The sequence below is a fragment of the Pezoporus flaviventris genome, unplaced genomic scaffold, assembly GCF_033815535.1.
Source record: "Pezoporus flaviventris isolate CSIRO_AGI_PZ_B2104156 unplaced genomic scaffold, CSIRO_AGI_Pfla_v1 ptg000007l, whole genome shotgun sequence".
Taxonomy (NCBI): Eukaryota; Metazoa; Chordata; class Aves; order Psittaciformes; family Psittacidae; genus Pezoporus; species Pezoporus flaviventris.
In genome coordinates, this window is record NW_026892555.1 from 11088817 (window position 1) to 11665532 (window position 576716).

At 43.7% G+C, this 576716-nt stretch overlaps 13 protein-coding genes and 1 non-coding gene across 30 annotated transcripts; 8 read left to right on the forward strand and 6 right to left on the reverse strand.

Moving 5' to 3' along the window:
• Nucleotides 1-667: 667 nt before the first annotated feature.
• FER1L6 (fer-1 like family member 6) lies at nucleotides 668-54947 on the reverse strand. Its single transcript, XM_061447569.1, has 40 exons — nucleotides 54881-54947; nucleotides 52195-52321; nucleotides 51518-51572; nucleotides 51293-51424; nucleotides 50500-50562; nucleotides 47458-47536; nucleotides 46131-46287; nucleotides 44794-44980; nucleotides 43051-43243; nucleotides 41802-42151; nucleotides 38551-38659; nucleotides 36693-36873; nucleotides 35683-35803; nucleotides 34277-34377; nucleotides 33539-33629; nucleotides 32647-32766; nucleotides 31589-31741; nucleotides 30090-30276; nucleotides 29425-29549; nucleotides 27911-28045; nucleotides 27227-27376; nucleotides 25824-25934; nucleotides 23523-23684; nucleotides 22216-22399; nucleotides 21834-22024; nucleotides 20104-20226; nucleotides 19933-19972; nucleotides 19347-19462; nucleotides 17446-17577; nucleotides 16277-16402; nucleotides 15938-16065; nucleotides 14049-14219; nucleotides 12782-12942; nucleotides 11702-11844; nucleotides 11041-11129; nucleotides 8843-8941; nucleotides 6362-6603; nucleotides 5864-6027; nucleotides 4052-4152; nucleotides 668-1660 (listed from the first exon to the last, which is right to left on the reverse strand). The coding sequence occupies exons 1-40, from the start codon at nucleotides 54945-54947 to the stop codon at nucleotides 1480-1482; spliced, it is 5547 nt and encodes a 1848-aa protein (XP_061303553.1). The 3' UTR covers nucleotides 668-1479.
• A 39750-nt stretch (nucleotides 54948-94697) lies between these two features.
• On the reverse strand, nucleotides 94698-122575 carry FAM91A1 (family with sequence similarity 91 member A1). Of its 2 annotated transcripts, XM_061447735.1 has the most exons (24): nucleotides 122407-122575; nucleotides 120514-120598; nucleotides 119619-119770; nucleotides 118670-118727; nucleotides 116929-116996; nucleotides 115572-115685; nucleotides 114436-114526; nucleotides 111334-111396; nucleotides 110177-110283; nucleotides 109305-109343; nucleotides 109087-109199; nucleotides 108146-108264; nucleotides 107622-107734; nucleotides 107336-107422; nucleotides 106426-106558; nucleotides 105596-105744; nucleotides 104996-105130; nucleotides 103358-103471; nucleotides 102458-102530; nucleotides 101087-101236; nucleotides 100531-100632; nucleotides 100133-100256; nucleotides 99218-99287; nucleotides 94698-97840 (listed from the first exon to the last, which is right to left on the reverse strand). In XM_061447735.1, exons 1-24 carry the CDS (start codon nucleotides 122476-122478, stop codon nucleotides 97664-97666), a joined length of 2508 nt encoding a protein of 835 aa, XP_061303719.1. In that variant the 5' UTR covers nucleotides 122479-122575; the 3' UTR covers nucleotides 94698-97663. The 2 variants fall into 2 exon arrangements, with proteins under 2 accessions (XP_061303719.1, XP_061303720.1); XM_061447736.1 differs by lacking the exons at nucleotides 119619-119770; nucleotides 120514-120598; nucleotides 122407-122575 and adding an exon at nucleotides 119052-119055 and having other exon boundaries at nucleotides 118670-118729.
• A 6591-nt stretch (nucleotides 122576-129166) lies between these two features.
• Nucleotides 129167-155253, forward strand: ANXA13 (annexin A13). 3 transcript variants are annotated; one of them, XM_061447739.1, is made up of 12 exons: nucleotides 129168-130321; nucleotides 131976-132050; nucleotides 143319-143397; nucleotides 145567-145661; nucleotides 147403-147573; nucleotides 148491-148524; nucleotides 148608-148687; nucleotides 150457-150525; nucleotides 150742-150843; nucleotides 152732-152807; nucleotides 153598-153710; nucleotides 154912-155253. In XM_061447739.1, the coding sequence occupies exons 1-12, from the start codon at nucleotides 130307-130309 to the stop codon at nucleotides 155029-155031; spliced, it is 1029 nt and encodes a 342-aa protein (XP_061303723.1). In that variant the 5' UTR covers nucleotides 129168-130306; the 3' UTR covers nucleotides 155032-155253. The 3 variants fall into 3 exon arrangements, with proteins under 3 accessions (XP_061303722.1, XP_061303723.1, XP_061303721.1); XM_061447737.1 differs by lacking the exon at nucleotides 131976-132050 and having other exon boundaries at nucleotides 129172-130321; XM_061447738.1 differs by lacking the exons at nucleotides 131976-132050; nucleotides 150742-150843 and having other exon boundaries at nucleotides 129167-130321.
• Nucleotides 155254-161619: 6366 nt separating this feature from the next.
• KLHL38 (kelch like family member 38) lies at nucleotides 161620-169447 on the forward strand. The gene is made up of 4 exons (XM_061447740.1): nucleotides 161620-162231; nucleotides 162766-164246; nucleotides 165641-165746; nucleotides 167655-169447. The coding sequence occupies exons 2-4, from the start codon at nucleotides 162897-162899 to the stop codon at nucleotides 167939-167941; spliced, it is 1743 nt and encodes a 580-aa protein (XP_061303724.1). The 5' UTR covers nucleotides 161620-162231; nucleotides 162766-162896; the 3' UTR covers nucleotides 167942-169447.
• A 28509-nt stretch (nucleotides 169448-197956) lies between these two features.
• FBXO32 (F-box protein 32) lies at nucleotides 197957-218955 on the forward strand. Of its 4 annotated transcripts, none has more exons than XM_061447765.1 (9): nucleotides 197957-198083; nucleotides 200991-201103; nucleotides 202811-202860; nucleotides 203538-203630; nucleotides 209963-210056; nucleotides 210922-211106; nucleotides 214515-214697; nucleotides 216261-216404; nucleotides 217065-218955. In XM_061447765.1, the coding sequence occupies exons 1-9, from the start codon at nucleotides 197968-197970 to the stop codon at nucleotides 217152-217154; spliced, it is 1068 nt and encodes a 355-aa protein (XP_061303749.1). In that variant the 5' UTR covers nucleotides 197957-197967; the 3' UTR covers nucleotides 217155-218955. The 4 variants fall into 4 exon arrangements, with proteins under 4 accessions (XP_061303749.1, XP_061303750.1, XP_061303751.1 ...); XM_061447766.1 differs by lacking the exon at nucleotides 197957-198083 and adding an exon at nucleotides 198487-198575; XM_061447767.1 differs by lacking the exons at nucleotides 197957-198083; nucleotides 202811-202860; nucleotides 203538-203630.
• Nucleotides 218956-226340: 7385 nt separating this feature from the next.
• NTAQ1 (N-terminal glutamine amidase 1) lies at nucleotides 226341-247495 on the reverse strand. Of its 2 annotated transcripts, none has more exons than XM_061447743.1 (6): nucleotides 247328-247495; nucleotides 247100-247199; nucleotides 246522-246572; nucleotides 244092-244240; nucleotides 243642-243766; nucleotides 226341-227571 (listed from the first exon to the last, which is right to left on the reverse strand). In XM_061447743.1, exons 1-6 carry the CDS (start codon nucleotides 247399-247401, stop codon nucleotides 227555-227557), a joined length of 516 nt encoding a protein of 171 aa, XP_061303727.1. In that variant the 5' UTR covers nucleotides 247402-247495; the 3' UTR covers nucleotides 226341-227554. The 2 variants fall into 2 exon arrangements, with proteins under 2 accessions (XP_061303727.1, XP_061303725.1); XM_061447741.1 differs by lacking the exon at nucleotides 226341-227571 and adding an exon at nucleotides 235883-236178 and having other exon boundaries at nucleotides 247328-247490.
• A 404-nt stretch (nucleotides 247496-247899) lies between these two features.
• ATAD2 (ATPase family AAA domain containing 2) lies at nucleotides 247900-274221 on the forward strand. The gene is made up of 28 exons (XM_061447774.1): nucleotides 247900-248130; nucleotides 252334-252476; nucleotides 252957-253006; nucleotides 253372-253525; nucleotides 254267-254357; nucleotides 255324-255408; nucleotides 256345-256455; nucleotides 256909-257017; nucleotides 258020-258133; nucleotides 258921-259029; nucleotides 259225-259340; nucleotides 260119-260293; nucleotides 260920-261008; nucleotides 261349-261508; nucleotides 262486-262576; nucleotides 262996-263307; nucleotides 264816-264942; nucleotides 265495-265678; nucleotides 266496-266681; nucleotides 268046-268181; nucleotides 268325-268521; nucleotides 269131-269290; nucleotides 269646-269768; nucleotides 269860-270009; nucleotides 271162-271425; nucleotides 271971-272095; nucleotides 273231-273359; nucleotides 274119-274221. The coding sequence occupies exons 1-28, from the start codon at nucleotides 247900-247902 to the stop codon at nucleotides 274158-274160; spliced, it is 3963 nt and encodes a 1320-aa protein (XP_061303758.1). The 3' UTR covers nucleotides 274161-274221.
• A 2780-nt stretch (nucleotides 274222-277001) lies between these two features.
• On the forward strand, nucleotides 277002-308089 carry ZHX1 (zinc fingers and homeoboxes 1). Of its 7 annotated transcripts, none has more exons than XM_061447777.1 (4): nucleotides 277002-277272; nucleotides 278178-278288; nucleotides 295516-298903; nucleotides 307218-308089. In XM_061447777.1, exon 3 carries the CDS (start codon nucleotides 295733-295735, stop codon nucleotides 298355-298357), a length of 2625 nt encoding a protein of 874 aa, XP_061303761.1. In that variant the 5' UTR covers nucleotides 277002-277272; nucleotides 278178-278288; nucleotides 295516-295732; the 3' UTR covers nucleotides 298358-298903; nucleotides 307218-308089. The 7 variants fall into 7 exon arrangements, with proteins under 7 accessions (XP_061303761.1, XP_061303762.1, XP_061303765.1 ...); XM_061447781.1 differs by lacking the exon at nucleotides 277002-277272 and adding an exon at nucleotides 277754-278084 and having other exon boundaries at nucleotides 295516-298932; XM_061447783.1 differs by lacking the exon at nucleotides 277002-277272 and adding an exon at nucleotides 277754-278084 and having other exon boundaries at nucleotides 295516-298932; nucleotides 307727-308089.
• Nucleotides 308090-314877: 6788 nt separating this feature from the next.
• Nucleotides 314878-322869, forward strand: CUNH8orf76 (chromosome unknown C8orf76 homolog). Its single transcript, XM_061447784.1, has 6 exons — nucleotides 314878-315131; nucleotides 315217-315315; nucleotides 317709-317852; nucleotides 318608-319107; nucleotides 321357-321489; nucleotides 322586-322869. The coding sequence occupies exons 1-6, from the start codon at nucleotides 314883-314885 to the stop codon at nucleotides 322784-322786; spliced, it is 1326 nt and encodes a 441-aa protein (XP_061303768.1). The 5' UTR covers nucleotides 314878-314882; the 3' UTR covers nucleotides 322787-322869.
• Nucleotides 322870-329622: 6753 nt separating this feature from the next.
• Nucleotides 329623-342768, reverse strand: FAM83A (family with sequence similarity 83 member A). Its single transcript, XM_061447785.1, has 6 exons — nucleotides 342673-342768; nucleotides 341377-341567; nucleotides 340589-341192; nucleotides 337523-337690; nucleotides 335443-335567; nucleotides 329623-330498 (listed from the first exon to the last, which is right to left on the reverse strand). Exons 3-6 carry the CDS (start codon nucleotides 341156-341158, stop codon nucleotides 329952-329954), a joined length of 1410 nt encoding a protein of 469 aa, XP_061303769.1. The 5' UTR covers nucleotides 341159-341192; nucleotides 341377-341567; nucleotides 342673-342768; the 3' UTR covers nucleotides 329623-329951.
• A 453-nt stretch (nucleotides 342769-343221) lies between these two features.
• Nucleotides 343222-343294, forward strand: TRNAM-CAU (transfer RNA methionine (anticodon CAU)). The gene has a single exon. It is a non-coding gene; the product is annotated as a tRNA-Met (tRNA).
• A 1355-nt stretch (nucleotides 343295-344649) lies between these two features.
• Nucleotides 344650-371821, reverse strand: TBC1D31 (TBC1 domain family member 31). Its single transcript, XM_061447790.1, has 22 exons — nucleotides 371604-371821; nucleotides 369591-369737; nucleotides 369002-369117; nucleotides 367057-367235; nucleotides 362129-362280; nucleotides 361573-361732; nucleotides 361136-361336; nucleotides 359789-359962; nucleotides 358882-358961; nucleotides 358633-358779; nucleotides 358231-358364; nucleotides 357105-357238; nucleotides 356352-356531; nucleotides 355137-355369; nucleotides 354387-354539; nucleotides 353110-353245; nucleotides 352078-352170; nucleotides 349818-349958; nucleotides 348575-348769; nucleotides 347997-348147; nucleotides 346078-346194; nucleotides 344650-345016 (listed from the first exon to the last, which is right to left on the reverse strand). Exons 1-22 carry the CDS (start codon nucleotides 371678-371680, stop codon nucleotides 344880-344882), a joined length of 3237 nt encoding a protein of 1078 aa, XP_061303774.1. The 5' UTR covers nucleotides 371681-371821; the 3' UTR covers nucleotides 344650-344879.
• Nucleotides 371822-371963: 142 nt separating this feature from the next.
• DERL1 (derlin 1) lies at nucleotides 371964-388843 on the forward strand. The gene is made up of 8 exons (XM_061447791.1): nucleotides 371964-372267; nucleotides 373864-373975; nucleotides 377724-377788; nucleotides 380588-380614; nucleotides 382646-382741; nucleotides 383415-383467; nucleotides 384609-384719; nucleotides 386178-388843. Exons 1-8 carry the CDS (start codon nucleotides 372115-372117, stop codon nucleotides 386314-386316), a joined length of 756 nt encoding a protein of 251 aa, XP_061303775.1. The 5' UTR covers nucleotides 371964-372114; the 3' UTR covers nucleotides 386317-388843.
• A 14609-nt stretch (nucleotides 388844-403452) lies between these two features.
• Nucleotides 403453-479225, reverse strand: ZHX2 (zinc fingers and homeoboxes 2). 4 transcript variants are annotated; one of them, XM_061447787.1, is made up of 4 exons: nucleotides 478595-479225; nucleotides 446566-446637; nucleotides 409759-412450; nucleotides 403453-404726 (listed from the first exon to the last, which is right to left on the reverse strand). In XM_061447787.1, the coding sequence occupies exon 3, from the start codon at nucleotides 412259-412261 to the stop codon at nucleotides 409763-409765; it is 2499 nt and encodes an 832-aa protein (XP_061303771.1). In that variant the 5' UTR covers nucleotides 412262-412450; nucleotides 446566-446637; nucleotides 478595-479225; the 3' UTR covers nucleotides 403453-404726; nucleotides 409759-409762. The 4 variants fall into 4 exon arrangements, with proteins under 4 accessions (XP_061303771.1, XP_061303770.1, XP_061303773.1 ...); XM_061447786.1 differs by lacking the exon at nucleotides 478595-479225 and adding an exon at nucleotides 477617-477725; XM_061447789.1 differs by lacking the exon at nucleotides 446566-446637.
• Nucleotides 479226-576716: the final 97491 nt, after the last annotated feature.

Here is a 576716-nt window from a genome sequence, read left to right on the forward strand (position 1 = left end):
TGACAGATTAATTTGCTTTCAGTTAATCACAGTTCCCCTGGACTGACCTGCTGATCTGTCTGTTTTGTGACATTTCTAGCATTTTGGTGCTGCTACAATGCAGCCACAGCTGTACAATCACGCTGCTGACTGATGCACATGTATTTTGGGAGGGAGGCAGATGTGCTGCTTCATTCACAGCAGAAGCAAATCAGCCCTTTGCCAAGGTCACACCGAGACAGGAGAGGGATGTTCCTGCTGCCAATGGGTCCATGTCACGGCCAAGGGGTACATGGCAAAGAAAGGAAAAGAGACCTCCAGAGATGATCTTTGGAAAGGATGCTACGTTGCAGATGTGAGTGTAGCACATCTCGACAACGCATGTACCAGCCCAGTCCTGCACACTGCTGGGGTGCTACCTTGCCATATGAAATGCAGACTAACTGCACAACACACAAAAAATGGCATGGGCCTGGTGAGTTTTGCAGAAATGACATTGCAGATGATGCTGAGTATGTCCTGGCTGGCACAGCACAAGCCTGGGCTTGAAAGCTCATCCTCCACCACAGCCTCAGGGCTGTACCTTGCCAGAGCCAGGGCTATCTGGGATGCTGCTGTTGTCCTGCCTCTGCTGGGTGGTTCAGCTTGGTAGGAACTTTGCCTTGCAGGGAAATCAAGTGCTGCTTTTGCCTGTCTCATTCTATGGACATGGAAAGGGAATTAGAAATTATAATTTTTTCCCCAGTCCCTGTTTATCTTGTGGTAGTTTAAGCTCTGCAGTTGTGGTGGCTGTGGAGGGAAGCCTATGCTTGAGTTTTCCTGAGGGTTTTGTGATGGGCTGGGGTGTTATGAGTGGGATGTCATTTCAGCCATCTTGTCCTAACAGGGCTGCTGCTACTGCTTGCTGCTGTTGTCCAGAGCCAAGGCTTGGTCCTGGATCAATGTATGTAAGATATCTTCATAGTGCATAGAGCTCCTACTGAGAGGTTCAAGATGAATTCTGCACATGAAACCAAATGAGACAATTTTACCTTAGGTCTTTTTTAATATACCTTTTAGCTCAAAATAATCATATTGTTATAAGTTCGTTGAATAACAGTTTAAATAATTAATTACAAAACTATGCAAAGACTGAACTATTCATTTAAATTGGTGCACATTTTGCTCTTAGTATTTAACAATTTGCCTGCAATAATAAATACGTGACTGACGAATCAGTTTCTGTATAGCACTGAGGAATTTACATTTAACTCAGTTTTAGATGCAGAATCAAACTTTAATTGTCAATAAAGCTGCACCAGTGTATTAATAATAAGCTGGATCTGAATAAGAAGCCAAAGACGATGTTAAAATATTCTAGGCCTCCAGTTTCTGATACAAATAGTTATGATTTCTTTTTACAAGGAATCAGGTGTGTTTCAGGTTGATTAATTCTGTATGCCTGACTTTTAACTGAAGTGTCTGCATATGATTGGTTACAATGAGAGCGGTAGCCTATTCTCATCCTGCAACTATCCTGTGACTGATTGCACCTGGCAGCGTGTAGATGAAGAGCACCAGGAAGACGATGAGAATGAGCAAAATTATGCCGATGATGATGTACTTCTTGTAATTTCTCCAGATCAGGTGATACAGACACTTGAAAGGGTTTACAAACCAAGAGAAGGATGTGTCCGGTCGGCTAAAGGGGAAGAAAGAAAAAGAGGAAGAAAAACATAAAAGCAGATCCAGCTATTTCCAAAGCTACCCCACTGCAAAATACATATTTGAGTCTAGGAAGGACCTGTAACTCCTGACAACCCACTATATAGTTTAGAGAGAACTTTCAAAAGTTTCACATTTTATCAGGTCTCTCTTCTTCCATCTGTCACTGAGCACAATCTCCACACACCATTAGGAATGAAATTCCAGTTCACACTTCATAACTACTGCAATTTAAGGCAAGATATGGGGTTCAAAATTACAGACAATATCATGATAAATCCCTAATGAGAAATGCAGACATCTTGAACTTCAGTACAAAGATTTCTAATCATTGCAAAGAATTTAGCTATGCAAAAGAATCCCCTGGTTTCAGCTGGGATAGAGTTAATTTTCTTCCTCATAGCAGGGACAGGTCTGTGTTTTGGATTTAGTCGGAGAACAAATCTGATAACACAGCTATATTTTAGTTGTTGCTGAGCAGCGCTTTCCCTGACCAAGAATTTTTCAGTCTCATGCTCTGCCAGTGAGGAGTGGCACAGAAAGCCAGGAGGAAACAGAGGCAGAACACCTGACCCAAACTAGCCAAAGGGGTATTCCATACCACAGCACATCATGCTCAGGATGTAGAACTGGGGGAGTCATCTGGAAGGGACCAATTGCTGCTCACGTCAGGCCGGGTATCATTCGGTGGGTGGTGAGCAATGTGGGTACTGTGCGTCACTTGTGCTCATTGCGGTTTTTTTTCTTTCCCCTTTTAGTTCTGTATTCTCTCCCCTTGCTATTTGCCTTATCATTAGTAGTAGTAGTAGTAGTAGTTGAGTTATTAAACTGTTCTTATCTCAAACTGTGGGGTTTACAATCTTTCACTTCTCTTCTGCATCCTGCCTGGAGAGGGAGATGGGGGTGTAAGTGAATGGCTCCATGGTGCTGAGTTACCAGCTGTGTCTAAACCACAACAAAGCAGTAAAAAGCTACTACAAAAAAATCTTATTGCTCAATGATCGTCTTGGTGTCATAACAGTCAGAGCAGCTCAAGCCTGGCATATAGCCCAAAATGGCATATTTTCAGAAGGAAATTTAAAACAGGCCTCCTGAAAACAGAAGAGAGGAAATCTAAGTAGTTTGACTGGGAAAATAAGGATGAGCCCCCTTCTGGTGGAGAAGATCTGCATTTCACAATCCTTTTTTTTTTTCCTAAATGTGGCCCTGTGTCATATTCTCCTCCATAACCAGGAGTTTGTTCACACTGTACGGCAAAACTGGCTGCATTCAGGGAGGGAAACAATGCTCTCCTTAGGAAAAATGTTGGCGTACTCTCTCCTGTGGCATGGCACCCAGCTCTGGAGGTCGCTATGTCTCTGACTTCAACAGCCTGCAGTGAGCTGAGGCAACATCTGTCAGCTTTGTCTGATGGATAATGTAACATGTACAGTGGTGTGAAGCAATATTAACACCTGCAAAATCGGGTGCAGGTTGTCTTTCTTATCCAATATCACTGTAATTGTGCAGATGGAGCAGTAGTAAAGAGAATAAAATTAACTGGGTGTCACAAAAAGCAATGTCCATGTCTCACTCCAGAGAGCTGTTTAAGGAGTTTAAGCAATGCCTTAGTCTCTTGAGAATTCAGTATTCAGCATGTGGAAGTGAATGCCAATGTGAGATAAGGTCTGTAAAGCTAAAAGGCCAACTGAATGTATTTTAATTGCAGGCTGTGTTTTATACTGAGATGGAAATGGCTCAGAAATAAATCAGCAAATAAACCCTCCAGGTTAAAAGGAATTATTAAAAGTTGCATACTCTAAAATTTACTGAATCACAGACTTGAGTAACAAAACCATTGGTCTGACACTCCAACTGCTTAAGGGCTTTTCATAATCTTTAAAGACGGGGGAAAAAAAAAGGCAGACTGTTGCTCATTTAATTTTTCTTTGCAACGTAGGCAAGAGAATTTGGTACCAGTAAGAGCAGAACATTTCTTATAATAGAGTGTGTCTGGAAAAGCATCCTCTCTTGATCGGCAGAGATGAAGAGATGGATCACTGCATGGATAACTTTAGCCAGCACAAAATTAGACTCACAGCACTTTATTTCTCATTTGCATATTTTTCTTTAGTTCCTGGATGTTTAACCTTTGCTACCTTTGCTCTAGTACATTAAAGAGTCTGCCACTGTCTAGTAGCTCCTAGAAGATAATTTTGGGTTTGAAATTGTTTTGTTTCTTAATTAAAAATGTCTCTGCTTCTCTGTGTGTTTAATTTTGTTGGTTCAATACATACATTTTAGGATAAAAGGAGGATAAGGAATAAGGAGACTGTCTCCTGCGGAATGCCCCTATCCAAGCTTGTTCAATGAATATGCTCCTACTCACTTGGGTTTTTCCAAAGGCTCGGGCTCCTTGCGAGCTTTGCCTACCGGATTCTTCTCAGCTTCTTCTGCTGTGACTAAGTGAAACTCAGCTTCCACCTTGCCCTGGATCGGAGAGATCATGCATAAGCATCCACAGATGGATTATTTTCATCAAATCCCAGTGGGATTTGGCTTGTGGAAAACTTATGAAACCAGCTGAGAAAATAAAAGGAAAGTGATTAAAGAAAATAAGACCAAGCCTTTGCAGTTAAAGAGAAATCACAAAGGAAAACCCAGACACCAAATTCCTGATTTATGCTCAAGGAACATGAGGCGTCCCTGTGGAAGACAAGGGCATCAAGAAATGGAAGTGGACTGGGAGAAAGAGAATCAATTGTATGAGAGCTGAGAAATTGGAACTAAAGTAAGATTTGAGAGTGGAGCCTGTTCACTAAATCCATAGGAAGTACACAATCACCTTCAGTCTGAAGAAGGCAATGAACTTAAATCTGACACTTGTTAAAACATTCTTCCTGCCGGAATGGACAGAAATATGAAGGAAGGGTGAGATTTATGAAAACCCCTTGGAGGATCAATGGAAGTCTAGAGAGAGAGAGGGAGATCCCCTGAAAAAGATCAAAGCAGGTGAATTTGTAGAGGGCTATACTATGGGAAGGGAGCTTACAGCTCTTGGTCTGTGTCCCCAGAAGGACCTAAATGCACCTAAGGGCTCCAACTACATTAATCCCAGAACTGGGCTGCAGCAATGCCCAGGCTTGAATTCAAGCTCCCGAAGTTCTCTGTGGCCATGTGAGCACATCGACTTGGGTTTGTCTTCACTAGCTCACACAGCTCTGTTCCACGCTCTGTTTCATGTAGACATGCCCCCAAGACCATATTCAGAATTACCTGTCAGTAAGTACTTCATGCCTAGATACACACATGCCTTCCACCTAGGAAACAGAGGATCAGAGCTGTCGTTCATTTGCCCTGCTTGTCCCTAAATTGCTGTAACAGTACAAAGGACTATTAAAGTCAGGGAAAATGGAGACTTTCTGTTATACACTGAAAATTTCAGCATAGCTCCATGTTATACACAGAGAGCACCACAACATTACAAAGAGAAGGTGCAGCAGCAAACCCTGAGATAAATGGCTATGTACATGCTGAGTGAGATTTACACCCTGATGCAAACCTTGTTACACTACAGGCTTTAGGCAGGTGAAAATTTGTGTGGCAACATTTATATTCTTCTTAGGAAGATGCTTGTAATGTAACAAGTCCTGTGGAGTTTGAGGGAAGCTGTCGTTTTAATTTGCTTTCCTGTATATCAATTGTATCCTGTCACTAAACCAAAATATATTGGCTTATTGAGCACTCTTCAACAAAAAGAGAAGACTGTGCTCTTTCTATTTCAGACATGTCACTAGCAAGGAGAATAACTACCGGTAGACTCCAAAATCAGTTCCTCTGCCCTGGCTGAAGTGAGAAATAAACAGTAAAGAAATAAAGAAGCAGGTGAAATTCCTCCCAGGACTTCCTCAGCTGACAGAAAGTTGGCTGGAACCACGTAATTTTCACTCTACCCATCCAGTGTGCTGGGTTATGAACAGTGAAAGAAAGCAAAGAAAAAGTGCAGAGTGCTCTGGGATTATCTGAATGGGTTCTAAGGAGAACCAGTAAAGATGGTTTGGACTTTGGAGGAGTCCCATGGATTATCAATGGTGGTTGTTCTGCAGATGCCATATCCAAAATCAACATGTGTCCGTCTCAGGATCTCAGCAGAGCATATCAGACCCAGAGAAAAGCTACTCATCTGTAGCGAGCTGCATACCGTGAGCTCCCCAGCCTTGATGAAAGGCCACCAGCCTCTGACACGCTTCTGCTGAAATATGGAGATCTTGTTTTCCTCACTTGCTGCCACAACCATGCCCAGGTCACAGCTCTTGGCTGTCTTTGCTGCTCGAGGGAATCCATTCAGGTTCAGCTCAAGAGTGCCTGGAGAGAAATAATGGGACAACTCTCAGAGACCAGGCAGACATGGAGGCGTTCAAACAGCAGCTCCCAGATGGGATACATGGAGCAGCAGCTTGGGCCCAAGCTCCAGAGCTGGGGATCTCTCTTACTGCCAGTCATTCATTTGTATTGCCCTAGCATGATGTCATCTAAGTTCCTAATTATTCCCCCTCCAAGAAATGTATAAGTTTGCAATGTGGTGCTTCAGAGAAAGGCAAGTAAAAGTTGGGTCATACACTGCTTTGTATGTACCTCTACAATACACAGGTCTGGTGAGACCTCAGGTGAAGTTCGGGCAGTTCCATTACATACTTACCCAAGAAATCATCTGAAGAGAGTCTTTCAAAGTCCCACACCTGAAGCACCAGCTCAGCAGGTATTTTGCGCTCTGTCTTTTCCAAGGAAAATATGTTTTCTCTTTTACTAACCACCATTTGTTTCTCTGCTGGGAGGTAGTGGAACGGGAACACAAAGCGCCAGTTGAAGTTACCCTCTCCTGTCAAGGAGTTGTAATGTACGTCTGTCTCCTGTTTGTCCTCTTCCAGGCCCTTTATCCACCTATGGCAAGCACTGCTGTCACCAGGGGAGCTTGAACTGTGGTTATCATTGGTTACAGGCATGATCATTTACTAATTCCTACCTAATCAGTAGGAGGCAACACACCATTCAGGACTGTTACACACAGCAACAACCAGCTGGCCACTTGCTATTGGCCAAGATGTTTGTCTTCCTTGGGACAGGCAAGACAGCATCAGTCACTTACTCACTAGTAATCACCCTGTATTCATGTTGTGCCACTTTAATAAATTCCGTGACAGTGTTCCAAAACTGATGTCAGTGCTCAGTATTAGAATCTAAATTGTTTGCAGTTCCTGTTTGGGAGTATAAACATGGCATAAGTATGGTTGGAAAAGCCTCTGGTTTTCCCTGTGATTTTCTCTTGATTTCTGCTACAGTATGAACAACATCTGATGTGCAATGCTATGGTACAAAAGGCCAATGCTTTCTTCAACATAATCCTCTCTTCTGAAGAGCTCCACTGAGGTTATGATCCAGCTAGGTATGTTTTAGTTCTGAAGATGATTTATCACAGCTTGAGTAAAGATCAACATTTTGTGCTGCATCCAAAGAGTGGCTTTTCCCCTGCAAGCCCCATACTTTCAAAAGGGAATTGGGAAAACCAGTAACAATATACCAAGCACAGCACTGCACCGCACCAGTGAAAGTCCATGCTTCATGACAGATTCAGTGCCATGTACACTATCTGAACATGATGAGATTTGTGTCCTCAGCATTAACACACAGAAGCAGTTAGTTTTCCACTCCTGCCTTTCCCTGTCAGACTGCTCTGACACTGATAGTGATGTCCTCATGTTGTCACACAGCCTCAGCACAAAGGCTGGCTCCTTATTTATTTCCTCAATTTTTCAAACTCAGAGCTACTCTGCTACTGCTCTGGACACGTTGGTTCATTGCTAAGTTGGATATACCTCTGTGAACTCCAGTGATGTCCTGGTAGCTCCTCTCAGGGAACTGCAAGGGGAAGTTTGCTCAGTCAGTGTGTGCAACAACTGCAGATGCAGCATGCTGAGGACTACATGGTTGTATTAGTGTGTGCTTCACTTGGGCTAATTTCACCTGCTCCAAAGGAGTTGTACCATTCCTGGTGCCCCACACAGCTTGGTCAGAGATAACTCAAGTTTTCCTGTTAAAATGCATGTAGATATACCTTACAGAAGAGTAAGAGCTGCTACCAGGCTGCCCTGTCTTTATGCTTACTTTGGATTTGTTATTATGATTTCCAGAACCTGCAAAATGGAAAATACCCTCTTTTCTCTGCCCCATCAGTCCCAGTGCTTCCCTCAGTGGTCAGTGGCAATACAGCAACAGGTTTTTAGGGAAAATCATTTTGCCATATTCCTAGCATCCTACAAACTCAGATTTTTCCAGGACTCCCCAATGATGCAATTCGTATTAACATATAATCCCACTCTCTAGTAGTGGAAACACAGCAAGAAATCTAACACCAGTCTCGGACCTGAGATTCGCAATACTTCCTACTTGTGCCATAATTTCCCCCCAGTCTGTCTGCTACCTTTATTCAAATACTGCTCAGAAGCAGAAAGTGCAGAGCAGTACTCTAAAACAGGAAAGCAATTTGAAGAAATAACCTGCTGCACTCTCAGGAAAGAGCTGGTTTGAGTGTCAAACTCCCCTTTCTTTCTCTCATTTTTCTTTCATGTGATGTGATATCTTTCACTGGCTATCCCAGTAACATCTGTGAAGCTGCGATAGACATTTAGTCTGCAGCAGTAAGGAGTTGAAGAGCAGAAAGTCCCCATGTGATGTTCTTCCCAGCATGGCCATGGTCATTCACCCACACATTCCCCACAGGAGGTCAGGAAGCATTTCCAGCAGAGGTAGCCTGCAAACACCTGCTTTTAGTTTTTAATGTGGTCATCATTCCCCTTTCCCTGATTATGTCAAACCCCTTCGTATCTGTGTGAGCTCTTACAGTGCAGGTCCTTTAAGTGTTTGATCTCTGCTCAGCTCTTGGGTTGGTTCTCATCTTGTGCCATCTCTGCTTGAACAGTCAGTAACGACCAGTGTCATTTCAGTTACTGGATTTTAGGATGCCAAAACAGCAGTATCAAATATAAATGAGTAATTTGAGCAGCCATTTAGAGCAAAGTACCAAGGTTACAGAAACAGTTTATCCTATGTTCTCATAACATTTTTTTTTGGCCTGATTTTTGAATGAAATATTACATGTTCTCTTCAGTCCTGAAAAACTTACCCTTTTACATAGATATCACTTGATTTTTGCCCCGTAAAGATATTTTCGTCTTCTAGAATTACATCCTCTGTATTCCAGATTATTACCCTCAGTTCATAGCTGAAAAAGAAAAGAAAGTAGGCCTATATATACTCAAGCTCTGGTCAGACACTAACATAAACCTCTATCAAATCATACTTTTAAAAAGTGAGAAATGTTGTATTTTTGCAAAACTCTTAAAATAGTATCAGCCTCAGATTTCTTCTGTTTACAAAAGTCTAGTGACAGAGTGAGGATGTGGCTCCTTTCAGCTCTTGGAGTGTGCTGGATTACAGCAGGGTCACTGCCAGTTTTGGAGGGATGGAAAATTCCTTGTTTTTTATGTGCCTGTTCCTTTTCAGTTCTTTTCACAGAAATGCTGCAGTGAAACAAAGCAAAATTGGTCGGAACAACATCATCAGAGAAGTCTCCAAAACAGTGAGCATCTTGCTAATAAAACCCAGAGCAACCTATGAGGTGCTTTTCAATACAAATGCCTAAAAACATTGTGTTTGGTGCAATCCAGTGCATTAAAAGAGAAGAGAAGCACTCTTTAGTATATTTTTGTTTAAACAAGTACAATCATCTTTAGAGGTCACGGTAAAAGGAACTGACATTTCCCCATCTTTTTCACTCCTTCTATACAGACATTTATAGTGGCCACACAAAGCTTTAGAAGCTTGAGCTGAAATACAGATGTTGCAAGTGACATAAAAAATCATACTTAAAAATTTAGGTGTGCATTGAGTCATTGTATGAATTGCAAAATTAAAAGATCCCCAAACCTATGTTTGAGAACACCAGTGTCTGATTTTTCTGATAAGACATGTGTTGTCTTCATCATAGCCTCAATCTCAGGTGTGAAACAGTTTGCCTTAGAAGTTACCAAGTACCCTATGTCATAGAATCATAGAATCAGTTAGGTTGGAAAAGACATTTGAGACCATTAAGTCCAACCGTTACCCCAGGACTGCTAAGACCAGCTCTTAAAAACATGTTGACCACGAAAACCAAGCCTCCACACTAGGCAAATAAACTTTCACCTGCAGTGCTCCATCAGAGCCTTGTTCAGTCATCAACCAGAAATGTTTTCACAGTGTTTAAAGTCTTCTGGAGCCTGGAACCTGTTTCAGTGCAGCAAATAAGCATTTTGCAGCAAAACGTGTAACTCATGCTTGCACGTTTACTTTCTTATAACAAATGGTTTGACAAAATTTTTCCCTGCTTTTGTAGACTACATAAATGGCAGCAATAATTTGTTTTAGTGGGTATGGTTAGTTTTAAAGCTATTTGGATTGCACAATTCTTCTTAAGGAGCTTTGTAGACATTTCTGATCTGAAGAAAATAAGTGTTACAGGGACTCCTACTTTTGTCAAACCTTGGCTTATGTCAAAGGAAAGGAAAAGAAAAAAGTTTTTATGACATTGTTTCTTGTTCAAACATAAATACAGGAATAGTACCTGGTGCTGCTTCAGACATAAAATTCTCAGGAAAGGCCTTGCTGAAGTATTGGAATAAAGCTGATACAGATAGGCTGAGAACTCTGTCACTCATTTCTGTGTTTTATTTGCATCCAGTTAGCATGAAGGACCATGTGTAGTGTTGTATATAAAGTAGCATAAGTATCTGTGTGAAATCTGAGAGGTTATTCTAAAAGTATCTCTTCTATCTGCTGCTGCTTTATACATTTCTTGATCTTGTCTTTGCACGAAGTGATGGAAATGCAATAGGTTGCATTTCCATTGCAACTATTGCATCAAATTAAAGGTATCAACTGGGGTCAAGTAAATTATCTGTCTGAAAGAGGTAGTGAAACTGGAATGACTTATTTTAGCTGAACAAGTGGATGATAACATCAGAATTATTAAGGGACTCCTGCCTCCAGCCACCTGCCATCTCTATATGAAAAAAAGGGATATCTTTCTAAAAGAGATTTGTGATAGTCCTTGATGAAAAAAATCACCAACAGTTCTTTGAGTTGTCTAATGGAGGAGATGAGCTAGATGCTCTCATTTGACTTGAAGTCATGTGAACCTAGGAAAACTTTTCTCAGGATTACAGCAGTTTGTTGTGGTAGTTCTTTTTATAGTTCTTTCCATAGTTCTTTCTAGACACTTGAGGAAGATGCAGTCTGTGAAGACTTATGCCACTATGCTGGGAGGCAAGTACAGAGTATTACCCTTTAGGTTTTCTTGGTGAAATGTCCACTGGGGGTCCTGGCAGAGGCATATCTTTAGGAAACATGTCAACCCACATCTGTACACAACCCTTGAAAGCAAAGAGATAAACATATCTGTAAACCCTGTTTTAGAGAGACTTTAAAAGGATTTAAATGTAGTTTTAACATCCAAAACCACTGCTTCCTCTATAAGCACCAACCAGCTCACTATCCTGTAACTATGATCTAATCTATAAACTTACTATATTTTTTTTTCCATACTATCATTCTATCAATCTCTCAGGAATTTGATGAAATTGAAATTGAGCTCAAACACTGGCAACTTCAAGGTAAATTCCATATAAAAATAGTACGTGATGAACAGAAAAGAACCTCCTAAGTCTAAATACAAGCACAGTTTTTGTTAACTTAATAAACTAAAGCATTTAAAAGCATGAAAATATGCAATTGCACCTTGTGTGATTACCATGTATTTAAGTAACTGGCTCTATACATACATGTGTGACAGTTTCCAGGTTGATACTGCACAAAATTGCATGCATAGTACAACACTTGGATGCTGTCTCTGTGAGTTTGCAGATGCAAGTAAAAAACACAGTAACTGGAGGAAAAGAAAATTGCTCCTGGGTCTACCATCACCACCACCTCTGAGCTGCTCTACCTGTTCTATGCCTGGCTTATCCTTATGGTACAGAGGCCGAGTCTCAATGTGCTCTGGGACCAGTTTGTACCCAGCTCCAGGAATTTCTTCCCAAGCATGTAAAACCTTTAAGGAGAGGTGTTCATACGATTCAGTTGGCTCTTCTATAGCAAAAAGTAAAACAAAAAGAACAAAGGCAGCTGAATTATAATGCTGAACCCCTTGGTAAAATGTTCCATTGATTATTAAAGATGGTCACTAAAAATTTGCTTTAGTTAAAGTAAAGGTTTTACGAATTATCCCAGCTAAGTAAAGAGAGGTCTTGAAATGCATTTAATTCTTGTAAATAAGGGTACCCACAGGGTAACTGGAATATTAGCACTTAGGCAACAGTTTATCTGTAAAACAGCAAATAATTTCACTATTACAACCAGCGGTTTTTCACAGGAAGGTGGGAGAAACTACTCCTACAGAAAACTGCAAATCTGTTTTTTTACAGCTCACAAAAGACAAGGAAATTTAGATTTTGATGGAGCTGGCAGTAAATATGCACTAGTAGTTATATCTACACCTCATTTTGCCTTGTGATGGCAACAGCAAAGACCCCCCTGGAGAACCAAATCGCACCTCAAGGGAAGAGGGTTGAAGTCCATGGGCAAGAACACGTCACCTTCTAATGTGCTCAGCTTGGCCATTGAAGGAAGTGAGACCCCAGAGAATGGCACCTCTAGGAAGGATCAGTGCTAATATTGAAAGCAGGGAGGATACCGGAAAGCAGAGAAAGCCTTTTGAGCTCTTGAGCTTCTCTTTCCTCCTTTTTTGTGTGGGCTCTAAGCAAAAGAACTCAGACTACTGAAGGGGGATATCTTCTAGATTAGGAGAGAAATACACAGGGGAGAAGCAAATTAAGACTTCTCTGTGTCAGGAAACTATTATGAGTTTTCCTGTGGGTGCTATCACTGAGGTCCTGGTAGTTGACAAAAGGTTTGTTTGGGATTTAAAGAGTTGGTATTAAACCCTTCCTAATGGCCACAGCTACAGCCTTTGCAGGCTGTTGGTACTGCTACAATGCAGTTGAAGAATGATGAAGTACTTCATTACCATTCTCATCTTCTGTGAAGACTGTTTGTCCCTTGAAGACTTTTGTTCCTACTTGTATCTCCCCTGGCCGCATGAACGGTCCGCTGATTCTGTAGTCCTTACACAGCTTAGTGAGGATCTCGCTTGGTTTGGTTGTATCTCGCCATGCATTGTACCCTTCTCTGCAAGGAGGGAACAGAGAGTGAAAAGAAATGCGTGAGTTTTCCCTCAGCAAAGTGCACTGACAAATCAGGACTCCCCATGAGGAGGTTTGCTTTGTGATCAATGGCCAAACTTTCCCCTTGAATTGTCCAGCACTAGTTCTTATTTGAGACACCCCCTCTGCCTGCTCAGTTTGAAGCAGCCTTACCCACAGCTTAGATGAAGTAGCCAGGCATTGGCATGCTCCCCTAAGAAGAAAAGGACCAGAGCTCATTCCTTATTTTACCTAAAGGATTCAAGCTACATGTTCCACCTGCAGTTAAGGAGAAGTGTTCTGTGGCTCCCACATGCAGAGGAGAAGCTGATATTTGGGACAGGGAACAAGTTCATGAAGAAATACATCACACTGGAGACTGACCTGGCAAAGGAAGCCTTGGGGTTTGGTCTGTGCTCCTGGATTTCTTTTCTGCATTGTCTGCCTTTTGTTTATTGGTAAAATAAAGAAACAACCATAGGAGAAGAACCCCAAACCCACATGTCTCAGGTCAGTGCTCTGCCCTAGACCAATGGAGCTATTTTAGTTTTGCTTTCTTTGCATTAATTCATCTTTGTCCGCAATACCTTTGAGAATGCAGCCATATGGCAGTGACTAGGAGCTCAGAACCACTGCCCTGTGGCTCATGTCTGCTACAAAGGCCATGCCAGCATCCCCTCTCTGCTCCTGCTTTCCCCAGGGCCACAGCAGCCCCCACCAATCACTCCAATTGCAGCTGAATAATGGAGAGCAGAGTACAGCCCTGTCATAACTTCTCTGACAGGTTTTTTATCACTTCCCCTTTTTTGCCTGTCCGAAGGCAATTTATTAAGCAGGTATATGTTACACAAAGGCTGGTTACTATCTAAAATACCTGGTGAACAAACAGTGCTGTTAATTTTAAAATCCCCACTTCCTACTGAGGCTGGCAGCTGCCCAAAGCCACTGTTAACCGCTTGGGTGAATTTTAATTAAAATACCTCCTGTGATGCTTTAATGCTGAAGAAAGTATAATACATAGGCACATCTGGAATTTCTCCTCCAGTCAAGTCACTTGCTGTGCGGGCTGTTGCTGTCTGAAGAGGTACTTACATTTCATATTGACTTTGTAAGCCACAGGTAGCTCGATGCCTGCTGTAGAAACGGTTTTCCAAATCGATTTTAGTCTCTCCAATGAGATCATCTGTTCCCACAAAGTCATGGTCATAGATCAGGACTGTGAGCAAGGAATCCTTGGGGAATGTAGCTTGGATTTCAAATGATCTACAGCAAAAAATGAGACCTATGTGCAGTCAAATCAGTTTTGAAGCTTAAAAGGTTAAGTTAAAAATACTGAGTAAACAACGTGTGGATAGTGTCACTTTGAATAATCAGTGGGGAGGGGGAGTTTGATAGTGTTTTTTTTTTGTTCCAATTAATTATCTGAACATACTGGAAACACACAGTACAAAAGTATTGTCTTTCTCCTGCTTCCCTATCAAAATCCCCAGGTTAAATATTGAATAATGGAATGTCAGGTCACCCACTAAAATGATCAGGCAAAAGTTCTAAACAAGCGTCAAAAAAGCAAGGATCAGAACTCCCTTTTCACTCAGTGCATTTTCCAGGTATAGAAATCATTGCTGAGATGTTTAGAGATGCTGCAAATATAAAAGTGATTTAAAAGAGACTTGAAAAATTAGTGGAAGATGGGACATCCTCACCAGCACAACACTGGCTCTGGATTTCTCCAGAGCAAAAAAAAGCTTTGTTTCCTGAAGGATGAGTTCTTTCCTTATTCTCCAAGCAGCCAAAGTCATTTTTTTAGCAAAAGCAGAGTAGTTTTTGAAGAAGAGAGATGTTTGAGAACAGTCTGGGATTGCTGGAGGTCAGCGGCGCCATGCTGACCAGGGTTTCTAGGATAACAAGCAGTAGTTACTGTGACTGATGCTACAGCACGCTGCGAAGAAGTTGCTGGTCCAGTCACCCTGGTGTTGTCACTGGCAGCAGCAAGGACTATGCGAATGAACAGCTCATTCCTAACATTTTCTAAAGCAAACATAATGGTGATTTCCCATTCCATGTATACGCATCTATACTGCCTGTGTTTTATCATGATGATGGTTCAGCTGCAACCTCTGCTAAGGAGATTAAATCATAGAAACTGAGATGGCATGCTATGAAGGGACTGCTCTACTCTTGTCTTTTCTCCTTATGCTGTTTCTTAAGTCTCTGCTTTTGCAGAGAGGACCCTGGCCAAGGGGACTTTCAGTCCAACCCAGTATAGTTTCTCTGTCTTAGTGTTCTAAAAGAATAACTCCATCCCAATTCAAAACATTTTCAACCTTCTTAAAACAGAGAACTTGCTGGCAAAAACACAGCTGTTGACATTAACAATATAAATAAGTATAAAATACTGAAAACACAAAGTTGGTGTTTACTGACAGCTTGCCCCTGGCTCACCCATTCAGAAGGCTCTGCAGGTTCAAAAAACTAGGGGTTTTGTCGTAGTTCTAAAATCATGAGATTTATTTGGCATTTATTCAACCTGAAACAGCAACAAAGACTGTGAAATCACACTTCAATGGGCTAAGGTGTCCCTGCCCACGGCAGGGGGGTTGGAACTAGATGATCTTAAGGGCCTTTCCAACCCTAACTATTCTATGATTCTATGATTCTATGATATTTATTTCCCTTGAAGCTTAACAACTGCATTAATTAACACAGGCAAGATCATTTGTTGCCTCATTTCCTCTCATGCATCATTCTGCAAAACCTCTCACAGCTTGCATTCTGTGATGTGTTATGACTGGTGTGAAAATTAGAACATTTATTACCACACAGGATGATACAATTCTCAACATTTTAACCGACAGAATTACAAAACATCCAAACAGGCAAAAATCAGTATATAAAAACCACTTTGCAATAGTAACATCAATAGTGGTGGCAAGTGATAAAGCAGGAATCATCCCTGAATAAGAAAATAAGAGATCACTGACCTTCCAAATACTGGGTTTAGCTGCTTGGGGATGTAGTTTTCCCTGTCTCTAATTTCTGTGTTGCCCAGTCTCAGCACAATGTAGGGATCTGACTTGCCATCTGGATCAGCTGGGCTGAGGTTAAATGCCTGTTAGGGAGAAAGACTGTGTCCTCGAGAAGCTTGTCAACTCTGGACACCCATTTCTAAAACACAAAACATTGTCTGAAATATGACCCAAAAAGTTTCTACCACATAGGTAAGGATTTTAGAAGCTTCACTGCAAAGACACTGGAGGTAAACTGAGTTGAAAAGAAACACCCAAGTTATTCCAAGGTTAAAAGAACATCTGCCTACTTACTGCCACAATATAAACTCTGATGAGGACTTTGACAGAGTGATTTGGTGGTATCCCTTGCAGGATGCGAGGCTGCCCTCTGTCCAGCAAGCTGCCATCCTTAGGACTTGGGTATATGCAGAAGGAGCCCTGGTAATAGATTGTAAAAGACATTGTCTTTTATCTCCCTCGAAAACAGATCAATATAAAGCCAACTCTCTGAACACAAACAAAACATCATTCAAGCAGCCTGCACTGCAGTATAAATGTATACACAAAACCTTTTATGGTACCACTCAAAGAGACCACAAGCTTCAGTGTGATAAACATCATCTTTTTAAATGCTTCTGTTCTATAATCAAATCATGGTACAATCACCGTGATTGCAAGGAGTACTTGCATGCCCTTAGCTCTCTGGTTTATTATTTAAAGGCACTCACACCTGCAGGTGTTCTAAATCTAGTTTTCTTAATATTTATATTCTAAAAAATGTTATTTTGCCCTTAACTGTATATTTGCAAATTGGTAACTCCACTGAGTCAGTTTCACAGCAGTGCAAATGGAATCCAACTGTATTTTCGCAGCCACTCTACAACTCATAAATCAGTATTAACTCACACTGCTGAGTAGCTCATAATGCATGAAAGCAGCTAGCAAGTCATTTGAACAGAAATTTGCATTGCAACTAATTGAGGTATCAATGAGTTCAACCAGTTCCTCTAAACTACAAAGTTCTTGAAATCCTATTAACATTATTCGTGCTTTGAACTGTTTTCAGATTGCCTGATGGTGCCCTGGATCAGGCTGTGCAATTGTTTCCAACTGGAGTAGCTGTAAGGGCCTCCATTTGGACTACTGAAAATTACATATAAGATGCTGTAGCTGATACTGCACTAACTAAGTTGCATTAACGCACTTTTGATTACATAACGTCTCTCTTCTTCCTCTTCTGTGATTTAAAACTCTTTTGTAATTTGTTGTTTCAAACCAGCAGTGAACACGTGATGCTGAATGCTGCTTTCATCTATCAGATAATGGGAAAGGAAAAATATGACTCTAGATCCCATAAAAGAAATAATTCTACTTACAATAGGCTGTCAATGTTTTTTTCATTCGTCTTTGGTTTATCCAAAATATGCATGAAAACATAAGGTCTCCAAATTATTACCCATTTAATCAGCGTTAAAGCTCACCTTAAATTTTCCTATTATTCTGTCTTCAGAGTCAGCATGAACTTCATCATTAGATTTTCCTCTTAAGAGCTGGAAAGTTTTCACCCAGTCCTCAAAGTTATTAAATTCACTCTCCAAGTCTCCTTCATAAATCTTTGAAAATAGAAGAATGCTTATTTTTTGTGATGCAGTGAATATATTTATAGCAACTTTTTTATTACAGGGTGCCTAGAAATCCATTTTGACTCAAAACACAGATTTTAATAAAACCAAGGTTTTGCAAAGTCCTTCAGGAAAAAAAAAAAGTTAATTCCCCACCTAAAACAGGAACAGTTCTGTCCTTAACCAAAGTCCTTCCCAACTACTGGAATAGCACATTAAATCAGTAGGTAGAAGTGGCTCTGGAAGGGCCGGAATGAACATTTGTAAGCACTGGTGTGGGCGAAAAACTGATTGTGTTACTCTTTGCTTCTGTTTCCACTCTGCAATGTGCCTTTGATGTACTGCTGTTGATGAGAAAATGAACATGAGCTGGCAGTGTGTGCTCACAGCCCAGAAAGCCAACCGTATCCTGGGCTGCATCAAAAGGAGCGTGACCAGCAGGTCGAAGGAGGTGATCCTGCCCCTTTACTCTGCTCTTGTGAGACCTCACCCGGAGTATTGTGTGCAGTTCTGGTGTCCTCAACATAAAAAGGACATGGAACTGTTGGAACAAGTCCAGAGAAGGGCCACGAGGATGATCAGGGGACTGGAGCACCTCCCGTATGAAGACAGGCTGAGAAAGTTGGAGCTGTTCAGCCTGGAGAAGAGAAGGCTGCGTGGAGACCTCATAGCAGCCTTCCAGTATCTGAAGGGGACCTATATGAATGCTGGAGAGGGACTCTTCATTAGGGACTGTAGTGACAGGACAAGGGGTAACGGGTTAAAACTTAAACAGGGGAAGTTTAGATTGGATATAAGGAGGAAATTCTTTCCTGTTAGGGTGGTGAGGCACTGGAATGGGTTGCCCAGGGAAGTTGTGAATGCTCCATTCCTGGCAGTGTTCAAGGCCAGGTTGGACAGAACCTTGGGTGACATGGTTTAGTGTGAGGTGTCCCTGCCCACGGCAGGGGGGTTGGAACTTGGTGATCTTAAGGTCCTTTCCAACCCTAACTGTTCTATGGTTCTATGATTCTACTGATCCATTCTGTTAAGTTAATGTGTCACAACATGAAAGCAAAGCAGACAGTAATAAGGTGCTGTGGGGACAGAGCTTTAGCATAGGCAAAAAGACCAAATAATTTTTAAAAGAATGTTTTTTTTTTCAATACTTCCTTCCAGTAATTTATCAAGAGTTATCCCATGGACTACTGCCATCTCTTAAAAAGGGAAACGGCAGTTTCAAATTCCCATTTATTCAGCTACAGTCTAATCCAAGCAGTCCTAAGCCTTTCAAACCTCTTCATCTCTCCCGTCATTTTGCATGACCTGTGGTTTTCTTTGGATTCTTCCTATCGTTACCCAATCAAATTCTAATGCAAGCTGAATGTTACCTCCCCAAGAGGAGGATGCGCAAGCAATGGCAGTGTTGCCTTCCATACTCTTTTTGAAGTAATAGCCTGCAATATTTCCAACATGAATTTTGGCATTTCCAAATTCAGTGGTTTACAGGCAAACAACAAAACTGAATTTTCACTAAAGTCTCCCCAGGTATGCTTATAGTGGTAAATTGAAGGTCTGAGGCCAAGCTGGCCGCATCTGCTGTATGAGACCCTGGCTTCCTCTGGGCCCCATGTGCTGAAGTGCGTTATCACTATCATTTTGTATTCATTTTAAAGTCTCTGAAATAAATGTAAGGAGGGTTTGCTAAATTCAGCTGCTGATGTCAAGCTTTGGGAAGACACTAATAATAGTCTTACTTCTCAGCCTTACTTCTCCCTTACCTGCAGTGTTGCTAAGTTTGGAGTTTCTTTCTGTTTCCTTTTCAGTGTCTTTTCCTTCTTCCTTTTGTCTGGCTCCTCTTCTATGATCAATGCAATGTGGTCAGAAGTTTGATTATCTGTAAAGATTTCATGACATCATGTAGGTTTTAGTGAGCGAAGCACATGAAGTGCTTCAGATAAGGATACAATATACATTTTAAAGAGTCCCCCTCACTCCTTCTCTATTCATTTTATTACTGCCAAGCATAAGTCTTCTCTTTTCCCACCACTCGTCCCAGGCAGACATGTCATATTATCCTCTCTGTGGCTAACTGTCTTCAGTGATAAGCTTGGTGGACCACCACTAGTGATGGTGACCCGTATCACTCCTTCCTTGCTTCCTCCTTTAAAACAGAAATCACCTCAATCATTGGTGAAGTGCAGTCAGCTCTGGCATGGGAACATACTATAATTCTGATGAGCTGTGAAGGAAAGAACCCAGTATCTGGTAGTACTGTTACCAGACATTGAGTGCTGACAGTAAAATAGCAGAGAAGCAAAGTATTGGTATTACAAAGTAACAGAAAAATGCAAATAATTTACTCACTCTCTTCAGGTTTTCCCTCATTGGAAAATATTCCTTTAGCCTTTCAAAAGAAAAAGATGATGGACAAACTCCTCATTATGCATGTAATGCCAAAAAGGAATCATTCAGCAGTAAATCTACTTTTACAACATTGTTCACCCAGGAGAGTTTTGGCCATTCTCTGTGACTTACCTTTTGCATTTTGAGCACAGAAGCATAGTATTTTGACCACCAGTCAATAACATTTTCAGCTGATTCATCTGCAATCGTTCTTTTTCTCCTCTTCGTTGACCGTCGGATGGATTTTTTCATACCCTATCAAAGCATGGGGAAAATACTATTGAACTTTAGAATTGATTAAAACTAATCACCTGAATCATGACAAGCATGAATAGATGTATATGAAGAAAATTTCAACTTCTAAGAGCTAAATAAAATGAATTATGAATTATATGTCTCTGCCTTTTATTGCTAAACGGTTCATCATAGAATCTTAGAATCATAGAATAGTTTGGATTGGAAGGGACCTTCAAAGGTCATCTAGTCCAACCCCCTGCAATGAGGAAGGACATCTTCAATTAGATGATCATCATATTATTAAAGCTATCTCTGTATTACCTACTGATGATGCCAGAACTTTAAACATTTAAGTTATTGCTACAGGATGAGCCACTAAAACAGGCAAATCTACACAGAGAAATAGGTAAGGCTCTTTTAAGGGATGTGAACATTCAGATACAAATTGGTTTCTCCCACTTAAGTCTGCAAGTATTTTAAGAACTCCTATTACTACTTTATTGCCTTTTGGAAGAACAAATTTCCAAAAGTTGTGCAGTTTAGCTGTTCTTTTCTTATAAAAAGCTAAAATCTGATCCTGAAGATCATCATGTGGCAAATCTTACTAACTTCACTCTTGTATAAAGATTGGCCCTTTTTAAAGAGTGTTTTATCCTATGCCCTTGCAGAGAGTTGTCAGTTGGGCTGGGGAGGTCAGAGCAAAGGCAGATCATTGGGATGATACCTAGATAAGTGGGAATGGTAATTAATATAACACAGATGGTTAAATTACAGGTTCACTTGAGGACTCTTTTCTTACTATAGTTTGCTGTTGTACATTAAAATTGTTCTGTACCAAATGAAAGATCCAGTCTGGTGTGTACATCTAAGGATCCAGACAGCCCTGCGGTTTCTTTGACAACCTGATTATGAAGGATGCAGGGAACATCTGACCACTGAAACATCAAAGTTTATAGAGGTATGCTTTATGCAGCTACAGAAACAGCTTCTGAAACACAACTCAGCCCTGTAGCCTTTTCTTTTATTGTTGCTACTAAAAGAGTGTGATGAGTGAAACTACAAAGGAGGAGTGTGTGCATCTGAACAAAAAATAATGTGCGGTCCAGAGCACATACTGCTTTGTAAACACCATGCTGACCAGAATTGCTTTGTTTTCCTGTGCTTTCTTATCTTCTATCCACAGACTGACACCAGTTTTATACTTTGACCATAATATCTTTTGGAAACAGAGTTTCTGCTCCACATTTGTACAGCATCTAACACAAGGGAGATTTCATCCCTGCCTAAATGCCATGGACACAGAAACAGTCATTCACAGTGAGACTTTCACAGTTAACTAGATCATTCAAGGCCAGGAAAAGAAAAAAAATCCTACTACTGTAGTAGTACTTGCCCATGAGATGACAATCTTAGCACGAAAGGAATAAAAGGAAGTATCTATCAATAGAAATAAAGAAATTATGTGGGGTCAAAGCTGCATTGCTAACTAATTCTCTCAAGGGCCAGCAAGATAGAGTAGCAATTAACATGAGTACCCAGAATCTCTAATCCTTAGTAAAGTAAGAGATTATTATTTTAAAAGGAAGGGCTGAAGTCTGTAAAACTGCAGCTTCAAGTACACCCACCTTCTGTTTTCTCTCTTTCCCTGGTTCAGAGGCAGAGTGCTCTGGGTCAGTGGCAGGAACTGTCGCAAGATATGGGTCTGGCTCTAGCACTGTACATTGACCCTGTTCCACCTCGGCATAAGTGTGATCAGCTAAAAATGTTTCTTCTTGGGATAACTCAGCAGCCTGGGATGTCTCAGGTGAAGCTGAAACTGAAACTTCGCAAGTTAGGTAAGATTTTTGCCAGAGATGCTATCATCATGTTTGTTAATCGTCAAATGATCCTATCTGAGTTAAGAGTTTGACCCTACACAATTAAGCATATCTTCTACATACGTGTCTAGTATTAAGCCTCCCAGTAGGTCCTTTGTCTTTTTATTTGGGGTCAGGATTGGACATTTACCTTTGTCAATTTCTACAATGTGTAGTCTGTTTGATGTGGCTTGAGGACTCAGCTGGGTTTTATATAGGAATTGCTTAAGGCAATTGATGGTATGTGTCCCAACAAGAGTACTCCTCCCAAATGCTCTCCAGTCGACCACACAGATGCTTAGTGGTGGATGCAAGAGTTCATTTTCTGGCAGCTCCTAGTGGAGAAGGACAGAGAGCAGCATGAAAATTGTAAATATAGAACATGTGTAGAATATTTGTTATGCATAACAGTGAAGCTTTACTCTTCCCTCCCTTCTACTTCTCATCTGTTGACATACTCAAAATGCAAACTACATACAGCGTAGGCAATACAGTTCTGTCCACAGTTTTCTGTGAAGTCTGGAGAAAGCCTTGTCCTTAGGAATACAGAATGGACTGTATAGATCGTGCTACTGAGTTGAGTCCCATGCTGTCATATACAAGCATCTCTTGTTAGAATAAACTGGGACAATCAGGAATGTTCAGAAGGAATGAACACTGTTGGAAGTTGTGAGTCTTAATGCCACTGATGCTTTCTTGGAGGCTATTAACCCTATCTGCCTCAGTTGGCCAACCATGAGGTGTGGACACTGGGTGGTCGGGATGAATTGCAAAAGGCAAAACAGCTCTTTGGACATGTGTTGTACAATGGAAGCCAAAAATACTGCAGCAACCATACTTTGGTATCCAGTTTAGTGGTCTGATATCCTTTTGTATTATAAATAAACTTCTTCCTTTTCGAAGCTAGCAACTAGGCCAAATTGAACAGATTACTTTTTTCTGATGCTGATCTTTGTCCACTGAAAGTACCAACTCTTATGACCCAGCTGACAAATTTCCAGACTGTAACAGCAATATGAAAAAGTCCAGAGCTCATGAGCCAGAAATGATCAATCCCCTTAATAGCCTAGTAACACATGGATGAAAACTAAAAGAATTGAAAGAAAATAGAGGAAACTGAGCACTACCCATTAAAATGGGAAAGGAGGAGGAAAAAGTATTTAAAATAGGCCTGTTATCTGCCAAGAAGTTCCAACATATCAGTATAAATCTGATGGCAACATATTGCCTTGCCTACTTGGGACATAACATGAGCAACATCATCTTCTTTTATCATGTGGTTGTAGCAGAAGTCTTTTAAAGCATCTTCAAATCACTTGTTTTTGCATAAGAAGTGATGTCCCGTAGTGTTTAATCAAGACACAGAGGAAAGTATTTGTCAAGAAAGGAAGGAAATTAGTAATTAACAACTTGCCTAACCAGAGAATGGGCAGGCAAGGAGCAGCATGCTGTACCCACCACTTCAAACCAGTCTGCAAGGCCACTGAAATTGGGATTTTTCTTGTAGCTCTGGATGACGGAGGATTTCACTCCTTTTCCTGCACACTCAACGAGGACCTGGGGGCGATCTACAGAGAGGAGCTGGACTTTCTTCAGCTCTCGAACACCCCAGAACAGGACCTGCAAAGAGAAACATCAGTAGTCTGCAAGGGCCCCTCAGTCTAGGAGAAGCCACTGCTGGGATCCCACCACCTCATGTCCATTTGGGAATGCAGGACTACCAGGAAAAAGCAAACGACTTGAATCTGATATCCAGTAACCACCAGCATTAATGGTAGAAGTCAAAACATTTAATCACATTTAACTGTTACCAAGGAGTTATTTCCAACAGCAAGCCATAACTATCACATTTGCAAAAGCTGTCTTTTCAGCAGGGCAAATGGACTGTTCAGCTGAACAGCAGGAGCTCAGTTTGTTCTAAGTGTCAGAGCTGTTGACAGAGCTAATAAATCCCATAGGAGCAGGGGTGATTGACAGAGGTTTGCCAGCTGAGCTAGCCCTCAGGTCTGCAATGGATGGTGGGAGGTCTCCAAGCAGCTTTCCTTTAAAGGACCATGCACCTGGTCTGAAGGACAAAAAGGAGACTGTGTGTGTAAAATAGGGATCTGCAGAAAAAATGGGACTTTATGGGACTCACACTGGAAGGCCCTGAAGGAGAGGTTGGGGCACCAAGGGATGGTTACCTACAGCTGTTGAGGGAAGCTGTGAGATTTATGAACCTGAAATGAAGACTGGGACCAAAAAGGAGCTTGGGGATCTTCATCGACAACTTGAACGCTGGTCAGGACTGGGATTTGTGTGAGTCAGGGAATGGCAAGGGGCACTAGAGGGGCATGAGGATCAGTGAGATTCTGCTCCATTGCCAGAGGTCCCCAGTTAAAATTGGGGCACACTTTTATAGATACAATGGCTCCATGGCCTTTTCCACCAGTGTGAGATATAGTTTATAACATCAGAAAAGAACAGTTGTGTGATATGCATTTTGTGTTATTTCCTTGCTGGGTACCCTCCAGAGTTCGTATTTACCTACATACACATGCATTTCAACTATAAAGCTGTTCTCATATTAGTTAAACTCCCTGAATTGGAATGCAGTTTCCCTCATTTTAAGTTGCCTGAGGGATCAGACTGAGCAGTGGAGTTGTCCTCGTCTCCCTCCAGAACCAAAGGAAACAGAGATAAAATCCATTTAAGGTCTGAATCATTTTGGGAAGTTGTCTGCTCTAATCAGCTGTCCAAACAAGAAGCCTGCAGTGAGGATGCCTATAAGCTGGGTGCCTCAGAGCTGGTTGGAATGAATGTCACAGCAGTGTAAAATAGAAAATGTATGAGCAGCACAAAGCAATCATGCTGCAGGGGCAGCAAGAAGGCACAATACTCAGAGGAACACCTAAGCTTAAAGTTGTCCCTTTAGCATCAGCAGAGTATTCATGGGCTTATCTACCTCACAATGTCAGGTGTAAAAGGCGAATATTGCATACAAAAACTCTTTCCTATGTACAGAAAACAGTAGCTTAACTAAATTATATAGCAAAGCTAATAACTGTTCTCTCCTTTTCAGCTCAATTTCTTGATTGTTGATGGCAAAGCTGGAACTGCTTCTGGGGAAGCGCCACCAGGTAACACAAGCAGGGTCTGACAGGAAGAGGGGCGAATAAGCAGATGGTGTGAAAGCTGAGTGATGAGTAACAGCGAGTGGTGAGGCTGGGGAGTATCCAGGCATTACACTGACGTGAAAAGCTACTGCATTTCCCTGCTTTCTAACATAAGAGCATAAGGGGACTTTGGACCCGAACAGTTTAAGAAAGGAGGGCAGAGAAGGTGCAAGCATTTGTACGTAGGCAGGGAACATGGCTTGGCTGAAGTCTGGGACTGAGGAAAAGCCTGAGAGGTGGCTGATGCTGAATTTCACTTCTGATGAGTTGCAAGGGGAAGCTCTCCACCTCCTTCAGACACTTCCCTGTGCTGCACAAGGCACACATCAATCAGCTACACTCTGCCATGGGAGCAATCCCTTCCCAGCAGGTCAGAACTGTGATGTCCCTTTTCTAGACTCAGGTGCAAGCACTGCCTTGCATACCCAGCCTTGGAGAATCAATTTGATCTGAGCTTTCCACATTTATTTTGGGATCCTGATGCTATTTTTTACATGATTCCTATCAAATGGGATTTTTAAATCGCCATCCCTTACTGTTACAGTTTGATAAGATAATAAATCAAAGCTGAGATTTGGAAATGGAAACACTCTAAGTAACTTACCTCCACTCTATACTTGCTTAAAACAGGTCTGATGTTATCTGGGACTGGGTAAAACTGGCCAGCATCTGGTGGATCCAGGGGGGGAAGTTTGTCTGGATCTGACATAGGAATCTGAAAAATTAAACAGTCTTAAACTTAGGCTGTTTTTTTCTTTTGAAGAACAAAACAGTATCAGAAGTATCTGTGAATAGCGCATAGAGCAATCAGTTTAATGCAGTTTTACAGGACACATTGCAGAGGACACAGGTTGTGCCATGAGAAGAATGTCACCTGGATTGCTATCTGTCTTGCGGTGATGCTAAAGTATTTGGCAGGAAGGCTCCTTTGTCCTGACAGGACACAGTCTGCCCTAAAGACATGCATGTATTGAAGCATGGTAATTCCACTTACTAAAAATGAAAAGCTTGGTAAGTCTGTTTAACAAAAATCCTGAGCAGAACTGCTTAGAAGACTTTCACACAGGAACATTCCAGATCTGATTCTAGTTTTAAAAGGCTGGTGAACAGACAGAAACATCAGCTAAACCACACACTTTCTTGTCAGCTCTACAGAGGAGTCTCAGGGGTATATTTGCATACATCCCAGAAGCAGTGTTGCCTCCCTTGTCCCGAAAGATGGCAAAAGAAAATACTCTCAATACAATCCACTAAAAAGTGGATTTCAATTTAAAAAGAGGGGAAATTATGGTAAGGTGCTAGACTCTATCCCCTAGGTATGCACCATAATGAGGAAATGTTCCATGTGGCAGGATATTTCAAGTTTCAGAAAATAACATAATTAGCCCATCATGCTTAAAAGCCTGTTTTATCTTGGGAATATCTGTGAAAAATGTCACCAAGTTCCACATTTTTCCCATTTCAGATTTCAGAATAAACTGTTCTAGGTTTTCATCAGGGAGATGTGTCCTCTAACTGGTGGCTCTGCAAATTCCACTGAAAAGTCCCTGAAATCCCAGGCACGATACACCCCACTCTAAACTGAAAACTCATTATCTGAAAACTCAGTCTCTCTGATCCAATCCTTATTATTCACCACTTCCTTTTCCTAAGAGTAATGGAAGTATTGAGAGCTTTGAGGTTGCTAAAATCAGGGCCATGTGTTACTCCAAAGAGCAGGTCATTGCAGAGGTGGTGGATTGTCAGTTGTTTCTCACACCAGGGTCCAGTTTACTGGCAAGTGATGGGAAAATGAGGCTCAAAGCATCTGAGGGGCTCGTGGTGGTGTGTGCATGGACAATGGCCACTGGCAGGGTGGAGGGAGTGACAGAGGTTGTATGGAGACTATGAGGTCGAATAGCAGAATGATCTTGATCCAGTTGCAATCCCCATTAATTCAACAGGGTGATGGGCTGCTTTTTTGAGGCCAGGGTGTAAAAGTGTAATGTTCAAGAAAGGCTGGTTTACCTCCAAAAGCTCAAATGTAGCAAGAAGGTCTCCTCCTGAAAGATTCCCACAATACACTGGGTGGTAAGAAAGTTTAGGTGGTTCATAGTTTTGATCAGCAAGTCTCACCACAGGGGCAGCCACTGTAGAACCAATATATTCTGCCTTACCCTAAATGAAGGAGAATACGGGCATCAAAATCATTTGAATTTCACAGCTATCACAGGAGCCAAGATGACACGAAGTTTAGTATTTGTGAAAGAAAACAACTTCTCCTGAAGGAATGATCAGGTGGAATGCTAGACAACTATGAAAATGGAAGCGCTGAGTGTTTATCACCTCTTCAGAGCATCCAAAGGTTCGGACCTCAATATTCAGTCAGTGAGACGGTGACAGTTTGCATGGTCAGAGATAAATCTGTGTCTTCTCAGACTTAGATGAAATATTTGCAATTGTGTACCAGGGAGATGGGGGCAAGATGTTTCTGATTTCCCTAAGCCTGTCTTTGGGAGAAAGGTTCACTTGGGAAAAAAATGGCCAGAGCTTTTCAAGGCTATTTTCAGATAGTAAACTGCAAACCGCTGTAACACTGAGCTCAGTTCAGCAGGATCATCCATTTAATGCCTAATCAATAACACAATTTTGCTTTCACACTGGCAATGATGTAAAAGCCTGTGTTTTTACTGAGAAGGATTTTGAGTTTACCACAGCATCATCGTCATACAGCTCGATGACGATCTCTGGTGGGAACTGAGCAATCTCCTCTCTGTCGCCATGAAGCACAATGCTGTTGAAGAGCAGCATCTGGTTCCAGGTGGGAGATAACGTCTGAGAAATGATCTAATGAAACAGAGGAAATGGTCAACGAGCTATGAACTGGTTGGTTAGGAGTCCTTCAGCAGGATGTGCTGATCTGCTGATGACATCTTTTCCCACGGACTGAACTATTCCTGCCTGAGACACCACGTTTTTCAGCAGCTATTCCCAGCCAGAAGAATAGGACTCTTTCACCCTCAAGGCTGTTATCTCCAGTTTCTCCACTTCCCTGTTTGCCCCACACACCCCTCACAAGCATATCAGTCCATGACCACTAGACTGTATAGACAAAGCTCAGTATGAAATTTAGAGGAAAGCTGTTGGTTTAGGAGAGCAGGCGCATGTCCAACGCTATTAAAATAAAGCCTTTGTTCTAAACTGAGTCCAATTTTCACTTGTCCAGGGTCTGTTTATTCAAACTTGTTTTTTTCTTCAGTGTAATGACACATAACACTATGAAAAAAAAGTAATTAATGAACCACTCCTAATAAATCAATAGTTTTTAATTTGCTGTAATTCAGCTTATATGGATGCTTGTGGCATTTCATCATAGACAATGTTTTAGCTGTCTTGGGAGGAAACTTATTTAACAGAGGTAACATTTAAAGAGGAAAAAAATGACAACTGCAAAATGACTCATAATCTGCTATTGTTCTTTCAAATGGAAATAAGGCTCCTGACTACAGTTTATTGGCACTCGGCTGACAGCCTTCTAAAAACATGAAATTTATTGGCTGCAATATTTTATTCAGGCAGTGAATAAACTTAAGACTTCTGTACCTATAAAATCCTATTGTTTCCTGAGCCAAATTCTACTTTGCCTATTTACCCCCTGGAGATGTCTGAGGGAGAAGTGAGACCACTCCCTATGGCTGCATTTTTGCATCATTTATGTGGTCCAGAAAGTCTCATATCTTTCTGGTTTCAGCTCATTTCAACTTTGCCACTCTCAAGCCACCAGTGTGCTTTGACAAATTCCGTCACAGAGGCTCATATGGCTACAGAAGCCATATAAAGGTCTTCAATCTTTGCTCGATCATTGCACACATAGACTATGGGAAAAGAAAACCATGATGGTTCATCCTCATACCATGCAATGACAACAGCACAAGCTTCAAACATAGAAAAAGATGTAGAAAAAGGTTGTTCACTTGCTGCAATGTCCCAGTAGCCTCAGAGAATCTGAGTTAAAATAAACTAATGCTACTGAACCTCATGTTAGGGTAGCTGGTTACACCTACACTTTAGTCTAGCTTGTAGTCAGCCCTCAGGAGTTGCCCTTAAACAGCAGGCAGCTGACTTCTCCTGCTAGGTGCCTCCTTGCCAAATGAAGACTTTTCCTTTTCATGGCTTTATTGAAAAAAGACATGTTTTCATTTAATGAAAGGGGCTTTGGAACTTACCTTTGTGGTCTGGCAGTGTGATGTGAAAGTAACTTTTGCAAAAGGATCTGAAAGTCCAGTGCTGTCAGCTGCAATGAGCCCCCTTGCCTGGTACATGTGGGCTCTCAGCTGGAAGAGATGCAGGGCTGGGTTGCAAAGAAAACTAATGTCAGCTTCATGGAACTGATGCAGCACATAGGTAGGAAGGGAAGATTCATCACCTGCAGTCCAACCAGGATCTGACAACAGCAACTCTTGCTAGCGGTCTTGCTGAAGGGATACCTGGGACACTCAGAAGTTAAGACTTCTGTATTCACTTAAAATCAATGTCCAATGTAACTACAAGGTTATTAACTCTGAGTTTTAATCCCATCACTGGCTTATCTACTAGGCATTCAGCACAGTAGCTTCAGGAAAAGTGAAGGATGTTTCCTCATTACAAGGAGACAGACTAATGGGGCGGAGAACAGAAACTGTAAGTGGACAGATCCTTTCTTTCCCAGACATCCATAAAGTATCAGGACTGATAACTTGGCAAAAAAACCCAGCTTTTTCTAATGAAAAGGTGCTAAGCCATTATCATTTTGGAACAGTTACTTTAAATTATAGACATTGCTGCCCTCTGAATTAGAGCATTAGGATCCATGTCTCTTAATTGCCAAGATGGAGAAAAAACAGAGCCTTACTTTTATACAGCAGGCAGGCAGGTGAGGATATCGCACTGTGCCCTGCATTGGTGCTCGATGATAATTCAGTCTCATATCCTACAGGCAAATTCTCCATGACACTGTGGGCATAGCTGGCAGGTCCAAGCCATAGGTAGATGTCCACCTTTGCCTGCACAGTCCAGCCCAGTGGGCGCTTGCCTGGTAACTGAAAAAATAAATCCACCCATCACCAACAAATTCACAAGAAAGAGGTGGCTGGATGCTGAATACTACCAACCCAGAGTAAAGTAAAGGAGAATTCCCTGAACTGATACACTGATAAATGACATTTCTCCCTAGTGAGTGGCCCTAAGACTCATTTAGTGCAAGGAACTTCTGTGATTCTTAGGGAAGAAATGCTCTTTTGAAAGCCTATGTAAATGGCATACTGCCTGTTATGCAGGGGTTTGTGCTGGCTGCCTAAGAGCTGCAAGCATGTCAGTGCTAGCTGATACTCTATTTTTCCCAGACATCAGCCCAGCTTCCATTTCATGAAGTTCTGCTGTCTCCAATAGTTAGTCCCATGTTTTACTAAAAATACTGCTCTATTGGGCAGGTCAGAAAACATTCCAGTATTAATCTTGACAAACAATATTGTTATTTCCTTCCTCTCCCTTTCAACTTCATTTAGCTCTGCTAAGCTCAGTGTTTAGTATTATCTGTTTCTAAGGTAACTCTTGACATTGAAGGGGCTGGAGAGTTAATTGTGGTATTTTTTGTTCATGCAGGCAGATAGCACTGTGCTTACCAAGTACCTATGGCACCTACGTATTTCTTACATCTTTCTAGCTGCTCTTTAGCTGTGCTTTATGGGAGTGCTCCCAGCAGCTTCAGGTGAAAAAAGGACTGAAAAGTCATCATATGAAGTTACTACTGTCTTGTGTGCTTGGGCTTTTCCTGATGGCAATAGTAACAAGTACATTGTATAATATTCCTCTGCCAGGTACTCCCGGTCACACTCCATTCATAGGAGTACGTCCGCTAAGACTTTCTTTCAAGATGAATAAAACCTTAACAATATTTTGGACATATATTGCACAAGCCTAGGCACATTCTCAATAGCAAGCATAAATTATTGCTGTTTTGCCTCTGAATATCTAGGTTTCCTTGCTATCTGAGTTGCTGTGGGCTGATCTCCTCCCAGTGCGCTGCATTCTGGCATCTTTTCCAATAAAGAGGCTGTGCCTCTTCTGTCTGTTTATGTGTACAGCTATAGATAAATAATGCTATATTCTTGCCATAACAAGTAGTGAGAGAATTAATTACTCGTACACCAAAAGCCTAGCAGTGATACAGTGCTTAAATAAGGACAAGCATAAGTGTAAGAAGCAAACAACAGTAGATAGATAGCAGACATAAACGTGTACACGTTTTTAGTACATTACAAAGATGAGCCTGTAAAATATAATCCCTGGGAGAAATCTGAATACCAAATGTCCCCTGGCATCACCTGTGTTTGCAGAGCACCCCAGACTTACTTTCAGGAAATGGGTTTTAATCTTCCCACAATCCTTGCCTCTCTGCTCTTTCGCTGGGGAATAGAGTATGTTTTTTGCTGGGACTCTTGCATATGCAACTCTCTTGTGGTTGCTGAGCATCCAGATGAACACATCAGGCACCGTATTCTGCGGCTGTTAAAAGATGAGGAATATTGAACTCAAACTGAATTGTTTCTATAAGCCACACCATTGTTTTTGTTAAAACACTCTCTACCAAGAGCTCATTCCTTCATGGCTTCTGTGGATTGGCAGATGTGCACCTGGACTAAAAGAGGCTGTCACTTCAGGCTTTATAGCCCTAACCTCTACTCCTAAGCACAGCTGAAGTAACGAGCTTTATAGAGGGATTAAGGAGCACCCACTCCATAAATCATTTCAGGAGAAACTGAAACTAAAAACCTTGGTACCATCTCAGAAAATAACTTACCCACAGACTGCGTAAGCTAAAAGCACCTACCATGGAAATACCATCAACTTCATCTCTACCAGGAAACCAAAAAGGAGCAGGAGCAGACTTCAGCACTGGCATACAATCATCTCTTCTGCTTGTGAGGATGCTCCATGGCATCGCTTTGCCCTGTCCCAAATAACATTTCCTCAAGCAAAGCCCGGGCAGTAAAGCAGTAAACAGCTCAGGGGCTGTTCCCAGGAGACATGATGCCAAGGTCACTCTCTTCTGGGAGAGAAGAGAATCTGGACATAGGCTACAAACCATGCCAGGCTGTGCCACTTGCTCTCTGACCCAGGGAATAGCCATGGCCCTGTTTAGTTTTCTAGCATAGACAGCTCTCAGAGGGACAACACTGCACTGGCTGGATTTTGCCTGACCAAATATGTCTGTTCTCAGGCTTAATAGCATGTCTAAGCAGTGACCATGCAGCGAAGAATAATATAGAGACCTCATATCTCATACCAGCCCAAATCACTACGTCCACACAAATGCAGACAGGAATTCAGGTCAGAAAGTGGGCTGTGCCCAAAACACCAGTATACATATGGGATGAACTTATTTAAATTAAAATTTCTGTGTGGATTACCTCATCAGCCAAGAATCGAATTTTATCTATGAAGCTCTGAGTCTCACGCATCATTTCATCCAGTGGCATCTTCTTTTTCTGCTGCTGAACAATTCCCTTGGCATCACCAGACATTGCTTCCTGCAGTCAGGAAAGACACATGTATTTTGTTTACACATTATCGAGTAGTTTGAACTGGACACAGAAGGAGAGAACAGTCTTTGATTCCAGTTTAAAAGTGAAGATAGAGACAGTTGGTTCAAGGTAACAACTACCTTCTTTATCACAACAGAAAGTGATCAACTCTTTGGAGCTGAATAACATAAACCACGAATGTCCCCCATTTTCTCTTTGTGTGTGTACTGTGTGTACGGAAGTTCCAAGAGACATGTGATTACCACCTAGAATTATCTGGCCTTGGTCCTGGAAGAATTGATAGACAAATGCAGTGCTACAAACAGTAAATAAAGCTAATAAACATTCAGACAACCTCCACCCAGTTTGGTTTCTTCTCACTGTGTCTGTATTGGAAGTGGTTAGGTCCAAATGCCAGATTTCACTCGTCTTAAAGTTCAGCACACTGCAGTAATTAAACGCCTAACAGCAGTGTTAATTTGGTGGTTTTCCACTGAAAACAGCATCATCCCCGTGTAAGATGCATGGAAAAGAAAAATCAGCTCATTATTATACTGGCTTATTTGTATTTTAAAACATCAGGTTCTGAACTATTTTGGGGTATTTTACAACTCTTTAGTAAGCACAGTAGGGTTCATTAATAAACAAAATGCTCTTGGATAGTTTATTTATATTAACTACAAAGCATTCCAGTACGGTGAAATCAAATAGAAATTAAAATGTATACAACCAGTGTGGTTTCAGTTAACATCATGATATCAATGAAAAATACGCATACCAGCTCTTGCTTGAAGAGCGTAAGTCTCTTTTTGTCCAAAGCAGTGTAGTTCAACCCTTTTCGCCTCTTTTCAGCAGTGGTAATGAAGGCCCTAAGACACAAGAATAACAGGGCCTTACATGTGCTATTTTTTTAACATAGCTGCTAAAATACATGGGAATGAAATGTTTTCTGTCTGCTGCAGTACCTCCACCTCAAGACACAGATGCTGATATTCTCCAAAATAAATATTGAGCACCTCTACAAGTCAAAGAATGGAGTCCAAAAATTCTGCACCACATTTCACAGAAACAGGGTTAATATCTAGAAATTAGGGTTTATATCTGTCCTGAGCCAAATCAAATCTGACACAGAGCTCGTCGGGTGATTTATACCAGCATGTGGAATCCTTTGGTTTTATCTTAACTGTGTCCAGCTTATCTATCACACACTTTATTAAATTCTACTTATCCCATATACGTTCTCTGCTTAGAATCCAGAAAGCCAAAATAATATGACAGCGATTGTCAGCAGTCAACTGTCAATACTGAATACTGAAAATAGCAATAAATTATTTTAGCTGTATAAATAGAAACGACACTTTGGAAGACCTTTGCTCTTATAGCATAATAAATAAAATATGTGTCTCAGTAAGTTTACTGTAGCTTTTGTTGTTATCATCAGGTCCCTTGTCTAGCTCCAGATTTACAGTAAACATAAAAAGTTGATTTTCTGTATGCCTTTAGTAAATGTGGTTACCTGCTTTGACTGACAAAATTGTTTAGGGCTGTCCTCATTTTCTGCTCAGATGCAATCTCTGAAACCTTGATCAACTCCTTCACTTGCTCTAATGATTCTTCCTGTGAAAAGCACATGAAGGAGACATTATATAAAGGAGGGCACTTTACCATTCTGCCAGTGTTATAACACCATTATTCACTATATAACTAGCAAGAATAAGGGAGGCATCTGTAACTTTGTAATCTGACAGAACAAGACCTTTGACATATCACTCTGTTTGAAGTGCACAGAGAGAAGACTCCAGCAGTATAACTTAGTTTGACCTTTCCCCAATCTCTCCAGCTACTAGCCAAAGCTACCACTGCTTGGAACAGCTTTTTTTTCTAGATTCTTCAACCAAGACCCATCAGTGGGAAACACTCCCCACTAGACAGGAGTTAAAACTGTACTTCTTGGCTCTGTTTCCAGCCCTGCTGCTTAAATTTAGCAAGCTGCTGGAGTTAACTTCTTAAACTTTAGTAGGCACTTGAATCCATATGCAAGGTCTACTGCAAAGCCTACCGTTATTGAGAAATGGAGTCTGTTTTTACACACCAAAACAAGTGGCTGGGTTTCCAGTGAGATCTGTGGGTATTCAGGTACACTGACAAGCATATCTATCCACACAGATATTTAGATATTTAATTTTCAATTACCTGGGTTTGAAATGCTGACCTATAAGCCTTCTCATGATACAACCGCGTGTAAGTATGTCTTCAGTGTCATTGCTCAGGAGGTGTATAAGGATAAAGGAAAGATGTATTGGACTCTTAATCTGAGTGCCTCAATTTAAAATATTCAACACTAGAAGTCACTTAAGAAAACCCAAGAGATTACTACTTTGTTGAGACTGTTCATAGTCATCAAACAAGGGTAGAAGGAAACTTCACTATGGGAAAACACTATGACTAAGGCATCACATTGATGGCCCATGAGATGATATGACATTTTGTCTCTAACAGGGTTTTTAAGGAAACTAAAAAATGTCCTTTAAATTGTCTCCAGCATAAACACAGGTTAAACCACGTGATCTGGGTAAGAAGACATCAGAGGAAGAGCCATAGGAAATAGATTTACTCTATATCTCATATTTTAATTGACTGTTCTTGCAAAGAATGAAATGTTTATGAGAAAAGGAAACAGCCTTACAGCTGAAAAGAAATTAACAAATTGTGGCCAGGAATACCCAACTCACTCTAACAGATCAAAGCAATTTGGGGGGGGGGGGGAGGAAAGAAAGAGAAAGAGAAGGGGTTGATATCAGTTACTCTTTCACAAAATGAACAGCAAAGAGAGCAGTCAGAGAATACTTTAAAGGCCTGTTTTGGGAACTTGACCTCTCACTGCCATACTCTGCTGAGCCAGGGAGGGTGGCTGCCACATACCAAGTGATCTGCCATTTTCTCGAGGGTGTTGGAAGAGTACAGACGAAAGGTCTGGTTGCCCCAGTAGCTCTTGACACAGATACAGGGCTTTCTCTCATTGTACGGCAGGTACTGGTAGTTCCTGCGAGAACAAAGTATGAAACAGATTGTAAAGGTGAGAGCAGAATTCAGAGGGGGGGTCATAGGAAAGTAAAACTGTTTGGGCTCTTTCACAGGACAGAAACTGAAGACACAACAGGACATGTTCACATGTGCTAACCAGCCATGGTTCTTCCCAGTAAATATGGGGAAGAACAAACACAAAGATCACTTATGCTCTCTGCAGGATCCCTGAAAGTCAGTGGATCTGATTTCAGTGCTTTCCAGGGTGGGAGAAAAAACAGGCAAAAAAAGGCATGCAGAGAAGCTCTGAAATACTGTTAATGTTGGGAAGCAACAAGGGAATCCAGATGATTTCACATCCCTGGAAGTGTTCAAGGCAAGGTTGGATGGGGTTTTGAGGAAGGTGGTCTAGTGGAAGGTGTCCCTGCCCATGGCAGGGGGGTTGTAACTAGATGATCTTTAAGGTCCCTTCCAACCCAAGCCAGTCTGTGGTTCTATGGGAAAGAAGCAAGGCTTAAAATCTCATCAGCTTTTCAATGCAGAGCTGATCACTGGGTAGATGTTACTTGTGATTACAGTCTAGGACTCTAAACCAGGGGCAGCACTGAAGGAGCCACACTTTCCTAAAACCTTCCAATGCACAGCTGGTAAACACACCCCTTTTACAAACACCAGAAGTTCAAAAGCCCATGATGCCAAGATCTGAAGAGGAGTGTAAAATGGCTCAGAGCTCATTCACCTCACTGAAGCTTAGAAAATTTACCGTTGTGCAAGATGTAAGTAAGGATTTTAAAGCCTCTGTTTCACACAACTCGCTTAGTGCTGCCAGGGTTCATTAATGAGTCCCACAGGATTATAAAATAGGAACCAGAGTCCTGCATGGTGAGTTTTTGAAACACAGATCCTACCTGTTCCCAGTTGTGATCAGTGGCTTCTCGGGGGGTGTGATTGATATCAGGGGTACTCCCAGGTCATGAGAAATTTCATCCTCCCCCTCATGTAGCAAACTTTCTTCCGCTTCTCCGTCATGTATCTTCCTTTTCCCTCCAGCTCCTGCTGATACCCCATCAGTGATATTCCCAAAGTTACCTAGAGACACCGGGTTACAAGTGAAGAGATTACTAGTTCGGAAGGGATAAAACTAAATGAGGTTTAAGAACACTCAGAATGACCAGTCATAGCAGTGGAAAGTACTTGTTTCTTCCTGTTCATTAACTGTTCTGGCCATACCACAGTTTATAAAGGTCCTGACAAGGTATGTCTGTCCCAGTGACTTTTCAGACTCCAGGACAGTGCTTCCTTATTTGCCATATGTGAAATATAGGTATGTACCTAGTATACTACCCCACATCACTAAGTGATGCAATCCCAGTTGGTTATACCCCAGGACCTTCTGATTTTGCTAAAGAAATTCAGAAGCAAAACCAATACTGCTGGTGAAATTTCTAGACCCGGGAGCCCCAGTGCATGTTTGATTTACACAGTAAATGTATGTCTTCTTTGCAACATATGGATGATCATTTCAAAGTCTGGTCTCAGAAGGGCTAAACCTCATTTTCAGAGAAGCAAATTGCATAGCAGAGTTGCAGAGTTAGTAATAACAATGCTTTGAGGCCTCAGCTCCAAGACTAATGCCAGACAGCTCTGCTAATGACACAACCATCTTCTCTGATAGGATTTTGCCTTAGAGGGCAATTATTAGCACTAGGAATGAGGTGCATCCATCAGACTGGTAATTACAGCCTTTATGGAAGACAGGCAGAAAACATCCCCTGTAGAAAAAGGATGTGCTAAATCACCCCATACAACATCTTGATCTGAACTTTTGGTTCAGCCTTTCATGTAATAATGGTCATTTGCCAAATTTGGATCCAAATTTCAACTGCACTGGTAGCTGGTACATATTCAGGTCCAGAACTGAAAGCCAGATTCATCTTTAGTACTAATTCTGACAAGAATCAGTAGAATTTCTTGCCCAACTATACGAATTAGTTTAGTGACATTCTCAACTCTGCTTCCTAAGTTTCAGCAGGAATCAGTATCGCTCATTGATTGCCCTTTTTGCTACAGGCATTTCCCCCTGCACACATAGCCTTACAGTTGAAACTTTGAATAGCTTTGAATATCTTTGAAACTATCCACTCAATATTCATGAAAATGCCTTCATTTTCTCTTCAGTCTGCTCCTGGGGACAATTCAGCTTCACCATGAGGAGGCCCCTCAAACTCTACAGACCTGCTTTACTTGGAAAGACAACAGGACTTACCAGGAGGATCTTAGAGCACAATCTGGTGCATGCATGTTGAGGCTTGGCTGTACTTGACCTCTGTGCTAGACTCGCAGACCCACATGTAGCTAAACAGGGTTGGCTAAGACTGTCCACATGGATCCTCCCTCCAAAGGGGCTCCTTCACAGCTAGTGACTAACTTTAATGGGCACCACAGAATGAACTCTGCCCTGAAGTTAATTACTTGAGTTTTGTCTGCCAAGAGATTAGGAGGCTAAATGCTGAGTGAGCTGCTGTACATAGTGGGAGAGAGGATTTGCATTAATACAGGGCATCTCAGAGTAGAGACAGTCAGGTATCAGTATGCCCAGCTTGACTGCTGTCCAGAGAAATGAAGATTAAGGGTTTATTCAAATGTAAGTCCTATTCTGAAGCTGACTCCTGAACACTGAGACACAGTTGCCAATAACACATAGCATTCCCTTGCTCTTGACAGTCCCTCTCTGCTTTGGAGAAGAGCTTACCAACCTACACTTACCAACAGAAACCTCAAAGGTTATTGGCTTGTCCCCAAGCTTCCTATCAATCATCGTGGCTTCAAAAAATGTCCCAAAGAGAAGGAATTCCTCAAATTTCTCTTCATAGATCTATTGGATAAGAAGGGGTCAGAAAAAAAAAGCATTTATTTCACCTTCTACTCTTTTTTACAGCACAGAGGAGGCTCTGTAAGTCTCTAGCAGCTGTGCTACTGTCATAGATACATCACTCCATGGAGGCACAATTTGCAGGAAGAAGTAATATCTCTTCTCTGAGAAAGTGATATGATTGGAAAAAGAGATAAGCCTGTGTGACTTTGCTTTTGCAATATTGTCCAGTTAGATCATAACCAATTACATAAAAGTCACTACCCCTCACTTCATACTTTGCCTCACTATTAAATGGCTTCACCATCTTCACATACTCTTATACCATCATCCAAACTATACGTCTATGGCAATTCAAGGGCACTCTTTTAGTGCAACAGCAACAAAACATCACTATCCTGGTATAAGTCATTTATCAGTGAGTGTAGCAGTAGTCTTTCTTCGCATTGAAATAGTAACTGCTGCCGTTGTAATGCATCCAGGGAGGGGGGTGCTTGCCCAGCTCTGCTTTCCCCAGGATGACTTGAACCTACTGCCCATGTGTTTGTACTATCAAGGCTTTGTCCATCCTCACAGTCAAGACTTTGACACTCAGCCTCCAGTGACACCAGTAAGACACAAAGATTTCTGGTATCCACATTTTAGATGGTAGCCCTGTGCAAAAGCCTACTGAAGCCAAGCTGTTTATCCCACTGTGTTTTAAAACACAGGCCCAAAAGTGGGGTGGGGTGCCGTCCTCTTCTCTTTGCCTTCCCTGGCATCACAGCACAGAAACCAATAGCCCAGTAACCTCGCTTCCAGCTTTTGACAGAATTTGTAAGCACAGGAACAAAACGGTCTCAGCACTAGCAAACGCTGAGAAGTGAAAAGGCTTTTTGTGGAGTTTCATGGGTCTGCTAGACTCTGTTTAAATCTATTGGAGACCCAGCGCCTCCTGGTCCCTGGCACACACTCTCACTCAAGGAAGCCAGCTAACACCTCTGGTGCTCCTAAGTCATCAATAAAACAAGTTATTAGCCCCAAACAAAGACTAAGCTCAAAGGAGATACATTTTATGGTTTGAGTTCTCTTCACATTTATACTGTGACTGCCACAGTCTCTCCAAAGCAAACCCTACTTGTTTCACTTCGTGGACATCAGCGTACTGAAGCCCATTAGGCAAGATAAGTACTAGCTACTTTTGCTTGAGTGAGGCAATGAATAAAACATAGCTGTGTATTAATATTTGTTTCCCTTACTTCTGCAAAGCAGAAACAGCTTTTGACAGAGCCCATGATCTCCTAATTTTGAAAAACCTCTGCTACACACTGTAAAATGGCATAGGTCTTCAGTGAATGGATTAGCAGTGTCACATATCAAAGCTACCACCACAAACAGATTGCAGCACCAGAGTAACTTTAGCTTCCCTGCACCATAATGGTTTTCAACATAAACCCAAAGTATAGGATGCCTAATAATGCTGAGGATCAGAGACTACAACACACATATCTATCTCCCTTTATAAAGAAAGGAAATTGCAAGTGTCTAATATCTTCTTGCTGCCAGAATGGGTCAATAAAGTTGTGCTGTGGGGCTGGGTAATTTGCCTCTGTTGTCTCAGAGGCTCTATGAGACATTTTTCACCTTATTTGTAATGCCTTCAGTTCCTGCTTTTCAGAGAGTTGTAATACAATTACTGTGTCTACTGTAGCATGAAACATCATTGAATGTTAAAACCAAAAGAATATCAAGCATCACTGTATTCTGTTGTTGCCTTTAATTCACCCTGTATTTGAAAGTGAGGCATAGTAGCCAGAGACAAATCCTTTTTGCCACTTTTAATATTTGTTGGTGTTACAGCAGGGTTTGTTCCTCTACCTGGAGTATTTAGGTAGCACCTAAGACCATAGTGTTTGAGACACTCACAATAATGGTTTTCTTCCATTTTAAGGAAAACCTATATGGAAATACGTTTATTTTCATGTCACCTCTATCACGTTCTTCAGAGAAGAACTGAGAGACAGCTTTATGAGTATATAAAGCAAGACCAGGGCACAGGTTCACACAATTAGCTTGCAAATACCCTCGTTATTTCTCTACTAACACACTCCTTGACCTGTTTCAGCTAGCACTCATACCAGCAATGCCAGAGCACAGGTCAAGGAAGAACACTTATCAAGGCTAGGCCTCAAGACCAAAAAATAATTAGTCCTCCTACTTACGTGTAGAGTTGGTGTCAGAAGACCAAGAATTAGATCTAATAAAGGATATGAGTGCCTTAAGCACTGAAGTGGGACTCCCGCTATAAAAGCCAAAATTTTGACCAATGATATACTGAAGTAGAAAGAAAATTGGTTATGAGAATATTTTCCTTCCTATTTATTGGGTAAAAAAAAAATGGAGCTTTCATATGCACCAATGTGCTGTTGCTTCCAGAAAGTGATGTGATGGAGCAGAGAATCAAAGCTCACGACTGGCTCAGGACCTGAGCCCACATATTCTGCCTCAACTGCACAACTTTCTCAAAGCACCGTAGCACAGACCTTCCCATAATGTAACTCAGTACAACAGGTGGAGTTAGGAAAGTAACATCACTAAACTCCAGTGGAGACTGAGCAAGTGATTTGCAGCCCCTCTCCTAAAGAGAGTAGCAATCTAAAACTACATTGACAATGCAGGGTTAAAGGAGGAGATAAAACATATTAGGCTGTATCTCTCTTCATTTGTACAAATCCTATGTGAGTGATTCCCTACTGACTCCAATTGAAAACTACTGATTTTCTCGGATGTAGGAAATTAGACTTCATAATTGCCATCTGCCCCCATTGGCCCTCTGTCATTTAGCAGATAAATCATATTGTCATTTAGCAGATAGATCATATGAGTTTCTAGTAGGAACACATGGATGCATATGGGACAATAGGACAGGAGACAAAGTTTTATGGAAACCAAGTCCTGCTTGAAATATTTTTATGCCTTACAGGTATACATTAATGCGCCATTTGTTCTGCATTATTATGGGAAGATCCCAAGACTATGGAGGCATGTAGAAGCTGTAGGAAGAACGTAAAAGCAGTATTGCATGACCTGAATCCAAATACACACATCAGTGCCACCCTTGGAGGTTTACAGCCACATGTCAATCAACCTCTTCTCTCATACCGACCTCTGAAAGCACATCAAATGGCTCGACTTCCACTTCGGTTGAGTTCATCTTATCTGAAGGAGAAGCTGACTTGTGATCCTCTCCTGCTTTCTCAGTTTTGTCCTTTCCTTTGGGTGCTTTGAAATCTTTATCTTTAGATGGCAATTTGATATCCTTGATAATACTTGAAAACTTCGACTCATGGGCTCCTCCTGAAAGTATCTCCACAGCAATCTGAATATAGAGACGTCCCCTAAAGGAGACGCCTTCTCCAAAACCTTCATTAAGCTCCTGGTGGTCATCCATGAGGCTGTGGTTCCTGGGTGAGCCATACAGATTGATCCAGGCAGGCCCAAAAGTAGGCAAAAACCCTGGAGATAAAGTACCTTTTATGGCATTTCTGTTAGGTGTTACATGCACTCCTTACTGTGTGCTCCAAGAAATCTTGCCTCTTGCACATCAAAAGCCAAACATAGACCCATTTCTATGCAGGTGGGGACCACCTTATATAGAGCACTCTTTTGGAGGGCAATTCTTAGGCCCCAAGGAGCCCTGTCCCAGAGTCCCAGGGACTCTGCTAGTATGGAGCTCTTTCTCAGAAGGTGTTCATACCAAAAGTGCTGGGGCATTTGCATCTCTTGTAAAGAGAGCTTGCTCCCATAAACTGAGGGTTGAGACATGACAAAAGCAGAATGGAGACTTTGTCACCCTGTCAAATCTCTTTCCAAGCCCATGTCACTACCCAGTTTATATGTTTTATCTTTTATTTTCTGATTAAGTACTCAGATACACATTCAAATTGCCAAATTATGGAGTTACTTTGTTGAGCTGTGATAACTGACCATGTTCCTCCTTGGGCTGTGATAACACCCAGCTGAGCCTTACCTAAACACTTTGCTCTTACTGGGTAGATCAAAAACACAGGCCTGCTCTACCCGTTATTTGCACTTTGGGCTTTCACTGACTGACAGAAACCTGCACAATCTATAAATGTACATGAGTCATCCATAACAGACTAGACTATTGCCACAGTCACAAAGAAAGTACCAAATTATGCAGCAGCCCTGTAACAAGAAAGTCAGTGGTAGACCAGTGGTAGAGCACAATGTAATATAACTCCAAATTAAGCAAGAGAAGGTTTTTCAGAACCAACAAAAACTATGGATGTTTGCTTGAGCTCTGGGCATTTCTAAAATGGGATTAGCCATGCCCAGATTCCAGGCAAGTAGATTTTTCTTTGGGGCATATTCTGGAACATTTTCCCCTTTACCTTTGTCACCATCTTGTTCATTTGATATTTTCTTCAGGTCAATGAAGTGGGTGGCTAAGGCCACATCATTCATGCTGCCTTCATCCCAGACCTGGATTTTGACTCTTCGGCAGAGTGGAGGAAACATTTCCTTAAAGATAATCTGTTCGTGCCATACTGGATCTGCACAGTTCTTTTGCACTGTTGTCCGACCCTGAAATGAAGTCCAACAAACTTAACCCCAGAGGGATCAGATTCTGGAGAATGGCAACGAGTATAGCACAAACTGCACTTAGCAATATCTCTCCAGTCATTTTTAAAGCACAAATACCCTATCTTGAAAGTACTTCAGCTTTTCTATCAGCTTGTTTACTTTCCCATCCATTGCTAGTAAAAGACCACATTATGTCTGAAGAGCTCTCACTTGCACACAGCAGAGGCGGGAATAGGGCCCTTGTGCACAAAGCACATCTGTGAAGCCAGACTTTGGCATTTCTGCTGCAAACTGCACATCTTCAAATGGCTTTTGAAATACCTGGGTAATGGTAATGTAGCACAGTTCATCTCATAAAAGATTAAATTCATTACAGCTGCCAGGCTGCATGTTCCAATGGAAATACCTTAATGAGGCAATTTATCTAGTATAAAATATGATTACTGTGGCTCACATTCTGGGCATATGCCTGTGTCCCAGGGAGGTAGAAACCAGTGTTATTTCTTGTAGCCTGAAGGAGATGGCAGACCCATATCACCATCTTTTACCTTCACATTTGGTGGGGAGAACTGAAAACTCTAAACCAATATTTTACATACCAGGGTGCAAACCCACATTAGTGACCTATTTTTGTGTCTTCTTCAGCCCTCTCTTAAACCTAAGATAGCTGCATGTGTCTGACTGTTTTAATACATACTAGTTGGAGATGTAATATTCTCCAATTTGGATTTACAACAAAACACGTTTTCAGCACCAAGTGCCTTGTTCTCATGTCTGAAACATCTGTAAAGGACTAACTGGAGTTCTTCTTTAGACTTCCTTGCACACAGAAAGTGTTGCTGGCTTAAAATTGTTTCCAGTTTATTATTTTCTTCTTTACACCAAGAATCAAGACAAGCTCCCTGGCATGGTGTTTAATGGATGTAGCCCAGAGGAACCAGGCCTCTGGAGCTCCTCCATGTTCCTTTTCCACCAAAGTCAGAAGGCCCCTCTCAGCAGCTCTCTGTAGCACCATGTTTGATACTGAAGGACCTCAGGGAGCAAAGAAGCCAGGCAACACTGAGACAGAGACTAATCAAATGCTTCCTCTTCTGTTACCCACAGAAAATCTGCAAGAGTCCTGAATTACAGCAGAATAATTCAGAAATCAATACACCACCCTAAAATCCAGACTGAACTATACTTTCTTCTTTCACTGCTTCCTTTTTTCACTCTAGGTAGACCAGAACCACTTACCTAATACCACACTAGGTAATCTGCTGTCTTGTAACCTGATGTTTAAGTAACAGATCTATAAAATTTTCTTTCCCCTCCCGCTGCCTTAATCTAACCTACTGCTGTGAGGCTGATATTAGATGAACTGGCATTAAGTGTTTCTATCACTTTGTTCCTGTATAATTTAAGAGCTGACAAATTTCTTTCTGATGTCAGAAATGTGTGTATTACTTAATTTATGAAACTACAAGTTAAAGGATATCAGCATAATCACCTGCTGTAGCACAGCTAATGGGAAAGAAAGTCTGCATTGTGATCAAGAAGATCCCAATTACCATTTGACCTGCAAACATGACCACCACATAGGGATCCACAAGGTCCTTACTGTCTCCTATGAATGCTTTGGTGACATTGGCCATGATGCTAGAGTTCATCTTTGGAAGTCCTTCTGCTTTGTAGATTCTCACATAAAATCTGGCCCATGGTCTTTCAGATGGAAAACCTTTGGGGATCAAGAGGTTCCTGAAAGAATAAAGAAGCCATTTCCTGAACACTGAAAACTAAACAGTGAAGTGATGTTTTTTCCAATAAAATTGTTATCTCAAGTTAGCTTGCATCCTGAGAAGATGCAAAAATGTGCATGAATCTGTTTCTGCATCTACACTAAACACTTTCTGGTTACCATGAGAAAATGATACAGCATCACTCAGCAAACTTGTCTGTGATACAGAACCAGGCCCAGTTAGACCCAGTTCCTCAGCAACTTCTCCAATAAATTCTGAATATCTCCAAGGATGGAGATTCCCCACTCTCTCTGGGTCCCTGTCACATTTGACCACATTCATGGTAAAAATAAATAAAGTTCTGTTCTGAAATTCCCTTGTTCTAACCTGCATCCAATGCCTCTCATCTTTCTGCTGTGTTCCTCTGAATAGGGTCTGGCTCTGCCCTCTTCATACAGAATACCCCAGAACCTCCTCTCCTTAGGGCTTGAGAAACCACCACCATGACCCCATTCACACCTTTCCTTGTAGACCACATGCTGCAGCCCTCCATCCTCTTGGTGACACTCCATGAGCATGGTCCAGTAAGTCAGTACTGACCAGAAACATTGCTCCTGTAAAATCTAAAGTATGCTGGCAGCATACTTTACAACTGTAAACGTCTCTATTTTACAAGGAGAATGCTAATACCCTTGAGTGTATCTAAGGATATGGAAAGAATCCATGCACACACATCTGACAGAGGAGAAGGAATAGCTTTTCCTCTGTTTTTTTTTTTTCTTACTTCACTGCTCTTCAGAAATATTTCAGAAATATTTGACTGGTTTCAGATAAAGGAACCTTCTGTCAGGGATAACCTGGCACTTATCCACTGAGCACAGTCAGCCTTATCAGCTGCAGAGATGTGACCCTAACATGTCCTTCATTTTAGTTGAGATGATTACAGAAACTCTCCCTGAGCACATCAGAACATCCAGGTATACAATGCTATTCTGCTATTTACCCTAAGTTAGTGAGGAAAGGACTTAAAGGAGGGTAGAGGACTCTTACTGAATCAGAATAGTTTGGGTTGGAAGAGACTTTCAAAGGTCATCTAGTCCAATCCCCCTGCAACAAGCAATGAACACTTAGTAAAGAAGAAAGCAGCAAAAAAGAAAATATTGCCATACTTTTCAATCTGCTCCTCACTGTCAGCTGTTTTCTGCATAGCTTGTATTGCATCACCTTTCCCAGTCACACTGATGTCACACTTCAGGTACCCCTTGGCTCCTGTCCTAATGTCAGCAGGGTCTGTGAGAAGTGCCCACTTGTCACAAAACTGATGACCTGTAAGATGAACAAACTTAAACACTCAAATAGAGGATGCTAAAATTGCAAATACTTCTCCTCTCCACTCCCAGAAAGGGCACTGCAAACATCGGTGCTTTCAGAAGGATTATGCAGAAACACAGTTGTTTACCAGGCACATCTAGAGGGTTCAAACTGTTGTGTGACCAAAAAGGCAAACAAAGGATTGATCTAGAGCTCATCAGGAACATCTCACTTTCATCAATGGTTATCGACATCAGTGACTAAAGACCAGTGGAAAGCTGGGTGAGATATCAGCAGCTGAATTAAGGCTTTATGAGTAGAAGCCAACTTTTTGATGAGAACTGATTGAAGGTCTCAGACCTCTGTCAGCAAAACCCTTGCTGGGACCTGTGGCCAGGCATAACATTGGCAGCCAGCTGAGAAAGGGAGGAAGGAGGGTGGACAGCCATCGAAGGAAGAAGCAGACTGCTCACTTCAGTCAAGCCATTTCTCTCTACTGATTCTTGCAGGAGCCCTGAAGAGAGGATGGCCTGAATGACTCTACCTTTTGCATGACTGTGTGACATCTATAACAAGTGGCCTAAATATGTTCATTCCCCAAAACTGAGAAGATACAAGGTCCCTGAGCAATTGTGAAAGAGAGAAAGATGAATGGGTTTTGGATGGTTGTAAAAAAAAGGCCAAAACCAGGGTAGGTGACCTTTTCTTAGCATCAAATTTCAGGCACCGGACAGTTCTGAAAATGGATCATGGTCACCTTTTTGTCATCTCTCTCTCATTGCTCCTCTTCTCATCTCATGCTCTCCTAACCGTTCCTTCCACACTCAATCCAGCTCTCATTCCCTCCACCCCTTCCACTCCAACACATGTAGCAGAACTTTGGATGCTCTGTGATGAATGAATGGAATTAGGTTTTGTAGATCACTCAGCTGCCTACTCTGACCCCCTAAAGAAAAGCCATCCTTCATAAGTGCTTCCCACTTGTCAAGGTGTTTTCAGTGTTGAACTTTTTGCCAAAAATCTGCCTGATACTCTGGTACTCGAACAGGAAAACAACCCTTCCAAAAACCTTGCAGTTATCCATTGGCATAAACCACAATCATCTAAGTGGAAAAGCAGCACACCTCCCTCTCCTCTTCTTCCCTGCCTCACCTCTCATTTAACAACAAAAAGGGCACCACTTACCTGGCTGACCATACACCGTCCCCACATCTACTTTGAAGGAGCCTATCAGCATGCTCCCGATCAGTTTATTGTGCATAACCTGTCAGAAAAAGGCTGGTTAAAGATGCTCTTTCTTCTCAGTCAGCATAAGAAAGAGCAATCCGAAGATCCCATTGGGTTCAGAGGTAATAAGCAGCAACTTCCAGCACCATCCAAAAACTAGGTGTACATAGCCACAGAAGATATAGCAAGCATTTGAAATCTATCCTTTACACAATATTATGCTAATTTAGAAACCAACATAGTTGAATCCAGGTGGAACCAGAAAGGTTCATTCCAGGTCCCAGGATTATACACAGCAGGAATCTGATGGATGTGTCTTCAGAGCAGACGCAGTTATACTACTTATCCTGGCGGTTATAAATAAGTCATAATTAATATAAGCACATGGGGCATAAATGGTTTCACACTGGGCTGCAGAAATCTTATCACTTTCTGTGCAATAGCTGAATTGCCATAAGAACAGAGCACACCCAGAGGAGAACGAACTGAGTGTTTCTTTGCAATGTCAGTGTGCACATGAAAGACTTCATTCTGATTTATCCCCCACAATATTACTGAAACCAAAGAAGTCATATAGATGTAAATGAGAAAGAAAGCAGACCCCAGCGAGCCTGTCTCCTTATCCTTCCTGCCAAGTAATGAATTTAATTTAATTTAATTCAAATTTAATTAATAATTTTCCTATGTCATGATTCCTGGATCTAATTACTTCTGTGCTTGGTTTTCAAATACATGCATGTGCTTCACTTTACAAACAAGGCAGAGTCTAGCAACACCTTCTAAGGAGAGACTGGCTCTGAAACTGAATTTCTCAATAAATCAATAAATACGTCTGATCTGGTTTCAGAATAGCTTAAAAGGTTGAAACCTGTTTCTTGACTGTGGAAAAGCTCCTGAAAGCACGCTGAATTGTCTCTAACACCTTGGCTAAACTGCAAAAAGAAACTAAGCCCATGGGACTCACATCCACAGAAGGTCCATCTAAATGCTGGAGCTGAACAACCAAACTTCTGAGGGCATTTCAGGAGTCTGGAAGACATCATACCCTGGCTTTGGACCTGTGCATCTTTTCTAGGGATACAAGACTTCCATGGTTTTGCACTGGATTTTTCATGTGACTTCATTGTGTGCATTTTTCAAGAGGAGGAGACATACACAGAATCATAGAATCAGATAGGTTGGAAAAGACCTTTAAGATCACTGGGTCATAAAGATCACTGACACCTTCATCAAGCTCTACCAGAAAACTCAGGTTTCTCGTTGCAACAGAACGTCATTCCCCATCAAAAGCCTGGGGCCACTGTGCCCCTGTGATTTAGGGAACACACTCAGTTGCCCTTGGTGATTCCTCACTTCAAAAGGGAAGAGTTTCTAGGGCTTAAAAATCAAGAGTGGGCAAAGGAGCAGTCTTTACTATTAAAGCTTAAAAGTTAAGCAACATGCACATGGGAGAGCAGTCAGTGTGAAGCCAATGCTTCATGCACTGGTGCTCCTTTTCCTCAATCCTTAATGATGCCAGGTCCCATCATAGCGCCAGATCCTCGCTCCTATGAGGCTGGACTAGAATGTGGTGCCCTTGGGTAAATGCTCACTGTTCCCACTGAAACAGTGAGGGTTTCCATTCCCTGTAGTACACATTGCTTTTAACCACAGAGGAAATAACTCACAGCTTCTATTAAATGCTCTGCATCTTTCCTAGTAATTTTTTTTAATCATATTTTCTCTAATTTAACAAAGCAGGTGAGCATGAAGCTTATAGCAAACACCTCTGGTCTTCTTAGAGAGGGAGCATCACATCTACATTGTATCTAATTAAAGGTTTGTGTCTTTTCACACCTGATTGACTCTATAGATGACCAGAGTATTTTCTTCAGCTTTTCTTAATGAGGACAAGCTGGCACAGTGTGAAACTGGGGAGTATTTCAGTACTGGAGATACAGGTTTAGCATGAAAAGGGCATCATCTCAGTTTTAATATGGCATTACTATAAGACTGCTGGAATGAAGTGGAAGATATAAACGAAGAAAAAAAAATTGATTAATTAGCAAGTGCTGAGAAACTGAAAATCTCATTTTCCCCTCAAATGCAGGGTTTGGATGCAGCTCGACTAACTGCTGCCCTAATGGACAACAGCACTAATCTATTTCATTTTCCTAGAGCTTCCACATGCAGGTGAGTTCATTTTCACAGATTAAGCAAATTTGGTGCATGAGCAATTGCTGGCAATGGAGGCTGCCAATCTTTGTTTCTCCTTAGGTGAAATGGTTAAGCAAGTGCTGGGAGATTTTCCACCCCTCAGGGTTTTCTCCACTCCAAACACACAAATATTTCCTCTATTCTTTCTATTCCCCTGATATACTGCATTCTCCAACACTAAGTTGCAAAGTAATGAATCTCTGTTTAAAGTAGCATACATAAGCATTGCACCAGGTTACTTTGTTGGGGTTTTTAAAGTAGCTTTTGGCTAGATGACTTTTTATTTCTCAGTGTTACACCTCCATTATCTATAAATCAATTACATTTGCTGAGCCTGATGAAGCTGTGCAGATTTACAGCAGGTAATTCTAACACATTTCCCCACACCCCCATCATGCTCAGGAAGCTGGCACTCCTCCCACCACCAGCGGATATTTGGAATCCTTATCAAATGAATTTGAGACTGGAAAGACTGGCCATATCTTGGAGAAATATAACTATACATTCCCCAGGCAGCAGTAGCTCACAAGAGCTGGCTCCTCAGTACTGTGCTGATACAAACTATGTCAGAAACACATACAGGGCCATACTCTGTGATATAAGTCATAACAGTGAGATGATGCCCACTGAATTTTCACATTCTACCCTGCAGATTGCCAACCCAGCAATGAATGCCCCGAAAATGCACTTAATATTCCTTTAGGGTAATGTTTCTACAAATCATTCCCAGCTGCTTTTCCTCCTCTTTCTCACTCTGACAACAATGACCTTTACTTACTGTGCTAAGCTTTCTGAGGTACTTACAGAGATGTTGATTATTTTGTCAAACAGGAACACCTGCGGTCCAACGAAATCAAACACAAAGTACTGCAGGGAAAGGAGACAGCAGATCAGCATTGTCCTTGCGCTGGTAGCCATGCACTCAGCACCATGGTTTAGCTTTTGGGGTTACTGCACGAAACCCCCATGAGACACTTGGTGTACTGGGGAGGCAGTGATGGACACAGCAAAACCCTTTCCTTGCTCCCTGGATCATGTCTGCTGTGGCCCAGATCTGTTTTCTACTTTCCTACTTGCATGGCTGCACAGCACTGCCCTTCACAAATGCCTGTGGCCCTCATCCTGCATCAGAGAGTATTGCCAAAAGGCACCGGAGGCAGAAGAAAGCACAAAGATTGGCTTGGGCAACTGTATTGGTCTCATTTATCACCAGCTGGGACCAACATATGTCGAGGAAAGACTGAAACAGTGAAATGGTAGAAAAAAAGAGGTTTGTAGGGGGAGGGGGAAGTCTAGACAAAGCTCCCAAATGGATCAATTGAAAAAATGCAGAGGCAGTGGCAGTAGGACAGGATGCAGTGGACGGTGCTGGGAAGGGGATGGACAGTGCTTGAGAAGAGAAAGAGCAAACAAAGCTAAACCCAAGGGAGCTATTGCTGGTTCTTGGCTGAGCTTGAAATTCAAAGAGCTCCTGGATGGACCTCCCTGCTCAGACACTAGGGTGCCACAAACTTAGTTCATTGCATTTTGAGCTACCAGTGGTGGAGGCCACCCAGAGCCATTGAAGAAAGTGACTTCTCCAAAAGAAAACACTTACCTCATTGTAGAAAGGGGCATTTGTGCCTTCCTTTACTGTTGTTTGCTTCTTCTCATCACCTATCTCAATGATCACCACAGGGTCAATGTTCTCACCCACCAGCTGCCTGGCCTCAATGATGGTGATGGCAATCTGTGGGGCACAAGGACACCACACAAACTCCAGGGCTCAGGTCCAGCCTGCCTGGGGATGTCACAGGCACATAAGGGCCATCATCCTGCTCACCTGGTAGTTCTGGGATTTCATCTCCTCTTCATGAATTCTGGCCATCAGCTTTGCCCTGTTTAAATGACAGAACAAGTCATTAGGCACTTCTAGGCAAGAGCTGGTACTTGGACATGTGTTGGTAGGACTTCTCATCACTAAGCAAGCATTGTTTATGGCAGGTAGCTTTGCTGGGAAATGTTATGCTTGATTTTATCAGCAGAGATCATCTCTGTCTTTCTTGTATACTTGCTAATAGGAAAATGTTCTGCATCTGCGGACCAGTACAGCTACCTGCCATACATGGGAAGGATTTCTCTTGCTGATCCTATTAAACTTGACTCCATTCCTTCTCTGTATGAAAAGAACAATTATACAAGCTCTTGGGTATGGAGATTGCTGTCCCCTTTGGATCATTTTCATTAGCAGAGTTCATGAGCACAGTTGAGGCATTCTCAGCATCCATTTCAATCTCTCCCTGCACTGGATAGCATACGATAATAATCTGTCTTGAACCGATTCTATTCTGCTGACAAGTACATCCCACTCTGTCATATGAGAGAGCAGGAGTGAAGGGAAGAGTGCTGTCAGCAAATGGATTTTCTGTCAGCAGATGTATTATCCTAGGGCAACATCATCCCTAAGAAGGATGAAAATGGTGTTTAGGAGGATGTTAGGTAAGGTACACAAGGGATCACCTTTTCCTCTTTGGGCTTAGGGATCCAAAAACATTGGACAACGCATCACTGTTCTTTAGGTCTTCCTCTCCCTCTTCTTGTCTTCCGAGAGTGCCATGTTGAAGATTTGCACTTTCATCATGATCACCTGATGAAGAAAACAATCAAGAAATCAAAACCACCTCTGATTTTTACTAGGAAAAACCTAACTTGAAACACAGCAGTGAATTCATCAGCATGAACTGAAGATTTAATTATTTGGGTATCACAAATAGTGATACAGTAGTGGTTTGTATTGTGCATCAGTTATTTCTGGCCTAGAAGCTGCCAAGTTGTACCTGCAACAGTAAAGATGAATTGCCTAACAATACCCTATGGTAACCTTGCATCAAATGAAAGGAAACACGAGTGCATTTTCTACAAGCATTTTATGGCACTGTGCTCCCACTACAAAACTAAACTAAGGGTTGTGATGTTTCCTTGTCTCTTTACAAAGGTATGGTCACCTGAGAGGTGCTTAGAAACTGGTGATGGACTATCCATGTACAGTAAAATTCATTTGGACAGCTCTTACCAGGTCTGAACATTCCTTTTCAGCTGGCTTCCACAAGCCCCTGAGTAGCGGGGAGGAAAACCACCAGACAGGCACAGACATACACAACCTTTGCTTGTGTTTCAAGGCAGCCACGCATGAACCAGCTCCATCAAAGTTACTCCACTAGCAATCTCACACAACATATACAGTCCTCAACTGCCCCACTGGCTCTTCTCCAACCTCCCTGGAACACAGGAAAGGTGAATTTGTCTCTGTATCCATGTAGGCATCGCATAATTTTCAGCCCTTGAGGCAAAGGCATCTGCCTATAGTTTTGCATGTGTAACATCAAGTTCCTATGACTGCCCTCCATATCCTGTTTACTCTAGTGCATGTTGTTTGATTATAGGCTTGTAGTAGTCTGTTTTGTTTGCTCTGAGGATAAATCAGATGAAACTTCCCACCAGCTGGGGGACAGGCATCACCATGTGAGTTCCATGTTGTTTCTGTTGGGATGTAAACTCTGCCATGCTTTTTTCCCTTTACTACATCTCTATTTCCCTGACATTTTGCTATCTGAATTGCTATCCTTTTGTTCCCTCAATAACCATATATATGTTTGTGCATAACTAACCAGTAGGAATTATTCCCCTTGTATGAATCCAGGAACAGAAAATGCAAATGGTTCAGTGGCAACACTCCCCTAGTACATATCCCCACAATAGATCTCCTAAACCCAATCCCAGTGAAGACAAGAGACAACTGGTGTTTGCTGTATTTTTGCTAGTTGCAAACATCAGCAGCAAAGACACTAATAAAATAGATGTAGATGCAGCAGAAGGACTCCAATTTATCCATTGATTCAAACAGAATCATATGAAATAAAGAGAAATCTGAATGCTTACATGGAAAACTTGAAGCAAATTATAGTATAGTCTGTCTTGTAGAACATAGTATATTTAATGGAGCAGAAGATAAATAAACTCCAACATATCTATAATTAGTAAGAAGTTCAATGGACTTTAGTTTCCTCTGTTCCAAAAGCCCAAACCCTTTGCTGTAAGGACCATTGCTCTTAGCTAAATAATGTTCATGGCACAAATATGTATTCCTGTTTCTGCCCAAGAATGAGTCAAGACACACATGGCTGGTTTATTACAACTCTGTAATTCACAGGCTGCATTAAACACACAATAGTCCATGTTTTTAAAATCCATCACTGGCTGCAAAATAAAACTACAGAAGGTGAAGACTTTGTTGTGGCTGAACTACCAGTTTTGGTGAATGGCAGGACTGTGGTGATAGGAGAATGGTAGAGGTAGGATGTGCAGATGTGTCCTTAGCTTGAAAAGTAATGGTCTGTTAGGGAAAGAAATAGGAGACTCTGCATGTCTTATGGATGTGCCCACATTAATTAAAAATAAAATATAATTATTAAAGTTAAAAATGAAAATAAAATATCTGCTCTACATTTAAGAGGAGAATTGCTACTAAGTGAAGGTCACAGCTTTACTGAGACAGCCCATCCAGCCATCAGAGCACACTCAGGTTGTGTTCTTACGTTTTCTAGAAGAAGCAGATCTTTTGGAGAAATTATACACCTGTAATCATAGAATCACAGAAGGGTTTGGGTTGGAAAGGACCTTAAGATTATCAAGTTCCACCCCCACCCCAGCCATGGGCAGGGACACCTCACACCAGACCATGTCACCCAAGGCTCTGTGCAACCTGGCCTTGAACACTGACAGGGGTGGAACATTCACTACTTCTTTGGGCAGCCCATTCCAGTGCCTCAGCACCCTCACAGTAAAGAACTTGTTCTTTATATCTAACCTAAACTTCCCCTGTTTAATTAATGAATTATCTATCTCTAGAGCACAAAAAAACTTTCAAAAGCATGTAATCTCTCTATGGTAAGAGTCAGACCGACATTTCTGCTTTACTTTACCAAATACAGCGCTCTGAACTCACAGAATCTGAAGGTGTACTTAAGGAAACAGGTAATGCAAAAAGAACTAGCTCTCTGTTTACTCAGGAGTGTCAAAGAGTTTACCGCCCTTTTTATCAATACTAAGCCCTAAGACATAATTCAAATGAGTTCACGTGAAATTAGATATAATATAATCCCTCACCTGCTCTTCCCAGTTGCAATATTGATTTATGAGGCCTTACCCAGCGCATCTTTGTTTGCAATAGTCAACCCTTTCTCGCCTTTTTTCTTCTTCTTTTTCAGCTTCATGCCAGCAAAGAGCCCCTTTCTGAAAAAGTAAAGCAAAGCAATCAGTGTATCTTCAAACCTTTTTCTGTGCTGAACTCTAATTTAACTCAAGGAGCTGTTTGAGGGAGCTTTGATTTCCAAGAAAAATCGTTATATTTTGACTTCCCTTCTATTGAAAGCAAACAAGAGAAAACGTTGATTTTATGTTTCATCTAATTTTGTTTATTCTGAACATTTGGCCATTTTCTTTCGAACCAAGACAAGAGGCAAAAAAAAAAGGAAATTCAAGGTAAGTTTTTAACCTAATGACTTCCTACACCTAATTCTTCTGCCTGTGAGAAGACTAAAGACAAAAGCTTCTCATAAATTACAGGTTCCAGATGAAAAGTAGTTTTCTGGTGAATTAAGATAAACATGAAAGTGTTTGCATAAACTTACTTGGTGAGGATACCCACTGTACCAGTGGCACATACATTACAACAGCTTTTGCCATTTGTTTAGTTAGTTCTCAACCCTTTCCAACAACAAATCCATGAGCAGGCCTGAACATGGGTTTCTCCTCAAGCTGTGCTCAAGCTGTGTTATAGAGATGCTTAAACCCAGCATCAACCCCAGCTAGTGTGGGGCTTTTCTGCCTCACAATTCTTACTATACTGGATTAGGGAATTGATCCAGCTTAAAACTAGCCAATCTAGCTAAAGCTTGGTGAGTTCATTTTTCAGATCATGCCTGGCTCAAGATGCTCTATAGCTTCATTAGGGCTCCCTTACTCCTCCAGTTCCACTCAGTTTTAACCACAGCTTCTTGCCAGGAACCTCCCATAGTCATCCAGGAATGAAGTGTGTTTGTAGGGCAAGATGCAGGCAAGAAAAGCATGGCCCATTTCTGGTTGCCATCACAGATAAAACATGTCAAGACACTCAGCAAGGACGCAGGGTGCACTCTTGCTTCTTAGCAAACAGATGGCAAAACTCCCCATGGCTCCAAGGCAGGAGGCAGCACAGCTGCTGAACTAAGATAAGTACTTCTCCCAGTGCTTATAACAGCAATGCCAATGTTGGCTGTTCAGGTCTGTGCTGGTTGTCCCTTTCCCAATTTACTCTTTTACTGGTACTTCAGCTCTTCAGCAAGTAGGGAAAAGAGCTGTTGTGCTTTGTCGAGCTGGTTTTAAAGAGGGGGGCAAAAGGAAATATCTCTACAAACATCATTCAGCATTTTTGCCTCCACAAAGTGTCTCCTATTTCCACCCATAGCCAACAGACCTTCCTTAGTTGCCAGTTGCCTCAACCCACCAAACTCTGTTAGACTCCACGTCAGGGTCCGCAAACACCAGTCCTGCACTAGGACACCAACACTGTTCTGAGTTTTGCAAGCGGAAAACAAATCTGATTACAAGACTAACTTTAACAGTCTCCAATTCACACCTGACCTACTGCTCCAACTTCTGCTTTGCCATACTCCGGAGTCGAGGCAGGAGCTGATACACTGCAGAGAGGAAGGCTGTGGGAATAAGATGAAACTTCTCTCCTTTGCCCCTAAGCAGGGCTCAGCACAGCCTCCATTCTTAGCAATGTGGAACAGAAACACCATTTTCTGCACCAGAGCTGCGCATGGAAGGCCCCTTTCCACCCAAGATTTTGGAGAAGGGGTGGGAAGCAGGCAGCTGTCCTGCAATTGCCCTCCTGAGAGACTGAAGTGGGCAGTTAAGCACAGTTGTACCCTTACTTTTGGGGAAAGGACTGGCTGCTTTTTGTTTATCTTCACAGTTTTCTTATCTTTCATCCCTTTACAAAGTGTGTGTTTTTAAGCCGCATGATTCATCATTCCAAAAGGGCTTGGGGAGTGTAAATAAAATCTCTGAGCACTGGAGTGTGCAGTTTAATTTTTCCAGGTTCCTGAAGGTTTTAAAGGCTTGAACCAATGTTTAATAATGACCCTTGGAGTCAGCACGTCTTTTCTTGCTCTCAATCAAGGTCTGGTGAAACAGCCACAGTAACAGAGGAAACATACACAAAAGTTCTTCCTTAATGGTAAACTGGACAGTGCTTGGAATAGCAGTGGGAGATAATGGCTTTGAGTGCCTAAGCCTAAAACAAAACCAAAGTTAACTAACTAGCTAAATAAAAAAGGCAAGAAATCAGTAGAACCAAATGAGCTTGAGAGGAATGAAATTTCATTAAATAAAAGCCTGTGGACTTTTCATTTGAATTAATGAGCCCAACCTGATTTATATCAGAAGCCCAGAGTCATTGCAGATGAATCACTTGGCTTTATTTGAGGGTGAAAATGTAAATTCCATTGTCACCTGCTTGCTGAAATCAACGTAGTTCAGATTTTGTATTATATAGTAGTGAAATAAGGGGTTCTGTTTGCAGACTAATTGGTCCCTTTCATTTTGAACATTTCAGAGTATCTGAAACCTTTCATTTTTAAATGTTGCAATTACCTCTTTTTATATTTTGAAGATACACTTTCACGCTATTTTGGGAGGTGAAATATTCACTAAATCCCACACAAATTTTCACTTTTGTTAGTATGTTGCTTTGTGCTATTTTCCTAATTATTGGTCACATTGATTCAAGAGGAGCTCTCTGTGGGCACGATTTCATACCACAGCTTTTCCAAGGAAACAAAGATGCCGCATATTTCAGAGGGAGACTCAACCTCTGCTGCTCAAAAATTCTGTGCTATTAACTCTAATGAGGAGCAAACCAGGGGGCGAGAGTGGAAACACAAAGGATTTAGAATAATGGCAACATTCTCCAGGTTCTTTGGTGGCCCCAAGTTGCAGTGACAAACATTCAGCACATATTTTGTTCCCTTATCATCAGAGCATTTGTTTGCCTAAATTGCTGCAGGAATAAAAACTTACCTGGGGAAGTGCACAGCCCAACTAGGTTAATCAAGCACTGAGCAAACCAGACAGCAATCAGTGCTCAAACATCTGAAATCACCTGCAAATTTGAGGTGCATTTAGCTAGGGATGAAAAGTTACTGCAAACTGGAAAGGGAAGTTGATAACATTTAAAAGTTCTATTCAGAGCAAGGAGCTTAAGCTTACTGGCCAGGCCCAAAAGGAATATTGCTGGGTGCAATCACAGAAAATGTACAACTTCCATGTGCCAAAGAACACTAAAACCTGACAAGTACAAGTGGAAATGTAGTATCAAGATAAAATATGTCTCAAGCAAAGCAGGAGTCCGAGGGCAACTGAAGGAATGGCCATTGATGTGAAAACTGGGCCATCTTTCATGATTTGTATGTTTTTTATATCACCAAACAAACAAACACCAAAACTGTTTAAAGGCAGAGCTGCAGAAGGTGCCACCAAGTGCCAACAGCAAAATCTATCTCTGAAGCAAATTGGATTTCAACCTCAGCTTTTCAGTCTGCCAGAGGTTCACCACAGAAATGCATCAGGGTGCACCTGAGCACTCCCGTAGCCCTGGCCCCAGCAGTTACTTTGGCCGAGGGCTGCTGTGACCATGCAGAGAAGCATCCCTCAAAAGAGTTGCAGCAAGCACAAGCCACTTGCAATGCTCAGCTATGGGAAAGGAGAAGAGCATGGGGCTGTTCGACAAGATGGCAGGGTAGCATCCATTACACAAGGGATTTATCAGAGAAAAACCTTCCATAAGGGTATAATAGAAGTAAATTAAGTTTTCGGGGAACTAAAGGTACCAATCCCTCACAACCGAGAGACTCCATCACTTTGATTTGTACTCTGCTTATCATCCAGTGACAGCGTACGTGTTCCACATTTAGCGCATAGAGGTAAAACCCACAAAGCTTAATAAAATCATTTAGGTTTCTCAAAAATGTTCTGTGGGTACTTTTTTAGTGATAGAAAGTTTGTTCTCTTGTAAGAATAAAACAAGAGTAAAACCTTTCTTCAAGTTTCCACAAAGAACGCTTCCTTTCACTGCTGCTTTGACATAAATTCAATCAGCTCCTGAATCTTGAAAATCACTCTTTCCCCAATCCCAAGATAGTGAACGTTTTCACAGGAGAATGTTGCCAAGGAGGGAAAGCTTCAGGCTCCCATGGAGTTTCATCAGATTGAATAATGTCCCCAAAGTTATTCATAGCCATCTGTAATCCCTAAACCAGGTATAAAATCGTGCACCACCTCTAGTAGACCTCAAAGATGTCATGTGGAAGTGTCTCCCATGCCCTAGCAGGACCCTCTGGCTGCCAGCAAGGCACAAACATGGCACTGCAAGAACCTGGGAAATGAAGAGACTTTGGGTGAAGAAAAAGTCTTTCATCTGCCTTAACAGATTTAGCCCCTGTATGCTTACATGATGCCCAAATAGAAATAAGGATTTTGCTCCTTCCTAAATCTAACAAGCTAATTTAAGACACAGCAAAACTAATTCATGTCCAAAGAGAAGGTAGAACAAACAGTTCCTATAAGCTACCAAGAGGTTTACCTTTGTAAGTGCCTTGATTAGAAGCAATTAGAAATCAGCGGACTGATCTCCCAGCTCCTTCCAGATGGGGATTGTAAAAAAATCTGGAATAAGGACAACTTCTTCTCTTCTGCATATGTACAGTGACAATGTGGGCCCTATGACTGTGATTCACTGAGGTTTCCCTGATATAAATAGGAAGAGCAGGACACCAACCATACCACAGAATTCGACTATACTCAGACCATGTTGGATTTGCACCAGAAACCTATAAATACATATAAATATATAGCCATAGCAGCTTCCGATTTCTAGCTTGTTAGCTTTCAAAAATGTCCTTTCATGCCCTTTCTTTTTCACTTAAGTGGTCCTGTCATGAAAGAGTCTTCATGATCGCTTCTTGCACTGCGTAATGTTCTCTCAGATATCCAATAATTGCAATTTGCAGTCTAATTTAAACGAGAGCTGGCAAAAAAAAAAAGACACTTCAGAGTTGTCAGCAAAAGAGTACAAATGATCTTACTAAATACTGAATCTCCTTGGAATTTCTCCACATAGTTTAAATTTAGTTACTTCATCCAGCAAAATCCTTCCAGAAGTCTGCGTGCTCAGAGAAATGATGCATGAGTAAAATAGCTTCTTACTTTAGGAATGGCCATGTATCATCCAGAGACAAACAGGCACTTCTATGGTTCAAGTCATCTAACTCAAGACACTAGGATGGTAGAAATCACTTCTCCTTTGGTTATAAAGTCAGAATAACCTGATCCATGTATACACAGGCATATGTAGCTTGAGGAGGGTCTTTTTGTCTCCTTCACAAGGGACCCTCTCAGTGCAGTTTTTTACCTCTTGCTCAAGCAAAAACCAGTCTTGGGTTTAACCTGCATTAATCAAAGATGCTTATCAAGGTCCATTTTTGTAGCCATGAGCCTTGGGATGCCATTCCCTAGTGCTGGCATATGAGCCTGTTGGACACAGAGGAATGAAACCAGGGAGTGAGATTTGGAAACAGAGGGCAGACACAGAAACAAACCCTGTTTTATCCAATACACCTCCTGAGACCATCCAGCAGTCCTCCTGTGGACAGTGTGAGTGAGCTGCAGTATGCTCCTGGCAGCAGAAGATCCTTATTGGAGCAGCTGCCCTGCTTTTCCCACGAAGTTCCTTCCTCCCTGGAAGCAGGAGTCTCAGCAAACTTTTTGGCACCATCAAAATGATTTAGTTCAGGGATGATCAAAGGTTTGTGCAGCTCAGATCTGAGCAGCTCCAGTGCCTAAGGACTGTCAGGCTATGGGTATGGGTATAGTGAGTGTCTTGACTGAGAAAGTATTTGAAACTGAAGAAAGCAGAAAAACAGCCTTCAGCTTTCTTGCACATGAATGTAAAGCTTGTGAGGTGGGTCTGTGTCCTTGCATTTTGTAAGGTTGTTTGTTTGGGGGGTTGTTTTTTTTTTTTTGCAACTCCTTAAAAATTCTGCTTCTTTCAACATACCCTCATTTTCCAGAGAGTTTTGCAGTAAATCAAACAATATTGTGCTGGGTGAATACTTATCTCCACATGATTAGTTCTAAGTTTGATCAAATATGCACAACCAGAAAAAACTTACTTCTCAGGTGTATAAAAATGTTTTACCTTTCATTTTCAATGGAAAAACGTAAGAAAGACTTAGCTCATGTTATCATTTCCACACTATGTATTAGTCAAGGAAACTGTAAGGAAAAGTAAATTATCTCATAGTTTAAACCACTCATTTCAAACAGGAAAACATAGTTACAATAAAAGATAGGGATTCAAAATAAAGAGCCTAAGCAATCTAAAACTGTAATGCAAACATAATTACTTAATTCAGAAACATTTTTTATTAAGCTAATATGTCATTTGTGATAATAAATGAAGTCCTGGGGAAGAAATTTCTTGCATTGCATTTCGTTGTCAAAGGCAGCTGAATAAAATAACTTCTGTGCTCTTGGACACATGGAAAGCAAAAAATAACTTAATAAATGGTTAATCATATGCTCATCTCATGCTTTCTTTTCATGGGATTACAGAAGTTAAGAGAATATTTTACCTCTTTATTCTTTTAATTCATCTCCTTTGCCAGTGCAGGCTTCTTTGTACAGTATATTGTCAGATACTTTATCTTGATTCAGCAATGAAACTCCCTTTATCCCCAAGTCCATTATTTGTGCTGTGGTTCTTTTACAGCTCAGAGCTCTCACAAGCTGTCTTAACTTGTTTCTGTGTTTCCTGATTTCCCTCTGGATTTGCTGTTTTGATAGGTCCAAGGATTTGCAATGGGAAAGCTTCATCTCCTTAGGAAGGTGAATACACAATCCTGTATGACAAGCTGCTATTTAAAAGCCAGCTTTGGCACACACACAGTTATCAGTTCTAAAGCTTGTGGTTTTCACATGTGACACTATGACATTGTGTCTCTAGTCTCAACTGTTAATATCGATAAGAAAACATGATTGCCTGGTGATAATATGGTGTCAGCAGCAGCTACACACTAAGTGCCCATACAAGAGCATTAGCTATTGCAACTCATTCTGCTGGTTTTGTAGACAACTCTCTGTAAAACTGAGTTCATTGCACCGCAGCTGTCAAAACTGAAATAAGTTGTTAGTAAGTGTAAGAAATGAGACAAAAATATGACAGGGAACATTATATGCCACTAAATTACTGCATTTTGGCTACTGCTTGCTGCTCTGATTGCCCCTCTCAGAAAGAACTCGGAATTCTGCAATGTACAGAAAATCCCAGTAAGTGTTATCAAAGGAGGGTAATGGCTCCTGCCTGAGTGCTCAGCCTGGAAAAGAGATGATAGCCTGTGTTTGTAAGGTGGTGCAGTGGAGTAAAAATAATCAAACAGCCTGAGAAGCTCTGACCTGGCAATCAAACTGAAGGAGGTGCTCCTGGAGTCATCACCGCTGGTCTCTGGAGTGAGCAGCTCAGTGTGCAGCATCAGTAGAAAAAACAACACAGTACTAGGTATTGCCAGGATGGGTATTAGGAAGAAGGCAGTGAGCATCATTTTGCCTTAAAGCATCAGTGAACCCCCACAAGATCATAAGATGGGATCACAGAATAAATCAGGTTGACATCTCAGATACTGTGTGCAGCTTCAGCCTCCACATCTCAAGGAAGATAACAGGATTAGAGAAGGCACAAAAAAGAATGGAAGAAGCCACCTTATGAGAGACTGAAATAGCTGGGGTTCTTCATCTGGAGGAGGGATAACTAAGTGGGAATGGGATCAAAGTTTATAAATTTAAGCCAATGAATAGGGGAAAGCAGAGCTACTGCTGCCCAGCAAAACCCACAACACTTGATGAAACAGGTTTAAAAGTGCTAAAAAGGTCCAGACCGAGATGTATTCATTAACAGACATGATAAAAATGTTCTGGGTGCTGGGGGGAACAGACCACAGGAAGTAGCCAGGCTCATGTGCTCTCCCTGGATATCGTTTCCTTTTGCTACCCCTGCTGCAGGCAGAGCACCACGCCAGATGGATACTGGATCTCACCATCTAGTAATTCTTCTGTTCTGGTAGTTCCCTGATCACAAATACCAGACCTGTGCATGGCTGGGTTACCTGGCAGTCACACTAGATTCAAATCACATATGGGCTTATTACCACATTTCTGTCAGAATGATCAAATCACAAACACAAGCTTTTGCCAGAGTGATGTTTAATCCAGCATAAGGTCTGCCAGTGAAAAGAGAATCTATTCTTGGAACATACTTGAAAAGAAAAGCAAGTTCATCCCCCATTAGCACAGCCTCAAACAATCACCGTGCTCTTGAGGGGTACCTGGATTCACCGTATTATCTAATTGCAGCTAAAGTGGTGTTTGGAAGTAAGCTGTCAAATAACAAATGACATGGAGAGACGCATAGAGCGGGAGTTTCTCAGTTTCAATTCACAGATCACAAAACACAAGCACTCAATGACTTTGTCAGGCAACAAGTTTAAAACAAATAAGCAGAACTGTTCTACAGTGAGACACATAAATCATAAGACCTGTTGCAGGCACTTTGCTAAGACTAAAGAATTCAAAGAAATTTCAGGTAAATTTATAGAGTTTGTGGCCAGAGGGTCCATTATCCATCCAGCTCATAGTCTTCCTAAGTGCATGAAATTGCTAAGGGCAGGATCACTTGCTCATACCTGTTTTACAGACTGTTTTCCCAGGTATTGCCCTTGGCCCCTCGTGGGAGGCAGAAACTGCAGTGAAGGAGACCCTGTGGTTTAACCTAGTTTATTCCATGGTTTTAGTAGTTTAATTTAAAGAATACTATTTCCCCAAGATGATGTTCTTTGCAGAATGACTACAAGATTATCTGGAAGCAGAAATACCCACATATGTTCAAACACTCCAAACAACCTGGAATTGGAACTTTTGAATTTGGAACTCTGCAACAAATGATCTCAAACTCCAAAGCTCTGAGCAGGCTCCAGAGACAGCAGCACTACAGCACAGGGTTTCTGCAGACAGTGGCCTTTTACTCAAGCACACACAGCCTTGGTTATTTCAAGTCCCTTCTGCAGAAAAGCAATGACTTTTTATTGACACATTTAGCATTCTTATATATCATGAGTCATGACAACAAAGAGGTCACACCCTGAAAGATGCAAATTAGTGGTCATATTCCACAACTTTTCTTATGTCAGTGCACAAGAGTTGGCTAACAGATCTACTAAATACTAATATATGCCCACAAGACAAAGAATGCAGTAATTACGCACAGAAGATTCATTTCTCCTGTTCCTGCACCTTTTGGACCTGTCCGCGGGGAGCTTGAGCCCTCACTTGGTGGGCTTAGAAAGTCTCCCCTTGAATATGAGCAGGTACAAATGATTAAAGAAAAAACATGGCAGTATGGGATAGATAAATAGAATCATAGAATCATAGAATAGTTAGGGTTGGAAAGGACCTTAAGATCATCCAGTTCCATCACCCCTGCCATGGGCAGGGACACCTCACACTAAACCATGTCACTCAAGGCTCTGTCAAATCTGGTCTTGAACACTGCCAGGGATGGAGCATTCACAGCTTCCCTGGGCAACCCATTCCAGTGCCTCACCACCCTAGCAGGAAAGAATTTCCTCCTTATATCCAATCTAAACTTTCCCTGTTTAAGTTTTAACCCATTACCCCTTGTCCTGTCACTACAGTCCCTAATGAACAGTCCCTCCCCAGCATCCCTATAGGCCCCCTTCAGATACTGGAAGGCTGCTATGAGGTCTCCACACAGCCTTCTCTTCTCCAGGCTCAACAGTCCCAACTTCCTCAGCCTATCTTCATACAGGAGGTGCTCCAGGCCCCTGATCATCCTCATGGCCCTCCTCTGGACTTGTTCCAACAGCTCCATGTCCTTTTTATGTTGAGGACACCAGAACTGCACACAATACTCCAGGTGAGGTCTCACAAGAGCAGAGTAGAGGGGCAGGATCACCTCCTTCGACCTGCTGGTCACGATCCTTTTGATGCAGGCCAGGATACGGTTGGCTTTCTGGGCTGTGAGCGCACACTGAAGCCGGCTCATGTTCATTTTCTCATTGATAGATAGTGCACACACAATATACCAACAATAATAATCAAATCTGCCAGGAGCAGGTAAGAAAGCATTAAATGACTGGTTCATTTTCTTTTCCTTCAGGAAGAAGTCCTTTAAATACAATTAGCTGAATTTAACTCAAATTTAGGAAGAATTTCCTGAAGGTGTTAGACATTCCTGTTAGTCTGAGATGCCACTGCTGAGAGCTCCATCCTATTCATTATCTTTCAGTCATTATCCTTGAACAGGCTCTCCAAGCCCAGCTTGCATTTAAGACTTCATTTAAGGTTGCTGCTTGCTCACAGCAAATACAGTGCTTGGTTAGTCAAGTTGGTAAACTCTGAATAAGAACAAAGACTTCTCCTTGTACAAACATCAACTCCTCTTGCTCTGCAGATACCCACGTCAAACCACATACTGCCTTTGAGGTACAAGCCAAAAGGACAAGATTTTTACATGCACAAGACACCTTGAAAAGGTTTAATTTCAGACAGACTGAGCAACCAGTGTCTGGTAAAATGGTTTATTTTAAGTATTCATGTATTTATACCCATTTATTATTTAACCAGAACACAATTTCCTTTTCTCTATTTTCTCACTTTTTTCCACCCATAACTTGCCTGACTTCCATCTATACCAGGCTCTGCATTGTGGTTCCCCCTTCTATTCCTCCCATCTCACCAGTTAAAAGCTTAGTATGTGTTATTTTTGGTTAGTAAACTTTCACTTTATTCACAGCTCTTGCCTCCAGTCTTGTATGTGCAACTACTTCCTTGACATTTCCCCTTGGACATACTCCAGTCCTTGCTGAGAACAGGTTACAGAAGCTTAAGACCTCTTTTGTTCTGGACTTCCCACAAGACCATTTTCACACTGTTCTTAACCTTGTCTGATGGGACTGACCTATAGAGAGGATAGTCTATTTACCACAAGGCTGAATGTCTCTTTAAGGATGCCCTTGGAATTAAGTATTCAAACCCCAGCAGAGTAGGGGGATTCATTCTTTCCAAGATATGTAACAAAGTGCCCTGCTGTGGTGAAGTACCCATAGCACGTGAGGCATCAATCAGTAGTTTTACTGGAGTGAGAAATGCAGCACAGAATAAAGCCACGTTTGGCAGCTTAATCCAAGTGATCAGCCAGGTCCAAAATTCTGCATCCTCCAGTTCCCTGTGGGTGACTTTTAGGAGATGGCTGCCTCTGCAGGTCAGTCTTATTTGCTCTGACTCAGTTCTACAAGGTACAAGCTTCCAGCCTTGCTGTCTAGAAGCAGCCCTGCCCTTTACCAGCACCAATCGTACTCTTATTTGACTTGAGCAGGAGAAATGGTAATTAAATCAGATACCTCCTGAATCCTGTATCTTTAAAAAGCATGTGCAAAATGCTGTTTTCTCCACTGGAGCAGAAAATTAAATGTTTTTTTTTACATTCACCCTTCTGAAGCTCACAGTTAGCCTCAGGTTCTGATTTGAGCTTTTTCTGGGCATACTTTTCTTCAGTTTCTTTTCATATTTTCTCTCATCTTCCTCCTCTTTCTAACACAAACAAGCCACCATAAAAAAAAAAACACAATGATAACAGAATTCACCAGCAACACATGCTGGTGAATCACGTTTGGGTGACCATGTGCCTCTGCCCCAGGCAGTTACTATTGCTTTAGCTATCTGATTCTCTTCAAAGGCTTAATAACTTTTTCAGGGGAAAGCATCAACTACATTAAGAAAGGGCATAGCAACATTTAATAGCACATCTAGTGCAGGCAGACTTGGCTGATGGCAGAATAGCGTGGCCCTTTGCAACATGCCATACAAAGCGCATTCACCCAAGCCAGGTTTTAAAGCACTCTGCTTCTAGATGAGACCCTAACACCGTGAACAGCCAGTGAGCCCTCTCAATGGGAGAGTTGCAGTTTTGTAACACCCAAAACAAAAAGAAAACATCAAACTTTTTATCTAGACTTCCAACCCCCATCTCTCTTGCAAGGCTGAATTCAGAAACGAATTGTTACCAACATGGAAGAGTTTCATTACCTTGCCCTAGTGTTTGCAACTGAATAAGCTGAACAGGAAGCTCTGCAGGAAAAAGCTGTCCAGGAGAGACACTCACTCCGAATAGCCACTCATGGCTGATCAGTTTTGCTCACCAGCATCCTGGCAGGTAACCAACTCTCCTTGCATAGACTCCCTACCAGACTGCAAGACACCTACACCACTCAAATCCCAAACAGCTTCTTTCCTAAGTGGACAAACCTTCCCATAAGACCCAACACAAGCCAGGAAACATGTGCCCCATTCAGAGAGAAGCTGAGCACCAGATTAGCGCTTGAGTAGCAAAAGCTGAGGTGACCTTTTGGCAGCTGTTTTGACTTAATTGGGACTTCTCTTTCCTTTCCTTCCTTTCCTGGCCCAAACACAGCCAGGTCCTGGCCTTTACCGGCCATTGGATAAAAGGCAGTAAAAAATGTCACCAGAACATCACCTGCTGTGCAAGGTGGCAGTGGGCAGTAATCCCCCCACCTGGGGAATTGCTCTGTGCCACAGGAATGGGTGAACAGAAGGTGCTGGGGTTTTCATTTTATGGATTTCATGTCGAACAGAAACTCCCTTGTATTTACAAAGAGGGTGTTGCTCTGAGCTGCCTGATAAACCAAGTGCCCAAGTTACAGGATGTTTGGGAGTGTAAAGAAATAGAGAGATTACATAAGGGGAGGTTTTCAATAGTAAGTTAAAAAGTGACTCAGCTCCTCTTCTCTCATAAAAGGTAGACCAGCACTGGGCTAAGCCAGGCCTTCAGTGGAAGGGAAGGGATAAGGAGAAGGTCAAGATACAGAATCTATTTCCAGCCTCATTCCTGCCACATCCATAAAGTTACGTAGCTTTCAGTGTCCTGTTCAGTTAATGGATTCAGTTAATTTACCTGTCCCATGGAAGGATCATTAGGAGACTTTAGAGAAGTTTGAGAAGTGCTCTGATGAAAACCACTGTGTTTACAGAGATGGGACTGTACACCTAAGGCTTGAGCAATACGGTTCCTTGAAACTACCATAGGCACTTGGTGATCCACATGTTTTGTTCTCAGTTTTTCTAATAGTTGCAGAATATTGTTCTCAATCACCTTGGAAACCCTGAGGGACCCAGTGCCTTTTGCTTCACTCATCCACAGAACAGGTTGCCCAGAGAGGCTGTGGATGCCCCATCCCTGGAACCATTGGAGGTCAGGTTGGACAGGGCTCTGAGCAACCCAATCTAGCTGAAAATGTCCCTGCTTATGGCAGGGAGGTTGGACTAGGTGACCTAAAGTGGTCCTTTCCAACCCAAACCATTCTATGGTTCTAAATGGTCCCAAACTTGGCATGTTGCTGCCCAATGCAAACAGCTATAAACAGTAGTGAATTCATTTCATGGTATGTCAGAGAACAGGAAACACAAATCTGCTGCTGGGGAGTCCTCAAAGATATGGCACGCCTTATTTGAGAGGAAGCGATATTTGGTTAGAAAAACTGAGAAGCTCAAACAGGCCATCTCCTCAGCAGGTATAAATTGGTGTGTTATCCCAATGACTGGGACGCCCTGGAAATGGGATTACTGTAATTTTTAAGGGAAGAATCCATGTGTCAAGAACTACGCAGGAGCATCTAGCTAATAATCCATCTAAAAATAAGAGGTCTGATAGAGCCAAGTATAAAAAACAGGATTTGACTTATTTAGGTGATGCTTCAGAGCTGACCGTGGGCCAAGAGAAGTGCAGATATGGAAGCATCTCTTTAGGACCATAGCAGGATCATTTTCCCAATGCTTCCTGCAGCTTCAGGGAGCATGTTGCTGGGCAGTCAGCCAGGGTTGGAGAGCCAGAACCTGTTGACTGCTGCAAGACCTGGCTGCTGTGGAGCAATGCGGTTGGGTTACCCTCTGCGAGTGCCTTTCTTCCTGACTATTGAACTGGTGAATGCTTTGATGTAAAGGAAAAGATTTCAAACCTGAAAAATTGAAGAAAATTGTTTGTGGCAGTGAAGTACCACATTCAGTGCCCTACTCAAGGGACCTCGGTTTTGTGGCATCATCTCTAGCACAGACATTTTCCATTTGCTTTACTCTAAACGTTATTTTAGGAAGAGAAAACCACACTGAAGTGTCCCAACTTTGTCTCAAAGCAGCCGAGCAACTACTGGCAGGTCTCTGCACCCCTGCTTCCCCTTCCACCTACCTGCTTGGGGCTGCAGCATTGTAATGTCATGAAAAGCTATTGTATTCACAAAGTAATGAAGCATCAGTGACAGGCTTGGGTCTGTGCTGGTCTGCAAAAGAAATGCACTCAGCAGCAAGGCAACAAGGCAGAGAGAAGCCTCATTGCCAGATCATCCAGGAGGGTTCTATTCTCAGCCCACAGTCAGTGCTGATGCCTCAGTTAGTGCCCTGTGGGTTTAAAATCAAGCCTGGATCTCCATCCTAGACAGGAATTGCTCCTGGCCAAGCTTTGTTCCCATGAAGTCAGGCAGACAAGTATCCCTTACGGAGCCGTTTCTCACAGGCAGTGGTTCAAACCTTCACAGTCAGTGCTAGGTCACAGCATTCAACCCCATGTTTCACAGCTTAGCTGTGCATCCCACTTCTCCCCATGGGGCTTGTTATTTTGCAGTACTTCTAATCTTCAACTTTACAAAGACCACTGGCAAGATTTGTCAGCAAATCACTGCAGAGCCAGAAGAGGAGAGCGATAACAAGTCCCATCTGAGTGGACTTAGCACACAGTAATATGTAAGGCTGGAGATGGCCATAGGATCAGCTCCAAGTCACAGATTAGTCTCTTGTCAAGGCATGAATTAAGCCACAGTGGTTTAATTCTTCTCCTTCCTTTCCACACCCGTGCATTTCCAGCCATCAAAGGCTGCCTGTGCCATGGATACGAAACATCCTTAGGGATGCTGCATTTTGTACCAAACCCTGTCAGTCCCAAAAGCAGAGCCATGAGCTTTCCCCTACTTTGATGGGGAAATAAGGCTCTGCCTACTGCTCAGTACAGCTATTAGAACTGATAGCCCAAAACTACAGCCCACCAATATGATCTCCAAATTGCTGGCTGGTCATCATTCTTCAGTAATAACAAAATATTCTGTGAATACCAATTAAGCAGTGATATTTGAAAAGATGTTTCTGTTCTATCACCATTTTGTTTGCACAGCTAGCTGTTCAGCAGGGAAATGATAATCCCAAAGGAATCCTTTCTGGGATAGGAACAAATCCGAACTGTTTGCTGTGGGAATTGATGGGCAGTTGTTGAAGACAATGGCTAGAGGTTGCCCTCCCAGAGCTTTACCAAATGCTACTGCCAATTCTTGAGCTCATAACATGAGATTGAAGTAATGATTTTTGCCTTGCCTGTGTGCTGACAACACTTTTTCACTTTCTATGTCCCTGTGATCTCACATCACCAACATTGGATCTCTTTGCTTCTTATATCTATCATTCCATCATAAATCTGTTTTTATTGTCCTACATCAGTCCCAGTCTGAACAAGTAACAAGGCAGTCACTGACCAACGTAAAAAATGCTCTCAGATGTAGAGGTTAGTACCAGGTGTTTCTAACGTTTCTTGAAAGAGGATGAACATACCATTTCTCTTAAGTGCTAAGAATTCCTGCATTTCTGGCTCAAAATGCTTAGCTTAACAGTCATATATTCCAGAACAACCTCCTGTTCTGCAAAGCTTTCAAATTAATCTTGCTTTAGGGGATTATCTTCATAGCACATTATGTATTTTGAAAGCTGGAAGAGCAGATGTTATCTTCAGCCTTTCTACAGATACCAGGTTTAAACTGAACAGTATATGAAATAGCTGGTAGAGAAATTGTTTCCAACTTCAGACAGTAGTCATTGCAGGGTGATCTGATTTTCACTGCAGATAGCCTGCAGCCCATCAGGCCAAATAAACTCCTTCCTTCTTTGGCTCTGAACTAGTCGTGAGAGAGAGAAAAAAAATAGTATCACCTTAAAAGATTACTTGCAGAGCATTAGGTTACTGCTCAAGCTAAATCCTAGGGGGCTTCCAAGGGCTGCAAGTGGGATGCAGGGCTGCTGCCCCTCAGTCCCAAGCTACCTACTGGAGGTGCTGATCAGGGAAATAGCAAGGGCCAGACACAGCTATGCGTGTGTTGTGGTTTAACTCATAGACAGCCTAACACCACAGAGCCATTTGTTGTGGTGGAGACATAGCAACACATCAACCAAGGGCTAATCTGAGCAATGCACCCCATCTAACCACAGTGCTACACAAAATCCAACTCAGGACAAGTTTGGAAGAAACTCCATGCTCACACACAAGGACTAGCTTGTGCCATTGGTCATTTCTCTAGAGCTATCCCAGACCTGCATCTCCAAGAAAATCAGAATCAGTAAGTAGAATGTCAGTTCTAATAGTACCCTTATTTCCTTACTGCCCACAGAAACCCAGGTCACTTCTGAAGTTACAGTAGCAGGACATAAGAAAATGAGACCATGGACTGAACGAAATACTGAGTACTTCAGCATCCTCAAAGTAAAAATCTATTGATGTCAGAAAGCAACCTAAACAAAGGAGCCACAAAGAACTGTTATTACTAATTCTTAGACTGGATTCCTCTCATTGTGCTATTCCACCTTTTTTCTGTGGACAATTCAAATTCCTGAGTGCTTTGGCACCGCTTGTTTACAATGCTTTGCATTGTTATGACCATGGTTTCTTAAAATTCAGCCACATCAACTGAAATGAGATGTATCTAATCCATGAAAAACAAACTATTACCACTTTCCAGAGCTAAGGAATAGTTCAGAGTGAATTTAAAAAGCCCTGAGCCTGGGAACTCTCTGGTGCAGAGACAAACCCAATACTCCAAGCGTCTGATGGAGGAGATTTCTGTTGTCTGCAGGATTAGACCCACAGACTCCAAAACCATGCAATTCTGTCAGCAGAACAAATCCATTTCAGCAGAAGGAATGGGAAAGTTGATCTAAATCTTACCAGAGTTAGGTACATTTTGTTAACCTGTTTCAACGGAGGAAGCAAACTATTGAAACAAAACTTGGCTTTCTCCTCACACACAAAACCTTGTGCAGTTGTCCTTGAATTTAGGTCTGACACAAATTAAACTTTGTCACTGTGTTAAATTTATTTGACCACTACCATTTATTTACTATTTATATAAACTAATTTATGGTAAATTCTCAGGCAAATCCTGTAAGCCCTTTGGCCAACCTTTGGTCCCAGTTCCACATCTCTGAGGCTGTAGAGACACTACAAAATCCATGAAAAAGTTCTGGGTTTGGTCTTTAACAGCCAGGGCAAAATTTGTTTTCTAACATCACACTCAGCTCTGCTGCAAAAGAGGGCAGGAAAAAGAAAATACACTATAAGCAAGATATCCTATTTAAATAATCTTACTATAAACAGAAATATAGAAACATGCAAATAAACATGGATATGCGCATATCCATGTATACTACACTCATAGGCACAAACACCCATACAATCATCTGTTCTGTTTCAGCAAAAAAGCCAGTTTCCTTCCATTATGGAAAACAAGCACTTCACAAATGATTGATCCTCAGCTCATGATTTGGATTGATTTCAGGAAAATAAGATTATATCCAGCTGCACCTGAACATTAAAAGGTTTAAGTGTCAGATTTTGCCCTTAGGTGCATCTTATTGAAATCAAAAGCGTTCTTATTGGGTAAAGTGAAGCATACCTGCATCTGCCTAAGAAACGTGGCATGCTGCTTCTATGTATTTTTCAAGGCAGAATCACAAAACTACAGGGAGAGATACGAGTTGTGTTAGACCAGCTGATGTGGTCACAGAAACCACTCATACATTTCAGCCAAAAAGCCCTGGACCAGAGCATGCAGGTCATTTCTGTTCTCTTACTGCTGGGTTGATGCCCAACAAGTGTGAACCAGAGTAATCCTGAAGACACTAAACATCCAGAAACAGTGGACACCAGGAAATATTCTTGCCAGAGACATCCATCTCCCATTTTCAGTTTAATAGAATTAATGATCTTCCCTTACAGACTTTTAAAGTATAAAAGTAATAAATACAAAACTTGATGTCACAAATGAAACCCTCACACAAGCACTTTGGTGTTAAAATTTTAAATCTTTATGTATTTCTAAACCTCAGTTTTCTCACTGCAGAATGTCTTACATTGTACTCACTGTCCCCAACCCCCCCCAGAAAGGAAAAATATCAGAGACATTACCTTGGCTTTTTTTCCTCCATCTCCTATACTTTTCTGTTGTCTGGTGCCAAGCCAGCCTTCACCAACTCATCCAGCACCTGCAAGGCACATCACTCTTCTTCCCTTGGCTGCCATAGAGATTCTGTCTGTGTCTATGATTAACCCACTGTGATATCCGCCAGAGTAGGGTGAGGCTGTTTAAACACTTGATTATGTTCATGACTCTTATTCTGGATAAGGTTTCCTGCAGCAGTAAGATGTACAAGTGTAGTTAGCTGCTGGTGAAGCCTTGCAAAACACTGTGGGTTTAGCTCATTGTGCTCCTTTACAGAGATATTTTTTCCTCCTTCTTCCTGCCACGAGTGGGTTCTCCCCACTGCTGTGGTCAGGTATAACCAGCTTATGATTGAGACAGCATTTTGGCTCATAAAACAGCTCCAGAAACACAATAGCCTGATGTTCTTGGGTGCAATGATGCAAAAATGGCGTATGCATTTCCTTTCACAGGGCAAGTATTTGCTGCACTGATACAATTTGTGCTCCTTCTCCACATGCATAGACTGTCTCTCCAAGCTTTCCAGTCCAGACTACTGTCCCCTCTGTGCAAATATCCCAGTGAAATCAATGGGAGTTTATACAAGATATTAAAGACTGGTGGAGTGGATAGGCACAAGAAAAAGCTCAGGATTTTAGTTCCATTTAGGGATATTGCTCCAGATATGTCCTGGCTATACAAAAAAGTGTTTTCATGATAAGGAGAGTCCATCATTGGAACACGTGCTCAGTGAGGTTGTACAGTCTCTGTCCATGGCATGTTTCCAGACCCTGGTTGGTCCAAGCCTTGACCAACCTGGTCTGCATTCATGGCTCAACTCCTCTGAGCAGGAGGGTATACTAGAGACCACCCGAGGGCCCTTCCAAGCTCAGTTCTCCTGGGATCCTGCCCTATGATCCTATATTCTGCTACTGGTAAAGGTGTGTGCAAGTATACCTCAATTTACAGCATGGGTTGAGGATGAAATCTGCTCCCTGCAGCAATGTTGATGTTACTGTGACTGCACAGGTCACACATCCGCTCTGAACTACAGCTGATACACCTGCAATATGGGAATTATTCTATTTTCCTGTTTCACTGGGGCATTTGCAACCATAATGTTTTTAAATTATTCACACATCAAATGATGTTGTACAGCATCACAGCAATACAGCAAATGCAACGTTTCCATTAGTCACTGCAGCAACACCGATATAAACTTTGGGAGAAAGCACGGGCATATTTTAGGCAATGTCTTGCCTAACCTAATTAAACTACCCAAACATCAACCTGCTGACCAAATACAGACGGTGTTAACTAGCTGATCATTTGATCTTTCTTATAAAATATATATATGCGCTTCACTGTGCTCTCCAGTTCTGCAAAAGTAAACCTCTTTCATGTACTAAAAACTGTCATTCACACAAAAGGGCAAGCAAAATGCTGCAATTAATACAATTAGCACAAAAAGAGGAGACCTGGCTCACTGTGCAGTACATTGCATATGCATTTTGCCACTCAGTTCAGTAGCTTTGCACTTTATGTTCAAGAGTTGCCAAGGAGTTGCGTTGAGGAGCAAATGGGGAAGGAAAGAAAAGCCAGATCTCTTGGCAAGATAAATATCTTACATCATGAAGGTTAATTCGGGTCTTTCCAAACAGAAACTGCTTTCATCTCAGTTAAAAACAGGCTGTGTCAGACAGACACAATAAAGGTCACCAATACTTGTTAGAATTTTCTTATTTGAATTTTTTTAGGGTTTACGGTTGTTTTAGCACTTGGCCAGTCAGCTCAGATGCTCCAGGTGCTAAGGAAAACACACAGAGACATATTCATGCCACCTAGTTTTTAGGCATTTATCATTGGAGGGATTTCACACAGAAATCTGAATCAATTTAACAGCTTAATGCTGTTAAAGGGATAGGGGCATCACTCCCCTTTACCAATGTCCTCTTCTGCTCTCAGCCGTGTTCCTGATGTTTATGTTATGCCAGCTATAGCAATAGTGCTCTGACCCAGGTTCAGAAATAAGGATACAAAGGCAGCAATTCTGCCTCAACAGGGGCAATCAGTACTTCAGGACATCGCGGTTGGTCTCCCTTCACTGCTCTCTGGGTGTCATGTGGATCCTGTGCTATACTTGCCAAACCTTGTGGGTGGCTGAGCTCCCTGATATCTCTAATGGCTCTACATGCCTGTGTTAATACAGTTTCAATTTTGCTTGTGATACAGCACGTTAGGGGAGCTGAGTGTGACCCACCAGCTTTCAGCAGGTGATGCTGCAAAGCTGAGTTCTGAAAACTGACTCAAATAATACAAAAGATGGAAACTCAGTTTCCTGGAAGTCATTCCAAATTATTGTGGGTGAACCTCAACCAGGTCCTGCATTCCAGAGAGTGTGCCTTTTACAGTGCTGACTTCCTGTCATGGTCTAAGCTTACCTGGCAACTAAGTACCACACAGCCACTTGCTTTGTGGCTCAGACTGAAGTCAAAACACAGCACTGTACCAGCTACTAGCAGGAAAATTAAATCTATTCCATATCCCATCACTTCATAATTATTTGGGGCACTTTTCTGGAGCACAGTTAGATCAGCATATAGCTGCCACTGATCATTACATTACAGAATTGCCATAATGAATTTCTTCACATTTAGGATATTGACCCATCTTAACAAGGCAGAAGCATCTCATGTGATGCCAGACACAAATCAGGAACCAGCTGCCCTCATGTCTGCTCCAGAGTGCTTGCTAATGTTCCTGTCCAGAGGAGTCCAGCAGAGCTTTGCCTCACTTCGCTGCATGCACCGGAAAGGGGCTTTATCGTAGGATCATAAAACAGCTTGAGTTGGAGGGAGCTTTTAAAGATCATCAAGCCCAACCACCCTGCAATTAGCAGGGACATTTGAATGCAATCAGGTTGCCCAAAACCACATCCAGCCTGGCCTTAAATGTCTCCGGGATGGTACATCCACCACCTCTCTGGGCAATTCACCTCCCGCATTGTAGAAGATTTCTTCCTCACATCCAGCCTGAAATGAGATTAAGTGACGTTGATCTCACCCTAGGTATTTTTATTTCCCTAATTTCCAGGAAGATGCCAGTCTCTCGGCTCTGTGAGAGACCATTCATGGCTCTACTGCACAGGGGTGTTAATCTGAATTAACTTTTTCAGTGGACAAATTCAGCTGCATTAATCCCTGTGCAGAGAAATGCCATGACAGTAATTTGATTTGGTTTGCTGAAGTTCTCAAGTGAAACAAATTAAATTGAAATGAGGGACACTCAGGTGCCCTGGAGGTGACGGTCTCTTGTCTGCGGGGAAGAAAGGAAGAGGAAAAATGTGCCAATGCCAGGCTTTCACTCTGCCAATATCTTAGGGTTAATAAATGCTCCTAAAAATAGCAGGGTCTTTTTGTAACACAAACAGACTTTGCAGAGAGAGAGAATGATTGTCTCAGTTAGAAACCCACAGTGGACTTCTGCTATCCTTCAACAGCAGGGTTTGGACTGGTATTAATTGACATTCATAACTCAAACAGCTACCCAATGATTAAACATGGAAAACTTTTGTTGTGTTTGAACAGTGGGAGATAAAAAGCAAAAGCAGGTCTGTCTGGACCCATCTCCAGCCATGCAATGCTGATAGGAGAGAGCTCCCTGGCTGAGGAATTACCTGAGCCTGGGCACTTTCCTGCCCCCCAGGCAGGTGATTTCAGAAACCACTGTGACTCAGAAGTGTTTACTCACTGGTACATCCTCCACTCCTGACAAGGCAAGTTGACTGGAAAGTTTAGATAAGAATAGCCAAAAGGTGTGGCTAGCTTTTATTATATATGCATTATTAGTTTGAACAGTGTCATTATGCTTGCAAGACAGGGTTTGAGTAACGTACTGTAGTGCGTTGAAATGCCAAGGAGAAGCACAGTCTGGGTGAAGCACATTGCTGGAGAGAAATGGGAGAAAAGGCAATGAGGAAAAGGGCTGCACCCAGGAAGAGGCTCAGAGGTTCTAATGTGCTTCAGAAGGGCAAAGAAACACAAATGGGGAGGTTTAGTGTGAAAATTCACTTGGGGATTTCATTACAAGGACATTTTATTTATGCATTGGTCATGTCAAGAGCCCCTTTTGTGAACAAAGTATCCGTAATTTCTTCCTGTTGTGATAAAAAGTATTATGCCACTCCATGAACCCAGTTTAAATATTCTGTGCAGTCCCAGAAGACAGCAGAAACTGGCAGGGGACACAGGAGAATGACTGAGGTGACCAAGGGCATGATGCAGCTTCCAGACAATTAGCTACAACAATTAGCACAGCGATGCTTGGAAAGAACAAATGGGTGGGACACATTAGGGCCTTTGAAATCATCAGGGGAATGGCAACGATGAGCAGGAAACACTTTTCACTGTTTCTGTCTGTAGAAGCATTTTGCACAACATACATAACTACAGTGTTGGACAGATGAAGCAGTTCAGCTGCTGCTATTAGTGCAGGACCGTGTAATGTTGATATACCAGAACAAGTTCAGGGTAAAGCTACTCCCTTCAGAGCAGAGTACAAGGTTCTCAAATACAGTAGGTTTTTAAAGTAAAGGTTTATAAATTCACCATTAATAGGTCACCATCTTTGGCTTCTCAAGCAGTTCAGACGTCTCTAAGAAGTCATTGGGTTTTCATGAATATATTCGGTCCTGAGAAGATGGTTATTTATGTAAAAGGATTGGAATAGACATCATGCACAGAGACCATAAAAAACATTTTCCATGCACTGAAATGGAAGAAGACTTCTCATGTAAATTAACTATGACCCACCATAAAAATTTGATGGCCCCTTTCTCTTTGCTTTCTGAGCAGGAACCCTCCAAGGCACAGAGATGACATGATGCCTAACCGAAGCTGTTGTGCAGTCTAAAGCATACCAGAGAGGCTGAAGCCTATCTCTGCCCTGCCACAGCCTGGATAAAGCACAAGCCTGGACATGAGTTCTCTTGGGGGTCCAAGTCTTTCAGAGAAAGGGAGTAATGAGCAGCCTTGTTTCTCTTCTCTGAATTAGTAGAGATAGCAGCAGCAGATATACAAGAGGAATGTCTGCAGGGTTTGATGGCAGGGCACACTCCTGAGAAACCCTGCCAGAGGGACAAGCCCTCCAAAAGTTGGATTTATTTTGTTTTTCCTGGTCTGTAACAGCTGAACTGGGAGGCGAGAGAAGGAAGAGCAAAGCACTTCACCCCAGCACCTCTCCTAACTCCAGATGTCCACAGACCAGATGTTCACATGTGAATGAGTCGTCTGGAGCCTCTTGGTCAGCGCAGATGAAGAAGCATTTTGAGTGCTTGGCTGACCAGACACACTTCTAGAGAACTTATGTGGGTATGAACATCTTCCCTGAGCTAACCCAGCAGGTTTGGGTTCAATATCTGTAGCCATGGCCCAGGACAGAGGGTGGAGTAAAAGACCCAATAGTGCTTCCCAGTCTTATAGTAGTAAGATTACACTTACTGGCATAACAACAAGATGCATCTAGTAACTAACACTGTGATTGGAGTAACTCCTGCTCACATACTCCATCAGCAAGACCACCATAGTCTTGCTACAAATGCAGTCTCCCCATACTGCATTAGCTGACACTATGTAAGAGCTCTGCAGTGATTGCAGATGACATCAAGCAGAAAGGACATCACGCAAATATGCACCAAACTGACCTGCCCTGCAGGGTGATCACTGATACCTTATCTGTCTGCCTCACAGGCAAAGCTTCAACCACATCCTTCACCTAATAGCCCCAATGTAGCTTACAAAGCCTTGTACCTTGAGCCCACACTGCTGTTACATGAGCCCTTCCCAATGGTTTGAAGGCATTATACAAAGAGATGTCTCTGCTTCACGTGCATCCCTTTCTCACTCTCACAGTACAGAGACTGGAGTTTACATGGCCATATTCCTCCCACGTGAATCAATTAAATTTCTTCTCCTTATTTGCATTCTTACAGCTTCCCATGCAGCTCAGACATGGATGTTTTTGTTTCCTTCTGTGACAAAATCCTGCATAAACCATTCAAACAGCTGTGTTTGCAGAACTGTAGTTAAAACCATGACAAAGTCATGTGTTAAAAACATAACTGTGTGTTAAAAACATGGCTGTGCTGTGTTAGGAAAGGGAAAGGAAGCTTTTTTAGCAACTGCACTTCTTGGTATCCCATATAGATATGCCCTGTTGGTTTATTTAATCCACAACAGGTTTATTCATTTAAATTGAATCTGAAATCCTGTGGGTGATATTTTCATGCTCATATGTCAGCAGATGTCTATTTTGCTTTTTTTTTTCACTCAAACAGAAACAAGCTTATACAGAATTTTCTGAGCAGTGTCCGTGATACAAATCCCACCTCTAGGCAAGCTTCCAAGCCTCAGCTGCTTGATCATATGGATGAAGGAGTGTTTTGTGCATTAAGACCTCACACAGCATTGCCCACAGTAATCTTTCATTCTCCTTTCCAAAAATCATCTACCCTCCTTTATTGCCCTTGAAACTAATTATCTACAAACACATTCCTTTGAAGTTAACATTGCCCATAGGATCATTTGTACACCTTCTCCCCAAGAAGCTGACCAAGTAGTTACTGCCTCTCTAACACCATATGCTTCTTCATTAGTTTAGACCTTATTCCATAGTACAGGCTTGATAAGGCAGACGCTATACTTCTGAAACACTTTTGATTTTGCTGTGAGTCAAACTGAGCCCCTGATTATACCCAGTGATTCTTTTCTTTCTAATTTCTTCATTAAACAGACTTAATTCATTCTCTAAGCCCCTGTGAAACAATCACTTCTCCTTGCTAAGTTAGATTGCCGTTCATTCTGATTTCCCAGCCTCATCCTTGTTTCTCTGTACATGTAGTTAAGGAGAATACTTAGTGTCAGTGCCTTCCACAGCTCCTCCATTACTGTTCCAGGCTCAGCTTTGTGAGCATTGCTCGGAATATGCATTTTTATCAATTTATGGACACCTGCCCACAAATCTCCATGGGGCTTCCTAAGCACATCCACTGCTAATGGATTTGGAATAGCTCCGTGCATTTTATCTGCACCACATTGCCTTCATAATACCTGTGGGATAATTTGTAGAGCAGTTTTTATATTGTCTCCTTATTTAATGTTCTTCTGTGACGTCTCAAACCAGAATGAGACCAGAATGGTGATGTCTTCATATGGCTCAGCTTCAAAGCTTCATGCAGGTGTTAAACAGGAGATTACAGCAGTAATAGGTAGCAGGCTCCCTTTCTGATGCCCTAACATCATTGCAGACCAGCTCCAGAAATCAAAATACAGCAGAGGGCCAGATACAGACAGCCTCTTCAGCCTCCAGTATAGGTACTACAGTCCCTAAAATACCCAGTAATTCACAGCCTTTAAAACAACTCTCAATATAGCTGATAGAGACTTTTCAGGTATGGTCCCATTTACCAATATCAGCTGTTACTCTCTCCCTCATTTGATTTTATAGAGAGGCAAAGGCTCCCCCCCTTGAACAGCTCTCTGCTCCTCATACTGACTGTGTGAGTCACCTTGTCTAGAAAACACCAACACTGCCTCTGAACTGGTAAATTGTGATTCAGCTGATTCAGGATTGGATTAGTAACCAAACAAGCTTTCCCAATGATCACAACAACTCTGGGACAGCGCAAGCATCTTCGCAAATAGCCACACTGGCACTTCTGAACATCTGATAACTTGGCCCAGATTTAGGCATCCCAGATGGTGTTCAGCTCTCACTAGCTCTTGCAAACTACTCAGACAGTACTAGTTTAATTCAGTTGAAGAAAACAACAGGTAAATGTCGCACTTTCTCATATCAGAGCAGCAAGTCGGAAGGGATTTCTCCTAGTGGGTAGGGCACAGGGTCATTGCTTTGACAGGATCAATGCCAAATGTTTTCCACAAGTACTTCCAGGACCAGGTTTATCTTTATTTTATCATGATTCTATCACTAAAGGTTTTGCAAGGTATCAGAGTCTCCTTTTGCATGTTTGTTGCCAGTGTTTTGTTGTGTTTTTCAATTGGCTGAGCTGTTACAACAATATCAACTGATAATCTCAGCCTTTTCTGAAATCCTCCATTTCTAGCATGGTTTGCCTGCAGAGAAAACCCCATCCACATGTGCAGCAAAACCACCCACAGGCTGAGAAATCAATTTGACACATTTATTGCAAATTACTCAGGCATAGCATGGAGAGGGGGAAGGAGATGCAATGCAAACTCCCATCTACAGTCTGCTAATGGCACTCAGCCCCTTGCAGTGGCTATTTTTCAGTTCTTGGCTTCCTTTTGATTGTCAGGTCACTGAGACAATGTGCTGCAGCTTCTGTAGCATGGATCAAATACAAAAGTAGCCAGGTCCAAATAGGATATTGGGAGTTTCTGCCAAGTAGGCTGCTGTATCAACACCCCTGTACACTGTGTGCCCACGCCGGTTTGAGTCAATATCAAACATGCAGCTAGACTCGAGGAAGTAGCTTGTTATTTCAGTGCCGCAGCCCTGAGAATTTTCCTTGTGCTTTTGGCAAATGTGTATTGAAAGCAGTCAGTATTTCAGTCATTATTACTTCAGATTGGAAAATGCAAAGCCAGGACGGTGGTTTCTCTGGCTCTGGACTCACTTCTCTTTTCAGGATGCAATGGGAAGATAGCAAACATCACCCAACAAGGTCACCTGTGTGGATGTGACCAGCCTTGCCCCGGGCTCCCTGCTTGCACTTCACATCTTTTTTCCTGGTCACTCAAGCCTTTTCTTCAGAAAGATGCTGATGCTGTTGCCCAAACACAAATATTTTACATCTCTCTGAACACCCTCAGCAACTACTAAGTGCTGGTGAGTGTCTCTGTTTTAGCAAGGGTGATGGCTCCTTAAGGATCCCACTAAGATCTGGGTGCCACTGTCTTAGGTCTCATTCATACCCATGCAGAGGGATAGCTACTGCCCCCAGAAGCTTAAAAACTTGAAAGAAACCCAATCAGGAAACCAGGGAACGTTTCAGTAAGAGTACAACGTCCTATAAATAGACCCTGTGGCATTGTCTTCTCATCACTGGCTTCACTTTTCATATCACTCATGTATAAAACTGATTCACAAAATGACAAGGTGGAAGCAAGAACTCTATTTTAACTAAAAAAGTGATCTCAAGAAAGCAGGAGGTGGGAATGGTCACACAGACTGGGCCCAGGCCACCCAACTCCCACATCAGAGAACGGACGAGGCAACCCACAGCTCCATACTGAGTCATAGAAGATAAGGTAGCAGTGAAAAGGGAAACGCCAGAAGCATCAGTGTGCCCCCATGTCAGGTCATCACTGAAGCCCTTGTTGATGCCAGCAAGGGACAGGCAACCCAGGCTGTGCTTCATGAATGGTGAGACGCAGGCTGCCCCTTTGCTTTGCAGTACCCAAAACCTGACGCCCAACAACCCAACCCTTGATAGGGATAATTATAATAACCAGAATCCTGTTAATTCATACCCTGCACCATTTTGTTCTCCCATTTTGTGATGGGGATCTTTAATCGCTCATATAGAGCTGGCTAAAATACTGGTCCAGGCTCTCTTTGTGAAGGCAGCTTTTCCTTACTGAGAGTTCATTGAATGGACAAGAGCATTTTGGCCTCAGGGTTTTAATTCTGAGTTTTAAACCCAAACCAAGGGCTGAAGGGAGGTATATGGCATACATTACTCTGTCCCTCTTCACACACCAAGTGTGCAGTCTGGTTGCAGGATGAAATGGCTTCACAGTGCAAGTTTGACATCTGCATTCTGATCACTGCCTCAACCTACACTAAAAATACAGTAACCATGAAAGGCAAAGGTAAAAGGAGATATTACTTTTTTACAAGCCACTTCTATGCTTCTTTTATAATACTCTGTAAAACATTAGAATCATAGAACCATAGAATAGTTAGGGTTGCAAAGGACCTTAAGATCATCTAGTTCCAACACCCCTGCCGTGGGCAAGGACACCTCACACTAAACGATGTCACTCAAGGCTTCGTCCAACCTGGTCTTGAACACTGCCAGGGATGGAGCATTCACAACCTCCCTGGGCAACCCATTCCAGTGCCTCACCACCCTCACAGTAAAGAACTTCCTCCTTATATCCAACCTAAACTTCCCCTGTTTAAGTTTTAACCCATTACCCTTTGTCCTATCACTACAGTCCCTAATGAAGAGTCCCTCCCCAGCATCCCTATAGGCCCCCTTCAGATACTGGAAGGCTGCTATGAGGTCTCCACACAGCTTTCTCTTCTCCAGGCTGAACAGCCCCAACTTTCTCAGCCTGTCTTCATATGGGAGGTGCTCCAGTCCCCTGATCATCCTCATGGCCCTCCTCTGGACTTGTTCTAACAGCTCCATTTCCTTTTTATGCTGAGGACACCAGAACTGCACACAATACTCCAGGTGAGGTCTCACAAGAGCAGAGTAGAGGAGCAGGATCACCTCCTTCAACCTGCTGGTCACGCTCCTTTTGATGCAGCCCAGGATACGGTGGCTTTCTGGGCTGCAAGCGCACACTGAAGCCAGCTCATGTTCATTTTCTCATTGACCAGCATCCCCAAGTCCTTCTCCACAGGGCTGCTCTGAATCTCTTCTATGCCCAACCTGGAGCTGTGCCTGGGATTGCTCCAACCCAGGGGTAGGACCTTGCACTTGGCATGGTTAAACTCCATGAGGTTGGCATCAGCCCACCTCACAAGCGTGTCAAGGTCCCTCTGGATGGCATTCCTTCCCTCCAGGGTATCAACCGAACCACACAGCTTGGTGTCATTGGCAAACTTGCTGAGGGCGCACTCAATCCCACTGTCCATGTCAGCGACAAAGATGTTGAACAAGACCAGTCCCAACACCGACCCTGAGGGACACCACTCGTTACTGGTCTCCAGCCGGACATTGAGCCATTGACCACAACTCTTTGTGTGCGCCCATCCAGCCAGTTCTTTATCCACTGAGTGGTCCATCCATCAAGTTGATGTCTCTCCAATTTAGAGACAAGGATGTCGTGTGGGACAGTGTAGAATGCTTTGCACAAGTCCAGGTAGATGCCATCAACTGATCTAGCCCTGTCCATCAGTTCTGTAGCCCCATCATAGAAGGCCACCAAATTGGTCAGGCAGGATTTCCCCTTAGTGAAGCCATGCTGGCTGTCACCAAGCACCTTGTTGATGTTCATGTGCCTTAGCATGCCTTCCAGGAGAACCTGCTCCAAGATTTTGCCAGGCACAGAGGTGAGACTGACTGGTCTGTAATTCCCCCGGTCATCCATTTTCCCCTTCTTGAAAATGGGGGTTATATTTCCCTTTTTCCAGGTGTCGGGAGCTTCACCTGACTGCCAGGATTTCTCAAATATGATGGCCAGCGGCTTCACAACTTCATTCACCAGCTCCTTCAGGACCTGCGGATGGATCTCATCAGGACCCATGGACTTGTGCACATTCAGATTTTTAAGATGGTCTCGAACCAGTTCCTCTCCTACAGTGGGCGCAAGGACAACACTCCACTGAGCACTGTGGACTACCAGAGAGAGGCAGGATAACGTAGCTGCTGCCTCAAAGCACCCACTATCCAGGCAAAGAAAAAGCATATGAGAGATGAAGCATCACCCTAAGCTCCCTGTGGTTTGACTCATTGTTTATTAGGAGGGTTTGATTTATAAATGGGAGGAAATATGCCTCCATTAACCTGTCTTTCAACACCAAACACATGCTGCACAAATTATAGCCCTTGTTAAACAAGGAGGAGCAGAAAAAGCTGCATTGCTTCACATCAGTTATTTGGCACAAAATGAAGTTTGTGTTAATACCTGCTATTCTGAACTGCCATAAGTCACAGTGGAGATGCCTGGTTATTGAACACACCAACACTGCCAGGATCCACACAGAAACAACCCACCTCCTCACAGCATCAGCCCAGGATAGTGAAGCACAGAAGCCAAACACTTGTCTTCTTGGTTTGGAAGTGCATTTTTTGGCCTGTGAAGGAATTGCTTTATTTTAAGCTACAAAATTCCACTGCACTGGAGACTGGAAAGCCAGATGAAATGGGCATCCTGGAACATAAATAAGAAAAACAGAGAGAAAGGACAGAAGTTTTCTGTCAGTTTTCTAAATAAATGTGGCTTTAAATATGTATTTCAAGACATTGAAGGGACCACGGAGGCTGTAGCCACACTTTCCAATTTCAATTTAGATGTTGATATAATAAAAAGATGCCAACACAATTTGAGACATGCTAAAACTTCATTAGTACAAACCAAATCCAAGCAGCACTATGATAACCACTGAAACTGGAAATGCGACTGTCAGTCACCTGTGATATAACCCGTTCATGTCAGCATTTGAGCACCTACAGCCTTGGCTTTTCCTGGAATTGAATTGGATTGAGGAAAACAACTTCAGATGGAAGAGAAGAAAATTCAGAATCTGCAAGATTCCCACTGAAAGAGCCGCTGGCAGGGATTTGTGTGCAAAAATGAGCAACTGCACGCAGGAATCATAGACTTGCAGACCTGGGTGGTTGTAGGAGTCTCTGCAATGAAGTCTGCAGGGAAAGCAGGAGGCTTTGTCTGAACTCCTCTGCTTTCTCCGCAGGTAATGTGTTTTATGAAAGATTTAACAAAGCTCATTTAACTGTCATTGTGTTTTCATGCAAACACAGAACAGAATGGAAGGGAAGAAAGCTTGATGCTGTTTAGCAAAGGATAACTGACATCCTTTGTCACTTAATCGCTTCCATTCTGAGTAAAGAACCACTTGCAAGCAAAGCCTGGAGCCGGCCTTGCTCTCTTCCTTTCCTCCTCAAAGCTGCAGCAGCAGAGCCCCCATTCCCTTTCTCAGAGATCCTTTTCCAGCACAGCTGGAAGCTCAGCTGCAGCATCAGGAACACACACAAAGCTCTGACATTTGCTGCAAACAATGCTGTACCTGGGAGCATAACATACATATCCAGGAGTCAAATATCCACTTAGCAGAGGCTGGATAAAGGCAGCTACTCATCTGAAATGTCGTTTTATTTCCAAAAACTCTAGGCATTTCTCCTAAACTGCCTGTACAGCAATTGACGTTTTCCATGGTAAAGCTGTGACACTCAGCACCCACCAAGGTATTTCCATGAAAACATGGGAAATGCCAGGTCAATTGTCTCATAGAAACCCAGTGGGGAGGTGACTCTTTGCAACCTGCCTGGGTGCACTAACCGGGACACTATGAGTTCAGGGAAAAATGAAAAGAGAAAGGAAACATGAATCTCTCCGGAACTTGTTCTGCTTTATATAAATAATAGTATATTGTTTATACTATTTATATTAATACAAATATATAAATGCGTTCTTCTGCTTTATATAAATAATAGCCTATTCAGGGGGCAACCAGGAAAGGGTTCCTTGAACCATTGCACCCGCAGGCTCACTGCCCTCAGCTGGGCTGGGTCTGGGCACCAGCAGACAAACATGCTATCCAAACAGAACAAAACAGAACATAGCAAGATCTCAGATCTCTGCCAACCACATCCCTCAGGTGCTAGGCTACCATGGCAGGGGATCATCCAGCCCTGGAAGTGGTACGCCAGCAGAACACGTGAACAGGTAGTGAGGTGCAAAATGCGAAGCAAATGCACCCCAGAAGACTTGGATGGCTGATGTCAGTGTTCACTGGTTTACTTTTAGGTCAGCTACTTCAAAACCAGTTTTCTTGCAAGAAAGGTACAACCATGGTTATTTTTTCCTGATGGCAATTCCCAGGTTGCTGGAGCTTTCCCTTTGCACTTTATTCCCTCTTGGTATGGTTTCTAAGGGCACCTTCACTAGTGCAGTTCTCCACATTGATTTAACTGCAGGCTGTTCCCATAAAGCAGATCCATGGCTTGAGAAACCTTGACCCACCAGCCCATGTCTCTTTCTGCAGACTGATTGCAGCCTCTCTATCTCCAAAACCCAGTCCTAGGTTCCTTGGCAGAGCAGACATGAAGTATCTGTTTGAAGACTGGTGCTACCTCGTCTCTTGTGTGTTTTAAAGGCTCCAAAGGATTTACGATACTGAGATAAATTCAGCTTTGAATCTTGCCAGCAGTTGCCTGAATAACTCAGGACTGCAAGGGCCCCTGTAGACAAAGGTCAGAGCAGCTGAAGCTAGACCTTGTATTTATGTTAACTGTCCTGTTATACTGCAATGACTGCAGCATCAAGTTCAATAACATCCATAGGTTTTATACCCAGATTCAAGTACACAGCAGGAATAAAATCCCCATTTTGGCTGACAGTGGGATAAAATTGCACTGCAGCCAGTACTAGGGACAGTACTGGTCACCGATGATCAAACCTGATCCAACATCGTCTTTGGAAAGAGCAAACCATTTTGTCCTGTAACTCGTGATGACAAATCCTTAGTGCCAACAGCAGAGCAGGGCACATTCCCAACAACAGCCATGTAACCAAATACTTGCCAGAAAGGCAGGTCACGGTGCATTCTGTGTTTCTATTTAGAAATCCACTTACTCTCTGCCAAAGAGTCATTTCAAACTACGCTGTGCAAATACAGCTGTGTTTGAAACTACTAGACACAGGAATTAGCAAGGTATTTTTGGGAGTAATCTGGTGCACTGAAAGACATCTTGCCTCTTTTATTGTTACACATCACATTACTGGATTGCTCGTGGTGAACTTGCTGTTATGATTCCCATACTGGCTTTGGAGTATTTCGGCAATCTTGCATTCAGCACAGCTAGGAAATAGACATTTCTTCACTACAGTGGGATGATACAGAACTCTGCTCTTTTCCTCTAAAATAAAAGGATAATTTGACTGCCACAATGCCCTACACAAAACTGATGTGATGGTAGAGTTGATGAATCAGTCCTAGGAGGCTGGTAGGGCCCGCTGTAATTAGGACATCACTTCTGTCCTAGTTTCATCCGGGTCTTCACTCCTTAATATGAACTATCATAGTTCCAGGTATCAGCCTGATGACACAAAGACACAGCACTGCTGCTCAGCAAGTCAGGAAAACTGAGGGTAAAACCTTTTTGCCCTTTACAACAGAAAAAGCCTATTGACATTGATGGTTACAAACTCAGTTGAGCACTCCTCCCCCTGATCAGCTCCCACCGGCTGATCAAGGGTTGCGGCTGCTGCTCTGTCAGGCACGGGCACCACAGGGATGCCAGTGGGATGGGGCACAGCAGCAGGCCCAGCCAGGCATCCCTCCTTGCAAGGATGCCCCCATGGTGGACCTATATGGTGACATAGTTTAATGGGAGGTGTTCCTTCCCCTGGCAGGGGGGGGTGGAATGGGATGATCTTAAGGTCCTTTCCAACCCTATCTATTCTATGATTCTATGTTCAGTTCTGCTGGTAAAGAATATAAACTTGATCAGTTTGGGATTTGATTCAATGCTTATGTAAGCCTGACTTTATTTTTATTTACTTTTACTTTTCAAATTTAGATGCAGGCAAAATCTCTCCCGATGCAATACATGTAGATTAAACCAGCAAAAAGTTCAGTGAAAAAAAACCTGTTTCATTTGCATTTTTACAACAGGTGAACTATTTGTCAAAAACGTGTCATTCAAACAGGGTCTCAACTCTGTTAGAATCATAGAATAGTCAGGGTTGGAAAGGACCTTAAGATCATCCAGTTCCAACCCTCCCTGCCATGGGCAGGGACACCTCACACTAAACCATGTCACCCAAAAAGTTCATGTAAAGCTGTTCTTCAGCTTTAACTGGCTTGTCTGCATCAGGAAGGAAATGGGGTGGCACTTCAGCCTGACTTATTTAAAAACATTATGATGATTTTTTCAAGGATGATCATAAACCATCACACGCCCTGTAAATAACTACTTGGCTGGTAGTGAGCTTTTTTCCTTTCTTATATAAAATTGCCTCAACAGTTCTCTTTAACTTTGTTTTATGCCTTGTGTTGATAAAGGTTAACTACATTTCCCTAGGAAAAAAAACATTTATCTGTATTCTTTGGAGTGATAAAAACAAATCAGAGCTTGGTGCAGGCATGAATCTTGCTGCCATCCCGCTCCTTGCGCAGGACTGCAGAGCCACGTGCAAATGTTTTAATCAAGTGAGGGTGAAATCTCTAGATAAATCTGAGCAGCAGAACATGGGCAATTCATTTTCTGTCTGTCTGCAGCTTGTCCCAAGGCAGAGCTAACAAATGCAGAGCAACTGTGCACACCTGCGAGAGGCACGCAGCACAGCAGAGAATTTGGCCACCAAATTTCCTCCTCCATAGCTGGCTATGAAGGTATAAACTTTTCCAGGTTTTTGGAGTTGGAGATGATGGGCAGATGAAATTTTGCCTGCTTTAGAATAAATTAAATATGAACAGAAGAAGACCTTTAAGTGATTTTTGTTTCCACAGAAAGTCTCGCAGTACTCTGAGATGAAGCATCTGACACTCCAAGGCACTGTATTTCTCTTACAAAACCTTTTCAGCTGTAATTCCCACAGCAAGGAATTATGAAGGGAGGAAGAACAATTCAAACACAGACTAGAGAACACACATACCTAATGCTGTCTGATCCACAGCTTCCTTATGTGGGGACACTAAAAGGGCATCTAGCAAGAGGTCACACTCAACTTGGCCAATAAAGCATTTGGGGTTTTTGCTCCAAAACCCACCAGAGAAGTTGGTTTCTCCTTGGCTTTACTCAAGGCAGTCAGCAGCCTAGGCTCACTGCAGGATATGCTGTGGTTTATGGCACACGCAGGCTGGAACTGAGCTCAAAGCAAGAGCCAAGGAACAGTGCACAGCATCCCCCTGGGAAGGATGCAAACCAGTGTTGTTTCCTAGAGGAGCACTTGCAGTCATTGCCTGTACAGAGCAAATGGAAGAACAGCCCCATCCCCACTGGAAGCCCTGCCAGCTGCCATCTCCATCCCCTGCCAGACACCCTTCATCCCCACACCTCCCTTCAGACTGCATGTGGAATTAAGAAAGCTGTGTGCTTTCCTCTGTGGCCACAACAACATTGGACCTGAAATATCTTACGTCAGACACCCGGCCATGCGTAGGGATGTTTTAATCATGATTTCCCAGGGCTCACATCCCAGTGGGTGAGAGCCCAGCAATGCCATAGAATCACAGAAGAGTCAGGGTTGGAAAGGACCTTAAGATCATCTAGTTCCAACCCCCCTGCCATGGGCAGGGACACCTCCCACTAAACCATGTCACCCAAGGCTCTGTCCAACCCGGCCTTGAACACTGCCAGGGATGGAGCATTCACAACCTCCCTGGGCAACCCATTCCAGTGCCTCACCACCTTTACAGTAAAGGATTTCCTTCTTATATCCAATCTAAACTTCCCCTGTCTAAGTTTTAACCCGTTACCCCTTGTCCTATCACTACAGTCCCTAATGAAGAGTCCCTCCCCAGCATCCCTATAGGCCCCATAGCTCAGCCCATGCTGTGAGCTAGGCTTAACAGAGCTGTCACCCTGGCTTGTCTTTCTCACATCACTGCTCAAGCCATGATGTAGTTCTGAAAATGTCCACACAGAAAACAGCCTCACATCAGCCCTCAGTGCAACCAAATAGAATAGTATCACTACTGCAAACAGACCTTCAACAGCAACTCAAGTTCCCAAACACATTTCTAGTTTTCAGCAATTAATACCTGCTTCAACCACATAAGAAAGCTGATGACACAACTTGCAACTCAATGAATTTCTGAAAGTTTAGAAGTTTTGTGTCTAAGTTAAAAACAATATTTGGATTCTTTCAATTGTTCAAAATACAGCAACAACCCCTTCATTACTCTTGAAGTTTTCAGCTTGGGTAGTTGCCTTCTGGGAAAAAGCAAGTGTCACGCTCAAATGAGCTGAAAACCAAGAACAGCTCTTCCAGGATCTAATTCAGTGACTTTTCAACCTCTTCAGAAATTCCAGCACCCTGTACACCTCTTGAATACTTTTTAAAGAACTGTGGCACCAGCATCAGAGCAAAAAGCAGTAGGCAGGGTTTAAATACTGTGGGGAAGACAGTCACTTACATATCGCTGTCTTTGCAGGCAAACACTAAACCCTCCAATCCTTTCTGCATCACATTCTCAGAAGTGCAACACTATCCAGAAGCTGCTAACACAGATAGTAGCAGTTAACGTTCCTGTAAGTAAATGAACATACAAGTCATACTAAATCCCTCTGTCTACAACAGTCTAAAATGTTTTATAGGTATCAAATGTTCTAGAATCATAGAATAGTCAGGGTTGGAAATGACTATGGTTATAATATGACTATGCATCATATATTTAGTTTGGGCTTTTATTCCCAATAGTTGGCCACCAGAGTAGTCTGGTGAAAGTATCAGCTTGAGTCCAGGGCAGCCAGCTCACAAAATCACACTGGGAAGTTAAATACCTACAGTAAAAAAACAAGCAAATATTAAATATGACAGCAATATGCCATGGAGCTCAGCTGCAGGGACTATGGTAAACTTCCAAATTATTATGACAAAATACTGTTCATGAATCTGGCATCCTCAGTCCTATATCCAGATGAGTGTTTCAGATCCACTTCATTCTTTGAGCACCCCAACTGCTGCTCAGCCTGAAGAAACCCAGTTTTGTACCTTCCTTGCTGCCTTCCTGAGCGCTTTCAGCCAAATCTATTCAAAACCTCAGAGTTATCTCCCTGACCTGCCATTTTAAGATCAAACACACATCTTTGCAGCTCTTCACTTGTTTCTTCCTTCACTCTCACTAAAACACAGACATCTCAGCTCTGTCATTCAGGAACTTCACTGGTCTGCCCTTCCACACCAGCGTAGATGAGGTTAAATTTGCCACCTGATCCTCATTGGGTTTACAGCAGGAAAACAAACATGAACGTGAACCACTTGCACAGAAAGAGTAACAAGATCCTATGCCCTGTCCTTCTCTCAGAGGTTCCTGGCTCTGCTTCAAAAGCCCAAACTTGGCCAACCTGCAAATAGTGCTTAACCTAACAGATACTGTCATATATGCCTATGGAATCAACAAGCTCATTACAACTGATGAATGCCATTTGTCTTACCAGTATTTGCCAAAGGCTTAGTCCTATTATTGAGCTTTATAAACAGACATGATATTCTCCAAGTAACATTTTAATCAAGTCTATTTGCTGAAGCATCTTTACCCAATAAGGAGAGCTCTGCCTCTTTAATTACATTAGTGTTCACTAGCAAAGCACATCCACTTCAGTAATACTTCCTACTTAAAAAAAAAAACAAATTGAATCCACTGTTTTTTCCTGATGCGGCCTGCGACTCGAAGTCAAGATAAGAGAAGTGCTGACACCTACAGGGCAAGATACTTGCTCGTTTAGAAACCTCAATCTGGTAAATCTTACTGACTCACACTGTACAGTCGAGTCAAACAAGGGTATGATTTCAGAGTATGACAGCTACTTCATCTGATTTGATTTAAAAAATTATTGCAGTAATACCTCACAGTCATTTTCAAAACAAAACGCATTTTGTTTTCATACATGGGGTGAAAATACAACCCAGCCCAATTCACATTGATTGTAGAATTCAGAGAGCTGGAAAAACAAGCCATGAGAGTACTCACCAGTCCTATTTCTATTCCTTGCTCACATCCTTGGCACCTCTAACCTCTTTCCCTTTTTTTTTTCCTGTAGGAAAGGTCCCTAAGGATTTGCAACTAAGGGGTGTGTTTCCATTTCTCTATTTTGTATGAGGGAGCTCTAGGATGTAACAGGTCAGACCGACACTTCCCTCCTTCTCCCACCACTTTTCTACACTATTATTCCTTTCCATTTATCATCATTAGCTTCACTTCTGTTCCACAGGCGAACATACACCTATCGTAATGGCTCTAGCCCCACTCTTCTTGTTGCCGTCAAGTTCTCTTGTCACTGGTTCATTTGCTTCCCTGCAGCTGGAACCACACAAACACCATATTCATAAAGCTGGTCTAATGCCAGTAGTTTGGTAGCGATGAACTAGTTTTACAAAAGCATGTACTCGCTAGATGTTCTTCTGTACCAGTGTTCTCCAATCTCACAACCTGAGTTTTGTCAAGCATTTGACCCTGCCCTACTTAAAAACAAGTGCATAGAATCACTTCATGTATTTTACATAACCAGAGTAATTGAGGTTGAAAAGGACCTCAGGTGGCCTGTAATCCAACCTCCTGCTCAGAGCAAGATCAGCCATGAGATCAAATTGCTGAGGGCTTTATCCAGTCTGGTTTTTAAAACCCCAGTGGATGGAGGCTGTACAGGTTCTCCCACAGCTCTGCTTGGACTTGGAACAAGTTTTCTTTGAGTGGCTGGGAGTTCGGAGGGGAAAGCAAAGAGTGGAGAGCAGGAGCCTAGAGATACAGGACATAGATTCAGAATGTAAAAAGAACAATTAAACAAATTAGGTCTCCATTAGTTTGTAGGAATCCAACATCAGTATTCATTAAAGCTGTCATAAACTAATGCCTCCACCATCCTATTTGCATAGTGATACTGTCAATTCACTTGAGTGAAGCTGTGCTGAATCATCTAACAAAACAGTCAAGGATATAAGGAGTTACCAGTAGCACATGCTTTGGGGCTCCAGAAGACAGCAATTCAAGTTTGCACCACCTGAGCACGTCACGCAACATCATTCAACTCCATGTGCAAGATGGAACCCTGAGCTGAGTACCTCAGCACAGCCCTGGATGTACTTTATGTTTGTGAGCTCAGCTCAATTCCTAAAGCCTGGCCAGTCCCAGCTCATCAGAATGCCCATTTCCAAAAGGCATCTTGTACCAAGTAGTCCCTAAGCAAGTGAACTTGATTATCAAAGCCACCCAAAGCCCTCTTTAAGAATCATTAAAACAAACTTGACTTTGCTCCAGGAGATGAGAGGGAATATTAGCTTTAAGTGCTCAACAGTAAAATCAGATACATTTCCTCTGTGGTCCAAAAGGAGCCTTGTGTTCCATCACAATGACAAAGCTAGAGAGCATTAATATAAGTTACAGTAAGTATTCTCAAGAAAGCTAGAGAACTGCAAGCTAGAATAAAGGAAGGTTTAAACACAAGTAGTAAGTGATGAGGTTTCTTTCACCATCTAGGTCTGTATTTCTTTTTTACACTGTAATCAAGACACTCAGACTCTCCACAGTTATTTTGCCATGATGACTCCTCAGCCTGGATTGCTTTAAAGAAACCAACAAATAACAATCTTTGTCTCATTTCTTCCAAGTTCCTAGTCAAAAATGTCTTTAGTCAAAGAAAATAGGTAAGAAACCACACATGCAAGTACCTTTAAATATCCAGTAGCAACACAGGTTGAGATTGCAGCTGAAGGAGATACAGCATACACCATCCTCTTGTACTCCCTCCTCCTCAGAGGTTAAAGCATAAGAGATTTCCATTGATAAGACTGCATTTCTGCAGAATTGCATGTACTCAGGAAAGATCCTTTGATGACATTTAGTAGTCTTGAGCACTACAGTGAGAGAGTGGCATTTTAAAACCATGCCCAAGAAGAAAACTGCTGCATGTGAAGGATTCTGCACATGGTTTAACCTACACCACAATTTATTTGTAAACATTTGTTACATGTGCCAATAATTTAATTGAACACTGACTTTGTACAGTTCAATGTATAGTATTAACAATGTCACACTGGAAGAGCACAACTGTGTTCAGTTACAGCTGTACTTTAAAATCATCATACAAATACAAACCATCTGGAACACTGAACAAGGAAGCAAAGAAAGATTTGAGAACAACAAAAGAAAAAAGAACTGTGAAGTAATGTCATGATCAAAAAACCTGAAAACAAACATAACACTTTCTAGTTGGCTTCTGAATATCTTTAGGTATATGCATCTAGACTGAACACTACTTGGGTTGTGCCAGAGCACAAAGCCAACATCTCTTATGCAAGCTAAAAACCTCACTGAAGACAAACTTCAAACAGCTTTACAGTACGCAATGCATGTGATTTTCATGACTGTCAATAAAACTACCTGAAGAAAAGAAATTGATTTAATTTGTCTTTATTTGCAATACAATATAAAATAGATTCTTTTGGTATGAAGATCTTTGAGATCTTATTTTTTACACCATATTTAAAACAAAAGTCACATACTTGGAGTAAAGCCTCTGGACCATCCCAAGCACTGGCGCTGTAGTTGAGTTTCAGGTATTTTATGGGCTTCTTTGGTTGCAATCTGTTCAGTAAACTTCAGATATACAGACTTGAACAAGATCCTAAGCTAGTGTTGACACTGAAATTAGAGTGGCTTCAGTTCTAAGAAACTGTAATGTATCTGGCATTCTCACCAGTAACTGTAAAATGATGGGTATTTAACAACTCTGAAGAGCAGGCTATTTTTATTTAGAAACTTGACTTTAGACAACCTAATAACAAAGGGTATCCTTCACTTAGTAACACTGAAGAATATGCAGTGAGAATGAGAAATTTTCATCTATTTTCAAACTTCCATACAAGTTGCACTGTCATCACTTTACATACCAGTACAGACAGTGTGTAGCAAAATTTGATACTATACAGCAAACTAGCTCATCTACTGCAGCTCACTGTAGCACTTAAAGTAATATCTACAGTACTTAAAGTGTAAGACATCACCTACTGCTTAGTTCCTCTACTGTGCTTAGATATTAGCTTAACCTCCACATAACAATTCTCATAGTAAATGTTTCCTCTGGCATTTCTAGCAGATTGACATCCAATTCCTCTTTAAATTTCTCTTGAAGGAAATAAGGCAACTTAGAAAAAATGCTATGGAGAATATGCACATCCAGTACAAAAGTCACTGTAGTGTAAATGATCGACTTTATATAGATAATCTAGCTCCATTATATATGCAGAATACCAAGTTCAGCTGCTGTTGGTAAAATACAAAAACACGACAGATGTAAGAAAGCAGCACTGAGCAAACTTAAGTACTACAGATCCAGTTTCTTAAAGCCCAAGTCCTACACTTACACTTTAGGAATGTATATAAAGCATAGGTAAAAAGGAAGAATGGGATTTTCACAGTTGTAACTGAAGTCATTGCATTATCCTGTGGTGGTATGTTTGTCCTTTGCAAACTTCTGTCATGTTTTTTCTTACAGCCACGCAGAAAAAGATACAAATCAAAATGTTGCCATTTTTCTCCTTGCTGACGTCCACCATCATCTGTGCCACAGATTCTTGGTCCATCACATACTGTAGGCTTGTGACGACAAGATAGTCAAGTCTCATTTTTAATGATGACTATTTAAAACAAGGCAGTTCCAGTAAAGAAGAGTTGGCAGAGTTCTTTAGACAGCTGGGTTAAGAGTCTTAACATTTTACATCTCTTCTCTTTGTGTGCTAAATGGGAGATTCTTTTTAAGCAGGCAGAAAGTTTTTAATGCCTAACATAAACAAAGTGAAATCATGCTACATAAAATCACCCCATACAAATAGAGCCAGAGTGTGATTTTAAATGAAACAGCTCACTGTTAATGTTTGTCAGCAGCAGCAGCTCATGGTTCAAGGAAAACAGATTCAGAGAAGTCTCTGCCTACACATTCTCTGCTGTCATCTTCTTTTACTAATGACTATCATGAAAAATCAAGAGCTCTGTTCTTATGAACATTAATCAACAGGACAGATCTAGTTATCTACCTTAAACTCAACTTACAATATCAGTTTTCCCACAGCAATCATCACCAGCTTCAAATAACAATAAGGGACTAACTCCCAGTGGGATCAAATCTCAGTCACTCCTGGTTTTATACAAAGAACAAGATGAATCCCTTATCATGAAGTACCCCATGAGCACAGCCAGCCACTTCAGCCCTTCCATACTTCTGTACCTCCAAATTCTGCCAGAGGTGAAAGTGCACCACTCGTCTTCAAAGTGGCCTTAAATCATCAGCAGGCCTTTGAGTCTGCACTAACTCAGCCTCCTGCAAGCATCCAATTTTTGCATTGTACTGATCTGCCAAGGCCCCAGTGTTAAGCTGAACTACAGAATTCAACAATTCTTAATGCCCCATATCACCATGATATTTTGTTTTAAACAGTTGGTATCACTGAGCTTTCAGAGGAAGAGCTGAATCTCTTACCTTTATACAGAAAGATCTTCAGTAATACAGTACAAAACTAAACAGAATTTATGTCTGAATAATGAACATAGAAAACTACTATTGCAATTTTGTGGTGACAGCATAGAAATTTAACAATCATCAGAAAGCCTAGAAAGGGCATGTTTAGTTATAAAAGAAAGATTGTCTCAAGATAAAAATAGTGCTGACAGCTAAAAAGCTCTCTGTTGCAGCAAGATATGCAGTAATGAGTAACAAGTTCTAGACAGTTTTAAGCACTTCCCCAATACTGCAACACAACACATTTTTGTAACACTACTTTTACACGGGTTATGCTGCAGCAGCAGTACACTTCTTAGTGGTTGGCACTAGGAATTAATCTTAATAGAAGAAAGGCATTTAGTGATCAATGCATGAGAACCCCTACTTGACCTGTTCCTTAGGTGTGGTTGAAAAAGACTGAGGAAGGGGACCATCCGTTCCATTCGGATAATACGCCTTCTTTGAACATGAGATTCTTGGCAGGAAGTGGAACACCCATATCTGCAGAAATAGGCTGCAAAAGAGAGCTTGAAGCACCAGCATCATGGAGCTGATCCAGTGCTGAAATACCTTCCTAAAAGAAAAAGGAAGAAAAAAAAAATAGTGTCTTAAAAGCAAGACAAACAATGAAGGATTTAACACGTCGAATATAACAGGCTGATCTAATCCACAAATACACTTACTGTTTCTGAAGTGTGTTACTTTAATCCAATAAATACCAAATCATTATGGAAGTAAAAAAGAGAATAAACAAAGGGAAGTATGAAATAAGCATACAGCCGCCTCACCTGCATCTCTGCATACATTATTTGGCTTCCAAGAAACCTTCAGGGAAGCCTGAAGCTTAAAAGTGCAGGAAAGACCTAGCAAAATGAATGCAAAGATAAAATCTTCAGGACAACTATCGTACTGCTGTTTATCCCATACTGTGACAAGAGGTATACATGTATTTGGAGGCACTGACTTGACCATATTTAGAGTAGTTTTATTTCCCAGAAGTTTGGTTTTCTCCATTTAAAAATCATTTCAACACCTTTTATTTCTTCCTATGATCATCAGCAATAAAAGTGCATCTCAGAGAAAAGATCTGAGAGATTAGAACAGGAGCCACTTGAGACTGACAGATGGTTTCAAGGCTTCAAACCTACTGGAAATCTCCAACATTCTCATAAGGAGGCAGTTTCAGGATGACCCCATCCATAACACTACCTGGTTAAGTAACTTGCAAGTTCCTTTCCTTTCCGTAAAGACAGTTTCAGAGAAAAGTACTGTAAGACATAAGCAGCTAAGCAGATTCCATGCTACATGTGGACATGCTTTGCTAGCTTAAACTTCCATGCTAACTGTAGCAGGCTACAGACCAGGCATTTCTACTTACTTGCTACACAAAATCACTATTCCCTGCTCTTAGAAACATCCTCTCAGAATATGCAACTTTTCATATTTATGCTCATTCAACACCAAGCTCTAGAGGATCTTAGAGTAAGTGAAAAAAGTAACTTAAATGAAATACACATTAATGGATATTATTTTTTCCTACAGGACCAGCATTGACTTGAGATGCAGGTAAAAATCTCAAAAGATCAGAATATCCATGGTTTGCAGTAAGTCTCCCTAACATATCTAAGAAGCAACCAAGTAACCAGCAGAGGAGGCTGTGTTACAACAGGAGGCGTGAAGAACAATTGTGCTGTGCAGTGAAAGTAACTACACGTAAGAAGCAACCACAGAAGAGAGAAGTATTAAATAAGGCTAGAAAAAGGACAGGGAAGCACTCACTTTTCACTACCAGTAGCATTTGACATTGATAGTGCTGTTACAGAATTACCATGTAAAGAAAAAGTAAAACCAAACCATGCATGTTTCCGTACAAACAAGAATGGCAAGTAGGAGGGCAAAAAGGGATGACAGACTATATAGAATGATTTACATCTGGATTATTGTTCCTTACCTGGAATGAATGAACAAAATTAAGGACCTGAAGAGACAGTTTTCTACTGGAATGTAAGAGTTTCTGAAGGCTGTCAAAAACAAAAAAGAAGTTATGTCTAAGGTGCACAAATTTTTATTAGTAGCACTACAGTAACTTGCTTACAAGTAACTCTAATAGTACCCAATATCACATGACAAAGCTAAAAGCTTCACACAGAAAGCTTGATAATATCGTCATCACTGAAAAGGTGCTTAACTTATCTGTTCTTGAGTCTAGTCAGCTAAATGCTATTTTCCCTACCATTAGCACCACACTAAAGTAAAACTATTGCAATTGAAAAATGCTATTTTACATAAAACATTAATATATTAGAATTTATCATGTCTCATGCTTACCTAGGAAAGTATGGTAACATGGCATGAGCAACAGATTAGTGACACACTTAAAAAGCAGGTCAACTACTATAATAAAATGCTTAAGCCATGTTTTCAAGCGACCTTATTTTTGTTCCCTAGAGCTATGCCCTAGGGAAAGGAAAGAAAAACAACAACCCAAACAACAAATAAACCACAAAATCCCATTATTGAAAAAGTAATCCTTCATAAAGAAAAGCTACAGTAAAAAGCATAAGATAGCATGACCATAAGCAATGACTAAACTGGGCAAATAGGATGCCAATAGTAAGGAAATTCCTACAAGAGCTAAATGCATTTTACATCAAAGCATTACAAGTAAGCTTCCCTCTTATCCCCACCCCTAGCAAGCCGGTGCTAGGAAGGGTAAATGAGCAGGAAGATACCCAAACTTACTTTCATTTCCTGATCTTGGCTCAGTTCTATTACAGTCATTGAGCTGTAGGTATTATTTTTTGCACAACCTCTGGACATAACACATACAACCTGTTAAAACAATAGCTGATAAATCACAGCTCACCTCTCCTTTCTACATAATCCATGAGTGGCAATTTTTCTGCAGACCTTCTGATTCAACTCGGAACTGAAGAGCGGAATGCCAAAGCATAATTCCAGGGGAACCCATTCCAGTTCTGTTGTGGGTACTACAGGAAGTAAACCAAGAGACAACCAAATTTGAAGAAAAGACAAAGGAAGAATATTGACCCCAGAATCAGTTAGATCAGAATCCACTGGATGGTTCATTCTTTTTAAGACAGTACATTTACAACTGCTCACAGATTTAAGGAAAATGAATTCGAGGAGGAAGCGTGGCACTTGTCCCAGACAATAATCAAAAATCATGTGTTCAGATCCTTAAAACCAATATATCTAAATGGACTGAAAATGTTTAGTACAAACCATCCGCCATCTTATTACCTTCAATGCTTTGCTTGACTGCAGAATCCATTTCTTCTATTACCATCTCAAATGATTCTGTACTCCCATTTACATCAGATCCTGATGCTAGGTCAGCCTCTCCTAAAGGTGAAGTAATTCTTACATTAACATAAATTTAGTCACCAGTGGATGTAAGGAACATGACAAAAACTTTGCCTAATGACCAGACAGCTATAAAACTGGAGGAGGGGATATACAGATACATATGTCCTGACTCATTTTAGGGCTTAGTCACTAGGGATCCCAAACACACTTATGAAGATTAAGTTCTCGCCTGTAACAATGACACAACTCTGAAATTATTCTTTTTTTCTTCTTTTGACTGTTCTAATCCAAGGATTTGTCAGTATCTGCTATTTCTTAGCTAGTCACAAAGAATAATAAACCTACTGCCAATAGATTTGCATGCGAAACGATTTCCTGTGTTGGATAGTATTTTGTAGAGTTCCAAATCAAGGAATTTTATCCTTTGCAAAAGTGACTGTAAGCAAAATTAAGGGAACACAGTCAGAAATGACCATTATTGGTTACCAACCTCTTCCGTCAGAAGCATCGCTCAGCTTCCTGTTAGCATGCCGACTTGAAGGATTCAGCATAGTGACATAGCCACAAAAGTGCTGCAGGTCTACTTTGTTTCTCAGCATTTTTAAAGCTGTATGAATGCCCATGTTCACACGAGAGAAGTCTAGCAGAAAACAACACATATTCCAGCTTACTTTATGAGAAGCCTCTTCCATAACCTTACAGTTCATCTCTAGGCCAGACTAAGTTTCTTATCTGAACTCTTCTCCCTTGTCGTATTCCATTTTAGCGATCACATTGGGAGGTCTGGGATAACAGATAATAACAGTCTTCCCACACCAAACAATAGTCAGTATTTTACAGTACAGTAAAAGAGCAAAGGAGAACAAAAAAAATGCAAACAAAAGACTCTCTCTCACACACAAACACATATAGACAGCAGAGATGGCAAGCTTCAGCTAGGAATCAGATTGGCATAAAATACTGGCACTGAAACAGCTGGACAATTCAATACAAGATACATGTTCCATGTATCTGAAATTCCTAGAATCAGAATACAGTGTTAGAGGTTAACAAGGAGCTTCAACATTGAGTTGTTCATGCTAGAACTTAGATTCTGCCTTCAAGATTTTTCACTTAGCATCAAGTTGCAAGAAAACAAACATCCCAGAGAGAGTGAATATAAAAGTAACTCATTTTGAACCTAATAAAAACTAGATTAGGAAGTTAACTTTATTTCTATTTGGCCCAGGTTCTTCTATGTGACAGCTTAAATAACTAGATTTCATATCTGGCAATGCATACTTTTATGATAGTCCTCAGTTGGGAAGGCTACGGCCTCAACTATGCAAATCTTGTATCCTACTCATCAATAGTATTTCAGAGTATGTTAATTCCTGCCTTTCAAAATCATTTGAGGTAGGCAGAGAAATGGAAGAGCTTAGCTAGCAAAATCTCAGGGAAAACCTTTCTGTAATAGTTCCCAGTGCTGCTAATCAAGATTGTTTGTTCAGTTTTGATCTCATCAGTCTTACACTTAAAGAGATGCTAAAATCTTCCATACATTCTATTATTTATTCAGTTAGTAAATATGGTAGTTAATAAGCAAGTGTGCCCAAAGAAAGATCCAGAGGTGTTTGTGGGACTTACTTCTTTACATCTGTGCTAAGAAAGAAGACAGGCCAGAAAACACATTCTAATTAGGACAGGTAAGATACAAAGGAAAAGACTATGTGTAAGCTCAAAGCAGACTTAACAATTTAAATAGTCTTTCAATTTTCTTATCTAACTTGACGTGCAAGAAAATCTGTATTAAAATCTGTATTAAATGTGCAAGAAAGTTAAATATGGTGGCATAGGGCTCACATTAAAGACAGTCAATTACCTCCCTGCTGCTCGGCTTCATCAAATGGGAAAGGTATGTGCACTGTTTCTCCCATTCCATGCATGCCATGCCCCTGAACATAAAGAAATTAAATTAGAAGCAGAAAGATATACTCATCAGCTTAGCTTACCTCTACTTATGCTCCCTTTAAAGGACTAACAGTGACCTTGAAGCAAATGAACAGATAGAGATATTTATACATTAAAGTTCTGAGCAGTTTATGCATTTCAGTTAGCTGAAATATGTCATTAAATAAAATACATGGGAGTAAACACAATGAAGCTAAACTTCAGTAAAGAGGAGCAACTTCTTTGCTCCAGTTACAAGTGGGCCTTTGAGAATGTGTAATTTTATGTTTCTTACAATATTAAACACCTATTTACTTGTATGGTTAATTCTGAGACTTGAGCTGAATAGAAGAAACAGAAGACAAAGCTATTTTAAAGCTTCTTTCAAACAGACAAACACAATCTATGGGGCATGTTTTATTCATACTTTACCATAAGAGCTAAATACTAAGCAGTCTGAAAAAGTGTGTTTCTTGAATAAACAGTTCATACTCCCAGTTACCTTACGCCACTGCTGTCTAAAAAGCTTGTGAGCTCTACACTTTTATTCCAGTTTCCTATATTCCTACTCTTATAAATCCACACCTCATTTTTAGGTAGCAAAACTCCATTCTGTTTGCCTGTATACCGCACACATAATACTCATTCAGTTCAAACCCCATGTCTTCACCACCACTGAATCATAGCAGTACTGGCTACAGAAGTTGAACATATTTTTCAGCTCTTGGCAAAAGTGCACCTCTCCTACATTGTCCGACGTCTCTTATACCACGTAACAGGTTAACTGAAAAAATCATGCATGTTTTCATCACTTACACAGAGCACACTGTACCTGAATAAGAACAGCTGAATGCGTTAAAGCATCATTCAACATTGTGAGCACGTTTGAAGTAGGAACTACTCCTGGGTCATGACCCCAAGATGTTATTAGTAAGCGATCATAAGCCTAGAAGAGAGAAATTAAGAGTATTTACACCAGTAACGGACTATCCAAGCACATAAAGTAAAACACTGAGAAGTTAGGCATTATCCTACTGTTGTAATTTGTTACCACAAGTAACTACAACTCCATAGTGTAATACTTTGTACCAAGGATCACTCATGTGCATATTCCTGGTAAAGACAGAAGTTTGCCAACCTCAAAGTTAAGATGCTATTTTGAACAGGAGACATCTCCCACCCATTCCTGTAGAGCTGCATGGCCATTATGGCAGCCTCCTAGCAGACAGGAGATGAAAAACATCCCACAAATTCAAAAGCAAAATATAAACTAGATAAAGTAACAGTGTCTATGAAGAACAATGATGTATCGATCCCCAAAATACCTATCCAAGGGGGAAGGACTGGAAACCCTAGTTTCTCAGTTTTCAATTCCCCTGCATCTCCGTAAGATTTCTAGAAATGTCTTGACAGTTCCTTAAGAGGACACTGCAAAACAGCAATAGGAGAGAAGCATTCACATATGCACACAGAGGAAAAAAGCTCCAGTAAGTTTGTGATAGTGCAGAATGTGAGATCATCTAGTACAAGAAAATCTCAGCTATTAGGACACAGATTCAAGCAGTACTGAAGTTTTCCAAGGCTACCACACAATGATTTTTATGAATAAAACTGCACCCTCCATACATCTACTGGTAGTTTAAGTTAATGACAGACTAAGGTTTGAATCAAGCTCATCACCAATGGCCTTACTGCTTAGAAGCCTTGATCCATTTAATCCTATGTTATCTTAAAGTGAATCTTAGAGGTAACGATAAAATGTTTGAAACTGGAAAGGGAATGGCCACGTGAAAGGTATGAGGAATGGAAAATAATCTACAAATCCTAGAGCCAGAGATGACTGCTGAAGGTCTCCAAACCATTTTAATGTATTTAGCTCCTCAAGTCTTTACTCAGAATCATAAGGTGAAAACTGTGGAGGCCTCTCTGCAACTGTATATTTGAACAATATTATTTTACCAATTCCAAACCAAACCCCAACACTGCCAAGTGTCTCCAGCCTTTCAAATCAAAGTCAATAGATGCAATGATTTTTGGTTCAGGCAAGTTTGTAAGTTGCCACAGCCACTTCCACATAGATTTAACTAGCATACACAATACCCAGCAGTATTTCTCTGTGGCAAATTTGTCCTTATTAGCATCTTAGAGAGAGAATGAGACAAGGTAGCATCTGAAGTCTTTCAGGCAATCACTTGCACTGATTAAATTCACAGTGACTGCAGTACCACATTTTACACTAAAATTGAAGGGGGTAGCACCAAATACACTGGACTCACATTGTGACAAGGGAGCATTCTTTTTTCAAAACGTAGAAAACAAACCAAAATACTACACAATATTTGCTTCTAGAAAAGGTACATCACCTACAATGAACTGTACACCTGACTTCATTCTTTACCCCTAAATAGTATACAACCTATCTTTGAAGTGTCTGGAGAAGGGAGGGAGAATAAATCCACACATACACTACCTGAAAGATGTCTGGAAGCTTTCGAAGACGTGTTCCTTTAGAGAGCAACAGAGAGGGTGGTCCTTGTCCAGTTATGTGGTAAATATACAGTTTGAACCAAACTGAACTAACTTCTGGTATTGCAGGTCCAATATGCTAAAGAGATTATTCAAGAAATTAGAAAGAACTTAATATTGCAACTGTTATATGCACAGATATAATTTCAGAATCAACAGTTTTAAATAAATATAAATCTAGCTTGTCAGCACAGGAGTTCAAATCCATTACTCTGCTATTGATGATAATCTAGGTGGTTAGCTCAGTACTGTAAGACTCTACAGAAAGGTGCAAGTAAGGTATTTCGACAAATGTAAATTCAAGAACAAAATCCCTTTCCTTAACAATTTATCAAGTAAAGTCAATAAATTACATTTAATTTACTAAATAGTCCAATTTTCCCTCACTAAACACTTATTTTTTTTTTTGTGAACTGCAATACTATTCTACTTGTCAATAACTGCATCACTTTAAAAGGAATATCAGTTACATGTATCCAAAACAAAGCTATGAAGACAGTGTATTTCTAGACACCAGGAGGGGAAAACCCCAGTATTTTTTCACCTGAGGTGTACAACTGCTGATAGGTCGAATTTCATTGGTGAGTGGTGCCATGGAAACCAGCAGAGTATAGTTTTTGTTGAGAACCCTGCTGCAGGTAGCTGGATCCAAGCCAAGCAAACTCTCACATCGTAAGAGGTCCAAGGGAAAACCTATGCGAAAATGTAAGATTATTAAATCATCACTTAAAGTGGAACATACAACCCAACCTATGATTTCAGATTTTCCATTCTCCTCTAAGCCATGAATACAATATTTTCTACAAGTTTTAAATGATTGGAATGAATTTTAATAAATCTGTACATCATTTTAGCAATTTAAGTCATACTGGATTGCCTGGCACAGAACTGCAGTTTGCTCCTCCGGAATGAACTGATGCCAAGAAATAAGCACAGAGATACTGAGGAAGCAAGGTAAGATTTGAAAATCAAAAGAAATCAATGCTCATTAGAAGACTACCCTCTCTTTCATGACTTGAAAAATGTTTCTGTGACAGAACAATCCTGAATAAACAATGATTCCTTTATATGGCTTTCAGAAGCACGATTTGAAACCAATCTCTTCCCCAAGTTCAGCTTCTCTTGCCATCATTATGCTTTAATCTGTTGCATTAGATCTTAAGTCCAAGCTTTGCCAACCACATCTGTCATTCAATAGGCAAACCCCAAGAATGCAGGTTCAAAGGATGATGAAAAAGTGACGTTTTGGCTCTAAAATATTCTTAAACTTGTAGGATACAGATTGCTTTCTGAAATAGCAGCTTAATCACAAAGCTGAGTCCACAGCAGATAAGCAAGCAAACTTAAAAGGATTTCCTCAGGCATTCACTGTACCGTTACTGGGCTGATCAGGCTGCATAGCTTGTGACACTAGGTCTTTATTATGCCTCAAAAAAAGGATTGTGTTTCTCAGTGTTAGTGCATGATCGAAGTACCGCTGTGCTTCTCCTTCACCTGTGCTTTGAACCTAAACAAGAAATGAAAACAAATGCACAAAAATGGCAGGTTGTTTCCACAAGCATCAATTACACAACAGGAAAGACTAATGACAATAACAAATGATAATTGTAAAGCTTTGTAATTGAGTAAAAACCCTGAAGCTTAAATGCAACAGTGATCTACAGCAACCATTAAATCAAAAATGAGTCTTGACCATGGCAGTCAAAAAGTACACTAAGACAGTATCTATAAATCAGAACCACAACTCAAGAGTTTAGGTAAAAGGACTTAAATGTCCAGTCATCCTGACTGGTATAAAATGATACAGCAATTAATAGCAGTCCTCCTACATAATTCTCTAGTTGTCCTTCTGGAACTATCTTTAAAAGGTAGATAGGTTAAACATTCCAGGACATAATGGCCAAATTTTCCTACAAAAATGATGTGCAGGCTTTTGGAAATATTAACACCTTACTAGAAAAAAAAGTGATTTCCACTTAGCAAGCCCTAATGCAGGTATGTATAGATACATTGGACAAATGTAGATCGTGAACTCAACTTTGCCCATCAGAATCACCATATTTACGCAGATGCATGAAGTGTCCCTGTATAGTCCGTAGACATATAAATGCTGTGAATCAGAAACACTTTAACTGAACCACTTAGGCTCGATATGATAAGGTGCTTGCTCTTACCATTGTATTGCTAAATAAGCAGGTTTAAACCATGAAGACACTGGGGTTTTGAGGGCCATTTAACACCTCAACTGCTGAAAAAGCATTTTGTCAAACATGTAACAGATTACCTTTTCCAACTCCACCAAGAAGCTGTCAAGACTCTCATCTGACAGTTTCCCAACTTCAAACATCGTGACTGCATGACTTTTCAAGTTCTGGAACAACAAAACTGTCTCACTTCTTTGAGAATAGAATGAGCAAGTAGAAGTTTTATTAAGCAAAAAACATTTCTTAACAACAAAAAACCCAGAAGGTTTTTTTTAAATAATTACAGCTGTATTATACTGAAGTCAAAGTATTTTAGAGCTTTACATATTTACTCTTGGCATAAAACATTGAAGAACTTTGACATACTGGTGAAAGATTTCCCATCATTAAAAAGGCAGTGAGAGTAGAATCAAACAGGAAGGCAATACGCTTTGTGTGTCCAATAGACAGATTCAGGCTGCTCACGCTGGCTGTTTCAGCTAATAGAGAACAAAAAGAAAATACATGATCACATTTGTTCTATTTTAAATACAATCATCAAGTTTAACTCACTTAAAGAAACAAGGGGGAAAAGTTACTGCCATACTGAGTAGAACAGAATTCCCTTATCACTGCTAAGCCACTGATTTACTTAGTTCAGAAGTTGGTATCTTTGCATCAATTGATATCTATAATATAGATCAGCCTCATCTTCACAAAAAAAAAAAAGCTATCTGGCTTAAGGATTTTAAACACGTTGTAGACACCACCGCCCCCACTGTATATTCCATATGAAAAAAGGATCTACACAATCTGTTTTACTCATTTCTAGACCACTTTACAGCCTATGGCACTCTAAAAGTCTCAAAATAATTGATCCTAATGTATTAAAATTTACTGATAGTGCTAACCTGGATCATCTTGACTGTTGGTATCTGTATCTGTGGCTGATGACCCAGCTTCCTGTATAGGACTTCTGTTTTCCCCACTGTCCCATGAAAGCAGCATCTTTTGAGGGTCCAAAGTACTCCTATTAATGTGAATTAAAATCCACATCTATCGGTCACTGTAGCACTGGAGAAGTATCTCTGCCTTCCGTGCTAGTAGTCCATGCATAGGCATACCTCATCCATGCCTTTCAATACTTCTAAGCCCTAAATCAGTCAAGCTCAATGTCCCTCAGAGGCCTGCTTTAGCTTCAGCAGAAAACTTTATTTGGGGGTTTGAAAATACCAGATTTTGAAAAAGAGAGATCTGAGAAAATCAGAACACCACAGGTGAAGAAAAATCCAATGGGGAAAAAAAAACAACAAAAACAAACAACTAATTCACTTCAGTCTCACAGTCTGAATTAACATTAAAGAAAACTCAGGCATAGATGTCATTTTAAATGGCTTAATAGGTATAAAACTAGAAGTTCCTGACAATTCTTAATTAATGCAGCTTGGCACTTCAACTTGGAGAACCCTTTGTTGATTGGTATTAACATCACTTTCCCAAGATTTACTATAGATAAACATATATATATATATGAGTGTCTATAACAGAACTGTAATGGTACTTGACAGCAAGCAAGCAAACTTCAGGTACATATTCACTGACAGCAGTGCCAAGAGACACTGTTTCTGTAGTAACAGCTGCTATTTCTGGCCCCAGAAGTTTAAAGCAAACATACACTTGTTTGCTTGAAAAGTAAGCAATTAGGCATTAAAAAAAAAAAAACAAACAATCAACAAGGCAGCACTAAGTGACAGCCACAAAAATAGCCCATTGAATATACAGGCTAAATTATTATCCCTTATCATCAGATTAATAAAAAGAGGATCAAGTATTCTTGTAATTGTTCACTTACTTCAATCTGTTTACTGAAGGAACATTCTTCCATGATGGATGAAGATTATCCAGATTTATTACTTGGCCTTTTTTATGAGCAAAGCCCAACCGACAATACATGGAGACAGCATTCTGCAGAAACACACATACATGTAATCAGGATCTGCAAGATGAAACCAGGTTGCACAATACTGAACTTTCCATACCGAGTTCAACAAATACATTATACACACGTACCTTTACTAAAGATAAGTCAATCTCCAAGACGTTTGCAAGCTACAAAAGAAATAAAATAGAAAGATGAATTAACAAGAGTATTAACAATGCATGGCAATTTACCACTTGGGGGCTTTGGCATCTGTTTGTTGGTCTTCTTTATTTTTAAACCCAGCCTATACTGGTAGGAGCAATTTTGTCTTCATTGAAAGCAGTGAAAAAAGGGGATAAAGGCAGTCCTGGGGTAATGGTATAACTTGATTACCTTGAAGGTCTTTTCCAATGATTCTATGATGCTATTCTATACTATGATTGTGCCACTTGAAAGCATGCAAAAGAAATATGAGGTTATCTTCCACTGTATGTTTTCTGGGTGAACTATGTACATCAGAAGACAGTTAAAGAAGAAAAAAATCAGGGATATATTCAATAGGTATTTTTCAGGTGCGTATTCACCAAGTTTTGAGAATAAGTACTTATATGATTTTAGTACGAGAAATGTTTTCAGAAGTACTTATGCAAAAGTTACATTCCTACTTTAAGCCATCACCCTGCATGTTTTCACTGCTAAGGAAAAAAATTAGTTATCTCCTTTACCGCATACTATTAAAGCAGATTCTGTTCCAGTTGTAGGTTATATAACATACTCTACATTGGTGACCACTGTATGAATTCATTCCAGCTGATGAATTGATTCATTGAATTGAAGGCAGCACTTTGAGCCTGAAGCACTGTTAGTTACATTCAAAATAAACAGGTAGGATCTTAAGCCTGGCAATACCTCTAGATAAAATCACTTGATATTGATCCACCTCTCTGCCTTAAGTATTTGCAGCAATACGCTTTGAGCCCTTTCAAATACTCCTATCTCCCCGACACAGGTTTTTACTTACCTCTGCCACATTAGTGTGTTCATCTATTGAAACAAATATCTTGTACAGGAGCGTTTCAAAGTAGTCACCTTGCACTCTGTTCATCACAAAACCTTCAAGTGGTGGCACTAAAAAGAATTACTTGCAAAATTACGATCTGGTAACTTTCCTTATTAAACTGAAACCACATGAAACCAGAAAATAAGTTTATGCTTATTTGGTTTTCACAGTACCCATAATTTTGAGGATTTACCAGTCATAAAGAATAAAAGCCTAAAGATAGTATACATGGTGTTTAAAGTTCTCCCAATCCTTGAGTAATAATTTCAATATGTTTTCCTAAAGAGCCACTCTACCTCACATCATAGTCTTGCAGTCTCCAGCTCATCCACTACAGATCATTTCCAGTCATCAGTCAGTGAAATGATTTTGTAATGTGAATGGAGATTAAATCATGGCTCTGACTGAAGCTGGACACAAAATAACCCACCTTTACCACACACTCCTGAGCTGAGACTCCCAAAGCTATTATCTAAGCAGTAAGTCTCTTGTATTTTGAAGACTTTCACTTAACTGATCCCCACTACAGCAATGACAGGTGCTTCTGCATGACCAGGTTCTAAATGATTTATGCCTTTGCAGATTATACTGAATTCAGAAGCCCCTGAGACCTAGCATAGCATAATGAGTAGTTTAATGGGCAGCCACATGCTGTGCTAGTTTAAGCTCCTACATAGTCCACAGACACAGCCCACAACTATAACTGAGGTCACAAGACCATGAAGGATGGAACTGATTCCTGTAAAAACATTGCAACTGTCTAGAAAATAGGATTCAAGACCCCACATCCTTTTGATAAGGCAACTATTTTTTCTATGCCATTTTTCCTTTTCATTACAGACACATAGGAGGGTACTTCCTAATTCATGCCATAACTCTTTAAAAGAATCTCATCTTACCTAAACATGTATACCAAATAACCTAAGAATTCAAGTTGAAAAAAATCCTATATACAATCAAAGCAATGTTTTAATAGGGTTGAAAACATTTAGTCAGGAAAAAAATGTCATAACTCTTATGTTTTGTTTAAGCAAACTTATCCACACACAAGAGAACTACAGGATAACCAACATGAAACCAAGGAAACACTGGTATAATACCGTTAAATATTTACTTACCTGCTATACAGCTGTCATCAGATATTGGTACATCAAGGTAAATAAATCCTTTGTTATACAAACCTTTATATAAAAAAAAAAAAAGCATGACATTTTAGAAAACAACATTTTCCAGAGTATCAATGATACAAAGGAGCCTTTCCCATCAGCCAATTCACAATTTGAAGAAACTTTTCCTAATTTCCCCTCCACAGTGGAGTATTACCTTGCAAGGCATGGATCAATAAACCACATCTAATATTAATCAGGTGTCACCCTAAACCACAGTTCTTTACTTGCAGTCTGATGCAGTACACTTGGACTTCTACAAGTACTTAAGGTCAGCACAGTAGAATGATCAAAGCAGCAAACATTTGACAAAGATGAATGCAGCACTGACCAAATATTAAATTTCCATCACCACCACTGTACTGGCAAGTGGTTTTTTTTTATCCTCAATTAGTTTTGTCAGCTGAGGATGCTGGCTATGTTTTGGTTCTTCCCTAACTTAGGCTGGAACTCGGATACTTCGTTGCATGGATACAAACTAAATCACATTAGTACTGATGGTCCTCACATGTGTTTCCCTCACATCTTCACCAGAAGGCTTTTTTATGTTATTCCAAAATTAGCTCTGGTGCACTTCAGCACAAGGCATCAGAAAAGCTGCAGCAGATAGAGATGAACTTTGCATAGAAAAAGTACAATAATATGGCAGATTTTAAGATTACACTTTCCCCATGACATTGATTTGAGCACAAAGCATCACAACTGAGTTATGCTGTGTAGGTAAACCAGGAAGAAGCTTTTAAGAAAGCACAAAACATTTCAGCATGGTTTTCTTTAGAGCCTAAGGTCTGTAAAAGCTTTAGTAATAAACCAGAAAGCTAAATTACACAGTATAAAATAAGCTGAACTTGTCATCAGTGGTTTATTTGGCATTACCCAAGATCACTCCATCTATGACATGTACATCACAGCAGGAACGAAGTGCACCAACTACCCTCAGGTGAAGGGTTACTAAATACCTGAAGTAGCATTGCCAGGGTGGTTAATATACACACAGCTCACCCCAGCTATAGCATGTGTGTATATATCTACAATTTCTCTAATAAAATTACTACCCCAAATCAAATCTTAAATAAAATACCTACATTAAACCTACACTAACTTGGATTTTGATTTAGCTGCTGTTCAGCACAGGCAGTGACATATATCAGCTATGCAAACTGATGTGTACCAACATACCAGCTGTAATAATGGATCAGGATGACATTATTAGCCATCAGCATGCTGAGGGTGCTTTTCACTGCCTCTCCTTCAGGTTCAGCTCTCATAGCTCATAAATCCTTACTCACTGCACACGAAATGTACTGATGGCATCATAGTTTGCACTAAGCAGTCCTCTTTCCCCATCGAATCCCACCCTACTGGCAGTCCTTTACATTAATATTATATACATTGCTTTTCTACCCAAGAGTTAGGGTAAACAGGTATGTTAGATCCTTCTAAACCTACTAAATAAAAGCTGTAACCCTTTCCACAAGTAACACCAGGCCATGCAGAGAGAAAACACTTTATGATCTTTCAGAATCCAAATTTTCTGAAGCCCTATACTATTTCAGATGCACCCCAGAGCTAGAATTTCACATACCTTCTCTTTGGTTTGGGGTTTTTGTTTTGTTCTGTCCTACTTCAGTAACAGGGAGTGGAACTGTCCCTCAATTTCATAGGCAAACTTCAGTGCACAGGTTTGACTGCTTATAGCAAGCCAAATTTACCGACAGGCTCCTCAAGAAGTCTGTCAGCGAATCTGTACCCCCTTGCCTAATGATCTGCCTGTATCTAATACCTGAATTACACTGAAACGAGCAGACGTATGCACATCATTCTTCAGTAGCAGCTGCAGTCTGAGAAACAAGACAGTCTCTCAGATTTAAACCCCACTTTTATGGTGTTCAAACAGTACAAAAGTCACAAAAACTCTCCTTCAAAAAGAAAGGAGTGAAGTTTTACCACCCCGAATTACCAACTCTGACATTTTTAATTTAGTTTCTCTTGTCCTCATCTACATCCTTCTCCCCCACAGTCTTTACTGACAGTTTATAATGAAAGAACTTGTTGAATCAAACAATAACAGAGCAACAGCTGCTAATGGCTCACTGTTAAATCATTCACAAGATCTAGACTGCAGTCCACACAAGCTTTTATTTTCCTCTACCTCCTCTTATGCTTCACCTGTCTACACTTCATAGAATCATAGAACACTCAGGGTTGGAAAGGACCTTAAGATCATCTAGTTCCAACACCCCTGCCATGGGCAGGGACACCTTACGCTAAACCGTATCACCCAAGGCTCTGTCCAACCTGGTCTTGAACACTGCCAGGGATGGAGCACTCACAACCTCCCTGGGCAACCTATTTCAGTGCCTCACCACCCTAACAGGAAAGAATTTCCTCCTCATACCCAATCTAAACTTCCCCTGTTGAAGTTTTAACCCATTACCCCTTGTCCTATCACTACAGTCCCTAATGAAGAGTCCATCCCCAGCATCCCTATAGGCCCCCTTCAGATACTGGAAGGCTGCTATGAGGTCTCCACACAGCCTTCTCTTCTCCAGGCTGAACAGCCCCAACTTTCTCAGCCTGTCTTCATACAGGAGGTGCTCCAGTCCCCTGATCATCCTCGTGGCCCTTCTCTGAACTTGTTCCAACAGTTCCATGTCCTTTTTATGTTGAGGATACCAGAACTGCACACAACACTCCAGGTGAGGTCTCACAAGAGCAGAGTAGAGGAGCAGGATCACCTCCTTCGACCTGCTGGTCACACTCCTTTTGATGCAGCCCAGGATACAGTTGGCTTTCTGGGCTGCAAGCGCAAACTGCCAGCTCATGTTCATTTTCTCATCAACCAACACCCCCAAGTCTTTCTCCGCAGAGCTGCTCTGAATCTCTTCTCTGCCCGACCTGTAGCTGTGCCTGGGATTGCTCTGACCCAGGTGTAGGACCTTGCACTTGTTATGGTTAAACTTCCTTTTATTCCTAGTTTTCAGACACTTCTCTCAGAATTTACTAAGCAAGCAAGATCTCCGAACAGAAAAGGAATGTTCATTAAAAACTTACTGTGAACTACATTGAAGTCTAATGCACCAGCAAGCTGAGGACCTGAATCAATTATCTTATCAATAGCAGACTTCTCTGACGTAGTACAAATCTAAGTAAAAGAAAGCATGTCAGTCTTTAGTAGAAATGAGTCTATGCAACTTACTTAATACAGCTCATAAAAAACCTCAAACATGTCAGCCTCAAATCAGTCATAAGTAATATAAGAATATAGCAAGTAACCTATATTGTTAATAAAAATATTTGCACTGAAGAATTCACTGTGGCTCCTGTTAAAGTCTTGACATATTTTACTCTTGTCCCCACACACAATTATGCGTGTTCAAGGAACTGTACTTAACTGAACAGGTATTTGGCAAGTGAAGTCCACAGTATAATAGGTCTGCTCTTTAAAACTTCCAAACTGATTCTTCAGTCATACAACTGGAACCATTCCAGGAAAAGGTCCATTACACTATCTAAGTAATGTGCTTCACGTTAACTACTCTGGGTTGACCAGATGCCAGAAAGTAAGTAGCCACTGCCTAAGATATTCCAAATAGTAGCCAAAAAAAAAACTTTCATTACTGCTTTAAATGGTCCAATCTAAACAAAAGACTTGCAGAAAAGGAATTAAATTCAGATCAGATGACTAGCTAACCATAAAAAGAAGCTATGAAAATGGAAGTTGAGTGAGATTGAAACATTAAGTCAGCTCACAAGTTTTTCATGTGCAAACAATGAAAAGAGACACAAGGAGTAGAAACAATGAAAACATATAAAGTGCACTAATTCAGATTCTAATTATACAAGATTCAGTCAAAACTGAGCTACTGGGGCTTAAATACTAATTTAAGAAAACACATTTTGTTGCTTGTTCCCTACAAAGCACATTACCACACATACTAGTTACCACACATTGGTTGACACAAAACCACCAAAGCATGGTACACAGCACAGAAAATACAAAGGAGGGAAAGGCAGAATATGTCAACAAAGAAAATATCACAATTTCCATGAGCTCTAATCTCTGTTTCCCTAAGATTTGTTATAAACCTGAACCGTAATCTTTGTGTATTCTACACATAAGGAAGCCCCTGTTTTCAGGGGCTATCAGTATTGAATCGAAATTAGAGATGCTATCCATACTGAAATACCTTGATGTCATCCTCAGTGATGTAGCCAGACTGCACGACCCACCATGCTTCTATAGTGATCTCCACAGGTTTCACAGGTAACAGATCATGAGCAGTTTTCCTTCTGAAAAATTTCTGCAGTGGTACAGTCCATTTGAGATAGTAATAAAGAGCACTTCACGTGTGCAGACAGACATTCACCTTTATATAAGTTTATTTTTATAAACATCCTATTTTAAGTACCTTATATTCACAGCCTGGACTCATACAAACACTATTAGCTTTGTCATTTAGTCAAAATTTCTCTCCTCTCTCAAATCACATGAAAGTGGGAAGGAAAAAAATCACCTACATCTGATACTGTTAAGTCTTCCCATAAACCCATATTTTCATCCATATTGTATATGTCACTATTTAAAAGCCCCGATATCCATTAGGATCAAGTCCAAATTTAATTTAATTAATTTAATGTTCATAATATTTTTTAATGTGAACAGGTTAGAGAGCACAGCAAACAAATTATACAAATGAGGGATCTTAAAGATATTCAAGGATCTTACACACCCAAGAATTTTAGGAACATATTTTATTTACTTCTAAGGACAAAGTACCACACAGTCTCAATAAGCATAGTGCTAAAAAAAAGATAGAGTAAATGTCACTCCAAGAAAGACAAAAATGGAGAATATTATTTATAGACCTGAACAACTTCTTTTCCATTGTACAGCCATTACTTTTTGGTTCACTCTATCAACTTCATATTTTTCATACTTTTGTTTGAAGGAGCACTGTGAAGTTACTGAAAGAGCAAGAGCTTCCTGAAGGAGGAAACTGTTGTGAACTGAAGCGTCTATTTCTATCAACAGTCATTGCAGTGGTTTCCACATGTGCTGTTCACATGCAGCAATGCCTGTTCAGACTCCTTACTGTTGTCTTAGAGAAAAACATACATGCTATAGAAATTTACAGAGGACTATCCCAGAATAAACTCTGATCTCAACCGTACCCATAGAAACAAGGAGTATTTCTTCCACAACCAGTATCATTTACCATGTTTATACTGGCCAGGAGATATTAGTTATCTGGTGCCATAGAGTAAATATAGCTCTAAAAGTATAAGCTTAAAAACATCAAATAAACAAACCCCCAAACAAACACACACTTAGCAGTGAGCATCTTTTTCTTTAGTATACTTTGACTTTAAATTATAAAGCTCTTTTTTAACATAAACATAACAGGAAACATAATACAATTAACACCACAATATGCCACATTACTAAACTAACCAGGCCCATGAAATTATTCCATTCTTCACTTCCTATGAAATAACATGGGAGGGGGAAAAGGGTGAAGGAAATGGAGGGGAAATTAAACTTACTTTTGAAGACCTACATTGGTTCATTAGATCTATATACTGATTTCTTCCTATACCAAGAAGTCTTAGACCTGAAAAATAAGATTTTATTTCTTTTAAGACAGGTTTAAGGTACATAAAACATTCTTCAAAGAATCAGACTACTTCTGTAATAATATTTTTAATTACTTTTTCTTCACAAACTAAAAGGATAGTTATAGTAGCTCAATTCAGTTCTAACTGAATTTGACAGAGAACCATATGCATCTAAAACAAGAATCCCCCCCCATTCATTTACTCTGTACAGATTAAAGAAAACAATCCTGTATCACTCAAGCGACAGGGTAGCAGGGCATAATCCAACCCTTTTCTCTCCTACACTATGCTTCAAATCAACAGGACTAAAATTGCACCAGATTTTGTTCAGTAATTTTTAATTCCCCCTTACAAAGCTCATACCATACACTGGATCAGAACTCTAAACTAAGAATTAGAGCATAAAAGGCCACATAAGCTTCTAAGGAAAATGATTAAAATACAGCTGAGTTAAATTCAATCAAAATTTAATTCCATAATCTCTAGCTTTCAACCATTAAGGAACTATGAACAGATACTAGTAAGCTACTTCTTAGTTTAAACCCATATTCTCAGTTTTAACTCCAACCTTCTAGTTTGACACTAGTTTTTATGATGAAATGTTAATAAAGATGATTAACTTTATTACACCATAGTTACTAACATATAGCTGCTGCTAAAATAACAGCATTGTGAGCAGGAGGAGGGTGGGGACAACCACAAACAAAAACCAGGGAAGCCTTTCCCTTCTCCATACTCCTGAGTAACGCTAGATTTCCAACAACTTACGTTGCACTGATGTAAAGTTTTCCCTTATCTGTTTCTCCAGTATGAACATTACATAGAGGCAAACGAGGAACAGTTAACTGACAAGATCCTTTAAAAATAAAAACAAACAAAAAATCCAACAAAACCACACACAAAACTGTTTTCAGGAGCTGCAGACTACTCCTCATCTGACTGTACACTGTCCTTAAAGAGAACTTTATAAATTCATACCAAAGGTGAGGAATTAAGTCTTTAGCTATAAATAACTTCTAAGAGACAGATTTGATTAACACCGTTCCTAAGCCAGCAGTCTGCATTTTGCTAAGATTTAGCAGTAGGCTACTGCTCTTACTGTGTTCTGCTCCACCAGGTTCAATGTTTTTTTCTTTCCTAATCTCCCTACCCCATACCCACAAAACACAATAAAACATCTGGGACATCCAGAAGTGTCATAAAATACCAAATTCTCTTCTCTCTCTTTCCTGGTACATCATCCTTCAATCCTCACTGACCCTAATTCACAGCAGCATCAACAGCCTTTCACTGGCTTGCTAAAGCTTTCTGCCCAACATATGCCAGAAAACACACTAGGGAACAACCAGCAGCTCAGCTTGCTGACACACAAGAGCGAGTAAGACTTTCATCCCAGAAGTACAAGCAAACATGAATGCAATACAAGCAAGGCCAGAAGCTGCACAAGGTTTTGCCTGCCTGCACTCACAGTAGCCCAGTTCCAGCACTGACCATATGGATGGAACTCAGTATGGAGAGCACACGCTCCTTAATATCCTTAGTTAAATGCTTTTGCACCTTTGTTCACATGCTTCTGTTCAAGCAAACAGATGTCAACAAATCTGTTTTCAGAAGCTCCTTATTTCCAACTCAGTGGATGCAACTAGTAATGCAACTAGAGAATACTTACAGTCAGCAGCAGTGAAGTTGGGTAATGAATCATAGCTTTTTTCACTGTTCATTATATCCTAAAAAAAAAATCCAAGAAAAATTAGCTGCAGCATCAAGAAAGTTATCATTTCAGAAAAGCAGGTCCAGCAGTCTGCCTGCCTTTTAAGAACAAAACGAAATTACACCAAATCTATTAAAGTCAGTTACCTTATCAAACTTGCCAATTACTTGAGTAATCATTAACTTATTGTGTAAATGTCTCATAAAAAAAAATGAGACTTCTGTTCAAGCTTTTAAAAAAATACTGACTGAAAGAATAAACATAATACTGCATCTGTCTTTACACAAAAACCAGCATGTGGAATTGCTAAAAGTAGTAACAGAGCAAACTAACAAGTAAGCCATTATGCCTGCAATCACTGTACACAAGATACAAAAAACCACTTCTGATATCCAATGACAATAGAAGAAGGTTGCCAGAGCACTGGCAGAAAACAGAACCATCTTTGTTCTCTTAACAAAAGGATGCGCTTCCAGTTTTTGAAAAAGCTTCTAACATGGTTAAGTGTCTTTTTGAAAAAGGACACAAAAGAAAATAACCATTCAAATGTGGTGGGTTTTAAAAACGGTAATTCTCTTTGTTTCATTAATCTAATAGAATGAAATATTTCTTTTACAGTTTGAAGTAAAGAGTCACAAATCTCAAACACCAAAAGAGAAAGACAGATGCCAGAGTAAGTCCCACCCCAGCTCCACACGACAAAGTCCAGCTCTTGAAAGGCTCATGGGGGCAGAAGGGGAAATAAAACTGCAGTCATAAGCAGTTCTCTAGAAGCCTTCCTTACTCTTTCCTTATTTATTAGCAGACCCCACCTAAAACCAACCAAACTACATGACGCTGCCTCATACGCATTACTGGGCCATTACCAATATCTCTAAGAAAGAAAAGAACACAGTTCTGTACTCACCTCCATTATGCCCGTGTAATAGGAAAATGGTGTTACCCTCAGACCTTTTACCATGATGTCAGACAAATGATAAGGGTACAACATGAGATGATCTCGACTGTATTTTAACAGATCCTCATAATATTTGCGTTCATCTTTCTTGACATGCTTAACTACAAGGGGATGCAAAAAAAAAGAAGAGTTATACTGTTCTATAATGTTAAATGAAAAAAATTACCCAAACAAAACCAGTGTTACAATGAAAAGATTACAACTAGTATAATGGCAACTGACAGAAAGTTAAGAACAAAATAAAGGACTGGTGGAGGCCATTCATTATCCAAGGACTTCTACATACAAGTACTCCCAGAGCCTTTTAGGACGACATTAGAAGAGAGCAGATTTATCTTACAGGTTATCACAAAGCAGCCCATTGAGACACAACTCGTGCAGGCTGTAGAAAATTATCTTTTAATTAGTGAAACTATTATCTATCTTTGGGAAGACAAAAGAATGCAGTCAGTAAAACCTGAACTGAAAGTCTGCAAACAACTCATAGCCAATAGCTCACGCAAGTCAGGGCCAGTGTGTGCATCTCATCTAGTGATAGGCTTTATTTTATTAGTTAAATCCTCTCGTAACATCTCTTAATTCCTTGGAAAAGGGCAGCATAACTACAGAAGGACTTCAGTTCATCCGTCAACTCAGCAAACTTACAGACTGCATTGCTAGAAAAGCTGCCAAATGTACTCAAAAGTCAAGACTCTTCTTGATGTTTTATCATTTAAAAGTATTTATTTTCAGGGAAGGAAGGAAGGAACTTTGTTTAGAGCTAGTTCTTGCAGGTTGACAATAAAGAGGCTTCCACACAGAAGAACTGAGTAGCAATTAGAAGTTACTTAGCTTCTTTACTCACCTAAGTTATTCCTGTATCGTAACTGATTGCGGATGCTGTAGAGTACGACCTGCCTTTCATATTCCCTCTGAGAGTTTCCAAGACCCTTGAAAACATAAAGGCATTTTAGCTGACACACACAAAATCTCTTTTAGCCAAACCACTGCAGAGTGGCTTGTGAGCAAACATAAGCAGGCAGCTGTCATTACTCAAGGCAGTCCCCCAGTTCGGCAGTTACGGTATCTTTAGTCTCTGTATGAGGTCAAAAGTATCTTTAAAATGCTCTCTCTGCACAGGATGCAGACTTAAGCAACCACCTTTAGATTTTTTTTTTTTTACTAGTACCACTCTAAGAGAAAAAGGAAGCACCTAATTCTCAAATAAAATGGTTTAGAAAACATGAAGCTTCAAGCATTTCATCAAGCATTCAGCATCTTGCAGCCTTGAAGAAACCCAGTGGTGTAGAATAAACCAAGCATGGTAAATGACAGGTAAAGCTTCAACTGCTGTACCTAAGCAGCCTATAATGTAAAAAACAAATAATGAAACAGCGCAAGTTATAGCTTAACCCAAGTAGGGCCATCAAGTGATCTTAGGTCACAAGATCAAGGCGTAAGCACAGCACATTACTTGAATACCATGACAGAAGATAAAAAAGAGAACTTTGGCCCATGCTTTGAATGCCTTATTTAAAAAACTGCTCCCTTAAAATTCTTCATATTACTCTTCTACTCTGCATCTGCAGCAAGTGATCTGGGTTCGGGTGGGGGGGGTCCCCTTTCCTGGCTCCCTCATGATGCTCATGTTAAAAAAGAACCTTGTATAAAAAGGTACTTTACTGTATATATGTGATAAACAAGTTGCACGCATACTGAAGGATGGGGTATTTGAAAAGAAACAGCCAATATCACAGGCAGGGTCCAATTGATTAAATATTCAAAGAGGGATCCAAATATTCACCTGAAGTGCAAATATAATACAGACTATTCTAACACAAAATTAAGCAGCATTCCAGAGCTTACATTAAAGTAGATAACACATTAAATACTGGTATATTTGCTATCCCGCATCACACAGCCAACAGGACGGCACTCAGCTGAGCAGGTAGAGAGAAATCATCATTCACGCCCCTCTTACAGCACCTGGGATCTGAAACTCAAGGAATTCAGCTACTCTGGGCCTGCAGCCACTACTCATCCTTTGTGCACACGCAGGAGCTGTTTAACAACATCTGCTTTCAAGCAGCGTAAGACTTTGGAGATGAGCACCTCCTCTCAACTTGACACAATACCTCCCTTCTGCTATCAGAGGCCTATTAAACCCAGCAAATCAACATTTCATGAGGTTTCCTCTTTCGCAAGCCACTCACTGCAACAGTTCCCAAGCTACGAAACACAGTAAAGGCTGCACAGGCCAAAGCTGACACCTGTCCTGGGCCAGCTTTCACCACTGGGGTTGCTGAGGGACACCCGCCTCAGCGGGTCTTGGGTCTTCACAGGGTGAGAGAGAACCCACCCCCCATGTCCCTCTGCCCACAGAACCTCCAAAGCACCCCTACGACCCCTCTCCTCAGAGCCCCCGAACACACGCGTTTATCCCCACATACACACCCCACACCTCTCCCATACCCCGTTCTCCCTACATACACCACACATACAGATGCTCTCCCTAAAGGGCCGCGCACCCCCGTGCCCCCCCTCCACACGTACTTCCCGCACCCTCCTCACGCTCCCCTCTCCCCACTCCCGCCCCATGTTCTCGCTCTCCCCACAGCCACACACGTCCCCGCCACGCCGGCACCCCGGGGCACTCAGGGCTGAGTCCACACCTCGCCTGGCACCGCGCCCGGCACCCTCCCGCCCTCCCCTTCCCCGTGCGGGGCACTCGGCAGCCCGGACCCTGCCAGGCCCGCACCTGCTTGACGCTGGCCGGCAGCCGGCCCCAGGGGTAGTTGTGCCGAATGTGGAACTCCACGTCGATGTTCATGGCGAGCAGCCCCGGCCCCGCCGCCGGGAGGCGCTCCGGCCCAGGGCCGTACTGCCCGCCGCCCGCCCGCCGCTTCCGCGTTACGCCCCCCGGAACCGCCTGCACACATCAGTTCCGGGGGGGCGGGGACCGGCGGGGCGGTCGTGGCGGGGTACGGCCGGTGGCGGAAGCTGCGCATGCTCTCTCCTGCGGGCAGGAGGGTGCTGGGGTGTCTCCCGGCTCTTCGCCCCGCTTCTCCCGGTGCCTGTAACAGGCGGCTGTTTGACATCATAGGATCTGCTGGGTTGGAAAAGACCTTTGGGTTCATCAAGGGCAACCATTACCTCAGGGCTGCCAGGACCACCACTGAACACGTCACTGAGGGCCTGATTTACACGGTTTGTGAACGCTTGATCTGAACACAATCTCATCATGCACTTCACGGTATGCCTGGGCAAACTGGTGACTGCAAGGAACATCAACGAGCGAAGGGAAGAACGAGATCACTCACCTAGTGATGGCCCTGGGCTATGTCGGCAGCGTGCTCCCCACGTGCGGTCTGCACAGTGTGGGGATGGAAAGCTTGCAGCCCTGAACGCCACCAGCAGCCCACCCTGTTCGCATGGGGTTTTGAGCAAGTGGTTCATATCGTTAAGAAAGCTGCTTCAAGTAAAAGAGGAGCAGATGCCCCTGCTTATCTTAGGATCTAGGTTGTTGTGAGTCATTTAGTCTTGCCTGTGTCAAAATCAGTGCCAACTTCCTGTGTAGAAGCATTTTCCTTTTGTTTAAATGTGTGGGGATTACAGACACAGGAAGGGCTGTGTTTTTTTAACATTACACATTTAGTGCATGATTTGATGTATAAAAACAAAGTGAGGCCCTGATCACTTGTGCTGTTTGTTTTTTAAGGCCATAATAACCTTGCAGCAGTGGAGACAGAGCTGAAAGGGACCCAAGCAATAAAAACAACTCAGTGCACTGTTATCTTTGAGTAGGTCCCCAAAGACCTACAGACCCAGTTCTGCTTTGGCATCAACAGTATCTTCAGGATCCCATTTATGAGTAACTGCAGAGACACAAAAGTCTCAGCTGGTGAATGTACCCCATGATGCTGACATGCAGCTGAGGAGATGGTGAGCAGCTCACAGGACCTCCAGGGTCTCAGATAAGGACTCGCTGTCAGGATTCAGTCCAAAACCAGTCACAGCCTGTAAATCTGACCTCATCCCTCAATTCTTTTAACTCCAGTTGTCAGGTTTCTCAGGAGCCTTCCTTTGTCACACCCTACAATGGTCTATAAATAAACTTTGAAAAGACATTAATAAGAAACCCTTTTACCTTGCCCATTGCCACATAAACCAGATGGTACGGGTCGTTGGGTAGTACTGCCTGTTTGCTTTTGGTATCAGTAATTAGACACGCCTCTCTGTAGGGCCAGGCAATTATTTTCTTGTATGGTTCTCAGGCAAATCATCTTACTAATGGCACCTGCACATGAATAATACTTTTAGTAAGACATAGATATGAGAATCCACAAGCTAAAACATTAGATGCTCAGAGTAACTGTAATGTATGCAGTATTTGTGTTCCATTATATTCTTATCGGCTGCCTCAGACTTCTCAGTGATAGCACTGGCAAAAGGGAAGAAAAGCCAAAACAGTTAGAAAGGAATACTGATATGGGGTAGATCTTAAGAAAGGCAGGATAATTGAGCAGAGCTGTGATTAGAAGACAAGAGTGGAAGTACTTGATTTTGAACAGGATTTTCATTTATTACCAGGAAGGGTACCATACAACAGAATTGTGCTGTGTGTATTTATGAGTTTGAGAATTTGCAGACAACTGATTCAAATTCACTTTGTAAGCCACTGTCTGTCATATTTGAGAAATCCTGGCAGTCAGGTGACGTTCCCAACGACTGGAAAAAGGGAAATATAACCCCCATTTTCAAGAAGGGGAAAACGGATGACCTGGAGAATTACAGACGAGTCAGTCTCACCTCTGTGCCTGGCAAAATCTTGGAGCAGATTCTCCTGGAAGGCATGCTAAGGCACATGAAAAACAACAAGGTGCTTGGTGACAGCCAGCATGGCTTCACTAAGGGGAAATCCTGCCTGACCAATTTGGTGGCCTTCTATGATGGGGCTACAGAACTGATGGACAGGGGTAGAGCAGTTGATGTCATCTACCTGGACTTGTGCAAAGCGTTCGACACTGTCCCGCACGACATCCTTGTCTCTAAATTGGAGAGACATCAATTTGATGGATGGACCACTCGGTGGATAAAGAACTGGCTGGATGGGCACACACAAAGAGTTGTGGTCAATGGCTCAACGTCCGGCTGGAGACCAGTAATGAGTGGTGTCCCTCAGGGATCAGTGTTGGGACCGGTCTTGTTCAACATCTTTGTCGCTGACATGGACAGTGGGATTGAGTGCGCCCTCAGCAAGTTTGCCGATGACACCAAGCTGTGTGGTTCGGTTGATACCCTGGAGGGAAGGAATGCCATCCAGAGGGACCTTGAGATGCTTGTGAGGTGGGATGATGCCAACCTCATGAGGTTTAACCATGCCAAGTGCAAGGTCTTACACCTGGGTGGGAGCAATCCCAGGCACAGCTACAGGTTGGGCAGAGAAGAGATTGAGAGCAGCCCTGTGGAGAAGGACTTGGGGGTGTTGGTCGATGAGAAAATGAACATGAGCTGGCTTCAGTGTGCACTCACAGCCCAGAAAGCCACCTGTATCCTGGGCTGCATCAAAAGGAGCGTGACCAGCAGGTTGAAGGAGAAGCCTGGAGAAGAGGAGGCTGTGTAGAGACTTCATAGCAGTCTTCCAGTATCTGAAGGGGGCCTACAAGGACACCAGAGAGGGATTCCTCATCAGGGACTGGAGCAACAGGACAAGGGGTAATGGATTTAAACTGAAAACCAGGGGAAGTTCAGATTAGATACAAGGAAAAAGTTCTTCACTGTCAAGGTGGTGAGGCACTAGAAGAGGTTGCCCAAAGAAGCGGTGAATGCTCCATCCCTGGCAGTGTTCAAGGCCAGGTTGGACAGAGCCTTGGGTGACACGGTTTAGTGTGAGTTGTCCCTGCCTGTGGCAGAGGGGTTGGAACTTAATGATCTTAAGGTCCTTTCCAACTCTAACCAGTCTCTGATTCTATGATTCTGTTTTTATGAAGGTCACACATAAAGTGCTCCAAACTCCTGCACCTTTAACTGAGGTCACTGAACTCTGAAGTTATAATCACATTGGTTTAAATAATCTATGTAAAATGCAGAGAACAGCGAGGATTTGGCTACTGGTCATTTTTTCCAAACCTTTGGATATCATTAAAACCTCATTCATTCCCTCCAACATTCTCAGAATGGATATGTGTGTGTGTGTAGGATGTTGCAGACTTTACAGTTTCTCCAGCTGACTCTTCAGGCAATTGCAGTAATGAACAGATTTATCCTAGAACACAGGCACTACATGTAACCTTCTCCAGTCTTTTATGACTTTCCCTGATCTACATTAGTGCTCACAGTTAATCAACCCTGCTTCAAAGATTGCTGCCCCTAGTTTGATGCTCAGTAGACCTGTGCCACTGACTATATGTAATGTATATTCATTAATTTTTTTTTCCTGGTTAGTACACAACTACATACTTAAATGCATTCATTTCTGGCATGAGTAATCTTTCTCTGTGAGACAAGCAAAGCAAAGATTGAACACTTTAACCTGGTGTGTATAGTCCATTAGCTGCTCTCCTGTAATAAATCACCTTTGTTTATCCCTTTTTTCTGAGATATTTTTAGACCAGCTTCTTTTTTGCCTTTGATGTCTCTTGCTGTTCATAACTCATTCTGTCCATTTGCTTTTCTAAATTGATTCCTGTGTTCTTGTTCTCTGTATCTACTTGCAAACTCAGTTATGGTTAATCAACTTGTGGAGTTTCATTTTCTTAAAGAGAACTTGTTGCAGACTTAGTGCTACACAGTTTTCTTACTGTTCTTCCTTCCTGTAGAGAAAATTTGCTTCTTGGGTTTTAATGGTTTTAATGGTTTTAATGTATTTGCTTTCAGTTACTCTCAGCAGCCTTCATTCTTGAGAGACATTCACAAGAGACATTTTGGTTCACTGACCTTTCAAAAGTCTGCTTTCTTCCTTGTTACACGTCTTTTGTGCTTCTGTGCTTTAGCAACAAGTTAACTCCATTTGTCATTACCACTTTCAAAGAAACTACCTTCCCGTTCTGGATTTTCAGCCAGTTCATCCTTGTTTAAAATCAGAAATAGCAGCCTGTCTTCCTCTAGTGACTTCCTCTATTTCCTGAGACAGAAGGTGACTTCATTGTGCTCAGCAAGCTCGATGGACTGGTGGGAGCCTACCAGTTTGCTTTTCCTACTGACAGGTAGCGGAGGTGTATCTGCACAGTAAAATACAGTGTTCTGAAAGAGCAAGCTGAGCTCAATCAATGCAGCTGACCTCTGAACTGATCACAGAGAAGTTGCAATGAAATCTCTTGTTCACATTCCCTCTACTCCTGGCTGGCCTGATCAGCTGCATGCCACCTTCACCAGCATGCAAAGAATATCTGCTCTCCAGGATGACTCTTGTCTCTTTCTTGAGATTGATTTGTGCAGCTGCTTATTCAATTGGCAACTGTTGATTAGATCTTAAGACCAAATAGTTCCTAGGGAACTCTTTCCTCTGAAATAATGGGCTTTTTGCATATCCAGGAATGGGACAGTAACTTCCTTCAAGGACACTGACTTCCAACTGGAAGCAAATTCATTGTAAATGCATGGGTTTAGCAACGTTTGTTGACAGGCTGAGTCATTTATTTAGGACTTCCACTCCACTTTTTAGCCCCTTAAATTCCTCTCCAAAGTGAACATTTGAAACCTTCTGTCCTTCCCACACTCATCTCTGTCAGTGAGTATCTTGGTAACCATGTCTGAAAATCTTTTGGTCCCTGAGAGTCCCTGCTCAGTCTCTGGTCAACCTGCTGCCCTTTTTGGCTGCCCTGGATAAATCTCCAAACACTGTTCAGAATTCCTGTGGTTGTCTTTACCTTCTGCAACCTCTCAGTCTCACACAGGTTCACCAGGGGTCAGTAGAGTTGAACAGAAATGCCAGGCACCGCTGCCACTGTAAGAGCTGTTGCACAGCTCATACCGAGGCTGCAGTGGAGGTTGAAGGCATTAATTCTGCGGACTCCACAAACCGTATTTCCTCTGTCACAGAGAAATCCAGGTGCCTGCCTCTCCAGGGAAAGTTCTGACTCTTCTTGCAGACAGACAAAGCATCATTCCGCTGCCCAGCTGTGTGGGCCTGATGCTACCACAAATATTGTCTGCAAAAAGTGCAAAGCTCAGCGTCATGTAGTTCTAACCTGTTACCACCTTGGTCCTTTATTTCACTTACTTCACTAGGCTGAAGATTTTCATTGCCTTTTCCATTTAACCTCCGCTAAGGCCCATCAGCTGTAACCAATTCTATGGTTACCTACAGAGCAAAGACTTGCTGGGTGATTACCAGCAATAATCTCCAGAACAGCAGTGTTATCAGTCAGCAGTTACGCATTGTAGTGTGGGTGTTTCTTTCCTAGGATAATACTTTATCTCCTTTTCACCATTTGAATTCTCCCCACTCCACCTTTCAGAGGAGAATGTTTATGGGGACCTTTTTGACAGCCATTGGTGCCTTCTTGTCTTCTACATGCAGCCTGCTTGATCTTGTCATGGCATAATACCTGTCCCTCAGTTTTCCATCCTGCTGGCAAAAGAAAGGAGAAATAGGTGGAGGTGAACTCCATTCACTAGATACCAAGCGATGCCGCTATCTTGTTGCCTGGGGTATGTCACCCACAGAAGTACAGTCCTCGGGTCTCCTGCAAGGACTCAGTCCTGTTATTTACAAAGCTGGAAAGTACCATACAATCCTTAATTTTGGTTAATTGTACAAACTTTTAAATACCCAAGACATAAGCTAAGTCAACCAAATTGTTCAGTGGGAGTAGTACATAGTTTTCCTACTGATAACCTGTTTGCACATTTAGGTAGACTGCGTGCACAGCACAATATAGTACGACTCAATCTGCTGTTTGGTTTAAATCCTTAATTACTTGTGCCTTCATTCACAGCCAGTAAAAGCAGTAGGATTAACAGTCTGTAACGTACCAAATCTGATCATTTAAGTGTGTTTGAATGGGAGCAAAGTCTTTGCAGGGAAGTACTGTCTATCAAAGCATTTAAAACCTAGAATTACAACTACACTTTCAGTAACACAGTGATTTTCTTTTGCTTATTGTTTGGATAATTTCACAGATTTCAGTTTTCCTCCTGAGCTGCTACAAATTCAAGTGTACTTACATTCTTCTGTTTTCTCTGGCTGTTCTACCTGAGATCTAAAGCAGGACCTTCTCTGACTGCCAGATGCCCACTAAGCTGCTTTCTTACTCCCCGTCCTGAAATGGGTAGTGGTCTCCCCCTGATAAATAAGATGAAAATAAGATGAAAAAGGTCACAGGTTGAGATAAAGACAGGGAAACTGTTCACCAATTACTGTCATGGGTAAACCAGGCTTAACTTAAGGAAATTAATTTACTTTATTGCCAGTTAAAGATAGAGTAGGATAGAGAGAAATAAAGATAAAACTAAAACCACCTTCTTCCCCACCTTCTTCCCAGGCTCAACTTCACTCCTTCACAGCTTTTCCACCTCCTTCCCCTAAGCAGTGCAGGGGGACAGGGAATGGTGGTTGCAGTCAGTCCATAATTTTTGCCTCTGCAACTCCTTCCTTTTCGTGTTCTTCCCCTGCTCTAGTGTGGGTCCCCCACGGGGTCACAGGTCCTGTCAGAAAACCTGCTCTTGCATGTGTGCTCCTCTCCACAGGCCATTGTTCCTGCCGGGAGCCGGCTCCAGCACAGGCTTTCCACAGGCTGCAGCTTCCCACAGGGCACATCCCAATGCTCCAGTGTGGGGTCCTTTCCATGCTTCATGTAGGTATCTGCTCCACCATGGATCTTCATGGGCTGCAGGAGCACAGCCTGTCTCACCATGGTCTTCTCTACAGGCTGCAGGAGAATCTTTGCTGTAGTGCCTGGAGCATCTCCTGCCTTCTTCTTCACTGACCTTGGTATCTGCAGGGCACTTCCTCTCATGTTTTTCTCATTTCTCTCTCACAGCTGCTGGGCAGTATTTTTTACCCCTTTATCAATATATTATCATAAAGTCCCCATGAACATAGCTGATGGGGCTCACCTTTGCCCAGCAGTGAGTGCATCTTGGAGTCAGCTGGCACTGGCATGACAGCAACCCCAGTCTCTTCTCAGAGAGACCACTTGTGCAATGCCCCCACTACCAAAACTTTGCTACCTAAACCCAATAAAAGCAGTGAGATTATGTTTGAAATATTCTGTAGGAGCTGAGGGTCCCCAATTACACATTATATGCTACTAGGTTCTATAAGATCTGATACAAACTCTTCAGTGGAGGCATCCTTCCTTCTGCAATGTTTGAAAGCTCGTGTTGGGCACTACCATAACTATCTGTTGTAAATCATTGTAATAACAATTAGATAAGTGAGTATATATAATCTGGAGGCTTACATTGTGAAATCCTGATTTTCTTGGAGAAAGCAGCCAGCTCCATGACCCAACAGGATGTGGTGTTAGATAATAAAGCCACCATGAATACACCCCACCTGGAAATGACTAGAATTTAAATAATGTCAGAAGTTATTGATTAACGTGGGGTTGGGTAGGACTTAGCTGCTCTAGTAAAAGTTGACTGCCCCATCTGTATGCTTCCTTTATTGAAGAGCAGAAGAATTGCATCTTCCACACTCAGGCTAAGCAAAAATGGGCAGTTCACATGTAAGTAGTTATTTAATTTGAATTGTCAAGAATGCAACAATTTGCTGGTTTTATTTTTATTAATTTTCATTTTAAATGACATTAATACAGCGCAAATGAAGATTTAAGTTCAAAATCTACTTTTAAGTGTGGGTTGGAAACTTGTATGTAGCCGGTAGCATTGCTTAGTTGCAGTACATGCATAATGAAACTGTTATTGTAATGAGTGCTTTAATGCTTATTGTGGCTTAGTTAAAAAGGCCAGCACTTTAATTTTGAGGTAGAGAGACGATGTGTATGATGTCATGGGAAGACTAATCTTAGTTTAGCAAATTTATGTTGGAACATTCTGAACACTAAAATAATTCCCTAAAGATGTAGGAAAAACTTCCTGTCCCAAAGGCAAGCACTTTCAAAATGTGGCTGTTTATCCCAGGGACAGGATTAATCTCAAAGTGCAGTGCTCACAGAAGGGCCTGATTAAAATCTATGTGTCAGGATTTACTACATCAAATTAACTTGAGTTTCAACTGAGTCAATTTTGGCTAATGTTTGGGTGTTTAATAATAGCTATCTAAATCTTCATAAAGATATTTAACCTCAAAACAACCTGATGATCAAAAGTTTGTGTGTGGTAGCTGTGAATGCTCAGTCCTTCTGAAAGTTAAGGAGCTTGTGCTGAAGAAGTTCAGAGGGTTTAGCTCCAATTTTAAAACTAATTAAAGGCAGTATTTATTCAGCAGCACATTTTCTCCTTGAATGCTGACAACCTGCTGTTTTACAGCATGTGTCAATAGAAGGCAGCCTGTTTGCTGATACAAGCTAATGTTACATTAGTTTCTCTAAGATTTGTATTATTTTATTACATGACTGGTTTTTTTTAATTCAAATTCAGCAAGGCCTTGAGAGATGCCAAGCATCTGCTGCTTTTGGACCAGCTCTCCAAGACATTTTCTTGGGCACACTGAGCAAGAGACCCTATGCCATTTGCATAAAGCTCCAGCTATTAAGCCAAGGAGCTTTCTGTCTCCCTGTGAAAGGGTGGGTGGTTCCATCCTTTTGTAGACTGTTTGCTTGCATAAGGGGAGAGAAGTGAGCAGTTCAGTCAACCTATCTTTGCATAGGAAACAAGGCCAAGGCGGCTTCTGCTGCTCAGCCCTGTGTGTCAACATAAGCATACATTGTAGGGTTGCCAGCCGGCATCTCCTCTGACCCTGGAGTATAGGATAGTACACTGAATGCAGTGTAGAGCAAGCATACTCAGTTCAGTTTTAAACTAGCCACTAGTGAAAAGAAATCACAACACTGCATCTCAGGCAGGTTTAGCCGTTGTATGAGCTCCAAGCTGGACTTGGTGGCTTAGATATAGGTGCAGTACACCAGAGTTGTGCCATAGGCTTCAGTGCTAAGAGGTGTGAGCCCATGTTGATGAAAATGCCATGATTCAGCCCATGACTCATCTGGGAATTGCATCATTCTGCATTTGTCCCTAGGAAATTCCAGGTAACCTTGGAGAAATGCCTGCATCTGTATCAGAGAACTGCTTCTGGAATACCCTGAAGATACTAAGTTCTTAACAGAGCTTTTCAGCTGAAGTTTTTTCTTTCTCCTAGTGGCGTGTTTTGCAACCACAGGTTCACGAGTGTCTTGTGTATTGTGTTTTTTAAACCTCCAGAGCAAGTCTTACAATCTCTCAGAGGATATACGGAAAACAACCGTAGGGACTACCAGTTTGTCAGCAGATGAGCCAGTAAGCACTTCTCTCATGAAGGATGAAAGGGGCACAGTGGTGTTGCAGCATCTGTTGCTGTGGTTGATGGTGGCTTTGGGGGACACTGCAGTGTGCATAGGCAGCTCCTCTTGCATGGTCAATACTGGCACTAGAAAGCTGGGGAAAACTGGATGGTTTCATTTGGTTGAATATTGCATCTTTTCCAAAATTTTGTCTGCTTTCAAATTTCAGAAATGAGATTTTTTTTGATAGCCCAAATTCGCTGCAAGAAATATAAAATGAAGCAAACAAGTATTTTATTTGGTTAAATGGATTTAGGCTTTAAACTTTCTTTTATTTCAAAACGTCATTGTTAAATGAGGTTTTCACTGAAAGCTAAGCATTGTTCAAAGAAAAGTTTCCATTACGGGGATGTTTAAATGGAACTTTTCACTTTTTGATATGTCATTGAGACATATCAAAATGTCTCATTTTAAAATGGAGCTTTCACCAAAATTAATATCTCTGTGAACATGGTAATTTGAACCAAAGTATAAAATTTTACTGAAAAAAAAATGCTTTCAACAAAAGATTTCCAACCAGCTCCAAAATGTACCTTTCTCTTAGAAACTGAGCTCTCAGTTAAGAGGTGTAACTGATGCAACATTACCACTCCTGCGTATTTCCACATGCTTTTTGCTCTCTGAACTTGAGCCGGTGGCTTTTTTCCACAATCAGCGTTTTTGACTGCACATCCTTAGAGATTTAAAGTCTGTAGTTACCTTCTCTGTTTGCAGTCTTGCATCAAGCTTACCTGTATTTCTGCTGTCTTCAAATTACCACAAGCAGAATCAATCCACCTGAAAATCTGGGTAGCTGCTCTGCTGTGACTGAGGTGCTTTGGGGACTTTTTGGCAATAGCAACAGTGATTTTGATGATACGGTGGTTTGAAAAGTTTGATGGATTTTGACTTTTTGTGGATTTGTGTAATTGTTTTTTAATCTTCTGTCTCTGAAGAATCCAAGAAGACTCTTCATGCATTATTCTGTTGTCCTCTGTGATGTCTGTGACTTGAATGAAGCTGGGGGGTGGGCGAGTTCTGTTTTTAATTTAAACCACTATTTCAGATTCTCTGGGATTCCCTTAAGTTATATCTTCTCATTGTAAAGCAGCCCAAACCTTCTGCCAGGGAGGACTCGATAATGTAGAGTCAGGTGGCAGCTTGTTGTGAGCCAGAGTTTGAGAACTTGAAGGTGAAAAAGTAAGTATAACATGGAATCATAGAATCACAGAATGGTTTGGGTTGGAAATGAGCTTAAGGATCATCTAGTTCCACCCACCCACTCTGCTGTGGGCAGGGACACCTTCCACTAGACCTGGTTGCTCCAAGCCCTGTCCAGCCTGGCCTTGAACACTGCCAGGGATGGGGCAGCCACAGCTTTCTTGGGCAACCTCTGCCAGTGTCTCACCACTCTCACAGTAAAGAACTTCTGCCTTATATCTAACCTAAATCTCCCCTCTTTAAGTTTAAACCCATTACCCCTTGTTCTGTTGCTGCAGTCCCTGGTGAAGTCTCTCTCCACCATCCTTGTAGGCCTCCTTCACATATTGGAAGGCTGCTATGAGATACAACCTGAAGAATGTACCTGCCTCTTAGGCATAGTCTCACAAACACCACAAGGACCTCTGTGTTGCCTATGGACATTTCTATCCTTGTAGAAATGTTTCCTTAGTACAAGTATTACTTACCACAGTGTGATTTTATTATCTCATCTCAAAGCTCATTTGCTATTTGTTACTTCACTGGGCAATTGCTATTTGTTACTTCACTGGGCAAACCAGTTATTCAGTGACAGTGGATCCTTGTTCAAGTCCCTGGCCATAAGCCCACAGTCTGCAGAAGACAGAAACACCTTCTTGTTCAAAGCACTGGGGAAGAGCTGAACAAGTCAGAATATGCCAGTTTCCAACCATTTTAGTTATCATTATTCCTAATGGCCCAGGATACAAACTGTTTTCCAATCAGGCATTATAGTCAATAAAATAAAAGTAGACAAGTCGACCCCCAGTGTAACAGAGAATTATTCCAGACTTGAAATTCTAGATTTGTCCTAGGTGAATAAAGCCATTTTTTGCCACTTTTGTTTTTCTGCTTCTATTTGCAAGACAAGTACTAAAAGGACTTGACTCATGTTTAAACACAGGCATGGTATCTCTGGAGATCTCTGGTGTCCTTTTCTGCCTCAGCTTCAGCTGCCACATCAGGGGAGTCAGGTCCCTGTCAGCCCTGTGTCGCCTCTGCCAGCCCCATGCAGGTGCCAGGTGCTCTGGCACATCTCAAAGGTGTCTGTATTTAACCATCCGGATTGAGCCCCCTGGAAATAAACGCTGCAGTTTTGCAACTTCAGCATTCCCAGTGCATGGTACCTTGGTAGCTAACTCTGGTTTTAAAAGTAATCTGTGTTAAGGAGTTCCACCAGCCACAGGAAGGTTTGAACACGTTAAAACTGGCCAGTGTCAAACTCAGCCATGAGAGAACTGCCCCCCCCCAGCTTATTTTTTTCTCTTAATTGTGGACTTCTCTATCATGTTGATTAGTGTGAATAAATGGAATGCATAAAAAATTAGCCATAAGGTATTATGAAATGATATTTTACCAGGTACTTGGAAACAGGAGTTGTAGGAGAGAGGTGGGTTTAATTTTGCCATTTGAGTAACTGTCAGAGCAATTACCTTCATTGTTGCCAATTGTTTGTAATAGGAAAAAGTAAATGCTACTAATTCTATTAGGATCTTCTTGTCACTGTAGTTTAATTTCAGATGTAGAACATAAGGTTAGTTGCACACCTCCGTTTGGAAAGAGTCACTGAGTCATTGCAAAGGCTGTTGAATAATAAAGTCTGATCTACATGACTTGCATATATTCTATTATCCAGTATTGACTTCATATAGAAATTGGTTTATTTCTCATAGCAACAAACTCACCCAACAGTACATGTTGCTGTTGTACAGCTGTTAGACCTAAAACAGCAGTGAGGATCTGGGAGAGTGGCAGCCTGCCTGGCAGATGGCGGGTGGCATTCAGAGACACTGATACCATTCTCTGAGCAGTCAAAGAGGCAGATGGCAATTTTCCAGGTACATATTGTGTTTGACTGGGAAAATTACTCGAGCAGACAAAAATGACAGGTATGTTCTACAAAACAACAAAGGAAGGAACCTTGTGGTCGAAAGGACACACACAGTCCTTAAGGTAGCATTTGCCAATTGACATAAGTCAAATAGGTGTTTAGCAGCCCCACCTTTTTATTACCATGGAACAAACCCTGGTGCTTGCTGATACTGCCCCGTTGCCAACATGCCACAGCTGTTTGCTTCTGTTTGATTTTAAATCTTAGTGCCCATCTACCCTGACCTGTGTGCTAAAAGCCTTTACATTTCACATAAATTCCTACCAGAATAATTGCACCCAACTGTTTGAATTTCACTGAAGAACTTGTAGAACATCTTTCTCTGATGCAAGGATGATAGGAGAACCCACCATTATCTAATGGCAGATATCCTCACCCCTGAGCAGCCGTTCCCAGTTAGGTGACACCTGACCTTGTGTAGTAGTAATTGTTCTTTGTTTCTTTTAGTTCTCCACTGTATTAAAGAGCTCTGATACTTGGAAGCCTTTCTCATGAAATTACCTATACACCAAAATGAAATGGCTTTTGTCTGCTTTTGTCTGCTTTTCTGCCCTCTCTGATTGATGGTCTGGAGCTTTCTGAGCAAGTCACCCTCGTGTCTCCAAGGAATATTTGCAGCCCTGTGCCAGGCTGGCTAACAGAGCCAAGAACAGGGCCTTGCTGTGTGGAAAGCAGCCACAAGTCACAGGGCCCATTGTCTTCGGGCCCTTGTCCATCCCGTGGCAAAGCCAGAAGCTTCCAGTTGAGGGGCAATCCTCTGCCTCCAAGAGTTCTTCCACCCTCAGCTCTGAGGTGTGTGAGACATGTCTCCAGGCTCTTTGCCATGGGTGAGGGAGGTATGCTGCTTGTCAGGCAGGTTGGGTCTTACAGCTGAAGATGTTTTTCCTCCTCTCTGTTGATGTTCATTCCAGTCTCAACTGCATTTTTTACTGACACAAGCAGGAAGATGTATTTTCTATTAGGAATGCATAGGTTTAGAATAGGGTGACATTATTATCTAAGAATAATATATCTTATGTAGGGGTTGGAGACTGTGACAGTTCTTGTTAAACTCATACTTTCTGCTGTGATCCAAAAATTTACCCAGTTCAAAGGGGCCTAAGGTATAAAAAAATCTTTGGGACTGGCAATGTCTGATTAGTAAATCAGACTATTGAGGTACAAAGCTAGCGCCATGCTTTCAGTCCATCTTTGAAAGCAGATCAGAATCAAAATACAGCAGCCTACTCCCATGTTTGTTCTTATGTTTTATTCTTAACACACGGAAATGCTTAAAAATGAGTGATGAGATTTGGGCTGTGATTAGGACTGTCCCTTTGGGTGAAAGTTCAGAGTTTGTTCTGCTAACAGGATGTTACCCTGACAATGTGCGATACACCAGAAGACTAAAACCACAAGATCGAAGACAATATTCACCCCTTTTCTTTTCCTGCCCGGTACTGTTAGCCTAGTTAACCTTGAATTCCAGTTGCATTGTGCTTCATTAAAGGCTCCTGCCAAGATAAACAATTCATTCTGAGTGTACTGATAAAAAATTCATCATGTGGGTGCTCATTTGCCAAAAGCTGTCTTCTGTGATCCTAGTATATTAGATACAATTTAACTAACAAGATGAGCGCTCCAGTCCCATCGTTTATTATGCTAACAAGGTGAGTACCTGGTTTGGTACCTTTCTTGGTAGACAGAGAGAATAAATCTTCTTCACACAAAACGAGAAATAGAGAAAATCCTAGAACTGGAAGGCACCTTGAGATGTCAGCTCACTTATTCATTGCCTACAGCCAGATCAGCTCTGCCCCAACCAGTCCTGACAGTGCCGAGAGGGAGGAGAACTGGTTCATTACTTGGAGAGGAGGTTCCCCGAAGGTCTTTGAGCCGGTGACTCAGTGACTGTGTGTGATGAGAACTGAGAAATCTCCACAGGCTCCACAGCTTCCTCTCTGTGATGGGTTTTCAGTTTGTTTTTCTGGTGCTCCTGTGCTCACCTTTGGGACATTATGGATCGTTTGGGGCTTGGCTTCTTAAAGAAACAGGATGCATGACACTGCAGTATGTATATATGTTACCTTGGCTAAAAATATTTGAACCCATTAGGCAATTTTTAAGTCAATTTATCAGCAGGATGTTACAATACATGAAAGTATTAGTGTCTGCTACGTTCCTTGAAAATCTTGAGAAGAGACTGTATTAGAAATCCCTAAACAGAAGACTGAGGCATGAGCTCAACCCTTATTAGACACTAGAGAATCCACACAGTACTGGGCCATTATGACTGCACCCGTAACAGGAATTCTATCTTCAGCTGCTGTAGGCAGTAGAGGCAACAAAGTCAGCCAGGCAGATGTAAACCTGTGGGAGACCAGGCAAAGGGGTTTCTGGTGCTCACCTGCTTGGTAGAAAGGACAGCGCAGGTTGCTGCCACATAGAACTGGTTTATGTCATTCTTTTGAAAACCTCAGTTTCCTCCAATGCATTTTTGCTAACTTAATTAAACATGTGTGAAGAATAAGAAAACTGGTGAAATAGCTGTGGCGTGATTCTGTTGCCCGCCATCAGCAACCACCCAGTCTCAGGTATGTGAGACATCCACACCAAGTTGACAGATGAGAGTCCAGCAAGAGACCACTCATTTCTGACCAGCAGCAGGCAGCTTACCCAGGGGCATCTCTAACCCAGGGGCATCTCTAACCCAGGGGCTATCTAATAGGACCAGATACCTATCTCTGGACAACTGAATACTGCCTTGCCTTTCATTCCAGACCCCATTCATGCAGGAGTCTGTGCTGTGAAGAGCACGGCTGTGTCAGTCTGCACCTTCTGTGTGCTGCTGTTTTGACATTGAATTTTTATTTCTCTTAAGCTGAAGAAAAATGAAAACAGCAACCAAAGAGAAGCTTGAAATTAGTCATACACTAAGCAAAGCATATAAAATGGACCTGTCAAAAGTGAAGACTGGGGTAGGCACTTAACATCCTTGGATCAATCCAGCCCTTTTTGAGCTCTGCCCATAGCTATCAGACTTGCATCTCAAGTGCTCTGGTCAGCAGCTACACTCCTGCTGACTCTTCCTAGTGATTTGCTTGTAAGGATCTGTCTGCATTTATCCATGTGCATTATGAGCATCGATCTGTGTTAGAACTGCAGTGGGTGAGCACTGGAAGCATCATCCCGAGAAGCTGCCCTTTCTGTTGTTTTCATAGAATCACAGGGTCACAGAACGGTTTGGATTGGAAGGGCCCTTACAGATCATCTGGTTCCAAACCCCTTGAAGGGACACCTTCCACTAGACCAGGTGGAAAAGGAAGCCCTGTCCAACCTCACCTTGAACACTGCCAGGGATGGGGCACACAACTTCTCTGGGCAGCTTGTGCCAGGGCCGCACCACCCTCACAGGGAAGAACTTCTTCCTCATTTCTAATCTATACCTCCCCTCTCTCAATTTAAAGCCTTTCCCCCTTGTCCTGTCCCTACCTGCCCTTGTAAAAAGTCCCTCTCCAGATTTCTCATAGGCCCCCTTCAGCTACTGAAAGGCTGCTCTAAGGTTTCCCTTCTCATCTCCAGGCTGAACAGCCCCAACTGTCTCAGCATGTCTTCATGTGGGAGGTGCTCCATTCCCCTGATCATCAAAGAACAGTCTCCAAATGCTCCTCTAAGCATTGCAGACCATCTTCAACTATAAACTCATCCTACATCTCCTTAAAGGCAAATGTAATTTACAATAGGAAAAACTACTTTACAACAAGGTGGAAGTGTTAATTTTAGATTAGTTACACTCTATCCAGTTTAACAGAAATAAGTCCTTGGCAGTTCTAGCCAAAGCTGCAAGGGAAAACGATTGCTGTATAGAATATGCTTGAGTGAGGCAAAAACTGTTCAAGCTAAGGAATACTGTTGGCATTAAAAACACATGGACACAGGCCATGAATACAGCTAGGCTGGAAGTGAGATTTCTTAACACCTGAACTCTGGTTGCACTGATTAATACAGAAGTATTGGAGAGAAATGTAGAAGAAAACAAAGTGACTGAGTAGAGGGAGCTGGACCAGTTTATGAAAGGAAGTTCCCTTACATCCTATATTCACCTGCAATATTTGTATTCAGTCTGTCCACCTGGTATTTCAGACTCCACACCATGCTATCACCAAAATTGCTACAACACTTGCAAGTCATTAACCACTCAAATCGAAGATCCTAACTCTACACCAAGAACTATAGTGAAGTGATTCTGCTCATAATTTTGAAAGAAAAAGGCTTACAAGTTAGAAATGGCATTGAGCATCAAATTCTTTTGTCATTTATCCCTTGCAGGAAAACCAACTTGTCAAAATGCACAAGGCAGGAAGCAAGTCAGTTCTGAGACAGCTCTCCCTCTCCTGCATGGGAAAGCTGTATCAGTGGGAAAGATCAAGGTTGGGACCCAGCAGGTGGTGAATTTTAACCAGGGCTTTCCAGATGACTCAGGAGTTGGCCTTGACAGTCACCCAGTGTATCAGCTTTCCTATCTTAAAGCTGATGCTAGTATTGCTAGTACTATGATATACCCCAGGCACATCATTTAATGTTTTACAGTTATTTATTTGAAGACAAGAGGCTTCAGCAGAGCTGACCCAATAGATTCCTTTGGTGCTTTAAAACAAACATGCCCTGAAAATCATTAAGAATCAGGTGTTCCTTCCCTTCCATGTGATTTTCCCGTGAATTGTGTTTTGTTATTTATGTCTTTATGAATCCTCATAAATCCACAATGTTATTTCAGTTGCTAATGCTACCATCTTCCTGCCTTTTGCAGCTGTGTTATAGACAAACACAACAGCTACACCTAGGAGTTAGAGATTCACTAAAACCTGAGCATAACTGATAAACCATCAAGGTGTAAGAGAGCAAACCACTCTTTCAAAGTCCTATAATGACATTACAAGAATGAGGTGTGTCTGTGCAGGCTTGGGACAGCAGGAGCTGCATTAGCAGCATTCGTATGAGAAGGTGCCACAGCCCATCACTGCTAGTGAATAAGGCAAAGCACAGACCAGCTCCTTGCTTTTGGGTGTTTGCATGGGTGTTTCTGTCCAGGCTGAATGACTGAAAAGTGGGATGAAGCATTTTTCCTCTCATTTCTCACCAGTGCATCACCTTCCCTGGTCAGTAGAAAGTGATTGTGGAGCAACAGTTCTCAATTCATATTATTGGAGTGATCTAGAAACATACTGTTGGGGATCTATAAATCAGAATAGTACTTGGATGCTACAAAGTAGTCAAATCTATGTATTTGATATGTTAGTGCTTTTCTCTGTATTATATGCTCCAGAACAGATTTTTCAGCTGTTTCCCTGGTCCTTACCCTCACAAAGAAATTCCTTGCAAATGACTCTAGAATAATTTCAGTACTGGCTGCCTAACAAAGACAGCAGCATCAACTGTGTGAGTGGCGTGAACATTATCTGAAAGCATGCTAACAGTATAAATAACAATATTTCAATGTCACCATCATTTACTTTATTCAGGTATTGTACCGTGTTCCTGCAAATAGCTTTCTAGTTTGCGCAGGGAAATGCAGGAATACTGTCTCTCCAGCTTACAGTGTCCTTTGGGATTGCTCCAGAGGGCATGACACAGATGCAAGTAATTAGGAGCACATTAGCCAACATAGTGGTAACTCCAACAGTACTGCCAAGTATATGTTAAAGTATGGACTGAAGTGTTGCAAAACAATTTGCATGTTAAACTTAGTATTACAGAGAGGGGAAAACCATGCTGGCACCAGTGCTGTCTGCAGGACACACTCAATTGAACAGACAGTAGAGCATCCTCCTGAATGCGACTCCATGATGCTCATTGAGTCCACCACATGCTGAGGAGCACCTGGACCACACTTCTTGTGTCAACACCAGCCTGTGCAGCTCTCCAGAGCAGAGGCCCATTGTGCATTCAGTCTTTGCATCCTAGGGGTGTATATCCAGAGTAAACTTCTGTTGTGTTGTGGGATCCCATTATTGTCTTCCGCCAGATTCATCACCCACTGAGTCTGATCAGCTGTCATTGTTTGTTTTGGCATTACAGAGAACAAAGGTGAGGTTTATTCTCACTAGAATGATAATGAGGGTGTAGCAATCAGAAAAGAAGGAGGAAATTAGAGCTCCTTAATTTTCAAGTGTGTTGTGCAAAAAAAAATTGATCTTTTGTACATGATTCCATCAAAGGAGAAGCATGTACACCCTGTCATAATAGAAAAATGGGAATGCAATTCATTCTGGATAAAGGCAGTGATCAGTGCATCCATTTTCTAACTTTGTGCTTTTCCCCTTCCCATTTGACAAAATTCTGAGAAATTTGAAGACTATTAAAGAAAATCTTCCACTATAAAATATTAGTTATTTATATGCATCTATTTCCACCTTGTTTGAAAGGTTTGGAGAAGTGTGTGTGTTGAGCATACAGTAGGATGCACGCTTATAAGCAACATTTGTGGTAATGATGTGGCAATGAAAGTGTTACCTTGTGTGCTAGAGATGAAGAGGAATTATTGCATTGTTGCTGTACCTTACTAATTGTTATTGCTGTAAAAGTAACTTCTGATTTCAGTGGATGGCTGCAGTACAGCAGCTGCCACTAGTAGTAAGTTGTATCCTAGCTGCTAACTGCATTAGAAAAGCCAGGTACCTAAATGGTCTTTATCACAAAGGTACATTGGTAAAGCAGTGTAGGGACTAGATTTGGGTCTTCTCCTTCAGAAAAGATACTTTGTCTTTTGACAGAGGATTCCTTTAACCAGAGCTGTAGTTCTTCCACCAGAGCTAGTAGATCAGCATGAAACTTTTGATGAAGACCAACAGCAGACTTCCAGGCTATAGCTATACTTGTAAATAAAACAGGTTGTTCTCTGGCCAGATGGGTACATGGCAGAGGTTGGCCCACAGCCATATGATGAAATTCTCTTTATCGCACAAGCAGAATGATCTTATGCCTAATGTCTCTCAGGAATTGCCTCTGCCCTATCGGGTCCCCAAAGACAAGGAGGTTAATCAGCCATTTAACCTTTTCTGCTCTTCAGAAGGCTGGTGGCATTTTCAGAAGGGCATTTAAGCTGTTTTGAAGGAGGACGTCACAAGGACTGCCATGCCCTGGGGTATCATAATCCTTAATTAACAGTGGTGGTGTCAGTGCCTGGAAGCCCTGCAAAGCACGTAGCCTGATCCACATGCTGCTATTTGAGTGGAAATGCCAAAGCACTTGCAGTGCCTACTTAGACCCCACAAGTCCGTGGTGTGCATATAGTTAGTTCTACTTGATTTAAGAGCCTAGGACCTATTTTCAGTATTATTTTAGAGTTTAGGCTTTTAAAAGATCTGATTCATCATTACAGGTATTGAGAATGCTGCTGACCTGGTCTCAGATATTTCTACCCTTGTCTGAGAAACAGCAGAATAGAGTATGACAGCATTTCGGCTCTTGTGATTCACAGCTTGTCAGATTAGTAGGAGCAGGCATGGTTTTCTGTTTACATTGATATGTCAGGCTGTAAACTGCCACTGCCCTGTGGACTCTGAGTTATTGTCCTGGATAGGTTTAGCACCGGGTAACCACATATTTTGCCAAAATAAAGCCCCAACAACTTTATCACCTTATATATCTCCAATTATCTTGTTCGCATGAATGCATCGATGCAAGAAAGGCTTGCAGGACCAGTTTTTATTCAGGTGATTGGGACTGTAAGCTCGTAATACTTAGAAATGTACTTCAGAGACTGGGCCTGGTTCTGTACACATCTGATAAGGCATTTATATTGGCCTATTGTTAAAGTGGTACAAACAAATAATATTTGATTTGGCATTAAGATGCTTAGTATGAAGATATTACCTTTAAATTGTTTGAACAAGCCTGAACTGGCAGAACAAAGTTATATAGGGTCAGCACCGTATGTCATGTGGTGACAACTATTTGTGGACCCATTTTAGGAGCCCTAGTGATAGATGATACAGTATTTCATCAAAGCCCAGTGTGAACTTCATGGTTTAGATGATGTGAACAAAGATCAAGCAAGAACCAGGCCCAAACTGCTGTCATTCAGACTAATGCAAAATTGTTTCCCATGTGTCTGTTTTGCCTCTGTTTTCCTAGTCAGCCAATAAACACCATCACCATGGTTTTGATGCAGACCGAGATGCCAAGAAAATACATAGTGCCTGCAAAGGAGCAGGTAAGAAAGCTCTTGTTCTGTATACAAAGGTCAATTCAAAATTATAAAAAGCATATACATAATCTTAGGGCAAACCAACTGTTCCAGTTTCTTTATGCTTTCTGTCACCTAGTGACTCAAAGAACATGCACACCCATGAGGTTTTATATGATTAAGATATATGGGAAGGGAAGCCAGTTTGTTCCTCAAATACTGGTAGGATCTAGTTTGTTAATTGCTTGGCTGCAGGGGACTGGGGTAAACATGATATTTGCTCCCTGCAATAGGAACATCAAGCTAAGACTCTTATGACAGTCATGGAGTCTAGCCAGTCAGATCAGATTAAGGTCATGGCTATATGTCCTTTCCCAGGCCTTCAGGGACCCATAGAAATATCACCACCTCTGTATGTTTGTCAGAGCTTAGTGCAACTCCATCATCTGAAAGGAACATATGGTGTGAGAATCTGCACCAATGATTTTTAACCAAGAATACTGGCTTCCACCATCTTCTAAGGTAGTTTGAAGTAAGTTGGCTGACAGTGCACTGATGAGAATGAGGAATGCACAGGGTTCATGGGATGCTCAGGTGCACAGGGATGACCATGTCCAGAAGAGGAAGAACAGCCTGGCAGCACACGAGACCAGAATTAATTCACTTCAGGCATTTGCACAGTAAGCATGTATTTAAGCCTTTCTTCCTGGCATAGCACTGACATTCATAACATAACAGCTAGTTAAGTGCTGAACTGTTCCTGTCCTACCGAGCCCCCTCCAGACAGTTCCCCAGGGGACTGTCCTACTGAGGGTTTCACCCCACATTGTCAGGTACGAGTGCTTTTCCTTCTCAAATTGAACCATTCCTTCTCCCTTGGTTCTAAGCAGGAAGAACTGGGCAAGATACCCTAAACTTGTCCTGTAAGTACCTGGTGGTGACATGCAGGGATGGAAACATATCGGCTGTTGCTGAATGCCAATATCATCTGTATTTTTATCATCTCTAGTTCCTTGGAAACTCCTGTTAGTCCCTGCTCCTGAGAGCCTGAGGCGAGGCATGGCATAAAGCCCACTAAGTGGATGCACAGTATAGATGGAAGAGCACATGGAGAGCACTGGGCAGTGTCCACCAGTGTGACACACATGGATCAGCAGACCTGGCATAAGGCTTGATGCCATTCATCTGCTATCTAAACCCTTTATATGCTATGGGCACTTTGGTGGTCCCCGTCACATACACATTCTGCATTTCAATACTTGTCTTGAAGAAATAATGTGTGAGACAAGCTTCTGGCCGTTAGACACAAGTGCACCAGGATACGTGTTAGTACAATAGCTACTGTACTGTGTGTTTCAGGCATCCAGGTAACATCGCTGCCATCCTGTCCCTTTAGCCACAAACATAACAAATGCCTTCAGGCAGCTTTGTTCAGTGCAAACATCTGAGGGCAAGAAAAGTGCAACAGCAAGGTCATTGCCTTTAGTAAGCTGTTTCCATCCATTGCTTAAGTTACATCTCAGCGCTGCCTGAGGGCTTTCTCCTGGAGAGTTCAGCTCCCCTGTGCGTTCCCAGGAGATGTAGCTGCTGTGGTGCCCATGACTAGGGCACCCAATGCTCCTACTTCCCTCTCACTTACTTTTGCCAAGCAGAACAGCAGCAGCAGAGTCTCAGACCATGAAGGCTGGTTCCTGCTCCTCTTCCTGACTCGGTTTAGCACAAAGCACACCCCATTTTGACCAGGCTCTGCATCCAGGCTGTGGGTTAATGAAGCTGATTTAAACCTACCCCAGACTCTCACCCCACACTGTTCATTCTGCTGTGCCAGCATAGGTGTTTGCATGCTTAATGAACTGGATCTGGTGGCTGATCCCTCGGGACTACTCAAACAAGCTTTGCCACCAAAAATGTATATGTCAGCCCGTGGACACTGATTTTAGGAGCAGGTTCTGACCTTCTCAAACAGAAGGCTCAATTCCTCTGATAAAATATAAGCGGCATGAGATGGTGAATTTTATTTTATGGTCTGAACATTGTAGCTGACTACAGTTAAATATATCCTCAAAAGAATCTTAGGTGCTGCAAACCCTGACATTGACACCAGTGGGGATACGTGTATAGCGATTTTTTCTCTGTAGAGGTCATGTTTTCTCTTCCTCCTGATTGAATGAGTCCTGTGCACAACTTCTTTTTCAGGAACTGACGAAAAGAAAATCATTGAAATCTTGTTGAGTCGAACATCAGGGCAGAGACAACAAATAAAACAGAAATACAAGTCTCTCTATAGCAAGGTATTGTGGAATAAATGGCCTCTCTGTTTCAAACTGTGTACCTGCTAGAAATACAGCCTCCAGGCCTCTGCTTTGGAAAATATCAAAGGCACAGAAGATTTAAGAAGGACACCAGTTACTGTCTGATTCGGCAGTGTATTTTATCTCCTAAAATACCAATTGTATTTCTAATCTTAAGCCTTATGGTCTTCTTGAAATCAGCTTTAACCAGAGCAAGAGCATTTTAATCAAAGCTGACAGAGCTATAAAATAATTCATAACTAAAATGAAATATATTTCAGTTTGTGTTCATCTTCAGCACATTCAGCTGAAAAAATTAATGTAAAAGGGAAATTTTAAGTCAGACCAGATGCAAATTCAGAGGAACTGTTTGATCTCACATCATTGTATTTTTGTTGCGTTTAATAGATGCAGAATTGATTTCTTCCAGTGATGAAATAGAATACATATTGTAAAACTAAGAAGTCTCATTGGGCGCTTGATTTCTGGAGGAGGAAATGTAGACTGCCTTAATGATTTTGCATGGAAGAAAAATAAAGCTTCCAATGTATCATTTAGAAAAACATCTGAATCCTGCAGAGTTTATTATTAAATTGGTATTTTCTTAAGGTCTGCTTGCTCATTAGTCATTAATGTCACTAGTCATTAATAGTTAATAAGACAGGCAGCACTGAACCTGAAAGCCTTCTATATATAAAACAGCAAGCATGATAAAAGATGTTGACTATATAAATGGTAGTTCAGTAATGAGGATTAATAAAAATAGGCATTAGAAATGAGTAAATGCCATGAGACTTCTCGGTTACACCAGCATGTAGCATCCCTTCTTACTTGCCTGGGCAGCCTGACTCTCTTGGGAAGGAGCTGCAGGTTGTACCATCTCACTTTCCTTCTGCCTCATGCAGCAAGATTCATGGTGGCTGTTGAAACTACTCCAACACCAATGTCAGCCTCTGACTTGAGCAGACTGAGTGTTCACTCACAATTGTGTAAGAGGCTATTTGAGAACAATAGATTTGGAGGTGGGCTTCTCGTTTGTTGTTCTGAACTTGTCAAGTACTTCCCATACTACAGGAAATGTTAGCTGCAGACAGGGCTTCAAATAAATCATAGGTAGGCATCCTTCTCAGCGTACATGCACCACCGAGCTCTTCTCTGGGTCTTCCTAAATTTTGAATTAAGTAGATCATAGGAAGGTTGATTTACCCATCTATCTATCTATCTATCTATCTATCTATCTATCTATCTATCTAATCATCTATCTATCTATCTATCTATTTTGGTGGAAAAAATGCTGATCACATGGCACCAAAGCACTTCTAGAATCTGATGTTTTTTCCAATAAGTCAGTTTTAACCAAAACTGGAAGAGAAGTTTGGTAGCTTTGATCCATTCTGCTGCAGCTCTTTCAAAGCAGGAACTTGCTGTGTTGTGTTTCAGACTGTTAAGCTTTTAAACACACTGGGTTGCACTTATTTAAACAAGTAAGAGGAAACTGGACTGATATCAGCTGGTATTTAAAGACAGGGCAATCATTTAATCCAAAACAAAAAAAAAAAATAGGGATTTATTATAAAAAAGTCTATGTATTGAAAAGATTTTTTATGGTTTTGTCCCTTTTTAATACAGATGCAGCTTTGAAATCATTAAATTCCGCACCCATCCCCCCAAAAAAAAAAAAATAAGAAAACCTATCATCCCACCTCAGCTTTTTCACTAACCCTTCTGACTATCCCCACAGGATTTGGAAGAGGTCCTGAAGGGAGAGCTGAGTGGGAGTTTCGAGAAGGCTGTGCTGGCTCTGCTGGACCTGCCCTGTGAGTACGAGGCCCGAGAGCTTCGGAAGGCGATGAAGGGTGCTGGGACGGATGAGTCGCTGCTGATTGAGATTCTCTGCACACGAAGCAATAAGGTTGGGACACCACACACGACCTTCCTTAGGTAGCAGGGCAAAGAGTTCACCAAGAGCATCCCCCCAGGAGGAGGAGGAAGGAATCAGACCAGCTCCTGTGGCTGAAACTCTTGTTGTCAGTGGTAGCAGCAGTAAGGTTGCCATACCAGGAGTTAACAGCAATATAGAATAGTAGAATCATAGAATAGTTAGGGTTGGAAAGGACCTTAAGATCATCAAGTTCCAGCTCCCTTGCCATGGGCAGGGACACCTCACACTAAACCATGTCACCCAAGGCTCTGCCCAACCTGGCCAGGGATGAAGCATTCACAGCTTCTTTGGGCAACCCATTCCAGTGCCTCACCACCCTTACAGTAAAAAACTTCCTCCTCATATCCAAACTAAACTTCCCCTGTTTAAGTTTTAACCCATTACCCCTTGTCCTATAACTACAGTCCCTAATGAAGAGTCCCTCCCCAGCATCCTTATAATTCTAATTCCTTCCTTGGTCCTAATTATATCTCCCGTGGATGACACAGAGGCAACACTGCTGATAGAGAAATCCACAGGTGCCTGTAAAAGGGTGCTTTAACACTGTTCTAACCATTCAGGTGGCTCCTGCCAGATATGGAAATGGGATTCTCTTCAAAAAGCCCTTTAGCTTATGCCTAAACACAAATGAAACCAGGGGGACACCTGCATGAGTCAGGCATCCCTTGAAATGCTGTCCTGAACCAGGCTCGGTGTCTCTGCACTGCAGTGAGTCCCACCATGAGAAGGGAATGGTACCTTGGCTTCTCTTGCCTCCATGCCTGCCTCACGCAACTTGGGAATGGTACTGACTTCCTTAAAGAGAGGGGGTGTTTATTTATTTGTTTATGTATGTCTTTATTAAATTTATTCATTTAGTTATTTATGGGTTTCCCTTATTTGCCTAGGAAATTGTAAACGTGAAGGAGGCATACAAACGCCGTAAGTAGACTTGTCTTTCAAACACCTTCATTTAAAGCCTTTATCACTGGGTGAACACTCACAAAATCTTTTATTCTCCACAGTCTTTGACAGGGATCTAGAGTCTGATGTTAAAAGTGACACAAGTGGCTCCCTACGGAAGATATTAATCACTGTGCTAGAGGTAAGGCTGGAGGCTTTCCTCTTATGCTGCTGCCTGACAGAGATGTTTCCTTTATCCTGCCTACCCTGAGTAATTATAATAAGTATTAGCTGGTATTTGTAATAATGTGTGGTATGCAATATAATGATGAGGTAATCATAGTAAGCAAACTGCATTCTCAAGAGCCTTCTATCTCTATAGCTTTTAATATATAAAATTTTAATTTACAAAATCAGAAGTAATTATATAAATTCTGATACTTTGTAGACAACAGCATTATTTTATTATTACTTATAGCACGGTAATGGCTAGAATACCCATTCAAGTTCATGGCTTCATTATGCTGAAGTCTGTCCAAGTCCTGTAAAATCTGATTTCCGTCTCAGCTGAGGATTTTACAGTTCTGATAGATCCAGAACAAGTAAGAAAGCTTGCTGTTGTGTAGTTTTCTATTCACCAAAAAAAAAGCAGATTTACCATTAGAACACACTTTATCCACCTACCTGAAACGAACAAATAGGTTCTTAAAGACACAGGATAGGACCAAGAGATTTTCCCCGAGGCTGGACAGCCATGAGTGGCAGGGTGTGTGGGATAGGGGTAGGATCACACCTAGAAATGCAGCATGGTGGTCAGTCTGATCAGACGGCCCTGAGAAATTGAAAGATTCAATAAGCAGAAGCTTTAAAGATCTAACAGACACATCACTGAATACATCAGAGTTAGATTCCCATTCTGGAAAGCATTGATACAGCTTTCTTCAGCCTCTTGGGGTATACTTGCCAGAGCATTATTCATACAATAAATTCATAAAATAAATACATATTATTCATAGATGGTTTTCATAGATTAGTCCTTCATATTTTCTACCAGGAATCCCAGTGTAAGTGAATTCTCAGAGTATACAGGTCAGTCAGAAAAATATTTTGTAGTTATCAGGGTATACCCAGCACCATGAAAACCATCAGCACTTCACTGCAGGTACTGGGAACCTTCTGCAGTAGCTGCATGTGGTGCAGCAGCTGCTTTCCTGAGAAACGTCATGGTTTGAGCCCAGGGTGCTGGACATACCCAGTAGCTCAGCTCTTTTGGGGCTGTGTTGGAACATCCTGCCCAGCTCTGTTTGTACATCTCAGCCCCATTCCCACCCCAGCATCTGGCTGCACATGCTACCACTTCCCACCAGTGTAGAAATAACTGAAACAAATGGCAGAAAGCAGAACCAAAGAACAAGCTGGGTGAGAAGGGACCTCAAGAGCTCCTCTAGTCCATCCCTCCTCAAAGCAAGCCTAACCCCGAACTCAGATCAGGTTTTCCTCTGACTTTGTCTTCTACTCTGGACACATGGTGGCTGAGGGGGAAGCAGGAACACCCATGGGATGGCAAGGAGCCTTGGCATAAGGGGAATGGACCAGTAGGCCACGCTGCCACAGGGGAGCATCCACAGGGTATGGTCCATGCCACCCCGACAGTCCCTTCCTGCACCAGAGGCATCAGAGTTGCAACCTCATTAGCATCCCAGCACACAGCAGATGAAGCTGGAGAGAAACCTTACCATACAGGCTCCATCCACCTCTAAAGCCAGCAAAGCCACGAGCTGCGGTAAACACGAGTACACCATGCAGAGCTGTACCAAGCCCCACTGAGCCCCAGTACAAGGCAGTTGTCAGCAGATGGCAGCAGAGCTATAACGAGAGTACTCGTGAGGCCATAGACTGACAATCTTCTTTTCCACTGCGAAACATAACCAGGGATTGATCTGGTTTTTACGGTCGTGTCCTTTCCTGTAGGCAAACCGAGATGAGACCCAAGAGGTCAATGAAGAGCTCGCCGTGCAAGATGCCACAGATCTCTATAAAGTAAGTGCAATTGTGGAAAAGTCCCTGTTTGCCCCATGCTGTGCAGCAAAGGCAACCTTGGGGTGACTATATGCACCATGCACAGGGGTGATGGCAGTGTAAGAAATGGGCAAGGGGGGCACGGGCTGGAGCTTGGTGAATCAAGGGTTCTGGCTGACTTTTTGTCTCTACTGTGAATAAACAAGTGCTTCAAAGAAATAATGTGGAATCTTTAAGGCAGGAGAAGGCCGCTGGGGAACAGATGAGCTGGCTTTCAATGTGGTCTTAGCAAAGAGAAGCTATAGTCAGCTGAGAGCTACTTTTCAAGCCTACGAGAAGGTGAGTTATTCTCTTCCACGATGGGGGTTGCACAGAGCCTGACATGTAGTTTGCAGACCCTACAATGAGATGTAATGATCTTAAGGGTCTTTTCCAGCCTAAATGATTCTATGTAGAGCAGGTGATCCTTCCTTTGCCAATTTAAAACTTCCTGAATGCTTTAAGGATCTTGGAAGACATTTTTATACAAGTGGATCCTGATCTTATGGAAGTAGGGGATAAAAGCTGTGTTTTCTGCCAGTGAAGAACCTTCATAACCTATACAACATCCAGCCAAAGAAATGTTGCCATGTTGTTTCCTTCCCACAGCAGCTTGATGCTGGTTGTCCCCACTCCTGCAGGAGGACCAGCAAATGTCAGGTTCACAAACTCCTGCCCTGAAGCAGGGGTTTGATTTTCTGGTCTTTTCCTCTCCAACTCCAAAGCAGAGCCTGTCAAGGTCTCTCCTCCTGATCCCCCTGCTTCACACGCTTGTATTGGCTGGGCAGAGGCACATCTCCTGCCTCTTTCTCTCTGCCCATGCTGGACAGACAACCTGTGCAGGTATTTTGCTGTCTTCAAACAAAAGGCAAAGCAGGCAGCAGGATCCTGTTTGGTTCTTTTCCATGTGTTACACACCAGGGGCATCTTACTCTTGCCTGGGCCTCCAGTGAGACCTTCACTGAGACCTCTCGCATGGAAATGACCCAAGAAAGTCAAAGCAATGGGAGATCCAATGACTTCTCCTGCAGTGAGATGGAAGCTCAGCAGTGACATTTATTCCCAGGAGAGTGTACTCCCTCCAGCTTCTGGCTCATAGTCCTGAACTTCCCAAGGATGACTTGGAGATTCATCAGAAAACTGTAACCCTTGGCACCAAACATGAAAAATCTCCAGTCAAGGCCATATTTAAGTGTCAGCATAATGAGGAACCCATAGCTGGAAAAATGTTTGTAGCTTAATCCAAGTTTTGGTTTGGTTTTGGCAGGAGAACAAACCCAGTCACTAACTGATACTCCCTTGGAGTGGCCCAAACCATGGGGGTTCAGCTAAATGCTCTGATAGCCAAACTACCTTGGCTTTTTGATTCCTAAAACCAAGCAGATCAGGTTGCCCAAACTGATCCACCACATCCTGCCTGGCTGTACTTGAAGTGGGCCAAGATTAGAGCCATGCAAACATCAGTCCTCCTCTGCAGCAGAAAGATAAATAGGGAAGACGTAAACCAGGTTGGGGACTCGCAGAACTTAAGCCTTAATCCTCAGAAGATACCTTGAATGTGTACTTCCCAGCTTTGACCTAAAACCATGCAGGGCCAACCTGGTAGGCAAACCAGAGCAAAGTAAAAGCCTCTGAGGCTCATGAATTTCAGGATAAACTCTGTTTTGAAGTCTGTTTTTCCCCTTTCCTACAGAATAACACAAAAGCTGGGGGACAACTGCAGTGTTTGCAAACTTTCCCTGGGAAGCCAAAGACAATAAGCAACAAAACTTCATAGAGCTGGTAAAGCTCCAAAAATTATCTTCTTTGTGTGGGAGCCATCCAGAGCCTTTGATAGAGGGCTTAGAGGAAGCTTGATAACTGGGGGGGGGGGGGGGTGTTCACTCAGGAAGAAGCTGCAGCTTCTTTGTCCTAGAAGCCCCCAGATACAATGTGACTGATTGATGTAGGTTATCCATCTCTTAACTGCTGTGCTTTACTTGGATGCATAGACCTTGGTGCTACTGAATCTGTGAGTGCTTATAACAGAGGAGAACTTCCTTTGCCCTTGAATTACTCCCTTGGAAAGGCTCTAAAGGATCTGAATTGGCTTTTTGCTGTTGGATCCTAAGTTGGATACTGGTTTTATGGCAATAGGATGGCATGCACAGACAGCAGCTCTCAAGGCTCCTTTATGTTGTCCTTGTAGGTATGTGGGAAGGACATAGAAGAATCCATTAAAAGTGAAACTTCTGGAGATCTTGAGAAGGCTTATCTCACTCTTGGTAAGAAAAAAAGTGTCAAGAGCTTTCTTTTCTAGTTCTTGCCATCATCTGACATTGGTTGTGGGGGATCTGTGTACAGCCTGGTGACAGCCATTGAGATAGACCTAAACTGAGCTGTCACATCTGCCAGGAAAAGAAGAGCCAGTTTCCGGTAGTGATTTGGACCTCTTGGTTTTAGAAATAAAACTGCTAGACACAACTCTCCATGCAGCTGAATTATTTGCACTCTAACACATGGAGGCCATCTCCAAGCTGCCCGAGGCCATGGCTGTTGATAACTTTCAGTAGATGCCTGGGCATCATCAGAAGCATGCTAGCCAGCCACCACAGAAATGTACAGGGTCTTCAACAGCAATTTAGCACTGGGAATGACTGTGACAGGCATTTAAGCTTGTGTCCTGGCTCTGGTTATCTTACTGGTATTGCTGTTATCCATCTGGATCTGGGCTCTCCCAAATCTTGCTCCTGTGAGCTGTGGAGTGAGCAGCTACCACAAGAATAGATGGGCAAGAGGAACTCCAGGAGGAAAGATGCTCATTCTCATTCATTTCATTTTCACTGTGTAACAAACTTTCCCCATGGAGAAATATATGTCCTGTTCAGATTCCAAGACTTCTCCTTGCATGCTGATAGGGGACCAGTCAAGATGAAAGCCCTACCAGCTTATATGTCTGAGCATAAACTCTAGATAGTTTCCTGTATTTATTCCTTATTTATTTCCTTCTTGTTGAAGATAGATTACAAAGTGTAAATACATAAGTATAATGAAGCCTCTTTCTGTTTTCTATAGTCAGCTGTGCCAAAGACTGCCCAGGTTACTTTGCTACGCTTCTGCACAAGTCAATGAAAGGAGTTGGGACTGATGAAGACACCTTGATTCGCATCCTTGTGACCAGGGCTGAGGTAGGGTACCCTGAGACCTGACATACCTCACATCAGCTCTGGAAGAAATACAAATGTAGAGGGTATGGAGTGGGTCCTGTAGATCATGTGTTCAGTCAAGCCATCTCAGCCCAGTGACAGCAATGGTCACGCTTTTGTACCCAGGCAACTCTAATTTTGATGTTACATATATTTCTGTTCTCAAAAGAACTGAAGCAGAAAGCATGCAGGCAATTTCAAGTGGAGTCAACTGTACCTGGTTAAAACTAACCCATGGGGAGATCTGGCCCCAATAGGATGTGAAAAAGCAAATTCCTAGTTAAGTAATGATAAAGTAGCAGTTCTCAAATTGAGAATTGCCTATGAACATATGTTGCCAATTTTCTCTGATTCCAGCTGGTAAAACACAGATGGGGAGCAGGGAAGAAAAATAAAGAGCCAAAGGAGATAATTGTCATTTGAAAAAGCACAAAACTGCACAAGACATTTGAGATCTCAAAAACAGTCTTTAAGTCTTCCTTCCTCATAACTTGTGTAGGTTGTCACCCCAGGGCTGTGTCAGTCTTGACATAGAGGAGGAGTTGTTCACAGGGATGAGGAGAGCATATTTCTCAATGATGATAGTGTGAGAAAGTAGGCTCCAGGGTAGGCTTTCTGCTGAGGCACAGTCCAATCATGATAACATTTAATACCCCACAGAGATAAAGATCAGGCCTGTGCTGTGGGTGCCTTTTCACAGCAAAGCTCAAGACAAGGCATTTAATTCCCTCCCCATAGTAACCAGAAAATTACTGCTGTGGGTGGAACAAAACTGTCTTTTAGCCACACTCTTGGAAGTGCCTCTTTCCCTGCTTGCCACAATGGAATTGCACTAAGGCTGTGCCTGCACAGCATTGCTGAGCACAGGGCAGAGGTGCTCCTGGCCATGGGTCTCCAAACGGACCCGTACCCCTCTTCATAGCTAGTGCCCCCTCACCACACATGTGAGGTGCTAGTGCCCCCTCACCACACAGGCTTACCTCAAACATGAATGGTAAGCTGAAAGACCTTCGAGATATTTAGACATCCTGCTTTGTCCTCTCCTCCTTCCATTGGGTGCGGTGGACCCCAAGGGTCCAGACCCCCAGGTCTGGGGATCAGACCCCAAGGGTCCTGATAGGAGCAACACGTGTTGCTCAAAGCACATCCCACTCTTCTAAAGAGGCTCTTGATGTCTTCTCAGAGCGACCTGCCAGCAGTACAGGAGAAGTTCCAGCAAATGTACAAGAAGTCCTTAGCTGAAGCTGTCCGATCTGATACCTCTGGGGACTTCAGGAAGCTGCTGCTGGCTATTTTGCACTGAAAAGCCATCAGGAATGAAGAGGCATGCTGAGCAGCCACCTCTTGATTAGCTTCCAAAATAGCATTCAAAAAATGTGGCATTAGCACAAAGGAAAAAAATCCAATTTATTTTCTTTCCAGCTGGGAAATGTGTTGCCAAGTAATGCTGGACGTGAGGTTTATGTTATGGCTATCTCGCCAAATGTACTTAAGCAATAAAGACCTGTTAAAAAACCCCAATGTAAATTGACCTCTTTGTGTTTGCATATGTGGAAGAATCCTCTGTCATTGTTCCTTCTGGGTGGATTTTTCTGTCTTTCTCTCATTCTGGAGATTATCCCTGTTCTGTCTCCAATCTGACGGGTGCCATGTCATGCCCTTACAATCCTGCCAAGGGAAAATGGATAGCAATTTCTTCTCAGCCCATTATCACAGCTCTTTAAACAACCTGAGGGCTGTGAATTAATGATTTTATTCAGGCCCTGATTAAAGTCCTGCTATCAGTGGGGAAGGTCAGAGTGATTTCCCTGTGAGTTGCCCTCTCAGTATGTCACCTCCTAAATTATTCCATGAAAGAGATAAGGACTTGCAGTACCCCTTGACACCACCCCCTGGGATATGGTGCAGGAGCGCAGCTGAGGAAGAGATGGGGCTTCATGAAGTGGATCTGTCAGGCAAGGAAATGCTGTTCCCAGAGAGGCTGACATGGGCCTCAGGACAGCTTCATGGTTTCCAGGATCTGGCTGGATAAAAGCCTGAGCAACCTGTTCACACCTCATGGCTCACCCCGCTTTGAGCAGGAGGCAGAACTCGAGACCATCAGAGGTCCTTTCCTCACTGAGTTACCCTAAAGTCCTATAATGTAGGTGAAAAATAATATGACCCAGCCTGACAAATAAAAGAAATAGAAGAGTCTGTCAAGGAGATGGGCTTGTGAGCATTTCTGTGTGTCTGGCCTCTTCCCCCTTTTGAACGTACCACTCTGCATGGGTAAGGGTCTTTCAAGCTTAGACCCCCAGAGATATGATGGTTGATGGCATCTAATTCACATTGAAAATAGTATTTCTGAAGCACTGGACCTGTTTCTCCCTGCTTGTATCAATGTCACAGCAGCAGTCCCTGGCCATTTAGGTATAATCCATAAATATGGGGAAGAACAAATGGGAGATGTGAAAGATGGACGGCTTTTAAGGATAATGAAGTGTGCCACGCAGGTATAACAGGATGTTCTGGCATTTTAGATGCCTGACCCTCCTTTGGCACTATTTATAAGAAATAAAGATACCAGGGGCAGATCCTGGACCTGAAATGAGCCACCTGATTTGGGATTTGCCTCTATCAAAGGCACTTTAATGTTCAGACCCAGGAAGAGCAGAGCAGTGCAGGATCTTCTTGTTGCTGTTGCTGTTGCCGTGGCGCTCATGTAACCAGAGACTATAGAAAGGATAGACGAATAATCTACTTAGGTGTCCAGTGTTCCTGGTGATATTTTATCCTCCAGAGGTCACACTGTGTGTTCAGTGCAAGGTAATCTGTCAGGTACCTGTTCTCAATTGATGCAGTTTGGAGTAAAAGCCAGCAGGTGTCTGGAATGCACATGAAGGAGATGATTTAGGCAAAAGATTTGTTTTAGGATATTCTAACCAGAGTGCCCAAAGGTACGTGAGGGGGTTCTGTGAAACCTCTAGAAGCTCAGCACACTTTAAACCCAGCTATGTCCTTATTTAATGCCAAGCACGTAACTTTGGCAGCCAAATTTATTCTTGCCTGAAGACTGTTTTAATTAACACTAGTAGGTCATTCTGACTGAAGAAGGAAGAGCACAACTGCTTTCATCTTAATCTTTCACTCTTTAATTAGAGATTGGCCTGAAACCAAGCCAGGAGCCCACACATCTTCACACCCACACATACTGGGCCAAAGTCATTATTGAATTACATGCTGTATCTCGCTATCTGTGCACAATACACACAGTGATGGCAGTGACACTTGTGGGGTTGCTGCGTGTCTCCAGTGCTGTAAGGTTAAAACTTGTCCCTGTGTTACAGAAGTTTAGGTTAGGGGTTCAAAATTCGAGTTCAGGTTTCATGACCAGTGTCTATAGATGTAATCTGTTACCTCACCTGCAAAATCAGAACCAAACCCAGATTCAATCAAGTCTTCAGCTAAGCCTTAGTTCAGAATTAAGTCTCACACCAATATGATCAACAGCTGTGGTGACAGGGCACTCAGGGAACTCATGTTTGCTGAGCAGCTAGACAGAAAATGAGTAATGCAGTAGTTACAGTTTCACTGCTTCAGTGAACCTAAGATGTCAACCAGGGAGCAGGACAGAGCCTAAGGGCTTTTCTCCCAGTCCAATTAAGCCAATAGTAAATCCACACTGAGCATAGACAGGACTTGGGGAGGCTGCTTCAGTGAGGAGTATCAGGATGAGTCCAAAACCAGGTGCTGGGAGTGGGAAACCATTCCTTTCATGGGAATCTGGCCCAGACACTACATGTGGAGTTAGGTCTCCTGGCAGTGTCATCAGCTGGGTGAGACACACATATGTTGAGTAGAAAGGTCCCTATGCGTGCCATCTCTTGACAGCAATTTGCTAATATAGACATACCCTTGCTCTTTCAATGCACGTAATTATGATATACATTTACCTGTATGTGTAAATATGTGACACATAAATCTAATAATTCCCCAACAAATTAGTCTTCCTTTCTGCTCCTGTATTCTTGCCTTCAGCTTATAATAAGCAAAATGGTGTCAGGTGCCCATCTGACCCTGGTCAGGGCCCACCAACCAAGCTCCCCATTGCCAGGGCATGCAGCATCCCAAGCAGTGCTGGCTGCTTTCCCAACCTGGGCTGAAGGCTGTGACCTAGGCAGCCACCACTGGTGCTTGGGGCATCTACCCATCCTTTCCAGCTTGTGGCATCTGATTCATTATGATCCCTGTAATTGTCTCTTTTTACAATGAGGAATGTTAATCCCGGATTCTGTTCCCTCTCCCGGTTTTGTAAAGACCGTAATAAGGAATATTTTTACTTGTCCTCCTATCTATTTAGACTGCAAATCTGGGGAAAAGAATGTGCAGTTCTGGTGTCCTCAACATAAAAAGGACATGGAACTGTTGGAACAAGTCCAGAGAAGGGCCACGAGGATGATCAGGGGCTGGAGCACCTCCTGTATGAAGACAGGCTGAGAAAGTTGGGGCTGTTCAGCCTGGAGAAGAGAAGCGGCGTGGAGGCCTCATAGCAGCCTTCCAGTATCTGAAGGGGGCCTATAGGGATGCTGGGGAGGGACTCTTCATTAGGGACTGTAGTGACAGGACAAGGGGTAACAGGTTCAAGCTTAAACAGGGGAAGTTTAGATTGGCTATAAGGAGGAAATTCTTTCCTGTTAGGGTGGTGAGGCACTGGAATGGGTTGCCCAGGGAAGCTGTGAATGCTCCATCCCTGGCAGTGTTCAAGGCCAGGTTGGACGAGGCCTTGGGTGACATGGTTTAATGTGAGGTGTTCCTGCCCATGGCAGGGGGGTCGGAACTGGATGATCTTAAGGTCCTTTCCAACCCTAGCTATTCTATGATTCTATGATTCTATCTCTCTCAACAGCTGGGGGGGGCTGGTAGTCACTGGGGCAGAGCACATAATACTGAGTGAGATCAGTGAAGTCTGTGCCTTGAACAGTCCTTTTCCCTTATCCATATTTGTTCATTTTCACCTGAATTGTTATAGGATCAGTGTGTGAGTTCTAGCAGTTGTCTGACATCACCAATCTCCCCTGTGCACCTGTCTGCTGGACAATAAGATCACAGCTTTTTTCCGCTCTGTTGCTTAGTGCATGAGAATAGACATTTCATCATCCCGTCTCATTGAAACATAAGAAGAGCTTGCTCTGGGCCAGATAAAAGGTTCAACCATCCTAATTCCAACACTGAGCAATCCTAACACTTAAGGACAGACAGCAGAATGAGCAGGATGAGTATACAGCATTGCAGCAGATGTTGTCCTTTGGTAGACATTGCTGCTGTATAGAAACCAGCTGTTGATGGAGTTCATACAGCAGCAGTTACAGCGGGTCGCTGTTTTTAATAGCCCGCGGTGGGTCCAGCCTCCCCAAAGGGCTATGTAGGACTTGCAGCATCACGTCCCACAGTGCTGGTGGGTCACCTACCCTGTGAAGGAGCCCACTTTCCCACTCTACATGGTGTTCAGACCAGCCGTTTATCCATGTAACATCCCACTGCCGTGGTTAATGCCATATCCTGTCCTCCCAAAAAGGATGCTCAGTCCTGTTTTGGTCAATAGCATGTCAACCTAGAGAAACTGTTTCCTATTGGACATACAGAAAAACATCTGCACCAGGACGGTGGCTCGGGACTGGAGCATACATTCAGAACTCATTCAGAAAGAGACTTTCTCACACAGGGTACACTGTCCTACAGAGGAAACGGCTCTATCCTCTCACCAAGGATCGTGCTGCAGCAGTAGGGGCCATACAGTACATACTGTCCTAGGATATGCCATGAAAAATGATTTCTAGTTTATTTATAGAGGAAATCCTAACTGAGCACTGCTGATGTGCCCACTTGGTTGGAGATGTATCTGAAACCATAATCTCTGGGAAAGAAAGAAGAGAGTTGTGAAGCAGGCGGCAGGAGCTTCATTGCTTGGGAGCCTTGGCCCCAAATTGGCAGGGACCTGTGTGGGGACTCAGCAGGGAGCAGCAACCCCCCCGAGAGCAATAAGCTATTTAAACAGCACACGATGTACTCTGGGTTAGCAGGGGTTTGCATAACCGTGCAAAGCCCTCGAGCCTGGGATCTTCAAAATAAATGCCACATTTATCAGTATCTAAAGCAGGAGAACATCCCACCTACCCTTCCCCGACCCCATAAAACTGCCATTAATGAAGGCATAGTGTCATTTGTTTCTTTAAGGGTTAAAAAAATAATCCACAGCTGCTGCCAGGAAGAGGCAGGACTAAACAGGCAGCAAAGAGTTAGAGCCAGGACAGAGATACAAAGCTAAATCAATCATCAAAACGGACCGCAGCGAGAGCATATACACAGAGAGCAAGAAAGAAAGCGAGAGGCGCTTTGTTTGGGTAGCTAATGTTCTCTGGACAAGGAGAGAGAACTGTTCCTTCGGGTTTTTAATGCCACTCTAAATATTTATAGCAAGATCAAAGCCAGCTGGTGAGGCAGTGGCAGTGGGGAGCAGGGATGGGAGGGCACATTTTCCCCAGCACCCCAACATCACCCTCCAGGTTGTCTCTTTACTCAAAGAGGGGGAAAAGGCTGCACACTGCCAGGTTTACCTTCTAAGTAACTCATCTGCAGGAGTCAAGCCCAGTGGCTTCTGCCCTTCCCCTCCCTCACCTCCTTTGGCCATTATCACATGCGTGTGCGGGAAAGGAAGATGCCACAAGCTCCAAAAAGCTACTCCAGCCCAATTCCACCCTGCCCTTAACACAGGGCCTTCAGGGTTTTGTCCAGCACAAAAGTCTCTGGGAAAGGCCACCTATGGCATGACCTGTGATGCAAAGCTGCTGTTTTTAGAGGAGCAGATTGCCCCCAGCCCTGCAGTCTGCTGGGGCGCAGATGTGGGGGCAGGAACATATGGAGGACCGCAAACACCAGCGCAGCACGGGAGTTGACATAAGGGCACTGTGGCTCCCAAGGATTTTTGCTCATCTGCCCTGCTGTGACGAGGGGCAGACATGACTCACCGTGAGCTTTGGCTTTGAAAATATGAGAAGGACTTGTGCTTTAACCTTGTGTTTCCCTGTGGCAGCAATGCTTAGAAATGGCACTTTGGATTCAATCCAAAAAGAGGAATTTCAGCATAGAGGAGGGGCCCAAAACAGTTACCCGGACACGGGCAGCCAATGCATTTCTCTTGAAACACACAGGATATTGGCACAGAGCTGGGACACATCACATTGGACCTGGACCTGCTGGAAACCCCAGCCAGGAGCCAGCTGGGCTTGTGGAGGATCTTCCAGTGGCACAAGGTGCTCCACTGATCCCACCCTAGGGATGGATTCAGGCTCATCATCACAGATACCTATATGTGAGTGTTAAATATGGACACCTACATGTGACTGAGGCAGCTGAGTACCTGAGGAGGCCCAGCAGCGACTGGAGGATTGTTCACCTGCCTAAACATAGGTGGTACTTACTGGTGACCTGAATAACTCAGCAGACTTAGTTCTATCGACTAGACCTCACTGGCTGCAAAAGGAGCTCGGACACCTTGCTCACGTGTAGGCACACACAGTCAGGGACCCCGCTGAGGTGTCTGCCCTGGGGAGCTAAGTGCCACCCAGGGACTGGTTTCCCACTTGCTGCACTCACTTCAGCAACCCACTGCTGTCCTCCCGCCCGTGATGCTGAGCTTCCTTGAGCCAACTGCTTGGGAAGTTCTTTACTAAAGGTTTCAGAGAGCTGAGGTCCTTACAAAAAAGGCCACAACCTGGTGTTTTCTATATGAAATATTAAGCATCACCATAAAGATAAACTGCTCCAAAAGTGAACTTCCCTCTGCTTGGCAGGGGTAGCTGGGCTCTCGCTGCCCACCTTGAGTCAGCCATGGGTACAGTGCATCAGCATCTCCCACCAGACTGCAACGGGGTGACGCTCCCCAGATCTCTCCATAAGGTGGAGACACGATCCATACTGCCGGGATTCCTGGGAGCCCTCCTCTCTCCCTCTTTTTCCATGAAGCTACGGTGACAGAGCATTACCTAGCACGAGGCATTGCAGACTGTTTACAGGCTTCTAGAGTTCCCAGGCGCTTTAGGACAGGGTCCTGTTTCCAAGCGGACAGCCAGGACTTTTATAAGTGAACTTTCCTCTCTGTGTCTATTTATTAGATGTAAACATTTGCCAGAAAAACACCACTCGGGCATGCTCAGTCCCGGCCAGGTCATTGCAAAAGGGAACGCGGCGTCACATGTGATAGCAGCGAGAAGCCCGTGTCCCTATTCTTAGCGCTGGAATGTATACAATGCCCCAGTGCCGCGCCGCTCCTGCGCACAGCCCCCGAGAGCGGCAAAAGTGACTGCAGAGTAAACACGGCCAGAAAGCACCCTCTATGAATCACTTACCTACCGAAAGAAACGTCCTGGGGGTTTATAGGTTTTTATCCAGGCTCTAGCTATGGAAAATCTCAGCAGAGAATAAACGGCAGAGAGTAAGTGCATGCAGGGAAGGACAACAGAAGGTAAACGTTTCTACCTTACCGTTGCACTGCAGGTTGAGCAGTTGGCCATGACAATACTCATCCTATTGTTCTGCCTGGCACTTAATTTAGTCATTGCGTGTCTTGATTAACATAAAAAACCCACAGCTAAGCAGAGTTAATAAATAACTGTTTTAATGAAGATTCCCGTCTCCAGGGTTTCGTTTTCCCTGCTGCAGAGTTCAGCTCTGCCAGATTTACATTCTTTGGGAGTGACTAACTCTAGGGGAAAGAGGCGCAAGCTACTAAACTGCTAATACTTAAAAACAGTGAATAAATGTCTAAGCACATTTATTCAACGAACAAACCAATTGCTTCAGGCATCCAGCTTTAATCCCAAATCAGTGAGATAACTTCAGTGCTTTTGCTTCTTGCCAGGGACATAGGCAGTGCTGACCTCAGAGCTGCAACCTAGCTGATAACTTTATGTGAATTTTAAAGGGTCTTAGTGACCTTTTAGCTTCTTTATGATTTTCCCACTGTGCTTAACCCATGTTCCATTTTTATGCATAACAGCGAACGGATATTTAGAGCAACATCAAAGTCCAAATTTGTTCCCTTGAAGCTGGATATTTCAATAAAAGTTGCTAAAAATTTTGAGTTTTTTTTTCTGCCAAGTCCAGAATCCATCTCTCTCCTATTTTGCTATGGAGGAAGGATCCACTGAGGAGTTTCTCTTCAAAGACCAGGACTTCTCCTCCGAACTGTTGAGGCAGCTGAATGCTCTGCGGCAGAGCAGGATGCTGACTGATGTTACCCTCTGCTCTGGGGGCTTTGAAATCCCTTGCCACCGAAACGTGCTGGCTTCCAGCAGTCCATACTTCAAGGCGATGTTCTGTAACAACTTCAGGGAGAGTCGCCAGGCTAAAGTCATCCTGAAGGGCATCGACGCTGAGACTTTGGACCAGCTCATCCTTTACGTTTACACAGGGGAGATTCTTATATCAGCTGAGAATGTCCTGTGCCTGTTGGAGACAGCCTCCATGCTGCAGTATGCGAAGCTGTTTGAGGCCTGCTCTGCCTACCTCCAGGACAAGCTGACTCCTGACAACTGTCTGAGCATGTTCAGACTAGCAAAAGTCTTGAACTGCCAAAGCCTGACTAAGAAAGCCAAGGCTATGGCCTTGAAATGCTTTCCTGAGGTGGCCTCTTCCGAGGACCTGAAGGACCTTTGTCCCTTGGAGCTCATTGATTACCTTGGGGACGATGAGCTCTGTGGGGAGGAGGAGCAAGTCTTTGAGACCCTGATGGTCTGGATCCGGCATGACCTCCAGGCAAGACAAGGCTACATCCAAGAGTTGTTCAAGAAGGTCCGACTTCAATATGTCCATCCAACCTTTTTCTTTCACTTCATTGCCAATGACTCCCTTGTTCAGTCCTCACCCACTTGCAGGAGCCTCCTTGAGTCAGCTTGGAGACATATGTTTTCCTTGTACGGCACCAATGCACCGGACATCAAGCCCATGCTGCATGTTCCTCGCAGGTACTCCAACCAGGAGTTCCTCATCATCATTGGTGGTAGAAAGGACAGCCAGCAGACAACAAGGGAAGTCCTGCTCTATGATGACAAGACAAACCAATGGCTAAGCTTGGCCAAACTTCCCATGCGCCTCTACAAAGCCTCTGCAGTGAGCTTGCACAGCAATATTTATGTGCTTGGAGGGATGCCTGTTAACAATAAGAAAAGCCCGGTCAGTGGTAATATTTACATTTACTCCCTCAAACTCAATCAGTGGAGGTTGATTGAGCACATGTTAGTCCCACGTTACTCCCACAGAAGCTTGGCTTATAAAAATTACATTTTATCATTCGGTGGAATTGGTGAAAATCAGGAAATCCTGAATTCTGTGGAAAGATACGACAGTGTCTACAATGCCAGTGAGAGCATGGCAAACATGCCTGTTGCCGTCCTTCACCCTGCTGTTGCTGCCAAAGATCAGAGGGTCTACCTCTTTGGGGGAGAAGACATTATGCAAAACCCTGTCCGGCTGATCCAGGTAATGGTCAGTCCTGCTTGTCATAAGCAGTGTCAGCCAAGGTATGCAGCAGCTCATTATCCTCCTGAGTAAATCAACCCCCAAAAACCACTTTATTGTGAGTTGCAGCCAGAGGCAGGATGAGTTGAAATATGGCGTCAGGGAAGTCTTGTCTGCAAGGAGCATTGAAACCCTGTGAGTGTTTTCCAGGCACAAGCCTCAGGGTACTTCTTTGGGTGTCATCTCTGATGCTGGTAGGCACTGGGGCCAGGGCTGCTGCAGGTGATGCTATGACAGGCAGCAGCCAGTCCCACTGCCTGGCTTCATGCCTGCAGCCAATCTCACCTAAATCAGCGCTTTCCACTTGGCAGCCGAGATGGGGTCTTAGCCACACATCTGCTCACTCACAGCAAAACAAAGATCCATGATCATTACAGCGATTAGATTCTCACTTATCAAAGGGCCAGAACTTAAACTGACAGTTATTTCATATAAACAGTTGTGTTAAAAATGTGGCTCCTGCCACATGTCGCTGGCTCGCTGCCTGCTTTCGGTGGTTACACTCTATTAGAAGGAAAAAATACATGAAATCCTTTCTTATCTGATCTGATGCTTTAGCAACATTGCAGAGTTACTTTCCCCATGTGTGTTTTTCACTGGCTTAGGTGTTTTAACTAAGGAAGATCATTAAAGGCTAAAATGGCAGACAGCACATGAGCACCACTTTTTGATGGTGATAGTGCTTCTTGATTATCAGGGGGAAGGAAATATGTATCAGTTAGTGGGAAGATGTCCTGGAGGTATTTGCTATATTAAGAAGAGGTCAACGTGACATAAAAGTTTGTGTCTCCCAGATATGGATGACTGAATGATCATCATCTGGCAGCAGCTCTTTTTCTCACATAAATTGATGACTTAGATACCACTCTAAGTCTCATTAACAAGTCCCTTTGCCAATCTCAGTGCATACCAGCCACCAGCACAAATATAGCAACTGGGCAAACACTGTGGCTGCCAGCTGAGCTAGATGAAGTTGAAGTTTGCTTGCCCAGTAGATTGCTAAGGCTAAAGCAGCAATACACAGAATAACTGGGAAGTTAAATTAGGTAGCTTGCACACTGGAAAAGCGATATCAAGTGATTTAATGGCCATGCAAAGATTTACAGGCAAGAAGCTTGCATATTGCAGATACACTCTGCCTTAGGGCATGGGCTAGCATCTCCTGAGCAGACAAGCCTGGAAAACAAGAGCACTTTCCAAGAGGACATATTAGGAAAGAAAGTGGATAAATTCTCAGCTTAAGCCAGAGGATTGTGTTAATTAGGACAAAATAAAACCCGTAAATTCCTCTGTAATTACAACTGCCAGATAAAATGCAACACAAACAGCTGTGTGTATCTTCATTTATTTGTCAGGTTTATCATGTCTCCAGGAACATGTGGTTTCGGATGGAGACCAGAGTGGTGAAGAACGTCTGTGCACCAGCTGTTGTGATTGGAGACCAGATTATCATCGTAGGTGGTAAGGGCTCTGTTTCACCCTCCTTCCTCTCTCCCCCTGCCCAGCTCCTGCTGGATTTCGCAGCTTTCCTGCTTGGGGTGTTCCCTCAAAAAGCGTTTGGAGCTTGGGAGGGAAAGGAGAAGTGTGTCCACTCTCCATATACATCTCCCGTGGAGTCTCATGGCCATGGAAGTGGGGACAAGTTCTCCATGAGGCACATTCTTGTTCCAAGTGGTGGGGAGAAACTGAGGAAAAGCCAATGCAAGTTACTGCTCTGCAGAAGAATGGAGGAAGCCAAGGGCATGCGGGTTCTGCTCCTTCCCTACTGCCTCACAGCCTGGCCCTGCCTTACTGCTCTTCTTGGAAAGGTGGAGAGCACAGTTACCACAAGGCCAGGGACAGCTTGCTGGGATGAGTGTGCTGCAGGGCTATGAGGGGTCAGTTGGTCCTGTAGCTGCCTCCTGGGGTTAACTGTGAAATATCCTGAGAAGGGCATGAAACACTCAAAGACGGGAAAGGTCTCGGTGTCCTTTTCAATCTGAGCATCAGCTTCTACCCACGGCGCTTTGATGAATCGCATGTCATTGGTAGTTCAGTCCTAAAGGCAGCTCCCTGACCACAGGCTGGCAGGAGGAACCATGTGTTAGATTGTTCAAGGGAAAATTAAACGTGGAGAAGCTTTAGCAGAGTAGCAGACTGAACCCAAATGACACAGGACTCAAATGGGATGTCATAAATCAGTGGGAGGTCACTGCTACCCTTTGCAGAACAGGGGAGAGCTGGGTCAAAAGGTCCAAGACTAGCAAGATCTTGTGTGGCAAATTACCCTGACCTCAGACTACAGTGCCCAAAATACAGTATTTTCAACTCTCTTATTTTCAAATGCATTAATATGAAGAGTATGTATTGACACAAGCCTGCTGTTGCTAAGCTTAAGATCTCGATTTAGTTTGTATTTATCTAATAAAAGCCACAGAAAATCATGTTAATTTTAAATATCTTTCATTTTGCTTGAAAGTAGAGAGATTCACCATGGTCAATTTTTATTTACCAAACTCCATGCCAAAACATTGGCCAAACACTCTTGGTTTATCAACAGTAAATCCCATAGAAATAACATTTTGTCTTAAAAACTGCTTTCATCACGTTTCAGGTCCTCTTTGCATAACTGGTCACATCATAACAAAAGGGAGTGGGTTGGGCTAAGCAAAAGAGGCCTTGATTTTTGTTATGGGACATGCCTACAAGTCCCACAAAACATGGATCAAAGCAGATTCTTTGCCATGGGCACAGGAATACATGTGCAAGATGCTGGTGGATACCAAGCTTCCACACCCCCATTGCTCCAGGGCAAAAACCATGATTCCAGCCCTTCCCTGTCACCAGATGCAAGGTTACATCACCCCTCAGTGGAAGAGCTGTCTGTTGGGTCACTGGCATGGTGACTAGCGTGGATGCGGCACTGAGGGCTTTGGGAGTGGCGCTGCGCTGTTGAGTAGCAGCTCCATTCAGTAGACAGCTACGACTCTAACCCAACATGGCATCATTGCTCCCTTCCCATATGCCATTGGTTTCTCTATGCTTTAGGAGTCTGTTGAGTGAAAACAAAAGCTTTGAGATGTTCACCTGCAGAAAACTGCAAGCTCCAACTGTGTTTGATGGGTTGATTGCTTGATCTGATGGGTTTTATGGTGCTCATTGACCCTTGGCTGCCAAGGTGCTATAAGACAGGATGAGGACAAACAGGAAGGGAAGCCAGACAGACAGGAATTCTTGTGACACATCATCACTTCCCACCTTAGATATCTTAATTCTGCCAAATTATGTACTAGTAGAAAAGGTTTTATTGAAGACTAGCAGGAAATATATATCTTCTGGCTATAAGCTCTAATTCACATCTGTCTCTTCTACCTCTGGCTTTGCATTTAGGGTACACCCGGAGAATAATTGCTTATGACACAAAAGGCAACAAGTTTGTTAAATGTGCAGACATGAAGGACAGACGAATGCATCACGGGGCCACTGTCATCAAGAACAAGCTGTATGTCACGGGAGGACGATGTCTCACTGCAGACAATGTCATCGAGGACTTGGATTCCTTGGACTGCTATGATCCAGAGACTGATACATGGACACCAAAGGGAAAACTGCCACACAAACTCTTTGACCATGGGTGCCTTACACTCCAGTGTGTTCCCTGTTCTAACCTTCTCTAAGCGATCTTTGACTCTTCCCAGGACATTTTGTGCTTTCCTGCACAGAAAGGACCCGCTTTGCTCTGCAGAGAGCACATGGGGAATCCTCATGGGGTCCCACAGACTCCTGACCTTGAAGGCGCCGGTGGCATTTGTCATTCCCTAAACGCTCTGCCAGAAAGGTCATGAGAATTGTGCTCGTGCTGTGTTCACCTGACTGGTGTTGCATGTGGTGCTGCTAAATCCAGCCCCGCCACCTCACCTAGAATCTCAGCAGAAAACAGGGAAAAGATACTGGGTAAGAACCTGGCACAGGGTTTGGCCTCACGCAGGCTTTAAAGTGAAAGGTGAATGGGAATGCTGGTATCTCCAGGGAAAGTAAGATCTGGGTAACCTGCATTTGTTAGCATGCAAACTCAGCTGCATGCTGCCACCCTTTGCTGCTCGGTGCTAACCAAGCCTTCAGTTTCAGGTGGTGGGGGCATTTAGAATAGGCAGCCCCAAGCTCTAGTCTTGTACCCAGCCCAGCAGCAGCTGCCTGCATTGGCTATGGCAGTCATCTCATCAGAAATAAAATATGTTCCTAACATCAAATTAGAAATCAGCAAAAGGCTGATGCTTTGATGTGAATTCTCACGTTGTGACAAGATGCAGGTTTGACTTTTCTGAGCTACTGCTCTTTCAACAGGCAAGGAAGACTTTTGCTCCATCTCTGAAGGAGCGGGAGAAGGTGGGATGGAAAGAAAGATGTTCTGCATCTTCTTTTTCAAGGGATTTTGTTTTGCAGGAAGCTTGCTTCTCTTTTTGCATCCAGGATAAAAGGGGGGTAGCTAGGAAGCCCTTTGGCTGATGGAATTCCTGAAATCTGGAATAGCAGAGAGGACATACAGAGGAAAGGGGATGTAAAAGAGAAGAGGTATTGGAGAGGAACATTTTCCCTTTCTCCTCTCTCCAAACCACTGGAAAACAACGATGAGAGGAAGCCAGTGACAGGAAACCAGCTTTCCAAGAAGAGCAAGTCTAAGTCTGCCACTTGGCAAAGCAGCTCTGGCTCCACCAATATTTTCATGGGGTTCTGCCACTAAGTGCATATTTTTCAAGGGAGGGGATTGATCATCAGATCCTGAGCAGGCTGTGAAGTGCTGCCTGGTCACCAGGCTTGGTGAGATTGCTGAGATAGCAAGGAGCTCTAAAGATTGCACTCATGAGCACCATCCAGAGAAGAGATGGCAGAAACAACACTCTTTTGTACCTCGTATGTGAATGACAGTGGGACTTTTCAAAGGGTACCGGTTGGCATGAGGAAACCATGCTCAACCTTCCTCTTCACCGAAGGCTGCACAGCCATGTGGTCACCACCATGTTGCAGGACACCAACTGCAACCACTAAGATCCCCCCCCGAAATGGGTATCTGGGAGCAGAAGGGTGACAGAAATAGTTAACGAAGTGGGGGGCTGGAAGGCAGTATTGCATATCAACTGCTGGTTTAACAATGCAAAATAAAATGGTTATTATTGTTTACATGAGGTTTGCGTTCAGGAGTCTTCATTGTTCCCTCTGCATCGTTGATAAAGGGAATTGGTTTTGTACCCGTGGGTTTTGCCAGGGTTTCCTTCTAAGGATCTGAGTAAACCTGCAAAAAAGGAGTGTAAACCCAAACTCATCTCCCAGCTCGGAAGCCTTTGGCTACGTTTCTCCTCTGTCTTTCAGTCTCTATCATCATCTCCCTGTGCAAAGCAAGGCTAAATCATGGCACTTGCCAAATTGGATGGAGCAGTGATTCATTCTGCTTCCTCACAGACCAGCTCCAGCTCTCTGGGGAAAGAAGCCTTGCCATGGCCAATTATGGAAAGTCTGCCCTGGGGAGATGTTTATTCCTAACCCTGCAGTGCTGCCTTCCCGAACTCCTTCCTGTTGTGACCCCACTCAGCTCCAAAACTCCAGGAGACGCCAGTTGCTGCCACACATTTTAGCTGACACAGATTCCTGCCAGGCTCGTGACTGTACCCAGAACTGAGGGAAAAGAGCTGACTTGGTTCCATAACATCATGTTTGCAAACTACTGCCACAGTCATTGGTTTACACTTGGAAGCAAACAGATTTTCTTAATTCCCATATCATGTAACTAGTGATTTTCCCAGCATTTATGCTGCAACCAAATAGTACCTTGCACAGCTGTAACTGGGCAGGAAATGAGGAGTGGAAAGAAAAGGCAAAGTTGCAATGGCATTGAGCACACCATTCTTCCCCTGGCCCTTGGGAAACCCTAATATCACCCCCAAGTCGTTGGAGATGCCAAGGGCTATGGCCAGCTCTGCTCTGGCTGAAACCCTTTGCTCCTTCCCTTTACAAACTCCTCATCTCGTGCCTGTAATTCAAGGAATCTGAGTTCACTGAGCAGTAAATACAAAACATGGTTTCTGATAGACTTCTGTCTCTTGGTCAATTTGATGCAAACTATAACCAATGCTTTTGGGCCCCTTTGCAAAATGGGTTGAAATCAGAGAACAGTGTTGAGCCTTACCGAGGCAGACGAGGGCTGGCAGAGTCAGTTGGTCACAAGGATGAAGATGCAGATGCAGCTTCAGGGCAGGAGATACACAGGCCTGGGGCAGATGCTATGGGGAGAAGGGATGCTGCATTTCAAATCAGGTGCTGGCCACCACCCAACCCACCTAAAGCAATACCTATTGCCATCCCAAGTGTTTTGCAGTTGTCATATCCATTGGTGTTATGGGTGAAAGCACTTCTATCAAAGGATGACCAAGGTACCCCTTTCTCCACTGTCAGGCGGGGACTTTCCTGACCAGGATCCGCAAGGCCACCACTACCTGGAGCACTTTCTGAGTCACCACATGCTTTTCCAGATGCCTCATCATCCTAATATTCAAGCATCTGAGCACTCACTTAGAAGGGAGAGCAGCAAAGGTATTTATTGAATACAGTGACAGCCCCATGAAGGGGTGGGAATTTGCTGCACTTTAATAACCCTGGACACCAGGGAAAAGAGAGGTTTAAGAAAGGATTCTGGGGGTCACCTTTTAGAAGGGCTGAGCACCTGCTGCTTTTTTTCATATCAGGGAGTGCTGTGAAGGATCATCACCTCTAAGGTCTCATTCTTGAGTGTCCTGAGACAGCCACTGCATCATGGAAACCACAGGACCACATGGCTGCAAGCAGCCTGCCCCGTGGGACAGCATGTTACCCAGTCCCTCACAGCAGGTACTTGTCTGACACACTGAAAATCTCCCATGAGATTTTCACATTGCTCCCTCCCTCAGTAACTCACATGAGTGCCTTATTAACAGCACACAATACTGTCTGTCCTATATCTTTGCTGTACCTTCCGCCATGCCCACACAGATAAAGGGCAATCAGTTACACTTTTTGATACCATATATTTTTTTACATCTTTAACGTTTATTAGGATGTTTCAAATTCGGTAGACTAAACAAACCCAGCCCTTTCAGTATTTCCTCATAAGTCATGGTCTCTAGACCTCTGATCATTTCTGTTGCTTTCCTCTGGACAATTTCCAGTTTGTCTGTTTTGGTTTTAGTTTATTTAAGTGCAGGGCCGTGACTCAGACTCACAGTGCTGAGAAGGGCAATAAACCCCTTCTGCATCTTACCTACAGCACTCATGGTCTTCTGCTTTCCACAGCAGCAGCAGATTACTGCCTTAGGTTCCATTGTGCTCGCGACTAATAAATGCTTGCAAGTTTGGGCAAGGTCACATGGAAAGGCTGCAGAAGATCCAGGATCTCCCAGGGTTATTCCATAACTCCATCTTTGCTTCAGCTCACCAGGATCCTGAACCAAATCCCGCTGAAAACAATAAGTCTCTCCACGGGCTTCAGCAAGGGGCTTTGGAGCGGGTCCTAATTATTGTGTTCTCAGCTGGGTTCTTCACTAATTCTATTAATTTTTAACAGCAAATATTTAATGTTTGAGTCATTTTTTATAATGGGGACAAAGTTTCAGGAAAAAAAAGGGAAAAATTGCTTTTTCTTTTTAACTTTCTTCCACTTCCCCCAGTTCAAACTCAGAGCTGAATCCTGCTGCACGGGCGGGCTGTGGTGGCAGGCAGCCTTGCTTTGATCTTAGCAAAGAGCTTGGTAGGTTAAGCCTGTGTTTTCTCACTGTAACCATTTATCAAACAATCCAGTCCTTTCCGAGGGCAGCCTCCTCCTTGCGCAGTAACGTGTTTATAATTACAGCGCATTTCCTGGTTCCTCTTGATTAAACACACCTGACGGAGCAGGGACGATGTCGCTGCATAAATAAACGGGCACTCGGAGTTCATCGCTTTGTCAGTCCCTTTTTTTCCTAACACCGAGGAGTTCACTGCGGGGTGAATCCTCTACTTGAGAAGGAAACAATGGGGAGAGCATATATGAATAGCATACAGGGTAATTTATCCCTGGCGTTGTTCCTTAGCCTGACCTGAGAGCCGTTAATAATTGACAGCAGCAAAAACAATCCCTTTTTACAAATATAAACATCTATACTCTTTTTCCAGCTGCTTGAAAGCTCCCACACAGGACTCAAACAGTCATATTCTCCATGGCACAAATGAGCATGAATTCCTTGGTGCAATCTAAAGGAGCTAAAACCTGCTCATTAGTGAAGTGCTAACAGTGATTTCAGTGGCTATTTTGATGAGCTTGCCCAGGGTCCAAGCAGAGCACAGAGCAAATGGGTGTCTCAGGCTGCAATGGAGTGAAAAGGGCTCCTCAAGGCTTGTGCTAGAGCACTGAGACATTGATCTGGCCTCTTGTGTTTATTGAAGTTTCCAAAATAGCAGCATAGTGAGAGCCCAACTGCTCTGTCACTCGGCAGTCACACACCGGCGCCAGCTGCTGCTTGTCACTTCTCTCCCTGGGGCTCTTGCTTTGCCTGCGCTTCTTTCGTGTTGCAAGAACCCCATTCTGAGAAGAGCAAGGAGCAGCGTGTCTCCTGCAGCCCTGGGCTGTTTGGTGGATGCTTTAAACACCAGGCATCCCCACAGCTGTTGGAGATGTGTGGCTTCGGACTGCGGGTGAATCAGGGGGTAAAACACTGGTGCAGGTGGAAAAAGCTGGCAGAATCTGGTCCACTTCTTCATCTGGCCAGGAAGATGTCTATAAACCACCCTCCTATATCTAATCCTCCCATTTCTAGTCCTCTGAAGGTTGTTTCTTGATCAGGCTGTGTCTTCTGATGAATAAGCCATGTCCCACCACCCCTCCCTAAAGCAGGCATGCTGGGACAAGGACAAAGGCCTGGCCCCTTCCTCAGGTCCTCCAGTGCCACAGCTGTAATGGCACCCCATGAGTTTTGCCCTGATCTTCCAAGGTTTCTCCCTGCTCTTGGACACCTTCTCCGGCCACACAACTGGGCAGATGTGCTCTGCAGGTGCCCTGCACTCATGTTAGGAGGTGGCCAAGAAATAACACCAAGGGCTCTCAAGTTCAAATTTTCAAGCTGATGGGATGCTCCTGCTGTGGTAAACCAGTCAAAACCAGGCTGAGCCTTAGAGCAGAGCCCTGACACCTCTCCACGAGAGCCAGGTCACTGCAGGGGAACAGGGCCAGTCCAGAGGAGCAGAGAACAAACTGCATGGAGAGCGCTGCAATGTGAAACTTGGCTACAAAGCTTCAGTGCTGGGAAAGTGCAGTGTTTTATCCAGAGCAGCAGCAAGAACTGGAATTAATAGGGTTGATTAAACCGTTTTGATGTGCATGGTATGTGGAGATAAGGGCCCAATTCCCAAGGGCTTCCAGTGAAAATTAGATGTTAACCACAACAGTACGTGACATCCCCTGACAGGAGTGAAGAAGACTAGAGACAAGTACAAACCAAGGGGGCAAAAAAAGGCAGTTCTTGGGAGAACAAAGTGACCATGAACTTGCTGGATCTGTTTTGATGCTGAAATGACGTGGACCCTGGCACCAAGCAGATTGAAAGCAAGGGAACTACGCCTGCTTTATGTTGTTATGACACATATATTTCCGTGAAGATGACATTAAAGAGTACCAGAGGCTCAAACACTGTTGTGTTTATCGGTTCCCTGGGTAGGGCTCTTACTCTTGGAGACAGCCTGAGCCCTGCAGAATATGGCCCCTGTTCAGAAAACTTTGCCTCTGGCTTGAGGACCATGGCAAGTGTGACATGGGGAGCCAGCCCAGGGGGTCAAGGGCTCGTATAGCTGTTGCCCGCTGCTACCTGGCAGGACAGCATCCCTTTGTGGCATGCAAAGGGATGAGCCACCAGAAGAGGCTCCCCTGCCATGCACTGAAGCTCACAAATAGGAAGCTGATGGCAGAGAATAATTCCTCTCCAAGGTGTTGATGTGGGGTTCATCCTGTGCAAAAGCATGGAAAGGCTCCTCATCACCCAGGCTGTGTCAGCGGTGTCTCCATGTGCTTCAGGCCATGTTTTGGACCTGGGACTCCCTTGCAGTGGAGCTTGCACCTGAATTAGCCATTAATGGGATTGCAAATTCCCCCTACCCACAGCACGAACTAACCCATGCTTGTTCAAGCAAAGAACACATAGCCATGGCATCCTGAGGAGAAGACTCCCAGCAGCTTAAGTGGGCACTAGCTCAAGCCTTGACTGAGGAGGAAAGCAGAGAGGTCCTGTGGACATTCTTCATGACACTGTGATACTTAATGGCTAACTCAGACCTTTTTAAAAGAGGGCAGTCTTTGGGCTTGAGAGGTGCTGACTGAATCCCTGAAGGCTTTGAGCTGAGAGACTCTGTTTAAAGCCTGCAAGAGTTGTCTTTCTGCTCATTATAACTTGGAACAAATGTTGGTAAATGGAGTCTGCTTCTCCTCCAGGAATAGAGGGCCCTGGATATTTTCTCAAGAGAAAAACAGCAACACACTGTGAGAGAAGTGGTGTCTGCAGACTGGAATACAAATGGCAGAGAAGCCAAAAGCACGTTCACCCTTCCAAGCTTGAGCTTATGTTTTTAATGGCATGAAATGTGACATGCACAGTCAATCACAGATTTAAAGCCGAGAGTTTGTTATTTGTGATGGCAGCATAAAATACATGAGTCCTTCCTTACTCCAAAGAGCTTACAAGAGATTCAGAGCAGAGGACACAGATGACACTCAGAGCATCATCAGCTGGAGTTTCAAAGCATACAGCTCATTCGCTAGGCAAGAGCAACACCTTATGCCATAACCTGGACCAAAAGAGAAAAATCAGCTCTTCCCTGTGGCTTCCTGGTCCACAGCCATTCCCACAGATCAGCACACAAATGCCATCAAGCAAGTGCCAAGGCCCAGGGTTCCTGGAAACTCAGGCAACACGTGGCTACACCAACCTCTTCTGTCCCCAGGTGCCCCGTAGCCAGAAGGGCATCATTACCCTAAAACATACCTAGGAGAACAGGTTTTAGGCTGGTTTTCAGCATCTAGATTTTCCCGTCCCCCAGGAAAGGTAGCAGAAGGTTTGGGACAACTCTAGGAATGGGCATGCACCTGGGAAAGTGGATCCCTCCTGCTTTTAAACACAAATGCTTTATAGAGTGAGAGAACATTCAGACAGCTCAGGGCTCCCTGATTTCCAGGAATAAACTAAAAAAAGCCATTTAGGTAATTGAAAATACTTTGGCATTTGCCTTTCACATTTCCAGAGCAATTTCAAAAGTAGTGCAGGCCGATCTTCCTAGCACTGTCACCAGGGAAGGGAAATGCAGCTGGGGAAGCAATTACATGGATCAGTGGAGTTTTGCCTTTATCACATTTGGGTCTGGAATACATTCTCCTCTGCTGATTTGAGGCTGGACTAATGAAAACACATGGATTTTCACATAAATGCCACATAGCGCTTTGTGGCTGCAGGGTGTTGGTGAGCTCAGCTTGATCAGGAGAAAATCCCTGCCCAGGTTTTAGTAGGCATCAGCAGACGCACTGCTAGCAGAATCCTGGTACTGCCAGGCTCGGTGGGATACGGCACTTGCGAACAGTGTGACTCATTTGCCCTGGAGCTGTAGGAGCAGAGACCATGTGAAGATCTAGATCAGATCTGTGAATCAGCAGCATCTGACACAGTTTAAGAGGTTAAGCCTATTTATATACAAATGAGGGTAATTTTCATAGCTGAAGGGACTGGATTTTATTACTTTTTTATAAATTCATAATAAACTCTAGGGAGGAGAATACTGAGATCTGCTCTCAGTTAACTCCTTGGAAACAAGAGGAATTTTGTCCAAAACGTGGATGGAGTCAAAGAGACAGAAACTCAAGACTGCATTATTCTCAGTGCTTTGCATTTTAACTACTCACAGGATTAAGTTATGCATTCAGGACAGTACAAAGCATGTCTGTAGAGCCAGACCTTGGTCTCCCTGCATTGCACATGGGTGGACTTCCCTGGCACCCACAGAACTGCATTTAATGGGGGAAACTCAGAGGTACAAATCGGATGTGCACCCTTGGGGAAACAAGTCTCTTCTTTACAGGGGACTTTCTGTCCATCATCTCTTGCCTTAATTCATGTTCCCTTAAAGACTATCAGTGCTAAGAAAAGCCTTTTGTAAAGAACAGGGCCGAAGTTAATGACCACCTCATTTTCCTACAGTATGTTTTTGTACACTGCTTTCCACAGAAACCAAGAATGGATTGAATATGGAGTTAAAGACCCACTAGGAAAACAGGCCTTATGAAAAGGACACAGGCACTTGTAGTGTTTGCAGATTGATCATGCCCATGGACTAGTAATGATTTTACTCAAGCAAGGGCTCCTCAGCTTGGAGGCAATCTCCCAAGTAAGCTTGAAGATATTAAAATCGTCCCTTTGGGTTCAGCTGAAACTTCTTTTCAGACTCAGAGTAGTGATGTATGGAGCATTCCATGCACTCATTTCGTTCCCGGGTCTGCAATTTCAGATCATGACAAAACATGGCGTTTCCATAACATGCATTTCTACACCCACAGTCTGTAGGACCACTTCCTTGCTTATTCTCTTGGAAAACAGCAAGTTTTTCAGTTCTTCCAATGTTTTTGCACTAGTCTTTCTGAGACGCCTTCTTATAGCCTCCCCTCAGCATCTGTTTTATTTTGAAAGGATAAAAATGCATCAAAGTCTCACACATTCTTGCTACTTTCAAGGTTCTCCAACTATGTTATTTATATGGGTTTTTTTCTGTATTTTAAATTTCATACACCCAGTGGCAAGGACAGAGACCTGCAGGGTGTGTTGTTTCTAAAAAAAACCTTTTATTTTGTCTGTTCTGTGCTGAAAACTGCCTGCAAATGCAGGATTACAAGGATGTTTGGACACCCGCCATCACTCTATTAACTTTAAGCAGATCTAGGAACTGGCAGTACTTGACTATCCATTTCCCAAGTACCACTGCAAATCGCGGGAGTCCTTCAACCTTTTCTTCTAAGAACAACTCCTTAGGTCCCTGCACTCACCACCACTCTTGGTAAGCTCAGCTCATCCTGAAATCCTAAACTAACATGAGGCATCTCCATTCTTCGGCATCCACGTGCCTGTCTCAGCACAAACGGAGACAGAGCAATGGAGGTGCTCAACCTGACAAGCCAGAAGACTTAGAAGACTTTCTGACGGTGTTCAAGGCCAGGTTGGACAGAGCCTTGGGTGACATGGTTTAGTGTGAGTTGTCCCTGCCCATGGCAGGGAGGTTGGAACTGAATGATCTTAAGGTCCTTTCCAACCCAAACCATTCTATGACTCTGTGAAACAGCACACACTTCAGCTGTGCTTGTCCAAGTGAAAATTCCCTGATTTATCCCCTGGAGTTTGATCTGACAGTAAATGGATCAAATGCTTCAAAGCAGCCTTGGGGTGTTGGTTAAGTCCCCCAGGACTAGCATGGGAGTTCCTTGGTGCTCCACTATTTCTCACACCTTCCCCAAAGCTGCTCTGCTCAGCATGCTTCAAGCAAGTAAGTAAACCAGTTAACTATGTTTGAAAATCCTGGCCTTGGCCTGTTATGCCAAAATTCTCTTGATAACAGCACTGCTTGGAGTGAGCAAAGAGCTTTCCTTGTTTTCCTCAGTGCGAATTCAAGCAAACTTCTGCTGACCTCTTCATTTTGGCCATTTGATTTCAATGGGAAATGGGCTGCACAGGGACCTCTGACTGAAAGCCTTGTATATTTTCTCTAATATTCTTTTATCTTCACTAAGAAACATTTACTAATATTTTAAGCTAATGTTTCTCTTCAGAAGGTCACACACAGTTCATCAGCATCCAAAGATTTCTCTAGGTCTCTACAGTTCAGTTTTTCTAAACAGGTTGAGTATTTACTTGTTGTTGCTGAAGACAGCGAACAGAGCCCTTCCAGCTGACATATGAAATAATGAAAGGAAAACAATATGTAAACCATACTTTCTGGAAAGAAACTGACCCTTCTACATTTACAGGGTCAGGGGAGTACAAGTGACCCCCTACGTCCCCATGTGACTGCCCAAGTTTCTACATAGCAGGAGGGAACAGGGCACAGCGATGTAGTTACAGAAGATGAAATGGGGATGCAGGGGAGATGAGGAAATGCAGCCAGATTTGGAGTAACAGGTGGGACCCACGAGGGACGAGTGGTGCTGAGAGCAGCCTCTGCTGAGGCAACCGCACGGCATGGGGTGGAAAACTGTCTGCAGGGATTTAACCCATGGAAATCAGCAGGGAAACTGGCACACACAGCACATCCTTTTCCTAGGATTGGTCCCCCAAGGAGCTCTGGAGAAACCTGACCCTGTGATAAGGGCTGTACCTCAGGACATTGGAAACACGGGGTTTAGGCACCTGCTGTCCCAGGCTGTGTGGGATGATCAACAAACCGCTTGGCCACGATGTGCAGATCCCAACAAGTGCTTAAATACCTTCACAGTCGTGGGCGTTGGTGTCTCAGTTCTCCTGTTTCCTTTCCATGTCAGGGGAAAAAATAGCTCTTCCCTACCTCGCACATTGGAGAAGACAAACGCGCTCTGCTGCGCCAAATGTTGTTTGAAATTAGGTCCTTATTTTAGGGGCCCACTCAGCTCTGAAGAAATAACCCATGCCTATGTCTCCAGCTCAGCACAGGTACCTTGTGTGACCCTGCAGGTTTCTTCCTGGCAAAGGAGAGGTCATACAGAGGCAGTGAGAGAAATCCAAGCAGAGCACTGCAATCCAGAGGAGATTATGAAGCCACAGGCAGCTATGAGAGTGAACTCATAGCATGTCAAGAAGAAAACAATTAGCACAGGGTATGAAATACAGTCTCTGGGGAAGCTCAGGAAGACTTTCCATAGGTGTTTCAGTGTCTCACTCGGACACTGAGTTTTTTCCCCACCATCCTACCCCTCGTGTTGGCACGAGCATATAAAGAACGCATGAAATACCATTCAACTTTATGTCATAGTTTACCTCCAATTCATGCTTTTGAGCCTGTCCAAGAGAAGAAAGAGCTAGATTTTTACATACTAAGCTTACAGGATTACATTGCTGCTACGTGACTGGGGCTTTTAGATGTTAAAGCCAGATGGAGCCAGACCTCTCCTAGTCCCACTGACCTTCTCCCATTGATGACTAACATCAGGCCTGCCTATACGAACAGAGAGCAAACAAGTCCAGAGCGGCAGTTCCTTGGCAGGTACTTAGTTTACCTTTCCGTGCCACATTTAATAACACTGGATTGCACTTATCGGAATAGATATTCCAGCAAGTGGCATGCCAAAGCCTTGATAAAATCAAGCCTTCTGTCTGATGTCAATCACGTAACCTTTGCCAGTTCAAAAGTGCTGTCCGTGCTGGAAAGCAAGACCCAAGGAACACTTTAGCCCAGAAGTGCACAGCTAAACCTGGCCTAGCAATACACTGTAGTAAAAAGAGGTCATCAGTGCATAGGCTTCAACTTGCTCTTCTACACTTTGTGTTAAACAACACACTCACCAAACTGCTGGATGTGCTTGCACATGTCTTCCTCCCTGTTTTATAGGGAACCTTGCATGGACACTGGAGCTGTAATACATGCATAGGCATGGGTATCTATCAAGGTATTAGAAGTAAAAGTGCATTCACCACCTTTTTTGCAGACATTCCATAGTCTTTACAACAGATTGACCCAAACAGCTGATTACACACATGTGAAGATTCAGGGTGTGGGCAAAGCTATTTCTCAGCTCATGGCCTGAGCCTATTCTTGCTAAACATGCAAAACCAGACATTGTTCTCACCCCTGATTAGGTTATAGTTCTTGTTGTTCCCTGGTGTCAATAGGAAGTATGTTCTCTGGCATCTGCATTAGGCCCATTTGCACCAGTCCCCGATGGCTGCAGAGCTGCAAGTTCTGCTTGTGGGTGGTGACTTTGCCTCCTGATCTATTGTTTTCAGAATGCAGCTGCAGAGGAGAGGAACATGGCATCATTACTGCTATGAAAGGTCTTTTCATCCTCTGTGGTTTCCGGGTTAGAGCAGTGTTGGCTGAGGATTCCTCCCCCAGGGTGGAGGAGTAATGGAAACGCAGCCTAAAACAGGATCAGGAGGAAGATGTGAAAATGAGCGCAAACGTACAGCCTATGAGTCAGTACCACAAGGAATCTCTATCCCATAAGTCAAGATCACACCTCCTCTTGGTACAGCAGAGCTGATCCCACACAAAGAGAAGGCATCATGTGGTGTTCAGCATCTTAAAACGGACTTATGTCCTGACTGAAAGTTTAATAGTGGGAAAATGCTTTCAGGTCAGTAACACTGGAGCTTCAGAGGAGGACAGGAAAAGCAAGCACATCACAACATGCTGCATTCATTATCTGCTGTAAAATAATATGGACCTGGCACTGAGGCCAAATCCTCTGCATGTGCAAATCAACAAAGCCTCACTGGTGCTAAACTGATGCTGAACTGATTAACTCCAGCTGATGAGCAGGCCTTTTTAAACAAAACCAGTTCTTGTACCATGAGGGGGCTCATGGTTTTAAACTGTCATTAACAGCCTCACCTCAGGCTGTGTACGGGAATGAAACTGTAGCTTTAGCACAAGGAATAGGTGAAACTACAGCTCCTCTGTCAAGTGTCTCCAAACACCGAGACCCTAAAGAGGCAGTCAATGGCAGCCTGGAGCTGCCTGAGGCTGGAGCTCAGACCTGAGCCTGTGGGTCCTCCAAGGCAGACACAAAGTCCATCAGAGTGGGAAGAATTTGTCCCCCAAGGAAAGAGTAAGGGCCCAACAGAGAAAGAGCTTCTCCTCTTAGGTAAGCATGAACAGGGCAAGGCAGGGTCAAGCCCAAAGAGTAGGGCCAGGTTTGAGCCCAGGGAGGATTAGGAAGTACTCCAGTCAAGGGAGCCACAAGGCAGACTACAGAAGCTGCAGTCTACTCTGAACCAAAGAGACCGGCATGATCAAGGTTAAGGAATGATATAAAAAGAGTTATTGTTATTGCTGTTTATATCTTGAGGACCTGAAGCAGAAGTGGGATATAAGGGGGCAGGACAGAGCACAGCAACAGGGGGTGGGACTGCTACATAGACCTAACCATAGAGCAAGCATCAGCCCTGCTTCATCTCCTCCTAGTGAAGCTTATCAAGCCCTGCCTCTCCCAGGGAGCTAGTTACAGCCAGGGACAGAGATGGTAGCCTGGGTAGAGCCCCACGGTCCATGCAGCTGCACACCTGAGCACACATCATGCTTGACACCTGCTCACCGCTTCCCTGGATGTGCCTCACGGATAGCTGCAGGCAGACGCATACCACACTGCCTGCTCACGTGTCACAGGGCACACAGCAATGCAGCGCTGAGCTGCCCACAGGACACCCTGCAGCCCCGGGCAGCACGTCACATTCCTCTGCCATGAGTGTGGCTCGTCTGGCCGCACCCAGCCTGCCACATCCACACTGCAGCACCAGCCCTCCTGCCACTGCTCCCCTGGGGAATGCAGGAGGAGCCTTTCCAGGAAAGAGGATGCTCACAGAGGGGGTGGACTGCAGGGGGCACATGTCTTTGGGGACAACCACCTCCAAGGAAGTGCAAGATGAGGATGCTCGAGCATCCTACCAGCCTGGGAGACACCCCAAGGAACCCAGAACGGAGGAGGTCCAGGACATGGCCCAGGAGGGCAGCCTGGGCCATACTGGTGCTCTTGGTACCCATTTCCCAACTGACTCTTTAGGGGTCTCCATGCAGATGTTCACTTGCACTGGCAGAGGGGAAACCTCTGTCACCCCTGAATCAGTAGGACATAGCCAAAAGCAGGTACTAAGCCATAGTGAGTGTGCTATTTTCAGGGAGGGGCAATGCTACTCTATATTATTAAACATGCTACTCTATATTATAGAAGCCTCTGTGTGGTTTCTCGCAGTGGCTGGTCTCTTCCATGTTCAATTTATAAATGCAGTGACTCTTTTCCTAAGTGCTGGAATGATGAATGCCACTGGCCTCTGCGGTTCAGGATGTTCCCAAATAAAAACTGTGTTTCCAAGGACACATGCACATCTTCCTTTCTTCCATGAATTGGCATGGCTGGAACCCAGTGCTGACAAGGCATGAGGAGGAGCAGGACGCAGGTCATTCTCTGGTATCCATCCTGGCTTACTTGAAAGCAGACCTTGTTTCAAATACAAAGCGCTGAGCAGAAGATGCCATTTGTCACTCTTGGGAGCAGATTTTCACTGTAGAGGCCACTCTCATTTGCAGTAAGTTGCCTCATAATGTGTAGGTGATTTATGCCATTCTTCAACTATGAATTGTATTTACATCTACTCCATGGTCTTTTTACATTGTTAAAGTGTAGTAATGCGACTGAGGGGGAAGCGATAGTGATAACTTGTCTACAAAGAGAAATACATCAGGATAACTGTGTGCATGAAGAGAAGCCTTTTTCATCTTGGAAAAGCATTCTGTCTAGTTTCCTCATGTGAAAAAAACATTTGCATCACAGATTTGATCTACAGGTGCTGTTTCACTTGACCCGAACACCACAGATATGTGCTATGTCTTCCTCTGAAATGGGGTCAGGAATTATGAATCTCTTCGGTAACTCACATTATTTTTATTCACAGTATTCATCCAAAGATCCCAAGCAGGGAGGAGAAAGCTTCTATCAGCAGCAATTGAAATTGTGAATGAGGATAAATGTGTCCTGTTTGCTTTTCAGCATCTGGAGACTATATCTCTTCCTATTATAAGCTATTTTTCAAGGGTGATTTTACCTACAAGCAAAAATGAGCATTGTGAAATCAACTGTTAAATTTAGATCTTCAGGCTGTTTTCATCAGAACAAAAACACAGGGATTTGTAGCTGTCAGCTTTCCTAAAACTGATTCATACAGAAAACCCAAATCCCGAGCTCAGTTACCTTAAGGTAGTTTCCAGTGATACCGAAGCTACAGGCATGAAATCAAGGTCCCTTTGGACCTTAGGATGAGGGATCTTTTGAGCATTTCAGGTGATGACCAGATCAGGAGAGGTAATTGGGAAAGAGCTATTTTAGTGGTTTCTCGCTGCTAACTTCCTGATGAAACTTTTGAAAGAGGAAAACAACATTTCTGGTGTCTCATTTTTCTTTCTATTTTAGGATATTACTTTGGCTACAGTTGGAGCTTTCTAGCTTTGAGAGCCAAATTCTACAGTGGTTCTGCAGGGCATTTTATCTGGGAGGGGAAGAAGAGAGTTGGCTGGAACATGTAACGGAGGGCCTGCAGGATTCTTCTGTTCTCCAAATACTGGTCTTGGTGGATCCATGCCAACTGCATGCTTGGGATAATAATGCATTTTGTTCCAAGAGGGGGCAGTTCTAGTACTACCTGCACCATTGAAACACATGTCATGATTGCCTATACTAGGGGCTAAATCCTCCATTGTACTCTCTGATGACTTCTGAGGTCATATTGCTTAATATGTTAAATTGCAGCCTATTACCTTATTATTACAGATAGAGTATTTTCATCCAGCACGCCAGGGAGATGAATATTGTGCATAACACAATGCCTCTGAAGTTCACAACAGTGAGTTCTGAGAAGAGACATCCATCCAGTTCACTGGTAAAAGTGATGTCTTGTGTCACTTCCCAGCAGAAGGAATCAACCAGTTAATGGATGAGCCTTCAGAGCTGTACTTTAGTCTAGGAATTCAGTCCAAGAACTAAATCCTGGGCCAAAACTCTGGTATCTGCCAGCTTGAGTTTTCACCCTCCTCTGTTAGCCCAGCAAATCAGATCAATGATCTGACTGATACTGTGTCAGTTTAATTGCAGGAATCGTGTTGCACCACTTAAAGCTTCTACGTGCAGGCTCGTTTCTGTGTAGTTTTAGATGTCCTCTAGATCAGGTTGGTTTGTCCCAGCCCTGACCCTGTGCATCATCTCTATGTTGCTTTTCTAGGGGAAAAAAACAACAGCTTGCTACCAGACTCACTGATGCTGATAGTCTGTACAGGATAAAGTAAATTAAACTCATGCATGTGGTTGGTCAGAAAATGTGTTTTACATGTGAAGAGGCTTAACTCCAGTGATGACTTTTTTGTAACCCTGCTAAACATTACAGGACCTGTACTTAACACACGTTATGCTGCCATCTGTATGGGTTATTTCATTGGCAAAGACCAAAACCCAGGAAGCGCTGAATTCTGTCCTCCCGGAGAAGGAAAATGGTATTTTACAAGACTCATTGGTGCTGGTGCACCACAGAAGACCTTCTGTGGCTGATGACAGCCCATAGAAAAGGATTGAAAACCAAAGAAACAAAGATCCTGCCTTCTGGGGTACACTGAGGTAACATGATGGCAGCAAACCCCTCACATTTCTAAACCCAGAGTTTCCCTGGAAAGCAGACACTTCATGAAAACATGATGAAGTTGAATTTAACCTTTTGCTGTGGCAAGCATTGCAACCAGGCATTTTGCCTGCTGATAGAGGATACCCCTTTCCCTTTTTCCTTTCTTTTGTTAACAACAGAAATGTTTAGGCACATTGTATGGACAGTCAGGACAGCTAGGGGAAAGAGACAGAATCGGAATTTGGGAGGTGATGTCCTCTCCTGCCCTTTGTGCTCTCCATGCCCGGGGAACAGGGGTATATTTTTGGAATATTATTTTATAGAGCAGAGAGGGGCTATCAGGTTCCATTTCATCTGTTGGTTCAGGTCTGCAGTGCCAATCAAGCTACAATTGTAAATCATAGAATGGAGCCCTATGTGGCGAGAAGCAAAGGAGGAGACAATGCCCTCCTTCGCAGCTGGGGCATACCTGTGGCCACCTGCATTTTCACCACTAAGCCCATGTTACTGCAATTACTGTCTGCCTCGGACTTATTTATTTGAAGCCTATTATGTCAGCTTAGTCAGATCAGCACAGTAATGCTCTGCTCTCTGTGCTTCAGCCCCCGGCAGGAGAAGAAATAGGTTCCCCTTTCTAGAGGGAACTGAGGCTTTTCTGGCAATGTGTGATAGTGCACGAATACATGGATAGCTGACATCATCCAAGGTCTCAGGTCTTTACCCAAGACCCCCCCCCAGGAAGATCCATCCAGACCCCATGCACCCTAGGGAAGGAGGATTAACAGGGAGCACAACTGACTCCCATACACACTCCTCTTCTCTCTGGGAATAGCATCCATCTGTGCTTTGTATCTTGTCCCTTCTTTACAGCCTACAAATCTTTCATCCATTACGGTTTTACTCCAACTTCCGCTGTTGAAGCAGCTGATGATTGTACTGCCTGACCATGTGAGGAAGATGGCTCAGAGATGCACTGAGCATCTCTCTGTTTATGTCCAGATAAGGCTGGATACTGGGATGGGGAAAGACTTTGAAGATCCATCAAGATTAGGGAGTTGAGTGGTATCCCCAGTTGATTTTCCTTGAGAAATACATTTCAGTGTAAACTTGCACAAATCCCAGCACCAGCGATGGGTGAAAAAGGGATCAACTGTTCTCATGGTATCAGCCATTCTTGTAAGCACTCAGCTGCAGTGAAACCACACCAGAAGATAAGGTGGGTTCTGACTGTAATGACATGAACAATTTGGGGCTGATCTTGGGTCTAAAGATTTTAAGTTGAATTTACCTTCTCGTTCTTCCTTAAACACTCTATTTGAAAGACAGCAGGAAGGCTTGTTCCAAAAAGTCTGAAATGAGTTTTATGGGAAAAGTAACAAATTTACATTTTGGCTTGCAGGGTTGTATATTGCCTACACTGCCACAATGATCTAATCTGGCTGGAGGAGTTAGGCTCCAATATGATGACAAAGGCTGTTTCTGCACAGGCTAAACAATAACAGCTTTGTACAACAGTGCCTGGGAATGGGTGGAAAAGACTGTGGTCAAGCAATTTAAGGTAGGTAGCTGTCCCATAATGTATCTCTGCATTTCAAACAGATCTGAGATCTAAACACTCAGCCGTTTAATCAGCTGTCACCTGTTCAAGGTTTCCTAATTCTCCTATGCTACACACACAGCCTTAGATGATACGTATTTTCCACAGACACATGATAAGACCTCCATTAGGCCGCATGTCTCGTTACCCTCCCACACCAGAGCTTATGTCCTTCCCGTAATGCATGTAGATAAACAGATGAACACAACATGTCCCCTTCAAAAAAAGCTTTCCATGCTTTTTCTCCATTAAGTTAACCTCAATTGTATTATCTGGAATTAATTTTGCTGCAGTAATTGGATGTTCAACAGAAAGACAGAAGCACTTATGCAAGTTTTATGCTCACTGGAATAGCTGATCATGAAACTTGGATCTGGAAGAGTTTTCCTTCCTCATGCTCAAGCTGATGTATTTACAGTGGTCACACTTTTAAAGTCAGCATCCTGCGCACAGTGCTTAATACCTTCCAATAAATAGCACAGTATCTGCTGGGAAATGCTATTTCTTGGCCACCAGCTTTGCCTCCAGACTACTGGTCCACTGCAGCTGTCAGCAAAAAGCCTCATTTGCACCACCACAGAGTTTCCAGCTAGAGTATGCCTTAGGGACATGGACTGCAAATTTAAGAACAAAACCTGCTCCACTAATATCAGTAGGAAAGTTGCCAACAGCAGCTGCAGGCACGAAGATAGATGTTCTGGCAGCAGAAGAGGAGACTTACTTTGCACTCTCAGATTGATAGAGGTACTGTGTCCCTCCTAGCCTGGGCAAAACCCACGTGAGTTAGAGCAGAAGAACCTTAAAATTAAATGCAAACTTAGAAGGACCCACCTTTTTTAACGCAATAGGGGTGGTAAATCACATTGCATAATAAAGCTCTGAATAAAAGCAACATCTGCTCTTAGGGACCTGCAACCTAAAGAACAGGCTGGGACACACTCAACCAACAGACTCCTCCTTGCAGTTAAATACTGAGATTTAACAGTATTCTGCCTGTTTTCTAAGCTGCAGTAACCGTCCTGAGCACACTTCTGACCCCAGTGAAACACAAGGTAATCTGACTCATTTGATGAGCGGGGAGGCAGATTTCATCACCACCAGGAGCACGGAGCCACCGCATGCCTGCAGCTCTCCTTGTGCACGGGGACTTGTTAAACCCAGGCGACTGTGCATCGCAGCTGCCAAAATCCAGAAGAAAGGTCCTGTCCTGGGCTGGGTGATGCATTTTGGATCATAGTGACAAAGTTTTCTCCCGAACTGGCCTATAATTGTAAGGTGGCAGCTCACATAGCCTTCCATGGGCCAAGGAAGGATAGAAGGTAACTTTTTTGTCCTTTAGGATTGAGTTGCAGTGGCTGGGTACAGCACCTAACTGCTTCTGCAGAGCTCAGAGGCTCTTAATGCACACCAGCTCTTGCCAACAGAAAAAAAAAACCAAAATCGATGCTCCAGCCTTGCAGGTGGCCTGTGTGGGCTTCTTCTGAATTATGAGCCTGCTGAACTTGCTGAGTTATTCGCAGTCCTGCAGCCCCATATCCCACTTTTACTATAGTAGGGATTATCTATTCCATCAACCCCAAACACCTGATCCGCTGCCAACGTGTAAAGGGGCCTTTTTGTGATTTTGAGGGATTGTCATGGCTTGTACCTCAGCCTTTGGGAAAGGAGCCAAAAAATGCTCCTGCCCACCAGCCAAATGCTGAGATGAGCAGCTCAGCAAGAGGCTGTGTAGCTGCAGTATTAGCCACAGTTAGGAGATGGGACTCGTCTTTTTTAAATGGGAAGATGCTCAAAGCAGCAAGTTGCTTTATTTCCTGCAGTTTTAATTATATTTTAAAATCAAGATGTATTTAGAATATATCCTTTAGAAAATAGATATTTTGGTATTACTTAGGTCTTCTTTCTATTTTACAAGAAGATTGCATCTTTCCCAGCTAAAACTTGGAAAAGAGAGAACTGCTGCCACAGAAATATGCACTTAAACTCTGAATTCATTCCTGCTGTTGCAAGCACCAGTGTTGTGCCTTCTCCTTGCACCTCCATCAGTCCAGCTCTGGGCTGATGAAAAACCTCTTGGAGAGTACCGCTCCCCGTTTCTGGCATCTTCTAGGACTTGCGCTCCAACTGTCTGCAGAAAGACTAAACGATCCTAAAGATGAAGTAGCCACCCATCATCAGTGTGTGCTGAAAATCCCCTCCTTGTAATAACAGCGATGCTGCTGTGACTTCTTGGCACTTTCTCTGCAAATCCACTTGCTTCCTGGAAAAAATCAGGCATGCCTTACTCCATGCCTGGCCAAGAAAGTCCAGATGCTTTATTGCTGCATCCCCGTGCTGCGCTGAGTTTGTTAATGCTTTTATGTGAAAACAGTGTGACACATGAGAACCCTAAGCTGATACTCTATTTATTTCTTCTGTAAAGTCACTTCTTGGTGTGAGAGTTAAAGGTTATGACTGAATGGCTGCTGACTCCAGGGGTTACTCTTCTGAAGCAAACCAACACTGATTTTTATATCTGTTTATCTGAAGCTTGCAGAATACTACACACCATGTAAACATCACAAGGCAGCAAGGGGGGAGTTGAAAGCAAGGACTGACCTCTGTGATTACGTCTGCAAACAGCACAGGGAAGCACAAAAAAGCAGATTAAAAACTGTGATCGCTGAGCCACAAAGTCTTTGCCTCTACTGGAGCAATACCAAGCCTGAGGGACATGAAGCCCCTCAAATACATCTTTGTATTACCTATTGGAAGGGAAAAGCTCTGATGTGCAGTGATCTTCAGCGGGAGAAAATGTTCTTTCATGCAGTTATTCATACAAAAAAAAAAAGGTTATAAAAATATCTTACTTGTATGTATTTAGGTTAACAGTGCTGGCATTACGGTTGCATGTGGGCAGTAAAAGGCAGGGCAAGGGAAAGGAGCCAACCTGGTCTGATGCCTCCTTCCTGCTCCTCTAAAAGGTCCTGGGTATGAGAGGTGGCCCATTGAGCTCACCACTGTCCTTCTCAGCACTTCATAGGAGTGAAGGGAAGAATCCGTCATCTATTTCAGGACACCTAAATCCCTGCAGTCCTGGATCTCAACATTATAGGTAGCTTCATAACAAAAAGGCTTGGTACACTGGCTTCTTTCCCTGACATTGCCAGTGCCAAGTTCTTAAGGACCACAACTTAGCCTTAAAAAACCTAATATTCTTTTCTGATTGTTTTATTAACCAAAGCACAGGGTATTTTGCATCTTTTGAACCATGGGAGCGTGCTCAGAAGTCACCTCAAAGCTTGTCTCTGCAACTGTCAAGGCTGCAAATGTGCATTTAAACGAAAGCTGAGCTTCTCACCCCAAAACTATGCTCCAGATACCAGTGCTTTCAAAGCCAGTTATCACAAAACAACGATAACAATCAGAAAGACAGTGACTGCCCTTCCAGCAAAGCATTCTCTGTGGCTACGTGTAGCCAGCTGAATCTCAGCTATGTGGCTTTAGACACACAAGTTAGTTCCTGCAGCTGCACAACAACAAGCCTTAACTATATCAACTCAAGAAGGCAGCTCCACCAGTGTCCCTGTTCACTGGCACCCACACTGGCCTGATGCACAGCTCAACAGAGGACAGTGGTACATGCACAGCATCTGTTGGATGCTCAAGGAGCAGAAGATAAAGCTGAAAAGGTGGTGGTGCTTACAAGTCATAGATGTGAGGGGTAAAGAATAAAGAATAGATGGCATTGAGTAGAAAACAACAAAAAAGACCAGTAATTACAATACTGGTACAAGTACAAGCACATGGGCCAAATGTCCCTGTTCAACTGAAAATGTAGTTGGGAGAGGTCCCACACGAAGCCGCAGCACTATTCCTGGCCACACTCTGGGTGAGCTACGCCGGCCTGGAATGCGTGCTTCAGGAATGCAGCTGGACAGGCTGTGTTTAGGAAAAGTTGTGTATCCTACCAACAGGGAGGAGGATCGGAACTCTCTAATAACCACACTCCTCCCTCCGCGGGGGGGTTTTGCACGGCAAATTGCCCTGCTGCCCTTTGCTCCCATCACTGCACTAGGCACTGGCCACCCACAAGACCCAGCCACCCTGGAGCAGCTTTGTATGGCCCTCCCTGTCAGGCAGGGATGCTCCCTGCCTCCCGCTGATGCTGCCAGGGCGGTGTTGAGGTGGGGTTGCTGCAGACATGGAGGCAAGCATCCTGATAAACTCCTGTGGGTTCTTCACTGAGACCAAGCAGGAAAAGCTCTAGCTTCCATAGAATCAGCTGCTGGTGTAGGAGAGGGCTTCTTGCATGTGGAAGAATGAGCTGTTCTGTCAAACAGGTAGTTCTGGGCTAGAAACATGTAAGGGACAAGAGGGTCAGCTAAGGGGCACCTTCAAATCCAGTCAGGAACAACTACCCAGGCTGCTTCCCCTGCAGTGTTTTCTATAGCATGACCATGAAATCTGCATTTGCTTAATGCTCCTATGATTCTGTGATTAATAGCCAGTAAGAAAAGCTGGGAGAGAGGGTAGATGTGCTGGGTGGTCCAGCTGCAAGGAGTTACCTATTGGATTTTCTCCCCCACCGTGTTGAATGAAGGCCTGAAGCGAGCAGCATGCCCAATGGGCAGAGCTGCAACCCCCTGGCACCTTCCCACACCTCACCTGGGGCCACCTCTCACCTTAGGAAAGTGCCCTGCCCAGGGGTGGCTCTTCACACAATGGAAACAGCTGCTTTCTGAGGCTGCAGGAGGGACAGAAGGGTGGGAATTTCACACTCTGTTCACTCCATCTGTGTTCTTACCTTCCCTTCCAGGGACATCCATCCTCTGCAGCAGGCTCTGCCCTTGGACTGCACCATCCTTCCAACTCTGAAGGCTCCAAATCCCTACAGCAGATAAAGACACAAGAAGGCTGCAAAAATGAGTACCCCAGCATTAACCACCTCCCTGTTAACAGGCATCCAGAGAAGAAGAGCAGTGGGCAAAAACAGGGAGAATTTGAGTCACCAAACTGGGTCCCTTGAGACTGCAGGCAACCAGGCAGTGATGCTTGTTGCGCAGGGGAGCCTGAAAGCCACAGAAAACACTGCAGTGCCAATAACAAACTTCACACCTATTGTAAGAGCCACAGCCCTGATATGCCACAAGGAGGATGGGAGAGATGAAAGGCATGGCCACTATGTGATGTCCCTGGGGTAATTACAGGAGCCTGCTGATTATTCTAGGAGCTCAGCCATGACCTGCACTACAAAGCCAGGCCAAGCCATCCCCACTGCTCATTTGAGCTTCTCAGGTGCGATGCCCTCAGAGCTTAGTGCTTTTGGTGCCTTTTGGTTTCCCCAGCACTGGCTGGGCGGCACGCACACCACCAGCAAGGCACTGAAGCTGATCCAGCTCTTGGCTTGGTGCATTGCTGTCCCACAGAGAAACCTGCGTGCTGCAGGGCTGTCGCTGCAGCCAGTTCAGGTGCAGCTGGCTGATTGCCCACTCCTGCTCTTCTCCATGGTGGAACTGTATGTCAAGTACTAACAACTCCTGGCTGCAAAACCCTAGGCGTCGCCCAGAGGGTGGGAGGTGGAGACACCCTTTGACATGGAAAACATATATTTTCTATGAAATCAAAACCCAGTCCTGCTGTCAGCTACATCATGTACTATTTACTGTAACCAAGAAATAATTCCCAGATATACTTCCAGTTTGACAAGACCCAAGTCCCTTGGGCTGCTCCTCGTTTCAGTTTGCTGACATTAATTTGCTGCCAGCCTCTTTCCTCCTTTAGCTCTACCTATGGTACAGGGAGGAGGGAGCACTGGCCCATCACGTGCGACATACGTGGAAGCTGGCTCACAGACAACACCCCACTGTTAGTCTTTTGTGCATGGGGAACTGCCAGTACTATTGCGGCTTCCTCCTCCCTCCTATCTGCCCTAACCACATCACCCGTGTTTAGAGGCACATTTATGTTAATGAAGGTAAAGCCAAGTCATCATTTTACTTTTGCTAAGTATTTTCTGTTTCACACCAAACCCCCTTGCAGGTATTTGCCCAGGAAGCCGTGCTGCTCCTCTCCCTGTGGTTCTTACAGAAGCTGCAGCTCTGCACTGATCCCATTTCACTGCAGAGCAGGCTTCTCCCCAGGGAGATCAAGTAACTCACCCAAGGTCAACCAGCAGCTGATGAGACCAAATCCGCCCTTGGGGCCAGTGTCCTGGCTTGAGTCCTCACTTTACACAAACAGCCCTCTCACCCCAACATCAGCACCAAGACCCCATCCACAGGGTTAAAATCTTAGGCTTGGGCTTTCAAAGGTGACATAAAGTTAAGCCTCCTGATCCAGCCAGGAACTGCTTCCCTTTATTTTCCCTTTATTCCCTTTCTGCATCCTTAACTGAGTGGTGTCACTCCCAGACCCAGGACCGAGTTGTTGGAGGATGCACCCTGCAACTCCCCAGCCACGTCCAGCACTGGAACATGCCTCTAAAGGTGAGTCATGGCCCAGCACCTCCCCATGGGCTGCGTGACTTGCGCCAGAGGAGTCTGGCTCCCGCACCTCCTTGCATGCCAGCTACCTCCTCGATGACTACATCAGGTTTAATGGTCACGGGACGGGCAGGCAGGAACTGCTGTGATTTCATTGCAGCCGTGACCTGATTCACCCTTCATCACACCATTTACTCTGTCTCTCTGTGGAGCGAGGTTCAGGAGACTCGTCTATCTGGTATGAGCACTAATTCCCACCACTAATGCTTTGAAGATGAGAAGAACACTGGGTGCCACTGTTATTGCTGTTAGACGTGTGCTCTGCCAACCTGAGAACCAGGGTCTGATAATGGACAGGCAGCAGTCCCTGGTGAGAGGCATTTGGTCATACATGTTTGCATGATATCCCTGTCCTGGGAGGATCCCCAAGGAATTCACTCTTGGGTGCCTTGACGGACCCACGTCCACCAGGTTGCCACAAAAAAGCTTCTAGGCAGGGACAGAAAGGTCCCCTCCCATGCCCAGGGCCAAAGGGAGGCCTGATCCAGGGTAGAGCTACTGAATGTTTTCAAAGATAAGGCTCCACAGGACACCTGTGAGTATCCAGACAGGAGAAAAAGAATCCCAGGCACAAACCAGCTCTCCTAAAGCATCCCTATAACACACACACCAGCGAGCCAAGCTTATTCTGGCATTTACTCTCACTCAGTGACTTGCTGCTTTTAGGGAACAGAGGTGTAGTAAAATAAAGCTTGGGCCACACCATGGCTCACTGTTCCCAAAGTTCGATGCTCTTCATCATCACTGTGTGTCTTTGCCAGACAGCAAACCCTCCCACAGCAGTGTGAGCCACATCGTGCCCAGCCTGAGATGATGGGGCACGGAGGCTACCAGGCCTGTCTCCCTAAGGAAGTATCCATCAGCTGGTTCAAATGGGGGGTAAAAGAGGGACACTTTTGCTTTTGAGGTTTGAGAGCACAGCTGCCACAGCCAAACATGGCTCCTCACCTCTCCCCATCAGATGGTGGGAGCTCACCTGGGATGGCTTGAGGATCCTCTAAAATGCACTACATGAGGGTTTGTTGCCTGGAGTTTGCTCTGAAGGAGGGTTCCTGGCTTTACCCCCATGCAGGAAATGCACTCGTTAATGCGGACATTGATGATACAATGACTACATCAATATCTTTCCTGAAGTCTACTTCCCTGTGGGAGCCCAAGTGAGTCACAACCAACAGCCAAGCACCCGCTGCCCTTCTGTAAGCCAACACTGCTGGGTTTTGTTACACACTGCCCAGTGCAGTAACCCCTCACCCACAGCCTCAGTGCCCATTTTCACTGACAGAGCTGATTTCCAGTGTTAGCTTTGCCCTGTGGTGTCTATAATCCATATATCCTGACCATGAGTCTATAGAGGTTGAAGTGGAGACACCGCTGGACTGAAGCCCTGACCACCCTGCATGCAGAGCGGCTGCACTGCTGCACCAGGACGATGCCCACTCCCAGCTGCACCCTGTGGAAGCTTGGCAATATCACCCTGTACCCAGCTCATCCCAAAAGTTCAATTTTTCCCTCTGAAACTGCTATGGTGAATCCCCTATGGCTCCAACCAGCTGTGGGCAATGGCAGAGCCATTCCTGCATGCTCTGAGGTAAAACTCATTCTTCACATGAAGAGCCCAGCCCTGGAGGGGTTCAAGGTTAGGGAGCTCAAATAGGAGGCAACAGAGGCTGCTTTGATGTCTGTGCAACATGCAAACACATGTGCACACCAGGCTGGCTGCCTGAATTGGTTTCTACAGGGCCAATAATGCTGGCTGTGGTGGACGTGCTGCAGGGAGGCCTCTTCAAGAGCCATCATGCTGGAGTAGGGATGGGAACGTTCTCCCTTCACAGCTAAACACACCACTTTTAATCCCTCTGCTGCCAATTCCCGGATCCGTAAACAAGGAGCCACAATCAGTTACAGATGTACTGCCTTTGGACAAAACCATCCCCGCATTTGCAAAATCTCTGCACCTTCCTAGGCAGTGCATAGGTTTGTCCCTGCTACATAACCCCTGCATACCAACAGCCCGAAGGCAGGGTCTGGGGTACCTGCTAAGTAAAGGTACTTTAATAATACTATTAAGGAAGCTGCTGCCCTGCAACACCTTGGTGTGGAAGCGCGTGTGTGGGAGAAGGCCCCCAAAAAGCCTCCCCACTGTGACCTGCTCCCATGCGGATCACAGCTACTGCACCTGGCCAGTGGGAGCAGCGCAGCTCAGCCACGAGCAGATCTATTTTGGTCTCCAGGGAAAGGGTCCATGCTCCGGAGCAGCAGCTCTGATTTCTGCCTATGCCACCGTTTCTGAAGTGTCAGTGCCTGTGGCAGGTCCAGGCCAGTGAACGCCGGCCCTGCGCCTGTGTGTCTACACAGTGAGCTCAGCTCTCAGTTCTGTGTTGTGCTTTCAATCATATCATTTGGAACTGGATGAGCTTAAGGTCCTTTCCAACCCTAACTATGCTATGATTCTATGATTTTTCGGCTTGTGTTCAAGCTGTCCTACAGGGCTGATGGTGGCAGGTCTCCTGCCACACTGTGTTAAAACCTCTGACGGGTTTAACACTCCCCCTGCTTGGTTGAATCCAGAGCTCTCACCAGCTCAAGGTCGGATACCGTGCTTTAGGTCAGCAGCCGACCACCTGCTGCAGATCAAAGAATCACAGAATGGTTTGGGTTGGAAAGGACCTTAAGATCATCCAGTTCCAACTCCCTGCCATGGGCAGGGACACCTCCCACTAAACCATGTCACCCAAGGCTCTGTCCAACCTGGCCTTGAACACTGCCAGAGATGGAACATTCACAACAATCATCATCAGTGGCTCCCTGGCCACTCACAAGGGTTTGATGGTGCTTTTGGGTTATAACCCCAGATCATGGCAGCTTTTAAGAGATGGGACAACTCAATGTCTGCATCTGCCTTCCCTCACACTCATTTCTCTCCGCATCCCCTTCTGCAGGCTGAACCTGGACTTTAGACCTGCCAAGCAACCCTCATTGAAAGGATGAAGATATTTTCAGTGACATGGATCTACCTGGCTTAACCCACTATCCAGGGCAGGATGTGGATGACAGGCCACAGCCTTTCAGGGTCACACTCAGCTCAATGATGCTGTTAACAGGTTGCCTCACGCCAAGCAGCTCCGTTGCTGCAGACCTGGTCCCCTCCAGGGTCTGCTGGTTGCATCATCTGCAGTGATTCTGTTGGAAGATGCTCGCTGGAAGGCATGGGGCACTTAAAATGCCAAAGAAACCCAACAAAGGTGATTTTGCTACTCAAAACACTCTCACAGCTTAAACAGTATTCCCTGCCATGCAAATAATAGCTGGCACTTCTGTAAAGAAGGGTGGACCACTGCCCTGAAAGGTTAGATTGGATGAGCAGAAGGAGAGCTTGGCCCTGGTGCCCTTGTATTTGCATTTTATTTTATGCACGTGCTGTGGCTCAGTGCTGCTCTAAAGCACTTTCTGTCCCCAGGGACTGCAGCCACCCTTCAGACACGGCAGCATCTAACTGAGGGGTTTTCACTGTTCCTCCCACTGGCGAGCCACGGCAGGAGATGGAGGTGGGATAGCCAGGGGATGGCCAACGCTCCTGGTGTGGAGCTTCCAGCATCAGCAGACACACACCCCACAGCTCTGCTGCCTGCCTTCAGCCCTGGCATCACTGCATCTGCACATGCAGTCCTCCAGTGCTTGTTTTTCTTAGGGATTTGGGGGTTTTTTGAGGGTGAATACGTAACACCGTCACTTGCAAGAGCCAGATGTTGCTGAACGCCTGATAGCCGCCAGTAGCGCAGCCAGGGAACTGCTGTCAACGTGACCTGGATTAGGGCAGTTTATCCCTGAGGCCCTGCAGGAAGCTGCTCACCATGTCTGTTTTCTTCAGCTCTCAGCCCCAAGCACTGGCCAGGTAAGGCCAATGGTTGCTCCATCCCAATGGCCGCCTCATCCCAATGGCTGCCCATCTCTTCCCATGGGATTGGAGCTGCTCCTGGGAACCCAGGAACTCCCCACGTATAATGCCCCCAGGTAATGCCAACCAGCAATATGAAAATCTGTGTGTTGAGATCCATACACTACAGCACAGGGTAAATACATTGCAATCCTAATCCAAAATGTCCTATATTTACAGAATGTCCCATAGTGAATCTCCGGCTGTGAACATGCTCCCTCAGCCTGGGCTTGAGTGCAAGACCCCTGTGTTTTTAATGTTCAGTACCTAACACTTCTGCTACCAAATGCCAGTGCATGCACACAATAAACTATGTATATATATATCATACATACTTCCACATGCAATATTGCTATATATATTTATGTATCTTTCATCATATTTATCTATAAAATAAAAAAATAGTTAGTATTATATATAAAAATGAAATATAAACCCACATGAATATATAAAAAATAGGTACATAAAACATTATATACATGTTATACATAAACCATGTTATATACACGTTATAGATGTTTTATGTATGTTGTACATACATAAAACTTTATGCAAGTATAAAATATATACATATGAAGCATATATTTAGAACCCATTCGATACAGAAAAATTTCTGTGTTCTCTATATAGAACCACATACTACATTGTATATATAGACTGCATGTTTTCACAAGGTTCTAAATTTGTCTGTATGTTCAGATTCTGTATATTTCTATAAATAGAACACAATTTTGTAATACATGAAAATGTAAACCACATTCATAAGTATTAACAAACATGCCTGTGTAAATGCTTGCGTTATTTGTATCAATAAATTGAATATAGGAATGTATCTGGAATACACATTATATCTGGAATTGCAATATGCATAAGATGTTACGTTTATATGTATCTGTAACCGATAGTTGATGCTTTATCAACGGAACGCGACCACCCACACTCCTGCGCAGTACATGGACTCACTCACGTCTTGCCGCTGCTCACCCCCTGTGACCACGCCCCCTCTGACAAAACCACGCCCCCTTACAGCAAAGCCCCGCCCCTCTCCCCGCCCAGGGCCTCTCGCGGAGGGCGGGGCGGTGCCGATAAACACCGCCACGTGCGGCGCGGCGGGGGCGGGGTCAGCCCCGCGCTTCCGGCAACACTGCGCTGCATAAATAGCGCGGCGCTGCGCGGCGCTAGCAGCCCTGCGGCACCCTCGGCGCTACTGTGCTGTCCTCCGGCTCCGGTCCCGTTGCCGCTTCTTCTCTTGGTGTCGGTCCGTCTCGCCGCCATGCCGTTCCTGGGGCAGGACTGGCGGTCCCCCGGGCAGAGCTGGGTGAAGACGGCTGACGGATGGACGCGCTTCCTCGACGAGAAGAGCGGCGGCTTCGTCGGCGACATCAGCAGGTACCCGCGGCGGCTCTTGTGGTCCCCGCTCCTGCCCCCCCTCAAGGCGGTGCCGCCAGGGGGCGCCGCGGTGCGGCTGCACGGCGCTGGGGGGGGGGTCGGTAAGATGGACGGCGGCGTCTCCTCTCTCCCGGGCTGGGGCCGGCTGGGGGAGGCTCCTGTGCGGAGCTGCCGGTAGCGCTGAGGCGAGGGGGCTCGGTGTCTTTCCCCCGCGCATGTGATGGACCCGGAGCCCGTCTCCCTCAGCCCCGGCGGCGGTCCGGGCTGTCGATACACAGAGGCCGTTGTCCCTCTCGGTTGTGCGACGGGAAAGAAGGGGGTGAAAACAGTCGCAGCCGCACGGCTTGGGCGGTGTGCCCACGGGGAGCATCGCTGAGCCTCTCCTGTGGGAATCTAGGGATATCCCCCTGCTGAAACAGCCCTGGCTGGGGCTTCCCGGCTCTTGGGCTGGAGCGGGATGATGTGTTTGAAGCCATGAGTAATGTACCTTCCGTGCTGCTTGACTAATCTGCCTGCACAACATCAACAAGCCCCGAGCTACGGCGCGCAGGAAGCCTGTGCAGCAGTGTGGGTGTTCGTGGTCTCCGGCCAAACTGCTCCTGTCAGAACCAAGCGTTTCTCAGAGCTGCATCTTGTTTTCAGTTAGGTTTGGGCTGAGGGATGGGTCAGGAATGTCCATGGCAAAGGGACGTGGAGCAAACAGGGATTTGCTGTGAGCCGTTGCTGAAATGTTGTTGTGCAGGGAGGTTTATGTAGCAGGTCTCCCTTTTGTGCAAGCGCTAAGTTAAAATGAAGTTCAGAATGGAAAGCATCTCACTTGTAAGTAGGTAGGAAAATGGCTGTTAATAATGTGATTGTGTTGGGAATACTGGCTTTGCCATGGGTTTATGCATCCTTTTTCGCATTAAAAAGCGAGCAGGTGACATACTGGCCCCAGTCTGGGGTCCTTCCAGTGCCAGGTGCTGGTGTCCAACTGTTCAACCTGTCAAGATGTCTTGGAGAAGCGTATGGAAACCTGGCAGTACATAAACAGGGGATAATCTGCCTCCCATGCTGGAATTCGTCCATTGCTGTTATGAAGGTTTCAGATTACAGAGTCATTCAGTAGGAAGTCAACAGTCAGGGGTGTGCTGTTGACATAAGATTTAAAGCAGATCCATCTTGTGCTCTTGGGCCTGGTGTGTTGACCCATTATTGATAAGATGCAAGCTCAAACATCTCAAACCTGCTTCTTCCTTACTGCCATGCTCTGTTCTTGGGCTTTGGTCCCCCACCAGAAAGCAGCATGGATGGGGGAGATGCGCAGCTGAGATGTTCTGCTCTTAGGTTTAGGTGATCCTGGTGGAAGTGTCAGGCTCCCTGAGCTGTTACTGTGAATACTGTGCACCTGCACTGCTGCTGTTCCCCTCGTGCAGTATGGTGGTGGAACCTCCAGGAGTTGCTGCAGATGTCCTCTGTGAGGAGGACATGGAGCAGGAAGGGGGAGCTGATACTCTTGATGTTCTGAAGCCAGGGAAGTTTCTTCTGCACTGGGAGCCATGTGAGATGCCAAACCAGAACACCCATCTGGAAGAGGTCTGGGTCCCTCATGGGGCTGAAAATGACTTGGTCACTTGGTTCCCATGTATGTTGCTGGCGTGGCTGTGCTGACAGATGTCAAACAGGAGAGATGAGGAACCTTGTCCCCCAGGTTTCATTCCCTTGCAGGAGCCTGGGCTGGGTAGCTGTCAGAGGTGTGAGCTGGTATGGTGCTTGTGTTGTCTTTTGGAGGCAACATAAACATGAGGTCTGTGGAGGAAGCAGTCTATGTGAAGGTCCTCATGGCTGTTGTGGAGGAAGCTTGCCCAGGGCTGTAAGCAGCAACTCTCAAGGGCCTGCCAGAGCTCCAGGGGTGACCCAGCCACAGCAGCTGAGAGGTGCAGTGATGTGCCTGGGACCTTTCTTTGAACTCGGAGCTACAAAGTGCCACCTCCCATCCCCTGTGAGCTGCTGGGGCAATGGGGGAGATGGGGAGCTGTCTGTTTCATTCTCTTGCATGCATTTCCTGTCTTCACAGCATCTCCACATGTAGACATCATTCCCACGGCTCTGGGCAGCATGGTGGGTGCGGGGTCCTCTGGTGTGAAAGCTCCTGGTGGGTGCTGCCACCCCCATGGATCTGTGCTACAGTGATGTGACTGTCTGGGGGCTTCCCAGTTTCACATTGCTACATGGATCTGCTCATTTGCAGGTCTGAAGAATGTGGAGATGTTGATGCAAATCCTCTTTATAGATAGTCTTTCATTGGCCTTGGAGGAAATAAGGGGTTATAGCTCTCTGCACTAATCATATAGTTACAGCAGAGAGCTCCAGCAAAAGCAGATGGGCAGTCTTGAACTAGAGATCCTAGCTGTTAATTTGTATAGTCACTACTATGTGGTGTTTGGAAAGCCATCAGCAGAGTCTGGACCTCAGCTGAGCTTGAAACAATGTTTTGTGGGGACTCTTGTTAATAAATATTTTGAGTGCATATATATGTCCTCAGATATCTAAATATGTCTGTCTGTGGAAGTCTGAATGGCTCAGAGGAATTTACCACTTGCAGCAGGAAGATACGGTGCTACATAAAGATAGAAACAGGTTAAAGAAAGGAAAATACTGCCCAGTAGTGTCCCAGCACTAACTGTGCAATCTGTTTTACTTGTTTCTGTTCGTTATGGGTATCGTAGCACAGAAAGGAGACACCAGAGGCCCATTTAAGAATGCCATTGCTGGATGCAAAATCTGCATGTAGACCTCTTGAGAGCAGCCTGCAAGGAGACAGCTTTGGAGCTCCCAGAGAAAACCTGTGTATTTTCTCTCCTTGCAGGAAACAGTGTTCAGCAGACTGCAGAAATAAACAGAAACCTTGCTTTGTGTCATTCACAGCTTTTGCAAGAAGGATGATCACAACAAAGAGAATCTCTTCAACAGCCTGAACTATGATGTTGCTGCCAAGAAGAGAAAAAAAGACCTGCTGAATAACAAAGCCAAGATTCAATGTAAGATGTCTATTTGGGCTTTCTTTTTTAAGAGGAGTTGCTGCAATACAATGGAAAATGCTTCATATCTCTGGTTTTTGCAGTTTATGAAGCCTTCCAGAGTGTCTTGAAGGGCTTTGCGCCCATGTTTGACCTAAGTAGAGAACTTGGATACGGTTTAATGTGAAGATTTATGCCCCTGTTATAATCCTTGCTCTGAGGAGTTGTGCTTGTTCTGTTCAAATTTGTCATTTGTGCTTGTCAGAAAGAGGGTAATTTTTTCCTATGGTACATTCAAATGAACCAGTTCCAGGGTTTGGTTCCCCCCCTCCCCCCCACCCCATAGACTTCCTTGTGCACAATAAGCTAAATTTATTCTTCCTTCCATATGCATGTTGAGCACTAATCTACATTACTGGAGGCTATAAGCCTGAATGCGAGCTTTGATCCTATCTCTGTGCGCGGAGTGCGTGAAAAATGAAATAAGATTTCAGCTCACTCAAAACAATGGAAGGTTTGAAATCCCTGTGTGCTCAGTGAGCAGCAGGGGTCTGGATGGTGCACTGTGGAGGACTCGGGGGAGCCTGCAGGGGCAGCAGGGTCTGTGTTGATCTGATTGGAAGATAGGTACTAGAGTTCAATGTGAGGGCTACAAATGTAAACACACACAGAGGAAATGAGTTACAATTCCCACACTACTATTAGCTCATTGTGCATCCCCCAGGATTTCAGAAACTGGTGCCAGAAGTTGGCCCCTCAGTGTATTTGGTTCTCTGAACAAACAAATGTTACCATGACAGTTTTTGGCTGGATTCTGCTGTGACCTACTATTTAAAAGGGCCTGGTGAAGGGTCTGCACATCTGTAACTGAGATGGGCTGGCCTTGGGCTCACAGTACCAGGCAGCAGTGACATCGCTGCATCCTTAGGTGGAAGGACTCCAGAAGTCTGATATTTTCTTTAAGGAAAGAAGTCTAGCAGGACAGGGAGAATAATTTTCCTTACACTAGCTGTTGATTGACAGTGTGTGGTGGAAGTAGTGTCAAAAGCCTGTGGGAGGAGGATTGAGCAGCAAAACTGCTTACAATAAGGGCTTTACTGCAAACCAAGTCAGTGTGTGGTAGGTACAGGAAAGCTATTTTGGGGAGTGGATGGGACAACTCCCATTTCTGAGGGAAGGGAGGGGCAATTAGAAATAGGAAAATTTTGGTCCCAAATAGGTTTTTCTTTTTTAGCAAGTTAGCTGCAAGCACAAGCATGCTCCTCTGAGCCTGACCTCACTGCTAAAAGCTCTCTCCCACATGCCTGGTGTCTCATGACATTTTTGCTCAACTTCAAATTTGACATTCAATCCCAAGCCTGTAACCAAGGTAATGAATAGTTAATAAAATCAATAACAACAGAACCTGGCTGTCAGCCACGCTTACTGTCTGGGACCAAATAAAAGGAGGTGCTATGGTATATCTGTGGCTGGCAGATTAAACATTTAGAGTCTTGAGCTGTGTCACTGAAACAGAAGCCCTCTCTAAGGCTCAGGGCTGCAGTCTCAAATGAAGGAGTATGGAAACAAAGCAGCTTAGCATGTTGCTAGATTTGGTTTCAAGTGCAGATGGTTTAAACACGAAATAACTTCATTTGCACTAAAAGGGCAGTGAGTGTTATGAGCAGAACAGAGATCCAGCCCTCTGAGGTGGGAGATTAACTGAGCAAAATGTCTTTATCCAAACAGATTTCCACCAGGAGAAGTGGATCTATGTTCACAAGGGGAGCACAAAAGAGGTGAGTGCCTCCACAGGTTCTTTGTTCCATTTTCTACTGTGTTTTCCACACAGTGGGAGATACTGTATTGATATAAATCACCAGAAGCTCTTCGGAGATAAGTAGAAGATCTGGCTTGTGGTTGGAATTTCAGTAATGATTTTAAGCCCCAATCAGGGAGCCAGGGCTTGCTGTACATGTGTTTAAAATATGACTTGTTTGCTTCCCTCAGTTAAAAACAAAAAACAAAAACAAAAAAACCAGCCATTTGCAGACCAAGCCATAATACTGTTCTTGGCTTTCATCCAGAACAATCCTAACATGGAAAACCATTGGAATTCATCACAACGCCTTGCTTGTGCTCATGGAGAGAAGCAGCTGTATGAGACTGCTCTGAACTTGCCCTACATATTGAACCATGGGAATGTGTGGCTCATTCTCACCAGTAAATTCATGGGTCATGAGCAGATCTTGGTCCCTGTTGAGGAAAATACCTTAAATCTACATCTGGCCATGCCCACTCCTGATGTCAGTGAGTGTGGCTCTGTGGGAGGCCTCCTCCAGCTGCAAGCTGCTCCCATGGTTTGTAACCATGAGCTTGCTCAGTTGAGTTTGCCCTGGGTCACATCTACCTGGTGCTGTCTGGACTCATGTCGGCCAAAACATGACCCAGACTGTGTTGTTTTTTTTTTCCTCAGCGCCATGGTTACTGCACCTTGGGGGAAGCCTTCAACCGACTTGACTTCTCCAGTGCTATCCTGGACTCCAGGAGATTCAACTATGTTGTGAGGGTGAGTGAAAGGCCAGGGTTTATTTTGCTGTGATGGTGGTAGAGGCTCTGAACTGAGCTGCAATTGGGTGATAGGAAGCACTTGCTAAGAGAGGCCCAGGTGTGAAAGGAGGGGGTGTTGTGCTTTGCTACATGAAGTAGTTGATGGTAGCTGTGTTGATAGATGCCCAAAACTTCCTCTTTGATCTGTTGAAATGGAGAAGCACATAGGTGGTGGTAACATAGGTGATGGGCTGTCCTTAGCCTAGCATTCCTACTACTTTTCAATTGTTAAATTCACTTCTGAAACCCAGAGAACTTAGTTTTTCATCCCTGACTTCTCAGTTCAGCTTAAGTGTAACTTCTGTAGCCCCCAAAGGGAGCATGGCGTCTCTGCAGAGGCCATAGAGCAGCAGAAATCTCTGTGCAGAAGGCTTCAGCTCCATGAGGGCTGTGAAGCTTTATCTTGCTTGAAGTGATAAAGGAGAAACACTGAGGAGCTGAGCATTTTGGGAATGAGAGGTTGGGCTAAACCTCTTCGAGGCACTGCTCAACTTTTGTGAGGATCATGGTTACTCTAAATACTGTGTGAGTAGCAGTGGTTTCAGTGGTGAAACATTTGGTTACTCCTGACACCATTAGTTGGTAGGAGGAAGGCATCAACCCCCAGTTCCCCATACTCTGGCTTTGTGTAACAGGTCTTTTGGCTCTGTGTGGCTGAGGGGCGTGGTAGTGGCTGGGGAGCTACTGTCTCAAGGACTGTGGATGCTTGTATATTATGTGCATGTGATCTGCAAATTGATCTTGAACTTCAGATGTTTATCAAGGTTTGGAATTCAATAAGCTTAAAAAAAATCTGTTAACTTGAGGCTGTTTATAAACAGCTCCTTTTCACATCTCATCAGCAGCTGATCACTGATGAGGCACCAGCTGTTCAGGTTTTAGGTTCTGGAGCAAGCAGCATTGGTATTGCTTTCCCTTTGAGTCAAATGTCATGAAGTGTCTAAGGAAGAAGTGATCTGGGCAGGTTCACCATGGTTTGTCTAGGTGACAAGTAGCCTGTGGAACCCTCTGTCAGCCTGGGAGGGTATCTTGCATAGGACTGCAATGATCGAGCAGAATTCCTATTTAACATTTTGAATAGTGAACTGAAATTTCAGTGAGGCTGGTGTGGTCTGGTGGGGAGGCTCTGGCTGACCTTCTTCCCCCTTTTTTCCGTAAAGCATCCTGAATCTGCTGTGTCCAAAACAGCAGTTTTCTGTATGGAAGTCGGCATGTGTCCTTGTTTCTACAGATTGGCTCTCTTTTGAGCTTGTAAGAATAGTTTTCCCTCAGTAGTTTTAAGGATACAGCACTACTGAGAAGTATGAAGCTTCCTAATTGAGGCTGACTTGTGGTTTGGCAGATTAAAGAAGGTATTAAACCTGGTACCATGGATCAAATAGAAAACTGGCTTCTTAAAATGAAAGACTTGTATCAGCCAAGTCTCCAGTGGATAGTAGCTCATAAAAGTGCCTTAGGGGCCAGATTCACTCATGTAAAGCTCTGCCTAAATGTGGATCTTGCTTATGGTCCTTTGCAAATCACAGGCCTGCTAGAGCACACAGATGAGCAGACTGTCACATGGAAAATGCCTTTGAATATTGGCAGGCATAATATTTTTCCTTTCCCTCCCTTGTTCTCTCTAGTTCTGCCCGTTGCTTGGGGTATCTGATTAATGTCATGCTACTTAGTTCATCAACCAAATGCTTTCCAAGGAGGGAAGTTTAGAGTTGGAGGCTGGGGAAGAATATGAGGTTGTCTGTAGGGGAAAGGGGGAGAGAAGCAGCTGCAGGCTTGGGATTCTGCTAGCTACATGCAGACTTGCCCTACAGAGAAATCAGCTACATCGCTGCTGACATAAAAATGGGCTTTCAGGCTGAGCATCAGCTTGTCTTTTTCAAAGCATTCCTTTCTGAATTTCTCTGAACTTAAGTGCTACAGTGGTTTTGGTGCTGATTTTGTCATACATGTCTGCTGCTTAAGATATTCCCAAAGTAATACTGACAGTGCACTGATCAAATGGGCACCTCTGAGGTGGTGTGAGCTGCAAGAAGCTTGGCAGGTATTCATGGAGCCAGTGAGTACATATAACTGAAGAAATTCTCTTCCAACATCAATCTCATCTTGACAGTCTGATGATACAGTGCTGGAAGTGCTAAGTCTAGGCATTGGTGCTAGGAGTTGATTCTTGTTGATCTTTTAAACTATACCATCTGCCTGTGTGGTACAGGACAAAGTTTTAGAGCTAGTAATGAAGTGTGTGGTTGATACAGAGGACCTAAACTGTTCTTGGTCTTGAAGCAGCCCTGGTTTCTCTGGCTTTAAAGACTGAAAGTATTCTGTAAGCAAAAGTAATATCAGCAAAGTCAACAAGTACCTACAGCCCAGCAGTTGTTTGTTCTCCTTTGGGATCACTGTTCAGATGACAGGTTTTACAGGTTGCTTCCTTCAGAAAGGTTTTTTGTATGATGGTTGTGCAGTAATATCTCAAGGGAAGGTGCTGTGTCTGATCATAAAAGCTTAGGTTAGGTTAAGCTGCATGGGCACACTTCTGGAATAACATGATCTAGATAATGGGCAGCCTGCTAAAGTAGTCTTTTATATAATGTTTTTACAGCAGTTAGCTCCAGGAGCCCTGGATTTATGCTGTGCTGAAAGAATCTGCTTGATGCTGTCTCATGGAGATCTGTCAGCACCTGTGCTGTAAATCATTATAACTCGCCCTGCTCTTGCTCTGCATCCAAGCTGAAAGCCAATGTGACATTTCAGCCACAAACTGAAGGGCTGTGAGAGCAAGGTGGGGCTGGAGGAGGAATCTTTCACTGCAATATGTTTTTCTTAAGCTGTACAGATGTGAGGAACCATAATCCCCAACCAGCAGGAGCTTATGGATACCCCCAGGGTGCAGTCCAGGTTCCCCATAGCTGTTTTGAGGTATTTAAAGTGGGTTTACACTCGAGTAGTTTGAGACTTACGATTTGTAATTATTAAAACCACTTCTCTTTTTGAGTCAAGGTTGCACCCATCTGCTGGGTGCAGCAGGCCTGCTGGGGGGGGGTTTGGCTCTCTGTGCTATAAGCCGGTAGCTGTGTGTAGTTTGGGGTATGGCTTGCCCACACACCCCGGTGTTGAATGGAGACAGTGGCACAAGGGCCATCTGGCTGTAGCAGGTCTAAGCAATGCTGCGCACAGTAGTTGCTGTATGTGACTCATGTCATGTGTTCTCATGGTCCTGAAGCAGGGAATTTTATTCCCTGCCACATGGCAGTGTTGTGTTTGCTGGGTTTTTCCCTTGTTATGGTAGGAGGACCTGCTCTGCTTGTGGAGCTGAGTGGCTCATTGCACCAGCTGCTTTAGGCTGACTGCTAGTGGGGTTTGGGCAGAAGCCTATCAGTTGTGGGGAACTGAGCAGGTTATTGCCCTGCTGCTGAAGATGCTGCCTCCTGCCAGCTTTGCAGAGGCTCTGGAATAGCCCACTGCACCTCTTGCCCTTCTTCTGTGGCCCTGGCAGACCTCTGAGCACACAAAATGTGGGTGAGATGGTAGGAAGGATTTTCTGTGGAAGCTACCAGATCACCTTTATCAACTTCTGAGGAGGTGAAAGAGTGAATTGGGCTCTAATGCCCTGTTTTCTGAAGGTCTTGCAGGCTTCTGAGGCCTAGTTACAATCAGCTGGAATGCAATCACTTAGTGGTTTTGAAAGCAGGCCTTTTAAAATTGCTCTTAACCTTTCCCTGTGCACTCTCTCCAACCATCTGTCCCTCTCAGTTGAGCGTGGGTTGGACTTAATGCAACTGCATCATAACACATGCTTGCAGCTCTCCAGCCTTTTTACCCTACTCAGCATTAATCTGAATTCATCAGTCTGCTCTTGGTCTGAATTATGCAAGTGGCAACATTGATTTACCTTTTATAATGCTGTAGACCCCCATTTGGCAGTCCATTAAGAGAGCATACTCTGGGTCTGTGCCAAGGCTGAGACCCTCCAATAAACTGGAGTGTGTGGGGCATGGATAAAACTGTATTGCTTACTTGGTTTTTGTGTATTACATGAGCACAGAAGAATAAAAAATGTCTTGGTTTGGAGGGCTAAGCTGGTTGCTTCAGCCAGCAGTCCCTGTGGAGCAGTCCTAGAAGTATTCACAACATAGTTTTCATATGGAATTTCATCCTGTGTTTATTGCTGCAGGGGAAGGGAGGTGACACGTGATATCTGAGCTGGTTCACTGAACATAAATTGAACCTTGATAAACACAGACAGGGCAAATTTGAATCTGTTCATCATTTGCTAAATTGGGACAAAATTAATTTAGCTATTCTTCAAGGAACTGAGATTTTTATCCTTGTTCTTAAAGAATAGTCTTGGCATCTCACTCCTACAGTATTGCATTATGTGATGCTTATCACTGGGTGCATTTTGGTGTTTTCTGTAAGGGGCACAACATTGCTAACACCCAGCCTGGAGGAAGCTGTCTCTGTGCCAGTTCCAGAATGGTGCAATCTGGAGACAGCAGTTGTTCATGCACAGAAGAGCTGATCTGGGTGCATGTGTGGCTAATGTACAGATGGGGTCTGGTGAATTGATCACTATAATCAAGGTCTTAAGGCTGAACAGTTCAGTGTAAGCAGGGTATTACAGACCACTTTGGGGCACTGATATTTTTTTCTACTTCTCCATTTTTTCAAAAAATGAATAAAAGACCTCTTATAAAACATCTTGAGAGTCTTGCAAACTGCCTTGTTTTTAAGAGTATCTAGTTATTGTTGTCTCAGTTTAGCTGATATAGCAAGAAGATGCACTGATACCTGTGTACCAAGTATTACCAACTCCTGCATCTCTTGTTTCCCTCCAAATGAGCCAAGAAAACAGGCAGCCTGCCCTTCACAGAAGCTAGCACAGGTCTTTTTTCATCTTGTTTTCTTTGAGTCATGAGAGGTACAAGATATTAATAGAATGTAAACTAAAATCAATCTGATGGTGGTGTTGGCCTGGAAATCAGACGGAAGATCAGTCACTCAAGGCAACTTCACTGTTCCTAAGTGGTAGTCACATGTGAGCAGAGCAGGCAAATGACTGCAGTGACACCTCTCCCCAGCTCCCTGCTTCATGGCAAGCTGCCAGTGACTTTTTGGACGCATTCTTACAGCGGGGCAAACAGTTCAGCTCATGACTTATCAAGTCTTGTCAAAAGCCATCTTAGTTACTTGACACAAGTAGTTGCACCTTCGCTGGGCTCTGCAGTGCCAGCAACTGGATACTGTAGCTGCAGATGATAAAGGATTAATAAGCTAGTCATGTGGTAAAGTGTTGATTGACTTGTAGCATAAAAGGTTTTCCCTTTCCTTTCTAAATTAAAACAGAAGGCTATGTACATCCAAACCAAATGGACTGACACGTGGACAGCCTGTGTATTTATATAATGCTGGGGGAAGGGAGGAAGGCTTGGAAGATCACAGGACACATGTTCTGCAGTGCACTGTCCATAGGGAACTTCCACAGCTGTTCTTGTGGTGGTAGAGCTGGGGAGGAAAGGGCATCTTCCCTATGGGAAGTGCTTCCTTTAGCATCTGCAGCCTAAATTCAGTGTTCAGCTTGTACACAAGTCAGATCAGTGATGGGAACCAAATCCTAATGGAAAGTAAAAGCAAGACCTCCATTAGGGGAGGTTAACAAGTAAACAAGACAAATGGGGAAAGGTGGCTTGGCGTTTCAGCTGTAAGAGCTGAACAGAGGAGGAAACCTTGGGGGAACAGGAGTTTGTTGAAGGGGGGAGGCAGTTTTTAATACAGTGCTCAACCTTTCTGCCATGGTGACAGCCCTCTGACAAAACCCATGCAACCCAGGAGCTTGACGTAAATCGCGGAGTCTGATTCTCATTAGTGCTTCGTCAGTAATATCCCCATCCAAACAGGCATTCGCTCGTGTTCCCTCATGACAGGGCTTGTTTATGCCCCAGTGAAGGACAGTGACGTTGGCTGTTCGTTGTTCTCTTGGTGTGAATAGAGGCTGCCAGCCTCAGCGCTGCTCTGTGGTTTCTCTGTGTCTCTGAACCATGGAATCAAGTTTTCACACCCCCCCCCCCCCCCCCCCCATCATTAGAATGCTCTTATTCCCCCCTTCAATGTGGGTTTAATTATTTGGCCTCTGCTCTCCTCCCCCTTTGCATTAGCTTGCTCTGTCGTTCTCTCTCCCTTTTATTTTCCAGCAGCAAACAAGTGCGTGGACTGTTTTGCTGCGTCATGTGACCAGCAGTCAAGATTAGAAAGGTATCTCTGTGCTCTAAGGCTTGCAACCTCTATTTTTATCCCCAGCTGCTGGAGCTGATAGCGAAGTCTCAGCTGACGTCACTGAGCGGCATTGCCCAGAAGAACTACATGAACATTTTGGAGAAAGTGGTGCAGAAAGGTAAGAGACAGGAGTGGGGAGGGGGAGGAGGAGGCGGATCTGATCTGATCTAACCTGCAGTCCTGTGGGGACCACATCCTTGAGAACAGCCAGGCAACAAACCTGGTGTGGGTGAAGAGGGGCACCACTGCTTATTTCTGTAGTGCAGTTCTGTTTTCCCTTGGGGAAGGACAGGAGAAGGGGGCCAGTGGGAAATGCTGTATTCCAGTAGGTATCTGAGGTGATTCCTCCTTTTCCTTGCTACCACCCCTTCTGCATCCTACTGAGTCCTATTTCTGACTGCAGAAGAGATGGGCTGCTCCTGCCCCCAGCCTATTTGCAGCCTCTGCTGCCGCCTTGTTGCCAGTTTGCTGTATCAAGTGCTCCCACTGCTCCAGAGGGAAGGAAAGCTCCAGAGCTGTCTTCACCTGCTAGGGGGGCTGAATGGTTGACATGTGGCACTTCCCTCCCTGATGCTGTAGCTCTGTCTGAAGGCTGGGATTTGAGAGCAGCCTCTTAGTATGTGTATACATAATGAGAAAGGAGATCCTGAGCTGTCTCCCTGCACGTCAGCTGGGGTAGATGGGGAAGAGGTACACATGGATATCAGAGGGGAAAACTGGCTGCTTGCCAGTGGTGAGAAATGGGAAGTGATGCAGAAAGGGCAGATACTTCATCTGCTTATCCTGGAGGATCTCTTTCCATCTGTTGTCTAACCTACTGTGCCTGGCTAATGTTTTAAGTGCTTTCCTCTAAAAAGAAAAGCACAGGCTGGCTCTTCTGGCCTGTGGGGTTATAGCAGATAAATTGACCTGCCTGAGGAATGTATAGATTTAGAAAAGGATTTGGGCAGTTTCCAGTTTTAACCTTTCCTGTTCTTCCAAAGTCCTTGAAGATCAGCAGAACATCAGGCTAATACGGGAATTGCTGCAGACCCTCTATACATCTCTCTGCACGTTAGTTCAACGGGTCGGGAAGTCTGTCCTGGTTGGAAACATCAACATGTGGGTGCACAGGATGGAGAGTATTCTCCACTGGCAGCAGCAACTGAACAACATTCAGATCACCAGGGTAAGCACAAATCATGAAAGCTAAAAATAACATGGCTCCTTTGTGAAACCTTCTCATGTAGCAGCTCTTACTTAGGTGACTGCATCTCACTGTACTCCCAAGTGCAAGCACAGAGTGCTGGGGAAGGACCTGGAGCTGCCAAAATAACTGGATGCATTCCTAACATTACTTGTGTCCCTTAAATCAAACTCAATGTACATGACCCAGGATCATGCTCGCTGTTGCTGGTCACAGACCCCATGGTTTGACTCCTTAATGGCTGTGAAATGTTGTGCAGACAAAGCTGGGCAGGAAACCACCTCGCCCACTTGAGAGTCCTCAGAGACTAAGCCTCAGTTTAAAAAGTCAGCTCAGTCTTTCTGAAACTGAGATGTTGTCATCAAAACCTGTTTATCAGATAGTTGAGGTTTTAGATTTGCTCAATCTGTAAATTAAATGCAAATTTCCAAAGAGCTGTGCAACTTCGTGCTTCCTGGCTGAAAATGTCAGTGATTGTTCCAATAGTCTGGAGCTGCCTGTTCTAGCCGGATGAGTCCTGCTTTTACAATGTGTGTTTTCAGCAGTGTCTCTGTGGATGGGAAAGATGTATTGAGAAATTCCTAACCTGGCTTTGCATGGGAATAGTCTGAATTTGCTCCATTTCACAGAGTCACAGAAGGGTTGAGGTTGGAAAGGACCTCTGGAGGTAGTCTGGTCCAACACCCTTGCTCAAGCAAGGACATCTACAGCCAGTTGCCCAGGACCATGTCTAAACATTTTTTCCACTTGGAACAGATACCTACTCACAGGAATGATCAAGCTTTCCCCCAAGGCTGATCTCTGGTGTGCCCCTTGTAGGACTTTCCTGTGGCGACCTGGACTGTGAAATTGGTAGGGCAGACCAAGGCATGGCTCAAGAGAATATAAAGAGCACCTTTTTCTCTGGGGGGTTAACCAGAGAGTCATTTACAAAGGATTAAGCAAAGGGCCTGTATTCATCACTTTTCCTGGAACACCCGGAAACAATTTCCAGTTGTTCCCTGAAGTGATGCAGGCAACAGGGCACGGGAGATAAACTCTGGAGAGTTTGAAGAGCTGCAAAAGCAGCAGTGCCTTATCTGATGGTGGTCAGGGAGTCCCCACCTGCTGTCACTCCCAGTGTGCAGCTTTTGGGATGGGCCTTGCAAGGGAAGCACTGACCCAGCTGTGAGGTGGCTCTGGGGCACAGCAGGTCCATGAGCTGGGGAGCTGCCCTGTGCCTGGGCACTGTCAGGCTCAGCTCACCTGGCCGTCTGCTGCCCTGAGTGCTGCTTCCCTCTGCTTTAGGAACTCATAAAGGGCAGACAAGCATTTCAAAGAACTCTGTCTATCCAGACTAAAGTGCATCAAAATGTTGCTTGTGAACAGAACTCATTTCTGTGTACTTACATGTGTATTTAAAGGCACTTTTCTAAAATAAAATAGATGTTGAGCTTGCAAAACAAATTTCACACCCGTGAAGATGACTTCAGGTCAAATTAGAACAAAACCAGCTGAGTTTAGAGGAAGGAAGAACAAGCTCAGCTCTGTGCAGCCAGTTGCTTACAGTGCCCTGAGTGCTTCTGGGGTTTCTGGAGGGGGGGAAATGTCTTGCAACAGCCAAGACCTAAACCTTTAAAATAAAGAAACTTGCAAAATATTGTGTGTTAGAGTTGCTTTAAAACAAAAAGCAAGCTCTGTCCAGAAAGTGACAGCGAACTGCTCTGATCTCATCTGTGTTCCTTCTCCAAAATAAGTAATGTTTGAAAGTCCTGGAAAGGAGTACTGAGGGAAAAGAAGTAGCAGATAAGTCTTTGGCCCTGACTCGGGAAACCTGTAAGGATTTGCTTGAGTCACTCTGGTTTCTTCAGAAATAAGACATAAGCATGAGCTTTGGGGCTTTTTTGAGCCTCTGAGCTTAGTCTTTTCATGTTGTGCCATAGCAAAGCTTATATGTAGAGAGTGCAGGAGAATGGAAGGGAGATCAATGGGAGGTGATCCAGGCTTCAGTGCATTCTTCCTACCTCAAGATACGACCCAGGCTGTCATGGGAAGAAATGTCTTCTGGAGATGGCAGAGACAGTTCACTCCTGGAGCGTTTCTTTCAGGCCTGTTGCTGGTGGAGGTAGCCAGAAATGATGCGTTTGAAAAACTGTGGCACTTGCAGGTACCGGGTAGTGCTGCATGGTTTGGACAGGCTGGTGATGAGGGCACTGAAGGGAAGGGGGGAGCTATTTGTGTACACACATACTTGTTGTGCCTGTGGAGTTTCACATGGGATGACCGGAGGTGGAACCACATGATTAAAAGCAGCTTCGTGCAGTGTTCCCCTGCTGATGGTGGGCCTCGTGCTTCTTGTTTGAAACAGTTAATAGCTCTGCCAATTGTGAGATGGGTGCTGTGACTCTGTGACTTAAAATAGCAGCATCTCTATGCAGGGTAAATGATAAACTTGGCACATCTGTCTAACATTGTTTCTTCATTGGGACCTAATCCTAAAAGCTGCTGTTTGCCTTAATAAGGCTGGGGCTGGTTTTGGAGCAGTTGGAGTCCGGGTTGTGGTCCTTGCTGATGCTTTGCTCCCATGTGTGCCTTGAATTTCTCCCAAGTGCAGGGCCTGCGAATCTGTTGTGGTCAGTTTGTCCTGGAGCTGTGCCACCATGATGACCTACAAAACAGTCCTGCACCCCATGTAGACCAAGCAAAGGTGGATGGGGTGTGAAGGTGGCTTTTGTCTCTGTGGGCTAGGATGTGCTCTGGTGTGGCTGAACAGCCTAGAAAGCCATGGCTGCAGCTGATGGGAAAGGGGCAGGTCCTTCAAGTGTTCGCAAAGTTAGTCTTGCCAGCAGTGACCTGGGAAGACATGCAGGGAAAAACCCTGCTGTGGGTGCTCATCAGTCGCTGCTGTGGTTACAGCAGGGTCCTGTGACAGCATAAGCTAAAACACATGTCAGAAGAGCATGAGATTCCCAGCAATATGCATAACATGAGTCTGAACTTGAGAAGTAGAACTGATCTCCCTCATGGTGGAGAGACCTGGGTGGTTTATAGTTGATACCATGATGCAGCCAATGTCGTGCTGTAGTGAAAGCTGGTGGTGGTGCTTCTGGGAGCAGAGTCTCATAAGTATGGATGTGGGATGCACAAAAAGGGAAGGAGGAGGCTTGAACTGCAACTCTGCTTCTAACTACTGTATTACATGTACATGGCCTCATCCTTGAAGGTATCTCGAACTGTTGTGGGGCAGAAGGTTAAATATCTCTATGTAAAATGTCTCCTTATTCAAAGAGGCAACTACAGCATTATCCTCTATGTGAAGAACAGTGCTAAGAAAGCAGTAACTCTGCTGCAGCATAGAATTGCTTGGGTTTTCAGCTTCCTGTGAACTCTATTTTTGTCTGTCTCTTCCAGCCTGCCTTTAAAGGAACCACTTTCACAGACCTACCATTGTGTTTACAATTGAACATCATGCAGCGACTGAGTGATGGGAGAGACCTGGTTAGCCTTGGTCAGGTGGCTCCTGACCTGCAAGTGCTCAGCGAAGACCGGCTGCTGTGGAAGAAGCTCTGCCAGTACCACTTCACAGACAGACAGGTACTACCACCACTTTGCTTGTTGTACCCCACTTGCAAGTGAACACATGGGTAGGACACTCTTAATTGACTCGCCTTGGATCTAAGTGCTGTGCCACAAGCTGATAATACAGACTGGCATGAGGATGGCTGTGAAGATGATTTATGTAGAGGGTTTTGCATGCCACAGAAATGATTCCTGAAACAGGAGCCTGAGGAATTAGTCATATGGTGAACTTCAACCCTAATCCAGGTAGTAACAACTGCAAGTCATGCTCCTCTCACCATGTGTGTGGGGAAAACGTGCAGGCAAGTTCCAGCCTGGACCCTGATGTCACAAGGACAGACACCCTCACAGAGAATCTCTGTGGATGTGGTCCATGAGCAATGAGTTGTACTGTCTTATGCTTTAGAGCAGGAAATCCCCTCTGAGCTGTTCTGTGAGTGACAGGACTATGCAGAAAACAGCCCTGTGGAAAACAGCCCTACCAGTACCCAAGTTTACATAAGGCAAACATCTTTAGCCCTTTACAAGCTGGTAATCATATAATTGCATGGCTGGGAAGTGTCCAACCCCCTGCCACTGACTGGGACACCTTCCACCAGACCTGGTTGCTCCAGGCTGTCCAAACTGGCCTTGAACACTGCCAGGGATGGGGCAGCCACAGCTTCTCTGAGCAGCCTGTACCAGTGTCTTCACCATCCTCACAGTAAAGAACTTCTTCCTCATATCTAAGTCTACTCTCTTTCAGCTTAAAGCCATTACCTCTTGTCCTGTCACTACTTGCCGCTATAAAAAAAAATCCCTCTTCAGATTTCTCATAGGCCCCCTCTAGGCGCTGGAAGCTGCTCTAAGGTGTCCCTGGAGCCTTCTCTTCTCCAGGCTGAACAAGCCCAATTCTCTCACCATAGCAGAGGAGCTCCAACCCTCTGATCATCTTCATGGCCTCCTGGACTCATTCCAACAGGTCCACGTCCTTATGTTGTGGGCTCCAGATCTGGGGTCTTCTAAACTTAAAATCAAAGTCCCTCTCTGTATTTATAGGTGAATGTCTGGGATGTTTATGCCAGACCTCAGCACTTCAGGGACCGTGTGCCACATCTCTCTGATTACTTGGCTTTATTTGCTCTGACTATCTGAATCTGACTTTGGAAGTGACTCTGCGGAAGTTAATTCAAGTTCAGTCTCTGCAAGTAATGAACCCTTGAAGATGGGTGTTGCCCAGGCTCATGTGACAAATCATTGACTCTGCAAGTCAGTGAAGGAGCAAAATAACTTCCAAAACTTAAATGCAACTGTACTCACTGTCCTGCCAGCCAGAAACCGTGGCTAGAGTAGTGACAAAATAGCTCCCAGTGTTTCAGGATTCATATGGTAATGTTAATGAAATAGGAATAGATCCCGATAACGGTATTGGGTGAGGCTGTTGCCATCAGGAAGCTGGTTGTAGCTGGATATTCAGAGCAGGAGCTTTCTCAGGAACTGTTACGGGACCTCACAAGGTTGCTAGGGAGAGAACATGAATTGGGAAGAACAAAGCATTATTTTTTTGACCTGCTACAGTTGTTGTTATTTTCTCTTCAGATTCGCAAACGGCTAATCTTATCTGACAAAGGGCAGTTGGATTGGAAAAAGATGTACTTCAAGCTCATAAGGTGTTACCCACGGAAGGAGCAGTATGGTGACACGCTGCAGCTCTGCAGGCACTGCCACATCCTCTCCTGGAAGGTATGAGGTGCTGGTGGGGCAAACTCGATTGGGGTGGGAGCACTGGGGCACCCAGTGCTTTGTCTGATTGCAGCTGTTTTGGGGTGCTGTTGTTCCTTTGCCTCCATAACCTGGTGTTTTCCTACATCTTAATCCTCCCTCAGCTGTTAAGGTCCTTTCTCCCCTATGCTTGAGATCCGATTTTTATGTTGAACAAAAGTAGTGGCCCTCAGAGGGGAGGGAAATGGGCATACTTTAGGGCTGCCTGCAGTAAATCACCTTAGCATTGCCAGAAACTCCTCCCACCCATTACATGGAGGTGGAGATATTGGCAACACAATTAGCTGGCTACAGAACAGCCTAGACAAAAATCTGCTGGCTGCTGTGGTAGGGCAGGTCTCTATAGTTAGACTTGTGCTGCTGATGGTAGGCTCCAGCCTCTCATCCCTCAGAAAAAGGGAAAAGAATGAACTGGATCTTTGCTGGTTTTATTTCCTGTGACTTGCCAGTAGCCCCTAATACACAAAGCTCAGTTCTGACTGCTTTGGAGAGTAGAAATATTATTCTGGGCTCTACTCTGCTTGCAAGCAGGATATCTGGCAGGGGGCAGTGCTAAGTTGGCTGATGCTCTGGCACCCTTTCCACAATCTCTCTAAATGGAGTTGTTTTCTCCTTTCCCAGGGCACTGATCACCCCTGCACAGCCAACAACCCGGAGACTTGCTCCACCTCACTTTCGCCGCAAGACTTTATCAACTTGTTCAGGTTTTGAACTTGGGTCACCGCAGCTTATGCGATTCTTACAGGACACTTTATGCCACTGAGCTTGGACACTCCATTTGTAAATAGTGTAAATATTCATGTCTGTTTTGAAGCTCCTGAGTCAAGGAACAAGAGGATCTCGGAGATGAAAGGTGAAGTTGCTCACTGACGCACAGCACTTAAGGAATACAGACTTCCATAGGACTGGTGTATAAACGCAGCACGTTGTACAGAGTCCCTTTTTTTATGATCAGAGTACAAGATACAGGGCAAAAAAAAATTCATGTTCTTGTTTTTAGAAGTTAAAAATGAAATTGCCCCTCAACCATTTGAGAACTCTTTTGGTTTGTTTCTCATAGAGAGAAAGCAATACGAGGCTAGGACTGTTGAACTGTTCCTCCATCTGGTTTTATTTAGCATACATATTTATAAATATGATGTTTTAAAACTATGAAAAATATCCCTGTGACAACTTTAACTTTTGTTTTTAAAGGACACATTCTGAAATGCATGGAACTCTAGCCTACTTGTGAGAGAGAATGGCAACATACTACTTTCTACCTCTAATAGATTGAGTACCTTTCAGACAAGAATCCAGTGTACAATGTGAACTTTTGTATTTTGTACAATGATTTAAAGGGAAATGTTTGTGATAGTAAGCATCTTTTCTTGTATTAATGCTTACCTCTTTACATTAGTTATCTTGCTCTGTGCTTGAATGCCTAGATGATAGGCACCATATAAATACCTAAGACTTTACTCCATCCTCTTTTAATTTGTTGGGTTTATGAAAGACTAAGCAAAAGGGGAAAGTGAAGCCACAAGGATGAAGATTATCTAAAAGGGAGGAAGTTCTATTATAGAGAAACAAAGGACTGGATTTAATCTCATCATGTAAAGACTTATCAACTCCACTAGGTTAATTACACTGGTTGAAATCCCAAGTGAGGTTAGAATCTGGTTCTTCAAGCCCATGTTTTCCAACACTGCTCTGTATTCCCACTGCTGTCAAGTGAATTCAGTCATCTTGGGGCAGGTAAAATACAGGGAGAACTGGACCATCCAATCTAGTGAAATTATGCGGTTTTTAGTCACTTGAGGACTGACAGCATCATTTAAGACTACTGGAGTTTAGGGTGATGAGCGAGACAGCATAGAATCATAGAATAGTTTGGGTTGGAAGGGACCTTCAGAAGTCATCTGGTCCAACCCCCATGAAGAAACTGGTCAGCATTTTCCTAAAAACAGCAGTCAAGACTGGGGTAATCAAGGGATTTCCAGCATGGCACTTGGCATCTTTGCTACTCACACAGAGAAATAACCAAAGACCCAGCCTAATCCCTTCCACTTCCAGTGCTGAGCTGCTTTATGGGATCATCTAACACCAGCCTAGAGCTAAACTTTCAATCCTATGGAGTAAGTGGCCAAACTGACTTCACTGTGGCCATGATCTGGCTCAACATCTCCTCTGTTGCACGCAATGCTTCACTCTTCCCTAGAGTGGATCTCGAAGCATCCAGCTCATATCTAACAAGGTATGGAAGGGTTTTGCTGTTTGCCAGTAGATTTCCTGTATAGCACTTTCTCTGTGCTGATGTAAGCAGAATACCTTGGAAGGGTAAACATTTATGTGACTATGTACAAAGAACTGTGAGGAAGTGGAGTACTCAGGACAATTCAGGAAGAACTACTTGAGTTAATTATTGTTAACTATTCTGTTCCTTTTTTTACATTTTTATAACTGACTTTCCACACTTTTCTGGAGCTGTTTATATTAAAAATTGACAGTATTTGCATTTTTGCAAACTAAATCGCTTTGCATTTTCTTGGAAGAGATGCAAAAAGGGAAAAAAGCTGCCTCTAGATGGAGCACTGGGGAAATGGGGGAGGAAAACCAGGAAAATGCTGACAGGAGCTGCCCTTCTGCCTTCCAACAGCAAACCCAAGCTTTTGCTCTGTGAGCCTGTGCACCCTTAGCCATAGCCCAGAGCTTGGCACTCTCCAGAGATGAGGAGAAAACACGTGCAGCATAGAGAGCTTTGTCTTGGTGTTGATGCCCCATCCATCAGTTTGCTGGTGGAAAGCGTAAGCCTGCTGATCATACTCATGTCAACTGAAAGTGATTTAAAAGCTGTTACCTTGGAAAAATTAACTTGTGCTTGTTTGGAGGGACGTTTGAGTGAAGGAGGCCGGTTTGTTTTCATTCCCACACTGTGTGTTCATATTCATACCCACAGTGGGTAGATGAGGCTGAAATCTGGCTTTGTGAATGAGGATATTAAGGACAGAAACATGCAAGTGAAGTGAGTGAAGCACTGCCACTGTATTTGGAGATTGTTGTAGCTCCTTTTTCTAGAAGTGAGAGGATCTGTGCCCCTTGGCAGCATCTGTTTCCAGCTCTGACCTAGGGTGGCTTTGTTCCATTGTCTTGCCACCCATAGTGAGCCAACTTCACTATGGTTGATGGGAAGGCAGTGCTACTTCACTATGAAATGCTGGGGGGTTCTGCCTAGTCTGAGTCCATGCTTGGCAGATAACACTTATCCACTGTGAGATTGTGACACTGGGTGAATTTCAAGCTCAGGTTTGAATCCAGCCTAGTCCATTCCCTGGACAGCAAGACAAAATCTCAGCATTTAGCTGTGATTCAGGAATGTCTGAGCATTACTCATTGTCTCTATCAGCCCTTCGCCGCTCTTGAGCAAAGCGTTTACTCTGTGTCCTCTGCCCAGAGACCACAGGTTGTGCTCACAACATAATGTGCAACTGAGGCTCCTATGTATAAAACTTCAGTTAGAGGTGAGAGTTTTATTTATTAGCACTGTATAAACTTAAAGGGTCAAAGAGGTGAAGATTATTTGTTAATACATACAAACACTTGTGTGTTGCTCTTGTGAGGTCCTGAGATATTGCTGTGTCCAAAGCAGCAGAAAACCAAGCAACTACTGTGCTGGAGAACAAAATGGACTAAAGGAAACAGAATAAGCCTCAGTCATTACCCTTCTGCTACAGCAAGAGTCACATGAGACCTTGATCTCTTTGGGAGACCCATTGTTTCTTGAAAGGCTGGTACAGGAAGATGTTGTGGTGAATTCAATACTCTTGTATTTCAGATGAACTGCTGTTGCATGCAGATACCTTAGTCCAACAACTTACAAACAAAGCGATCAGTATTTTAGCAGTGCACAGGCATCTGCTTGGCTGCGGATGGCAGAGTAACAGAACTGACAGCGATAACAGGGGCTTCCAGGCTGGGTGGTTTGAGGCTGCTCTCGTGCAAAAAGGACCTCTTTATTTTAAGACAATGGTGGCAAAGCTGTTGTGAAGGGAAAACAGACTTTTACTTGTATTTTGGAAATAGAATGTTCTTTTCAAATGACATTTCACCTTCCAGTCAGTGGAAGGAGGATTTTTTTTCCTCTTTTATTTTTTTCCTGCCAGCATATCCAAAGAAATCTCATTATCTTTAGAGGATGTGTTAACCAGTGCAGCAGTAGAACATGGTGTTGTGAAGAGGAAAAATAGATCTATGCAGGGAAAGGAGGCGGCTTAGGAAGGGAGAGATCCCAGAGATTGCAGTTCAGCTTTCTACAATAGGCAGGCATTCGGAGTTCATTTTAATGTGATAGCCACTTCAAGAGGCGTAATTTTAGCTGTACATACCTTAAGCCCTTTATACTAACTATGGTATGGTAAAGGTTGATCATAAAATGTGTACCTCCTCTTGTATTGTTTGGGTTTCTGTTTTTTAATTGTGGGAGTTTCTAGATCCTTTTATTTTGTAAAGTGCTTAGGAAGGCTTGTATTGCTCTGAAGATACTGCTTTGTATGTAAACATTTATTTGCACCCTGCCACTTTCTGTATATGGGAATATCTTTTGTATTCTTTTTCTTTGCCCCCAGGTTTTGAACTGTTTGTGTTCCCATTTCTGTTTGACTTCAATTACCTTTGCTAAGCTGTCACCTTCTACAACATATTCAGGTACTAAATCAGCTTTTCCTGCCCTGAAAATCCCTTGGCCCTTAGTAGCTAAAATGTGATGTAGAGCAGGAACATTTCAAATTCTCTTATGTAGCTCATAAATCAGATGTGCTGTTTCACACTTCTCTCCTGCTCAGGATAGCAAACCAGCATTGTCCTCTGCAGTTGTTCTTACAAACCCATTGCACAGTTTCCCCATAGATCAGCACTTTGCCAAAAAGACATAGCTTTAAATTAAAATGGCACTCTTCCTAGCTGGCCTGCTTGCAAAAACACACACCCTGTGGAGCTGATGGCTGGTTAGATTGATAAAGACTTGCTGTTAGAAGGTTTGGGTCTCTGGTGTTCTGCTTGTGCTGCTTTTCTCAGCTCATGGCTTATGATACTTGTTAAAGGTTCTGAAGACTGTCACACAAGCTGTCAGCCTGTGGCTGCTGAGCTGTGTGTCTTTACCTACCTTTAGGTGATAGACATCAGGTGCTGGTAATCAGCTTTGCAGGATCTGGCCCTAGGGAGAACAAATCCATCTTGTCCTTGACACATGCAGTCTCTAGTATATTAATACCTTGAACATGACAGAGATTTTCCTCCACTGACCAAGCACTGCTGCTTCCCCTCCTGGGAGGCCAGCTGAGGGTGGAACTTGCATATTTGTTTTAGCCATCGTGTGCTGCACAGAATGCTAACGGGCCTGCTACCAAGAGAACATTTTAATTTGAAACAGCAAATACGCTCATCTTTAGGAACTAATCTGCAGTAATTATAAATACCTACTTATATATGGAAGGGAGCGTGTGTACTGCTTTGTTTTTCCTTAAAGCTGTAACTAGATATGATATGAAGTGAAAGGCATCCCTTATATAAGACTTCTGTTTAATATTATTGTGTGGTTAAAATCCTTCCATTATAAATTTGCACTTTTTTTGAGTCTTCTCTTGCATGTTCAGCTCTGATTTTTACATCTGTTCTGTGCAGACAGTAATGTATTTTTGTAAAACATTTTTGACACTGAATTGCAATAAATGTTCAAACAATGTGAACCACAGAGCTGGTCGTCTCATTGCTTCGAAGTTGACCTTTCAGACTTCACATTTCTGGTAACTATAAGCAACAGAGGAACATCCAGATGGAGGAACATCTAGAACTTGGGTTGTTGTGGCAGTTGAAGAGTATCTTGGATAGAGCTGTTGCTTCATTGGACCTTGAAGGAGATTGAGGTGAATGGAGCCCTTACTTCTAGCAAAAACATTGCTGATGTGGAGCTTGTGTTCTCTGGACACATCACAGGAGTGATTATTGTCCCAAAAGAGATCACTACTGCTCACTCTGGTCTGATAGCTTCAACTCTAACCCGTGGCTTATGGAAATGTTGTTTTTCATGGACATGTTATCCAAATTACTGATTTTTATCTTTTTTTCAATTACAATTGCATCTGGTTGGTCAGGACTGCAACAGGCTGACCCAGGCTCCTGCTCGGAGGGAATGCCAATAGGAACCTACTATAAGGACTCCCAGTAAATAGGGGGAACAGCAGTTGAAAAGGCAAATGAAACGCTTCAGGTTGGAAGAGGAGAAGTTACCATGGTAAACCAGGATTGCTTGCCTGATAAAAGCTATGGCAGCTATGAAAATAAGCATGAAATGCAGGTGCTTGGGGTTTAATCTCATTTGCACTGTCAAGGTATGTTTGAGTGGTTTCACAGGTCTTTCTGTAGTTATGCTATGCCTCAGGTTTAGAGTTAGAGGGTTGCACCCCCAAGACACAAAGCTCTGGAAACAAGGGACAGTCTGCAAGATGACCAGAGCCTTTTAAACAAGGGGATGAGAGAGCTGTTAAGACATGTTTATTGCACAAACTTCCTTGAAAATGTCCAATCCTATGTATTTTAATAGGCTCAGTCGTTAAAGGGGAATACTTTTTAGGAATATGGTGGATGAGGTCTGTCTACAGTTCTCATATTCTCTGTGAATATGCTAATTATATATAATTCCCTATATTCTTTCCCTGAGAAGAGAAGGCTGCATGGAGACCTCACAGAAACCTTCCAGTATCTGAAGGGTGCCTATAAGGATGCTGGGGAGGGACTCTTCATTAGGGACTGTAGCGACAGGACAAGGGGTAACGGGTTAAAACTTAAACAAGGGAAGTTTAGATTGGATATAAGGAAGAAATCCTTTACTGTAAAGGTGGTGAGGCACTGGAATGGGTTGCCCAGGGAGGTTGTGAATGCTCCATCCCTGGCAGTGTTCAAGACCAGGTTGGACAGAGTCTTGGGTGATATGGTTTAGTGTGAGGTGTCCCTGCCCATGGCAGGGGTGTTGGAACTTGAGGATCTTAAGGTCCTTTCCAACCCTAACTATTCCATGATTGTTCTTACTTCTGTGTTGTTGCCATTAACATCTCTACCTTTTAAGAGCACTCAGGGTAGCTGTTGAGGCAGCCAGAAGCATGGATGAGGTCACCGGATGGTTTGGGTTGAAAGGGGCTTAAAGCTCATCCAGTTCCAACCTCTGCCATGGGCAGGGACATCTTCCACTAGACCAGGTTGCTCCAAGGCCTGTCCAGCCTGGCCTTCAACACTGCCAGGGGTGGGGCAGCCACAGCTTCTCTGGACAACCTGTTCCACTTGGATCAGTAACCAGTCACCCTGTTAATTCCTTGAAGCATCCTCAATGGTTGGAGCCTAACAAAGGAGCAGAGTTTGGGCAAAAGGCATTTTGAAAAGCACACATCAAATATTAAGATCACAACTCTGCTTTGCCCCAGCTTTCCCCAGTTCTCAGTTCTACTTCTCTGCTTCACAAGGGGCGTGGGGTGAGCCCCTGTCAATCGTGTAGGGGTTTGCTTTATTTTTAACAAAACCTGAGCTGCTTCTGTCATCAGAATTGCAGGAATGGGAGAGCTGTTTTCTAAAAGGCTCTATAAATAGCTCGTGTGGGTTCAAAGGCCTTCCCTAAGCTGGAAAGAAACGAGTTCACCCCTTGCCATTCTCGATGTGCAATATGCTGTGCTTTTTAGTAGAAAACAAACAAACTAATGTCTTTTTAATGCGTTTTCCTTGGATTGTTTCGGTCCTGCTCAGAACAGGCCTTGGATGCAGGAGGCAGCCCCAGCAGGTTTTGGGGCTGAGGTGGCAGAGATGATGTGGGGTGCTGTGGTCCTCCTGCAGCTGCTGGAGGGAAGGAGCCCGCTGCCCTCTCCACACACAGGGTAAAAACCACCCCTGGGGGGGTTGTGTCTGTGGAAAAGAAACGCAGTCAATGCAGGAAATGCAAGTCCCTCCTCTTCACAGCATGGATTTCAACTGACTTTTACAGGGCTTTTGAGCACTGAGATAAGCTTGTTCTTACAGGCATATTATTTGTGAAGTACCTAAAAGGGTGTCTCTGTGGGTAATCAGTGATGGGAATGGTGTGTGTGACAGGTGACAGCCTAGAAGCCATCTCTGTCTCTGCCTGCTCCCAGAGCCAAGGTAGCTGCAGTTCTGTTTTCTCCTTGCTTTTCTCCAAAGCCTGTACTTTGTGAGGGGTTCAGCTCATGCTACAGGCCAGGAACCTCTCCTTCCTCCTGCCCTGGTGCAGCATCCCGGCCCACAGGAAGAGTGTCAGAGGAGGCTGTGCATCCACAGGGCCATTGCCAGGCTCAGCCTAGGGCCAGCATCCATCCCAACCACCATCCAGCTTGAGCCCACTGGGTCTGGTCATGCCTGAAGAAGTACTTAAATGCTGTGGAGTTTGGGCCCTAACACACTGCAGCCAACGTGAGGTGCCTCTTCGTACTGCTTTAACCCTTGGAGTATGGGGCACCCTCCTCGGCTGGGGGACATTCTGTCCACGGGTCTCCCATCAGACCCTGGCCATGGTTTTCAACGTGGGTTCTCTTCCAAATGACTTTCTCCCAATCTTATTATAGCTTTCCTAGTGAAGTGGAATTTATTCTTTCTTTTTTGGATATAGCCGGAGGTGTAAATCCAGACAAATATAACTCATGAAGGGGGATCAATGTGTCCCTGCTGCTTGTGTATATAAAGCAACCAGGAGCCTTTTTAAACGTCTGAAACTAAAGTTATTTTATTTGGGTTTTTTTTTCTTGCTTATAGACAATTAAATGGTTCTCCTTGAAAAGAGCTGGCTCCTGGTTGTAGGTAGAAACCTACAATCTTTCTCTTACCACACACTTTTATATATAAAGCCTCTATTTTTAACCCAATGGTGGGATTGAGGGTTAATGCTCGTTAGATCTGTGTCTAGACAGTTGTGAAAAACAGGAAATGAATTACATTATAGTACGAAGGGAGAATTTAACCTTTTCTCTCCTCGCAGACACATGTGACTGGGGAAAATATGTTAGTGCCGAGTGTTTTGGAAAGTTTAAGGAAGTAGAAAAATGAGAAGGGAAAAAAAAGAAACAGAGCTGGGCTTCCACAAGGCCACGTGGGAATTGTTTCATAGAAAATAATGAGCCAGGCTCTGCCCCCAGCTACACCCAGGCAGGAATTTGTTTCCTCCAGTCCCTGAGGAAAAGTTGTATTTTATTATTCCCTGCTTATGCTGAATGCTCAGGAGCAACGAGCCAAGTGAACCACCTCATACACGTGTAGCTGTGAGGGAGCGGCCGCCATGCAGCACCCATCCTCGCACACGGAGCCAGGCAGAGCTGGTCTGGAACACCCCTGGGTGGAACAGCAGCACCTCACACCCCTTCTGCTCAGGCTGTCAAAGGCCCCAAGGTCATTTCTTTGGTATTTACAAAGTTCTTTATTCTTTAAGAGACTGCAAAAATGCAACATTCCCTCCACTTGGCCCTTCTGGAAAGCAGGAGCCTGAGGGCTGGGTGACCCCAGGCTGCAGCACAGCGATGCTGCTCTGCTGTCAGCAGGGCAAGACCTGAGTTTTAAAGGAGTGTTGCAAAGAACCCAGGGCACAAATTAAGCCTGAACTATAGTGGGCAGCTGGTCTGCTTGGGAAGAGCTGGGAAGTGGAGGCCTGAGTGCTCTTTACTTCCTTATACCCCTTGCCCCTGCAAAATGGCTGCTGTTGGGATGTGTAACACACCATGATCAAAAGCAATGCTACAAGCACAGAATCAGAGAATCATAGAATGGTTTGAGTGGGAAAGGACGTTAACATCATTCAGTTCCAACCCCCTGCCATGGGCAAGGATGCCTCACCCCAAACCATGTCTCCCAACATGTCCAACCTGGTCTTGAACACCAACAGGGATGGAGCATTCACAACTTCCTTGGGCAACCCATTCCAGTGCCTCACCACCTTTACAGTAAAGAACTTCTTCCTTATATCCAATCTAAACTTCCCCTGTTGAAGTTTGAACCCGTTACCCCTTGCCCTGTCACTACAGTCCCTAATGAAGAGCCCCTCTCCAGCATCCCTATAGGCCCCCTTCAGATACTGGAAGGCTGCTATGAGGTCTCCATGCAGCCTTCTCTTCTCCAGGCTGAACATCCTCAGTTCTGCTTCAAGCTCTTTCCTCAGACCCCCAATGCCCCCAGTGATGTATTTTCAACCCTTTCTCAAGCTCTTCCCCTGCCCCCAGCACGAGCCATCAGCTGGGAGCCCCAGGAGCCTGCAGAGGCACCCAGCAGGTGCCCAGCTCCATCCTCCACTGATGGCTGCATCTCCCTGTGCCCGCCTCGGGTTCCCCCCTGCAGCCCTTGCTCAGCTAGGCACTATTGCAAAGCCCCTCTTTATCTCATGCTCAACTTGCCTCTCGTCTGCAGCCCTTTGCTGGAGCCAAATGTTTATGCTTACTGCATAGGCTGTCAGCGGGCCAGAATCTTTAACATCCCCATGGCAGAGCAACAAAGCCCTCCCAAGGATCCCTCTCAGCCCAGGGTCTGCCGCTCCTGCCCTCCAGGGACCCCGGCTGGCTTTGGTGGCTGCTGCGAGCACGGGGGAGAGGGATTAGGGCCTCCTCAGGACTGTTTGTTTGCTTCATTTTATCGTGGTTGCTTTTAATTTTGAAGGCCCATGAAGCGCATGAACCACTGGAATAATACTGTAGTTAATTTTATGGCGTCTTTAGCACCGTCCAAAATGAGAAATAAAACCCAACAAACAAACAGCTCTCCTCGCAATGGAGCAATCTAAATAAAGATTTTAAGCAGGACAATATTTGCCTGTATGGCTGTCAATGTTTCCGCTACCAGTTTGTCTCCTGAAGGAACCAAGCTTTAGCATAGCTTGTATCAGGAAAAGATAACATCTTTCAATGTTTCCGAGGGGGTATGGGATGGGGGAAATGATGGGAGTGCAGTAATACACTGGCCTGAGAGCCTCAGAAAGGTAAGGGGTCTTGATTTAACCAGATTTACTTGCCCATGATTGTGCCAGCGAGGAGGGAGCAGAGCAGGAGCCTTCACATCACTTACACCCAGGTAGGCAGCAGCAGCCAAGGCGTGGGTCCTCCTCAGGAAGGGCCAACTGCTAACGGAGCAGTGAGGATATAAGTTAACACCACTCATTGCTAAGGCTGAGGTGAGCTCAGCAAGCTCAGGAACCAATACCCGCTGCAAAGGAAGCCGTCTGTGTCTGTACATGTGGAGAGGCACACAGACACGCATGTGCAGGCATGCGGACACACAATAAAGATGTCTTTCAAAAGCCTCACTGTAGTGTAAGAAGGTCAACAGTTTTCTTGTCAGCAGCAGCTTTGCTTGAAGGAGAGGCTTTAGAACACGGTTCATCCTGCGGTGGGGAAGGAATGTTTCTGTATTAATCATGGACCTATTTCTCTTTTTCAGGCAGAATGTCTTCTGCCTGATGTAAGTACAGCCTGCTTGACAGTCTAACGCAGCCAGAAATGGTGTTTGATTTATGGAGGAGGTGGAAATCCAAATAGAAAAGGATACACATATTCCAAGGGTCCCTTCTCCATGAGCACACGTTACCCCTGAGGTCTCTTGGCACTGGAAACTGATGGAGGAACCCCAAAGCTCCTCTTGCTGGTTGCTGTCGTACCCTCTCAGGTATCTCCCCCAGGAAGCCACCTTTACCTCCAGCCCATCCTCAGGTTACCAGATTAACTGCTTCAGTGGGATCTTGCATCTCACTTAATATTTAATCACCCTTTGCCCTCATTCTCTTCAGTTGGCAGTGAAACCCTAGCGAGCCTGCATGCCTCAGCACTGGGGTATTTTATTACAGAAAGCTCGAAACAAAGCTTCCACTTGCTAATCCAGCCGTGCTAATGGCTGTACTGCTGCAGATCCATAGATCATTCCCCAAACACATTAAGCAACAGCAAGAAGTAGTTATAACATTATTTGAATCATCTGGGAGTAGGCTCTATTGCACTATGCAGGCAGGGCAGAGGACCTTACTGCAAGATACAGCAATGTCTCTCTCATTTCAGATGAGGCCAAGTGACAGTGAAGATGATAACGCCTCTTTTGGACCCCATACATGTGCTTTTGTCACATGTTGGGCCTCGGATGTCCCCAGTACAGGACAACCTCCACATATGGGTTTTTGTCATAGACTCCACCTCCTAAACCAGGGCATTTGCTCACTGAATGAGCACAGATAATCCCAATTTCTGAGGATTTCCATAAACCCAGCAAGCGGTAGTGTCCTGCCACCTTCACCGCCTGCACTGCCCCTGCACAGCACCAGCAGCAGGTACACCATGATCCCGGCAAGGGCTGAGGATGCGCCCGTGTGGCCAGGGCTGGGCTGAGCCATTCCACAGCCCTGGATTTCTGTGGTGGTTCAAAGCAGCAAGACCACAGCGAGCACCAGCAGGAAGGTCCCACTTGGGCTCTGCAGCTGCTGGGAGGGAGACTGCTTCACCCTGGCTCACTCAGCCTTTAGGGGGAGGCTGCGGCTTTGCTTCCATGCATGGATCCAGCCTGTGCATGGTGTGAGCTTGGAGGGGCTGCCAGGACCATGGGAGGGTCTTCTCTGCTGGGAATGAAGCCCCTCACTTAGCATTTCAGATCTCAGGAACACCCAGCATGGGGAGGTTTATTTAATACTTGTCAAACAAGTTAAATGAGAGCAAGGATTAAGGAAACTTCTGAGTAAAACACCTCTGACAAATACAGCACTGCAAATCCCCTCAAGTCCCTTCTTCCCACCTTTCTGCTGGGACCAAGGCAGGGGAAAGGCTGGATCCCTGCAGCACTGGGTATTTTGCATCTCCAGAGGGAGCTACTTGTGCTCCGTTTATTTTGCAGCAACTCCATGGAACGATGCATTTGAAAACAAGCCCTGGCCAGACACATACCTTAGCATATTAAAAGGTATTTTTAGTACCTCTGGCAGAGCAGATCAAACTCTGCTTTTAGCTGAACTAAGACAACTCTATGGACGTTGCTGGCAGCGCTGCATGTTCATATCGAGGTAGCCGCTGGTAGAAGCTACTTGACTAAACAGTCCCATTTCCTTCACAGACACAGAGCAGACAAAGGCTGGTGGGATCCCTGCCTTCCATAGGGCTGTATTTTTTTTCCCTAGGAGCACGACTTTGCCTGACAAAAGTCTGAGCTGCTGAAGAGCGTCACGTAGTGAGGAAAGAATACTCTGAACGTCGCCTCCTCGGTCCGCGATGACTTTGTTTTTGCGCTGGTATAAATAAAACTGTCACCATTTCATACAGCGAAGTGCTCTGTCATGAGCACTGTATAAATAGCCGAGCTGATTACACTGGCTATAAACAGGGACTGGAAACCCTTGCTTCACCCCGGCAGTGGAAGAGCTTTACAGCGAAACGGTTAAAAGCTGCAGCAGAACGTTTTCTCGGGATGGCTCCAAGCGCGGAGCTGGTGCGCTGCCATTTCAGCAGCCAAGCTGAGACGGTGGGAAGCACGCCACCACAATTGCATACTAAGGAGAAGGGAAGGCTGAGATAACTACCATCTTCTTGCTGTGTAGGCTGTTTAAAAAGGAATAACATATAATGATTCCTGCCTTATTGCAGTGTTTGGGTTCCAGATATAGCCCTGCATGGGAAGGCCAGTATGACACTGAACCAGGCCAAATGAGCATTTCCTGCTTTGGAGTAATATGATGTCAGGAATCCAGCTCATCGGAAATACCCTGCTCATGGCCCTCTGCACCAGCACCAGACACTTAAAGTGAGCTTCAGGTGAATAAAGCTGCTTCAACTCAGGCTTTGTGAGTGACAGTTCACAGCTCGGGTCCTTTGAACGCTTATTATTATCACTATAAAATGAAGTTTGGTATGCCTCATGCCTAAGAAGTGGCTCAGCTCACTCAGAAACTCAGGGACTTGCCAGAGGCCTTAGATAACCAAGTAAGATTTGTTCTAGCTGCCCTCAATATCCAAGGTATTTCCTACTGTAAGTATAAGGAAACACTGAGGATACTTAAGGAACCATATTTGTTTATCTTAGGTCAAACTGGAGAGATTTTCCAGAACCACTGGTGCAGCTGCACTTAACTTGTTGAAAGGCTGCATTTGTATGGAGTGCTTCACTTCTCACTCCACAGTCACAAATGAAAGCCTTCACCTGGAGCTGAGCTCCATGGAAAGGGGGCAGGCAGCTGCTGAGCAAACCTGAGCAAATGTCTCCAGACACTCACTCTCTGGGTATGCTTCATTAACCTTGGCCTCAACTGGGCCAGCTCTTGCATAAGGAGGGAGCCAGAAGGGAGAGGAAAATCACCACATTCCCTCCCTCACATTTCTGAGTTGGTAATTACCAGATGTCCAGACAGGTTTCACCTCAAGAGGAGATGAAATACTATTCCCTGGTACAACTTCTTAGGTCGTTCTATCCACAGCTGTGTTTGAGGCAATATGATAAAATTTGGACCAAAGTCATTCTAACAAAAGGGAAGTGAACCCCAGAGGTGGTGATTTCACAGTAGATATTTGGAGAGCAACAGTGCTTCAGGGCATGCCTGAGGCTCTGGCTGGATGATGAGGGGGTGAGAAGTGGCCATGCAGGTCAAAATGTCCCGACCAGGGCTGTCATACTGGACTCTGGTTCATACAGACGCACCCCAGTGTCTCTGCCTCCTTAGACTCATAGAATAGTTAAGGTTGGAAAGGACCTTAAGATCATCCAGTTCCAACCCCCTGCCATGGGCAGGGACACCTCACACTAAACCATGTCACCCAAGCCTCCTTCACAGCACAGATCAGAGTGCAGTATCCCTGATACATAAATGTAACCTCTGAAGTCCATAAATTGACAGTGAAGCAGTTAGTCTGATATTCTTAGGGATTTCCCATTTCAGTAGGGATTGTGAATGCTGAACAGATCCCCAGACATTGGTAGGTGTTTTGACTCTGTTGCCATATAGCCCTTGATGCACAGGATGGACTGGCTCTCACATTAGAGACACAGGCAGTCAAGGGCAATACGTTGCCTACAGCCTTGCAGATACAGATCACTTCTGCACTGCTGTCAGGGTTATCTTCCTGTAACTGTAGCAGGTACCGGCAGGGCAAAGCAGGCAGGAGAGCAGCTCTGGCCAAGCATCCCAAACACGTCCACCGAATGCTGACTGCTCTCTCTGCTGGCCAGCTGAGAAATAGTATTTTCTCAAGACAGCTGCTCATATTGGTGAAAATGCACTGACCAAGCAAATGCATGCCAGGAAAAACAAGCTTTTTGTTTTCCTGAAGTCCCAAACAGGCAAACAGAAATGCTTAGTTATCAAATAAACTGTATCATTAACTAAAAAGCAGCAGCATAGAAGAGAAAGAGGCAGGAGAGACGTGCGTGTCCTACCTCATGTTGCAGGTTACTGCATCAATAGCCTGATGGACACAAGAACTACCCTAAGATAGAAGGACATGGAACTGTTGGAACAAGTCCAGAGAAGGGCCACGAGGATGATCAGGGGACTGGAGCACCTCCCGTATGAAGACAGGCTGAGGAAGTTGGGGCTGTTCAGCCTGGAGAAGAGAAGGCTGTGTGGAGACCTCATAGCAGCCTTCCAGTATCTGAAGGGGGCCTACAAAGGTGCTGTGGAGGACTCTTCATTAGGGACTGTAGTGACAGGACAAGGGGTAACGGGTTCAAACTTAAACAGGGAAAGTTTAGATTGGATATGAGGAAGAAGTTCTTTACTGTGAGGGTGGTGAGGCACTGGAATGGGTTGCCCAGGGAAGATGTGAATGCTCCTTCTCTGACAGTGTTCGAGGCCAGGTTGGACAGAGCCTTGGGTGACATGGTTTAGTGGGAGGTGTCCCTGCCCATGGCAGGGGGATTGCAACTGGATGATCTTAAGGTCCTTTCCAACCCTAACGATTCTATGATTCTAAGATAGGTTGTCCCCCCATTATAAGGTGATCAGGGACTTGCCCTATGATGTCTAGAAGTAAAAGTGATGGAGAATTTCCAGTGACAAAGAGAATACAGATGCTGGGAGATCGTGGGATTGTGAGTAACTGACCTGAGGGCAAGGGGGTTTCTCCCGGCTTTGTTCAGTGCCTGACTCAAGGGTGACCTAGTCTAAAAAGCCACCACTTAGGGGATTTCAAAACACAGCTACTGTAATAACCAGACAACAGAAAGATTTCACAATGCAAAGGACAAGGTAATGAAGGCTGAAAGGCAATGGAAAACTAAGCTGCACTAAGAAACCACTGTAGTGAAAGCGAATAAGCAGATTATCTTTGTGCTGGACAGAGTGGGACATCATCTGGACACAGGGATATTAAAAGTCTTGCAGTCTATCGATAGCATAGAGTACAGGTGAGCATGTGGTGTTGTTTCTGCTGTGCCAGTGCATCCCCGCAGTAATGCCAAAGCTTCCATAGTACTTTGTATCTCACAGCCCAGCTCCCTGCAGCAGGGTTGAAGGTTCTAGGGAGAGCACCACTTTGGCTGGGTGAATGTGCTGGCCAGCTTGGAGCTGCACCTGAGGACCACCAAGTCACACTCTACTGCATGGTGTACCCCTAGCCTATGCACACCCGTGGTATAAAGTCACTTAACTCTTAGGTGTTTAAATACATGTTATCTCAGAGCTGGTAAGCAGTGGTAATTAGTGGCAGCGAAGTTGCCTCATCACCATCAGCTTTACAGCGGCCGCTCTTGCACTTCTGACATGGGCTGCTTCTGCTGGCACTTGGCAAAGCAGCTCTCAATTAACTCTGCTTTTCTGCCTGCAACTTGTGGGGCTCAGTGAGTAAACTGTGCCAGTGGGGCCACCTCACACACCAGTATGAGGTACAGCAGAAAGGTTAACACAGCAAGTGCCCCAAAACAGTCAGAACAAGGGGTAGCTGGGGAGAGAAAGGAGCAAAGAGAGGAGGGAATTCACTAAGTCCCTCTAATGAGACACCATGGCTAATGAGCTCTATAAAACAGGCTGGTCTCTGCTAATTGTAGTGATGCAAGCAGCTTCTCCTCCTATTTGGGCTGTAAATGAGCGCTTGATGCACTCCTGAATTCTTTCTAACAGCACAGCTTCCGAAATGGTGATGAAACGCCACCAGGCCTGAAGGGCTACAGAGACAGCACCACAGTACCAACCTGCTCAGCACTGAGTGAAATCATGCTCTGACTTCTGCCTGTCCCTGTGGAATGACAACTTTCTGCAAGAGCTACAAAAGATGGTCAATTCTAGAAAAGCTCTCATGACACCTATCTTGCTACATGCAAAATTAAGCATCTGTTCAGCATGATTAGACAGAATTGGTGGTTTTTTTTAACTTGTATGCTCTGAATAGTGGTTGTGACTGGTCACCCTAACAGCCTCGACCCTGAAACTAGATTAAACCAGGCAAATTCTTGCCTCTGAGCCTCAGTGAAGGGAGTGTGTCATGGATTTCAGGCACTAGAAACCAGCTGAGGTTGGCAGCTCAGTATTTAAATCAAATGACATACTCAAGTACGGAGGGATGAGAACCTCATGTTCTACAACAGCTTAAAGGGTCTGTTGATCAATGCAGAGGAACACTGTGTATGTGAGATTCAATCACTTACTTGAGCGATAAAAAGTACTTAGCATAACCTGCTTTTCCAGAGTGTTCATCTTTAAACTCCCAGTTCTGCTACTGCCCAACATGGGCAGTGCTGGGCGCTGGGTTGTCATCTATACGGTGCTCAGCAAGCAAACTGCTGCTGCTGTGCACGCTCACAGTCAATCCTGACATCACCCAACAATAGTAAGTAACACCACCTTCACTCACTCAAAGCATGGCTGCCACAGTAGTGTCATGCAGAAAGAGCTGCTGTTTCAACCAAACACAATAAATCAGACCTTTCAGAGGTGTATGTGGTTAAATCCAGAGCTGCCCCCCCTCTGGAGAGCTCCAAGCTCAGGAACACCAAGTCCCATCACTTCAATCTCTTCTGGTAAAGCTGGTTCACAGAGCCAGAAACTACAGAGCAACTCTCCCACTCTGTGGATGAGTGGTGCCTATCCATAGCTCATGCTGGCACCCAAGGGATCCATGTGGTAGCAGCCTATCTGCCCAGCAACCAGCCATGCTGGTCTGGCCACAGAAAGTCAAGTTTCGACAGTCAGCCAGCCCTTATGACACAGAAAAAGTGAGGTGTAGGTGAAGCAAATCAGTCCCACTGTTGTTCAATGGTCTGTCACTGTTGTTAATGTAAATTCTCGGGAACTAATGGGAGATAGAGTCACACAACATAGATGTAACAGCATACCTGTGTAACAGTAATATACATAAATATCTGTGAAGTTTTTATACTTTTCTGTACTTACAAATAAAATAATACCTTAATACTTATGACCATTACTATGCTTTTCCTCACCAAGACCAAAGTCCATCACGTTTGTCAGCAGTCTCAATCCCAGTGGGTTTCCAAGGCCTGACTGGATAAAGACCTGAGCAGCCTGGTCTGACCCAATTTGAACATGAATTATTCTACCAGTCTATAATTCTATGACATGTTAGTAGGTAAAGTAGAACAGCTCCAAACCCAGATAATTAAACATCCCATCACAGCCTATTTCTGTAATCCCATGTTTTTAGGGCACTCTTCTAAGACGTGGGAGACTGTTCCAAGCTCTCAATCAACAGAGTGGCTTTCCTGGGTTCCCCTGTAAGCTTGGTATAACCTCTAAGGAAATTCAGCAGCAAGCAGCCCTGTATGGGGGAGGCTTGCTCATTCCCTTCCCCCCCAGCCATATGTCCCAGCTGATTTCCTTACACCAGCAGCTGTCTGACCTCATGACAAGCCAGTTCAAGGAGCTAAGACCCAGAAAAAACTCCCATCCTTCTTCCTGTCGTTTTAGCTTCCTACCCTGGATTACTATGGGGCCAGACAAATGCCAAGTGCAAACACATGGGGGAAGGTGAGGACACACAAGCGTTAAGCAAAAGCAACTGCATCTTCCAGCAAGCATCAGCACTGGGACAGTTTAACTGAAATGGCAGCACATTTAATTCTCTCCTTGTACAGCACAAAAACTTAGATACTTGTCTGGTTTTACGTAGTGCTTGGGAGTTCGTGCTACTAAATCTGTCTTCCTTTTGTGGGTCTGACCTTTAGGCTTCTGCTAAATAAGGCTCAATTGATAAAGCTGGTGACTAAACTGAGATGCACCATCTGTTATGTAAGTGATAGGAATCATAACACAAAGCAAACATACTGCATCTCACTTCTGAAATGTGGTGACATGTAGCAAGTTGAGCTACACTGTTCAGTATTTCATGCATATCTTTTTCCAGAAGCTTTTCTTAACAGCATGCAAACGCTCTTTTCAGTTTGGGCACAGTAGATGGAAAAGTAATGTGCTTATGGTGGGATATCTGCTTTTGATTTGACAGCAAAAACCAAGCTCCTTCTTACATAATCAAAATAAAAGGTTTTATTCAGTTCACGATATTTCTGATCAGGTATCTTACCTTCCCAAATACTTACTCCATGTACAGAAATGTAAACCATAAATAAAACATAAAAGCAGCAAAACACTGAGAACAGAAGCGGGGAGATCTTTGTTCACGTCACTGTCCTTCCAAGGAATAGCTGTAGTCAGTCTGTCTGCCAAATCGATGTACGAAGTCCGGAAGGGGAAACACTGAGCCCCATCCCACTTTGGGATTCATACTGATAAAATCATCCAAGTTCATCTTGGAGTCTAAAAAAAAGACCAGAAATGGGCAATATTTAAGTTCTTGTTGCAGCTTCTGTAGCACAGGTACACACCTATGCAGAGAAAGCCCCAAGACTCCTCTTCGACAGTTCAGTTCAAAACAGCATAACAGTTCACAGCACGTTGCCTGAGCAGCAGCCCAGCAAGGCTTTGAAAATTGTACAGTGCTCTGAAAACATCTACTTCCAGCCTCTGAAATGTTGCTTTTGCCCCTGATCCCTCTCTCTGCACACAGCAATAATTACATTACTGCATTAGTCAGTATCCTTAGTCATTAGAAACTAGTGTGCATAGAAAGAGTAAGATTTTTCCCCGCAAAGGCAGCCTAGAAGGGTCAAGTAGTGTCAGAGAACTGGAGTGCAAGGAACAACCAACACAGGGAATTGCAATACAACAGGTACTTGCTGTCTTCCTGCATTCACAGCGGTGTCATTACTCAAAAGCAGGGGAGGTATTATTCCCCCATTACATTCTGAATCAAAGTCAACTGAGTCAGCTTTTGCACTGACTACAGAGGAACTGAGACAGAGCAGCAGTCAGACCTGGAACTTGCTTAGTACCTCTCAGAATTGATTTGCCCCTTGGCAAACCTAACATTTGTGACTTCCCAGACTACAGCATTTGCTCCAGATTTGCTTTCCCTGCAGCCCTGAACCTGCATACCAGTGCACTGCAAGGCCAGAATAGACACACAAGAGGAAATGTGTGACTAACCCAGCCTGTAGCCTGGAGGGATGCTCAGGTGAAGAAGGGTATCAACCTAGGCTGGGGCAGACACTGGTTGGTTTGAATCCTGAACCACAGTACAAAGTCAGTAGCCATGACTGCTCTTTGCCAGGAGTTTGATCTGCTCCAACTCCTGCAGAAGAGGCAGAAATCATACTGTCACTCCTATGGATTACAAGAGAGCTCAGTGGAGAGTGCTGGTGTGCAGTTATGGGTTTAGGTACCCCATACATTCTTTTTCTGGAGCTGGGCTGGTACAAAGCCTTGCCGTCTCACGCTGAGCAGAGATTTCCGATTCCTTCGCCTAGTCAGCTCTGACTACAAACTTCCTTGAACTTCCTTCTTTTATGCTCACACTGACAATCTGCGCACATATGCCTTTTAAATGCTCATTAAAAGAAAGCTGGAAGAGAATGAGCTTAAAGAATAGAGTGGGAGAGCCACTGGATTTACTGTTATAGTTTTGCCACTGTATTTATATATTTATTTTAACATGGGTGATTCATTTAAGAACTAAGAACTAAACATATGTAGGCTCTAAATGAATTTATTATAAAACCTATACAATGGAATTTGCTTCAGCTGTAAAATGCTTGGTAATATGGACAACATAAGTAAGGAAGGGAAGACAATGTTCAGGAATCTCAAACCCAGGAGTCCCAGCCTTTAATGCAGCCCCTGAAACCTCTATTTGCACCACATCTACACTAAGGTACAGCTTTGTGATTTGCCTAATCCCAGCTCTCATCATTTCTGAGGTCAGGCCCCTAACTCCTTTCTTGTTAACCTGTTTGGGCTCTGCACATGGAAAATCCTTATGTCCAGCCAAGCATGGTCCTGCTGCTGAAGTGAGTCTGGCAGAACAAGGCTAGCACCAGTGGGAATTTGAAATAGCACAAGCCCAGATTCGCTGTTGCAGGCCGAGACCATTGAGGAGCAGTTAACAGCTCTTGCTGGTAGGCCTGGCCAGCCTGTTTTCTAATTCCCAACTTGTCTTTTCCTCCCAGTGCTTTATGTGCACTGAGCATAGTAGAATAATTTCATAGACTGTTCTGTGAATGGTAAAGAAGCCCAAAGGGGACTGTTCCAGCCGAGTTACAAACACAGCCACTGCTGTTAGCGACTTGGAAGTTGCTGTCACATCGCCTGTAGGAAATGAAATACTCTCTTAAATTCAGGATTATGGCAGAGCATCACACAGTCAGATTCCTGTGAAGAGCTGATGGCCTAAGAACAGTCGGTAGACGGCACTGAAGCAGTACAAGAGCTAGCGATAGGAAAAAGCGTAGTGAGACCTCTCCTGTTTCATTCGAGTGATAACAGTCTCTGTGCTGCTCTTTTTACTCGTGCTGTATCTGTCATGCGTGTTATGTTAGACCTTGTGGCTTTAAGGAACAGCTCGGCAAAAATATATATGCACTGCACGAAGTGCTCTTCCTGAAGCAGATGAGTGACAAACAGCAGAATTTACAGAAGAGACATCTGGATGCTACAGCTAACAAACAAGAGGATTTCACCCCAAAAGCAAGGAGGATCAGGCTTTATAGAACATTCATACATGGTCAAGAGCAGAATTAAAACAAGAAAGAAATCATTAAGATTTACACTACACTTTCAGTCCTCCTGAGGTGCTGCAGCTATCCTATGATCGTGCATTTGTGCATGCTCAGAGCTGCTCTTCCTCTTGGACCAAACCCACTTTGTCACACACACATGTGCTGCCTATGAGCTCTAGCTGCTGCATTTGGGGATTCTTGCATCACTTCATTTTTTTTTTAATCAAGTCTGACACTTTTGCCCTGAGCAGGGATGAACTAAAAGGCTGCACACTAGCAGATGGCACTGCTAGCCAGGCTACTTGTGCCTGCTGCCAGCAGTAGTTAGAGAGCAACAGTTCAGCCAAGCCTCAGCTTGGCTCACAGACCTTGGACTAACTCTGCGTAACGGCAGTACCGAAGGGCTGCTGGAAGTGAGCAAGTCTGAAACAAAGCCTCCGAGGTCAGTTCTGCTGCTGCCTAACCTTGGGGGCACCTGAAACAGAAACACAGAATCAAATAGGTTGGGAAAAGACCTTTAAGATCATAAAGTCCAACTGCTCCCCAGCACTCCCAAGGCCACTACTAAACTGTGTCACTAAGATTGGGTTCTTTAGACTTGTACAGATATCTTTAGATCTCTTCAGATCCCCCTTCCTTGCAGGAATAGGTAGAGGAATCTTTTTGCAGGCTTTTACCACACTCAGCTGGAGGGCATTGGTCCCACAGCCAAGACACAACTGACTGCAAAACATCCTGGTCTGTCTCAGTGTAAAACAAAAGGTCATGATCTTTCACAGAAACTGTTGTAATTTCAGTAAGTCTTTCACAGAATTTAGATACTTCTATCCTTAATTGTACCTTTATTGCCTTTACCCTGACTTGATTCTTCCACAAAAGCTCATGAAATAAGAACTTAACCTGACAGATTGGTGTTTTATTCTCAAACAAGAACAGAAGGGCTCCTATGAAACACATATGGGCTACTTACATCTGTACTGGTGCCTGCTTTTTGCTTCCACTAGGACAGAAAAGCATCTGCCTGGCCTCTGTCTAGCAGCTTGCCTGTTCCATAGATGTCATACACAGTGCTTCCATAATTTCTCAGCTGTACTACTCATGGTCTTCAAAACAAAACAAACCCCAAACAAGTGAAACCCCATCATTTATGGCCACCAGGGATTTTAATAAGAATAAAAAGAACAAAAAGCCTTTACAAATCAATCCTGCCAGTGTGCTACCAAACACCTGAGGAGATCTGAAATCCAAACCAGTGCTTTTCAGTGCTAGAGCTGATGCTAACAGTTAAGCCATAAGACCATCTGTTCCAGGTAACTCTGAAACACACCTTGCAAGCTGTATTCTACACAGGCTTGCAATAAGGAGGGCTGATCTCATCAGGACTCAAAACTAAGCAGAATCAGACCTCATTAATGTGTGGAAAGAAGACTTAAAAGAAAACCCCAGGCTGTGCTCGCCAGCCCTGGAACAATGAATCTGTGCACCAAATTGCATCTTCTTTGGTTTTGTATTTGAACGAAGTATCAGATTGGACCTGGTTTTCTTCTTCAAATAGGAGACCACTGGCAACCTATTCTGCTGCAGCTCAGGTATGCTTATTCCAGCAGAGGATAGGGCTGTGTGAGAAAGCACCATGCACCCAGGTAAGTTGGCCAGCTTCTCCTGGCACTCACAGCAGCAGAGTAGAGGCCGGTAAGAAACGCAGAGGCCTGGCACTAGGAACCAGCTAGAGCAGAGCCAGTTCCAAAAGGCTAATGCTTAGCATGCGAGTTCTGATGACATACTGAGGAGTTTTTAGTTATGTAGCTTGGGATTGTTTGCTTTTTGAAAAATAATGCTTTAAAAAGCCACCTAATTCCAGCTTCAATGTTTTTAAGCATGGATTGGGATGGATGACTTATTTTAGAAGGTTTATTTTGCAACACCACAAGCAGCGCAAAGGCAGCTGAAGAATTATTCCTTTTGAGTTAGTCATAGTTTTAAAAAAAAAGCTGAATTGGTGACTGATAGAGATTCCTTGATTTAATTCCAAAAGGAATTTCATGGTCAAACATTTCCTGGTATACACCATAAAAAAGGATCACTGGCCCCAGATGCTGTCCTAGCTCCACACTGGGTAATTACATTATCCTACCAATGGTCCTATATAATTTACACTTGACTTTGATACTACAGAATTTCCTTTTCCAAAGTGCTATATTCAGGCTTAGCAGCTGCTCTGCTCTGCAAGAGGCGATATTTTAGCAACGTTCTTGTCTTTTAAGTTAACTAAAAGCTTTAAAACCCAGTGGGAAAAGAGTGGCAGTGATATAAATGTAACTAATATGCTTTAACACACAGCAAAGTACATCAACAGAATAGTACCAGAGTGCCAATTGTCTTTAAACACCAAGAGCTCATGGGCACGTTTATTTTTAACAGCACAATGCTCATGCATTAAAAGAAGGACTAATATATTTTTGTTGTATTTTTCCAGTCTTCAAATATTTGCTGTAATTGAAAGCAGTTTAATCTTATGCAAACACAAATTATGAGGGAAAGCAGAGTACTCTATCTAAGTGAGACGGCAGGGAGAAAACAGTTATCTGCCATGGAATTTGGCATGGGCATGAACACTAATACCCCAGGCTCTTTTATGATAAAAAAAATAGGTTTGGCACCCAGTCTTCCATCAAGGTTAAAATAAGTAACTTTCATGCCTGATAAAACCATGCTGAGACATTACCAGTCTCTAATGTGAAAACATTACCAGTTCCACTTGTTGAGAGCAATGCCTTTAAAACCTGTATGTTGGCCTACAGGACACAGGCTCATCTACAGACACCCAGGGCTTAGATTCAGGTAAAGGTTAAAGTAAATGCTTGTTCCACAACTATTAAACCCAGATCCCTCACTGACTGGGCACACTGAAGCACATATCGTCGTACCTTACATTAACACTGGGAAGACAAAATTAAGCTGGAGAAACTGGTAGTGAATGAAACACAACTTGAGGCACCCTAGATCTATTCCTGTTCTTGCCCAGAACTTGAAGTTACCTAATGAACGATCTTCCACCTTCAGTGTGTACAAGGGTTACCACTTTTGGCCAAGTAACTGACCAGGAGACCAGAGTGCATCAGCACAGAGCTGGAATACTGTATCCAGTCTGGAGCTCTCCGGTACAGGAAAAAAAACAAAACAGTGACATACTGGAGTGAGCCAGAAGAGGAACATCAAGTTGTTCAGGGTGGGAGAACATGATATTCAAGGAAAAGCTGTGAGAAACTGGGTCTGTTCAGTCTTAAACAGAGATGAAGGGGAGACCTTACTGCTGTCTACATCTACCTGATCAGAGGACACGACGATGGAGCCAGAGCTGCCTTGAGGAGCCTGGTGACAGGACAAGAAGCAAAAAAGCAAGTTGGAATATGGGAAATTCTGATTACATGAAAACAGGAAAATGTTGTTTATATATTTTACCATGACAGTGGTCAAATGTTGGGACAGATTGCCCAGGAAGGTGGTGGAATCTCCATCCCTGGAGGTGTTAAAGACTAGACTTGGGACAGAGCCCTAAGGAACCCCTGTTTTGAGCAGGTGTTAGACTGGATGTCCTATGGATGTTTCTTCCAGCATGGCAAGTTACAGAGTAAAGAAATAAAGCATTAGAGGAGCAAAGACTTATGTATCTTTCACTATCTACCACATCACAGAGGCAATCTGGAGGTTGATTAAGGCCACTTGTCAGCTAAGGGTGCTGCTCACCAGTGAGATAAGCTCAGCCAAACAAGACAGATAAGGGGAGAGTTACAGGATCTGCAGCTATGGAGTCATTTACTAGAGCTAGAGGTACATGCCCACAACTGCAATAGGCTGGGTCATTCTGTAACTTACTATCTGTGAGTAGTGCCTTCTACTCTTTTCATTCTAATAGAACTATTCCACCTTCCTGGTCTGGCCCGATCTATATTCCTCACACTTTCATTAGCTCTTAACTGTCACAACAAGAAGGTTTCCACAGGCAAAAAGCCGCCAGTGCCTGGGAGGCTCCAGCTAACAGGGAACTGTGAACTGCAGTTCAGGCATTCTCCACCTGCTACAGTACCTTTGTTGAAAACTTTGTTGGAGGTAAGGACCAAGACACAGAATTTAAGGTGCTTCATAACCCGAATTGTCTAGAAATACCTAAAGCTTCACAATGAAAACTAGAGCGGTGCTCCTACCCACATTCATGATTCATTCTACTCCAGTGCACAACACAACTTGGACTTAAACACAAAAGATGTTTCTTTGACCCTGCCTTCTCTAATATAAACACACAGCAGTGCTGCATTATTAATAAAGCAACAAAACCAAACATGCAGAGTAGTAACATGAATACACCCTTAATGCACTACTTTACCATGCCCTTCTTCAGCTGGGAGGAAAACCAGAGAACAAACAAACACATGGCAGATGTTAGCCAGCTTGCCAAGCACATGATTAGAATAAGCTGAAGTGCTGTGTGATAAGAATGGTTTATGCAGCTCTACAGAGGAGACAGCAAGCCTTTACTTTCTCTGCTTGGCCCAGAGGCTATTATGTAGAATAACACTTAAAAGAGGCTTAAGGCTTGGGGGAAAATTTGCTGATTTGCCAGTTTGCTTTAAAGTGTCCCCAGGTCCAATTCACCTGGTAGAGACTTGCTCTGGCAGGATGGGACTTGCCAGCTGAAGTGTGGTATAATAAGCATGTTAAAAATTCACTTTGTGACCCCCTAGGCAAGTTATTTGGCCTCTTTGCTTCAGTTCCCTGCTGTAACAAGAGAACAGCACAGAGCCTCGGGTGACATGGTTTAGTGTGAGGTGTCCCTGCCCATGGCAGGGGGTTGGAACTGGATGATCTTAAGGTCCTTTCCAACCCTAACTGTTCTACGATTCTAACAACACTACTTACCTCCTGTTCTCTGCTCAGCTTTTGAAGATTAATGAGTAATTAATGTTTGATAATGGTAGCTGCCAGGAGGCATGCTAGACTGTACATGTTCAGAAAAGGAAGTGTTAAATGCTTCACAGACATATGAAATACTGAGCTATCTGGATGTGCTTCCAGACACACATTATGGAAGGGTATCTATTTCTTGCGTGCATCTTGGACTATGTCATTCACCACTGTAAGCAGGAAAAATGAGCTCTGGCAGCTTACCTGCCGTTTCAATACAAGGGTATGAAGGAGGAGGTTTGTGCCATTTTCCATTTGCATCTTTCATATGAGATCTGTCTGAAGCAAAAGTCCTCAAGTACAAATCTGCTCGAATCATTCGGATTTTCCTAAATAATAATGCAAAACCGTATCAGAAGATGCATGGATACAATACTGCATCACTCACTCACTCACAACAGCTCTTTCATCCCACCAAGGAACATTCCTTTCATGAAACACATAAATCACAAATATTGTGGCAAGAAGTTAACAAGCAGAAAAGAAAGAAAAGGGAGTTTGATGACTAAAGTAAAGAGCTTTAGAAAAATAACATAGTGCATATGTTCTACTGGGGTATAGCACAAAGCCCTTTGTCACTACACATCCACAAAGAGAACTTCAGCTTTAATTTCACGAAGTAACATTCATGGTCTTTATGTTTTATGTCATCACCTGTGAAATTCTGGACGAAGGCCATCATCCAACCTAAAGGCCTCCACACTGTACATGTCAAAGGGACATGGGAACGGCAACAGTGTGTCGAGATCATAAATGAAGTTCTGCTCCCCGCTGGAAACGTGAAGTAGAATGACATGGTAGTCCTGGGAAAATGGGTAATTGCCATGAGTTAAACAGCTTTAATGAGAAACTGGCAAAGGGAGGGGGGAGAAAAATGCTTCCTAAAAGCAGAAGCTACAGACCCTTTCTTTAAATCCTGCTTACTGCCCTTGAACTATTAAGCCTGTAACATTTCTGGCACCAGGCGTTTTCCCAACACCTGTCTGGCCCATTGTGCCTTTCAAGAAGGCTTGCTATTCCATCCACTCCTTTACAGGCTCCTTTGGGGCTTATCTAACATGTACATTACTCCTAAGAAACAGCAAATCTTTTCCATGTCCTGCAAAAAACCACAAAAGTTGAGTGGGATAAGTATTTTTAGCTTGGACCCCGCCCTAAATAAATGCTCACAATGATAGATGACAGTTTAAGACTAAAATTATTTAGTGATCTCTTCTAATAAGAGACTTGTACCTGTTCCTGTAATTTGAACTTGAGTGCAGTGTTCAGCTGCCAGAAGCACCCGAAAAAACAGCATGCAACTGAAAAGGCAGCAGATGGCTCACATGAAGAGGACCGCCGAGAAAGACATGCCCATAGCAGCTCTTGTAGCTGGGCAGAAACATCTGTACCCTAATTTTTCAAAGTAACCATTTTGTCTTGTCACTTAGGTTGTGAGATGCAGTTTTATTCCTTAAGTCATAAGAAACATACAAGGTTGTGGTGGAGGTTTGGAGACACTGCAGCTACTTAGTTAGCTGTTAGGTACATACACTGCTGTGTTCCAAAATTAAACTGAAGGTAGCCGTTAACAGCTTACTAAAGCTTACATTAAAGCCACTCACAAAAAGAGTTTGAAGCACTGGCTTTTGGCACTTTCAAGATTAAACAGAACCACAAAGGGACTGGGAAGACAAACATTTGGGCAAGCTACTTTGCCAGACCACTATATGTACGTGTGTGTATATATATATATATATATATATATATATATATATATAAAATCATAGAATAGTTAGGTTTGGAAAGGACCTTAAGATCATCAAGTTCCAACCCCCCTGCCATGGGCAGGGACACCTCACACTAAACCATGTCACCCAAGGCTCTGTCCAACCTGGCCTTGAACACTGCCAGGGATGGAGCATTCACAACCTCCCTGGGCAACCCATTCCAGTGCCTCACCACCCTTATGGTAAAGAATTTCTTTCTATGTGTGTGTCTATACATTACATATATATATGTAATGTGTATATACACATATATATGTGTGTATATATATACATATATATGTAATGTATGCAATGATATTTAGAAGCAGCTGTTACAGAATATAAGTAAAATTAACTTTACATATCCTATGATCCACTGAAACATCCAAGTTAAAACACCTTTCAATCCATGAGACATCCACCTTCTGCAGTGGCCTTTCCTGACTCTCTTACTCGTTTTGACATCATCTCTGTAAGACTTTGATTTCCTTAAATGAAATCTTTTTTGTGCTATGAAGCACAGTATCTTGGGAGAGAATAAGTGATTCAGAAAACACAGAACTTCAGTTTGCAGATTATTTTGCACAATTTCAGGGGGGGAAATTGCCACAAGAAACAGTTTGTTCCAGGTGACTGAAAGGACTCTGATCATATGTATTTAAAAGGAATTCTGTAGTGGCAATTACTGAATGACATTAATTGATTAAATGACATTCCAAAGCCACCATTAACGGGTCAATTTAGTTGCTGACACCTGAATACATGCATTGCTTATTTTTCTATCCTCTATCAGGCCTATATGGATATTTTCATTCATCTACTTTGCACAAGTACAAACATCTACTTCAAATCCTAAAAAGCTGGTAGCCTCAACAATAATCTCAGATAATAATCTTACCAATGTTAAGGTTTATCACCTATAGATTTTACTGTCTTGCTGTTGATTTGTTATGAATGGTAAAAAGCAGCACCAGATTTAGGCTTTTTATAAATCTGTTGTAAAAGAATACATATTATACAAAGTTAGAGAACGGCTGAGGTTAGAAGGGACCTCTGGAGGTCACCTGGGTCCAAGCTGCTGCTCAAGCAGGGACACCTAAAGCCAGCTGACCAGGACTGTGTCCAGATGGCTTCTAAATATCTCCAAGGATGGAGATACCACAACCTCCCTGAGCAACCTGCTCCAGTGCTCCATCACCCTCGCTGTAGAACAACATGTTTCTTTATGTTCAGATGGAACAGTCTGCTGCAGTAAAGACATTGCCCATGTCTGATCCTGCAGCTATCCACTACAGAAGCACATACTCAAAATCACTGAGGGGACAGAATGCCTTACCCAGACAACAGGCTCATCTCCATGTCCCGATTTCTGCTTCCACAGTGGAATCTGAAAGTTGCAGGTAAATAAATCTAAAGTGAATAAAACCTTTCAATTAAATATGGATTCCCTTTGGGTTAATTGGTTTGTTCTTTGCTAACCTATCCACTTCCACAGTCAGAAAGGTTTCTCTCATTTCTATCTCCCAAGAGCATGAAGTTGGAGATACCATTCCAGATAACATCATCATCCTCCCAGATTGACAGATCACAGGGAAGAATGCTCATAGGGGCATTGCGGCTTCTCCACTGTCCTGAGTGCAGCCAATAACAGATCTGACAAGGTATGATTTCAGGTATCTGAGACAAAGTGAGCTACAGAAGGGTTTTGGACCATGTCTTACAGGTTGGGCTACAGGCTAGAGACCTTTGAGCATCTCTTACCTATGCCAGGCTGTGGTTAAAATGCCTGGGACCACATTTACCTATGCCAGGCTGTAGTCTTAAGCCCTGGACTGCGTCTCACCTACAAGGGGCAGCAGTCTGAAGACCTGACCCTCTCCATAGCTGCATCCCCATCACACCCCATTGACTCACCATCCTCCTATCATTGGATATGAAAACAGCATAGAACTCTTCTAATGGGTACTGGTCCTGACTCCTGATGTACTCACAAAGCTTCCAAACGTTTTCTTCACTGCAAAACACAAGAATTGATTATTTCTGTTTAAACAATCAAGGTGCGGACAGGGTCCCGCCTCAGCGGGTGCGGACGCCACCACCCAACTCCCACCCGCCCCTCGCACGGCTGCTGGCCGCCCTTACCAGTAGCAACTGGTGTAGGCGCAGGCGGGGCGGGCCGGCACTGCCGGTTCGTAGGCAGCCGCGGGCCGTGCCATGGCCGGCCTCGGCGGGGTGTAAAAGCGGCGAAGGAAGCGCGGGGAGCGACGGGCGCCACCAGCTACGGCTTCACTGAGGGGACGCGGCAGCGCGGCAGCTCCACCTCAGGCGTTCCCCGGGCACCGCGGCCCCTGTACCCCGGCGGTCCCTCAAGCGGGCCGCAGAACGACAAGAGACCGCCGGCCGCTGCTTGCGGGAAGAGCGGCCCCTTTAAGCAGAGGCCCCGCCCCCTACCGGCGGGAAGCGGCCACCGGGCCAATCCCGGGCGGGCAAAACAACTCGCATCAACTTTTACGCGCCAAAAAACTTAAATTGGCGTATGGCTGCGCTGTGTCCTTCCGCCAGCCGCGCCGGGACTAGCTGCTGGGGCGGAGAAGCAGCAGCAGGCAGAGAGCGGCGGGAAGGGTGAGGCGGCGGGATCCGAAGGGAGGCGGGGCCGGCGAGGGCCGCGCGCGGGCGGGCTGCAGCGGTAGAGGCAGGAGGGTGCCCGCTCGGCCATGGTGGTCCTCAGGAGCAGCAGTGCCCGCCCGCCCGGGCCAGTGGCCCGCGATAGCCGGCGCCGCCGCGCCTCTTTCGACCTCTTGGACTCCAGCTCTGAGTTCATCTCCTTGGAGCCCCCCTCCCTCAGCAGCCGCCGCATCTGGACGCGGTCCGGGGCCTCCGCGGTCACCACCAGGGCCGCGGGATCCAGGGGGACCAGGAGGGCCGGCGAGGACGTGAGTAACCGGGTAAGGCTCCGCCTGGTGGGCTGTGGGCCCGGGTAGGTGTTTGCCGGTACCGACCATGAGCCTCTGGGAGCTGTTGGGAGGAGCTGGGGAAGCCGCGTCCCCTCGCGAAAGCACCGGAGGTCGGCGTCATGTGGAGGGAAAAACAGGAGGAGGGGGGATTTAGCGTGAGAGCCCGTAGCTGCGGCCGCTTGTATCACCTACGGCTACGGCTGATTGTGTTCCCTACAGCTACGGCTGACTGTGTTCCCTGCAGCTATGGCTCATCGTGTCACACCGGTTGTGTTACCTGCGGCTGGGGCCGGTTGTGTTGCCGTGTGTGCGGAAACAGCTGGTGTCGTCGTCTCCGTACCCGCTCTCCGCAGCCGGCCGGGTCCGTCCCCACCGTTCCTCTGCCCCAGAGGTGTCAGGGGTCTTGGCACGACCGCTGTTCCAGGGAGCGGTGACAGGGCAGGGAGAGCGCCCCGGGCGGCCCTGCCCGGGTGAGCTGCCCATGGTATTGAGGTTTGGCATGTATCTCTGTTGCCTCTGCCTGCGTGTTTGGATATAATTTGTTACCTAAAGAATTGTCTTCGGAAAACCCGCGAGACGGCTGTGCTGTAGTTGTGGCAATGCTCACAGGGAGAGCTCGCTGCTCTGGTGACAAAAATGCATCAAAACCAGCGCTCAACACAGAATACACGGGACCTACAATCGTGTTCCAGTTGGCCTGAAGTGCCCGTGAAATACTCTTTAGTCAGGGTTCTATCGGTGCTACTTTGGAAGCTTTATAAACAAAGCTTTGGTTAGAGATCAGGACTACTTTAGACTTAATTAAAGCACTTATGTGAGTAACCTGAAGTGGTGAAAACGTTACTTGAGCTTTTGATAATTTTAATCTATCCCAGTGGAAGAGACACATTATGTGATTATGAGGGTTGTGAAGTAGCCCATGCTGTCTGCATCTCCATGTTGCTACTTTAGTAACTGAACCATTTCACTTTAAGAAGTTCATTGGTTTTAATCACAGAATAGTCAGGGTTGGAATGGACCTTAAGATCATCCAGTTCCACCCCCCTGCCATGGGCAGGGACATCTCACACCAAACCATGCCACCCAAGGCTCTGTCCAACCTGGCCTTGAACACTGCCAGGGATGGAGCATTCACAGCTTTCTTGGGCAATCCATTCCAGTGCCTCACTGCCCTCACAGTAAAGAACTTCTTCCTTATATCTAACCTGAACTTCCCCTGCTTAAGTTTAAACCCGTTATTCCTTGTCCTATTGCTATAGGCCCTGATGAGGAGTCCCTCTCCAGCGTCCTTGTAGGCCCCCTGCAGATACTGGAAGGCTGATGTGAGGTCTCTTTTCCAGTCTGAACAGCCCCAACTTTCTCAGCCTGTCTTCCTATGGGAGGTGCTCCAGTCCTCTGATCATCCTTGCAGCCTTCTCTGGACTTGCTCCAACAGCTCCATGGCCTGTTTATGTTGAGGACACCCGAACTGCACAGTGCTCCAAGTGGGGTCTCATGAGAGCCGAATAGAGGGGCTCTTTCCAAATGGGGCTCTTCTCCTCAGGGTGTCCTGCCTTCCCATAACAAATAAAGGCAGGCCAGATCTAACTTGGAAGAGGTCTGCTCTTTACTGAAGCCCTGCCTTGGAGTGGTGCTTGTAATGGAGTCTTTTTCCTTCCAGCAGAACTCTTGGGAGTTTCAGTTGTGTGGATTCTCATTATTTTCAGTGATACTGAGCTAATAAGGAAGAAACCCTTAGGTCCTAGCTTGGTTTGTTGTTTTTTTTTTTTTTTTTGACATGGAATCTGCTTAAAGGTCACCACTTTGCTTTTGCAGTCCACCCTAGAAAGGGTTGTCAGAGGCTGCAGGGAATTCAGCTGCCTTTTGCACACGGGCACACAAAGGCTGTGCAGAGCCAGGCAGGTAAAGTGGCTGGCTTGTGCTCTCAGTGTGGAGAAGAAGAATGAGGAAGCTAGCTATAAACTTTTCACTGAAAACCAAAGCAGAATCCTCATTGTGAAACTGTGAGGTTGTTCTTTTGTTTCTTTATTTTCTTCTATCTTTTGTTTTGTTTTGGTTGTGTTTTTTTTCGTTTTGCAGACCTTTCCCATTCTTTGAGGCACATTCTTACCTCATTTGTACGATGGTCAGGCTCTGCTAGAGTGCAGAGACAGACAGAAGTGCCCTAGATGATAAAATGATGATGATACTAATTGCATGTTCAGGTCCTAATGCCTCTTTCCTGTCTTGTTAATGTGCAAGGACTTGGCAGTGGCAGCTCTTGAAGTTTTCTAATACCAGCAAGGGGTTTATCTTTAGTCAGCTTCTTTCACTCATACTAAGGGCCATACAGCCGGAAGTCTGAGGTAAGCCAACATCTGTGGGTTTATTCTCTTCCAAGTTTTCAGTCCCAAGCAGTTCCATGGCAGGTACAAAGTGATCAGTGTCCCATTGAAAGCTGTGTGTCTATAGGTGTATAACCCTGGTGTAAGTCCCTAAGGTGAACAAGATTGCTCTTGTGTGACCTGTATTTGGGGCCCCTTTTGTCTGGGCAAAGTGGAAACTGCTGTTTTTCCAGGCTAAGCCTTCATGACCCATCTGTGTAGGGATCTCAGCATCAGAGTTAACAGCCTTATTGCCTAAGGACCTTTATCTGTTTTGGTAGTACTTCAACACAGAGTTACTTCCTCAGACATTAGAGAGCTGAACAGAGTTTTTGTACCGAGGCTTTTTAGAAACAATTGCCAATTGCTGTCTGTAGGATGAGGAAAGTAATAAAATATGAAATGCTTACAAAAATTGAAATACTTTACAAAACTCTTTAATCCAACTGCCTTATCTTTGCTGTTTAGCCATTTGCTGCTTCTGAGTTTACTTCTTAAGTGTGTGTTTTCAGCCTGGTTGGGTTGATAAGAGTTAGTTACTCTTGCTTCGCTGGCTGCTTCTTGGTGTCTGCCACCTTGCTGACTTGGGATACCTTCCTACAAATGGAGGACGATCACAGTTAGCAATATGCACTGTTACTGCTTTGCCTGTGTCCTAATTTGAGCCAAGATTAAGGTAAAAAATACATACAAAGGGTAGTAAATATCACAGATATTACATGGTGAACATTGCATTAAAAATACATGACAATAGTGAACAAGTGTGTAAGTGCACATAGAAAGATTTCCCTGGTCACTATACCGGGCTTTTCCTAATGTCTGTGCTGACATTCTCAAAGTGTTTGTTTTTCCTTCAGTCTGGCCTTTGGCTCAGAGATTTGTGAAATGTATTACTGCAATCATCTTTTAACTGATGTTAAAACCTTTAAAGTTGCTCCCAAGGAATATTCTCACCAACAGGGAAGGGCTGGTTAGAAATGTGATGCTCCAGGGCAGCCTTGGTTGCAGCAATCATGAGATGGTTGAATTCGAGATCCTCAGGACAGTGAGGAGAGCGTGCAGCAAGCTCACTGCCCTGGACTTCAAGAGAGCAGACTTTGGCCTCTTCAGGAACCTGCTTAGTAAGGTTTCATGGGATACAGCCCTAGAGGGCAGGGAGGCCCAAGACTTAGAGTTTAAGACTTAAAGCAAGCTAAACTTTCCAGAGTCACTCCCAACCTGGGAGTCGAATTTCACAAGTGATCATGTATGTAGAAGTACAGCCTCTGACTTAAAAAGTTGTTCTTACTTGAAACTGTTGTATGTTTGGAGTAGCTGAATCTAGAAGCTCTATGGAGAGTGCAAATGATCCTTCTTCCCTCTCTGGTTGATCAGGGTGAAAACCCATTAGTGGGATAATACACACACATACATAAGTTTATATATGTAATATGGGCCCCTGTGGTAGATGGTGTCGGGCATTCAGTCTGTCTGTACCTGTCCCTGATGCTTGGGTGTCCCCAGGGGCTGGTTGGGTGAGTCCTGCTCCAGCTGCTGGTATTTAGACCCCACATGTGTGCACACATACCTACTGCGTTACTACTATATCCCTCTGTAAATGTTCTCAGACCCTCAATGTAATCAGTAACTGGTTCCAGATGGTGTGGCCTCCCAGTTACCTCAAGTGCAGATGTGTCCCTGGCCTAGACCTTGAAGTGGTCCAAGACTTAGGTACTGTTAGTTGCACTGTAACTCAGAAGAGTTACAGAAAAAACTTGCCTAAATGAGATAAAATTGCCTTCTCAGCTCAACATACGTGGTGTATATAAATGTTATTTCTTTCTCCTGCTAGGAGTATTCCTCGACCAAAATGAAATGTTTCGGTGGACACTGTTTAAGATCAATGAGAAAAAGCATGCCACCCTGTTCGGACTCTAGCTTTGACAAAAGCATGGAGATATTAAGTGAAAATATCAATCGAAGACACTTAACGAGGTACTGTATTTTTGGGTGTTCAATCTCTGTTGAACAGATAGAATGAAAAGTGAAAGCATGTACAGTGAGTCACATCATGATAAATCAGAAGCCTGCAGGGGAATATGGTTATGTTAAAACGAGTGCCGGTATCTTAGAACTAGAATTGCTCTTCGTAGTACAAGTCTTCTGCATCTTTTCCCAGCTCCTTGCTCTCCCTACTTTGGTTGTCAAGGAATATGTGCCCCATTAGAACTTCAGCCTTAGAATGTTTTGGGGTGTCAGTCGCTTAGAACTCGGCGCATAGCAACCGTGTACACAGCAGACTTGGGATCCTTGTGGTCCACAGGCTTTGCTCTGCCTGACTGGGAGCATGAGATCATAAAACAGCTGAAGTTCCCCGGTCTTGAGGGGGAACTTTCTGATGCAGTATGATATGGTAAGATATTAGAAATACTTCCGTGCAGTAATTCTGATACAGTGTCCTCTTTCTTAATGTAGGCAGTTGGCAAAGCAGAAATCAAAACAAAAAAAAGAAGACTATAAAGAAGGTAAGTAGCAGGAATTCTATAGGGTTCCTTTTTAGCCCAGTTTCTGAGGAGGATCGCACTTCATTACTCTGCCTGTTTAACTTGGCCCCAGAAACATCTGAACTCTTAGCCAAAATCAGCCAAAGCTGTGAGGATATCTCGAAGATGGTGAATTTCTGGTGAGTTTTATGCAAAGAGGTAGATCAAACAGTAAAGTTTAAACATAATTAAGTTGGGTGTTGTCACCATGACATTAACTTTTAATTCAGTATTTAAAGAAAAAAATCACTCCACTGCAGATTTTATGTTTACTGGAGCAGTGGTGATAAAGGTAGTGATGCATTTTCTAAATGTCTCAAAATACTTTCTATGTTACCACATTTTAGTCACCAGGACACTGAGGACCAGAGCTGAGGCAAAAGCTGCAGAACATGTCCATGAACAAAATGGAGATTTAGAGGTCCGCCGAAGCTGCAGGCTTCAACAAAGTCGTTACACCACTACAAATCAGTCTGTATTGTTTGACAAACTTATAACAAAGTAAGTGGGTTTTTTTTCCATCATCTCACAAAGCCACTGACATGAAACTTTTTAGCAGCCTTTGTGCTATGGCATACACTGGCTAGGGGCTTTCTCCTTTTGACAACAGAAAAAGGTATTGCTAGTCCTGGCAGCAAGAGCTCAGTGGATTCAGTGGTTAGGCTGAGACCTCCCTACATGCCCCTGTGTATGTGATATGTTGGCACAGCTCGGAAAGGTTTGCAAAGTGTAACAGCAGTAGGGTGTTTTTTTCCAATATCTATAGCCACAGAAAATCGACAGGAAACTTAAATTACAGTTAAGAAAAGAATAAGCAACCTGTTGTCTGAGGAAGGCTGTGAACTAAAAGTGACTTAATGCTATCATGCAGAAGCAGAGCAGCTGAAGAGCTATTGAATACTGCTGTAATTTCTGTTATCTTACTAGGATCTTCAGAATTCTACTTTTTTTACTAAAACAGACTTTTTAAAGGTTTATTTTTACTGTGATCAATGAGAGGGGAAAATAAATGTGGAAACAGAGCTTGTTTGCAAATCCTCAAACGCTTGTTCTTACATCTGCTCTAAACCAGTAAACATTTGAACTAATTTTCAAGTAGTGTTTAAGAACTTGGCTGAGTGTCTGTGCCTCTGCTTTGTGCGTACTGTATTAGAATGTCATACCAATTATGTGTATTCTTGGATATATTTGGGGGTTTATACTTGCCTGTCTTTGCTCTGACATGTCAACTTTTTATGTTAGTACTGCAGAAGCCGTCTTGCAAAAGATGGATGACATGGAGATGCGTAGACGGCGAATGATGGAAGACCTGGGAGTGTTCAGCAACACAAATGTAGATGCTGATTTATTTTACTATTCTTTTGTCTAAGTAGTGTGTTTCACATAGAAAAAACATTTAGTTTGTCATTTTAATTTAACTGAAATAACTCTTCCACAGAATAGTGTGGTCCAAAATAACACTTGGTTTTGCTCTAATTATAATTTAACATCTTGGTGTTAGTGGTCATGCTACAAATGGACTCTAAGGGTGGAGGAAATATCTTCCTCAGAAGACATGAAATAGCAGTGGTACCCTGAAATGCATGTCTTATACTGTGCTTTATGAATTGCTTTACGATTTTTGAATGAATGCTGTTTACAAACAGCTGTTTCAGGGCTTGGATCTTAAATCTTACGAAACACTGAATTCATTGATGCTTGATGTGTGTTTGTTCTTTTCCAGCCTTGCCTGTAAGCTTAAGTAGTCTCTGTCCCTAGAGGAACTTGTGCTAAAATTCTATACAGCAATCCTATTTTCTCTGGTTGGTTTTGCTCTATTAAATCAAGTTTTTTCTGCAGTCCATCTGAATGACAGGCACTTAATTTTAAAACCTCTTCATAGCCTTCCTTTATAGATCCGAATTCCTTTGTTTAATGAAACTGGAATTGTCCATAGTACTTTGTACATCATCTCTCAAATGCCCATATGGTTAATTTTTTTGTCTTCTGGAAACTGCTTTTTCCTAGCTTCTGCCAGGTTCTTTGATAATTAATGATTAATTACTGTGATTAATTAATACACATTGGATTTTATATGTAGAAAAGTATTTAACTATCACGTGTACCAAACCCTATTTTGGAGGAGGAATTCTTGATCCTAATCCTGGGTACCAGAATGATGTTCTTATTCTCTTCTCCAGTACCCTAATTTTATCTTTTGTATATATGGAGTACCCTAATAGCATAAAGAGAAACCAAATATGCCCGTGTCAGGTTTTCTGCATACTTGTGACTGATCTTTCTTGTTTCTTTTAATTAGGAAAATCTCAGTATATACTCCCGAGGAAAGAAAGAAATCCCGAGAGCTGACAAAAAAATAGCTGATAAGCAAAGGGTTGTTGCAGGTTAGTTCTGGTTTAAATTTTCTCTGCTATGCTCTAGCCAAATCCTTGTCTTAAGCAATTGAGATGACCCGATTTCTCATCAGTTAAAAAGTCCTTATTCTTGACATGACAAGCCATAGTTAGGGATTCTAGGGCTGTGCTGCAGTGAGCTCAGAACAGATATTCAGAGGTAAAAAAATTGGGTGCAACAGGTAGCTGTGGACAAGTGGGAATCAAAAGAAAAGGGTGGTTTTACTCAGAATGAGAAAGAATGACCCCACTACAGCGGGAGCATGTCCATCTGCAGGGTTTTAGTGGTACAGTGAGAATTCTCAGGAATTCAGGTAGGTTACCAGGTGTGTATGGAAAGCTGCTCCCTAGCATGAAGATCATCAGGGGAGAAGATAGTGTGTTTTGCATTCTTATCATCTTTTATGAAAATCCCCTTCAAATTACTTTACAGAAGCTAGTGACATAAACTGTATACATTGGACGTTACTTTTTTGATTGGGGAAGTTCAAACCTATAACTTGCCCATTATTGCTCCGGAGATCTGTGGCAGAGCTAGGACTTGGAGCTACATTACCATGCTTAGTCTTGCCATTCTGGAGTACGAAATACACTTCCCTGAAACACTTTCTCAGAAATTACTTCTTGAAGTAGTGGTTTTCACAGCAGCTGCATCTTGGCTAGGCAAGATGACACAATTGTTGTTACTGAGATTGATGAGCAGTCACCAGCAATTGGAGCAAGGACAGAACAGTATCTGTATCTGTGCTCCTCTGTGCTTTGTAATTGCTGGAATGTGTCTTTGTAAATTGCTCTTCAGGTTTTGCATGTTCTCAGATCTATTGTGTCATTAATATGAAGGTAGTAGTAAAACTGATAGGCATCTGTGTAGTGCGGTTTTAAATATAATTTGCAACAGCATTTAAATGTTTTAATGTTGATGTACAGCAACTTCATCAGATGAAAGTGAAGAGAAAGATGAAGATGGTGAACACACTCGAAAGCGTTATTTCTTTCGACAGAGGAAGACTGTGGAGCGCTACCAAGCGCCGCTGGAAAGTAAGTTATGCAGTTTCTCTTATGAGCTGCTTTCCTGTATATGAGTTTGGTTTTGGTTTGTAATGCAAATCTGTACACACTCAATTTGTATTTCAATTTCTTACCTTCATTCTACAAGTAAATTTTATTAAATGCATGTAGCCTGTGCTCATTGTATTTCTTTGCTATTAAATGACAAAAAAATGACCTGTGTATGCTTGAAAGAATAGTAACTGAACAGACTGGATGATCTTACTCTTGAGGTTTTCATTTCTCCTGTTTGTAGGGGGCGGGGTGGGAGGAGTGGTTCACTTTTATTGTGCACTGATTTAACCCACCCACACCCCTAAATCACTCAAGATTTCCCCTGAAGCTAGACATGGGCAGAACAGGTCACATTTTCTGCTTCTTTCACTGTCCTGCTTCCTGTTCAACTTTTTTGAAGCATTAGTCTAAATTCTTTGCTTTCAACAGAACCAAGACAACGTAAGATGTATTTTCCGGGCCAGTCTTCTCCTGTCAGACAGACATGTTCATTTACAAATGCTCAGTCGCAAGGCTCTTGCTGCAAAAATAATAACAGGTTGGTGATGGTTAGTGATAGTTCTTATTTATCAGTAGTGCTGCCAGTCACATCCCTGAATAATGCTTTCAAGAGGCTTTGGATTGGTACTAATTACAGATGAATAGCATGATTATTGCTGTGGGTCTGAGGGTATAAAGAAAAATACTGGGGCACAGGATACACTTTTTATTAGCTATTAGGTTTGTTTAAAATGCAGGTTTGTGGTCAGTGATAAGGTGATGACGAAGGTTGTGGCTGAGGTTGTGTAACTGTAATTCTTTTATTCTGGAATTGAAGCCAGAATCTTCCTCTGAAAATCTCAAGACTATTTAATCTTGAAGGATACGACTTTCTTTCTTAAAACTGAAGATAACATTGTCAGAGGGGAGAGCCTGTATGGAAGTATTAACAGATCTTTTTGTAATCACTTAGAATACTGATTCTGTTTTTTCTTCAGAATCAGTTGATACTTCTGTACAAAACCACCCTTAAGCAAGAAAAATACTAAATGAAACTATAAATTGCAATAGTCATGACAAGGGAGTTTTGGATCCTGTAAGCAGTTGGAGCATGGAGAATGCCATCTCTTGCTAGATTTGATCACGGTATTTAGCATCCTTGAAAGCAGACGGTTAGGGAAGGAAGCCAAACTTTTAAGTAAGTTTAAAAGGTCTATGTTTCGGAGTGGATACATAATGCAAAGTGAAACTCCATTTGTGTGTGTGAGAGAGACTGAAACAAGTAATTTGTTTATGAAGTTTCTTGGCAAAATAGTTTAACGTTTTCCCTTTCCCTAACATTTCTCTGTGACAAGGGAAATCATGTGATGTCCTTTGAAATCATATTTATAAGAAGTACAATGCTTTAGAAACTTAAGAGAACTCTAAGTCAATTCTGAGATAGAATTCGCTTAAATTTTTACATTACTTGATATTACTTTTGATGTTACTTAGATAGAATTCACTTAAATTTTGATATTACTTAGTACTTTAATTTTCTCACTTGTTTAAATGTTTGCAGACGGGAACACGGGGTCCGCAGTGATGGTTCCACATCCTCTTCCTCCTCATCTGATGATGATGAAGAGCATTTTGAGAGGCGTAGGAGGCACAGCCGTAACAGAAATTTAAGAAGGTTAATGAAATTGGAGAATAGGGGTGGGAGGAGTCTGTTAGGTTTTAATCAGTGATTTGATTTCTATGTGGGAATGGGGAGAGGAACACTTTGATGTTAATTTTTAAATAGAAGCTTGTACTGCTCCTGTGCTGCATAGTAGTTTGTTCAGAAAGAAAACCACCATAAGAATATGTAATAAGGAGACAAAATAATGGAGCTTTTGTTACTTAACAAAAGCTCTAGAAAAACTGTTTTAGTAAGAATCTAACAAATAGGTTTTCAGCCTATTTCAGACATGTGTGTCTTGTGGCACACACATCCCAAAATCCCTGGAAAGGACCAGCAATGGTGGGAAGCCTTTAGAATGTTAATCCACATGGAAATAAGTATCCCTATAGGCTGTAACTTTTTGAATGTAGTAGCAAAAAGTCTTTGAAAGGTGTCAGTGTGTTCTGTGGGGAGGTTCTTCCATCACACAATTCAAGGTCAGTTCACATACTCCACATAGAAGAAGTTATTCTCTAAGCTTGCATTCATAGACCTACCATGTTGGCTGGCATGGGTATTCCTAAGTACTAAGAGTTGGTAAAATAATTAACTGTTTCATCTCTGGTGTGATCATTTTCCTTTAGTTATCCATGTACATGAAATGTAAAACAATTTACACAAATATTTAACTATTTAGGAAGTTTATGCTCATTTACAAAGTCTTCTGCATTCACTTGCCATCATTCTAAAAGCAGAAATCTTCTGGCTGCATCTGAAGTTAGAAAGCACTTTTTTTTTCCTCCTTCATTCCAATAAGGTGTCTGCCACTAAACTTCCGGCCAGATGAGCTAAAGGGCATTCGCAAGGATCGAATGAAAATTGGAGCAAGTTTGGCTGATGTTGATCCAATGCAAATCGATTGTTCAGTAAGTATTGCTGGGTCATGGTGTCAGTGAGAGGTTTCCAGCAGGCCCTCTACAATTGGATTGGATTTCAGTATTCTATCAAGCAATTTGAAAGTTGCCCCAAACACTTCCTTTCTGCTGACATAAAATCAATGATGGACTCTTACGGGGGCTGTAGCTTTCTTTAACATATCAAATGTGTTGTGTTGAATTTAGGTACGATTTGATGCTGTGGGTGGTCTTTCTGACCACATTTCATCTTTAAAAGAGATGGTCGTTTTTCCATTGCTGTACCCAGAATTCTTTGAGAGATTCAAGATCCAGCCTCCAAGGTAACAAACATTGTTCAAAACAATAGATTCTAGTTCACCTATTTTGGGGAGAATATTCAACTGCGCTATCTTCCATGCTTAGAATTTTCAACAGTGATGATGGGGGTTCCTTAGCAGTAGTAAAAAGTAATCTCTTAACAATGGATAGAATCCAGAATGTCTGTAGGTTCAGGGATTTACTTTGTGGTGAGAATGTATCTAGAAGTGTCTTGCCTTGAAAAATTGTTGAGGCTGTATCTGCCTGGGAATTCAGAATAGGCACCCAGCTTTGGACCTCCTCCTTGTTTATCATCAGCAATGGGAGACCAAATCCAGTAACTTCAAAGCTTTTTAAGGGAGAGTTAAATGCTTTACTGTCAGACCTTGCCTTCTGTGAAAATGAGAATGGATATTCAATGTAGCACTGGAAAATGAACCTGTGATTCATAAATTAGCCCAGTCTCAGAATCTGTGAAGTCTGTTCTTGCTTGGCTCAGTTGTGCTGTAACCACCCCTATTAGTTTGTCACCAGTTTTGGAAGTGTCCTTCTGGGATATTAGGATCTTTTCTTGAGGTTTTGTGCATATGCATTATCCTCTTTGTTTCATTTGCTGCCTTGTTGAATTGTGTAGGATCACAAGACTTCAGGTGTTACTGCTATCTTTGTGGCTTGTTTAGGAGAGAAGAGTCGTGTGTTTTAGGGATGGGGGTTGTAATACCGTTTTATTGTAATGATGTTTTCTTACAAAAATCTTCTTTTTGTGAATCTTTTATGGGGTTTTGTTTGTTTTAATTGCAGAGGCTGTCTGTTCTATGGTCCACCAGGGACTGGAAAGACACTGGTTGCTCGTGCACTTGCTAATGAATGTAGCCAAGGTGACAGGAGAATAGCCTTCTTTATGAGAAAAGGTGCTGACTGCCTGAGTAAATGGGTGGGGGAGTCTGAACGACAGCTTCGCTTATTATTTGATCAGGTGAGGTTGAAACATGCCCTGTGTTCTGTCCGAGTGGTAATGGTAATTTTCTGCTGTCAATGCTTGTAAGGACTCAGTCTTTCTCATGTTTTGTCAGCTCCTTCCACTGAAACGGGACTGAGTTCCATTATTTCTGTGGGTTTTTTTATGGGTTTGAAATATTGAGATTTATTGGGAAAGATGAAACAAATGAGAGTACCTCACACAGCAACCCCCTCAAACTGCAAACAGTCACCAAAAAAAGGTTTCAAAAGGCGAGAGATGGTGGCTTTAGATCAGAGGGAAACAGATGCAGGGTAAAAGTATGGCCATTTAAATTCACAGTGGAAGCTTGCTTCCAGAACCTATAATTGAATTGAGTCCCTGCACTGTTCTTGGTAGTTGTCAAAGAGCTGTAGAAACTACTGGTGGGATTTGTTTCCTGTCACCCATCTCGGTGGCTGACATAAGCCGCTGTCTTCTGTTAATCATGCCACTTACTCCATTAGCTTAATCTTTAAAGATCCCTGGTGCTAGTATGAAAAGCCCAGTTCCAGTGACTTTTCCAGCCATAACGTTTTTCATGCTTTTTCTCCTTACAAGAGTGCTGGTTTACTTATGTCAGTATTCCTGTGTTTGCATTCTAGGCCTACCAGATGCGTCCTTCAATTATTTTCTTTGATGAGATAGATGGTCTTGCTCCTGTGAGGTCCAGCAAACAAGACCAAATTCATAGGTAGTGCATTTTTTGTGCCTTCATAGAAGTTTCTTGAACTTTTTACAAAGAAGACCACAACCTATTTAAGTTTGTGACACATAGATTTATTCTAGAAACTAGATACTCAGAGCACTAATATGTCAGGTCATTTTTAAACAGTAATAGAAAACACTTTGTGAAGCTTGGTATCAGCACAAGGTCTGTGTTACCTTATCTGTTTATGTCTTAAAATGAGCCTTTCACTAATCAGCATCTCTTCAGCTAAAGCTTGCCCTTTTTGAGCGCTTGTTGGATAAGGGCATGTGGAATATAAGAGAAGTTACTAAACCAGTGAATGAAAATTGTATTTTTCTGTTAGCTCTATTGTGTCGACACTTCTGGCACTTATGGATGGCTTAGACAGCAGAGGAGAGGTTGTGGTGATTGGAGCCACCAACAGATTGGATTCTATAGATCCAGCTTTACGAAGACCCGGACGCTTTGATCGGGAGTTCCTCTTCAACTTGCCAAATAAAGAGGTCAGAACTTCAACTCAGCCTTACTGCTAATGTGGCAAAGTCCATCTTTGTAACACCACCTCCTAACAGTGGAGTTAAAGTCAAAATCAGTGTTGTACAACTCAGACAAAAGAGGGGGATGCTTGGAGAGACTGCCTTGTATTGTGGTGGGCAGATTTGATACTGGATATCTATGAATAAGGTGATTTCAAGTAGTTACCTCTATCATGAGTTTTCGTTTCACTCTGGCCAGTCAAGACAATGGGATGCTGCTATTCGCTGGAAAGATAACAAAGAATTAATGCATGAATTAGTTATAGATCACTGCTGTTGCATCTTGAAAATGTAAGAAATGATGTGCACAAAAAGTGCATTTTTGCTAATCTCTGTATGAGGAAATACTTAAATGAAAGTCCTGCTGAGATCAGAGATAAAGATAGGCAATGGTTGTCATTCTCTGGATCAGTGACAGTAGTTTGAGTCCTAAATATTGTTCTTCTTTGTAGTAATTGTGACAACTTGAAACATAGTGCTAGGACTGTTTTCCTTGAGTAAAGTGGCAGAAAAGCAAATCTGATGAACTAATGAGACTGTCAGCATGAAATTGTGCAGAGTTTTGAGAGAATTCTCTTTGATGAAACATTCTGTTTGCAGATAAAGGTTGGGGTTTTTTACTACTTTTTTTTCCTCAGGATCATTAGATCTTATACTTGTGGAAACCTCGTTTTCAGGGAAGCTACAAATGTATTTTTTGGGGGGCCTGCACTGAAACAAGAATTTAATGTGACAGGTTAAGAATTATTAAATGTCCTGCTTGAAAAAGCAAAGAGCACATGAACTGAACTTTAAAATACCTGAAGAGCAGCAGAGAAGTATCTGCACTAATGTAAGGGGTTCTGGGGTTTTGTGGTGGTTGGTTTGGCTTTTGTTTTGTTTGTGGGGTTTTTTATACAAGTAAACTTAGGATGCAACTAAAATGCAACCCTTTTTGTTTCCAGGCCAGAAAAGAGATTTTCAAGATTCACACACGAGACTGGACTCCTAGGCCACTGGACACATTTCTTGAACAGCTGGCTGAAAAATGTACTGGTAGGTTTGAAAACCAAGTGAGTTACTGCGTGTGACTGAGTCCTGAGAAATCTGAGCTTGTACCAGGCAGTACCTGAGCTCTTGTGCCTTGCTGCTAAGCAAGGCAGTGAGGCAGCTCCACACCTTGGGAGCAAGCAAAGGCAGGTGCTGCCTTTTTTGTAAGTTTTTTTGTGTCTCTCAGAACATTGACTGGGTTTGGGAGATATTCCTCAGGAGCAAAGTCGTGGCTGTTTCATAAGCACAGGATATCAGTCATGTAATATCTTCTCTGCAATGCAGTAACTCTTTAAATTCTCTCCTAACATGTTAATTTTTGGCTGCCTACAAAGTCTTCCAGTTGTTGCACTTTAGAAACCTTTGCCTTGACTTTTGTTTTGCCTGAAACTGACATAACATTTGATTCTTCTTTTGTTCATTAGGATACTGTGGTGCTGATATTAAATCCTTATGTGCTGAAGCTGCGCTCTGTGCTTTGCGCCGCCGCTATCCTCAGATATACAAAAGTAGTGAGAAACTGCAGTTAGATATTGCTTCTATTAAGATAACAGCAAAGGATTTTGTCATGGCTATGCAGAAGACTGTTCCAGCTTCACAGAGGGCTGTGGCTTCACCTGGGCGAGCACTGTCACCTATTGTAAAACCACTGTTTGAAAACACACTAGAAAGACTTTTACAAGCCTTGCAGAGAGTATTTCCCCATGCAGAGCTTGCACTAAAGGACCAACAGCAAGGTATATCGAGAACATCCACTTTGGTAAAATTCTGCCAAAGCAGAAACTGCTGATTTGTGCCATCAACCTCTCGGCTGTGATGGCAGTAGAATTTTAGAACAGACACGTGCATGGTGCTGGGTGGGAGCCGTGAATGACTCTCGGTACACAGTGGAGAACTATATGTTCCCTACTAGAGCACTCCACTTCGGACAGCAGCCAACATGTTTATCATTTGTAGAGTTGGATCTAAGGTTTAATGTATGAGGCACCTCTTTCAAGAGAAATGTTTCGGTGGGGGGGAGAAGGCTTTTTTGCAGAAATGCTTCTAATTCTGGTCTGAAGCATGTCAGTATCACAATACAAGTGGTTTAAGCTAAATACTGCTTTCGCTGTCATAACTTTTAACCATCACCTTTTAATTGATATGTCCATGGATCACACTGCTCACTTGCATGTGAGATCAGAATGTTTTAGTGGTGTGTACTTGGGGTTTGGCTTGCATAACATACGTGAGTTCACACTCCTGACTGCATCGGCTGTGATCATAGAATCATAGAATGGTTTGGGTTGGAAAGGACCTTAATATCATACAGTTCCAACCCCCCTGCCATGGGCAGGGACACCTCACACTAAACCATGTCACCCAAGGCTCTGTCCAACTTGGCCTTGAACACTGCCAGGGATGGAGCATTCACAACTTCCCTGGGCAACCCATTCCAGTGCCTCACCACCCTCACAGTAAAGAACTTCATCATTATATCCAATCTAAACTTCCCCTGTTTCAGTTTAAACCCATTACCCCTTGTCCTATCGCTACAGTCCTTGATCAGGATTAGTCTGTTGGTGAGAACAAGTAAATCGATGAAGTCATTCCAATCCTGATTAATGGAGATCCATTAATAATTTATTATGCTAATCTATGCAGAATATCCATCCTACCAGTATTACTCCCAGTGGAGCTGGTAGATCGTTTGCAGTGTTAAAACAGAGACAGAAACCCACCATCAAAACAAAAGCAGAGAGGCTAGGGGATGGGTAGTTGCATCCTGTTTCTGTTGTCCACCTTCCATTATCTTCTTTAGGAATCTTTGAGGAGCCTTATATAGAAGATGTTGGTCTGTATGTTCTGACTTGCTAGTCCTAGACAAATGGAAGTCTGTGGCCATGGCATTCACTTCATTTCCCCATGTCCAGCTCCAGAAAGAATCCTTGTTGAGGTTTTCATGTGTTTAGGAACTACAGAGGTTGTTCCTAATCCTCTCTGTTCTAAGGGAAAAGCCTCCAAGTTTTCACCAATGCAGAGAGAATATCTTACGCAAATCATGGGACATGGGACAGCTTTGTACAAGACCTGTGTAATCTCCTTAGATCTGTGGTAGAATGAGCTCTACAGAAAATAGCAGTGAGTGCCCTTAAATGCAGAAATACAAGATAAGTGGTTTCCAGTGCTGATTTAGAAGCTCTATTAATGTAAGAGCAAGCTACAGCCTATTCAGGAAAGTTAACAAACCTCTCTTGTCTTTCAGACAGTTTAAATCCCGCTTTAAGAAATGATGTGATTGACAGTGATGAAGAATCACCACTGATCTTTGAAGATAATCCAACTCAGAAAACACCTGGTAGTCAACCGGAAAAATTCCTCAACTTTGGCAGGTAGATGTTTGTCCCCTTTATGTTTATATTGTCAATATGGCTGGATCTGGAAACAGTTCCGGTGTGAGGGTGGTAGATGAAGCATTTTGCTGCCATAACCCATCACAGTGAATGTTCCTGCCCTCTTTTCCCAAGTCAAAAATGGTCCACAGACTCTGGGAGTGTGTTAATTTAATCCATCGTATTGCTTGAAAGACTCAAGACTGAAGAAACTGGGCTGTCTGTCCCTCTAGATAAAAGCCATCTATGGATTTGTGTAGCCATCTTTTGCCTTTCTGCCTTCCAAGATTGTTAAACCCGTAGCAAATTATGTAGCAGGAACGAAACTGAGAAATGGTTTGTTAAAACACTATGAGGAGAACTTACACAATGGCTGCAGTTTGTACCTTTACTCTGCTAAGCTTTTGTGAACCTTTTGATAGCTTAATGTGAAAGTCATATAAGTCAACAGTTGCAAAATAGATTGATTTCATCCTTGTTGGGTCAGTTATTTTTGTCACTTTCTTAACATTCATCACTTCATTTCTTTGTTTTTTTTCCTTGCTGTTCTAGAAATGTTTATTACCAGCCAACATCTTGTAGGCCACGGTTCTTACTAGTGGGAGAGCCAGGATACGGGCAAACTTCTCATTTGGCACCTGCAGTAATACACGCCCTGGAGAAGTTTCCAGCTTATACACTAGACCTATGTATGTTGTCGGCAAGCAGCACCTCACCAGAAGAAACATGTGCACAGGTGTCTCTTTTTTCCCCTCTTTAATCTCATAGCATTCATGAACTGTTTCTAAACTCTTAAAGTAAGCCAAATTCACTGTTGGTGGAGGCAGCCTGGTTTGAATGTGCTCTTACATTTACTTCCATCTGAAAAATGCGCTTTTCTTCCAGATCAGATGATATCAAATAAGTTTATTATATGTGGTCGTATTTTCCATTCCGAATTAGTGAGGATGTTGTAGCAGCTCGGGAAGATGGGAGGTGCTGCAAATAAACCCCTCTCTATGGCAAGAAATGCTGCTGGTCTCAGTGGGATCCAGGAAGTTGTTTCCATTGCCTCACAAGAACCTGTGCTCCCAGTAGATGGCTCTGCATCAGCCTGACTGCGTGTCAAGCACTTGTAGCTGCTGTTTTTGTTAGACTTAAAGGGCAGTGGAGGTTTTGGGGGCAAAAGAAGCATTATTCTTTTTTTTCATAGGCAGCTTCTAGTGCTGCAAGGTATGCAGTCAAAGTATTAAAATTCACTGACATTTGTACACAGGTGTATATCTCTTCACTAGGAAAATTAAATATAAGCAGATACTGATAATATTGATATTCTGAATATTGATCATCTGGATATCTGAATAGTGATAATCTGAAAGGGTGCATGGAGGAATTTGTCATGTGAAAGGACTGTTCCCACTTCCCTCACACGGTAGATGCATGTTGTCTTCTGTGATTGAGGTACAATCCGTAGGCAATGGCTTGTGGTCTTCCAACACACGTAATCTGGTCTCATGCATTGTTGTTTATTGGCCCATGGTTTAGCTTTCTTATCCAAGCTTTCATTTTGCCAGTTGATGCGAGAAGCTCAGAGAACGGCACCCAGTATAATTTATATCCCACATATCCATTCGTGGTGGGAAACTGTTGGAGCTACACTGAAAGCTACTTTTACAACACTACTGGAGAACATTCCAACATTAGCTCCAGTTCTGCTGCTTGCAACATCTGATGTGCGTCACGCGGATCTCCCAAAAGAGGTATTTCTGGCCACACTTTTCTGAACGTTTTTTGTTCAATTTCTTGCTTATAAATAAATCCGTTAAGCATTGGAGTTCTGTGGACTCTGAAGGAAATTCACACTTATTCCTCGGGCATCCAAACCAGGTCTCTTAAAATCTGCTTAGACTAAACACTGCTGAAAGCATTTGTTTAAAGTGGTTTTGGAATAAAGAGACTGACTTTGACCCAACTTTTTCTCCCTTCTCTCACACTCATGCTTATTAGACATACGTATAACTTCAGACAATAAATTCCAGTGACTACAAGATGGTTGGGTATGTACTTAGTCAAGAATATACAGTGCTTGAAATGGAAATGTGGAAAGGAAGTTTGACAGAGTAGAAAGAGAATTTTCATCTTCTCTTTAAGTCACCTGGAAATCAGTTGTTGTATTCCTTAACAAAATTCTGTAAGAGGACATGCTGCGCTTTTTGGACATCTGCGAGTGCATGAAAGGAAGGTGTTCAACATGTGAATGTGCTGCTGTGATTATTTTGCCTCATTTCCTTGGGGAGAGGAACACCTAGATGTGTTTTATCATCAAATGCTTTGAAAGGGCTTCACTTTATACACAGCTTTTTATGCTGTTTATAAGTCCTTTCTAAAAGAAGGATTGAAATTCCTTCTGTGCCTTTTGGGAGCAGAGATTACAAAAATGGAGTAGACCTTGGAAGAATGCAACTTCAGACACCTCATTTTAACTAATTAAAGTCGTAAAAGAAACTCCAACCAAACCTCCATCCCTTTACTAAAAGCCTGCCTGTTCCTTCTAGAGCTGCCTTAAAGGTTTAAACTAACGGACAGCAAGGAGGCCAATACGAAATGGAGAGTCCTGGAGGTAGTGCTGAATGTCACCACTTCATCAGTGTACCAGATGGTGTTTTCATTGAGCTGCAACTCCAGAGGTGTTCCTCAAAGAAGATGTTTTTAGTTGCTGTGCTAACCTGTGAAAATCTGGCCTTTCAGGGCCAAGTGGTTGACTTTTCAGTTTGCCTTATAGAATCACAGAACAGTTAGGGTGGGAAAGGACCTTAAGATCATCTAGTTCCAACTCCTCTGCCATGGGCAGGGACACCTCACATTAAACCATGTCACTCAAGGCTCAGTACAACCTGGCCTTGAACACCGCCAGAGATGGAACATTCACAGCTTCCCTGGACAACCCATTCCAGTGCCTCACCACCCTTACAGTAAAGAATTTCTTCCTTATCTAGCTAGGTCTAGGTGATTATCTAGTCTAGGTGATTATCTAGCTTCATTTAAACAGGTACTCATCTTTTTAGAGTAGAACGTGCATTTGTGTGGCCTTATATCTAAAATATCTTTTCTTCATATGCTTTAGATCAAAGACTTATTTAATGACAACCATGAAGAAGTTTTCAAAATCCACTTGCCTAATAGGGAAGAAAGAGGAATGTTTTTTCAGGACTTAATTGTAAATCAAGTTGCTAAACCTCCTGCACCCAAACCCAGCGCAGGTGAGAGTATTCTGCGTACAAACTTTGCTACCTAAATTCGTAGCTGTACAGTAGTTACTTTGGTGGTAATTTTCTCTGAGTAATTTTTCATCTGCTTGTATCAGAGTACCATAAATTGACTGAAACTTTACTATTCATTTAAGCTTGGCGTCCATTGGAAGAACTGCCTGTAGCACCACCACCTAAGCCTCGACAATTGACAGAGGAGGAAAGAAGGCAGCTGGAGGAGCAGGAGGAGGATACATTGCGTGAACTCAGGATTTTCCTAAGGGATGTGACTCATAGACTTGTCATTGACAGACGCTTCAGAGTATTTTCAAAGCCTGTTGACCCAGAGGAGGTAAATTAGATATACTTCCAAGCCAGCTGTAGTCTTAATAGAGCTTTGTGTTTCAGCAAATTCCTGTTCTACTGACTTCTCTTTCCCTTTACTTCTACTTGGTTTGTATTATTCAAATCATGGAAACACAGATGTCCTCATCTGAACTAGTTGTTAGGCTCCTTTTATGGTCTGAGTAAAGAAATCTGCACCCCTGGGTCCAGTTAGCTCATTCTAAAGCAGATGCTTAAGACAGATGCTTGAAAGGTGCAATTCTTGCAAGCTTTTTCTTGCTGCCAACAGCAAAGAGAATATTGGGTGACTTCTGTGAGAGTTTTCTTTCCTGTGGGGAAGTCTGGGTGTCTGTTCCTTTCTCTGCCCACACATGCTTCTTCCCTCCCTGCTTCATTTTTTCCCTCTACTGGTCTGTCTCTTTGAAGTCAGTCAAAATAACCCTTCCATTTTCAAGGAACTAACTGTTAAATGTAAACTGAAACTATCTGGTTAAATGCATCTTTGTATGCGTCGTAAATATTTGGGGGTTTTAAGAAGTCCTCTATTCGGCTTCATTAAAATCATTAATTTGGGGAGACACTGTGTTAAATGTGAGCATATATGTTTCATTTGTAGGTACCTGATTATAACACAGTTATCAAACACCCCATGGACCTTTCAACAGTTCTGTCCAAGATTGACTTAAACCAGTACCTAACTGCAAGAGACTTTCTAAAAGACATTGATCTAATCTGTAGCAACGCCTTAGAATACAACCCAGATAAAGAGCCTGGAGGTGAGGATGTGTTTTTATCCCTAATTTGGAAAAAGTTAAAACGTATAAATTGATGAATGTCACCTGTGGCCAGCAGAGATGTGATTAGATCATTTGAAACATCCACAGAGCAGCATTGCTTGCCAGGTTGTAAATGTAGCGTTAAAATACTTGGATGTGGAATTGTCACAGAAGAGTTAATCAGTAACTCTTTTGCTTTAATAATGAACTTTTATGTTGTTATGCTGAAATATTCTCTGAGAGAACCCTTCAGAGGCTACCTGTGAGAAGAGCAAAATCTTTCTGTCTTAGTAATCGAAATGGAGGATGTATTTGGCTGGTAAAAAATGCTCAGTTCTGACTGTTGAAATTTCAGATCGTCTCATTAGGCACAGAGCTTGTATTCTGAGGGACACTGCATATTCCATAGTGAGGGAAGAAATGGATAAAGATTTTGAACGATGCTGTGAAGAAATACAAGAATCTCGTAAGGAAAGAGGTATGGGTTTTGACACTAAGGGTTTTTAAGACTAGTCTCTGTAACCAACAGTGCACAACACAATTCTTTGTCATCTCTTCTCTATTGCAAGGTTGTAGCTCTTCAAAGTATGCTCCATCTTACTACCATGTAATGCCAAAGCAGAACTCTGTTGCTGAGAGTAAGGGAACGGACCCGAATTGTAGTGATAAACTGAAGGTGCCAGCAGAGCCTGTAGGCTTCAGTACACCCTACTCTAAAGGCAAGTTGTATTTTATTCACGCTTCCTTAGAGAAGGTGCTAATGCTACTGCTACCTTCTCTGTTCTTGGGACTCAGCAGGTTTCTGTGATGCCTGGTTCTTCATGCCAAAGGCATTGCATTTTTCAGTTTGCTCCCCTGTATGAGATAAATGCATTCATTCAATACGGTTATGAAGTTCAAGTGCAGTGGTTGGTTTACATTGTAAGACTGTGGCCTTTGTTGCCCACTGATGTTTAATGGCTCTTAAATGTTGAAGTCTCTTGAAGTCAGAAATGTTGTATGTGGCAGTTTCTGAATCCCCAATGACTTTTCAGTTATACGAAACAGTATTTTTCCATTCCCTGCCCTCAGGTGCTAAACTGTATGCCACCTCTTACTGTAATTCCCAATTGATGTGGGAAAAGGGAAAAACCAGGGGAGCAATACTAGCTCTGCAAAGGAAGAATCATTATTTCCTCACTTTTCCTGTGAAAGGAACATAGAATCATAGAATGGTTTGGGTTGGAAAGGGCCTTAAGATCATCTAGTTCCAACCCCCTGCCATGGGCAGGGATACCCCACACTAGACCATGTCGCCCAAGGCTCTGTCCAAGAAACAAAGTGGCTTGAGCCTCATTCAGTTAAAGTGCATGACATGGTGTGAGGTTTGCTGGTCTCACTGGCATGACTGAGGATTTTGCCAGCAGCTTCACCCATCAGCTCTGTGTATGCAAAGAATGGTGGGTTTTCTGGAAGACAGAAACGGGAAGTTTGTTTTACATGAGCTTACTGGAATCTGCATTAGAACAGATTTGAAGGGCTTGTCTCCAAATGCTTTGCTTTTCTGTGCATCCATATCTGTTCCATCCTAAGATGGCAACTTGATCTAATAACCTTGCTTTGCAGCAATACTTTTTATCCAAAGTAAGAATTTGCTGCTCTTAAGATCTTGAAGCTGATGGTTTTGTGAATGAAATACTGTAGCTGCCTTTTTAAAATCTAACAGCAAATGTGCAGCTCTTCAGTCTCTAAACAGATGTGGGAGAGAGAGAATGGTACTTGAGTTCCTTTGGTCATTTTCCTTGAAAGTCACGTATGATCAGGATGCTGGATTTAGAAGGAAAAAACTTTTGGGCATGCTTTGGGTTACGTTTCCTGTTTTCTTTTTGTAGATATGGAAAACAGAAAACGCAAAAAGAAGAAAGTGCATTCGAATATCACAAACAAGAGGATGAGTTTTCAGTTCAATAAAGAGAATAAAGTTCCAGAAGAGCAAAATGAAGTAGAGAGTGATGAGGAGTTAGAAACGGGAAGACCTGGTTCTACCACAGATCACAATGAAGGGGAGTCCACACAGGATTCTTTAATGGAAGAGAATGAAAATGTCCTGCAGGAACGACACAAAAATGCGAATGAAAATACAGCTGGTTCAACAGGTAATTTAGCTCTTTTTTTTCTCCCTGAGGAGGATTACACAATTGTTTAGCTTTCAGCCTCCTTCAGTTCCATTCTGTTAGTTCTGTTGTATCTCTAAAGTTAACATGCAGAATGGTGCTGCCCTTCTAGCTCTGCCAGCCAAGCTCCCCTTCTGCTGCAGCTGCTGGGGTTTTGATTCTGAAGTCTGTTATTCAAAAACTTGACAAACAGCTGCTGACTTTCTTTTATTATATGAGTATCACAATGGGAGATGTGTTTCCTAATACCACGCAGCGCTGTGATGGAAACAGGATGGTATCTTTTTTGCCCTGTTTTTACCCTGCCTTTTTCTCCAGTGCTTTTTTTGAGTGTCTGTTTCCAATTTTGATGGAGCAGTGACTTCTGCCAGGAAGAAAGTAAAAGTCAATTATTTCTCAGTGGAAAAAATGGTAACAGTCCTGTGTCTGTCCTTGCAGAGAGAGGCTGTATTCCAGGTAGAGGATACTTCACTAATACTGTATTCCAGATAAACAGAAATCCTGACTAAAGGAATCTGTCATTGCAGATGTGTGGGTGCCCCGTGTAGTTTGTGTGAGGCACTCTGGTGGAGAAGAGCAAGTGGCGATGGGTGTTGAAAAAGCGATGGAAATTCCCACGCAGCCAGTGGTTGTGGATTACTTTGAACTCAAAGTAAGTCTAATTTTACTTATTAATACTGAAGTAGCTACATGTGCAGTTGTAACTGAAGTCAGTTGTTAACTGATGCACATTAAAACAATTTATGGGAAGGATACATAATTTGTGAAATAATTCAGCCTGTGATGGACCATGACTGTCAAGTTTCCACGCCAGGTGTAGACTGCTCTTCTTGCTTTTGGTGAACTAAGTTTTAGGAGACTGGGTTCTCTTCCTGACTTTTAATTTAAAGGGGCTTGTTGAATTGTAAAATAGCCGCCTGACAACCTACTAGTACTGTTGGTTATTAATGTATTAACAGTTTTTATGATGGATTTGGGAGTTTTGCTTTGGTATTTGCATGTCCTCAAAAGGACCTTCATTTCTAACAGTGATCAACTTAACCCTGAAGTTGACATAAAGCTTATCATGACAAGGGGGAATGGCTTTCTACTGAAAGAGGGTAGATTTAGATTAGATATGAGGAAGAAAATCTTCCCTGTGAGTGTGGTGAGGCACTGGCACAGGTTGCCCAGAAAAGCTGTGGCTGCCCCATCCCCAGCAGTGTTCGAGGCTGCAGTCATGTATGTGGCAGCAATTGGAAATAGTTTCACAGGGGATTGTCATGGAGCCAATAAGTTGAGGCTGAATGATAATTGTTGTTCCAACTCAAAGCTCTACCAGCAGTAACTCCATATTCAGGATGGCACAGCTGTATCTAAAAGATCTGCAGCCTGGCTTCCAAATATCCAGTTACTGCACCCTTGCATGGCAGCCACAGCTTCTCTGATGGAAAGCAATAGTGGCTTAGCAGTGGCTGCTGCTCTGTAACCAAGTGGGTTGTGTCATTCCCTGCTGTTCTGGAAGCAGTTGATTTGGAATGAAGATCATTGATTAGTAATAAGATGCTGTCTGAAAATTAAACTTTCCTTTTCTGTGAAGTATGAAAAATTAACTCACTTTCTCCAGTTAAAGCTTCTGAGGTACTGAATCCCGTCTCTGAAGTGTCACTTGTATTTTATTTTACAGTAGAAAAAGTAGGATGTCACTTCTGTAGTTACTGTTTATCTTCCAAAAACATGGAAAACCCTGTTCAAAGGATCTCACACTAGAAGTCTAAACTTGTATTTCCCTCATTCTTTTTTTTCAGCAACTGTTGCATTTTGTCACCTTGATAACTAAGAAGTTCACCATTCTGCAGCTGGAAAAACTCTACGCAGTTATCAGTCAGTGCATTTACCAGCATCGAGAAGACTATGACAAAACTGAATTAGTGAAGGTGAATTGGTTTGTGTCTTCTGGCACTTCCTATCACTGTCATGTTATATTTGGCATAATCATTGGCCCTTTTAGTAGGGAAAGCCTTGAACTTGAAGGTCCACCCTGGCAAAGTAGTTCACCTCAGTCTGTCAACAGCTCTTCTCCAGACGCTTTCTAGGGCTGTGGGCTATGGAAGGAGGGTGCTTTTCTCAGTCTGTGGCTCCCTCTTTCTCCCCTTGCAGGCAGTCAAACATGGCAATACTTTGTAGTCATGCCATTCTTGAAAAGACAGGAAGTGTGAGACATAACAGGAGCGCGAGGCTTTTCTCTCATCTCACCATAATCTCTTTTTAACTAGCAGGGCTTGAGCATCCTTCGTTTGACATATGGGGAGATTCCTGCCTGTGACCATTTAATGATAGTGGTCAGATTCCCTGACTGAGACAATTTCTGAGTTGTCAGAACTCAGGAAAAATCTTCCAGAAGCTCCCATGGTCCCAGCCAGGGATTCCCAGTATTGACTCAGTTTGAATAAGCTGGATGTTCGGATACAGACTCATACAGCCCCTCTTGCCTACGTGATTTTTGGATGTGAAAGGATGCATTTGAAGCTAGTGGGAATAGCAAGGTGTTGGGATAGTGGTAGCATGTGGATTTGTTAAATATAACAAACTCCTACTGTATGTGCACATTATTTATTCTTTCTTACAAACAAATAAACAAGGTTCTCCTGGATTTTATTCATGCTAACTGCTAGTTTTTCTTCTTTTCTCTTTAGGAAATGAAAAAAGAGATTGCAGCCTTCACGTACTCCAAGTGAGTCTTGATTTTGGACTAAATGACTTCTTGCTCTCTTTCCTTTTCACTGCAAAATTCATTAAAGATAACTTCCACATATATATTTATATAAAGATATATTTCTTTAAGATAAAGAAAGCTCAAATAAAGTCCTCTAATTGCTTTTATCTTTTTGTCCTGTCAGTGTATTTGTATGTGACATACTGCTGGGATTGCCTTTGGAAACACTGCAGATACAAACTTCTACGTTACTTAAGCACCTCTCTTTAAAAGAAAACAATCAAAGATATTTCTTTGATAAGCCTTTTTCATCATTTTCCAGCTTCTGGAAATGTGTTTTTCTGAAGCAGTCAGGTGCTGTATAGTCTGTTGTATATGACAAAAAGGCTTTAAACCCAATCTCTTTTTTGGTATCTGAAAAGTCAATTCTTTAGAAATATCTTAATGCATTTCAAAGGTAACATTGTGGGGGTTTTTAGTAACCTCATCATACCCCAAGTTGCTTTCATAGAGTTAACCTAAAGAAAGCATGTGGGAGAAACACTTCTCACAAACCTGAGAGCTTTTTTTGTAGCAGCCTTTGATGAGAGGCAGTTGTGAGGCAGTAACATTTTCATTTGGTATGGCTGCTCTCGTAAGCTACATCTTCAGAACATCAGACGTGATAACTAAGAAGTTCACCATTCTGCAGCTGGAAAAACTCTACGCAGTTATCAGTCAGTGCATTTACCACCATTGAGAAGACTATGACAAAACTGAATTAGTGAAGGTGAATTGGTTTGTGTCTTCTGGCACTTCCTATCACTGTCATGTTATATTTGGCATAATCATTGGCCCTTTTAGTAGGGAAAGCCTTGAACTTGAAGGTCCACCCTGGCAAAGTAGTTCACCTCAGTCTGTCAACAGCTCTTCTCCAGATGCTTTCTAGGGCTGTGGGCTATGGAAGGAGGGTGCTTTTCTCAGTCTGTGGCTCCCTCTTTCTCCCCTTGCAGGCAGTCAAACATGGCAATGCTTTGTAGTCATGCCGTTCTTGAAAAGACAGGAAGTGTGAGACATAACAGGAGTGCGAGGCTTTTCTCTCATCTCACCATAATCTCTTTTTAACTAGCAGGGCTTGAGCATCCTTCATTTGACATATGGAGAGATTCCTGCCTGTGATCGTTTAATGATAGTGGTGAGATTCCTTGACCGAGACGAATTCCAAGTTGTCAGAACTCAGGAAAAATCTTCCAGAGGCTCCCATGGTCCTAGCATTTTAACAGACACTGTTAGGGCAGGTCCAGTGGCTTGTAGCTGAATTAAACTGTAAACAGTCTTCTAGGTACCTGGAGAGAATTGTATCTGTTTATTGCATCAAAGTAAATATATTGTCGGTGTAAGTATATTTAAGGGCAAGTAAAGCAATACCCTGTTTTGGAGATGTATGCCCCATTACACCAGCAGATAAAATTTCTCTCGATTGATTTGTCAGAAAATTACAATAAAACAGACAAACAGAATAAATCTTAGTGTGTTTTGGGATCAAACATGTGGCAAAATACGTGGCACTTGTGTTATGTCACCTTGCACACGTATCTGGTGATGCTGAATGCCCAACTCTGCAATCCCTCTGTGGGTGCTGGTTTTGTAGGTGAGTTTTACTTTGTTTCTTTCTCTAGTATGTTTGTCCCAAACGTGTGTACTACGAGAATTTTATCTTTTGTACTGTTTGGAGGCAGATTCATAAAAAATCAATTAACTTCTTGGATGTTTTTGTCTGTTCTATCACAGAATAATTTTGACCGGTAACATGCCAACACTTCAAAGCCAGCTCTTTTAAATAAGAACTGTATGCAAGCAGCTTACCCTGCTCTTGGTGTGTCGGTCATAAGGCAACGGCAAGCAGAGCAGGGAGAAAAACTATAGTGAAAATTCACATTTTAATGCAGTGTGTGGCATTGGAAATGTCACAAAGGAATTAATGTCATTCTTCCTTAACTCAGTCTCCACCTCATCTGCTGCCAGCGGTTTCCAGTGGGACAGTAGGGCCAGTCTGCTGCTCACCGAGGCTCCTGTCCGAAAACCTCAGCACGAGTGACAGAGTGGAATCGAGGAACCAGAAAACTTCCTGGTACCCAAACTTCTCTCAAAGCTTTAATCCAACCCCTTCCTGTCACTAGTCTTGACTGGATACCGTATCTACACATTTTAATGTCCTTAACTGTTAACCGTGTAAATCTTGATCTCCCATGATCAACTGTTAGCAGTTAACTCCTGGAGATTCCCGCATGACACAACTTCATTTTCCTTTCTCAGGGAAACAGTCGTATTTTAGCGTCTGACCTAAAATGGCAAACAACGACGAAAGGATTCTGCGTAGGGGAGTTAAAAACTAAAATGTGACTAAAATACGTAGGTATGTACTAAAGGAAGAAGTCCCGTTTCCCCAAGTTCTGTAACTGAACAATAAGCACGGCGATTTTGGTTTCATCCCCTCAAAGCCGCCCCTCCTGTGCACACTCGACCCTGGTCCTGCACCCTGCGGCCGTGTCCTCCCTTAGCGACAGCTCAGGGACCCGCCACGGGACTACGGCCGCCGCCGTCCTTAACGCCCGGCGGGGTGCGCGGCCCAAGTTCGCCGCCGGAGGGGAGGAGCGGGCTGCGAGGGCGCCGCTGCCGCCCGGGAGCTCCCGGCCCGCTGTCGCTGTCGCAGCGCGCAGTCCCCTGGCCTGACCGGAGGGCGAGCGGCCGCCGCTGGCCCCCCGCTGCCGACCGCTGCCTCAACGGGGCCGGGCCGCCCCCCGGCTGGTGTCCGCCGCCTGACGGGCGGGGCAGCGGCGGAGCGGCTCCGGCTCCGCCTCCGCTCCCTACCAGGGAGGCTGAGGCACCGGCCGCCGCTGCCCGGCCTCGGCGCCGCACCCGCCCCGGGTCAGCGAGGCGCCGGGAGGATGCGAGTGCGCGCCCCGGGCGGCGGCAAGGAGAGGGCTCGGGCGGCCGGCGGCGTTGGGAGCTCCCGGCTCAGCCGCCGCCCCCCCGCCCCAAAAGAAGTGCAGTAGTTTGTGAAACGCAAGATGGCGGCGCGGCCGTGAGCGGAGGCGGCCGGCGGGCAGGCGGGCGGCGCGGGCGGAGGGGGCGAGGCGCAGCGGCGCCGGCAGGTAGGGGCTCGCGGCGGCCGTCGCCTGTGGCGCGGGCGGACAGGGGGCTCTCGGCGCCGGGAAGAGAGCGCGGCCCCCGCGGGGAGGCGTGTCCCTGCCCGCCCCGCTGCGCTGCGCCCCGGGGGCCGGGTGCTCTCCTGGCGTGGGCCGGGGCAGCGCCAGCGCTTCCGCCTCCCCGGGGCAAGGGCGGCTCCTGGCCGGCGGGGGCGGGCGCCCTGCTGCCGCCCGCGGGGTGTGCGCGGTGGGCTGGCCGCGCCCCGCCCGCCTCGCTCGCTCCCTCCCTCCCTTGCTCGCTATTGTCTGGCGGCGGCGGCGGGCGAGGGGCCAGCGCTGTCCCCGGAGCCGGGGGGCATCGGCTGCCGGGGCCGGCGGGCTCCGGGCTGGCTGCGGCAGGCGGCGCCGGGGTGGGGGGAGAGCCAGGGCGTAAGTTCGGAGCGGGCTGCTGCCAGCCCCCGGCCCGGCTCGCAGGGGGTTGATCCCGTTCGGGTCTGTTCTTCCCTCCGCCCTGCGCCAGCCGCGGAGCCGGAGCCTGTGTGTGGCTTTGCTCGCCACGGTGCGGACGGAGGAAGATTGGTCCGAGTCGTCGCTCGGGGAGGAAAGTGAAGGAAGTTCCGTCCCGGAGCGGCTGCAGGAGCTGGAGCTCCCGGCCGGGGTCACGGGCTGCGCGCACCCGCGCTGGCGCTCGGGCTGACGGACGGACTGACGGCCCCGCAGGCTGACGGCAGCGGGCGAGCCATGAAGTTGTGGTTCCCGAGTTGTGTCGCATCCCGTGGCGTTGCAGAGCGGGGTCGAGCGTGGAGCAGCGGCACGGTGTCTGTGCAGGCAAAGTTGGGGAAGACGGCTGGTTTACTCTTGTGGGGGTGTCTGTGTCCTGGGGCGCGTTCTGATGCTCGGCTCTCCCGTAGATCAGCATGTGCAGCACTGGAGATGAACACCGGCTTTAATAAACCATGTAATGGAGGCGGTTCTGGATCTCTGAAAGGGCTCAGAGGATCTGCAGTAGGGAGCGTTGTCTGGTAGGTACCTGTGCGGGATTTCTGAGCTGCGTGGACTTTGTGGTAGGTTCAGGAGCTGCCGGAGGGATGGAGAAGTTTACTTTGCACGAAGCATCACGTGAAGTAGTGAAGGCTGAGATGTCTCGGTCTGCAAGCTGGCATAGGACCCACTTATGTTAAAGTAGGGATGTACAGAGAGTATAGTGGGCGTCTAAACACTGAGTAAATCAAAAGTGGATTTGGTTAGGAAACTCGTTACATGAGAACAAATATTCCGTGAAACGCAGGAGCGAGAGAGGAATTTTCAAAGCTGTGCTGCTGGTTTTGACCAGCACTCTTGCTTTTTGTTAGGGTTTGCTGAGAAGGATTTCACACAAGAATAATGCAGGCTTGTGAATACTTGGAGAACCGCTGTTTAAAGCAACCTGCATGATGAAAACCAGAGGCCACGATCTCTTTGAGCCGTGACATCAGTTAGAAAACCTTTTTGTCACTGTCTTTAAGCATTGCCAGCAAGGCGGTCTGTTTCACTTGTGGTGGTAAATGAATTCCCCTGAGCCGATTAGAAGTAGGTGCCATTTTTAATGACTGATATGCTGTGGTTTTTACTTAAGGTTAATGTTTCCTGTACCTTTGCTAGACTGAGAAGCCGTCTGTTCTCACATTTGGGTAATGAGTGTCTCTGCTGTGACTGTTCCCAAACTCATCTTTGTAAAACGTAGCAGTTTGAGGTAGGGCTTTTCTTTGTGAGGCATAAGACTTCTCTCTTCATGTTTCTTAGGACTCTCTTCTAGATTATTTTCGCTCTTGCAACATCCTTGATGACCTGCACGTGCTTTAGCTGGATCCAGTGTCCTTAATTGCTGTCATTTATCACTGTTGGTTACTATTGGAATAGATGGTATTTGTCACTGGGTACCAGTACATCACTGGAAACTGTTGGCTGTGTGCTGAGCAGTCCTGCCTTGTGTAGATTCTAGTACTAAGGGATTTGTATCAACTAATGGATTTTGTACTACTGCTAGCATTCCTTTTGTTCCTAATGTACCAAAAAGACCAGTTCTTGTATCTCTTGCTTCACTGAACAGTTTATATCATTTCACTCAATCTTATTGCTATCCCTGAGCTTTCCCTCTTGTTTTATTTATCCCCCCCCCCCCCCCCCCTTGTTTATATGTGCTCTGAGGGAAAGGATTGAATTTTGGTAACTTTTTCATCTAGTTATGATTCATGGCCCTTTTGTTTAGATGTGACCTTAGAGGAAGTTTGCTTTAAAATAGAGTCATGCATCTTTGAAGTCAGAGTCTTTCCTCCAGAGCGAGTTAAGGATTTTTTCCAGCTTTATGAAACTGGAACTTTTAAAGCAGTGAGTACTTAGAAACTGGGGTCCATCCTGTTTGCACATAATAACCAAAGCACAGTCACCTGTAGCTAAGCTATGGCTGATCTTTATTTTGGTGATCAGTTTCTCTTTACCTGTCAAACTGAGGTCAAGAATTCCATGCTGTCAAATTGAGTATTTTTATGTTTTCTGCTTTTTAGAAATCCTGATCTTGTTGCAGAATGCACAGAATGATATTTTCAGTGTGTGTTTATTAAATTCTGTGTGAAAATCATTTTGGAGTCACGGTGTAGGGGGAGGTTCTGAACATTTTTAGCTGCGTGCATGGACATGCTGTTCCCTTCTGCATGTTAAGGGTCAATATTCCCTCTCCTTGTGCTTTAGATGCAGGGTCATTGATCCATAAATGTCCAAGATAGTTCATCTCCCAGTTTTTGGTGGCTTGTAAACAAGTGATGCAATTTTCACTGTAGAACCATTTCCCCGTTGGTTTATTTGTTATTTCCTAAATAGGCAGCAATATTGATCTTAATGTTCTATTTGTGTATCTCTCCATTTCATGTCAGTAGTATCACCTTTGTTGAGTATATACCTATAAGAATACAGGTTTTCTGTTGCTTAAGTTTCTAATATATTCGAATTGGGCATTAATGCAGCTTCTTCAGGCTATGAAAGGGATGTGATTACTTGTGTTTTCACCATTAGTAGTAGTAGTATTTCAGATTTATAGTCTTCCGATTAATCTCTCCTTTTTTCTTTTTATATTTTATATTTATATTTTTTGTATTTTTTATTAGTATTCTTTTCGGTGGCTAGTTCAGGACCTTCCAAAATATCCAAACCATTTTGCTGCATAAACAGTTGTTTCTTCTGTGGAGGTGGAAGCCACCAAAAAGGATACATTTCCTTATCCTGTACCAGCCAGATGGCATTTCATAATTCTGTGCTTGCGTCCCTTTAACTGATGGTTCCCTTCCAGTTCTGTTGTCTTTCTTCGAGGAACTGGAAGGAACTTCAGAAGGTCCACCCAAGTCTTTTTCATGTCCTTCGGAGTTCAGTGAACTGTAACGTATTTCATCGAACAGTGTGTCTACTACCAGCTTCAGAAATGAGCCTGTCACATTGTGGGAAGATGTGGACCACTCTTTTATCCTTGAGAGCTTTGAGATCATAGTGAATGTTACTTAACAGAACTCAATGAAAAGGAGTATGATCTGAAGGGGCATGAACTGGAATTAAAGTACTTTCATTCATAACACTAAAATGATAAAAAGAGCAATATTATACTAAAGCACAGGAAGTAGGATAATTGCTAGTGAGTAAAAGAGGGGCAGATGTGGCTTAATAGGAGAACCTTTAGGAAAAATGGTCAAGAACTTTGAATATGCTCCTTTTTGCGGTCCTTAGATGATGTCAGAGATAACCCAGAACTTCACTTTGCAAGCATCCTTTAGCAGTATGACCTCTGCTTGTTCCTGTCAGGTCTAAAGGAGCTCAGTATATTCAGTTTCTCAAGAGCAGGCCTCAGATTATGTTTGGAACCATTTAAGAAAGTGGTATATTTAGGTTCCCTCTGTGCAACTTTGCCTTCCCCAGTGGCCTTTTGCCACCTGCTGCTCACCTTCCTCGTCTCTCTGGGAGCTGAAGGAATATAAGGTGTTGCTGGGGGATTCACAATATGAAGTCCTTGCTCAAGCAAGCTTGAAAGCTGGCAATTTTGTTTCCACAGTGGGCAGACAGAACTGTGTAATGAGGCATGCATAACGCCAGCCCTCGCTGTTTGGCAAAGCCAGCATCGGTCTGAGTGCCAAATTCACCCCACCAGACAGAAGGACAGAAATGAGCTTTTGAACTTTCTAATTGTTATGGTAAAAGTTCCACCTGTTCAGCACCCTGAATCTTAAAAGCATGAACCACAGATACTGGATGGGAAATAAGCTGTTAGATTACAGTTAATGCTGTGAATTAGGCAGTCATTTAGATTTCAAGGCTTGAATGCTTGTTTGTAGCACAGGAGTGTGCTGCATTCCTGTTATTTTAACATAGTCTTTCTTTACAAAGGTACTAAGAACTTCATAGGTGGAAATGCATGTTTGTATAGTCTGAGGCAATCTTGGCAGAGGTCTCTAAGCTTGGCTTTCCTAAAAATTGAGGTATATTAGCCTAAACAAAGCATGGTAGTAATGCGATTGCCTTCCTGTCTGTGTTATAATGGAAAGATACTTCTTAGTCAGAATGCTGTTGACTGTAAAACTGTCCTACTGGCTCTATGCATGGGTGTAAGGCTCTGTTTTGGTAATAAGGTCAAAATGAGATGGAGTAATGTTTTATGTCCTAAAAAGAGTAAGGGGGACACAATGGGGAGGGAGTCGGGAAAGAATAGTTATTACTACCTGGGCTGTAGCAGATTGGTTGTTAAACCTTAGCTATAGCTGTGTGCTTCTTTAGTTGAGCTTCATAGTTAATCTTTACAATACTTTAAAATGAGAAAAATAGTGCTTTGTTATACACAGGTCAGCTGTTACACACAGCTTTTTGTACACAGGTTGCCTTCAGCAACATCAGTTGGAGCTGAGGGTGGTCTGCATCAGAGCTGTATCAAGATTATTTAGGCATTGGCAGCACTTGCCAAGTGAGTTAGGTGGAGCAAGTGTGAAGACTCTGGGGTTTCTGTTTCTTAGCAGGATTCTCAGAAAGATGAAACACATTTGTAGCTTCAGTGGGATTTTTGGAGCATTCAACACTGCACAATGTCCAGCCTTGTTTGTAGTGTTGAATACTTACAGCCCTCTGTCCTCCAGACTTCTCACTGGGGGTCTGGTCTGAACCAAAGGTTCCCCGTACCTGGAGTGTCCCTTGAGTTTAAATTTCTTGTGCATGGGTCAGTGTGAGGAAGTGGTGCCCCTGTAACACCCCTGCTGGCCTTCTAGGTAGCTGTTTAAATATGATGCAGACCCGCACAACTATGCTTCTTGTATTTTAAAAGTGCTTTTCAAATTTGACTTCCTAATATGTTTTACTTAGATTTTGCCTATTGAAAATTGTTTACTTAAATTGTCTCAGCACAAGGCAGGGGGGGTTGGAACTAGATGGTCTTTAAGGCCCCTTCCAGCCCAAACCATACTGTGCTTCTGTGATTCTATGAAATTTGTTGGAGGAGTTTGTGTGTGAGTAGAGAATGAGTGGTTTTATTTTATTAAAATAATTTAAGATGGAAGGGGCCTTTCTTTGTGTGTGGTGAGATGATTGCAGCTTTGGATGTTTCACCTTGCAGTCTACGAACATTCGCTTTAAATCTGTTTCTTGATAAGTAGCTTTCTTGGGTTTAATTTTGGTTTTTATTCTCTAGTTCTTGGGTTCCTCCACCAAAAAAATAAGGCCTTCTTAATATCAGCTGTTTGTTTCTTTTGGGGACAGGAGGGAAGAGGTGAGGAAAAAAGAGCAATACTGAAGCAAACTAAGTTTACTCTTTCTACACAAAGTGAAGAAGCAGTTGCATGTGCACCTCCTTAGAAATATATACTAATCATTGTATGTAGTGTTCAGAGAGGGAGAAGTTTTACATTCCTGCACTGTCAGTACACTGACATTTTACTTCAGAATGCTTTGCTTTCAAAGCTTTCCAGTGTATTAATGTTTGTGTGGATGATGAGTGTGAACACTGTGCCCTATAGTCACATGTGCTTACTGACAAAGAGCACACAATACTTTAACAGCAGTTTAGGCCAGATGCAGAGGGGCACGAGCTAGTTCTGAGGGCAGAATCTGTGGATACGTGCTCCTTTGTATGCGTGAGGATACTGTTTCTGGATGTGATCCTCATGAAGTTACTATCTGTGTATTACTGAACAGGAGCCCACTTCCTTACCAGGGAACGTTTTAAGTCCGGATGTTGCAAAGAGCTGTATGAGGAGAGAGAAACAGGCTGAGGGTGAGAGCTGGCTGAAGGGTTGGGTCTGAAGATTGCTTTGCACCAGAACAGCTTCTTCTGCACTACTTTATGTGGAAAGATTCAGTCATTTCCACCCAAAGCAATGAAATAAAAAGCTCAGTCAGCCATTTCATCTTGAGATACCCCGCCCTCCAAAACAAGTATTAAAAAGAAAATGTAGGCTTTGGCCCATGCATATCCCAGCGATTCCCACTGATTAAGTTGATGCTCGTACCTGGGATCTAGACAGGCCATGTTTTGCAAAATATAAGTACATTTTTAATTCTAGTAGAGGAAGTTAGGAGATTTATATGGTCCCTTTGATATTTTATTTAACCCCATAGCTGCTTGGGAAGGAAGGAGTCTGTTTACTTTACCTTTGTCCTAGATTCAGTTTTACTATCTAAGGTTTAAATGAAAGGGGGGTTGATCTTTATTCTTAATGATTCATGCTGCCTCAAAGCACAGTGGTTTCTAGTTGTGTGCTGCCTTTCCCACTGGGGGATGCAAACAAAAGAACAATAATTTCAGACTCCTCCTTCAGTTTCCAAGAGAACCTTAGCTTCTCAGGGATAGCTTTGAATTTTAAAAGCATTTTCTTCCAAATTATGTATTGATTGCACACAAAATAGCAGTGCTGTAATATGCAATTTAAAACAAATGCACGATGGTGCTCATTTGCTTTTAATGCTGCTTTTTTTTCTTTTTTTTTTTTTTCCAGCAGAAAAACAAAAAGTGGATTCTGTTCCCATAAACCAGTCTTGCAAAATCCTTACAAACATTTATTAGTCTAGACACAAAATATTCTCACCCGGCCTCAGCTTGACGATGGCAACAACCGAAAAAGAAAATAAAAAGGCAAGCTAATATTGTACTTGGCTGTCTAAAAAGGGAAAGAGGAGGGGGGAAAAAAGGAGAGTTTGCCCCAGGCGAGTGAACCAGTAACGTTTTGCTGGAGCTGCCTACAACAACAGATGCATCTGATTCCCGTGGGGGTTCCAGGCCTGCCTATTCTCTTATGCTAAACTTGGACACTCTCATAAACATTCTCTTTGAGTACCACACCCCAGTGGTATCCTGGGCTCTTGTGATTTGATTGATTTAATAATGACACGAGAGATGGTTCCTCTTGGCTCTCCTTCCCAATCTTTGCATTCCCCTGTATCTCTACCCACGCCTCCAGATATCAATTGCCTAATGCTGGAATTCAGACCCAATCCTAATATATGGGAACTGAGATAGCTGGTAGAAATAAAATTGGTTTTAACTAAGTGATTTAATCACTGTCTAAATCTGCACATAGGGAACCTTGATTTAAGGGATTTCTAGTCTCGATTTGCATTTGTGCTTTTGATAACTTTCATCAATGGCCAGTAATTTTCATTGTTTGATACCATGGCAGTTTGCAGAGCTTTGGCTTTTAAAGTGATAAATTATATCAGTGAGTGTTTCTTTTATCACTCCTTTATCTCAACATACACTCACTCAGAGTATTATTACTTTTTTGTCATTTTCTTAGAAAATAGTGAATTATATATGTCTTGTTTTTCAGAGAATGATTGGTTCCTGGTTTTCCCAATTTATATCAAACTATTTGCTCGGAAATTAAAATTGAATGAAAAATTCCCCTAAACAGCATAGCATGTCTGTATTATTAAAGTACTGTAAATATGTACACTATATAAAAATACATTTATTCAAGCATGACTTTTGTTTTCAAAGCTATGGATTTATGAGACAAAATATGGTACTTTTTATACGTATGAGATTAAATTTATTATTTTATGTCTGTTAAGATTTTAGCCCTGTCAGAGCTTATGCTTAAACCTGAATTGGAGATCTTACACAGAAAACAATGTGTCCTGCTTTTTCACCTTTGAGGCAGGGCACTTCTGTCATTCATGAACTAATTTGTATCTTCACTCAGTGCAGATGTCTGCAAAGTGAATGTCTGTCTGTAAGGTTAGTCACTGACTGCCACTAATTCCATGTTTTCACTAAGAATTTCCAACGCAGTCAGCTAACATAACTTGCTTCTAAAAAAAACAATTATATGAACTAAAACTGTCTGGTTTAGTACTGATTTTTTTTCCTTTTTCTCCTTGGTGTTTTTATCCCATGAATAAAGATTTACCAGTTTACAGTTAGGACAGCACTTCAGGCAGTCACTGGTGCTCTTTGAGGATAACTGGTTTAATGTTGGTAAATCTGATAGGTGTAACTCCCAAGAGGAAATCTGTGTTCAGGTATTCTTGAAACATTAAATTAATAAAGTGTTTCTGACTAAAACTTACTTTGATTTTCCTGCTTTAGATAATGGGAGGTTTGAACAGAACACTGATTATTCTCTTCCTCCTTCCCCCACCCAATTGATGCTACCATTTCGTGCTGTGTAATTTTTAAGGCTTTTCTGTTGCTGCTTAAATGTGTTTCTAGCAACACATACGGTATTTTTAAATAAAATTCTCCTGCCTATTCTCATTTAAGTCAGTGAAAGTATGATTTTGACCCTAGGATATTTATGCAGCTTTAAACTACCAATGTATTTTAAAACAGAACTAATCCAAATTTTTTGGTGGTCTTTAATGCAAAAAAGAAGAAAGCAGCACCACAGCTATTCGCAGTGGTTTAGTTAACTACATGCTTTCCATTTAAATCCTGTTGTGCTAATTTTCCACTATTATACCAGCACATGAGAGACAAAAAGTGAAACCGGGTAGTGTGTTTTCAGTAATTGCCTCCCTGGCAGCATTGAACATCAGAGGTCTGTGTTTCTCCTGCAAGAATTGCTCACACGACGGGGCAGAAGGAGCAGCCTCCAACCTGCCTCTGCACTGGGGTTGATCCCTTGAGCAGCGCTCTGGGCAGACAGGAGAGTCCTGTGTGTAGTGGAAGGTAAATCATGGAGCTGAGGTTCACAATCAAAAGTCTGGGGCATCAGCCTGGGTAACAGTGGAGCAGGGAACCAGGCTGGTGAAAGACTTGGTGGTTCTTGCTGGGTTGCTTCACTGCTGCATCAAAGGCCTTTATTTAGGTGAGCCAGGAGCAGTGTGGGACAGCATCAGGCTACTGCTGGGCTCCTAGTCAGTCCAGCAGCACTTGTGAAGTACAACATGGTAACTGCAAACCTCCTGCTGCCTGTGCCATGGGATGAGATACTTGTTCTGGGATGATGACTCTTCAAGACCCTTCATTACACCATGGTAACTTGAATACACAGTCATCCCTCTGACTTCTGCGGGTACTTTGAGACTCAGCTTTTATTCCACATGTGCTGCTTTGAAAGCTCGATAGTCCCGTATCTTTTGCCTCCTTTTTTTTATCACTGGGCTGATGGCAGTAAAGTGTTTATCCGCTCTGTGAATGCATGATGGGGAGGAGGAAGGGGGAATCAGTCTTTTGTCACACACAGAACAAGACATTATCTCCCACAGAAATCAGCGGGAGCATCTAAGGAGCGCAGTACAGTACTCAGCAGGGGGGTGCAGTCAGGTCACTGTTTCAAATAAAAATGCTTTGGTTTTCACAAAGGTTAACTTGGTACACCGTGGTGTTCCACTACATAGTTGAGACCTGCAGAGAGTGTTTATGCAGGCAGCTTGGGCTACCCTCCTTCTCTTTAGCTGTAACCTGAAACATCCCAGAATCCTGGGGAGAAAAATTGAGTAGAAGGGACTTTTGGAGATCATCTTGTCCAGCTTTCTATTCAGTTAACTGAGAAGACAGATGGGGTTGTTTGGGGATTTACTAAGTTTTGAAAACTTCAAGGATGGCAATCCCTTAAAAACCCACAGATCTCCACAACCCCTCCAGACAACTGGTTGTAGTTCTTCACCAGCACTGAGATGCTGACTCTGCCACCACCATGTCCCTAAAGTCACGTCATCTGTAGCAGACCAAAAGCGTGTTGGCATTGCAGTGAAAGGCAGGTGAACCTGAGCTAGCTTGACAATCTTGCCCTGGTCCTGGCAGTAATTTAGTCCTGTTCTGGGAATACGTGCACTTAATGGTGGTGGCCAAATACCCTGACTATGGAGAGGGAAGCTTGAGTGTTGTATCTGTGCTGTGAAAGTGCTGCTGCGTGAGCAGCTTTGGTTGGATCAGGTCAAAGGGTAACATCCTGAAGAACTCCTCTAAGATCAGCTGTGCTTGTGAGCATGGACAGAACTGTTCTACATCTCTCCAGTATGGAGGAATCTGTCAGTAGATTCTAGGTGAATTCTTGGTTTTGTCTGTCCTTATGAGATTGAGCTGACAATTGTGAAGCTGTCCTGAAGCCATGTTAAAAAATCCCTCTTAAATACCAGCTCTGAAGTCACATGTTTGACTTCCTAAGTGGAGAAGCAAATGATGGGGCAGAGAAAATGAAGGACTTGTTACACACTCTGTGCTCCTCGACCTTCTCACGAAGTGGTAGAACACCTAAGAGGCTGGAGGAGGCTTTAAGGAGGCAGATCCAGGGCATGCAGAAGAGGTCCTGAGGAAGCACGTGTGAGCAAAAGCCCATTGTAGCTTTAGAATCTTTAGAGGAGGTTCTAAAGAGTAGTTGCAGCCTTGATAATGTGCCTTAAAGTCTTCTCCTTGACATGCACTAACCTAGGCCCATGCAATAGAACTGTAATATTGGAGTTTTTCTGCTTTTAAAGCGATACTTTGAAGTGCTTGCTTTTTCTTCATCCACAAAATGTTGGCTCATAAAACACTTGACTTTATACATTTATTTCAAGTATTTTGGGAATCCTTTATGCATACTTAAACTATGGGTCTGTATCCTGGTGTATGCAGGTCTGTGTATACCTGTGGAGCATGTAGCAGTGTGTATTAGCGTCACCTGCTGAGTCCATTGTAAGCCCTTGTTTTCAGTTTCTTATGTTCATGGAAACAAGAATTTCTCACACATTGTTTCTATCTGGAGGCTGCTTTTGTTCTCTGTTCATTGAGTTTTGGGGAACATTCAGCTGGTTCAAGAGCAAAATTGACAAGAGTGAGAAGGGAAGAAAGGAGAGGAAGGGAGGCAATCTCAATGTGAAAGCCGTATTATCTCTCTTTCTGAACAGCTCTGTTCCTCAGGGATTTGACATAGGAACTTGAAACTTGGCAAGGCTCTAGCCCTGTGGTCTGAGAAATGCATTCCACTGTTTAAAAAATAAAAGGCAGAATTATGAGTCACTACCTTTCTGTATCCAAGGTAGAGTTTGCAGAATGTTTTGTTACCTGCTCTTGATCATTCTTTTATGCCTGTCATGCACACCTGCAGGCTGTTCTAAACCACCTGTATTCAATGGATTCTCTTCCTCCATCTGTCTAGGTTACTGTATTGGCATGCATCAGTGTAGTCCTTAAGCTGCTGCTGCTTCTTGTGCTCCTGTATATGCCACTGGGTAACCCCTGAGACCCGGTCCCACTTGCTCAAGGGTAGAGCACTCCCAATATTGTTCATTGCTGTTGAGAAGGTGTCATTTTGCTGCAGTGACAGGCAAATACTAAAGCAGATAGCAGCCGATCTGAAATCTGGTTTCCAATGTGACAAGGGCACGTACAGTGAGTTGCAATCAGTGGAGGAGGGGGAAAGGAGAGGGAGACAATCTGTGCTGAGCTGTGTCACCTTCAGAAGCGCGGGGGTTCCTGTATAGCACGAGGGATGATTAGAGGATGAGTCGGGCTATCTAGCAAGGGAGACCATCTGTAGGACTGCTGCTTTGGTGTCTGTAGAAGCGGAAAGGTGTCTGGGGACACGAGCTCTGGGAAGTGAAAGGAAGGTCTTGTGCTTGCAGCACTAGGCTAGGGCCTGGGAAAAGGGAGGTCTCCAGAAATTTCTTGTCTGGGAAAAAACAAAAAGAGGCAGATTCGAGTCAAAAGGAGCATTTTGTGAAATTATGTCTGTGCCAGATTATTTAATTTTAAAGAAAGAAGTCCCAGAAGAATCAAACCTTTTGCTTTGATGGTATAAGGAGAAACTTTTTTGCTCAACAATTTTTAAAATTAATAATGTTTTTACTGTCCTATTGTTTTTTTTTTTTTAAGCCAATATAAAACATTTTAGGGGTTAAATTAAATGTTTACTCAACCCAAAAGACATTTTAAAATCTTTTCGTGTCAATAACTGATTTCTTCCTCCTTTCCTTTTCCTATGTAACAGCACAGCAAGCAAAACAAACAGAGCTGTAACTATGCTAAAAAAGCATTCCTGCCTCTGCTGTCATTTTATTGAGTATGATAAGCATTTACAGAAGCCTGGTGCTCACTTTCAAGAACAATCACGCAGAGATATCTGATGTTAAGAGTACTGAGAGCTCACAATTTGAACTGAACATTTCAGTAGTAAAAGACCTGTCTATGTGAGGTTTAGCTGCAAGGTGACCAGATCATGTAGAAAATACATGCTGGTGTGACTTAAAAGCAGAGACATGCACCGTATATGTTAAAGGTACTTTCTCATCAGTGAACTGTGATTATTAAGTACTTGTAAATTGTGATCAGTAGCTTCTGTATGATCAGACATAAAAGCTGGTTATGGCTTTGGATGTCAGAAGCAATGGCACAAGTTACTGTGCTCATTGCAGAGTTACCTGGGGAATGTCTTGTTATGGAGAAAGATAATCTAGGGCATTTAGTGGTCACTTCTGGTCTGAAATTCTGAAGTTTACTTTGGAGGTTACCCATTAAAATCAGTGGGGAGAGGAGGTAACTGAGGAAGTCTGGTCCCATGTCCTGCAGCAGGCTCCTTTCAGCCTCTGCTCGGCTTCGTGTCTGCTTTCCAGTGCTCCAGAACAGGTCTGGCTTGCATACAGCCTGAAGCTGTGTGGGGGCAGGCAGCACAGCAGCCTTTGGGAGCTGCCTCCCTCGTCACAAATTGTAGTGCAGCAAGGACCCGAAGTGTTCCCGTAGCGCACGTGGAGTCCTGCTGAAATCAGTCCGACACGTTTTACTCTTGTGCTGAATTAGGCCTCATTTTAAAATGAGACTCAAAGGTGAATATTGCAAGGTTTAGATAGAGATTTGGGTTTATTTTCGAGTCAGTAAGCAGTAGTGCCCCTTGAACTTTGCAGATAATGAACAACTGAAGAAAATGGCACTATAAAACAAGTCCTTCACCCTTCTTGCTGAGAGGCAGCACAGGTCAGAGCAGATTAGCCTGTACTGGGCTCTGTGCAGAATGGGTTTTGACATGGATACATCTACTCTGAATAAATGGTAATAGAATGAGGCTAAACAAAAGATCAACAATTGCATATTGTCATGGATTAATCAGATGCTATAAGGAGAAGACAAAACAGCATTTTCTGTGTTGAGAGTGATCACAGGCAATTTGTAATCTGGGTGATTTTAAACATGAGAAGCAATTTCTATTGTTTCCTATTCTCCTGAGCCACCCTGTTTGTGCATATTCTTACAATCACATTACCTGGGTTTGGATGTTTTGTTGGCACACTTTTCCTGCACGCTGGATGGAAGTGTCATGCAGCGAGCAGGGAGAAATGCCTTCTCATAAACCATGCAACCTGAACACACAGCGAGCTCTTCCTGTAAACTCATTTATTTTCTTGCTGCATCACCTACTCCTGTTTGGGGACGGAAGGAAGAGGTGGGTAAAAAAATGGTTGCAAACAGGTTCTTTTAGGTGTGCCTTCTGCTGTAAATCCATTTGTCTCTTTCCAAACTATAATCAAAGGAATAGAAGGTTTCTGCCTGTATTTAGAACATATTTCTGTAAGTCTTTATCCAGATCTGCCATAGAAACAATTTTAAGTGTTGAATTCCACTCTGAAATAAATCTGTCTTAATGTAATTATTAATTAGCTGGGAATATTTAATGTTTATGGTCTGTTTCTGGAGAGCATTGTTCTGTGCAGTTGCCTGCTCAGAGATATAATATAAGGTCCTGGACCTCCCCAAATATACCTGCACGTACCTTTTTATGTTTCTGGGAAAATGCCTGTTTCCTGGGCTGTTTTTTCTGGGGATGTCAATTGTAAGAAAATCTGAGGTAAAATGACCGAAGGGGATCACAGGGATGAATGTCTTGAGGGATTAAGAGTGCAGCTAACTGAAAGGTTCTCTTCAGATTCTTTCATTGAAAAACGCTGCTTTTGACATAAAGCAAACACTTGGCGTATTTAATTACAAACCAAATTGCACACTATAATGTCAGTATTAGCAGGGAGGGATAAAAATGCAGTCCTGCTAAAAATAGAAAATCTTAAACAATATTAAGTCATGCATTTGACCCTAAAGTATGTAAGGGACAAGCCAAAGCAATCTCTGAACCATTAGTGATGATCTTCAGGAATTCATGGTGGATGCAGGGAGGTCTCAGCAGACTTGATACAGGCAAACAGAGTCTGGTTAAATGAGGAGAGGCATGAGCAGAGGAGAAAAACTGAACTGGGAGGGAATCACAGGCTGGTTAATGGGATCTTCATTCCCAGAACCATACTGGAAAAATCTGCTAAAAAAGCAGTCTGTAGAGCCTAGAGAATTGTAACAAGGTTCTGGAATGGGTGGATTTGTCAAAACCAGACTATGTGAAGCCAGTCTGATTCCACTTCTGCTGGAGTAATTGGCCTGCTGGAGCAGGATGTTGCAAACCTCACTAAAGTCAAGATACACAGCAAGGTCTCACATGGTCATTCCTGTAAGTGCTGGAGAAGTGATGTAGAGGAACTGAAGTGCATACTTGATGATGCATACTTGGTTTGATAAATTACTCAAGTGTGAGTACTTTTCATAATGCCCTGCTAAACTGAGAGAATGTGTCAGGGAGGGTGCTACAGATTGAATGAACCCATTAACACCAAGGAGAAGGGAATGGAGCTTTCTGTAAAGTCTGCAGAAGAAAGAAGGCTGGGAAGGGTTGTAAGCATCCTGCTTTGTTGGGATTTTAATGAATGCTGTCATAGCTCCTTCATAGGCTTGAATTAAACAGGGGTTTGAAATCATAGACTCATAGAATGGTTTGGGTTGGAAAGGAACTTAGGATCATCTAGTTCCAACCCTCCTGCAATGAGCAGGGAAATCTTCAGCTAGATCAGGTTGCTCAAAACCACGTCCAGCCTGGCCTTGAATGCCTCCAGGGATGGTGCATCCACCACCTCTCTGGACAACCTGTGCCAGTGTTTTACCACCCTCACAATAATTTCTTCCTCACGTCCAGCCTGAATCTCCCCTCTTTAGTTTCAGACCATCACCCCTCATCCTGTTGCAACAGACCTTGCTAAAAAGTCTCTCTCTGTCTTTCTTATAGGCCTGTTTTAAGAACTGAAAGGCCTCAGTAAGGTCTCCTCGGAGCCTTACCTTCTCCAGGCTGACCAACCCCAGCTCCTCATAGGAGAGGTGTTCCATCCCACTGATCATTTTTGTGGCCCTTCTCTGGACCCTCTCCAACAGGTCCATGCCTTTCGTGGACTGAGGGCCCCAGAGCTGGATGCAGTACTCTAGGTGGGGTCTCAACTACTACTGAGTATAGTTTAAAGACCATAGATGCAGCTTTCTTTTTCTGAGAGCTGCTTGCACCAAAGAAACATGTTGCTGTGTAGGTGAACAGTGGAAGAACAGGATGGTTCGCCATGAGTGAAACTGAGCCACAGCAAACAGAAATGTGATACAGAGATTGAACTAGAAGGCTGCAGGTGATGCAACGGCATGTGGAACTGTAGGCTTGCAGGCAGAGTGAACGCTATTGGGTAGATGAAGGGACTGGAGAAAAACACTGATTTGTTGGACTCGTTTCCCATTTTATTCCGTATCTCAAGCATGCTTCAGCACTGCAGGTCAGGTCAAACGTTGCTTTCACTTCTGCTCTCTGCCATCCCAGACTGGGAACCTCAGCAAGCCCCTAAGCTCACACAGACTGCCCTGCGTATAGATCCTACTACATGCTGTGCTAGGGCTGAGGCACTGCCGAGTACCACAGTCACTTCTCACACTGCAACTTCAGTCAGCAAAACTCGCTGTTAAGTAGCTTTTGAAAATGGGCATTTCTGGCATTTCTGAGATTTTACTCAAGATCCAGAGGATTAGGTAATACCACCCAGCTCTGCCCCAGGAGCATTGCCCAACGTTGAGTCTTGGCAGATGGCCGTCTTTTGTCAAGAGCCCTCCAGCCCCACGGAGAAGCAGCACAGTTAATAATGCCCTACCTCTCATCCCTCAGGATGCTGAGACAGATGGATCCGTTTAGCTTTGCTTCATGGTTCTCTCACTGCAAAGGTAAATGAGATGGCCTGCAATACATAGTTTGTGTATGTGTTAAATATCTTCTGCATGGTTTTACAGACTGCCAGCATTAACTTGTGCAAAAAGGGTATCTTTCAATGTCGGTGCTATTAAATAATTGTCATCCTGGAATGATGATTGCCCAAGATTTATTGAGCATTGTCAGTGTCCTCAATGCCATGTAACCGTATCCTTGGCATAAGAAGCCTGTCCTGTCAGGCTGTGTACTTTGGATGTAGGCACAGTAGTAGTGCAGAGGGTGGCTGTTGAGAACATTTGGGGAGGATTCTTACAACAAAGTGAGGTGAGGCACAGTGTTTCCAAAACAGCTTATGGAGCAGCACTGGGTGACAGCTGTAAAGGAGCACTTCTGTCTTTTGCCTGAGGAAAAAATGTGTAGCTAAGAATTACTTATTTTTCTTCCTATCCCATACTCAGAGAAGGCTGTACAGTGAAAAGTAAGTTGGTTTTCTCCCCCTTCTTCCCATTCCTCCTAACTGCCTTTCTTCCTTTTACACTGTTCTTTTTCCTTTAAGACTTCGTCGTAAACAAAGCTTGTCTTCTGTTTTTAACCTTTTACATGCTGTTCCCTTTCTAAACCTTCTGAATCAGTTGCTGAGTGTTCCCCTTGTACTTGAGAGTGCCCTCACTTTGGCAAGTTGCTGATGTTCCACTGTCTAAAAATTCATGTACCAATGGGATTTCTGGTATGAGAAATCAGTGTCTGATTTTATTCTGAGAGGAAGATGATTAGAGTTTATAACCCTCTGCAGAATTTTATGCATCAATTCCAGCAGACGAGTTGTGGTCCCTGTGGGATAAAATTCACTCCAGTCCATGCTATTTGAGATTACATTTATTCTCTGAATTTCCGCAGGCCTCAGCTCTGTTTGGAGGTACTTCAGTTTTCCTAAAATTATTTACATAAATTTGTGTGGCTCCTGCTTGTTATAGCCCTCTTTAATGCTTTTTCTCTCTGGCAGAGTTCACACAATCAGTCATGTCCTTGTTAATGCATAGAAGCATGAAAACAGATTTTAGTTAATTGCTATGTGCTAGTAATCAGATTTGATTGGCTTGGGATTGGTCTTCAATTGGAGAATGACATTTGGGGAGCTAGGAAGAAAGGATAGTCATCCTCTGTCTGTCAGAGTGCCTTAAAAAGGCATTGTTTTGCCTGTTTCCAGACTCGGGAGGCCCTGCATATGATCATCCTTGTGTGTATAAGGCAATAGAAGAAGACTCTAAACCTGCCTTTCCTAGGACCCTTCCCAGCCTCTGGCATGGAAGACATGACAGACTTAGTAGCGGAGGTGTCATACTGGGGTTGAGTTTGTTATAGGAAGGACTTGAGCTCACAAAGCAGTGGAGAGAAGTTGTCGTAACTTAGGCAAAGCAGTTTGCAGCTGAGACTGGAGAAATCACACAGGACAACTGACCTCAGCACTGTGCCAAAAAAAAGGGCTTCTGAAGAAAGGGAAATGGTCAGAAAATCACCTGGTTTACACCATTCTGCATTTTCTGCCTTTCACTGCATTGACGTGAATTAAAACGAGTTTCAGGCTGTGATAAGTGGATTGGATTTTGCCTTTCTTAATTTAGCTTTGAGTATATCTTCTTGGAATGGGTCTGCTGGGTTTCAGGGGATGAACAGTGGCAGGCTGAACCCAAAGGACTGAATTCTCTTAAGCCGTAAGATGTAGCAGAATAGAAGCTACTTTTTAAATTGAACTAATTCCACTGTCTCTTCTTTGCTGCAGGTGGTGGATGTGGACTTTAAAACAGTGTGTCTCAACATCTCATCCTCAACTATCAATTTTTAATCTGATTGCACTACAAAAGGAAAGCTGCTAATGGGATAAATGTTGAGACTTTACAAGAACTGACTTGAAGTACCGAAAGCCATTATTATTAATCAGGAAGAGCTTGAAGCTAAGTCCGTATCTGACCAGTCAGCATCATTTTCACATAACAGGCATGGCAAGTAAAAGGAAATCAACAACACCATGCATGGTCTTAGCCAACGAGCAGGATCCGGATCTAGAAATGGTATCGGACTTGGAGGAAGGACCACCTGTGCTCACGCCAGCAGATAACCCGACAGCAGAGAGCGTAACGAGTGATGAGGATGCCCATGAGTGTGTGGATTCAGACAATCAGAAAAATACAAGTAAAGTCGAAGGTGGTTATGAGTGTAAATACTGTACTTTTCAGACTCCAGATCTCAATATGTTTACTTTTCATGTGGATTCAGAACATCCCAACGTAGTATTAAATTCATCCTACGTTTGTGTAGAATGCAATTTCCTTACCAAAAGATACGACGCTCTCTCGGAACATAATTTAAAGTACCACCCTGGAGAGGAGAATTTTAAATTGACCATGGTGAAACGTAATAATCAGACAATCTTTGAACAAACAGTAAATGATCTCACTTTCGATGGGAGTTTTGTTAGGGAAGAAAACGCGGAACAGGCTGACTCTGCTGAGGTCCCCTCATCGGGGATCTCAATTAGCAAAACTCCTATTATGAAAATGATGAAAAACAAAACAGAGACTAAACGTATTGCTGTTTTCCACAATGTAGCTGATGACATTCCTGGTGAAGAAAAGGGAACTGAAAATGAGCCAAACTCTGAAGAAGTAGTAGAAAACCCACCGCCGGCAGTTTCTGAGTCAAAAGCGAGCCATTCGGTTGTTGGCAGTGCAGCAGATGTGGCCAGTGCAGTGGTGACTCCAGCACCAGTGCTTCAGCCTGGGGTGGCACAGGTCATAACAGCTGTCACAGCTCCACAGAACTCAAACCTGATTCCAAAAGTCCTAATACCTGTAAATAGCATTCCAGCCTATAATACTGCTTTGGATAACAATCCTCTTTTGCTTAACACCTACAACAAATTCCCATATCCAACCATGTCGGAAATCACTGTTCTTTCCACTCAAGCTAAGTACACAGAGGAACAGATTAAAATATGGTTTTCTGCCCAGCGTCTGAAGCATGGTGTGAGCTGGACGCCAGAGGAAGTGGAGGAAGCAAGGAGGAAACAATTTAATGGCACAGTGCATACTGTGCCACAGACAATTACTGTTATTCCAGCACACATTTCCGCTGCTAGCAATGGTTTACCTTCAATTTTACAGACATGCCAAATAGTTGGTCAGCCAGGACTAGTTCTCACTCAAGTTGCAGGTGCAAACACGTTACCAGTAACAGCCCCAATAGCTTTGACTGTAGCGGGAGTCCCAAATCAAACACAGTTACAGAAGAGTCAGATTCACACTGCTCAGCCTATTGCGGAAACCAAACAAGTAGCTGCTGTTCCAGCCCCTCAGCCTATCAAAAATGAATCTGCCCTGATGAATCCTGACTCCTTTGGCATCCGAGCAAAGAAAACTAAGGAGCAGCTGGCAGAACTGAAAGTCAGCTACCTTAAAAATCAGTTTCCTCAAGATTCAGAAATCGTTCGGCTTATGAAAATAACGGGCCTGACTAAAGGAGAGATCAAAAAGTGGTTCAGTGATACACGCTACAATCAGAGAAATTCCAAGAATAATCATGGGATTCATCTCAACAGTGATTCATGTGCCACCATTGTTATTGATTCGAGCGATGAAATGAACGAGTCCCCAACGGGAGCCACTTCACAAAACAAGTCATCCTGGAGTGCTTTCCCTGATTTCACCCCACAGAAATTCAAAGAGAAGACTGCTGAGCAGCTGCAAGTCCTCCAAGCAAGTTTTCTTAATAACCCCATCCTTACCGAGGAGGAGATGAATAGGTTAAGAGCCCAAACCAAACTCACCAGGCGAGAGATTGATGCCTGGTTTATAGAGAAAAGGAAATCAAAGGTCTTGAAGGAAGAAGGAGCTGACTTGAATGAGAGCAATGCTGGCAGCTCAAAAGAAGAGGCTGGAGAAACATCTGTGGGAGATGGACCAGCAGGAGCGAAATCAGGGTGTTCCACTTCAAGCAAAATAGGCAAAAAATCACCAGAGCAATTGCACATGCTCAAAAGTTCCTTTGTCCGCACTCAGTGGCCATCTCCACAGGAATACAACAAGCTGGCAGAAGAAACTGGACTCCCAAGATCAGAAATTGTGAGCTGGTTTGGAGACACTCGCTACGCCTGGAAAAATGGTGGATTGAAATGGTATTATTATTACCAGAGCGCCAATGCAAACAGTCTGAATGGCCAAGGCTTTGCAAGGAAGAGAGGGAGAGGAAGACCAAAAGGGAGGGGGAGAGGCAGGCCTCGGGGGAGGCCTCGGGGAAGCAAGAGGTTAAATTGCTGGGACAGAGGTGTGTCTGTCATAAAGTTCAAAACTGGAACAGCAATCCTGAAGGACTACTACATGAAGCACAAATTCCTTAATGAGCAAGACCTTGATGAACTGGTAGCCAAATCTCACATGGGATATGAGCAGGTCAGAGAGTGGTTTGCAGAAAGGCAGAGAAGATTAGAACTTGGAATAGAGCTGTTTGATGAGAATGAGGAGGAAGATGAAATGTTGGAAGAGCAGGAAGATGAGGAAGAAACCGATGATAGTGATACTTGGGAGCCCCCCCGACATGTTAAGCGTAAACTTTCAAAGTCAGATTGATGTGCAGTTTGGGATTTGGGGCCAAAAACCTATTAATGGGTTTGATGTTATGGTGAAGAGCCAGATGATTTCTTCATGGCCTTCAGTTTAGCAAGCACCTGCTTAGCATCTTTCTTCCACCTAAAAGAACCTGAGCAAGATGCAACCTGCAAGATGCAACCTGCAAGCAGGCAACAACTATTTGCTTCCTTACTACAAGAGGTGGACATCCTCAGGCCTAGCCTAGGACATGGGATTACAAATCGGATCCAGTTCAGCTCCTCCTCTTCCACATTACTGATGGGAAGGTTCATGTTCATCATTCACCTGACTGCTTCTCAGTATTTAATTGCCTTATGTTGTTTAATTCCAAAACCACCACAGACTCATTTTTTTTGTTGCTGTAGAACATTGCTCACGAAGGAGGAACATACAAAAACCTAAGATGGCTTTTTGCAAACATCGCTTCACCTGAAAGGTTTCAAGGCCTGGGTTTATTTCTTAAGGAAAGAGTTCAAAACAAAAGAGAAGGGGAAAAGTGTGACAAAGGAATCAATGAACCTAGGGGTGAGGATGGCTTGGTTTAAGAAAATGAGGTGATCTTGGCACCTTTTGTGTATCTTCAGAGTGTTTTGGGTTTACAGAACTTGTGCTGAAATGTTACTTGTTGATAATTATGAGCTAACTGAATGAGTCTAATGCTAGAAGATGCTTTTTGTTACATTTAATCAGTGTATCCTACACCAGTTTAATTTAAATGCCTGACAGACTTGATGCAGTTGATAGTACCATTCATTTTTAGCTTGTGCATTCTTTCATTTGTTGGAAATGGTAAGAAAAGTATGTGTATTTCTAGCTAAAAAAAAAGTAATTCTTGAAATCTTACACGAATTTGAAGGTAAATGTGAGGTGGAAAGTGCCTAAAAGGCATTCAGAGTTGCTTATGGGGGTTGTAAGAATACACAGATACAGAGATGCAGAGTGTCTTTGAGTGCTCTTAAGAAAGGTTTTCATGTAAGTTGTGGCCATGACATGATGTTTAATTCTCAGACAAAATGAAGTTATATGGCTTTTAGATGCTTAGGAATGATAAACACACCAGTGTTTAATTGTTCCGCAGCGATAGCCCAGCTGAATGACGTGTGTGCAAGTTTAACTTAAATTCATCCTGATGGATTGAGCTCGCCGCTATGCTGGTTGTTCTTAGGGCTGCTGGGTGAACGCACTTAACTTCTACGGGAGGTTTGATCTGCCTGAACTGAACTGCAGAAGTAGTTTAATCTGATGTGGAACATCCACATCTTGAATAAGCGTCTTTAAAACAGGGGGAGAAAGGCCATTTTGTCTCAAGACGTTGAAGTTGTCGTAGATTTTGAATTAGCAACTGAAAACCAGGCCAAATTCACAGAAGTTAGTTTAGGCAGATAGATGGCATTCCATAGAACTGGTGCATTGAGGAAGAGTAGGTTGTGTTCTTGCTACTGTCAGTCTGCATTTTTTAGGGGTAAGTTGCTTTCTATTTAGATGTCAAAAGATGATGAATTGGTGCTGTTGTCACCAGCATTGTCTGCTCTTACACTGCACTAATGGAAAGGATGCTTGCAATGTCCTTTTGCAAACCTGTCAGCATCTTCTCTGTAGGCTTCTGCATGTGATGACCTATGAGAGGTTAGCATCGGGAAAATGTGTCCCAGTGATTCCACATCTCCAGGAACCGATTCCAGGATTATTCCTTCTTTCTTCCTGGGGTAACGGTCAAAGGACCAAGAAAGTCATTTTAGTCATGATTTTCTGAAGCAGAGGAGTCCGTGTTAGATCTTGTTTTCCTACGTGAATGTGGGTGAAACCCAGGTCAAAGCAACAAAGGGAATAACGTCCAACAAAGAATACTGTTAACCTCCTGGATTCGCCTTCCTTTGTGGTTGCTTTAGCTGCCTTTCTGCTCCCAGATTGAACAGGTTGCTAGAGTTGCAGGAGGATGTTCTATATGAAATCCATTTTACCAGGGTGAGCTTTAGAGAGTGCTGGAAAGAAAAGGGCCACGGCTGTTGGTGTGAGAGGTGAATTTTATGTGAAACTAATCCCTGGCTTCCATGACTGAAATTGTTGAGGCACAAAGGAGCCATGGTGCTAGGGAGAGATAGCTCAGAAGCCCTCAGATTAACTTGGGGGGGGGGGGGGGGAAAGCAAAACTGTGTTGTCAGCTTATTTCACTGGAGTGTTTATGGCTCTGGACGTGAGGTGGTGGTGGAGAGATCAGGATCTGGCCTTTTCAGCTTTGGCTGTTACATGTGGCTGGGAGGTATTCTTGTTTGGCTGGTAATGGTATGGATGAGGCTGTTGTAGATGCCAGCAGATAGAAGAAAGATTCTCCACTGGGAATACGGTGCTTGCTGAGTTGGAAAGGGCAAAGCTAGTAGGGAAGGAGATGCTCTTTTTAAGTTTCCAAAAATATTAGAGCAAATCCTTAAAATCCTTGGGAATATGCCTCTAGCGAGCAAAGCCTGCAGTTGCCTGAATGCATAAGACTGACCCAGAATTAATATTCTTCATAAAAAAACAAACAGAAAACCCTCACCCAAGCAACCTGTCTAAATTAAGAGCTCATTTTTTTGTTAGCAGAGAACTGCATTTAGGTTACATTAAATCTGACCTTCTTTACAAGATGGGAAAAGATAAGGATCCAACTTAATTATACGATCAAACTGGGAAATCTTCCATCTTGGCAGTGTTCTGTTAAATAACACTCAGCTACAATGGCAGGCCTTAGCACATCTGGTCTGGAAAACACAGGAAGAGGAAATACATTGTTTATCAGACTAAATATAGTTGGATTGGACATATTCTGTCAGTGGAACAGTCAGAGATGGTGGCTGATGTATACCGGGCCAGATTCTCAGTTGTAAGTATTACAGTTCCATGTATTCCACTGGTTCTAATGGTATTTACAGCCCACTGAGGAACATTGTTTCTTTGCACAAAGTAAAATTGAAATGTAACCATGTGCTGTGGGTTGGCTAATGGGAGATGCAGAGTTACCCACGTTTCCTTTGGGCTACATGCACATATTAAGCCTTTCAGTTGTGCCAAGGATGAGAAAAATCTGGGTGGGCTCACCCTGAAGGCAGTACTTGGCATGTATTTGTTATTGCTCATAATCATAGAATCATAGAATAGTTAGGGTTGGAAAGGACCTTAAGATCACCAAGTTCCAACCCCCCTGCCATGGGCAGGGACACCTCACACTAAACCATGTCACCCAAGGCTCTGTCCAACCTGGCCTTGAACACTGCCAGGGATGGAGCATTCACAGCTTCCCTGGGGAACCTATTCCAGTGCCTCACCACCCTAACAGGAAAGCACTTCCTCCTTATATCCAGTCTAAAATTCCCCTGTTTTAAGTTTTAACCCATTACCCCTTGTCCTATCACTACAGTCCCTAATGAAGAGTCCCTCCCCAGCATCCCTATAGGCCCCCTTCAGATACTGGAAGGCTGCTATGAGGTCTCCACACAGCCTTCTCTTCTCCAGGCTGAACAGCCCCAACTTCCTCAGCCTGTCTTCATACAGGAGGTGCTCCAGTCCCCTGATCATCCTCATGGCCTTCTCTGGACTTGTTCCAACAGTTCCATGTCTTTTTTATGTTGAGGACACCAGAACTGCACACAATACTCCAAGTGAGGTCTCACAAGAGCAGAGTAGAGGGGCAGGATCACCTCCTTTGACCTGCTGGTCACGCTCCTTTTGATGCAGCCCAGGATGTGGTTGGCTTTCTGGGCTGTGAGCACACACTGCAGCCGGCTCATGTTCATTTTCTCATCAACCAACACCCCCAAGTCCTTCTCTGCAGGGCTGCTCTGAATCTCTTCTCTGCCCAACCTGTAGCTGTGCCTGGGATTGCTCCAACCCAGGTGTAGGACCTTGCACTTGGCATGGTTAAACTCCATGAGGTTGGCATCAGCCCACCTCACAAGCGTGTCAAGGTCCCTCTGGATGGCATTCCTTCCCTCCAGGGTATCAACCGAACCACACAGCTTGGTGTCATCGGCAAACTTGCTGAGGGCGCACTCAATCCCACTGTCCATGTCAGTGACAAAGATGTTGAACAAGACCGGTCCCAACACCGATCCCTGAGGGACACCACTCGTTACTGGTCTCCAGCCAGACATTGAGCCATTGACCACAACTTTGTGTGTGTGGCCATCCAGCCAGTTCTTTATCCACCGAGTGGTCCATCCATCAAATTGATGTCTCTCCAATTTAGAGACAAGGATGTCGTGTGTGACAGTGTCGAACGCTTTGCACAAGTCCAGGTAGATGCCATCAACTGCTCTACCCCTGTCCATCAGTTCTGTAGCCCCATCATAGAAGGCCACCAAATTGGTCAGGCAGGATTTCCCCTTAGTGAAGCCATGCTGGCTGTCACCAAGCACCTTGTTGTTTTTCATGTGCCTCAGCATGCCTTCCAGGAGAACCTGCTCCAAGATTTTGCCAGGCACAGAGGTGAGACTGACTGGTCTGTAATTCCCCGGGTCATCCATTTTCCCCTTCTTGAAAATGGGGGTTATATTTCCCTTTTTCCAGGTGTCGGGAGCTTCGCCTGACTGCCAGGATTTCTCAAATATGATGGCCAGTGGGTTAGCAACTTCATTTGCTGGCTCCTTCAGGACCTGCGGATGGATCTCATCAGGACCCATGGACTTGTGCACGTTCAGATTTTTAAGATGGTCTCGAACCAGTTCCTCTCCTACAGTGGGCCCAAGGTCTTCATTCTCACAGTCCCTTCCAAGACTTGGGTGGTGTGGTCAGAGCATTTGCCAGTAAAGACCAAGGCAAAGAAATCATTAAGAACCTCAGCCTTCTCCAAATCCTGTGTAGCCCCCTCAGAGCTTCCTGAGGGGGACTATGTTCTCCCTAGTCTGTTTTTTATTTGCTATGTACCTGTAGAATCCCTTCCTGTTATCCTTAACATCCCTAGCCAAGTTTAATTCAACTGGGCCTTAGCTTTCCTAACCTGGTCCCTAGCTTCCCAGACAACATCCCTGTACTCTTCCCAGGCCGCCTGTCCTTGCTTCCACTTTTTGTCTGTTATTTCTGTTTGAGCAAACAGAGTCTATTGATTACCAGTTTATTTTGTTTACAGCATGTGTGTATTTGCACTGCATACTGGGAGGGAGTGAAATTCCTTCTGGAGGCCTCTCGTATGAGGACTGACAGGAGAAGTATTGGAAAACTCAGCATGCTGGTGTATTTTATCTGGGACTTGTAGTTGTGCGTGGTGGGAACTCAAAGCTTCTGGTAGCAGTGGTGTAGCCAACCTTAGGCTGCTGTGCTCCTTACCTAGGTACTCAAGACACACTGAGTAGTCACCCAAGAGAAACAGAAATCACCTGGGTGCAGGATAAGGCACCTTCTCATCCTCCCAGTTACACACAGGAAACTTCCTCAACTTAAGCACATCAGCAAGTGTCTCAGTGGGTGATGAATGTGAGCATCTCAGTGCTCACTGGCAGTGCACCTCTGCAGCATGGCTCCCTCTTGTAGCTTACACACACTTCCAAGCAAGATGCTTGGAAGTCACTTGGACTGAGCTGTGTTGACAGTGGGGACGTAAGGGTCAAGAAAGTCCATCTACCCTGGGGTGGGTGTCCATGCAGGGTTTTGTTGATTTCCCTGTGGGGTGAAGAACTGTGTATCGATGAGCCTGTGCTATGGCTTCTCTATTTCTGTGCAGCTTCACCTCTTGGGTTTGGGCTGGTTATGAGCCAGGTTTCAGTGACTGTCATTGACACTGATATAAAGAAACTCCGATCTTGTTCAGATCTCACCTCTAGGCAGCTGGCTTCTCAGTCTTCCTTAGGAGCAGTTTCAGAACTCAGTTGTGAGCAGCACTTCCTTTAGAGCTAAGGTAGACCTTTCCTCTTCATCTGCTGTTTCTGCCAGAAGTACCTGATCTGATGATGCTAGTTAACTGATGTCTCTGGAATTCAGCTAAAGGGAGAATAAAGGTGATCCTTTGCCAGAATGGAGAGGGAGGACTAAAAGGAGGCAAGCAGTGTTAAACGAGGTGAGGCATCCCACCTTCAGTGTATTGTGCTGCTTCAGGGCATGTTTTGCTCTTGCTTCTGAGCACAATGAAAGAGCAGGGTTCCATCTTAAATAGTGCTCTCTTCCCAGTATCAACCTCTGAATGACTCCAAGGTTAGTGTTTGTTGTAGAAAGAAGGTCAGACCTATCCCTCCCTAGAGGTTTGAATGAACTAACAGAGTACTGGCTTATAAGAAGAGGAAAGAAGGGAAAATGCCAAACTTGAAGGCTCTGACTTTTACTTGCCCTGCAGAATTTACTTACCTAGAAGCTGATAAGCAAAGCAAGTTTTTCTCTTGCTCTCCTGACAGAACAAGTAAAGTATTGCACTCACTCATTTTGAGCACACGGAAATCTCTGCTTTGTTTTGAATGCAGAGGAAAGATACCTAACACCTCATGATTAGAATTTAGTGGATTATCTCTAATACACTCTAGTAAATGAGGCCATTCCCTTTTTTAACCTCGCCCAGGACCATTTTCAAACCTGCTTTTTCATGACATTATATGCGATGTGGGATCTGGCTGTAACTTTGATTATTGGGAAGGAAACTCATGCAGTGCCTGCATATGATTGCTGACTTTGGGCAAAAGCCCATTTTCTTCCTGCTCACCAAGGAACTCGTGAGGCAGGCGAATGCATTCCCTTGTCCTCTGCAGAGCAGAGAAAGCATTTCTGGAGCCCAGACAAAGTGATTCATGGCCTTACGCAGCCCCCATAGGCCAAAAAGCCCAAAGATGCATTCACTCTCCTCTTCCTCCTCCGTTTCCTTCTGAAACGAGAACACAGCAGTTAACTCTGACATCTTGTCTCTGGCTGCTGAGTAACCAAGCTATACTTAAAGGTGGGGAGCATTTTCCCTTTGCACTTAATGGAGTACTGTGTATTCAGGCTGGATGTCAGTATTTGCTTCTGTAAATAGGATAGTGTTGATTTGCGTCCTCCACCGGAGTCCCGTATCTGTCTATATTCATATCTCCCAAGGAGAGAAGATAATGTTTAAGCTTCTGTAATATTAAATATCACTGCCCTAACCTGAATGCACAGAAGTGGAGTGCAATGAAATATAGCTACTTTCTTTGATTTAATTTATTTTTCTTGGAAAATAATTTTGCCTGTGTTCAGTAGTAATGGAAAGATAGTGTCGATGATCAGAAAGCAGTAAAACTGTTGAGAGTTGGCCATAATACTTGGGATAAGTGTGTAAATTAAAGGTGAGAAGGGCTAATAGAGGGCTTGGTTCCCTGCACTGAACAGTGCTGGGCTACACCTGTATCAAGCTTGTGATATCCTAGGATAAGTAGATTTACCAGGGAGCTTAACACAAGCTTATCACTCAAGCTACTTGAGGTTTGCTGATGTGTTAAAATTACATAGGAAAAGATTTTAAAATGAAGGTTGTAACAGAAAGTGAAAAATCCCCTCAGCAGCTTCTTACACCCACTCCAGAGCTCAGATTTCTGTGCAGCTTTCTCACATTTAAAGAAGGGATGTTCCAAAGCACAGGTGGGTTATAACCAGTGTTTTCAGGGTTAATGGTTGGAGCGCTCGGGGGGGTTTTCTCCTTCTGTAGTGAAGAGCATCTGCACTTTTCCAGTCATTGCAAAACCCACTTAGACAACACTGTAAGATGTAGAGTGGTAACTGAGGATCCTGTAGCACTTCTCCAGAGTTAAGGTAGGATTTGTCTGATCACATATTGATGTCTGCATTTGAGCAAGACACCCCTTGTCAGCATACCCAGCGAATGCAGGGCTGCCCACCCCACGTGTCTGCACCCTCAGCCCCACTGAGTGCGTGTGACATGTAGCTTGAGGGCAGTGACACTACAGACATCTGAAACTGGGTGAGATGGATCTTCACCTGGCTGGATCGCAGCACTGACTTTGGTGGTGTGGTTTGCAATGGTACTTACCTCTGCTTCCAACTTGGCGCTCATTGGGAAGTGTGAGGCCTTTTGGTTTGCTTTATTTGCCTTTGTTTTTTTCTTTTTTTCTAGAGCAGGTAGCACTAAGGTGGTGGATAAAGTAACTGGTCCTTGGTTATAATACTTGGCATAAAAATGATTTGGGGTTTCTCAAGTATTATAGAGATAAGGTTACTATATAAACATTGGACTCTGCATAACTTGGAATGTGTTAAGACACATAATACTTGTGTCACAGTTGATGAAAATATTTTCTTATGCTTATACAGTACTAGATACCTATCACAAAACTTTCCCTAAGGAATCTGCTGGAATGATGGGAGATTCTTCATCTGTGATACGAAATGATCAACTACAAGAGCTCCATTATGATTTTGAAATGTTCCCCCCACCTCCAGTTCCAGCTCACAGAAGTGTTCCCAGTTTTGCATAGTTGGGTCTCTGCATGTGTGCTTACAGTCTGTACAGAAATGCACTAAAATGAGTCGCCCTACCCGGGAAGGCTTTATATTGTATAGAAAACGTAGCACTGGGTACTGCTCTTCATGTGCACAGGAGAGTTACAGGTGTCGGTCTCGTTTACAGAAATGATGGCGCTTTGCAACTTTCTATAGTATATTGCAATATATTTAAATGTCCTGTTTGACATGTGAAATGAAATCAAGTCAATGCATTGTTACGTATTCGAAGTATGAGGAAGACGATTCACTAACGACCAGCAAGGCTTTTAGAAGGTGTCCGGAGTGTAGCCGTCTGTGTGATCTGTCTGGTGTCTGTGATGTTAAAGGAAGCAACAATACTGTCAGTGTTGAGAATGAAGAGTTTCTTTTGAATGATGCAATAGCTTACAGTGTCTTTCCTTTGTAGCTGCCCAGCGTGGTGAAGGGGAAGCAATTCTTGAAAGAGTTCAAGAGAACTGGTTAACTGTGAATGGGCCTAATCTTTCGTGAAACCAAGAACATTTTTGGACACACACAGGACTTGAATACTCAAAAGGATTGGAACTTAGTGTTGTGCCAAAGTTAAACTACTGCAGTTGGCAGAAGTTCTGCACTGTAAATAGAAGACTGATTAAAAGACAGCTTGTAAAAAACACACAAAAAATCAGATTTTAATACAGTACGTTTTTATTCTGATACACGATGGAAACAGTCTGGTTTAGACCTTTTTTGAAGAGGCTTCAGTGACCACTAGATTTTGTCCTCTTATATTTTGTTTGGCCTAATACTATATGTTCTAGTAAGATGGGCTTTACTGCCTGTGTTCTTTGATATGTGATTAAGCTTATAGCTTTGAGTGACCAAACATTTTACAGAGTAAAAGTTCTTAGAAACAGTATATAACGTAACTGATATTTTCTGTGTCTTATTTATCAGGCTCTGCACAAACTTGGGAAGTTGTGCTGGACTTGTACAACTCCTGTATGGGAACACAGCATACTTCTGGATGTTACCCCCGTAAGCCTTGGTGGCACTACGGATCTTGCCTTTGGATTTATTTTTGTTAGTTTTTTGAGGCAAAGAGATGATGGATGCTGCTGTAAGATATTTGTAGTATTTCCATTATTGCTTTCTGTAGCAATTACTGCTTTTGCTTCAACAGATAAAGAGAATAAATCAGAGAGAGGAAAATCCTGGAAGACGCTGGGAGAAGAAAAGGATCATGTGGGAACTGCTGAAAATAAACTTTGTACCAAAAATCTGAAAACAGAAGTAATAGAATAAATGTCTCCTTACTGAGCGCGTGTGGGTTTAAGAGGTGGTGTGGAAACCAGCAACGTGTCTGTATGAAACTGGCACAAACCACGTCTTCTCAAATGCCTTTTTTTGTCCCCGTTACACAAAACTGAATCTCACCGTTTCCTCAGATGCGTTGAATTTGGAGAACTGGCTTTTGGCTGTGCAGCCAGCGTGAGGTCAGCTTCACGTGCGTGTCAGTACAGCTGCTTGTTGCTGCACTGTTCTGCCGCGTCAGCAGGCCAAGGACGCTCACGTGGTTATTCCCATGAAGGCAGATGCTCTTTATTACTGCATTTAAAGTACTCGGGGTGGGAAGGGTAGGGGCGAGTGGGAACCAGCTCTCCATTTCAGCCAAGATGAGCACTTTCTGGTGAGCTCTGTGTCCCTCTGGCAAGCCCGACTTGCTGTCGCTCACACAAGCTCCCTGCTGTCTTGAATCAGTGGGACCCATCACACCGACTGCTTCAACTGTTGTGCTGCAACACAGTCTTCCCCTCAGGCATTGTGCCTCCAGACCTATCCCCGCCTGAAAACAAGGTGTTTATTGCGATAAAATCACTCCTGTGCTGTAGCATACTTCAGTCCCAAAAATCACATCCCTGGCTGAAGTAGTGACCTACGTACAGGCCTGGGGATGAGCGCCAGTCCTCTGTACAGCTTGGTGGCTGGCCAAATAGTTTTACTTGGTTCAGTGAAAAAAGGGGGAGGGAGAGAAGGAATGCTTATTCAAGAATCCGTCAGCTAATGAGGGAGTTATGGAAAGCCCTGGATTATGCACAGAGTCACCTTTTTTAAGGAGTTACCTTTTTTTGTTTACAGTGTTAGCAGTGATTCCAAAATGCTGCAATTCAGTCGATATTTTCACAAGGGACCAGCTGGCCTTGTGGGTTGTTTCCCCTCTCCCAGCCTCCTCTTCCTAGCCCCTTCCCTCTTCCATTTGTTTTCATTACAATATTGTCAACTACTATATTTAAGAATTTAAAATACCAAGTTACTTTGTGCACTGCCTTATTTTTCCTTTTACACCAAAACCTCTCCTCGAATGATGTTCAGTTGCTCCCTGTAGACTTGTCATTGCTTTGGAATACTGTTGGTGGTGGTCTTTAGCCTGTCGGTGGTGGTTTCTGACATTTTTGGTTGTTCAATGACTTGCACTTCAAATGCTGTAAAAGAAAACCTTTGAATATATTTATATGTTTCTACCACTATCATGTTGAACTATGAGCATTGTGGCTAATTCATCTCCCATGTGTGTTTCTTTACAGGCTCAGCACTGAGCTGATGTTCATTAACTTTATTTGGTAGAAGAAAGACAAGAGGGAAAAGGGGCATGAAAGCGTGTGTCACACCTAGTTGATTTGTGTCTTTGGGTGAAAATAAAGGTCAGTGCTGGCAGCAGTTCTCAGTGATTTTCAGTTTTCCTAAATGAAAGCCAAATAGGAAAAAACGTAATTGCAGTGCAGCCTGTCTTAAGGGACTCCCATGGAAGAGAGCCTACAGAACAGCCTCTCATAATGACATGTTATGAACCGAAGGAGACAGTACAAATAATAGTGCAATTGTAGCCGCTCTCAGTCCTTTCCAGCAGCCAGCCAGAGCCTCAGGTGAAGTCCTGCTGCAAGGGCTTCTGTACAAGCATCACCCCCAGCACCCACGATGTGTGATGGAGGTCGCTCATAGTTTTCCTTAGTGCCACCACAGAGTTAAAAACTGCATCACTGACGTACATTTTACAGTGTTCTTTGCTCTAAATCCATTTCACTTGCAATGATTTGGGGACGGGAGCAATTGTGGGCAAAGTCCGCTCTTGATTTCTGTGTTTGTTTGCATTTGTGCAAGTGCATTGAGAGGCGCTTTCCCTCATGCTTTCTGCGGGCACTGATGCTTGTACAAGGCAAATATGAAGCCCTAGAAGCTAAATTTATTAGCAGTTTCCACCGGTCCTTTCCAGCCGTGCAAGAGCTGCATGGGAAACGAGGCCCTGGAGAATCAACAAACAGTTTGGTTGGTTCCCTTGTGGAGGCAGCTTCTCCATATGGAAAAGGAGAGCGGGACTGGCAAAGCCCATGAGTTGTGAGGGGCAGTCCAGGGCAGTCCCAAGGTCAACTCCTTCAACATAGCATATTTGTTTCTGATTCTTTAGTTTTGTTTCTTTGTGCTCCTGCAAGAGAGCGGTGTTACAGGAGGTCAGCTCAGTTTAACAGATGTTATTACCATAGAGGTCTACAGCAGCCAGGGCTGGTGTCCTAAAGGAGTTAGCACCTGTGTTAGTCCTGAAAGCCACAGTAGTGAGGTTTTAACCAAGAGAGGTAATAAATCTGCTGTAGTCTTCACGGCTTGGTTTCATCACGGGTAACAATTAAGCAACAAGCATGACTGTGGCCAGGGGAAGTTAATGAGTTTTCAGGAGAACAGATAAAACTGAGAATAGGGGCACTGAGGGAAGCATATGAACTTCACTGCACCCCATAGCGAGTCTGTTGGAGTGTTTTCCCAGTTAGAGCAGTACATGAGGTATACAGCCCTTTGCCATGATTTCCGCATCCAGCTTGTAGCAACCATCATCAAGATATAGCCTCGGTGCTTGTACTACATGGCTGAGTGAAGGAGTTCAGGTCCATGATCCATGTCAGGGCTGGAATTATGCAGGGTTGCAGGGGAGGATCACTGCTTTAGGGTTCTCCCTGGTACCTGATCTTCCTCCTGCCTTTACACAAAGCTTTTTTCCTCTTCTCAGCAGCATTCTGGTCAAACCCAAGGGCGTGCTCATTGTGTTCATCATTTATCTTATCAGACAGAAAATAGTTGCAAACCCCATTAATAGCTGAACACATCTGTGCCTAGTGCACCCTTTTGGCAATAATGACTTTATTGGGTTTTGTGAGGCCTAGGGAGGGAAGGATTATGGCCTAATTAATATTGCTTGCCAGGGGTTTGAAAGGCTGAGCAGGCAATGAACCGCCTTTTGTGGGAGTGTGTTCTGATTGTCCTAAGGACCTCTAAAAAGCTTCTGGCTTCTGGTAACAACAGACAGTTCTTACTCTTTGACTGCCACGATGCATGGCCCATCCTCACTCATTTTTGTTGGGTCTTGCCTGGTGCCTTTCTGCTCAGCCACTGGCCTCTGTGCTGTCTGTTAATACTGCCCTGGTTTCGATGTAGTCTCTTCCATAGTGTGTAAGGATGCTGGAGCACTTTTCCTCTTCAGGGGTAAGGAGTCATTTTAATTCCTGTATTTCCCTTAGCTCAGACCTGGTTCCGCTTTCCTCAAGGGCAGATCTGGATGTAGCTTCTTCTCAGTCGCATTAGTTTCTCAGCTAGCTTGAGATGGATGGAAGTTCATCTGATCCCGCCAGTGCTTCTTTAAAGATGTACTGAGCTTGAGACAAGTATTCTTCTGAAATGTGGGTCAGTAGCTTCTGGGAGCTTTGGCTCAGGGGGGTCAGTCTTGCTGCCCCCAGTGGGAGCACTTAACTGCTTAAGGATTGCTCTTGAGCTCTGCAGTTGCACTTCAAACCATCATAGTAAGATACGCAGGAGCTCATGTGAGCTCCTGAGGGCTTGAACTGCAGTTTTGTTTGCAGTTAGTAGCAGTGATAACCTCTCTATGCCACTAGCCATGAAATGTTATTTGTACTACCCTCCCGCATTAGTCATGGGCAATATCCCCTTATGTGTGACACCGTGCAAAGAGGATGAAAGATGGTCTCTGCTGTAAAGAACTTGCAATCTAAATAAAAGGCAAGAGACAAGGACACAGCAAGACAATGTCAGCAAATAAAGAGCTGCTGCTCTTCTCTTTCCGTGGACATGTTTAGAGAAGAGCCTGTGTTATGACTGTCAAAAACTAATCTTCCCTCAAGGTACGAATATTTCACACTGTCTGCAAGAATCCGCTTAATGATTCAGGAGCCACCCATCCTTTGAGGAATGCTGCCTGTGGGCCCTACTGCCCCTTCGCTGCAGGCAACTCTTGCTTTGAGCAGGGAGCTAGTCTCTCTTTTGCTGTCTTCCAAAGGCAGCTCCTTTCCAGCACATTTTAATGAAGCTATAAACCATGTGAGAGCTGCATTATTCCTTAGCCGATGCGTGTGGGTAGTGCCTACCACGATAGGGCCCTAGTGCAGACTGAGGTTTCTTGTTTCTGCTGTGTGTGCTTGATGGTCTCTAAAACCTTTGTGGTGTGCGTTCTCCTGGCACAAGAGTGGCCTGGCTGTGGCGAGAACCCATGGAGGCTATCACAATATGAATAATAACATCAGTAACTAAAGAAGCACCGGGGGAGAATTCTTCTGAATTAATTTTGCCTCAGAGTGGAGTGGGAAGCAGGGAGAGGAGGGGATGATGGGATCTAGACAAGCTCTGTCTGCCATGCTGCATTTTCTTTCCCTGGCCAAAAGGCCTAGGCAATAGGGCAGTGTGACAGATTCCTGCCTATCGCTAGAGTTGTCTTCACTGCCCAGGCTTTCCCTGGGCTCACCCTGACTACAAGATGCAGCCTGTTCCTGCTCACTGAGGTTGAAGCTGGGTCACAGCACCTCAGCACTGTGTGAACAGCTGCAATAGGTTTGCTGATGTGCAGGAACCTGCTTGGTGACCACACTGTGCTGGAGCCCATTTGCTTTATTGGTCTGATGTTCATGTGCCAAGCCCGTGGTTTACGCTGCTGGTGGAGTAAGACCTTGGCTGCCTTTAGGAAGAGATTCATCACGGCTGCTTTTTATCCCCAAAGCTGCCTACACAGAGCAGCTGCAGCAGCGCAGGCTCTCGTAGGTAGGGCTTGTGCATTCCTGAGCCCCCTCAAAGCTGCCTCTTCCAGAGATGTTTTCTCCTGCATGAAGCCAAGGCTAACGGCACCACGGCAAATCATGCCGTGCAAACTCAGGCAAACGGCTTTGCTTAAGTACAGTGGGAATCTGTATTCTGGCAGCTACACTGATGACTCGTGTCTTAGGGGAGAAACTGAGCAAATCTCCGGTGCTGACAAGGCACAGGAATTTCCTAAAGTTGCATTTTTTTATTTCTGTAACTAATACATGAGGAGCCTTGTAAATGTTTGAGGAGAGGCAGGGGAAGGGGAGAGCCAGGCAAAGAGGAAGGAAGAAGAGAGGCAATATTAACGCCTGTGATTTAGGACTGAAACCATGCAGTCAGCTGCTAGGCCCCCTGTGTGGTGCTCCATAATCACTGCTCTCCTATCAGTGATTTACCAAAGGCATTCTCTGCATTGCAACACAGAGCCTTTGCAGACCACTCGGGGTCCTCTGAGGCAACCATGGCTGAAACCCTCAGCCCTGAAGGGCTCTGCAATCCAAGCTGGCAGCCAAGCGGCTGCTCTGGGATTTGCCCCTGGGTGTGCCTTGCTCTTTGTGTTTTACTCTGAGCTGGGGCCACATTTTGCTTTGATTACTCACGTTAATTTTTTTCTTCTTTTTGGTTCTTTATCATCGTGCTGGATTTTTGTGTTTTGCTCATTAGAGTGGTGCCTGCAGCATGAGCAGCAGTCCTGGAGGAGGGGGAAAGGAACCTGTGTATTCAGTGTATGTGAGCAGAAGTGCAGATGCTGTAACTGTGACGCTCTTCCAAACCTCTGCAGGCTGAGCCCTGTGTGCTCTGCCTGTCCTGCAACAGCTCATCACTGGTCTGTTGGCAGCAGGAAGCCACGTAGGTTTGGTGTGCACATGCAAGCAGCTCTGTTCTCACCTACCCTGACACTTAGAAGGACTGAGGCGTGTCGAGCACACTCTCCATTATCTGCAGAGTCACTTGTTAAGTGCTTTCCTGTGTTCAGGCAGGCTTGTTTGTCCATCAGCAAGTTTAAAAGCAAAACAAACCTCAGTCTCCTTCCATTTTTCTGATCAAATCTACCTGCCAAAATTGAGTTTTGACCCAGGGATTCAGGCCGGCTGATGCTGCATCCAGTCATAGCTGTGCTGGTGTGGAAGGCCATTCTAAACATTAGCCACTTAGAATAATAAAACCCCCAAACCTAGAACCTGTATTTTACATGTCTACTAGAAGGAAACCTTACCCAAACAAGCAGTGCTTTGGCCTCAAAAGCTGTTCTGGTATAGGCAGGTTCATTAGTCCATTGCACAGGTTAAGGAAGTACAAGGATGACCTTTCAGCTTAGCTTCTCCAAATCTCCATAGTGATTAGATGGGACAAAAAGAACCTTATTGGATGGACAGACTGGCAAGGTGGAGTGAGGCAACAGCAGTGCAGGTAGAACACAGCAGTCTGTGCACCACAGGACATAGAGCTGGGCTGGCTTCATCTGGGTACTGCTAATGAGCTCATTGCATGTGATGTGCAATGTGCCAGAGAATCCTCACGTCTTGAAGAAGCCCTGTGATCAGCCTTCACTTCATCATGTCCCCATTTACCATATCACAGTGCTTTGGGGAGGGCCGGGATTTCACAAGCTTCCTCTTCTGCTCTGAGGCAGAACTGAAATCAAATGGAAGCATTACCAAAACGCATTCCCACCCACAGAGCCACCAGGCTAAGATACCACAGAATAACTCTACAATTACGCAATTAATTTATCAAAGCATGGGACACTTCGGTTCATCTGTTTGTTACGAGATTTTCCATCACAGCAGCTTGGGACTGAACACACCAGATCCACGGAGGTGCTGTAGCCCCACTGCGCACCCAGTTCCTAAATCCAAGGGGGGTGAAGGCCAGAAGGGGAGCCACAAGCTGCGCGGGGCTGACCCCTGGCTCCAGTCATACCCAAGGACGCTTCCTCCTCTCCTAGCCTGTGGGGCGCGCAAGAACCCACGGCCTCATGGCGACGGGCGGGACTACAGCTCCCGGCGGGCCCCGCGCTCTGCCTAAGATGGCCGCTGCGGCCGCTCTAGCCCCGACTCGTTGCTCCTGTGGCGGCTCGGCGCCACCCTCGGCGGACTCCCCGGCCGGCGGCATGGAGCCGGCGCTGGGCTGGCAGTTCGAGGACTCCCTCTTCACCCCGAGCCGCGAGCGGGGCCCGGGCGGCGGGACCTGGGCGCCCTACGGCGCGAAGCACTGCGAGCCCCGCGTGAGGAGCTGGGGGCTCGGGGGCAGCGTGCGGGAGCGGGCTGGGCACGGCCGGGGCCCCGCTCACGGTTGTGCTGTGCCCGCAGTGGTTCCAGCGGGAGGCGGGCGCGGACGGGGAAGACTCCGATGCGCTGACGGGCATCAAGTTCCGGGCGGACTGGGCCTACCGGCGGCGGGACTTTGAGGTACTTCAGGGCTGGGGCTGCGGTGTTCGGAAGCTGAGCGGATGCGGCAGTCACTGGTGAGCTGGGTCAGTGTGTGTGTGGTGTGGAACCCGCCTGCCAGCCATGCCCAGGAGTCAGCGTAAACCGGCCACAGATCTGGCCCCCAGAGCCGATCCACATCAGGCTTGCACATCGGAGCGGTTCAGAGGTGAGCAGGACCGGTGTCTGTGGCCATGGAGATTATGGTCAGCCAGTTGGTTACACATGTGGTCTCTGCTCCTGGGAATAACGCCGTGTCCCACGGAGGCCGGCAGGTCACTGGCTGCCTTTCTCTGCCCACCCCATGAGGGGAAAGCAAAATGTAATTGTCAGGCTCCCGACACTGGTTTATGCGCTCCGACATTAATTGTCCCACCTCTCTGCTGCCTCCCGTGCTCTGGATGGCTGGTTGTGCCTTGGAGGTGCGTTTATGTTTACCATTTCCGCACCTCTCTGCTAGATCCTGTCCTCACTGCCTGCTTCCTGCGCTGGACTCCAGGTCATCCACACCCTCCTGACTACAGTTCCTGTTGAAACCAGCTGCTTCTGCCCTTGTTTCAGCTGTAAGAGCTTCTAGTTCCAGGCTGTGGCTTGCATTACAGGCATTTCAAAGGACTCAGGCCGACTTCTTGCTCCGCTCCTTTCACCTTTCCCACTGGATTTGTGGATGTTTGTGTAGCTCAGTTGGCACCAACTTCTGCGTTTTAGTGTTATTCCGGCACTACTGCTGCCTTGTCTATACCCAGCAGATGCTTTTCAGGCTCATCAGAGAGGGCCTGGAGGGATTCATGAAAGTGTGCTGAGAAGGAAGATGCCTCAGGCTGTGGTCGGGCATGGTTGCTGCCCTTGGGAAGAGCAGATTGCTCCTTGCTGTGTGCAGTGGTGCCCTCTTGGGGGAGAATGACACCCCCGCAGAGCTGGTAGTGGAACAGACTCTTGCTTCCTAATCCTTTTCCGTCACAGTGATCCATGTAACAGATGCAGTCTTTGGTCGTGTTGCTAACCTGGATCACTGTGACAGAACCAGAACTAGTCTGCACATAAAGTTACGGATTTGAGAGCACCCACCTTGGCAAGAGGGCTGGGGATAAGTCAGTGGGGGTAGTAATCTCCTCACTCGCTGTGAATGCTTTTTTACATCAGCCAAGGCCAGTCGATAGGAAATGCCAAGGACAGCATTGATCGAAGCTGTGTCCAGTTTTAGAATATAGATGACTGTAGAATCATAGAGTCATGGGATCATTTAGGTTGGAAACAGCCTTTAAGGTCATAAAGTCTAACCATAAACCTAACACTGACACCACTAAACTATGTACTTAAGGACTACATCTACATCATGTTTAAATACCTCTGGGGATGGTGACTCCTTGGGATTCATAATGCCTGATCCTTGCCAGGTTATATCCCGTTGTCACATAGGAAGGTGAACGTGGGTGTCCTACAGCCCTCCTCTGATCTGCTTTCACCAGTGGCTGCTGTACTCACTGCACGGGGGGGGGGTGGGTGGGGTGTCCCTCTTTAACGTGGGAAGGAATGAGCTTAACACCAGGGAAGAAAAGTATTCCATCCATTTTGCTAGGAAGTATTTGGGGTATGTTGCTTGGAAGCTTTTGCTGTTAGAACCAATCAGGATTGCGAGGAACAATTAAATATTCATTTTGAGAGATGGGAGAATGAGCACTGCTCTTTAGTCTTCTGGTCTGAGCACTTACATGATGCAGGAGGAACAGAGACTCCAGTCTTGGCTTCACTGAATACTTAATTTAATGTATTTAAATGTTAATTGGAGTCCTGGTGAGTGCCCTGAGCATTAAGCTACAGAAGTATTGCTCATTCTTGTCTTTTTCCTTAGCCCAATTAATATTTAATTATTGCATGCAAATTAGAACCACCCTATATGAACAATGGAGTTTCACCTTCCTTGTGGTGTTCGCTGACTTGCTGATTACTTATGTGATGTGGGTACTTGCAGGTTCAAACCCTCCCCTTGAGAGGTCCCCCGAACTTCAGCTGAGTGCTCTGATCATTAAGTGGATAGCTAGGGGAAGGATGCCTTGTGTCACATATTGGCTGGGTTGGTAGATGATCTGTTCTGGATCAGACCTGATGGGGGAAAGATGGGCAAATGTGTGGTGAATCCAACACAAGTGAGGATTGAGGTTGCTTATCCCTGTCTAGACTTGGCTGTGTAGTACCAGGGCCCTCGTGTGTTGCTGGCATAGATGGTAGCTGAGACCAGGGAAATGAAAATGTGGACTTTAGCTCCTGAATTTCCTTTCAGAGTGGATTCATAACCAAAACATACTGTCAGACTTGCTTTTAAATGAAAATCCCTCACCTGTTGGTTTGGCTTTTCTTTTTGTTGACCCTTCTAGAAAGCCCTGTGTGAATATTCCAAATGCTTACTGCTCTTACCTCCCAGTAATACTGCCATGAGACGGGACGTCCAGGAAGGCCAGGCTCGCTGTTTGTCTCACTTAGGAAAGCACAAGGAGGCTCTGGATATTGCAGAAGAAATGGTAAATAATGCAAACTGTCTCTTAGGCTTTGAACATGAAAATATTGCTGGTAGTTCTTTCATATGGACCATTTTCTGGGAAAATAATCTTCATGTGCATAATCCTTCATGATGTTCAGTGCTCAGAGTATGTGGTAAACACAGGGTAACTGTCACTGCAGATATAATCACTCTTTAGAAATCAGAACACCCTGTACCACAATGAGCTCCCTGTGCAGGGAGGCTGGTAGTCCTGGAAGGGACTAAACATCATGCTCTGCCAGGCAGAATTAATGTAATGTAACAGGAATTATAAGAAAGGGGATAAATGGGTGCTTAAATCTTTCCACTATAAAAGTGACGGTTCAAAACTCCCTTTTATTTCCATGTACTCGCTGCCTAGCCTCCACAAAGAGGAGTATCTAACCACAAACGAAAACGTCCAGAGGCTCCGAAGTCTGCTAGAATTTGCTGCTGCTGTTTATTTTATATAAAAGGTGTTTATACTACAAAGAAGGGCAGCTGTATAAAACTGAAGGCAAATACACAAGTGACAGCATTGGGCCTTCAGATGGGCACAAGACAGTCAGAGGGGATGCTGTCAGTTTGATTGTGCGTGATCTCTATCATGTATCATTGAAATTAAGAGCACAATTTTGTACAATTTAAAAATTACCTTTAGTGGTATTTGTGTGTCATTCTTGAGGGAGACATTTCCTTAGGCTCTGAAGGATGATTCTATTCTGCTGGTTTTAATCTATTGGCTTTTGTTTCTAGCAAAAAGGCGCTACTAACACAGATCACTTGACAGCAGTTCTCAACCTGCAGCTTGCCATTTACCAGGGCCTGGAGAACGTAGACAAAAAGATCACGTGTCTGCAGCAACTCATCTGCTTACATCCTTTCAACCCTCAATACTGGAAGTTACTTGCTGACGCTTATATGAGCCATTTACAGTTCGTTCCAGAAACAAATCTAAATCAGTCTGAAGATGGTGGTGTAAGGGATAGTAGTTTCAAAACATCAGCTGGAACAGAGATTAATTTGCAGCCTTGCAGATCAGATGGCCAGAAAGAAGGCCCTTGGTGCAGCCTGGCTACAGAAACAAAGAGGGAGAATGCAGTGACTTGTAATGGCAGCCGAGCTGCTGAATTCCCCAACCCTTTGGAAGAGCTGGAAAGGATGAACCAAGGGAAATGTGCAGCCTCCAAGTCCTGGGGACAGAACATGCCAGAGAAAGTTGGGATAAAGGCATGTGCCTCGTTTATTAGAGCAAGGTAACTAAACGCATTCTTGGAATAATGTTAACTTCTCCCAGTTGGGAACAATTTAAAACATATTTTTTGCAACTGTAGTATTTTCAGTTTACATTTTCAGGTTAAATGTTTGTTCCAGCATTGGTGATGCTGACTTGGAAACACTGCTATTGCTTCAGCAGAATCAACTAGCATGGTAGCTGTGAACAGCTGCAGTCTTAAGTGGAAAGGGTAAACCAGTGTCATGCACTGTTGAGAAGTAAAGTGGGTTTTGATGAACTTCCTCTATGAATCTTTTCAGGCAATTCTGTACAGAAAGGCCTGTTTTTCAACAGCTGCTCCTGTTAGAGCATGGCTGTTTCCCGGGTTGGTGTTAAAGATACAGCAGCAGAAGAGACCCAGAGGGGTGGCTGGCCAGTCCTCCTCATGCAAGTGCCACCTGCCTTACTTGCTTGAAGCCTCATGGTTGAGTAAAACCGTATTTTATTATAATACCCCAATCTGCATAATGGATGAGGTTGAGAAATGAACTATGTGACAGCTGATTGACAGGGCTGCATTAAAATGCTCTTTCTTTTTCTTCCCTCTCTTCCTAAGTCTCTGGCACACAACAGAAATCCCTAAAACAGAATCTTTCAAAGAGATAATTAGGAACTGGCTTTGTTAAATTAGTTTTGGATTTTCTTTTCCCCTCTTGCCTCTCAGTAATGTATTAGTCACCAAACGTATTTAAAGCTATTTTGTGAACTTCCACAAATGCTTACAGAGAACACTTTATAACTGCCCTGATAGGGCAAGGTTTAAGGAACGTAAAAAGAGAGACAATAGCTTTTAACTGTACTCAGACTAAGAGTGACTTTAATTGCTACTTGGGAGAAGTTAATAGATTTAGTGCTGATATTGAATATTAAAGCTACATTCGTATTAAAATCATGTGTTGCTTGTTTTAGTGTGAATGGTTCAGCATTGAGACAGTCATAAACAGTGGCTTTTCCTTGCTTGGCTACGGTTTCACAAAGGGTTATTATGGCTCATATTTGCAGATACACTTGTCCAGGGAAAGCTCCTCCCCTACCCAGGGCTTATGCATTCAGTAGGCTGTCTAATATTTTCAGCTCTGTTGGATTTTGAGATGTGGACATTGTTTAAATGCGTGTGCAGGGTAAATTGCAGCTGGAGAAGGGATGCTAGGATTGCATTTTGTAGGCAAGAAGGTTCTGTGTTAAAGCATCAGGAATAATTGACTCTTCTAGTTTAGCCAGCCGAAAAAGGGAGAAGTGGTTTTCTTCAGTTTTCATTGAGATTTCATCCTTTTGTACCTTATAGTGATGCAAATTTTGAAACAAAACCCCTTCACAAAATAAAATACTTTCATTTTTACTTCGAATTTCACAGTCCAAACTGTACTGGATTTACAAATGATTTGTTGGCTCAGACCAACACATTTTGATGTTTATAATGCACAGATGAAAACTTTCATCTAAGGTCTTAAATCTTGTCTTTTTAAAAACACACACCTTGATCGTAACACCTGCTTCATTTAACTTCATCGAATGTGATAAGAAAATTTGTTGTTGTCCTTTATGCATAAAGCTTGAATTAAATATAGTTTCAGTAACGGTACTGTGCAGTCCCAGTGGTCCTTTTGTTTTACAGTCCTAGTGTGAGAACTCTGGAAGCTGCCACAGCTCTCTCAGTTGGTGATGGGGTCCCCCTGTGACAAGAAGCCACGTTGTGAGCACAGTGTCAAACCTTCACCAACCATGGTGGTGACTTCTGGGGCACTGCCCTGAATATAAAACTGTGGTTAAAGGTTTTAGAAGATCCTTCAGGGTTGGCCTGTGTGTTTGATATTTGTCTAACCCCCCCCCCCATTTGCAGCTTTCCAGGCTGCAAAGACCATCACTGCCCTAGGCAAAAACACACTGCTGGCTTTATTAGGCCTGAATAAGGATGTGGGACTCCTGGTGTGCTGCAGTTGATGCAAGCAGATCCGAGCTTCACTTTTGAAATGTGTGGTGAATACATGGGGAGAAAAATGTTTGTGCAGAGCAACCAGAGATACTCAGCGTGTTGCTTTTTATTACTTGTGTCATAGCAGGGATATTCCGTACCCATGGTCATTGATAGGGAAGTATGAATTTCTTTGCAGTTTTTGCAGTCAGCAAAATTCCAGAAGAGCTGCTTTAAAGTGTGATATTTTGGTTGGGTTTAGGTTCACTGACTTTTCTGCCAGTTGTGCTTTTTTTTAACTGCCTTTTGCATTCCAGGCTTTTACTCCAGCTTGCCCAGTCACAACAGTCATCCTTTGCACTAGAGAGGAACATTAAAGGTCAAAAAGAGATTGATGGCAGAGTGGCACAACTTGGTTTCAGTGAAAATTCCTTGCTGTTGATGATCAAGGTAAGGGGCTGTTTCCTTGCGTGTGAGTTCTCAGCTATCCTTAGGCTGGTTGAGGTACTTGAGCCAGTAGTTTAGGCACAAGATGCTATGACACTCTCCTGAGCTAATGAATGAAGCCAGGAAGCAAATTCAGTTAGCTGGTGGGTTGCCCTGGTAGTGTGTTATCTGGAACTGGCTTGTGTCATGCAGGTGTGTCCCTGTTCCGCTGAGATTTTCCTTTTGGGAATGTTCAGGGTTTTAAGTTTCTCATTGGACTTTTTATTAGAGATACATCATCACTGTGTGTTACCTGGGATGCAGATTTTATCTTGTGAATTTTAGATGCCACAAAGTGAATGACAAGTATGAAATGGAAGTGGAGATTACTTTGTTGGTCACACCAGCATTAAACATTTCTAGAAAAAGCCAGAGACATCCTTTTACATGTTTTCTGTGTTCTGCTTGCTGTACTGCGTTCTAGTTTGAAAGAAATACAGAGGAGGAGAGTTAACATTGAGTGACTTTATTCATAGGGATTAAAAATTTTTAGTGCCATTTATAGAGTTTCTGACTTTTATCTAAAGGAACAAGAAGAGGCCGTGGAGGTTCTAACTTTGCTGTCAGTACTACAGCGTTGAGTGAGTGGAAGCCAAGCTGCTGCTGGGTCGGTAGGCAGTCTTGTGGGCTTTCATCCATGAGAGGGCAGCAGCATGCAGACTATCAGGTTTTGGAAGGGTTGAGGAAAGAAACTTCTCCTCTTGCTTCACTTGGCCGGACACCCCCAGGAGTAGATCAGGGTGTGGGTGCTGTTGCAAGGTGAGCACACAGTTGGTGTTGAGATTCCCACTCCTACTCAGAGAGTAAAAATCCCGCTGTAGGAGCGTAGCCAGAGGCTGGGAGGGTTGTGCAGGTCTGGAGCTTGGGTTCTCTGCTCTCCCTGTGTAATGCAGAATGCAACAGGCAGATAGACCGCTTGATTGTGGCTTGGAAACTTCTGGATGGTGTGTAGTTCATGTGTCAAGGGCTTGTTTGTGAAGATTTATTATTCATGTAATATTTGCTGTTTTCCCTCCATTTATTTTCTTGTTTCCCATCTTCTTTCTTACTCTGTTTGCAGGTTATGGGACGGGATCTTACACCAGAAAAAGAGGAGTTTCAGGGCGAGGTGAAATGCATAGGCCCTTCATTGCTGTCATCACTGGTAACTGCATCAGCCACTGAATTTGAAATCAATTGGTTTGGTAGCCTCCAAGATGACTTATGTCACTTTGACAGACAATTCTGTTCAGATACACATCTCCCACCTTTGATAACTTAATGGTTTTGTTGTATTTATTCTCATCTCTCCAAATGATGATGGAGTGATACATGCAATAAAGTTCATACTACATTTTTTAAGAATTCTTGTTGTATGTCTTGTAAGAACATATATATAAATCTCTTCATCCAGACTCTTCTTAACGTCTCATTTTCTTTGTTCACTGTTTCTATTCAAATTAATAAGGAATCCAGTATAAAAGTGAGCCTCCAGTTCAGCTTTCAGAGGTAGCTTTCCACCATAAACCTCACCATGTTGTGCTCGACATGCCTGTGACTTTGAGGCCTGCAGTGCTGGTGGAGGGGAAGACTTCCTTCATGATGGCCAGTTTGAAAGGTTCTTGGTATCACATCCAATGTTGTTGCATTTAAAGCCATGAAAACAGCCATTTTCTAATGATGTTTTTAGTCTTGATGAATTGACATTACAGGGATTTCCTGCTCAGAGGTGGATAGCTAGAAATATGAAATATATTTGTGCTGGGAAATTGTCAATTCCATCTTGTTCAGGAAAAAAAACCTCAAAGTGGTAAATCACTTGGAACTGGAAGGAGATTTTCTTTCTTCAAAGTTAATTGGTTTTTGAAGGTCTAAAACCAGCTACAGTCGTGTCATCAGTGTGCTGAGACGAGGGAGGAGGAAACTGTCAGGGTTGCTCATATGTACTGAAGAGGGTTTAATCAGATCATATCCTTTATAAAACCCTGAGAGGAAGAAGATCTTCGCTGTGAAAACTGGCAGTGTCATTTCCGTACCATACAGCTCCTTATGTGATGCTTTCAGTTGACAGTGACACCACTTTGCTTGACTTTCCAAGGCAGTGATGCTTTGGGCTCCTACAAAAAAGTCAGAGATTATCCTGTAGTTTCTTGTGCTTGAAATAATTGACATTTGAGGCAAACAAGATGTGTCTTCCCTCATCTTCTCATATACTGAGACTTCAGTTCTTCATAGCTTTTTGTAAATGTGTTTTTTTAAGCGATATTGTTTAAACCCAGGAATCTCTCAGACATCATTTACCGTGACTTTTCTTGATGTTTTCTTTCTGAAGTACTAAAGAGTGCTGAAACTCTGCGTAGCTCACAATTGAGTGGTAATTCACCACATGTGAACATGCTCTGTATCTACTACTTTTAGGTGAATTTTAGAGCTTTAAGATACTGGTTGGGGACCCAGTTCCTAACTCTCACTATGGTGCAGCCCTCTGAGAAGTTGACTGTGAAACCTCTTGGAAAAGTGGAATATCGCCTTCAGCCATGTCCAATTATCTTTGATAGTTTGGTGACTTAATGCAATTAAACCACATCCTGGTCAGCCTGTTACGAAAGATGATGACTTTGCAGTACACTTGGGTAAGCATTAACACACTCAGAGCATATTACAGAATATTTGGTTTAGTCATGCTTGCGCTTTGCTAGGTGGAAATTCTTGTGTGTGTGCGTGGAGCGCTGTATTTGTATGGCAGTGAAGCCCGCCTGAGGGGCTGGGGATGCTTTTAAGACTTAACTTGTGTTGTAAGTTTTCAGCAGAGACTGTCCATAACGTGCTGTAAATTAATGATGATGTTGGAGTCAACAGTAGACAGTCTTGCAGCAAAGACACAGCAAAAGCTTAGTGTCGGATGTGTCAGCAAAAAACCGGAGCAGGGACTTCTCCTTTTCTTAATCTGAAGGTTGTAAGTAGCCACATAAGATGGCTCTAATTTGTTTTACCACAGCTCTCAAGTAGGTTCAGTTGTTAGGACACCAGAACACAGCTTTTGTGGAGCCAGGTCTGTATAGATACTTAACGGGAGCTCACCACGAGTTTGCTTCACTGTTTAGGAGGTGGAAATAGCGTTGAAGCTATTACAGCAGCAAATTAAATACTTGCCAAATGCTGTCAGTTTGTGACCGAGGTGTCCAAAGTACACAAAGGTCTGGAGTCTCTTTGGTGTGCGTGCAGTGTTTGACTTGAGGTGGTGTCTCAGGCTGGGAAGACAACAAGTTAACTCCCCGCTGGCTCTGGAGTGGAAGGCGAGCGGCAGCTCTTACCAACGGGCAGTATTTTCTCAAACATAACAATAAAGCAAAAATGTTGGGTTAAACTTCTGCAAAGCAAACAACATGAACGTTGTTCTGAACGTGTGACATAGTTACTGTCCCAGATAACCAGTGCTTATTGCACTGGAGCTATGAAATACTCCTTTGTTCCACTTGTGCCTGGCTATCTCTCATCTCAGCTACTTCAATTCCTCCTTTTTTGGCCTGCTCCTTCCTTCTTTGGCATGCCACTTCCAGCGCCAGTTTTCTGTTTCTGATCATATCTTACAAGGGGGTTTGTGTTTCTGTCTTGCATTTTGAATGCCTCATCGTTACTTCTGTGTTCTGCATAATTCTACATCTGCCAATAGATTTCTTCATGTTTCAGCTCTTATGAGCCCAAACGATCTATGATTGCATGGTTATTGGTATTTGTACACAAACCAGTGCTCCATGCTGAGTTAAATAGGAAATTAGAGTATTGCAGATTGCAAGTGAGAATCCATTGACAGTTACTGAGGTTTGATTTTGTTGGTTTAACACTTGCTCATGTTACAGATGCTTTGGGAACAACCCTCTGATGCTGGTTGTGATGCTTCTGAAATGGTTTCAGTGTACAAATACAATCTAATAGTGTGTCTTGCTTTTGAGTCTTTGAATGCTGCTGGCTTTGAGGTGAAGGAACACGATAGTGCTGTAACTAGTGACATTAATGCAGTTTTCTCCATCACAGAATCACAGGCTGGTTTGGGTTGGAAGGGACCTTAAAGCTCACCCAGTTCCAACCCCCTGCCACGGGCAGGGACAGCTTTCACTAGACTAGGGTACTCCAAGCCCCATCCAGCCTGGCCTTGAACACTGCCAGGGATGGGGCAGCCACAGCTTCTCTGGGCACCCTGTGCCAGCACCTCAGCACCATCACAGTAAAGAGTTTCTTCCTAACATCTAATCTTAATCTCTGCTCTTTCAGTTTAAAGCCATTCCCTCTTGTCCTATCACTGTGTGGTGAATTGACCATGGCTGGCTGCCAGGTGCCCACTTAGGTACTCTATCAATCAATCCCCTTTCTCAACATGACAGGGAATGTAAAAGTAAGGAAAAAATACAAGGACTTGTGGGTTGAGATGAAGTCAGTTTAATACAGAAAAAGCAAAGGCTGTGTGCGGAAACAAAGGCAAACAAAAATCTTCAATCCATACTTCCTAGCAGCAGGCAATGTCATTGTAAAAGTATGTTGGTAGTCCTCAGTTTGCTTATAAGGAATCAAGGCTTACAGCACAGGGTCGTGCTTGTACCCCCAGCCAAGAGCCACCTTTATGGCTGGCCATAACAAGGGGTTGAGCTAGTGCCACTTTGCCTTCTTTACAGCACCTGCACACGCAATGGAAGAAAACAAAAATGTGAGCAAATCTGAGACAGGACCTGGGGCTCTGCAGAGCCCCCTTCCCAACTGCAGCTATGGTGCTGGGGTGCTGAGGATGGTAATCTGGCTTCTGCACAGGCCCCTGCAAAGCCTGGGTAAGGCCTCAGGGCACTCTGGAGGGGAATTAGCATCTTTTGTAGGTTGTGTCCCAAGTGCTGGATGCAGTGCTCTAAGTGGGCTCTCACAAGAGCAGAGTAGAGGGGCAGGATCACCTCCTTCGACCTGCTGGTCACGCTCCTTTTGATGCAGCCCAGGATATGGTTGGTTTCTGGGCTGAGTGCTCACTGCTGGGTCATGCTGAGCTTCTCATCAATCAATGACCCAAAGTCCTTCTCCACAGGGTTACTCCCAATCCCTTCATGCCCCAGCCTGTACTGATACTGGGGATTGCTCCACCCAGGTGCAGGACCTCGTGTTTGGCCTTGTTGAGCTTCACTGTGCTCACTTGGGCCTCCAGCCTGTCCAGGTCCCTTGGACACCGTCCCTTCCCTCCAGTGACTCAACGGCACCACTCAGGGTGGTGTCACCGCGAACTTGCTGAGGGTGCGTTGTGCGGCAGCGGTGTTTGTTTGAGCCCTTCCCACTCAGCAGAGCGATGCACTATGTCAGCATCATCAGCATGTATCAGTGCAGGGCACTGACCCTCCTGCCAGTTTGTTCCTGTAACCACAGGTTCCCTCATCACCGGGCATTTGGGCTTGCGGGGCCTGCTAGGGGTTTTGGTAGAACATGCTGAAATTGTAAACTCACTGTTTTCCACCCAAAGTGAAACTCCATTCATGTGATGTTCAAGTTCAGCCATCATCTGAACTAGCACAAGCTGTATCCCTGATTCAAGGCTGAAGTCAGCTCTTCTTCGTTCACCATGTGGCTTGTTAGCTTGTCCCTTACCTACTTTTTATTAGCTGTGTTCTCCGATGTGCCTTGTAGGCAAATGACCTTCCCCCACAGAGATGATGACAATCATAGAATCATAGAATAGTTAGGGTTGGAAAGGACCTTAAGATCATCTAGTTCCAACCCCCCTGCCATGGGCACGGACACCTCACACTAAACCATGTCACCCAAGGCTCTGTCCAACCTGGCCTCAAACACCACCAGGGATGGAGCATTCACAACTTCTCTGGGCAACCCATTCCAGTGCCTCACCACCCTAACAGGAAAGAACTTCTTCCTCATATCTAATCTAAACTTCCCCTGTTTAAGTTTGAACCCATTATCCTTTGTCCTATCACTACAGTCCCTAATGAAGAGTCCCTCTCCAGCATCCCTATAGGCCCCCTTCAGATACTGGAAGGCTGCTATGAGGTCTCCACACAGCCTTCTCTTCTCCAGGCTGAACAGTCCCAACTTCCTCAGCCTGTCTTCATACAGGAGGTGCTCCAGTCCCCTGATCATCCTCGTGGCCCTTCTCTGGACTTGTTCCAACAGTTCCATGTCCTTTTTATGCTGAGGACACCAGAACTGCACACAATACTCCAAGTGAGGTCTCACAAGAGCAGAGTAAAGGGGCAGGATCACCTCCTTTGACCTGCTGGTCACGCTCCTTTTGATGCAGCCCAGGATGTGGTTGGCTTTCTGGGCTGTGAGCACACACTGCAGCCGGCTCATGTTCATTTTCTCATCCACCAACACCCCCAAGTCCTTCTCCACAGGGCTGCTCTGAATCTCTTCTCTGCCCAACCTGGAGCTGTGCCTGGGATTGCTCTGACCCAGGTGTAGGACCTTGCACTTGGCATGGTTAAACTCCATGAGGTTGGCAACAGCCCACCTCACACGCGTGTCGAGGTCCCTCTGGATGGCATTCCTTCCCTCCAGCGTATCAACCGAACTAGTCTCCTGGATCTCCTTCATGAATTCCATGCTTCACAGGCTGCGGAAATTAAGGCTTCAGTGGCAGTGGTCTGCAAACTTCTCCCCATATCCCTCTCCATGCCACCACCAGTTGGGCCACAGGAGGATCAGTGAACTGAGCCAAGTTTCAAAGAAGAATCTTAATTAGGCTGAGGGGACCCATCTGTTTAATTCTGTTCCTGTTGATTTCAGAAGAAACAAAATGTGTTTCCTCTTCACCTGGGCTCTGACTGGAACTCATTTTGCTTTTGGAAGAGAAGAGAGTGAGGAACACGAGTCAAGAGAACATGAAGAAACAAAATGATTCTCAAAGGGGTTTTAATGAAAGTCTCTTTTATTTGAATGCTTGCCATATTTAGATACTGAAGTAGAACTGTCACAGGAATGAAAATCAACTTCCCCTTCTTCCCAAGAAATCTAAAAAGTGTCACTATGTACAGAATTTACAACTATATGCAGTAGTTTATTGTTACTCTGGACTCCAATATTTGATCTCAGAAGTAAACCCATGCACACCAAAGCTAGAGCAGGAAGTGCCCATCCTGTTCCTCTTATGATGTTCTGCAAATGTTACTGTCATGCTTTCAAAATGATTGCTCTTCCAAGGAAGAGAAACTGTCCGCGCCTGAGACCTCACTGCTGCATACAATAGTCATCACCCACAGCCTCAGGAACTGCCTTCCTTGAGCAGGTGAGAAGTGAAAGGAAATGGGCCAGATGTGCAAATGTGTTTTGGTTCCTGTTTTCTGTTGGAGTCAGATGAAAAATGATATAAAGTAGGTGTAAAAAATAATCTACTGACAGATCAATGGATGTGAGGCATCTAACTACGAGATTTGGGTGGAAATCCTTTGTTTCAGGAATTTTTTTCCTATTTTTTGCCTTTCACTTACAGACGCTTCCTTCGTTTTCATGGATTATTTGACAGAAAGTTTCTGTGGTTTGATTCAAGCTGCTGCACCTCTGTAATTCCCTCTGTAACTGTATTCAGTGGGCATTACAGGCACCCAGCTTCTCTTTAAACATTAGAAACCTCAAAAATCTCTGAAATAAAGTGCTATTATCTCTAATTTAATGTTCAGTCAAATGACCATTGAGAGGATTTCTAATATCCATGTGCTATTAAATGAATTGTGGAACTCAGTCCTGGTGTGTTACTTGTAGGACTTTGCTTCTTCACTCAGCTTCATTTTCCAGTCTGGATCTAGATAGCTACTCTGCAATAAGGAAAACTGCTCTGAGCTGGTGGGATTGGAGGTGGTAACAAAGTGAGCTGAAGGCACAGAGTGGAAGTGAGCTGCAAGACATAACCCGAACTGCCGGGCTTGTGTTCACAGACCCCGTCCTAAAACCTCACCAAGAGCTGTCCTTGCTGATGTACCTCGGGCAGTGCAGAAGAACAAACTCCTTCCCCATCAGCCCTCAGGAGTCCTCCAAAATCAAGGTGCGATGACAGCACGGAGGTAGTAGACTGCTGCTGCTGCCAGTGCCGCCATGGTTTGCTGTGTAACCGAGCCTTCAGCTGTGCCTCACCCCATGCCTGGCCACCTGAAAAACAGTGACCACCTAAATCTACTGCTACACAGGTATGCTACCGAGGGCAGGGGATAGGCGGCAGCAGCGTTGCACTATGAGCAGCATTATTTAGATGTGTTCTTCCTAGGGTCATGATGCACCCAAGGTTTACACATTAGCAAGGCTTGGCTTTTTAATTAGGGAAACGAAGCATCCATAAGCAGCAAAACAAAACAGGAGGCTTGAAATCATCCTCATTTTGTATTATATAGAATTTCTATATTCATCAGTACAGGAGCGATTGCTAAACAGGTCCTCACTAGGCTTACTTGCAATTCAAACCGAGGTGGTTATTATGTAAACAGGTTAGCTTGGTGGAGGCATCTCCAGGGTGAGCTTAACCCTGTCCTATTTGGTTCCTCTTGTCTAAGTCTTATAGGCCTGTAAACGTTCATGTTGTTATACAGCACTGCGGAGTTATCAGCCACATAGGGTGGCTGGTAGTAGTTACCCTGGATGGCCTTTTGTGGTGATGAGGGTGTGAATGAGACATAGTTGTGGAAGGAATTAACTCTATGCAGAGGTGACTGTGGGGCTAAGTTGCTGCTGAATATGAGAGCTGTTGGATTTTGCTTGTTCTGGTGGGTGCTGCCATTGGAGAGGCTGCTGAAGGGATCAGACAGAGTGTTGGTGTTTTCCTCGTTGCTGCAGGGGAGGCTGCGCTGAGGGGCCCAGCTCCTATTGAACAGGAAGGGCATGGTGCGCGGCGGAGAGTTCGGGCCCCTCACGGGCTTGGAGAGGGCGTAAAGGTGTCGGAACTCTTCATCAAACAGCTCCACAACTTGACCCGTGAACTTGGAGAGGAGGTTGCGGTGAACCTGGCCACATAACCACGTGAAGCTGGAGGAAGGGACAAGGTAAGGGACAGCGTTAACATCAGCCACTAAGGACTGGGCATCCCTGCAGGGGTGGTGCGAAAGGCAAATGTGCTTTACTGCTGAAGTTCTTGCCTAAACACAGCATGAAGATGGTGTCACAGTTAAATTTCAGGTCAGTTCACATCAGTGCTCTTTGGCTCGGATCAACCTTTGTTAGTGCAGCTGCCCCTAAGCCTTCCAGAACCCTTGTCAAGTTATACAATGTCCTAAAGCGAGCGGTGATCCAGATGCACTGCGGGTCTAAAAGTCAGGTAAAGAACGCAAGGTTTGGGTGTCTGTTCCATGGAAAGGAGTTCAGACCCCACTTCTGGGTACCTCTTCCATGCACAATGCTTAAAGTCAGCTCTTACCATGTCTTATCTGCATACACATACATTGTACCTTCCCTGCAGTGCCAGGTGTAACTCTCACCACTCCAAACTGACGTTAGACAGATTAGTGCAAATAACCACCTGTCGTTTCCGTGTTGCCATACTTTTTCTGCACTGGTCAAGAGAAACACGTAAAGACTCAACCTTCCTGTTACATCCACTTCCACAGAACAAACCGCCATACCTGGCAAATGCTCATTTTCTTCACTACAGAGAAAATGAAGTTACAAACATTTCCTACAGCCTGTCCAACAATAAAACTACTACTTCGCTATAAAGTAAGGGAGAAGCACTGCAGTAGTTTTCATTCTGGTAGTCCAGAGACACATGTGAGGATACCCCATAGCTTTTAAATGATTTTTCTTTTATGTGCTTCCCTAATTCACTTGGCAAACATAAATTCATGCTCTTTTACCAAACCACAAACCAGCTTGATTGTGGTGTGCAGGCTGCCTTGTCAGAGCAGCAGCAATAAAATGAGCACAGTTGAGAGAATGAAATGTAATTACTCCCTGAGCTGATGGGGCTCGAGCTGTGCAGCAGAGGATACAGAGCAGCACTGAACTCAAACCCAAGGTTACCCTGTGTTTCAAACCTGAGGTTATTCCGTGTTTCAAGCCTGAGGTTATTCTGTGTTGCCAAACTCTGCCCAGGTTATTCCTGCATGACTTCATTAGCTACGCTGGATTTGCACAAGGATTTGGCTGTAGGTGTGTGCACTTCACATCTTGTGTTTGTCATGTTTTGACAAAAGGCCTATGAAGCTCAGTGGGACTGACAGCCTGAGCTGATGCTCAGGGAGCAAAGCCAGAGGATTTATATCTGCCCATTCAGAGCATTCTTACACTGGGCTGGGTTTGGGGCACACAGTGGTTTTACACTGATGGTTCAGGAGCAAGTGAAGGAGTGAAGAAATCACTAGTTCAATGCCACCAGCCACCCCTACAGTATACACTGTACATTTTATGACTGGACATGAAAATATACAGTAAGTTACCAGAATACAGCTTCTCCTCATCCAGTTTGTTCAAATCAGTCTAGGTATGGACAAAACCTTGGGAACCAAGGTGAACAGCCTAGAAAGCTAACTCCCTGCTGCGTGAGTAACATCTGCTGTGCCAGCTCACTATTGCCTGTATTCACCAAGAAGCACTCTCTAAACCATTGCATGTCCTTTGTCTGACTGTTCAGGAGATAATAAGCTAGGACCAAATACAAAACCACACACAGTTAGTCTGGGATATCTTCACTGAAGGTTATGATCTCATGAAAGGGCTGAGGTGTGGAGTGGCAGGTTTACACATGATGTGCTAGAAATATAGCTAGTTTACAAAAGAAAATTTAGAGATAAATAAAAATTAATTACACTTATAAATGGCTTTTAAAAACCCCACAAAATCAAAGGAAAAACCTGTTGAGCCCAATTCTGATAGTTCACTGCAGGGTAACTTCCTGGAGTACCTGGCAGACAGATACTCATCTGTGGCTCATTGACCTTATCCATAACCCTTGTGATCTGAGAACGCTGGATCCAATCAACAGCCCAAAGATTCTCAATGGGCTGGTGGCAATGGGTCAGTTGCAAAGTAACGAGGTGAGACCTGTGTGATTTTAGACAAACTTAGGACTTGTAGTGAGTCACAGCAATTTACATGCTGTGCTCTTTGCTGGAGAACAAAGAGGAGCCTGAAATAAAGACTTCACAGATTTCCACTGGCTTCATTTTAGGAGGAATTAATTAATTGGTTAGGTTTTAGGCCCTGTTTTGCTCCTTAGTTAACAATTCCAAGTGCTCTTCTGGGAAAGGCTCACAGAAGTCTGTTTTTGTCACTATCTGCCCATAAGGATCATTTTTCTACCAGACCTCTCTGAGTGAAGCACATCAGAAAGGAGAGAAGGTACAAAGAGGTCCAGCCCAGCTTTGGGAAAAAGCTGTATCACAAATTCAGTCATTGACAGATACATCTCAGATGCCTTTCCTCTTTGTCCCCAAACCTATCTGCTGTTCTGGATCCTGTCATTCAAGATGGTCTGAATCAAACCCCACCTCTCCTGTCCAATCTCCATTTGTTCTGGACTTGTTTTTTCCCCTCTGCACTACTGCAGCTGCAGTTATTAGGGACACACCCATCCCGTGTGTCTACAGCACTACAGCAACATGCAGTTACACACATTCAGTCTGAAACTGAAGGAGTGGGGTTTTCAGCTGAGCCCAGGTTTGAATTAACCTACACCTTAGTGTTGCCTGCTGGTGGGATAACCTCGTTATGAGAAACCTGTGCCACCTGAACTGAGGCTTTCAGCAGAGCACCACAGTGTTAGATGTTAGATGCTGGCCTCTGAGGCTTTCAGAGTGTCTCAGCTGCCCCTGACGACCAAGTCCTGTGCTTTCTTCTGCTCCCATTTTGCCTTCTTTAGGAGCAGAGTTCATGCACTAACTCCAATTAATTAAAGAAAATGGAATAACAGTTATATAGGATGGACAGCAAAAAGAAATACTGCATCCAAATCCCACACCACAGACATTGCCAGTAAAAAAACAGAGGAAAAGCTGTAACTTAAAACACTCGCTCATGCCTCCACTTGTGCAGACGCATGAGTGGAACAGCCTTCAGAAGCTTCCCAGCTCTGGTCTGCCCTGTGCAGCAGGACCACACTTACCCACACTGACCCAAGCAACAGCTTTTTAATGTGGTTTTAAAACCAACTCCAGAGCAGGAGATGCCACAGACTTGGTGTTTCCTTTGCCTCTAACTAGTTGCCAGCTTCAGTCCCCTTTGTTGTCCATTAGGCAAATATAGTTTGTCCTCAGACAGGTGGGCAGTGAGCCAGGGTCCCTTGTGGAGCAGAGTGTCCTAAAGGGCTGTTTTATTTCCTCAGCCTATTCCCCTCACTGATACTACAAAGTCATGCAGAGCACAGCACTGATTAAATTTGCTGTTACAGTAGTTTAAAGATCTTTTGCTTTAAGATTTAAGATCTGTTCCAGTTTGATTTCCAATAAATGCATTGCAGAAGAGTTTGAGACTGTTTTATTCAATGTCATTCTTGTTCTGCAGCAGCTGGTGCATAAGGTTCAGGGATAACAGAAAACCTTCAGATTGATAAAGTGAGAGCTAGCAAGCCTACAGAAATGCCACGTACTGACAGCCAGCCATAACCCATGTGAATCTGCAAACTGGTGCTGGGCATGCTGAAATTAAATAGTGTATAGATTTGTTCCTCACCACCATCTCTGCTTACTTGTTGGATAGGGGATTATTTAATTTGACAAGGCTCTTGAGGTTAGAGGATACTGCAACAGCAGTAGAGAATGAATGGCAGAAGTGACTGCACAGGACTTCAAGGGTTTTTCTTTTTCAGGATTGAAAGAGAAGCCAAAAGGAAGCTCAATAAAACAGATCTTGTTGTGTCCCTCTTCTCCCACACATCCCTTACTTCTCCTCTCTAAATCTGCTGTTGCATTTCTACACATTTTTGGTGAGGGACTGAAAAAAAACTGAAATACCAAGAAAACTGCAGAGCACCCGATAGGAAATCACTGAGTATTCACTCATTTTTGTTTGAGGGTTCATTTGGAAACTGGACAAAAACTGGATGCCCACCTCTGGACAGCTGAGTTCCTGCAGCCTACTCTAATGCCATGTATTCACTTTCACCTCTGGTATGGTAGTTACGGCATCTTCCCGTGCCACAGTTTTATCACACCAGAGGCGTTTAAGCTTCCAAATCATAAACTGGGATTAAGAAAAAATAATCTCATCCTTTTAATTAAATAATCACTTCTTGTATTTTTGTATGTGGATTTCCAGGACACAGTCATTTGTGAAGCTTATCTATGTAGCCATGAGGCTTAAGAACTTTATTTGATGCAAGCTCCGTCTCCTCAAATTCCCTGACTGGAGGATTTTGGACTTGAATTTAAAACCCTATTGTTGAGGTGCAACGTCCTCTACCTGAAATAATTATAGCAGCCCAAAAGTGGAGAGTTAGAGACTCAGCTCACAAACTGAGGAAACAAAAGGGAAGGTACAACAGTCATGTAGACACACACTGCCTACCTGTTAATGAAACACAAGAAAAAACAGTAAATCTCTGAAGTGTTTCTGTTTTACCTTTAATCACTAAACTTGTCACATGGAGAACAAATCCTCAGATAAACTGAGTGACATATGCTACATTAAGGAATCCTGAGGGAGATGGAAGTCTATCATGTCTCGTGATCACAGCATTTGAGGACCCAAACAATGAGAAAAGCATGATACTGAGCTCTACACATTCCTAGTGCTGCTCCAGGGATGCACCAGCTGTTTACTCCAGTTTCTAAACCTTTACATTAAATACCAGGCTCCATAAAAAGCTAACATCAGCTTTAAAGCAAATTAAATGGATTATTGAGAAATGGAAAACATGAGGGAGTTTTGTTCAAAAAAACAACATCACCCATCCAAAAACTTCCATGGCACTTTTTTGGTGAAGGAATATTCCAAATCATGAAGGAACAGCCAGCCATGAACTGCAATGGTTTATCTCACCTGTAAGAGCCAGAGAGGACATATTTCCAGTCAGAGATAAGGAATTTTTCTCGTATTTGTCCCGAGAATTTCCTGCCTGATTTGGCACAGTAAACCTCTCCAGTAACGCTGCGCACTGAGATGTTCTGCAAATAAAGAAAAAGGAAAGGAGTGGATGACATTTGTTTTCATAGTGAATCTCCAAAAGGAGATTTACTACTCCCCTTAGCTCTTCACTTCCCCAGTGTCTGTTATGAGATCTTTATGGTCTCTCTAATGTCATATTTGAAGATTTGGGGCTAGAGGAAACCCAGCCAAACTCTCTTACCTGCCCCAGGGTTACTTCTTTCAAGAGGAATATAGAATCATAGAATCATAGAATAGTTAGGGTTTGAATGGATCTTAAGATCATCAAGTTGAACCCCCCTGTATGGGCAGGGACACCTCACGCTAAACCATGTCACCCAAGGCTCTGTCCAACCTGGCCTTGAGCACCGCCAAGGATGGAGCATTCACAGCTTTCCTGGGCAACCCATTCCAGTGCCTCACCACCCTCACAGTAAAGAACCCCTTGTCCTACCACTACAGTCCCTAATGAAGAGTCCCTCTCCAGTGTCCTTATAGGCCCCCTTCAGATATTGGAAGGCTGCTATGAGGTCTCCACGCAGCCTTCTCTTCTCCAGGCTGAACAGCCCCAACTTTCTCAGCCTATCTTCATACAGGAGGTGCTCCAGTCCCCTGATCATCCTCGCAGCCCTCCTCTGGAATTGTTCCAACAGTTCCATGTCCTTTTTATGTTGAGGACACCAGAACTGCACACAATACTCCAAGTGAGGTCTCACGAGAGCAGAGTAGAGGGGCAGGATCACCTCCTTCGACCTGCAATATAAACTTGTGCTGTGTAATGATAACTGATGTGAGAAGTGTCCATAGCTGAACAGTCCATAACCTCTGCTGACACTCCAGCAACACTTGCTCTAGCTGTAAGCTTTTTTGTTTTACATCAGTTATGGCACAATAAAGCAGGACAAAACCTCTGCTCTCCCTGTCCACTTGGGAGGATCTGCAGGATCTGATGCAAGAACATGTGTGAGTGGAGAGGTCCATGCAATGCTCTGCACTGTCCCTGTACGTCAGCAAGTGCACTTAAGGCAAGCCAGGCACGCAGATCTGACTCTGCTGTCCACACAACACATTGCAGAGCCTTAGTAAATGAGTGGCACCAAGGATTTGGCTCATGCATCATTGAAGCCTGTGTATTGCAGCAGCATACTTACAATAAATAGCACAGGCTTGTCCTTCCTAAGGAGTGGGTGTTTACAGACATGCAAGCACTGTTATGAGCATGTTTTATTAATTTCAGTTTCTTTATACATCTGGGGAGGAATTCAGCTGTTGAAACATAAGTGTCTGGTGCACGTAAGATGCTCTCAGGTCTATTGCCTGCCCTCCAGCTGCTATTCCAGAAGTCTGTTGCCTCTGAGACATCAGCCATCCTCACAAAGATGCCACAGGTGCCCTACAGCATCTATGCAACAGTTGAAATGGTCCCTAGGAAGTTTAAGGTCAGTTTCCTCTGGCAGATATGATCCTATGGTTGATTCTGGCAGAGGCAAAGTTGGACTAAGCTAACAGCCAGCTAAATTTGAGGTGTGATCTTTAAAACAGATCTTCAACATGTTTTATAAGAAACCACTTAGTGCAATCAAGGTACTGCCATGCAAAATGGTTTATGTGCCTGCTACCAGCACTGCCAGACCATAGCTACTGCACAGTAATTAAACAGAAGCAGTTGTAATGCTAGATAACTAGTTGTAATGTTAGACAGCTCTACTAGGGACTTAAGCTCTGTTTTAAGACTTCAGAGCCTAGATTAGGTTCATCTAAGGACCTATGGAAATGCTTTACATTCTTATAACATCCATGGGAAAATGGAGGCTTCCTCAGAGAGGAATTAGGTGCACTAACCCTACCTCTGGAAATCCCTTGCTCCCTTTTAATTACAAGGTGGACCTACCCTCCCATAACCACGCTTGTAGCTCAGAGTGCCTAAAGTTGTGCAGCTGAATCTGAGCCTGAACGCTTCACAAAGCCACAGTACCTTGAAGAGATCCTCAGAAATTTGCAACTTGTCGCACATCTCCGAGAAGAGATTGATACTGCCGTGATCAAGCAACAAGTAGACAAACACCATGCGCTTGTTGGCTGCCTCCAGGAGGTCACAGAAAATCTCAGTGTCTGTGAACACATCCATCACGATAGCTAGCACCTAGGGAAAAACAGCAGAGGCATTACGAGGCCTGATTTATGTAAGGTCATCTGTGAGGCCACTGAAATGTAGTTTATTTGGTTGAAAATCATATTACCACCAAGAGACATCTTCAGAGGATATTTCTTCTGGTTTTCTCCCTAAGTGCCTGAATCAGGAAATCAATGAGACACGTTGCTGCTTTGTTTTATTGCTCATCTAAAGCCAATATAACACACAACTTACGCACTTCAGTTAAGCTCTTTTAATCATAAAACACAAGATGACCTATGAATTCGCAGGTGAGATTAAAGCACTAGGAACAATACTGAAACCCTAATCGGGGAATAATAAGGACGTAGTTAAAATAAGAGACTGTAGCCTGTGTCAAATGGCTGACTAGCTTTTGTGAGCCACATGCATTCAGCAAGAATCACTGCATCACGCTTTCTGTTAGGACTTATACCTGGAAGGGTCCTGGCTGTAAATCCCCACTCTGTTGTTGGGTGGGGTGATGGACTGCAACAGCTCCATCTGTTTGGGTTCTGGTTTTTCTTTTGTTAATACTGACCTATAAACTGTTTCACTGTAGCCATGCATCCATGCTTCCAAAGTCACAGCTGGCACGACAGTGTATAAAAGTCTCAGGACTGGGCATAAAAGCCCTGCCAGCTACTTAAATGCACAGCCTTCAGCCAGTGTGGATCCAGGGAACTGTAAATGTGATATAAACCCACCTTCATGCTCCAGCCCCTATGTTCAGTATTGGGCATGGCCTCTCGAAGGTACTGGTGGTCTTCATTGATGTCTACTGTTGTCCAAAGAAAAGGACATCTCCCCAGGGCAATTCAGCCCAGCTGATACCTTACTTATCTTTAGATGGTGCCTATTCCTCCACTGATGCAAAAGAGAACTCTTGCTAATTGCACTCACAGGATATTACCTTCAATCAAAACAAACTTTACAGTGTCTCTGCAGATCTGTCTTACTGTTTATTTCCAGCTTGCTCTGAATCTTACTCCAAAGCCTCTTCCTACACCTGCCAGCAAGCTTTTTCCCTTTGCCACCAATGGAAATGCTACAAGACCAAGCACATCCTGTGTGGCCAGCATCCTGTTCAGGCAAGCCAAATTATTCATGGAGAGCTGACGATCCCACACCTTTCTCCTGCTGCCAAAGCATGGTGCTTCAGAAGGGGCCTTGCCAAGGCCAGGTAAGCGGCATAAGTATGTCCAGTATCTCACATCTGCTTTTCCTGCTGACTCACCTTGTCTTTCTAAACAGCACAGTCCTGCATCAAGCCTCACTGTAGCCCCAGAGCACCCTCTCCAGCACTGCTTTTGCACCAGCTATTTCCAATTTGTATTTCTGCACCTGATTTTCCTCTTTCACTTGCAGAACTTCCTGCTGCTTTTGCCTGAATTTCATTTCAGGATTTCTACCTATTCCACAAATGTGTTAAGATTATAGTAACTACTCACTAGTTTGATATCATTCCCAAACACAATCTTTATTCTGTTGTGTAAATTGTTAATGGATATATCAAATCCTAGGCTACCCAGGATGGGCCCATATCAGATACTCATTAAGCCATGCTGCCGTTGAAAAACTGTACTCAAAAAACAGCTGCCAAATTTATACAGTGAGTAAGTGTTGCCTCGGCACCCTCTTGTAATGTAAATTAGATGGTTAAGAAGGTCATGAGAACCATGGATTTATATTCCATTTCTCACCTTTTCCCTATAAGTTTTCTCCTCTTGGGACAGAAAATCAGCCTGGGTTGATACTTTACCTGGTGCTTATTTTATTATTCCAGAGACATTTCTCCTGCTACTGTATCTTCCTGATGCTGTAACTTCAAATGACTAATCTATAATTCCTCTGATGTGCCGAGCACTTGTAGCCTTTGACAGGGCAGTTGCCAGTGGGGATTCTTCTCCCCTGCCATTACACTCATCATCAGACCCAGCACTTGCCCTTGCAGGAGAATAACACAGTGAAAGTTCGCAACTGCAGTGGGCTCTGCAGCCTGTGCTGGACAGCGGGAACTACAGCCTGGTTTTGTTCCTGGCCATTCCCCGGTAAAACTGCTAGTGACATCTCAAGTTTATCCATGAGGAAACCTCCCAGATGATCATAAACACAGCCCTGCAATGTCAAATAGTTTTTTCCGGGAAAACAGGGAACTGCCAGAACACACAAGACAGAAGCTTTTTGTCCCCCTCCAGCTGCTCAGCTTCTGTTTTCCCAATGTGTGGACACCCTGGCTTGATGTGGCACTTCTCTGCAGCCCCCCATCATCTGTCTGTCATCAGGGGCATGATCTGCACCTTCCCCATGTACCAAGTTACGCTGCAGTTTTCATACGGAGCCCATATGGCATTTTTAGTGACACTGACAGCATATTATGGATGAAAGGTCTTTTCCCTGAAAGACCATTCCCAGCCTTACTCTGGGGATGGCTGCTGGCACACCAGGCACACACGCCCTTCTCTGGACTCCCCTTCATCCACATCCCACATGGATCCCCATGAACAACTGCTAATGGCTCAGAGCTCACTTTAGCTTAATTCTCATTACTGGTGGAGCGGGCTGAATGGAGCTCATCTTGCTGGTGATGCACAAGAGGGAATAGAGGCCAGCTGCCCTTTCTACAGGACATATGCTCTGCCAGGTTAATGTGAGTTTAAAAGGAGAGGGAATGCTTTTTTTCCCTGAAGTCACCAACATAAAAAGGTGTAGGTATGACTATAAAAGAAAAAAAGCAGTATTGCCTGTGTTCAACAACAGGCTCTTTACAGCCACTTTCTAGAGCAAAGCTATACTACAATGCAAAGGGCTGGCTCAGATCAAACACCCTGTTTACATGATCTTTTTTAATACAACTGAGTGCAGAGGAAACAGCAATTCTCTCTGTACCTGAGTGGTTTTGTTGATGTACCGGCGTATGATGTCTCTGATGTTGTTGTTCTTCTCTGTCTGGAAATACACAGTGGCAGTGGATTTTTCCTTCAAATAGGGCTTGTCTGCTGTAATCCATGTGTGCAGCAGGGCTGGCTCGCTGCTGTCAGAAATGGTGGGGAAGTAGGTCCCTGAAGGGAGTGACCCAGCATAGTTCTGCTTTGGCGCAGCCGCCCCGTCGGTGGCCAGGGACTCCTCCGCATAATAGGACTCCCTGGCATTATCCTTGATGTACTGAGCTTCCACTGAGGAGAGGAAATCTACCTCGCCTTCCTTGTGTAAAGTTTCCAGGTAAGAGTCTGTCCCACCATCCAGAAAGGCATCAGTGGCCAACCTTATGCTTTCATTGTGGCTGAAATCCGCTTTTGTCAGCTTTGAGGACTGGCTCTTGATATCCTCCAGCCTTTTCCTTATCTTGCCCAAGTGTCTGGGGTTGCTCATGGCTCTTTGTCGCAGCAGATCTGCCGGGGAGGCAGTATGCATATGCACGGGGTAGGCAGCCCAATCGTCCTTGTTTAGACACTGCATTGTGGCGTGAAATCACCTCGGCTGAAGGAATTAACTATGAATAAAAATAAAGAGATCTAATTACCTCAGACAAATGCACACTCCCCGATTTCCTTGGTACAATTACCTTTAAAAAAACCAGAAGCTCAGTTCTCAAGTGGTGTACTTCAGCCACAATCTGTTTCCAGATAGGGCACAAGAGCAAAACTGATTAGATTGCTTATCTGACAGGTACCCACCTCACCTCCAGGGCATAGGATAGATTCGAGTCCAATCACCAGGGCCGTCCGATTCGGTTGTACTTCTCTTCCTGTCGCATCCTGTGCGATGTGAGCGAGGAAAGCACTCAAGCAAAAGCAGGTAGGCTCCTAAGCATCGTTGCATAATCTTCAAAACAGCTCGAGGCTTCTCTGTCTTCCCATAGTATTCGCTAGGGAGCAAAAACAACTCTGACGTTGAACTGGGACAGAGACAACAGCCATGTCCATAGCTTCAGAGAAGCAGAAAGGGGTACGGGCTCTTGTCTGCACCTACATGCTACCAGGCATGCTTAAAAATAGACTTGAACTTCGTCACTGTGCCCCGTTCATAGTATGTTGCTATTACCATAGGCGATTCACTCATTTATTTCTTTAAAGCTTTGTGACTACGCCATCCTATTAAAAGAAAAATACCCCTTCCCAAACATCCTGAATAATACACGGAGGGAGGGTTGTGAGCTGGCCTCAAAGCATCAGAAATACAAACACTCATCACTTGATTGTGCACATTTAGGGCTGGTTGGCTGGTTGTGTGTTTTTTTCTCCTTCCCAGGCTGCAGCTCCTGGAGTCACGTTGTCCCTGTGGCAGCTCGGCTGCTGTGTCATTAGCAGGACAGAGGCGCAGTTCGCAGCGGGGTGCGAGGCACAGCGCCCCGGGGAGCCAGGCCGGCCGGTATGAGTGTGTGGGGGTGAGGAGAGCAGGGTGGGAAGGCTCCCTGCCCGAGGTGCACGGTAAATACCTGTGTGCATGCCTGTACGCACAGGCACGTGTGACACAGTTTTCTCACGCAGGTTGGGTTTGTCCTCACCCTCTGTAGCTCTGTGTCCATGCACCGGTGTGCCACGGCTCCGGGGGAGGGCAGGGTCAAGGGGCATGTCAGCCTCAAGGGTTCTTGCATGGGGTTATGAGCTGCTGAGCGTGGAAACGGTGCTGACCAGTGTGCTCAGGATCATGAACGTCTTCAGTGCCGCACTGAGTGATGACACAGGCACAGAGTTTCCCAGATTCTGGGTCTGTGTCTATGTCAGATGCCCTAAGGAGGGGGCAGTGCAAGCGGAGGAGACAAGTATTAAAAGAGAAAAGGGTCTGAACTGCTTCAGATTTTACTCCCGGATCCAGAGGGCGGGAAGCACCCACAGGGGCGCTGAGGAGAGGAGGCGGCAGGGCGCGTCCCCGAGCTCCCGGTGTGGGGTTAGGAGCTACCCGTGCCCCCACCCCCCAACATCCGCCCACAGCTGTCAGACGCGGCCAACAGCCACTAATTATCCACTGACCTGCTCTGCGCAATTATGCCGGGAATGATGCCGCCTCATTAACCTGACAGGCAAGATCGCTCCCCGCCAGCGCCGATCAGCGCCTGCCGGGGCCCAAGCAGGGCCGTCACCCCCCGGCCCCGTCACCTGGGGTCCCACACTTGGTCACCCAGTGTCCCACCATGGTCACAGCAGGGCCACCGGAGCTTGCCACCATGGGACCTCTCACTGACACCACAGGGACACCCCATTGTCACCCTGGGGTCCCACACGGCCACTACAGGCTCCCACACTGTCACCATGGAGCTCCGCGGTCACCAGAGCCCCACGCCGTTTCCACAGGGCCCCTCTCTGCAACTGCGGGGTCCCACAGGCTCACTCCGAGGACCACGCCGTCACCGCGGGGCTCTCCGGCACGGCGGAAGGGCTGTGCCGTGCGGCGCTGGGCCATGCCTTCCGTCCCACACCTTCTCCCTTGTGTGTGGGGCTGAGGCGGCCCCCGGGCTCTCAGCAGCCATAGCTGGGACAGGCCCCGGGTCGAGATCTGGCGGGGCGAAACAACATACAGCCGCCTCGTTAGCGCAGTAGGTAGCGCGTCAGTCTCATAATCTGAAGGTCGTGAGTTCGATCCTCACACGGGGCAAAGGCGGGCAGCTCTTTTACTCTCGAGGTGGGACGGGCTGCTGTGGGCTGTGACCACCTCACCTCGCTTTTATGCGCGGCAGAGCTGTATAAAACTGCGCTCTTAAGCCCTCAGCACTGTCCTGTCTGTAGTGATACGAGAAGCTGTAGTTTCAGGGCACGGGGCCTGTGTTTCTTGATGCTGGGTTCATGTAGATGATGTTTGCAATTTACAGTGTTCAAAATGTGCTGTGGCACAGGACTGTCCGCACCCGCACCAGCTGCAAGCCCACTGAGGTGTTTGGGCATGGGGTCAGCCCCACTTCTGCAGTGGGCTGTGGGCCCCACAGCCAGGCAAGGGGCATGGACCAGGGGCTGCCAGAGCCACAACAGGGTACAGGCTGTGCCTGACTGGAACACTGCTTTGTACATTTACAAATCTAACCTTTTACAAACCTAAGTGTGTAACATATGGCCCAGTGCGCTGGCCAAAAGCTTCGTGGGTTTATTTTTCCGCTTTAAATATAATCATGTGCAAGCTCCAAGACAGTCATTAGAAAAGGATCTGCTGCTACTTCTGCCTCCCTAAGACGATCACTGCCTGTTGCGTTTTATTCTCTTTGAAAAGAAATGATGCCTCTTCCCCACGCTCTGCTGACGGTTCTGGTGAGATTTCTGTGAAACGTGGCTGTTACTAATGTGACCGTTTCTGGTTCCAGACACAGAGGATGCTAATATGAGGGTAAGTAACTACTGGTGCATATTTAAGTCTTTATGTGATAAAGATCTGCTGGTTCAGAGCCACTGCCTGGGTCTGGCCTCAGCATGGTGCTTCAACACGCATGGGGCACCACAAGCAGTCCTGCTGCAATACTGCTGCCCCAAAGAGCTTTAGCCAACCCCCATGGGAAGTAGAACAAATTAAATTCCAGGTCCTCATATTTTTACACAGCCAAATCTACTCTGATATCAGCATCATGTGTAGCAATTGCGAGTGATTCACTTTTTTACTCTGCCTCATTCTTTTCTAGTGTACCACCACGTAATGTTCTACTCTTGGTATAAGCATTAGCCAGTGAAATCCAGCCGAGCAGCATCTCCTCTTCCCTCTTTCTCATGAAACAAACCTGCTAATACGTGTTAACAACTGTGGGTAGCTCTAGCCACGAAGGTGCCACAGGCTCTCTGAGCCTTGTTCTCAGTGTTTGGCTGTCAGTGGAAAGGATGCTTTTCTCCAGTTGCAAATTTCACTGCTGCAACTTGCAGAATCCACTTAACACATCACTGCAAAACCCAACATTTTAACACTGGTTTCTTTCTTCAAGTCATGGCATCTACCAGGAGAAATGATACAAATACCACAGGTGTAATAACATGATGGCAAAAAATGAGTTTATTTTATAAGTAAAAATAGCATTATAGTTACTAAGAAAATTAGAAGGTTACAAACAACACACATTTTTATAGTCAGCATTTTTATTTTTATATAAAAATATTTTTGAAGGCCTTTACTATAAAGAATCTCTGATCCTTAATTGTACTATACATATTTAGCATTCCACTAATGAATAATTTGAATGTACAGCTGAGGTCCAGAGCAAACCATCTCAAGGCGTCCATGGTGTAGCTGGGAGTCGAGCTGGAGGATGTCTGGTTCTAGCCTGTGAGGTCAGCCTTTGTCTGAGCCGTCGGACTTCTGCCATCAGTTCCCACTCTTGGCGTGCCAGGTCTCCTTGTCTCCTGTCTAAATCACAGAATGGTTTGGGTTGGAAGGGACTTTCAAGATCATCCAGTTCCAACACCACTGTCACGGGCAGGACACCTTCTACTAGACCAGGTTGCTCCAAGCCCCTTCCAGCCTGTTTTTGAGCATTTTCAGGGATGGGACATCCACAGCTTCTTCAGGCAACCTGTTCTTATGTTTCACCACCCTCACAATGAGAAGTTTCTTCCTCATACCTAATCTATATCTACCTTCTTTCAGCTTAAAGCCATTGCCCCTTGTCCTTACTCTTTGGGACCATATAAAAAGTTCCTCTACAGTTTTTTTGTTGGCCTCTTTAGGAATTGCAAAGCTTCTCTAAGGTACTTCAGCCTGGAGAAGAGAATGTTCCAGGGAAACAAGAAACTCACACTTAACATTGCAAGTAATGATTTTTCACAAGTACTGTGAATGCTTATTGGAAAGCAGATATTTCTGGCATAGCAATGCTATGTTTTATTACTACCACTGAGGTGAAACAGCCCTAAGACCTGTAAAACCAAGTTATTTGAAAGCAGTGCCTTTCTTTTGTTCCAAAACCGTCCGATGCTGGGGGATCGCATTGGCCAGCCATAGATAATGTGTTTCCTGTTGTATACAGAGCTTCATACCTAAGACACATAAGGCTTAAAATTGTGCTTTCACACAGAGCAGCTAGGACAGCTCAGAGATAATGACTACAGACTATAACTCTTAGTAAGACTTCGATGAAAGACAGTTCTACATCGTCTTAACATCCCCAAATCACGTATAACTATGAAGACAAAAAAAAAAGCACAGGTAAAATGATAGGTCAGAATGGGATTAAGCTGAGCTGAGGTTTAATACGACTGATGTGACACCCTCCAGGCACTTCCTATCTGTGCTGCCCCTGGTAGCAAAGACAGTTTTTTCAGGAGTGGAATAGAACACAACAATAAACTGGTTTACTATCCACTAAACACCTACACAACTAATAATGACTCAATTGCACAATGAGCTGTTCCAGTCATGCTTCTGAAATGAAATGTGAAAGAAAGGAGGGTCCTAACTTAGGAACTTACCATGTAATGATGACTCTGATGAGGATAAATCATTCAGACAAATGTTTCCAGACCTTGGCACCTGCTGGAGTTCTACCCCTCTCTCTGTATGTCCAGTCTTTAAATCACGCAGTCTCTCTATGGGGATGGAGAGAAGGATTCTCTGTAAATTAAACTGAAAGTGTTTAAAATTCTAGTGAATTTTTCTAGCTTGAGGTGAAACAGTTTTCCTCCAGGAAGCAAAACTGGAACACTCATTCACCCCAGCTAATGGCAAGTACAATTTGCTGAGAATTAGAAGTCAATGTTCCTACTCCATGGGTCAAAGCTATGCATCACTGCATTTCATTTTCAGAAATTATGGCTCCACATGTGCTGTTTCTTCCTGTATAATTAATCTTCTGACAAAGATCATGTGGATTATGGCTACTCCTACTTCCAGTTTTAGGAGGAGACACCCATTTTAATAATTTCCAGTTGCAAATAGCTCTATAGTAAAACCATTAGGGAAATAAGGACAAAGTCTGAAAATGTTCACCCAAAGCAATACTAATCACTAACTATTAATCACCAAAGTTGTGTGGAGATGGGGGAATAGTAGAAACATCTGCACAACCATGCAAAATATAGCACTTGAGAAGGATGTGCTAGCCAATGCTGGAAGCACATAAGTGTTTTTTCCCTATGAATAAATACTTGGCAAAGTCACTTCTCATTCTAGTACTGTATGTCAGTCACCACAGGACAATGTTGACTGAGGATTTTTAAGGAAGTACGCCCTCAGCAAGTTTGCCGAGGACACCGAGCTGTGTGGTTCGGTTGATACGCTGGAGGGAAGGAATAACATCCAGAGGGACCTTGACACGCTTCTGAGGTGGGCTGATGCCAGCCTCATGAAGTTTAACCATACCAAGTGCAAGGTCCTACACCTGGGTCAGAGCAATCCCAGGCACAGCTCCAGGTTGGGCAGAGAAGAGATTCAGAGCAGCCCTGTGGAGAAAGACTTGGGGGTGTTGGTTGATGAGAAAATGAACATGAGCAGGCAGTGTGCGCTTGCAGCCCAGAAAGCCAACCATATCCTGGGCTGCATCAAAAGGAGCGTGACCAGCAGGTCAAAGGAGGTGATCCTGCCCCTTTACTCTGCTCTTGTGAGACCTCACTTGGAGTATTGTGTGCAGTTCTGGTGTCCTCAGCATAAAAAGGACATGGAACTGTTGGAACAAGTCCAGAGGAGGGCCATGAGATGATCAGGGGACTGGAGCACCTCCCATATGAAGACAGGCTGAGAAAGTTGGGGCTGTTCAGCCTGGAGAAGAGAAGGCTGCATGGAGACCTCATAGCAGCCTTCCAGTATCTGAAGGGGGCCTATAGGGATGCTGGGGAGGGACTCTTCATTAGGGACTGTAGTGATAGGACAAGGGGTAACGGGTTCAAACTTCAACAGGGGAAGTTTAGACTGGATATAAGGAGGAAATTCTTTCCTGTTAGGGTGATGAGGCACTGGAATGGGTTGCCCAGGGAGGTTGTGAATGCTCCATCCCTGGCAGTGTTCAAGGCCAGGTTGGACGAAGCCTTGGGTGACATGGTTTAGTATGAGGTGTCCCTGCCCATGGCAGGGGGGTTGGAACTAGATGATCTTAAGGTCCTTTCCAACCCTAAATATTCTGTGATTCTATGATTTTACATTTGGCGTAAGCTGAGCTGAACCTGTGCTCTTACCAAAAATGCCATTTATATTGCTGCAAGCCACACAGATACCAAACTGAGATTCTTTTCCAATTCTGGCTGATACACTGGTTTCATGAAAGAATACTGCCAAAAAGCACTTACATAAAGGAGTTAAGTTTATTCCTAATATTGGGCACTTAGTTTTTATTCAGTTGCTGAATGCTTCATGCCAACACCCACACAAGGAGAACTGCCATTATGTATATGCTCACCAAAATAGCCATCTTCTCTTTGCAGCTTTTCGGCCACTTGTAATGCCTCATTCATTTTGCCTTCCAAAAACTGCTTCCTGTGCTCATCTGCAGCAGCAGCAGCCTTCTGCTCTTCCTCCAGTTGAGCTTTTTTCTGTATAACTTCTTCCCACTGTGCAACAGGGAGATTAAATGTGTCTTCAACAGATGTGTTGCAAGGAAAACACAGCAAATAAAACCATCTAGATTATTACAGATTACATGTCACCTTTCAATCAAAATATATGTTATTAAACTAAGTGAATGTTTCTTTTTCAAAAGTTTCTCATTCAAACACCTAGAGAAAGGTAAAAAGTCTTGGGTCAGAGAAAAAAAGAAAAAGAGAGGAACTTGGAGAATTAGCAACGTCTTTCCTAAGTCTAAAATATCCTCACCAATTTGTTCTAGTGCCTCCAGAAATTTCCAGACAAAACAGGAAAGGAGATTGCTAACAAAAGGTATTTTTTCAATACCTTTCAGGTTTATGCACCACCATGTTATGAGCAAAAGACAATTACATTTGTGTCAGTCTCACCTAGAAAAAGCAATAGTGCAAGTACCTTTTTTTCTTCTGCTTCCCTCATGGCCTTGAGCAGTTCAGCCTCTTTCACCCTGTTGTCATGCAGGAGCTTGGCTATCTCTTCGTAACGCTTCTCTCGGGCCTGGTCATCATGCCTTAGCTTATGCAACACCTGCAACCTCCAGTCGGTGTCGAGGAGTTTCTGCTCTGCTTGGGCTAAATTTTCTTCAGCCACCTAATAAAACATCCTTCTTACCATCAATCCACTTAGTCTCTTTCAGGTACACAGCCTTACCTACAGATAAGGTAAGATGAACTGACATGTTCTCCAGTATCACTCTTAGATGCTCCTGCTGGGAGCACTTTACCTGCTGAGCTACTCCTCCTTTCACTGCCACAGGCTGTGTCATCTATCAGGGCTTTCTTCTGCTGCTTCATCCTTGTTATTCTTTCCCTTACTGATAGGCTTTGTTTTGTTCTGTGTTTTGTTGGTTTTGGGGTATTTTAAAAATCTTTTGGAATAAAGCATCAACTCTCTCCATGATTTTGGGAGTTTAGCTTTCTGAGCATGCATTTAATATGACTTCCAGGTGCAATTAACATAAGACTGATACCTGGATGCCAATACTTCCACCCACGTCCATCTGCTTCCAAAAATCAAAGGCTGTTTACAAAAATTCAGACCCATATGCTTATTTCTAGACAAAATATAAATGCAGATGCCAAGCATATGGGCAGTGGGTTAGCTGCAACTATTTTTCCAACTGTGCAGTTACAAGTTCTGAGCTTGACAATCTGAACAATTCCTAATGTCAAGCTAAACACATTCATTACTGTGATCTAGAAGACAGCTTCTACAGCTGAATTTCCTGCCAAGTACTACCAACTGAAAGTTCCTCTGAGGCTTACTTTTGTTTTATTATGGTTGCAAATAAAACATGTTCCTTAACAGGAGGATGACTATTTTGAAAAGCACTTCTGAATCTTATTTCTATATGTCTTACTTACAGGCCTTCTAAGTAAAGCCAATATTCATGGCAGGCCCAGAGAATTTCAGTATTATATATAGCTGTTTGGACACTTCATTCAGATCTTTGAAAACCTCAAAACTTTAGACATATCATCACAATCTATTAGTACAGGTATCTGGAAATAAAATGCCTTTAGAAAATATTTTCGTATTAGCTTCAATTAGTTAATTGCTGTTAAGATATTAACTAGAACTACTTGTACAGTTAGCATACTAACTCCCCAAAATACACATTAAGACCCAATCATCTTACCATCTGAGGTTTCTGTTTGTCTTCTCGATGTATTTTCATCAATCTCTGTACAAGATGATCTTCCAGATCCACCTTTCTTCGGTGGGCATCCACCTCTTCTTTCATTTCCTTTTTAGCTGTCTCTTGATCTTTGATTAGATGCTGCCAAACACACAAATGTAAGTTATTGTTGCTAAGCTACTAACTCGTGTAATTCTGCCTCTTTAACATTTATTTTCATTAAACAAGTATTTGAATATATCCACAAATCTCATCCTACTACGTATCATAATTGTGCAAGAAAGTGATATACCCTGCTGCTTTATCTACTTGGAATTACTCTAAGCCTGAGTCATCACAGTGGTCTTTGCAGGTTGATACTGATATAATTCCATTCCCTGGGTTACAGTGGAGCATAAAAGCAGAATTCCAACTTAAATGAATTAGACTCATTGTGAAAATATTCTGCACTTTCATGGCACACTTTAGCTAAAACCTCAAAATGTTTCACAAATACAAATCATGTTTCATGATAGGAGGCCTTATAATGAACACATCAGCATCTTGACTGCAGATGATTTGCCAAAGTAGCATGAATCAGCAGTAGATCTAGAAATATAATTTTAGCTCACATCACCTTTTCTTCTCATTCATTTGGACATAACCTGCAGAGTTTTCTGGAGAAGAAACAACCCTTCCCAGGCCTGCAGGAAATCTATTGAGCTGTGTCAGCACGGTACTGAAGCAAAGTTAGCACACTCGGCCTTCTAAGCCTGAATACAGCCTCTCACTAACGGCAGAGAAACAGTTCAGGATGTGGCAGGCAATGCCTGTCTACCCAAACTCTTGTGGGCAGACATATATCCTCAGTTAGTTAAATAATTGCTACCTTTCTAGCCTAAAGAGGACGATCACTGGAAAATTAGTTCCCTTAAACAGCTGACTTTACATGTACAGGAACACAAATGAGTTCATTCTGGTTTGCATTATGTAGCCACAGTGCAGCTGGCTGTGTATTTAATAAACACTAAAAGAAATTTAGCCCAGCGTAAGTTATAAAAAGGCTATGGCCAAAAGCTTTAAAAAGCCAAATAGAAACAAACACATGCTTCCGTATGAAGATAGGCTGAGGAAGTTGGGGCTGTTCAGCCTGGAGAAGGCTGCGTGGAGACCTCATAGCAGCCTTCCAGTATCTGAAGGGGGTCTAAAAGGACGCTGGGGATGGACTCTTCATTAGGGACTGTAGTGATAGGACAAGGGGTAATGGGTTAAAACTTAAACAGGGGAAGTTTAGATTGGATATAAGGAAGAAGTTCTTTACTGTAAGGGAGGTGAAGCACTGGAATGGGTTGCCCAGGGAGGTTGTGAATGCTCCATCCCTGTTGGTGTTCAAGTCCAGGTTGGACAGAGTCTTGGGTGACATGGTTTAGTGTGAGGTGTCCCTGCCCATGGCAGGGGGGTTGGAACTAGGTGATCTTAAGGTCCTTTCCAACCCTAACTATTTTCAGAATACGGGTTAGCTATCTGGATATCTGCCTGCATTCTGTTGGATCTATACATATGTGAGAGGGGCACATGTAAATGTGATTTTGAAACACTAAACTTAACTGTTTCAAACCAAAACAGACATTACTAAGGCCTTCCATTGGCAGCCTTGCTTTTTAGTCATTTATAATAATTATTTATAATTAGTAACCCATATTTAACTTTAAATGGTATTATTGATTAAAACCCTTTACTATTCAGTCATTATATTTCTGAATTATAAGTCAATCGTTTGAGAAAGGAACTGCACATTCCCCACAAACCATCCTTTCCTTTTTGCTTAATGTTGTCAATTAGACATTTTTTCATCAACTACATCAATCTGCTATACTGTTCTCTCCAGAAAATGTAGACTATCTGGATATCACAGATGAAAACGTGGGAGTTTCTGGGATGAGGAACATATTGTTCTAGACTTAATTCTTATTTACATGTTCCTCACTTTTCTCAACCAGCTGAACACACACCTAAACACCGCAACAGCCATGTGGTACCTGTGCACAAGAGAAGAATAAAACAGGGAGGACATGGGCATTTTGTCTCAGAAAAACAGGTAACAGTGAGTTCTACCAATGTTTTTATCAGAGGGTTTCTTCTAAAAAAGGTATTGGAGAAGAAAGGGGGGGAAGTCCCCCTTTCTCCTCACAAAATCTGGTTGAATGAATACAACTGAATCTGAGAAATGTAAAGGAAGAACCATAAGGTATAAACATCTGTAAGGGTCCCTAATAATTACCTGCTCAAAAAGATGTCTTTGTGATTCAAGCTCCATCCATCGTACTTCTACATCTTGAACAGTAGCAGCTGTTTCCTGCTCTCTCAGGGATGCCTTGAGGATAAGAGAAACACATGAAAATACAGTAAGGGAGAAAATCTTCTCTCTTAAAAGAACAGGATCAGGGAGAATGTCCAAAATCCCAAGCCATACCTTACTTCTAAGTTCTAGTTCACTTTCTGTCATACCATGAACATGTAATGGAATATGTTGCATATCAAAAGCACAGGGCAAGATGGGGAAGAGTCACAGAATAGTTTTGCATCCAACCAGGCATGTTAGGGAAGTATCAGGCTTGATCTAGTGCTAATAACCTGCCAGATGCAGTTCCAAATTGAATAAGGGGGTCTCTGAGCCCAGAATGCTGTGGAGGACAGTACACAAGAGAGGGAAGTGGCCACTCTGCACCTGGCAAAACCTGTGCTGAGTTGGAGCTAATGAATCTTATAGTGCCCTCACTGCAGAAACAAGCAGACAGCTGCACTGTGCTCTGCGAAGTGTGGTGCCGAGACACAAGGAATGGCTCTGCAAAGAATTTATGCTCATGAGGTTAAACTTCCATTCTCAGCATCTGCATGACATGATGCCTGTATTAGTAACATGGGAGCAGAGCCAGGCCTGGCTAGAGGCCTCTGCGAAGTCTCGACATCAATGGCAGAGTTAATCTGCAACCTGGACATACAGCTCACAGGCAGCTGAGAATTCACTAGTCCTTTAAGGACCTCAGTACGTTTTTCATCACTGCCAATATACAGATGAATCTGGCTTTTCCCAGGAATTTTGCCAGTTAAAGCAAGTCAGCGGAACACAGTTAAGTGCCAAATAAAACTGTTAAATTATGTGTTTACCACTTAAAGCAGTCCATTTGATGCTAAATACACCTCTGGGCTCACAAATCACAGCACATCAACTGAAATTTTAGTTATGCTTTTTTTCCTTGCTTATTTTAACTAATAAACCTTCAAGAAAATGATTGCTTGAGCAATACTCAGCTTTTCTTATGATCTCATCATTAAGACGGTTCAGTTCCATTTGACACTGATCTTGCTGGTATTTCAGAAAACGCCTTCTCGAAGCATCTAGAAGTTGTAGTTCCTTTACTTTCAGTTCTCGTTTCACAGCAGCTAGTCTTCAAAGCAGAAACAAACAGAAACAAGAGAACTTGTATATATAAAAGGTCAGTACCACAGAGCACAAACTTGCTTTGCAGATATTCATTAGTTACTATGGGCTAATCTCTAACTTAGAAAGCTTAGGACAGTTGCTTTCATTCCTGTAAGTTGTCCAGTTTCCATTTACAAGACAAAATTAAATTCACAGACACAGATATCCTCTAATAGCAGTGTACCTAATAAGCTTTAAGATCTGTGCCCTACTTTTGTTCTGCTTTAATAAGCACTAATTTACTACTTCAACCATCCAGAACTAGAAACAATTCCTTAGAATAATTACCAGTGCCTTGGTATCTCTTTCTGCACAAAATTAGTCCTAACTTTACTTGGAAAATATCAAACTCTTTCAAGGAACACAACTACAAACTCAAGCATTAGTCTGCAAGAAAGGCTCACTGCCTTTTACAACTTACTCTGTAGGTTATAGAGGTTTAAGAGAAGCACTTGCAGATGCAGCACTTATGGACATGGTTTAGTGGTAGAGTTGGTAGTGTTATGTTAATGGTTGGCCCCAGTGATCTTAAAAGGTCTTTTCCAACCTAAGTGATTCTGTGGTTATGTGCAGTTGATCTAAAAATCTATGGAGATGTTGAAATTTCCTTAAACCTTTACAACTGCAAAATATACAAACTAACAGCTCAGCTTCAGTACTATAACAACTCTTTACTCAGCAACTGACACATAAAGCAGTGTTCTTTCCAATTCCACTAGAAACCCAAGGATGTGTACAATCACCAATACTGTAAGGGACTCCTATATTTGCAATGTGAGTCTGCCCACAGTATGAGGCTTAAGTCTCAGTGTGCAAACACACAGCAATTGACTGTTTATGAGCATTCACAATCCAAAGAGACTGACAAAAACCTGCGAGCCAAGACAAAACTATGAAGTGACTTGGCCTCTAAGCTGGTTATTCCCTCAGGCAGGGCAGTAATACAATCCAGATCACTTCATTCCCACACCAAAATCTGACCCACCAGACCACACTGTTTTCCCACATTGCAATTTATACAAATTAGTGGTTATTTCTTCTTTACTCATGGCTAAAAATGTAATAACAGGGTACAGTAGCCAGGCCCCTACTACTTCTTATAATACCTCTGCCTCTGTTCTGCCAGCTTCTCTTCTTCTTCCAGCAGAATTTTTCGCCTTTGTTCTTCAGCTTCTCGAAGTATCTCCTGCTTTCGGTACCAGGCTTCATCTTCTGCTTTATGTTCCTGTGCTTTAACTTCTAACTCATGTGCTAATTGTCTAAATGGAAGATGACATTAATAATTCAAGCCAAGAATCAAGAACTTACTTGATCATTTAGACTTTGATGACTGTATTAGCAAAGAATTGCTGAAATGTGATGTCATGAATGGGTATGGCATCCCCTTTATGTACTGATAAAGTGCAGAGAAAGAGTTACAATACTGACTGTTAGAGACAATGGAGCATGTCAGATAACTGTAGATATTTTCTTCCTCACATTCGTACCAAAAACTATTTTCTAAAGGTGCTTTGGCATCATGGTACCCACTGATTTCAATAGCAAGCTAAAAACTCCAGGCCCTTCACAAAGTTGGACATTACAAGGCGAACAGTGGTTTAGGCTCTGACTTATAAGCTTCAAAGTTTGAAGACTTGTGGCCCAATATTTTCTGTGAATTAACAAACAGTTTTTAAGAAAAGACTGCCAATTTAACTTAAAAATGTGTCAGATCAAACAATTCTTAACCTTTAACAGCTATTTAAAGTCATCTTCCTGAATTTTCTTGTCTCTCTTCTCAAGCATACACATTATAACAGAAAAAGGCAATTCTGTCCCTCCCAGTCCGATACTGTCTTCAACCTTCCCATTAATACCTCTCTCGTAAGTATTCAATTTCATCCTGTCTGATCCTTTCCCGTTCCTGAGTTTGATAATCCACAATGAACTTTGGATATTTATTAAATACAGGGTACTGTCCTTTCGTAAGTGGTATGAAGTCATCAAGCATACGTTGTGGATGGATATCTAGTGGTGTAGCCTCCATAAGATGATAAGCTTCCTTAATCACAACATTAATGTCCAGGTTGTTACGATGATGAAAGAAATACTGTAAGAGACATGTTTCCATTTACATTCTACAAAAGATTAAGCAAATTCTTAATATGTCTATATGGGAATAATTAGGTAAATTAGCAAGTTCTGTATTTCAAAAGTTGATTTAAAAGGGTTTACTAAGTTACCCCTACCACTTAGTAAAGTATCACTGGTTAAAATGACTTGACCCAAACCTCTTCAAGTTGTAAAAATATGCTCTGGTTCTTTACCTTCTCTTCAAATGGGAGTTGCCTATGGGATCTAGAAAGCCAAGTGTGAATTTTGAGTGTTCAACTGCCTGCACAGACTCTCCTACCACTGAATAAACCTTCCTCAACTTTTGGTGCTCAAACATAAAGCTTCAAAGTTCCTCTTCTTGCAGGACTTCTCTTCCTGTCAATGACCTTAATTCACCTAGAAAATCTTTAACATAATAATGTTGTCTGTTCGATGTCTGTCGATGACAGACTCACAAGCACAGTTTCAAGGTGGAATCCTTTGTTTGCCTACAGAGATATTTCATAAGAAAAACCCTCCTCCTACGTAAGGCTAAACATAAGCAAATATTTTCACTTAGCTTCAGAGAATGTCAAATAATATTGTCTAATTTTGTAAATCAGCAAAATAATGAAACAACATGACAGAATGACAATGCCTTGTCTCCATGGGCAGAATCTCAGCAGATCCCCAAGACAAGGCAGAATTATTTTGTTGTTGATGAACTACTGATGTTTACAAAATGGCTTTTAGTGCCATTAGAAAGCTTATGAAAGCTTTTAAATATCTTGTTGCATGAAACTGCAGGAAATTGCTCAATGTTTTACTCAATTATTGTATATTTGTCAGGTACCAGATGACGTTCGGAAACACTTTATAATATATTAATGTCCTTCTGTTGCGGTTACAGCTGAACCCAGGACACCTTCTAACCTCCATAACAACAAAGTTACACATGTCTCTGTAGATACTGACTTAAATAGGAAGAAGATTTTTACCTCAAAATCTGCTGTTTGGTTACAGTGAAGCAAGGGAGCTCTGGAACACATGATATAGGCAATGACAATCATTAGAAAGTACGAAGGATGGTTGGAGAAGATATTGTCAAAGACTTTCAGCCATTCTTCTCTTGTTAGAACCTCAGAGAACAGCGTTTCTAGAAGAGGCCAAGCATAAACCTGCATTATTTGGGAAAATTGACAAAATAATCCATTAGTATATTTTTTGACATTCCATTTAAAGAAGTAGCATGAATTTTTCTTGCCTTCTACCAAGAATCTATCAATTTATTACAGAAACAGGTACTAATTTAGAATATTTGAAGATAAGTTATATCACCCACTACAAACATTCAAAATTAACATGGGTAGGTTAAAAGTAATTTTTTTATTTCACTGGATGTTTAAATCTTCTGTTTAGATTTGTGATGCTAAAATAATCCCTAATGATAAATAAGGATTACAAAATTAATTCATCACTGTCCACTTAAAAAAATACAGTTATAATTTGATGAAGAGATTTTCAAGCAATGTGGACTCAAAAGCAAATGACTTCTATGATAGCATGTATGAGATTTATGATCATGGAAAATGAAAAGCTGCAGGAAAGCAATGATATATTCTCTACACTCCTATATAATCCACTGTTATTTAATGAGAACTCCCTCAAAAAGAACTATGTCAAAATCAAAGACTAGTGCACTGTCATTCACTGCAGTTTATTTCATATACAAAAGTTGGTTAGAATATTACCTGCGAAGTCACACTGTATTTTATTAAATGCTGAAGTAGTTCTTTGTCATGATGTGCCAAAACATTTTCCATCATACCAAGGACATTAACTGGAGGGTTGGGAAAATACTCAAACCAGTGTTGACAAAAATTAACTGAAAGAAAATAAAAAGCCCAACACGATCCACTGTAATCCAGAGCAATGGACTCTTGACAAACTTAAAGTTTAGTTATAAAGGCTACGAATTTAAGAGGTGGTTTTAGGCAGCAAAACCTACTTAATTTACTCCCAATCTCTCCTCTTTCCTTGCATTTACTTCTAAACCATGCCCACAGTTCACTGCTGCTCCAGCTGCACTAGCATGAGTGTTTATGTCAGTTCACTTTGCCAGACTGAAGAATTAATCCGGCTCAAAAATAAAACTAAAAGAAGTCTGTGAGCTGTGGGATGAAGTGGTTGGAGGCAGATGGGAATACTTACACTGGTATTTGTGTCTTATGAAACTACAGCCTGGATCAAGTAATTTTTAACATACTAAGAATAATTTCAGTAAACTTGGATACTTACTCACTAACAGCATGTGTTTGCAAAGTGGGTATGTATGCTTGGCAGCACATATCTTCTGTAGACTTAGCAGCAGCTGCAACAACTAATTTAAGTGCAAAGCACTTTAATTTAGAATGTTTCTTCAGAACACAGCCATAGCCAGCTTTCAGCCAAATGTCTAATTTGGAGTTACCACATGCTTAGGACAACTAAACACAGTAAAACCTTAACCGAGATCATTCCCTTTTGACTGGGAGCGGGTGAGAAGGTGGGTGGGTGGGACTACTTTTCCCACGTCTTAGGGAGTGCAGTTATTATAATTATACTGGATGCACTTGGTTTTGCTGATGAGACCTTGCAAATACTACTAACTTTTTTGCTAGAAACACTGCAAAAAGAAGCCTAATGTTTTGATTTATTTATAAGCAAGGTTTTGTTTTAAGCATACAGTTGCTACCTATTAAATCCTGGCAACACCTTCAGAAGAGAGCCTGGTGACCTCTTAGGAAATACCTCACTCATTTCATCAGGAAAAGCTCTTTTGCATGGGAAAGCTTAAACATGTTGCAGCATAGCTGAGTTTTTAAAATCACTGTTTACCTACTACTGTAGCAACAACTTCAAAGCAGATCAGCTGGTTGTTCTGGAATAATTTTACAAACGGGAACGCCAGCAAAGGAATATAAGGTGTCTCAGCAAAGATAGCAGACCAGTGAGCTAGAGCTGATAAGGTCCTGTAGGCAAAAGCAAACAAAGATGTAGAAAACATCGATCCAAAACCAAACAAAAATATAATATGCATTTTAGAACCACAACATAGAAAGACTGTGTAAATGACAAGGTAGATGCAGAATTTGATGAGTTACAAAAACAAAATTGCATAAGCACACTACTAGATCATTCCACAATTTTCCTTACAGCTGATTCCAGATATTAGATACATTTCAGATCAGTATATGATAACAAAAATCTGTATTTAAGTAAATCATATATGTATTTTACCTCTGTAAAACTCTCAGAAGTTTCCTATTTTTGATGGGATACTCCTTCTGAATATTCACAAATGCACTGTGGGTACCCTTATCTATTAGGCTACTGAATGCCAAGTGGTTTTCAGGAAGTTGTAATAAGGAACGCCAAACAAACATCCTGCAATTAAAATGCACACTTAGTCAAGCAACTTCTCTTTCATACGCCAGTAAACACAAGCACTTTTGTCTTGTGCAAGCATGAACATGCACACAGAAATACCTGTACTTTGCTGGATATTCTCCAAATCCTTTCAGTAAGGTCTGCAGACGTTTCTTGTTTAATCCGCCTGGCAATTCGTTCTACAACATAGGGGATCAACAGTAAGTGTAAGGATTTCTATCACATAATATCTTTGCTCACTCTCTAATCCATGACAGTAGTTAAATAGTGAAGTTCCTAACACAGAATCATACAATAACACATACTGCTGTTACATAACCCTAGGTATTTCAACAACAAAAAAGATAATTCAGATCATTCACCTACTACTGAACTCAAAGAACAGCTACCACTGATTTCAGTCAGAAGCACATTAGACCCAAGTGACTAAGCTATACATTACTAAATAATGGATATAGCCAAACCATAAGGAATACTGACAAGAAGAATAGATCATATTGCAATGAATGTTACAGGTAGATATACATAGATACAGATATGTGTCTGTATATATATGTGTGTATATACATGAGAATATATCTACACGAGATGCAAGATAAAGAGAAGATGGCACAGTGATGACAGACGGGAAATAAATGTAACAGAAACACATCTAAAGAATTAATAAAAAAATTAATGACTTCTAGACAGACGTTTTAGAGGTGCAGTTCACTAGCAATGCAGCATATCTGATCTAGCAAATATCCAAGTATGTCACAAGGTGCTTGAACAACTTCAGAGGTAGCACAAGCTGACTGGAGGCAGCTCTGCCTGAGTCCTATACAGGAGTATGGGCTAAACAGAGAGAATAAAAGGTACTAAAATTCCCTTGATTCCCTCTCTGCTCAAACATCCAAGTGAATAAGTGCCTGAACTTACTCTTTAAAGTAAGAAACTACATACTTTTTTTGCAATGAATTTTAAATGCTGCAGACTGGAGAACAAAATAGCCACAGCTTCTTCCTACCTCTTTATTTTCAAGTGATGCGTTCCCTTGCAGTTTCATCAATCTGGTTTGAATTTTGCTTCCTTTGGATTTACAAGGCCTCTTCGACCTCTCTGAAGTCACTCTCATGGTCAATTTATTTGCCTCTGTTGTGCACTTGGACCAATCTTCTACTTTGAACACGGGGGGTGGAGGCTAATATTGAGTGAAAATACCTCTGTTAAAATATCTCCGTTAAAATCACTGTAATTTGTTTATTCTATGTTATGCCATATTTTTGAGCTTGGTGGCCATAACAAGAGACACATTTATACCATAAATAAACACATATGGTCTGTGTACTCCTAAATAAGTATGCCAGAGAATAAAACTGCTGTATTAAACTAGAAAGACTGTGAGAAAGTTTACAGAGCTTCCAAACCAACCCAAACATCATGTTATTTCCCTGCTTAGCAAACAAAGAAATATAATTTCAGTGCAGTATAAATGTGTATCATATCCTCTTCAGGTTATTTACTTCTAGTGTGTTTCTCAAGATCACTAGAATAGTTTGCATTTCTATAGCACCAGTTAAAAAGAAAACAAAAGCCCTTTACAAACTTTAATTAGTCTTCAGTGTCAGCAAGGCATTAATTCAGTGTTGGAGATTGGGAAAGCAAGTAAGTGGATATCCCAGTTCATGTCAAACCGGCAGCAGAAGTGTAAATGGAATGCATGTGTGACATCTCTACACATCCTTCCTCCGCTCCAACTCCATCATTATCCAAAGCTGGTTACTGTTTACTTCAAAGGCATGGTGATTAAAGATACATGGAATTCTGGATTTAGAAACCTGACTCCCATTAATAAATTACTTTAATAAAATAAGAACTGGTATTTAGAACATTTGTTACTTAGGAGGGATTAGGAGTATGATTGTGTCATAATGATGGATGCTGGCATCCAATAACACAGTAAGAACAACAAAATCATAGTGACAAAAGCACCATTCATGCCTGTGGTTTTAAAGAGCATCAGTTGCAAAACACCTCCTATAGGAAACGGAACAGGAGCAGCATAATTATGCTGTTTCCATCTCCCACAGAACTTCTTTATAAAGTGGTCCATACAAACTGCTGTAGAAAGAAATACCATTTCCCCCTCTACCCAACACCAGAAACAGAGTGTTATATATACTTTAAAACATCATACTACTTGACAGGCTGGAGTAACTATGAAGGAAACTCTACAAACTACTTTTTCTTTATTGGTAGTGTTAAATATGGCACTCCAACACATCTGCAAACTACTCCTGATACAAAAGTTACATAGACAAGTATCAACTTTAATCGGATTTACTGCTGTTTGAAGAAATATAAAACACTCTACCTTATTTCCTTCTTGAGTCAAAGCTCGGACACTGTATAAAGTCAGGCTACCATTTTCCATTACTGCTGCAATATACCGCCCATTGGGGCTAATCGCTGCTGTACTAATTCCCTCTTCGTTACTCCCAATGTCAAAAAGAAGTTTGCATGTTTCTATATTGATAAATCTCATAATATTATCTTGACTTAACACTCCAAGGACCTGTAAGTTAAAAGGTTTCGTCGATTAATATTGTCAATGTAAAATAAAGAAGAATGCCCAATTCAGCAATGACATTCTGTTAAGTTAAAAGAGCAACTGAGCAAACATTTAGCACAGAAAGTTTCTTTTAGCATGGTATGGGCCCATATCCCCAGCATCCCCCCAAACTCCTCAAAGTATATGCATTGAATCAACTAGCCAAATATCCCAGTGTTAAGCTTTGTACATAAACTGACCTGGTTGGAGCCCCCATCAAAACTGTCAGGGAGGAATTCCAGATGACGAACAGCTCGTACTTTTGGAGGCATCTGGATTATTCTTGTCAACTGCTTTGATTCTAAACACCATAAGTGAAGCTGATTTGATTTTCCACCAGCTACAAAAATACGGCCATCTCTGGATCCCGATGAGATAAAGTTTCCATCAGAATACTATAATTCAAGTTTGTATTAGCCAAAAAAGAGATTGTACATTTTCTTCTATGCCCTCAAATCACTTTTGCATCTGCCATTATTCCTGTTCTACTCTCCTGAAAGAACAAAATAGCTCCTAAATAATAAAATTTGCTTTTGCAAAGGATAAATTTTAATTTAGTGGTCACTAAAAATCAGCTATGGGACTGTAATAAAAGCTGCTATCGATCCTTGCTGAAAATGTCACAGCAGAATTCAAAAGCTTATCCCAGAATATAGCTCAATACTTCCACAAAACATTACAAGAAAGGAAAGAAAACCTGTTTTAAAACTGCAATTTTTGTAGTTTGCCTTTAGAACGTTAAAAATAGCAATTTACCTGGTAACTGCAGAGGCTTTATAAATTAATGCAGAACCTTCTACAGGAGTTGGCAAACGGTATTTACAGTGAAGAGTATCGAATTCCCATGCAAAAACAGAATTGTCTTTGAAACAGCTGAGGATGGTGTTACTCAGTGGAAGAAAAAAAACCTAGAAGAATACATAAAATTAAAAAAAATGGAACATAGTGTCAAGGAAATACCCTTTAAATTGGACCAACGTGCACAGCAAAATAAAACAGTGAAGAGCCATGACAGTCTGGGTATAACTGTAACTGCAATGCAGCTGCTATGGAAGGCTTAGATCCCCCCTGTCACAGCCTAGACAGACCCACTCTCCCTCACACTGGTTCAGACTTGCACCCTCTGCTAAACCAGTTTAACTCAGAAAAATGGAGCATACCTTTATCTGTATTATTTTTATGTCTGTTAAACTGTCTTATGGAGGTTTCGGATGAGTGCCAGAGAGGGCATAATATAAATGGTGGGAACATGAATCCAGGAGGAGGAGTGGATGGGAAATGTGAGCCAGAACAGCTCACTGAGTAACCGCTTGTTGCATCCTCTACAAACTAGCTTCAGCATTCAGATAGTGCCAGCAGTCTGTAAATGCACTCTGTGAAGCATTCATCTCTAGATTTTAACTTCTCAGTTTTACATACAACTATTAAAAGTAAAAAACGCTGTAGAAAGTTTAGCAATGTATCTCCAACTACAAAATGCAGATTTTACTGTGAGGATGAATGAAGACAAAACCGAAAAGCTTGTAAATATATATTCCTTAAATTAGTCTGAACATGTTTATTGCTTATGTGTAATCTGTTTCAATAAGGAAAAAAAGGATTATTTACATTTTTGGATGTCAGCAGATACATTCTTGTTTAATGGTAAGTTAATGGTTTAGATGAGAGGTTCTATTTTGGCAGCAGCACATGCAACTTCAGCAAATTCCTTGTACCTATAATTCCAAAGGCTAAATTGGAAATGTCTTCTGCTATGTGAACATTAAGGGACTACCTGAAGTACTTACTGGCTGAGATTAACAGTCAGTGCTATGAAGTTCAGAATTTTGGTCTGAATGGTCTCTTGTGCCTTGAAAATCTGTAAATCTGGATACGTGGGATGGGATTCATCTCACTGAATGTTAGTGACTGAAAGTTGGATGTTCAATCCAAATTAGTCACTTGACAGTGAGCAAAAGTTATCTGTGGGGAAAGAGTTACATTATCTACCAGAGTCATTTATCTTCAGACAGAGCTGCCTGTCCTCCTGCAGGGACCCTGAGGAAGTCTACACAATGAATTGAGAGCAGATGTCTATCATGCAGATAGATGAAGTTTAAATTGTGATAAACTCGAGTACTGAACAGTTCCTCATTTTCTGCTTTGCCCTATAAAAATACCACAGGATGGTTGCAAGCAGCCGTTGAATAAGCAGTGATGCTTTGGAACTGGTCATTGTAAATGTCTTCTTAGCTCTCTGATCTCATTTTTTTTTCAACTGCTATTCTTGCAGCATGCAGCTCAGTTTCTGTCTTTTTAAATTAGCTTTGCCCCATGCCAACTTCACAGAAGGTGTATGTTGGAGTGCAAATGGGTTTAAGTGAAGAGGCACAAAAAAGCACACTGCAGAGATTGATGTGACACTTCTATGACAGCTCAGACAGCAAGCAAGAATCCAACTTTGGGCAGTGAGTGTCAGGACTGTGGTTTAATAATAAATGTGATCTTCAATAAAGCATTTATCTGTATGTCTTAAATTGTGACATGGGAGTAAATACCATTATTTCTCTCTACCCTGCTCTCGTGAGACCTCACTTGGAGTATATGGTACAGTTCTGGTGTTCTCAACATAAAAAGGACACGGAACTGTTGGAACAAGTCCAGAGGAGGTCCATGAGGATGATCAGGGGACTGGAGCACCTCCCATATGAACACAGGCTGAGAAAGCTGGGGCTGTTCAGCCTAGAGAAGAGAAGGCTGCGTGGAGACCTCATAGCAGCCTTCCAGTATCTGAAGGGGGCCTATAGGGATGCTGGGGAGGGACTCTTCATTAGGGACTGGAGTGATAGGACAAGGGGTAACAGGTAAAAATTTAAACAAGGGAAGTTTAGATTGGATATAAGGAAGAAGTTCTTTACTGTAAGGGTGGTGAGGCACTGGAATGGGTTGCCCAGGGAAGTTGTGAATGCTCCATCCCTGGCAGTCAAGGCCACGTTGGACAAAGCCTTGGATGACATGGTTTAGTGTGAGGTGTCCGTGCCCATGGCAGGGGGGTTGGAACTAGATGATCTTAAGGTCCTTTCCAACCCTAACTATTCTATGATTCTATTCTAAAGACAGGAAAATGAAACCTGGATAAATTGGATTATTTGCATAATCAGAAATGGTAGAGCAAAACAAAAAGTGCAGGGTCTTGATTCCTAAACAGTGATTTATTCATTCAATCACAGTCACTATTGTTTGGATTTAAAGGTCGTTTCCATACTGTAACATCCTGATCCTACCAAATTCCAAGACCTACTTATCAGTAAGAAGTACCTACACAAAGACAGATACTGAGCATTAGGAAAATCCTGTCCACTAAAGAAATGCAGCCATCCTTGGAGGGAAGACATAATTGTTTTAGCAACCTGCACTGCTGAACACTTTAAATAAAACAAACAAACAAAAATCGATTCATGGTCTTCCACAGTAATTGTTAGGTGACTATTTCAAGCTGACAAAATTTCTGCCTGACCTAGAACACGGTGAAGACACTTAAATGAATAGCCTTGCTCTCTGCAAAATCAGCATGGCTGCTTAGTGACCAGCAGGGTGAGAACTTTGGTTTGAAGTGGTGTTCGTAAGACTATTCACTGCAGAGCAGCACAAGTGTAAGCAAAGCTCAGGCGTTGCGTCAGCATTTTCTGTAGTACTTACGCCAAACTTTGACATGGGGTGGCGCAGGTAGACCTGTTTAAAGCAGCGTTAACACTAAGACCTACTTAAACCACCCCCTGACACAAACATGTCACCTTTCTCAGCTTCTGTGTGGTTCCAGTATAAGTGTCATGCAAAGAAACCACAAGGCTGAAAAGCAGCAATTTCTTTTTGCTGAGTTACTTTTCAGCTTTGTCCTGGGTTCAGCAGTAGCATTTTTCCCCTTCTTGGTAGCTGATGCAGTGCTGTGTTTTGACTTTCGGCCTGGGAACAGAGCTGATAGAGATGTTTAGGTTTGGCCAAGGACTTTGTGAGCCTCATGCTCTGCCAGGGAGGAGGGGAAGCCAGGAGGAAGCAGAGACAGGACACCTGACCCAAACTGACCAAAGAGGTATTCCATACCACAGCACGTCATGCCCAGGATGTAACTGGGAGTTAGCCGGAAGGGCTGGGAGACTGCAGGGTTGGAGGAGGTATCGGTCGGAGCTTGGTCGGGCTTGGGGGCCGAGTTATCGGTCAGCTGGTGCTGAGGTGTTGTATTCTCTTCCCTTGTTATTTCCTTTATCATTATTATCATTGGTGGTAGCAGTAGTGATTTGTGTTATACCTTAGTTACTAAACTGTTCTTATCTCAACCCGTGGGAGTTGCATTCTTTTCAATTCTCCTCTCCATCCCTCCGAGAGCAGGGGGAGGGCAAGAAAGGGGGGGAAGTGAGCGAACAAATTACCTGACTAGGTTTAAACCACGACAGTTCCCACATCCAGTGTTTAGCATGTGTAGAAAGAAGAGCAGCTTTGGAACAAGCAGCTGAATGAGGTAGGTGGTGGTGACTGTCTGAAGTCACTATTATGACAGTAAAACTATTGTTTTGTGTGGGTTTTTTTAACAACACCCTTAAATCCCAGTATCATTTAGTTTGGAATCACTCTCTGGAGGTCCTCTAGGCCCACCGCTGGTCAAAGCGGGGTCAATCAAAAAGACATCTCCAACTTCCAGATTAAACTGGGTTAGTCAAGGTCATCCCACAGGGATCTACTTGGCTGGGGAGCAGCTCTGTGGAAAGGGACAGACAGCTCTGTGGAAAGGACATCTGTGGGGTCCTGGTGGACACAAACTCAGTATGAGTGAACAGTGTGCAACTGTAGCCAAGAAAGCCAACAGGATGCTGAGGAACATGAACAAAAGCATCACCAGCAGAGATAAAGATGTAAGTTTCCCACTCTACTCAGCGTTTGTCAGGCCACACCTGGAATACTGTGCTCAGTTTGGTCCCTGCTATACAAAAAAGATGTGAACAGGCTGGAGAGGGTCCAGAGAAGGGCCACAAAGGTGATCAAAGGACTGGGAACTGAGAAGCCTGCCCTATGAGGAAAGGCTAAGAACTGGGTTTATTCAGCTTTGAGAAAAGAAGGTTCAGGGGAAACCTTATCCCCATGTTCCAGTATTTAAAGGGTGGCTACAAAGAAGATGGAGACTCCCTTTTTATAAGGAGTCACATGGAAAAGACAAGGGGTGATGGGTACAAGTTACTCCTGAGGAGATTTCAGCTGGACACAAGCAGAAAATTTTTCACAACAAGAACAATCAGTCACTGGAATAATCTCCCGTGGGAAGTGATGGATTCCCCAACACCGGACACTTTTAAGATTCAGCTAGGAAGGGTCCTGGGACATCTAGTCTATGCCATGCTTTGCCTAGAAAGGTTGGACCAGAAAATCCTTGAGATCCCTTCCAGCCTAGTATTCTATTACATCCAACCAAGTTTTGAGCATCTCTATAGACAGAGGTTCCTTAAAAGTTCCGAGCAGATCTCTGCAGCTATTGAGTCATGATTCTGGTCATCTGGGTGACATGACAGGATGACAGTTAAGGAAATATACCCAAAAACCATACAAAAGATTCAGCTGTATTTTAAAGAATATTTTCAAATATTGCGATTTTAAAATGCAATGTCACTCCTCTTGAGGTATGTTTGTTCACCCTTTAGCAACTGCTCTTCACTCACCTTCTGAATGCCCACAGACTGACGAACATTCAGCTTCCTTTTTCTCTGAAAGGTGTCCAGGTCCCACAGTTGTGCTGTATCAGTGGATGTAGTGATGGCATACCTGCCCGAGCCATGGACAGAGATGGAAGTCACTGAAGAATCATGTCCTCTCATCCAACTAAGCAGCTCCTTGGTTTCTGCAGGGGTTGATGAAAAAAAATCAAAAGATAAGAAAGTCATTCAAAGTGAATCAAATTTACTCTTTATTGACAACACTGCTGGGAAAGAGACTTTTAAGCATACCTCATATATAAGCATTTACCATCACAGACAAGAAACAAACATATCAGTCTTCATATAGCTGTTACACCTCAGAGAAATATAACCATCTCCTCATCTCCAAGTAACAATTTTCATAAATTATTCTCAGTTTCACACAGGAAACCAACTTCACAGAATCACAGAATGCTTCAGGTTGGAAGGGACTTTAAAGATCATCCAGTTCCAACCCTCTGCCATGGGCAGGGACAGCTTCCACAAGACCAGGTTGCTCCAAGCCCCATCCAACCTGGCTTTGAACACTGCCAGGGATGGGGCAGCCACAGCTTCTCTGGGCAACCTGTGCCAGTGCCTCAGCACCCTCACAGTAAAGAATTTCTTCCTAATATCTAATCTAAATCTGTTCTCTTTTATCTTAACACCATTCCCCTTTGTCCTGTCACCATCTGCCCTTGTAAAAAGTCTCTCTCCAGATTTCTTGTAGGCCCCCTTTAGGTACTGGAAGCTGCTCTAAGGTCTTCCTGGAACCTTCTTTTCTCCAGGCTGACCAAGCCCAACTCTCCTGCACAGACTTGTTTAATTTAACCTAAGAATCAGTCTTAAAAAGTCATTAACACTGTGATCAGGTAAGATTATCAAATTACCCACAATAATCTCTAGAAGTTGAGACTCAGTGTTCTAGTTAAAATTCTCCACTTGTTTTTACTTGTGGACAATATGTATGAGTGATTACACAACCACTTACAGGTACAAGGAAGAAAGGTGTAATGACAATGGGCTATGACTATAGAAAGGCACAGTCAGAAAGCAACACCTCAATAATTCTTTTAGAGTCTGAAACATTCTTATGCTGTATATTGCATACTAAGGAAATGGTTCTTCTTACTACATTGTCTCCTATTTGTGACTGCGTGACCACTAATCTTCCCTCAGCAATCAAACTGTATTTGTGGCAATTGCACTATTTACACTGGGTAGTTTGTCTGACAGCCCATGGGGTGGTTCCAGCTGACCTGCTGCTGTGCTTACAAGAGAATTTAGTGCTTGAAAACATCCACCCAGGAGGCAATGACATAGGATTAGAGAATATGGCTTCTACAGAAGAAGGTAAAGCCCACCAAGTAACTATTATGTAATACATCTCTAAGGATAATTCACCCATTTAACTTCTAATCAAGACAGAGACATGCAGCTGGCCTGTAAAGTTCATTTTAAATATCTACAGTATTTAAAGAATACAGATCTACTTGCATATTGATAGTTCTTTTAGTGTATACTGCCTCTGTTCAAATATTTTGCTGTAAATATAATTAATAACTGGTTCATTTGCAACTGAATTTGGTTCAAATTCATACTTCCAACTGATTTAGGGTTGATTTTACATGTATGTTTGCTCATTCTAAGCAAACATACCCAGAATGACTTTAAAAAAGGTAACATACATAATTGTGATCCTGTGCTAGACTTCAGTTAACCAGATGCCTGTGTGACTTGAGAAACTTTGACAATGCAAGGGTTCATTTACCCTCAGGACTATAACCCACGTGGGCTCAAACTTTTCTGGTTTTGGCATAAAATGCACAGTAAGCTTTCCATCAAAAATCTTACCAAAATTTGACATAACACTAAAATTATACATGTTTTTCTAGCAATCCAGATCATAAGCCTTCAAATATCTCCTTACCTGTATCAAAGCACTTAACAGAATAATCTGCCAAAGCCACCAGGAATTCTGTCTTTCTGCGAAGATTAAATGCCAAAGCAGTGCAAGCCTGCATTGTTCTCTGAACAAGGCTGAACCTATTTCAAAATACACATTCTCATTGCGTAAGGAAACTCTGGTTCATAATGTCAAGTGAAGTAATAACTTAATCAGTTTTAATACAATTCACTGAGAAAAAAAAACTCAAAAGGGAGCAATAAATCATATCTCATTATAATAAATCTAAAAATCAATGCTAATATTTTAAAACAGTATGAAATTTAAAAGACTGATTAATATATTTCTGCAAATGGCAACACTAGGTCTAGATAATTAGTTCATGGCTCACAGGTACCATCCAAAGAATAACTTTGTGTGGTAAAGTTATATGAAATTGTTGTCTGTTCAGCTTAAAGTTAGAAATTTCTGATCTTTTGGAGCAGCTATCTCCATATTCATGGAGAACTGAGGGGTAAACCCAGGCCTGTGGCATGCTACCTAAGCAAGTTCCATGCCCCTGAATGTTACAGATGTCAAGACAATTAACATGTCTTGATAGAAATGTTCTTACCTGTTTCCATTCAAGTCAAAAACATATATATTCCCTTGGTAGTCTCCAGCAAGTAGAGAATCTCCAGCACTGTCAAAAGCCATGTTCAGAAAACGTATTGTCTTTGAATGGTATCCTTTGACACTATGAATTATGTTTACTAGGACTCTGTGAAGAAAACAAGCAAAACAACCATGGTTAGAATTGGTTTATTAGTATGTTTCTCCAAACCTAGGCTTCCTAGTTATGGGTTTACAATTCTAATTATTCAGAGTGTTCTATGAAAAAATTTTCCTTGAAAAAACACATTTTTAACATAAAAAATATACTAAACAAAGGAAGTCATTCACTGTATTGGACAGCAGTTAGGAAACATGTAAAGCAGATAGGGGAAATCCACCATTCACTATTCTTTTATGTGGTGTCTGGTAAGTAACAGTAGGATATATGCTGATGTATCTTCTACCAGTCTAGAGGCAGGCCCAATTCAGCACTCTGGAACCTGGAACAACAAGGAACCTGTATTATCACTGTAAAGAAATACACTAGAAAACTCAGAAGCTATAAATTACTGCAAGAAACCAGTTGGATTAGATGGGGGAAATCGGTTTTAAGACCACTTTTTCCCCAGAGTCATCAAAAGCATGAAGAAAGGTTTTTTTTATCATTACTCAGCTGATATAATGTAATCTGACTTGCTGGTTCTTCTCATTTTATCCTTGTAGCATGCTGTCAGCATAAAATGGAGCCTGGTGCAAGAACCAAAGCCCACGCGCAGACTAAGTTGTAAGAAGTTTTTTTCAAGGAAACAGGACATTAGGATTTGGGAAATCTGCTACTACTGGATTCTTTTTTGCTAACACTGGGCAAACCAATTATTTTCTGTCAGCACGTAGATATTTAGTTATACTCTGAATTTACATCCAAAACTGTATAGGGCATCTGCAGGCTGATTAGAGATTGCAGGGCTTTTGCCAAATACTGTGACCACGGCTATAGAAGATGCTAACAGCTGTCTGAGACTTCAGTTTCTAAGAGGGCAGAACACACAACCCAGCACTTGCATACAACTGTTGGTGTATACTACAAACTGTGAGTGAATATGGGAAGAAGCCATGCAGTCATGGAAAACTAATAGCACCTCATTCTATTAAGCCCATTCTTATCTGCAATAAAAGGAAAGGGCCATAGAACTGAAATTAGAAAGATGTTAAACTACTCTAAACTATAATTAAAGTTTAGTGATGTTAGGGTCTTTAATATAATAAAAAGCCACAACTGAAGCATGACTTCTGAGTTTAAAAGTACCCTGAAATGCAAGTGTAGCTACAGCATCTCACAGGACTTTCTCAACATCATTCTCTGCCTTTCAAAAGTTCTTTGACACAACTAACCCAGGAGAATAAAGCTAGGAGTTCACAGAGCTGCATCCAGATTCCCCAGTTCAAGCAACATACAAGTACCCCAAAGCAACATTCACACTGCTGCTCTTCAGCTTGGGCCAGATAATATTTTCATCTCCTGTCTAAATAACAGAATGGTTTGGGTTGGATGGGGACTTAAAGCTCCTCCAGTTTTAACTCCCTGCCATGGGCAGGGACACCTTTCAATACACGAGGTTGCTCCAAGCCCCGTTCAACCTGGCCTTGAACACTGCCAGGGATGGGGCAGCCACAGCTTCTCTGGCACCCTGTGCCTCACCACCCTCACAGTGATTAAAGTCTGGGAATCCATCAATGGCATTTTGTCCAGTACAATTAAAACCAAAAAAATAACTGGGATGACTGCCCACGTTGAGAGCATCTCTGATTGCAGCCTCCTTGGGGACCTGCTCCGCCTTCAACGGGGATATCCTGCAGAAAAGCTCAGGTGGGCTCCGGACAGCCCTACCCGCTCCGTTCCCTGACCTCGGCCTCTCCTCTGCAGCGCAGCACCGAAGAGGGCCATGGCGGCCGGGAGCCCGGCACTAAGTCCCGGCAGCGCTGTGCGAGATTGGATCGGCCCTGCACCGCCACCGCCCTCCCGTGCCGTTACCCCCGCGGTGCCGCCGGGCTGGGCTTGCGGTGCCAAATGAAGCCATCCTGGCGGTCGCCCAGGTCGCAGCTCTCCATGCTCAGCCCTACGCTGCCGCTCCCGCGCTCGCCACCTTCCCTCACGGCCCCTCCAACGGCCTCCACGCGGGGGGCGCCGCACGCATGGTACAGCCCACTCCCGCTTCACCAATGGAGAACAGTAGGAAGGAAGCGGTTGTTTCCCCCCCGGATATCAGCCTGCCGGGGAGTGGCACTGGCGGCATCGTCACCCGGCAACGGCACTGCCCCTCCTCCGGGAGGCGGGACTTCCGGCACTGGGGTTGCCCCGGCCGCCTAGGGGCAGGGCCGGAAGTGGCGGCGGCTCGGCTGAGTGCGGCGGCGCCACGTCTGGCGCAGGACTCCCCTCCCTGCCTGGGGCGGCGGCGGGAGCAGCGCTGACGGATCCTCGCTTCTCCCTTTCCTCAGCGGTCGGTTCGTAGCGAGGCCGCGGCGGCGGTGACAACGCCAGCGACATGTCGGACCTGGGAGACTGGTTCCGGAGCATCCCTCTGATCACCCGTTATTGGTTTGCCGGCTCCATCGCGGTGCCGCTCATCGGCAAACTGGGCCTCGTCAGCCCCGTCTACCTCTTCCTCTGGTCCGACGCCTTCATCAACCGCTTCCAGGTACGGGCCGCACTACAGCTCCCGGTGTGCCCCTCGGAGCCCGCGCCGGGAGGGAGCCCGGTCCGGGGCGCGCTGGGCATTCTGGGAGTTGTAGTAAGCGGCCTGGCCAGGGCTGCGGCGGAGTCTGGGCCCCGGTCGTGTCCCTGCCGCCCCGGAGGGAATCGCCCACCGAGCAGCCCGTTAGAGTCACCGCGGTCACCTCCAGCGGGAATCCGGGTTCCTGCATAACCTACATAAGGCCTGCGGCTGAGCACCGGGGTTAGCTGTTGTCTGCCTCTGCGGGCCCCGGGCTCCACACCAAGGTGACAGACGGTGGTGCCTGGCCCTGCCCGGGACCCTAGGTGGGAGAAAGAAGGGTTGGGGCCCCTCAGGGGTCCTGTAGTTTCTCTTTTGTCTGAATCTGGTATGTTTTTTCTCCTGTGGTTTTAGGGGCCATTGTTTTGGCTGGCACCTGTGGTTGTGCCAAAGCACCAATCATAAAACCTGTGGTTGTGACTTCAGGTGACTTGCCCAGCTTCTGCTGTGCGATTTTGAGTTTGAGAACAAGGGTTACAGGCAGATGTGCAACCGTCCCAAACCAGTTGCTCTGACGCTACTGAGGCAAGGCTAAAGAAAAGCATCTTTTGCAGCTTCTTGCTGGGAATTTGAAAACGCTTGTGTGTTTGGGATTGTCAGCTGCTTTGCCTAGCTATGGTTGACATAAACTAACAGCTAAAGTCCCGAGGTTTCAGATGTGCAGTGTTTCTGGGTGTATTAGCAGTATCAAAAGTGGTCGCAATCTGATTATAGTCATTTTCCTCGCACTGAGAGGTTACAGGTACAGTGTTCTGGTTTGTGGAGTGTAGGGGGAGAGCACCCATTGGATGGACTGAAAATGAAAATGAAAGTGAAGGAAGATAAAAGATTCCAGCCTTTAAAAATATATTATATGCATTCATTATATCTTCAGTGAAAAAGGCTGAGTGGGAAAAAAAAAAGATAGTGCTATCTGTAGTTGGTTTCACATACTGTCCCCAAAATTTATTCCTTCTGAAACTGTGAGGATCCCAGTACTCTATTTGGAGGTGGTGCTGCTTAAAAAGCTCAGTCACAAATGGCCAGACATGTTCTGCCCTTGCTGTGCCCTGCCGTGCAGTTTGCTGTGCCCAGTATTGATAGCTGGGAGACTCTAAAGCAGGTGCAACACACTCAGAGCAGTGTATGCTGTCTGGAATGGAGCACTAAAGGCTATTGTGTGAATTCTTGGCCTCTGTTCAACAGGTAAGGATGGGTTCTGTATGGGTGCTTTTAAAACAGGGTAGCATCCTTGCAAGCCTATCCCTTTTCCACTGCAATAAAGACTCAATATTGAAGATGTGATGGAAGCAATCTGGGAAGTTGTGTCTTAATAGCTTTGCTTGTCAGATTTAAAAAAACCACCGATCAACAAAACAAAAAGCCAGCTGTAAAAGCTGCTGAAGCAGCAATAATTGATACTTGGGCTATTTTAATCTCCTTAATCTTCTAAGTAATTGATAGCGAATGAGAGCAAGAAAGCTATGCATATGTGTTCATTCTACAGTGTATAAATATATCTTTCTCTTTTGATCTGGACAGATCTGGCGGCCGATAACTGCAACTTTCTTCTTCCCAGTGGGACCCGGAACAGGATTTCTCTACTTGGTGAATTTGTATTTCTTGTATCAATATTCATCACGATTAGAAACAGGTATGTTATCTGTTAAATTGTATGCACATGGTGAACTCTGCCTGGAGTTGATAGAGACTAAGCACTATCAGAGCTTCTGTTGGGAACGTTTGTGGCGATGGCATTGTAGCTGATTCGGTCAGAATCATGAAAAAGGTGACTTGTCTCTGTGCCTGCTTATGTTAGTCAATGGGAAACTACTCTGAAAATGGTCTGTCTGTGACTGGCTCCTTCCCTTTGGCAGGGAGCCTGTTCATTTAGGATCTGAACTTGATACTCTAGAATCATAGGATGGTTAGGGTTACAAAGTACCTTAAGATTATCTAGTTCCAACTCCCCTGCCAATGGGCAGGGATGCCTCACATTAGACCGTGTCACCCAAGGCTCTGTTCAACCTGGCCTTGAGCACTAACAGGGATGGAGCATTCACTATTTTGTTGGGCAACCCATTCCAGTGCCTCACCACCCTCACAATAAAGAACTCCTTCCTTATATTTGACCTGAACTTCCCCTATTTAAGTTTGAACCCATTACCCCTTGTCCTGTCGCAAAAGTCACTGATGAAGAGTCCCTCTCCAGCACCCTTGTAGGCCCCCTTCAGATACTGAAGGGCGCCTCTGAGGTCTCCATGCAGCTTTCTCTGCTCCAGGCTAAACAGCCCCAACTTTCTCAGCCTGTCTTTGTATGGGAGGTGCTTCATCCTCTGATAATCCTTGTGGCCTCCTCTGGCCTTGCTCTAACAGCTCCATATCCTCTTTATGTTGAGGACACCAGAACTGCCCAAAGCTTCAATAGGAGGGCCTGGTGCTTTTTGTTGTTGGATTTCAGGAAATGGGTGAGGGAGATTAAAACATGACATTACCTCTTGTTTTCTTGTGACTGACGTCCTTTAACAGAGAAGGATGACAAAGCATATATAGCAATGGATTTATCCATCTTGAGAAAATAACAATGTCAGATTTTTCTTTCTTTTAAAAGGGATGCTTGCCTGTGTTATTTTGTGTATGCTCTGCCCAACAGAAATGTGAAAAAGCTAGGAACAAGATGGATTTTCAGTTAGGGGGAAAAATTAAGAGTGAAAGAAAGGAGACCAGGTAATGGATCATTTCAAAAAAGGGATTGTTGTTACAAGGTAGCTTTAAAACTGGTTTCATTTTGCATTGCACAGTTCATTAAAGCTAGAGAGAAATTTTTTCAGTGGAAGTAAATAATTAAATTACTTGCAAAGCCAAGCTCCTTCTGAAAGCCTTGATGAATAAGAATTTCACTGTAATTCTAATGGCGTTTTAGAACTGATGGTGTAAGTGGAAATGCATTGCACGCTGATGTTTGGGAAGTCCCACCATAGAGAAGAGATCCCTGCTAAGCCTGTCATCCAGACAGCATTGTAGAATCCCATGTAAGCTGTAATAGTAACAGTGATATGGAGGAGTGCTGTCAGATTGCATTTGATTGTTTTCTTAGTTAAAGTAAGTAGTAGTTTAATAGCTAGAAACAGTTCCTCCATTTCTGCAGTGTATTGTGAACACATGAGGGTGCTGGCAGCTACTGTGCAAAGCTGTGTGTAGTAAGAGTTCTGAATTAATATAGGCAAATTACATCACATGTCTTATACTTACAAAATTCTCTGGTTGGTTGTGCTGTGGCAGAAGTCTCATGAAAGGAAGTTAGTTCTTCCAGCAGTAAATTGACATTCCTGCTGTACAATGCATCTGGATTTTGAAACTGGGAAGTCAGCTGTGTTGTTGTTGTTTGAATCAATGCATTCCTTTTATATTATAGTAATTTTTCTGTGTATAAATGAAGTTCTTGATTATATCAGTCCTCCCCTCTAAAAAAAGGTTTGAATCCTTTTGAGAGTGGATGATGTCTAAGTTGCTGATAATATGTTCACAGATGGAAATCAGCATGGATCTATGGGTCTATGCCTCCTTTTGTCTGTGGAACTGAGGAAGTGAAACTTCTGTTTTCAGGATTGCACGTGGTTTTTTGAGCATACACTGGTGTTGCATGCTAGCTTCAAATTTAGCTGTCAAAAATACCCATCTGGTTTTGTACTGTGCTTGTGCTTTCTGAACAAGCTGACCTGTAGCTTCCTGAGGAAAGGAGCTTGGTGGGATTTTGTTTTGTTTCTGTTGGAGCAGAACATAATAAATATCAACAGGGAAAGGAGAATATGCAGCTCACTCCCCAGCAGTATGGATGATGAGGTTATGAGTCTGCAGCTTGTCCCTGATGACTGGATTATACCCTGGGCCCTATTGAAGGACCTAGTGGGCTAGAGCTCACCTTGCCCTTGTGCTCAGCTTTTTTGCAGTGTGTAGCTCAGTCCTCTTATGTTGGAAAGTCAACTTAAATAGTTTGTCCAGTATTATTTTTAGTAATCTCCTAGGTAATGAGAAGTGAAAAACTTTAAGGGGATAACATTTGCTTTGATTTCTTCCTATTCTGGAGGAATTCTTGTGCTGAGTCTCTATAGGGTTAGTCAGCTTCCTTTTTATTTGTTTCTATTTATTGCATGGCAATGGTAAGGAAAAACTTCCAGTTTATGTAGTCTCCAACTTCAAAACTTTTCAAAGAATATTTTTGAAATGTTTTGTGTGGGTTTTTTTTCCTCCTGTCATGTAACTTACATGGCTGAACTTAAATAATAAAATGATTAAAATATGACTTTTGGTTTACATAGGTTGAATTCCTGTAGTTATTCCAAAAAGCTAATAGATTTTTTTCTTTCATTTTTGGGAGACATGTGAAATACCTGTAGAAAGTCAAACAGTGCTAACATTAAGCAGTGGTCTTCTTCCTAGGCATTTTGTTTTATTGTTAGCACATAATTCAGATTGTTTGTAGTACGCTGAGTTTGCCACTGAGTGCTTTGAGTCTGTTTCAGTGGTATTCTCAGGTTTTCCTTGTCTGTGGGGGGCTATGTGGCAGTTGGTAGGAGTCTTGCTCAGATGCTGAGGTCCATGGCTGCCCTTTGCCACAGTTTGCAAGACTGAGAGCTTATGATTTTCATGTTTGCAAGGAGCTGTTGGGTGTGTGTGTGTGTTTAACCCTTGTCTCTGCCAGGTCCCAAACTCAACTGGGCATCTAAATGTAATTTCATGAAGTACGACCTGCAGGGAATGTTACTCTGGTTTTTGTCTGTGGGTGTTTTTTATTTCCACTGTCCTGAAAAAATTTGACGCACATTTGAAATAGGGAATGAAGCAAACAGTTCAGCTTAGAAGAAGGAACAGAATGATCTGCACGTGTACCCTCCTTGTCATATACATTATTTTTTCTGGAGTATGAAAACGTATCTCTTGAGTCTGAGCAGATGATGCAAAGCGGATGCAATTTGCCTAAGTAAAGACTGGTTTTCACATGACTCTATTGTTAAACGTGGTGTCTCTGCCTTTGCTGTGCAAGTGTATTTCTTTATTGTGTGCTTCTGACTGGCAGCTTCTTACAAAGGATGGGGTCCAACTCTATTTTGAAGTTCTATGAAGTTAAAACAACTTATCTCCAGAATTAAAGTGTGTTCTTTTTTAAGTAGAAACACTGTGCCCTTAATGCAGTAGGCTGAATATCTTAAGTTTTAGTTTGTAGGTTGTTCTATTTTAAGGCTTTTTAAAATTAAATAAAAACGATAAACCACAGACTACATGCAGAGGCACAACTGTTATTAGCTGAGCTTTTCTTAGACTCCCTAAAGTAAAAAAAAAAAACCCTCTTATTTTCTTATCAAGATTTCAGTATCTTTCCTAATAATTCTTTTTATTTACAGGGGCTTTTGATGGAAGGCCAGCAGATTACATGTTCATGCTGCTGTTTAACTGGATCTGCATTGTTGTATCCTTCTGCTCATCATCAAACTTAGAATATTTTGGTTCTCCTGTTTCTGCCTGAAATATGTTCAAAGACCATAGCAACTGTTAGCAACTAACAGTGTTATAATGTCGCAAATGTTCACAGGTGAGTTTTTCATCTCTGGAAAGGTAGCAAGTGATTTGCAGGGAGAATACTACTACATGTGCATACCTACTAATACAAGTATGTGATCTGGGGTCTAGAATTCTGGTTACATAAAGTTCAGATCATGTTGTATGGGATTCTGTGGTTGTTCTCTCTGTTCCTTCATTTAGATACTTCTAGGGGTTGCTGCATGAGTGAATTTAGTGTGTTGAAGTTGCCCTGTGCAAATAGGTCTGATCTCTGCTAATCCCTGAGTTGGAAATTCAGGTGGCTTATGGAGAGACCCTTTACCTACTGGGTACAAGTCAGCTGCGTTTGTCAAAGGAGTGCACTGAGCCAACTTCCTGAAGAAACTGTACTTCTTGGTTTAGGACTGTGGGTAAACAGGTTTTTTCATGAAGTTTGCTGTTTTGCTGAATTTTCTTTTCAGTTTTGGATACCAAAAACTGGGAGGAGTTGTTGAAAGACCAGATGGTTGTGGGACCTTTTGAGGCTGGAGAAATGTGTTGGTCAAGAATCTCATGAAGCTTGGTAAAGGGAAGTTATCCTGTCCCTGGGGAGGAGCAGCCTCAAGCACCAGGAGAGGCTAGGGGACTGACAGTCTGCAAAGCAGCTTGGCAGAAAAGGCCCTGGTGTCCTCCTGGGCACCAAGCTGACCCTGAGCCAGCAATGTGCTGTTGTGGCAAAGGTGGCCACTGGCCTCATAGGCTGTACTAGGCAAAGCATTGCCAGCAGCTTGAGGGAGGTGATTGCTCCTCTCTGTTCAGCCATTGTGAGATGTACGGGGGTGGCTGCATCATGCTCCAGGTTCCCAAATACAAGAGAGACATGGACATACAGGAGTGAGTCCAGTGAAAGGTCACAAAGGTGATTAAAGGGTTGGAGCATCTGTCACATAAGGAGAAGCTGAGAGAGCTCTGGGGTTGTGCAGCCTGGAGAACAGGAGGCTCAGGGGTGTCTTACCAGAGAGTAGTTTGGGTTAGAAGGGACTTTTAAAAGTCAGTTAGTCCAAACCTCCCACTCCCTGCAGTAAGCAGGAACATCTTTAACTAGATCAGGTTGCTCAGAGCTCCATCCAACCTGGCCTTGAAGGTTTCCAAGTATGGGGCATCTACTACCTCTACCTCTCTGTAGGTGGTGGTTCACCACCCTCATCATAAAAGACTTCTTCTTTATATCGGGCCTGAATCTGCCCTCTGTTAGTTTGAAGCCATCACCCCTTGTCCTATTGCAACAGGCACTGCTAAAAAGTCTGTCCCCATCTTTCTTATAAGCCCCCTCAAAGTATTGAAAGGCTGCAATAAGGTGTTCCTCGAGACTTCTTCAGGCTGAACAGCCCCAACTCTCTCAGCCTGTCTTCATAGGAGAGGTGTTTCATCCTGCTGATACTTTTTGTGTCTGTCCTCTGGACCAGCTCCCAACAGGTCCATGTCTTTCCTGCACTGAGGACTCCAGAGCTGGATGCAGTACTCCATGTGAATAAATACCTAATGTGGGAGGAAGTAAAGGACATGGAACCAGGCTTCTCTCACTGGTGCTCAGTGGTGGGACATGAGAGAACCAGCACAAAATGAAGCTCAGAAAAATCCGTTTAAATGTAAGGAAGACTGTTTTTACTGTAAGGAAAGTCCAGCACTGGCATGGGTTGTCAAGAGGTGTTGTGGGACCTCCATCCTTGGAGATGCTCCCATTCTGTGCTGTTGTCACTTCTTTGTAGCAATTTGAGGTGGCACAGCATTTGGAAAAAAGGGGGTGGTGACATTGTGAACCAGATAGAGCCAGGAGAGCTAGCCTGTAGAAATGCTGTTGCCTTTATCAATAGATAACTATCTCCAGTTGCATTCCACTGTATGGAGGGAATTGCTGCTCTTGCTAGTCTTGTTGAACCACAGCAGTAACCAGGCAAACAACATGCATTTACTTATGTTAAGAAAACTACCAGCTGCATTGTGATTGCAGGCTGTTGCCTGTGAGCTATTAGGTGAATCTGATTGTGACTTGACTTTCAACGTGGTCATTTAAGAGCTTCCAGTTGCTTGTTCCCTATGTGATATAAGGAGCAACCTGGAAACATGATCTGGGAAAATGCTTGATGCTATTTTATATGTATTCATGAACTGTTAAAAGCATTCTGATCATAGCAAAATTCTTCAGCAGTTGTTTCTGCTCAGCAGTTAACTACAGCAAGCAGATCCTTTGGGTTCCAAGGTAGCAGAGTACTATAAAAAGCCTTCAAATTATTTTTTTTCACTGTGACTCAGTGTCAATATATTGGTATTTTTTTAATGATCCAGTATTTCTTTAGTTAGAAAACCAACACTTTAGTCTTTAAAAAAACTAATGAAAGAATCCACCTGTTAAACTTGTAACAGGCTTTTATGGATGGACTGATGGAGTTTGTAGTTAGCCGATTTCATCAGGGAGGAAAGGCCAGTCCATCAGCCCTTGGGAATAATGACTTGAGGAGGTAGCTTGAAAAGCTACTGAAAAGCAGTTACTGAAACTGTGTAAATCTGTAGATCATTGGAGGTTTTGCATTTTTTCCAGTGGTTAACTTAATACTACACAGTTTTAAACATTAAAGGTTTTTGCATATGTGTTCAGTGTGTGTGTGCAGCTTTGTTTTATTCTAGTCTATCAGGTTTTACTGCATTTTCCTCAATGGTGCAATGGTAGATAACTGGCTTGGCAATGGACATGCAGGTAAGTGTGGGACAGTTTCTTATATAATAAGCTTATGGAACTTTCTGGCTGCATAATGACTTTATAGAGAGCATTATCGACATAACTGTGGGATATAGTTAAGCTGGGCTGGTTTAATTTGTATCAAAATGGACTGCTGTGTGTGTATTGTTAGGTTTTAAGTTTGGGTCAGCCTCAGCTGGCATTACAAGCCTGTATCTGACTCTGCCATTCCTAACTTAGTTTGGGAGTCAAGGAGTGAATACTGGCTCTTTGTGCAGTCAGGAAGCATTCAGTCTTTTACTAAAATGGACACAAGATGTCACCTATGCTCTGTTTCTTCTGTTGAATGTGGATCTGCATTCTTACTTTTTTATCTAAAAATGATTCTTGGGTTCATTAGTCTTAAATTTAGTCTGCCTTTTATTTGCCAACAGAAGATCTTCTGGGGGAAAAATGCAGCTTCAGATTCAGATCAGAACTGTGAAGTGCAAAATCCTCACGAGAATAGTTAAAATACTAGTCTAAAGAATCAGTTTCTCTGAGGTAGTTCTTATCTCCCCAGATATTAAGGGGGAAATGGAGGAGTGTTTCTTGGACACAACAGAGTATCAGATAACTGCATGTCTTCAGCCTGCCTCTGCTGTTCTCATCTCATTATGTCCCTGTCACTCAAAGCCTATACTAATATCTCTAATATTCTGTACAAAATTATCTTAGAATTTATTAGATCACTTCTCAGGCTCCCCTGGTAGACAGAAATAGGGATTGTGCATCTGCAGTCAACGCTGAGCTCTGTTTAAGGGCTATTTATAAAGCCACTTCAACCTTTTCTGCTGTGGGGAAGGTGCCCCAAAATTCTTTAAAAGCATTCTGAAGCCACCCATGTGTTGCATGAATTTTAGACTGATTGTATTGATTTGTATTTTTTATAAAGGTACTTAAAATTGTTTTATATCTGCATATAAAGTATTGCCTAAAAGAGAATTAGTTGATTTATGTGCAGATGTACTTTTCTTCCAAATAAGGGATTTTTCCTTGTATTGAGCGGCTTGCTTGAAAGTGAGAAGGTAGAGTAGGATAGCTGGGCCTCTGTTGTCATCTCTAATACTTTAAGAAATTAGATATTACTTTCTTTTTCCAGTAAAATAAAAATAGTTTAAATAAAGACCCAGAGGTGCTTGTGTGATGAGTCAGGCTGTTGGTGCACTGCAGGGCGTGGGGAAAGCTGGACTGGTGCCCGTGTGCTGGCTTTAGCATGAAACCTGTTGAATAGTGGCACCCCTGAAGGGATGACTTTTAACCTCTCTTCCAAACACATCAGCTGGCTCATAGCATTAAACCAGCTCACAGAAATATTGCTGGCACGGTCTGTCTCTAGGTTCAGAAATCAGCATAGTTTAAATAGCGCTTTGTATTTGTTTCACTAGAAATAGCCCATGAGCTAATACATAGTCACAGTAAAGAGGTATTTGAAACGGTCTCATCTCCTGGCATGGAGCATGGGTTAACTCCAAGCTCTTCCAAGGTGGCTTTGCCAAGGCTGGCTGCAGTACTCTGAAGTGGTGATTTACTCATGCACCTTCCCTCTGTGGTGCCCTGAGGGGGACATAGCTGGCAATTTGGTGGAGTAGGACTTCATCTGATGTATTAGCTTTGCCCCAGATGAGTGTGTTTGGGTTAGTGCCCTGGGTTGTGATGGAAAGGATTGTGGCACAGGCACATCGCTGACTCTGGTGTAGGTATGCTATCAAGCAGTTGGGAACAGAGTTTGCCACAGCTGCTCTTTCACTGGGTGCAAGTTGGAGCCCTTTGCTTTGGCATGGTCTTGCAAAAGAGAATGACCAAGTAGGTTCTTCTGCTTAACTTTCTCAATACCTTTGAACAGATCTATGACACATGATGGCAGAGATTCTGGGGCAGTCTTTAAGCTTTTGCTGATGTATCATGCTTATAAGTCATTTTGAAGCTTATAGTTTCTGCTACCTGTTTAAGTTTCTCAGGCTTCTGTGCAAGTAATGGTAACTTTTTGCCTTGTTTTTGACATTGTAGTTGCTGATGATTCCACTCATCATGTCAGTACTTTATGTGTGGGCCCAGCTGAACAGAGACATGATTGTATCGTTTTGGTTTGGAACAAGATTTAAGGTACGTCAGACAGGATATTGGAAAGGTTTATGCCCAGAAGATGCACATGAAGATGAGGAGTAAAACATTTATATTTTCTCTTACTAAAGATGTCCCATGCTTTCACATAGCTTGAGATACAACAAAGATGAAATTTCTTCATGGTCTTCCATGCAGTGTGGCTTTACTGAAAGATGTCGTGACAACTGAGATTTATCAGTCTGAAAAGAGGGGAAAAAATTCCTGATAAATATTCAACTGGATAAAAGCTGAATATAGTGACACCAAAGTGACAAAATGTTGATACTTTAAATTGTTCCTGTGCAGCCTCATCTGTTTCTGCCAGATCTTCCAGTGAAGTCTTTTGATCATTGTTTCCAGACCTTCTTAAAATCAGAAATGTTAGGACTTTGAGATGGAAGTGTGCTGTGGAACATAGAGTGCAGAAGACTTAGAAAGTTTAAATGAGTGATATTTTTCTGACAATGTTAGTGGTGGCTTAGTTTGGAGTATCCTACCTTGTTAGATAGAATCTGCTTAAGGTAATAAAAGGGTTTGTGTAATGCCTACAACATTGAGATGATAATCACACTTCTTAGTGCAGTGGGAAGTTGAGCAGGTTTATATCCTTAAAACCTTAAGTACATCCTTAACTTGTACTTACAACTTCTGTCTTCATTACTTTCTTTTTCAGGCCTGTTACCTTCCATGGGTTATTCTGGGATTCAACTATATCATTGGTGGATCGTATGTATTTATTTATACGGCAAATTTGAAGTTATAAAAGCTTTTGTGGCTGTTGAACTTATTGCTGAATTTAGAAGTGATATTAAAATAAGAGGCTTAAAGCTGTATAATCTGACAATGCTTAGTGTTACTTGGTGGACATTTAAGATAAAAGTGAAGAGGAAAGATGCATGTGAGAGCTACAGAATGTAGGTGAGGGGAAAGTAATAAAAAATTGGTTTATTTTCTAGTAAATCTGTGCATTAGGCCTTTTTCTGGCCAAAGAGTACTGGACAGTAAAGAAAGATATCACCTTGTATGACCAACCATCATTACTAGTTTTAGAAACAAATTTAGCTTGACTCTGAGAGTGCTGTTACTACTTTTCCTCACAGCCTTGCCCAACATGATGTTTTTACCAGCTTGTGAAGTAAGGAAAAATGGCAATAGAGTGCCATATTAGCACCTGCTGAATTCATTGGTCTGTCTTGGGTTTCTTTGACTAAACTCCATGATGCACAAATCCCCTCTGTGCACGGTCTTTCTTATTGGTGCCCTCAATTGGTTTGGGCCTCTTGGTGCCGCTGTAACACAATTAGTGATAATAACAAGTTACGTGGTTGATTTATAAAAGGAGGAGATGGTACAGCAAAACCAAATTCCCTTTTCTGGCAGTGCCTCCTACTGACTCATCCGTCACTTGAGAAAACTGCTTGCTGTTAGATACCTACTGTTTCTATGCATGGCAGAAGATACTCAAGGGCCTCCATTCAGCAGTGTTTTTTGCAGAATTGGGAACAAAACAGTTCAGTACAGCAGGAGACAGGTTGTCCAGTGAAAACAGCAGTAACTTCTCAAGCTCAACAGACTATTATTTGGGACACTAGTGGCTGTACGGTCTAATTCCTTGGTGTAAACAAGTATTTAATTGCATTTTCAGTGCAGACTGTAGAGAAGGCTTGGAAGGGAGGGTGGAATAGCCTGTGGATGTGTTGGCACAGAAGGCTGGCTCATCTTTAGAAGCGGCTGTAAAATGCTGAGGGAAGGGAAATTTTCAGCAATGCCCATGGCAGGTGAACAGTAGTAACTGGCAGAAGATGGGCACTCATTTATTTTCAGAGAAGGCAATTTGTGAAACAGTTCTTTTTCTTTTGCCTTGCAGAGTCATCAATGAGCTGATAGGAAATTTGGTTGGACATCTGTATTTCTTCTTAATGTTTAAATATCCAATGGATTTGGGAGGAAGGAATTTTCTGTCCACACCTCAGTTCCTGTAAGCTGGCTTTATTCTATAGCTCACTGTTTCTTTGGTCCAGTTTTCTGTATTGTTCATCAGACATATTTACTGGGATTGTAAGGTGTGATATACTTTGCTAAATCAGCCTGCTTCAGACTGTCATATTGACTGTGCTGCTGAGGCATGAAAAATGTTGAGTTTCTTGTAAATGGCCCATGTGAGAGTTCTTTGTTACCTCTATGGATGGCTTGTGTCCTTTACCGACTCTAAAGAGTGAGAGTAAAAGTCATAGTTCTGCTTTTGAATTGAGCTGTAGTAAAGTGAACTCTCTAACAATTATCAGATACTACCATAAAACCCCCAGTTTTCTCCTGTCAGTGATCTTTTATCTGTATTTCCATGTATCATTACAGTAGCTACCAGTTCAGCAACCTGTAACAATAGTAGGAGTCAGTTGTATACTTGTTCAGGTCTAAAATACGTTTTCTGTTTTACAGTCCTTAGCAGTCACCTTGACTGAGACTGCTTGTCTTGGTTTCTGAAGTGCTTTTTTACTCTTCTGGCATTTAAGTACTACATCAGAAGCTGAAGTTTGTAGCTTCAGTTGCCCTTTTGGGTTGTAAATATTCCTTCTCTACCAAACTTTAGATAGCAACTCGGTTAACCGTTTTTATAACATAAGCAGGTAGTTTATGTTATAGAAGATGCAAACTTGAATTACAGTTATACTTTCTGTACAAGTTGTAGTGAGTAAGCAACTTCATGTTTGAGTTTTCAAGCCCTTCTGGTAAACCACATTTTCCATAAAGATTAGAAGACAAAATGATTTTTTGAAATGTCTTTCAAGGTAATAACAGCTCTGAAACTGCCATCAATCTTGTTAGTGATGTGCAATTTTCTTGATTCCTCATAGGTGTATTTAATTTTTCTCTGTATTTGAGAAGCAGGAACAGAAGTACTGCAAATATCTCTACAAAGGGATAAATTCTGCCTTTGCACTCTAATGTTTTGTTAAAAAAAAGATGCTGTGATGAATTACAGGTACATTTAATACAATAATGAACAACTTTTTCTATACAGGAATATTTTTCTTGTATAAAGGAATCTGGGTTTTATGTGTGAGCTCCAGATTTTAGTTGTCAAATTCAACAAGGGATTTGCAGGAGTTTGGTGTGTTATAGAGCTGAAATGACTATGCATTGGTGGCATCCCGTGCAAAATGCAGAAGCTGTATGTTAGATCACTCTGTTTTTTCCCTTATGTTTGGATTATTCTATTTAACCATATCCCAGAGATGAAAGTTCCCCACAATTCTCATTTCTCATTGTGCTGAGGGCTTAGATTTGGCAAGAATTCTGTGGAGAATTAAACTGTGAAAAGCCAGTATTACTGTGAAGCCTGGCAACTAAAAGGAAGTGCATGGAAAAGTAGCCTGGCATTTACCCCCAAGGTACATTTGTTTCTCAAACTCTCTCCTCTTCTGGCTTGTCCTAGGTATCGCTGGCTGCCAAATAGGAGAGGAGGAGTGTCGGGGTTTGGTGTCCCACCTGCTAGCATGAGAAGAGCTGCAGAAGATCAGCAGGGTGGTGGAAGACACAACTGGGGCCAAGGTTTCCGGCTAGGTGACCAGTGAAGAACTCCTGCCCTTGGAAAACACCAACTCTTCAGTTTTAATTGGACGTAGAACCAACCCTTCCTGGTGCAGAGCATGCTTAAGAACTGAGCTCTCTGTAGTACTGTTGGATTTAACTGATAAAAAAGAATGTTTCTGGTTCAAGAAAAAATAAAAAACTCCAGAAGGGAAAAATGTAGATCTTACTCCAGGTTAGCCAGTAGTGTCCAATTTGATTCTGCCATTAAAAAAAGCCTTCTTTATACAGTATTGTGTGTCACAACAGACATCCATTATGCCATCTTATTCCGTGATGGGATGGAGCAAGCTAATGGTATGTCTCACCTGGTATATTGAAAGCTTTGTTGACTGGTAGGGTAAGAATCCAGTGTGAGGCAGATGATTCAAACTAACCCCTGAGTTTAGGAGGCTGACTTTTTCCATAGCTGTACTGGAGTCCCGGGGTCTTTGGAAACATTATTTGTTATCTTCTGCATTCATAAAGCAAAGTGCTAATGTTTCATTTCCATTGTTAGGCTGTGTTTTGAGGGGATTCTTTTTTTCTTGCTGTGCTGTCCTACTTGCTACAGCATGGGCTGGGAAAGACTAAGGATAAGAGGGCTTTCATTTGAAATGGCAATAACATATTAACAGGACTGAAATCTCTGAACTCTTCATGGCATATTATAAGGCTTGCTCTGTTCACAATGAAGTTAGCTGGCTTGTTTTTTTTTCCCCTAAGATCTGTGAATTCTTGGCTTCAAGGTTATTATTTTGATTGCAAAATTGGGTAGCACAAATACTCTTAAGCTAGAACATGTAACTTATCATTGTGGTTAATGTAAAGGGTACTGACTGCAGCATTATGTTTGTTATCTGAATCTTCAACTTTAAAGCTTTAAGACATCAAAGAATCAAAGCTGGAAATAATTTTTCCAGGGTCAAGATACAGTAGAACAGTTTTTTTTACTTCAGGACTCTTTCATTGTCAAATAAGACATCGCATACACTGTTTATTACTTTTGGTGAAACATTTTGGCATGGAAAAGGGAATGATTCTGTACAGAGTAATTTTCCTCATAGTGGGTTCCATGGGTAGAGCACAGGGTGAAGATCCAGGAAGCTGCAAGGTGCGGTTGTTACTGACTCACTGCATGGACTTGAGTAAACTTCTTACTTACCTCAGTTTTCTCAGCTGTAAGGAAGATTCATGCATGTCTCATGGCATTCTTAAAAGTAGCTGTCCTCAACTCCCCTAGATGGGAGCTGCTAGTGAGCAAGGTAAGGCTTGGGTTCACATAAATGACAACACTGAAGCCAGGAACACAATTACTCTGAGCTTAACCAAGGCTTCTGAGTTGCAATACAGTTGGTTACTTTTTGGTTTATAGTTTCAGAAAGAAGAGCACTCTCACTAGGATGAGAGTCAAATCTCTGACCAAATTTCCCTTTAGCAAGGTTTTTTTACTGGGTTGGCAGAGCACAGAAAGCTGTTCTTCCCCAGCTTAGGTGTCTCAGGTATCTGTAAGTAGGTGAAGTGAATCTGGGCCAAAATGTTTTTATTACTGCTTTGTTTCTTCAGTAAAGCTGGGTTCTGAAGGTTTAAGAACTTGTCAATGCTATATGACATGGAACTGAGTGAAAAGCAAGCAGTTGGCCTGGAAGTTTTTTCAGGCTGGGTTGCCTGAAAAAAGTGCATGCTCCATTTCTTTATAGCAGCTCAAGGTTTTGATTTGGCTTCTCAAAAAGTGTAGAAGGCTGGTAATGATCTCATTGTGTGCTTAGGTTTTACAGAAACTTGGAGTTCAGAACTCACCTGCCATTTTTGTCCATTCAGTGATGAGTTTTAACAATGCTCTTGTCCCTGTATAAAATGCAGGCAGAAGAGAAGACTCCACAGTGTTGTAAATATTCATCTATTATTGACCGACAATGTCATTTGATGCTCAAAGTACAAATTTTGAGAACCTTCATTTATATAGGAGTCATGATGCAGCTGGTCATTTTAGTCATAGTAATATCACTGTCTCCAAAACATTTGTTTTCATTTTGAGTCAGGACTTAACTATTACATGAAGATGCAATAGTTTGTGACTCAGCTAAACCCCTGGCATGCTCAAATTGCAAAGCACTTTTGTAGAGAAGGCCAGAGGGAAGGTTTGAGTGGGAGGAAGCATGGCAAAAGTCATTGTACTGGCTCAGTGCACTGTTCTGGCTCTTGCTTTCTAGCACATCCTGCTTCCCTAAATTAAGAGAAAAAGGTTTGCAAGGAAAGTAGACTTCTGATAAGTCTTGATTAGCTTTTGAGCTGCTTCAGGTCAATTTACATTGGTTTATGGAAAATTCACTTTGGAATTCCATATTATGAGCTTGGTTCATTCGTTTCTCACTTGTCACTTGACCTGAAGCACTGTTCATCCTCCAGTGTATGCTGACAGTGATGGTCTCTTGTTAAATGAGTACCTCTTTTCTTATTTTGTACAGATAATTTCCCTTTTTGTAATCAAATTTTTGTTGGCAAAGTTTTAAATTAAAGTTTTAATCTCTATTGCTGTCTCTTTCACTAAATCATATTTCAGCTGAAGTCAAGCCTTGTGATCTTCGTGTCTCTGGGGAGTGTCTGGCAGCTGTACTGTGACACCACCTCCTGCTGTTGAGAAAAGTACTCAAGAAAATGACCTGCTTTTGGGTGGGAGTATTGTCTTCTCTGATCAGTTGCAAAATTGTAAAGGCATTTTCTTTGTCTCTGTTTATCACCATGAGTTTTGGCAGTCTGTGTCCTTCCTGGGCTTTTTACATTTTACAGCTTTTTTTGTACACTTGATTATTCATCCTTTATTGTCCCCTGGGAGGAAACATCCTTCTGCTCACCTCCAGACTTTGTGGGATTGATAGAGATCACTCGCTTTTCCTAGCGTTAAGCTTGGTATTCTGCAGTATGCTCTCTCTGTCCAGCCAGATGTGCACAGCTGCTAGAATTCTTTTTGAGGCTCTTGGCTGATTTGGAGACACATTGAGCATCCTCTGAATGACTCCTTTGTTCATCTGACTCCGCTTGTCCAGTTTAATACTATAGAGTCCCCAAAAAGAGATTGTGGACTTGTGCTGTTTGAACTGGAAAGTCTTGGTCCATATTAAGTACACCAGACAGAACAGTGTGGCATGTATGTGCCTTTTGATTTTGATCCAGCTGCATAGAGTCAGCAGAAGAGCCAGGAATATGAAATCAAATGATTCTAAAATGCTTCATCTCTCATTCTTATCGCTCTGTCTTGGCGACAGCTCAACTCAACTCAACTTGGTAATGTGGTGTTGCCAGTGACTTCATGAGAAATGGAACCTGTTGCTTCATTCTGTCATCTAATTGTCACACTGGGAAAACTGAGAGGCTTTAATTTGAAGAAATGCATATTGTTTGAAATATAAGATTCCATCTGTGTTTATGTATCACTGGGTACCTTATCGGGGGTGGGGGGGAAGCTGCTTTGCCTTGATGGTTAAGGTAGTGAGCTGGAGAGGTACATGCTGATTTACAGTCTGAAGCCTCTGCTATAACAAGTCACTTAATGGTTTTGTAAATCCTCTTCTGCATCCATAAAATGAAGATGATTCATAGTCTCCCTTGTTCCGTGCTAGGCTTAGGATGATGGATTAATTTGTACTTGCTGTAGTATGGCAGAGCGCTAATTTTGGTGAAAGTGTTCTTCGCCTGTAGTAGTAAATGGCATTTCTTGTTTTGTGCTTCCCTAGATTCTTGTTTTGCCATGGATGATAGTAACAGTGTGACTTGAAATTCAAAATTGAGTCTATTGTCATGATTTTGTTCAGTTAAATGTATAATGCGTGCATATTAAGCAGAAGTACTTGCATCTAAAAGTTGATACGTTGTTTTCTAGAATTTAAAATATGAAAAAAGTTTCAGCTGCTTGTATTTTCAAGCACACTTTGGTTGGTGAAAGGACTTTCTTCACAGCAGTGGCTCACCCTTTTAACATCTGGAACGTGGTCTAGGAGGAGAGATTACAGCACTTGTGAGCAAAAGTTGTATAAAAGGAACAGTAACTGTGGGATGCTGGCAAGCCCTCTGCAGAATCTTCTTGATGTTGGAGGGGGAAAGAGTGATGATGAAACCTTAACTGGTGCCTGAAGCTGGTTTGGGTTTTTTGTTTTGTTCCCTCTCTCAAGGACAAAGCTCTTGCAAAATGCCATTAGAGCTCACATCAGCTCTGAAGGCCAGGTTTCTCTGCACTACTAACCAGGCGTAAGTGTACCATGATGAAGGCCATGGCAACTGGAGGCAGTGTTTAAATCAAAACCACCACAAGCAGTTTTCTTTCATCTGAATGTTTACATTTATTTCTTAAAAGGGATGTGTGCATTTACTCCCTTGGACCAGCCGTGGATTAAAGGGCAGTGGATGAATCACCGCGTTGATGGTTTCATTGACTTGTGGTAACCGGAGATGTGAGGATGCTGCCTGTTGTCGCGGATGGAGTTTTGCACTTCACTCATAAGAGAGAAGCAGCAATATGTTTACTGATGTAAAACAAGGTTTGATAGTAAATGTGACAGTGGTTTAACAAGATTCAGTGGCAAGGTGCACTTGAGTATTTACTGCACAGAGGACAGGGTCAGACAGAACTGTCAGGGAGACCCTCCTGTTGAGTCTTGAGGTTCCAAAAGGAATGTATGTGTGTTGGTGGATGTATGAGGTAGGGAAGCCTAAGGTAGTGCTTTTTGGAATAAAATACATTATAAATCAATCAGGAAGAGATCTAAAGATGCTGAGAAGTTGGTTTTTAACTGCACTTGAGAATGGGAAGAAAAAAGATTCTATTGAGGACTATAGTCATTGATCAAAGAATGTTCTGTGTTTTTCAAAGTGCTTTTTTCCCCCCAGTATGGGCTCAGAAAGTGGCAGTCTCCATTCAGGCTGAAAAAAAGAAGCAATGCCTGATGCTCTGTCCTCGCATACTGAATCCTTAACCCCACAGCAGGTGGAGGGGCGAGATGAGATGTTGTTTACTGTTTATACCTGCAGCTGCACTGTGGATAAACCTTTCTCTAGAAGGAAGTCTTGAGCACGTGTCTGTAATGCTGCTTTGCCTGTTGGTTGTTGACTCTGTACTTACTGCTGTTATGAACTCAAGCGATTGCAAAAGAAAATGGCAATGTGTGTACCTTGGGAGTTGGCCTTGTTTGGGTTAGGGGCTTAAGCTAAATTGTTAACTGTAACCAATGTTAATGTCAGTATTTTCACTTAGGAGCTTTTATGTACAGTATGATTTTCTTTAAAGCTGATTTGAAGCCTGGATGCTAGAGGGTTTTGGGTTTTTTAATGTATAAACCAGTAGCAAAGTTAGTCTTGTCCTGTTCTCTGTTCCATCTTGCCCTTCTTCCCCAAGGTATGTAATTTGAGATAAAAATACAGTTAATGTTGGAAAAGTACAGCAAGATTTGGGGGCATCAAGAAACTTGAACACCCCGAAGCTTTATGCAACCAATGGCATAAAGAGCTTGTATTGTTCTTTTAGCCCTTGTGTTGTGTCAATTCAGAAAACATTAAATCGTACAGGGACTGATAGTCTTAGAAGATGCTGGTCAGGATCTACAAGCAGAAGAGCAAAACTGTTGCAAGAGTTACAACTTCTGCTGAAGTCAGTGCTCTGGATTGTGCAGTACAGCAGTATTTACTCTGCAGCTCTGTCTTAGCAATGCTCAAACCCAAGCAGTCTCCACTTGTTCACAGCGATGGATGTGCTCCTCTCTAGCTGTGGTTTGGCTTTAATAGTCCAAGGTGCATGTAGCCAGGGGCAGGGGCTCCCCAGGGAGACCAGCACACCTACACACAAAACCAGGATCTGTGGGAGTTGCATTAAGAGGAAGGAGAGTGCCAGGTGTGAGCTGACAGCTTGCTTTATTTGACTTCCCTGAGTTGGCTGTGGTGAGCTGGTGGGGTTGCACAACCCAGAAGGGAGTAGGACAGGCAAGGATGAGGATGTGGTTGGTTGACAGCTCTTGGGTACAGCCTTTCCCAAGGAGTTTCAGGGAAGCCTCTTGGGATGTAAACTGCTGTTGCTGAAGGCTGTAGAGGGGAAGGTGACTCCTAGCGTGAAAGTAAGGGAAGATTCTAGCTGGAGAGCTGACTTGCGTGTGCTGCACTGGAATTGTGTGTGTAGGGGGCAGATTTTGCAACAGGAGAATATTTCAACTGGATTATACTGGTGATGATTAAATGCTTCAGGTTTTTACATCTAAAATAACTTTTTCAGCTAGGTCAGAAGATACAATGGGTTTTCTGTTTGCTTTTAGAGCTCAAATCAACCCTTAAAAGCTGAAATCAGAGCCTGCTATTTCGACTGGGGCAAAACACTTCTGCAGCCTTCGTTTCCAGAAATGTTGTAGTGGTGACTTTTCACTGCAGTAAATCAATCTAACATATATATTTGTGTCTCTTGCCCGAGATGGGACATGCATGTTGGATCAATGTCAACAGGTTTCTAACTCCTTTGCTCTGTGAGCACAGAGAACCTGGAGAGGTTTTAGAAACTATAGCTTCTGGGCAGAGAGTTTCTGCATTCCTGCTGGAAGCTTCCTAGCATGTCTGCTGCCCTCATTGGGGTAGGTACAATCCCACTTTCAGTTTTCCTGCATGTTTTAGTTACAGCAGTATTATTTAATTTAAATCTCCCTTTCCTCTTTCTGATCTGAAACCGCACTCAAAAGAGTTAAGGCCAAATTTAATGTTTCTCAATAGCACAGGAGGAAGAGGGATGTTCTCAGCTCTACTGCGTTGTACCTGCACCAGCTGCTGGTGTTCTGCAGAGGCAGGGAAGACTTACAAGAACCATCAGATGCACCTGCAAAATGTAAATCCACATCAATTTGGAAAGCCTGAGCAGGCTGTAACAGGAACTCTTCATCCATTGCCTCCTGTGACAGCCATCGTATATAAAGAAGCGCTCCAAACCATACTGAGAAGTTGAGTCTTGGTACTTAAGATCATGTGCCCAGTAGCAATCTTGGGTTTATAGCAATTTATAATCTTTTCTTGCTTCGTCTGTTGGCTGTCATAGAGGCAGTAAATTACCAGTCTTTCTCTCTCTCTTCCTCCCCCTTTCCTCCCCAGCAGCTGATAACCAGTTTAATACCTCTCCATTGCTTACATCCATCTCTGTTTTCCAGGTATCAGCTACTTGCTCTCTCAGATGGCCTGATGAATGTAACTAGTTAAACTCAGTGTAATTGTCCTCAAATACCATACGTGATTTTAGAGCCTGTTCCTGCTATTTCAGAAGAGCTTTTGTGCTTTCAGTCTTGCTCATTTTTTTTCTAGCGGTGTTAACTGAATGTCTAATGAATTCTTCATACCTTCTCCTTGTTTCTGTTCTCCAGAGTCACCCCATGAAGATGTGTATGAGCTGTTTTGGGAACAGAGGAGAGTGTGAAGGGCCATGGCAATAGCATGTCACTGCAAAGATACCACTGTTCCCAAGCAGAGGGGAGGCTGTTGCTGACCAGTGACCTCTGCTTACTTCTTCCCTGGACTGTCTGGCACGGGGAGTTCCCACCAGGCTGTGGAGTCCTTGGATGGACTGTTGCCTTCACAAGAGCTGGATTTTGGGGGTTCAGAGAGCCATGTATTAAGAAACAGCTTTTCTCATCTCTAACAATGCAGTTTCCCCTCTGTTGCACCCATCACTCTGCCTTTTTCAAACAGTGAGTTCTGTATAATGTATGATTTCAAAACAGAAGAAAAGGCAAGAGCAATTGATACATTTAACCTTTCTAGGCAAGGTGATGGAGGATTTTTCTCCTTCATTGCTACTATCAGAGGTGTACAGGGTGTGGTGATAATGCACTTGAAAGTCTAGTAAATCTCCAAGAACCCTATCAGTCTAACTTCTTCAAAGCAGACAGATAACAATAGGCCCTACAGCTGTATTACTTGGTGGAGTAGCTAAGTGGATAGGGGCATGTTTTAGCTGGATGCAGTCCCTGTGCTGAAGGATCTCAGATAGCTCTGTAGCTGCTATTAAAGCACAGCTCACTGGGACCAAAAAATTACTGTATAATTTAATGCCAATTCAAACAATGTAAGCGTAATGCATCTGCTCCCATATAGAAATGTTTTGTCCTCTAAATATGCTCCTGCCAGTTCCTCAAAGTCATTCTACAGCTTTGCATGTCCCCTCGTGCATCTTAAATGAGATCGATAACTTCCTAGGCTGGCTCTAGTGGAGTGGCTCACCCCACAGAGCTGCTTTCTGAAGCTGAAAGCAATGCAATCCCAAGGAAATCCTGCTGAGTAAGGAGAGTTTCTGTTAATGTGTAATCAAGTTGTGATAAGACTAGCTAATAAAGATAAGGTTTTCAAGAAGTGGCACGGGACAATGAGCAAGGAAATGGAGTGTGGAAAACCCTGTGATTAATCATGACCCTTGGCTGCATTGTTCAAAGGAAAAAAAAAACACTCCGAAGAGGATGTGTGGGCATGTTACTTAAGGGGAGGGAAAGCAGGAGGAATCTAGGGGAGAAGTGTAGCAAGCAGAAAAGCAACTGCACCTCTGTGACCCTGGGGAAGGCTGTCTGAGGATACAGTCTTGATGCCTCTATAGCGGAAAGGCCAGAGGGAATTCAATCACACTCATATGGGTTTATCTGGGCTTTTAATGCATGGAGATGGGCTTGTTCCTGCTTTCTCTGGGGGTGTTCAGTGGGAGGCGAGGGGCCGGGCAGCGGAGAAGCTTGTGAGGAGCACCCTGCCCTGGAAGTGCTGGCTCTGTCAGGGCCTGGAGCAGCAGGTCAGGGCTGTGCCTGTCTCTGCAGCCAGAGTAAGGGCAGGACAGCAGGGAGCCATCTCCTTTGTATGTGGTGCTCTTTAACTCAGTGCTGTTCTCATCATCAGGATCACTCACACTGGATATGCACCTTGCTGTATTGCTGCTGTTTGTTTGAGCCAAAGTGAGAATTAATCTGTGGGTGAAATCGCTTGCTATCTGGCCTATAAAGCTTTAATCTTTTCCCCTTTCAGAGGAGTATCTTGACATTGCAAGCTGTGTTAAAGTAAATGCTTGAAGGTAAGTTTACTTACTCTTAGGTGTTCCTTGCTGGGCAGGGAGCAATTGTAAACTCTTATTTGCTCAAATGAGGGCAATTCTGTGGGCTTGCATTTATTTCTGAGTATGCCACTGTGTGTCAGGCTTCAGCTTTGCTGCGTTTGCCAGCAAACAGCCACTGACTGGTACTGCAGGCGCAGCAAAGAGCTGGTGAACATGGGTGGGAAAGGAGAAGACTGGAAGAAAGTAGTATATTAATGCCCTGAATCTGCAAGCCCTCTTTCTGAACAGCAGCTGCAACAGATAGGATGGGCATAATTTCCCCCTCTACCCCTTGTATCTCTGTCTTGCAACCTGAATGGTGATGGGTTTAGGAAGCTGGTAATCTGGATCATATTTGAAACATTGATCTAATGTGCATCAAGCATTAATGCCAAGTAATGAATTGTTGTTTACACATGGTAATTCGGGAAGAATTTAATTCCAAAGAACTGCTGATCTTTCCTGTCTATGAGTTTGTTTCTTGGTTTGCTTAGGTGCTGGCGGCTGTGGTGCAGGAGCGGCACATTGAAATCAGTTATGCAAGGCATGGGAAGTAGGGCAGTTCTAGCGTGCATCAAAAGATGGATGGTAAAAGCTTCATAAGCTCTGAGTAGCTCTTATATTTAGTCTTATGCTTGTTACATTAAAAAAAAACGATGCTGTGAAGATGAATTAAGAACTTCAATGTGCAGCATGTGGAGGAGATGCCGGTCTGGCTCCACTGTCGGAGAACTGAGATGGAGCTTGCTGAGTGTTGCTGGAAGAGCCTGTTAACAGCAGGTGAGCAGGAGCTGTTCATGTATGAACTGTCCCATGCCTGTGTCCTTCAGTTCTTTTGCAACTGTTCAGGTAAATCAGCAGCTTCTGCCAAGAAACTGGGATTAGAAGGAGAGCTTGGAGTTACAACCCTGGCAGGCTGAGGCTGCAGATGGCCACAGAGAGCGGCTTTGGGAGAAGTGGGAATGTCTCTTTCCCCGAGGGGGGATCAACACCGCAGTGGAAGTTGAAGCACTGTGTGAGTTTTGCCTGTTGAAGGTCAGTGTGGCAGCATCCGCAGCTATTCTGAATTGGTGGGTGGTGCTTCTACTGAGCAAAACCGTTTCTCTCCTGCCAAGGGCCACCTGGAAGTTATTTGTGAGCAGCAGAGGAAAACTTCAGCACCCTGTATGACTTCAGTTCCCAAGGTGCTTGTGTTAAAAAACACACAAACAGCCTCTAATCGAATAAGGGCTGAGTGTGTAAGAAACCCAGGAAAGCAATTCAACCCCTGAAAGGCCAAACACCCCATCAGTAACCCTGTTCTGCAGCATGACTTGCCACTGCCCAGCTGAAGGCATCCTTCAGTGCTACCACCCCACTGCCTGCTTGCTCAGAGAGGGCTGTACTTGGTCTTTATTTACATGCTGAAATGCCCTTGAAAGCAAAATCCCCTGAGAGGAGGTGGCTTGGGGATAAATCTGTGCTTGGGGCTGTGACGTGCCGTGGTGATGGTAGCCGGCACTCTGGGATGGAGCTTAAGGCAATTAAGCCATGGCCAGCACTGATGTTCAGTCCAGCGTCCTTCCCTCACACAGCATAAAATTGATGTCTGTGAGTCCGAAAAGAGAGTGGAGCTGCCCGGGTTCCAGTGCAGGCCAAGTATAAAGAAAACAAAACAAAACCTCGGCACCTCCTGTGATTTAAATGGGCAAAACTCCTGTGCCAGAGGCCAAAACCACGCTCTTTGGATAAGCGCTTATCGCTCTTGAAGCTGGCACAGCAGAGCAGAGCAGCCCATGCTTCAAAAAGCAAAGTAATTAATTCTCCTTGCTCCCAGCCGCAGCAGTCTCCGTTGTGCAATGCTGCACCGCAACCAGGCATGGAGAAACTTTCTTTCCAATCAAAAGCAGTATTCATTTCTTTGCTCTGACACAGCAGGGTTGGTCTTCCTTTTAATATTACTGAAGACAATGTCTGCCTTGCCATTCCGTGACCTTCAGCCTGTGGCTGCATGTTAAAATTTCCACCCCTCCACATTCGAATGCTGGCATTAAAAAAGAAAAAAAAAAGATTAAAATTCCTTTTGTTTAAATCCCTATCGGGGAGCTTTAGTGCATGCTGCCCTTCAGAGGAGGGGATGTGTCTTGGCTTCTTGCACTGCTGGCCCTGGGCTCTTCACCTGGGCTGTTTTGGCATTGGGAAGGTGAGTCAAACCCATGGACTCCCCAGCCCAAGTGCTGTGTGTGCCCTGTGTGCCCAGTTGTGGTTGAAGTCTGGTGGTAGCCGAGTCTGGGCTGGAGGATAGCACTGTGTGTCCTAGTGCAGGGTACTTCTGGTCACCTTCTGTATAATGGGGATAATGGTGCCAAAATCTCTGGCATTCTCTTTCTTTTGCAGCTGCTCCAGATGTGTCCCCATGCTCTTAGCATGTGCAATGCCCATCCCCATCTCCAAATGTGTCACGAGTAATAACTAATAACTACATTAGTGGGTCAGATTCAGTGGTGGTTTAAATTCCTGGTTGAAAGGAGCCTCTTTGGCTTTTATGCCCCCAGCTTTTGTGGAGACCATGGGGGGAACATGGCCCTCCAGGTGAGGCAGCAGCCAGCCCTTAGGGCTCAACAACTGAAGCTATGGCCAACCCAATTGAAGGCTGATGTTCAGAAGTGCCTTGGAGCAGAGCTGTAGGCAGCAAACCATCAGAGAGCGTCCGAGTAAACCTGAAGCTGTGTGAAACCCCATTACAATGAGCAGGCCCTGGGGCAGATCACTTTATGAAAAGATTTAACAGTTGGGTGATGTGATGCTGCTGCTTAATGTGTGTCTTGGGAGCAGGTCAAAGCAGCAGGCAAAGGTATTTCCATGTCACTGGAGAACTGCACCGTCATTCACCCCAACACTGAGGTGGGAGGGACTGCCGTGGTGAAAAAACCCAAAATATGTCAAATCTGAAACACTTAGGTACAGATGTATGTTGAATGCCGCTGTGTAGCAAAACACCTTTTGGTATTAGTGACTTTGCATTAAAGGTTCAGGGAGGCCATAGAGGCTGAACAGCTCCATTCCTCTCAGGCTGAAGAGGTAGCAATGTTCTTAATGCCAAGAGGGATTTAATCACCCATGCGTGCTAATGTGTTATAAAGCACCCCAGGGCACGCCACGAGCTCCTGCTTTAAAGAGAGGAGAAATTCCCCCTCTGTGGGAACAGAAGAGCAGCTGCAGCAATGGCCAAAGCTGCCAGCTGGGCTGGGGTAGAGTTAACTTTCTCCGCAGTAGCCGGTATGGGGCCGTGTTTTGGATTTGTGCTGGGAAGAGTATTGATAATTCAAGGATCTTTTCCTCACTGCTGAGCAGTGCTTACACAGAGCCAAGGCCTTTTCTGCTCCTCACACCACCCCACAGCAAGCAGGCTGGGGTGCACAAGGAGTTGGGAAGAGGCACAGCCAGGACAGCTGAGCCCAGCTGACCCAAGGGATATTCCATACCGTATGGCTTCATGCTCAGCATATAGAGCTGGTGGAAGAAGAAATGGGAGGACGTTCAGAGTGATGGTGTTTGGCTTCCCAAGTAGCCACTACACATAGAACCATAGAATAGTTAGGGTTGGAAAGGACCTTAAGATCATCTAGTTCCAATCCCCCTGCCATGGGCAGGGATGCCTCACATGAGACCATTATCACCCAAGGCTCTGTCCAACCTTGACTTGAACACTACCTGGGATGGAGAATTCACAGCTTCCTTGTGTGACCCATTCCAGTGCCTCACCACCCTTACAGTAAGGAACTTCTTACTTATATCCAATCTAAACTTCCCCTGTTTAAGTTTGAACTCATTACTCCTTGTCCTATCACTACAGTCCCTAATGAAGAGTCCCTCCACAGCATCCCTATAGGCCCCCTTCAGATACTGGAAGGCTGCTAGGAGGTCTCCGTGCAACCTTCTCCAGGCTGAACAGCCCCAACTTTCTCAGCCTGTCTTCATATGGGAGGTGCTCCAGTCCCCTGATCATCCTCATGGCCCTCCTCTGGACTTGTTCCAACAGTTCCATGTCCTTTTTATGTTGAGGACACCATGATGGATCCTTGCTGTCTTGGAGATGGCTGAACACCTGCCTTAACATGGGAAGTAGTGAATGAATCTCTTGTGTTGCCTTGCCTGTGTGTGTGGTATTTGCTTTACCTCTTAAACTGCCTTAATCTCAACCCACAGGTTTTCTCACTTTTACTGATTCTCTTCCCCATCCCACTGGGGGAGAGTGAGTGAGTGGCTGTGCTGGGCTTAGCTGCTGGCTGGGGTGAAACCATGAGAAGCCCCAGAACGACGGTCACTGCAGATGAGGGAAGATGTTTATGGAGAGACTTAAAGGTGGAAGAAATCAAGGCAGAAAAGTGAAAGCTTTGCCCAAAGAGCTTTGCTGGGTAAGAGGGATGCCCTGGTGGGATCATGCAGGACACAGGTCCCTGAGGACCCCCAGTCTCAGCCTACTCATTTCTGCCCTTATGCCTTTGCCTGTTGGAAAGGGAAAAGCTTTGGGTGAAAGAGTAAGAAATGCCAATAAACAGCAATGATTTGATACTAACATAAAATGAAGCTTCCCTGCTGAGCAGTCAAGACAAGGCCAAGCTGACCTCCAGGTTTTGCCTTTAGCGTGTTTGTTCTGCAGTCTTGTGAATAATACATCCATCTCTCAGTTTCGCTGTCCATAAACTCAGGTTAATGGCATTATTCCTTTGCTGTTTCATAGCTGTGTTGCAAAACCAATGATGTTTTTAGATTAAGATTGCTGCATGTTGAATTTTTACACTATATATTGCACTGGGATGATCTAGGCTTTTAAGACAGAGGAAAAAAAAAGAGCAAGGAGAGGGTGATTTTATATCCTGAAGAAGCTTCACAGATGTCTCATTTACTGTGCTTGAGCCAATTTGCTGGCTGTGTGGTTTTCACAGTAAGCTTAAATGATGAGAATTGTAATATAATTACAACTACCATTTTGGAGCATCAGGTCTGATGGAAATCAGAAAACCGTGGAAAACCCCTGCTTTTGCTTAGTGTGCTCAAGATGTGTGCTGTGTGATTAGGTCTGACAATTACCTGGTCACTCAGCTCTTGCCCCCATCCTCGCTAGAGCTTGTAGTAATCTGATTGGGATATGGTTCAACTGTGCAACACACAAGTTGGTGTTTTTATGCTGCTTTTTTATTCCTTTGTCGTGTACCTCACATTCTCTTGCTCTCGATACAGTCACTTCTCCTGCTGTATGAGTTTCAGAATTATGCTCAAGAGCCTCAGGTCCCATTCATAAGCAATTTCCATTAGTTACTGAGTACAGAAGTTCTCCCTTCTGCTGATTTAAATGGTTTCAGGTCTCTTTTTACTCGGGGGATGATAAAAAAAGTTCATTTCCATCACTGGTGTGCTCCTTCCTTGCTATCAGGAAGCCAAATGACTTCCTACAATGTTGCCTTATGTGCCTTTGAAATGAATCCTCCCCCCCCGCCCTTCTGTAAGCTAGTAAGATTTCAAGATGTCTCTTTCTGTTACCTAACAAGATGTGAGGGCTACAAGAAGATGACAGGGAAAGTTTCCATGGTTAAAGTTTCTGCTAATGGCAAACAACGCATTACCATTACTTACCTTGATTGTTTCTTTACCTGTATATTTCTCTAGGTTTTTCAGTTATCACCATGTCACCATGCTGACAATTATAACTCAGATTTCTTGCATAACTCATCACTCCCCCCTGCTACCCTGTGAAGGTCCATATGACTCTCAAAGTGATGCATTAAATGAAATTCCCAGAGGTCACTACTGGAGATACGAGGTTAGCAATGGTGCCACTGCAGTGATGTGGTTCAAAAGTGAAAACCTTTTCTTTAACTTAAAAAAAAAAACCCAACCGACCCACGAGTTGTGAAAAACAAATCATTTAGACTGCAGCAAGGTCAAATATGCAGAAATTTCTGCCCTAAAACTCCCCAAGACCAGGCTAGATGGAGCTTTGAGGAACCTGGCCTAGTGAAAGATGTCCCTTCCCATGGCAGTGGTGCTGGAACTAGATGATCTATGAATCTTCCTTCCAACCCAAACACTCTGTGATGCTGATCATCTCTGCTAAGTGGTTTCTCACCATGATCACATTTAGTAAGGCCTCTATCTGACGTGTCCCAAATTGTAGCTGTGTTATTACATGCTGGAGTCCCCAGCTCTCTGACAGCGGTATGAAGCTGACTTACAGAGCAGCACCCTTCTTACAGACCAGGCAGGAGAAGTAATGTGTGCATACAATGAAAACCCATCCTCTTGTCAACGTGCTATCAGTCTCCATTAAGAAAGTAGAGGCTGTCTAATTTAATTCATTCCTGGCTTCTGAGTGATGGATTTTTCTACAAGCCACACTTAAAAAAAAAAAAAATGTTGGCCAAGTGCAAAAATCTGATTTTTATTTTAATTTGTGTGGTTTTGTTCTGATTTCTCTGATTACAACATTTCCATAGAGCTAGGCTCAAACAGCTTATGGGAGATGCCAATCAAAACCTGAGCACCAGGGGCTGCCGGGGCACCCTGACAAGGAAAGGCTTTTCCTGAGCCGCCTCCTCGCTGCAGGACTTTGCCAGGCACAGGGGCAAGGCTGTGTGGGAGGAAACTCGGTGTCAGCAGCCTATTTTCATCCATGTGCAATGAAACCCCGCAGCCAAGGCCGTCCCTGATGGCCGCCACGTACAAACAATGTCCCGATTGTGCGTCGCCGCTTGGACTCTCCTAGAAACACAGCCACTGCGGCCGTATTAATTGGAAACAAAGCCTGCTCACAGCGCCGGCCTTGGGAACCCGCTCCGGCAGCAATCTTAGCTTAAATCTAAGCAAACAGTGGCCATGGGATGGATCAGCTTTCCCCGGTAAAGCTGGCCTCGGGAGGTTTGGTAGCACACCACACAACCTGCCCGCGCACAGCGGCTCGGCACCTCCGGTCTGCCAGCGCTGGCAAGGCTGTGCCAGCCTTTTGCAAGCCTGTTTGTTTGCTGGGGGAGAGCCTAGCTTTATTATCTGTGCAGTGACAGACTCCAGGGCCACTGCTATTGTCTTATTTGAATTGCAGAGATTTTAAAGAGCCCCAGTCCTGGGCCTTAATCCCACCGTATCTGGGTGGTAGGGCCAAACAAAACCCCTCAAGTGGGTCTTGCTCTTCCTAAACGCTCACTGGGAGCCCTGCTACTTAAGCAAAGTAGGTCAGCACTCCAGGCACACAGCGGTACACACACATCAGACAGGAGAGATGCAAACTGGAATATTAAGCTGCCAAGTGGCTGTTAAAAACTGCACAAAGGCAATTAAAGTATTAGCATCCTTTCATGTAAGCAAAGCAGACAGAAGTGGCAATTAGTTTCAGTTACAACTTCGGAGTCCTGGAGGAGCATCCTCAGAGGCATTTTCTTTTTGGCCACCTGATGCTGGCATCCATCGATGTAACAACCCAGACATGACTGTGCAGGTATCCGCTTCAACATGTGCAGGAATACGATGCACACCACCATGTGCGATGGGACGTGTACACTCACTGCCAGGCTGCTTCTGCTTGTGGAAGAGCCGAGGCTGCTTCCCTATCTCTTGCCCCTGGCCTGCAACATGGAAACATAGCAAGTGCTGCCCCATCCAGTCATTCCTCTGGCAATGCACTTGGACAATTTCAAAGTAGGAAAAGTCTCACAGCGCTTGCTGCTGCCCACTGCAAACATCCCCTGATATATAAATGTTGTGCTGATGATCAATAAAAATAACTCCATATAAGTGGGGATGGTTTCTTTCATTCATTCAGGTTGTGACTGCCACTAAGATAAAGGTGTCCCCAAATCCCCATTTCCAGGTGCTATCTGATCCCCAGCATTCCAGTACTGGAGAAATAAACACCAGTAGTTCACGGAGTTCACTTTAGTGTTCGCCAAGCTGATTACTGCAAAACCAGTTAAAACCATAACTGCAGTTCTAAAGACACTGAGCTCTTGTGCACCAAGGAGAGCTGGTGCGGGCCAAGTTTGGGTTCCAAATGGAATAAAATAAATAGAAACGAGAAAAGAGGTTACCAAAATGTTCAGCCTTTGTTTTATTGAGTTACAACAAATGAGCAACAAGTTAGAAAAGTTGGATTTATTCAAACTCACTAGCATCCTATTTGTGCAGCGTACTGAAAGGTGGGCAAGGTTTCTGAACCCAGCTCGTCAGAGGAACACACCAGACGTCAATAGCACCCGCTCGCCTATGCGCCCACAATCCCCATCTCCCTCCTCCTCCTCACACGTGCACGGACAGACACCTCCACACAAGCCCAAAGTAGCAGTATTGGTAGGAAAAGTGCACTCGGGAACCTAGGATTGACCTAAAAATTTAGTGGCAAGGGTTAATCAAAAACATCTTTGTGCGCTACAACATCTAAAGCTGGAGGGCAGGCTGCTGCCTACGGCGTCCATCATTGTACCAGCCAAAGAAACACAAACCAAGTTCAGATCATGAAGCATCTTAATTTCCTCGCTGCAACCCCTCTGGGGGCTGTACTGTGTTTTTGAACAAAAAGTGCTAAAAAAAACCCAAACAAAAAAGGCATCCTAGCCAAATCTTCAGAGACCCACAGCTGGGGCTGGCTTGTGAAATATGGGAGCGAGAAAAGATTCGCCTTGTAGGAGCATGGAAAAGCAAGAGATTTAAATACTTAACCAGTAGCTGGTGGCCATAAAACAAAATAAGTCAAAACAACAAGAGAAAAAGCCCAAATACCAACCACTCCAGAAGGACCCTCCCCAACCCCATAACACGTTTAAGTGGGCTGAAATGTAAACTGGGCTGGGGATCTGGGCTCAGATGCTGATCCGCACCAACAGGACTCCAAAACTCTGTCTTAAAACACTTTAGGAAAAAAGAAATCTCCTCTCCCTTCCCCACAAAAGATACTTCCCTCCCCCAACCCAACCCCGAATTTTGCAGTGGCATTATATGCAAGAATAACTTGCACCTATTAAAAAGTTAACAAAATCTCCACATTGTACAAATCTGGTCCATCAGAGGAAGAGGCTCGGCAGGAAAGTGGGCGGGAGAAAAGCAAAGGAGAAACTTATGTACAAGGACCCTTTTCTCTTTCTTTCTTTCTTTGCTTTTTTAATGCAGTAGTAGGACTTTGGCACTATAAACGACCCCAGAATGATGCTCTATAAGAGTATTTCTCACTGTGCCTCCACAAGCAGGGTTTGAGACTTGGAGTCGCAACACGCTACCTCACCCCAGGCAGGAAAATAGAGTTTTCTTCTATTTTCAGACAGCATTTCCCCTTCATCATGAGGACAGTGCAGCTGAGGAGTACCCCTGCAAAAAGTATAAAAACAGCGTATTATTTTTGAAGGCACTATGAACAAGTACTTGAGCTGTCAATGAAATACAGCGTCCAGTTTACATCCCTGCCCAGGCAATAGCCCTGTACCCTGAAACCTAGCCCTATCACAGCACGATGCTGCAGTAAGGTGCTGGATCTACTCCTGTAAGTAATCCAGCTAATAACCCCCTATAGATTTCTGACAGGCACATACACCCCTTGACTCTGCTGAGCCCTCACTACTACATACCCTGGGCAGACCCTCACTCATGTTGCTCAAAGACGATGCGCACATGGATTGGGGCAGCTACTTTGCAACCACAGAATGGATGCAGCCAAAGGTAAGAAGGTAAGAAGCCAAAGGTAAGAAGACCTCAGGTCTTCTTCCCCCAATAAAATCCTCTCATTAAATACTTTTTTTTCCATGGTTTTAGAAAATAATTCAACAAACTGCAAGACAATGGAAAAAACTGCATGTGCTTGTACCCTGCAGAGCAGGTCCCTGGCTCCGCTGCAACTCCTGCATCGACATAAAGGCTGCACCATGGACTGGAGACTAAAAAATGAACACCCCAAAAACAACCTTTAAAGACACACCTACCTACACTTATCCCCAGTTCCCAGCACAGAGCAAGGGCTCTGTCAGCCATTATGATTTTCCCCATTGAGGTGTAAAAGTTCAAGTGCAAGCACGCACTCAGACTGGAGCTGCACTCAGGGCAAGCTGGCTTTCCTGCACCCTTCTCCTCACCCATCCTGCAGCAGTGCCTACCGAGACCTGAGCTAACTTGTTATTTCACACCTTTTATGATTGTTGCTACCAGGTCTGTTATTCCCACAAAAGCAGTGAGCTCTGCCTGGCACCTGCAATGCAGAAAGCAATGGAGTCAAGCTCTGTAGAAGTCCTCCATACTTCGGCCTCACTTCCTGAGATTCTTTAGGGTGACCACAGTTCCACAGAAACCACTGGTCAATCCCACTATGACCTCAGGATGGAACCTTGGAGCCCACCACAAGCTACTGGCACTACAGCTAGCCTTATGGTTGAAACTCTAAACCAGAAGAAAAATGGGAAATTGGACAGAAAAGGAGGTAAACCCCAGTGCTGTTCACTTTTACCAGTTTCAGACAACAAGGAACACAAGGATCTCAGCTCCTACAGTGATATAGAACAGGCTGAAGACACCAAGGACCCAGACCACTTCTGATGCCCAGTACATGCCAGTGTACACTCACACAGCAGAAGCAAGGGGTGACTTCCTTTGGACTCCTTTTTCTGGTGGGCAGCTCCCAGACATGGTTTTCCATTGGCACATCTCCACAGAACAGTGGTCACAGCCATTGAAAGCCAGGGCATGCATCTTTTAGGGTATCCACCTACCTTGCTCCACCGTGAGCCACCAACTTTGGTGCCTACATCTTGCAGGGTTTGGGCTCATAAGTGGAGATCATGAGATAACTCTAAAAAAGAAAGTTGATGGCAGAGAAGGAGATGATGGGGACAATAAGAAGTATGCTTCTGAGAAACAGAACAAAAGCTCTGGGCTGAGGAAACACTGACCTTGGGAAAACCCCACAGGGAGACAATGCTGTGAAGAAAGCCAGCGGTAGCTGCCAACCACTCCAGCATGCTCTGGCCCCGTTCTCATGTCTGAGCTGCAATTTGCTGTATTTAATTTAGGATCAGTTACTGTTTGTCAAGCTTGTACAAATGAGGACAAGAAATCTAACTTTGACCCAGGCTGTTGGAAGGCAAAATATCTCTACTGATGGAAAGAAAACTAAAGCACACTCTTGACAGAGTAGTTGCAAGAGAAATGCAAGGCTTCATCTGGAGCATCTTCAGTGATGGCTTTAGTGCACCCTACAGCAGCCACCCAGAGTCTTGAAGGCCCTGATAACCTATGGGAACAGGTCTCCCAGCCTCACTGCTCAGGAAACCCGACCTGCTCCATGGAATAAATCCAGTTCTGCCAAAAGCTTCGGGTATGTACTCAATAACAGAGCTCTTTCTTAGCCTAGGGATGGTATTTCAGAGCCTGATGCGAATCCTGCTCTCACCAAGGCCAAGCACTCATGAAGCTCCCACTAGCTTCACTATTTATGCCCATGGCTCAGCTAGTATGCAATACATCTGAACACAGATCAGTTCCGAAGAAACTCAAGTTTCCTAAGGCCTAAGTCTGTCTAGGCTGTAACACAGATACTCCCTGATGAGTTTCTGACACTCCTAAAGCTACGCACCATAGCAGAGAGTGACCAACATGGTCTGGAATAGCTCCGGTTTTACAGAAGCCACACACAGATTCAGCCAACAACAGGAGTATGGAGATCGATCACCAAAAAACGTTCACTTTAAACTACATACAACTAAGAAACTAGCAACACTATGAATATCAAAGGAGGGCTCTGACTAATGTAGGGTTCAGCAGTGAACATTTCAGGTATGACTGTGGCGGTGTGAGAATCAAGAGGAGGAGAAATCCCTTATCAGCTCTCCAGTCCACCTCCTACGTGTGACCAGAACAATGGGAGCCCTCTAAGGTATGGAAAAGCATGATGTTAGGAAAAGAAAAAAATCAGACTTTTATACAACAACAGGCAAAAATAAGCTCTCTGTCAGGCCTTATGCAGTCTTTGCTCTGGAGTCATACTCTGGATGTCACCTAAGATAACATCTTGTTAATTTAACACCAAAGTTTTAGCTAAAACTTACATGAGAGAGGCTTTGCGAAGGTAAGAGTGAAAGCTTATCCTGAAGGAAAAAGGAACCAGTAGCTGGGATTTTTCCATGTGTCCCATCAGCATGGGGTGCTTTTGTGTCACAGTGCTTGCGACAATGCCTTCAAGAGGGCACCGGAGGCGCTTGTGTAAGGGGACTGAGATTTAGAGGGAGAATAAAGACAAATGAAAGAGAAAAAAGACTTTGGGCTTTTGTCAAGTCCCCTGGCAAACAGCAGACAACAAACTGGTCCTCTGATCTCCCTGCATGGTCTGGGCTGCGGATGCGCTGCTCCAGTGTGTCTCTTCTCAGGTGGTGTACTTTACAACCAGGCACTGGAAAGCTCCTCATCAAAAGAATAAGCCAGCAGAAGTTTAACCGAGATCAAAGTTCTTATTAAAATTCCTCTCTGACAACACCTGAGCACCTCCACAGCCCTGGAGCTTTATGAAGAGCTTCTGTGTCAGGGCACAGAGGCAGGAGGTTCACTCCAATGGACCCTACACTGTTTGCAAGGATGAAACTGCAGACACCAAACCCACACTGCTGGAAGAGAGTTGCTGCAGAGCTTGGTTTCATGGTACAAGAGGTTTGTAAGAAATAGTGGTTTCAGGCAAGCCCCCTCTTCTGCCCTGCTCCCCATTCCCACAGCTGGAAGGGGGAAATGATCTGGATTTAACAACCATGGAAAAAAAGAATCCCACAATGCACGTATTCATCATGCAATTCATTTTGAAAGGCAGATCAGATCCTGCCTCTCCTTTCTTATGTGGCTGCGCAACAGCGGCACCCCAGCGTGCTGCTGGCTGATGTTTCCATCTCCTTCCTCCTTTAATCTCTGCCTTTGCAGCACAGGTAACACAACCTGCTCCTCACACACTTAATTACCAACTTCTGCAAGCATAACAGAACCTTGCATTGCAGTCTGGAGCTTTAAGATTCTGCAAGATACTTTGTGATACAAACACTGTGATTTCTCAGATCAGACACCACAACACATAGTTCAAAATAAAACCAATGCAGAGTATTCCTCTTCAACTCGAAGAAAACGTCCAGGAAACTTCCGGACAAATACTACACCAGGAGAAAGTGGAGGTCTCTATGCTAGCCAGCAGGGCTTGCTAAGAAAAACTACACCTCTGCAACACATAGTTGCAGTCAGTTCAAGTACTGCCTGCTGCAATAGTAAAAGTCTTCAGTGCAAGAGGGACTTCTACCAGTCCTAGCTTCCGCCCCCCCCCCAAAAATCAATTATTACTTAAGAAATGCTGAAGTATATTATACTTCTTAGACACCAGAAAACTACAATCTCTTTCTAAAATAGGTGTTCTCTCACTGTGGTTGTTAATACAGGAGTTGAGCTTTCTGTATGGTACGTTCTAGCTTAAAGAGACTCCAGTCTGGGAAAGACAGACTCAGTTACACTGAGCGCAAACTGTTACAGGCTCCAGTGGACTCAATTCAACATGCAACTCAAGAAATGCTGACGGTGGTTGCTCCAGATTTATACCTGTGCAACTGCGATCAGAAACAGGATTCAGGTCCCCAAATAACACGTCCTTTCACACTGTGAAAAACTGTATAAAACACCCTTAAAGAAAAGCCCTGCATCTTGCTTTTAAATTCAAGGTCATGTGAGAAGGAACTGCTAAAACACCCACACAGCTTAGTCTGGGGCATTTCCTAAGCCTCTGGAGTGAGCAAGCAGAACAAAGCAAGGTCAGAGACAGTTCTCACCTGCAAGAGGAGGACAGCACACTGTTTTTCCTTGCTAATGCATAAAGAAGCATCTCCATCCTAAGCCCTTCCCCTAGCGACCTTTTATTCTGAGCAGGGCAGGATGCTGCAAAGGAAGGACCTGAGGTGCAAAACCAGGCACAGCCTCTATTCACAGATCAATGACCTTTTAGCAAGGGGGCTATTAGCAACCAGTGCCACTATTTCTTTGTGTGGCTCAGCCAGCATGTTGTACATCAAGTGCTGCAGAGGTTACATAGGTCAATCAAAGGCAGAACATTTAATGTTTAATCACTTATTGGAAAAAAGAAATAAAAGATCTCCCTTATACAGGGCTTGACCCACAAGGAAACAAGAAACAAGGCAAACAGCACTAACCCCTCCCCTACCATGCAGTTGCTTTAATTTACAAGCAGGATGGGTCTCCCTTTTGTTCAGGCATCCAGCAGGCACAAGGATCCGGCAGGGATGGGCTCCAGGGATTTATACTGAAGAGGGACTACAGGATGCTGGAAGCACACCCAGACAGAGGCAGGCTCAGAGAAACAGGGCACCATCAGCATTACCTGTCTATACGTGGGCATTTTCTCCAGATATACTTTCAGAGTCAAAGTCCCCCAGCTCTGCCTGGCCCTCGGGTGCCGTTTGGCTCCAGCTGTCCGTACAGTCCGATGCAGCATCATCCTCACCCACCGTCACCTCCACCCAGTTGACCTCCGCTGGCTCTTCGTTCTCCTCGCTGCCGTGGCCGTCGTGGCTGTTGCACTCCAGCTTGTCTATTCCCTCTGCTTGATTCCCCAACAAAGAGTCTTTCAGTGGTTCGCAGTCTCTTTTTGCTCTCACCACTGGTTTACCCCCATTCTCTTCATTCAGCTTTTTATGCTCCTGGTAATACTGCCGAGACACTTCGTTACCATTCTTTGCACTCTCTATGTGTTTTGAGCCCTTTTTCTGGCTTTGCTCGTTATGACCATCAACAACATACTGCTTCTGGTACTGGTCTATCCATTTAAGTGACCCTGTTCTTAGTGAAGACCGGTTTTCCTTGAACCAGCGAACAATTTCAGTTCTTGTGAGCCCAGTTTGAGATGCTAACTGGTCATACTCCTGGGGCGACGGCCACTGAGTCCTTGCGAATGTGCTTTTCAGTAGATGACTCTGCTCTTGAGTTTTCTTCAGTGTGGTGGAGGATCCGGATAAAGCACCAGGGAGCTGAGAGCTACTCAGCAGTTCTGCTTGGCTTATTGCACCATTGGGAGTTCCTTGCTCCTTCATTTTTCTATATGATCCCATTGAGTCCAAGACAGCTTGCTCCATGCTGTCCCTTATCTTTCTCCGCTCAGAGAACCATGAATCTATCTCCCTCCTACTCAGCTTAGTTTCTACTCGAAGCCTGTCCAATTCTCCTTGGGTAGGAAAAGAGCATCTTAGGAAGCTCTCCTCAAGGGCTCTAAGCTGCTCTTGGGTTTTCTCTTTGAATCTCTGAGGAGCAAAATCTGTGTATGGGTGAAATGAGCGGCTGTGTCGACCAGCTGGAGGTGCTATTTGATCCTTCCCTAAAGCATCGCCAGGGATGTGCACAATACCCCTCTGACTTCTGTACCTATGGTCACTGAACCACTTCTTGATCTCGCTCCTGGAGAGACCTGTTGCTTCTATCAGCCGGTAGACTTCCGTATCGTCGGGAAACTGGCTTGCCATGAAACTGGCCTTCAGCTCTGCTATCTGCTCCTTTGTCTTCTTTCGCTCACTGGCTGGCGTCAGTGGTACAGCAGTCAGCTTGGCAGGCATCTCGGGCACCTGAACCACGTGAGGACGCTTGGCCTCTGGGGCACTTGATAACGTCTGCATTGCCCTCTTCTGCCCCTGGTTTGGGGCAACAGCAAGCGTAATCGGTGAACAGGAAACAGTTGAACCATTTGACACAGGAGTCAAAACCAGACCAGTTTGGCCCAGTATCTGACAAGGCAAAGCTGTCTGGATGATGGGCTGGGGCATTTTTGCAGTTGTCAAAGGAGCTGGCAGGACGGTGATGGTTTGGGGGACTGCCTGGATGGTACCATTGAACATCTTCTTTCTTGCCTCCTCCACTTCTTCAGGAGACCAACTTATACCATGCTTCAAACGTTGCGTGGCAAACCAGATTCGGATTTGTTCTTCGGGATGTTTTGATGCTGCTGTCAACCATGACAATTCTGCTTGTGTTGGGTAAGGAAATTTATTAAAGGAGTTGATCATGGTCGCATTAGTGTCCAGTGCAGAGTTGTATTTGGTACTGTTCAGAGGTACCGGGACCTTGGGGACAAGGTTAATATTTGGTGGCAGCTGTACAGAGGGCATAACATGGGCTAACACATCATGGAGAAGGTCTCCATTTATACAAGCAATAGCTTCAGTGGCTTCAGTTATGATACGGGGGAGAGTGCCATCCACGTGGTTTTCCGTAACTCCCTCTTCTGGCTTTTTGGGTCCCTTCTTGGTTTCCCCTTTAGGCTTTCCCAGTTTCATCATTGGTGTTTTATTTGCACTAAGTCCCCCATGAAGTGAATCATCACACTCTGCAGTTTCTAGCCCACCGCTTGTGACAGTGACATCGTTAGCAGTGGTCTCAATAGACTGCTCTAAAACAGTCTGATTATTGCGCTTAATTAATTTCAGTTTGAAGTTAGTCTCTCCCGGGTGGTATTTTGTGTTGTGGTCAGATAAAGAATCGTATTTTTTGGTTGTGAAGTTGCACTCAGCACAGACATACAGGGGGTTCAGAATGACATTTGGATGCTGAGTGTCAACATGCTCTGTAAATTCATTTAAGTTTTGTGTTGAGTAAGGGCAGTATTTACACTCATAACCACCCTGGGGCTTCTTGGATTGACTTTCAGCTGGGGGCTTTGCCTCCACCACTTCGCAGTCTTTGACTGAGCTTTCTGAAGGCCAGTTCTTTTGGGAGTCCTGCTGCAGTGCACCAGACTCCTTCTCTTTAGGAACCTCCACGCCTTCAGCGCCTTCCTGCTCCATGACTTCCGAAGTTCGCACCATGCAGGGAGTTGTTGATTTTCTCTTGCTAGCCATCACAGCTGCTGGCAGCACACTGCCGTCCCAGATGATGGCTTTTTTGACAGGGTAAGCTGTCAAAACTCAACAGATCTTGCAAACAGCTCCAACTTTCCTTGATTATTTTACTCTGTTTTACTTAATGAAGACTTTCTGTCCCGGCTGTGACCATCAGCTCCTCCAGTAGACCTGTCAGCTGCATGACACCTGCAAAACAAAGCACACAGCATCAGGCACTAAGCAATAAACCACAGATTCAGCAGAAAGACACAGTTCAGGGTATGTCCATTTACAAAGCCCATTTTGGACAACGCTGAATTCTTCTTGCCCCATTATCAACTTAAGAGTTAAAAATCTCCCCACAAAGAATAAAAGCAGTGGGTAATTTGCAATGAAGTGCACCACAGGAAGAAATGGCTTTGAAACAAGTAAGATGAACAGACAGGGGATTTTAAGCTCCACTCAATGTGTTTCGCTGGAAAAGCAAGAAGATGCTGCTATAAATACTACATCTTTTTATAGAACCCACAGTTTCTATTAATTATTATTTTGAAGCCTGCACATTTTAAATTGAGTGTGATTTATATTAAACTTAATTACTTCCCACTGTCACTTACCTTGTAAATATGTCTGCTAAATGATTGTGGTTACTAATGATGGGTGATTTCTAAATAAAGCTATAGGGCCTGCCTCGGTTGTAAAAGTAAAGGCAGAAAAAAAGATTTAATGCAAATCAACACTTTCAAAGCTCTGTCTTGATGAGAAGTGGGTTCAGAGAAATTGCAGCATATCTATGAGCCCTATCAAGCCTTTTCTTGAACTAAGGCTTCCTTAAAACACCACTTTCCACTCAGTATTGACAGAGGTAGCTAGCAAAGGTCACAGAAGCCCTTAGATACCTTTTAAACAGGGTGTCTGCCTGTAACCCTCTTGATATTCTCAGCAAGACCAAACTGTGCCCTTCACTCCCTACAGAATTAAAACAAATCAATTTTAAGCATGATTTATGCCCTGAGATGGTTTTGGAAGCTCCCAACTGCAACAATTCTGAAAAACATTTGTAAAAGGATCTGAGATCAATATCAGAACCACCACAAAGAAAAAAACTGCACTAGCTGTTTCAGGATCCATCTCTGCTCACCAGGAGTGGGTGGAGGAAAGGAAGGGAATTTAGTTGTCAAAACAGTTTCATTAACTGGGGGAAAAACAAAAGGTAAGACCTGCACTGTTTTTTGTGGAAGTGCATTAAATGGAGAATCTGAGCTAGAGATCTAATGAAAGATGCTCCAGCCCAGGGCAAGGGCATGGACTAGATGATCTTTAAATGCCCCTTCCAACCCCAACCACTCTGTGATTCTATCCTCTCATGTCTAACCAAAGATTTTCTCATTGTGAAGCCTGTAAATGATTAAACACATCCAGTACCCAGCAGACACAAAGATCAAATGACACAAAATCCCACTGCAATCACATCTGGACACATTCAACATTCGCAGTTTACAGCCACCTCAGCGCTGTCCCTGAACCTACCCCTCTCCTTGTGCACTGGCACGAGAGCCAGAAACAGTCACTGTGAAAGCAGCCACTAACTTCTGCAGCTGATGAATACTTTGCAGGTCTCCAGAGCACGTTTCTGCCCCTCTCCCCATCACAGATCACACCACTCCCGTACATATGGAACCTCATGATGCACTGCCAGAGGAAGCAGCTCCAGCTGAGGACAAGAGCCTGGATGGCAGCTTCCAGTCTGATGTACATAAAACCCAGCGTGAAGCAATTCTCCATGCACTAAGAACTTCCTATACAAGTTCTCTATGAAGTACCTTGTGAAACAGTAAGTGTGCACCACAGAGCAGACGCTGTGCAGAGGTGCTATTTGCTGTATTGTGGATACCCCAGCATAGCCACACAGTACTGTGTTCACAGTCACCATTGCCTGACAGAGACGAGGGATGCTCCCACACACTCACCCTGATTTGGTGAAGTGCTGGAGCATGTAGTTAACTTTCAAGGGTGCCTTTAAAGGTTCTTCCCTGGGAACAGAGTATCTTTGCTCAGCTCTGTGAAACAGGGATGGGGCTGCCTCACTCAGGAAAACACAGTGACATTTCCCTTTAACCTGGGATCACCAACATTGTCATTGTTATTCCTCTAAGCATCAGCATACCTCTGAGCCCATGTAACCTCTCTCGTTTCCTTTTTCCCTTCTCCCTTTTAATAATAAACAAGCAGATGAATGATGGAAGAAATGATGCCTGGTTTTCTACAGAGTTGTGCTGACTGATCTTTAAACTAGATCACACTGAATATTCTCTATTATTTCCCTGTATTCCTTCAAACTTCCCTTCTACTTCCTCTCACAACCACCTTCTGGCAGAGTATTTTGGCTGTGATCTGTGGCTTGCAGCAACCCACTGCAGATGCAGTCAGAAATGAGAGGCAAACACGAAACTGTCCAAATACCTGCCTTCCTGGCCACCCGTTTTAACGATACTTGCAGAAAATTAATCATCTTTGAAGCTCTTTTCCTTTGTGCCTAATTTAGCTGAAACACGCCAAAAGATGAGAGAAGAGGCAGAATGGGCTCTGTAAGCCTGGCTGCTCCAGAAGCAGGGTGAAGGCAACCAGGTCACCTCACACTCTGTCCTTCAGATCCCACTGCGTTTACAACACTGACTTTCATAGATGAGGGAAGAGAGGTGCAAGGCAGTGCCTGGGGACAGGGTGGTGCAGATGGGGATGGAGCCACATCTCCTGGGATGCTCCTCTGCTGATTGCTCTCCCTCCCAAGCCATGCAGCTGTACCCAATGGTCTGCTGCCTTTCTGATGTGTGACCTTCTGCAAAATTCATGTGGCAACATCAGCAAAAGGAAGAAAATTCAAAAGACATCAAAGGCAGAGCAAGGCTGATTTATATTTCACTGAATATCCCCACACACAAAGGAAGAAAGCACCAAGAACAAAACCAGAAAGGAATGGGATGGAAGAGAAAGAGGGGAGAATGAGAAACATCTAGGTTACAACTCTGAATCAATCATAGGTTTCCTAAGAGGCAGACTAACATTCAATTCCACAGTCTCTGGAAGGCCAGTAAGCTCCCTGCTGCACTAAATTGCTGTGCTGAGCTCCCACCTCTCATGAGCACATGAGGATCAGCCCCAACCAAGGATGCTCTGGTAAGGAAGAAGAGTGAAGGTCCACCCAAAACTTGTATCAATGGGCGGACAGATGAAAAACGCTCCCTGCTATAGTTTTACTAGAAAATTGTCAGACTGTTGCTTCTCTTCCATCTTCTACTCCACAGGGCAGTTTTCTGCACACCTAATTGCGGGTTTGCTAACCCTACACTTTGCATAGTTTTTCTGCCACATGAGAATCACTGCCCACCGCAGAAATCAAGCCCGAGTCAAATGCTTCTTTTTGGAGGCCAGTAACAAACCCAAATGCGTTTCGGTCCAAGATGTACAGTTTGGGGAGCTCATGAGCAGCCACAGACTTTGTCCCTTCAATCAGCGTCATGAAAGAGATAAGAGCCAACACCTGCATGAGCAAGGAGAGTGTATTAGGACCTCCAACCCATGTCCCCTTCGGGACCTCGGTAAGGATGTCATTTGGGATAAATCAATGCACAGTTGCTAAGGAGGATGGACCACCCCCCATTGACACATTTCTCAGAGTCACATCACGTACGTATGTTTGCAGGGGCTGCCACGTTTCATCTGAGGACATCAGAGAGCAGCAGGAGCATCTCACAGGTTTTAAACATGAGCCACTCACCAGAACATCAAAGCCCCAGCAGACAGCTTTAGATATATGGTGTTGTTCCTGATAAGAATTCTGAACCAAAGTGATACCACTTCACCTGTAGATGGCTGTTCCTGCAGCTAGTGATGGCTACCAAAGTTTGCATAGGGGAGAGAAAATACCCCTCAGCAACAGCCAAGGCTTGGCAACCAGTGCATCCTAATGGGAACCCAAGCTACCCATCATCACCTGAGCCATACCCACAGCACACCCATCCTTTTGAGAGGCAAAATTCACATCTGATGCTCAATGAACAGGGCTGCACTATGGACAGGTCAACATCCACCCTTACAGCTGGCCTGGTTCACTCTTTATGTGTTGTTATAGACAGGGCCCTGGACAATTGACCTCCCTTTTTGGGTTGCTGCCATTGCAGGGTGACCACAGGCATGGGGTGCAGAGATGCAGCCAGTCCTGCCAGACATAGAGAAGGAAGGCAGCCCTCACCCCTCCAGCTCACCTGCTGCTTTGGCTGGTTTTGCCACACTGTGAGAGGTTGAAAAAAAATCAAACCACCTCATTTTTGGATTTGATTTTTTAAATGAACACACAAAGCAGTAAAGGGCAACCAGCTGAAAACCAGAAGTGCTCAGCTCTAAGCAGGCAGCTGCCATTGTGAACAAGGTCCAAACCAAACCACAGAGAGCCCGTGTGCAGGAACAAGAGCTTTTGATTTGATTTGCTTCAGTAAAGCCACCTGGGACATGAGCATACAGGTCAGAGGCTGCGTGTTGTTTTATACCTATTTCCCCCAAAGTGTACCACAGCAGTTACGAGCGAGGCCCTCCTCTGGTTTAATTTGTGAAACCTGTTCAATTAACTACATAACCCAGCCACAGCCCTCTGATCTTTCGAACCCCTGTGAAAACAGCTCCATAGCATCTGATGTGAGAATGAAGCGGGACCTTATTTGGCAAATCTGTGCACAACTGAGGAGGCACCAGGCTGGTAGCTGGTTGCTTGGCCCCAGACGGGGGAGAACCACACAGGGAAAACAAACCATGCTTTTAGGCACTGGAAACGTTTGCCTGTGTAGCAATGCCACCTTTCAGCAGCGAAAGATAACTGTAGAGTTTAAACAAAGGGGTGGAAAAATAAATACAAACCTCTCTCTTGCCGAGCATTGAAATCTTTTCACTTTCCCACCCTCCCCTTGCACATATAGCTAGTTTTATACCACTCACAGCCCCAAAAGCAAATATTTGGGTAGAGACTGAGCTCCCTTTCTGCAGAGCTGGTCCCACACAGGCTCCTCCATGGTGGTGTCAGAACAGGAATTTTCCATGGCAGCTGGGACGCAGCCCCGGCCACACAAAGCATTGGCCAAAACCCTGCAAGCTGTGGCTGGGGAAGTGGTAGGGCAGTGGAGAGACAGGGTGAGATGCTGTCTGTCTCCTCTCGTAGCCCAAAAACATGAGTGAGTCTGAGAAAGGCTGTCCAAAGACAACCAAATTTGAAGAAACATCACATTAAAAAGCAGGGAAAACCTTAATTTTGGCAGAAAAGGAAAAGCACGCCAGAACTATCACCACTTCATGCTGCATCTTGCTTCAGCCAATGGCCGGAAGAAAGTAATACCAGAGACGCTGGAACAGGTTGAATCCTCACCCAGTGCAAATGGATCTTTCCTTTTCACAGATACACCTTGCCTTATTATTCATAAACAAACAAAACAGAAAGAAAACCTCTCTAGTGACACTTGTGTGCTTTGCCAATACATCAACCACCGCCACAGGGATACCTGCAACTAAGTGCAGAAATACAGGGGGCTCATGTGCAAGGACCAGGTGATGTTTAAAGAGGGTGGAAGCATTTTATTGCTTTTACTGCTTAGGAGCTCAAGTCCCCATGAGCAGCATCCTCTCTGCCACACCAGACAAGCAACAGCAAATGACACCCTTGTGATTTCACACACCCCTGTCCCTCAGAAACCCTTCCCCATGTCTGAACATTATGTTTAATATCACAAAGGTACAAACTTCTCTTTACAGCTTTCCCATGCACCTTCCTCGAGCTTGAGGGTGTAACAGAGGAGGAGCTCAGCACAGCACCAACCACAGCTCACCAGCAAGGACTTGTCAGACACATGTCTTTCGGTCCCTGTTTTTTCTTTTTTTGGGATGTTATCCCACTTCATCATGCAGTAAATGGATCTCGGCAAACCTCAACACAGATACCATGCTGCGCCCTTGGATGCCAGTCAGGCCCTGGTGCCCACCGCCTTGCAAACACTGCAGGTTGCTTCTTAAAGCAAAGACACCACTGCACCACTTCTTTCTTGAGTTGAAGAATGTGCCACCCCCTCCAGGACGCGTGACCATCCACACCAGGGTGAACCCCACTGTGTTCATTGCAGGCTACTTTCAACGGTCCTCTCCCTTTGGTGACCTTACAAGCTTGCAGGTCCCTGGCTCTCCCCAGGCCTCAAAAGCGTGTCCCCCTATGAGCATCTCTGCATTTAACACTTGATTCCAACCCAAGCAGCTGCCCAGAAGTAACGTCCTTAGAGTTTAGAGCAAAGCAGAAATTAATTGATGTTACTTGACAGCATCATAACCCCCACACAACCATCTACTCTTCACCCATGTAGGCTGCAGCAATGCGAACACATGCAGCACAGAGCACAGCTCTCATCCTGCTCCATATCGCAGATGCTGAACTCACATTCATTAACATCACAGCAATACTATTCTACAAACCCAAGGATGAGAGGTGAGATACGCATTTCATGGTGCAAAAAAGGCACATGCCTAGGGTAATGTTTTTCCTTCCTTACAACTGTTTTTAGCATGCAGCTGCTTCAGTAATATCAAAAAGCACATCAGCTGGCACAGCAAAAAAAGTGCTGTTGCTCTCCACTGCGATAAAACACTTTAAAAACATTGCTTAATTATATGCAGGAGAATAAGCAGAAGCAAACCAGGGCAAATAATTCCTGCGTGGTGGATCAGGACTCTAACGATTTACAGAAGAAAACCACAGAAAGGCAGATTCTGTGAACTAGAGCAGAGCTTTTAAAACAGCACTTAAGTGAGAGCAGCCTAGAGTGCCAACACTTCGCAGTTCTTTGTAAGCTGAATAAAACACAGCTAACGGGGAGGTATACAGGTCGTGACAGCAATAATCTTTGCAGACATGTAAAAAAAAATTTGAAATTCCCATACATTTCCACGTAGGTCAGTGTAGACATTTTTAATTAGAAAATAAAACCAACAAACCCACGTAGATGTTACTAGCAGGGAGCCCTGGCCATGAATTTTTGCCTACAGAGAAGCAGCAATTCATCATTTTTCTTTTATTAAGGACCAGAGGCTCACACCTTTCGAAGGCAATCAACAAATCAAACTGCCTCCAGGATTCCTGGCTCCCTCAACCATGGGTCCTGTGAAACCCCATGTCAACACATCTGAATGGGGGCAGAAACAAACCCAGCACACATCCCACCTCTGCCTTGCACCCCTACAGCACCGTCACTGCAACAACACATAGATAAAACAAAAGGGAGGGTTTCTGGTGGAGATGGGCTGAGGGGAGGATGAAACAGGGTTTCAAAAGCACCAACAGTAGTAGAAGTCCCTGGAGAGCCGTGTGCCTAAGCCAATCCACATGAAAGTGGCCTCTTTACATTAACAGCTCAGCTGCAATGTGACCACCGTGTAGGGATAAAGAAACTTATTCCGGAAAACATAGATAATCTGGAATAAAAAAGCCCCCATCCCTCTGTAGACTTTACCAGAACAGGCTGTGTTAGGCAGTGCCACACAAGAGATGCATTTCGGAGTATACCACTCACAGGCTATTCTTCTGAACTGAAACCTTCACTGCACAGCTAAAGACACGGGCAATATGGTGGGGTTTCTGTGCCGCGTGTCCTATGAGCGCAAGAGGCCAACCACTTCCCAGAAAAGGGGAAGTTGAACATTGTGTGCTGTGAATTTTCTATTATAAGCACTCATCTGCAATCACTGGCTTCTTGGGGTTTTTTTTCCTCCCCTTTTTTAAATGCAGGCTTAAGTTTAGTTGCTAAAAACTGGATTAGACCTGATTTTAGTGTTTTAAGTGGAAAAATGATGGAATAATCTACTTGGACTGCTTCATGCCCTAAAAAAAAATATATTTATATTGTAGCAACAATCATTTGTCCCAGCCAAGACAGTGGCCTTAACCTCAGGTTAGGCAGGAGATGTCCTCTCTACAGGAGGGCACACGTCAGAGTGGATGGGGCATGCAACAGGCAGGAGGGAGAGCACCAGAGTGCCAAGGTGGGGACAAAATTCCAGGTTTCCTTTCTTCCCAGCCAGTGCCTTCTTCTCCCCCCAGACAAGGGCTGGTAACCCACAGCCTGCACACGAAAAGGGGCACACAGGCAGCCACAAGGGCTGCAGTTCCCACTGGTTTCTGAAGTTGGGGCAACCTGGTAAAAGCCTTTTTCCTTGTAGTTGCATGCTCCTGCCAAAGGCACCTGCTCTGGTGTCTGCTGAACACACAGCTCAGCTTGTGTTCTCCACCTGACATGCAGATGCTAAGGGATAGAAATGGACCCAAACTCCCAGTGGCATCTATGCACAAAACCCAAAGGGAGGTAATGGGTGCAACTCCTGTGATCTTGCTCCCTCCTTTGGTACGGAAAAATATAAACTGACTTCTTCCAAGCAAGAAGATCACAGAATCACAGAAAAGTCTGGGTGGGAAGTGATCTTCAAAGGTCATCTAGTACAACCCTCCTGCAACAAGCAGGGACATCTTAAGCTAGATTAGGTTGCCCAGAACCACATCCAGCCTGGCCTTGACTGTCCCCAGGGATGGGGCATCCACCACCTCTCTGGGCAACCTGTGCCTCACTATAAAAAATTTCTTCCTCATATCCAGCCTGAATCTCCCTTCTTTTAGTCTAAAACCATCACCCCTCATCCTACCTCAACAGACTCTGCTAAGAAGTCTCTCCCCATCTTAAGAACTGAAAGGCCACAATAAAGTCTCCCCAGAGTCCTCTGTTCTCCAGGCAGAACAACCCCAACTCTGTCATCCTGTCCTCATAGGAGAGGTGCTTAATCTCACTGATCATTTTTGTGGTCCTCCCCTGGATCCTCTCCAACAGGTCCATATCTTTCCTGTTCTGGGGATTCCAGAGTTGGACACAGTACTCCAGGTGGGCTCTCCCCACAGCAGAGTAGAGATGCTTGAACCACCCATGCAAGATACAGCCAGATACACCATCAGATACTCTCAACACCTGCAGGGGGGCTGAACCTCTGCCCAGCGCGCTCCATCAGTGGCTTTCAATGGCAGCGAGCTCCAAAGATGAGTCACGTACCCTGTCAGAATCATCTCCTTTAATCAGTGTGTGTTTACTCGTAGGGTGGGTACTTGCATGTTTGTAAGAGAGAAATAAAAACCAACAGATTTCTTAAGAGAGAAATGGCAACACTATAAAAACATTCATTCTAATTAGTTTAATTACTTGTCTGTGCAGCTCACTGAATCCTCATCATCGGACTGGATTAAACTCACTAGGTTGAAGTAATTCTTCCTATTGAGTTTTTCTCCACACCATGTGGTGGGAGGACAAGATCGTCACAGACACAATGCCTACAGATAATTTTTGGTTTATCTTCAGCTACACGGGTAAAACCCGGATGTACCACATCTTCAGTTTCATGCAGGAAAAAATAGTTTATTCTATTTGTATGTTCAGCTTTATTTCTTTTCAGATATGTTTTGAAAGAGTGAATTATTTTTATTCCTGGAAAAGGGAGGGGTGTTGAAAATGCATTCTTTGCTTAAACAAATTTTAGTCATCACTTCCCATTTGTTCAGATCAAACATCTTCACAGCAGTGTCTAGTCCCCTTTCTCCTTTGTGTCATCCATCAGTCCATGACACTGTCATCTAAGCAGGTTACAGCTTTTTACATTTCCTATAATAAAATGTATTTTATAAATCATTACATATACTTTCTTCAGATTTATTGTTATTATAGGGACTCCATCAGTTAAATACTTTCAAAACAGAAATAAGATGAGCTATCACAGAATCAAGTCATTTGATTTCTTTACTCCACATGCTTACAAAACTTAAACAATACAGAACTTTTCCTGCTTTCATACTTCTCTCACTGCTTGTCTCCCTTGGCAAACTCTCCTGCTCTGGTAACCTCCAGCACCCTGCCTTTAGTCTGCTCAGGGTCAGTTTCTTCCAAGTCAAATTATCAAGGCACTCACAAACACTTTTGCAGGTGAACTGCACAGGGGAAACCCAAGTAAAAACCACACGCACATTCTGGGCGTCTCTCTTGCATGGCTGCAGGGGAGAAACGAGCTCTAACTTTCTCAAATAACAAGTTTTCACTTCTCAAGAAGTGGCCCCTAAAGCCCCACGTCTCTTGGCTCAGGCAGCATCGTGACACACATCACAGCAGGAAAGACAGAAAAGCACCCACAGGACCTGACCAAGGGGAAGGAGTAAGGGCTGAGGCCAGGGGATGATTTGGTGACCACTTCTTAGAAGGGTTTAGATTAGAGGGAAAGGGGAAGAAATCTGTCACCAGGATGTCATGTCCTAAGACAGGCAATACATACAGACTTACGGGATGTTTAGACAACTCTATTTGTCCAATCTGGGGAGCAGCCTTGGCATCAGCCTCATCCAACCCAACAGCAGCACTGAAGGGGTCTACGGAGCTCCCAGAAGAGAGGAAGGAGCTCAATAATTAACACAAACCATTAGTAACCTGCGTGTGTCTATAGCTGCACACCTCCCCCTTTGACTCATTCACGATGTGTTAGGAAAACGCAGATGGTTGTGATTTATAAAGCTGATGAGTCACTGTACCTCTTTGCTTCCCCCCCAAGGGCTTCTCTGTATCTTCACATTCCTGGATGAGGAGTACGGATCAGAGGATAAAAAACTACAAAGCAGACCAGCGTAATGTCTTCCCTCCCACACGATGGTTTTAACTGTGTCCCCTAAATTTTTCTCTCCTGTCCCCATTTCCCCCTCCACTCATCTATGCTCCAGTGAACTCAACCGCTATCACCTCAAGCCATCCAGACTGATACTGCTTATGCAGTCCAAACCTTTGCATCACCAGGGAAAGCTTCAGTACATAATAATTTCCCCTTTTAAAACACGGCTTGTAATTGTAACAACTAAAATTATCCACTTCCTGAATGGGAAGTCTTGGGCTATGGTGCCAGATGCTATCAAAGGAGGCCAAAAGCTGGGTTTGGGGTATGGAACAGCATCTCAAGCCCACCACACTAAATACTTGCACAGTGATGCAAAGGAAACATTCATCTGGACATTTTCGGAAGCAGGAATTTCAACACACCTCCTTCGAAACCAAGCCACCTCTGGACACTGCCAGACTGATTATCACAGGACCTGAACACCCAGTGTCCTCCTAACACAGCCAGAGGATACCAAACAAATCTGAAGTCCACAGCACTTCAGGACAGCTCCCATTTTAAGCACATGAACAGTCAGCTGTTGGCCTAACTCACACGGTTCAGTACCCTGATGAACCAAGGAGGCAAACCTCAGGCATCCAACATCAAAAATGCCATGTTTCTGTCTGGGGGTGCATGTGCTGGCTCAGGAGAGCACACTGCACTATGGTGCTTGTGCCAACAGCCACGTCAGGTCTCCCCTTCCTAGCCAAATTCAGATGAACAACCTTGAACTGCTGGCAGACGATGCACATGCGTTTCCCAACCCAGATCTCTATTTAGGAAACTCCTGCGATACAGATGAGCCCCTGTGTTGCCAGGAAAATATATCTCCTTTCTCAAACCTGACCCTATTTATTCCCAAATAGCTGGTGCCCACTCTCCCAACCAAGACAGAGATGAAAAGCAGGTGTATAAGGTCAACAGGACACACCTCTGCCATGCCTGCACATAGGAAGGTGGCTGCTGCTGGTTAAGAGGAATGAGGTGCTCCAGCAATTACTTGCCTAATGCAGTGCTTTGCATTGGTCTGATCTCCTCAGCTCCCTCTGCCCTGGTGAAGAGCGGATCTGGTTCTGCTGAGGAGCTTTGGAAGTATCTTGGTGCAAATAACATTCAGTCTCATCGCATTTAGCATTAAATTTCATTGTGCTCTACTTGCTTAAAGGAAAGAGCATTTCAAAAATGGCCTCATAATAAACCATGAAAGACACAGTTCCTCATTTGGAGGGTTTTCTTCTCAAAAAGCAGTAACATGACTTCCACTGACTGTGTAAACCAGGTATCTTTTCTGAGTCCTTTCCCCTCATGTAGGAGTCTGCCTCAGATACTTAATGACCTGTGGTGATCAGAGGATCCCTCTGGACCAATATTTGGAGGCTTTACAGCTGTTAAACCACCAGCCTCACAGCAGACCTGTGAATTAAGCACTGCTATTATTCCCACTGCTCAGATGGGCAATTAAGGCAGGCAGACAGCGTGGCCAAGGCTTTGTTCAATGGTCAAGACAAATTACACTTTTCTGTCACCGAAAGGGATGGGGTAGTGACAGTGCAGAAATCATGTCTTACCCAAGGTCTTCAGCAGGGCTGGAAACTGCATCCAGGTTTTCCATGCTATAGGCTACTGCTCCATCCTCCAGTAAATTCAGGTTATCCTCCTGTCTCTCAGGTTCAAGATATTTAACAGCCCTTGCTAAAGGTGCTGGTACTCTTTGCTTTGGCAAATCTAATCTCTCAGCAAACCAGCACCGAAGTTAGAACACCACCACAGCTCTCACCAGCAGGCTCATGGGAGGAAGCAAAAGTCTGAAGATCAAAGGTCTGAACTATCTGCTTTCCTTCAGAAATCACTCATCAGACCAGGTGCACGCACACAGCAGAGGGGCCTGTCTGCTTCCGACGATGCCAAACCTCCCTCCCTTTTAGCTCATGTCCTTACACAAACTAGAAGTTACCTTCCCCTGCAGCAAAACACATCACTAGTGAAGCTGCACTGATTCTTCCTGGTCTTCCTTTGCCTGAACATTACAGTTCCGTAACTCTTCCCACCACTCCCTAAATTCTGGGAAAATTTAGTATTTTAGGGAGGGTTCCCATGTGATGAAGACCTTAAGACAATCCCATCTCATTTGAAGTCTCTGGGTACCATCAACATATTGTTCTCTTCTCTGTCTGGCACTGGAGGCTGTGGAGGAGTTGACCCACACCTCTTTGTCAAGCACATATTTTTTCCCTGCTGTTGGTAATACAAGCAGAGCATTCCTACCATCACCACATTATCCCTTCATCAGCTCCTTGGTCAGCTCTGAGGTCAAATACTGAAAAAGTGACCCTCTAAAAGATGCTTACCTACTCCGTTTTCCATCATCCTAATCACATGCTATGGCTGTTGAAGTTTTATTACATCTGCTGTACTTCATCTTCTGCAATTCCCGCTTAGATCACCTCTGCACATCATTTGCCCCTTATTGGTTTCAAATTGTATCTCAGCACTTTGTTTTCAAAGTGTATTTAAATATCTCTCCTTCCTTTAGTAAGCACCCAGACATCATGCTTATAGAAAACACTTTGGTTTAGTATAATCCTATTAATTGTGTGACAGAGAACCTACCACATGTTCAGCAAAAAAGGCAAAGACAAATAGCAAGTCCAGCAAGATCCTTTGAAACATCCACATGCTTTTGCTTCACTGAAAGTCACAAAACGCCTTCCTCAGCTTACAGGGTATTTAAGGCATCTAATACAAGACCAAAGGCCACCAATAACTGTCTTCATTGGAAATCAGAAGTCAGCTGATGTTCCAGATGTCTACACCATCTGAAGCTCCGAATTCATAGTTATTTGTAGCTGAAGGTATTAATGAAGTAACACTGCTCTAATTACTTCTGTCGTCCAACAAATATGCTGCCAATCAAATATTTTCCTTATGAAAAATCACAGATTAAGACATAGAATTTTTGCATTAAAAAAAAAAAACAAAAGAAACAGAACTAGAAAGCTTTTCAAAACTGTGTTTGTGCATGAGTCCCGTCTTTCCATGTGGTCCCTCTGAGGTTTTAGGTGGGTGTGCAGAGTTTATTAATCATCCCTACACGCACCTATTAAGCAGTGCAAACAAACGTATTTTGCCCCTGTGGATCACGGGACCTATGAGCTTCCTCTTCCTCCCTGCAGCACTCCGTTGCTGCTGTGATTTGCCACAGGGCAGAGCCACTGCCCTCTGTGCACAGTAACAGTTCTGCTGCTGGGAGAATTTGGCACGGCCACAAAGGACCTTTGTTCGTGCCAGAAGTCGGGCACACAATGCAATCCTTCCCCTTGTCACACAGAGTTGGGTTTCCACAGCTGGGTTAGAAACACTCCCCGATGACTGTAACTCACAAACCCAAATATCGTCCCCATTCCCAACACGAGATCCTTCTTCCAACATCAAGTACTGCAGGATAGAGGAGAAAGACGGGAGCAGTCACTGCTTTCTGGGGCACTAATTCCTGTGAACTCTAACCAGACTTGCAGCAAAGATGGGTCTGATGCTCTGCCCTCAGTCTCTTTGAAGGGTTTATTGCTATCTGGATACTACAAGACTACCTGAATATAAGGATCTCCAATTTCCAGGTACATTTTTGTCCTCAAGAGGTCAGAAACTTGGCAGATAGATCTGATCTAACATTAGGTGATTCCTTTGTGCTTCATCTGACAGCCTGTGTGTGCATGTGTGTTATATTTTTTTATATATATATATAAATTTTTTTCAGTGCAGCAGCTCTGGAGCACTGCTCTGAATCCAGCCTGTCCCACCTTTCCCTCAACTGGGCCTTTCAACACGGCTCCCTGGACCAGCAACCAGGAGCTTCATGAGATGATGCCAATATAGAGGGCAGGGGACAGAGGATGAGCACATCCTGACATGATGCTGTTGGAAAAAGAGTGGGATTTTGTGGGATGCAAATGTCTCTGCATTTTCATTTCATTCAGTCAACAGAAAGAGGAGATGATTACTGGATCACTCACAAATTACTTAATATCCCAGTTCAAAAGAAGCAGAGCTTCTTTTGGAAACATGCAGAAAAGGATCTCTGGAAGTAAATGAAGTTTCGTAAGACCTGATTATGTACTAAAAAAATAAGAGACACACTTGTAAATACAACCAGACCAGCACAGTCCATGCCTTCGCAGACTTTTGCCACAGAATGCACCACAAAGGACGCATTCTGTTCCTTCCACTTCTTGTTTTAAACATTGAGGAATGCAGAACAAGCCAGTTCCTGCTTCCAAAGCTGAGCTTGATCTGGACCATCCAAAGCATGGATGCTTTGGCATCTGCTTGGAAGGCCCCTTATGCTCCCAAACCACAAAAGGGACCATGTTGCACCCAGACAGATTATTACTATGCTGGAGAATAAACTGCCAAGGGAAAACAAACAAACAAAAAAGAATTGGCAAAGCCTCCCATTCATTTAGTTCTTACCAGTGGAAGCGTTTGCCATCAGAACACCTTAAAGTGTGACAAAGTACGTTTGGCAGTTGCCTCCGCCCATCTCCTCCCACATGTTTTAATCTGGGCATACTCGCTATTCCCAGCACAGGGCCACAGTCATCGCAGGCATCGGCATCTTTGTCTCCCTGGTGGCTGGAATCCCCCCAGGGCTACTTCATAGCACGTCCAGATGAACAAACTGTAACAATGATGCTTGAGCAATACTTGAGAAATGCAGAAAAGGAGGAGAACTGCTCCTTAAAACAGTTTCTTACTGAAGAGTATTTTCTAAATCCCTTTTCCCCCCCCTCTTTTCTGTTAAGCTGGGTTTCTTCTCCCATTTTGGGAGGGCCAGGACCAGGTCTGCAGCAGTGTGCCCAGGGCTTATGCTTGCTCCCACCCGCTCCAGCAAACCCTCCTCCTTCCTACCCTCTCCTCTCTGCTACAAAACAGGCTCCAACCAGCCAGTAATCAAAATCCAGAGTGACACTAATATTCAGTATTTGTTTGCCAAAACACATGCGCGCTCCTTCCAAGGGAAGAAAGAAAAGAAAGAGACACCCTTAATGATATAATTTCAAGAGCCACTGATTTTGTGACCAGCTTGCCTTAATTTAGTTTGTCTCCTGGGTTTGCAATGTTTGTGAAAATCCCTCTCTCGCAAAGAAACAGCCACCAAACACCCCACTATGAACTCAGTGCAATGTGGCAGCTCTTTCCATGGCAACCCACCAGCACTGAGCCTGCTTTTCTGCATGGACTTTGCTGCACTGGGAAGGAGGGCAGGAAAGCCCTGAAATGCCCTGAAAAGCTCTGGCTGTCAACTCCAGCCTGGCAATCCTGCCACCCCAGGGAACCAAATGCACCAGGGAAAGGCAGCACTTTACAGCCTTGCTGCTAAAACCTGTCATTGCTCCAACTGTTAACCAGCTGCTCGGTCATTTGCAGGTCGGTTGGTTTGCCTGCTTTGTAAATCACAGTCAACATACTCCGTTCCCTAAACAGCATGGAAAATTACTTTCTTTAGTCCCCAAATCAGTCTCTGCACCAGAAGGGAATGGAATTAGGCAACCGGGCCATGCTCTCAGATGCAACAGCAGGATGCTCACTGGGAATACCTCCTTTTGGAGAAGAAGCTGTGTCACTTCCAGCACTGGCAGGACAACCACACAGGGCCCACCATTACCATGGGCAGCCTGGCCAGTGTGGAGGGCAGGTAGGGTGCTTGTTAGCTCCCTCACTGCCCCCAGCAGCCATCACTGGATGTTGTGCCTGATGTTCTGCTAGGACCAACCTGCCATAGCATAACTAAACATGGGCCAGGCTCCCAAGCTTGTCTCTGCAACCACAAGCTTTCCTCCAAAACACACCCCACCACCCTTTGATGAATACTTCAGAAATTCAGCATCACCAGACATGTGGGAGCTCAGACCTCCTGTCACATCACGTCTTTGGCTATTCTTCAACCTAACCACGTAGCTAAACCTTTTGCGTAACTAACTCAGGATCCAAAGCTGACACACAAGGCAGCTCCAAGAATGTTGCCCCTGCCCTTCCCTGCAGCATTCCCTCCCTGTTTTATCACCTGCTTAAGACTGTGCCTTAAGCACTACCATTACCCAGACTGGAGAAATCCAGGGTTATTTCTCCTGAAGCTTTATGTGAAAGTTTAGCTGCACAACAGTTTCTGAGGGTTAGGAAAAACCACGTTCCACAGGAAGAACTGATGCTATTACTGTAAGTCGCCTGACCCCAAAATCCAAATAAGAAGGGGAAGAGGAGAGAGAACAGTCTGGTTGGTAAGGCTGGAGATAGAGATCTGAAACAGCATCTCAGAGAAGCATTCATCAGCCATCACCTCTCCCAAATCCACTGTGGGCTTCAAGCCTCTTTCCCAAGAAACGCACTGGCAAAACACATGTTGATGTGAAGAGCTTCAGTTCCAGCAGACCAGCTGCCTTCTGATGGCGAAACACTTGCTCGGGAATGTTTCCTGAAGCAACTCCAGCCTCAGGACTTGTGATATTCAGGGAACTAGATCAAGACTTACTGCATGCTCCTCACCTGAGAGAGGAGCCCAAGAAAAAACACCAAAACAAACCAAAACAAGAATTCTTTAATTCCTTCTGTTTTTTTTTTTCTCCCCATGAAGTTTCTCTTCATGATTTCTTTGTCTCATGGTGGTGATTTGCTTCTCCTCCAATGCCTTTTGCCTTCACCCCCACCCCAAATTGTTCAGGGGTGAGGGAAGATCAGCAGAAACCAGACAAACTGCTCACATAGCTCCCAATTTGCATGGCCTCTAGAAATGCTCCTGAGAGACAGTCCTTGTGGATGAGGGCTACTTCTGGCCAGGGGAAGAATCAAACCCGGTATGACCCAAAGCATTTAATTCCTCTGGTATCTCCTGTGGCCCCACAACAGTAAATTAAAGGGTAAAAATCAGAGAGTAGAAAGGCAACAAACAAGAAGCCATTAAAATCTCGTGGTGCTCACACAAGCCACAGGCCCCTGCTCTCCTTCTGAAAACATTCATTTCTACAGCAGTTATCCTGTGCATGGTACTGCAAGAGGAGGAGAGACAGCCAGTGAGCGTAAAAAGGCTGCGGAGCCTGCAATGGAAAATCCTCACTCAGTCACTGAGCAGTCCTCTTGTAACACTTATTAAAATAAAGCGAATATGATGAAACAGCCTAATTGCACACAACGCTGCTGAGAAATTGGATCCAGCTGCTTAAATCGGCTCCCAAACCCCTCCTCTCCAAATACTGGTGGTTCACATCAGTTAACTGCATCCACACTGCCCCTGGGCAAGAAGGGATGAGAGAGACAAAACCGGATGGGCACCCTGTGTTTGATTTACCTTCAGAGCAGGGATGGTGTCTAAATCTTCTCTGGTCTCTTTTGTCACTTGCCAAGGTTCAAACACAGCATCTCTAGCTGTTCCCTGATGATGAAAGGTGGCACTAACTGAAAGAGTTCAAGGGCGACATCCATGGGACTTGGTCTTAAATGTTCCATGAGCGAGTGAGAAAGGAGCCTCAATATTAGGACTGGGAAAGCAAGTTAAAAAAGGGCTTCTCTGTTTTCTTCTCATCATTTGCTTTTAATTCTAGATCTTATTCTTTCAAAAGTGAATTCAAACAAGAATAGACATTTTTACTCTTTTTGTGGTATAAATCAGCCTAACTGCTGAGGTCAGTGTTTTCAGACCAGTGCATAAAAGCAGAAGACCCAGCTGAGGAAATTCAGTGCTGGCTGATTCATCCTTTAGAAAGGATGAACAACAGCCATCCCAGCACGTCAAGTTTGTCCTTTGGAGGTGAAACAATTCAGTGCTGGTATTAGATGGCAGGAACAGGAAAAAAAACGCAAACCCTTTCCAGAGTGCCCCGAGGTATCTTTTCAGGGCTTCAAATGCTAAACAACGGGATAGCCCCCCAGTCCATTGAGCTTGCAGCGAACCAAAGTGATGTGAAAGGCATCCTTCCCCATCTGCTTCTTGGCGTGGTAGTGTCTCCTGCCCCAGACATGAACACAGAGACTGGGGCAGCAAAGCAGGAGGAGAACCGTAAGTTACTTAACCCACGGAAAGGGGTTTTAGATGGGGTCCACACCTTGTGTTTCAGAGGAACCAAAGCACAGCCTGAGGCTTGCAGAAACAAAACCGCCATCAACACCCCCAAAACCACACAGCGAAAACCCATCAAAAGCATACTATGAGAGAAAAGGGAGAGGACTGGGGAGGGAAGTACAATGATACTTCATTCTGATCTGAAAAAGTCAGGAGGGCGTTTGTGTGGGGAAAAGAAAGTCTTTCCTCCTTGGACAACCCTATTTCAAGATGCAGGTGCATACACACACCACCTGCATCAAGCTATACAAAAACAGCACTCGCCATTTCCTTAGGGTGTAAACAGCACCAGGAAAGAAACATCTTTCAACCTGGCCCTCTGTTTGCTTGCAGTCCCAAGTGGCTCAAAGGAAGGGCTGTCTGAAGATGCCCTGTAGTGGGTCAATCTTACCCAGCAGGTAGGAGAGCTATAAACCAATCACTTTAAAATAAAAAAACAACAAAACCCCCTGAGGCTTGCTGGGAAGAAGTAAAATTGGGGGGGAAAAAGGTAAAGATGAAAAGCACCTGTAATGTCTTTAACACAGCACTGAAGTTCTTCTGAAGAGAAAGCACAGAAGTGCTAAGAAAAGAAAAGAAAGGAAAAGAAGAAAGCAGCCCACTGACATCAGCTACAGATATATATATTTTTAATGGGCATTAGGTCAGCAGGGTGTTTTCCATTTGCCCTGCTTAAACGAGAGCTTTGATGGATGTTACGTGCCATTTTAATACAGTATTTATCCTGTTGGGACCGTAAGTTTATTCTTTGCATGTGCACGTGTGCACTGATGACAGTGCAGGGTTTTCCCAGGGGAAAAAGGGAAGAAGGGTGATTTATAGGCAGATGAGAAGACAGTAGGTGTTGGGATGCACCTCAACTGGTTTTTGGGTTGTTGACAAGGGGAAGGGGGGAGAAAGAAACAAACAGCATGCTGGTAAAGGCAGCAATGATAAAACACATTTTTTGCTGGTTTTTTTTTTGTCTCTAGATTTGTAGTTACACATAGATGAAGACACCTGAGGCTTCCTCCTTCAAAAAGACTACAAAAAAGGAAAGAGCATGAATCCACATTCTCCTTTCCTTTCAAATTCCACAGCACTTCTCTAATGTAATTCAACAGGACTGTGTAAACAGACTGGAGCCCGTAAGAGTTCCCAGTGAATTAGCTGCTTGACTAACGATGTGGAAGTTAAAGAAGATTAGCTGGAAGCTGAGGTCAACATTGAAAACACAGACTAGGGATAGACTGAGCAGGTTTGGAAGGTAGCTTTCAGAAAAGCCTACCCTACAATCTCAGCAATCTCTTTAATTTAATTATCATGGTATTAGGATAGGTTACCATAATTAGAGTAGATTATATTTTTTCTTAAGGTGTATAAGAACCCTGGAGAACACCACCATTTGTGCTGATTCACCGTAACTGCATGCAGTACACTTAGCTACACACAATACCTTTTATAGCTGAATATAGCCTATAAACCCCAAACAAGCCCAGAGAATTTTCCTTATTACATTAGATACAGCAGTGGTATTACCCACTGTTGAACAGCTGGCAGACACAAAGACCAAAGCAGAGGACATCCATATCTCTGTGAGGCCCCCCCCCTACAGGCAGCATGCGTGTAGTGATGATATAGATGGATGGTGCATGGATTCGCTTTGCCCTTTGGCAGGTGATGTTGGGGTAGGAAAAAGGCATACAAGACCCAGCAAGAAGCTTAACATTCAAAAGTTGCTGTAAGAACAAGTAAGGGGTTAACAATTTCCAGTAGTTTTACGTTACAAGGGGCAAGACAGAAATGGGGATACATTTGCAAATTTAATTTTACATTCCCTGAGGATTATATTCCAGGAAATGACTCTGTTATGTGAATATTGTTACTGCATGACATTTTGGTCCCATTATCTCAGACTCTTTTTGGCATGTATGCCAGATGTGATTCACCATATGTTTAATGACATGCAACACATTGGTTCAAATATATCCTACTAATGCAACAAGCCAAGAGAACCTTTATTTTCTTATGCTTCAAGTTACAACTTAACTCAGAAATGCTTCAGTCACACAGTCCCCATCCAATTTTAAGATCCCCCATGTAGATTTATGGAACTTTAAACAACAAAAGAAAACCTCCCGAGACAGATAAAACTGTTTTTCATAAATTTGAGAATGACAGGATATGGTTTGACTGTTAGTACTAGAAACATCCTGATCCCAAGACCTTCTTGAGCATTTCTGAGCTATTCATGTGAAGTAGTTTCTCTGTGACTGTCAGGTAGGATTTTTATAGCAAGGAGGTTTTCCCAGATCAACAGTTTCCCCTCAATCACAGCTTCAGTGCTACAAAACTAAAGAAGTCCCAATCCCTGTCCCAAAGGGGTTACATGGTATTTCCCTGCTCAAAGGGGAGTTAGGAGGATTATTAGCTATGAATTGCTTTGAAGGTGTAAAAAAAAAAAAAAAAGTAAGTGCTAAATATTGCTGTTTCCATGAGTCAACACATATGCTTCAAAACTCCTTACCAGCCATTTACACTATAATGAAAACAGCAATTTTGAGCAACAAGCTAGATGCTTTACAATCAGTAGCTCAGGAACAACAAGCAACACAATGCGTTACTACCTCTGTCAGTAGCCCCTTGCAGACAAATCTGTTTCAAGGTTAAACCTTAAACTCATTCATTTCAACTCATGCAGTCAGCCAAACTTTGTTCAACCCCTTCAGGAAAAGGGCTGAGTGTGCTCCTGCAGAGGGCAAAGAGCAAGTGGTGTCCACTCTTGGACTTCCTATGAAAAACGGCTTGCCTCAGATTAGCCACTGCAATGCTGAAGGTGCAAAGAGCAATGTGGAACCAGCCCCTGCCAAAGAGGGTCTCAGATAAAGGGATAAGGAGCAGCAGAGGAACACCAACCACCCTCCACTTTCCACACTGGAAAGGATACACAGGCTGGCAGTGTGCATGGATCTAGCCATGCTGTCAGTCATCCTTTTGATCAAGTAAAAAAAAATCCACCAACTTCACTCACAGGAATACAAAGCCCCCCCCCCCCCCCCCCCCCCTCAGCTTCCAATTGCTTGTATAAAATCCAGCCTTTGTAAAGCAGCCACAGACTAATTTTCAGTTGTGTCCAGGACACAAATCTCCAAACAACTTAACGGGACTCCCAGGACTTCAGTGTCCCGGAAAAAAATGGAAGTCCCATATATTTCATACAGGTGTCTGACACAGCACTGGTGCCTAAACCCTGACCAATACATCAGCTATGATGTTATCGGTCTGCGGTGCCATCCCAGCCAAGGCTCCCACCAGCAGGAAGAGCCAGGGAAAGCACGAGGACACACCAAGGTCTTTACATAATGCCCTGGCTAGCCTCACTGAAACAAACTGGCTCCTTCGCTCAAGTAGACTAGATGGTATCCCACAAGGAAAGCACAGCTAATTACATGAACTCTTTGAACAGCAGGGTTTCCTGAGAGGCATCCCTGGGGATTGTCCCTCTTTTTAGAGTTACCAAGGCTGAGTGTTTGAGGAAGAGCAAAGGCACAGAGCAGTGCTGGACAGTGCCAACAACATTAATCCTGCTAAAGCCTCCTGGAAAGCAAAGTGAGCTGACTGATAGCAACTGATGGGGCTGCACAGAAGAGGGTGGTTTCTCCCCCAGAACAGACCATGACACAAAACGTGAGCATGCTGTAATGCTCAATGCACCCCAGGAGCAGCCTCCACCTGAGCACATACTACACCAGGACCAGGTGAGGCCACAGACATGCACTGCAGGGGCAAGAAGTGATGCATTTTGAACTCATTTATTACAAAAGTCCAGGGTTTGAAGGCAGCATGAAAGCAGTGTGTTTTAAAGGAGGCTTTCAATAGCCAGCAGGCAGCTGGTATGGCATCACCTCGGCACTTAGGGTGTTGGGAAGAGATCTTGGAAAGGGACTCTGCAATTTTCCAGCAGCTGTTGTGCTGTCGATGCCGTATGTGGTGCAGGGTTCATTACATTGATGGTGCTGCCGCTAAATTTACAGGCATATGTTTCAGGCAGCTGCGGAAGAGGACATGACACTTGAGCCCAGTGCTCTGTCCCACTGACATATCACACAGCATAGTAAACAGACCAGAGCAGAAGCAACAGTTTCAACACATACCTATGACTGGCCAGAAGCCTGATGGGCACAGCTATGTATTCGCTGGGAGACAAGTAACAAGTTGAGAGGCCACGCGTCAGAAGCGGGGACCATGATGCGCAGGGGTAATTCATCACCTAAACCTACTAGTTGGGTTTCAATTTTTGTATTTGCTGAATGGGAAGCCCCAGACACTGCCAGTGGCATGGTAAGCCCCCTCCTGCAGACCCAGTGCCTCTGGTGTAAAGCCAAACCTTCACAAGCCCGAAGCAAACCACCATACAGCAATGACCACATGGCTCCATTGCCTGTAAGCACTGTGCTATGCAGCACACCTAACCTAGCAATGCTGCTCAGGGCTGCAGCCTAGAAGCTCCCCACCCTTATAAGCGAGTTTATTCTATGTTTATTCCTTTTGAAACTAACTTATGAAACCCTCAAAATATCTTGCTAATTGCATATGCTCTTTTGCAGTCACCCACCCTTTTACCAAAACCAAAAGCAGCTAAAACACTTTTCTTCCTCACTGCCACCATGGCAGCTGTTTGGATGCCGCCATCTCCCTCCCCTCCATGTATCACATCCCCAAGCACAGCTGTGCACGGGCCAGATACATCCAGACCTCAGAGTAACACTAAGGGCACTATGGGGGGGGACAAGCACAGGATTTCTTTTTGCCTGGTTGGCCCCAGGCTTAAGGACACATCAAAGCCATTCTCCATGGAAAGGGGGATGCAGACCACTGTCCCCTTGTGCCTGCCTGTACCATCACCATGGACACACATCATATGCCAGGGGACATAAACCCAACTTCCAGCCTGCACCGTCTGCTTCCCATGATCAAAACCCCTCTCTGGGATCCCCGAATGCATGTTACAGCTGGCTTCAGAAGCTTTTAACAAGCAGGACATACCTCCGATTTCACCATCACCTCCAGCGGTCAGGGCTAGTGAGAGGCTAAGGTATGCAGACAGAGGTTCATCCAAATGACACAATTACTCAGCCAGACTTGGCTTGAAAGATGCGCTCAGAGAGCCTCATAACACACATGAAATGCACCCTTCAGGCTTTCATACAGCAATGTAAGGTACTTTTGGATCTGCTCGTATCCCAAATGGCACAGTTTCTAGAGTGACAGACCAAAACTTATTGCTGCAACAGGCAATATGGTACATTACCACGGCAGAAGTCTGGTTTTGATAACATGCACCAAAACAACCACGTTCATAACGAAGCAACATCTATAAAGGGTGTGCTCCCTTCTCCCAGCAGGCATTAAGGGCTGCTTCTCACCTACTACTCTACCTAATTAATATATATATTTCTATAATCTTATCTAATTGGTATATAACTAAAAGAACAGAATCACAGAATAGTTAGGGTTGGAAAGGACCTTAAGATCATCTAGTTCTAACCCCCCTGCCATGGGCAGGGACACCTCACACTAAACCACGTTACCCAAGGGCTCTGTCCAACCTGGCCTTGAATACCGCCAGGGATGGAGCATTCCCAGCTTCCCTGGGCAACCCATTGCAGTGCCTCACCACCCTTACAGTAACATATACATCTATGATCAATAACAAGCAATAATAATAAATGCAAGACCATTCCCCATCATACTGGGGCTCAAGTGTCCTCCTGTAGTAGACCCTGAGCACTGCACTTGCTCCTCACCCTTCCTACACGTGCTCACAGAAGCATCTGAAACCCAGAGCCCTGAGTACGGCAGGGTTTAATTCATTGATAGCAAACCTGGCTGGATTGCAGAGTGCAGCAAACACAGTTACAGTCTGTGTTTGAGGCATGCATGCAGAAGACCATGCTTGTAGAACTGCAGACAGGAAACATGCCAGATTGTTTATACCCGAGTCATGATTAATGTTGACAGTGAGAATCAAGACAATTCAGAGACCACTACTGCACTCAGTACCTATGCGAAGCTCTTCCCTAACTGCAGCAACAGCAAAACTGGGACTTAAGCACACATTACCCATGCAAGTATCATGGTGGCATTGCATGAAACTACTCGTGATGTAAAGCACACAATGCTCACCCCTCTCTGTATCTGCTGGGTTAGGAGATAGGAGCAGGTTTTCAACGCACGAGCAGACTCACAGGTTCAAGCACTCCTGCTTTCAGGATATCAGCCTTCCTGGTTTTCCAACAGGCACCCTAGTGAGCAAGCAGCCAGTGAGAAGACAACACTACTGAAACCTACTGACAGCACAGAAGGTAAAAGAAAGGTCTGGGACAGGTGGAAATGGGAAGCTCCAGGAAAGTTCCCTGCAATTTTTGTTGCTTTCGATCTCTCTCAATTCACCCGACTCCCATTCTTTCGTGGTCTGGTTTACCAGGCAGACATGGAAGTAGCAGTGTGTGTTTTAAATCAGCTGGGACCAGTAAAGAGGAAAGCTAGCAAAGCCTGGGTTAGCTTGAAAAGTAGGGGGTGAGAGTCTGGGTGAAGGGAAGAGACCCCATGCTTGACTACATGGGGATTTGGGACAGATCACCGACTTGCAATACCAGGTGCATGCATGGATCCCAAACCTCCATAGAAAAAACAAAATCCAAAACCCAAACAAACCAAAAGGCCCCCAGGCTTCATTGCGGGGAGTCCTTGTTTCTGCAACATCTCTGAACAATCGCTTGGGAGAGGTGTGCCCTTTGCTCCCACGCAGGGCTTTTTGCCAGCTTGGATCCACCTTCAACCTCAGGGGTGGGAAAGACAGACCTGCCAGAGTGTGCATTGTGCCTCTCCAGAGGATGTGCCAGGCCCAAATCACTGTAAACTGAAAATCCATACAGCACATTACACCCATACAGAGAGCCTGAGCTGGGGAGCAGCAGGTAAACTCTTTTACACCAGCCTGTGTTTGCAGTGGAGATTTTATTTCCCTTTGCAAAACACGTTTCAGCTTTTCCAGTATGACTTCAGTACACGTCTACCCAAATGAAAACACAGGCTCTTCTGTTCCAACCCCCCGACTAACCTGATTTCCCTCTTTGGGAATGGTTTTCCAGGGCAGATCTGACCATGCAAGCCTACCACCCACCGTGGCACTCAAGCAATACGCATCAGGGATTCCCTGAATCACTCAGTGCTGGGTCTGGGCCACCACACAGGCTCCTGGCACAGCCACCCCTCCCCAGGAGCCCACTGCTCGCCTGTGTGCCCCCACCACTCAGAGATGGTGGTGCTCCCGACCTTCCCTGTTTTCTCATCTGCTCTACTGTCTGGATTTTGGCTGTTGGCCACAGCTCTGTCACCCATAACCTAGGAACATTTCTCTTACACCCCAGCACTTAGCCCAAGCAGGGTCACTATACTACAGCATTTTTCTCTGTATCCTTTCCAAAATACGGCCACAAGATGAAAATTCCAAGTAGGAGCATTATTTCTCTGCCTTCTCACCACAATTCCCATTTCAGCTACTTAACCATTCACCCTATGATATTCAAAAGCATCGCTGCTCAGACCCCTACCCACGCTAGTCACTGTCACCAAACCCTTCTGACCTGCTCAAGGGAACAGCTCCCCTTGGCCACAGTGCTTGGTTCAAACCTCTCAGCCCCCCTTGTCCCTCTGCGGTTGCCTGATGGCGCTTGTTAACGTCGCAGTGCTCGCCTCCTCCGCTCCACCAGCAATACCAGCTTCATCCATCTGCTCCTCAGCTTCCCCCACAACAGTTACTACCATCCCTCACGCTGCCCCTCCGGCATGGCAGGACCTCATGCCATCCGTCTGCACAGCCTGGCCTGCAAGCCTCCTGGAGACCCATGTCTGCTACCAAATCAGTCCAATTTCATTTCTGCAGTGCATTTCAGTTCCTTGCTGGTAGGACCTTCCCAGAGCTACTGAGAACCAGCCACTGACACGGGTGGCTCCAAGAACGTGCTGCTCTGTGGTTGCCGTTATCCACCCAGAGACCCTGCTCCCATCACATCCTGAGACTGCCTTTGAACTCCTTGAGGTTGCCATCAGCTGGCAAAAGAGTTTAAACAGCAATCAAGAAACTTATTGCACGAAGAAGCATAGGATGTAACTCAGAAAAATGCTTTAAAGAACTGCCTAACACACCCATCCTGTTTGCAGTGTTACTGCAGCAATGTATCACTACAATTTCAGTTGCAACAGCACACCATCAGCATAAATAGGAAGAAAGGCTAAGGCTAACTTTCTTCCTGGCTTGCAGGAGGAGGTTGAGCAAATCTCTTGCACCTTAGTTGACACGTCTGGGGACTGGGTTAGTATCTCCTTCCGAGCTGTTTAATCCCAAATGCCAACCCATCAGCCACATGTGGCAGAAACTGGCTGTGCTGCTTTGGAAGGAGGACCCAGCAGTGCATGATCAGAGCACTGTAACTAGTGAAGACATCCTTCAGCTTGGACCACTTGTAGAAATCTGTACAAAAGACCTCTGGTGCAGGATGGTACTTCTCTCACCTAATCTTCACCATCCAGTTCATGGCTCAGAGTGACTGGGGAAGAGACCGACAACCGAGGGTTATGCCTGCAACCTGCTTCAAACATTTGTCCTAAAGCAGGATGCAGCATCTCTGCAAGTGGTGCAGTCTCTGAACCGAAGCCAGAAGAGGTTACACAGCTACTATAGAATAACTGCTTAACCTAGAAAGAGCCAGGGTGAAACACATCCTGGTCCATCTCCCTAGGTCTATCTTCCCCACCTACAAGATGGGATAACAGCATCATGCCAGCCTTGGGAGAGCAAGAGGCCAACTGCATCAGTCCCGGGGACCTGGCAAGAAACCACAGTGACACGTGACAGAAGAACCTATAGTCTCGGACTCCTCTGCCTAAGACAAACATTCAACAGCCTTCCTCTCAGGAAATAAAGGTGTTACCTTCCAAATAAGTTTTCAATACGATATTAAGGAATGTGATGTGAATAGAGATTAAGTGTGCAATAGTGAATTAATCACAGAAAATAGGGACTGGGAGGGAATCCCATGAGAGCGACACATTTACTTCATTATTATATCACACATGACATTAAGTATCCACCAAGTCCCTCAAGGCACAATTCTTGCATAAGAAGCATCCTCGCTTACTAAGCACAATAGAACCTGCAACCACTCTACAAATAAAGGGTATTTACAAAGAGGGCTGTTAAATATTTATTTTTCTCTGGAGACAGAGATCTCTGCTCACTTGTTTCCACTGCAGAATCAGGGAACAGAGGAGCTCACCTAAAAAAAGACCAGGAACCAGTCCAGAGCCTGATCCGGACACAGCACCAGCCTCCTCGACAAGCTGGCGAGTGAAAAGCATCCAACCTGACGCAGAGAGAACATGAAGCAAACAAAATGGGAATGATCTCATCCAGGAGGCAAAGGTAGAAGAAGGAATGCCAGTGACAAAGCAGTGCTTAATAAACACTGTCACACCACTCCGTCCTGATGGAGCTGGCTTGGCAGTATACATTAATGAAGTAACAACCTTCAATTGTGAAGGGTAACTGCAGATTTGCATTACATTTGCTTTCTGTCTTGGGAACAAGCAAGGGTTTCTCAACTAATAAATTAGTGATTTTTATTTCTTTTTCACCTTTATACAAATGATTGTTTAGAAGCTGACAATTTTTTTTTTTTTTGGGGAGGGGGGGAGGAAAAAACCCAACCAAAAAACCATGGCTCTGAATTACACTTCACTGCTAACCCTTTGTAGTAGTAATTGTAATAGTTCCTACTCCAGCTTGCCAAAAGCTGAGTTTTAATTAAATATTAAAAAGCTATTTGTTAAAATAATGTTGCCATAGCAACTAGAGAAAGCTAAAATACCCCGGCGTTTCTGACTCACAGCATATTAATCAAGCATGAGCCATTATATAATGAGCACCCCCCCTGCAAGTGCCCACAGGAGCCACAGCACCGAATGGCCGAACCCACAGCCCCAGGCTGGGTTCTGCTCCTGGATGGACTCTACGCATCTGCAGGGCTTGGTAGTTATCCAGGCTCAGCCCAGGAACCACGTGCCCAGATATTCTGGGGAAGCCATTCTGGAGCACCCAGGGTTGATATGTCTCTATGGACACATTGGGGAAGGGCAGGTGTTGGTGAGGGACACAAGGATGGTGGCTCCCCATGTGCCTGCAGCAGCAAGGAGCTTATGTGGCTCCTTCCCAGTGAGCCCTGATCATCCGCCTCCAGCGCTTGTCTCTCAAATGTGATGCTCACACCAGATCCAGTTCTGTGAAAATGACTGTGTTTTTAATTATTGGAATTATTTCCTGCAGCAGGTGCCTTCCTACCATCAGGCCAACTGTGCAAAACTCCAAAGACTATAGAATCATAGAATGGTTTGGGTTGGAAAGGACCTTAAGATCATCCTGTTCCAACCTCCCTGCCATGGGCAGGCACACCTCACACTAAACCATGTCACCCAAGGGCTCTGTCCAACCTGGCCTTAAACACCACCAGGGATGGAGCATTCCCAGCTTCCCTGGGCAACCCATTGCAGTGCCCCACCACCCTCACAGTAAAGAACTTCTTCCTTATATCTAACCTGAACTCCCCCTGTTTAAGTTTAAATCCATCACCCCCTGTCCTATCACTACAGTCCCTAATGAAGAGTCCCTCTCTGGCATCCTTGTGGGCCCTCTTCAGATACTGGAAGGCTTCTATGAGGTCTCCACGCAGCCTTCTAACCTTGCGAGATTAAACCCTGCATGTACAAACCAGCTCAGCTGCCCACCCAGAATAGCTTATTTACAGATTTAAACCAAAACAAACAAAATAACCTCAAACCTCATCCCACCGAAGCTGAAAAAACCCTTCTACACTCTGTCCACACAGCACCAAGGATGGCATGGTTTAGTGTGAGGTGTCCCTGCCCATGGCAGGGGGGTTGGAACTTGATGATCTTAAGGTCTTTTCCAACCCTAACTATTCTATGATTCTATGGAAACCTCAGCCATCCATCCAGCTGCCAAAGCTTTCTGACCCATGGCACAGCAGCACTCACTGCCAGCCTTGGGGGAGGCTCTTCCCAGTGGACACAGTTTGTATCAGAGGTGATGGGTCTTTTCCCATTGCTTTCATCCATGCTGTGGCATCAACACATGGTCTGCAATGATGGGAACAGTGGCAGGAGGGAGCCAAGTGATTGAGGTCCAGAGCAACGTTGGCCTGGGGGAACAGAACCAGGAGGGAGAAGTGCAGCTGGTCCTCCCCCTCAATGATTCAATTTTGTGCTTTTAACCCCCCTTCCTCTTTTTTTTTTTCCAATGGAAAATAAGTACCTAACACACAGTTATTAACCGAAAGGAATGTGATGAATATTACAGCATTTGTATGCCAGCTTTGGTTTCCTGCTGCTTTGTTTGGGTGTCACAAGCTGTGACTATGACAACCACAAGCAGTTACTGGACTGATGTCATTTGTGACATCATGCTTAATGGAAACAAAAAGGAAGAAGAGACACTACCAAAAATAAGGAGAATGGAACAAAACCTGCTTTTGCCTCTTTAAGCACCATCAACTCCTGTTTACGGAGTAATGTCCCAAAGGATCACCACACTGGGGCTGCTGGAGAACCAGGCAGCAGCAGCCCTGTCCTTACCAAAGCCCAGGCAGTGCTAAGCACTTGGGAAAACCTGCTCTCTTCTGTCTCTTGGCTGCAGGGTGAACGGAGAGTCTGCAGTTGCATGGAAGACATTTCACCCCTTCCAGGCTGGGAACCACTGGCATGATCCAAAGCTTAAGCCTGGCTTCCAGGTCTGAGATGAAGGGAGCAATGGAGGCTCTTGGCTAAGCCTCATCTCTCCTGACTCAGTTTCTCCTGCTCTCCAAAGAACCTCTCCTCTCCGTCTCTATTCTTCAGTCATAGCAGTGTTCCCCCCTCCTTTTTAACAAGGCACAGTCTGTCCAGCATTGCTGGAGAGCTGCCTGGCTGAGCACGGGGGAAACGTGCACTGACTTTGTGAGGAGTGCAGTGCTCAGAGGTGGCTTTTCTGGTGACAAGTGATGGTTTCAGCCTTACAGGGCTGCCCCAGCTGGAGCCCAATAGCTCACCCCACCTAGGAGCAAGGAGGCAGCATCACCACTGCGGTTCACGAAGCCATTACTATGAGTAGCACTGGCACTCATAGGACACTATGACCAGGACTGCTGTCAGAGCCTTTCTGTGCTTTGATAGAAAATGTTTATAAATCCACTTCTCAATCTTCAAGTCACAAAAACCTCCAAACCCTAAAACTCCCATCCCATCTATATCTTATCTGGCAGAGAACAGTCCACTGCAACAAGCGTCTCCTTTATAGGTACACATTCAGAAGCCTTGACATAAACCAGTTAATTTTTCAAAGTTACTTTTCCCAACACATGGGAAGTGCTCTTCCACCCTCTGTGCTCTCCTGCTGAACCCACTGCACATCCACAGCACAATGCTGCAGCCTGCCCCAAGCACTCCTGAGGCCTCACTGATCTGTAGCCAACCCACCAACCTGCCCTCATACAGTGTCCCAGAGTGGGAGAGCAGCCACACCAACGTGCTACAGCTGAAGATGCTTCTCCTCAAACACATACAACCTGAATCCTCCCGAAGCTTGGTCCCCCACACAGAGATGGCTCTGCCTTGCACTGCCCAGAGAATAAAACTCCATCAGGAAGATCTTGCCCATTAAAAAAAGTGGATATTGCTTTTAAACAGCAGAGCAGAGATGCTGCTTTACAAAGGGGAGGTGGATAAAGCCTATGAGGTAAAGCCATAACTGCTCTCTGCCCTGCCTCTTTGTCCTCATCAATGTGCCCAAGCCCACTGGAAGCCGCAGGAGCTACCCAAGGAACACCATCCCTGACTGCTCATAAAAGCACATCAGCACCTGGTGCTGGTCCCCTCTGAATGGTGATCAGCTGGATGCAGCAGTAGTTCAGGTTTGGCTTCAATGCTGCCAGCCCAAACCACTGCTGCATCCCATGCTGCTACCCCTCACAGGGGACAGCACCTCCAGGAGCAGCCACAGCGAACTTTCACCTCTGGGTGTTGGGTGGGAAATGGAGAAAGGGAAATGTCAAGCAAGACTCCTTTCCCTTCTCACCATCAAGTCTCCCACTGAACACCTGATCCTAACACATTTTCCAGGACAATACTTGGAAAGGATGCAAAGAGCAAATGTACAGGAATAGCGCTCCTTCAGCTCTGGTTTCTCTCTGCACAACTAAGGACAGAGTTTCTTGGTTGGCATCACCCCACTGCAGCCATCTCTCACTCCCCAGTTCATCACTCAGGCTTCTGCCACCAGGCAGATCATTATGAGAAAGCTAAATGAGAATCTACAGTCTCCTTTCACTGCTGAGCAACAACTACACCTTGCTGCAACAATTTCAGAGCCATCTGAAACCATACACAAGTCACCAGGGCAGCCTTCCAAACAGCTTGCTCTTTCTTTCTTTCTCACCCTCTTAACACAGATGTATCAGAGGCACCCACAGGATGCATGCTGCCCTCAGCATCACTGCTTTGCTTTGACTTAACAACACAGTCAACAGCTACTTGGGACTGACTAGCTGTCCACCTTTGAGGAGTAGCTCCTCTTGTTTATTCCTTTTGTGGAAGCAACCACCAATGGGACGCATTAGTACACAGATTCATTAGGATCTCAGAAACACTTTCCAAATTTCAACACTTTCCAGATTTCAACAGTGCCTACTTTAACAGTAAACCAAGCAAAGTTTGTTTTTCAGATGAACAAAGAACATTTTTGGCATATGGATATACTTCGAGAGACACAACATGTACAAGTGGCATCTTCCTGCTGAATTCTGTTCACCTAAACAAGTATCTACTGTTTCCATCAATTCAGAGACAACACAGCTGTAAAAAGGACACCACAACCCATCCTGTGCAATGCTTTGTGACTGAAAAAAATAAACCTCACAGCTCAATTAACAGGTCTCATGTGACACTTAAACACCAAAGAGTGAGGAGAAAATGTTTGTATTCAAAGGGAGAATATAAACTATGTACCTTAGGGAGGGAGGGCCAATGCAAAACATCATCCTAATTTCACATCCCTTTTCTCCCAGTAACTACACTCACTGCCTTCACAAAAGGCTGAAAGTAGGATTCCTTATTATTTTTTTTTGCTTACCAGTTTCTGAATGCTTGTTACATACTTATTAAAGACTTTTAACCACATCTTTACCAAACACTGATTGACTCAAGTTTCTCTCCCATTAATGAAACATAATCCTTTTGTTTTTCAGGCTCATTTCAATTTGGGGTTTTATTCTGCTCTAGCCCAAATAGAACTGTACTGCTGTAACAGCAAACAGGCTGTAATCCACTGAAATAAAAATGGAAACAAAACTCTGCTGATTTCCAAGTAACCATAGATTTCTATCACCATAGAACAGGGTAAAAATGGGATGAGAGTTGGGCTGATTTTAAAAACCTCAATCCCCCTGCCCCCCCATATTCAGCCCCTTCTACTAAGAAATTACTTACAGTAAAGCCCAAAGCAATAGCATCCAAACTGAAGCTCTCTTATCCAGCCTTGCACCAGCCCAAAAAAGCTGCTTCAGGAGCCTGTGCTGTATTCAGGACCTCAACCAAGGTCTACCCAGGTTAGTTTAGTGAGGCCCTGGCTGGTCCACCTGGGGAGCTGCAAACCAGCCACAGCTGCTGGGAAATCACAGCCTGACTTTTAACAATGGAAAACACCATGGTGAAGTTGCTCCTTAAATGTACACTTCTGTATTTATACATTTATAGACACGCTTTTATATTTATACATTTATATATAAAGCTCCTGGCCAAGCTGCTTTGGAGCAAGGCAGGTGTCTCCTGTGCTGTAAACTTCCTCCAATGCTACTTTATCACATCAGGGAAGAGCTAAGTATTGGATAGCTTTCCATTTTGATGACAGGGCTAGGGTGGTGTGCATGCACACAAAACTAAACCTCACAGTCAATCTGTGCTCTTCTCCCGTTACAGACTTCCTTCCCAAGGAATGCCTTGCATCAACTCTCCAGCAAGATTTTGTTTCTCAATGGCTGGTAAAGCTTGGAAACAACAAACAAGCTTCAGATGGTGCTAATGGTCCATTCTGCTGACCATATTCTCAGTTAAATGCATTCATGTGGTTCAAATCTGCAGCGAGATAATTATTCAGCCTATGTGGTAACACAATGCTGACTTTATTTTGTGGCTTGCGAAGAGGTGCCAAAGGCACACAACTGGTTCCAAAAGACTGGATCTGCTTGCTGTAAACATTTCTTAAAATGTCTTAAAAAAAAAAAATTAAGAAAAAAAGAATCTTCCTTCTGTTCGAGTGAGCTTGTGTTTCTCATTTAAGGGAAAATAGGGGAAAAAAAAAGCTACTCACAGCACTGTATCTCTTACATCCCAGGAATCTCAGTACTTATACCTCTCTGAAGGCGAGCAGAACTTCTGATACCTACAAAAGGGGAAAAACTATGTAAGCTGGGGGAAAAAAAGAGGTGAAAATTGCAGACATCCCTTCCACTCTCTGACTGTCAATGTTGTTCTTTTCGCCAACACCCAGGAATGCCGACTGACAGGAATCGCAGCGATCCCCTTCCCCCTGACCACCACTGACAGAAGCAGAATCTGGAAGAGTTGGTCCTCCAGCCCTGTTACAGGAACACAACAAACCCTGGGGCCTCCTGGGGAAAAAAGAATCCACATTTCTTAGGCCAAGCAGACAGTGGGGAGCACTTGCACGCTGATGTCCTAAGACACCACTGCAGTGGTTTGGACTGGAAATACCCACAAAACATCTGCTGCTGCAGACATGCACCAGCACAAGCTCTGTTTGACTACTGGGGACTTGGACAAAATGCATCCAAATTGCATTTTCTCCTCCTTAAAGGGACTCACCTGCTGTGTCCCAGAGCTACAGGTGGCTTTCCTCATTTTTTCCCTAAAGAAATGGGAGAGGAAGGTTTAGCTTCAGCAATTGCAACTGCAGTACTGATACAAAATATTTCACCTTTCACACCTGAGAAACACGATGCCTGCAGGACTGCAAAGAACAGGCAAAGGGAAAATAAATGGTCATGGGACCTCTCTGAGTGAAATCCACACAGCAAAACACCCTGCTAGCTCCTCAAGAAAAGAGGCAGAAGCTTATCGATTGCTTCAACAGCACCAAGAGCACAACCTGCATTTTCATCTCAAGCTGAAGTACTTGAGTTTGAAGCTTCAGGCTCTTGTTATCTGGCCGGAGGAAGGGCAGATTCCTCCCCCAATTCCTTCTCTGGAGTCTTCTGCTCCTTCCCAGCAGGTATAGGAGGGTGTTTTTTGGCTGTTTTCAAAAGAACATACAACTTGATTTCCTGAAAGAACATCATGGCTAGTAGAGGAGCTGGGAGGCCAGGAGCTGTTACACAACCAAACCCATCTTTTAAGAGCTTAGAATAGAAAAAGCTGCATGTTTATTCATAGATAAAAGGGAAGCTGCTTCTCGCTTTGCTCCATCTCAGAGTAAGGCAAAAAATTGCCAGTTTCACTGAATTGCAAAAGAGCAATAAACATACAGGATAGCTGCTGATTTTGTGCTATTTACACCTCCAAAGCTTTTGGACTCAGCTGGCCACCTTCTGCTGCCCTTCCTCTCTCTTTTGAGTTAAATCCTCCACTCTCCCACTGTAGGCTGCAAGCCTGGAGCCAAGTTGTTCCTGTATTTAATGGACTTAGTCCAGTTATCTCATAGCAAAACCACTATCTGAAACCTTGCTTTTTCAACTGCTCCGTCCAACATGCAAAAGTGACTCTGCATCTTGCCAACAGGACCAAAACCACCCCCAGGGATAAAACACTTTAAACGAACAACAAAATCACCTGTAGTGCAACACAGCCCCGTCTTTCCCCTCTAACCTCTAAGCAGATCCCTAACCTCTACTTAGGAAGTTAATTAAAATAAATACATATGTATGGTGCTTTTGCTTCTTAGGACTATCTAATGAGCCTTACAATTTTTGGTGCTTTTCCTAAAGACCCTGCTGGTGAAGTTTCTGTGATGATCCCTGCTTTTGGAAATGTAAAGCAGAAAGACATCTCCAGGGTGATTAAATCCAGCCCCTTGCTGGTGTAATAATGCACAATCCTCTTCAGAAAGCGTGTAAAAAGTTTCTACTCCTTGTGGCTATGAGAATATGATTTGGGTTTAACACAACAGCTCAGAAAGAAGTTGGTAATATATGCATATACACATATATACATACATATTTCACATCTTTTAAACAATTTAATGGTTTTGGGAGATCTGCTGCTTTTGAAAGCCTGGAGTTAGCTACGATTCTACAATTCTATGATTCAATGGTGAAATCGTAGAATCATAGAATGGTTTGGGTTGGAAAGGACCTTAAAGTCATCCAGTTCCAACCTCCTGCCATGGGCAGGGACACCAGGTTGCTCAAAACCCTATTCAGCCTGGCTTTGGACACCGCCAGGGATGGAGCATTCACAACTTCCCTAGGCAACCCATTCCAGTGCCTCACCACGCTCACAGTAAAGAACTTCTTCCTTATATCTAACCTGAACTTCCTCTGTTTAAGTTTAAACCCATCACCCCTTGTCCTATTGCAACAGTCCCTGATGAAGAATCCCTCTCCAGCATCCTTGTAGGCCCCTTTCATATACTGGAAAATTGCTATGAGGTCTCACCACATTCATAGAGAAATGCAATTGTTTTTTTGCAACAGGTATGTAATTACTAATGAAAACTCTTGCCCAAGTTTGTTTGTCCTGAGCATCCCTGTGTTGGCAGCTCTTGAGCAGTCTCCCGTGGGGGCACGCTTACTCCAAGCCAGCTCAAGGCAGAGGAGGCAACTCTCCTTGCTATGAAAGCATCATGTCCCTGAAACGCATCACAACTCCAGGATCAGGTGAATTCAGACCAGACCTCCCCACTCCACAGGAGAGCATCCATGCAGGTATCACGTCCTCGCTTACATGAGCCATGCCACACAAACACCCGCAGACTCATGGACAACAGCCTGGGAGATCTGTATCTGCTGGTCCTTGTACACATACAAAACAGATGATGGTGGTTCATGAATTACCACACCCCACCTGGTTCACAGGAATAGCTTGTGTCTAACAACACATGGCAAAACAAAGCAAAATGAAGATTTTTTTAAAACACTTTAGTCAAGTACATCACTTGAGAAACACCGGCACTCGCACGGTTTCTGCCCCCCAAACACCACAGCAGTCAGCACCTGAAAATGGGATTCGTTTGCTTGGTTCGCCATGAAATTGCTCACAAAAAAAGATTGCCAAGATACCTTGAGTGAGCTAAAATGTAAATCTCAAGCTGCTGTTAGGGCTGGGAAGAGAAATAACGGTACTTTTTAGCTGCTTGACAGAAAAGTTCCTTTGAGACTCTCAACCTACAGAAATGATCAATTTTGCAAAAAAACATTTTACAGACAGAAATGGAGTTGGGAGCCCTGAAAGCGCTTGGCTTTCCCCAGCTGCGCTCAAAACGAAGCAAAACAAACCCCAAACTCCTCCCCACCTCTTTTCCTGAAAGATGCCAACTTTATGGTTTAAAACCTGTGGTCAGACAAAAGCATCGCTGATGGGCAGGTCATGCCAACCCTCTGCATCCCCATGAGGCTTTGGTGCTTCTCCCCCATCACTGCCATTGACCTATCCCCATGGCCTGCCTGGCTCAATGCCCAAAATGTGCTGGCTCAGGCAATGGGTCAGGGCAACTTTCTTCATTAAGCTAATGAGCCCGGGGATGCTGCTTTCCTCTGCTGGCTCAGTGGGGCAGGAACACAGCGAGGCTGGCAGCTACCCGCCACGTCCCTGCTCCTCCTAGCTTATACCTAGATTTCCCTAAAAGCTACCATGATCAAAATTACCACCTTAGCGATCTGAATTACTTCTAACACTAGAGTAGAAATGCCTTCTATTGAATTAAATATGCACAGCTGTGTCGGAAATGGGGGGTTTGCAGCCCGTAGATTGCAGACTGTTATTACAGCGTGATTAGCAGATACAAGTGTTCCTGAAAGTCGTCTGTCTTCACAGGCTGAAAAAAACAGTTATCCCAGCAGATTCTGAGTACCCCATCAGGTCCTGGCTGCTGGTCCAGTCCTTGTTAAACATTCACCAAACCTGGCAGACTTAGCATAAGGGAGCAATGTGCTCACGAGCATCCTTCCCTTCAACACCTTTTTTAAAGCTAATAAAATTAATCCATCCCTGCCCCCATCTCTATGACAAATGCACAAAACACAATCCAGAGATTCCATCAAATACCTAAACAGGCAGTAAGAAAGCTACTAAAACACCCTGAAGTGAAAGCACACAGAACCCGTGTAGATGGTGATGCTTGGAGAGGCCTGGGGATATCCCTCACCCCTCTCCATCCCCAGCAGTCTTACCCTTACCCCACTTGGTGCTAAGGGACCTTTCTCCAGCCTTTTGAACGAAGATGAAACAGGGATGGGTATTTCTACCCCACAGCCTGGGAAAACCACTGGCACCAACCTGGAAAACACAGAGTAGGAGGTTCCTGCCAAGGGTCACCTTCTCCACCTCAGCAGTGTGACAAACACTTGCATGAGGTCTTAATGCTGCACCATTTGCAGGTACCTGTGAGCAGAGGCTGTCCCAAGGCCACAGCACTCTGCAGCCCCCAGCCTTTGGTTCCCTCAGGAAAGCGTCTACAAGCTACAGGAATGGATCAAACCCCTCTTTGCAATGACTTCTTGCAATGCCAGCTGCTTTTGGAAGTATCTGGAAGCACGAGTGAAGACCAAGTAACAGCAAAATAAGAGTAAATGAGAGCTGAGGTTGTACAGCCTTTCTGCACATCAGTTTCCATTGTTAAATTTAGCTCATCGGGAACCAGAGCACTGACCAAAATGAAAGAGAATGGGAAAGCATTGCACAAAGTGGATTATATTTGCTTTTCAACACATCCCCCAGCTGTGGATGTCAGCAGAGAAAGGTATACTACATTCTTTTCTATCTCCTTAACTGTTCTTAGCTTCCTTCAACAAATCAAAGTGCTTTCTTGAGGGGTGAGAAATCTCAGTATTGTATATTATTTTGGCAGCAAGGGCTTTGAAGCAAGAAGAAGAATGCTTGATCACAAAAGAAAATTCAACCAGAGTGAGCTATGTCCTGTATGGTTCTGGCCAACAGAAAGTTCATCATTATTTTATCTGGCTTTTAGTAGGGTTGAACTATTCCACTTTATTCCTCTTAAACCCTGCATTTCAGACTGCCACTCTCTGCTTATTTACCTACTTGTCCATAGTGATGAGCACATTGGAAAACAGTTGTTAGACCCTCCTCTGTCAAAACCATGATTAATAACCGTTTTCCAACACAGTGGTTGCTACAGTAGCACTGCTGTAGGACGCTTTTGCTGCCCGACGTATGTACAGCAATAACTTTAATTTTCAAACAACCGAGCTGTGGATGGTTCATCTGATAATTAATTATCAACATCACGGGATGTCCAGTCATAGAATCACAGAATCCTTCACTTGAAAAGGACCTGTAAAATCATCAAGTCCAACCGGTAATTTAACACTGACAAGTCCACCACTAAACCATGTCCCTAAGCACGATCTACTCATCTTTTAAATACCTCCAGGGATGGTGACTCCATCACTTCCTTGGGCAGCCTGTTCCAATGCTTGACAACCATTTTGAGACGAAATTTTTCCTACTATCCAATCTAAACCTCCCCTGGTGCAACTTGAGGCTATTTCCCCTCATCCTATCACTTGTTATTTGTGAAAAGAGATTGACCCCCACCTCACTACAACCTCCTTGCAGAGAGCTGGAGAGAACAGTAAGGTCTGTCCTGAGCCTCCTTTCTCCAGATTAAGCAACCCCAGCTCCCTCAGCTCTTCCTCATAATACTTGCGCTCCACACCCTTCACCATCTTCATTGCCCTTCTCTGGACCCACTGTAGCACCTCAATGTCTTTCTTGCAGAGAGGGGCCTAGAACTGAACACAGGATTCGAGGTGCAGCCTCACCAGTGCTCATTACAGGGGGACAATCACTTCCCTGGCCCTTCTGGCCACACTACTGCTGATGCTGTTGGCTTCTTGGCTGCCTGGGCACAAGATGGCTCATCCTCAGCTGGCCATCAACCAACACCCCCGCCGTTTCTTTTGGGCAGCCTTCCAGCCACTCAATCCCACAGCACTGCAGTCCCTGTGTTCAGATCCATCCAGGTGTCATCATACAAGCTTGCTGAAGGGAAGTGGTGTATGCTGTACCCAGGGGACATAGCCAAGAATCACACCCTCCTCTCCCCTCCAAATGCCCTTACTCACAACAACAGCAGTGCTATAGAGGAAAAGACCAACAGAGCGAGAGACAGAACTGAAGCAAACAATACAAAAACATGCTAACCCACCTCAGGCCCCACGGTCTAAATGCATGTGCCAATTTGGAAAGGACGGAGGTCATCATTCCAGACTGCCTGTAAGAGGTATCACTAAGGCTGATAGGGCAAGCCAAGTGAGCAGCAGCCCATCAGCACAACTTCATGTGTGCACAGCACTACTTGACCGGGACTGCAGCCAGAAACATCACTAACTACATTCACTGCTTACATCTACTGTCAGAGTGACACAAGTTAAAGCCTCCCAGTACTGCTGTTAGGTTTGTCCTGGTGTCTCCAGTTTCAGCCTGCTTTCCCCACCACATGACCCAGCCCAACAGCAGACACTCTCTTCTCCCACTCTTAATTCATTCCCTCTTTTGTTTCCCTCAACCCTCAAGCTGAAAATCAAAAGACAACTTAAAAGGAAAAACAAAAAAAAGACTGATGAAGGCCAGGCAGCAACTACATTTTGCTGTTATAAAAATAAATACAAGAGGAAGGGGTTTTCCTTTTCCGGCTGCTCAGACCATTCCTACTTTTGGCTGTAAGCACCCATGTGTTTGCAAATTCCTGCCAAACACAGCAGCCGTCAGTGAAAAAGTGGTACAAGAAACAAAATGAGCACAGGGTGTAAATATAAAGCAAGAAAGCACTTTGCTCCTTTCAAATAACTGTGTTTGTGCTTCATTCCCTTCTGAAGACCAGCGAGTGCTGCTCAGTGTTACCGAGTCTCTTATTTTCAGTAAGAGCGTTCATATATCCGTATCTGGAAGTTAAGTGAGATACACCTGGGTCAGCATCCCCTACATTCATGCGACGTGACCTATTTTCAGCTGCAAAGAGGCCATAGGAAAGGTTGATGGACTGCCCTACACATACGTTGCCACAGGGTCCTGGTGAGTGCTGAGCTCCAGCTCTTTCCTCACTGCAAACTCCTGAAGCAGCCTGTTGGAGAGGAACCTATCCCAGGATATGTGCCTGCCTGCTGCACTTGCTCCCCAGCCCCATAGCCCCCAGTGCCCACACTTCTGTCCCCCCCATGCTCCAGTAAACACAGTCGAGAGGGGAAAGTCTGCACACACCAAGCACTGAACGACAGCATCCAACCCCGAGGACCAGAAAAGCATATGGAAATCCCCACAAAGCAGCTGTTTTGTGGCATTTTCTCCCTATCCTGGGGATAGCCAGCACAGCCTGGCTGCTGCAGCTGCTTATTCTGTTAAGACTGGGTAGATTTGGGCCCATCCTTCCCCTCTAGCTAGACTTTAACAAAGGGATGGGAGACAACTTTCTCCTTACAGCCTGCCAGTCTCACGGCCTCACAAATCTGTCCTTTCCATCTAGTACCTTCACTGTGATTATGTCTGCATTGAATGCTGATGTGTTATGCTTCCAGGTCCATAGCACTGAACAGCCTGGGATGGGGATGTTTTTAGGAGCCAAAGCAGAACAGATTCAGACACTGTGTATCTGAGTCCTGCAGACCCAAGAGCTATACTGGAATCAAGATTTGGGTCCTACGTATACTGGAATACATCTATGGCAGCAGATGCTTTTTACAGCTTTCTACCTGATTCAGGATCCAGGGCACAATTACGTTTCTGAGAGTGAATCCTGCTATTGGGATACACCTTTGCCACTCACTCCAGTACGAGCAGATTTGAAGCAAGGAAGATAAAATGCAATTCACATCCTACTGTGAAGAGCTGTTCAGGAGAAATGCACTTTCACCCTTTAAAATTCAGACAAAACCAGATTTCATACAAAATTTATCCTATCCTTCCTCATAACCAGCAACATGACATTGATTTCTTCCGCCTCATGATATATTTAATGAGGGGGAAAAAAAGGTTCACGTGCACACCCCTTTCTCCAGTGCTCCTTGTTATTCCTCCAGAACAATTCTTCAAAGCTGCCGAGATCACTGTATGTTACCTCCTTTTTGAAGGATCACATACGCTGCATCAAAAAGCATGCAAGAAAAGTTCTAGGGCATGAAACCAATTTTTGCACACTTTTATCTGGGTCAGCTTTTCCATTGATTCTACAAATACCACATCGTCTTTATTTTTTTCTTTAAAGCTAAGGCTTTATTAGTTTAAAAAGAAGAAAAAGAGAACATCAAAACTTAAGTCAAATATTCATCCGAGCCAAGGATTAGTTTTGTTGGGTGACTCCAAATCAAGAAAGTAGGTATATATATATACATAGATATAAAATAAAGTGTAACTAACAGTGAAAGAGCATCTGGATTGATTTCTGAAGTCAGTAAATGCCCTCTCCCCATACTGCTGCTGTTTTCAGTAAATACTATTTAACATCTTTGCTGTTAGGTGTACAAAACTTAGAGAGCTGACAACATGTAGGAAAAATCTGCCAAGTTTTCCTCCATGGTTATGAACTATTTGGCGCAGCCTTCAGCTTTGCTTTACGTTGTTTCATCAATCCAATGTGTGTCTTGAGGCGCTCTGAAACAGAAATAATAAATAAGAACTGGTGTCGGGTGACAAAGGGCTGGATCCTGTCTTCAGAGGAGATGACTTGTTGCAGACAGCATAAAGGTCTCATATCGGCTTCACCTGTACACATGGGTGGGAAATGGATAAAGGACACTTCTAGAAGCATGCCTACAAACAGGTGACAGTTTGTAGTAAGAGCAACTCATACAATTCGCTTGCAATCCACATGACAGCAGAAAAAACCAAAGTAGTTGGGAATTCTAATTAACTTCTGGTGAAAACGGCCAATGAACCGGCTCTCCAGTGTGCTTCCAGGAGTCCTTTCACTTTTCAGAGATGCTTTTGCATATTTTGGTAGTGGTGTGATGCTGGCAGTAACAACACATTGCCCAAGAGCCTGATTAGCAAGCGCACTTCTGCTGGAAGCCGGGCATCCGCTTTGGCAAGACCAAACACAGGGACCCAGCACATAGCGAGTGGGGCCATTTGCACTTCCCATTCAGAACCTGAGAGGGGTCTGACTAAGCCACGCATTGCTTTCCTGGCTCTGGGATGCCCATCTGGCACACTCGAGATCCAGAGGATCATCAGGAGGATCCCTCAGTCTTTTTATATTCCATTTTCCCAGCCTGCAGAGCTGGGATGGAAAGATGAGTAATCATTTCCACTGCACCCATTGTGTAACACAAACAAAACCCCCAGCCTGACAGACTTCTGATATGCAAACGATTACAGCCAAACATTTTCTTGCCACAGTTTTACCCAATTAAGCCTTGCTGTCATTAGGGGCACTGTGCCAGTCCTGCACTAGGCTGCTGGATGCTGCCTCCAGCATTGCACATCTGTAACTAAAGAGCTGCAGACAAGTGAGCTGTGCTCACTGCAGTCCCCTCACTCAAGGCGACCCTCCTTCAAGCACCCCACCCTGCTGTACGCCATCCACCACTGAAGTGCAGTTCTTAATATACAAGAATTGCAAGAATTGTTGCTATATTACACCTCAACTTCTCTCCTCCCCCATGCATTAACTAGATGCTCGAAGCTTTGCAACCTTTCCAAGAAAATGCCTTGAAAAATAAGACAGGGGAGCTCACGTTAAATAGGGAAATGAAAACTCAGTGCTAGCTGCCCCGGAAAAGTAGGCCAGGCTTCTCTCGACCAAATCTCCAGGTATCTCCGAATGGCACAATTCTTAAAATATGCTCAGTCTGATGAGAAGCTGGCTCGCAGCTCTTGCTACACTTGGAGCATTAGGAGTGAATCTGAAATCAAACAGGCACAATCATTTTTGAAAGAAACCTCCAAATGCAGGGCTGCTCGCTGAACCCCTGCCCTGGCTTGCTCTCCCATCCCAAAACACACTGAGACATCACCTTGGGAAAGCCAAACTTGGTACCAACAGAGGTGCCAACACCTCTTTCAACCAGCACTGAAACTGGCTGCGAACCCCAAATTCCCAAGGTTTCTGTCTGCTGGCAGCCATCCTGCTCCTTCCCAAGGCTGGGCTCTAGTGCCAGCCTTGATGGGAGATGTGACGTGGATGGCAGAGGGGAAAGTGGAGGGACAACCGGCTGATGGACCTCCCTGCTGGGAAGGCAACCACATAGCAGATCTTAACACAAACACATATCCCATCCTAACAGGACTTCCCTTGGGGAATGTTTCTTTTCCTTGCGTGCCACATTCCAGGCCCTCTCCATTCACTTGCTTCATTTGTTCATGCCTTATTAGTGGTGAGAAGCCAAGCCCTACTCACCCTCCTTGCTCCAGCTAGTGACTGTAAAAAGCAGGACTGAGTAAGCAGCAAGTACTTTCCCCTCCTCTCCTTTACACTGGGGGGAAACAAGGGCTGCTTTCCTTTAGCTGCCTTCCTCACCCTCCTCTCAACTATCACCCCACCATAATGAATTTAATATGGGAAGTGCTCATCTTCTTATTATGGATGAGATAAAGCAAGACTGATAGCTCGGATTTATTTATGTTACCTCAGTTTAAGCTAAGGCTGCAGCTTTGCAAGTTTGCAAATCCAGCTTTGTTGTGCACATTACTCAGCTGAAACCACCATGTCCTAGCAATGCAAAGTGCTGAGTGGCTATGAACCCCCAGCAGACCCCAGTGGCTGGGCACTGGTGCTGAGCAGCGTATTACCTCTGCAGTCACTGGTGGCTGCCATTTCTGCACCGGGATGATGGCCATGGTGCTGCAATGCCCATGGAAGTGGGCTGGGCTCCGGCTCCCATTGCCACCAGGTCACCCTGCTAACTCATCCCACACCCTCAGATGTGCATTTTGGCTGCTTACTAACACCTAATTTAAATATTGAGGTCACTGTGCGGCAAATATACATGGTTTTGTGCCTGTGCTCTTGCATGTGGGCTTCAATGAACAGGTCACCCATCCATCATGTGGGCTTCAATGAACAGGTCACCTGTCTGTCACCATTTTGGTCACCCGTCCCATGACAGGTCATAATATGTGAGGCACTTCATCCTCTTCAATGGAACTATCAGGCAAGTGGATAATGTTTGAATAGGTTGAACCTGAATGGACTCTCTTAAGCTGAATTCAGAAATTACTACAGGCAAATATAGTCAGAGAGCACTGGAGAAAGTGACTGGTAATGCTCACACGTATACAGAATCCTAGAAGAGTTTGCCTAAGAAGGGGCCTTTAGAGGTCATCTAGTTCAACTCCCCACATACATACCATCTCTCAGTGAAGAGAACGGTGGCTTTGAAGTACTGTGTATAAAGCAAGTTAAATAAACAACTTTAAATTAAATAAAGCTGAGCAACCCTCCAAATCCAGGCAGGGTAGTTTGGGTCTTTTTACCCTGTCCTTTGTGTATCTTCAAAGTGGTCTCTGAAACTGGTCATAATTTTGCCACCGGCTTTCTTCACAACACTTTCGGACAACTTCTGAATAACTGGGAAGCAGCACAGCAACATCCACCAGAACGTTCTCCACTGTCCAAAGGCAAACTGCACAGCATGGATTTAATTTTTATTCATATACTTGTATTTTCCATATTGAATGTGTGGTCTAAGCGAAAATCTCAGCCAGAGTCTCCACTGCCTTCATCCAAACTCAGCCATGAGCCTACTGAAACAATCAGGATCCCACTTAGGCCCCAGAATCCCTTTTATTTAGAGCACTTTGCCTTACAAGGAGCTCTGTAATGCCCCGTTCAGACACGCACAGTGATCAGGCATTTTATTCTTGATAGAAGCTGTATTAAAATGTTTTTCTACTGTTCTCAGCGGGGTTTCACATTTTGCATGACACTGCAGACATTGTCTGCAAGAAGCTATAAATCTTGACTGCATACAACTACCCTAAATCTAGAGCATCCACAGACCAAATTTGACCCCTAGAATCAAGAAGCTCAAATCATCTCTACTGCAAAATAAAGGCAGAATTTGGTCCTGGAAGCTTAAGGTTGCTCCTCAGTTCACAGCAGAGCCTAACTGGAAATCTGTCAAGTTTCTAGTCAGCACCTCAAATAGCCTTGTCAAGTTGTACAATCAGCAAGAAGCAGCCAAGGCAGGGTTTTATTGTCAGGGAATGTAAACAAATAGCAGGCAGCGCTGCTCATCTATCTCAGGTTGGTGCACATAATTTTAATTAAAGCATTTATGTAAATACAGATGCAAATTAGGTTCAGTATAGCATCTAGCTATCAGATGCTACACTATACTATCAGAGCCCTGAGGCTACTGGCAAATTATCAGCATGAGCTTTCATGATGGGAAAGCACCAAGTCCAGTGTTGGTTCAAACGCTGTATATCTTATTTGGTTCAAATTGGCAGTAAGATGCCATATTGGTCCATACATAAGAAGTTAAACAGCCTTCTATTTGAAAAAGAGCTCTTAGGAGGTAAACCAACATCATTAGAACCCATCCTTTAGACAGCCCGTGTCTAGCAAGAAAAAAAACCCTTTCCGCATTTCTGCAACACCTATCAAAGGAACTCAAAGCGCCTCTGAAATGTTAATTAATCCATACTCTCCCCAAGGGAGATCTATTTTAAAGACGGTTATATGGAGACTGCATTCATCTCTCATTTGCCAAAGGTTCACAGGAGGGAAAGCCACAGAGATGAAATCTGGACCTAGGAGCCTTGATTCCCTGCTCCTCCATGTTCTTACCACAAGACCTCCCTCCCCAAAAATCACAAGAACTTGCTCACACCAGAGGTGCGAACCTCTTTGGCCTAGATATCCCTGCCTCAAAGTAGTGTTAACTTCAGAACCTTTTTAAAACTGCGAAGGCAACTACATGACAAGAAAATTAAGGGAAAACAAATCACAAGGGGAGGAAAAAAAACTAAAACCAACTTTCGAAAATTGAAGGAATCTCTGGATCATGCTGGAAGGATCTTATCTCTGGAAAATGAAAAGGTATGCCCAAAATAATGTTCACAGCAATATCAGCATCAACTTCTGCTGACTATTCCTTCACTCAAGGTGCACTTCCACCTTTACAGCCTTGCAAGTGGAGCTCAATCCGCCTTCTTTCAGAACCCCCCACTAAGACCAACTCTTGGAAAGAGCCAATAGCTCCTAAGGCTTAAGAGCACACTTAACTAGATCAACATCAATGAAGCTTAAGCACATGCATAATATTTTCCCTGTAATACCCTTGCAAATTTCCCAGGATATGGATTTCCCACCGGCACTGAATGAAGTGAAATCACATTTCCAATTTCTTCAGAATAGATGCAGAATTGCCTGGAAACAATTGCTATTACTATTGACAAAAAACAGGAGGAGGAAACACAGTAAGGTTTGGAGTCACAGAGGTACATTCACAGCGTGACAAAACGTGACACATACATGACATATCATTACTGTGACAACATTGTTTGGAAGATGTGTAACCACTATTTTGTAAGCATATGGTCATACACTGGCCCCTTCCTGTGCTCAACATTAAAAACAAAACAGAGGGACAGGAGCTAAAGGCACCAAGCCACAGACTGGCCTGTTTGCATTCCTTTGCCCTGATATCAGTTATAATGGCTGCACATTCATTTAAGTGCTTTGCTTATTGACTTATTTATTTTCCTTTAGCATTTTGCTTCCAAAACCAACCCCCAACAGACAGGTAAAAATAGCAAGTGTTGGTTTTTAATGCTGGCTAGCCGGTATCAATTCCTACAGTAACGGTGAGTTCTCGGCTGCAGGGTGAGTGTGAAGAGGAGGAATGGGGAATGCAGATGTAATTAAGGACACTGCACTGAGGTCCTATCTCCTGTGATCTATTGGAATGGGCTAAACATAAGTGTTCATACCCTGGGAAGCTGGGCATCCCTGCTCTCCATAGCTAGGAAGAGAACTGGCGCATATATCTATACAGCAAATGCCGCAGATCAGTCACATTTCAGGCTCAGCTCCTCTATAGCATGTCTGCATCTTGACTGGACCCTGCTCTAGGAAAATCATCTCCCCCTTGCAGGCAGAAAAAATGCCAAGTTTCACTGGGGGGAAAGCCTGTTACAAAAGGTGAGACACCATTCTTATTCTGGGAGAAAACCAAGTTGAAATCACAGCTTGGCCGTGTATTTGTTTCAAGTCAGAACCCACACTCCTCATGGAGGCAAAGCTGGCCATCTCAATGCTTTCTTGTTTATAATTGCATCTCAAAAGACTTTTATCTGATCAGAGCCTTAACTGGGCAATTCCAATAGACTGAATGATTGCACTGGTTTTGCCAAAGGCAGTGACTTTAAAAGTACAAGCAAACAGACAAATAAGAGGCTTGCAGGTCTAATGTATCCGTTGTCATCTGTGACACTCAGCTGCCACATCTTTAGGGACCCATTCAGAAATTGGTGTATCCTATACTGTACTGAGAAGCCAAGCTATTCAGGTAGCAATGCATAACCCAGGGACAGGGTTCACCAGAGCAAAAGGAGAAACAAGAGGGTATGGTGCCAGCCAGGCTATGGAAAAGGAGGTTCTAATTCTCTGCCTGATCCTGCATAAACCATTTTTATTCTTCAGTGCTTCTACACCTAATTCTTGTAACAAAACTTTTCAATACAATATTTCTATTTACTAACTATTTTAAAATATTTCTATTTACTAATATTACAACTATTAGGATGCAAAAGATCCAAGCAGGTACCGGGTGCTTGCATTTTAAGGGAGGTGGGATAAAATAAGCACCAACAAACTGCTCTCTTCCCTGCTTCTCCACAGAGGCTGGGGATGACCTTGTGTTTTTCTCGAGCAAAGAAATGTGTAACTAAAAGGCTGGGGCGGAAGAGAGGAGCAGTTATTTCTCCAAAGGACCTGTAGTAGCAGTGTAACAACATAAGCTCTTGAAGGGAAACAAGGATTAAAACTAACTGTGCAACGACAGGGTAGATGGTAAAAACCCAACAGAGTTACACATCTTTTCTGACTCAGGGGGTGAATCTGGGCTAGGAGGAGGTAAGGGGGTTGCTCTGCTGAAGAGGTAAACTTGCGCCTTGTTTCCTCTGTCCGCATATTTTTCCACTTTTTATTTTTGGATCTTGCAACATTATCCAGCATGAGATGGCACAGAGCTAGAATAGCAGCTGCCGTGCCCCGCTGCGGAGCACGTCGGGAACATCAAAACCACCCTGCAAAGGAACGATGAGAACCTGCAACGTTAAAATGTGCCTTTCACCTCTGTTTTATTTGAGGAGGATCTGAAAACACCCCGTTAGAAATTCACAGGAACTACAAACCCAGAAGCACTCCAGCAGCAGAGGAACACCCATGTAACCTTGTTGAAATGCTACACGGCAGATAGGGCTCTAGCAGCAAAGCTCTGGTCTACAAGAGCCCAGCAGGCTGGACAAAGGGTGGATTCCCCAGCGTATGTACACCGTGCCTCTGTGCCTCAGGGCTGTGCCAGCATGGCTGTGTGGCTCAGGAATCACACCTCTTCACACTTCCTGGCCAGTACAGCTTTGCTGGCAGAACTCTGTAGTGTAGGCATGGCTTAACCCCAAGCTATTTTCAGAAGAAGGGGCGATGCAAGCTAACTTCCCAGCATACACGACAACCCACGTAACACAAAATCCAGCCTTTGAACCTTTCCATACAGAGCTGCTCAGTCCACTGGAGGTGGCAACCATCACATGTTGTCAAGCAAGTTAAGATGCTGATGCCCTGTAAGAAATGGTTTTATAAGAAGCCCAACAGGACAGTTTTCATTGATATGCAAACTCTAGATGAGTGCTGTTTTGGTCCCCATCACATCATGTTAGTGTGGATGGACCCAATTATGCAAGCATGACAGTTGCAAGGCAAATTTGCACTCCTTAAGCCAAAGCAAGCACAATACAAATAAACAGCATCAATGGCAAAAATGAGAAAATAACACATCCCAAAGAACAATTAAATTCTTCTGAAAAGTCCAAGGTTAGCAAGTCTTGCAGGACAGCTTCATCCCAGACTCATCCGAGAGCAGTTTTATTTGGCTGGCTGTCCTGTTCCCCCCATTTCTACCCATGAACTATAAGGCTGGTTTTGCCCTTTCTTCTTCTTAATTTTAGGCTTAGATCACATTTTCCTGAGTCAGAATTTACCGTGAACCAAAGTGGCTGTTGGCTGGAGTACCCACCAATTTAAAAGTACATGAAAATGTAAGCTATACTTCCAAACCTGGTTACCTCCGCCCTTAAGGACACAAGATGCAGCTTGGTTTCTACCATGAATGCTGGAGACCCACAAGTCCCTGTGAAGTACTGACACCTCACTGATCACTTCCATGCCAAGACATCATTTTGAAGGCTAGATTTTAGAAACCAGTATTCATAAATGTGAGCAATCATTTTTATCTTGACAAGACATGACTACACTGGCAGGAAAGGAAAACGAATAATGAATTGCAGCGTTCTCCAAAGCACGGTCCTGTCCTCAGACCAAACGTGTTGAAATCAGGAATCTGCCCAAGACTGCGAACAGACATGCTTTTTCCTTGGAAACGTAGTCTGCAGCTGAGCAGAATACAGAAGACACATCTGGAACTTCTCTCCTGCCAGCAGCTCTTTTAGGTTACGTTATGACACCAAGGAACCAAACTCTCATGTTTCTATACAGAACCCCTCCCTCTTCCAGTTATTTTGTGGAATACAGTGACCTTACTAAAAATGTTATTTATCACTGTATTTTCTCACATCATTGATGCTTGACCATTGATGCCTTTAGCAGAGATAGACACAGCCCCCAATATTTTGAATTACACTGGTCTGCCCTCTGCTCAGGAACAGACATTTTCCAACATTCCTCACCTGTGATTCAACCCCAAACTCAGAGAGGAAAAACAGGGTCTGTTTGGGCAGACTCCTACTAACTGCCAAGGAAGAAGTGAGGAAAGGGCTCCTAAAACTTACATGGTGCTTCATGGGATGAGGGGGCAGATCTTCCATGAGGAAGAGAGCAGCTCTGCAGATGGAGAGGTACCAGCACCACTGGTAACTAATAATTAATGATGTGCTCTGCAGCCTCCACTGCAGCTGTCTCTGGAAGAGCCAAGGGACAGGGACTCAACTCCTGCATCTACCCATTTCCTGGGTAGATGGGTACTGAAGCTATTGAATTGCTTCAACAAAGAGTGGCAAGGGTTGCTCAAGATCTGGATGCTATTCTTGCAGCAGCAGAGCCCCAGAAGTCTTCCCTAGAGACACGCTAGTTTTGAGGGCAAAACCAGATGGCATTCAGCACACTGCCGGGATGCTCCTGGAGATCACTGTACTAACGCAGTCCCACCAGGGCCTGCTGCAATCATACACGGCACAATATGACCATTTTCTAAGTTGTGGCTACTACCGGGCTACCTGAGCAGGCTCTTCCTTCCCCTTGTCCTAGCAGTCTGAAATGAAGCTGTTAAGATAAACCCTTAAACGCTGTTTCGGTGAAGGCCAGAACAAATTCTATCCTGGATACACCGTAACTTTGCTCCATCAGCTGCAAGGAATGGCTCCAGGAGAGAAACCAAGCAGTCCTTGTGATTTGATTCAATGTGGGATAAAATATTCACACTCTGTAAGAAATAATGAGAAAGTTGTACCAGCAAATGTTTCTGATATGGATCTATTTTGCTGCCTGGCTCCACTCCGGTGCTACCTGCAAGCCCAGAAGCTCAAGCAGTATTAAAGGAGGGTCATTCCTGACACACCCTGCATCTTCCAAACACACAGGAGCCTTGTTACTCTAAAAGCATATGGAAAAGACATTTAACTCTGTACAGACTAGTCCTCACTCCTGAGGTCGTACCTGTTCTCTTTAAAGCATATACCCCTACTTTATAGAGGAAAGCCTTCCACATGTATTTACACTGGTTTTTGCTCTGCAGATGGCTGTGGGGAAGAAATATAGATTTTAATCTGCCTGGTGCACCACAAGCTGAACTACAGTTGGGATTTAGTGGACAGAATCTTTATTGCTGTAGATGAAAGTGATGGGAAGAACACAATTTTCTCTCCAAAATCTGGATGGAGGGGAAAAATAGCTTCCCTGATGCTTCTTGGTACTGGAGGGAGCTAAAACAACCGGCACCTTCCAAGGGAAAGTGCCACTCAGTGCTCCTCTCTGCGATCATGCAGGAGCTCTGTTTGCGATGGGACAGGAACGACTTGTATCAATGTCTTTAGATGAGGCTTGGTGAGTGTCCCCCTCTTTCACATTAACCAGACTAATCAAAAGTAACATTACAGTTTTGGGCAAAACCACTTCCATCCTCTGCAGGCTTCTCATTGCTCAGCTCCAGGCAAGCTGTTCAACTTCTGTGCTTCAGTTTCCCCACCTATTAAACAAGAGTAATAAAACCTCCCCTGGAGGTATCATTTACACCTTGGTGCTTGTAGAGCACAACGCAAAGGAAAGCACTACAGGAACTATGAATCATCAGTAAAGCAGCCAAGGCTCTGCTAAGAAGACAGAAGACCAGACACTAGAATAGTTAGTCTCGTTATGAATCTGACACGTTACAGAGGGTTGCCTGCAGTAACAGCTTATCAAGGGACCAACTGAGCCACTGATGCTTCACCAAACCACCAGCCTGCTCAACCCCTACAGCCAGACATGCAGCACAAGCTCAGAAAGCCAAAACAAAAGAGAGAATCTGGCAGCTTCTTCATATTCATGAGCTCTTTAATAATGCTCAACAAAACTTGGAGGCATGTTCTCTGCTGTTGCTCCTGCCCTTTTGCACAGCGAGCAAGTCATAAATATTTCAGGGGAAGAAGTCCAGAAAATTTGCAAGATTGGTCCTAGCCTTTTACAGCATTAATGAGCAGGCCATTAATAGTTAATGAAGCAGCTGCTGGTGATCTCAGAGGTAAAGGCAAGACGAGAACAGCAGTGTTCGCCCATTCACTACAATGCGATAATGTGAAGGAATGGCTTGATCCTTTTATCAAACCCTCCCCATCATGGCAAGACCCAGGAGCTGATCACAGGGCCTTCAGCAGAATTGGCCTCAAGCCCCCAGCCCTGCTGCTGTCACCCAGGAGTTATGGAGACTGCTGCACAGGGTCTGCACCAACTGTCCCGATGCTATGGGCACATCTGCAAGAATTCAGAGGCCTCAGTGCTGCGTCTTAAATACTACTGCAACGTCCCAAACACTTACTTGGGCAGGACCACGCAATGCATGTAGTCATTTATGCCAATAAAAAGAGTGGGGTTGTTGGGCCTTTTAAAAGCTGCTTGTTCAAAGCTGCACCCTGAAAGCCAAATTCACAATGCAATTAGGCAGCCAACTTCAAAGAACAGCTCCTGTGATTTCAGCTTCACATGAAGCGAAAACTGCGGTGAAAAGGTGTTTGCTGTACTTACTCTATCATACCTCTGAATTGACATCACCTTGCCTGTATGTGTGCAGCCAGGAAAGCACATCACCTCTTGGTACCTTCACTTGCTGGGAGCTTTACTCAGGAAGGGCACCAAGAGGCTGCTACCTGCCAGTCAGGCTGCTAGGAGCAACTCCAGTGCTACAGCCCGGGCAGGGGCAAAACGAAAGGGGGTGACAAGAAGAACTGGGCAAAAGTTTAGTCGTTGCCAAACTCCATTTCCTTCTTTTTATCCCTCCCAGCATCACTGATTGTTAAGGGATTTGTGACATTGGTTTCCGGCTGCTTCCATGTTCATGTGGGTCTATCAATCCCAGCACTACAGTTCTTTTAATTTGCTGGCTAATGATTGTCATTTGACAGACGTGAAAATCTTGAAGGCAGTAACTTCCTACCAGTCTCATGAAAACAGACAGGGTGTGTAGGAGAGATCTCCATCACCAGGCCATAAAGTGGAGAGGGGTTAGTCTGACCCCTCTTCAAGCATATGCAAGAATTCAATCTCATGAGTCAAACACTGGAAAGTGTTTTACATCAGTTCCACTGGCCTCAGGAATAATCAGTCTCCTGGACTTCAGGTCACATCACATCTGGCTTGTCACATGTGAAGCTTCTTCTGCTCAACAGCTGATAGGGGTCTGCACAAAAAGCAAGGATTGGTAGCAAAGATACTCCCTGAAGACCTCCAGGTGAATAGGGACATCACAGACCCATCTTTTTCAACAGCAAGCCCATGAACTGAGCGGGGTTTGGAAGCAATCTGAATATCTCGCTTTTATGTAAGTGTCCTTAGCACAGAGTGCAGAAGTTTGCACTTCAGCTGCTAGGGCTATAATGCTCAAGAGCTCTGCTTTCTTCAGGAAGAAGAAAAGGAAACGAAAAGTTTAATTTCAGAGTTGCAGTCTTAATTCCACCCTTCAAAACACAGATGTTAAACAGAGCCAAGAGTCAAAGGCAACTGTGCACCAGGCCCTTTGTTCAATAATTAACTATGACTTGCCTAATCCATCTGCAGGCACTCACTGAAGAGACAAAAAACTTCCCTACCAACACCCTACACTCACCTGAACAGTGGGCTTCCAACAAGCTTCCACTGCTCATCTGCCAACAATCCTGGAATGATGTGTTCTGATTTTTAACAGAAGTGGCCCTTGGCTTTGCTTGCCCTCAAACAAGACTGTGCCTGCCTGTTTTCAATGCAGATCAAAGGTGACCTTAACAGATCCTCACTGTATTAAGACCTATAAAATCAGTTTACTATGTTAAATTTCAAGTAATTATTTTATCATTTGATAAAAAGATATACTTTGCCCAACATGCCTTGGAAAAAAAAACCCACAACAACTACTTGGGACTTAATAAAGTACATAATTAGGAATGAATGTATAGTGCTTCCTTTTAAAACCCATAGCATGTCACATTCCTTCATGCTTTAAGTGTGGAACATCTTAAAGTTGCTATAAGTCTTGATTTAAAGACTATTACTATTACTACTGAACTATTTAAATCACATTAAAGATGTAACTTCACATATGAAGAACCCTGACAAACCCAGATGTGCATTGGGCTGTTCCTAACCCTCATACCATTTATTTTACATGATTTAAGAACAGATATTTCAAAACCACAGACAAGTAAAAAAAGGTTAATGATTAAAATACCCCTACTCATCTTCAAATGCGTCTTAATCAGATTCCCATTCGCTGCCGTTTCATTTAAAAAAGGAAAAAAAAAAATTCTTGATATTTTTCTTCCTCTTTTCTCTACATTGTAAAAGTTTCAGTACTAACTGTGTGCTAAACTTGCTGCTTCCAAATTCCTGAGTACTTATTTTTCACTGCTTTTTAAACACATCAAAGGGACAAGTGCCATTCATGTGCTAGCCAAAAACTAATCAAGCGGCAACCCCAACCAAGCCAAGTGGCACCAGTGAAAGGTGAAGTGTTTCAAGATGAGTATCTGTAGGTTGTAAAAGACCAAGAATACAGGGTGGCAACGCCACTGCTGTGAAGGCCAGCAATCATGAATTTGAGCAGAAGTGTCTCCTGGCTGATCTGTGCCATAAGTTCAGTGCAGGAACTCTTCTGTAAGATGCACAAACCAAACCCAAAGCAACAGTGACCTTGCGACACTTGGTAGCAGCCTCCACCCTGAGATTCAATCAGAGCAAGAGTGAGAAGGAGCAAATAAACCCTCCATCCCTACAGAGACACGAACAAAATGCAGCCAGGTTAACAATTAAAGTAAAATAACAAAAACACTTTGATAAAAACACGAGCGATTTTGAGCAATCCTGTGAGAGCTTCATCTACCGAGGCACTGCTCCTGCCAGGGAGAGGCAAATAGGAAAGGATGCATTGAGTCCAAGGCAGCTAACTGAAAAATGTGATCAAATTCTAACCTTGGCTGCAGAAATCAATACAGAGAGAAGGCTCAGGGAGGAATTCAGCTTTCCTGTACAAATACACCAAATGCAGCAAACTACACCTCACACTGTTGCATACAAGACATCTAAAAGGAAGGGTGAAAGCGTGGCAGAGAAGGGGTGATAATAATCCCCATCCTGCTACCTTCTGTAAGTAAAGCATCTGGCAAACAGCCACAAATTCTCTGCCATACAGTACTGCACATTGCATACATCACTACCAATTTCTGGATGCAGCAGTGCTAATGTTAAATACCCAATATCCTCCTTGCAAAGTACCTGACACACTTTTCAGGGGGTGATTCACATGTAACAGCACATTTCAAAGCAGGTCCCTCATTCCATCAAGCACAAAGCTCTTTCCTTGTGGATGGAAAGGAGCCTTCCCTGCCCTGCAAGCACCCTGCTGTGGCAGGCTCCCTGCTGGGATGCGGACTGAGCCCTTTGAAGTGATGGCATAGTGGGAACAGGCAGGTGAGAGAAGAGGGGAAGGAAGAGGGTACGGAAAAGAAGTTAAAAATGCAAACCATGCTCTCAAAAACGTGCTTCCTCCTAAACTGGTGCTCACCATGAAACAAGGGCAGAGCGAACAGAAAGGAGCGCAGAATACTTTAAATCTACCAGCTTGGTGCTCTGATCTGCTGATGGAGAAGAGATGGGGCTGGAGCTAAGATCATCCCAGTGTATGAGATCTTTCTGCCATATGTCGTATCACTCCTCTTCTGGCTCAGACACACACTGCGTATTTGCATGCTCTCCCGGACCACCACACAAAGAGTAAACATGTAAAAATGAGGTAAGACATGAAAATAAGGTACTTATAGATAAGGCTAAGATCCAGGATAACAGAAGAAGCAAACAGAATTTAAGGCACTTTAAGAATATTTAGGCTTGTAAGCAAAATACTTCAGAGAGATAACTTTTTTTAACCTGTATCTGATTAACTGCAGATTTTGAAACTTGTATTTGCCTCCAACAGCATTTTTCAAGCCACCTCATCTCCTCGAAGGCAGTCAGATGAGATGCCAGTAGCATTGCAGTGGAGGGGCATCCTGTAAAAACTGCTTTAGCAACAGCAAAGCTGAGGATGCTCCAAGTCTAAAGAAAGAGAAGCTGCCAAGTTAACAGAAATTAAGAACACAGTTCCCTCCAAACATATCGTTCTTCCTTGTCACTCCAATTGCTTCAAAACTTATTCCTTCCTTAATGATGCTGGAGAATCCCAGGCAGATGGAGGAAGGTTAAGGCTTCCTAAGGCAGCAGTTTCCTCTGGATTTACTCATCACCATTTGCACGTGGAAACTTCCTACTCATCGGGCAAAATCCTGCAGGTCCTCAGTGGCCACCATCCCCTGTACCCAGCATCCTGGCACAACTGCACTGGAGACTGCTGCATTCGCCATCTCTCATGTGCAGCATTCCAACAAACCTGCCCTGGTTCAAACACCTCATATGAGGCTTTGTCAGCATCTTATCACTGCTGGCTTCTCAAAGAAAATGAAACCTAACCCTCAAAATGGTAACACATCTTCCTGGCAAGGTGCCTGTACCTGAACACAGGCTAGGGAGATCTGTTTCTTAGGCTAAGAATCAGGTAAAAGGGCTTTTGGCTCTCAAAAATACCTGGCTGCCGAGTCTTGAGTGATGAGAAACAGATCCCAAAAATGTGCAACTGCGAGGTCATGACTCCTCCTGGTACCAAGCATGACATGACGGCAATGAAAGGAAGCACCATAACTGTGACAGGCTGCAAGAGATGCCATGGGGATGCCAGACAGTGACAAGGAAATAAACGAGTGATAAAGAACTCTGTAATCACCTTTTGCTGAAGAAAAGGAGGGTGTTGGTGCAGTGATCCCAAGGGTGGGAGTAGCGACAGCCACACGGATACCCAGCCAGGCAGCTAAGCACTCTCCCCAGGAGGGAGGCAAGCATTCAAACAACTTCCTCGCCTTTCAGTCATATGGAAATAAAGAGATGTGATCCAACACCGCTCTTCTCAGAAGGCTGGGAAGGAAAGTCTAGTTGGAAAAATGCAGAAAAGCTTCAGGTTCGGGGGAACTGCGATCCTCTGGGATAACCCCATCTTCCACAGTTTTCAAGTAAAATATACCGAAGCCCAGGAAGATGACAAGCACCGAAGCCTGTTAACAGCAATGTGCTCCCAGCATATCATTTAAATAAATCAGTTTCTAGAGAGACAAAAGACAAGGAAAAACTCCCTGTGGTGCCTGACAGTTCGTGCTGAAGAGGATGCTGAAAAAAAAACAACCCCACAACAAAACATATTTGCTTTAGAGGTGGGAGGCAGGAAGAGAGGCGGGGAAGGCATCTCCTCAAAAACACTTCAGGCCAGAATCATCAGGACTTTCCTTTATTTCTTGCGAGGGTGAATCAGCAGCGCTCCGCCAGCAAAGCTCGGCGATGCTGGCACTGTCTGCTTTGTACCGGCTTCCCTCGGCCTGAGAGGATCCAGAACCTCCCCGCATCACTTCCTGGGGCCTCTGTCCCAGGGCTCTGTGAAATCCAACAGAACTTACTACCTCCAGCTGTTTACTCTTGGATTTTCTTCTTTCAGATGAGATTTTTGACAATAACAAGCATTTTCCCACTTCTGCTATCCAAGTGAGTGTAACATGAAATAACTGAAACTAATAAGCACCAAATTAGGTTGGGATATATATAAGAAGTCCAAAGCTTGAAGAGTGAGAAAACAGAACACGTACATCAGAGGCAAGGGAAGGAGCATGGAATTCTTGAGAAACATTGGCATTTTATTAAACCCACCTGATGGTGCCTTTAAGGAACAGCTCAGAACCTGTTTCTTTTGGCTGCTATTTAAAAAACCATCAACCAAACAAACACAAACAATGAGATTCTGTTTAAAATGGAAACATATTTTTCCCTATACAGCTTTGCTCACAGGACTTCCTCCTCCACTCATCTGACTGGACATTAGGTTAAATAACCCTGAACTTGAGGCTGCCTTAGTTATGATCACTGACTGCAAACAAGCCAGAGAATCTCTTTCCGTTGGTGTTTGGAGCTTTGTTTGTTTGCTTGTTTTAAGCTCCAACCAGTGAAATACTGCAGTTTTAACACTGACTAGAACATTGTGGGAACAACAGACAATTTAGGACAAAAGAGAAGCCAAAATTGACAGGTAATTTGAGGTTGTGAGTTCAAGAAAAATATTTAGTATTTAAGAGGAGAAATAAGGGCAGGACAGGAAGAAGGGGGGGGGGGGGGGGGGGAATGGAAGGAAAACTAAGATTTCAGGCCCATAATGGGGCACAGAAACCAGTGAGAGAAGCTCCTGTCCCACCCCTCCCACTGCTCGCATGAAGTTAATCGTCCCCTCTCTTGGTGCCAACTTGGGACCCCACCATAAATCACATCACCAAAATACTGCAAGTTAAAAACCAATACTAATACATATCTATATATCACTTGAGAAAGAAGGGACAGAAGCAGAGGGTTGGTTCTCACTGAGATTGTTTCCATGCAAACTCATAGCTAAGGGAACAGTGAGTGGAGTACCACAAGGGAAATAACTTTGGTTTTCAGCTTTGACACATTTTTCCAGGAGAGGAGATGAATTTTAGGCTCTGAAGGAGTCTCTCAAGTGGGAGATCTGGGAAATTAGATAACACTGGTCTGGAGGGAACTCTGTGACGTGCACAGACACTTCTGCTTGGTCCAGGGTGCACCCGCTCCTGTGCCTCAGAGCCCCAATGCAAGCTCCTGCAGGGAGGACTGGGCTTAACTTGGGCTTAACTCAAGCAGTAAAAACAGTTTCCCAGGAAGAAGTGTTGATGTGCAGACATCAAGAGCTGAGCAAGCACACGACAGCAGACATCTCTGCATGGGAATGTCTCATGTCAGGTCTGTACCACTAACGCTTACCATGCGGTTCTATCAGCCCAGGGCAGGATATGTCACTGATGCAGCTGTGCTGGCAAAACCCATGAGCAAAAGCACGTATTTTGCTAGTGTCACTTATCAAACTCATCAGGCAGGGCTGGGACGATAAAACTACAACCAGCAAATTCACCCAAGGAGCAAGCTTTTGGTGTGGTTGTGGGATGCTGACCACACCAAAGTGCTCGTGCACTCCTAGGATCTGGGTATCCAGTGTAATGAGACAGCAAGTAGTCCGAAATATATCCATGCTCACTTTTTGCCAAAGCCTGTAGCAGCGGGATGAGGGGCAATGGTTTTAAACTGAAAGAGGGATTGGACATAAGAAATTTTTTACAATGAGGGTGGTGAGACACTGCAACAGGTTGCTCAGTGAAGCTGTGGATGCTCCATCACTGGCAGTGCTCAAGGTCAGGCTGGACGGGGCTCTGAGCAAAAGATGCTGCCTGTTGCAGGGGATGTTGGATTAAATGATCTTTAAAGGTCCTTTTCAACCTAAACCCTTCTATGGTTCTATGATCCTATGGATGCTGCTGCTGCCCTTTAAGCCAGACCCCTGGGGGTTGGGCAGCCAGCAACCTTTTCGTGGCTATGAGATGAAGGGCAGCAGGAGACAGAGAAGACCCACATCACTTCAGAGCTTGTGAATGGTGTGGATGACAACTGAGCCCAAGGGTGAGCCCTGATCACGGACCTGCTTAACCTGTAGTCTATGGCTGGGTGGGGGATCTGCAATTTCCTCCCAAAATGTGTGCAAAAGTTAATTTGAGACGCAAGCAAGTGATGAGCAGGCTTTGCTTTGCTAGATCAGGTAGGTCCCTGCTGGAAATCTGCCCAGGGGCCACAACCTGAACAGGCTATAAACAGTAGATGCAGCTGGGGAAACTTGCTGCCCGAGTGACACCAAATTCCTTGCATGTGCCCTGCTTTCACCACCCAGCACACCAGTGCGTACCCTGCACATTGGGCTGATCCACAAAAGGTTGTCAAAACTCACTGAAATCCCTGTTGTTCGTGTCCCACCTAGGTCCCAATGTGTGATTTCTAACCACGCTGGTGTTACAGATCACTTTCTTCTCCATTTGCTTTCCAGCCCTTCATCCCTTCTCCGTCAGCCCTCCAGATCCAAATGCTGCCCTCCACCAAGCATCGACATGAGCCTTCCCATGGCCAGCCCTGCCTGGGGCATCACTTGCTGCAGGCAGTTTGGGCACATTCATCTCATCCACGAACTCAAGAGCATGTTGCACCACAACCCATGTCCTCAGCTACCAGAATAACCCCCACCCCAGGAGGACTCCTTTAAAGTCCCCTCCTGGTTATCAATGCCAAAACCCCCTTTGCTTGCCTGTGTCATTCTCTCCCTGCTCAGTAACAAAACCCACCCATCTGAGGCTTCTTCACTGCTAAATTCACAAAGCCACTTCACACATCTCCCTCAGCGTGACCGGATCTCCTGGTTTCACCAGCAGACTCACCACGCTGGCCATTTTAGGTAAACTCAGCTTAAGGATAATCCAGTTTTCACTTCAGACGCACATTTTGCCTCTTGGTTCAGAGGAAAGCTTGCCAAGGGCATTGTCTTATATCCAAACCCACAGCGTTTCTTGAAACAACCCCAAGTGCATCTTTATAAAAGCAAAACACTCAAACAACCTTTCTGACTTGCAAAGGTGCTATGGAGGAGGGAGGGCTGGGTCGGTGGTTTCTGAACTGCCTCCGGATGGGAAGGCTGGAATTGAGCTCTTGTCCTTTCATCTTCCAAGGGCCTGACTCACTTCATTACCATTCTGATGCACGTTTGCAAACCTAACTCTCAAACACTGCCCTGCTTGAAAAGTAGTTGCAACATTATGGAAATCAACAGCTTTTCTGGCCTTTTCAGAAATCAACCCAAAGTTACTGTGCCCTGGGACTGAACTGAATCGTGACACCCAGCGAACTGCAGACCTACCTATTTTTGAGGGCTTGATAAAACAAACACCTCAAATGTTAGTTCCAGCTAAGCGACACAGGTAAACACACCTTGACAAAGGGGTAGCAATTACTTTAATGGCTTTAAGTTAAAGCCTTCATAGATTATTTTAACGCCAACTTTTGTTTATTACTTACTTTCAACAGGAACAGATACTATCATGCAGATGTGCACATGGCAAACTTCAGCCTGCAATAACTTTTAGGGAAAGCAACACACTTGCTGGACTACCCTTGCACCTGAAAGAAAGTCAAAGCTACAATTACACTTTCTCCACCTAAAAAGCGAATGCAGCTTCATGGCAACCTGACAGCCACAGTAAAATCTCAGTGTCCCAAGTGACACTGTCCATTTCTAAACAAATTATGATCAAAATACTATTTAGATTTATTTTCAGTGGATGCTTTCACTCCTTAAGTGGCCACACTTGAAAATTAGACATGGGTCAAAACATCCCAATCAGACAGACTCCAAATAATATTGCTGAGGATCATCTGAGTTAGAGCAAAGCTAAAAGGAATAAAACCCAAAAATGTCGCACATGCAAATACAGTGATGTCATGCCTGGCATTAAATCTTCATCTTGTATGAGGATGAGCAAACCCTGCTGTGTTCTCACTCCAGCCTGCAGCAGTTTGAAAGTGTTTTGAAAATGTGAGAAGCAGTAGCTTTGCTATATCGAATGTCAGCTTTCTTTTTTGACTTTTAATAAAAACTCAATAAACCTCCCCCTCTCTAACAGAAAAGAACCAAACATGATGCTGCCAACTTGGGCTGTCTCATACAATGGATTATTGGTTTTACAGACACTGTTTAGAAATTACTGATTGTAACTAAGGTAAAAGACAAAGAAAGTGGCACTTTGAGAGACAGTGGTTGGAAGGAGCACACACCTTTTAAACACCGACAGCAAATACTTCCTGTGGGACAAAGCATTGACAGGAGAATTTCTGGGGTGGGCAGGCAAGACAAATGTCATTTCACGAAGGTGAGTAATCAGACAGGCTTTGGGCTGATAACTGAGCTATACACATCCATAAGTGCTTTCCAGCACCAAGTTAATCATGGGTACGAGAAGAGAGGATGAACACAGCACAGCTTTCTACCATTCATTCTGCAGAAGCCTGGAAGGGGATAAACACGGCTCCTAAAGGACCAGACAACAACTTTAAAAGTGCTGTTGCTTTTTAGCATTTATATTCTCCCTGACTGTTGGCCAGTACCTTGTTTTCCCTGACCCAGAGATCAATTTGCAATTCTGTGTTTCAAAGAGCTGCAGGGTTCATACAAGAGACTGAAGCCACATCTACATGAGAAAGGCTTCAGCAGGACAGGGATACATTACACTGGCAAAGCACTTCAGTCACAGATACCTCTTAAACAGCAAAATTACTCCTCTACTGGTCTAGTAAAACCACGGCAGCACACAGCAGTGCTACTCCACATGTCATTCCCATACGGCTGCATGCAAGAGACATCAGACCCTGCTGGTCACACCTGCACCTTCACAACCATCCCAGCTAGGGCCAGGAGAGACAAACCCTGCTCTAAGTTTAAAACCAAAACCAAACAACAAAAGACAACTAACTGACCAACTACATGTGGACTATTTGTAGGTGAGCTGGATGGTGAAGCAGAGAGTGGTAAAGATTTACCATCATTTGCTGTAAAGGAATTACATTGAGACATTTGACATTTTAGTTTTCAGCCCCAATTTTGAAAGGTTTTCTTTTTGCTGGGATGACTGTCATTGCTCCACTAAAGGATGTGCTAAAATCCCTTACTGAACTTGGATCTTGACATCTGTGGGACAAAAGAAGATCTAACATGAAAGAGCAGTTTTGCCTAGCTGACAGCCTTTCACTCCACCCCTGGCATTGCTGAGGGAGATCCCCCGTGGTGCCAGAGGTGCTGCCTCACAAGGCACCCCTGGTTCACTCAGCACCCTTGTCTGCTGCTCCCCTCACTGCTGCCTCAGGACCTGCTGGCAGGGGTGCAGACCCCCATCACCAACTCACCTTCCCACACACCAAGTCCTTCTCTTCCCTCCCATTCCTACTTCTTTGGACGCATTTTCCCTTTCTGCTTTCCAACTTCCAACGCCAAACTTTTGCCGAGTTTCTCCCTGCCCAGCAGGGCCCTCACAAGGTCCCATGGTTTAGAAGCACCTGCCCCAAGAGGATGGGCATCACCATCGGAGAGGTGCCTGGGCAGCCCAAGGGGCGGGGAAATCAGGGTCATGTCCTCTTCCAGGCTGTCTATCCCTCGGGAGGAATTCCCACGCGCAAACTGAACTAAAGGGCTCAGGGAAAAGCCGGGCAGAAGGATAGCCCGAAGTCAGGCAGGCATATCCTAACTCCAAGTTTTATACCTAGCAAAGAGGGGAGAAAAATCTGCGTCTTTTGCTATCTCCCTCATCCCAGAGGGACAGAAGGAAGGAAAAAAAGGAGACGGTTGCGTGATGCTTTTGGAAAACAGCTAAAACAAAAGGAAAGTCACCCCTCCTCACCAATAAAAGTGGATGCAGCGCGCCACGGGCCGAGTTTCCCCAGCCTCCCCATCCCGGAGAAATAAAACGCCACAGGAAGGCGCTGGGGGGGTGAAGGGGGGAGGCGGAGCGGGGAGCCCGGCTCTGCCCCGCCGCGGTGCCACCCGCCCGCAGCTCCCCGCAACCCCCGCCAGCAGCCCCCGAGCCCGGCCACGGCGTCACGGGGGAACCGGTAGCGGGGAGGTTCGGGGCGGGGGGGGGGGGGGCGGGAGGGAGAGGAAAGGGGGCGGAGAGGAAAAACATAATCACAAATTAAAGCAGGAGGAACCGCTGCCAAGTGCGGCCGCTGAGCCACGCGTGGCGGCGGGGCCCCTCCCGCGCCTGCGGCACCCCCGGGCCGCCGCGTCCGTGTGTTCCCCCCCCGCGGGAACCGGCGGCTCCGGTTTAGAGCCCGCACTGACAAAATCGCCCAGCTCGCCTCTACGTAACGCCCTGTCGAAAGCGGACGCCATATTTTGTGTTGCTGATGTCGACACAGACAAACGTAGACATGTTTCACCCCCCCTCCCCTTCCTCCTCCTGCTACCTCCCCCTCTTCACCCAAACTTGCGATCGGGAGCGGCGGGGAGCGGGGAGGAGGGCGGGGGGGGGGGAGGAGGCGGCATGCCGAAAAATTAAACATATAGCAATAAACCATTAAGAGGCCACCCGAACAACCCTCCCGGCTCCCACCCTCAGCGGTTCCCCCCGCTTCCCCCTCTCCCGGTCGCCGCCGGAGTCCCGAGAACCGGACAGTTTGTGCGGGAGGAAAAGTTGGGTGCGAGCGGCCGGGGCTGGAGCGCCGGCGAGCGCCCGTGTGCGGGGCCGGGGCCGCCGGGGGAAGCGGGGGGTTAAAGGAGGGGGGGGCGTGAGAAGGGAGAAATCAGCTTGGGAAGTTTTCCTACCTGCGCCCAGGGCGGCGGCACCGACAGTCCCGTGCGGAGCGGCACCGGGGCTCCGCGCGCCGCTCCGCGCCCCTCCGCGCGCCGCCGCGCCAGCCCGCGGGACCCCGCGCCCCCGCCGCGCCGCGCGCAACGCGGGGGGGGGGGGGGGGGGAACACGCGCGCACCGCCACGCGCGCTGCGCACGGGAAAAGAAGGAAATAAAATTTAAAAAAAAAACGGGGAGAAAACGGAAAATATTTAAAAAAAAAAAGAAAAAAAAAAGGAAAAATAATAAAAAAAAAGAGCCCTCGATCGGTGGGGATCTACGCCAAAACCCACATGATCTCTGACGTCAGCGTGCGTATTTGCATACGATACCACCGCCGGCGCGGCCGCCGGGGTCCCTCGGCACGGCGGAAAGTTGCGAGCGGGGCTGTGCCCCCCCCCCCGCTCTCCCTTCCCGGCTCCGGCCTCTCGTCCTCCGGCTCCGCGCGGACGGGTTTACACGCACCCCTTGAACACCCCCCGCCCCCGAGCTGCACCCTCCGTGTGTGACACCCCCTGCCCGTGCCCGACCCGGCCGATGCCATCGCAGGTCCCCGTCGCACCCCGTCCCCATTGCACGACCAGCCGGGCTGAGCCGGGGGTCGTGGTGGGAGCGGGGGGGCAGGGGGGGCGCGGTACGGCTGCTCGGTGTAGGGGGTGGGGGAAGTACTCTCTGTCCGGATGGCGTGGGACGGACCGCTCCGTGTGGGGATGGGAGAGGCTACACCTTCGTCGTAGGACGTGAGGATAGGACCCCCATCTTAGCGTCCTGCTATCGGGACGGCGGGGGCTGGACCCCGGCTGGATCGCCACTATCGGGACGGCAGGGTTAGAGCCCCGTTAAAAAGACGGAAGGCGGGGTGTGGACCCCCACTGTCGGGACGGCGATGAGATGCTGGAGGACGCTGTGCCGCCTCCCTGGGGCTGCCACCCCTCCGAAGCGGGGCAGGTTACCTGGGGAGGTAGGAGGCATTTCTTCATCCTCGGCTTGTGATGGAGGTTTTCCAAGCCATCCGGTTTTGGTGGGCTTCAGGCGATGGGTGTTTTATTGCTTTGCAGAAGGTGGTGTGTATTTCCGAGGGATGCTGCTGCTGCAATCTCTGCTCCTCTGCTGCGTCGAAGGAATCCTTTCCCCCATTTAAAACTGTCGCTGAACTCTTGCACCTCTTTGCCTGTCTGCCAAAGAGATGTAGACATATAGGACCCAGGCTATTTTCTCTTTGCTTCAATGAATTAATTAAAATAAATAATTTACCGATTGTATCTTGCTTCTAGATAGCAGATCTTCCAACAAGTCCAGGCTAATAGGATTTACGAGTAGCATAATCTCACCGTAACTTCAGGGGTGCTATCTGCCATGCGGTGTCTTTGATTAGGGCGCATTAAATCAATCTCTTAATTGTACAGTTAAAGCTCCAAAGGCTTTGAACCTCCACTTGCTCTCGCTTTGCCCCGGATCACTAGCGTGCAGTCAAAGCCGGGCTGCGGACCTTAACCCACCTGGATAACTTCTTTGGGCAACGTTTTGTTCCCCTTCCCCTAGGAGGGATGGGGACTGGCTGGTAGGAGAGTGTCAGCAGAGGAGCTCTAAGTTACTGCAACTGAATAATCGCGGAAGAACGTAAATATGTCAAAGCAGTGTCAAAAGATTTCTGTGCAGGGATACCCTTATCTGAGTAGGCGTGTTTTTGACTGCCTGACTGAGTACAATTTCTGCAAGTATTTGATAACAGAATAGATTCTTTCCTAGCTGCCACCAGCTCCGAGATTTCCACTCACTTTTCCTCTTAGCTGTTAGGAAGGGACAAGCATGGGCATCCTCTCCGCGCTCGCTGCGCACACAGAAGATGGCCATTAGAGCTTGCTGATGCTCATGGAATTCAGTTTTTTTTTTTAATGGAAATTCGTTTTCTGTTATAAATACTACAGAATATATTTTGTTGAACTCTTCAGACCTGGCAATAGTTCTGAATGTTGAATGCCTGGGAAAGAAAGAAACAAACAAAACCAAACCTATTTTAGGGGGCAAAGATATTTCCCCCAGGACACTCTTTTTTCCCTACTGTCTCAAATTCCGTTCCTATGATTTAGAAAAGAAAGAAAAGCCGAAGTGTTTTAATAAGGCTACTATGCTTATGAGTATCGAATACTTTTGAAAGGGCAGAGCAATGGAAAGCAGGTGAAAAATCATCTCTTGCGCCTGTCCTAATTGACACTTACTCTAAGGCCTCTTTAACTTCTTTTGCTTTGCCAAATGCAAAAGGCTCTTTGATTGATTGGGTGATACGGCAGCTAATGCTGCCTTTCAAGTGCAAAACAGGGCCGTCAGTGGGAGGCGGGTCCGGGTCTCAGACTTTAAGCCGTGGTTGTAACAAAGACAGTCCTAACCTGAGGTCCAAGCGATCCCTGCAACAAGCAAGGGCAGCAGTGGGACTCATCTGCCTTCCCCCAAATCCTGGATGATGTCACACAAATTAAGAGCTGAAAGTTAATTGAATATGGGGCATAATACACTGTATTTAAAGTGAGGATGTTGTGGGTTTATAACTACACCAGTTACTATTGCCATCCTGAATGAACAAACTCAGGACATTTTTCTAAGCAGTGTGTATTTAATGCTACTGCTGGCCAAGCTGCTCAGACAGAGGAGGTAAGCCTAAGGATACCTGCTTGTCTGTGACTTCGCGTTTTCCCACATCGAGTGCAAAATATGGCACACAGGAATCTGTTCTGTGAATGTTTTTCGACCTGGTCATCAAATTCCTTTAGCAGTGGGACCAGGCGGCTGTGTGGCATCTCCACCCAGGTGCTGTCTTTTAGGAAGCTTGTGGTTAATCAGCTCCAATTCTGTTACATTTAATTGAAGTGAAAGGATCAAAAAGTTTACTGAGGGATGAGAGAACTGTGTTATGATAAGAGTTTATAATTACAAAAGCCTTGATTCCTTAGGAAATCATGTCTGCCCCTCTAAAAAAAAAGAAGTACCAGTGATAAATGCAAGGTGAATAATCTTGCCGAGTCTCGGTATGTAACTCATCTATAGAAACCTAACATTAAAATGATGCAGGGTAACACAACAAAATGGAAACTGCTTTTACAGAAGGAGATGCAAAAAGGAAATTTGCAAATTTAGATTTCTTTTGCATAAAGCCTCTCTTTTTCCATTAAGAACACAAATGGAAGCCACACTGATTACAAAGCACAGTGGACATGAGTGCACAATTCCCCAGGAGAGTGAGGGCAGAGCACTTGCTTGCTTTAAATCTAGTGCCCTCTCCATTTCCTCGACACACGTTCTCTAGATTTAAAGTGACATCTGCTCCATAAAGCCCTTCGAGGAAGTTGCTAGCTTGCCTGTGAAATAATACCTTGGTCAGAGATAATGAACTGTGTACTGATATATGTTACTGATACATGTGTGTATATATATTTTATGGTGAGGAGGTGAGTGTCTGACATATGTACTGTCACATATGTCTCAGTCTTCTTCAGCTTAATGGTTTCTTTCTGACTGTTTAATCCTGTGAAATTGCAGGCTGAGTCAGCATTACAGATCTAATTCTCTCTCTTGGAGGTGCAGTTCTGAATGTCGATCTGAAAAGACTGAGTTAAATATCCTCAAAGGGAATGTTCATCCTTTAAGAGCCAAAACAGAGGTACGTAAATAGAAGAACTGGAGAGTCACTTTCTGTTGAGTGTGTGGCTACATATTGTTCGTGTTTATCCTGGCCTAACACTGTGGCATCAAGTGGAGTTTTGCCTACAGGTTGCATCAGCAAATGGGTGGGCTGTGAGCTTCGGGACGTGTTTACTTCTCCTGGGTGAGGTGAACCAGCCCAAGGCTGTCAGGCAGAGACAGGTTTGGGGAAAAACCAAAACCAGTCTCAATTGCCAATTTTTACAGCTTGCTTCTAACTCCTCTTTCACCCCGTTCTTCCCACCCTGCACAGGTATGGTGATTCCCCAGCTCTCATTTGGTGCTGTTAGTGACAGTTCAGGTAGCATTAGGCCTTCGATACAGGCATCAGTAGAAATTAAGGTGAAAAACTAAATAAAAAGAAGTCAGCACATGAACACTGCTACCTTTTTTTTCCCTCTTCTGTGGAGATCTTGATCTCTTAGCTGAGGGCAGGAAGCAGTGCTTGGTTGGTGGTCAGCATGTGTTGTGGCAGAGAAACAAAGCTCTTTAGATGTGTGTTTGCCACTCAGTCCCCAAATTGTATGTTTTGTTTTTTTTCACCCCCAAAAACCCAACTTCCCAGATCAAGCTTTCTCCTTTGCTAAAGCTCATTGTCGACCCCACCAGTGCTCTCAATCACTGGGGTGTGCAAATGCGAGCTCAGGTAGTAAGGACTGATCAGATGTGCTGTCTGCAAAATGAGATGTTAGTATAAATGCACAGAAGAGCAAAGCAATATCAAAGTCTGATCCAATTATAAGGTTGATCTTATGATTTGTAGTGCCCTTAAGCTGGGGGAAGCTGTGAGAAGGCAGGATGCCTCCCCTTCAGGATGCAGGACTGATGGGGGAGATTAGTTGTTAAGCCTGGATGGAGTGAATACCCTTAGCGCAACTTTCCTAAGCATTTGCACTCATTGCCTGAGCTTAAGATGGGTCCTGGCAAGAGGCATGCAGGCATCTGTCTTTTTCTGTTTCAAAAACTCCAGGAGAGCTGATCACTTATCACGGGAACCATCTGGCTTATTCTTAGAGAGATCAACAGTTAGTCACTGAACAAACGAGGAACATGCTGCATTGAAGTCTGCTCTCCCCATTAAATATGAGGACTCAGCCCAAGGTCCCTGAAACACCATGTGCATTGACTGCTGCAGGCAGAGCGGAAAGAGTTCTAATTCTGCCTTGAGGTTGCTGAGCTGCTGTGAAGTGGAAGAGAGCTGCTTCAGAGAGCCGGGGGACGCTGGTGTCTCTGCAACAGCCATGGTGGCCATGGGGATGGGGACCTGGGGCTTTTCTTCCTCAAGGTCACTGCCAGGGATGGAGAAGCCTGAGGAGGGAGCAGGGCTGCAACATGGCTATCTGTAAAACTTGACACAATAAGCTCTGCTTCTGTTGTTTGCTGTTGATCTCAGTTCCCCAGTTCAGGGGCAGTAGGTGTGACTGGGCTATTGTTCTGCAAGAGAGATGCTGAGGATGTAGGGCAAGGCCACTGTGAAAGGTCAGTGCTGAGAATTAGGGGGCCAAGGGGTTTCACTCTCACCTTTGAGGGGTAACACTTCACCATGTCCCTGACAGAACGCAAGTGCAAGCACACCAGTGTGACTCTGGGCTCCTCATGTGCTGTATTTAGAGGGGCCATAGAAGTACCTAAGCCAGCTCCTTGCTAAAAACATCTGAAGCCAGGCCACTACACCTCCCTTTCTGCTAAGCAGTTTGTGTGTTAATAAAGCCTGTGGCACTCTCCGCCTGCCCTCTGCCATTCCTAACAGGTCCTTGTGAAGGACGGCTGGCCCAGCACTGTGCTTTGAAATGCACTGATGTGCAGGGGGCTTCCATTGCCCACCAGTGCACCAGGCCTCCTGCAGCCGGGAAGGCTCCAGACTTTTATGGATCCATCATTGATCCCAAGAGCTAGGTGAACTTGGAGCAGTAGCTTGGCTGTCCTCTCCTGCGGACAACCTGCAGATCCCATGTGGATGTGTAACCTTTGTTGAGAGTGGCGGTTTGGGGATTTTTCTTTTCTTTTTAATGTCTTTTTCTATTGCTCTTGCTAATTACTAAAGCAATTTTTAAAATTTAAATGAGGGCTTCCTCCCTCACAGCCCATCTGCTGTGAAATCACAGCGCACATCCTTTGTGACAGTTCAAGCATCGCCATGGCAACGTGCTGTGATGTGATCAACCCTGAGTTATGACCTCACTGCGGGACCAGGCAGGCCAGGCTGCTTTGGCAGGAGGAATGAAAAGCAGCTTCTGTGTTAACAAAAGTGGGATCTCTGCTACAAGCTGATGGGATTTGCCCTGGAGCAGACAAGCTAAAGTCCTCCCTGGAGCTTTTTACAGGACTTCACTGCTAGGGCTGGGGGCATCCATGGAGAAATCAAGTATTTTTCTCCTTAGAGAAGATTGCTTTTTTTAAGAAGTCTTTCCTACCAGTTTATGGTACTTCTTCAGTGGAAATCCTTGGAATTTTTAAGACTTTTTTCCTTCCATCCCCCCTGAGTATCTGTAGATTGAAAGTGCTGGAGACCAAACTCTCTTTTTCCTGTTTGGAGGAAGGTACTGTATGGCCGGTGGCAATGCATATCTCAACTGTGTTCTCCGGTGACTTAGCCCAGACCCCATCCAGAAGATAACAGGGTTGGGGGTGAGTGGCTTGGCTTTGGGAAGCATTCCTCTCACACTTCCCTGCTGAGCCTGGCTTGAAGGGTGACAACTGTTGCAAGTCTTTGTGGACAACTGGAGGGGATTAGTGACCAAAGACCACCCAGCAGGTGTCATACCCAGTGTTATCCATTTCCAATTAGCCAAAGACCTGGTTCAAAGCCTCTGGTTCAAAGTAGGGGATTTTTTCTTTCTTTCCTTTTTTTTTTTTTTTTTTTTTTGTGATTCCTGTGGATTTTGGATGAGATTTTAACCATCAAACTGAGCCTGCTCTTTCAAGGAGCTCTTCACACGTGTAACTAATTCACTGAGACAGCTTGTATATTTATCTGTACTTTAGTATGTATTTCAGAATGTCTTTATCTGTCCCTTACGTTAGAATATAGCATCTTTAGCCTGGGGATGCAAATGAAACTGATGGGCATATTTGGCAATTCTAAGCGGACTAGTGGTACAATTTGCCACCTCTCTGGGGAGAGTTAACAGGCAGCCTAGTTTGACTATGTTATTTGCTGCTGAACAGAAATGGTGCTCTTTATGAGGACTTAAACAATATGTGCCTATTAAATGATATAACGAATCTGAGAGGTGTTTTGGGAACGGGAGGAGAGAATCTGGGAAAAATGATGCAGTTCCTCAGGTGGCACACTGTGCAGAGGACAAGTATTAGACCTTCATAGAATTAGACTTTCAGGTATCAAGACTTTTATGTGATGGTAAGGTATAAGGGACCACAGTGGGTCTGCTCTGCCGATGTCCTTATGGTGATAAAAGAGCATGCAGCCTTTAGCTGCTATAGGTTCCTCTGTGCCTTATGGTGGAGCTGGTGCATAAGACTTACAGACCTCACACATCTGTTCCTCTCCTGTCCCTTTTCGAAGAACATATATAATCATATAGCCCCAGTACATTACTAATCAGGCCATGTCATTTTGCATTGAGGACTCTCTGCTTTACCTGTCAAGTGAGAAAGCTGGCAAATGGTTGCTGCAGCTTTGTATTTAAGCCATTTTAGAGAGACAACCTTGAAGAGCTCCAAGAGTTTTTAGACTCAAAAGAAAAAGGTGATGCGTATGTGGGGAAGAAATCAAGTAAGTTACTTTCTCCCTCCAAAACTGGCTTTAAAAATACTGCATAGCTTAGTCTTTTTATGCCATTTTACAGCCTCCAGAAAGTTTTTACAGCTGAGCTACTTTCCAACCCCACAAAATGCAGTGCAGCCCCCAAACTATTGAAGTGCAAATGGCATGACCGTAATCTAGGAAGATTCAAGAGGAACAGGTCAAATGTTGCACTAAACACTTACAGCAACATATTTTAACAGCAGGAGGATAGAAACATGTTTACCCTGGGCAGGTTTAATGTGAGAATATTAAAATCTCTTTTCTGAAGGTGAATGCAATCAGTTTACTGGTGTCTGCTGTGCAGTACTTCTGCAGCTCCATCCATACCATGGTGTCATGGTGCTTAGAAGATTAACTTCATAAGCTTTACAGCACACTCATCATCCCCTTTGGTTATTCTAATTTACTGGTGGGAAACTGGGGGCTTGGGGAAACTGGAGATCAAGTTCTTCAGTGGCTTTGGCTATGGCCAAGCATTCATAAGACTATGGCCAAGCATTCATAAAAATCAGTGCCAGCGCTGGGGCTGTTGTGATGTTTGCTGACTTGACACAAGGAACCCATGTTCAGTTTCCCTGAGTCTAAACCCATTGGTTTAGCTATGCCACCCATTGTTCACCCTTCTCTGGCTCCAGCAGAAAGGCTCAGGCTGGGTCACTACATGTCATGGTAAGACTGGCCTGGATCTCAGCAGTGGCAGTAGGAATTTTCCTGCTTTCACAGAGACAAACTGGAGTCTTTATCCAACCAGGGCTCAGCCAAGAGTCCCTATCATCTTCTTAGTAAGAGATCTGCCCTTAGGTCCTCAGTGCATAGATTTCACCTGCATGCTGGGGTAGCTCCAGGATTTTGTTTTGCTGCAAGGCCATGCTAGTAATAACTCCTGTAAGTTTTGGAAAGCTGGATTTGCAAAGCTACCTGTAGGAGAACATGCTAAATTACAGGTTAGGTTATGTGTATTTACTGTAACTAAAGGGAAATGTTTTTTTCTGATCTTGAAAATCACAGAAATGGAGCTCTCTCAGTGCAAAATATTTTGTCACAGTAGCCACCTTAAATGTCACTCTGTTTCAGTGACAAATTTATGGTGACATTTTTCAACAGAGATTGTTAAACTCAGCTCATGTGCTGTCTGTAAAATACTGATTTTCCTGCACTCTGAGAGTGTCTGGGGGAAAAAATGATGCTGTACATAAAATTTGATTTATAAAAAACATGTGTCTGTTTTTTCAACCTCTGGGTACGTTTACATTACAAGACACAAATTAAATTTAACATCATGCTGCCAATAACTGTGTTTCATCCAGGGCTGAGTAGACAGGAGGGGAGCTGGAAGTTGCAATAGGCGGGTGGCAATACAGGGATGAGGCTTGAAAAAGGCAGGGAGAGAACACACCAGCAGGGTAACTGAGAAAGGCGTATATATTTATAAAGACGTGGACATGCATTTTGCTGGCTGTGAACTAGAAATGCCCATCTGGTTTCAGAACCACTCTTTTCAGTATTAAAGAATATGAAGGTTAGGGATCCCTCTTTCCCAACCTATTGAATTTATTTCCAACAGTTTGTAGATTTTATTAATGATTTCCTTAATGCTGTAATGCTTCAGGAAAGTGCTGGGATCTACTGTCTGGAGGGGATGTGGGAAAAGCATTGCTCCCTGTCCAGGTCCTACTCACTGCTTTTGCTGATGTCTTAACACATTAATGAAATACATTTAAAAATAAATGGTATGCTAAGGATGGTGTGATGGATACTGAATTTGATGGATAGTGATACAAATGAAGATTAATATTAGTCATATGTGGATGATTTAATGAAGGATATAATGCCACCTGCTGTGTGGTGAAAACAAATTACTGTCTCTTTAGTTGATTTTGACTAGTTCTGGAAAGAAAATGAATTTGGACTAAACTAATTTCCCCTTAATGTCGTATATGTGTAGTTAAAGATTAATGTGTTGCAACTAAGTGTAAGTACTGTGTAAAAGCACATACAGGAAAGGCCTACAGTGTTAACCCCCCAATTCCCGGAGGGTACAGCACCCAGCATCTTCTAGCTGAGCTCAGCAGCAGTTTTATTTTCTTCTTTGGGGACCTAGAAGACATCCTCATACACTTCCCTGCTTTGTTACAGGTACAAAGAAAATCCCCATGGGGGCAATAATGTCCTTTTATTATAGAGCAGTTCCAGATGGAGACATATATTTATACGCTTAGTGTGGGCAGCATACTTGATGGGCCCGGATTCAGGGCCATGCTGCGTTGGTACGTGTCTTTGGTGGTTGCTGCACCAGTGTCTCTCAAGACAGGCATGACATAGGAATCCAAAGAGTGAGTGATGATGCTTGGAGCAGGTGTCTCTGCTGTGTGTAGACCACAAGTGGCACCAACAGAAGGCATTAAAACCCAACAGAAGGCAATGGCTTGGACCTTTTGCCACTGTGGGCCTTTCTGAGAAGCCTTCCAGTACCTAAAGGGGCCTACAAGAAAGCTGGAGAGGGACTTTTTACAAGGATATGTAGTGACAGAACAAGGGGGAATGGCTTTAAACTGAAAGAGTTTAAATTTAGGTTAGACATTAGGAAGAAATTCTTTATTGTGAGGGTGGCGAGACACTGGAGCAGGTTGCCAAGAGAAGTTGTGGATGGCCCAGCCAAGGCCAAGTTGGATGGAGCTCAGAGCAGCCTGGTCTGGTGGAAGGTGTCCTTGCCCATGGCACTGGGGCTGGAACCAGATGATCTTTATGATTCCTTCCATCACAAACCAGTCTGTGATTCTATGGTACGACTTGGTGTGACTTTTGACTAATCGGTTATTTTAGAGCTCAGGACGTCCAGACCAGCCAAGCTCCTGCACTGGAGCATGCTATGTCTTGCCATATTTAAAGGCCGAATAGCCTACCTGCTGGACAGCATATTATATAGGGCAGACTGGCAAACGGTGGTAAAAAAATAACTTTTCCCCAACAAAGTTAATTGAATGAGATTTAATGTTGCTAAGAGATTTGGCCTGCATCCCTCAAACTTGAGGAGATTAGGCTGCCAAGCAGGAGGCACTGCAGGGGGGCTGGCGTTGTGCCAGTAAACAAGGCTTTATCAGGATGATATGTTAATATTTGTGTGTACTGTAAAGTTAAAAAAATAGGAAAAAAGGGGACAGGGTGGTGACTGCCTCATCTGCTGCTCTGGCAGAGCGATTCCCATTGAAGCCGATGGTAAAACACTAATGCTTCAGCAGTAGAGACAAGTGATTGCAAAACAGCTTGATTGCAATGGAAAACAGATGCCTAATGCAGCCAGTCCACCTTCATCTGTGGTCCCAGCAAATCGTACATGGAGAAATAGTTGACTTATGAGAAGGCCCAAAGCCCCAGCTGAAAGCAGAGCTGAGTTCTGGAAGGGGCTTCTTCAGGATGCAATAATACTGACTCAGCAGGTTGAGGGTGGATGCAAGCTCTCTCTAACCAGCCATGCATTGAGTCACTATCACTTGAAACCTTTGTGATCATGTTAGTGTAAGACTGCACTTTAGGTAACAAAACATGATGAAAAACTCAAATTACAGAAAAAAGCCTGCAGTGAACTAGCTGGTAAGAAATGCAGGCAGTGGTGAGACTCCTGGTTTCCTTCATCTGGCACAATATGGACAGGGAAAACGCTGAGAGTGCAGCAGTGGGTCTTGCAGGCTGAGAAGGTGGTCCTGAATTTCATCTAAATTTTGGACAGTTGAAACATTTAAGCTCATCCAGGATTTTTGTGAATTAATTGCTGGAGGGAAGTTGAAAGATGATAGAGCAGATGCTGAAGAGAAGAAACAACAGGATGGTTAGGAGGGAATGTCCTGTTGGTTTAGTTAGTGGTGTGTGCCAGGGTTAGAAGAAATGTTTTCTGAGCATGGATGTGTGTGAGAGGCTTAAGGAGAGTCTTTCCCTTCCCTTTGAGCAGTACTCTTGCCCAGTCCTGATTGTTTACACCTACTAGGTTCTCAGCTTGGAGGTTGAGAGCCAGAGCATCATGATCCTCATTGATATGTGCTGATTAAAGTCTTTCTGTAAACCATGTCTAGATTGCCTGTAACAATCTTCTTGCCTGCTGTTTAAAGCTTCTTTGCCTACTTTCATAAGCACTTCACCTGAAATACTGGTCCTAGTGAAGCAAAATTGCAAATATCTCATGGACTCCAGTGGGACAGGAGCTAATTCTGGGATAAAATGACTATGCACTGGCTATACTCTGAGCTTACACACCCAGAAGTCACGTAACAACAACACTGAGGTCATGTGAAAGTCTGTGTAAAACGCATGAGTACAATTTGTAGGCTGATGCACCCTTAGATCACTAAGGGGATGGATAAGGCTGGGGAGCCTTGTGTAGCTTCAGCCCAGAGAGAGGTTCAAGTCCAGCTTGATTAGGTGTTGTCATCTCCACAGTGTAGTTTGGATGTGTCTGCCTGGATTTAGTAGACAAGTTTTACACCTACAAGACATTTCCTCTTTGCCAAAGCATCCCCCAGCCCTGGGGTGAAGTATAAACATGACATTTGTACCATTTCTATAGCTGGGCTACAAGCCCACCAGTTGCTATTAACATTCCCTGAAATACCCAGACTCCAGGAGAGGGGGATGAAGAAAGCATCAAGCATTTATTGGCTTTGCTGCTGATAAGTGGGTGAAGATAAATATTTGTGCAACGGTATGTCCCACTATCTGGCTCTGGGAATAAAGTGATGATTCAGTCCAAGTGCTTTATCACAGCTTCATATCAAAGAACAACTATACAGAAAGCTTATCTCAGGACTGTTTTGGCTTTCGTAGAGCTGAATAATTATGTGAATCTGGTTAGTTTTGTATTCCTTTAATGAGGCTTTTTCATCTGAATAGTCAGTTGTTCACACACACACACAAAAATCCTCCCACTTCATATTGTTTTTTATAGTTCTGGCCTCCATGTGTCTAATGCATTTTTGTATTCCAGAAATCATCTCTCTGGTTATATTTCTGGGGATTCAGGTTGAGTTAGGACCTGCCTTCTTGAGTGCTGAGGAAAAATACAGGTTTGCAGTGAGCACTCTGTGTTTAACCCAACAACAGAAACTAGGGAGACTATAGCTAACCTCAAATTCATCCTGGTGGAAACTTTATTCTAGTGAATGAACCATATCACTGAAAAAAAACCTGGGTTTACCTCCAAACACCACATCTCCCACCTCCTTAGGAGTTCAAATGAGCTAGTCTTAGCAACTTTAAGTGACATAAGGTGACCTTCACTCCTTTTCTCCTGTTGATTTTATCCATTCGGGTGTCTTTCCACATTCAACTGGCAGCATCCACCAGAAAGGGTGGAAAATAATAACAACAGCAGTCACTGCGAGAGCAAAAAGAAAGTGTGCAATCTTTTTTGTAATGTCCAGAGGGGGGAAGACAAAAAGACTATAAGCATAGAAACTTGTGTGCTGAGTTTAATCTTAACATCCCTTCTAATGAGCCCTGATGTTGTAGTCAAAGAAGGAATCTCTAAATTGGTAAAACCAGGCTGTATATTAAAGGTATTATTTCTGGTTTAAAAACCACTAGTGGAAAGTGCTTTTGTTGATATTTTCCTCTCTCTCTGGGCTGCAAGAATTAATTCGTCTGAGCATAATGGTGATAGCTGAGACCATCACAAAGGCTGGAAGCTCTTCATTCCTCTCCTGTGTACTCATCTGGGAAGGGTCTCGCTGGCCCCATCAGGAGCTTGCTCCATCATGAGCAGCCTCCTTCTGCTGGGGCTTCAGCAGCTAGGGGAACTTGGGGGAACAGAGCAGCCAAAAATCCTTCTCCTTTGTCTGGTTTTAATGTCACTTATGAAGGAGCTATCGGAAGTTCTTAGTTTCACATTTTGATCTCATTTCCCATTCGGCAGCTTGGTACAGATGTGGATTTTCCAAGCCATCTGATCTGTTTGGATAATAAAAGCCCGTTAGGTCTTTTGGGGAAAAGCTGATACACACTTGCCAACATTTTTGTAGATGTTTTCCAAGCACATTTTTCCAATTGAACCCCAGAGGGTAGGCAGGCTGGGAGCTGCTGGAGGGCTCTGTGCTCATTTTCATCCATTTTTAATGTGCTTAAAAAAAGAAAGAAAGAAAACAATGCCCTTTCCTAGTGACCAACTTCTCTAAAATGATACAGTTTTTGGGGGGGTTGTGCTGAAGACTTTCTTTTGTGATAAAGTCTTGATTTATATCTTTTAATCTAGTTTTCTGTTTTTCTGCCAAAACACTGAAAAAGTAGCAATCCCTTCCCCATCCATGTAATGATGAGAGATCCTCACGTGCTCTGAATCAGGAAAAGCATATTAAAATCCTATATTGCGTTTTTCAGAAAGCACTTCGAGCTGTCAGTTCCCTTTGAAATCTGGTGATGGTGGTAAACTTGTAGCACCTCTAGAAATAATGTCATGGATGCTAATCCCTAAGCTCCTAACACCTCTCCTGCATTTTATGGGCTACTCCCAAGCTGGCAGTATTGCATCCACCACCTTGATGAGCCATCCTGGAGCATGTTATACTCATCTTGTGGGACTTGAATTGACAAGAGGCTCTGAATAAGTGTGTTGACTCTGGACTCCCTACTGTTGGGATGCTCTTGGAACTGATGGTGGGAGACCCAGCTGGTACCTGTGGGGAATGCCCAGGACATGCTCTGCAGTGCACTGTGTGCCACTTTGCAGACCTGTGGTGTGATGGGCATTTAGCTGAAAAGATGCACCCTAGTCCTCTATGATGCATGCCCTCTTTTCACTCCCTTCTGCTGTTCTGAGTACTTCTACTCTTTCTCTGAGAAATATTCTCTTCTACTGAAATGGATCCTTTTCCTTTCAAGTTTCATCTCTTCCTCTGTTTTCTGTAGTTCTAAAAAATAAAACAGAGGAATGTGAATTACTCCCTCTTCTTCTCTCCCTCCTTTCTTACAATATACCTTCCCCTGCTGAAAGTACAAGTGCAGTCTGCTGCCAGGTCTTTGTAATTGCTGTTCATGAGCTGGAGAACTTACGTGCAAGGCTTTGCATGTCGATGTAGAAACTAGTGTGACAAAAAGTGAACCCAGGACTCAGGAGTACAGATTTATCAAAACTAAGGTTGAAGACACCATTGCTTTATAAAGCTTTGTGCAGTGAGACCCATCAGAGGGCTCTCATTGACCTCAGAAGGTGAATGCAAGCCTCATCTTAGTAGAGCAAATGGCGTAAAACCAGGCTTCTGTTCTCCAAACCTGCTTTGTTTCGATGTTACGCGAGAGTTGGAGACCTTCACTTGTGTTGCAGAGAAAGGAATACTTATTGTTTAAAAATGCTAAGATAATAAGAATATTTTTTCTGTTAGAATTCAAAACCAACAAAGAAGCTTTAAACAACAGGCAAGAACACTGACACAGGTGACCCAGACATGATTTACAGAAAGACTTTAATCGGCACAATATCAATGAGGATCATGATGCTCTGGCTCTTTCTTCTTCCCTGAACTGTTCAGTTAATAGTTGGGCTAATTGGTAGCTGTCAAGCTTGTGCTGAATCTACTGGAGGTTTTTGAGATACTGCTCTGCCTGCTTGGAGACAAGCAGTGTGCTTTGGGTTTGAGAAAAGTGTCAGTTAGAAAGCGATTTCCACACATTCACAGCTTACTCAGAGCATTATAATTTCACCTGATGCTTTCCATGCTGCTTTCTGTTTCAAAGCTGATCTATTTATTTCTGTTATCTGCTTCATTGTAAACTCCCAGAAAACAGACTCTCTCCTTTACTGAGTGCGTGCACAGTGCCTGCCGCGATCTGGTTTTCCTTTTTGCTGGGACTACAGGTGCTGCTACGCTTAATGTGAGGATGGAAAATTTGAATAACCTCCTTGTAGCTGCTCTGAGTTATGAATGTGTGTGAGGAAGTCTCCTAGGACTTTTCCTATAATAAAGCATTACTTTTCACTTTAACAGTTCCAAAATAGCTGATCTTTGACTTGGACTTTTCAGTACATGTTTCCCAGAGTATATGGTCACTAAGCAGTGCTGCTGAGGGTGAAATTCTGGCTTCTGTGAGCTGTACACAGTGGCCAACTCAGCTGTCTTTTGCTGCTTGAATTTGAGGGGTGGATCTTATATCTTCTTTGTTTATACCTCTATAAACTTTCAGATCATACTATAGCTTGAGCACATCCCTCTAGGAGGCATTTAAAAATACCTGTTTAGAAGATGCTTCTCAGAGACAAGTATTTTTAATTGGTCAAGATATGCTTATTAAAGGACAATAGTCTTTTTACAGGTATGTCACAGTCATGGTGGTGTAGGGGTAATGCTGGTGAAGATTAGCGGCTTTTTAGCTTCCTTTGCAGCTTAACTGTGAAGATAAAGTGTTGGGACAGGACTTTGGAGAACAAGGCTCTGAAAATAACCTTATCTTACATGTTTGGGGCAAATCACTCTTAGCTTCTTGCTACCTGAACATCTTCTCTCTATAGTGGGGATTGCAGACAAGAGGGGTGCCATCCCAGGCTGCCACTGCTGCTTCTGAAACTGCTGTGCCACCAGGCCCTGGAGCCAGGGATTACATAGGTCCTACCTGTCCAGAGGAGCGAGGGGCTGTGAACTTTTATCAGTTTCTAAGGCAGAGATTGACAGCTGGTGGATAGAGCTATGCGGTATGTCTGGCGAGGGCACTCGATGGATGTCTCTGCTAGCTCTTCGCTTAGGTTGCAACTTGTCTTACCCACACAGTGAAGCAGCTGATTTAAGCAGGTTTGGATGTTTCACTGAAACATTATCAATGCAGCCTTGTAGTGAAATACATTGGGTGATTCTTGCTGTTATTATCCTCCCAGAGCTTCTTTCTCAAAGTATTCAACAAGGGCAGGAGAACATAGTAGAACAATTACCTGAAAGGAAGATGGATAGAGGAGGTGGCTGATCTCTTTTCCCAAGTAACAAGCCATAGGACAAGAGGTGGCCTCAAACTACCCCAGGGGAGATTTAGATTGGATATTAGGAAAAATTTCATCACTGAAAGGGTGGTCAGGCATTGGAACAGGCTGCCCAGGGGGAAGTGTTGTCCATCCCTGGAAGTGTTCAAGAACCATGTAGATAAGGCCCTTAGTGACATGGTTTAGTGGTGGCCTCCTGGGGTAAAAGTTGGACTTGATCTTAAAGGTCTTTCTAACCTAGCTGATTTTATGATCCTATGAAATACAGGGACATTTGAGAGCTGTGATTGTCCATACAATTTGTTCTTGGCACCCATTTAATGTTCCTAAACTGTGCCTGGATCTCTCTGTAAGACCGTTGTAAGGTGTCCAGTTAATCTGCAGAACTACATCATTTTCAGCCATTTCCCATTGAAAGGCTGAGAAAAGATGAGATGAGAAAGCCCCTTTCCTTCAAGTCCCACAGGCCAGACCAAATTTCTAGCCTCTCTAGGTCCCTCTGAACATCATACCACCCTCCAGTGTATCTGACTGCCTGGTATGGTGTCCACAGCCTTTGGAGTTTGTGCTCAGTTCGGTCACACAGGCCATTAGGGGAGACAAGAAGCAGCACTGGTCCTAGGACTGGTCTGGGGGATGCTGCCAGTTCCTGGCTTCCAGATGGACTTTGCATTGCTGGTGACACCTCCTTCAGCCTGGTGACACCTCTTTCAGTCTGATGACACCTCTTTCAGCCTGGTGGCACAGACAATTTTCCATCCAGCTTATTGTCCTCTTACCCAGCCTGTGTTGCACTAGTCTGATGATAAGGACACTATGGGAGATTGTGCCAAAAGCCTTGCAAAAGTAGAGGGGTACAACATCCATTTCCCTCTCCTTGTCCAGAGTGCCTGCCACCTCACCGCAGAAACTAGGTTTTTGCTTGCTAACTCAGGTATGGTTTAACTTAGGCACAGCATCAACCAGCTTTGCACTGCATTCTCTCTACCCTCTAGGCTGTGATGTTAGTGGGGATCAAATTCATTCAGTCTCCCTGCCTCCCCTGGAGCTGACATACCTTCAACATACACTCATGCTACTGTAAAAGCAATTGAATGTAGTATTAAGCAATCGAGTCTCAGATATTCCCTCCACTTATCCAAACCACTTGTATTCTGGGAGAAAGTACAGATGATGACATTCAAGATGGAATAATTACACAGTAGAATCTTGCAGTATTTTTGTGAAGGGTTATTACAGCAGACCTCCAAACGTTAGCAAAATCACCCCTAGTAAACAGCATGCAGGGTTTGCATGTCCATCTCCCACTCTCATAATGCTCACTCATGTTTATGTGCAGACTTATATAGGTTTTTATTGCAATGTCTTTCTCATTAATAGCTTGCTTGAGTTTTATGGTATATCTTCTTGGCACAAAATCAATTGAGAGTTTTCAATTACATTTCCGGATGGAAGATGCTGTTTACATTGTGTTGCTCTGTAAATCTTGGACAAAGAGATCTATGTGGGAGCATCAGGCATGGTGCTGGGCCAAAGACACCGGAGAGTTGTGGCCAAGAGGGCAGAGTTAGCTGCCAGAGTTACAGTGTCTTCCCTCAACTGCATGCAACAGCACGACCAGAGCTACAGAAGGGACAGGAACTTTGAAGAGGGTTTGCCATGGGGCGCTGCAGATTGGGAAATGCATGAGCTCTGTGGGATTTAGCTGGAGAAGAGCAGGAGCATTATGGGCAGTGATGGCAGCCCTGCCTGCCCTTGCAGAGGTGGGGCCTGCCCTTGCAGAGGTGGGACCTGCCTTAGTGCAGAGGTGAGGCCTGCCTTAGTGCAGAGCTCTTCCCACACTTGTGAGGCCTCGTATGGGCACACTTTGTGCAATGTTAGGCAACATGCCACATGAATCACTTTTCAGAGGCTGGAAAAATGTAGCAACATATGGAGCTGAGTTTGGGGAAAGAATTGAAAACAAACCTTATAACTTGAATGGTTTCCTCCCATGGCAGCTGTTCACATGTGCTCTTGATGCTCGATATGGGCCTCCCTGCTCACTGGGGAGATACCTGGAAGTCGACAGCAGAGCACTTGCTCTCCAGAAGTCTTTCATCACCTCTGTTTGCAGCTATTTGGGATAAGGAGTAAAAGCTGCACTAACCTGAGGATAACACAGTATCTGCTTCCCTGCACAAGCTTCGTGAACTTCTTGGAGAGCATCTCCACAGCCTCTGAGCTAGATTACATCTGAACCCAGCAGCTATTAAATAATCTGCATTGAGGGTGTTCAGCACGACTTGACTAAAAGCCTTATAACCAGGATGGAACCAGTTTCTAGTGGACACAGCATAGCCATATCCATGTCTGATTAAAGCACCATAACTCCAGTACAGCCCAAGCTGGCACCACAGGTTCCACGAGGTTCATCTCTTTCACTAGCAGCCATGAAACCTTGCAAACTGAGTAGAACCCATGCTCTAGTTAGATGTCATGAGGGTAAAGCTCAGGAGGAATGGGTTATATCTGCTGCTACAGAGTTAACATATGACACTGGCTAGCTAGTCTCTATGGACCTCAGCTCTCCAGCATTAAGAGGAGAGAGGAGTAGTACTCTCTGCCTTAGCTGTTTGCACTTTGACTTTTACAATAGGCATATTACCATACACAAAGAGATCCAAGTCTTACCCTGGGGACAGAAGCTGCAAGAAAGTTAAACCATCTCAGAATAAAGCAACTTCAGTAGAGAAAGGTAAACACAAGAATTAGAGTAGAATAAACTCACCTGAAAGCAGAAACTCAACAGTTTGATGGACTTAACCCATGACATTGCCAACGTTAACGTTATATCTGTTTAGGACTGCCAAGCAATTCCCGTTAGGGCATGTCTTTCAGTCAAGCTGCCACTCAGGCTTTGGATATGCATGTCTGGCTCTGTTGTCTCTAGCCTGGATCACTGGCAATCATAGAGGCAATCCTTGTGCTGTAGGAAAACCATGGCTAAATACTTCTTTTCTTGGCTGTTTTTTGCATCTCTCAAGGCATTGGTATTGGATTGGGCACTGAATCCTAGCTAATGGGTGAGGCTGCTTGTTGATTGAGCACCCTTTCTTATGGGCTAGTTTGAAGTGTGGGTGTCCTCAGGAGCAAGTCACTAATTTTGCCATCACAGACTCAGTGCTGTTGGGATGTCCTTTCCCTTATCATTTCTCATCCGACTGAGAGGCAGTTTCTGGGACTGCCACAGGGTCAAGGGCTGGGAAAAGGAGACGGGTAGGTGGGTCTCCATCTCAGCACTGGGTGGGCAGTACAAGGGGGCAGAGGTGTCTCCCAGGCCGTGCTGTTGCCTGGGGCCCTCTTGTGGAGCAGTTGTCTTGCACATGTAGGGCCAGGATTAGGTCACTGGCTTCTCTTGAGCTTCAGAGTGGCTTTTACTGAGTGGCAGGGATTTTTGCTCAGGTTGCTCCCCAGAAAGCAGTATGGCAGCTCCAGTTTTACTGGGCCAGGACAGATAGGTGCAGTGTTCATCCCATAAAGACACTGTGTCTACATTGAGCTGTCCCCTGTATAATCAGCTGAATACTACTCCATATGTTGTACAAAGAATTCCCCAGACAGACCTCTGGAGAGATCAGTTGAAGAGCAGTTCAAGAGCACATTATCTCTCTCTAATTCCTATAAAAGGAGCTGAAGGTGATAAGCAGATGTCAACAACTGTATTGAAAATATCTGCCATAGGTGAACTGAATCCCACCATTGTGCCTGAGAGCTGAGCAACCTTCACTCATGGTCTCACTCTGAGCAAGAGTCCTTCATGTGAGGGGCCCTGCTGCAAATTGATTTTGTTGGCTACTGCTATAACCGTGAGTATTCTTACTCATTAGGGGCCCTGCTCCAGCAAAACTTGAGTGTTTGTTTAATGCCTAAATGGGAATGGGGTAATTACGTACTTAAGCTTATTTAGAAAATACTCTGATGGAGCGAGGGATGCACAAGAATTAGCTGTGAGATTGGTTGCAGTAGATACAGGCCAAAGTGGAATCTGGCCAGGGATTCTCTCACTCATTTCCTTATCCCCGAGTACTTCACTGAGCTTAATGGGCAAAATATGGCCAAGACTGTTCTTTCCATAGTCTAAGATTTCAACTTAAAATATCTGTACTCCAAGTACTTTTTCCTCTAATGCAGATAGGCTGTGCCTTCTGCCATCTGGGACGTGTACAGACCTGGTAACTCTGATTATGGTTGTTACTTATTTTCCTCTGTTTGTTAATTTAAATCTCTGAGTTTTTTCTTTTCCCCAGTCACTTTCTGTGTCTGAAATGTGAATTTGTGTAGGAAGATGTTTCACCGTGTCCTTTTGGGATAGGGCAGAGCTGGCCCCTCTGGTGTCCAGCTTATTCTCAAACAGTTGGAATGACTCCCACCACTTTTTGCAAGGATGGCTCATCCATCCATGCAACAGCAGCTGAACTGCCATGAATTACAGCCTGATGTACTAAAGATTCCTGAAACTGAAGCCATTTTACCGTAAAACACTGTGCTGCAAGTGACGGTAATTCATTCTCAACAGCTTATGAAGCAGCTGCTGGAGCTTCACGTTAGGACTATGGTTTGCTACCAGGAGAGGTGGTTTTACTTCTTTCCCACCTATCCACTGCAGCTGCCTGTTTCATACTGCATGTGCTATAGCTGCAGGAGGGGAAAAGCTTACTGACCCACCTGAACTGCAGGAACTGTTTTACTAATGCATGGACAAACATCTCATATACAACAAGGCGAACGTGTCTGATAACCACTGGGGTCTGGTTTAATGCTTGTGAAACTGGCTTTTGCAGATCTGCCTCTTCTCCTCATAGGCCTGCATTGACCTCAGGTGTCAATGCTCTGCTGGTGTAAAATGAACAGTTATTGCACCAGAGGCCTTCAGTCTACAAGCACAAATATGACATAAATGGGTGTAATGTGCATGTGGCTTGTAATGGGTGACAGTTTAAGAGCTGCACTTTGAAAATATGGTCCTCTGTGTCCCATTTTATTTACTTGGCTTTTGTTTACTTTTTCAGACGTGTGGAGGAGATTAAGAACAGAGCACTCACTACTCTCTAGCAATCGTGCGCTGCTGACGCTTGCTCTTTCTACGCTAAAAAGAAAGCGGGGGCTACCACAGAGCTCCACCGTGGATTAGCTGATATGCTGCAGGAACAGCAAGGGGATTCCTGTTTTTTTAGACGATGCTGCAAGCTGGTTTAGGTGATTTTTATTGTCACCTGAAGCCTGAAATCCATTCACCTACAAAATAACAGGGGCAGACTGTTAACAGTTTTGAATGGTGCTCTGCATACACTATGTGCCTCTCTATTGACTTCTGAGCATCAATGAAGGGAGCGCTGAGTGAGAAGGGCCAGATACCTAAAGTATAAGGTTTTCTGAACACTGCAAACTGCCTTTACTCACTGTCCTGAGTCCTGCAGCAGGCACATGAGAACACCGTGCTTTAATATGCATCTGCATTTTCACGTGCGGAAGGGGAAAGAGTGAAATGTATTTCTGTGAGCACTTTGCGGGTGTGAATGAGGCAAGAACAGTATTTAATTGTTCTTGTCCTCATGTCACGTACTTAAAGTTACTTTTCCTTTTCAAAGACATAATTTCAAGCTGTCACTGGGTACACTTTCCTAGGAAGGCAAATTTGCTGAAAAGACTGAAACTACATGATGCCTTCTCACTGATGCCAGAACAGCTGTTTCTCTATTGCCAGTCACTCCCCTATCTTTTCTTCCTGGAAAAAGAACCAAACACAAATGCTACAAGCTCATATTAGTTACAGCCAACGAGAGGAACAGCTTAAGAAGGTTGTATTGGTTTTATTTTTTGTTTTTATTTTTGTACATGCTAGTGGAGGGAAGCTGTTGATCCAAAGAGAGTTGTGACCATCTTTCCCAGTACAGAAGGAAACCTGGATCTATCCAGTGAGGATTTTGTTTCATAGCTACTACAGCCCCTGCTCCTGTTACCATGGCCCCAGTCAAACATTAAACTGGAGAGGATCAGGATGGAAGAATGGTCTGGCTGTTCAACCATTGAAGCAAAGGGTAACAGTCAAGTTGACGGCATGAAGTTCTGGAGGTCTCCAGTGAAACCTCCTTCTCAAAGCAGGCCTATTTTAGTCCAGGTCAGCTGTGCCTTTGCCTGTCTGAGTCTTGAAAACCTCCAAGGGCAGAGGTGCTACAACCTCAACAGCATTGTTCCATGCTGCCTACTGTGCGTCACAGTCCAACCTGATCCTCCCAAGCTTGTCACCCTTGTAACTACCCATCAGGTAGCTGCTGACCTGTGTTAGATCATCCCTTAGACTCCTTTTGATCAAATTGAGCAAGTTCGTTTTCCTCAGCATCTCCTCCTACATCTTGTTCCTTAAGCTCTATGCCTGTTCAACTGGAAGGCCACAAACCAGACCCAGCAATCCAATACTCAGTAGAGGGGGATAATGTCTTCCCTTGATTTGGAGCCTTGCTGCTTCAGATATAACTAATAATGCAGCTTGCTCTTTTCCCCTGTGGTAATACACTGCTGGCTCATAGTCAGATATTGTCCACTGTAGCTCTTGGGTCCTTTTAAGCAGTGCCCAGTTGCTGATAGAATCAATCAATTCATACTCTTAGCTAAACATGGTTGTGCATGTGCTGCCGTGACAGGGAGCTGGACTAGATCCAGTCCTCTAGGAGGAACCAAATTAATTCCCCTTTTTCCATCAGAACATGGATAGAAGCATTAAGTTTCTATGTACTGAGAAATCTTTTGTTATTCCCATACACTAGTCAAATCCATGGACTATAATCTGATATGAAATCTGGAAGCAAAGTATTATTTGATTCTGAATTTTCAGGGCATTGAGTTTGTCTTAATTTGGTGATAACTCTCTATCTTCCTGGTTTAGAAATTTTTAAAGAATCTCTCCACATTATTTTTTGTTCTGCTCAGTAAATTAGTGTTATTCATGACATTTAAACAATGATTGACTTGCTGTTCTGCTTGGTAATTATCTCTTGACCCTTAGGAGTACATAGACACATTTGTGGTACATAAAGACCCATGTCAAACTTACATAAGTAAGTAAAAGAAAGTGTAGTGTGAGCTGCTTTTGTGAAACTCTTAGTGACTGAAGGACTGTTCTCCCACTCACAAAAACATCAAACATGGGTCTTGCAATAAGTGCTAGGTACTTTCATGGAATTCACTTCCTGGAATACAGAATTTGTTCAAGTGTTTGGAATTATTTACTTACAGATTTCAGTTCAGCATTGAAATGCCCACTTTGATGAGCTAGTGATGAGATGTCATTATTTGTTCCACTGCCAACCTTCCATTCAATAATTAGCCACCCCACTCATAACATTTTTCTTGATCCTATCAAACTTGTATTCACTTTGATTGGATATATTCATTGGCAGAGGCTGTGAGGAGGCACGGAATTCTATTTATGTTCATCCCCTAATCTATTTCTACAGTTTAAAGGATCTAATAATTCCAACATTCTTTCACCCATGATTGTAACTTAATTTAGTAAATTCTTATGCTGTATTTTGTGAAAAATTTAACTTTTACTGCTGGAATGAGCTGCTGTATTCCTTACAGGTAAGAAACATTCTGCTAAATGTAAGGTATTCACACCTTTTTTATGATTAAGAATATTAAAGCTTAAACAAGCCACTGAAAAATTAACATTTTTGGTTCTCTACAGGAAGAATAAAATCCCCCAGGGAAAAAAACTGTAATATGAGGAAGTGTGGTCCTTGGAGTGTTTCTCACCTTATCAGTTGAAGATGTGTACAGCATTAAGATCTGCATCTGAGCTCATCATCTAGAGCCTCTTCATACTCAACAAATAGCAATAGACATGTCCATCATGCGATTCATGTCATCACAAAGAGCCAATCTGAAGTATTTGGTGTGAACAATAGAGGGATATCATTTGTCCACACATGTGCATCAAGTGCCATTTGAGATGCTGTGCATTTGACATACTTGCATAGGCTGGCAGATATGGTGTAAGACCTAAAGGAGACAAGTCCCCTTCTGGAACTGTAGCTGGAAACAGCCATCCCAGGCAGCACTAGATGCCTGTGTTAGGTGACCAAACATGACAGCCTGCATAAAAATAGTTCAGGGTGTTCTGAGATATCAATCTGGGAGATTATGCTTAGCCTCTGACATTGCTCAGGAGGAACTGAGCATCTCATGGATGCAGTGCCATGTCATCCAGCCCTCTGTAGATCTCCTGGATCACCTGGAGCATATCAAACAGCATGAGACAGTTGTATTTGTTCAACAAAATCAAATCTTGGAGCTGACTGCAGTGTGAGTTTATACTACTAGTGCACATGTGGACAGCAATGTATTTGCCTGTGAATCTGGAGCTGAATTCCACCCCAAAAGTTAGGTACCTCTAATTTCCAATCTTTGTCACAGGTAGTTAGTGTTCAGGGACAGGTATGAATGAGATCCTTTCACTGATCTTGCTTCAGAAAGTGTCTGTTTGCCTAGTACAGCTCAGTGCAGTGTAGTGTTGCTGGCATATCCTTTCCACAGGAGAGATGCCTGCAGTCGTTCTTGGGTGGTGACTCATAAAAAGACTCTGAATTACCACAGTTGAGACTATTTTTCTGTTTAATGTGAAGAGTTGGAATTAAACACCTTACAATAAGAACAGAAATCCTCTCTTAGGATCTGCTGGAAGCTCTTACGCACAAAGGTATGCATGAGTAGTTAGCTTTATTGCTGGGAAGTGGTCCCACTGAAGACAGAGGGACTATACGTAGAATCTCTTGAGCAGGAAGGTAGGAGACATGACCCCCAAAGGTCCCTTCCAACCTCAGCCATCCTCCACAGGATTCTGGGATCCTATGATTATACAGAACTGGACTCTGCCCAACTGCAGTGGGGTTAGGAAAGCTGGTGTTTAAAATCAGGTACCTGTATGAATCTTTTCTGCATCAGGATTTATCCAAGCCCAAGTGGAACTTAAGACTTCCATGAACTGGTATAGCAAAGCTGTGCCTGGCTTCCATTTGGGTGCTAAGATCCTGATGATTTCAGTGAGATTTCTGTATCTACAGAGCAGTTAGTACCGAAAATGCTTCTTTGGATCTGAATCTGAGATCAGAAAAGATGACAGCTGGAGCCTACCTAACTTCCACTAATACTCTTTTTATCCATCACTACTAAATTGGTTTCTACATTAAAGCTATTTTAATTTTTGTTCTCTTTCTGAGGTTTTAGAAGTTTATCGCTAAATCCTGCTCTTTTGGGATAATCCATTCTTTAAAAATGAGGTTTAACACTGAGATTTAATGCAGTTCAATCCCTATCTGACTACTGTGTGATATTTTTAAAGGTTTCTTCTGAAGTACATGGGACTTACTGTGCTAAAAAAACACAGGATAATGAGCTAGATGGATCTCTGCTCTGATCCAGGACAGTAGCCCTAGGACAGTTTTTGAGCAGCCTACTGAACTTCCTTGTATACCACAAGTATAGCTTAATATAAAAATGTGGCTTATACCTGGGCCTGTAGTCTGACTTTGGCAGTCAAAGGGCAGACCAAAAAGATCAATATCATCTGCATTTGATTCACAGTAGTTTGCATGGGATGTAACACTGGTACGTACAACCCTTTGAAGTAAGGTATGGGTTATAAGAGAGACCTCATGGTGACTCCAACAAAACACATCCAGGAGATAAAAGTAACAGAAGTTGGTAAATTAACTCTTACTTTTCAGACAAACCTTCTAAATTAACAGCTATTGGCATTGATATACCAATAAATGACTTTTAAATGAAAAGTAGTAGAGTATAAGCTAATGCAATCAGTATATTTACGCAGTTTCACCTAAAAAAATTTATGTTAACTTTTATAACATTAAAAATAAAGTCTCATACGACAGCCATGTTAAACAGAGTCATGACACACTGCAGCTGATGAGGGATGCTGCAAAACCTGCCATGGCAATTGGTTTGGATGGAACTCTCATGTGAGAACAGTGAAACAGGCTGCCCGGGGAGCTTGTGGAGCTTTCTTCTTTGGGGAATTTTCACAAATAGGTCACAGAAAGATGAGCTGGGAGGCTTCTTAGGCAGGATTGCTTCTGCTTCACTGTTTTGTCTCCTGGGTTCCCAAAGACTCTCTGGGAGAGTGAATCTGTGAAGTCTGCAAAGGGTTCTTGAACTGTGATATTTATTTGAATTGGGGTATTCTGTGGTGGTGGAGCCCCCAGACTGATAATCCAGTGAACATAATCAGTTTCTGTTGCAGTCTCAATATTTAATGAATAATAATTGACTTAAACATTAAATTTTCTTTAATGCTACTGCCATTGGACTTGAGTTTTACAGTATAACAGAATCACAGAATGCTTTGGGTTGGAAAGGACCTTAGGATCATCTGGTTTCAACTGCCCTGCCAGGGACATCTCACACTAGAACTTGTTGCCCAAGACTCTGTGCAGCTTGGGCTTGAACACTGCTAGGGATGAAGCATTCACAGCTTCCTTGGGCAACCCATTCCAGTGCCTCACCATCCTCACAGTAAAGAACTTCTTCCTTATATCTAACCTGAACTTCTCCTGTTTAAGCTTGAATGCATTATCCCTCATTGTGTCACTACAGTCCCTGATGATGATTCCCTCCCCAGCATCCTTATAAGCCCCCTTCAGGCACAGGAAGCTGCTCTGAGGTCTCCACACAGCTTCTCTTCTCCATGCTGCAGCCCCAATTTTCTCTGCCTGTCAGCATGGCAATAGCCTGCTGCAGCATGCTGTTTTCTTAATTGTTTTCAACAGCTGCTTGTACTAACACTTCAGTGGACTCCTCTGATGCTCCCTTCTTACACCACTGTCTCCTCCACGTTACACTTCTGTAATCATACCCCCGCTTTGATGGCATTTTTATTTTGGCTTTTAAAATTAGGACGTGAGCATGCAGCATCTCAGGGAGCTGTGAATAAGAGTACAAACGTGAGCAGACCTGCTGATTTCAGTGGGACTGTTTGACACCAAGCACCCTGGGAACAGGCAGGAATCATGCTGAGCCTGACAATGCTTTGACCTCATGGTCTGAGCTTTGCCTACGGATTCTTCTGCCTCTGAGGACACACTGACTTCATGGGGACCTGTCTGAACGTGGGGATCTCCAGGCACGTGCTGGCTGACAACAGGTTTCTCCTGTAAAGAGGAACCGAGGGAGGAATGCAGTCCCTTTCTCAGAGAGGGGTGCTCACTTTTAAGCAATATACAAAATCCTTTTTCTCTGAACTTTGAAAGGCTTGGGCAGCAAGAGGCAGTGGCTTTTGTCTATGAGCCACATGCCCTTTCCCTCACGCTTCTGCTTTCTCTTCTACCTTGCCATGCTGGTGATGTTTTTTCAAGTTGTACCCTTTGCATTTCTGTTCCCTTTGATCTCCCTGTTTGTCTGCTTAAAATATGCACGTTTACACAAGAACAGCAAGTAAACCCCTTTTGTCTTTTGTACCTACTTCTCTTTTGGGTGATGGCATGTGCTGTGTTTAGGCTGGAGGTGGCTATTGTTTCAGTGATCCATTCCCACAGAAGAACCTAACATTTTCCTTACAACTCCTAGAAAATCAGGTAATCACTTTCACAAACTTTTTAATCTAACACATAACATCAAGGCTCACAGAATCAATACTGGCTTTTCTATTGATATATAAAATAATAAAATAAATTTACTAAGTTCTTTTCTTTTGTAAATTCTTCACTGGATTACAGCTACTATGGAAGTTAATATACCTATTCCAGTGTATAAATTTTAAAGCTTTTTTAAGTAGTATAATAAAACATAATAATACTGAGAGTACCTTGGGGTTTGCAACAGGAGCCCTCCAAAACATTCAGTTTAAGAAGTGGTCACAAGTCTTAGATTTATTGTAGGTGTTTATAGCTCTTTGTGAGTTTCTGTGGAGAGAAGAGTGGTTATTACTGCTTTGCTGACACTACAAAATGTAAAACTTCCTCAGGGTTTTGTAGAAGTTCCACTTTAGTTTTTAAATCATTCCTAAGTTCTGCTGGATGTAGCACTGAATATTTGTTTAATTTTGTTATTCCTTGGGACTCTCAATTTGCTCTGATTGACATTGCTGGAATTTCCAGAGATGAAATTACAGAGTAGAGAGAAGTATGCACAGTGCTAAAGGGATGATGGATTTTGCTCTGACTCATTTAAAACAATTTTCCTTGCCCTAAAATCTTCAAGTGAATAAAAATGGTGATACAGCTAATTCTCCTTAGGAACTGAAATCAGTGAGTTGTCCTGATTTACACCTATGAAAGAGCTCCTTTGAGCACTTGCAAAGAGCAAGAGAAAAGTCCTACCATTCAGGATCAGTTCAAAAGCACACTGCAGTAGTGAGGGAATTTGTCATCCTATAGCTCCAGAGACCTTCTGGAAGTTTTCCCAAGTACATGAATTTTAATCTCCTAAAATTCTGGGACAGGGAAAATAATCTTGAAATTATCCAGGGGGAAAACCACCGTCCCTCCAATCTAATCAGAGAAATCACTGCCTGCAGAAGAAGAATCCAGCAGTCTGTGACAGTAATAAGCTCTTGACTGTGTCAAGACTGGTTCTTCCTGTGTTATTATTGATCATTTGACAGTCATTGTCACTTTCAATCAGGGCACCCTGCCTCACCTGGTCACCTTTAACCCCAGAATCAGTTCAATAGGTTTGCATATTTATCTAGGAAACATGGTGAGCAACAAGCCATCCTTATACACGCTGCATAGGAGTGACTGCAGTGGCAGTCATTCTGATTTGCCTCTTGTACATTGGAGGGTTAAATTTTCACTGTTATCTTGTTGATGACCTGTATCTTATTATAAGTCTACAATAATTTCTTTAATTGGTTTAGCTTCTTACTTCTGTGCTTTTCAGACCTTTCCCAGTTACGTGCTGTGTATATTGGATGTTGCTTCTTGTTCCTTCTTTCTTTGCCATCAATTTTCCCAGTACAGTGAGAATCTGGAAGAGAACTATGTTTGAGATGGCAGTTTTCTGCTGCTTGGGAATCCATCTGCTGCTGGAAAGGATTAATGAAGGCAAAGCAAACTTGCACTGTGTATAGCACTACCTGTGAGCTGTGCATGTAGACACTTAGATCAGCTCATCTGGGAACGGCAACATGCAATCTGTCATTAAATGGTCCTTATTCTGTAGTCTAAGGAAGGTGAAGGTCTCTCCCCAGGAATCCCAGGAGGCTGTGTTGTGGCATGGAGGGAGGACAGCAGGTCCTGGCTAAGTGCTGGACTGGCTGGTCCAGACTCCTGCATCGATGACTGCTGCAGTATGAGCTGATGGGATAGGTTCTTGGGGTTCTGTCTCTGTGGGATTCATACTCTGGCTTTATTTCACCCACCAGGGAGCTGAATGATGTCAGATGATTTGTGTGAGCTAAAAAGTGAGTATCAGCTTACTGCATGGCCAGTGGTTAAGTTTTCACATGTCCCTGCAGGGAAAAAGATATTAAGTAGATGAAAGGGGACTTTTATAGGATGGCTGTGCATCTATCTACATTGCTTCTCTCTGGTTTCGTTAACAAACTGCTTTCTCCCTACCGCTGGTTCCACTTCTCCATTTGTAATTTATACTCCACTCAATGAATATTGGTGTTTCAGAATGAATGCTACCTGTTTGTTCCTCATTTTTATTCCAAACTGCAGCTGGAGTCCTAGGGAATGTCACAGCGTGCTTGTGAAGCTCTGGAGGAAAGTCCAGAGCTAGGAAGACAGATGCAGCAGTGAGCCCCAGGAGCCCTCAATGGGATAGGAGCTGCTCCATCTACTGGAACTACCAAAGGAGAACTACTGCAACTCCCACTTAAATAAGGAGCTGGCAAACTTCAGTATTTCTATATTCATCACATGACAAGGGATCCTGTTTGATCAGTGTTTTAATTGCTGTAGTGGAGTGCAGAGGTATAATCTTTCCTCTGGATAAGGAGGATCCCCACTAGGATAAAAAGCCCCATTCTCCCAGACAAAGTATCCACCAGTGGCCTTTCCTCTTCAAGCCGCTCTGCCAAGGTTGGGAGCAGGCAAACATTTACACACCTGGTTAGTATGAGTCTGCAGAAAGGTCATTTCATTCGGGCTGCAGTTTAGTTTTGTTAGCCCCGGACTTGGCCCAGTAACAACTGCTACCTGTAGCAACGCATAATTGATCTTACTCATACGGGCAATTAGACTTTATTATTGCGAGCGTTACCTTGTGAGTTGTCCATTGGTAGTGTCACACGTGACGAGGATTTTGAAAGACAGCAACAGCCCAGCGGGAATGACACAAGAGCTGCGTTCACAGCAGCACAGCTGACATAGCAGCAGTGACACAGCCAAAATTAAATCACCGCTCCAGGAATACTTGGCAGCACAATCCCAGTATGGAAGTACCCAACAGGCCTGGTGATGTCACAGGTACTTTTTCCTTGTCCTAAACCACTCCAGAATAATGCGGGATTCTTATTTCATAGGATGTGATGTTCTTCAAAGTGTTCTCCCGTGATTCATTTGTTTTGGGTGTGGTAACAGCCCTCTCAGTTCCCTGTGTACTTAGGCACTCAGTAATCTTCTCCCAGTGGAGAATTTCTGTCTTCCTTGTAATTATCTGGGGATGGAAACAAAAAGATTCCACATATGTCATCTAGCAGGACACCCCCTTACTGACTGAGTAAAGGGAAGAATGAAACTGCAGAGTGTTGACACTGTGTGATCTGAAGCCTATCAGTGTCAGTGAATTCATTGACTTATTTGTGCAATGAATCCAACTTTCTACCCTACCTGGTTTTAGAAGTGATATATCTAGCAATTATACTTTCAGGATCCTAGTAAAAGTGAATTTTGGAAGTGTGTCCTTCTGAGACAAGTCAAGAGTTTCATCACATAAAAGGAGAACTGGGCCAGTATCTCCTGATCCAAGGACAACCCAGCCACTCTGCTTTGTAAGATTCTTTACGGTTCTGGATCAAACCTTCATTCAAGGCCACCAATACTATTTGCAAAAGTGGCTATCCCCTTCTGCCACTGTTGGATGTGATCAGTCTTTTGGTGCCTACCTGTGAAAGCTGGGTGCTACTTTCTGATTTTCGGGGTCTTCTAATGGAGCAAGGCACTGGGAAAGACCTATCATTCAGATCCACATGCTCCAGTGTGGGGCTTAGCTTGATCACAGTGACCACAATACTATTTTCATGTGGATGAAGCTTTGAGCAATTTTGATATGGTTTTGATTATTTGAAAATCCTTTCCTAGCATTTTTAAGCACAGCTGATGGCAAATAGTATGGGTGGAGATGAGATCTTCTGTTTCAAGGAAACTCTGATTTTCCATTCCCAACTGGAAAGGAAAAACTACGCTTTCCAAGTAAGTGAAATTCCAGGAAGGCAGATAAATGAGACAAAATGTTTGGTCTTAATTTCAAACTTTTGTAACTATTATAATTCAATTTTGTTTTGAAAGTCCATGTCAGGAGAAGTAAAAGCAAAACTGCCATTCCAAAAGGACAAAATAAGGTACATAAACTTCACAATGCGCTGTTTAATTTCTTTCTAGGGCAAATGTTACCAAAATGAATGGATTTTTGCATTAATGGTGACAAAACGAGTTCTTTTTTTTTGGCATCCAAAATAATGTGATGAAATCTTGACAACCACCTGATACTGTAAGTGTATCCTTGGGCTGAACATATAGGCAGATCTGGAATGGGCTTGTCAAATGCACCTGGTGAGTCTAATCTTGATGTCAAACCAAGCAAACAGTAGCAAAGTTACATCAGACCAGGATACTTTGGAAAAACTCCACTGTTTTAAAGGGGGTTCAGCTACCATTAAGGCTGGATCCTCCTTTTCAATTTTTGCTTTCAGGAATTGTTATCCTCCAATTCTCCTCTGTAACTTCCCAAACCAACTTATATGGCTGCACTTCTACATCATCTTGGTTTACATTAAAGAATGGAGATAGAAAAGTTAACAAGAAAATGAATAATTCAGTTTCTGGTAGAGTATGCTGTAATATATGATGGTGGGGTCTTTCTGTATGACTTGTTACATGGATTTCAGTACCAGGTATCTCAACCTGCATGTCAGAAACCAGTATGAGCATGGGAGACAGGAAAATGGGGATTTAAGTTACCCTGATGATCATGGTCAGGACTCTGTCAGATACAGTGTTCTGGGTAGGCTGAAATTGTGAGGTGGAAGCATACAACTTGACTACTTCTTGTTGTGAAATAGAGTGAATCTCCTTTGCTTCAAGCATTAACATCGCCTTAGGAATATATAAAATCCAAGACTATAGGTCCTTAAATCCCTCAAGTTTCTTATTTTAGTGCCAGACTTTTCCCAGTTTTCTTCATGTTTGTGCACGTGTGTGACTGTGAACTACATGTAGAATGACAGCAGCAGCAACCCAGATTTTAGCTTTGGTGATCAATTTGGAAAATGATTATTTATTTGAGAGCACCTGGAAATGAATGAGGGTCTTGAAAGGAAATTGTATGGAAAAGGAGATTACAGTGCAACGAAGGATTTGACACTTCAGTGAGGAGAAAGTGTGGGGAAGAAAATGGGTTATGGAAATTGGAATATGTGGTTACTGAAGCTAGTGTGGGTGGCTAGAAATAATTTTGCATGTGAAGTGTATGTATATCCTTTTTCTGAAAAGCATGTGAAAGAAGTGAATTTTTATTTTAAGGATAAAAGCTTCTCTTAGAGATGTTGTTTGGGATCTGTAGATGAAAAAGAACTCAGCATTGTTATTTACTGAGGAACAGAGTTTTGGGAATAGCCAAGTAAAATGCACTCCTCATGATTGCTCATCCTGATGACTCCACAGCTTTTGTGTCTTGCAGTGACATTTTCCCTTTCTTTATTGGACAAAAATGTGAGCAGCTAAAGCCAGTTGGAATATTCCTTTGGAAATACTGCTTGAAAAGAAATCACTTCATAGTCAAAATAAAAACTGATGTGGAAAATTCCTGGTTTTGCTGAAACAAACAAACAAACAAAACAATGTCAAGGCAAAATAATGATTTCTGTTTGCTTCATAATGACTGAAGGCCCAAACATATTTTTCCTGTCTGCGAATTGGTTTGAAGGCCAAAGATTTCCCTTTTTTTTTTTTCAGAGGATGAAACCCAAATCTTTTTGTGCAAAATGAGGTAATATTTCGCTTTGTAAGAGTGCAAACATTTGGCTGTCCCAATAATGCAAATTCTTATGCATCCCCTACAGAAATGGGTGGGCCTGGTCATGGAAACAGATAACCTAGCAACAACTGTGAGTGCAGAGTTTGCCTGACACTAATAATTCCTAATCAGACAAATTCCTTTACTAAAGATTTGTTTTTGATGCCATAAGGATCATAAAACATGGTGCAAAAATGCTCAACTGTCTTTTACGTTTTGGACACGTGAGATGGCTTTTAAATTTCAGTGAGTTTTAGGAGAGCTGTACATGCAGAGCCCTCAGATATGCAGTGCAGGTCTGCCTGTACCAGATAATATTAATCATATGTGAGGAAATTGAGATTCTTTGCCCATTTAGAGATCATCTATCATTTTCAGAATTAAGCATCCCAGAGCTTCTCACACGGAAGTTAAAGAAGGTAAGGAGAGTCAGCGTAATGGTATGTGATTGCAAGGTAATGAAAGGTGCTGGGGCTTATTACTTAATTACAAGAGGTCTATCTGCCTGCCTCACAGGGAAAGGTCTTTGGCATCCAAAGTGCTGAAACAGATTGCTCAGCCCAGGGAGCGCGATGCCATTCCCCCTCCGTCATTCATGAAGAGCTCAAGTGCCTTGTGGTTAACGGACCAGAGACATGGGACTGGCAGAGTTTTCTAATGTAAGAGCAGGGCTGTGTGAGCATAGGGATGGTGTCTGCAGATCTGAGTCAGTCTGGGAAGGGGGTTGGCTGTGCGTGCCCCATGCAGAGCTGGAGCTGATGAGCCCTGATACCACTGCTATGGGTCTCTCTGCACTTGCTTAAGTGCATCCAGTGGATGAGGTAGGACCAGACACAGGCACCTCTGCACTATGTGAATTAGGAAGGCAGAGCTTGGGGGGCTGAAGTGCAGAGACAGAGGAGCTGCCTTGGTTTGAGGTGCACCTAACTTGTCAGGTGCCAGGTGAGTCTCTGCTCAGGCTGAGGGCTATGTCCAAGGTGAGATCAGCCCCACATACCTGAGGCAGTACCTGTGACTGGCTGCCTTAGAAAATTAAATATCTCATTTTTACAGCTATATATAGGTTGATTGTATCTCAGCACACACAGCTCTGCAAGGCTGCAGCTTTTGTTTCAGATTTTTACACCTCACTTAGAATCATAGAATCACAGAATAGTTAGGGTTGGAAGGGACCTTAAGATCATCTAGTTCCAACCCCCCTGCATGGGCAGGGACACCTCATGCTAAATCATGTCATCCAAGGCTCTGTCTAACCTGGTCTTGAACCCTGCCAGGGATGGAGCATGCACAACCTCCCTGGGCAACCCATCCCAGTGCCTCACCACCCTCACAGTAAAGAACTTCTTCCTTATATCCAATCTAAACTTCCTCTGTTTAAGTTTGAACCCGTTACCCCTTGTCCTATCACTACAGTCCCTAATGAAGAGTCCCTCTCCAGCATCCCTAGAGGCCCCCTTCAGATACTGGAAGGCTGCTATGAGGTCTCCACGCAGCCTTCTCTTCTCCAGGCTGAACAGCCCCAACTTTCTCAGCCCTGACTCGTACAGGAGGTGCCCCAGTCCTCTGATCATCTTGGTGGCCCTCCTCTGGACTTGTTCCAACAGTTCCATGTCCTTTTTATGTTGAGGACACCAGAACTGCACACAATACTCCAGGTGAGGTCTCACGAGAACAGAGTAGAGGGGCAGGATCACCTCCTTTGACCTGCTAATTGACTTGATTAATTATATCGATTTGATTAATTATATCTCTTTGTAATGACTGATTAAGCAGAACAGCCATTTAAGGCATCTGGCCAGACAGACAGTTGCAGAGGGTGTAGCTCTTAGCCTTGTCCCCACTGTCACTGTCCTGTGTGTGATGGTGCAAAGGCCAGCTTTCCCCTTAGGAGCTTTCCAGCACTTTGTGGCTGTCCTTCACCTTTGCTGCTCTGGGAGTAGGCTAATGCCCAATAAATGTTGATAGCACACAGTAGAGTGGCTATCACTTAACAAATGTTGTTGTGAGGATAGGTGCTGGGAGTCTGCATGCTGCCTCCAAAAAACTGTGTGCTATGTGTTGCACTTTGGAAAAGGGCAATGCTGAGATAAGACCAAATCAAAAGCTTTCTCATCACTGTTATTCACAGTGAAGAGCTTTCTGTTATGTCTTGATGCATGTTTTGCTGACACAGTTTTAACAGATGTGATCAAACTCCATTTGCCTGAGTTTGACAAATGCACATCAGTGCCGCAGGTAATGGGGTGTAAATCTCTAGACTGTGACGGCCTCTGTGTTACAGAGCTGGGACTAGTGACTTATTTGCTAGCTTTGGAATCTCTATCATGACTAGCAGACTGTCAGGGAAAAAGATCCTGAATTCAGGAAAAGCAGCATGTTACACTTCATCATATCTAGACATGAGGAATCTTAAATAGTGCTTAAATCTCCCAATAACTGTAAAAGGCAGCATTGCTCCCCATTTGAGCCACAACTGAGGTATGTGAACAAATAAAACAATAACAATCAGTAGTTATTAAAGTAAGGAGGATCAGGGCCATTCAAGAGCTGTATGATTTGTGACAGTTACACCCCAAACACCTTCTCATCTGGAGGTTCACAGCTCACATCAGGGTGAATTTTCCTAGCCCACTGCAATATGTAGAGCAACCAACTGCTGGAAGGACCAGAAATGCGCATCCACACAATGGCCAGATAAGGTCTCCCTGCAGGAGCTTGGGAAATGCAGAAGCATTTTAGAAGATCTGAAGGACTTGTCTGATCATGGCTGCCTAAATTAGACAGTACAACCAGCTGTTAACAACTGTCCCACAGCTGATTACTTTAAAAAATCCCACCTCCAGCAAAGGATGCTCTTTTCTCTCCTACAGAAGTATTGCAAAGGGATGGCTTTTCTGGCCATTGTGTTCTCCTGACCTTGTGACTCCCAGCCCTCCTTTCGAGAATGGGGAGAGTTCCTTCCCTTTCCTGAGCATTGCCTGCTATTCCTCTGACAGCACACACCTGTCCTTCAGCTGAATGGAGACAGGGCTCCTCACAGCATGTCTGTACAAGAGATGGGGGCGAGCTAAGAGGCTGGATGGAGGACTGGAGCCACTTGCTTCCCAGGGATGTGATTTAACCATCAGATGACACCAACTCAAAGCAAAAGCTGGGGAGTTAGGGGTGCCCAGATCTTAGCCCTTTCCTCCTTGCACAGAAGAAAATGAAATGATGGTGAATCCAAATGACACTTCAATGACGAGCACCAGTGAGGAAGGCTTTGCACAAAATGTTCTATACAGAACCACACAGTGATGACATGCTTTGCTTGGTGAGTATTTTTGTATGAGCACTTTTTCTTTGATGAGCACTTTTGATGAGTATTTTTGCATCTATAGAATCATAGGATCCTTTAGGTTGGAGAAGACCCTCAAGATCATCAAGTCCAGCTGTTAACCCGGTACTGTGAAGCCCACCACTAAACTATATCCCTAAATATCACATATACACGTCCTTCAAATACGTTCAGAGATAGTGATTCCACCACTTCCCTGGGAAACCCGTTCCAATGCTTGACAATCCTTTCAGGGAAAAAAAATATTACTAATATCCAATCTAAACCTTCCCTGGTGCAATCTGAGACCGTTTCCTCTCATTCTATCACTTGTTACTTGGGAAAAGAGACTGACACCCACTTCACCACAACCTAGTTGTAGAGAGCAATAGGGTCCCCCTTCAGCCTCCTTTTCTCCAGGCTGAACAACCCCAGTTCCCTCAGCCACTCCTGATAAGACTTGTGCTCTAGACCCTAGTATTTCAATTTTGCAGGCATAGACACGTGAAAGTACTTCCATGGACAATGCAGCAATATCAGGAACAGGTAAGAAGTCCCAAGTTCGTGGATTTTTACACTGGGCTTAGTCCTTCAAATCACAAACTCTCCCCTTTTAATCCAAATAAGAACACATTTTACAAGCAGGTGGCCATGAACCTAATCTCTGGGTTGGAAACAATCTGTGCCTATTCATTGTGAGCTCCAGTTTTATTATTGACTTGGGACTTCTATCACTGGCATTCAACATGACCGCATAGCAATACTGGGTCCCAGGTCATCTCCTGATTTGCTTTTGCAAGTATTCTAACATCACTCTGCTTAGCTCAGACCCAGTTTGTGGCAGCGTGCAGTCCTGTAGTCCTGTGTTCCTGTCAAGGTATTATATTATCACTGCAACAAACAGCTTTTTGCTGGCACTTAGCAGTGGAGCACATGCCAGAGATTCATGTGAATCATAAGGAAATGGTTCCCACTACTGAGTACATTAAGTTAAAGGAGAAAGCTATTTCCATAGTAACCACATATGGTAGGTCAGATGGTGACTTTCCAGATTTACCACCAGTGGTTTTGATCCTGAATTATTTATACAGTGAATTTAGCTTCTCCGGTCTTCTTGGCATGTTGCCTGTGAATCTCCATGTTAACATGTGGGAGAAAAGAGAAGTTTTCTATGTAGTGCCAAAAAGGCTTAGACTTTATGTTTTTATTCATAGATAAAACATTGCTATTCTCATGGCAAGTATCAATGCAAATAATAGTGGAAATACTTGGGCTCACTAATCTACTTTTTACTGGCGACTCTGCAGTATACACTAATTTGAACATGTTATAGGTGGAGCTAGTAGCAGTTGCTATGCCTGTATTGCCAAACATTTTTCCACTATAAGTCCTGCTTGTCTGACTTCAGACTTCTCAAAGCTTAAAATGTGTTGGCTGAAGTTCATCAGTTCTCCTGTTTCCTTGGATTTTTGAGGAAAATTTCAGCCAATTGCAGGTTCGTGACAGTTTAAACTTTTTCTGAGAAGGTTGACTACTTCTAGTATTGGGGCAAACACCTAAAACTGGAAAATAAAGTCATCTTGCCATCATTATTTGTCTTTATTTGTTCCCAAGAATTATAGCCAAATATAATTCTGTGAAATTATATTTTTTTTTATACAGAAAATGAAAGTATTTTTTTTTTATTAATTTCATTATCTGAAGCTTTTCCAGTTCTCTGAGCTCATTAGGGCTCTGTGGAGTCCAACCTTTCAGCTTTTACTAATAGCAGACCTGGAAGAGTGAGGAATGTGATTGTGGACGCCCCTTGTAGATCCTGGTGTGAAGTAGTCCCGAAACCCCTCTGTGTAGTTGGTGGTTATTTCCGAAAACCACTGTCAGAGGTCCTATCAGATATCACCTCTAGGTCATAAGGACTCATTGGACAGCTCCAGCATGCCAGTTAGTTCCTTTGTCAAGGAGGTGTTTGCTGGGGCCACTCTCAGCAGGACTGGCTTCTCTCTTGTACAGAAAGGAGACTGAAGAAGTCAAGAGTCTGATGTATTAAATGCATTGGAAGCAGGTGCTCATCTGCTTAGCAATGTCAGATGGGCCTTTTCCAGTCCCCAAAACAGAAGGAAAGAGGTTAATTGGATTCATGCTGGCATCTTTTATTCCATGGCAGAAATCTTCTCTTCCAAGGTCATGTAATCAGTTCACTTCATTGCTTCAGCATGACCTGGGTAGGGAGGTGATGGGACAGCAGTTTCTGGTCTGTGGTTTTGGTCACAGAGAGAGATATAACATTTTTTTCTTTATGCCTGGAGCTGAGCATATTCTTGTGTCAAAGCACAGTCCTGGAGTTATCCTGTTTCACTGTGACACTCAACTGGTATTTGAACAGCTTAAAACCAGAAGGAATGTTCCTAGCGCCTTTTGCTTCCCCATTGATGGCTCAGTACGTCACAACCCTACAAAGACAGTGCTAACACTGTCAAGCACAATATGTAGCAGCTTGTAGTGTTGTACACAGTAATGTTAGCTTACTTCTTTTGACTTTTAGTTTGGTTGGGTGTTAACCCTTGGAGCTGCAGCTTTTCACTGGGAACTCCTGTTCAAGGTGGAATATTTTCTGAAAGGTTTGGCAGAGATTGCTCAGTTGTACATGAGATGAGAGAATGGTCCCTTCCTCAGCCCTTGCCTAAGAGAGGAAACACTCATGCAGCCATCTATTGAGGACAGTCAGCATCTTGCCCTGGAGAAAGGCTGGTTACTCTCTTGGCCAGGCTGTTCATGTGCTGGGCTGACCGCTGTGGAAGCTTGCCTGTGTCTGGTCATAAAAATCGCGGTTTGGCAGTAGACAAATCAGTGAGTTTTCCGTTTATTTCAGTGGGAGCAAACCCAGGCCTGTAATTCCTGACAACATCATGTAGTCATAAAATACAGAAGAATGAAGAAATAATGAACAAGAGAATAAACACAGAAACCACCCTTGTGTCAAGCAGGTTTGCCAGCATTTTTTTAACAAGTGATTATGACCATTTTGCCACTCTGCCTGCAATGCAAAAAGCATTAACTTCCTCCCTTCACCCAACCCCAAATCTTACTATTTCGTTTCTAAACATCAGTGTGCCTTGATTTGAAGCATGTAAGAATTGTTCTCTGGAGAATGTGTCACTGAATTCTTCCATGTTTTAGTTTCTTTATTCAGCAATGGTTAGATAAAGGGTGATTTAGAAAGGTTTAGACTGGGTTGCTACACTCCTAATGATGGTACCTAAGGTTAGGAGGGTTGAATGCAGACTGACAGTTGTCTGCCAGATGTTGACTCTGTTCCACAGTCTCAGATGTTTGATTGGTTTATTTTGCTTATTTCTTATGTAGTTACTGCTCGTTTTCAAAATCACCTTCACGAAAGCAGGGGCCCTGTGACTTGCTGGCTTCAGTTTTGCTACAATTCAGTATGAAGCTGGGAAGGGCGCACTGCTGACTCGGGTTCACTTAGTGTCCAACAGGATACCAGGTTCTTTTCTGCAAAGCTGCTCCCAAGCCAAGTGACTTCCAGTCTGTACAGCTGCATGGGGCTGCTCCATCCCTGCACACCTGAATGATGGAAAAGGTGTGGAATATCCTGGTATGCAGGTGACAAGGACGCTGTGAGGAGTGAAGTCCTTCAGAGCATGGGGGGGGATAATATTTGGCCTGATATCATCACAATAGCTTAATTTATACCAAGCTGTGTTGTGACCTAGTGCTAAATGGTGAAACAAAGACACAGAAACACCAGTTTCAAATTGGGTGATTCTGTTGCAAAGCAAATCCCATTCATGTTTTGCAGAGGTCTTCGGGCTTCTTCCTTTTTCCACTAGAGGGACCCAAATGCAAATAAAAGCTTTAATTTGTCAGCTGGGGGAAAGCGTGTATGGGGTCAGGTATATTAGCATTGAACGAAAGACAGCATTTTCTCCTTCTAGTGTTTGTATTAAGGACCTGATTCGCCATTCTTTGAGTTTGAGGTGGAAATACTCAGATACTTCAGGTTAAGTCCTTGGATCCCTATTTCAGAATTGATTTGCAAAGCTTAAATAAGTCAAATATTAATAGCTAAAATAGCTGCAAGCCAAAGACAAACCTTGACCATTAGTCAGAGTTTGTCCTTTTGTAGGCAGTGCATATTTCATTTTCCATGTCCAGTTTACCAGTGACCTCTGTGCTGTGGCTCCCTGACACTGCTCTTTTCTGCCAGATGACGGCAGAGCATGGTTTCTGTTTCAGCTGACTGAGGGGAGGGGAAAAGAAAGAATCACTGCTCTTCACTGTGTGCTTGAAACCTATTAGAAACAAAAGGGATCGGGATCTGGATATTCTATCCTGGCCTTTGGAAAGAAAAGCAAAGGGAAAAAATGCTGAAGGGAAAAAGGTGGTAGCTGATATTTTGAGGGGTTTCATAGTGGAAAAAGCATACGATTAAGCCTTCCTACCCCCACCCAAACTTATCCATAACAAGATTCACTTACAAAAGCTGCTTTAACTTCAAAACATGGCTGATTAGTTCCAAGTCAGCTGAATGAATGTCTTGCCTGGAAAACCAAATCTGAACTAGGTAATGGGGAAGGGTGAGACAAAGTCTTTATTAAAATGCTGAGCTTCCCCCTTTTTCTCTCACTTGGAAAAAGAAATAGCTAAACACATGAATGTGGCTTAACCTTATGCACCCACAGGCGGTCTATCAAAAACCAACCTTGATGTCTTCTAACTACAGAAATGTTTAAGAAAGGAACAGAGATTTACCACTGCTTGGGGTGCACAGCCAGTTTGACTGCAGAAAGCTGTGACTGTCTTGGTCCAGCAGGATTGCTCAAGGGTTTTCCTTAGAACAGGATCTTGCTTGGAAATAGACTTAGTTCCACTGGAGGATGCTGGGATGTCTAGGCTTAATGACCAGGCACCCGAGCACGCAGGATGACCCATCGCTTTCTCATTCTGTGGCTGGCAGGTTTCTTCCTGTGCTGCACCATCAAGAGCCCGACAACCTAGCTGTTCACTTCTCTTCTGCTCACTTCTTATCAAGAAAAGGGAAGGTGTCAAAGACTGCCAGAACTAGGTCTTCTGGGGTCCCTTCTTCCTGTCTGCCATGCTATTAAAAACAAACCTTCTTTCTGTTCATCTTGGCAGGGCAGAGAATTTAACTCAGATGGGAATTACATTGAAGAGGAGGAGGGTGCTGGCCCTGTGACCAACAGTACAGAGTCTAGAAAAGGGAAGAGGTAAGGGGCAAAAACGCATCTACCCTATGATCAGGCATGGGTCTACCATGCCCATTTTCACCTGCCATGTTGTCCTCATTCACGGACAAACTCAGACATAAGAGTGCTGGAGCCCTCTGAAGGAAGGGCAGTGCCTTCACGCAGCCCCTGCTCTTCTCTGCTGACACCCAGACCCCATCCCTGCGTCAGGGAAGGACTAATGGGGGGCCCAACTTAGTAAAATTTGGACCTAGAGGCAGAGTCCGCCAACACAACAGCAATTTGGGATTTGTGCAGTTTTCCTAAATTCCTGGAGCAACGAAAGGTCTGGTGTTTTTATGCTGGTAGGATTGCTACGGTTTTGCCAGTAGGGAAATGCTGTAAAAATAGCACCAAATGTTGGTGTGATTAAGCTGGCAAAAGTGCCAGCTAGTGTCCTGGCCTCAGTACCCAGGCCCACTTCTTCTTCTTTTGTTTTCCTGCAGAGCTTTGTATTTCTTTCCTGCCTTATCGTTACCTGTCCCGCACACTTCTCATAATCTGCTGCTGACAGCTTTCTATTAGGCATCATTTCCTGACCATCTTGTGTATAACTGGGACATGCTGTAAATGTAGAGATTTATATGGAGTCATATGAGCTGTGCTCTTGAGACGCTTGAAAGAAAAACATTGAAATGAACAATCTTGGCAGGAAAAGTACAATCGGAGAGCTGTAAGGCCAATCCAGAAAAGGTAGTTAAAGCTAGTCAGTGAGAGTTGGTTAAGATGAAACAGACCCTCAGCTTTATCACTGCTTGGGACTGAGCCATCAGTGACTGTAAGTGCTGTGATGTGATCTTGGGTGAATGCTTGACAAGACCCCCCCCTGATTTGCAGCATATTCCTGCATAAAGATTACCAGTATCTGGAAGCCAGGTGGGCTTGGAGAATCCTGAGCAGCCAGGCTCAAAACTGCAGAGCTGAAATACCTTTGAGTGACCAGAGTGAACTCTGATTTTGAGGCATCCCTGCCTTGACAATGGCTCTTGTCTCTTCTTATGTCATTTTTTATTTCTGAAAGTATACTGGTTTGAAGAAGAAGCTGAACTCAGCAGTCATGGATGTACAGGCAGACTGATTGCTCACCAGTAAAACCAAGCAAGTCATTAGTGGTTTTGGGTTTGGGCTTATAATCCTAACAACCCCCAAACCCCAGATCTGCAGAGCTGCTTGGTACTGAGGTCAGTCTGGTACAGTCTGGTACTGGCACAGCCCTAGCTAGCATGCTATGCCTGATCTTACAGCAAAACACTTCCTTTGCAGCTGAACTCTATCAGCTGGTAGGTCCCTGATGCCATCTTTGCTAACCCATGCAGAGAGAGGGTAGAGGGGCTGATGGTGCTGGTGACTTTGTCTGTAGAGTCTCCTTAGATACTGTGCAAAGGAGAGCGGTGTCCAAAAGGGAAGAGGAAAAAACTCTGCTTTTAAAGAGGAAAAAAAATGCTAAAAAGAGGGTCTTCTCAAGAGCCATGGCCCCGCAGAAGCCTTCATTACACACAGTCAGCCTGGCATCTGTGTCCTTGCTGGGGGATTCCGGAAAGAGTCTGCACCTAATTCATTGATCAGCCCTCACTGCTCCTTGCTAAAGTAGAGCTGACAGACGTGCAAGAAAGACAATCTGAATACCTCACTTGGTGTGACATACAGGTCAGTTCTTATACATGAGAATGTAGAGGCTGACGGAGGTACTGAAAGTACATGGTGAAGGCTGAGGTTGTGTGATGTAGTGTAATTCAACAAGGCAGGGCTCTCTGTGACATTGCTGGTGCCTGCCCTTCATCCTGAACATAATACCTGAGATTCTATATCTCTAGCCTTCTGCAGCATCTCAGAAGCAGAGCTGAAAATATTTATTGCTAATCTACACAAAGGTTTCTGCTGAAAGCAGAACGTATTGATATGTTTAAAGAATTGGAAAGCTTGAGGTGAGTTATTCTTACTTAGGTCCATGTTATGAGTTAATTCTTTGGAGTACTTTTCATGCCTGTGGTGAAATAGTCGTGCTGCTGTTTCATGTGTGGGCTGCAGTGGGAAGTTTTCTAAGATTTGTAGGATAATTTACCTTTGTCTCAAAACTCTACATAATGTATCTTTGAAGATTTAATGCCAACTTCAACGTACCTGTGACTGGTTTGACATTATTGAGAGTTTTTTGTCATGGAGAGGATTTTGGCTGTTTTCTTAAGAGAGATCTAAACTGTATCAGGCATCTTTTTATAGCAGGGAAGATTCAAAACAATCAGACCTTGGTAAGAACAGCAGCTTAAGACATTCTCAGGACAAAGACTTCAACATTAACGTAGCCAGTCAGTAATATAAGCTCCATCGTCAAGTGGTTTTCTTTCAGAAAATGTATATCCTGTGGTAATCCTCATAATTTTCACAGCAGATGGTCTCCCATGGAGGACAGCAAGACCACTTCTTGGTGGAGGTAGACAAACCCAGAACAGGCAAGCAAGCAGGAATCAATAAGTTAAGATTTTTTGATGTTCATCAAACTGAAACATTTTCTATTTATAATGTTGTCTGTTGATTGCCAAGTACTGAAGTTGTTTTTATTTAATGTGGTTACTTGTATTCTCTCCTTTTCAAAGGTCAGCAAATGAAAAGAAATCTTTAATTTCTCTTTGTTGAAAACAATTGTGAGCACTCTCTTCATCTCACTCAGAATAGAGTGAGGCCAATATTGATTCCATGTGATAAATAAGTACAAGAAGAGAGCCATGAAAATGGTTTGCTTTGGAGCTCTGACAGAAAATAGTAAATGGTGACTGATGTGCTGAGGTCCAGACCATTCTATATGCTGCCATTATATTCCTTATATTCCTTACCTGAAAGCACGGTAATATTCCTGTTCTTGAGATCCTTTATATCTACTGCTGTAAGTAGACAAGGATAAAATTATTGTAGCTTCTCATAACTAAATGCCAGGAGAGATATCAAAAATGTTCATTTTGTTGCTGCTTTAGATTACAGAGCAAAATTAGTTGCATATGTAATAAGGCTACTGATGCCATGAGAAAATGATTTGTGACTCATGAGAAAACTTCTTAGCCAAAAATATACAAAGATAATTGGGAAATGATTTTTTTCCCGATGTGGCAAGACATGTCAGCCATGTATTTCTCACCACATAATTGGCAGGAAAAGAAAGCAATTTTATAGTCTTGTATTGTGCTACAATATGTTGGTTATTGTAAACCTTTCCAATCACCCAATTACAAGGTACCAAAGAGAAATGAGATTCAACAATCAGGATTCTACTCAGCTAGTAAGTAAGTACCTCCAAAGCTCTCAAAGTATCCCACTTTTCACATCCACACATCTATTACCTTTCTCTTCTGACAGTGGGCAGGCTAAAAGCAATAGGTCCAACCCAAATATGTTAAGTTTAATTCTGTGTGCTTAGAGCAACTCACCATCACACATCCACTGCCTATTTGTCCAGAAATGTCCATAGATTGAACTGTAGTCATTAAATCACTTTAAAAGTACTAATCTTCCAACCCAGACACTGGCAGATGCATTTCTTTCATTTCAGTAGAGAAAGAACAGTCTAGTCCACCCCTTTGTAACAGCTGGCCTCTTAAATCTGGGGGAAGTACCAGCTCAGTGCTAATGTTGCCAGTCTTTGGTTGATGCGGGAGGCATTCCCTTTCCACCAACCTAGGAAATATGTTTGGGTTGTAAAGTTTTTCCTGGCATTGCAGTGCTTTCCTGCATGGAATGATGGCATGCTCTTTCATCAGGAGGCTAGTCTGAAGATTAACACCACAGAAACGTGAATAACAAGAAAATAAGATCTGTATGATGCATGTATTACAGTGAAAGCTCAAAACTTAATGAGATTTTCATAGTTTAAATTTACAATAAAACTAGTCAGTTTGACAGTTGCATTCAACTGCAGTGACAGAGTAGGCTTGAAGTCCTCGTGGTCATCTTGTTACGAATTTCAAACTATATTTTCTCTTATGAGGATAGATATACATAATTATTTAAACTCACAGTAATAAAGCTATAGTTCTCTGGGCTGGCTGACAAAGGAGAATTAATCCATCTTAGGATAGGGATAGTTAGCAGAAAAAAATATACCCCATCAAATATTAATTCCTTCACAGAACCCTTGCTACATACAGTGTGCAGGGTAAAAAACATCAACTGAGATGGTGCGGGACTAAGGCTGTTGTCTGTAAGGTCCCAGGCTCATTAGCTACAAATTTTGGGAAGTGTGGAAAGAGCAAATAAAGGGATTTCAGAAAGAGAAAGTGGGGCTTAATATTTAATGTAGTCGAATACCACCCTGAAGAGCTGGATTCTTGCCTAGCTTCTGAGCCCTTATGTGACACTGAACTGAGCTTTCGGCAGGGGGGAATTGGCCCTGCTGTTGGTGTAAGAGGTGGCTGGATGTTTGCCAGAAGATGGGATGCTGGGGAATGGGTCTTCCTGCTGCTTGAGAAAACTGGAAACTGCACTTCCCTGATCCCAGGGTGATGGGATACAGAAGGGGAGAAGGAAGCACTGTGGCCACTTTCTGGTGTTAACCCATGATGCCAGGGAAGCAAGCCGGCTTGGGTGCCATGGATCCAGAGAGCATCCATGTTGCTGACCCTCCATCAGGCAAGGACTGAAACATCAGGGTCGGTGTTCAGATAGGGCTAACATTTCCTGATGCTCAAATTTTGGCACATTCTTGCTTGGAGTAGTGCTTTCTGCACTGCTTTTTGGAGTGCTTGATTCTCTTCAATCTTTGGCTCCCAGCTCTGGTGATCTGTCATCCAGCTGGTGACAGCTTCCTAATCCTTAGGTGTTGCAATACATTGAGTCACCAAGAGCTGTTCCAGCTCTGCGCCAAAGAAAATGTTTGGCTTCTACCTCTGTTCATCTCAGTAGTCTCCCTCCACCACCCCTGCCTCCAAGCTGGCACCACACTGGAATCCCCTTAACTTGAATCCCCATTTCTCTTCTATTGTTTGAACATTTCAATGCAGCATGTAGCAAAACTGACACAGAGCAGCATAGCCTATGAACATGTGCGGGTGAGGAAGTGAGTTGAGGTGCTGGAAAATGGAAGGACTGCAGCTTAAACCCCACCATGGTGCAGTAGATCTGGGAATTGAGTCCAGATTTCCAGAATTTCTCTTGCATGCCCTTGGAAAGAGAATCTTTCCTTTCAAAAAATGGTCCATGGTCTGTGCCCATGCAGCACCTTGCAGTGGACTCAGAAGTGATGGTACTTCACCCCCTCACAGCATGACATTGCACACTTGAAGGCTGATCACTGGATATATCCAAAAAGCCCTCTTTGCTCTGAATTCTGCTTCATTTATCTGAGTAAGCGGAGAGTGAACTCCTCAGATTGAATATTAATTAAGCCAAATAAATGTGAACCAGAAGGGAAACAAAAAAAGAAGTGCTAGGGAGGATCATCCACCAGTCTGTGGTTGCATAATATGTTTGGAAAGCATTGCTTCCTGAAAAGAGCTAATGAAAGACACCAAGACACCATTCGTGACTGTGGCTCTATGTTGAGAAGTCAGCAAGCCCTCACTATGATTTATTCAGGAAAATCCGTGGGAATGGTGGAGAGGGAGAAAAGGAAAGAACAGCCTAAACTTCTGGTGCCAGAGCTCTAGGAGTTCTTTGGCTGACACTTGTATAGTTCTTTGGATATCACATAATGTTTCTTCCCCCTCAGCTCATCATCATGGACGTTGCTCCTACTCGTTTTGCCATGTCCTACTTCTGCTTTATCTTCACACCATCTCTCTTCTGACCTCCACCCGCCTCTGTAATGGAGCAGGTCTCCTTAAACAGAATGGCCATGTATTGTTGTCTTTTGATTATCACCTTTTCCTGTGACCCTGCCTAGCCAGCTGAGCTCATTGTGGCTTCCAGAGGGCATTCCTTCTCCAAGAGCCAATATACTCCATGAAAACTGGTTCAGTTTACCTTAAATTAGGCACCCACTGTGTGGTGAACTGAATTGCTAAACCAAGAATATTGTCAGGAACTCTCTCCATGGGCCCACACTCTTGAGAGGCGCCTGATATTTGAGGGAATTGCTCCTGGTCTCCATCTGCCTGTCTGCTGTTGGTCCTAGGTCATATCTGCTAGCATTTTGTTGGTATCTCACATGCTCCACGGCACTGCCCTTATCACAAGATCTCCATGTGTAGGCAGCTGAATTGCGGTCTAGATATTGGTGGATCCTACAGAAGCGCTGTAGGATGCTGGCCTCCAGCTCTGCCACAGCCCTTCCCTGCCCAGACATTTGTGCCACAGAGCCCATTCCCATACCTGTGGTTCTGCTCAGCCACTCCAGAGCTTTACCTGACCCTGGTTTGCCTCACTGGTCCTGGTGCTGGTGCTGGTCCTGGTCCTGACCCCAGTCTGTATCTTGACATCCCAACATGGCCTTGGCCTCATGGAGGTGCCTTATGCCTGGGGCTGTGGTCTGATCCCAACTTTTCCCCATACCCTACTCTGCATCCCCACTTGGAGACTTCGCTAATGAATTATTGTATGCTTTTTGCCTGGTTGGTTTAAACCAGTGTTGTGGTCCATGTGGTGATGAAAATAAGCTGTAATATAAATGGCCACACTAGAAGCGTTGGCCTCAAGACAAGAGTCACAGATTTAACCACAAATCACACTTAATGGGGCCGCATAGCAGCCAAATGGAGATAAACTGAGCAACTTCTGAAGAAAGTCAAGCCATTTCAAATAGAGCAGTTGATTTATTATTACTCATTTTCGGTGTACATCATTGAACAGGTTTTTGTGTTTATGAATTCTGTTTCAAATATTTTTCTAATACTGGGAAACAGGCCTGACAAAATCCTTATATTCCAACATTCCCACAATTTTAGCAGTGTGACAAATGTACACCCGATTTCTAGTTTTCTGAAAGACCTCATCTTTCCAAGGGAGGGAGGCGGTATCCCAGATCCATACAGCCCTTAATCTTAAAGTGTGCTGAATTTCGAGCCAGCTCTGAAAGTGACCAGCTCACAGCAGAAGTCCTTTTTCTTCTTTCTTTTCTTCTTTTTGTGTGTATGAATACAGTCCAATGAGGTGTAATGAATCTAACACTTTGCTGCAAGGAAAACAGACACTGCCAGGTGCAGGTTGAATTCCTTCTCCAGCTGAAAAGCTCTGGTCCTCCACTCCTCTGGGGAAGGGCAATGCTCAGTTTCTTAACATTTGAGATATTCTTCAAGTGTTTGAATGGATCTGTGATACAGTCCTAGAAAAGACTCAGGGTGTTCTGGAATGGTGCCTGAGGGTCATGTGGGATCACCTAGGGCATTTCTAAGGGCACCAAACTGAGCCCTAGGTCATTATTAACTTGGTGGATGTGCCATCCCTGGAGGCATTCAAAGCCTGGCTGGATGTGGTTCTGCGCAACCTGACCTAGTTCAAGATGTCCCTGCTTATTGCAGGGGGTTGAATTAGATGAGTTTGAAGTGATTCGGAGAATCAGAAGGTCCCTTCCAAACCAAACTATTGTATGATTCTATGATTCTATACAGTGCACATGTAGTGACATGGGGACATTTATCTTCAGGTCTTCCAGTTTGGAGCTGAATCTCCCCATTTGTGCTAGATAAAGTGAATTAGCAGGGCATAGACTGGGCCAACTTGGTATGATGCTGCACAGAAAATGTTCAAAGAAACAGCCCAGCAGTGGAGGGGAGGCTGTGGGAGACCCATGCTCAGCGCAAGAGGTTTGACAGGCCTGTAACTCATTGTCATCTGGTATGAGACACTATTTGAACATGGGCTGTTGGAACTACTTAGGGAAACTGCAATGTGACTGCAGGCCAAGCAGAAAAAACAAGTGATGTTCAGATGAAATTGGTAAACCATTGAATTGTCTCTTCCTGCATCTTGAATGGATGGAGCTTAAGAAATAATTTTTTAATGGGAAACATATCCATGCATTGCAAACAGTTCTGAAAACTGTCAGGCTGGAGGCCAAGCAAAATAAGTTTTAGGATTTTCTCGGCTCCATAATTGTGTTATTACATTGTATGATAGAAATTGGACTATGGCATTAATTCTGCTCTCAGACATTAAAAAGAAGAGGAAGTATTTCTTCTTTAATTGACAGCTGAAATTTCATTCATAGGGTATTAGTAGAATTAGCTTTCTGTCTACTGAACTCTCTTCTATATTTCTGATAATATGATTTAACTCTGGCCTAAGAAACTCTTTTATTTGTGAATAACTAATCTGTATCAAGCAGAAAAGAGGAAAAAGTACTTCTGGGAGATAGGGAGGAACTGCGATGTTTTTAAACAGGAGGGATAAATCTATTGATCTATATTTTATTTGAAAATCCATTTTGAAAAAAAACCCATGACCCTTGCAAGCAATATTTGGACCCCCTTATATGCCCAATAAAGGCTAATTACATTGTATGCTCTTCTTGCCACTGAATTCACCTATTTGCAACTTGTCTTTAGGATCACAAGTTTGGGATGTGGTGGGATGGGGAGCTAAACCTGTTCAGGACTTTCCTGAAATCAGTGTCTGGAGGCTACTGCTGGATTGGTGCATAAGTCTCATGAGCAAGAAACACTTTCTCCTATGCGCTTAATATAGTTTATCCATTTATTATTATTACTGTCTTCATCTAGACACAAAACCCCATGTTTGCAGTTTTGTTTTGTTCAATTTGTTCAAAGAACCCCAAACAAATCTTTAAGGAATCCTCTTTTTCCTGTTATTTAAGAGATTAAGCTGGGGTCTCTGACAGATGTCGTGTGAATCATTCTCCTTTAGGAATCTGCAGAGTCTTGGCAAAGATTTTGTGAACATTCCACACCATTTCAGTGGTAGCAGGAGGGTCAAAGCACCTTGAACAAGCATGGGTGAATTTCACCTTCCAGGAGCAAGAGTTGTGGGAAAACCTGAATTTTCCCTCACTCCATCGCCCATTGATGGCCCAGCCTTTCAAAGGCTGGCCAGATAAGTCCTTCTGCCATGACAATGGATGGATATTCTCTCTCACAGTCAATGCAGTGGTGTTGATGGGTTTGGTGGGAAACACATGTTCACTCCTGAAAGATATTGGCAACATGCTGAGGTTATTTTATTATTTTGTGAGTGCTGCAAATTGCTCTGAAGACAGAAAACCCAACTGTCTCTTCCACCCTTGGAGATAAATTAACCTGGAACGTCAAAACAAAATCATTGGAGCCTCTAATCCTGTCACCAGGCTGATTCCCTGTGTTAATTATGAAAACTGTTGTTGATTGTTTCTGTTTCTCACTTTTCCTCGTTGTGATAAATTGTCCATTAAAAGATGAAAAAGCCCACCCAAATGCATTATGCTTATTTCTTCTTCCAGCACACTGGCTAGGGATAGTACAGAAAGGTAATGACAAGTTGTATAGCATCTGTTCTTGTTTATAGAGTGCTCAATTGTAGCTAAATAGCTTGCCAGAAAACTTGAACTATAATCCATGAAACTGAACAATCCTAGAAAAAACACCCCATCATCTTTGTTGTTACTACTCATACAAATATACTGTGCAGATGAACCAGAGCTTAAGGTTTGTTTACCATTTGGTGTCCCTATTCTTTTCCTTTAGCAGAGTTAGAGACAAATAATTTAACAAGGGCTGGAAAGCAGCATTTACAAGGCAAGCATCTGAACATGCTGTGCAGATGAGCAAAGAACAATCCTTGCTTCTGATGGGTCATTAGCAGATTAAAACATTTTAGCTCTGACCCTGTCTAGGCGGTGTGAGTGTTTTTGAGGCAGTGCAGGTCTGTGATCTTCATCAGTCCTGGACAATGAAGATGTCCCCAGGCGTATTGCAAAGAGTATCAGTTCAGACCCCAATTCAAGAAGCGTGTCATGTCTCACTGCATTTTGCTCTGTTGTGTAGCCCCTGTTTAATTTAGTGAAGCGATGTTCCATGGTGCTCAGGACTGAAAATGGAAAGAGAAATCTTTGAATTACAGTAGCTTCATATGAGGTCTCAAAATATGGACTTCATTAACTAAAAGCAATTTTTCTGCTTCTCAATCAGATTGGGAAACCAAGAGTTTCTAGTCACATCCCTGGGATTTGCTGAGCTTTGCCGTTTAGGTGTGCTGAAGTGAGTTAGGAGTTTCTTTCCAGACAACCTTTGCTGACAGAAATGCTGACGACGGCTCTTCCCAGTAAAACATCACCACAGAAGGACAAGCCAAATTCCTGCAGTACTTCCCATGTCTTATCCTGAACTACTTTTTTCCTTATTTTGTGTTTGTGGTTAAACAGCTTCCAGGCTTTACCAAAGAATAACCACCAGTTAATGCAGGGTTATGTGATATATGTTTAAGTGCTTGGGGGGTCTTTTTTACTATAAAGGACATTGAAATGCAAGATACCATATCTGGTTATAGAATAGCTGTGAATGTATTAGTTGTTCCTCAAGACAATAAGCAAGCAATTGCTGGTGTCATTTTAAAATTAGAATACAATTTTTTCTACCCCTTAAGTTTTGAAGACAAAGCTGAGTGAAAATCTTTGCAAAACTACATAATATTAATTCTTACAAATAATAATTATATATCACTACCATATTTATTTTGATTAAATGCATGCTGAATTGAACCAGTGAGGTTCTGACTTGAAAAAGGGGAAAGTATTTTCAGCATGAGGACAGTCACGCATGGGAGCAGGTTGCCCAGAAAGGTTGTGCCATCTCCATCCTGGGTGTCTTTTTAAAGGCCAGACTGGATAAAGCACTGAGCAACCTGGTCTGGTATTATGAGTGTCCTTGCTTTGAGAGGGAAAGGTCCTTTCCAACCCAAATTGTTCTATGATTCTGTGATTCTATTATTTATATGTCCATGGCTTACAGCCAGGAGGCTTTAACTTGGCTCACCATCTCCGTGTGGAGATGCTGCCAGACCTACTGCCCATTTGGAGATCTCGAGACAAGGTAAATGCCAGAGGACCATGTCTACGTGTTTGCATGGTCCTTGCTGCCTTGGACTTGTGAGTTCCCATGCAGAGGCACATGATGTGTGTGTGTTATGAGAGCTGAGGAGCACAGCTTCCTGCTCACAGCCCTGCCATCACCAATTTCCCTCTGATGTGCTTATCCTGCTTTCAGAGTCAGGAGTGTTTCCACTGGCTCACATGGTCCGGGACCCAGAGTATCTGTACTGTGACGGAACTACAAACATGGTAAGGGAGTGTTGCTGCAGGGGACACTTCATTTTTTGTGTGTGTGTGATTTAGGGGGTGAACCGATGTCCAGTGTCCCAGTAAAACTGGTTCAGCAGTTGCTCAGTTTGTGAGTGCTTCTCCTAAGTAAATGCCTCCTGACAATAAATACCAAATTGATTTATTTTTGTTTTTAATTCGTTTCTGCAGAATATGTTTAGGCTTAAAAATATATTGCTATACGAGGCTATGCCTTTTTTCCTAAGCTACACTGCTTTGAATTCACCACTGATCTTGGACACAAATAACGCATACAGTACTTACATTTCATTCTAGATTCTGGCCATTTACGTTGACCGACTTCAGAAGAAGTTCCTGCTAAAAAGAAAGGTCACCAAATCAAAAACCTGTCTGTGTACTTTGAGCTGACTGCCAGGCTGTCTAGGAGAACAGAACTGGTCCTTGCAGTTAAATGGACAGTTTCTTCCTCACTGATGCTTTTCCAGAAGGGGTGTTAGCACAAAGGAACATGAGTTGTTGAATTGCATAAACAGTGAGCACTAGAAGCAATGGGGTTGCTTGACTTTTCTCTCCCCCATTGTGTTCTGATGAGTTTGAAGTGGGATCCAGTAATTTAATTTGTGATATCTTGAAGACTACTGCAATAGCTCAAAAGCTGTGGACAGAGGCAAATAACATTTTGTAATGCATTTATTGAATGGTAATGCAAACCAGAGAAACCTATAAAGAAGGGAGGAAATCATATTCCCTGTCTGGGAGGTACTGAACTGAATTTTAAACCAGAGAACCAGACATGGCTGAGACTGAGAAAGGAACAGGGAGAGTTCACCCGACTTCCCCCGTAAGAAATAAATTACTGGTGAGACCACACAATATTCTTCCAGTTTTCTGTCCTTCTGATCTCCTGTTACAAGTAGACATGTTCATATTTTGATGATCTTCCCCATTTTTGGAAGTATTGCCCTTAATAAAGGTTTACATAAGTTTCTTTTATTTTTCTCCCCAGAGGGCGAGTTGTTCTTGCAGCTGAAATCCCTGACAGAAAGGGACTACCCTCCGATTGCTTCTAGTATGTGGAGAGTAATAGGACACTGAGACAGTCAAGCTGTTTTTACTGTGTTAGGCAGCAGTTTCCCTTCATATACCACCATTGCTGCTGAATAGCATAGAATGAGGAAAAGTTCAGTCTCTGTAATGAAGTCAATAGCTCCTCATCTGAATAATAAGGAATTTCAGCCAAGAGAGCAGAATGGCATGTTTTCTCTTCATTTCTCATTTTAGTTTCTACTTTGTGTTCCTCAACACGTACATTACCCCTTTTGTTTTGCAGTCACTGGGGGATAAATTAGTCCAAGATCCAGCTTACTGCTACTTCAGCACTTATACCATTTCTGATCAGCCTATACTTAGCATGTAACCTATACCCCTTCTGAATTTGTCATAAAGATTTCCATGGGAATTGTGTTCTCCAGACCAGATTCTGCTTTGTTATTTCAGTGTAAAAACCACAGCACTTCCACTGAAATCCTACCATTTTTTATCTCCATCCACATCTATGAAATCTGTGATTCCCTGGAAGAATTCTGGATTTACATTGGAGTAACTAGTAAGTTGAATGTGGCCGTAAACAAATTTATTGTGAAGATTTACTGCACCAAATAACCGCAGTGGTTATAAATCTTTTAGATTTCAGGCAAAATGAATTTATATTCTGATGCTGGTGTTTGGAGGCACAAGCTTTGGAAGTTGGTTTCAAATAGATCTCAGGGTTACTGTTAGGTAGTTTTTTCTTACTATGCTTTGTAATAGGCAGACTAAAGTTGTACCTTCTGAATTTTGTGTCATAAATACAATTGTATAGAAACTTTAACTTTGAATAGAGTGGAGCTTTCTTGGAGTAAGAGTAAGCAGAGATTACAGGTAACTACAGACGAGGACTTTCAGAGTTTCTAGCGCTATCATTCCTCAAAAGATCAAATTATCTGGATCAAATGTTCAAAACTCTTTGAGGCGTCCGACAAAATTTTCCTCAAGAGGAACTGCATTTTTCTGCCCATTAATTTTATAAAACTGTTCCCCGTTCATTTTTCATACAAATGCACTCGGCTGAAGTTGGGTTCGGTCAGACTAATTTGGTCAGGAACATTTTAAGCTAACACCTATATTTCAAAAGGTTATAAATTTCTCAACAGTCTGGGGACAGGCTTGGGCAACTGAATAAGTTCTCTAAGTCTAATTTTTGGTAGAGTCAGGGGTGTTAGTTATAATAATTTTACATTTTCTTTGATTGCTAGTCTCTATTAGTGTCTATTAGTACCACGGCTGTTCTGAGGTGTCCTCATCCTTTGCATGTAATTTTGGGAAAGTGAGTTCCTGGAGTCATGGTTGGTGGTTGTGTTTTCAGAAGACATCACATACCAGTTCTAGTGGGCTGATGATGTGCTGACAGCCCTCTTTGGCTCCAGCCCTGCGTGAGCAGCATGGTTTCCAAGTCCCTTTAACTTATTCTGAAGGGATTGTCGCCAGCTTTTGACCCTGGCCCTGCCATCGTGCTGTGTTTGCTCTGTTTCTTACTGTAAGGTACATCTGTGACTTTGGGAGCAAGGCTTTGCTATATAAAGCTTGATCCTCCAAGGCACAGACACTGCCCTAGATGAAGTACGTACCTTAACTTACACAACAATTTTTGTCCCATCCATCCCACATGAATAAGATGTAAATACATATTTAAGCATCCTCCTGATCTAGCCCAGAATGCTCAGACTTTTACAGTCTGAACCCATTTCCTACCATTTGTGAATCCCCGTGGTCATAGTTGGTACAGCTTAAGCTGTGATGATCCTCAGCCTCTGGCATGAGTCACTCGGAGAGGTAAGTCAGGATGCTGTGGGTTTTGGAAACTCGGATCCCTGGAAGGACAGTTATAGTTCACTCCTCTGCCTGTACCACACAGATCGACATGGTGTTGTGACCACCCATGGGTTTTTCACAGGCTGCTGAAGAGCCAGAAAAATGCAGTGATGAGGTACTCTGTGTCGTGGTGCTCTGGGAATGAATAACATAGTGTCCTGCTGTCATCCCCACACCTGCCCAGCACCGCAGCCAGGCAGTATATCTCCTTGCTCTACAGTGTGTGAGAGGCAGCACTTGGCTTGTCATTGGAACTCATGGTAATGAAGGAGTATTCTGCTCACTGATGAGAAAAGGTCTGGATGATCGCAAGACTGATGTGACAAATGCACATTTGAAACTTCTTTCCATTTATTTATCGGCTATTTATAGTAGGATGGCCAGACAATGACCTAAGAATACTTCTTTTCAAGTCCAAAGAGAGTCTTCAAGTGCAGCTCTGAAAAAGAGACTGAAAAGATTTGGGCACCCCCAACTGTCCTGTATTTACCAGCACTTTACTCCTTCCACTTTCTCTAGGGAATATTCCCATTTGCAGCAAGTTGGCTGGAACTCAAAATCTTTTCATAATGCTCCCTGTCCCTTACAGCTTCTGTTTTTCAGCTACGGATGAAGTATTTTGTTCACACCAAATCCAGGCCGTGTAAGCCTGGGATCTAAATCTCCATTTTTTGTTCCATTTCTCTCTAGTGCTGGAGGTTCCTGTGCTGAATTGAGGAGTTAGATTGCTATGTAGGCTCAAACCACCATTACACAATCTATGGATGGATGGCTATTTAAACTGCTTTGCCTGAAAGGGGTCTTGGGAAATACCTGTATAGCCCAGGACAAGATGGGTAATGATATGAATGAAGGCAGTATGATCCATAACTGAATGCAAATTGTATTTGAAAACTGACCTTCAAGGAGATGTCCTAGGAAAATGTGAAATAAGTTCAAAGTTTACCATTTGGTCATTAGCAGAAATTATTTGAAAGCACAATCTAAACACAGTCCCAAAAGTGGTTAAAGTACTTTTTAGAGCTCCCTTCTCTGGCATGGCTTGGAGGGAGCAATAAAGTTAGACCCCTGGAAATGAGGAGGTGACCTGTATTAAGCCCGCTTTGAAAGTCTGGCACAATAGGAGTTCAGTTCCTGAGAATATATTTTAAACAGATCCTACCCCTAAATTTGTGTTTCCTGGTAAAAAAGGTGGCAGAATTGAGTTGGATTTACAGCAAAGGTGTGTGTTGATGTAAACTCCTGAGGAAAAAACTGTATTTCTAAATCCATTTCTGCAGAAACAACTTCTTAAAGCTCCACTGTTGTTATGAAAGTGTGATTGCCCCGTATGCGGTTAAAAAAGGTTAAAAAATGTACAATAATCATGGAGAGCAGCAGACAAGAAAGGAATAGTTGTATGTTTGCTTGTGCATGAAAATGCTCTTTTCCAAAAACCTTGCAACTAATCTTTTTAGCCATGGCAGGAATAGGCAGAACTGTAGCCTTGAATCAATACCTGTGGGAGATGATGACTAACAGACTCAACGGAGTTTTTTGTTTGTAGGGGAACACTTAAACTTTTGGAGTTGGTACCAGCTGTTCCTTTGAACAATGCTGTACTTATGATTCAGAGCAGGGCGGTTGCGTTGTAAGCAAGCAAAACTGATTATTTCCCTTCGTATGCTTACTAAAAAAATATTTTTAAAAATGGAAAGAAACTTTAGGTGGGCCTGAAAGATAGAGGAGCCTCTAAAATACTTGTGAATCAGTTTTCCTGGGATAACTGCATCCACATGTGAATTTATTGAAAACACATGTGACTTTGATAAAAGATTACATTTAAAGAAGGGGCTAGAACTGGGCTATAGACAACAGGGTACTGTGTTTCATCAAACACTGAGCTACACATTTTCGAATGTTTCATGTTAAGAGAAAATGTTTAGATGATTTTAAACAGTGCACTACTCCATTTCAATTGGCCTGCTTATCGCAGACCGCTTATGAGTGTTTCTGTTACAGAATAATCCACCAAGGCCATTCATCTGGTTGCTTGCTTGGGGGAAGAAAATCGAGTTACAATATGTTTACTCTAAGGAATGGTATTATGTATTTGTAAGGTTTAGACCTGGGTGAGCCATCTGGGGAGAAGAAACAGCAAACACAAAACTTGCCTGACATTCATCATCATCATTAGCTTGCCCTGCATTTTCAGTATATGAACTGATAATAACTAGTATGTTCTACAGTTCATATTAACCAAATCTCTAAGAAAAGCTGATAGTTATGAATTTAAAAACAGCTGAGATATTTTCAAGGTAATTAATAGGAAATAGAGAACATGATCCAGTTTTGGGAAAAAAGATGTTTCAGATAACCAAAACTCAGGTCATGGAAACTGCACTGTAAATTGTATATTAAGGTTTAAGTTGCACTGTGGTTTTAAAACAAACAAAAATAGTCTTGGGGCTGGGTTCAGCTTTTCCTGTGTACACAGAGTGCTTTGAGTATATTATGTATAGCTAGATTCCACATGTATTGAATCCTCTGTGACTTCAAAGTCTCTCTCCTGCCATTCTGACTTTTATAATGAAGCTTGAAGTCAAAGCCTACACGAGACCTTTGGTCTGTTATTGGACCAGACAGGTTGGGTTCTGTAAGTAATAGCTACAGGAATAAAGCTTGAAATACATCTTCGCCTTTGACTTCTACATCCCAGTTATGAAGTGTTTCTTGCTGGGGGCAGTGGTGTTAAGTAGTCTGCAACAAGGCCTGAACTCCTAACTTCAGTAATGCCGTTTGCTACTGTACCTTAGTGACAGTGATACGTGTGGGCATTATACTCCAGAAGTGTAAGATTATTTTAGATTCATAAACAACAGCCAATGCCAGTCAAAATCAATAGGTAATCTCATTAGTTTTGGTACTGTGTTTTCCAGTTTATTCTATCTCCAGGAACTAATTCCCATAATTATAAAAAGATTTTCTGCTGTTTAGTAAGGCTGCAGCTCTTAATGCCACCGTTTCCATAGTAGGAGATAAATTGTTTCAATAGACCTGGCTGTCTAGTCACATGAATGTTAAGGAACGTAACAGATTTGAGATTTCTTCCCTTCTGTGAAGCAGAATAGATGATGACATTATATCATTACTCAGTCTAAAATAATCATTGCCTAAATTAGATGAAATGCAATGAACAACATTGCAATGCACTGGTAGCTGGTTTGTGAAGGTTTGATTTCCAGTAAGAAAAGTGACACAAACTGGAAGATTTCCAGCAAGAAGAAGGTAACCTTCAAGTCCTAAATTTCAGCTTTCCTCTGAGCAGGAAGAAGGGAACCATCCACATATGTGGCACTTGATGAATTACTCCCTTCTGTTTATTATATCAGTTTTGTTTTCACAAAGTGTGGTTTATGATTATTTGGCTTGGATAGCAAAGTAATCCCTGACTCTTGAAAGCCTCCAAAGTGTTTACCATTAGCAAACATGATGCTCATTAGAGGTCCTTCTTCAAATGAAGAGTGGATGTTGTTGTTTTCCTTTGTTAAATGAAGATACTGCCTTCAGGGCCCCAGTTTCTTTCACAGTCTGCTTCCTTGGGTTCAGTGGAGTAGTTAATTTTCATAACTAACTAAATAATGTATGTATAATAGACATTTGCAAAAGGCATATAAACCAATAGAAGTATATTAGACTTTATCATCCAGTCCTTCTCCTTTAAAGCATGGAAACAAACGGAAGGACTTGCATGTCCTTTCTATTATCACTGTGTATTAACATCATATCTACTAGTCCTGACTTTCTCCCATTGGCTGCTGAGCATCAGGTCTTTTCATATCTTTTTCTGCCTGAAGATCTTTCTATTGCCTGTGGGGCTGTCCTACTGGTATTTTCTGACTGAGTTTCCCATTAGTTGAGTATGTTTTCCCATTCAGCGTTGGGTATGTTTTCACATTATATATAGCTGCACAGTGTCCTGCATAGTCTTAGCTACACAGTATTGGCCAATATGCAAGGGCATCTGTGTTTAACAAGGACAGAACTAAAAACAAAAATAAAAATATCATTATTTTCTCTCTTTTGTGGGGCCCTGAGGAGCCTCAAGTCTACTCTTCAGCAGCTGACAAGCCTGGTGTGCCTGCCTGTTGTGGTTTAAACAAAGTCAGCCGTAAATCACGCAGTCGTTTTCTCACTCCCCTCCTTTTTGCCCTCCCCCTGCTCCTGGAGGGATGGGAAGGAGAATCAAAACAATGCAACTCCCATGGGTTGAGATAAGAACAGTTTAGTAACTAAAATATAACATAAATCACTACTGCTACCACCAATAATAATAATGATAAAAGAAATAACAAGGGAAGAGAATACAACATCTCACCGATAACTCGCCTCCCCAGCCCGACCAAGCACCGACCGATACCTAGTCCAACCCCCAGTCCTAGCCCTTCCAGGTAACTCCCAGTTACATCCTGGGCATGACGTGCTGTGGTATGGAATACCTCTTTGGCTAGTTTGGGTCAGGTGTCCTGTCTCTGCTTCCTCCCGGCTTTCCCTCCTCCCTGGCAGAGCATGAGGCTCACAAAGTCCTTGGCCAGACCAAACATTTGAGCAGCAATTAAAAACATTGGTGTTATCAGCACTGTTCCCAGGCCGAAAGTCAAAAACACAGAGCTGGACCAGCTACCAAGAAGGAGAAAAAATGACTGCTACTGCTGAACCCAGGACACTGCCCGTAGCTCATGCTATGAAAGACCTCTTCATTGGGCTTGAGGGATAGGAATGTTTTGGCATTACCTACTTTCTCCCCACCAGCACACGCTGTTACTATTATTTCTAAGTTTCAACTAGCTTTCTGTTGTCTGTTGCTGGGGGATGTTAAAGATCCTGCACATGATGTGGTCTACAAACAGAGGCTGAGTTGAATTTTTCAGCTTCTGATTTCAGGAAAAATCACTGCCTTATATTCTGGCTATTTTGGCTATGTCTATACTAGTAACTAAACTAAAAAAGACAGGGGCATAGGGTGAGAGCTGTCCTACAATAGCCTGTATTGTGTAATATTGGCATGCTTGTTGGCATGGTTTTGGCCCATGCCAGCTAGTATTCTCCCAGACAGAGCCCTGGCATGGTTCAGGAACAGGTCAGGAACTGTTTCTAATAGGAAAATCAGATTAATTTTTTTTTTTTTTTTTTTTAGGGAAAAATAGTGTAGCCATATGGATGCAAACTGTGTTGTGCTACTGCATGCAATGCCAGAGAGCAGTCCTGGTCCATTGTTTTAACTTGGATAGATGTAGCTTTTGATGCCTAAGAAGCAGACAGTTGCAATTTGTGGAGCATGGGCCAGGGTCTGTTTTTACTTCTTTAATCACAGTGTAATGTTGTACTGACTGAAACTAGACAGAGTATCATATTTTTCATGAAGCAAACCTGGAGCAAGTTCTATTGCCAAGAGATTCCCACATGTGATGAGCAGCATGGTGTAACTGAACTTGTACTTGAAGCAGAACTACATCAATAATAGCATATGATCTATGTTTTATCAACAGATCAACATAAACAGTAGTGTGATGTTTACTTAACTTGTGATGGCTAAGATTAAACTATCACTGTATCATAATACCCTTTTACACTGGTCTCCTGAAGGTGTAAATTGAATAGGAGACTTACCCTGATTGGCAGCAATCCAGCATTTGACAGGTAAGTGTAAAAATGTGCAACATAATAAAGATGCTGGCTAGACCTATAATTTCCAGTACATCTGCATACATGGTAAGGTTAATCTCATGTAAATTTGGTCACCTAAATGGTAGATGCTCAGTCACACTTTCTAGTCTGGCAAGCACCTCTAGAGGCTGATTCATGCCATGCTCAGAGAGGTGTTGGGGAACAGGAGGAACAGATTGTGTTCTGCTGAGTCCAGCTCTCTGTGCTGATAGAATCTCTTTGGGTTGATGTTATCCAGACATCATTTGTCATGCAACTCTTTGCTTTTTTACTCTGTGCTTTATATGCTGTTTTCCAACAATTTTCTCTTAAATTTCTAACTGTCATAAGACCAGATATTTATTTTCCATCTTTGTTTCTACTGATCTTGCATGGCTTTCACTTACTCTCCCACAGCTCAATAATTTGTTTCAGTAAAGCTGAGTCAAGGCACACCAAAATGATTAGTAAAAATGTTCCTTGGGTTGCACAGCTTTAAACTTCTTCACACCTTCATGAGGTTTCATGAAGCTCATTTCCACAGCCCATCGACTTCCCTCCAGATGACAGCATGACCCTCTGGTGTATCAGCCACACCTCCCGGTTTTGTGTTGTCAGCAAACTTGCTAGGCTATACCCTGCCCCATTGTCCAGATCATTAATGAAGATTCTGAACAGAACTGGATCCAGTATTTGGTCACTCTTGCTTACCATGGTGAATCTAAATTTATAAAGAGTGACCTCACATGGACATCTGCCACCTCCCTCAGCACTCATGGGTGCATACCATCAAGGCCCGTGGTGTTATGCATGTCCAGTTTGCTTAAGTATCACCTGACCCATGCCCTTCACTCAGCAATACTGTCACTCCCTCACAGGACTGCTTATTACTCTTTCCCTTCCCCATCATTTCTAGTTTAAAGGTGTCCTTATGAGCTCATCCATCCTGTTAATGAAAATAGCTTTGCCCTGCTTAGTGAGGTAGATCCCATCTTTCCCAAGCAGATGCTGATCTGCAAACAGGGTCCTGCGGTCATAGAATCCAAAAGCCTGATGCCAACACCAGCTCTGCAGCCAATTACTGACTTGTCCTATAAGTGTCCTTCTCCTTGCACCCTTGCCCCTCACCAGCTGGATTGAGGAAAACACCATCCTGGCCCCCATGCCCTTCATTACTGTCCATGGAGTTCTGTAGTCACTTCTGTTACTGTTCAGGTTTCTCCAAGCAGTACCGTATGTGCCCACACACAATAACAGCAGGAGCTAGTAATCAGTTGAATGAGCTCCTACAGTGCCTCCACAGCATCCCACATCCTGGCTCCAGGCAGGCAGCAAACCTCTCTAGGTGACTGGGCAAGTCATTGTCATTTCTTCCTGTTGTCTTGCATGGTTTAGGGTTAGGTAGATGAGGTCACTTTGCTGGTCCACCTAATTCTAAACCTTTTACAAGCAAAGGACTTACAGTTTTCTGGGTGCTATCTGGCATGCCAGACCACTGTCACTTTCTTGTTAAAGGTGATCCGTGCCTTCTATTATGCTACAAAAAACCGTGGGGTGGTAGAACATACAATAGGAAGAAAAGCTTATTTCAGGGCCAAAATAGAAAAGGTCTTTCTCAATTAGGTTTTGCATTTAGGATACTGTTGATTATCAATCATCATTAAATAGTGTGTGTTGTTCTTTGAAGTGGGTATTAAAGACAGTATTTTCATTCAGCATCAAGTGTGCTTTTTGAAGAAGGCGTAAGCTTCCAGGGGAGATTGGGTGATAGGAACCTTCCAGCACATGGTAATACGGAAACCGAAATCTTGGAGCTGAAACAGAAACATCTAAACCAATGATAGAAACAAACAACAGAAACGTCTAAACCAATGATAGAAACAAAATACATCAGAGAAAGAAAATGAGCCCTGTAAGGCAGAGTAAAAGAACAAACACCTAATATAATCCCATTTTTTCCATAGCTATGAGGCAGGATAGTGAATGAGAAAAGGCCGTAAGACAATTTGGTAAACTGCTATGGCAATTGCTATAGCAAGCTCATAATGAAACTCTGCAAAGTGAAACAAGAGAGGGTCCCAGTCTTACTTGGCATTCTCTTTGCTGATTGCCTGCATTTGTTATTCATTTCAGAAAGCTCTTTGAATAGAAATTAAGACACCCCCCACCCTACAACAAGCAAAACAAACCCTGCTGTTTATTCCAGCTAATATATAGAAAGTCAGAGGAAGATGTAGGAACATTATGAATGCCAAGTTAGACATTAAACTTGTAGTTTAGTTGGCTTTAGCATTTTGGAAGATGACATTAAAATGTCATATTACTTTAATTTAGGGCTTGGAGCCTATATTTACAAGAAGGCCTTAAATAGAGAATTCATTTTAGGTTTGTTTAAGTCTCTTGCTCTCTGTTTTTTGAAGGAAACAAGACAAAGCACAGGCTATAAGTTTCCATTGAATATGTTTGTTCTGTTACTTTTTGAATTGCTAATATTGATTCCAAATATTGCTTCTTTCCACTGTCATTTTGAAAAGGAAAAGAAAGCAAAGATTTAATTCCTCAAAAGGCAACTGCTTTAATTTCATCTTTCTTGCCATAGTAAAAAGCTTAATAAAATGAAAGACTGATGACAGTTCTCAGGTTTATAGTCTCTTTCAGAAGCCCTGGGAGAGATGGCCTCATTTTGCTTTGCTTATTCAGGTGAGTAAGCTCTTGCCGTGAGCTCTTGGCAAGACCCACCAGTGGTCAGCAAAGTGTTAAGACGGTGTGAGGAATGGTATGACTGGGGTCCTTCCACAGCACAGTGAAATCCACCTGCTTAATGCCAGACTTTTGCTTTAACGTTAGCTTTACTTTAAATTAATTATCTAAAGGGTGGGAATCAACCTCTTCAGCTTGTAAAGCAGAAAGTTTGGTTGGAAACAAAATCCAAGCCACTTCGGTAGGCCTGATTCAGTTACTCTGATTCATCAAGTGAAAACAAGCCATTTGCCATCTGGTAATTACCTTGGGGAGTGAGGTGTAAATCCCTGTTCCTTAATCTTCCTCTCTTTAAGAAAACATTTACTCCTAGGTGGTCCAGATGGTGAGAGGCCTTCAGACAATGCGTAGAGGTGACCAGTGATGGGTTGCTCCAACGCAGCAGGAGGTCCTCAGGATGCACACAGGGAGGGAGGGAGAACTCTCCTTTGCAAACGGTTTGTCAGACAGCTGACAAGTACCGTGTACCTGTGTGTATGAGAAAGAGCTTTGCAAGATTACACAGCAGCCCTATGTGAAGCAACCGAGTCCCTAGGCTGGTGGGGACAGCTGGCAAGGACGGGACCAGGTACAGGCAGAACCAAATGGTTTTTATTTCTGTCTCTATGCATCTAAACTACCCTGAAAAGCCTCTCTCTAGTGGTACTGATTAAATGACAACCATATCCATCTTTACCCACTTGGTTCAAAGAGAATTGCCCTGTTTTCTTTAGAAATCTAAGCTGCAGGGAAGGGAACTCGACCAGGCATCTGAGCTGGCCATCACAAGAAAGAAGAAATAACACTATTTTAGAAAGAAGAAACAACATTATTTTGGAAACTGATTAGCTATGGTATCTACAGCACTTCTCTCCAAGAATGAGACTCCTCCTTCTCCTCTTGTGAGTTTAAAAATGGTCAGAGGCTAAATTAGGCCATTGAAGAGGGAGGCTGCTGTTTCTCAGACTGTGACCTGGGTTATTCACATAGTCCTTGGCAGATGTCAAACAGCTCAGTATAAGTGTCCTTTTAATTGCAGCTTACTGGGTTCAAGGGCTTTACCAAGGGGGTACCACCTGCCCCATCGTTGCTCTATCAGACAGTGTTACTTCATTAGCTCTGAAAAGGAAGACGTGAAGCAGGTGGAGCAGGGACCATTTTTTTTCCTATGCTCATGTCTCTTTTACACTCATGGCTTTAATTTCCTCCATCCCTGTTTTCTGACCTAGAAACAGTCACTATGCAGCACTGGCGTGAACTAGCAACTGAGCTAACAGGGAGGCAGATAAAAGTATTTTGGAGAGCTGCTGCTGTCAGATGGGAAATCAAAGCTCCTCTGCTTCACCAGGGTGTGTATCAGACACTGCAGATGACCCAGCCCTCAGATAATCCACCCTCTTCTAGAGGAACTACATCTGAAAAAAAGTCATCATATAACCTGCACCCACAGATAACCTTTGGATAACCTCCATGCCTCCAGAGCTGCTGCACAAAATCACAGATGGGAGCAATGAGGCATCTCAGGGCCAGGGGAGCCCAGTAGGAGCAACAGGCAGGACCTCGAAGAAAGAAGGAAGACAGGAATGAAGAGTAAGTTTCCTCTCCCACTAGCCCTCAAATGGGTATAAGCCACATGATGCAGAAAAGCAGGTTTTCTTAGAGGCATTAGACAAGTGGGTGCAAAGGACTTCGCTAAAAACTGTTGCCTGAAAGAAGAGTTAAGACCCAGGGATACATGGGTAGCTTTAAGGTCTCAAGATCAAAAAGACAGAGGGCTGATAGTTATGCCCCAAACTCATTGCCCTTTCTGTTCTTCTCCACCATAAGTTCAGGTGCTCAGAAAGACAACCAAGGCAAGTAGGACACCATTTCATCCCCTTGCAGGGATCTTGGCAGGGGCATATTCTGTCCTGAGTAGTTTGTGCCTTTCTGGTGATGTCGCAGTGAGGTTACACAGTTGGTACCCTTTTGGGATATTTGGATATTTTGCTTCAGCCAGTTTTGAAGTGTGCTTTTCCTGCTCAAATATCATTTTTCTTGTGTGTTCCTCACAGAAATGTCATGTCAGAGCTATTCATGAAACCTAGCCAAATCTCATTGTAAAAGTGCCACTCTTTGATTACAGTGAGCAAGTCCATGGGTTTGAATAGGGCAATCCACATCATCCTGGGAAAACTATTGATGGGCACAGTTAAAAAATATAAATAAAAATCAGCTAGTCTGAGCTTTCAAGCTGAATTAGAAGTTGTTATTTGGTTTTGAAAAGAAATTAACAAATTATAGTAGTATCAGCCATCTTTGTTCCTGCCAGAATTGCAGTATGGAACGTTTTAAAGGCAAATCTATCCTGCATGAGTTGATGTTGAACTTGAAATGATCTAAAACCAAAGCTATTTTATGAGATGTAGGCACTAGGAGGCAAATTTAAAGCTGCATTTCCAACTTAAAAGCTTACAATTTCCTGACTTTCCCCTTTCCCCATTTTTTCCCCTGTCCTGTGTGATATATCTTCAAGGAGCAGAATGCTTCTAGCCTGTATGGATTAAGCTTGATTGTACCTCTACTAAAATCAGTAGATGACAATACTTTCACATACCAAAAGAACTCAATCACTTAAACCTAATTTTAATTTCTAAATACTTTTCTTTTAAAGAAAATTTCTTGGCTATAAGTATAATGGTAAGGAATGAGTTATAGCAGTTAAAGTTATTTAGGACCACAGCTGTACTTCTGGTTAAGCATTGACTACTGAGTCTGAAGTCTGAGGCTGAATTAAGTCCCTAAGTAATGATCTTGCTATTGACTGAGATGTGCAAATGAATGAATTTTGACTGATGATTATGAAAACAAATTATTTTTTCTGTTTTGATGGCTGTCTCCACATCCTTTTAGGATTTTTTTTTTTTTTAATAGATATATGGAGTGCGGCAAATGAAAAAAAAAAAATGGGCTATTGCTGGAATGAAAACAGTGTTCCACAATGAAGGGTTAAAAAAAGCTCATTAGAAAATGCTGAAAGAAAGTGTTATAATTATTGAGAAATGTTTACAACTGCTTTGGCCAAAAACAGGTATATGGAATTTAGCTGCAAAACCCCGTGTTGCAATACTGGGCAAGTGTATCAGATGCCTCTGAAATTTGCCACAAATCCACTGTTGACATGACTGCCTATTCCAATGGCGCATGCCAAAATGGACTTCTGTTGTGGAATATCAGCCACTAATTTGGTCTCATCTCCAGTTTCCCCGATGGGATGATGTTATTTCACCATTCTAGATTGTAAAGCTCTGATATACTGTAAGACATCATTGCTCTACTCACTGCTACCTACTTCCCATGTGGCATTTACGGGCACAATTTCCTCATCCTTGTACAGTTTCTTACAGAATTCATACATGTGATCCTCCCTGGCCTCAGCATTCAGAATGTGAAAATTATGGGCCAGGTCGGTGTAATTTCATGAAGAATTCAAAATCTCAAGTACAAAAACTGTCCATTGATATTCTACAGACCCTCCAACCCAGTTTCCAGCAGCCAGCTATGAACACAGCATTCGTGGATCATAGACTTTTCTTCCCATGCAGTGTTATTTGTTGTTGCAAAGAAGCAGCTTAGTTGCCTGTATGTGAAGGCACACATGCACTTAGGAATGCTACAGCTGAGTTACAGACAGTAATGCAATGCTGACCACTTGTTTTATGAACAATTTCTTTTTTTCTACGGAATTTTTGCAAATCATTTATCCCTCTTGAAAGGATCACACAGTCTGAACTGAAAGGAGGGAGCATGATATTAACCTGAAGGCTTGTTAAACTGCACTGTGGTTATAAATTTTGTGAAATTCCTTTGTATTTACAGTAACTGCCAAAACAGACTTAATCCTTTAAGGCTTCACGATGTACATTTCTTGGCTGGTGTGCTGGGACATTTTCATACTGGAAAATTATGTGTATTTTCCATATACACTGTGGGCTTCTTAGAAGAATGGATAAAATCTACTTATATCAGGGATAATATAAAGACTAAGCAGCCAGGAAAGCAAATAGGAATTCAATGGGATGATTGACTCATGTCTCAGACATCGGGATATAGACTGTGGGCACTGAGAGTTCACAACTACGTGTGTCTGGGCACAGAATACTTTCCCTACAGCCATGTAGCTACAGCAAACCCACAAAATCAATATGGGGATGGCTGTATTCCTATGAGCATGCTTATCCCCATGCAGCTTGTTGCAGGGTCTATAAACATCTATATATATAAATACAGTGATAACACATGCAAAGGGATCTTCAAGAGCTCAGAAGTGAAAAAAGCCTCATGCAGAAATTGAAATGTAGAAGGAAAAAGGAACTGAGGTAAAAGGAAGTTACAGGTTATTAAATTGGTACTATTTGTGGATTAAGAGCTACAGGATTGACTATGTATTAAAAGTCTCTTACTCTGCAAGAAAACAAATGATTTGCCATGCCTTTTCTTTATGTTTATTTCCTCAGCATGGTGAGGGACAAGACTGGTTGAAACTTTCACATCTTCCCTTCTCATTTTCATTTTCATTTTTAATGCGAGAAGGTTTTTACTTAAATAAAAATAGGCACAAATGTGTAACTATTTCTGTTGATTCCCCTCTGAAGGTGATCCTGGTTCCTGCTGGAGTTAGTGAGAGTTTGGCCATTGACTCTATACAGCGTAGACGCAGGATAGACGCTGCATTTGCACTGTAAGTTCGGGTTGTTGTAATTACAAGTGAGTTTAAATGCTGGTGTTTCACTCTGCATTGCGAGTTTCCAGAAGTCTCATATTGTCTGAATCTGTGATTTTGGTTTGGGCCCGCCTCCAGGGCAGGGAGAGGCTGATTAGCTGTCGAATCCGTCTGAGATCTTGGTCAGCGATATTTTTACATTGTGTGGTTCAACTGATGTGTGCTGTAGTACGAAAGCAATGCTTTTCACTCATTAATCAGGTTTCAGAAAATGGGAAGCACATGATAACTAAACAAACCAAAGCACAGAGATGAAGACAGGAGTTATAGTAAGTTAGCCAGTGTGAAAACCTTTATTGGACCAAGGAACACAATCAGGAAAAAATTGATTCCTGATGAAAAATTTCATTGGCTTTTTGTTCTGTTGATGTTGGTTGTTTTTTTTCCCTCAGAGGTATTTATAAGTTTTTAGTCTAATAAAAAGAATAAAATATTAGCTATTACTTCTTTAGTAAAAATAGCTAAGAAAGGAATATCTGGTTTCTAAAATCTCTGGAAGAAAAGCATATGCATATATTAATAAAATTCTCATAACAATGTTGATACATTGTTCTGTTGAAGATGACTATTATTTGCTCTTTAGGGCTTTCACAACTGGGGTAGAATATATTCTGTTAGACGACTTAAAACTTAAGAAACTTTACGTCTACTTACCAACCAAACTTGAGTTTAAAGTTTTGGGATTTCACTGGCAGTGAGAGGATTTCAAACAACGTGGAGGAGGTATCTCCCATCACCTGTGATGACAGAAGCAGATGCTGCACTAGAGAAAATCAGTTGCTGACTGCTCCTTTAAGTGATTTTTTCCTCCCTGCTTCTCACGGCCAGTGTTTGAGGGATGTTTTTTAGTTTGAAGGGTTTCTTTTGAGAAGAAAAGTAGTGCTTTTAGGCCCCACACTGCTCACTGAAAGGAATACCACATTTTGCTCATGCACCAGGTAAAAAGTGCTTTCTTCAGATTTGTTTTAAACCTGGTGCTTGTTGGCTTTCTCAGGCACCCTGAAGCAATGGCGTAATGAGAAATAAGTAGCATTTACTTCCTTTTGGATATCATAAATCCTTATTCGTAGTCTTGTTTATTGTCAGCCAAGCTCTAGCTCAGGCTCCAGCACCGCTGTCATGCTTGGGCAGAGACAATCTCAATGCATCGGCCAGGGGATGGGGCTGTGGTAGGCTTAGTCCTGTCTGTGTCTGAGTTAGGCAGATCATGTGGAAAGAAATAACAAGGTGTGTGTGGGGCTTTCCTTTGGGAGGTCACTGTCATTTATCTAGTAGATACGGAAGAGCCAAGTTTAGGAAAATGATTTTAAACTAACACATTGAGTATGAGCATACTGTCAGGTTTTGTTTTGTAATGACAGTAAATGCTGCGTTTTTTTTTTGTTAATGGTGGATGTTGCCTTTCTTTGATTTCCATTTTATTACCATGTGCTCTTGGCTTTGGTTGTGAATAGTAACACACAAACACCCCCCAGCCACTCCATCTACTAATAAAAAAAAGGAAGGAGTCACTTTTTGTGAGGTTCCCAAAGGTCAAGACAAAACAACTTCCCCTGACTTAGTGAGGGGAGAGTCTGGGTAGGAACCAAACGGATATACTGAATCCGCTGAGAAATGATGGAGAACAAAGAAAGCCTTAAATGGAAGGAGGAAGTGTGAGCATGTGTGTGTGTGCATGTGTATCTGTAAAGCAAAACTCTGAGTTCCAGAGTGATTGATTTATTTATTTGGAAATGCCTCTCATTTGGAGAGCTTCCTGAGTTGTTCATCTCATCTTCACCCTGCTTATAAAATGAAGAATGATATATAAGGCTGTAAAAAGAGGAAATAAATTTCTTTGCAAAACAAAGCTTATCCAGGATGGCTCACCACAAGACATACTCTGGCCACAATCACAAGGACTGTAGTCACCAGGAATATGGACAAATCATTAGGAGATAGCATGAACCTTGAAGTGAAAGGATGGAGTGGTACACAACATTTGGTTAATAGGCAGTTGAAGTATAATAACATTGAGTTTCCTAGGGAGAAAGAAGTCTTAAATTCTGTGTGTTCTGTTACTGATGAAGGTTCAATGTGAATTTAAGGCCTCAGTCTTCAGGGTTGCGTATATTAACACACGTGTCTTTGTGCACACTTAAAAAGTTATAGGTTACTCTTCGTTGTATTGTGGCAATGGGGTACTGTTGTCATGACTTCTGTGAGAAAAATATGTGAATCTTAGAATTTGATTTACTGACCCAGACATCTGGGTAGAGTGAGCAGAGATCAGATTTAATCAGTGCATTTATGTTTTTAAACTGTAGGTGACACATAGATTGCTATACTCATTTTTTAGCATGATTGTATGTTAGGGTAGTTTTGCCTTGAAAGTTAAAAGCTATCCTTGTATTTCAGAATAATCGAGCACTTAGAACACTTTATAAAGCTGTTCCATGAAATCCTGCCAAATATCAAAACTGGCACCCAAATTTTTAACTTTCAAGGGAAACAGCATACAAGTGTTTGTTTTTTTTTGATATTTATGCAAAAAAAAACCCCAGTAATATATCCTATGGATTTTGAGTCTGAAATCTGATTATTCCATGAGGTAGACTAATGCAGTGGTATGTTTATGTGACAATTCAACAGTCATTCTTTCACAGGGGTGCCTACTGTGTTTTTTCAGTGATTTCCTTCCAAAATAATTTTCGGCAATTACAAATATTTGGCCTGAAGTTGCCTCTGTGTAACAGTTGTATTTTGCAGTACTACAGACTGGCTCCAGGGAAACCGCTGTGGTCTCTCTGTTCCCAGGGTTTTAAAACTCTATTGATATGATAGACCATAATGAGTCAGAATGAGGATTATGGTCTATCAGTAAATAGCATGGTATTATGCAAGTACCATAATATAGTTACTATGATTTTTTTATGACATATTCCTGGAAGACTCATTCATTTGTGTAATAATAACTCACTACAGCATAACTTAACGTGTAAAAAGAGCAGGATTATGCTTTGGGAATGCAAATAGGAATTGCATCAGTGCAGGCTGGAGATGCAGAACAGTGGAAAGCAGAGGCTGCATAACTCTTGATGGGAAACAGTAGCCTACACATTTTATTCTGAGTTTATCTTTTTGTGTTCTTAACAGCACTATTCTGTAGGACTCCTGAAATTCAGGTTATGTATAAATATGGGCTTCCAGAATACAGAGTGGGGTGCAAGCCAAAATGAATTGCCATCGTTCCTTTTCCCCTCAACTTCCCTTTGCCCTAGGGAAAAAAGTCACTAAACCAAATTCAATCTTATCTTACTCATATTGCTATTACTTCTCTTTGGCTTTTATACTTGCACTGAATATAGTAAAGAACTTATTTAATTTTAGGTGACTTTCTCCAAACATGACCAAATTTCCCCTTTGAGAAGTCAGAAGCAAAAAAGTGGCAGAAGGTGTTGGATATTTAGGATTTCACCACAGTGGAGGGAAGGTTAATATTCTTAGATCAAGCAGAATCTCTTGGGTATTACTTTTCATTTGTAATGTTCACATATATCACTAATATAGTTTTGAGAGTGATCTCATGGCTCATTGATGTTAGCAGGAAGAGATTTCTGATTTTAGTTTGTAAGGGTGCTTTCCTCCATGAGATGGGAAGAGTCTGTTGATGCACCACAGAGGTATGTTTTGCAGAGAGGGTATATAGCTGTAGTAAAGAGGTAAGGAAAAAGGAAGCTTCAATTATTCTTTTCTCTGTTTAAAGACAGAATGAACAGGAACACTGACTTGTGTATTTCTTTTTTTTTTTTAAACAGGAATGAGAATTCAAACCAGAAAATTGTAATTGTGGATGAAAGAAAGACTTTGGCTAGAACCATAATCAGAATGCAAGTCAGAGGATAATGCCATGAAACCACAGAGCAGACATTTGAGTGTACACAATGTTTCTCGGTGGCTGCAGTCACTACCAAGAAACAGCAAAAGAACCTTTCTTGCATTCTTAGCCTCACTGGCGCTTACTTCCTTCTAAGGTCAGAAAGAAGCAGTGTTTGCAGAGTCCTGATTCTGAGTTTCCATATACAGAAAGAATATATACTTATTTCCAACCTACATAAATTATTATATAGAAAGAAACCAATCTCAGAAAAGGGTCTGATGTGCAAATGAGAGCTCAGCATTTATGCATGTCTTGTCTGCAACCCTCTGCCCAGCACTGGGTAAAAATATGGCTGTTGCTGCCCTCATCAGAGATCTGTATAGAAAAGAGGTCAACCTCGCATTGCAGCTCTTAACATGCTCTTAGACATGCAAACAGTCTTAACGACTGGAAAGCTAAACTCAGTTACAGTTCAGCCAGAGAGAACAGTATTCTGCATGATTTATGTGACATTATGTGTGGTGAGTGCGTTAATGTATTTTTTCACTCCACATTTATTGCCTGGCCAGACTTCTCTTGTTCTGACCATGTACTCTTCTCTGACAGATCAGGAAAGTCATAATAAGCAACTGCTCCTTTTCTACAAACACTCTTGCATTTGGAGCCTTGCAAGATCAATCTTCCCTCTGCTTCTCTTCCCATGGAACAGTGTAATGAAGGAGGAGACACAGCGATCATCAGGAATTGTGACATTTTAAAGATGCTGGAATATAGTGTGCAATGTCCATCCTCTTTAATAGAAAACTCTCTTTTGCTTTCCATAGGCAATATTTCTACAGCTGAAAATGGGCATGAAACAAAACCTATTGCTGTGGTATGCTAAGTTGCTTCTTTGTGGAGAAACAGCTTAACAGCTGCTGCAGCAAATCAGGATGCAGAGGAGTGCAAAAGGAAATCAGGATGTCTGAGCCTTCAGACACGCAGCCGCAGTCAATGGAGTCAACAGAAAAGGACAAGGACCTGAAGAGTGACAATCTTTGGCTAGCTAACTGATCACACACTGAACGATACTTCATATAGTAAAGGCTGGCCATCGGATTATATATTGTGGATTTAGGCTTGATCTCCTATGATAGAATTCAGCACTAAATCCACTGAAATTATCCTGAAATATTTGGCTGTAATTAAATAGTATTTAACTTGAAATATGAACTGTTGCGCAGTGGCATCTTACTGCCATAGTGACAGCATAGGCTAAAAATAAAGACACAGTACCCTAGCTCAGTGCAATCTAACAGACTGATTAATCACTATCAATAAATACACATCCACTATTCTATGTGCATGGAAAATCTGTTCCTGTGTAGGTGTTATCTTCTTCCCAAAGGAGAAAACTCTTTCAGTGCCATCTCATTTACCATTTGATGCTGCCAATGTAATGTGCCTTTGTGAGATAGAGGTAGTGCTTTACTGTCTGTAGTCAGAATGTTTAAAATACATAGTGGAGACACAGGTAATGGACTCATTATCAAAGGCTGTAACAATAACACTGTTTATTTGGACTTTCACCACCAAAGAAGGACCTTCTGGGCAGGTTTCTTCTCAACATGAAAGTACATAGACTTCGGTGTGTATATGTATGACTCCTCCTGTCATAGGAGACTTAGGGCAGGAGTCAATTGCTTCTTCATAGGGTTTTAGCATACCTGAGATGTCCAGGGTATCCTAGGTGTATGAATGATACCCTGGATAGATACAGATCTGTTCATCAGCCCTTTATGGATGTTTCAAACACTGCAGGGCAACTCAAATGGCACCACACTTGCTTAGGCAACTGAATCACCAGCTCACTCAACTCTGTCATCATGGCATCATTCAGCAGTAGAGCCAGTATCTGTCTCCTTCATGATAAGGTAAACTAGTATTTAAGTTGACCAGAAGTGTCACTCAGTTTTTTTAGGCATTATGTATTTTTTGAGATCCCCGCAGGCATCCTACCTTTGCCTGGCCTCCATCTGTTGCTCTGGCTGGGTATAGATCTCTTACAAGCTTTGTGTTGACTCTCCAAGCACACAAAGGCCCAGATATAGGCATCTTTGATGGCAGTAAAACTGAATGTTTAGGCAACTGAATTGACCACTGGATCTCCAGTGACTATAATAGGATTGCTGGCTCACAGGTAGGTATCTGTATGTAGATATCTGGTGTCTTACTCTTGAACTGCAACCTTCCCAGAGGATCAGATTTTGAGCCTCATTCTCCTATGATACGCTAAGCTGAGTACATGAACACCTGGGAATCTGGTCCTGATAGGTCTGTGAAAGATGACAAAGCAAAGCAGGTATATTTATACCAGAAAGCTGTGTAGGTGTATGAAACTTTTAAAGGGTCTGCATCAACACTGGAGATTCAGCAGGGCTCCATATACTGAAGTGTTTACAAAACATGGACTGAAATTTTGGACACCAGTGTGTGGTGTGGGCATGCCGCTGCCTTTCCCTACCAGGGCATACACACACTTTTGAAGACAGAGGTTTTGCCTGCATGGAATTGTTTAGCTAGGCTTACTTAACCATGAATAGTTATAAACAATAACTTCGGAAACACCATACTTTCTAGAGCAATGGTCATTCTAGTCTAGTATTTCATCACCAGCAGTGTCAGACAAGATTGTTTACTGGGACACTGTATAAGTCTAGTCCTTTTAATATCCTTGCTAGTCTTTATAGGATTACTTTACAGACCTGTTTTCTATAAATTTATCTAATCCTTTTCTGAACCTGAGTTTACTTGTTTTGGTCTATACTGAAAGCCATTTATCAACACTGTAGTCAGCTGACACCTGAACAGTCCTGTGTGTTGATGTTGATACGCTAATATTTAACATTTATATTTCAGGCATATCTTCTGGCCCGAGAAGTTCATGGACTCAGGGTGCTAGGCACTGTAAAAAGCTGGACTGTCCATAACACATCTTTTGTACAAGGGTTTGTTCTTTTTGTTCCAGGAAAAAAATAGCATTTAAAAGGAATGTTATCTTTGTGATTTGGCCTAATTTTTTCCATTGATAAAAGGGAAAAAAAACCCCAAACATGAATGCTTTTATTTTAAAAATATTTGAGTGGAACCTTTGTTAATGTTGTGAAATAGCTATAACTTTGAGTCACCAAGTACTGAGTTGAGATATTATACAGTCGCAATGAGTATCAGGTCTGTCCTTCTGCTTTAATTTTTGTCTGTGCCCATTTTTCATGTTGACTTTGACAGGATCAGGATGTAGTCTTAGAAATGCAGCATTTATCTTGCAGTGATAAAGTTTCTGCCTTTAATGTTACCTTTCAAGAATAAGAGAAGTCTGACAAATTGCCTTGGTAGTCTCAGGGTTTACTTGCTATAGTGCTTGTTTGTTATGAGGGTTCCCCATTTATTTCACATAGCTACTGAAGTTCCAGTTCATTAAAGCAATTTAGTCATATACATTTTAACAGGACCAGACACCTGCTAAGAGTTACCCATGTTCTTCTGAATCAGTCTTTGGCTGGAAAGCTGTCAGGGACAATCTATGGGAACTACGGAAAAGACAATTGTATCTAAGTTAGATCCCTATTTGTACTGGATTATTTTGGTATGTGTGTGGTACACTACACAAGGTAATGTATCCTAACTCAGGCTGTCTACTTCCATGTATTTGTTCATAAAAGCACATTCAAATAAGCAGACTCCTCTCTACCCTCATGTTTTTTAAAGTTACTCCTACCTGTTACATGTTTTCTTGTTCTATGAGGTCAAGGCTGGCAGAATATCACAAATTTCAGCCAATATCCATGGTAAGTTTTGGGAACAAATTGATGTGTTCTTTCTTTTTCTCGTTTTAGCTCAATAAAATCTTCCCTTGTGCAAATTCTCAGCTAATGACAAGTTGATGCAGGGATAAGAACTGAGGACCTGTTCCTTCTTTTTAAGACAAAAAAACCCCAAACAACCAAGTAAAGCAAGCTGGGAATTTTGCCCTCAGGAGGTGGACCCACAGAGAGATGAAATGGGCAGAAGGCAGAGAAATGCAACCATGCTGCCAGAGAGGCAACTGAAGGGGCAAACCTAAGGAAGAAGAGCTCATCCTCTAGTCAAAACCCAGAGGTGGTTAGCATGGTTTCATAAAGTCTGCATTCAAAAGAACTGGTAACTAGGTCAATGCCTTTGAAGAAAAAGTTAATGTTCAGCAAAATGCTGCAGTGTTGCAATGTGATTGTCTCAGTGAATCTGCCTTCTGCCTTCACATGTTGATGGGGATCTGCACACAAGGCTTGTGGGGTGATAAATAACTCACAGATGAAGCTGATGTATCGGTCTTAACTTGAACAGGAACAGGGCCCTTCTCTCTTTCTTTTTTTTTCCCTTTTTTTTCTTTTTTTTTTTCTTCAGAAGGTAAAGGATGTGGCTTTATCTTGGGCACTAGTTAACTTGTCAGTTGGTGTCACAGCTGGAATGTTATTTAAATCCAATTTCTTTTATCTGGAAGTATTTATGTGAGCAGATAAAGCATTAAGCCTTTATCCTAAAGTGCCCTGCTCCACTTTAGTGCTCCAGATAACATTGACTTATGCTGGAGCTGCCACTCTGCAGGCAGGAAATCAATTCTCCCCACCGTTCTCCACTTGATCTTTTGTGGTGGATAATGGGGATGTGTGTGTGATGCTACTGACAGACCTCAGGATGTAGTCCATTAAGAGGTTAAAGGGAATCTTCAAACTGTAGGAATCTGCTTTTTTTTTTTTTTTTCCTGCTGGAGTTTTATTTATTTGAGTTTGGGAGAAGAGTAGGGCAATTCAGATCTGTATTTACTGCCTTTCTTTGACTTGAAGCCTAAGTTTAAAAGCCAGAAGGTCTCCTCTCACTCTTCTTACCACTCACAAAGAGCTTACTCAATCAGGCCTGTTAATGTAGCTGAGAGAAAGTACTATCCAGCATGAGTGAAAGTGTCAAGAACTGTCTTGAAGTGAAATACATGAGATTTATGGATTTGAAATGAAAAAAACATGAGCTGAAATGCAGTGAAGTGTTTTCCAGAACTGATTGTAGAACCGTTTTTAGGAGGAAGCAGAAGAGTTGTGAATGAAGGACTGTTAAGCCTGGAAAAGGGAGAGTGACGGGAAAGGCATTTTCAGTTTTGCTTTCATTTCTTACTATTCTATTATATATTTTTTTCTTTGGTAATGAATTATTTTTGCCCAGACTGAGTCTGTTTTTACTGTGACAGTAATTTGTAAGTGATTCCCCTGTCCTTATCTCAACCCACAAGATTTTTAGTCTTAAAATCTCCTGCTGGCTTGCTGAAGAAGGGGAGTAAAAAGTGGCTGTGTGGGCACCTGGCAGCCAGTCCAAGTTAAACCATCACAGTAACTCCTGCACATCCTGGGGTTAGTGCTAGAAACATCTGTAAGAAGTTCTGGAAAGTGAAATGACACTTGTTGGGTGGGAGATGGGAAAGATCAGGTTGGATTGAAGTGTCACATGCAAAAGGTCTTCTGGACACAGAGACTCTTATGGTTACACCTGAGTTTTGTGAATGCTCCTGATGTCGGTGGAAGAAGGATGGGTAACATGTGTGGTGTAACCTCCGGTAGAAACACAAAGAGGAAAACGTGTAGGACAAATGAGTCATGAGTTTAAGAATGAACGTAGAGAAAATGTGCAAGATCTAGATCAGGAACTGGTGTGATCTAGAACAGTCTCCACGAGCTTTCTTTTGAGGAAACGTGTTACAGAGGAAAAAGGGAGTGAAGGTTTGCTGAGTCAGAGGGGTAACAAAATTGAAAGGAAGTTGTCACATACCCTGGGAAAACTGTGTGCTGCAACACAAAGTCTGTAAATATGACATAGGCATCCCGAACAGCAGCAGGTAGGAATTAAGCTGTGGGTTCTAAATACTTCATATGTTAAGGACAAAGGCAGCATGGGTTCAAACTTAAAACAGGGGAAGTTCAGGTTAGATATAAGGAGGAAGTTCTTTACTGTGAGGGTGGTGAGGCACTGGCATGGGTTGCCCAAGGAGGCTGTGAATGCTCCATCCCTGGCAGTGTTCAAGGCTAGGCTGGACAGAGCCTTGGGTGACATGGTTTAGTGTGAGGTGTCCCTGCCAGCAGCAGGGGGGTTGGAACTGGGTGATCTCAAGGTCCTTTCCAACCACAACTGTTCCATGATTCTACGACTCTATGTGCTGTTTTTCTGATGGACACATCACTTTAGAGGGAGAGTGTCCTGGACCTCAGAGCTGGTAACGATGTCCCCAGAGAAGCTTCTCTCTGGCATGGCTGAGGCAAAGTCGCTCTCACAGCTGCTCTGAAGAGTGCATTTACCATGGGTGCCACTTTATTCACTTACAATATCACCCCTCATGGATTAGGAGGAGAGGGGGAGAAGATTGAAGTGTTCAAACTTGCTTCCTCAGGAAGGATTTCTGCAGGCATGACTGCTAATGCATGCTCCCAGCTGAAGGGAAAATCAGTGACTCTACAAGACCCTGATGCCATCTGTAGTGGTTTAATGTGGACGTGACTATACCTTGTTTCCACTGCCTCAGGTATACACCTTTGCTTTGAACACAACAGCTCTCCAAAGGCATGCGACAGTCATAGTAAGGGTAAATTATTTCGTATCTAATACTACGTTTTTTTTTTCTCTTATGTATCATAAAAGTGTAAAATTCAGCAGTTAAGAGTAGTTAATGCAGTTAAAGTATCAGCAGTTTGTAACAAAGTCTAACACAAAGGCTCTGGGCAGTGAAAGTAGTTTATTAAAGTTACTGTAATTGACAGCCGGATACTTTGAGGTAAATCTGACAATGAGCAGAAATATTTGTGACAGTGAACATTGGATCTGGATGGTTCATTTCCTGGCAGTCCAAAGGTGTCTCCTGGTCCTCTTCCAAACTGCTCTCACTGCTATCTATTTGGATAAAAGGAAGCCAACAAATTAGATGAAGTAAGAATGTGTGTAAGAATAGTGGTCTAATTGCTTCATTTTTGTACTTCATTTGTTAATCTTCCTGTCCTCCGGAGTATTCTTCTGCAGCCTGTTTATTTCCTTTCCTGTACCAGCTCTTATTCTTCTTGTAGTTCACGTGCTTGTGGACACTACAGGTTCTCTAGAAATCCACGTGTGTTGGTTTGGATACTTTGGGAGCTTCATCTTCTACTGTAGGAGTGACCAACTGCCTCCTAGGAGTGTCCTAGGAGTGAGTGCTGTCCTGCCATGAATTGACTCAAGAGGCAAGATGCTGATGGGATGTGCAGCTCCTCTCCCCTCTTGCTGTTGTGTGAGCTCCCACTGCTCCCAGGGCAGACAGCTCACTGGGGCCCCAGACAGCTTTATGGTTGATCAGCCAGCTGGCTGCACTCCCGTGGCTGGAGCAGTGCTAGGGAAGGACCGCGGCAGAGAACAGGCAGGAGCTGCAGCCAGGCAGGGAAAGAAGAACCACTCTGCCAGAGCCAGCTCCGTGTCGCATCAGCTCAGCTCTGTGCACCCCCGTTTCCCTGCATGGGTCTATACATGCATGTGTAGGATTTGTTTTTGCTTTTTAATTATAGTCAGTAATCAAAGAGAAACAATTAAAAATGTTATTGTATGCAGTCACAAGTTGACTTATCTTCCTTAATCATCTGAATGATGCGCTTAAATTGCCTTTTCAAGTCAGCGGAAAGAAATATTTCTGGTGTCTGATGAATCTGATCTACCACTTGGAATAGATACAAGGAAACAACTTTTAACAGCAGGTAATGAACCTCTGGAACATGCTGCTGTTGCAGGGCACGTAGTGTCTGCGAGCACAAAAAAGGCTTAGATGCATTAATGGGCAAAATGGATGTTACATGGAGTAGACAGGGCTGGATCTCCCACCATGCCTAACCCAGTGACCCTGGACACTGGTAAGGTACAAGGGCAGTGGCCTGCAGAAAGTGGCCAGGGCTTTCCCTAGCACCATCCTGTATTACTGCTGCTGCAAAGAAAGCATTGGACACAGAAGGACTTTTCTTGTGTTCTGATACTCTCTATGGCCCCAGACATCGCTGTTCCATTTTCACCCAGCTCTGGACACTGCTTCCTCTTCTCCTCACCCTCCCAGGTCCAACTGCACTGTACGTGTCACCCTAAAGATTTACAGACTGGGACATGAGGATGGAAAAATGAGAAAGGATGGACAAACCATACTAAAACACAATGTCCTGGGTTCAGCAGTAGCAGTCATGTTTTTTTCCTTTGTGTTAACTGGTGCAGTGCTGTGTTTTGACTTCTAGTTTTGAGAACAGCGTTGGTGAAGCCGATGTTTTCGGTTGTTGCTAAGTGATGTTTACCCTGACCAAGGACTTTGTGAGGCTCATGCTCTGCCAGGGAGGAGGGGAAGCTGTGAGGAAGCAGAGACGGGGCGCCTGACCCGGGCTAGCCGGGGAGGTATTCCATACCACAGCACGTCATGCCCGGGGTGGGGGGTAACTGGGAGTTGCCCGGAAGGACAGGGGCTTCCGGGTGGAACTCGTTTTCTTGGCCGGTGGTATCGTATTCTCTTCCCTTGTTATTTTCCCTTATCATTGTTTTAGCTGATAGTAGCGGTGGTGATTTGTTGCTGGACTGTTCTTGTCTCAACCCGTAGGAGTTGCACTCTCTCGATCCTCCTCCCCGTTCCTCCGGGAGCGGGGAAGGGGAGAGCCCCGGTGCAGGGAGGGGGGGGAGACGAACACGGACCTTGATTGTTGTCAGCTTGGCACCACTCACTGGGAGTGAGTGAACAAGTTACCTGACTGGGTTTAAACCACGACAGTTCTTTTTGGCGCCCAACGTGGGGCTCGAGGGGTTGAGATAAGAACAGATCTGACTGGATTGATAGTCACTCGTCACAATGCTGATTTATTGGCTCTCAAGGTTTTTCCTCTTGATCTCACAGTTTCAGTATACCATATCTTACGTCCATCCGGTATTGGCTGTATTAGTGTTTTTCAAGTGTGGGGCTTGGGCTAAGGTTTTTATCCCATTGTACTTTATGGTAATGACTTGTAATACAATAGAATCATTGATCATGAAACTGATCTGGTTTATGTTCCCAGTGTGGTCACCACCTTTATACTTTGGGAGGTATATGATGGAGGTGCTTAGCAATTACACATCTTTTTTCTCCTTCTCAGGTGCTCAACCTGTGAAGGAGACATCCTTTTACCCTCCTAGTCGTCCCCCCAGACCATTTACATTTGAGAGTTTTGAATTTTTTAAATGGCCTTTTAATGCTCTTGAGACTTGTTTGCTGATGGTGATGGGAATCACCATGCTAACACGCATACAGAGTGTGTTTTGCCCACTACTGATTTCAAGAGTTAAGCAGATTCAGGTTTGGGTCTTGTCTGGGGTCAAACGACGATGTAGGAGGACCGAGAGATTTTCCCAGAGGCTGGACAGCCATGAGTGGCAGGGTGTGTGGGATAGTATGGGCAAGTATCTAGGTCAGTGGGCCCCTCCAGTATTTTGGAATTTCACTACCGAACAACTGCAAAATCCAGAAGAATTAGTAAAACACTTAAATGAGGTGTGTGGTCATTCTGGCCATACCAGAGATGGACAAATCACGGCAACGTGCTGGGGCTTGGCCTATGCTTACAGGGCCTTGTTCAACACTATCCAGCACCTTCAAAAGGAAAAGAATGTCGGCGGATTTGAGGGCAAAGTGACAGTCGCTACTCAAACTTTGGCTGCAATGAACTGCGCAGCTACCCCAGTGGCAAGTACAGCAGCTGCTCAAACTTCAACTGCAACAGACAGCGCGGTTACCCCAGCTCCAAGCACGGTAGCTACACCACCCCCAGCAACAAGTACAGTCGCTACTCAAACCACAGTGATAATCACTGCAGCCAAACCAGAGGACCAATTCGTACCAATATCAGTTGCCCCTGTACGCAAGAGAACAAGCAAAAAGGAGGCAAAAAGGGTGAAGCGAGATGAAGAACCAATGAATTCACCACCCGGTCCAGAATCTGATCAGGAGTCATCCTCACATGACGAAGAAGAAGAAGAAGTAACTTCTCGACCTCGGACCTCAACCGAGCTGCGGAATATGCGAAAAGATTTTACCCGTCAACCAGGGGAGCACATCATCACCTGGTTACTCCGATGCTGGGACAATGGGGCCGATGGTCACGAACTAGAAGGTACAGAAGCCAAGCAGCTGGGATCACTTGCTAGAGAAGGGGGAATTGACAAAGCAATTGCAAGAGAGAAAAAGTCCCTCAGCCTTTGGAGGAGGCTCTTGGCAGCTGTGAAAGAAAGGTTTCCGTACAAGGACGATGTTACGAGTCGTTCGGCCAAGTGGACTACTATAGACAAAGGCATCCAGTCTCTGAGGGAATCGGCCATCGTAGAGATGATCTATCACATCAAGCCGAATAACGGGGATACACCTATAGATCCAGATGAAGTTGAATGTACACGACCCATGTGGCGAAAACTTACACGGAATGCACCGTCATCATATGCCCATTCATTGGCAACAGTGACCTGGAATGACATAGTACCACTAACAGTAGACTATCGTGGCCTGAATGAAGTCACACCACCATTGAGTGCTGCCGTACCGGACATGCTAGAACTTCAGTATGAACTAGAGTCAAAAGCAGCCAAGTGGTATGCCACGATTGATATTGCCAATGCATTTTTCTCCATTCCTTTGGCAGCAGAGTGCAGGCCCCAGTTTGCTTTTACTTGGAGGGGTGTCCAGTTCACTTGGAACCGACTGCCCCAGGGGTGGAAACACAGCCCTACCATTTGCCATGGACTGATCCAGACTGCACTGGAACAGGGGCAAGCTCCAGAACACCTGCAATACATTGATGACATTATTGTGTGGGGCGATACAGCGGAAGAAGTCTTTGAGAAAGGGAGGAAAATAATCCAAATCCTGCTGAAAGCCGGTTTTGCCATAAAACGGAGTAAGGTCAAGGGACCTGCACAGGAGATACAATTTTTGGGAATAAAATGGCAAGATGGACGTAGACAGATCCCCACAGATGTGATCAACAAGATAACAGCAATGTCTCCACCAACTAATAAGAAAGAAACGCAAGCTTTCTTGGGTGCAGTGGGGTTCTGGAGAATGCACATCCCAAATTACAGTTCGATTGTAAGCCCTCTCTATCATGTGACCCGGAAGAAGAATGATTTTAAATGGGGCCCTGAGCAGCAACAAGCCTTTGAGCAAATTAAACGCGAGATAGTTCATGCAGTAGCCCTTGGACCAGTCCGAACCGGACCAGATGTAAAAAATGTGCTGTACACTGCAGCTGGGGAGAACGGTCCTACCTGGAGCCTCTGGCAGAAAGCTCCAGGGGAGACTCGAGGTCGACCCCTCGGCTTTTGGAGTCGGGGATACAAAGGATCTGAGGCCAGCTATACCCCAACTGAGAAAGAGATACTGGCAGCCTATGAAGGGGTTCGAGCTGCTTCGGAAGTGATTGGCACTGAAGCACAGCTCCTCCTGGCACCCCGGCTGCCCGTGCTGGGCTGGATGTTCAAAGGCAGGGTCTCCTCTACACATCATGCAACTGATGCTACATGGAGTAAATGGGCTGCACTAATTACACAACGAACTCGAATAGGAAATCCCAGTCGTCCAGGCATTCTAGAAGTCATCATGGACTGGCCAGAGGGCAAAGATTTCGGAATGTCACCAGAGGAGGAGGTGGTGCGTGCTGAAGAGGCCCCACCATATAATAAACTGTCAGAAAGTGAAAAGCAGTATGCCTTGTTTACTGATGGCTCTTGCCGTATTGTGGGAAAGCATCGGAGATGGAAGGCAGCTGTATGGAGTCCTGGACGACAAGTTGCAGAAACTGCTGAAGGAGAGGGTGAATCGAGTCAATTTGCCGAGGTGAAAGCCATCCAGCTGGCCCTGGACATTGCTGAACGAGAAAAGTGGCCAGTACTTTATCTCTATACTGACTCATGGATGGTGGCAAATGCCCTGTGGGGGTGGTTGAAGCAATGGAAGCAGAGCAACTGGCAACGCAGAGGTAAACCCATCTGGGCTGCTGCACTGTGGAAAGATATTGCTGCCCGGGTGCAGAATCTGGTGGTGAAGGTACGTCATGTAGATGCCCATGTACCCAAGAGTCGGGCCACTGAGGAACACCAGAACAACCAACAAGTGGATAAAGCGGCTAAGATTGAAGTGGCTCAGATGGACTTAGATTGGCAACATAAAGGTGAATTATTTTTGGCCCGGTGGGCCCATGACACTTCAGGCCATCAGGGCAGAGATGCAACATATAGATGGGCCCGTGACCGAGGGGTGGACTTAACAATGGACACTATTGCCCAGGTTATTCATGAGTGTGAAACATGTGCTGCAATTAAACAAGCCAAGCGGTTAAAGCCTCTTTGGTATGGAGGACGATGGTTGAAGTATAAATATGGGGAGGCCTGGCAGATTGACTATATCACACTGCCACCAACCCGCCAAGGCAAGCGCCATGTGCTTACCATGGTGGAAGCAACCACCGGGTGGCTGGAAACATACGCTGTGCCCCATGCCACTGCCCGGAACACCATCCTGGGCCTTGAGAAACAGATTTTGTGGCGACACGGCACCCCAGAGAGAATTGAGTCAGACAATGGGACTCATTTCCGGAATAACCTTATAGATATTTGGGCCAAAGAGCATGGCATTGAGTGGGTATATCACATCCCCTACCATGCACCAGCCTCTGGGAAAATCGAACGGTACAATGGGCTGTTAAAAACTACACTGAGAGCGATGGGTGGGGGAACTTTCAAGCATTGGGATACACATTTACCAAAGGCCACCTGGTTGGTCAACACCAGAGGATCTGCCAACAGGGCTGGCCCAGCCCAGTCAGAACTTTTACATATTGTAGAGGGGGACAGAGTTCCCGTGGTGCATATGAAGAATTTGCTGGGGAAGACAGTCTGGGTTATTCCTGCTTCAGGTAAAGGCAAACCCACTCGTGGGATTGCTTTTGCTCAGGGACCTGGATATACTTGGTGGGTAATGCGGGAAGATGGGGAAGTCCGATGTATACCTCAAGGGGATTTGATATTAGGGGAAAACAGCCAGTGAACTCAATTGTATGCTGTTGCCTGCTGTGTAATGCTTTTATAGCCCATCAACTAGATGTCTCCAGGTCACCAGCGACTGGCCCTGACTTCCCTCCAGCCATCATCCCAACAGAGAATGAACTTGGAACATCATGGACCGAATGGACTCGGCAGCATTATAGGGATTGGTCCATGCACTAAGAAAATGATTTTTTTCCTCTTGGTCTGTATGTATATGGATGTATATATGTGGGAGAGCGATGGTGTATTGAAAATGTGGGATCTGAGCACGACGTGAATGGTATGGAATAAGGGGTGGATAATGTCCTGGGTTCAGCAGTAGCAGTCATGTTTTTTCCTTTGTGTTAACTGGTGCAGTGCTGTGTTTTGACTTCTAGTTTTGAGAACAGCGTTGGTGAAGCCGATGTTTTCGGTTGTTGCTAAGTGATGTTTACCCTGACCAAGGACTTTGTGAGGCTCATGCTCTGCCAGGGAGGAGGGGAAGCTGTGAGGAAGCAGAGACGGGGCGCCTGACCCGGGCTAGCCGGGGAGGTATTCCATACCACAGCACGTCATGCCCGGGGTGGGGGGTAACTGGGAGTTGCCCGGAAGGACAGGGGCTTCCGGGTGGAACTCATTTTCTTGGCCGGTGGTATCGTATTCTCTTCCCTTGTTATTTTCCCTTATCATTGTTTTAGCTGATAGTAGCGGTGGTGATTTGTTGCTGGACTGTTCTTGTCTCAACCCGTAGGAGTTGCACTCTCTCGATCCTCCTCCCCGTTCCTCCGGGAGCGGGGAAGGGGAGAGCCCCGGTGCAGGGAGGGGGGGGAGACGAACACGGACCTTGATTGTTGTCAGCTTGGCACCACTCACTGGGAGTGAGTGAACAAGTTACCTGACTGGGTTTAAACCACGACACACAAATACTTCCTATTTTTTTGTCTTTTATTCCTAGGATACTTTCAGAGGATACTCTGCTTGGAGAAACATTTAGGTGTTTTAATTAGTTACAAAGGAATAATTTTTTGTTGAACTGATAACTGGGAAAGCTCGTCCTACCTAACAGCCTTGAATATTTTCCTCAGCCTTGAGTATTTCAGCCTTCAATATTTCTTCCAAATAGTTAATAAGCACAGCTCTTACTACTGAGGCTGTGTAAAGAGCAAAGAGCCACTTAAAGGACACTCTTGTTTCATGGCCAAAACTGGAATAACTACAGCCAAACTGAAGAGGTCTATCTGGTTGGAGTGGAAATAAAACTGAAGTAACCAGACCACAAGGACTGTACATGCCAGCAGCACCTCAAAGGTGCTGCAATGGAGCTGGGTAACTCTTGCTGCTGCGGAAGAGCAAATTCTGCAGAAAGGGCAGGTTAAAGGGGTAGTATTTAACTCACCTATCTTGAAACATTGGCATGTTGGAGGAGGCCACCTGAGCTAGTTGCTTAGATTACTTTTTAAGTCAGGAGGAGAAATAGGTGCTTCTGGGTAGTGAACTGCCTAAGGTACTTCACACTTCTCTGCTGGCTTGAGACTTACTGGGATGCAGATGTCTTAGGGGTGCCTATATTTTGGCCAGATAAATCCCTACCCCAGGTACTGAAGCTAACAGTGTGGGTCACATACAGTGAAGAATTTCTGTCAAAGGTGGGGAGAGTCAAGAGGAAATGGTCATGGAAAATGGCAACAAGATTCCTACCAATGTTTTGAACTTGCCATTTTTAGGCAGCATTTCGAATTCAAAGTAAGAATATATAGTAAAATGTTCATAAAAAGAGTGAAATAAATAACCTTACTGGGAAACAATGCTCTTGTTTGGACTGAGCAATACTCTTCATTTTGGTCCAAAGCTCACTTTTCTAATAACAATAAAATAGTATTTAGGGTGAGCTATACTGAGGTGCTTGTGTGGGCTTAATCGCACAGCCAAAAGGAAAAAAATCCATCCCAACCTATTACTTGCTCCTAGATGTTAATTTTCCTACTGCAATGGGAAATAGTTGAGGTTACAAGGGGAACTTTTCCTTTTTTTCTGCTTTTACTTCTCCTGTTAAACACTGCCATGTTGGGAACCAAAGATCACCTACAAACCCTATCTGCAGGCAATGTACTTGATTCCTCCCTTTCACCCTACTGTATGTGCAGGTGTTGTACTTGTCTGTACAAGTGCATGACTTGAAGTGACAATGGTGAAGCCCTGGAAGGATTTTAAGTAAGCTGAGACCAGCTGGTGACAGCAACTTTTCCCTGTTTTCTGATTCTGCCTATGCATGGAAAGAGAGGTGTAGTGTAATCGAAGTCCTTGGCATATTCTGGATCCTGCTGACTTCCAACACAGAAAGCAATCTTTTGGTGGCATATTAAAATAAAAATATAACCGCTTGCCAAAAATCAGTTTTGCTGATGTCTCAAGAAATTAAACAGAAGAATCTTTCGTCTAGATTTTTTAGAATAAACACATTATACCCTGGGGAGAAGATGAGGTTTATGGTGATTTTTTGGCAGCTAAATATTTTTATGTGCAGCTTAGAAAAAATTTTCTTGACAACCTCCTTATTAAAATCAATATATTTCTTGACACAAGTTTTTACAGTGTTCTCTAGAAAACACCTTTTTTTTTCATAAATTCCACTTTCTGGAAAGGAAAGAATAAAAGTATTTTCCACTTTTTAGTTATTTCTAAACCCAGAAATGCATTGATTTAGCAATGCTGCTTTGGTGTCTTGTCAGATTTTGTAGCTGAAATGTGTAGTTTTTGTTTTCTTTGCGAGCTGAGCTCCCCTGCTGGGCTGTCTCTTTCCTCACCATTCCCTACAAGGTCAGAGTCCCATAAGGCTTCTCCTCCCTGAATCTGAAGAGAGGAGGAAGGGGGTCACTGTGAGTCAGTGGCTGTTGTGGATGTAGGAATATGTGATATTAAAGTAAATTCATAGGAAAAGGAGCCTCAGCTTCATCAAGGTTGCTTCTGTGAAGAAAATATTTCATTCTTCACTGAAGTATGTAATTTTTTAATTATTAGCTCAGAAGTATGAATCTTTCCCCTTTTTTCCCTAGCTCAATTTTCAGGTCATCATTCATAACAGGGGATTGTCTTACACTTCTAATAATGGGGCAAGCAGCACAGCCCTTTTCTGTGGCTGAAGAGAAACCTGTGGAAAAGATTATTCTTATTGCACTTCAGCAGTGATTCTTTCTGCAGTACTAAAATGGTGAATTGCCTTCATTTCTCTGTGAAATAATGCAGAATAGCAACAGTTCTTAAATCCCCACAGGCCTTATGAGGTTTATACTGAAGTCTGGTGAGAGTCAGTCAGGGCATCAGTCACTGCTACCAGTCAAAAACATGAATACTTTGTAGGAAACAGGCCAGGGCCAACCCACTGCCATTTGTGATGGCCAGATGGACTTCAGCTCAACAGAGAAAAGCCCAGTGTGCATCTTAGTGCCTAATCTTAACTCCTCAGAAGCATCAGATGTTTTGCATTTACATGGATTAAATTTTATGATGTGACTCAACTCTCTTTTTAAATCCAAGTCTCTTCGTGAATTAGTTAAAAAAATGAATTTACCTGTTTTTAATTTATGCCTCATGCTGCAAACTTTTGCTGTTTCACGAAGTCTTTAGGAGGAAGAGATAGTTTCCTTCAAGTTAATCTGACTCTTAATTCCAGGTGGAGTGTATCAAGGTTCAGCTTCTTAATATCGTTCCAGCTGCTCTAAAGTTAACAAATGCCCTTAGCAAAGAGAACCATTCCCTCATTAGAAAACTAGTAGTACTTGTGGATAACCCAGAGAGGTTTGCCAAGCGCTTCTACTTTTTATACTTGTCTAATTAAGGGAATTAAGGTGTGCTATTTCTACATGACTGAAGTCAAGAGACCATTCAATATATTATGTACATCCTTGCTTGTTTCTCTCTAATCTGATGATTCTTATAGATGCTTTTGACTGTATTATTCATTATCTACCAGTTGTCTTTTCAGGGTTTTATTACAGTTTGACAGACTAAACAGCTGTTTAAGTACAAGTATATGTTTTTCTTGGTCTTTTTTCAGAGTTGCTTTAGCTCTTGTGAAACGCTGATTTCCAGCTGGGAGGCAAAGCAGTTTGAAATGTCTGCAGCAGACAGCTAAGGATACAGTTTAATTAGCCTACTTTGATCTTTTCTGTGGTGGCTGATGATTTACTACAGCTTGCAGCATGGTGAGGCAATTATATTCATGGTCATTATGACAGCATCCTTTGAGCCAGAGTTACCGTAGAAGTAAGATAAATTAGAACAGGACTTTGTGGGGCCCAGAAGCCAAGATAAAGTAATGTTATATTCAGAAGAGAGCAATAAAGGAGAGATTCATAATCAAAATATTAGGCGGAACTGTGTTCCAGCTGAGGTTAACAGCAAAACTCTTTGTAACTTTAGAGAGGAATTTATTTGTAGGGTATGCCAGACATACAGTAATTTGGGCAGTTTTCTGGAAGATCTTAACTAAGTCCTCCTGCTTGGGCTGATGCCACTGTCAGCCCAAGGTATGGTAGGAGTGCTGTTCTCCATTCTCTTCAGCATTATATTCGTCCTTATTCTAGAAGCACAGAAGCAGACTATAGTAAGATACACTGATAGCTTTAGTATTTTTCTTTCTTTGCCTTTTGTTTTTTGTTTAAAACACTTCTCAAGTTATCATCATCAGGTCCTGTGCTGCTACTCTGCCATGATGGGAGACATCTTTTAGGGGCGTCCTAAAATGCAGTATGTCAGTGTTGTGCTTGTAAATTTTGTAAATATTATGACTTTGGTAACAGTTGTTGATGTATGTCAAGAGAGACAATAAAACTGGCCACAGGCAGACCATAGCTTTTGCTGGTTTATTGCCTGTGAGAACCTGCTCATCTCTCTTTTTGTCTCTTTCCTTGGGGCGGCCAGGCACAGTGCTGTGTGGTTATCTTCACTGTTTCTAAATAAAACGCCTGGTTTGTACAACAGCTTTTCAGGGTTTCTCAGCAAGAGAAATTACACGGGTGAGTATTTGCACGTTGTGTTAATGCAACCTTGTTTGTTCTGCTTCTCCAGGAACCTGTAAAAGCCAAAGGGCAGATTTTGAGGGGTCAAACCTCAGTGCAGTATCTGGTTTGAAACAATAGCCAAGGCAAATGTCCAGGAAAAAATGTAAGAAGAGAAAAAATATTCATCAAATTCCCCCCAGCATAATCTCCTAGCCTGCGGTAGCCTGTAGAGGTAGAGATTTGCTGTTAATAGCACTTATGGACTTTTATTTCATGATTAAACCCCTTTTTCTAGCCCCGTTTTGACCTCATGTAAGCCATTCTTACTATGCCTTCTCACTGTTCAGACCCAATGCTGAACCGTGCTTTAGGGGAGGACCTTCCTGCCAGCTGATGTTCTACCCCACCTGCCAGGGACCAACTCGTTACATGGTCTGGAGCATTTCTTTCCCATGAATAGCAGAAGTGTTTGAAAAGAGGAGACTTATTCCTGAAGCTGAAAATACTGAAATGAAGGGGTTATATAAGCCCATAAAGAGGACAATTGCAGTGTTTTTTCTCTGGATTTTTATATATTTCTAATATTTCTAGAAGTAGTCAAATATTATAGCACAGTAGGGAAGAAGGAAGATGGAACATGGGACCCTGAAAGTGAGAATTGGCCAGCGAACTTCTCTGCTGCTTACAAGAAGGTGAGAACTCGCCTTTACCACCCAAGGGAGGCAAGAGTACGTGATTTAGTGCAGCTTCTGGCTTTGGATTGGTTTTTGTTTCATCCAGCCTTTCTACACGTTTCTCCATTAAAGCAGGTTGCTGGTGACTGCCAGATATCACCTTGGTGGCTGTGGTTTGGCCTGCTGTGCTGGTCTGGTCACTGCCTCAGTACTGATGCACTAACACAAACTTCAGTGTCTTGCAGGTTTTGCTGCAGTTGGACCCAGTTATTTCTCTCCCCATCTCCATGAGCTCTGCCAGCAGCTCTCAGCAGAAGTGTTAGTTATGGGAAGGCTGGTCTCCTCCCTCCCTGCCTGCTGCTAATCAGCTGTCGGCTCCCCAGTTTGAGCCATTGCCTCTGACTTTGGAAGAGGGCTGGCCTCACCAAACAGTTTTCCCAGGAGCTGCTGCATTTTGTGGTTTCTTATCAGCATGCGACTCTGTCCTCTCTTGGTCGTTGATAACAGATGGTTTTGAGACATTTAAGGACAAAGATTAAATGGCCATAAGGAATAAAATGCAGGAGGCTCACTGCTAGGGCAGTGGCGCAGCAGGTTTTGCTCTCCCACTGTTTGTGGTGGAACAGCTATATTGCAAATTTTTTGGCTTCACCCATTGATACCACTTCATTCAGAACAAGGAAAGATCCAAAGCTTCTGTCTTTGACTGCTTTTGATTCAACGCCTGAGAGGAACCCTTTAACATTTCAGACCACATGAGCAGTCATGGGTTAAAACCTCCCTAGGTAGACAGGAGCTGCTAGAGCCGCCCCAGTCAGTGACCCTTGGATAATGAGGTCACAAGGAGATTTCAGAGCCATATGTTTGCCCCTGCCCAGGTGCTTTGAGGATGTGTAGACATGTGTCAAGGATATGTCAAAACTTACGGACACTTCCATAAAGCTGAAGCCTTCCCAAAGAAACCCACTTACCAGGCACTTCTTTTCCATGTGTCAGAGCTGGGTTCAGTGTGGCAGCTCTGATGATGGTTGCTGAAGTGCTTTTATTTAAAAATGGATCCTTCCTGATCAGTTTTAAATGTGCTGCATTCTTTCTGTGGATCTTATAGTTTAAAAGGTATAGTTTTAATACTTCTACTACTACTACTATCATCTTTATCCTCACCATCATCATAGAATCATAGAATCATGGAATAGTTAGGGTTGGAAAAGGGCATTACCATTATTGTGCTTTTATTGCGGCTCCTGGTAAATTCAGCTGTTTGTAGTCAGCATCTTATTTTCCTATCAGCTGTTGATACAGATGAGTTGCTTGCTTTCTCAGTACGGAATTACACTGCACTGAATTGTGTGGTTGCCCTTTTTGGGTGTTACTTTTGTCAGTCTTTAAAATTTCAGGAGCCCTCTGTGCACAAGGGTGATATTCCTATCTTGAGGGTGGTAAATACCTGTAAAATGAATCCTGTGATGTGGACAAGGGGGCTCAGTGCACTCTGAAAACAAGCTGGCTGCAAATCTCACATTCACAGAAATGTCTCCATCACCTACGGCTTTATTTTTAAACACAGAGAATGCCTGTAAGAGACAGGATTTCCAAATGTACCCTACAATCAACTTCTACTGCTTAGAAGAGAGTGCTTCAGGTATTAGAAAGGACTCAAGGCCCTAACTGATCCTCACAGGAGTGGGAGCGGTGATTCATGCATCGCTTTATACTTAATACCTCCTATCAGCTCTCTACACTGCTAAGTGTGCAGGCTTTTGAAGGCGTCCTCTGACATGCCTAGATATACCCCAGACCTAGAGGAGCTGCCTAAGTGCTCAGTATTCCTTTGGGGTATCGTTCTGGGGATTGTGCTCTGACAGTACGATGCTGCCCAGGAAGGAGGGTGGTGGCACGTACTTACTTGCGCAGTCTGGGCCCAGCAACCCTTGCAGAACTGGTGTATAACTAGTTTTGAAGACCTTCCCCTTTACAAACAGCAAACCAGAGAAAGATTTAGAAGGATGAGGCTGCAGGTTTACACTGATGTTAGTGAGAATTTTGCCAGACTTGCCTGCAGGTGCGATATGGACTGTTGTGATTTCTGTAAACACCCTCCACTCCTGCCTTGCTCCAGTGACAGCTCTAATTTTTCATGCTGTTTCTCCTTGGAGACAGGGTGGTCCTCAGTGTCCTCCACACACTATTCGAAACCCAAAGATCTTCCTCCTACTTTTCTGTCTCTTTTGCAATTGGTAACCTTTGCGAAAGTCTTGCAGATAGATCAGTACCTTCCAAACCTGCTGCCAAATATTAATCAGAGACTGAAACTCCTCAAGCAGGTCCCAGTGAGAGAATGTGGTCTTTCAATATAATGATAGTAATTATTCTTCAAATTAGACTTTGCACTCTGTAGTTTTGCTCATTGCTTTGCCTCTCTGCTGGCTAAGTGCCTGAAATAAGAAAGGCAGAGATTGTCTGCAAGGCAGCATTACAGCTTATTTTAATAACCATAACTTATGGCTTTATTTCTTTTTTCTTTATATTTTTCAAAGAAAATCTCTGAAGAACCCACTGGTTTTGACCATATTTTACAGATCTATTTGACTGCGGAAGAATCAATAAAAAACATTCATAGGAAGGTGTTGTGGGAATGGGTAACACTTACATGCCTGCAAGGTGACAAATTCTGGCTACTGTGTGTACATGAAAGGAGTGGGAAAAGTGAGCCTGGAGACCTGTCCAAAAGCAGTAACTGGAATGGGGCCAGGTGGTTTTTCTTGCTGCTTGGGTAGCTCTGCAAGGGGAAGAAAATTCCTTCTGGCCCCTGCTCGGTGATTTGGGTTAGTTAGGGCCTTTCATGCACCAGACACTGCTGAAGGGGAGCATGGTTGTAAACACAGGAGGGATGGGGAGAGGGGTACTCTGTAAGATGCTTCCATTCAGGTATATCTGGCTTTAGGAGGTGAATGTACCAGCCCACCAGGACAGTGCAGCCAGTAGTTTATTTTATGGGGTTCATCACTCAAGTAGAAGAACCTCTACCTAGTACCTTGCAGGGACCTGAAACAAGTAGGCTCTAAATTTCTCTTCACAGAGGATTACTGTTACTGCTGAAGCATAAGCAGCCTTTTGGGTATCCGAAAACCTCCTCACACCAGGCCCACCTTACAGAAAATTTCCTAAATCACATCAATCTTTGTAGGTCCAGCAAGCAGTTACCTTTATGTCAGATCCTTGCATCTTCTTTTCCACACACCATTTGAGAGTTAGACACTGGCTGTCTGAGCATCCCAGAGAATTTTTGAGAACTTACGTTATTTTTACTTTTTAAAGTTTCCAAAGAAGAAAAGGCGGTGTAATTACACTGTCTGTCTCTGTAATTCCTGAAGCCAGGAGCTGAATTAATCCAGGTTTTATCTGGATCAAAGGAGAGTTCAACCATGGTCTTTTCTGCTTGGCAGCACATGGGTAGCAAAGTGGCAGGTATGGTCTGAGGGCCTCCGGAGCACCCTCAGCAAATGCAGCTTCTGCCGGGAGAATTGTTACAGAAGAAAAGGATGTAGCACTGAGATTTAAGGTAGAAATACAGGCAGCACACTCCTTAGTGTATCCGTGAATATGAGCAGATGAAATTAAGTACCTTAAGGCCTTTTTTTTACCAAAAATAGATGTAGAAATAAGAGAAAGGGTATGATGATGGAAAGATAAAATATGGAGATCAACTATCTCTTCTCTCTTTATTTTCTTCTTTTTTTGTGTTATATTCCAACTTCTCTTCTGTGGCATATTCTCTTCTGATGTAGGACAAACATCTTCCTGCATCTGGTACAGAGCTTCTGATTTTTCCAAGAAGATATTATAAAATCAACATCATCTAATGACTTGTGCAGCCTGGGCTATTGCAGACAATGAACACTTGGCAGTTTAGCAGAGGTGTTGGGGCCATAACTATTAGTGAATGAATTCCAGCCATGTTTTGGAAGTGTTCCTGCTTTCAATTGGCATTCACTCTCCTGTCTTATTCTCTGCTCGAGCTCTGTTGCATATGAGCAAGGCATCAAGCCGTTACTTATTTTTAAAGCTGGTTCACTTTGGCACCAGTTGCACTTCAGCTGACTCCTGCAAACAAAATGTTTTTCAAAGCTTAGTGGAAGTTTGGAACAAGTCTCTCATTCCCCACTGACTGCCTTTGGAAGTAAAAACACTGCTGTATTTCCCCTTACCTGACCGTGCACAGGCTTCATCGCTTCTGGAGCTGACAGGGGTTTCCTACATGTGATTCCATGTGTGGGTTGCCTTTCAAATTGTTTTCCCCTGTTATTGGACAGTCTGCCAGTTCTGGAATAATCAGAAAGACTTGAATTGCCAGACTGATTTATTTATTTGTTAGGATATTTTTATTTAGGCTAATAAATAAATAGGTATGAAAAAATGCTGAGTGGCTCCTAGCAGCTGTGTTTTGGGTTGATGGTTTTGAGTGCTCGCTTCTTAAGTAAAAGAGGCTGTTTTATCTACATGCATAGATTTGAAGGCAAAGGTCTGTGCTGAGTGTCTGTATTAAAATCCTGGGCATAATGTTATTTTATTTCACACAGTCTAATAGATAGGCATATTCCAGATGGGGCTTTGATGCCAGTGTCACGAGTCTGATGCTAAGCTCAGGATAAAATCTTGGCCTTATAATTGCTTCATTCCAGCTCTATTCCAACAAGGAAACCAGGAAATTGCTGCTGCTTTCAGAGCTCCAGCTTTCTGCTAATTTTTCCATATCTTCTTTTATGTGCTGTATATTTTCCTGTAACTATTATCATAACAGCTTTTCATCAGCGTGAAAAGAACTCAATACAACTGCAGTACAAACTAGAAACCTGTTTTACCCTGCTCAGCAGACAACCCATGAGCTGCCACATGGACAGAGTTAATGACAGTTTTGGTGTAGCTAGAAAGTGTTTTGCCATGGTGCAAATGCATGTCATAAAGCTTTTTAAATCATGTCAAAATTTCTTAATAATATTTATCTAGAAAATATTTGATAGAAGATCTCTACAGAATTGATCCAGAAAGGCTGAGTTTTTAAGTTGCCACAACATTCTGCTTTGCTGTGAGATTTCAGTGGAAGACTTCCAAAATCTATGGTTCAACCAGTAACATGTGATTGCCGCCTGCTGAAGGTACAAACTACTGATTCTGGGGCCAGCTTTTCTTCTTGATTTCCAATAACTCAGACAGCATTGCAGGCCAAATGGTCAAGGACTGAGGAGCTATTTTAATGAGTATTTCAAGCATGATGCTGAGCCAACCAGGGATTCTCAAGGACTGGTGTGTCAGATGGAAATGTGCACATCCTGAAAGAGAGGTGACTGTAAATATGTGGCAGCTTTGAAAGAGGTAGGTTGCTTGGAGAGACTGGGGGGTTTCCATCCTCTGGAGAGATGAAGAAATTGACTGCTGAGGGCTCTGAATCCAGATTTGAAGTTAGCCCTGTTTTGGGCAGAGGTTTGGACTAAATGATCTCCAGGTGTCCCTTCCAACATAATGTATTATGTTAATCTCCTTTTTTTTCTTCTTCTTTTTTTTAATTGTATGAGCAATTTCCTAGATTGTCCAGTTTGCAGCCCTGTGTCGTGGTTTAAACCCAGTCAGGTAACTCGTTCACTCACCCCACCCCCCCCCCTTCTTTCCCTCCCCCTACTCCCCGAGGGACGGAGAGGAGAATCAAAAAGAATGCAACTCCCACGGGTTGAGATAAGAACAGTTTAGTAACTAAGGTATAACACAAATCACTGCTGCTACCACCAGTGATAATAATGATAAAGGAAATAACAAGGGAAGAGAATACAACACCTCAGCACCAGCTGACCAATAACTCGCCCCCCAAGCCCGACCAAGCTCCGACCGATACCTCCTCCAACCCTGCAGTCTCCCAGCCCTTCCGGCTAACTCCCAGTTACATCCTGGGCATGACGTGCTGTGGTATGGAATAGCTCTTTGGCTAGCTTGGGTCAGGTGTCCTGTCTCTGCTTCCTCCCGGCTTCCCCTCCTCCCTGGCAGAGCATGAGGCTCACAAAGTCCTTGGCCAAACCAAAACATCATTGTTATCAGCTCTGTTCCCAGGCCGAAAGTCAAAACACTGCACTGCACCAGCTACCAAGAAGGGGAAAAATGACTGCTACTGCTGAACCCAGGACACCCTGTCACTTTGGTCAGTAGTGAAGTGCCACCACGAAGCTACCAATAGGAAACATCAACAAATATTTCTCCATAATGGGTCCTAGAAAAGAAGATGTTGAAGAGGGAAGGGGAAGATTGTGAAAGTTTTTGTAACTCGACAGTTTGGAGGAGGAGAAAAGGTAACTGCAGGGAACAGACTTCTGGAGTTATGGCACAAGGTTAATTCTCTCATCTTTTCCCTATCACATCTCCACTGTAGTCACCTTGATACACAGCAATGTAAGCTAACCAGGGTCTTGGGGGAATGTATGAGCTCAGTGTTTTTCCTATCATATTTTCTCTGGCATTGGTAACAGAGGGGCATTCCTACAGCTGCTATCTCCACTGGACCTCCATGCGGCAAATGAAACAGCTTAGTGCTTCAGGTTACTAGGGTTATTCGTTGCACAAATAAATAACAGCTTTATGAGCTTTTCCAAGGCAGAAAAGAGCAACTGGCTCTATTTGTATGGAAATGTTGACAATTACGTTTGTCAGAAAGTCAGAGAGACTGTTGAGAGCTATTTTTTCCTGGTTACTTTTTTCCTTGAGATTCATAGGTTATAAGGTTAGAAGGAACACTGGTGATAATCTAGACCAATGTCCTATGTAACATATCACATTCTCTGTATTCATTTTCATTTGTAGATTTCTTTTGGGAAAGGCAAATAGTGATGGAAATGCTTCCAGAAAAAAGTAAGCCATAAACTCTGGGTTGTTATTCAGTAGCTACTTGCC

Coding starts and splice junctions, on each gene's coding strand:
- FER1L6 (XM_061447569.1), bottom strand. CDS start 54,947: ATGAAGCTGAAAAAGAAGAAGAAAAAAGGCGAGAAAGGGTTGACTATT. Junction 50,563..51,292: donor ATGCCCCTTTCTACAATGAG/GTAAGTGTTTTC, acceptor CTTTCCCTGCAG/TACTTTGTGTTTGATTTCGT. Junction 44,981..46,130: donor AGTGAGGAGCAGATTGAAAA/GTATGGCAATAT, acceptor TTATTCTTTCAG/GAACCTCTTGATCCCCAAAG.
- FAM91A1 (XM_061447735.1), bottom strand. CDS start 122,478: ATGAACATCGACGTGGAGTTCCACATTCGGCACAACTACCCCTGGGGC. Junction 110,284..111,333: donor TGATGACAGCTGTATAGCAG/GTAAGTAAATAT, acceptor AATTCTTTTTAG/TGCCACCACTTGAAGGTTTT. Junction 109,344..110,176: donor AACACACTAATGTGGCAGAG/GTAAGTAAAAAC, acceptor TTTCTTTTGTAG/CTTGCAAACGTCTTGGAGAT.
- ANXA13 (XM_061447739.1), top strand. Junction 148,688..150,456: donor TATTAATCACTGTGCTAGAG/GTAAGGCTGGAG, acceptor CCTTTCCTGTAG/GCAAACCGAGATGAGACCCA. Junction 153,711..154,911: donor TCCTTGTGACCAGGGCTGAG/GTAGGGTACCCT, acceptor ATGTCTTCTCAG/AGCGACCTGCCAGCAGTACA.
- KLHL38 (XM_061447740.1), top strand. CDS start 162,897: ATGGAGGAAGGATCCACTGAGGAGTTTCTCTTCAAAGACCAGGACTTC. Junction 164,247..165,640: donor ACCCTGTCCGGCTGATCCAG/GTAATGGTCAGT, acceptor TTTATTTGTCAG/GTTTATCATGTCTCCAGGAA. Junction 165,747..167,654: donor CCAGATTATCATCGTAGGTG/GTAAGGGCTCTG, acceptor CTTTGCATTTAG/GGTACACCCGGAGAATAATT.
- FBXO32 (XM_061447765.1), top strand. CDS start 197,968: ATGCCGTTCCTGGGGCAGGACTGGCGGTCCCCCGGGCAGAGCTGGGTG. Junction 202,861..203,537: donor ACAAGGGGAGCACAAAAGAG/GTGAGTGCCTCC, acceptor TTTTTTCCTCAG/CGCCATGGTTACTGCACCTT. Junction 211,107..214,514: donor ACAACATTCAGATCACCAGG/GTAAGCACAAAT, acceptor TGTCTCTTCCAG/CCTGCCTTTAAAGGAACCAC.
- NTAQ1 (XM_061447741.1), bottom strand. CDS start 247,401: ATGGCACGGCCCGCGGCTGCCTACGAACCGGCAGTGCCGGCCCGCCCC. Junction 246,573..247,099: donor TATCCAATGATAGGAGGATG/GTGAGTCAATGG, acceptor TGCAACTTTCAG/ATTCCACTGTGGAAGCAGAA. Junction 244,241..246,521: donor GAGATGAGCCTGTTGTCTGG/GTAAGGCATTCT, acceptor CCATTTTCCCAG/GACTACCATGTCATTCTACT.
- ATAD2 (XM_061447774.1), top strand. CDS start 247,900: ATGGTGGTCCTCAGGAGCAGCAGTGCCCGCCCGCCCGGGCCAGTGGCC. Junction 252,477..252,956: donor AATCGAAGACACTTAACGAG/GTACTGTATTTT, acceptor TTCTTAATGTAG/GCAGTTGGCAAAGCAGAAAT. Junction 263,308..264,815: donor ACTAAAGGACCAACAGCAAG/GTATATCGAGAA, acceptor CTTGTCTTTCAG/ACAGTTTAAATCCCGCTTTA.
- ZHX1 (XM_061447777.1), top strand. CDS start 295,733: ATGGCAAGTAAAAGGAAATCAACAACACCATGCATGGTCTTAGCCAAC.
- CUNH8orf76 (XM_061447784.1), top strand. CDS start 314,883: ATGGCGACGGGCGGGACTACAGCTCCCGGCGGGCCCCGCGCTCTGCCT. Junction 315,132..315,216: donor CGAAGCACTGCGAGCCCCGC/GTGAGGAGCTGG, acceptor CTGTGCCCGCAG/TGGTTCCAGCGGGAGGCGGG. Junction 321,490..322,585: donor CCTTGCTGTTGATGATCAAG/GTAAGGGGCTGT, acceptor CTCTGTTTGCAG/GTTATGGGACGGGATCTTAC.
- FAM83A (XM_061447785.1), bottom strand. CDS start 341,158: ATGCAGTGTCTAAACAAGGACGATTGGGCTGCCTACCCCGTGCATATG. Junction 337,691..340,588: donor ACATCAACAAAACCACTCAG/GTACAGAGAGAA, acceptor GTTTTTCCCTAG/GTGCTAGCTATCGTGATGGA. Junction 335,568..337,522: donor TTTCTGAGGATCTCTTCAAG/GTACTGTGGCTT, acceptor CTTTATTTGCAG/AACATCTCAGTGCGCAGCGT.
- TBC1D31 (XM_061447790.1), bottom strand. CDS start 371,680: ATGGAGAGCTGCGACCTGGGCGACCGCCAGGATGGCTTCATTTGGCAC. Junction 369,738..371,603: donor AGCCCGGCGGCACCGCGGGG/GTAACGGCACGG, acceptor TTTTCTTCACAG/AGTCCTAGTAAACATAATTC. Junction 353,246..354,386: donor CTGGCAGAACAGAGGCAGAG/GTATTATAAGAA, acceptor TCTGCTTTGAAG/ACTAGCTGCTGTGAAACGAG.
- DERL1 (XM_061447791.1), top strand. CDS start 372,115: ATGTCGGACCTGGGAGACTGGTTCCGGAGCATCCCTCTGATCACCCGT. Junction 373,976..377,723: donor TTCATCACGATTAGAAACAG/GTATGTTATCTG, acceptor TTTTATTTACAG/GGGCTTTTGATGGAAGGCCA. Junction 380,615..382,645: donor GCTTGGCAATGGACATGCAG/GTAAGTGTGGGA, acceptor TTGACATTGTAG/TTGCTGATGATTCCACTCAT.
- ZHX2 (XM_061447789.1), bottom strand. CDS start 412,261: ATGGCTAGCAAGAGAAAATCAACAACTCCCTGCATGGTGCGAACTTCG.